The sequence below is a fragment of the Rhipicephalus sanguineus genome, chromosome 1 (genome assembly GCF_013339695.2).
Source record: "Rhipicephalus sanguineus isolate Rsan-2018 chromosome 1, BIME_Rsan_1.4, whole genome shotgun sequence".
Classification (NCBI taxonomy): domain Eukaryota; kingdom Metazoa; phylum Arthropoda; class Arachnida; order Ixodida; family Ixodidae; genus Rhipicephalus; species Rhipicephalus sanguineus.
Genome location: NC_051176.1, coordinates 332,263,267 through 332,839,982, shown reverse-complemented (window position 1 = coordinate 332,839,982; position 576,716 = coordinate 332,263,267). Strand labels below are relative to the sequence as shown.

Sequence of the window (576,716 nt, the reverse complement as noted above, 5' to 3'; positions counted from 1 at the left end):
CGCGTGGCAAGCAGGTGTCTTACCACGAGGCCACGAGGTTACTTGCAGCTACTTCGGAAAAAAACACTACATAAATGCTATGTAGTGGAAGGGAGTCTCCTTAACGCACTCTGTTCGACAGGTGTCACGACGAAAACGAGCCCATTCGGCGATTTGTAGGCGCATTTGGGAGACCATCAAACTACGTCGAAAAGGCCGGGATAGTGCAGCCATCGCCGCTAAAAACACACACGAGCTTTCAAACAGCTCTAAAAAATGGACAACTATGTCCATCTAGCGGAAAACATATCAACAAGCAAACAACAAACGCTAGATCATGTGCTGCCATCTGTGAGGCATTGTGAGACTCTTTATGGCCTCCGAGATTGCAAGCTCGCGGCGTGTATCTTAGAGGCTCTTTATGCGACTTTTGCTTTAGCTCGCGGCGTGTATCTTAGAAAACCTGTGCCAATCGCGCGCGCGCGCGCGTGTGTGTGTGTGTGTGTGTGTGTGTGTGTGTGGTGTGTGTGTGGTGTGTGTGCGCGCGCGCGTGTGTGTAACAAAACACATTAATAAGTATGCACTGTGCCAGTCGCGCGCGCGCGCGCGCGCGTTGAAGTGCGCACTAGGGGCCGGATTTCACTTTCACTATTGCGTTCAACTCTTAAAGGCGAAGCTTAAGGGTCCCACAATTTTTTCCGTACTTCGGAGACGGGAGTCTGATGTATTGCAACATGGCGCACACAGTGTCCGGACTTCTGCGACGCCATTCAGATTCCCCAGTAAACGTGTCGGTGCGCGTGGATTTCCTACTTTTGAGACACGATCGAGTCCGATCTATTGATCGTAGAATGGTGTACACAGCGAAAGAACAGCCCCTTCTTTGCAACACGCATTAAAACGGCCGATGTCAACGGACCGCACAGGCACTTGTGAAATGCACAGCGGATTACAAAAAGATCTTACGGGAAAGCTCACACTACAAGGGCAAATTTAGCCGCCAGATTTGGCGGCAGTATGGCAACACTGACCACCAAGTCTTGGCAACAAACTTATGCAACACCAAACGGCACCGTGCCCGAGTCCGTGTGCACCGTTATGTTTACGTCTGTGTATCTCGTTCCCTTCTTATTGCGGTGCTCTTTATTCTACTCCAACGGTACCAAAAGTCATAGCAGTGAGTGACGCGGGTTTTCTTCCTTCTTCGCCGACGCTGGCAGTCGTGCTGGCATCACATGCGAACTTTTGTGGAACCCATCCGCAACAAGGGCTTCTTGGACTGAACCTGAAACCTGTGCCCATCCGATATTGGAAACGACAGCGTGATCTGGGTGGTAGCGCAACTTCAAAGAGCTCGACGGCAACTTGCAGTGTGTTTGACAGTTGGTGCAATTATAGAAAACGCGGCACAAAAACAAGCGTACAGTGTTGCCAGCACTCCTGTCAAAATTACTGCCAACATGCTTGCAGGTACACGTTTCTGTGATAAAAGCCACACATCTTTTTTTCGTATGGATGTGATTAAGTTATACTTTTTATTATCACACGTACGATTGAGAATGTTTGCAGGGTGATTAGACGCGAAATCTTGCATGCAGACGTAGGTACAGCAGCGTCCAAAGGAACCCCTTGCTGTTTCTGTCCAAAGCTCGCAAAATTGCCGTGTGACATGGGCACAACTCTATCTCTTCATCTCCGTTGAACTCCCTCACGGAGTTTTACATTGATGGAGTTTAACGGAGTTCGGTGGTGGCCGTGTGACAGGGGTATTAGGTGAATGCATAAGGGACCCTGTGAATTTCAAAATTATAGAAATTGCAATTGTTTCAGCTTTTCTTGGTTAAACTAATCTTGTTCTCAGCATTCAAAGCAACTATATCTGTTCAAGATATACCACGCTTTTAAAGAAATTGTCATTTTCTTATCTGCAAGTTCTCTTCAGCTTGTTACATTTGCAACAAGGAACAATCGCCTTGTCTATGCTTAGCTCATTTCGTGCTTTCTTTCAGGACACCGTCCAGGTCGCGCTGCTGCAGCGAATGTTTCACGCGGTGAACGACCTGAACAGAAAGGCAACAGTGGCCGTGCCTTCATCACAGACAGCTGTGCAGAAGGTAGCCATGGCGTTTCAGGCCTGTGAAGACCTTGTCGCCAAAAACCACAGTTCCATGGACGCCGTACGACGCATGCTCATGGAAGCCGGTCTCTTCTCTCCACCAGTCTGGACAGGCCCGCACGACGTGGTGAACACTTCCTGTTTTCTGGAAACCCGCTGGCACATGGCACCTCTCATCACGTTCAAGCTTGAGAGAGAGGACTCCCTTCTCGCCCTGGCTCCGAGTATGTGGGCGAAGAAGCATTTCGCTCGCAGGTCTCGTCGAATGCCGCTAGAGTCCGACTTTAACGCGCTGCACGGTTTCTTCGCGTCGAGGCCCCCAGGTTCGCATGCCGTGGTTGAATCAGAGCCTTCTACCGCGGACATGACCTCTGCAGAACTGCGATCCCTAGACAACCGGGTAACACTAGAACTAGGCGGCGAGCTTCTGCAGCCCGCGAAGGAAGGCAGACTGCTCTTTGACTACTCTACAATCGGTTCTTTTGTACCGGAAATCGACGGGCAAGTGTGGCGGCTGCTTCTGCACGGCTGCTTGGACCACACTGGTCCCCTCGTGTACTCTGTATACCACCCAGCTTTCGTTCGAAAGGTGCTGTCATTACCAGCAAGAATCGGAGCGCCCGCGGCGCAGCAGTATCTGAGGTGGTACATCATCGAAACGCTAGCAGCGAACTACCACGGACCTTGGATGGTCGAGGTGGCCGGAGGTCAAGAGCGCGCGCTGCTAAATCAGCAATTCAAATGCCACCGTATACTGTTAAAATATGCAGGGCGGGCGTTCGTGGCACCGTACATCCGGAACTTCTTTACCAAAACCGTTGAGTGGGACCTCAAAATGCTGCACCGCGATCTCACGGACGCCTACGAGTACCTTTTGCAGGCTCTGAGACCTTTAGTTCCGACATTCAGCTTCGGTGCTTACGACGAACGACATGACCGCGACAATCGGAGGAATGGAACCACCAAAATGCACAGAGGACCATTCGAGATTGTGACCAAGTCGAGCGATGCCTACCTCAACGAGGCATACCAAAACTTTAGCGACATGTCCGCTGATAGCTTTGAGAATTGGCTCCGGCTCAAAGCGGGATTTGGGCATTCCGACAGAGACAAGGTCAGTTTTCCCCAAGTTTACCCGAAGCGACTAGCGCCCATGTTCTTTGACTTTGTCGAAAAAGGTGACGACGGCGTCGTAAAGGACTTCCGTTTGCTTCCGGACATCATCGCTGTTCCTTTCTACCACGCTGAGGCACCCCTCGTTTTCAAGCTCGGAGGTCTGGCATCTTTGATATCGTCCGCGCTGCTGGCCCTGGTGCTGGATAAGGGTTTCGTTGATCGGGGCAACGTTTCATGGGCGGGACAAGCCGCAGGCCAGAACCGCCCTGTTGGCGAATGTGCGCGCCGCATTGTCCAAGCATTGGAGCAAGAGTCCGAGGCGACGGCTCGCTTGCTGGAAGTGGCGGCACTTCATCACGTTCTCAAGACACAAGAGGCCGGAGGAGACCCAGCAGTTGTTTTGGCTGATGTTCCCCAACTGGTCGGCACTCAGCTGCAATATGCCGTATGGTGCTACCTGCAGTGCGGCGAGGTGCGAGGTCGTCACCGATGCAACGCACCACTCAGGGAGCTTCCATCGTTCGCCGACGCTTTCGCATGTCCTGCCGATGCACCCATGAGGAAAGCTATAACCTGTGCGGGTACTGTTCTTGCTGAACGCTTGTAACACTAACAGCGGCAAGCTTATATGACATACTGTGTCATGGCAAAAAAATATTGTCCTGTCGTATACGTGTATTCTTGTTCATTGCAAATGAGTATCTCATTTGCATTATTTAGTGTTCACGTGCTTCGACTTGGTGATTAATTCACCCTCGCGCTGCCAATTGCTGGCATCCTGGTTAGCTGAATTGGTGGAGCGATCGCCTCGGAAAGGCGTTGGTTCCGGGTTCGTACACTGGGTAAGATCAAATTTTTCGTCAACTAAAAATCTTTCTGAGAAATTCGTGTAGATTTCCTTTTGGCTTTGCGCTACAAAATAGGTGATTGGCATTTTTACCTTTCACACTTGGATTTCGCACTCGTTCTGTACCAAGGCCTGGCGCAGGGCACTTGTGTACTCAATGCAGCAGTGTGTCGTCATTTGTATGACCAATGTACACTCTTGTAGTGTATTAAATGCGAAGGATTTCTTAGCCAACCAAAGGCACTTTGACCATTTCTATCTATCTATCTATCTATCTATCTATCTATCTATCTATCTATCTATCTATCTATCTATCTATCTATCTATCTATCTATCTATCTATCTATCTATCTATCTATCTATCTATCTATCTATCTATCTATCTATCTATCTATGCGCCTACGTCTTGGCGCCCTCGTGGTCGTCTCCTTAACTTGGTAAATACCAAAATTAGCATAGGAGGAAGTGGATGCATGACGAATGCGATTCACAGGTCGTGACATGAATAACTTGACTTCCCTTTCGCGTACATCATGAAATCCTTTCTACCAGTCACGTGTGGCACATACCCGCATATAACTTCCCGTGGTATGCGGGTATGCGCCACAGGCAGTTGATTCAAAGTCTATATCAAGTTATCAACCCATACTTTGGAAATCTTAACGCGATAGCGTGAAGGAGCCCGCGTCGTTGTTGTCGATGGGGGAAATATCCCGATGGAAACAAAGAATAAAATTCACGGCTCGAGCCGAATCGAATCAGGCATTCTGAATGGCAGTCAAGTATTCTACCACAGAACCATGCCTGTGATTTACACTGCTTTGGAAAAAGACCTTGTACAAGCGTTAATGACGGGACAACGCCATTTGCATTTGCAGAGTTGGCTATCCGATTCTATATCTATGTAGCAAATATTACATATGTGCACCGATGATATCGCAAGCTATAATAAATTGTTGCGCTTGACTGTAGGTATGCACATCGCACCGTAGCGTGCACTTCGGGGCGATAAAACTGACGTCTCCGCTCTAACATGGGTGCCGACGATACAGCGAACACTGAGCTACCCTTTACACACCAGTGTACTCGGCGCGCCTGGAAAGCCCACGATGTGCGCACGACTACACCATTTACACAAAGACGTCGATACACCTCGCAACGCTTGGCTCAAAGCAAAACACACGATATAGACTGCTGCACGCTGACCGCTTCGCATGACATTGCCACAATGCCTGGTACCTGCCGTATTTTTTGCCTGGTCGCGTACATCCTGGGCACTGGACAAGCGAGACAGACGCCAACCTCTGGAAAGGATGGAGGCGTAGCGCCCCTGCCATCCGCCAGCTTCTCAAAACTGAACGGCTGAAGAGAGCTGCCCTGGTAACTCGTTTTGACATAACATCATAATGTATAGTCATAGGCGTGCGCACAGGGGGGGCAGGGGGGCGGCCGCCGCCCCGAATCTCCTAAGAGGGGGGCCGCGAAATCTGCCCCGTACATTGACCCTTCTAGTCACCTAATTGTGTGTGTGTGTGGGGGGGGGCGCAAAATCTGCCCCATACATTGACTTAGTAGGGTGGGGGCGCTGCGACGAACCTTCGTCCCCCCCCCCTAATGGGGAACCCTGCGCACGCCTATGTGTATAGTACTCCAGTACGGATGACTGAAGTCGTCGATGTCGTGCTGTTTGTATTGGCCGCGAGATCGAACAGAGTTGGCACCTAGCGGCGAACGGACTAAGCCCCGAAGTGTTGATGTCGGTAGCCTGTCGCCGCTCCAGCAGCAGTGTGTGTTGTGTTTGTTATTCGAGAATTCACGATGGAAGTTGACGGGGCCAATTTGGTCGACGTTGAGTAAACTCATTCTTCCCTTTTTTGTAATGGAAATTTGTAAAGTCAGTCGCTTTCTTTGAGTAACGATGCGAAAAGCATTTGTTTAATGCGATCGCACCACTTACGCTTGTCGCTTTTCAACGTCTTGTGAGACTAACATTTGTAATTCCGTGTCACAGTACCCTTGCCTCTCAGCACAATGCTGACTTGTTAGGGACTGTGTCACGTTTATCGTCGATGGCGACAAAGTTGTTGCGGTAGGCCACGTCGCTTCTTTTTTCGATGTCGTCATTCTTTTCTTTCGGCCTTCAATTTCGGCAACAACGTCCTACAGCTTTTGGTCTCATTGCCACTGCTACCGTAGAGGCAAAAAAGAACGAAAAGAAACTGCAGGGATTTCAGTGTGATAGAGAGTTGTCTTGTGAAGTAATAATGCCCACCAAACCTGAAAAAGAAAAAAAAAAACATTCATGCATGCCTACTATATAGTTAGGCTTAGCAAGGAACTGCTTCATTTTTCGTTGAAGTACGCTTCGACACGGTTATTGGCCAATATACTGCTCCAAATTTGCAACAAAATCCATAGTTTCATGCTAGAATTATTTCTTTCGAAGTTCAGAAAAGAAGAAACATACCATAAATCTACGAACATTAGCTATCTTGCACGAAATGGAACAACAGTTTTAAAAAAAAACTTCTACAGAAAAAAAAAAACAAATTTAAACTCAACGTATTACTGATACCACGTATCATAGACGTGTGAAATATTTTTTTCTTGGTTGCTAAATGTTTCTGACCCACGGTAGCAGAAGATCATAGCGCTGATGGCGACGTGCAGCGGCGGAGGAAGCTTTTACTGAAGATAAATTGCAGTGGCTTAGCTCGGCTATGCCAGGATCTACGTAGCGTTAGCAAAGGTTCAGCTGATTATTCTTGGCTTTCCAGATTGTCTAGGATTAGCTTCATTGTCATGCTTACTGCTGCTTCAATGAAACACACACGGTATACGTATTATGTGGCACATGCATATTTGTTTTTGCTCAACGTCAGGTTGCTTCTCTAGAAGACGGCTCGGTGGTCAGTGAAGTAACACGCTGCCGTCTCTATGGCCCCAACACAGTAACCGCTAATTGTCAGGCAACTACTTCGGGATCCGATGAGATAAACTTCTCGGCTCTACTGCGGCGCCGAGCAGCATTTGCGCTCTCCTTCTCCATGGCGTTACCCACCTGCAAACGCCAGTCAGAGGCGCTATCAATCGGCCCCAGCGCAGTGCCAGACGGTGAATGCACAGCGAAGGCGAATAGCTGCGCGAGCGCTGGCGCCCCTGTGTCTACGACGTCACTTCTCTCGAATGCGGCGCAGACCAGCAGCGGCGAGCCGCGCGCGAGAGTGTCGGAGTGCGCGTGAGATGCCAGCTCCGGTGACCCAGCTGTGTGACATCACTGATCCTCGCGCATGCGCAGCACGGCTCATGACGCTCCACGCGAAATTGGCTCTGGCTAGGCAAGTGTAGCTAACGCTACAAAAAGTGGGACAGATTCGTCCCATTATCCCTCAAAATGTAAAAAGGACTCGCAGCGAGCGCGAACAAACCTCCCATTCACTGCGAAGGTGGCACACACTGGATGTAGAACGAATTGCATACTTGTAGACTCGATTAATTTGCTTGCGGCAGTACGCAAAAGCGTAAGCAAGTCATGATTGGCAGCCCTGCCATGACGCCACGATCATTCGTGGACTGCAACGATGTTCACGCACGTGCGCGCAGAAACTACGTATGCAACAAGCATTAATGCACAGATTACAGAGTAAGAATGAGAAACGTGTTAGCGTATTTGACTGAGCAGCGACACTTTTCGTCAGCGAACGCTTCAACCCACCGTGATTCGAAATGCTTGCTACGCATCATCGGAAAGCGCCTTGCCGTTCCGACACCTTACAAGCCACACTTGATGTCCCGCGTCGCCGGGATAGAAATGATTCTGTGCAACATGTCCGGCATTGCGGAACCAAACAATACCTCCCCATAGAAATTTAAACGGTTTCTACATCTACGGAGTGCAGAATGACGATTTAGAAACAGCAGCCCCGTACACTTCCATACACCGCACGGGCGCGTATGAACACTAGCGCCGCGACGCTGCTGCTGCCTATAGGTCAATATCGCGGCCAATAGCAGTCCTGACGAAAAATTATCACCGCCTTAGAGCCCACGTACACGCTGATTGAATACGCGAGATCACATTGGTGAAACCATTTATATGCCATGGCGAACGAATTCCATGGCACCCAAGAGCGCTCAGAAACGAAAAGGCGATGATGGGCCGAAAGATTATGCTGGAAATTTAGCGCTAAGAACGAGACAAAGACGAAGGGAGAGAACACACTACGAGCGCTAACCATCAACTGAACGTTTATTAGCGATAGGTGACGTGGCTATATGGTAAATAAAAATGCTCATGTACTATAACAAGCGGAGAAATACAAAAATCACACCGTCCCCTGCTAAAGGGGACCATGAGGCGATGCGAAGAGGGGAAGAGGGGTTTCAGAGGGGAAGTGAAGAGGGGGAAAGGGAGAGAGGGGAGTGGAGGGGAGAGGAGGAGAGGAGGGAGTAGTGTAGAGGAGGAAAGGAGGGGAGGGGAGGGGGGTGGAGGTGCGTGGAGAGGGTTTGCGCATGCGCAGTAAGGGTAGTCACGCCGCGCACCACCGGTTTGAACTCCGCCATAAGATGCTTCGCACCTAAAAAATAGAGCAAAAAATAAACACAACAGCACGAAGAAACGTAGTTAGGCGAGTTGGTTCAGTGTAATGAAAGCGGAATAGCGCTTAGATGGCGAGGACGAAAGGTAACCCCGAAAGATGCTCTACGTGCATCTTCGTCTCACGTTTTGTCATTGCCTTTTGGGCGCATTCGCCACGACGATAAAGTACGAATGAAAAAAATTGCAGAGGATACCTAAGAGGATCTTTATGTCATCTCAGAAGGACATCTTAAGCGTTCCTTTTGGCGACGTTGTTAGAGAGGGGGGCTGCAAAGTGGCGCTACCGAGTTGTGTCATGGAGAATGAAGCAACGCGAGAGGTCTAATTGTGTTTATTTGGGAGATTCGATAGAAGCAAAGAGGAATCGGCAGCACTAGTACGTATAGTGCGACCGCAACGGCGGTTTGTGTTGTGTCTTTTCGCACTCTCCGGTGTCGTCATCCTCTTGTCGTTCCGGTGGCGGCGTACTTACAGTCGTGCGCGTAGGCCTTGTCATCCGAGTAGTAGGGTGGAGACATGCATCAAATCTCGAACCATGTATGAGACGTTGGTGAATGAGATATTGGTGCACGGGCTTCTCGACGTCGTGATGGCCTCTATGGGCGTCTTCAATCTGAGATGGGCCTCCGCACACATGATGGCGAGGAGCACGGTGTGTGAGGAGCGATGTGCTAACCACCTACTCCAGCACAACGCAGGCGGAAAGTTCTTTCTTATGAATCCCGCCGCCTCCTTCTGCGACTTGCCGGGCACTGTCTCTCATAAGTAACAGGCAAATTGATACGGCGGACAATGGCGCGCTCCCTTCGAGGCGGCACTTCGCGTTTTGCTGCAAAGATCAACCTCTCCCAATCCGCGGCTGTAAGTTGTTACAGCCATCGTAGAGAGGGAGCCCCTCTTTTTCTGGACTGCGGCACGGGAGTACGAAGGCAGAACTTGCTGCCCCGGCAGTGCATTTTTGGGAGGTCATGCATGTTTGCAACAGCCCTCGGGATTACACTCTTAGAAAAAGGTCGGCATATTCACCAAGTAAGCACGAACCGCTTAGTTGTCAGATAAAGTACTAACCTCTCAAATGCAGGTTAGTGAAGGTCGCTACCCGGTTATTAAGTGAATAGTATTAATTCGAATGATTAGTCTACTAAATTTTACCGTTACTAAATTGTTAGTAACTGCACTAGCAACTTAGTAACAGACTCTAGTCGACTACAATCAGCCAACTAGATGTTTACGCTTATTTTTTTAAATGTGCGTGTACATTGACTTATCAAGATGATTCTATTACAGACGAATATATAAGATGAAATAAAAAACCCAACGGCATTGTCCTCGTACACTAATTAATGGCTGCTAATTACTTCGAATAATTACCATAGTAAGTACACATTACAACAAAGTACACACACATTAACGGACCACAAATTAGAATACACACACGCAAACGCACACACAGAATATGAAGACTTCTATGTGCCCGATATCTACTCTAACGGAAGCTTGAAGTCTATATATATATTCCTACTTTGCGATAGCACACCGTGTATCGGTTAGCAGCCATAGCATTTAGAAGAACAAGTGACGTTTTCTTCCCCTTATCTCGTACCCTCCTATTTGAATGCATGTGTGCCATCCCGTAGTGCGAAACTGTTATTCCAACGTAATAAAATTAAAGTCTGTCTAGATTTCGCATAAGACTGTGATGATTACTGCATAATATAGTGCGGCATCAACGAAGCATCTGGCAACATAGATGGCTCTGAGAAAGCCTCCGTGGTAAGTAACGGAAAAATTTAGTAGTTTTGCCAGCTGCTGGCTAGTAAAGGGGTGCCACAAAGGTAGTAAAAAACGCTCGACACATGCGTTTAGTAACTGTTTACTAACTTTTTTTTAAGAGTGTATGGCAGCACCCCAGACGCCCTCATAAGAAAGGTGCATTGTTAGCGCCGGCGTCGGATAGTTCCGGCAGAAGAGGTCACTTGCTTTCCGGACACATATTTTGTGGACGGCCTGCGCGCACGTGTTTTCGCCAACATAGCCAAGTTCTTTAACGCTTTCGCGTTAAAAACAGGATTCCATCACACAAATAGATAGATAGATAGATAGATAGATAGATAGATAGATAGATAGATAGATAGATAGATAGATAGATAGATAGATAGATAGATAGATAGATAGATAGATAGATAGATAGATAGATAGATAGATAGATAGATAGATAGATAGATAGATAGATAGATAGATAGATAGATAGATAGATAGATAGATAGATAGATAGATAGATAGATAGATAGATAGATAGATAGATAGATAGATAGATAGATAGATAGATAGATAGATAGATACGCTCAAAGTCTCAGAAGTTCGCTAAGAAATGCTTCGCATTTAAAATTCCATCAGATCCCACGCGTTGTGGGAATCGAGTCCATGCGAAGCAGTCAGCGAGTAACTAATTAGAACATCTTGCAGGCCAGTTGGTGCGTTTTAGTAAACGAGTGTCAACTACGCTCAATTCGGAAAAGGACAACATGCATTTGTGGTTTTTTGTGATTCTGCCTATTGTAACGCCCTACGTGAAATAAATATACCAGCAGAGTGGCGTGCAGCACGCGTTGTGGCAACCTTTGAATTAGCGCACCGCTTCTATCACTAGCAGTTGCTGTAAAAACGTGTTAGAACGTGTTGTTCCAAATTACGTTCATGATTTTTGAAAAATACTAACGTGTTATCGTTGTCAATCAATCAGTTTTTATTATGACATACTGATGGGATCATTACAGAGCATAAAATAGACAGACAAGGGTCCAAAAGTGCAAGACTGCAACGGTACCCGCGGTGAAGGTTACAAATAAATAATACAAGTATTAACAACAGTTTTAACAGTAAAACATAAATAAAGCAATACACATGCCAGAACGAAAGAAAGAAACGCATGAAACTAAAAAACAAATAATCGGATAAATAATACAATATAAAGAAACACAGACCTGATACAACTAAAGAAAAAGGCAGATAAAAAATTTAGCAAGTACTCTTGTAATGAATTTTTGAATGAAATTAAAGGAACTTTACATTTTAGTGATGTGGGTAAATTATTCCATAATGAGATGGCACAGAAGTTTGAAAATGATTTACCGTAGTTAGAGTGAAGCTGAGGAAGCAAAAAGTTATTGTTATAGCCGCAAACCTGGTAGTGTTATATATTAACTGAAAGCTCAGAATCAATGAAGTTACTAGAAAGTTGAATTGTTATTTGTTTATACAGCAACATAATTATATTAAACCGAAATAGGTTGTTAACAGTAAAGATGTTGTTGCAATGAAGCCGTGCTACTGTCGCGAGAACAGTTAAAAATAACGTGAAAAGCTCGATTTTGTAGATAATTGTAGCGAGGAAAGTTGACACTAATAAGTATTCCACCGTGATGCGATGCCATAATTGATATTACATATGATATACACATGGTTTCCGAATAACTATGCCTAGATCAACTCAACTTGTGTTTACAGCGTATGATTTTCGCGGTGTCTTATATACGCGGGCAGATTGACGCATTATATTTGGATTTTAGTGAATCCATCGACAAAGTGCCTTACGGAAAACTATTCTTCAATTATGAAAGTACTGGACTTCCTGGACGTATTAATCAATTGTTTCAGGCGTAAATAAGAAAAAAAAAACAGCAGTCAGTTCGTCAAGGTCAGAGGTCGTGCTTGTTCAGTTCTGAGTTTTTTCCGGCGTGCCACAAGGTAGTTTGTGAGGTTGCTTATTGTTTTTATTTTTGTTAATTGTTTAATTGTTAGCGTAAATGACACATCTATCCGATTATATGCAGACGACTGCGTTGTCTTTAAATATATATGTTGCATGAATCGCCATGCGATACATCAAAAAAGTGTGGCGATTGTGGTTTCTTGACTTCTCTCTTGTGTCCGTGTTTGCCCGCCCTGTCTTTTAACATGAATACGTACCAACTAGGTCGGCTCTCTGTTATTCTAATCAACAAGCCTTTACACGAACAGATAAATGATGCCAACAATGGAGCGTGGACCTGAACATCGAAAGAAAGATGGCTCTGCTGAGAATAACAAGAAAAAATGTTCCCATTCTTTCTGCTTACTGCCTTGGCAACTGCTTAATCAAGGAAGCAGATAATTATAAATATCTCGGCGTCACACTGACAAAGCACTCGCTTGGTAAAATCACGTTTCAAACATCTGCTCGGCTGCACTATAGAAATTGTGGTTCTTTATGAGAAAACTGAAATCTTGCACTAGGGGAACTAGAATTATACCCTTGAGAGCTTACGTTAGATCTAAACTTGAATATGCTTCTATTGTTCGGGACCCGCGCAGTAAAAAGCGATGTTACTCAACTACAGAAAGTACAAAGAAAAGCCCTTAAGTTTATTTTCGGCAAGTATAAGAGATGTATGATTCACCAATACGTCTTATAAAACTCAGCCGAATCCAAACATTAAAATCTCGCTGGAAAATAGGTCGCTTAACGTTCTTACATACAATTATTTCTGGAAAAGTTACAAATCTGCCAAACTGTGCAAAAAATATTTCTTTTATGAACATCGCCATAAATATTTCAGCCCCGAGTTTTTGCTCGTTCTACAGCCTTCAAAAATAGCTTTCTTCCAAGGAAACCAAATGACTGGAACTCTTTACCAGCAACTGTTTTTGAGTGTGAGGATCTTGGAAAGCAGCTTGAAACTCTTTTTATTGCCTTGTAGTTTGCCCGAATTTCATGCGTTTGCAGCACGCGACCAAATTCTGTGCATACATCGCTGCGCTGTGTCCTCTTTATGGCTGATTCTTTACTGTTATGCTGTACTCTTCATTCATTTTATTATGTTGCCCCTCCTGCTTGGACCTGAAATAGGCCTGTAGTATTTGCAAATAAATAAAATAATTATTACGAGCCTCACTGGTGATATCGTGATGAGTGTGAACCCCATAACAAAGATGGGAGTTTCAGAGTAGTCAGTCTCTATTATAATATATATGTGAACTAATCATCATATAACTCTAGTTAAATGGCGATATTATAGTTGCGGGTTCCTGGTTCGTCTGGGCACCATGTGTACAACACTCGCAATAATGCCCAAAGCCCGGCCTTCTTCAAGCGTGAGCGGCGCAGCTGGCGCCCGCGTGCCACGCAGGCTTGCGCTCATAGGCGCAGTTGTTTGGCCAATAGAAAAGTAGAACCGTAGGGCCATGTCCACTCAAGCGCCACTCATCCACCTCTCATAGCTGCCCCTAGTGCGAACGTAAACGTCCCCAGTTGATGAAATACTTACCTCAATCAATGTTTATTAAATGTTCGGCATGGTCGACCCAATGCCGCGGACACCGTCATCCCCACTACTCAACACGGCTGAGTAATAGACCGCACGTCTATAAGCGCGGTATAGGCATCGTAAAAAATACTGTGACCTATTTACCTCTCTTTCAAAAGTAGCCGCAGGCCGAAGCTCACAGCGTCATAGCACCGCAATGCTTCGCGCCACAATAATTCCCCCACTTTTGGCCGCACATTTTCAAGAGTGAAAAATCCAATCGGAACTCTGGCTGAACCGAGTAGCCAGCATCGGTGAAGGTCGGGAAAGTTAGGCTTAACCGAAATGAACCGTGTTAAGCGATTTTCTGTTGTTTAGCATCAGATCTACTGGAAACCAAAGAAGACCTTCCGCGGCATATTCGGAAATGCGGCCTACCACGTTCGAGTTAAGAAGAAACTACTGCATGCATTGGGCTAAGTGAAAACAATAATAGCGTAGTTTATTTTAATGCTAATAGCCAATAGTTTGCCTATGGTTGCTTGGAATTTAGGGAAATTTACCTCCACAAGACTAAGCAGAATTGAGCAGTAGTTTGTTATAGCAATGACAAAATACTTCATGCATTGTCTGCGGCTTCGATCGCATGCATACGTAAGAAAATCTGTGCTTATTGTCGTGTGCAAAAATCCCAGTAATTGCTGCTCCGACACATGCTACACCAATAAATGAAGTGCAGGAAAATGTTTTGCGCTCATTATATGCAAGCGCTTTTCTTCGCGAGACGGTTTTAACTTTCAGAAGCCGAAAGAGACACAGCACAAATCATGATTTATTCATCTGCAACGAATGTCGTAAAAAAAAAAACAATGTTAAGTTAATCTTGGCCTTATATTTCGCAATTGTAACGACTTGGTGACAGCTATTGCCAAACAGAATCTCACGGGAGTAAATAACATTTGCTTTCGTGAAAGCTTGCTTCTTGCCTTGCAGGATGACCTGCGCAGCTTTTCGCATGTGCTTAACATGGGAATACTTCACGCGTGTACAAGTAAAGCGACGCTTGCCGCATGCTCATATAAATGTAAGCAATGGCACATACAAGGCAAAATCTTTTAGCAAACTATAGCGCACATTGATACCTTTATTAAGTCATGAGTGTACGCTTTCGTAAGCTATCAGTGTACAGTGTGAGTAGCTTTACTTTATGGCTCCGCTCTGGGCCAAAGACAGATAGTTCCGCCGAAAACGTCAAGCAACGTTCTGCATGTGTTATAACGAGCGTTGCGTTAGCTTGCAGGGAAATAAGCCTATAACAGATGAAACTCTTCTATGAGCCAGCGCACACGCAGGCACCGAGTGCACCTTTCAACTACACAGCCTGGCAGGAGATAATTATAATAACAAATAATTTAAGATCTGTTTATTATATCCCTTGAATAGGGGATGAGCGCACTTTTTCCACCATTGATATAATCACTTCACCAACCCAGACGTACCTTTGACAGCATGTAGCGCAGGAAGGCATTTTACCTATAGCCGCGAAACGATGCTTGAAAGTTTATTCCATTCACAGCAAATGCAATAATAAAAAATCCGGCAGATCCTACGCACTGTGGGAATCGATGTAATGCGAAGCAGCCAGCAGAGATCTGCATACATCGCCTTGTTTCTCTTTGAGGAAAATGAAGTCATTCATGTCATGACATCTAGTTAACTATATATCCCATGTTTGTCATGCATGCATGCATGTACAATCTTTTATATAATGAAACGTATATCCATGGTATATACAATGCATGACCTGTCATTTATCTTCGCCACGCACTCATGTCATGCCATAACAATTTTGGTGTATATCCAGTTAACAAAATGGCCGCAAGCGCACCAAGATAGTGTCATGTAAATCATGCTGTACATGAAATGCATGCAATGAGTGTCATGTTACCACCTGTCATTTATGTTCGTCCTACAGTCACGTCACGCAATACCAATTTTGGTGTATATCAAGCTAGCGAAAGAGCCATGAGGGCACCATGAGCACGGCATGTAAATCATGCCCTACACGACATGCATAAGTAAAACTTGTTGTTGCGCTAGTTGGTGCATGTTACAAGAAAATTCGACGACGCAAACCACCGCTCTTTCCTTTCGCCTTCTTTTCTCGGTGGTTTGCGTCGTCGAATTTTCTTGTAACGACATGCATATCATGATTTGCATGTTATCACCTGTCATTTATGTTCGTCATACAGTCACGTCACGCAATGCCAGTTTGGTGTATATCAAGCTGGGGGAACGGTCGCGAGCGCACCATGAGGCTGCCATGTAAATTATGCCCGACACGACATGCATATCATGATTGCATGTTACCACCTGTCATTTATGTTCGCCGTACAGTTACGTCACGCAATACCAAACTTGGTAACTGTCAAGATAGCAAAACGGCCGCAAGCGCACCGTGATCGGGGCATGTATATCATGGCGTGCATGACATTCATGTCATGATTTTCACATTACCACCTGTTATTTATGTTCGCCATACAGAAATGTCTCGTCGTACCAGTTTTGGTATATATCCATCTAATAAAACGGCGGCGAGCACCCCGAGACCGTGGCATGTAGATCATCGTGCACATAACATGCGCGTTATGATTCGCACGATATGACCTGTCACTTATGTTTGTCATACACCCTTGTCACGCCATACCATTGTGGTATGTATCAAGTTAACGAAATGGCCGCAAGAGCACCAACACCGTGGCATGTAAATCATGCCGTTCATGACACGGATATCGTAATTTTCAAGTTATGACCTGTCATTTATGTTCGTCATACAGTCATGTTATGGCATACCAATTTTGCTATACATCCCATTAACGAAACGGCCAGGAGAGCACAAAGTCGTAGGAGGATAGATAGATAGATAGATAGATAGATAGATAGATAGATAGATAGATAGATAGATAGATAGATAGATAGATAGATAGATAGATAGATAGATAGATAGATAGATAGATAGATAGATAGATAGATAGATAGATAGATAGATAGATAGATATAGATAGATAGATAGATAGATAGATAGATAGATAGATAGATAGATAGATAGATAGATAGATAGATAGATAGATAGATAGATAGATAGATAGATAGATAGATAGATAGATAGGCTCAACGTCGCAGAAGTTTGCTAAGAAATGCTTCGCATTTAATAATGTTCATTACAGAGATTGCACTGAAAGGCTTTTTGGCAGCTGTAGGTACTACATATGCTTTCCTACATGGTTTGGGCTTGTTATAGGTGCTGCCTGTCTGTCAGTACCGGTGGATTGCCGAAGCAAAAGGATTCTACCCGGTGCACTGCGAGTGGCACAGCTGGCCGCAGCATTGGACATGATAAAAGCGTGCAAGTTCATGTGCGAGGCATAAGTGTTGGTGAGTACAGTGCGTTGGTCATGACTATATGTTAAAACTCTATGACGTGTAAAAATGTGTCTCCCAATACTCGTTCATTGTCTTTCAGTATGACCAAATGGAAGCATGATGTTTTCAAACCCAGGTTCAGGTTATAGTATATCGTCAAGTACTCATTGGCTTATTTTAGGAACGTGAAGGTACATAAGCAGGCTCCTGTCTAACATCATTTCAAGTCTCTTCAATAAACCTCCCTCCATAAATCAGTTCAGGTTGTATCCACTCGGACCAGTTTCTCCCACTGTCTCCTCATGGCTGGCAGCACTTTGAGGCAGTGTGTTCGACTGCACTGGCTGGCCTGTCAGCGCATTTCAGGGGACCATGCTTCCTCATTGGTGTGCAAGAAAAAAAAATTGGATGTCATATTAACAACATCACCATAATCTCAGAACTGTTGTTGTGGGTGGAAAAACAGATAATAGTTGCAAAGTGGGCTAGGAACTGGTTCATTTTGAAAAATCCAGGGGGGGGGGGGGCAAGATAAACAAAGTAGTGTGTCTTGTACGTGTCCACTTTTTTTCCCTTATTCCTAGCTCTAAACATTGTTCCAAAAATGACTCATGCTGTAACGCTTTGAGGAACCCCGCAGCGCTCAATAATTAACTGCCTGAAAACTTCCTTGCATAGTGATCGTCACAGCACACAGGTGTGCATTATTTCTGCTAACAGCAGTCTGAAGTTCATAGCACTTGTATAATGGAAAATGTTCAGCTCATCCGTTTTTCCATTCACGTTTCATACTGTTATGATTGATGTTTCATTTATGTCAACCTACTTGCTATACGTAGGAGTTCAGGTGAACCTCATTATAAAGTAAAAAAAAAAGATGATGCCTGCTGATTATTATTTACGATGTGCCACTGACATCCACACCATAAAAGCGACAACGGCAAATCCCTCCTGAGACCAGCTATGTCGCCTCACCTAATTTATCACCTGTCCGGACAATATGGACACCACTAGCTCCACATGCCAACCATACGAGTTAGCTTGGACCCTGGACTAGATGAGGATGATGAATAAGCGGGCTTTGATTAATTTACGTTAGCCATAGTGTCGCATAGACGCAATGGATGACATAGAATTTCTAGGGTTGTGCGAATAGTGAAATTTCATTTCGAATCGAGTTCGAATCGAATAGTGCCGAATAGTGGCTAAAAATATCGAATACAAAAGATTTATTGAAAACTGAAAGAAAGAACAAAGAAATGAAGTCTGTTTATGACCTCGAACATAAAACGCGGTGAATGACTGCTGCCGAAAGCCTACAAATTGTCATGCATAAACACAACCCGTTCCACATGACCTGGCTTCAGGTTCTCTCGCCGTAACGCTAGTGTTTCCTGCAGTTGAAAACATGCGCTCACTGGGCTACCCTTATTTATATATCTTATTTACACGAAACGTGTACCGCCAGTTACGGCAATACAAAGGAAAAATTGGGGATTCTACGGTGCGGTGACAGCTTTATTACGCGCTTATTCAGGAGGTTTTTTTTTTCAGCTTTTATGGGCGCGCAGGCATCTTGATAGAAGAGCCGCCATTCCAGTCAGCAGCGGCACTCCTAGACTCCTAATGGCTAACAGAGGGGGTTACGGTAGCTATTCTTTTTTTTCCCCTATGGTCGCGTAACATGGCTCATCTGACAACGGTAATGTGTTTCATCGTTATGAGTGCCCCGGGCCCAAAAATCTTCGGGCCCCCGTTCACAGCAGCGTTTTAAGTGCGCGACGGAACGATGGGAGTTTCTGAATGAGTGGTGTGCTGCGGCAGTGGCGACTGCACAGCGTGAACAAATTTTCACATGTGAAGCCAATCGCCGAAGGTTTCGCGGGCCAAAGTCGGGATGTTTTACGGCGCTTGAGGCATGCGCGACCAAACTACGCAGGAAGTCCGTGCCATCGTTTCGGAAGCGAAGTTATGAAGGGCTTGACAGTGCGGAAATGACACAATCTCCTTTATAAACATGCACTCGCTTCTGAACCAGGATATCGGTGAAAGTATTAACGAAAGGCCTGCTGTAACGACGTTAGTGTTAGTTTTAGCCACTCCGCCCTAACCATGTGGCACCATTGGCCTTTGTCGCATTTTATGTAGTGATCCAAAAGAACTGGTTGGAGAAGACGGAAAAGAGGAGGCTAGAAGAAGAGGAAGAAGAAGCGAGAAGAAATGTAAATAAAATGGCTGAAAGCAAACTGCTTTCGTTGGAACTTTATATTTGGCGCAGCCTTTGACAGGATCCGGAAGATGTGGGTGACCTTCTACCTCACACAGCGGGACGGTGAGCCACTGATCGCAGGCTACGAGCTAGATGGCGAGAACTTCGTTGCGGCGCCGGAAGAGATGACAACACCTGGCCGAATCGAATCCATCGCCACCATTGCCAAAGAGCCAATCAGCGACGTCATCGCCAGAGGCACTGTGAAGGTAAATGTACCTTTTTCGGTGTTCCAAGCCTGGGAAAAGCAAAACACCATTAAGGAGCACCTGACGAGCCATTCTGATGCAATTACAGATACGTCAAGCTGGTCGAACGTTCTCTCTCAGCTCACTTGGTTGCAAAAGCAGCAACTACAGCACCAGCAAGCACTCTTGACGGTTCTGGCATCAGACAGGACTCGTCACATGACAGTAAACCCGGACATCTTTGACGGCAGTTCCGGTGTAGATTATTGGTTGAACACATTTGAGTGTGCATGTGAACAGAATCATTGGTACACGGACTGCGACAAAATACGAAATATGCGAGCATGCCTTTCGGGAAATGCCAAACAATGGTTTGACTTGCGTTTTGCCCACCACAAAGAAGATTCATGGCAGTCATGGAAGGACAGCTGTGTCAGTGCCTTCAGAAAGAATGAGGTAGAATTATGGGACAAAGCCATCAAGTATGAACAAAACAGTGAGAACCTAGTCGACTATTTCTTCGTAAAACGACAATTGCTGTATAACGCTGATACGAACCTACCAGAATCGTGCATCGTGCCACTTATAATACAGGGAATGAAGAAAGGAAGCCGAATGCAAATGGAACTCAAGACACCTATAACGTCTGAGGAGCTGCTTCATGGTTTGAAGTACATTAGTTCTGACTCTACAGATGCAATCGGGTTGAAAAATCCCCCACCGCAACCTCATGAAGCAGTATCCTCTAGAAAAGGTGCCTTCCCGTACGAGAATTGCGTGACAGATCATCCGTCACATCAATTCTATGAGACTGACACTTCACTTGGAGAATCGTCGCATAATTGTGTGCAGGGGCATTTATTGGAGCGAGAGACCGTTTTTATTGTAAGCCCTAACATTCTCTTCGCTGCGATGGTTGTCAATGGTTCCACCGTTTCAGCGCTGATCGACACAGGTGCTTCAGTGAGCCTGATTAACGAGGAGATGGTACCTAAAGATGACATCTGTCCAGGAAAACCAATCAGGGTGTGTAGCTATGACGGAACTTGCAGGGAGTTCAGGAAATGGACCGAGGCAGAAGTTCGCTTCAGAGGCCGCGTAGTACGGGTGAAAAGCCTCGTAATGTCGGGTGTTAATTTTGATTTTCTTCTATCCCGACCCGACATGAAACGTCTGAAAATAAACATACTGTGGAACGATGTCATAACAACTGACAATGTCGAAAGGTGCTCCCATATTACAGGAACGCATCTTAAAATTGTAAAGTGCGCCGAAGAAGTCACGTCGAAGTACGCGGAACTCATTTCTGTTGGCACTTATCCAACAGCTACCACAGCAATCGAAGTTCCCTTCGAACTACGCGACAAAAACGTCGTAAGAAAGAAGCCATATGCCTTGAGTCACGAGAAGAAGGCTTGGTTGAGACAGGAGCTTCAAGGCATGCTAGACGCGGGCATCATTCGACCATCCACGTCTTCGTTCGCGTCACCAATTACTATCGTGCCTAAAGAAGATGGATCGTTCCGGTTATGCACAGACTACCGACTCATCAACCGGCAGACAGACTTGTTTCCTTTCCCAATGCCGAGAATTGATGAGATAATTGATGAGACCGGCGGGTGTGAATGGTTCTCCAGAATAGACTTGTGTAAAGGATATTGGCAGGTACCTTTGAGGGAAGACACAAAGAAGTTTACGGCGTTCGTTACACCATTTGATGTGTACGAATACAACCGGCTCCCGTTTGGGTGGAAGAATTCAGGTGCATTTTTCCAGAAAATGATGAACTCAGTACTGAAAGATTTCATTGGGCAGTTTTGTAATGTGTACGTCGACGACATCTTAGTTTATTCAAGGACCAAAGACGACCATGCGATCCACCTGTCGGCAGTGCTGCAAGCGCTCAGTGATGCACAACTAAAAATTAATGCAAAGAAGAGTGAATTCTTTTGCCGGACCGTAGTATTTCTCGGCAGGCGCTTTGACGGCAAGACAAAGAGTACCAAGGAAGAAAGTGTGCAGCGAATCAGATCTCTTGCGAAGCCCCATGACGTTCATTCCCTTCGTGTGTTTTTAGGCCTTGCAGGACACTTCAGAGCATTTATAAAAGACTACGCTAAAAAGACGAAGTGTCTCACCACCTTGACCCAGAAAGGCGTCCAGTTCCTGTGGTCTGACGAATGTGAACGAGCCTATTTGGAACTGGTTACAATCATTTCTTCAGACCCTGTGCTAACGCTGCCAGATTTCACGTTACCCTTCGAGCTCTACACCGATGCTTCACACTACGGAACTGGAGCTGTTCTTTACCAGAGAGATGACAAGAAGCCGGCCTCCCGACAACTACAAGTAATCGGATACTTTTCGTACACGTTTACGAAAGCCCAAATTAATTACTGCACCACCGAAAAAGAAGCTCTGGCAGTTGTCATGGCCCTGAGATATTTCAGGACATACTTGGAAGGCAGATGTTTTAAGTTGTTCACCGACAACCAGGCCTTGACTTATCTGCTTCATCTCGCACAGCCAAAGGGAAGAATTGCACGATGGACAAGCGAGATCCAACAGTACACCTTCGAGGTAGCTCATCGCCCTGGACAAAATCACCAGGATGCTGATGCCTTGTCCAGACTGCATATACCCCAAGAAACAGAAGCTGAACACGTCAACTTCATAAGGCTGTGGGAAGGTACAGGAAAGTTGACATTTAAGAACGGAAAGGTACACGTGCCGGCGACAGAAGTGCAAGCTATTCTGAGGCTGTACCATAACAGTCCAGAATCTGGAGGACATGATGGATTTTGGAGAACGTACAGGAAGCTCACTGCAAGATTCACTTGGCCGAACATGAAAGCGGATGTCGCTAACTACATTAAGACATGCCACGAATGCCAGCTCTTCAAAGCAAAGTTTAGGCCACGAGGGAATAAGATGGTAATGCCGGTGTACTCGAAGGTTCCTTTTGAAGTACTTCACCTCGACTTTGCGGAAGTCAAGAAGAAAGGCGAGGGCGTGCGAAAAACTCAAGCGTTTTTGGTTGCCGTGGACGAGTGTACACGCTATGTTGCTGCTAAGGCTGGCCGGGAAGATGCGAATGCAGTAATATCACTCCTAGAGCGGAATGTTTTCAAGGATGTTAAAGTTATTGTTGCCGACAATGGACCAGCTTTTCGAAGTCTTAAGCTTCGACGATGGGCAGAAGAAAGAGGTATTAAACTACGTTTCCCAGCACCATACCACCCTGAAGCTAATTCTCTGGCAGAGAGGATGATTAGGGACTTGAAGATGTTTATGTCTTTATACCCAGACTTCAAAGGCGGGTGGAAGTGTGCTCTGGAGGCGGCTGTATCCCATCACAATCGCTCTTATACTGCAGGACTTGGATGCAGTCCCAACTTTGCGGCTTTCGGAAATTCAAGCTGGTTGCCTGCTGATCAAGAGCTTGGGTTGGTTGACAAGATCGTTCTCAAGGAAAAACCCATGGCAGAGGAAAAGAGACAACGATATCGCCAGACGGTGAAAAGGAACTTCGATAAGCGTCATCGATCAGAGATACCCGATGTGCAGCCTGGAAGCATGATCCTTGTGCGCAAAGGTCTCGACTCGAAGTCTCCGTTTACGGGTCCCTACTTCGTCACGAAGATCGCAAAACAACAAGGCATACTGAAGACGGTATATTACCAGGGACCTCGCGGCAAGATCGAAGAGGCGTCTCTCTCAAATATACTTCCATACCATCTCCGGAGAGATGGAAACAGGAGCCTGGGAGGATGTAGTGATCCAAAAGAACTGGTTGGAGAAGACGGAAAAGAGGAGGCTAGAAGAAGAGGAAGAAGAAGCGAGAAGAAATGTAAATAAAATGGCTGAAAGCAAACTGCTTTCGTTGGAACTTTATATTTTAGATATTCGTCCTGTCGAATTATTCGAAACTTCGAATACTAGCTATTAGAAAGTCGAGTCAAATTATTTGATTCGAGATTATTCGATTCGAATTCGAAACTCGAATATTCGCACACCCTTAAGAATTTCCCAACACTAATTTGCTTACAGTCTATTCACAAGTTCACATCATGCATAAATAAGTTTGAACAGAGCCCTTGCACTCATTGTAAGACTCAGATGGCACTCAAAAAAAGTAAACAGAATCAGCTGGTTTTTTGGCATTAGTGCATGCTTGGATGGTAAGAAAAGGAGCATGGCCATCGCACTAAAAGAAATAAAGACTGCACAGCCTTTTTATGTAATTTCATGCATTAGTGAGAATTCACATTTTGCACATTCTTTTTCAGACGGTGTGAATACGGAAGACGCTCGGCCTTCAGATTATTACATCGTCTTTTATACATGTCTGATGGTGCTCTTGAACCTCTGCCACACATGCCTCTCCACTGCCTGCACTGTGAAGCTTCGGCACCCTGAGACTCTCAACACAGCAAGAGTCGAGTGCCCTGACACACACACGTACACATGGTGATGTCAACCTCTCGTTGGCGACAAGCTAAAGGGGAACATTGACTTGGCCACAGCATTGCTGTTTTCTGGATTGAGTGCTGCCTCCAGCCTACGAATGATGCGTTTCATAGGTCTCCAAGTAATCATTGAGCAATCCTTCTTCTAAAGTAAGGCATTCTGTTGGGATAGTTGGTTCATAAATTTAGACGAACTCTTAAACTGCGCGAAGAAGACGACACGTTAGAAACATATAACACGTACACACATGAAGCGCAGACTTTCGACTGTGTTTATTTCTTGAAGTTAGAACATTTATAAGAGTTGACAGAGAGCAATGCACCGATAATCTAACAACAGGCTGTGAAAATGTGGCAAGACCACGTGCGCGTTACAATCCCAGAAGAGTCCTTATGTGACCATCTAAGAAACTTATTTCCTTTTCTGTCATTTTTTTCCCATCTAAGAAATTTATTTCCTTTGTTGTCTTTTTTTTTTGCGATGAAGAAAGCCTCGATGACCTCTCTTTCTGTTCTTGTTCTTGCCTTAGAAAGGAATTTAGTTTTTTTCAGCTGAGGAAAACAGTTCATGCTGTCGCAGTTCTTGCATTGTAAGAACAAGTTACTGCCCGAGCCAGTGCGCATGGATCGCTCGTGTTCCTGCGCGCGTTCTTTGAAGCAGAGGCCGGTTTGACCAATATACGACCGACCACAGGGCAAAGGAATTTAATAAATAACATTTGACAAGTCTTTTGTGCACTCATTCTTGTGGTCCTTTGTGCACGAGCCTTGCTCTTTCTTTCTTTTAGTCAGCTGAGGGCACACTTTTTTCAGCCTGCATGGCACTAAAAACACGACGCAAATTCCGTACCTTTCTGCTACCTTTTTGATGTTGTGTGATAGGCAATGCAAATATGACATAACTTAAGGTGGTTGTTGAATCAAGGGTTGCTGTTTCCTTTCTGTGGATATTATTTTTTCAAGTAGGCTTTCAGAAGTGCTACGAATTAAGTGATCTGGGTAACCGATGGACAGCAGGCACTCAATCTGACTGTTGAAACTGGCTGCAACCGTGTGTGGACAGGATTTCTGTAGGGCTGACAGGAAGCTCGACATGATTATGCCTCGTTTCATGAGTTTGTAGTGTGCGCTCTTGTAAGGCAACAGGCTTTTGTTGGACCTTGGGTTGTACGACCAGCAAACGAGGGTGTCGGTAAAATGCAGTTTAAAATCTAGAAACTGGGTGCAGTTGATCTTGGTCAACAAACTGTTCGAAGTACGCAACACGGAGCACAGCGATGTTTAGACACGAGGTGGAACTCCGGGTGCTCTGTGATGCATCCTTCAGGCTGCGCAGCAGTGACAGGGTCTCCCATCTCTCGACAGCGGAAGCACTCCTCCTCGCTGAAGTTTTCGAGTACCACGCAATGTCCGCAGTCGCACCTGAAACAGCACCAAACAAGCGCTCAAAAATTTCACGTTGGGCTGCGTTCATAAGATAGTGCACGCAATACATAGCTGCTGGAGGCACCTTTTTGCGTAAGGTATCGTTGGTCGGGAGCTGCGCATTGCAAGGTAACAGGGATCTTTCGGTCGTGTTGGAGTCCGATTAAGATCTAATTCCTTCATCAAAATTTAATTCCTTGACGCATAGCTTCCTTGCGGTGTCAATCGTAATACATAAATTCTATCCTGGTCCGGGTGAGTTGGTGTCGTTTGACGTACAATACAGGTGTCGCAAGGCGCGCTTTTGACAGTTATCGAGTCCAATCGAAATCGATTTTTTCAATCACGACCGGCTTACTTCCTGGTTGCGGTCCCTATCGCGGCTCGAATGCGATCAAAAGTGCACCGTGTGACGAAACATTCAGTGCGAATGGCGCATTCGTACACGCGACGGCGTAGACACCGCTGCGGACTGGGCTCAATGACATCGCGCTGATAATGCATAAATATGAAGCCGCAGGAGAGATTGCACAGCGCACGCGGACGGAATTCTGGCCCTAGAGGTTAACCCTCGCTTCGCCGCGGTGACGCACCATCCTATTTCCGAGGCACCTAGCAGAGGCAACATTTCATTTTCCAGAACGGAAGATATACGTGGGCAGTTAAACGCTCTTGCACTTACCAGTCAGTACGGGTGAGTCGCGAATAAAGCTCTTCACCGACGACGTCGCTTAGCTTACTGACCGCCTCACCTTCCGTACAAAAACAAGGCTTCACTCTCCTACGGCGCGCGCTGAAACACTAGCCGCGCGAGGTCGAAGAAGCATATCGCGCTCTATTTGGCTGAAGTCGCTGCAATGTAAACCCGTTTTCGTTGCGAGGTCTTCGTTGGAAGGTTCAACGGGTTCAGCATCTGCACCGCTATGCATCGCAGCCATGATCACGGAAAACACGGAAGCAGCCAAGAACCAGCGGCAACGGCCTCTTACCATGCGGTGACGTATCATGGCGCCCTCTGATTCGCTGAGAGCAATGAAATCAGTGGCGACACAGCTTCAGTGCCAGGTTTGAGGCGAGGGAAATTGAGGAAGAGATATTTGGTCTTTGATTACGAATTTCTCCCCTAATAAGTCATCTTTTTGCACTGTACGCATTCTTTTTGCACCTGCACGCATTCTCGAATGCCCATCTTTCGTCCCGTATCAACTTTGTGTTGCTCTTTAGTGTCCCTTTAAGGAGCCCTCAAACCATCCAGAGGTCGACATTTAGTTGTGTCGTGGCAGTTGTGCACGAGTCTACAGAGAAGGCTATCGGAATTACACGCCTTTGTTAATCGAAACGCCTCCCTTGCGTTCGTCTCTCCACATCGCCGAGTGCTCCTCCTCGTCGTGCGAGGAGAAAGAGCAGGGAGCGCGCGCACCTGCTAGCAGATTCTTGTTGCCCACTCGACAGCGTCTATTGCCGGACGCTAGGCATAGTGGAAAGGCACGAATAGGAGCACACGGGCGTCTGTTGTTGGTTGAGCTTCGCCTAGTCACGTGGTGCAGCAGCTACGACGCCTCTCCATGGCGCATCACGTGGCGCGACGTCACTCCTCTCCGGCGGCTCATGGCCATTGCGACGCGATGATTGCCCCTGAGAGACGTAGCGTAGTAGAGCTCTCACTCTAAAAATCTTCGCACCTAAATTTAGCATAGGCGGATCCCGGAGACCGTAAAATAGCTTGTCGACCCGCGACGGAGACTTCCCAAGAGCGAGCATGACCTGATTCCTGAGGTCGCAAGATAGCGGGTTTACCCAGCGGGATGTAAAGCAGGCTTCCTAATAACGAAGTACGGACACAAAAACATTACATCTTGATTTTTTTTCTGTTGCAATAAGCAGGTGATAACCCACTCGCCATGACTGGAAACATCGTTTCCTCGAACGGGCGACAGTTATTTGTAGACGTTTGTTTAGCGCCGCGTCTAAGTTTCGATTTCGGAGAGCGCCTACAGAGGTGGAACCCAGCGTGGTATGTTAGTAAATACAGCTGGCCACAAGGACAATTACAAAATAAAAAAAAGTGACGCACTCGTCACGCGTGCCGCGCGAGGCATCGCGTGCAAGTGAGCACCTCGCTAATAACTGCGGGAGAGAGCACACGCAGGGAGCAAAGAAGCCGCCACAAACTCGTGACGCAGGTGGTTTTTGGTTCTTTACGTTTAAGCCCAGCTGGAACTTGATGTCGCTTGGTTCTTTGTCTTGCGTGCCGTTGCGCACACATTTTAAGACTGATCTTAACTATGTTTCAGGATATATGTTAGTCGTTGGCATTGTGTAGATAATCTGTGTGTGTCCACACAAATCTATCTAACAAGTTATGTCACCTTCAAAATTCTGTACTGGTACTCCTTGAAAGCGAGCGCAGGATGATAGCGGAGACTGAAAGAATGGGCAGACCCTCGGCAATCTCTTTACCAATTCAAGGGTAGGACGCGGAGTTTCAGCCTAATGCGGAGTTTCACAGTGCGCTGTGGCTGGCACGTGTGGTGCAATAACCAGGAATATTTACGTGTCATACTTTAGCAGCCAAAGATCAGTACTCGGTATATGGAATATAGAGAGCGAAACGACTTTTTACAGGTCAGACAGTGACCTACAAGTATTCCTCCAACAGGGGTATCATGGTCAGCTCGTCAGCGAAGGCTGCCGATGCCAACCACACCCGCCATTGGAGAGGAGGGATTAGCGCAGTGAGGGCATTGTAGGGCTGCGGGGCATGACAAGAGGACGCGTTTTACGTTTGCGTGCATAGAGGGGCAGTTGGAACACTAGGAATCAGAGGGGTAGCGGCAAAGGTATAGGCGTGCGGGAGTGACCAAAATTAAGCACCCCGAAAGAATAGAGCACAGAGGTTTCGTCTTCTCGCAAAACAGAAGAGAAGCAAAGGGGTAGTTTTCATAAACAGCTCCTCTAAATGGACGCTTTTATTACGCCCCGGGCGACAAAATACAAAGACAAATCACCGAAAGTGCTGTAAGTTCAAGACACGAAGAAGAAACATGGCGAAAAGCGCAGCTTGCAACTGACAAAAGGCAACGATGCCGGCGCGTTTATATACGGACTCGACTTAAACCTCCGCTTTTTCACATTGTCTAAGAAGCTCTAACACAGCTCACACAGTTTGTTTAACTTCTATCTCTATAGACTGCGTACAAAATGGACGCGAAAGAGTGATACAAAAGAATAACGTAGATCCTTACCGCTTCTATTCAGGCTTATTGCTTGATATTGAACGCGTCGTCTTCTGCAGCTCTGTCCTGAAGATGACACTGTGGCGCGTTTTAATCTTGTTAGGGATGACACTAACATGTTCCAACGTTTGCGCACAAGGAGGCGCATCAGATGGCACAGCTAGGCAAGGTGGAGGTGCGCCAGTTGATCCAAACAACGGTGGAGGAGGCAAGCCAGTTGATCCAAACAAAGGTGAAGGAGGCAAGCCAGTTGACCCAAACAAAGGTGGAGTAGGCAAGCCAGTTGATCCAAACAAAGGTGGAGGAGGTGCGCCAGTTGATCCAAACAACGGTGGAGGAGGCAAGCCAGTTGATCCAAACAAAGGTGAAGGAGGCAAGCCAGTTGACCCAAACAAAGGTGGAGTAGGCAAGCCTGTTGATCCAAACAAAGGTGGAGGAGGTGCGCCAGTTGATCCAAACAACGGTGGAGGAGGCAAGCCAGCTGATCCAAACAAGGGTGGAGGAGGCAAGCCAGTTGATCCAAACAACGGTGGAGGAGGCAAGCCAGTTGATCCAAACAAAGGTGAAGGAGGCAAGCCAGTTGATCCAAACAAAGGTGAAGGAGGCAAGCCAGTTGACCCAAACAAAGGTGGAGTAGGCAAGCCTGTTGATCCAAACAAAGGTGGAGGAGGCAAGCCTGTTGATCCAAACAAAGGTGGAGGAGGTGCGCCAGTTGATCCAAACAACGGTGGAGGAGGCAAGCCAGCTGATCCAAACAAGGGTGGAGGAGGCAAGCCAGTTGATCCAAACAACGGTGGAGGAGGCAAGCCAGTTGATCCAAACAACGGTGGAGGAGGCAAGCCAGTTGATCCAAACAAAGGTGAAGGAGGCAAGCCAGTTGACCCAAACAAAGGTGGAGTAGGCAAGCCTGTTGATCCAAACAAAGGTGGAGGAGGCAAGCCAGTTGAACCAAACAACGGTGGAGGAGGCAAGCCAGCTGATCCAAACAAGGGTGGAGGAGGCAAGCCAGTTGATCCAAACAACGGTGGAGGAGGCAAGCCAGTTGATCCAAACAACGGTGGAGGAGGCAAGCCAGTTGATCCAAACAAGGGTGGAGGAGGCAAGCCAGTTGATCCAAACAACGGTGGAGGAGGCAAGCCAGTTGATCCAAACAACGGTGGAGGAGGCAAGCCAGTTGATCCAAACAACGGTGGAGGAGGCAAGCCAGTTGATCCAAACAACGGTGGAGGAGGCAAGCCAGTTGATCCAGACAACGGTGGAGGAGGCAAGCCAGTTGATCCAAACAACGGTGGAGGAGGCAAGCCAGTTGATCCAAACAACGGTGGAGGAGGCAAGCCAGTTGATCCAGACAACGGTGGAGGAGGCAAGCCAGTTGATCCAAACAAGTTAGTACAATTTAGGCTCCGGCTCCTGAAGCGCGGTCTGAGTCGCATGAACATATATGTTGAGAAAACAACTTGTATGATGGTTGGTCGATACAAGGATAACATCACTGTCTGTTTGAGCCCTATATGCAATTTATTAAGTTAACCTCTGGGATTATTTGAAAATATGAATAACAATCACAAGTTCCTACTAGTGATTCCGATTCAATGCTAACATTCACTATTCCAAATTGTCGCATAATCGTTTCTTATCGAATATAATGGATAAAAACATCTGCCGAGGTTTCAGGAGAACAAAGCGACGCAAGGAGGAAGTATTTCGAATGTGTGTTGCATGAGAGCCGCCATTGTCGCGAAGAAGCCCATATCTGAGCGAATGCCTGCTCTAGATAATTTCTGCTCAATTACATTAAAAATTATGCTTTCAATTTAGTGAACACGCAAACCTGTTGCCTCCATTCAAGCAAAGCAACGTACTTTCTTTCGCCAGCATCAGCGTATTCACGTTTGATTAATGGTTGAGTGGTCTTTATCATACTTTCTCGACTAATACCACGCGCGCTTAATGACGAGTCATGCCCTCTTATCTCATTCCTGTCATTGTCAATGTGCACCGAGTAAGTAGAAGCACATGTTAATTTTTTATCTGCAAGCTACACTTGTGACCGGGTGCCGAATGGTTAAGGGCTTTACATTCTCCATAAGCTTCTATAAACAAAATTCACCCAACTAAGTGTTTTATCAAGAGCAAGAACAAAATTGAATACTGGGGTCTATGTGCCAAAACCACGATTCGATTATGAGGCACGCGTAGTGAGGGACTCCGCATTCATTTTGACCATCTGGGGTTCTTTAGCATGCACCCAAATTTAAGTACAGAGGTCTTCGTGCATTTCACTCCCATTGAAATGCGGTCGCCGTGGCCAGGAACCACCCGCGTCCTCGACCTTAGCAGCGTGCCACCTCACCTACTAAGCTATCACAGAGGATGAACAAGGGCATGGTGTGGAGCTATAATTGCAGCCCCCACGTGACATGTAAAGTTGTATCCCGTACGATGCGTCCGTTTTGATAGCACCAGCCGGTAATTTTCTGTCGTACGTACTCACAATATCGTACGGTTGTTGCGATATCAGTTTTACGCGAGACAGTTCTTTGTTTTGATCCAGGTTTTTTTTGTTCCTTTGTCACGTGAGAAAATTCAGTGTTATTTCTCTGTGTGTGTTCATGTCACTCCATAAAATTTAGGTGTATCACTAGCTTTCACATGAAATACACTCTGTGGAAATGAGCAGTGCCCTATCTCCACAAGGAACTTCAGCAGTGAAGTCCGGATTTTGCGCCTGGCACAAAAAACTTTCGAATTACAGTTATAAATGATTCTATGCAAGTCAAGTACAGGCAAATTTACTCTCAGCGTTCCACTGCCCCAAATGAGATGCGTGGACTAGACTTCAATATATCAAATGGCCATTAAGCAAAAAACGTTGTGTTTTGTGCTTGAAGCCCCCTTCATTTGTTTGCATGTTTTTGCGCTGAACACACCGACACTTGGTACAAGAACCGTTCTCTCACTTTATAGCAGTCGTCAAAGTAATCAGTGAGATGGTGATGTTAATTGATGCACATTGGATCCCAATCTCCAGCTCCGTCTTCCGTCAGGAATATCGCGGGCTGAGGAGACGCTTCTGTGGCGCCTGTGGCTTGGCGTGGCCTTCACAAATGCCTACTCCTATCTGATTGGAATGGCTAACAACTCTACATGCAATAACTGCAGCTGCGAAGAAACGATCTCCCATCTTCTGCGTGAGTGTCCCCGTTTCAGTGCGCCAAGACAAGAACTTTCGTATGCGCTAGATAAACTTGATAATCGCCCTTTGTCGCAACAAAGGGTTTGGAGACCTCGGCCGAGTCCGTCGTCAGCACAGAAGGCTTTGAAAGCATTATTGCGCTTCTTGCAGACAACTGGTCTTAGAGACAGCCTCTAAGCAGTGTCGTATTCTCCTTTCCTTTTTTTTCTCTCTCTCTTTCTCCTTTTCTTGCTATCCTATTTTTTTTTTGTAACATCTCTCTTCTATCATCTTTTATCCCTTTTACCCCTTCCCCCAGCACAGGATAGCCAGCCGGCCTAAGAACTGGCTAACCTCGTCGTCTTTCCGCTTGTTTCTTCCTTCCTTCCTTTCCTAATGCATACAGTCGCACAATGTGATTGCAGCATTCACCATCCTTGGAATCGCCATGCGTACTGCGTTTTAACAGCCGAGCTGTTTAAACCCGGGGTAAATCCCTGGGAATCCGTTGTCCGCACTTTCTAGCCCCCCTGCAAGAGCGAAGCCTGACGAGAAGGAGAGCGTGGGTACAGTTCAGTGGGTGAGAGGGAAGCCTATTGTAGCGAATTGAGCTTGGTAGAGAAAAAGTAGCGACATGGAGAGGGTGAAGCTGATCAGAGAAGGGAAGCAAAGGCAAAGCTATGGCGGGAGTGGAGATGGTGGTGTGGAGAGGAGGGCTGAGCAGGAGCGGTATTGGATGTGCCGGTGAAAGGACTTGACCTATGGTAGCACGCTCTCGAGCACAGGTGGTACTGGTGAGAGAGAAGGAAGGGCGCGCCGAGCGGTGGCCAAAGCAGAGGAGAGTCGAGCTGATACCACCAGCTCCGCTGTTTTTATCAGCGTTCGCGCCGCTAAGTCAGTTAAAACTGAGCATAATTTTTAACAGGGACGAGGAGCAAGGACATTAATGAAAGGCAGGGAGGTTAACCAGACGCGCGTCCGGTTTGCTACCCTACACTGGGGGAAAGAGATGAAGGGATTAAAAGAAAGAAAGAAGAGCGAAGATGGCACTGTCAGGGTACATATGCGCCTGTCCATTGAATGCCTACAAGCGGTCGCTTAAACCGGTCGATCTTAAAAACAGTAGCAATGCTCGCGTCGCTTTGCTGGCTTGTGATGCGTAGGGCCACGATCCGAGGATCTTCTCTTCGGAAAACGGTCTGTCGTCTAACTTGTTCAGTGCATTGCGCAGAACGTTTCGTTCGTTCACAAAACGTTCACAGGAACACAGTAGATGATCCATCGTTTCGTCGCTATTGCACAAGTCGCATCTCGAGGTGTCTACCATTCCTATGCGAAAAGAGTACGCCTTCGTGAATGCTACTCCTAACCACAGGCGGCACAGTAAAGTTGCATCACGGCGGGAGAGGTGCGATGGAACTTGGAGCTTTCTCGATGGGTCTAGTTCATGAAGGCGACGGTTCCAGACACTGGGGTGGCTCAACCAAGTTTGCGACATTGTGTCAGCGAACGAGCGAAGACCCCTTGCAGCGTCTGTCTTCGGCAAGGGTATTGGGGTTGTCTGGGCGTCCCCGTGGGCGGACCGGGCAGCATCATCAGCAAGGTTGTTACCCACAACACCACAATGTCCCGGCAGCCATTGGAACACAACGTCATGTCCCTTGGATAAAGCTTGGGGAAGAGCTTCTCTCATTTCGTTCACTAACTGCTCGTGCACCCTTCGTGGTAATGCTGATTTCAGACTCTGAAGGGATGCCTTAGAGTCGCAAAAGACAGCCCACTTTTGAGGCTGGGCTTCCGCGATATATAAAGGATAGCAGCACGTAAGGCGGCAAGCTCCGCTGCTGTTGATGTCGCCCTGTGGGACACCCTGAACTTGACAGTCACTTAGAAGAGCTGTTGTAGGGCTGGGGTTGGTGAAAGATGAGGGACCGTGTTTCTTCCCCTCCAGTTCCCAGATACACCCATAGATGGCGCAACTGCCCCCGTTACCGACTAAACGGTACTTCTAGGTGGCCTTGCCCTGAGAGGCGGTAACGAATGCGAGGCCGCGCTGGGCGCGAGGAGGAGAGGCGCGGTGGAGACGTGGCGACCGGCTATGGGTATAAGAGCGGGGGTTTATGTGCGCCGCACCCTTTCCGAAGATAATAAATACTTCTCGTACGCCCGAGGAAAAAGCCGCTCGTAGCGAACCGCAGCCGGAATTGGGACGAGAGCGCTTCGATGTTTCGGCAGCTTTCACTACGTGCAACTGGCTGTACTCTTTTCCGTCGGTCAGGACGGGCGACCCGCTCATAAGTTTCTTGCCAGATGGCTAGACATGATGTTCAAATTAAGGTTGCTCTCTGCAGAGCGTCCCATTATGATTCATGAGCTTGTATTCATTCTGTCGCGAAATCAAACAGCAGACCACAAGAGCTTAAAACCTGGTGTCTTGAGTTTAAAGCGATCCCATACACGCGCGAAATCACGTGACTTGACCTTAATCAGTAACACACATACTGCAAGTAGGGCGGGCAGTGTCGCAACATATCATGTAAATATTCAGCGTTTACGTGGTATGAACACGAAAGAGAAGTTTATATTTTTAAAAAAATCACAGTTTCGCCGCAAGGGCGAAGCAATGAATGCGATAGCAACGAATTGGAATGTTATACGAAGTAAGGCTAACAGCTAACTCTTTTGGATCCGACCTCCAAAAGAATGAACCTCCCACCTCGCTAACCAGTGTGCAGTTTCCGTCAATGGACCAACAAGATATATTCCTGATTATAGCTTTTATGTCTCATTTGCAGTTTTGCAGTGCAAAAAAAGAGTCACAGTGCCGCCGAAAGGTCTATTTCCCCTTATTTGACTTGTAGCGCCAGCTATTGGCATAAAGAACCACAAACTCGCAATATATAGCCTCTGAGCTTGAAGTTGTCGCACATTTTTGAGGCCACGTATTCGGCAAATGCACTCATTCCTGCTTGAGCCTACTGATGAACTTGAGTACGGCTCACGGAAAGAATTCAAAGATATCATGAGCGCTTTGTTGTCGAAGCTTCTAGGGAACAAGCTAAGTTAAATACAAACATCAGTTGGCAACTTTTGGGCCACACAGTGCACGGTGACGACTTAATCCATCTGAGGCGGGTGGCAACTATTCTGGCAGGAGCGACGAGGCCATTAAGTAGCGGAAGTCGCTGCCAGCCGCACGCTGATTGGTTCTGCGTCCATAGAACTGCTTCCGACGCTGACGCCAGTGATGTCTGGACCGCCCTGGGGTGGACGTTTTGTCCACCGACACCTGCAGCGTCGACGCCGGTGAACGAAATGGCGGGAAAATGCCGATAAAAACGCTGCATGTGGTTCGACCTTTATGAGAAAAATTCGTAGTTTTTACTCTAGCGACGCAGCCACTCTTCACCCTCCCCCCCCCCCCTAAACACACACACCGAAAGATGGCCGGTGAGTTTCCTCTCTGCTTTAGGAGCCATCGTCTGCAGGCTTTGCATGCGGGGCTATGTTATCGCATGCACCCTTCGTGCGGTGGAGATGGCCGGCTCGTTTATCCTCCGCTTGAGCCGTGTTCGCCTCAAGCGCTTGCGTGCTATTACTCGCGCGTAAAACATACAATGCGCGAACGATGTTATCGATTTAGGCTGTATACAGAAAATGACGGCGACGGCAAAAAAACCCGCCGTCAGTGTCCATATAATTGTAAAAATAGTTTGCTGGCGCGTTTCTGAACACGGTAGACTACCTCTGTTAATATATTACTATGTTTGAACACTCTAAGATAAAAGGGAGCTAAAAGAGTGTGTGGTTCATTCTTTTAGGGACTAATGTGCCTGCCACAACAATTATTCCCTTTCAGGGCTGACAGCATTTGGTCTCACAGCCCCGATGCTACTGGTTCTCAACAAATAGGGGTCCGCGAAACCCATCCTATACTCGCGGACAACTTTTCTTGGCAATGAAGGAAAGGCTACGGGGGCGGAGCTACTGCACATGTACTGCTCCGCGAAGTAGTCCGGTTCGGCGCGCGTTTCGAATTTAGCTTTGGTTTGTGAACCTTCCTTACCTCCTGTGACGGCTATTTGATTATTCGAGCGGTCGTCACGGGCTTAGACAGCCATTTGTTAGTGAAATTCGTCACAAGCTCCCTCGGCGAGCCGTCGGAAAAGCTGGAGGGTGACGAGCGCCCACCTGAAGACGAAGACGCCATTTTGAATGTGAGGTGCACGTAAAAGGTGCGGCGTTTTCACAGGTGCAAAAACGCGAAATGGCACTGCATAAAGCAAAACAAATATAAATATCTCTTTGGTGCGCGCTGACCCTCTCTTCAAACAGCGCCCCGTAGAAAATAAAGCAATGTTGTTTTTTTTTTATTCTCACGCAGAAAACACGGACGCAATTGTGGGACTATAATCTTCAGCGGTAGCACACGCGTAGTTCGGCTCTCTAGCCTTCCCTTCATTGCCAAGATAAGTTGTCCGCGAGTATAGAAGAAAAATACGCGTTTTTAACATGAAAGTGTTTTATGCCGGGGTCGACCAAGTACTTCCGTTACCGGATATGACGTTCATAAAATGGACGCCAACGGGTTAGAAAGAAAAAAAACGAAGAAAAAGATCCGCCGCTGGGAATCGAACCCACGACGCTGCGGCCTCGACGGTAAGCGCCCGACGCGAAACCAACTAAGCTAGCTCGGCAGATGCTGGGCACCTCACGAACGCGCCTTATATCTTTCACGCATTCTCTCTCGCAAGGTGCTCTCTGTTGGCGGGGTAGATAGGCGGGCGGAGCGGGGGTGGTGCCGCCGTCTGTGAGAGGTGAAAAGAAGTAATGCGTCACGATCGACACTTACTAGCGCTTACTCCGAGATTGCGTGCGATATCGGAGGTCATGGTTCAAGCGTCTCGATACCAGCGAGGGACACTGGCCGCGCTGGCGTCGCCGAGGCACCCTAGACCCCTAGACGCAGTTACGTCTTTTGCCTTTCGCTTCGTGTGAGCGTGCGCCGACTCATCGGGGTAGTGCGGCTTCCACATGTACCAACGGATTTCTCCGCCGCTGACTACTTCGATTGCGAGAGCACCGACTAATAAAACTGCTGCAATACGTGTTGCAGAAAGGACATGATTTCGACGGGCGAATGTCTTGCCTTGGTGGAGCGAGACAGAGGTCATCGGAACGCAAGCGTTTGCGGCTCAAGCTAAGAACGTTAACGAACTAGGCGTCAACATGGGTGCATCCACGCCAATCGGTGCTATAGCTGCCAAACACGAATAGACATTGTACAAGCTCTCATATATCATTACAGAATAAGCACTACTTCTGTGTAGATACGTTTCACTTTCGTGTTATACCGATTCTTATGACGGAGGGATCAGCCATGTTTTTTTGGAGGCACACTATGTCCCGTGACAGCGGCCCCTTCTGATTTTTGATGTGCTTCCCCGCATAACACTTTTGCATTGCGGCGGAGTTGAATAAGATTTCCCCTTCTGCATGAGATGGCTGTAGAGCGTTTGTGCGCAGTTTTCTAGGACATATGCACGTGAGCATGCTTCTTCCAGGCTTGCCTATTTGACGAGCAAACATAGAAACAGGTTGAACGGCACTGCAGACCGCACAACTTGTTGACAAGCTGTTAGGATCGAATTGGCGGGGCACTTTAGTTTGACAATTCGTTGCCAGGGAGAAACAAAAGGCACCAGTAGCATAACCATAAACTTTTAGGGGGGGGGGGGGGGTTCAGCCATACTTTATGTACGTTCATGCGCGCGTTTGTATGTGTGCGTGTATATATACACATGGAAATTCGAAAAATCTCGGGGAGGCGTGGGCGGTGGTGTGACATCCCTCATCCTTTTTCTCTCAATGCAAGGGGTCCCTCATCACTTGCATCTCTTCCTTTCCTGCTCCGCCCTCTCTACCCACCGCGAAGCGCTCGCTCGTGCCTTCAAGCAGCTGGGACTTCCGTCTGCCACGATAGATGACATTCTGCACCCGGTAGGATCAGCCCATCGCGTGCGCCCTGCCCTGCGCGCGGTCCTCAACTACATCGAAGCCGCGCAACTGGCCGACCGTCTTCTCTGAACCACGCCGTCCAAGCCCCCAACAAACGGAACTTCCATGGTTTTTTTTTTCCAGTCATGTGTTTATCGCGTGTTCCCTTTTTTTTCTTCTTCTTTTTCCCCCTCTCCCCCCAGTGATATGTTTAACTCCCCCAGGCCTCCTCCTCCACTCTAACTCTAACTTCTCCTATACTTTTCTCCCCTTTCCCCCCAGGTGTCGCGGTTGTGGTGTCCTCGCCTGAGAGACAGTTACTGCGTCACTTACCCCCACTATTCACCTAATTTTCCCAAATAAAGAATCTCTTCTCATCACTTGCACCAGTTTAGAAGGGGTCCCCGAAACCACCATGGCTGAGAACAACTGCCCTATATATGCAGTTGCTCTTTAATAAACTAGCTGTGAGTCTCCACAGTCACATTTAACTAGACGAACAGTGAGTCCACTCAGATACCTCCCATGTAAAGATTATCTATTTATCCCCACTTCAGATTCATAATTACTGTGGAATAATAGGTCATGACCTATTATTCCACAGTAATGATGATCTGAAGTTACTCTCCCGAAGACAAAATTTATTTTGGCGTGCTTTTAGAGCGATCGCTCTACTCCTGCACACTTAAACCCAAAAAACGCCTCGTTCCGTGAATCTGACTTCAAGCTCCGCCAAGGTCATGCCAGAATCTCTGAGCCGCGTCAGCGCCGTAGAAAATTGTTTGCTCTTTGCCCGCGAGATGGCGCAAAGTTATCGTCGACGATAGAGTTACTGTATATACTACCTTTAGGTAGCAGAGTTGCGCATAGGTCTGGCTAGCAACCACAGCTATGCGGCGAAGACGCGCTCCGTTTTTGCAGGCGACATGCCTACTGGGTCACCAATCGGCAAGTCTGGCGTGTCGAAGACCGATGATTAACTTTACTGTGAATGACTAGTGTCAATCCAGTTCGCTGCAGCGGCGCGATCGAGAAATATAAGAATTGACCCGAGCGTCAGCTTCTCCGCAACGCTTGGTTGCTAGCGGCGTTTGGAAGACGGATGCGCAACTCTGCTACCTAAAGGTAGCATATACAGTAATTCTAGTCGACGAGTTCACGCCGACGTTTCTCCAGCGTATCAACACGTAGATCACGTGCTTCGTTCCACTTGTCTCGCGTATCGTCGCAACGCCGGCCAAAGAACTTCACGGAAACGCCGTGGTAGCGCTGCTAAGCTCGAGTACGTGGGTTGTGTTCCTGGCCATGGCGGCCGCTTTTCGGCGGGAAGTGAAATGCAACAGTACTCTCGTACTTAGACATAGGTCCACGTTCAAGAACCCTAGGTGGTCGAAATTAATTCGGAGTTCCCCACTACAGCGTGGCTCATAAACATATCGTGGTTTTGGCACGTAAAACCTCAGAAATTATTATTACAAGGTTTTATGGAAGCTTGTCTGGTCTAAGTGAAATGTCCTAAAGCATGAAATAGACGCTGTCCCAAACCACATAAAACGAAATTTTTCAACACGCACTCTTGTGAAAAATGCACCCACGCAAGGACCGAAAACTGTTGTTTATGCTTTCGTTAAAAAACACTAACTTAGTGCGGTCGGCATGGCGTCCATCTTTTTACGCCAAATTCCTCTCGATATGTGTGTCCCTTTATCAAAGCTTTATCTTTCCTTCATATAAGTGTTTATTAGCTCATAAATATTAATCTGCATCTTCTCTTATTTTGTTTTCTAACGTATTCTAAAAGAAGTTCTAATGGTTGCGGCCGGCGTTACAATTCAGAGAAGACAGCGGGCAGTATCGTTTGAAACAATGCATTCGATGCAAGATTTAGGGACGTTCTGCATGCAAAGGATTAGCTTTTCGGCCCGCAGGATCCCGTACATTGGGACTTATGCAGGATCCTTGTTGCTTAAGAAAATTAATTTAATTTCATGTATTTTTAAGCTTCATACGCATTACCTGGGAAGGTGGCTTCTATCCCGAATATTCTGCGCTTCCACTTTAAGCAAAAATAGAGGAGTTCTTGAAGCCGGATGCCGGCGACGCCTGCCCCTTTTTTCCTTGGCTGAAGTCAACTGTTAAAATTTTTTTTAAAAATATTGCGTTTGTTGAGCAAAATTGTCGAAAAGTTCTACCTGTAACGAAGTCTGGATGCGCACCGTGTTTTGTATCGGTCGTACTAGTGTGCACCATGCAATATGCTCGAACGTCTTGGTCACACATGGTATGGTACGATCGCGACACAAACACGATGTAGTGAGTCAATATGAATGACGAATGCCAGTGGCTTCAACGAAGCGTTGAAGTGCTTTCACTTCGTTGTTTTGTTGCACTTTTAACGGGCGTAATATAATTTGGCAAGTAAAAAGGTTTGATCGGAATCCAACAAACGGAGTTGCTGTTTGAGTCGCTGCCTATTAGTAATGTGCCTGCGATAGTCGAGCAACAGGCTACAAACATCATCGTTGCAGTGGCCACACGAACATGTTGGAGACGATACGCTTATTCGGAATAAAAACAGGGCTGTCGCATGGGGCTCCCCCGTCCCAAGGTTAGTTTGGACAGCAGATGGCCTGAGCTTGAAGCACAGTAGCTAGTTCAGCGAGTCGGTACATCTGCATCTTTACATACAGCGCGTAGGAAATACAGTTAAAACTCGATCTAACGAAACCCCATTTTACGAATTTCCCGATCTAGAAAAGAAATTTCCATTCCCCCGCAAGTACTCATAGAATTCAATGTTGTCGTCAACTCGAATTAACGAAGCTTTAATGGCAGTGAACACGATCTAACGAAGTTTTTCAGGAAATAAATAAGCGAAAATGCAGGGATTTCTTTTCATTTTTTACGCAGAGGGCTTTTCATCGGACGGACACCAAAACGATATTGCATTGAAACATCTAGCCACCATAGTCACGACTCTTGCTTTATTTTGACGAGGCTGCACGCAGTAGTCGGTGGCGCTATTACTACTATTACATATCAACGGCGCTGGGCGGTAGTGGTTGGTTGTCCCTGCAAATATTCCTACAGGAACACGGTGGTTGCTTTCATTGTTTAATGGTTTATGCGACAGATGGCATTGGTCGTCTAGTTGGGACTTTCTTGCGCTGCCTGCTCGCACATTAACTGCATTCGTTCTCCCTGTCTTTGAATATCGACAGCTTGTCGTAGCGTCCTGTGACCGTCTACTTCGTCTGTATCGCCCGGACATGGAAGGAATTCATGCTCGCGCTGCTCTCGCGGACTTTTCACATCATTCGATGACTGTCACGGAATATTGGAGCTAAACGTTTTCCCAAGGCACCTATTGGGAAAAGCTGGCTTTTCTGGAACTACAATACAAGGCCCAAACAGCAGCTCATATGAATATATAGCATGCATGATAGCTGTTCCGACCATGTCTCGAACTTCGTCGTCCAAAAAGAACCAGCTTCGTAAACTAATGCTCTTGATAGGCCAGCAAGGTTAACACAGAAATGAAACCTAATGCACTGTGCGGCTATGCCTGCGCAGTGATCTCATTGAACTGAAACAAAACTGACTCCCCCTCCTTGCGAACTGCGTGCCCCTTAGTCAAAAAGTGGCCCTTCGCAAAGAAAACAGCAAGTATGCACCTTTATTCGTGCGTCCATTAAAACAAGCCACCTGCATTTCCATGGTTAAATCGCATGATCAACGTCTCGCACGCACGTAGAACCACGTAGAGCTCTAGGTACATCTCGCTTGGAATTTCCTAGGAACAGCACCAAAAAGTGGTCTGGCAACGCGGGCATGTTTTGGTGGCTCTTTAGTCGCTCCGATAACACTGCACAGACAGCTGGGCTAAAGAATGGGCTAAAGAATGAGTGCACCGAGAGAGAAAGAACGAGATAAGAAGAAAGAGAGCAATCCGAAGGCGAGCGTCGTAACCACTGGGCTATCCAGGCACGCCAGCAGAGCATGTGAGGGTGAGGAGGAGCGAAAGGAGCAGGGGAGAACGAGTACAGAGAGTGAAAGAGAGAAAGAGAAGGAGGAAGGAAGGTCGCGCAAGGGTGCTGTGACCCAGCCTTGCGCGACTCAGTGCAAGCTGCGTTAACTTATTTATTTATTTATTCATTTTACCCTCGGTGCTTTACAGCATTATAGAGGGCAGGGACAAAAAACACAGAAAAGAATATAACATAATTCCAACGAGCACACGCAATACAGTATATAGATGAGATATGCAGATGAAAGCATAGATGCTCAGCTGCAAGGGGCAATAAGGATTCAGTATGCGAACCGTTTCGTTGTTCTTACGACGCGACTACATCCGACCGTAATGTGCTGTTCGATTAGACTAAGGTAATTAGAGTCTTAGCAAGTTACGGAAATATACGCAAATACGGTAAGGCCATACGGTAGCGCTCCTCCTTTCACGCTCGTTGGCTTTTGCCGATGAAGGCACCCCAACACCACAAAAGCTTTTTCAAAATTTACTGTGAGGGTGTCGCGCCTAAGTGTTGCCTGTCAGCCTACGCATTGTTAACGAAGAACCTGTAGGTCGGGGGGCGTACTGTCACTGGAAATCGGAGTGGGTTAAGCACAATGAGCGGGAAAGGAGGAGCGTTACCGTACACCTTACCGTGTTTGCGTACCCTATTTCCGTAAGCTGCTAAAAGACTCTAATAACAGGAAAACCAAAGTACTATTTTCTTTAACGCGACCTTACTTAGCGAAGCGCAGTACGTCCTTTTCGCCGCGAGATCGGGCTATAGGTGGCAGCACCGTCGCCGCGTTAGTGTGGATAGGCGGTCGGCGGTGCATATACAAATGTACGCAGCGGCGCTTCGCCGTAGGCGGTTCGAGTCGATTGTCGGCAAATAAAGTGCGTTGACTACAGACTAATGGTGCTATATGCGCCCTCCATTGCCCCCTTAATGCTCGAAGCTGGCCTAACGTTCCTATCACGTGTCACAGAAGCGCAATCTGCCAATCAATGAGGGACTGGCTTTCGGTCACAGCCATGTTTTGCACTGTGCTCGATGTTTTTTCTTGCTCTATTTGTACGTGTTTAACTTGTGTTCAGCCTATACCACAATATAAAGAGCGTTGGGCGACTGAGCCCATTAAGTATTTACTTCTTGCTTTGGCGGCTACAAAACAGAGAGCCTGTATTTCTGCGTAATTAGATCAAGTAGAACTTCGCGCACTCTGCTATTCTGTTTGCATGAATACGCGTGTACCGCTATAGAAATGCTTGTTTTGAGGTCTTTTTTACCGCTAAAGGCGCGTTTATACTAGAGCGACACGACACCGACGCAGACGGTCGGCCGACGAGTTGTGCGCCGACGATGTCTCCGGACCGTCTGGTCACACTAGGCCGACGACGACGCCGACGCCTCCAAAGACAGCATGTCGTAGTAGTGTAACATGATGGCAGACCAAAAACACCAGCAAAACGCATCGACAGACTGGTCGTCGGCAGGTCGTCGGGAGATCTTGGGGGAGATCCCCCTCTACATTCTTGGGCATTTGACAATGGGCATGTCGCGCAACCCTCTGACGTCTTTTCTTTGCTTCCCTTTGTCTGTCCGCACACCCGTCCCCCGACGCCGGAAGGGGTGGCGGGGGCCGCGCCGCTACATCGAGAGGGACAATGGTAGAGGAGGGATAATGGCCTAAATGAGCAGCAGGTGGTCCCCCGTTTTCAACTTTCGCGCCCAAGTTTAGTCGGTGTCGCTGTGCGCGCCATCTGCGTGACAAGAGAGTCGGCCGACGAGAGGCTGGGAGCACGATAAGACGCGGACGGCGTCTTTCACAGACAATCGCCGACTGTTGGCGTCGTTGCAGTGTAAATAGGACGACGACACGACGAAAAACACTGCCGGCGACAGTCGGAAGACCGAAATCGGTGTCGTGTCGTTCTAGTGTAAACGCGCCTTAACCGGCCTTTGCAGATGCTAGGTCATGCTTTCCGGTACCACAATGATTTCAAAATCGCCAGCACTTTACGAGACGGTGTCGCTAAAACTCTACATTCGCAACTCGACATTTTGTACTTCTTTCGTTTAGGACAATGCCAAGTGCACTATGTGATGTGCTTGAACGACAAAGTGGCACCCACGTTGAAATTATTTTTTTAATGAACGGTACGATGGTTCGACCTAACGCCATACCGACACCTGTATGCACTCACTTATTAGAGTGCATACAAGTCTCGGGAGGGGAAATGCTTGTGTATATCGTGTATGCACAAGTACAAACATTTGTTGCTGTGCTAGCACAACGGAATAATCTGTCATCTGAGGACGTGCGTGACGTACGCACACATCCGAACACGATGTGGCTAGCAGACGACGCAAGGAGCCGTCCACACCGTGGGGTTTCATCCGCTCGCCGCTAGGTGCCGACTCTGCTCGATCTCGCGGCCAATACCTGTTATGCTGTATATTTCATGAGCATTTCGGTAAAAATGATTAATAGTATACATGATTTTTGGTGCTTCCTTTAAGGCAGACAAGACTGAACAAATAATACTCGTAACCTTATTCTTGAAGTTTTGCGACAAACGTTCAAAATATTTCCTTCTGTGATTACTTCCACTTTATTTCTTTTATTTCGTGCAATGCAGCAATAGGCCGAATATCACACACTGTGTATTGTCATCTCTAGTAATTATTGCGACAAATAAGTCAAGCAGCCGCTTGAAATGTCCCCCTTTTTCAGTGTTAGAGGAGTCGTCAACTCCCTTTTTTTTCTATGTTGCGTGCTGCCATTATTCACTATGGTTTTTCCAGTGCCCTATACGAGAGCTTCATAGGTGCCTACGAACGCTATGACAATTTGTTTTTATTTATTTATTTATTTATTTATTTATTTATTTATTTGTTTATTTATTTATTTATTTATTTATTTATTTATTTATTTATTTATTTATTTATTTATTTATTTATTTATTACAGACCCACAACAAAGTGTGAAAACACTGCGTGCGACACGGAGTGCAAAACCAAGTACGCCAGCAATAAGGAGTACAAGGGAGTGGCAGGACACTGCAAGAATGGGTCATGTGTCTGCACGCACGTTGTCCGTGAGTATCGCTCCAGTAACTGGCTGTATTGCCAGTGAAATTTGGAGTCGTTTTTTCTAAAAAAAAACAGACTGTTCGATACATAATTGGGATTTAGGCCCCGGTACACATGAGGCCCATGGATCAATATTGTGCCTCGAATAGTCGCCTAAGCGCCCGCATATAGGCAACAACAAGTCGGCCTTCATGTTTGCGGTGACCAAAGAGTAATCCTAAGCAGGGTGTCGGAACGAAATGTTTTTCGTTTCGGTTTTAGTTTCGTTACACCGCAAAAAGTTCCGTTCCGTTTATGCTCCGGAACGAAAAAATAAATGTTCCGTAACGGTTCGTAACGTTGTTTTTTTTTGTACGCAAAAATTTGATGTTCAGGAAATCATAAAACACATTGGATTTGTGATGTAGTTACTTGCTATCCTATTAAGAAAGTGGAACAAGGGTAAAACACGTTCTTCAGAGGAGCGCACGTAAGTGTACCACGAATTCCTGCCAACTAGCAGAAACCAGTATTAATTTCAAAGTCATAGTATTTATTTTCTCAAAAGACAAATGAGAATTTTTTTAGTACGCTCAATGCTTTGTGTCAAGGGATTGAGCACTATCTCAGAAGCAGCACGTAACTGAGTGTACTCTATCATGTGCGTGACCGCTGTTCTGATAAAAAAATAACCAGGCCTGCGCGGAACACGCAGCACAGTCACAGCGAAAGCTGTAAGAGCGGACTTTCTAGAGCCCGTTGTAGAGTCTCCTGGGGCAACTAATACAAGTACACATGCAAGATACCCATTACGTCATAAATCATCGCAATTTTTCTGCAGTAGCGAAGTTCCCACTATGCCATTTTTCGTCATTGCTTGGAGAATCGTGGTACCTGCTACACATGTGTAAGTCATTATGTGCGATTTCTGATGCGGCTGATGATGATGAAGAATTATGGCTGAGCACTTTGCAGTGGGTGGGAAGCAATGTTGCGGAATGGGTGCCTCTGTTCCATTCCAATTCCATTCCGGGGAATTAGAAATTATCGCAACTTCATTCCTTTCAATTCCTCGGAATGAAAAAACTTAGCCCATTCCCACTCTGGGAATGGCCGGACAGTTCAATTCCATTGCTGTAATTCTTCAACGTAGGAGAGGCATCTTGATATTTTTATCGAGTTAAGAATAAACGCCCCATAAAGCTGATGTCATCAGATGCATTAAGAACTGCGAAAGTACGCAAAACATGTTACAAAGGAAAGTAGCTTGGCGACATATCTCGTGCAGTACAACCACCTTACTAATTTCCATAGGGGCAGTTCCCCCGCTACCTATAGTATTTGCATGGTCAGCATTTTTGAACGAATAGTGGTGTTTTATTGTAGTTTAAGCTTAAACGTGTTAGTGCTAAAATGACGACATAGCGTATTTTTATGTTGACAAAAGTAGTATTCAAGAAGACTAAGCATAACCGATCACGTAGCGCAAAATTTGACACAGGACAAGAGAGGGGGACGAAGACGAGCGCTTACTTCCATCAAGGTTTATTTCGAGGAGCGTACACATATATACTCTCGAAATGTGAAAAACAAACAAATCATTCAAGAAGCTCACAACTGCCATGCGCGAAAATCTTACATTCTCAGGAAAGACAATTCTTTTTGACAAAGCCCGAGAGAGGGAGTGCTGATGCAGTTCAGCCCTAATCTACAATTCCTCTCTGCCTCGATAATTTCCCTTGTCGTTTTAGTTCTGTTTTTTCCTACGATAATGGTGTCATGAAAAAGCGGTTTGCAGCCACACGTGCTGCAGTGCAATGCCAGGAAACCATCGCGACCATTCTTGACATTACAAGCGTGTTCCCGGAGCCGGTTATTAATACAGCGGCCAGTTTGTCCTATATACTTCTTGCCGCATGAAAGAGGTATCTGATAGATTGCATTTGCTGTGCATGTGACGAACGGGATTTCGTGCTTTTTTGAGCAACCTCGTTTTGCATTTGAAACATCCTTGGTGCACAAGTACGACAGCTTTTTCGGGGCAGAAAAAACCACCTTCACATTGGCCCGCTCTCCAACCTTTTTCAAGTTGTGGGAGACTCCATGTAGGTACGGGACTACAGCAAGCCTCTGAGGCCTTACTGGCTCAACATGTGGGAGCGCTTGTTCCGAGAGCTGAAGCTTCTTCACCAAACTTTCCGCAACTGAAACCTGTATGTGAGAAGGTTAACCGGCATTCGAAAGTCGCTCTGCTTGCTCTTTAAAACTGGCTGCCATTAGATGGGGACAAGACTTTTCTAATGCATTGCGAAAGCACATGTTTACAATACCTCTTTTAACGAGTTTTGTGTGAGCGGAATGATACGGAAGCAGAGGTTTGTTGCTCCTGGGCTGGTACGCCCAACAGGTGTGGTCTTGGTGAAAAGTAAAGGCTATGTCTAAAAATGTTGGAGTGTTGTTAGTTGGCAACTCGTAAGTTAACAAGAGGGGTTTAAACCGCTCCTTGATGAAATTTAGAATGTCTAGAGCACAGGACATGGGGTCACAGTCAAGAAGAATGAGGAAGTCGTCAACAAATCTAAAAATGCGCGTGATATGCTTGTCACATAGGTCGCCGGAAACGGTTCTGTCAAGCTTGGCTAAAAACAAGTCACTTAAGATTGGAGCAATACATGACCCGATGCATATACCCTCCTTTTGAAGGTGGGGCTTCCCGTTCCATTGGATAAAGGTAGCTCTGTTTCCGTATCATTCCGCCCACACAAAACTCGTTAAAAGAGGTATTGTAAACATGTGCTTTCGCAATGCATTAGAAAAGTCTTGCCCCCATCTAATGGCAGCCAGTTTTAAAGAGCAAGCAGAGCGACTTTCGAATGCCGGTTACCCTTCTCACATACAGGTTTCAGTTGCGGAAAGTTTGGTGAAGAAGCTTCAGCTCTCGGAACAAGCGCTCCCACATGTTGAGCCAGTAAGGCCTCAGAGGCTTGCTGTAGTCCCGTACCTACATGGAGTCTCCCACAACTTGAAAAAGGTTGGGGAGCGGGCCAATGTGAAGGTGGTTTTTTCTGCCCCGAAAAAGCTGTCGTACTTGTGCACCAAGGATGTTTCAAATGCAAAACGAGGTTGCTCAAAAAAGCACGAAATCCCGTTCGTCACATGCACAGCAAATGCAATCTATCAGATACCTCTTTCATGCGGCAAGAAGTATATAGGACAAACTGGCCGCTGTATTAATGACCGGCTCCGGGAACACGCTTGTAATGTCAAGAATGGTCGCGATGGTTTCCTGGCACTGCACTGCAGCACGTGTGGCTGCAAACCGCTTTTTCATGACACCATTATCGTAGGAAAAAAACAGAAATAAAACGACAAGGGAAATTATCGAGGCAGAGAGGATTTGTAGATTAGGGCTGAACTGCATCAGCACTCCCTCTCTCGGGCTTTGTCAAAAAGAATTGTCTTTCCTGAGAATGTAAGATTTTCGCGCATGGCAATTGTGAGCTTCTTGAATGATTTGTTTGTTTTTTGCATTTCGAGAGTATATATGTGTGCGCTCCTCGAAATAAACCTTGTTGGAAGTAAGCGCTCGTCTTCGTCCCCCTCTCTTGTCCTGTGTCAAATTTTGCGCTACGTGATCAGTTATGCATTACCAACATGCCCAACTTCATACTCTTGTCAAGACTAAGCAGTTTTGCCACGCGTCTGGAGCGGTCGTGAATATGGAGAAACCTAAGATTTGGTTAATGGGGAACAAAACCCTCTAGATCTACCGGTATTAGTTGGAACAGTGGACCGCTTGGGAACCTTGTGCCTTTGCATCGAATACGAACACTGGGCCGCACTGCTCTACAGCACTCACGCTTGTCAAGCGCGCCTCGCAAGCATGGATGGGGTGAGGAGAACTTTCTGTGTTCGGCTGTGCGCAGGTATGGAGTGTCTTCCTTGTCGCAGAGGTTATTTACGTGTGTCAGGTACTAAACTGCTCGTGAGATAAATATCAGGTTGTGCATAGAGTATTCGCCACTTTCGTGTGGGGGTATCAAAGGGAACCAACGCGCAGGGGCAATTTGTTTCTTCCTTCGGTATCTGCTGGAATAATCCGTTTGTTTGTACACTAACTTACGCCTCGGTTTGTAGTAGGCGCGTTACTTATAAACGTACCGTGCTTGTAATCAGCCAAGCCATTTTAAAAATACTGCTTTATTGTTAATTTCGAGGCTCTGACTTCCTAATGTTTGAAAACGTGCTCTATTTTCGGGAAAAAACCCTATTCCATTCCCATTCCATTCCGTGCAAAAGCCGCTTAATAACATTCCCATTCCATTCCTCCAAGCGTTGTCCCCATTACATTCCGGGGTCGCGAAAACGTGGAATGATTCCGGAGTCATTCCAAGTGTGGTGGGGCAACTCCGCAACACTGGTGGGAAGCATTAAACAACACTCTTTTGCACATTTTGCGCATTTAGCATTGTGTGAGGACTGGTTGTTATTTTACTCTTCTGCCACGCTATATTACATATGTTAACACGATTCCTTGTCCGACATGACGCCTGTACACAGTATTTTTGCGAAAGAGTTACAAGCACCAGCGTGGCACTGTGGTGGAAGACCCGACTGCCACGCAGAGGGCGGGTCAAAATCCCATCCGATCACAGAATTTTGTTTCTCATTTTTTTATCACGTGATAGCGGGCACCGACACCGGCGGTGACGGGCAACTATGGCACCAAAATCAGCTGTTGTGATCTCATAAGAGCTTTCGCTGTAACAAACTTCAGCGCTGACAATGCCCTCTCCACTTTGGCCTGCGTGACAGGCGCGCAATAGTCCACTTGCGTTAATATGAGCATCTCTGGTTGCCACCGTTTTCGTTTTTCGCACAATTTCAACATATCTTTGCTTTGGAATTCCTGACTGAGGTATGCTCACATTGCATGAGCTCAGTTGTTCCGGATTGCCAAGGTCTCTCATGAACCGAAAAACAATTGAAAAAATTTCGGTTTCACTCCGGAACGAAATAATAGATAAAGTTTCGGTTACGCTTCCATTCCGGTCAAAAATATCCTTTTTTTTTTTTCGTTTTTCGTTTTCGGTTTTTGTTCCGTTCCGACACCTAAGTGCTACGACAACGTACGGACGGTACCGCGGAACTTCAGGCAACAGTTACGGCACTGCAACTGCTAATACGTACTAAGTTGAAACCCACAATAACGAAATCGGCGGGGAAAGCACAAAATTTCGCTCTTGCGGGAATTTCGTTGGCGCGAGAATGCGACAGAAAAGACATGGAATTTACAAAAAACACATTTTATTTCCAAAAGTCAGTAAGTTTGCTTTGGGGGGCCTTACCATGCAACAGTTTCATGCCTCTCGATCGGGAATCACGTTTGCCATGGCACAAAGTTAGCCCCATGCACTGGTCAGTGACGGCGGCACTGCGCTGTCACCAGTTCCGCCATCGAGTGCACCTACAGGCGAACCTCCTTCCGGCTCCGCTGGATCAGCGCAGAATTGTGGACAGCAAGCTGCACGCAACGCTGAATTCTTCGGCGATGTCCATTTTTTTTTCCTGCCCTTTTCCACCTCACTGATGATTGCAGCCTTATCTTCCAGCGTGATGAACTTCTGCTTTTTCGTTGGAGGCAGCGAAATTGGACGAAGCAATCGCAACACACAGTTCACATTGCAACAAGCGGCCAAGCGAACGCTCCACAAATGGCTCCACACACGCGAGCGCGCAAAGCCGACAAAGCCAAGCACAGAGCCATGTCAACGAACGAAACTCCATGAGGAATGTGGATTTGGCTACGTAGCCCGCGATAACTGGTGTTTCGGCAAGCCATTATCATCACCATTGTCGTCAGCTTTATGTTTTTTTTTTTTGTAAACAATGATGGTGGCTGCTTCTCGAGTGTGCTGTGGCGATAGTTTTGCACAATTTAAGTGTAGCATGAATGCACTTCAGCAGTTTTCGAATGTAGTTAATGTCGCGAGAGTGGATTATTTGCACACTCGCGTTTCAAAAACTTCGTTAATGAGGGTCTGCGGTATGAATATCTTTCGTAGTCGCGAGTTACGAAATTCATTGACTCCTATGGGCGTTTGCTGGTGCTCCGAAAATATTTCGTTGCGGTGAGAATTTCGTTCTCTCGGGATTTCGTTATCGCGGGTTTCGACTGTACTTGATTGCCCCAGGCTCTGTACTGGAGCTTTCAAGAACTTGTTTGCCTTTTTCTGGACGTTCGATGGCTGATGGCGAGGGTAGCGATGCGGGCTTGTTGGTTTGTCGTACTTTTAGGGGTCATTAGAGACGCGAGAATGACCATCGTCGGAAAATACGATCAGCCCGAGATATCATCACAGTTCACCGCCGATGCGCCAACGCACTCACCAGCCGCTGCGTTAAGTTCCTAGCTGCCGTCTCCAACTATCACGCCGGTCTCATCTACAGTATCGATCAACTGCGCGAAAAAAAAAAGAAAACAACAATAAAGTTTTACCAACAACCAACCAACCAGGGACAGGAAAGGAAAAAGAGACGGGCGCATTCATCACGCGAAATAATGCACGATCAACGCTACATCCACGTTCGACGCCATGTTCAACGCGTCGTCTGCATGCTTTCTAGCTGCACCGCGACGGCACCACCACGCGAGAAGGTGCAGGAGTTCTCTGCACCTGCTCGCGCGGCGGCACAACTCCAGCACCACGCTGCAATCGAGGACTGCAATGACATGCGCCGTGAACCGGCGCAGGAGGCGCAGGTGAATCGAAGAGACCTGTTACATCGAGGCGGAAATATTTTCTCGCAGCTGAATTGACACTGTAGCGACTAATGAATAAAAACTTGAAGGCACTTCTTTATATGAGAAAGCTGTAGTCCATGACAATTTATGAACTAACAATTTCTTTAGCAATCACAAAAGTTCCACGTTATTCGAGATATTCATCATCGAATCTTAAGGGAGATATCAAAACTGGGGCGCTATGCAGGCTGGCCCGAGCTGGCGAAACTCGGAATCTTTCCGAGCTCTGGCGCCCCCTTTTGAACAAGCTAACAGTACAAAATGGTCAAATCCATCCCTCAGCGCGCGCTGCGTTCCATTGGTTACGATGGGATGCGGCGTCACGTCAACGCCGGTGGACAAAGTTGGGTGGTGTCTTCAAACCAGAGGCATCTTTTCATTTGTTTATAATAATTTTTGGGGTTTAACGTCCCAAAACCACCATGATTATGGGAGACGCCGTAGTGGAGGGCTCCGGAAATTTCGACCACCGGGGGTTCTTAACGTGCACCTAAATCTAAGTACACGGACCTCAAACATTTTCGCCTCCATCGAAAATGCCGCCGCCGCGGCCGGGATTCGATTCCACGACCTTCGGGTCAGCACTCGAGCGCCATAACCACTAGACCGCTGTGGCGGGGCCTTTTCATTTGTTTGTCGTTCCACTAAGCGCAAAGTGCACTAATGCAAGAAAAGTGTCAGAAACTTTTACTAACGATATTTTTTTAGGTATACGGGCTGTTTAAATTCCTTTTCAAGCGTTCAAGGTCTGCACTAAGTATCCTTTAGAATAATCAGCGCCGTGGTCTCTGAGACTAGCTCCGGCCTAGAGCCTTGCAACACCGCATCCGGAGCTAATCGCCGAGGCCACGTGTATAATCATCATGGTCGGCCTGTACATTCTAGCCAAGGAGGTTAAAAAAAAAATTGCTGGAGCGGCGATCATTGCGCAAGAGTGAAGCCGTGCCCATCAAAAGACGGCGGCTGCGGCCGCCATCTTAGTAGGGGCACGATAAATCATCGGCGTTTGGCGAAGGAAAGCGAGCGTTTTCCAGGCACGCCAGACGAGTTTAATATAGCAACTTTTACGGGTCAGATACTGCTCCAAGCGTGTCTTTGTGTTACTAGTTTTCATCAGTAAGCCTCAAAGTCATGGCAAATTTTATTGAAGATCAGTCGCCAATACTCCACTCGACGGGTCACTTTTGTCGGCAACAACTATCTTTTATTTTATAATTAACGTAGTATTTATACTAACGGATCAAAGCCATTTGATCTCTTAGTAGGCACCACCAGAAAAGAGCATGTTTCCGAGCTCTTTGGTGGGCAAAAGCTGGCTTCACTTGTTCTGGCAAGGCGTTGCGAGAGCTTCCACTCCAGAATTTTTTTTAAACCTCCTTGATTCTAGCGCGTTGCTTGGCCGGCGTGCGCACTCTTCGTCTTCTTCTTTATCGTCTGCCCTGTCCTCGAGCATGTGCGCCAGGCTGATTAGGTAATTGGTTGGGCGGCATCATCATCATCATCATCAGCCTGTCTACGCCCACTGCAGGGCAAAGGCCTCTCTCATGTTCCGCCAATCAACCCGGTCCTGTGCTTTCTGCTGCCACATTATACCGGCAAACTTCTTAATCTCATCTACCCACCTAATTTTCTGTCTCCCCCTCACGCGTTTGCCATCTCTTGGAATCCAGTCAGTTACCCTTAATGACCACCGGTTATCCTGCCGACGTGCTACGTACCCGGCCCATATCCACTTCTTCTTCTTGATTTCAACTATGATGTCCTTAACCCCCGTTTGTTCCCTGACCCACTCTGCTCTCTTCCTGTCTCTTAAGGTTACACCTATCATTTTCCTTTCCATCGCTCGCTGCGTCGTCCTCAATTTAAGTTGAACCCTCTTTGTAAGTCTCCATGTTTCTGCTCCGTAGGTAAGTACCGGTAAGATGCAGCTGTTATATACCTTCCTCTTGAGGGATAGTGGTAGATTACCATTCATGATTTGATAATGCTTGCCGAATGAGCCCCAACCCATCCTTATTCTTCTAGTTATTTCACTCTCATGGTTCGGCTCCGCGGTTACTACCTGTGAGCTTGCAGATCGGCAGTGCGTAGTGGATGGCAGACAGAGCCATCGCCTCGTAGATGGTGCTGCCCCGCTGCCTTCGCCTGCACCATCTACGAGGCGATGGCTCTGTCTGCCATCCACTACGCACTGCCGATCTGCAAGCTCCAGGCGCCACAGTGGCGACTGATTGACCAGGACCACCGCCGAGTCATCCGCATGTGTCACGGAATGCCTCGTGGCTCTCGTGTGGCCGAGACCCTCGCGGAGGCTCGTGCGTGGCCTGCGTCGCTCACGGCGGACCTGCGCGCATTGTGCCACTTGCAGCGTCTCCACCGAGCGCCTGATGCAGGTCCCCTCCTCTCGCGGTTACGTGCTGTGCCAAACTCACGTGTCGGCCAACTTATCGACGTGTACGACGGTGTTGTGGCTGACGACCCCGCACGCCTTTCGCACTGGCCACCCCCTCACCGTCGAGTGCCCCTTCGAGTGAACTTGCACCTGCCGGGCATTCGATCCAAACGCCACACCCCCATCAGTGCCATTGCTCAGGAGGCCGCGGCGCGGATGTATGAGGACCTGGCCGGGAGGACGCAGGTGTTCACCGATGGGTCCGTCCTGCAGGATCGCTCAGCCGCGGCCGCCTGCATAGCCCCTCAGCTCAGCTCGGAACGACAGTGCCGCTTGCGATACTGTGCATCCTCAACAACAGCTGAGCTAGTCGGGCTCCAGCTGGCTGCAGACCTCCTGCGCAATTCGCCGGCCGTCACGAGCGCAGCAATCTTCTGCGACTCGAAACCTGCACTCCGCCAGCTCGCGAGGGAGGAACGAGGCCCCCTTCTTGCTCAGCGTGCCGCTCTCAGCCTGCTGGCCCTCCAGGAACGAGGCTGTGATGTGGTCCTTCAGTGGCTCCCTTCACACGTCGGCATCGCGGGCAACGAGGCTGCAGACGAACTCGCAAAACGAGCACACTCCGCCGAGACTTCGCTGACGGATTACGCCAGCTCGTTCGACTCGGCACGCAACAACCTTCGCCGGGAGCTGGTGCGCGAGCATCCTGACGCACGGGTCGCCTCCGGACACCCCCCTCCTCCCATCCCAGCCACTGGTTTCACTCGCCGCGAGCGCGCGCTTCTTCTTGCCCTGAGGACCGGTTCTGTGTGGCCCGCGGAACGCAGGCATCGTCTTCGCGGCGCCGCTGCACCGAACTGCACCGATTGCGGCGCGATCGAAACCCTGTGCCACCTATTGTTTGACTGTCCGTCTCTCAACACTGCGCGGAAGCGGCTCGCCATGAAGTACCGCCTCGTCGGACTGCCGTGTGCGACCCTACAGGACTTGCTCCATCCCACCGGCCACGTACACCGTCGCCGATCAGCCCTTGCGGCCCTACTAGCTTTTCTCGAGGATGCCGGCCTAGTCGAACGAATTTTCTAGCCGCTCACCACGGTGACTCGGACGCCCGTTCTCCTGCCCCCCCACCCCCTCACTGTTTTTTTTTTTTTCACCCATACCTTTCTTTTTCTTCTTTTACCATACTCTTTTCACTCTCACTGTCCCTTTAATCCCCAATCCCCCGTGAGTGTATCGGTTGAGGTGTCCTCACTTGAGAGACAGTTATCGTGCACTCCACACCCAATTTCCATTTTCATTTCCTTCTTCCTTTTAAGAATCACCTCCCCCCCCCCCTAAGTAGACGTACTCCTTTACAACTTCCAGTGTCTCGCCACCTATCGCAAAGCGCTGTTCTCTGCCAAGATTGTTCCACATTACTTTAGTTTTATGCATATTAATTTTCAAACCTACTCTTCTACTTTCCGTATCCAGTTTAGTAATCATGAGCTGTAATTCGTCTCCCGCGTTACTCATCAATGCAATGTCATCAGCGAATCGTAGGTTACTGAGATACTCTCCATTAACTCTTATCCCTAACTCTTCCCAATCTAGGGCCCTGAAAACGTCCTGTAAACATGCGGTGAATAACATTGGAGAGATCGGGTCTCCCTGCCGTACGCCCTTCTTTATTGGGATTCTGTCGCTTTCTTTATGGAGGACTATAGTGGCTGTGGATCCGCTGTAGATTTCTTCCATTATGTTTATATAGGCTTCGTCGATGCCTTGATTCCGCAGTGCCTGCATGACTGCTGATGCCTCCACCGAATCAAATGCCTTCTCGTAATCTATGAAGGCTATGTATAGGGGTTGGTTGTAAAAAACACTCTGTATAGGAAAATAAGTGGACGCACGCATAGTTCCCCGATATATTTACTAGATGGAAGTGGGGCGCTGCGGTCGTTCAGCAACCATGGGAACGATGGATAGTGCATGAAGTTACCTAGTCATCGTCAACCAGCCTGGGAATGCTGCTTAGAGCGCACTTGTGGCATTGTTTATTGTTGTGTTTTGGCTTTTGTTTCGGATAAAAGAATGACTCGTTGTAAACCTCGTGAGCTGATTTGAATTGGTGAGCTTAAAAGGGCGAATGTGTTGAAGTAGGACGGCTGAACTTTTTTTAGAACGCAACTCTTAGGTGCCCGCTCCTGCGTTGAGCGGCGTTCCGTCGCCGTTGCCGTCGGTGGCGTAACCGATAACACGAAAAAGTAACCGATAACATGAAAAATAAAATTAGAAAAAAATACCCAGGATCAAGTGGGATGTGAAAACGGGCCCTCTGCGTGACAGTCGAGTATTCTTCCACAGAGTCACGCTGGTGCTTGAAACTCATTTGCAAAAAGACCTTATACAGCTGTCATTACGGGCAAGGAATCGCGTTAACCTGTGTAATATAGAGTGGCAGAAGATTGATACAACAACCAATCATCAGACAATGCTAATTGCGCAACGAGTGCGTGGTTTAATGCTTCCCACCCACTGCAAAGTGCGCAGCCATAAATTTTCCTCGTTATCAGCCACATGCAGCATCAACAAAGTGCACATAATACCTTACAGATGTGTAGCGGGTATCCGCAGAAACGAATAATGGCGTAGTGGGTGCTGTCCTACTTCGCAAATTTATGGCGTAGTCGATACCTTTCGGAAAGCCGAAACTTCAAACACAGTTGGCCTTGCCCCAACAGGAAGCTGCGCTCAGAATTCGCATTAGGCAGTATCGTAATCGTCGGTGAATCATTAATAATTACCAGCTCTAAAAGTAAAAAAAATTACACCATCTCCCGCTAAAGGGGACCATCAGGCGACGCGAAGCCGGATCACTTGCACGATCGCGTTCCGTTGGCGCTCGTTGGGCATGCTACCGACCTCGGATCGTTATTAAAGGTGTTATTAACGTTGTATTAACGGTGTTAACGTTATTAACGTGTTAACGGTGTTAACAGTATTACCGGTGTGAAACGGTTAACGAAGGTCTTTATTGAGCAGCGTGTAGTACTTGAGGTGTGCACTTTGCTTTGATGAGGATGGCTTTGTGGTCGCTGAAGTGAACCGTGAGGTTCACTTCAGTGGTGCAGTGGGTGGATCTTGAAATTCGCGCTGCGCTCTACCCGCTTAGAGGAGAACAGTAGCGCTTGCGCCGCGAGAGCAGAAGCGAGAACGCAGGGGAAGCGCAAGCAGGGGCTGCTAGAGAAGTGGAGAGAGTAACGCGCAGCTTTTGGAAAGAGGGAAGGAGGATAGTTGCGCATGCGTACCGCACACGCACTCGAAGGGCCGCCAGGTCTCTGACCGCCCCGAAGAACGCACCACAGCCAGGCAAAGCCACGAAGGGTCAGGCGAGCGCCATGACAGCACTCCCCACTACCCCTCCTTCATCCCTCTCAGGAAAGTCGGCCCAGCAGACAACCGCGGCCATCTCGCCGCCAGCCTCGTCGCAAAGGCACCCAGAGAGCCAGAAAGCCTCTCCTCAAAACCCGCTTCTGGAGCCGGCAAGCAGCAGCAACCGGGAGGAATGCTGTACACAGCAGGAAAGAAATTGTCCGCGTATCTGCGTGCTTCGCTGCAAATGTCGCCGAAAGACGATAGATTAGCGCTGCGTGAGATACGGGCGCCATCTGGCAATACGTCGGGAAACATGAGTTTGTGCACATGGCCTCCGAGATGGCGGGCGCGCAGCGGGTTTCGCCCAGCCATCTCGGAGGCCATGTTGTGCAGAGGGCACGGGGGGAGGTTTTTTCCTTTCTCCGTGGGAGAGGGCTTTCGTCGGCGTGCATAGCGTGGCATTTTCAGCACAGCCGCATTTTCAGCGCAGCTTAAGAAACTAGGGTCTTTAGAATTACGTATCTACGTATTTTCTATTAAAGGGACACACCACCTAATACTTACCTAGTGATGTTGCGCCTCAGATATGCGTAATGTTTGCTTTTTGATCGACAATGTACACAAGTATGAATCTAGCCACCAGTTCAAAATGGCTGGGCGTTCAGAAAGTGGTTCAACTTTGGCCGGGTGGCTGAATCGGGTGACAGACAGACCAAAATTTCTACGTTTAAGTTCCCCAAGAAAGACTATCGTCTTTAAAACCCGTTCGCACCCCCACAGCAGGAGAGTGAGACTAAAGTCCCTCCATGCGCAGCAGACGCGATGGAGGGGCTTTAAGTGAGACAAGCAGCCGCGGGTCACCGCCGCCTCACACGTCCCCCCCCCCCCTGGAAGCACACCGCGCCGCCCTCCTGCTTCCCCGCCGACTCTCCTGCGGACAGCAGCCCAGAGGAAACCCGCTTGGCCGGTTCGCCTGAGTGCGGACTAGCCCACCGCGGGACATACCCCCGAGCAAGAGATGCTTCGCATCTAAAAAGCCACACGGAGCCGAAAGAACGAAGCTTAGGCAAATCCAAGCACTACCCATCATTTCCATGCTGGCTGAATCACCATGCGTGGCAGCTCCCATAAACACTATAGCATCACATTTCCCTCGAGTGTATTATTACGAAATTCTATGGCTAACGTACGGGAAAGGAATTTTACTTCCTAACGTTTGGCCGTGGCAGGGCCTTCTCCTGATTGTGACAGTACAGGGAATACAAGGATCGTGAGCCGAGCGATTCGGAACAGTTCATTCCCAATGGCAATAGTCGCAGCAACCAACCAGGGACCAGAAACGCAAAACAAAATGGTGACGAAGACACAGCGTTTTCCTTCAAGTGAACTTTATTGAACAACCGTTAGCTTATATACGGATAGTACCTGCGCTGTTAAAACACGTGTGTAAATATACTTAAAAGGTGACGTCGTCCAGACACGATGCGTTGGCTCGCGTTCCTCGACCAAGCGAGATATATATGCAAGTTCTTTCCCAGAGAGGCATACAAAAAGTATGCGTGGTCAGAGCGTGTAATCTTTCCCACCTGTGTTATTGCCTTATACCCGTTGTTCCGCGCTTCGTGCTGCAGACTCGCCCTTGAGAACTCTGTAGTCTTTGGCGGTGTTGTGCCTTGCCCCGCTTATTCGTGCTGTCGCCGTTTTCTAGCGCTGAGTTCAAGTGCGTGTCATTTCCGGCTATCCAAACTCTCTACCTTGTTCACGAAAGACGTACAGACGTTGACTAACGCTCGATCTTACTCGTCTCGGAGAGCCGACGGTTGACAGAGAACGTTATACGGGACCAAGTGGCGCCACTGTAATGTTACTTTTCATGTCGTCCCTGGCTTACCTGCCTTTTTAAAGAAGCACGGGCCCGAATTCCAAGCGAAAAAGTGTAGAGACTTGGTCATGTTGGCAATGTATGGCTAAATGAGCCCAACGACAAAGCTAGGAACACAAGTGGAAAGACATACACACGTGTGTCCTTCTACCGCGCTGTCCCTGTCTTCAGCGCTGTGCTTGTTTTGACGTGGACTATACAGAGTATACAGGTTGTGAGTAGCATCGAGCGCAGTGTGTTCTGCCTCTTCTCTCTGCCGCCTTCATCGCCCACATTATTTCTATTTCCTTCCCTCTTCCCCTTTCAGCAACACAGAGTGGAGGAATGTAGTACCTCTGACCGACCTCTCATCCCTTCTTGTCGTTTTGTTCTCCCTCTCTCTCTCTCTATTTTCCTTCGAGAGCAAAATCTCTAACGAGTCTATTTTTCTCCTTGTCCCCAGCTTGCACGGCAGAGAAATGCACGGCTTCCTGTAACGCCAAGCATACTGGAAAGCATAACCTGCAATCGAAGTGCGACGGCTACGTCTGTCGCTGCACATGGTCAGAGTGTGAGTATACAGATGCGCGTCTTCGGTCCTCGGATGTGCAACATCCGCTCGAGCCGTTGTGGCTGTCCTGCTGGTGGACCATAGTGGCAAAGTCACTCGTTTGTATGAATGCAATTATCATCTGGCCATGCACTCTCGCTTCCAATTCATAGCGGTCAGCGTGATTTTGCGAAGGTGGTTCCGGCCTTTTATATAATAGCAGTTACCGTCACCAAACAGAGTAGTTTAATATCACTTCGCTGTCGCATTTTTTTTAAACAAGATGTGTTTAAATCACATCTTCGACTCAAACTTCCAAGGGGATACAAAAAAAGCGATTTGACTGGTGATGACAAGCTGCCCTTCCGTCATAAACAAAAACAAACTCCTAAGCAGAGATTGGATATGCAAGAACAATCGCATGCGCGAAATACGGATGGCCAGCCGTCCAGAATTTTCAGCGCAAGCTTGAACCAATAGAGCAGAGTTCTCAAACTCACCTCAGCTAGCGGGCCGCAGTCACGAAAATTTGCTCCTGCAAGTTGCCAAAGGCCCTTCTCGGGTATAACGCATGCTACATTGCTGCAGAAGCGGTTTTGGCACACTTTCATGAGCATACTAATTCAAAAAATAAATATCGGACGAAGAGAGTCATGTGCGGGCCGCGGGCTGCTAGCGAGAAGTCGACGAGCCGCATGCTGCCCGCGGGCCGTGTGTTTGAGACCCCTGCAATAGAGCTTCTTACTTCATATTTTCTCTCATTTAAGTTGTCACCACACCACTTCAAAAATAACTGTAAAGGAATTTTGAAGAGATGCTTGAGAGTTCTTTTCCTCGATTTCTCTTTAAACGAGAGTGCACGGCAACTTTGAAGCAAGAAACCTAGCACGCTTTTAGTAAAGTAAATGGACGCTATTAGCGCCCGCCCGAATACAAGGGCGATAGCCCTTTTTTTTTCTCTCCTTCTCTCTAGCAAACACTTTTTGTAAGATTCGCCGAGAAGAGTTGAAAGGTAGTGCACACTTCAGCTGAGATGCGCGCTATAGATATTCCACGTGGTCGCAGTCGAGGAAGAGCTTCTGGTTGAGATTTGTTCGAAAAACGCCGGGGGAAACGCCACACATGCATAAAACTGAAGCCCCGTTGAAATAACTTTTTATTCCAAGGCGTCGACAGTGTGCATACGGCAGTGTGTCACACTGAAAAAAAAAAAAAAGAAACGTGCTTCATTTGACTCTGGTTTCGGAGAAATAAAAAAAAAATTCGTAACAGCTTCGCGAAGCGGTTGGGCACAGTAAACCTTGTCTTTAATACATTGCATCATGCTATTGCCTCATGGTATGTGCTAAACTACAACATCCCACTGAAGTGACTGCGCTGGTACTCAGGACTTGTAAGCTGTAATTTTCCATTGCTTTCGTTTTCGTTTCCAATCACGTGTTGTGCCAAGCGCTTTACACGTGCTGTACGCTCGTAGATCCGCAAGTTTTGTGAGGAGGTGGAAGAAATCGGAGGGCGTTGGCCGATTAGAAATAGCGGTCGATTTTATTACATAAATGTCAATAAAATATAGCGAAAATAGCTACATGAGGTATGCCAATGAACACGGTCATCTTACGAGCATTGAGATGCATGCAAAAGTGCGCGGTCCACCGACGCACGCTTCCCTGAGCTCCCTCTTCCCGGAGTTTATTTCTGTGGAGGCTCATAATGACAACGAGTAAAACGGTAGACATTTATAGTAACGTATGAAGAGCGAAATTTTCAAGCCAGATGGAATAGGACTACTGGGGAAAAACAACCGTGAAGGTCGGCTTAAAATTAAGATTCCAATATTTCTGCGCGCCAGCACAAACCGTTCCAAAATAGTTTCTGTTGTAGTTCTGCAAATTTTTGCACAGTAGTTTACATGCGTAGGAGAAATTAAATACGACGTGGATGTCCTTAGGATTAGTGGAAATATTAAGACTGCCTATAATACTGTTAAGGTGCGGTATAAAAGGTTGATTAAAAATTAGCTACTTTAACTGCCTGATTTCACATTTCCATATGTTGAATAAATAATGTCCAGTCCTTTTGAACTTTGTCTTCATTCAGAGGCGTAGCCAAGACTCTATTATTTTTTTTTCGTTGTTGCGGAGGGAGGGCGGGGGGGGGGGGGGGGGATTTCGAATCCTCTTATGCGTGTGTGCGTCTGTATGTATAGGTATTTGTGTGTATATACACAGAAATAGTAGAATACCCCCCCCCCCCCCTCCGCTATATTCACCACCTAGTGACGCCTATGTCTGTCTTCAATTTGCTGGTCTGTTTATTGCACTGTACGCGCTACACGAAGTCATCTTCTTCAATTAATCTCACGTTGAAGTGACAGATATGCGCTATGAACCATAGGCGAGTAAATTATTTTTTTGTGAAAGTACGTTTAAGCACCATGTCGTGTCGCAAATGCACTCATATTAGGCCAACCATGCCGGTCTTTTTAATTCCCCTAGTGTGCACCCCATCTGTATGCAAGGCGCTTTGCGATGCACAATATAAAGCAAAAACTGACCTGCAGTCAGCATGCAAGGAATACTTCTGCATCTGTTCGTGGAAGAAAGGTGAGCGAACTTTGTAGTAAATTCTGTATGTATCTTTTACACCGCGTCTGCCGTCGCCGACCAGCCCTGTTTTCTTATACAAAGAGCTTAATTGCACAAGTGTACTAACTGTTTTATGGTGTACACTGAGTTGCCGCCATCTTGTGTCGTTAACGCTGCCGTTTTCTCCGTGTACTTTACCAAATGCCCAAACACCTGGTATACTGTAGTACAATCGAATATATGCATGAAAATGTTTGTACTGATGAGTTCAGTGTTTTATGCTCGTGGGGCTGATGAATTGCTCGTGTAACCAGCCCCCAACATGGTATCATCCACAAATTAATATATAAGGAAAAAAATTATAAATAAATAAAATTCATAGTGAAAGGAAGATCACAATATTTATTCCGACGTATCGAGAGTGTGCGTGAATGCGCGCGTGCGTGAGTGCGTGTGTTTGTGCGTGCCGGGGAACTACATGCATGTCACTCTGTCGCACTTAACGGTAAATCGCCTCCCTCGCTACTTTCACACAAAGATCCCCCCATGTTTTTTTTGTTGTTGTTGTTTTGTTTCTGTAACAAAAACTTTAAATAGGGAACGATGGCGCACGCAAATTCAAATCGCGAATGGCCGCTAGCGGTAACCTTAGCCGTAGAAAGTAGATTGTACTGTGCATCTCTTTTACGCGAAATGCAGAAAAGCAAGCGAAGGAATGGCGAACCCAAACAAGCAGGGCTTTGATGCCATTTCTCTCCTATTCTGCTTTGAAAGTTATAACTGCAAAACAACCACAACCGGCGGCACCACGCACAACTTTTTCCTGCATTTTTTTTTTTTGCGCCATTACTTCTGGGAACTGAAGGGAAAATTCAGTTGGCTACCCAGCTCGATGCCTTTTCTTCATATTTGCGTGTTCGTCATTTGTAAAGAAGTGTGTCTTTAGTGAATGATCCCCTTATCTTAACTGTGACATTTTTTAAGGGGAATCTCACGAGGTCTCAACTCGGGTGACGATTATAGCGCTCAGTGGAGGGTTAGAGAACGTATTGAAGATAACGCTAAGATTAACCCTGCAGGCTATGGAAAGAGAAAATGAGATTGTGGGGTCTATCTAAAGCAAACGTGACATTGGGAACCTGGGCTTAACGATTGTCGCATGCGAGCCATCAAAAACAGCGGCTCGCGAAGGCGCACCTTATTCCTAAGAACTTGCTGGCTGTCGCCTGTACATTCTGTCAGAAGTAGCAGAGTCATTTTGATTTTGTTATCTTCGAAAAATTTTTAAAGAAAGGAGAAGGTGCACATGCCTCTTTCCGAAGAAAGTCACGTTTGCATAAGGTGATGAAAGCTCAAACTGTATTTGGATAAAGTTGTCCTCCAGTTTCCAAAATTTCGCTTACGTAGCTCCCTCACGTGACGGGCCATCCCTATGGGGATTGCGTTGTCATTATGCAACTGACCATCACTACGACGAGTGACGAACATCTGAAGCCAATCATGGAACTCTCATAAAATCTAAGGTATAATGAAAGCTCTCTTGCCGGGCTCAGCTGAGATAATCAAGGCACACTTGCGTAAAACACGGGTACTAATCAGACGGTGTGAATGTCTATTTTTTAAACAATGGTGTCACAAGTATTCTTACGTGCAATAATTATTGTCATTTCGGACCTTGAAGGCGGTCTCATTGTTATGGGTGCCAACACATATGAAGGAGCGTTCAAACTTCGCTAACATTTCTTGCTGAACCTTCTGGTCTATTGTGGCTATCGCTGGCGTAATATTAATTACCGCCGTAGCAGGGTAATGTCACTCAGAGTTTCGGTTACCAAAGTAGTGTTCTGTATATGTTTCTTTTCTGTTTATTTCTTCCTAGGAAGCTAAATGGATCCACCGACAAATGACCAACGAAAAGCACTGCAACCACGTTACTATAGGCCTCTTCTATGGTAACAAAGCAGCAATAATGCCAACTAGTTATAATAAATTATTTGAAACAGGAAAGAGTGACTGAATGTCAAGTTGTCGGCTCACATGCAAGCGGTAAATTGGTTTCGCAAACATTTCACGACTCCTTAACGCGTGCTATACACTCGAGAGCTTCTGGTGGCTAAACTGTACTTTACGTTTCCGTGACTTGTTCGACACAACCCTGCATGCTTTCGTCAGAAGCGACGTCATAATCGGCTGCAAAGAATTCAACGGAGCCTGCAGCTTCGGCCTTAACATACTTTGGCTCAGAGCTAAAAAAGTCCCAATTTCTTCTTTCCTCCATCGTGTGATCCCTGTACTGAGACGTGCAGTAGATTTCCAACCATATAGATCTTCGCATAGGTGCCCATGCGGAACTTTCGCTTAATTGTTCTTGTCTACCCGCCGCGGTGGTCTAGCGGTTATGGTGCTTGACTGCGGACTCCAAGGTCCCGGGATCGAATCCCGGCTACGGCGGCCGAATTTCGATAGAGGCCAAATGCTAGAGGCCCTTGTACTTAGATTTAGATGCACGTTAAAGAACCCCAGGTGATCTAAATTTCCGGAGCCCTTCACTAGGGCGTCCCTCATAATCGTATCGTAGTTTTGGGATGTTCCACGATTGATTATTTTTGGGTGTTCCACAAGTACCAACTTCTTCGGAGCTCTCAATGGATCACAAGATTGTAGGGAACGTAGCATGCGTATATAATATAAACGACTGTAGAAGAAACCGCGCGTTGGACAGCGCTGACATTGCTTTCCAATTGCCGGGGAAACAAAAGGAGTGGCGCGTGTTGAGAGTAAAGGATTGCTAGGGAGCTTGGGCTCTATTTAAACGAATAGTATATCCCGGAAATATTGCAGATACTGTCGCTTAACCAGGTTTAATTTTTTCATGAGGTCTTGAAGAATAACAAAAGTAAATAAAGTTACTTATAAACGCGTAAGAATTTTTTGGAGAGTGAAAACGTGCCACATGTTGTATCCCATAGGACACCTTTGTCACATGTTGTATTCCATGCAGGGCAAGCCTATAGTCGTATATATAGTCGGTTACAACTTTAGACAAAATATAAGCTCTGCCTACGGGCCTTACTGCCCCACCCGGAAAGAATTTGTATAGACTCTTCATCCAAGTGCACGTTCCTATTTCCGTGGCGCCAAGCACTTTTTGCGTGTTTAAGATGAACGTCCTGGCAAATTTTGTCAGAGATTGTGGCATCACTGTTCAGGCAAATGTAATATGTTAGGCAGGAACGAAAGACTCTTAATTGCCAATATGCTTAGCAATCCAGAGAAAAAGTATTCACGCTTCGAACGGAAACTAGCTGGCACGACTCTCCTGCACAGGTGAATGACAGGTGCACCGTGGTTCTGCGGCTAAAGCTTATATTAACACGAAAGTGTTTTATGCCGGGATCCACCAAGACTTAACTGACGTATTTCCGTCACGGATATGACGTTGCAAAATGTACACTAACAGATGACAAAGAAAAACTTCCGTCATCAGGAATCGAACCCACGACCCTTCGCTCCGCAACGCGCGGCGCGAAACGATTCCACCACAAAGCCTACGTTCTTCAGCATACTAGCGGCGAGCTATTTATATACACCATTTACCGCTGGCGGTACGCGGAGCTTGGAGGCACTTGTTTTCGTTATCACCAGCGAGAATGCGCGAAAGGCACGAAGGGTGCGCTTTAAAGGTCGTCGCCCCACTGGTTGCGTTGCGCGCACGCCCCCACCTGTACTTTTCCCTACATGGGGTGGTCGCCCGTGCGCACGCTTATTTCGTGATGGGGGCGGTTTTTACGTCTTGTGCTTTCACCGCAAGTTCACGTTGAAGTTACAGAGGGCACGAAGGTCACTTCGCTCGCTGAAGCGACCGCGTTTGCTGTTTAAACACAAGGAAGTAACAACTGTGGCAATTGTTATTTCGCGCTCGTCATGTGTGTGTTCCTTTCGTGCGTCCTTTGTGCTTGAGCAGCACGCTGCAAGTTCCGAGATGCTTGCCGTTCTTCGCGTAACATTCCAATTTGTCGCTATCACATTCAATGTTTCGCCCTTGCGGCGAAACAATACACAATAAACGCTCAGCTACCTCTGTGATGACACGTTTCACTTTCGTATTCTACCGATTCCTATGACGGAGGGATCAACCATGTTTTTTTTTCCTTAACTTGTAACCGGCTATAGTGACACGGCCGCTACATTAAAAAAAAAAGGCGCGGCCTGTTCCGTCGCGTAGCCGTCAATGGGCGAGTGCGTCTCGGCTAAGTTGACAGTTGCCGCTGCTGTTTTTGGTGAGGACGCCACTCTTCCGGTACACAAGGCAGACGCCGGTTCGTGCTAGAACGTGGTTTCTTCGGAATTTATGCGTTTTCGTGTGCTTTTTCTTGTGCTTTCTTGTGTGCCTTTTTGTGTGATCGTGTGTTTGAGCAGCTTGCCTCACGTTTCCTGTGCTTGGGTATGGTTCTTTGGTGCGTGCGCATGCGGCAGACGGTTTTTTCTGTCGGTGCGATGCCGCGAAGCTGTTGTGTGCCGCTGTGCAACTCAAACGCTATAAAAGACGCCACTGCGAAGTATAACGAATTCCCCTGCGATCTACAGCGTCGGGAAAGGTGGCTGAAGAATATTTATCGCCAAGGACCGTTGGGCAAAGGAAGCAAGTGGGAGCCAAGCGACAGGTAGTTGGTATGTTCATTACATTTCACTGAGAATGACTATAAAAAGAACACAAAGGTTAGGCCTTTGCTTCCGACTGCGCTCCCGACTCTGCGCCCCGGTTATCCACACTATACATGCAAAAAAGCACCCGCAGCCCAGAAAACGCCGTTGAATGAATCAATCTGATGACGCAGTAGTTGGAGTAAGTGTCTGTGAAATCTCAGGAGAAAGCCCCAAAATTAAAACTTTCTCGCCCCTTTTGAAAGTCGAGGTCGACGCGCTGGTTCCACAGTCGGCCTCAGAATCGTGCAGAGAACGTAGCTTTCCGGTAGACCAGGCCTGCCAAACCACATTTGATCTTGCGAATGTCTTGGAAGAGTCAAAGAAATTTGAAAAAGAAAGTTGCTAGTCAAGGAGAACAGTTGACAAAATTACGAGCCGATCGAGATGAAATTAAGGAACGCCTCCTAAGTCATGGAAACAACGAAGACGTTCAGGCCTTTGTTCATGCATCACAAAAAAAAATACAAGGCTCTGGTGAAACTTGGCCCCCCTGATGTACAACCCTGCGCACGCCAATGCTTGCAGGAGGTCATATGTCTAAACCAATTGTACCGGCGATGGCGGTGTAGGAACTTTGCGGCGCAGGAATGCGAACCAAGCAAAGCGAAGAAAGCAACGACAAAACAGACCAGCAAGAGATTCAAAGTAAAGGTGTGTACGGGCTCCGGGTAGCCCGAAAGCCCGAGCCCGACCCGGCCCGCGGGCCGGGCTCGGGCGGGCCGACGTATTTTCACCTCGGGCCCGGGCCGGGCTCGGGCTACTTGGAGTTTTATCGGGCCGGGCTCGGGCCCGGTGCAAAGCCCGACTCAAGCCCGAAATATAAAGAATGAGCGGGAATTGTTTTCCAGCACGCATACAGCGCCTTTTCCGCGACCGCCCTTTACCGCTTTTCCTTTCCATACGCTACTTTAAACAAAAGGGGAGCAGGTAAAGCACTGCCTCTGTTGCACTCCGACAAACACAGAAGTAACACCACCTGAGCTAGTGACGGCGCCACGCGACTGTTCGCGTTAGATTTAAGGCCAAATCTCATATGAGTGAAAATGCACGCGACAGCGACGAGCGACTCGACGTAGATCGCCTTCGTGCAAGCTGACGCTTGCATGGGCATACCCCGTACACGTGACGGCTTTGGCAAGCGAACTCCATTGCTGCTGGCATGAGGCCGTCTACTTGCTTGCTGTTTTTGCACGACAATTTGTAATCTGTGTAATAGAGACTGTTCGTCGTGAGTCGTTTGATCATATTTGATATGCTCAATAAAATGCCAAATTACCGGAAAACGATGTTTTGTTTTCGCAGCGAACCTTCAAAAAGCCGGGCCGGGCCCGGGATTGTGTTTTCGTACGTCGGGCCGGGCCGGGCGGGCTCGCAGCCCTTTGTCGTCGGGCTCGGGCGGGCCTTCGACAAAGTCAGCGGGCCCGGGCCGGGCTCGGGCTCGGAAATACGGCCCGTGCAGAGCTCTACATCAAAGACGATGAAGGGCAACAATGCTTACGCATACACCTCTGTGCCTCTAGTATACTGTAAAACCTCGTGATACGAATCTCGCGGGGTCACGAAAAATATTCGCATCATTCGAAATTCTTATCACCAGATAACATTCAAAATTAGTATGCAACAAAAGAAAGCTGCCATACGTTTTCATTTATTGTTCTTCAGGACAGCACCAACGTCACGAACTGCTCTGAATGATTGCCAGTAAAGCTTTTAAACGCCAAAGATCATACTTGTATTCGTAAATATACGGTGCGTGCGCGTGCGTGTAATTAATAAACAAGATGTGTTGTGACCCGTGACAACTATAGTAGCCCCTTCCCAATCTTAGTGCGCTTTTCTGCATGACATTAAAGTGGTGCGGCGAAAGTGACTCAAGGAACGCTTTACGCGCGATAGATGAAGTGAGAAAACGGCAGAAGCTTAACTGTCATAGAACTTTGATCAAAAATCTGTATTGTCTAGAAAAAAAAATACCTGGAGGACGCTTGAGCTTCGCCTTCAAGAGTAGAACGCAATAGCGTAATGGGCCCTGTGCGCATCGCCTTCAACCGTGCCGCAAGGAAAGGAACGTTTGTGCGCGTAACGTTGGCCGTTTCAGATTATCCTAGAATGCCTATAGCAATTCTTCCTTTTATAAATTGGCGAAGTAGCCACTACGCGTCCGTAAGGTGCCACGTGCACCTTACGGACGTTCACTCGTTGCGCAATTTACATCTTTTGACGCCTGATGCAATTCCGCCACGCAATATTACATGCGTTAAGGAGACTCCTCCCACTACATGACATTTTTATAGCGTTTTTTTCTTTACGAAGTAGTTCCAAGCGCTTGCGTGGCTCCGTGGCAGGACACCTGCGTGGCACGCAGAGAGCCTGGGTTCGATTCTTACTCAGAGCGAGGATTTTTTTTAATTATTTACTTGCATCTATCTCGAATTTTTGCTCACGGACAACGCCGTTTTTTAAATGTGAAGCATTTCTTAGCGAACCTCAGGCACTTTGGGCGTTTCTATCTACGTATCTATCTATCTATCTATCTATCTATCTATCTAGCCGCCTACGTCTGAACACTCTCCCGGTAGTCTCCATAGGTTGTTATATGCCAAAATTTGCGTAGCACAGGATGAGTGTATGACGAACACGATTCACTGGTGATGACATGAATAACGCAAAATACCTGTCGCGTACGTCAAGAAATCCTTTCCCTCAGTCACGTGTGGCACATACCCGCATTCCAGAGTTCATATTATGCGGGTATGTGCCACAGGTGATAACAGTCTCAATCAATGCAGTAACCGCGAATATACACATTGAGACGGAAGGAAAGCAATAATAATAATTGTTGGGGTTTTCCGTCCCAAAACCACGATATGATTATGAGAGACGCCACAGTGGAGGGTTCCTGAAATTTTGACCATCTGGTATTCCTTAACCTGCACTGACATCGCACAGTACACGGGCTTTAACATTTTGCGTCCATCGAAATCCGACCGCCGCGATCGGGATCGAACCCGCGACCTTCGGGTCAGCAGCCGAGCACCGTAACCACTACACTACAGCGGCCGACGCAAGGAAAGTTAGGGAGCTGAAGACAGAGCCCCCCTGGAAGACGGTGGGCTACCGGGCACTCGTCCATGTGGTTCACACAACGTCGAACACGTGGATTATGCAAAAACCGAGGTCAATGCTTCCTACAATAACTCTGCCGAGAGGACCATGTCCCTCATAATTACCAGTGACTTCAGCATTGATTTATCAAAACCCAACAACGCCTGGTTCTTATATGGCATGAAAGACGGCTTGGATGTGGACAAGGCATCACAAGACCTCGGAGCCACGTCCAAGACAGAAGACATCACAGATCATGTCTTCGTAAAAGCCATCCACGGTTTCCACCAGCTCTACTATACCTCGCACTTCACTACACTTGCGCCGTTCGTAGCCGCGATCGCGAACGGATTCGATAACAGGTCATGTCCAGCTGCTGGTGCTCACTGATCACGGTGATGATTACCTTATGCAAGAACTCCCAAGAACCCCTTCCACACATGCACACGGGTTCGTGAAACGTGCCTGCGTTCTACGTCATAACAGATAAGTATAAGCTTAACAACTATAGCGCGACTCTAAGAACTGCAACTGTGGCTGTAACGTACGTACAGTGCGCCTGCGCGTGCCACTCGGCTGTGTATATATCTAAAGAAATTTTCCTGAATGAAGCTTAGTTGCGAGTATCGTCTGTCCTGTGCATCTTTGTTCCTTGATTGTCCTATTCGAATTCGCGCTATCCAGTATTGAAGAGTATAAGCACTACATATCAGCTTGCTGCGTTCGGTGTTGGTAACACCTATGTTGCTGTTGGCATCGTTAAGCAACTATAAAGAACTGGTTATATGATACATGGGTGACTCTTCAAAATATGTGTGTGCGTATACCATTTGCACATTTCTCTAGCGTCATTCCGTAACATTTCGCTCAATGTGATAAATTGTGACACAGTCACTTTCCTGCGCATGCTTCGCATTACCTCGATTCCCACGGTACGTGGGATCTGCCGAACTTTTTTTTTGTTTTTTTTTTTTGCTCAGAACCGATGACGACGACGACGACGGAATTTGTTCTAAACGAGCTCTTTAACGCTGCCGCGTTTAAACACCCTGTATGCCAATTCTCACTTGATTTTCGCGAAGATCCGGCAGGTTGAAGGCTGCGCGCTGAATAGCATCCGTGTAGCATTTTTCGAAGAAATAACGTAGTTGGTACGACACATTTAAGTCAAGTATGCGGCACTTTAACAAACGCCTCAAATAGAGTATCGAGGGACGTCCTTTGAAGATAACCGCACGGCAAAGCAGCAAGTACATAATCAGAAAAGAAAAATATACACAGAGAAAAGCGTTTGGCGCTTAGGCTTCTTCGGCTTGAAAATTTCAGTCTGACGGGGTATTTGATACCTATCCGTCAGCACCGCCGCCAGCACGAAGGCAAGAAGGCACATTATAGTAACTAATTAGCACCGCTGCTCGACTGATTTGTACAGAGGCACATGAAATACTGCTGGCTGTATAAAAAAAAAGATCACTTGTCGTTTTTACACGTCAAAACGACGATACGATTCTGAGAAGCAAAGTAGTCGGCGACCCCAGAATAATTTTCACCACCTGGAGTACATAAACTTGAACTTTGCCTAAGGTATAAATTGGTGTTTTTGCTATTCACTCTTACCTCCATTCGGCTGCAGTGGACGGGAATCGAACCAGCGTCCTCGAGCTTAGCAGTACGTTCTATACTTAAGCAGCTAAGCTTCCTAAGGAGTAGCACGTGGTGGTTAAGGCCCCTGGCTTCATACGGAAGGCACTAATAACAAGAGAATAATTAGAAATCTCTGCGTAACGATCATAGACGTGCTCATGGGGGGGGGGGGGGCGGGAGGGCACGTCATTGCCATGTCTTTCCTCAGTCGGACCTCTCCAGTCACTGTTTAATGAGCAGGGTTACGGCCATGCAGGTTCTTAACAATAATAGAGGCCGAGGACCCTTTATATCGCATTGCAATAACTGTATACTCCCCATTTTTGCCCCCGGAAAGCCGAGGACCAAACGCAGGCTGTTTTGATCAGCACGTCATTGCTTCATTTTCCTTTTTTGCGTCCATTGCGAAGCTTACTTACTTTCAGACTCATCCGAAGAAGGGGTGGGAGGGGGGGAACGCGGGCGCTGCGGGAAAAATTTCCTCCCCCCCCTAATGGAGAACCCTTCGAACGCCTGTGGTAATGATTGTCATGCTTTCAAAGTAAAAATATCCGTGTATGAACAAAAGCTGTACTGAGAAACCATAATGAGACACACGTCGCGGTTCATGAGCGGAGGATTTCGCATGGATTACGTTCACGACGCATGCGCGTGTTCACTATTACTGCATAGCGCTCTGCCGCACGTTAATGAGGGCACATTAGGGAGCAGGAGCTAGGAAAACCCGTTGGAGGCCCATAATTTAAAATCACTCTTGAAAGTTGGCGCCTCGCCAGTCGTCCTAGAGGGAACGCTTACGTTTTCATGACTGTGTGCGCCATCACATGTCTGTCAGTAGTCTGTGTGCAGTTAACGGGGTGGGTGATACAGTCCTATTCGCACGAAGACGTAATCGCCAACCTTCATAGCGCGTTGATGACGAACTACAGTACTTTCTTCGAGGGCCCCGTTCAAGCCTGAAATTTCTCGCACCGTCAAGAGACTGGGTCTTTCGCTGGGTCGATGTATCACTACAGAGTGGCCGGCGACGTTGTCTTCCGCCGCGCACCGTAGAAAGGGCCCGCAAGAAGATCCGATGCGAAGTATATTCTTGAGTGGAACACATAATTCAGTACGGGACCCCAGCATCTCCATACATAGTGCAGAGTCATCTCGTGGCATGAGCATCCTAAAGTCTACGAGATGCGGCATGTTTTTTGTGGCGTCGATGATTCGTGCGATATTCCTGAAATTGCAGAACGAAGTAAAAAGTCAGACGATTGGGAAAATTGCGTGGTTTCAGTTGTGGTGAGAATTGTTTGAAGGGGTCCCGCAACACTTTTACAAGTAATCATCGAATGGCTTCGTTAAAGGATTTTATTGCCTTGTAGAGCACTAGCGCGGGCTACAAGAATCCGACCAGGAAAAGACGACGACGACGAAGCAACCAGCACGAGACGGTCGCGCGTGTTCTTGTTCGCGTCTGTGTAAATGGTTCCAGACAAAATACATAATTTGTGGTCTCACATCGACATCTGTCTGTCTGTTTCCATAAATTGGTAATAACAATATCTGGGGTTTAACGTCCCAAAACTACCATATGATTGTGAGAGACGCCGTAGTGGAAGGCTCCGGAAATTTCGACCACCTGGGGTTCTTTAACGTGCACCTAAACCTAAGTACACGGGCCTCAAGCATTTTCGCCTCCATCGAAAATGCAGCAGCTGCGGCCGGGATTCGATCCCGCGACCTTCGGGAATGTCGTCAGCATTCGAGCGCCATAACCACTAGACCACCGTTGCGGGGCTCCACAAATTGGTGACCCGGACGTGATCTGATCGCTCTCTCTTCCTGATTTGCGCTCGCCTCAGCCGCTTCGCTTGGCCTACAGCTGCCAGGATCTCGAGCACCGCAGCCCTTCCCGAAGCCGACAGTCATGACCTCTCAGCAGGTACCGTTATCATAGCCGCAGTCTCGCGAGCCCAAGTTTTCCACTCTCAAGCTCTCTGTGTTCTGGTCGTCGGACTCGAAACTTTGGTTCATCACCGTGGAGTCACTGTTCCGTCGTCATCGGCTTACCTCGCAGTTGACCATGCACGACCATGTCGTCGGAGAGCTTCCGCCTCATAGTGATGCGGTCGTTCGCGATGTTCTACTCTCTCCTCCAGCCGATCATCCTTATGATCGTCTTAAGCAGACCCTCATCAGGCGCACTTCCGACAGTGAACAACATCGACTGCAGCAACACCTTACATTAGAGGAGCTCAGCGATTGTAAACATACTGACCTACTGCGTCGCATGCATGCAAACCTTGGCGCCCGATCTCGCTGCGTCTCCGAACAGTGCCCTTCTTCGGAAAATGTTTCTGCAGCGCCTTCCAGCATAGGTCCGCATGATTCTGACAGCGTCTTCAGCATCCACACTGGAATCTCTGGCTCAGTTCGCTGACAAGATTATGGATGTTAATTTTCCCTCCATGGCCACGCTTCGTCACCCTCAAGACCCTTCGCCCAACAGCACAGCTAGTGCCAACAGTTATGCGCGTCTCCTCGCTGCTAATGAGGAGCTAACCCGAAAGGTAGAACAACTAACAGCCCAAGTCGTCGCATTCCGCACAAACCCGCGACTTCCTCGCTAGAAGGGGGGCCCTGTAGCGCACAAGCGCGGGCTACAAGAATCCGACCAAGAAAAGACTAATGACGACGAGGCAACCAGCACGAGACGGTCGCGCGTGTTCTTGTTCGCGTCTGTGTAAATGGTTCCAGACGAAATGCATAATTTGTGGTCTCACAGCATCGACGTCTGTCTGCCTGTTTCCACAGCCTCACGAATCGACTCCCGTAAAAAGTTTTTGAAATCAATCAAATATCCGAGCGGAGTTAGAGATTTATCGCACACTTTATAAACACCTTCTCTTCTATAGTACGTATTATTAGTAATCGTAGTATTAGGAAGTATTAGGAATCGTCTACGTATCTCCTAATACTTCTAACAGAACGGAATGATTTGACGAACCATGTAATGGTGGATAATGTTTTAGAGGCCTTTCGGCAGAGCGTACAAGGCTTATGCTTCACGCATGAGCTGCCTTACAATGGAATTCTGCAGTTTTTAGATTTAAAACTAACCTTGAATGACAATCATGTGTGTTAGAGTTTTCCCCGCGTGAAAATAAAGACCTTTTACCCTTTGGTTCGGCCCACTCAAAAAGCGTGAAGAGGGGCATCGGAACGTTTTTCCTAGGGTCCGCACTTCGAAAGTCGTGTCCGCATCTCATGGAGTCTAGTTTTAACGTGCAAGTAGAACGTTTGAAGGCCACCGGGTTAAAGAATGGTCACGTATGGTGAAATTGTCATGCATTACCGTAGGGCAAGATTGAAGTACCCACCCCCTGACAAGTCGCTAAATAAGCAACAGTCGACAACATGGCGATTATTACAGACGCGAACATTCCCTACACCCACGCTGTACAGTCGCATATACCCGGACGTTTACACACCACAGTGCAAAGCTTGCGGGATGGCTCGCGCCAACCTCGACCACATTATCTGGGCATGTCCCACAGCGACACACACCACCAAACACAGCAAGAACCCTACACTTAAGATTACCACGCCCGAGCAGTGGGAGGCTATGCTGCTCAGCGCGTGCCCGGATGACCAACTCTGGGCAGTCCGGCTGGCCGAAGACGCCGCCAAGACCCAAGGTCTGGCCGCCGCCTGAGGAAGGGGGGCTCCGGTAGGGCTAGTCTCCCGGCCCCCGCCTCCCTTGACCCCAGCAAGGACAAAATAAAGTTATGTCTCTCTCTCTCTCTCCCCTAATCGATGTCATACCCAGGAATTCGGGACATCGCTTCTAGTTCACCGTTTTTCACACCACGTGGCGTACGGACCTTCAACGTTCAAAATTCGCGCGATGACGCTTGCCGTAATCGTGCGGATTGAGAAAACCACAATACATAAAAAAAAGCACGACGACGATATCCGCGACAACCAGCGAGCGCGAACCTCAGTCGCCGAGTGATAACCGCAACGCATACGACGAGCGGCCTGATGCGCTGCTCGACTGTGAGTCAGCAGTTCTGTTGCACTGAAAAGTTGCACACATACAAGTCGCTTGGCTGTGCTTGATAACTACGAACTCTCGAAAGAGCGTGCTGCCCTTCTTCTCATCCCCTGCCTCTTCAATATATTTCGTCCGATGATATTGTTGTTGGCTCCGACGGGTTTCTTAAAGCATGAACGCGTCCTTTAGCGCTGTTGTTTTTGTAATGTGAAAAAATTAACTTCCAGAATTAATGCAAGCTTGGGAGGCGGTGATGACGATCGCGGGTTCCCGAATGTGCGGAATCTTGGCGTCCCTAATTTTTGTTGGCCTGAATTTATAAAATCAATATTTTGCGCTATTATGTGAAGACGCCTGGCCGTGTTATATTCGCTGCCACAGACATTTTTTTTTAAAGCTCAATAAGCAGCAGCAGTAAAGGAAGAATAGCTTTGCAAGCAGAATATTGTTCGATGATCTTCTTAAAAAGAATGATTTTAATAAAGTCGCTTTAGTTTTAACATCGCGCTTTTTGTTTCTAAATAACATAACTGAACGCCGGAAAGTGCATTGACTTGCATGACATGCTACACAGGCCGCGTTTCCCTCTCTGCTAAGTGTTGGTGAAAGACTAATGAAACAGATTAGATTCACATAAAGTATCGAGAAACTCGCCTTCTTGTTTGACTGCCTATGCTGGTCTGTAGAATTGTAGGAGGTCGCGGCTTGGAACCCGGCTCTTGCGGCCAGATTTCTTAGGGACAGAATAGCGCGTTTCTATTTTTACATGGTAAAGTTCGCTAAAAGGCCCCTCGTCAGGACCCGTTTAATATATTGATTACGAGCTGAAATATTTCGGTTATGTGAGCAAGGGACCTGGAAAGGACTCGAAAAGCCATTTTATTTTTATTCTCTGTGTCGCGTGTTTGTTTACCGTAAGACAACGTAGCACGTCACCAGGCGATGTTTGGGGCAAGCTGAGCAACCTTTCACGAATGTCTTTTTTTGTTTTTGTCAATAAGTTCGCTGTTCACTATTGCAAGAGTAAGAATGCATTGAACTGCTCTGTTACCGCGCCGCCAGAAGGTAAACGTTGCTGTCAACGCGGGTCTTGTCCGCTGCGGTGGAGCAGTGATTATGGTGGTGGGCTGCTGACCCGAAGGTCGCGGATTCGATCCCGGCCGCGGCTGTCGCATTTCGATGGAGGCGAAATGCTAGAGGCCCGCGTACTGTGCAGTATCGGTGCATGTTAAAAAGCACCAGATGGTCGAAATTTCCGGAGCCCTCCACTACGGCGTCACTTATAATCATATCGGGGTTTTGGGACGTAAAACCCCAGATATTGTTATTAACGCTGGCCTTACGTTTGCCAAGGCAATGTAGGGAAAGAACTCTGCAAGCAGAGTTTTTCCCCTGCTTTCCCTTACGTATCGTAGGCAATGTGCCCTGTTTTGCTTATATGACGAGCGGCACCTTCTTTCTGTTTTTCTTCGCGGCGCCTTTAGAGTAACCGCATTGAGCGTCTCACGTGCTGTAACAAATGACGCTAAAAGCAGTGTGCCGTAGTGCGCGACTCACATCTCGCAGGAAGTGTGGCCCCCTCTGAGATGCACGGATTACCTTTTATTATTTGCATACTTGGTAGACACGATGTTCACCTACTAATCTACTGACCTAATTGGTCAGTACCGGGCAGCTTTAACTGCGGTTATGCTTAACCGTGGTTACATGATTAACCGCAGTTAACGCGAACGCGGGTTTGCCATTGCTACACGAGCTCACTCAGCTTAGTTGAGCAAGCCGACGAAAGCAGGTGCTGCTCGTATGGTCAGCAAGAAGTTTGGGCACACCCTCGGCAAGTTTCGTGGTACGATACACCTCCGCTAACCCCAACGACAGTGTAGTGAATCGCTCCACTTTCGACTACATATTCAGTGTTTGCAGCTCTGTGAGGCGGCTAGACACGAACAATGCAAAAAGCAATACTGTACCCCCTCGCAAACACGCCGTGGACGGAATAATCTTTGTTGTTGGCCTTTCCACGGCGAGCCTCGTTTTGCCAAGCAAAACTCGTTTTCAACTAGTTTTGCTTGGCTATTGTTCGCCAACTGGAGGCGCGTTCCGTGGAAATCCTCCGCGAAGATGCCGAATAACGTGCGCCGGTTCACGGCTGGTGCACTCACAGCTCCGCCATCTTGTCAGCTTCTCGGTTTGTGAGGGTAAACCGTGTCTGCCTAGCTCGGTTTGCGATAACTACGGTTAGGAGACTAACTGCGGTTACGTCTGCCGTGTAGCTACCACTAACCGCGGTTAACCGCAACCGTAGTTAGCTTTACCGCGGTTAAGGCTGTCCGTGTGACAGGGTTATTAGATGATCAAATTCTTCGGTTTCCTCGCATCCCTCATTATCATCGTCTCAATCATACAGTAATGTCAATAAACACTTCGCACCGTCAGAGGGTGCTAAGTAACTATCATTCATTAAGGCGAGAGCGTTGTATGGCTCGTAATTTTAAAAATCCGGCTTTCGACGGCGCGAACACCATTGGTACCAAAACTCGAGTGGGCCGATACCCGGAGGCTGTGCAACAACGGGTGAGGTGGAAAATGCCTCAGGGTGAGGGTGGGACGACCAATCCAATTGACTAAGGACGTTAAAGTAGTTTAATTAATGAATGTCTCTCTAGAGCATAGCCTACTGTGGTCTTCTAAGCGTCAGCTATAGGGGTTAGATTTTATTACAACGCCACCGACATAATGTGTATCCGCCGTGGGAGCGATTGGCAGATAAAGTGGGCGCTGCTAAGCGCGAGGTCGCGGGTTCAGTTGCCTTCCATGGCGGCCGTATTCCAGTGGGGACGAAATGCATGAACACCCGCTTACTTTGATGTAGGTGCACGTTCAAGAACCCCAGGTGTTTAAACCTATTACAGAATTCCCCACTGCGGCTTGCCTCATAATGACAATGTGGATATGGAACGTAAAATCCCTTAAATTATTATTATTTACATAGGCCGCTCGGCGACAACAGAAATAATACGTGGAAAACAACCCCATACACACGCTTCATCATTAACGCAATAGTGTCACATACCGACTTTTGCCTAAATTAATGTTGTGCATGTTCTGTCATCTGCTTATTTTAATAATTCGCAAGTAGCCACGTGAATGCGCACGTGGACACTTCGGAATTACAGATGCTCTTTTCGCAGGATAAAAAAAACCATATATAAAGGGAGAAGGTTATGATATTCCTCTAGTTTTGCTCGCTTTGCTCGCTAGGCCGTCTTCTGGCGCTGCTGTCGCATGCGAAAAGCTACACCGCAGGGTGTATTTTCGCGGGGTACAAGTCAAGAAATGGCTTCTCCTGGTCTTTGTATTTTTTTTTGTCATATTGCAAGATGAGAAATTGAGAACACGACTAGACGCTTAAGACGAGTGCGGTTTAAACCATGCAATGCACTGCGGAGAAAACATTCAACCAGGTTGAATATAAAGGCTTCGAGCTTTCATTTTTGGTAATTCAATTTACATAAACCAACACTCTACCAGTATCAAGTGTTGTTAATAATAATAATAATAATAATAATAATAATAATAATAATAATAATAATAATAATAATAATAATAATAATAATAATAATAATAATAATAATAATAATAATTGTTGAGCTTTAACGTCCCGAAACCACGATATGATTATGAGGGACGCCGTCGTGGAGGGCTCCGGAATTATTGACCACCTGAGGCTCTTTAACGTGCGCCTAAACCTAAGATTTATTTCAGTATTTTTAAATATGGTTCGTCGACGCCCTGATTCGCCTGCGTAACTGCTGATACTCGACCGAATCAAATGCCTTCTCGTAATCTATGAAGGCTATATATAGGGGTTGGTTATATTCCGCGCATTTCTCTATCGCCTGATTGACAGTGTCAATGTGGTCTATTGTCGAGTAGCCTGTACGAAATCCTGCTTGGTCCTTTGAATTCTAATGTTGTCCTAATTGTATTAGCTACTATCTTTGTAAGCAGCTTGTAGACAACGGACAGTAAGCTGATCGGTCTGCAATTTTTCAAGTCCTTGACGTCCCATTTTTTATGGATTAAGATGATCTTGGTATTCTTCCAAGATTCGGGTACCCTCACCTTTAGGAGACATTTTGTATACAGGGTGGCCAGTTTTTATAACACATTCTGTCCACTCTTTCAACAGATCTGATGTTACGTGATCCTCACCAGGGGCTTTGTCTCTTTTTCCCTCCAAGGCTTTCTTTATTTCCGCTGTAGTTACCCCAGCGGCCGTGCCCGTGGGATGTCCGATTCCTCTGGGCTACTACTACTTCTTACATTATCTTCCTGGTTGTGTGCAGATCTCCATAAAACTCCTCAGCTATTTAAGCCATCATACCCTTGTGTTAGTGCCTTTGCCTTCCTTGTCCCTTATTACATACATCTGGTTTTTGCCTGTGCCCAGTTTTCGCTTCACCGCTTTGAGGCTTCGTCCGTTCTAGAGATGACTAGAAGAAACATGGGACGAATTTAGTCACGTGCGAGCCGGACAATGTCCCCTGCCCCTACACCATAAATTAAGTAAAACAATACAATTCGGCTTCCTAGATGAAGTTCAGGAGCGGTCTATGCTGTTCGCGGATCAATTTGGAATCAACGTCCATCGACACTGTCAACCAGCTCAAGGTGAGGTTGTGATATTCAAAGAGTACTCGAGGGAGTATAGTCGGAGTTTACTAAAATAAAGTATACATTGAAGTACAAAGTATACTGAAAGCTAGACCGCGTGCGCGCCGCTCGGATCATATATGCGTCAAACGATTAACTTTTACCACCCTTCGTTGATACTAACTGCAGTTGTTGCATTTTAGAAACGCTGATTGTGCTTTCGCGTGCTGGCTAGCAGGTGAATATATGCCGCAGATATGTATAGTCGTGAGCAAGATGACCTGCAACTCTAAAATTGCCTTTTAAATAGGCCATAGCGGCTAAACTCAGCGAGCAAGCGCAAAAGTATTCACGACTCCAAATGCTCAAACGGAAATGTGTCTATGGCGATTCAGTGCGTTACATTTACATTAGTACATTACAGGTATTCGTGCACTAAACATTAATTCGGTGTTCGGCTCATATTGATGACAGCAGAACGTCTTGACGGCATCGGCACGCGGTAACGCACATGCCGTTTAAGTGCTACGTCCGGTATACATACATACGCTCGGCAATACCTACACTGACTGCGTTATTCCTTTCACATTTCATGCGTAGAGATACATACAGATGCGTTCGGATATGTGAATTGTTTTACGATGTAAGAATATTCTACGTGTTCTTTTTGTTTCGTGCTGCCACGGCGCCAACGAGCAGCGGGCTACCGAACGGCTGGCTCGCTCGATGTACACACTTTTTCCATAGCGCTTCACGCTCCCGCGAGGCGTTTTGGGATTGCTTGAAAAAGGTTTGTTAGCAAGAATCCCCCAATGCATTCACCCTCTCTCTTTAGGCTATCATCTGATGCTTTGCAATCATATCCCTCAATTAATTTTTACTGTATATCTGCTTTTATTTATTATTTGCCTGTGACTATCAATTCAATTAATTACTCCTTTAAATTACAGAAGGGTATCTTGAAGGGCAAGTTGGTATACCTGTTACTGTGTTGAAAACAGCGCGAAAACGGGACGAAGGGTAACAAACAAGACAAACGCTGTTCTGATGTTTCCTTAGCATCTATCTATCTATCTATCTATCTATCTATCTATCTATCTATCTATCTATCTATCTATCTATCTATCTATCTATCTATCTATCTATCCGCTTACGTCTGGGTGCTCTCTTGATCGCCTCCTTAACTTGATATAGACAAAAATTGGCAGGGGAGGGTAAGGGGATTTGACGAATATGACTGTCGGGTCTTGACGTGAATAACGTGAAAATCCTGTCGCGTACGTCGTCAAATACTTTGCTCCAGACACGTGTGGCACATACCCGTGTACCACGGGCCGCGGTGTACGGATATGTGCCACAGGTGATAGGCATTTTATATCTACACAGGAACGGCGAGAACAGACATTGGTAATTTAAATGCGAAAGCGTTAAGAGAAACCGACATCGGCAACGTTGACCTGTCAAATGGAAAGAATAAAGATTAGGATCGCAGCAGGAGCCAAACCTAAGCACAATTCTGCGTGGCAGTCAGGCATTCTACCACAGAGCCACGCCAGGGCTACAAACTGGTTTGGGAAAACGGACTATGCAGGCGTAATGTCGGTGCAACATCCATTGTGGTTGTGGTGCTGGCTATCTAATTTTACAAGAAAGCAATAAACACTACATATGTATCCCTACGATACAGGCGTCATATCAGATAAATGTATGTCGTTCCAGCGTTGGCTCCGCTTTTATAGAACTCTAATAAACCTTACATTTGTATTCCTTTGATTCAGCAAGCTATATTGAAGCATTTCTCCGACCCCGGAGGAACACATTAACGAAAGTTACGTATGATATTCACATTATTGCAGCATAAGGTGCACTTGGTTTCGATAATACTGACGTATGTACTCTAACGTGAGGGCTGACGTTCCGTCGCATCATAAGTTACCCTTTAAACGCCAGTATTGTCGACGTGCCTGGTAAGCCCACGATGTGCACACAGCTACTACACTTACAAAAGCACGTCGATCCACCTCGTAACGCTTGGCTCAAAGCCATAATATACAGCATAGAAGTACTCGATGACTGCTTCGCATGAAACCGATTCCCACAACCCGTGAGATCTGCCGAATTTTTTCCCTTAGCCTTCGTCCGGTTTTCGCGCAGTTTTCAACGCAGTACTCCAACTCGTGATCTCTCGTAAATGTTTCTGTGGCACATGTCAGTGATAAATGGCATCTATAATAAACGAATAATTGTAATTGATTACAAATAATGATATTTATCGCTGCTAATTATTAACGATATTCTATATTTCCCGCCATCGTACTATAAGTGCATAGATTGAGATATTGGTACGGCAATGGGAGCGTCAAACACATGGTACGGCAATGGGAGCGTCAATATCAGTCACCACAGCCAATCTAGTAATGGAAGCCTTGGAAGGAAGTCCTGGCAACCTTCACTCCGGCCCCCAAAGTGTTTTACCGGTACGTCGATGACTGCTTCTGCATTTTGAAGAAGCAAGACATCCAACGCTTCTTGGACTGCCTGAAAGCCCAGAACGTGAACATATGGTTTTTTACGCATTATCTGAGTGATCCCACGCGTTGAGCTGTCTGCCTGATTTTGACGGTATATAAGCGGTCTGGTTTTTGAAAATAAACATGTTGTTGGTAGTAGCGCTGTATGGTGTTCCTTTGCGCCTTCTCGTATCCGTGTTTCCTTTCGCGCTACACCAAAAGCTGTTCAAGTGAACATACAGTTCACGGTTCAACACGAGGATGACAACGTGCTGCCTTTTTTGGACGTTCAGGTGCGCCGGGATGGGAGCGCCCTCGCCTTCTCAGTATACAGGAAGCCCACACACACAGGTCGCTATCTCAGTTTTAATTCGCATCACCCCATCGGCCACAAGACGTCCGTAGTGTCATCCTTGGTGACACGCGCCGTACGGTCTGCTCAGACGATGATGCGTTGAAGAAAGAGCTACGGACGATCCATCGGGAGCTAAACCGCAACGGTTATCCTGATCGATTCATCTCGAAAACTGAAAAGCGGATACTTCAATCCAGCTCACAGAGCAACGTGACTACCTGTGCACGTGCGGCCATACCTTATGTCGAAGGTATCAGCGAGGCACTTTCGCGCGTATTTTCAAAATACGATTTGCGCATTGCTCACGTCCCGACCAGCAAGCTCCGGAACCAGCTCGTCAATGTGAAAGATAGGCTGCCAAGTGAATCGTTTCCAGGTGTCGTGTATAAGATACCGTGCGCTGATTGCCGTGAAGTGTATATTGGCGAAACAGGAAAGTTTTCTCGACGCCTCAAAGAGCACCGACGTGACGTGACTAAAAACATTCACATGACAAACGCCATCGCTGAGCATGCGCATGCACATGATCATACCATTGACTGGGATAATGCCGCTATCGTCGCCAAGGAAAAGAACGTGTCGTCACGCCGGCTTCTGGAATCACTAATCATTCAGTCGACGCAAGCTACAATGAACAGGACACCAGGAACTATGCCTGCCGTGCAGGCATGCTCGTTGCGTCACGTTCTGCCTACATAATTGACAACGACTTCGAGTCCTGCTCAGTGAACAAGGAACCCGTATGCGGTTCCGAAACGTCAGATCATCTCATCCGACTTGGTCAGTGACCGTGAATCATCTCATAGATTGAGATACTGGCTATCCAACTTAATTATGTCCTACACTGACAGCTTTCACCCCTACATTTAAAATATGTTGAATTCATCGTCGCTATTCATTAGTAATGCACTTCATGCAAAGGTGCGAATGTAGATCAACATTATAGTAAGTCATTCTTAATGTGAATTCCGGGCTAACCTAATTTTAAAAATTGCGCAGCTTGCACTGAGTCGCGCAAAGCTGGGCTAGAGGGGAGCTGGTCGACACTTGGCTGGTCCTGGCTTGACCAGCCAAGTTTCGACACGTGCATTCACACGCCGATACACAAAGTGTTCACGGGATCACATTGTAAATCACGAGTATAGACTAGGTGTTGATAGGGTTCGATTGGGTATCGCTTGGCAATCACAACACGAAGTAGGTCACAACACCACTAAATCACAACACCAAATTAACCACAAGTGCCAATCACAGGTAAATGACAACACCAAATGAATCTGCTTAAGCAGATTAGTTAGAATAATTAGCTTAATAACAGTGTAACGGAAAAAAATTACAGCATATCCACGGGTGAATGATGAAGAGCTTGGGCAAAGCTCCTGAAGCAATCATGGTTACACCGTGAAATGTTCAGTGGCTTCACCCAGCAGTAATCAAAGCGATACGCCGCTTTGATTACTGCTGCGCTCGTTTGGCGGCAGCCTCTCGAGCTCGCACCTCGGGATCCTGCTGACGAGCACGAGACGCAGCGGCCTTCCGCACCCGGCGCTCCTCGTCGTCCATGGTCCGCCAAGCAGCACGATCTGGCAAGCGCACTCCTCCACGTACGGCGACGATCAAGGAGAATGGGAGAAATTACACCATTTCCCGCTAAAGGGGACCATGAGGCGATGCGAAGCCGGAGCACTTGCACGATCGCGTTCCGTTGGCGCTCGTTGGGCATGCTACCGACCTCGAGTCGTGGAACGCGAAGAGGAACGCTACGCGCGTCTTGTCTTCCCTCTAGCCTGGCTGTTAATTCTCACAGGGCGAACGGGGAACGCGGTCGACACGCGTGCGAGAGGGGGGGCAGCGTAGGACAGAGAGAGAGAGAGAGAGAGTGAGAGAGAGAGAGGGGGAGGGGACGCGCATGCGCTGGTGCTCATCGCGGCGTTGCGCAGGAGAGAATTTCGGCATATCTATAGCCCGCGTTTCAGAGGAAGAGTGGAAAGGGGGATGGGAGAGGGAGAAAGGGGAGAAGGGGAAGTGGAGAGGGGAAATGGGAGAGGGGGAGATGGTGAGTGGAGAGGGGAGAGGGGGAGAGGACAAGAGGAATAGTGAGGGGGAGTGGAGAGGGTATGCGCGTGCGCAGTAAGGGTGGTCACGCCGCAAACCACCACCGGATTGAACTCCGCCATAAGATACTTCGCATCTAATAACGGGCGCAGCAGCCAATCTGAGAGCAGCGGCACCTATAACGCCATCTAGCGTGCATTCACCCAACCTCCATATTGCACACATCTCTATGGGACAGCGCCATCTAGTATATCGTCATCCAACTGCAGTTTGCATATCTCTATGGGACAGCGCCATCTATTCCATGATACGGGAGACGCGACGGCGGGGTAACGCCGGGCGGAGCGACGACCGAACAGGTGATGCTATAAGAAGCTCCGCCCCTAAAACAGCGCGAGAAGACAGGGATGGAAGGGGCACACACACAACGCTCGTGTGTGTACCCCGTCCGTCCCTGTGTTCATGTGCTGTTTTTCGTTACAATGCTACCAAACCAACGAGCCCACCGACATGCAATAGCCTAATAGGTCGTAGTGGAACAGGGGAGACTTGGTCTCGATTAGCTTGCATCCCAAGTCAGATTAGCCATAATTATAACTTAATTAGCTTAATTAGCCTAACTCGCACATTCGAGGCTCGGCCTCAGCTAGCTTCCATTCGAAGTCAATCTAAGCGTAATGAACTGATTGGCATGATTAATGCTAATTAGCTCAGTATTATTTAGTCTTAATTAGCATTTGCTCGGCACATCTTGCCAAGCGTGGCATGACTATGCAATAAGAATCTCAACTCGGCCTAATTATGGCTAATTAGCCTATGAGTTAATTATGCCTGGTTAATTAGGCTTTGCCCTGCTCAACTAGGCTTAATTAGAATTGGCTATGATTCACTTGGCTTAACTAGGCACAGTTATGCTGAACACGCCGACATGGTGATTGTTTGTCTACATCGCGAGTCAGACAAAGGTTGGGCATAAGAGCTCTGCTGTAAAAATAAATATTTTAATTGTGCTGCGGAGCCCTTAATTGCCAATTAGCAAGACATTCTAAATTTATTCAGCCTCTCCCTCTATGCTTTCATTTGATGCATTACAATGATATCGTCATATTAATTTATTGATCATCTACCCACACTTGATAATTGCCTACAACGATCACTAATAAACTATAAAATGTTTCTGTCGCATGAAATTTCATTTATCACCTTTAGTCACTCGGTTCCATAGATTTTCCCCCAAAATCATCCCTGACTGCTAACCATCGACTACTACCACTAAAGACAATTGCGTGTTATTATCTATCTCTGATCGTAATTTCATACATTTTCATGTAGTACGTATGCTTTTATACTGAAAGCCTTCTATTATGAGCTTAAAATTGGTGATTTCATTGTTACAAGTGATGACTTATATTTTCAGGGTGCAAATGTGCATAATGTTGCTGAGTAAACCTCAGTCAGTGTAAATACTTGCGGGTACGTCATTGTCAATTTTCTTAATTATCCATAATAATTACGCTAAATGATCCCTAATCACCAATTATCAACTTGAGATTCTTGCATCTAATTAAGCTAAAATACTCCTAACCACTAACTAGCAACTTAAGATTCTTATATCTTTCATCCTCTTCGCCTCTACTCCATGTGATACATTACGACGCCATCCTCCGATTAGTTGATTCTTAATTACCCCTTTCCTATTTAACACTAAGTGTAAGTATTAATAATTCCAGAGTACGATTACCATATCTTTTATACCTTTGATTCGAAATTAGTTATAACAGTAGCTACTGCTAGTTACATGCGATAGCCATCTAGTATCAATGGTGTACGAGTACTATCTGTAAATATATATATTATACATGTCCTTCTATACTGACCGCTTTCACCAATAAGTTTTAAATAAACTGTTAAATTCATTAGTACATTTGATTACATATACTGATCAGAGGAAGATTCGATGCGTATCAGTGTCTTATGTTAATTCTTACTTGCTTTGAATTACGATGAGCTATTATCGTTTTCGATCATCTGCTCTAATTAACCTACGATTTCTCATTGCTAATTATCAACTGAAGAACTCCACAGTATTCATACCCTCCATATCATGAGCAACTTCAAGAAAAACAAACTTGTATAAAAACACTGACATTTTCACGTGTTTTGGGGCCACCGAAAACACTATGAAGCGCATGCACCCCTATAAGGTGGTTTTGCTGCAATGCACCTTTTCACAAAAGTTCCCGTCGAACCTCAGAAACTTCGCCAACATCAGCCAAACTTCACAGGTACGAAGACTGAATATTCGAGATTGGTTCACTTCAGTGATTTAAGCAGGTGAGGGCGCATTGTTTTTATATAAATTTTTAAATTCTCTCCTATGGAGTTTCACATAGCACATAAAAGTGGTTCTCGAACCCAGGAAGTTTATGGGAATAAAGCAAAACTTCTCGCACTGTGAGATGATGACTCCCAGATTATATGGACGAAGTGATTTAAGCGTATATCGAAGCGTTGCACTACAATAAATGTTCAAAGGTCGTTTCCCATTCAGTGACGCTGCCACTCAGCAGCCAACGCAACAGATGGCGCTAGTTGTCGATGTCCCGAATTCCTGGACATGTTTCTGCGGCTGCGGTATCTCATCTGCAGAAGGTGAAATATGGGCCGGCTGAAGCGAGAAGAGAAAAAGAACGTATGCGTATTACAAAGCAAAGCTTTGCTTTGTAATACGCCATTTGTACGCCATGTGTATTCAATTGCAGGTATAAATAAGGTCACATTTCCCACCAATAAACTGTTGTTAGTTTGCGCTTCGTATGTCTATCTGTGTTCCTTCTTGTGTCCCTGTTTTTTTTGTTTAGTTTTTTTTTTTTTTTTTTTGCGCAAGAGTTCACATCAAGATATTTCACAAGATGCGCAGGAAGCTGCGCGACAAGAAAAAGATCCATAAAAAGAAGAGCCGCGATAAAACTTCACCGACCATGCCAAAAATGTTGTACAGCTTGAAATATTCCCCAAATAAAAGGTCTGCTTTCTCATTGGGCCAATGGCTTTACGCATAATATGGATAATTCTCGACAATTTCAAAACAATCATCTGAAAGTTAGTGGTATTCTTTTAGATGGCCATTCATTTTTGGCATACTTTTTTCACTCCACTTTGTGCCCGAGATAGCTTAAGGTAGCCTCAAAGATTCTACTGACAACGATCACTCATTCGGACATAGACAGTCGCCATTCTGCCGGTAGCAGCTGGGATAATTTCTGAAAATTATTCTTCCCAGCTGTACCTTCCGACTAGTTCTCGTAAGTCGCGTGACCAACTGCCTGGGCAGTCAAGGTCCATGGTGAAGCGGCAAACGTTATTTGACGTATGCCTCAGTCACATGGGCCGACTGTTGATGCAAATAGCACTTACTTGACTCTACATTCGTGGCTTTCAAACGCGCAGGCGTCACCGACGGGTGTGCTCGCGCCCGTCAACGACGACCCCGACAGCGACATTAGAGATGCTGGCAAAATATTAGGGCGCCGAAGGCGCGCAGCGAAGCAAATAAACCTATGTCACAATTGCACGCATGTTAAGCAACATTATACTTTTACCGTCAAAAATGTAAGTTTTGCACATTTACAAGGCTGCACCTCGGTGAATTAGTGATGAAAGCAGCTTTTAACCGCGGATGCTGTTTTGTTGTCCGGTAAGATACTCTCGTTGCGGAAGAAAATTTCCACTTTAAGATAACTGATTTCAGCAATTGGGGCTCATTTTTAAGAGAAAGAATTAGAACAGTATTTCACGCGCGTAACTATCGAGTAAATAACGACGTCAAATTCATTCGCAGTATTAGGAAGGTTTTCTAAGGAAACAATATTTTCTACACAATATTTTCTATCGCTTCTTGCGCTCGTTGGCTTCGTCCTGGAACGGCACCAAGACTAATTAACACCGCAAGTGCCCTTCACATGGGTACGTCATCTATAAAATGAGACTGAAGGCTATGCAGTATAAATTTCCTCTCTTCGAAGCTAAAAGGCGTGAGAACGAGAGGAATTCAGCCCTGAACGAAGACAAGACTGAAACAATACAAATGACAATTTCACTAGGCCTAGCTAGCTGTGAGATGGTTGTGGATGCAAGTCCAGTGGCCAGAATCTCGTCGGTGGTTTGCAATGTTTCACTGCCGTTTTCTTTCATGTTATTCTCGCGTTGCATTGCTGAGAAGGGTCACTACAAAAATGTGATACACTGTTAAGCACCACTCGCAAGACAGAATCCTTCTATGCAGCTACATTCGAGACGACATATCTGCAGGAGCAGTGGCCGATGTGCGTCGCTGTGCGCTGGAGGGCAAGCAAATTGTCTACTGCGCATGCACGACAAAAAATGTAAAGAAAACATGGTTGCCCACTGAATCTATCCTTTTAGACTTTCGAAACCGGAAAAATTCACAACTCAAGCTATAGATGGCTTGCACTGACGTCACTGAAACAGACACATTGGAGCACCAACATGGTGGGACGTGAACATGGTGATGTCATGTTAGTACTGTCAGTACATCACATGCAGGTTCCTTCGTTATTCGAGCACAGAGGCCCAATAACATTATAGCGACGTCGTTATCACACTGAAGTATGTTAATCGCCGCGTCATTATGCCGCCTCGACGTCATCTGAGCCGCCATGTTGGAGCCATGTTTTGCGTCCATGACATCACGTGCAAGCTATCAATAGTACCCAAATGTGACGTCGACAAAGGTCGTTTTGGGCCCAGCTGAATAACGGACACTCGCATAAGTGCAAACACGCAATAAAATAAGACGACCCGTAAGTTATTGCATTACGAAAGAGTAGAACATGACAACAATGCATCTGCGAGAATTACTACTCATATACAGGTGGCAGCTAACACTAGCAGTCTGACGGACAGTACCATGACATGTCACGCTTCAAGTTAATCGTCGTTCTCATGGTCACGTGGTACGCTCAGAAATTGATCCACTCCATTTTTAACGAGGAACGAGTGACGGTTCCGAAACACCACTATTAATTTTCACTTAGCCCGTGACGGCAATCTTCGTAAGCCTGCTTCTTGACTAGATCAGCTTTCTTCACACTGATGGCTACCACGCTTTCGTTTTTATCTTCAATTGCCGGTAAGCAGCGTTGCACGAATCCACGACCTGCGCAAAGCACTCACAGAGGATAATTGCCTAAAGAAAAATATCACTGCCCTGAAGGAACTTGTGTCACGTATTGCTTGACAGCGTTGTGCGACACTTGTACAGCTATCCTGAAGTTCCAACTTGAGCTGGGGTGCTATTCTGGACATTGTCAAATTCCGCCATTGGTCAACTCTGATTGACCCAGAGAGCTGTTACGGCCTCTCTGATTGGATTAAAAATGCCGCCATTACGAAATTTGACAATATGGCAGAATTTGGGTGTCCAGAATAGCATAGCAGTCGTCTTAAACTCTGTGTAAACGCACTGATAATTAAACGTAACAGAATGCATTACACAGTGATAATGAGGCCAAGGAAAACACAGGGGGTGTTATTCACAGGTTTAGAGCGCCGCTTTTAAGCACCCGATTGTTTATTTCAGGTCGTCCGCTTGCGTAACCGAGTGAACGGTGTGTTCATTAGGGTGGCTTGTTGGGCAAGTTGGTACATAGTTCTTCGTGAGGAAATGCCAGCAGCACCAAAGGTACCAGCATCCTACCTGTCCCTGTTTTTTTTTTTTTTTTTCTTGGCTCAGTTTCTTTTGCTTTCTTTGGTGCTGCTGGCATTTCCTCACGAAGAACCGTGTGTTAATGTAAAAGGAGAGCACTTTATTTATTTATTTATTTATTTATTTATTTATTTATTTATTTATTTATTTATTTATTTATTACATAAACGTGCATTCGCTCCGAGAGAATTATAGCGGTGGGGGGGGGGGGGGGGTAGGGGGGATGTACACATATTTTGCACATTTGTAAATGCTCATACAACACACAGTGTCACACATAGCGAACAAGCCTATGCAAGCAGAAAACAAAAGTGAACTATCGCTAGTATTCAGTTATGATACACATACAAAAGCAAATATGTGCAGGATCAAGCTAAGATCCTGAACACACCTATAAAACTGAGGATTCAATGCCACGCTTACAACAGTTTGAGAAAGTTTGTTCCATTCATACAACCGCCATGGTGGTCTAGTGATTATGATGCTCGACTGCTGACCCGAAGGTCGCGGGATCGAATCCCGCCCACGGCTGCCGCATTTTCGATGGAGGCGGTAATGCTTGAGGCCCGTGTACTTAGATTTAGGCGCACGTTAAAGAACCCCAGGTGGTCGAAACTTCCGGAGCCTTCCACCACGGCGTTTATCATAACGCGGTTTTGGGACGTTAAACCCAAATTATTCATTAATTAGTTGTTCCATTTATGTTGTTCGATGAAAAAATGATCACTTAAGCAAACTGCTTCTCGTAGTTGTCTCTCGACCATTGAGACCATGGTCGCGGTGATGCTAAATTTAATGTGGTGCAAGCATGTAACTTGTTTTATTTATGCCAGAGTGGCCATAAAACTTCTTAATAAAGAACTTCAGCCTAAGATAACGCCTACGATCCCAAGGAGTCCGTAGTTGCAAACCAGTCCTCATATCGGTGTATCGGTAACGCTACTTCTGCGGCAGTAGCCATCAACGATGAACCTGGCTGCTCGAACTATGTGCGCTCAAGTGAGTCTATTATGTCTTGTTGATCAGGATCCCACAGCACGCACGCGTAGTCGAGAATGGGACGTACGCGTCAGTACTTTCTATGATGGCTTCGTTGTAATATTTCGTCATAGTGGAATGAAAGCCCTCTCCACGCTAACATGTGAAGCCAATGTTGAGCATTCTACGCATCAGGAAAATTACAACTTTGCGAAAATTTAATGGCACATGCCGCATATCCTATGCGTCTCAGTAGTAGTGCGATGCGGCTTCCGTTGTAGCGTTCATTCAGCGACCGAAATGCCACCCTTTGTATCTACTTGTGTTCGGGTCCTGAAAAATACCCATCGAAGGCCTTTGGTAAGGTTTAGCAAGTTGGTGGACTGCATGCTCTCATGAATTCTTCGCCTCCATGTATTGGTATTTCAGAACGCCTGAACTTATAGTTCTCAAATTTCGCATTAAAGAGTATCCTAAATGTCGGGTAAATTTTCGTGGTTCCTGTTTTTTTTATTCCCACATTTCATAGTTTTCTAACAGAAAACCAGAGGGGTGAGGGCTAAAGGCGCGAGCATGCGCCTGACTGAGGCCCTGACCCCTGTACAATCAGTGTTTAGATAATCAGTTTAGATCATTCCTACTGGCGGCTTTCTTCTCGGGCACTAGCGCACCAGCACGCAAGCCGTAGTGGGTCCGTGTCATACCTGAGAAATAACGTCATTGTCATCAGTCCGCGTGGTGCTCGCGATCAGAAGATTCGAAGTGGTTTGATGCTACGCGACTTTCATCGCCCTGCATTGTCCTCTGCTGCTCTGGACACGTACTGGCTTCGAGGTGCAATTTCGCCGCAGGTGGCCAGGTCCCCTTTGATGGAACCTCGCCGGCTGGCGATGGGTAAGAGTTACTTATTTTATTTATATCTCAGGATATAGAGAACGTATAGGCATGTCGCTAACCACACGGTAACATGAGACGTGGAAATCAGCATCCGTTGTCGACCAAAGTCGTGCCGATGTATACCGACGACATATCTGCACTTAAGTAAAGCACGCGCGCGGCGCTACGCTGGCCTCCGGCATTATTCTGGCATTATTCTAGTGTCATAGGCAGCTTAGGTCCGCCCGTCTACCGTCCAAGCTTTCAAGGCCGATAAGTCGGAACCGCACCCGTTCCCGAGCAAGGGCCAGCATCGGCCAACGGAAGCTAGTCTGGCAAGTTTACTGCGGTATACCAGTTTAAACATCATTTAGTATATCCTTCTCAAACGAATCAACAAATTGCTGAGTCACAATCAAGCTTTAATTTGTTGATGTGCTCAGAAATTCCCCAAATTACACTCTAAGGCTCTACTTTAGCTGAGAACGGTACCACTTCCCAATACCAAGAGTGAATAGCGCAGTAAAGCTATAAAAAACCCTGCTCCTCCTTTAACCTTTGACGTTTACTTCTGTTCGCAGATCTGACTGGCGTTATGCTCCTTGTGCCCGGTGAAGCGTGGCTTCGAGACTTCGCTCTATATTTAAAGGCACCGAAGCTGAGCCATGGATGGCAGCGGAGAGCAGTTCGTGAGGCCTGGATTCCGGAAAGCGTTCGCCAATACCTGCAGAACGTCATCGTCACATTAGGACGGCGTCTTCGACAGCCGCCACAGCAGTCGAGCTACATGTGGCCACAGGCTCACCGTGGGATCTCGTTCCTCCTGTGGCTTGCGACGCCCTGGCATATCCGCCTTCGCCCAACAAATTCTTTGTTACGACGAAGGATTCCGAATGGAACTCATCTTGTTCCGACGAAGGGTTGGGGACCATGCAATACTCCGTCAACTGCAAAGAACAGTTATACCGTTGGACTGACAGCGATGCAAAGTGATCCTTCAGAACGTAGGGGTCCAGCCTTTGCCAGGAGGCCCCGACTGCTGGTGCTCGAAGCGGCAGACTTGCAGGAGCGTCGCACTGTCGGTTCAAGTCTAGCTCTTTCGACTACATGGCAGCTTATCCCCCAGATGCCTTCGTCCAGCGTGTCCACGGTGAAGTACCCGTACACGGTAACTGATGCCGAAGGCGAGGCAGTCGACATCCTCAATATTGGTAGGCCAGACTTCAGAGGTCTGGTGCTCGGGGGAGTCGAATCAACCAGGCTGAAAGAAGATGGAGTGATTTCCTGATTGTATGACGGTGGACCCTCGTGACAGCGTCCGAGGTCCCAAGCAAACCTGAAATGCCCAAAAGAGCACCTCCCTGCACCCCTGAGCCGCCGAAGGAGACAGCTGTTAGGGAGGCACTCAGGGAAAACGCAATGCGCACAATAGATGCGCTTTTTTCTACTTTATACGATTTGATGTTTCTGCTACAAAAATATATTTCGTGTAATCTAATCTTGGCTGTTATGTCTGCTCAAAAGGACCAGAGAGAGAGGTGGTGATATCAGGAGAAAAAATTCCTTTGTCAAAATCCAAAGGAGGGATTCTAATGCACGTTTTGTAAAATCAATAATGTACGTAGTACATAAAATGGTATTTACCCCGCACCGACTTGTAATGGTGCTGCGCGAATTGAGATTGGAGCCAGGGACAACACCCTGTCTATTCCGAATACCGAAATTTCCACGGAGCATTTGAAATATCACTCGAACTCTGACTAATCACAACAGTGCTCTAGGCTGAGAGCTGAAAGACTGCGAGTCAAGTGCCAGATTTTAAATAAACAAGAAAAATATGAGTACTCGATTCGCATTTACGCTGACGTAAAACCCTCCAGCAGAGTGACCTAGGCCACCCGAAAGTGTTTTTATAGCACAGCTTTTTAGCGCCGAGTCGTGAGTTTTGCGTCGTCCGGGTGCATGTAGTAGCCGAGCGAACGATTCGCACAGGGGAAGGTGGAAGAGAGCGATCGCAGTGCGCAGGAGCAATAGATATATGAAAAAATTACCACCCCCACACCCTGTGGAGACGGTTGAAGAAGCTGAAAGAGTGCGGCCCCGGTTTTCGTCGCTGGGTTTCAGGGGCGTAGGCAAGGGGGGGGGGGGGTTGGGGGGGTTCAACCCCCCCCCCGAAATTTTTCAGTTTTGCTTGCGTATATATACGCGCACACATACAAACGCACGCACGACCATACATAAAGTATGGTTGAACCCCCCCCCCCCCCCCCCGAAAAAAATTTCTGGCTACGCCCCTGCTGGGTTTATTGCGGAGCCATTCCACTCAGGTAAAGGTGGATGAGCAGCGAAGCTGTTTAGAACACGGCACACAGGTGACACTGATATTTGATGGAAGGTCCATAAAGGTACAGAATTTTCATGGAAGTTACATACATTTTTTTTAACGTAGCGTACGCTCCTTTACAGTTTTCCATTCGAGCAGCTCGCGTCTTTTCACCGCGACATGCGTCGACTTGTCTATCTTGGCGTTCCGTGCACGATCTTGAGGGGCCATTTGAGCAGCATGCGTATTTTTGCCCCTTTCTGCGCTTCACGACACTAAAATGGACCAGCGGTGAGTAGTGGGGCTTGCCCAGTTGCTGCGGTACATACGCTTTTTTCCGCAGACACTTCTCTATTTTTAGTGGAGCGGCGGGCAGTGATGCTTGTCCAATTTATGTGACATGTATACCTACGCTAGGGATAACCTGGCTACGGACATCCGCTTCGCCTCGGCGTATACAGTTTCGCTGAAAAAATAAAATTGAAAGGAAAATTGTTGGCGGTCGTGAGTTCCGGACTTAGGACCCCGCGTTGAGAAGCCCGGTGTCTTACCCATAAAGTTTCCAACAAAATTTACTCAAGGGAACTCTGGCCCTGCGATCGTTCAGCCCCCGGGGGAATGATAGGTAGTACGTGGATTTGCCTAGTCTTTGTGCTTGCGGCTTCGAACGCGCTTGTGGCTTTGTTTATTGTTGTGTCTTGGCTTTTGTTTCGGATAAAAAAATGGCTCGTTGTGAACCTCGCGAGCGGATTTGGATTGGCCAGCCTAAAAGAGTCAAGGGACTGCTGAACTTTTGCTGAACTTTGTGAACTTCATATCGCGACAAAGCGGCTATAGGCGGCTGCTACACGGAGTCCGTTCGATGCGCCTGAACAGTTGACGAGTTACTGCACATTGCCATTCGTAACAAAGGGTGCAGAGAGGTGCCGCGCTGGTTCACGATTTTTCTGCACCCTCTCAGCTGCGGTGCAGCTTGGTTGGTGCAGACGTGCGGGTGTGAAGTAGCAGTGCAGCAGACGACACTTGTACCAGACGACGTTGTTTTTAACAACGGAGCTGTTTGAGCTCGAGCTTAGGCCTTCCAGGGTGAACGAAATATTATAGTCATGATCGGCCTTTACCTTCTAGCGCGTTGCTCGGCCGGCGCACGCTCTCCATCTTCTTCACCTTCTTAAGACCTTGCTATTTAAGGTCATTTTAACTAAGGCTATGTTAATTTAGGCATTGTTAATTGAGATATTGGTAATTAAGACCTCGCTAACAAAGGTCTTAAGCATGCGTTAAATATGACCTGGCTAATTAGAATCTTGTTGACTAAGTCCTTGTTAATTAAACACTTGATAAATAAGACCATCTTAATTCCGACATTGCTCATTAAGGTCGAGCTAATTAAGAACATACCAGTGAATGGTTCACTTCACGTAGCCATGACGACACTTAGCGAAGCAATATAGTTAGACGCTCCACATAGCCGTGCCTTGCCATGCCTAGCCAAACCCAGCAACTACTTAGTCGAGCTTGTAGAAGCCGACAAAAGCTAGGTCGGCCACAAACTCCTCTGTTAGTCCAGCCTCTCACCACTATAGTGCAAGCTGCCCACATTTTTTAAATGCGAAGCATTTCTTAGCGAACCTTTGGCACTTTGAGCGTTTCTATCTACGTATCTATCTATCTATATATCTATCTAGCCACCTACGTCTGGGTGCTCTCATGATCGCCTCCTTAACTTTGTGCAGACCAAAATTGGCATGGGAGAGTAAGAGGATTTGACGAATATGACTGTCGAGTCATGACATGAATAACGTGAAAGCCCTGTCGCGTACGTCGTCAAACCCTTTTCTCTAGACACATGTGGCACATACCCGTTTTCCACGGACCACGGTGTACGGGTATGCGCCACAGGTTATTAACAGTTTATATCTACCCAGGAACAGCGAGAACAGACATTGGTATCTTAAATGCGAGAGCGTTAAGAAAAACCGACATCGGCAGCGTTGACCCGACGAATGAAAAGAATGAAAATTAGGATCCCAGCAGGAATCGAACCTAAGCATTCCGCGTGGCAATCAGGTATTGTACCACAGAGCCACGCCAGGTCTATAAAGTGGTTTGGAAAAACAGCCTGTGCAGGCGTAATGCCATTGCAACGTCAACTGTGGTTGTGGTGGTGGCTATCTAATTTTACAAAAGAGCAATAAACACTACATATGTACTCCTACGATACAGCTGTCATTTCAGATTAACGTCTGTGGTTCCAGTGTTGGCGTCGCTTTTATAGCCGTCAAATAAACATTACATTTGTATTCCTATGATTCAGAAAGCTATATTGAAGCATATTGAAGCTATATTGAAGCTATATTGAAGACTCCGGAGGAATATATTGACGAAAGTTACGTATGATATTCACATCAAAGCATCGTAAAGTGCACTTAGCCCGCCAGAACGACGCAGTGTCCTCTTCATTTCTTACTAGGCTGGGCGATGGCCTCATGCTGACCGAGGATGATGACAGGTTGATTGACAGCCGCTTTGTAGACTAGGCTACGTAGGCCAGATACGCGTAGGTAGTCTACGAATACGACAAGCGCCATCCACTGATGTTGATCTACGTAACACTATCCAGGCCTATCAGCCTCGACGGCCTATACCTCACCAACGCGAAGGGTTACTTCAGGTTCCGACATGTCGCCGGCTCTATCAACACACAATATGTCGACGAAATTACCGAGGCATCCACGATTTCCAACAGCTGTACTATACCTCATACTTCACTACACATGGACCCCTCGTCACCGCGATCACGACGAGATCCGATAACAAGTCATGACCAACTGCTGGTGCTCACTGATCACGATGATGATGACCCTGTTCAAGAACTGTCAAGAACGTCTTCTACACATGCACACGGGTTCGGGAAACGTGCGTGCGGTGTCCATCATGAGGGACAAGTATAAGCACTTCAGCTTACCGCTTCTGGTGTTGGTAATACCCACGTTGCCGTTGGCAGCGTTACCCAACTGTAAACAACTGGTTATATAACACATATGCGGCGGCTCTTCAACATATATATGCGCGTATAAAATGTATACAAAGCTTTAGCGTCATTTTGTAACGTTTCGCTCAGTAAAAAATATTACGCCACAGACAGCTTCCCGCACGCATGCTTCGCATAACATCGACTCCCACGGTACGTGGGATCTGCCGAATTTTTTTAATGTGCTGGCGCGCCAGAGAGAAACAAACTATTGTTGTTGTATCTGCTTTATTTCAACACACAATAACCATAGTCACAAGTTACAGTTGAAGACATTCGTTGGTAAGTCAGTTATTTTAATTGCATATCACATAAAGATAGAAAAGAGAAACGAGGTGTTGGTCTGCGAGAAAGATTTCCGCGTTTAACACGTCCCTTCGGAAAGTTAGACTAGATTAGGCTAGATTTTTTTGCAAGCCTTAGCACCGCACATCACAACATATCCCCTTTTTCATAAAAGACAGAATATTTTTTATTGACATCAATTACTACAACTACCAAACGCTTAAACTACAGGGTTTGAGCTAAAGAACTGCGTTCTGGAAGATCTGACCACATACGAAGAACCGAATGAGCACAGACTCATTACTGGTAACACGCACTCACCTCTGTACGCGTTTAAAAGCAATAACAAAGTTCCACCGATCTCAAACCTAGGTGCGCAAAAAAGCATTCTCATTTCTTACTTCGCCTCCACAATTTGCTGCTACATCTAGACGTTAGAAGAAAAGGCAACATTGAAAATGCAGCAACAGTATTCCAAATTTCTGAGTGATCGTATCTTTTTTAAACGTGGGGATGCAAAGGGTCTCTGTGCACGTTTTATATATTACGATATGTTTTATTTGTACCTTAATAATTACCAGTTTTAAAAGTCAAAAAGCCACGTGGAGCCGAAAGAACGAAGCTTAGGCAAATCGATGTTCTGCCCATCATTCCCATGCTGGCTGAAGCGCTATGCATTGCAGCTCCCATAGACACTAGTAGCAGATTTCCCTTTAGTGCAGTGGTTTTCAAATGGGGGGACCCCAGCGGGTCCGCGAAGTCATTTTTGGGGGCCCGCGAAACCCATCCTCGGAAAAAAACGCGTTTTTTGGGGGGCACACTATGTCCCGTGACAGCGGCCCCTTCTGATTTTTGGTATGCTTCACCGTATAGTAATTTTGCATTGCGGCGAAGCTGACTCATGTTTCTCCTTCTCCATGAGATGGCTGCAAAGCTTCTGTTGCAGTTTTCTAGGACACATGCACACGATCATACTTTTTCTAGGTTTGCATATTTCAAAAACAAACATAGCTAGAAACAGGCTCAATGTGGCTGCAGACTGCACAACTTATTGACAAGCTTTAGTCTGACCATTCTATTCCAGGGAGAAATAAAAGGCACTTATTTCACGCTGCATGTTGTGTTATGAACTCGCCCTTCACCTACCCCCACCTTTTTCTCTCACTGCAAGGGGTACCTCATCACTTTCACTGGTTCACAAGGGGTCCCCGAAACATCTATGACTGCGAGCCATTGCTCTAACGTATCATAAAGGAACTATATTGTCTTACCCACTCGGCTTCACACCCACGGTTCCAGAAGGCACATATATCTGAACCTTATGAAAGCGTTGTACCGGCAGTACAATAAAAATGTAAAAGAAGAACATCTTCTGTGAAGGCTTTGTTCGAATATTTTGCGATGGTGGAATAAAAGCCCTTTTAAGGACGACTTGTGAAGCCGACATGGAATATCGTGCACGTAAGCAAATTTTCTACTTTGCGAAAATTTATAGACAAACGCGCCATACATTCCTTGCATTTTGGTGGGCGCGGCATGCGCCTTCCGATAAAGCCTTCATTCCCCGACCGAAATGCCACACGTCGATACAGACTACGTCAGAAACAGCTCAAGGAGCCTGCAGGGCAAGAACTGAAACAAGGCGCTGACGAACGCCAGGAAGAAGACGAAAGACGCCTTGCCGAGGTCGATCGACAACGACGTTCTAGAGAAGACCGCAAGGCAGTACAAGCGCGGGAAATACAAGTTCGTGATACTGGACGTTGAGGGAACAAATGTCACACGACTCACCTCTTCTTCGTCGTCTCGTGCTGGTCTCACTTGACATTTTGCGTGCTGCAACGCCCGGGCTCTTCGCGTTCCCGTGTTCACGCTTTCTTTCTGAACAGTGAGCAGCGACGCAACCGGTGGGAGTGCTTCGCCTGCCTCTGCCGCTGTATATTTTAGATTAGTTCTGGTCCAGCAATGGTTTCACGTACTAATTTACGAGTGTTTCGAGTAGATTTTGTTTTATGAAACCAACAGTGCGAGATTCTATTTTAAGAAACATACTGCGGGCCTTTTGTCATCATCATCATCGTCGTGCTATTTTTATGCCCACAGCAGGTCGAAGGCTCCTAACAGTGGTCTACAAACACCACTGTCTTGCGCCAACTGATTCCAAGTAATGCCTGCAATTTTTTTCCGATTTCATTACACCACCCAATTCTATTCCGTCATGTTTTGTGCCGATACTGCACTTCACCAATGGTCCTGTATAAGTTGGTTGTAAGCTGAACATCGATATATCCAGCTGTCAGAACGTCAGTGCTGGTGAGACGGCAACGGAATGGTGACAGCTTGATGAAGATGACATGACTACGACGGCGTACCTGCGCTATCTCCTACTCTCGTTTACTCCACGGAGCACACGTATGCACTATACTTCGACCACTCGCTTTATAAATCATGTGAATCGCACGCACTGCGTGTATCAATCTAAGCGAAGCTGTGGTTTTGAGACGTTAAACCCCAGATATTATTATTATCTAAGCGAAGCTATGCCGGCAATGAGAAAATGCGTATCTCGACACTGGAGCAGCGCCATTCGGCGACAAAGACACACGCCGCGACCATCCGCACAGGTAGAGTGTACTAGCATTTATGATAGGTCACTATATAACGGCGGTGGCAGATAAACGTGACAGCGCCGCCATCGACAAAAGCATCTTAACGTTCGGACACCACAAACATCTATCATGACGGGAAGTGTCTGAAAGAGCTATATACTTGGCTGCCGTTGACAAACGTACTCGGCAAATCGGCTTGACAGCACCCGTGCGAAGGCTTGAACAGCGTATTCTCCTCTTGACACTTTTGATTCTGCCTTCATCTGAGAAACTCGGCGACCGCCCAACCAAGGAAATGGCCGTGTATTGAAAATACTACTCCCTGCGCCCCAGCGCCTATGGCCTTTCCGTCTTCAATCGCCTTCCTTATATGCATAGTTGCACGTATACAAGGTGCCCATATATACGCCGTCAGAATTATCTGTACTTCAATAAAGAGCTCTCTCTCTCTCTCTCTCTCTCTCTCTAATCGCTATAAAAAGCACTGTATCCACGAGTACAAATAATATCCTGGACTTTAAAACGTACGTACGACGCATTTGAGTTTTAGCCGCCACCGCGGTGTTTACCTCATTGGCTCTGAGTTGCTTCACCACAGAAGCCGGCCCACTCGACAGCACGCCGCGGCTGCCGCAGTAGGGGCAAGCATGAAATAAGTATGGCATAGAAGTAGGCTGCAACCATGTATTTCTTGAATTTGTTGATCACAGTTTACTTGTTTCCTTAGATGTGTGTATACAACTTTAGAAGAAGGAATTTCTGTATATTCAAACATCATTGCGTAAGCTAATCCTATATGCGGCTATGGTATACGTCACCAAATGTGGTGTTTCTCAAACACCCATAAGGCATTAACGGCGATAAGTATGACTATTCGGGCTGATAGTAAATAACACTGTATTACTATTCAAGATGGCTTTTCCATGAGAAATGAGTAGAAGTACAAATTAGAATGCAATGTATGTGTATCGCTTACGACGCAAAGCGGGCTCATTAGAACATCACCGACGATTGCGACACTTAATAAAAAATTTTAGCGCAGCCGTTTATGTAGCTTTATTTTGCGATGTATGGGGAAATAATTCGAAAGAGCGATGCATGTTTGTAACGGCGGCGGCGATCACCTTCTGCTTCTGAGGCGCGAGCGGCAGGGTCCTCTCGACGGAGGCGCTTAGCTGTTGCTTCGGCGGCGGCGCGAACTTGCGCATTCTGGCATCAGCGTCGCTGAGCCTTATTTCGGGCAGCTCGTTCAGTAGAAGTGCCAGACAAAGCCATTCCACCGGTTGCGTCGCTCGTTCTGAGGAAAACGCTGTGATTGGGGTGTTTTAGCAGTGCCGGTAACATCGTGCCGTTTACGCTACGGTATTACCGTTCCATGTTAAGTGTGCGCACAATCCGAAAACGTTTTAGCTGCGCGAGTTGCTCGATATGCACGGCAACGTGATGATATTACTGTAGTCGCTAATACGGGCATTGCAGATTAAAATAGCGGCGTGCCCACTATGACGGTACGTTATTTCCGTACCTATTGTGCACTAAACGAGCACTGTTAGAAACCCCTAGTATAACGTTGCTGGCGCGGACGAGCAGGCGGCGGCGCGTTACTGTGGCGCCCCGTCTTAGCCGTGGGCGGCAGATAAACGTGCGCTCATGCTGCCCTGCGTTTCCTCGGTCTCTTCTCTCCTTCTCTGCTTTCCTTGTCATTTGGCATTTTTCTAATACTTTCGAGCAATGGGAGGCGCAGCTCTCCAGCTCTGACCCGGAGGTAAAGCTTGCTCTCCTGGGTCGTCAGGCAGGCAGCAGTAGCCAGTGGAGCCCAGGACTTGGGGCGCCACCCATCGAGCTCATGACCCCTTATCTCAAACCCTTATGAATAAAGTTCTCTCTCTCTCCTTCTCATGCTCCCGCTGCACCTTACTTTTATCTCGCGGCCTGGAGATTATCACGACCACGCATTAGATGCTTAGGCGAAGGAGCCGCAAATTTAAAGGAGTTGTACACAGGGCGCACCCAGTTTCCAGAGCAACTATGCCACACATATATCTCTGTCAAAGATGTTCACATTGAAACCAAAGTAAGTGCATAGCAGACCCATTCTTGCGACTCTGCGCCGTCACAGCAGATGGTATGGTGATTGGTCCCTATGGTGCACTCCCGCGTACGATGTGGCAGTTAAAATACGTTTAGTGATGAATATTTTGACTTACCGGTGATCAACTCCTGCTGACTCATCGGTGATAAGTTATAAACTATCACTACATATATGGCGTATCAAAACTGTCTCACTCAACTGACTCGCAGTGTTAACACTGGGACCGCAGGTATTGGAATTTACCGGAAATTAAATCAACGAGACCTGGTAGATGTGTTTATTTGCATTTTATTGAGGGCGCATGCCCTGTGAATATGGTAGTGCACATTTATTACGCTATACGAATGAACCTCTCAGATACAGCGCTTTCGTACAGGCAGTATATTGCTGTAATAGAAAATAGCAAAGATCGAAGAGCTTTTGAGATTTATTTTCTGTACTCTCCCTCACAGACGCATTTTGTCCAAAGGAAACCACCGCAATGTCCTCGCAGTGGCTTCGTGTTGTTCACGTAGCACTCCACATTACACAGGTCATCTTCGAAGGGGCAACCTTCGGTTCAGAGAGGTCGGGGACAAGCGTAGGGAAAGAGAAGTGTTACGATATGATTTAATTTCCTTCAACCAGCAGCGCTCTTTTTTATGACACTTATATAGTAGGCGTAACCTTTAAAAAATTTCAGTGGGAAGTAATTTCCAAAAAGAAAAGTAGGCGTTACCTATGTACAAATAGCAATCGTTTCTTATTCGATGCATTTTCAGTGGACATTTATTTAGAATACACAACATGAGGTGCACGATGTTTTACATATTGCTCATGATATTTCCATGAAGGTTACAGAGCAGCAAAACACAAAATCTTTTCTTTTTTTCTAACACGTGATGGTTGACTCTGGCTCCCAGTGCGTTTCAAAAGTGAACCAAACGTCAACTAGCCGATGCTCGAAGTGCTCTTGCACTGTCGGCACAAAAGAAGTGGTTTCAATGCAAGCAAGCTCCTAGATAAAATGGCGGGTGGGGCGCATTGATGCCAGGAATACGGAAGAAAATGAATGGTATAGAAAGAGGTGATCCACGGGGACATGTTTGAGATTTCCTCATGAGCGGTAGTCATCCCCGGTTTCTGGACCTGCATGTCACTGGCTGTATACGCAACATCACGCGATTAATTCCTTCATTTCAATAAGCAAATTTATTTTACTTATGCATTAGTTAGCTCCATTTTTCCGCGAAGATTATGCCTGCTAAAGCACACAAACAACCAGTGCAAGCAGCGTTTGCGTAGCTAGCGTAGCTTTAATATTAAAATTAGAGCTCGTGGAATTGCTGAAGGCTCGGCGGATTACTTTACTACAAGTACTATTGGAAAGTCGTTACTCTTATTGATGCACTTAGATTTTTTAACATATCTATCAAGTTACATCGCTGTGGCAATATTGTTCGTTTGCTATTGCTTTAATATGTGTTAGTTCGTCCCTGTCGGAAACTCCTCGGTCGATTAGTACATATCTCTGTACCACAAGCACTTTTCTTTTTCAAACCTTCGTGCTTTTCTGAGTAACTTTATATCTGCCAGGTATAGTCAATTCGGACTCAAATAATGAATAATAATTGCTGAAGTTTAATGTGCAAGACCCACGATACGATGATGAGGCACGCCGTAATGGAGGGCTTTGGAAATTTCGACCACCTGGTGTTCTTTAACGTGCCCTGACATCGCACAGAACACGGGCTTCTAGCATTTCGCCTCCATCAAAATGCGACCGCCGCGGCCGGGATCGAAGCCGCGACCCTCGGATCAGCAGCCGAGCACCGTAACCATACCACAGAGGGGCACGGCCTCGAATAACGAAGACGCCTTGATACCTTATCATGCAGTCTTATAGAAACGTGATTATGTCTGGAGTGCATAGAACACTGTTAATGAAAAGATATACTTGGATATTTGCTCGTTAATGTTCTGGTCACGCTGAAGAGGATTATATGAATGTCATGAATGCATGTGGTAAAGGCGTGTGCTGGTAGCTGCTGGCCGCGTAAGCTGTGAAATAACGTGGAAAACACGGTGTGACAATCCTCACACACGCACACACCTATATATATATATATATATATTATATATATATATATATATATATATATATATGATACGGCCACACCCTATGTCGAGGTATTCTGATTATTGCTGGCCTTATTCGCTTCGCTGACGGGTCTGCCTTCGTTACTGCGTTAAATCACACACCTGATCCCAAGATGTTGCCCCGTGGATCAACAGTCACTTGTGCCGTTGACACTCATCCGGTTGCGATTGTTGCCCTTCCGACTGTTCTACCAGAGTCAAGCTCGCCGCCACTTCATGCCTCTTCCACACCTCTGTCGGCAACCATAAGCCCTGACCTAACGCCTGCCCAGAGTCAAGATTTGCTTGCCCTGTTGAATCGACACCGTTCTTTGTTCGACGTGAATTCGCCCGTCCTCAGCATGACTACCGCCGCTACCCATCGCATCCAGACCGACGGCTCCCGTATTATTCACCGGCGCCCATATCGCGTGTCTCTGGCAGAGCGCAAAATCACCGAGGAACACGTCTCAGACATGCTTGGACGAAACATCGTACGTCCTTCCTCGAGCCCCTGGTCCTCCCCAGTTGTTCTGGTACAGAAAAAAGACGGAACAGTACGTTTTTGCGTCGATTACCATGCGCTGAACAAAATAACGCGCAAAGATGTTTACCCCCTGCCACGGATCGACGACGCACTTGATTCGTTACATGGTGCCGAGTATTTTTCTAGCCTTTATCTCCGATTCGGCTACTGGCAAATACCGATGTGCGAATCTGACAAAGAGAAGACAGCTTTTTCCACCCCAGATGGGCTATACGAATTTAATGTGATGCCTTTCGGACTTTGTAATGCGCCCGCTACCTTCGAACGCATGATTGACAGTGTACTGCGTGATCTAAAATGGAAAAGCTGTTTGTGCTATGTCGACGACATTGTCGTTTTTTCGTCCACGTTCTCGCAGCATCTGCAACGTCTTGAAGAAGTCCTAGCTTGCCTTGCAAAAGCGGCCTCCAGCTAAATACAGAAAAATGCACCTTCGCAAGCAAGACGACCAAGGTTCTAGGGCACCTAGTCAGCAAAGAAGGGGTTCGACCGGACCCTGAGAAGCTTGCCACCGTTCTCGACTTTCCCCGTCCACTGCGTCAAAAAGACCTCCGCAGTTTTCTCGGCTTGGCATCTTACTTCCGGCGCTTCATACGTGACTTCGCAGAGCTTGCGTCTCCACTCCATCAATACTCGCAAGTAGCGCGCCCTTCGTTTGGTCCGAAGACTGCGAAAGTGCGTTCCTGGCGTTGAAGCAAGCCCTTACATCTGACCCCGTACTGTGCCACTTCGATCCAGGCGCGCCCACCATCCTTCACACTGACGCTAGCAGTCATGGTCTCGGTGCCATTCTCCGGCAACGTGACAACACCTCGCGAGAACGAGACATTGCTTATGCCAGTCGTTCTATCACCGCTGCAGAGAAGAATTACACCATAACAGAGCAGGAGTGCCTAGCTGTTGTTTGGGCAGTACAAAATTTTCGCCCATATCTCCATGGCCGCCACTTTACATTCGTTACTGACCATAACGCACTGTGCTGGCTTTCGTCGCTAAAAAACTTATCGGGCCGCCTTGGTCGCTGGGTGCTTCGCTTGCAAGAGTACGATTTCGATGTCGCCTATAGATCCGGAAAGAAGCATCAAGACGCTGATGCCCTATCTCGCTACCCTCTACCCAGCCATGATATCTCTACATCGCCTCCTGCCACTGAAATTGCTTTAACCATCGCAGCACTCAGTTGGCTAAGATCTGGCAGCCCATCCGTACTTGTGTCGCACCAACGCACCGACCCATACTGCCGCACTATTTTGGAGCGCATCGAAGGTTCTCCTGCTCCTCCGAACGACCGACTTGGTCGACAGCTTAACCAGTTCAAGCTTCATGGTGGTGTTTTACATCGCTATGTTTACCACGTTGACGGCAACAAATGGGTACCAATCATACCACGTTCTCTACAACGTGATGTTCTTCAAGCATTTCACGATGATCTCACAGCCGGTCATGTAGGCTATCATAAAACCTATGACAAAATACGAAGTCGCTGTACCTGGCCTGGCCTCTCTTCAGCCGTTGCCAAATATGTTGCTTCCTGCGTCCATTGTCAAAGCCGCAAACGACCCACGACTGCTCCTTTTGGCCTCCTGCAACCTCTTCCTTGTCCCGCTTTGCCTTTCGAAGTCGTCGGGATAGACTTGTACGGCCCCCTACCCGTGACATCGAAAGGGAATCGTTGGATTGTGACGGCTGTTGACCATCTAACCCGCTACGTGGAAACAGCCTCGCTACAATCTGGGGCTGCCACTGAAGTCGCAGATTTTTTTCTGCGCAGCATCTTTTTACGCCACGGAGATCCACGCGTTCTGCTCGGTGATCGCGGCAAAGTCTTTCTTTCTTCTATTCTTGACGAGGTTCTGCGCGCCGCCAACACCATTCACAAGACAAGTTTTGCTTACCATCCGCAGGCCAACGGCTTGACAGAACGCTTTCATCGCACCCTCTCTAATATGATTGCAATGTACATCGACCCCGACCACTCGAACTGGAACGCAATCCTGCCGTTCGTCACATTCGCTCATAACACGGCTACGCAACGCACCACCGGCTTTTCTCCCTTTTTCCTAGTCCACGGCCGCTCGCCGAATTTCGCTCTGGACGTCTCGTTCCTTTCGGCTCCCGCACCCTCCGCAGGTCCTTTATCCGAAGTCTTTTTGTCTCGCCTCGCACACTGCCGTCATCTGGCCCGAATTAACACCGGCATTTCCCAGGAAGCTCGCAAGTCTCGCTACGACTCGACTCACCGTGCTGTGACATTTTCTCCTGGAGACTAAGTTCTTCTATGGACTCCGCTGCGCGTTCCTGGCTTATGCGAAAAATTCATGAGGCGCTTTCTTGGACCTTACACGGTCGTTGAGCAAACCTCCCCAGTTAATTACCGTATCGCACCTCTTACAACTCCTTCCGATCACCGTTGCCGGGCGACAGGAATAGTGCATGTTTCTCGTTTAAAGCCGTATACCCGACGCCTTACGTAGTACTGTCACGCGTCCAGGCGCCCGCTTCCCGCTTCCAGAGTGAGGGGGAATTAACGTGAGCGCAGCAAATCAGTGACTCTTCTTTGTCATCTCGACATATCATCATCATGGGTAGAACAGCTCGAGCTAGACTTTAAGAAAGCGGTTTCTCATTACGTGTGTGTGTGTGTGTGTGTGTGTGTGTGTGTGTGTGTGTGTGTGTGTGTGTGTGTGTGTGTGTGTGTGTGTGTGTGTGTGTGTGTGTGTGTGTGTGTGTGTGTGTGTGTGTGTGTGTGTGTGTGTGTGTGTGTTCCAGTGCCTGGCCACGCTTGAAATAACTTAAACTTCACTGAAAGCTCCAAACTTAGTAACATATTATGAAGAATAAACTCACGCGAGACATTAACCTTGATGCCAAGTTTGCGCAGTAAGTCGCCAAGAGAAGTAGGCAGCTGCACTTCAGTGCCAGTAACGTTCTCAGTAACATTTCCTTTCAGTTTGTTCAAATAATCTTCGATGTCGTCGATGACGGTTCCGGTGATCATTAGGCCTAATTAAGATGTAAACGAAAATAAAATTAGGATCCGCAATCGCACACAAAACATCTTAGAAAGGTAATAAGCAAAGGTTCACGATTCGAAATTCGCTTTCAAATGAACCATTGTTTATAACTGCAATATTCCGACCTCGCGCAGCTGACGCTTCAAAGTAAGACGCTTTATCGATGACAATGTCGCGAGTTAATGAATATTGCAGCCTTCTAGAGTCGGCAGGAGAACACATAAATATCAATGCAGCAAAAAATGCTTATAATACAGCCATTAAGCAATGAAGGAACTTGAGATAACAATTAACACCGCGTACTCGGTGTTCTGTTTTTTTCTTCAGTTCTGTCAAAAACAAGCAAGTTATTTTTGGCAAAGCGACAAGTATTTCACACAGCCAGAGATCATAAAATTTCATGTAAGTATTCACCGCCGAGGCTGATTGTTTTCTTATGCAAGCATATATGGTGACAAGTGTTGCCTGTTGTCACAAAACCACGAACACCTGAACAGCCTAGCCAAGGAAGCGGTACCGGTTTTGCATGCGGGACCTTTCTCCAGCATCGATTTATTGCCCACGTTAACGGAGCCAAACAGAGGTTCGTACATAGCGTGGTCATATGCATATAGCGAACAGTGAGACAAGCTGTATTCTAGCAGCTCATTCTCATGACCGTAACCATTATTGCGTATAGTTGGTGTGAATCAATAACTGTCACAAGAGATAGAGAGGCACGTTAAAGAATCATGAGTCCAGGAGAGGTTAGCTTGGCGGGCACATCTAGCACACAGCTCCGGATGGATAATATAAAAAATTGCAATTATATGCACAGTGTACGACAGAGATACGCAACGAACACACAAAACACATCACTACACTCAGGAAGCTAAATTACCTCATTCAGACCAGAGTCTCAGGAAGGTCACAAGCACATTCCTCACGCGATATGCCCAGGCAGTGTTATTTCATGCACGGCCATCTGGACATGTATAGGACGCTGTAACGCGCAAGATCCCACTAACCTTGCCTGGTTAAGAATGCCAGACGTAAATATCCCACGTGATTCCTTCTACTAAACGCAAGAAAGATAGATATGGATGGATCATTTAATTCTTTCTTCATTCCTTACTTCCTTACTTCATTCATTCATTCATTCACTCATTCACTGCGGTGACCTGAAAACGGTGCAGTCGTCCTTAATTTTTTTTGAACGCTCGTACAATTTTCTAAGCCAAGTACATCTTTACAGCCTACATTGTTTGATGCGGGACATTTATATAGCCGATTCTGTATATCGAGGAAGCATGGATTACATGTTTGCTATATTTTCTCCATCAAATATATTTTTCCAGGCCTAAGGTAAAGAAGCCAAGGCAAAGTCACGCGTTTCGCACATTTTCGATATTACTACGCTCATGCAACTATTAGAAGAAAATATTCAAGTACAGGCAATAAACAACCATCCTATTGTGCAAAAGCAGACTTTATGCACTAACAAGAAACTTGCCATCACATCACATAACATTGCATCACATCGTTGCATCACAAATATTTAACCGAATTTGGTATATTGCCTAAGCAGTGTGCCTGAATATATAAAAATAGCGTGCTTTGTGTAATTTCAGCTTCACACTATAGTTGTGTTCAAGCACATCTCCAATTCTGCCGCTTACGCGTGCGCGAAGACGTCGGAGGCTTTCGTTATGGCCATTATGAAAGTATGCCTCAGTAGCTGTCCCCAGCATCACATCGTAGAAAATGTGTTCGAGGGTGCGTTCTAGCGCACAGCCCTCGCGACATTCACTGCTCATAAAGACGTTTGCGATACAGGTAATACCACACATATATGAAGCTATACTGGAATGCCCTTTGCGACTACAGACTTTGGATACTATATTAATCTACTTTTCGCTTGGAAATTTTTTTGGGTGCCACGGTGCAAGAACATTGACAAAATACCTAGCTGTCTTTCCATATTATCAGAAAAATCAGCAGGGAGCCTGTCCACCAGCAAACAAGTTTCATTATCTAACCTGAGAAACAATTGAACTCCCAGATGGGGCCACAAAGAGCCAATATTTACCGCAAATGCTGTCAAACCAACGAAGGTTTGTGGCTGGGTAGCGCACCGTCATGTAAACATGGTGTTGTGAGTATCGCCAGTAAGTTGTCTAGACCTAAGTTGTTGCCCGTGTGGTTCTTCTCGAGTGCCGACTATGGGTACTGCCGTGCTTACAACCAGGCCAAGGCAAGACAACCTCCGGAGGTAGCGTGTCAAGTTAGGTGACAATACAACTCAGGGGCTACTAGCAGTGACCGAACGGCCACATTGTGTTCGTGCTGTTGAGCTCTCACATTTCAAACGGCGAAGTGTGCGTGGCTTTAAATGCTATTGGAAGTCTCCAGAAAGAGCCCGGGAAGAAAGGGAGCCAACTGTCAGTGATCAAGATGGCAGAAGAGCTTAGAAATGCGGTTGAATGGCTCATGCTTCCACTGCGCCATAAGTCTATAACGAACAAGACGCAACCCACAAATTACTGCGGCAGAAACGTTCTGCTGCGGCGTAATGGAATAGGTAGATATCTCACAAAAAATAAGCGCACGACTTCGAAGTATAGTGGGACACGTGGTTCGCAGCTTTTGCCACCGGAGGATTCAACTCCTTGCGATGGGCGCAGTTCTTCATCCCACGTACGAGCACATGAATCACGAGGGACATGGTGCTGTTCAAAGCATTAACTACGGCGTTCCCCTCCACACACTTATCTATTGTGTGCGTGCGTCACATTCGGAGTCTCCACAGTATGTCGGGAATTATTTAGTAGAAAGGCAAAGCAGAGACGCCTAGCACCAGTTCCTAGTTACCAATTGCTGTCGACTCGTGCATATAATTTCGCACCAGGAAACATCGTACAACGAGAAATGAACCTGATTAAGACTGAGGTAAACCGGCTGGCCTTGTCGTACTAGAGGCAGCTATAAACTTCGATAGGGAATAGACACGCGAATGCTTACCGGTAATTACATAGTGTGGCTATTACATTAAACAACATAGATCAGCGTGTTTTATAAGAATCTTTAAATAATAAAAAACACCGGCGATTTTCACATCTCCTTTACATGCAGTATATATTCGTCAGCACTCATCGTATTCATCACTCACTGAATGAGAAGAAGACAAGAAGTTGTCTTAGAATAATTTCCATGATCGTTCTGAACGGCGACAACTCAGAACTGAGAGATTTATCAGATCACCCTGATATACTTATTTCCTGAAAAAGAAAACGAGAACAAAACATGACACAGCTGCAACATCAGAATTGAAACAGCGTAAAATTTCACGCAAGGCCATGATATTTGGCGACCGTTATAATAACTAACAATCCTATAAGACACCAAGTTACCAATGCAGTATTTTTCTACTAGCTCGGGGACGCTTAAGAAATAATTATAAATGAAAAAGCCAAAAGCGGCCAAGAATTCACATAGTTTCGAAGCAAATAACTGTACTACTACAACTTTGTTTTTTAACATACGTATTGCGATCTCTGGCAACCACAAGAAAACTTCCGGTCTCTAACCACATTGATGCCAAGCCTGTTTCAACGCAGGCTAGAACAATGTCAATGAAAAGTGTCTGATTATATATATATATGGAGTCCAAGGGGGTTACAAAATGTAGATGTGACAAGAACTCAGAAGGTATGCGGTCAAGTATGCCTGATTCGGGGCTTAACTGCTAAATTCATTAGGATCGCTGCATATCCTTACAAATTCCAAAGTACGTCCCACGAGTTTAAGTAGTAGAAGCATTACATCATGAGGGGACGATTGCGTCGTAATTTATGCGTGCAAATAGTGAATTTTGAGACTCAATTGAATGCGAATCGAATAGCTGCAAAAGCGAATCTAATATAGATTACATTTCGAATATCAATGATCGCTTCTACATTTATTATAAAACAATACTAACATCCCAGTATTCTTAACGTTCGCAAGTCTCTGCCATTGTATAACATGTTAAGAAGCGCTGTTCATCAAAAGACCGAAAGGAGCAGTAGGAACAATTAAACGGTTAATATGCAATAAACTTTTCATAAACTTTTGACTATCACTTTATAGCCGCAAAAGTATGGCTCCGTATGTGACTGAGCCTACTTCACAACGGAAGTTGTGCGTACTAGGCCCACAGAGGCCGAGCTAAGTAGTTTTGATGCAATTTTGTTTCATTGGTTGTAGGCGATGCTTCGACTGTTCGATAACTATTCTCAAAAATATATTCGCATTTACGAATAATGACCATGCTATTCTAGGACACTATTCGCAGACCCCTTTTGTGCAAAATGTGAGCCGATTCACGAAGTTTTTTTTTTGCGAAATTCTTTGCTTTCGAGAGTTCATAGGCCGCGTCGCTGTCGCTAATAGGTTCAATATCGCGATTGACAGGTGCCCCTTTATTTCAACTACTCATCGCAAACAGACGCATTACTCTTTCATGAGAAGAGAAAAAGAATGAAGAAAGAGATGTGAAAGGACATACATTTCCAGAATCGCATGCACCATATCTCCATTACCAACGCAAGCAATCTGCCCGACGTGAATACACTTGGAAAGCCGCAACAGCTGCGAGCGTTGAACAATGATTCACAACATTCGTTTTGTTCACACAAAACAAACACTTTAATCACGCGTGCTGTAAATGCGCATCTTTTTCTGTTCATGGCATTAAAATTTTGCAGATTTTGAGAAACGCTGTCTATTTCTTGTGAGGTTGGCGTAAAACAGCTTAGATCCAAGTAGACATGTAACCGGAAGAGTTATGATGTTCCAATTTCATTTATAAGCTCCCTATCCCCTTCTCGCAAACTACTGCTCCGGACAGACCTCTCGCTGTGGAGGGAATCTCGAATGACGATCGGGAAAACAAAATAATAATAATAATATCTGGGGTGTAACGTCCCAAAACCACGCTCTGATTATGAGAGACGCGATCGGGAAAACAAAGAAACGCGATGGCGAAAGGAACAACCATCGCAGCGCAGACAGGGAAAACAAAGTAAAAATAAGGAGGATGCTTGCAATTCGCTAAGGATGTGAAGGGGAAAGTCTACTTGGATCCATAGCGATTTGGAATGAAGCTCTGAGCCCACGCGGCGCCGTATAGGCACCTTGTAATGGAGTTTTCGAAATGTGGCAGCAGCGCTAGAATCCACAGCCTAGCAGCAGAAGGAGTCAAATTTGGCCCGTCCCCGACTACAAGGGAATGCGGCTGGCGCGTCTCTCCCTGTATAAACTGCATGTTTGGCAGGGCCACCGCCGCAGGAAGGGTCTGAAGCACGCGTCTCGCCCTTCTCCACGCCCCTACTAAGCTGTTGCTCCTGCGAACGGCGCGAAGATCGTATGCCCACGCTCTTTTTAACACGATAGCGTTAAGCAGCTCGTTTCGCAAAAATTCCGGAGTCGGGTCAGCGTCGTTGGTTGTGAGCAAAAAATCAGCGTTGTCCGTGAGCGAAAAATCGAGAAACACGCAAATAAAATCAATAATAAAAAACTTCGCTTCGAGTGAGAATCTAACCCAGGCTTTCAGCGTGGCAAGCAGGCGTCCTAACAGAACTACGCCATTGCTTGAAACTGCTACGGAAAAAAAAACATGAATGTCGTGTTGTGGGAGGAGTCTCGTGGCAGAAGCGTAGAATCGCGCCAGGTGCCAAAACACGTGAATTGCGCAACGGGTCGGTGTTTTAAAAGCCCACCCACTACAAATCGCCCAGACATATTTAATCGTCAACAGCGGCAAATGCATCAACAAAGTGAGCAGCTGCGTAGGTTCGCGTGTTGCCTTACGGACGCGTAGTGGGCCCTTCGCTGATTCGCAAAAGAAAGAATTATGGCGTTGTGAGAACTTCGCAACTCTACTTGCAGTAGGCATTCTAGGATAGTTAGAAACGGCCAGTGTTACGCGCACAGACGTTCGTTTCATTGCGGCATGGTTGAGGCATCCACTGAGAACCGAAGCCCGGCTAGCGAATGAGAAGGCGACGCAGACGGGGCCCGATTACGCTATCGCGTTCTACTCTTGAAGGCGAAGCTCAAGCGTCCTCCAAGTTTTAGAGCGCAGCTCTGAGGTGCCCGTTCCTGCGTTGAGAGGCATCGCCGTTGGCGTTGCTGGCGTCGGCGTAACCGAGAGAGTGAACGAGCATGAAAGAGAGCGAACGAGTACGAAAGAGAGCGAACGTGGAGTCTGTCGATATCGCGAGCCACTGCCACTGGCCTCTAAACTCGAGCGTTTTCTTCCTCCGTCACACGCGCTGGCCCCTCGGTCGGAGCTTGTGCGCATGCAGGGCTGGCACGTGCACTGCGGCTGGCTTCGCTTGTCCTAGCGGGGCTCTCGGCGTTTCGCTTGCTTCGCGACGCCAGCAATGTACAGAGTGGTGTGCGTAGCACTCGAGCGCTGTCGGCGTTTCGCTTGGTTCGCGACGCCTGTAATGCACAGGGCGGTGTGCGTAGCACTCGAGCGCTGTCGGCGTTTCGCTTGGTTCGCGACGCCTGCAATGTACACAGTGGTGTGCGTAGCACTCGAGCGCTGTCGGCGTTTCGCTTGGTTCGCGACGCCTGCAATGTATACAGTGGTGTGCGTAGCACTCGAGCGCTGTCGGCGTTTCGCTTGGTTCGCGACGCCTGCAGTGCTCACAGGGGTGTGTGTAGCACTCGAGTGCTGTCGGTGTTTCGCTTGGTTCGCGACGCCTGCAATGTACACAGTGGTGTGCGTAGCACTCGAGCGCTGTCGGCGTTTCGCTTGGTTCGCGACGCCTGCAATGTACACAGTGGTGTGCGTAGCACTCGAGCGCTGTCGGCGTTTCGCTTGGTTCGCGACGCCTGCAGTGCTCACAGGGGTGTGTGTAGCACTTGAGTGCTGTCGGCGTTTCGCTTGGTTCGCGACGCCTGCAATGTACACAGTGGTGTGCGTAGCACTCGAGCGCTGTCGGCGTTTCGCTTGGTTCGCGACGCCTGCAATGTACACAGTGGTGTGCGTAGCACTCGAGCGCTGTCTGCGTTTCGCTTGGTTCGCGACGCCTGCAGTGCTCACAGGGGTGTGTGTAGCACTCGAGTGCTGTCGGCGTTTCGCTTGGTTCGCGACGCTTGTAATGCACAGGGCGGTGTGCGTAGCACTCGAGCGCTGTCGGCGTTTCGCTTGGTTCGCGACGCCTGCAGTGCTCACAGGGGTGTGTGTAGCACTCGAGTGCTGTCGGCGTTTCGCTTGGTTCGCGACGCTTGTAATGCACAGGGCGGTGTGCGTAGCACTCGAGCGCTGTCGGCGTTTCGCTTGGTTCGCGACGCCTGCAGTGCTCACAGGGGCGTGTGTAGCACTCGAGTGCTGTCGGCGTTTCGCTTGGTTCGCGACGCTTGTAATGCACAGGGCGGTGTGCGTAGCACTCGAGCACTGTCGGCGTTTCGCTTGGTTCGCGACGCCTGCAGTGCTCACAGGGGTGTGTGTAGCACTCGAGTGCTGTCGGCGTTTCGCTTGGTTCGCGACGCTTGTAATGCACAGGGCGGTGTGCGTAGCACTCGAGCGCTGTCGGCGTTTCGCTTGGTTCGCGACGCTTGTAATGCACAGGGCGGTGTGCGTAGCACTCGAGCGCTGTCGGCGTTTCGCTTGGTTCGCGACGCCTGCAGTGCTCACAGGGGTGTGTGTAGCACTCGAGTGCTGTCGGCGTTTCGCTTGGTTCGCGACGCCTGTAATGCACAGGGCGGTGTGCGTAGCACTCGAGCGCTGTCGGCGTTTCGCTTGGTTCGCGACGCCTGCCCGCAGAGAGTGGTGCGCGGAGCGCTCGAGCGCTGGCAGTTTCTGTGGCAATATGTAACGAATGTTACATTGCTACAACTGCGGATAGCCAAAACTGCAAACGCAGTTGTCGTTGCACAACACGAAGCTGCGCTCTGAATTCGCATTAGGCAGTATCGTAATCGTCCGTTATTTATTTTTTTAATCGAAGCTTCTATGAGTTACAGATTTCGGTGGCTATGGCGCCGCCACCGCATAATTCGCTGGTGTACACAAATGGGCCCTCGAAGGTGCGCTAGTCACATGCGCATTTGTATGCACCGTTAACCAATAATTGATGCTCTCTCGATCGTGGGCTTGCCGGCGATCAGCCGTTTCTGAGACGGAAATTTGATCTTTTATCGAGGTGACTTGTCATCTCCCGTTGCCACACTTCATTCTTGCCTGGATATGTACGCACGACCGTCGTTGTTGCTCGTAGACGCTGAGGTATTGCGCTGCTAAAGACGTGGATGACGGTCCATTTCCCGGCATGGAGGAAGGAAACAGTTGGGAGGGAGCATTTCGCAATGCGACAGGAAGAAAAAATAAAGATGCCGTCATGCTCCAAGTATATATATATATATATATATATATATATATATATATATATATATATATATATATACCGGGTGTCCCAGCTACCTTTAGCCAAGGGTTAAAAAATATAATATTAGAGGCAGGCGAGGGAAATAAGTTGCAAATTGCTGACAGCCACCTTGCTCGCTGCAGACAATTTTTGTTTTCTAATTAATTTGTCAATTAGGATTATTTAACTAACTTGCTAAATACTGAATTTAGGCAAGAAATGCGATTTGCAAAGTTCGAGAGCGTCTTCAGAAACCCCCATTGCATTATTTGCGATAAAGTCTCACGTATACCATTTTCCAAGCTGGAAAGAACGCCCGCGAAATACAAAATGAACCACGAGACTAGCGCATTCGCGCGGCATCGAACGCGCTGCTCTCAGCCGTGGTTTGAGCGAACGAAATCAGCTGCGACCGCGACTCGCCGGCTCCGTTGCAGCGGAGCCCGCGCAACGGAGCGTACGTGCAAAAAAAAAAAAAGATGCATTTCTCAGATAAGGAAGTAAAAGAGGAAACACAATTATGCGATGTACAACTGCATATTTCGACCCTCAATTTTTCGGCAATGGCATCAATCCGGCTTGTTTGCCGTCATGAAACTGCAATTGTAAAGCCGAAGCTATGATCTTTTGAGATGCTCGGTCTCAAGTAAGAAAAGAAAAAAGACCTTCTGGCCTTAAAAATTGCCTTTGAAGTTTTTTGTACAATCGATTAAGCCCCATTCAACCCTTAATTATTGTTAATTAACTACTCGACGTGTCTTACGTAGCCCTACATTAAGGTACTACGTACTCACCAAACGTCTATATCTAGCTTCAGTTGCTACGTATTGCTTCAAAAAGTAACGAAAAAAGTGAAAATAACTACGCTCACTGTCAAATTTCTATTTTACTTCACATTTTCCGTTACTTTTTGAAGCGACACGTAGCAACTGAAGCTAGTTTTAAGAAACAAAGAAAAATCAATGCAGCTATAAAAGGTGACACTAAGAATGAAAACCCACCATCTACAGCTGCGATTCGAACCCGGGTCTTTTGAGTGCGAAATGGGCATTCTACCCCTGCACCACTTCGGCGGAGCCGCGCGCAACTCTTAAAGGACGACACATTGCAGACTACCGATCGCAGCGTCACAAGCGGATTGACCCTGTTTAGGATTCACTTTTCGAAGCTCGTTCCGAGCACTCCACTGTTCTAGTACACTCTAGAGTTACTGTATATGCTACCTTTAGGTAGCAGAGTTGCGCATCTGTCTTCCAACGCCGCTAGCAACCATGCATTGCGGAGAAGCTGCCGCTTGGGCCAATTTTTTTATTTCTCGACGCCGCCGCTGCAGCGAACTGAATTAACACTAGCCATCGATAGCCAATGTTTATCGCCGGTCTTCGACACGCCAGACAGGTTAATCGGCGACACGGTAGACATGTCGCCTGCAAAAGCGAAGTGCAACTTCACCGCATAGCTGTGGTTGCCAGCCGGACCTATGCGCAACTCTGCTACCTAAAGGTAGCATATAGAGTGACTCTAGTACACTCTAGTTGATCCTTAGTAAGCGCCCGCAACCCACCGCAGGGAATCGGCCATTAAACCGGCGGTGCCTTGTTATAGAAATGAAATTGTCCATATTCTAGATATGTTTAGAAATAGATAGCTTCTGGAATAACTCATTAGCTTAATTAAAGAAAAGGAGAAAAACAAATGTGCTGCGCGATGCCATTGCCATCATCGTCGTCGTCGTAGTAATCATCGTCTTCTAGTCTGAACAACTTTCTTGTGGCTTTTGCCGCGAGCACGGAGTCGCGAGCAGCCGCCGATACAGTAAAAGCTCGTTAATTCGGACTTCACGGGACCGGAAAAATTGTCCGAACTAACGGAATGCCGAATTATCGAAAGTATCAATAAAACAGTAAGGAAGTGTCTATTACATAAATGCATTTTCATTTTCTTGTTGAATACATAAATCCCGTACTTATTTTCCATAGGAGTAGTGCAAAAGCGGTAATTTTTGTCATTGACGACTACGTTTACAATGGTCCCTCGTGTCTTAACCCGAAGAGAGCTCCAAACCCATCCCTTATTGCGTACCGCCACCACCACCACCATGCGCGCGTGACGATAATTCTTTCGCCGGAACAAATGGCCGGGGCAGTTCGCCCACGCAGTTCGCGTACACCGACTAAAATCGAAAACGAAGCAAGTTTGCAGCAGCCGCTGAAGTCTTGGTCGCCAACAGCGCGATTGTGGCGAGATTGTGTATAGCGACTACGCCTTCCTGAAGACCCGCGGCCGCTTCGGTTGTTCGCCAACGCAGTTTTCGCTCCTTTGCATCGCATATTTGCGGCGCTTAGTATTGGCGCGCTCAGAGAATCGTCCGAATAACCAGTTGCGGCCGAATATGGTCGAATTAACAAAAGCTTTGTCATTAAGCAATACATGTGCTTGCCGGGTGAAGCGAACACGTCCGAATTATCAGATTTTTCTAATTAAAGGGGTTCGAATTAACTAGCATTTACAGTAGTAGCCTGCTGGCGCAAGCAAGGCTGAAGGGCAATGGCGACTATGACGTCATCATACTAGCAGCGCCAGCTCTGAGCTCGGCCGCAGTGGTGACGTCTCTGAAGTTGGGGGTGAGCTTAAGGTCACCTTAGATTATGTCAGTGTAGCGAGGTGTGGCGTTTAGCGCTGGACCGCGCGCGCGAACTTAAAAATTCGTGTAAATTACCTCCCAAGCTATGTTTGCTGTTGAGATTTGGTAGATGACATACGCATATGTTCACTAGAATCGATCCGGCAGGCTATCTCGGCCACGAAATTTTATGTCAGTGCCCCTTCAACATATTTTGAGCAGGGGCTCTTTTGAGACGCCCATTATAGTATAATTTTTAATAAAATCGGATAAGGTTGAGTCCGCCAGTTTGGACGGTTGGCGTGAATTGACCCAGCTGCGACTCGAAGCATTAAGCTAAACAGACAGCTGCAGCAAATGGCCGTTGAATGCAGGCTGTAAAACAACGGTACGTCATCGTTCAGTTTTCGCACTTTGCAAGTAAAGTAAATCACACGCACATTTGTATTCGAAGAGGAAGCCAGCAAAACAAGTATTGTTGAAATAAAAACAAGTTTATTTTCATGTCTAAAGATGTCTAAAAAGCTAAAAATCAGGAAGGAAAGTGGGCCTCATGTTCGTAGTTTCTTTCGTCAACCTTTTTTTTTCTTAAACCAATTAGTCTTCGTAGTTGTGGTGGTGGGAATGATAGCGCTTGGGACGTAATGCCTTGCGCGGCTTACTAACAATGTTGCCAGAGCCGACGACGTTGACCAGCTTTTTCGGGCAAGCATGTGGCTGGCAATCGTCGTCCGACGACGTACTACTCGAGATATCACAGCTCTAGCACCAACCTGCACCATGTCGTACTCGGCTGCCTTTGCCGAGACAGCAGGGACGCTCCGGACGCTTTCAACGATGATGGTGACGACGACCCAGCATGTTACACACGGCACGTATCATCTCCTTGCGACAGCATGACGACGACAACGCGGACATGTTCAGAGTTTATCGCGAGCCTACATTGAAGGCTTTCGTGGGTGCGCTTGGGTGTGCCATCTCTGAGGGGATAGGCGTCTGTATCGCTTCATGAATCACTATTGGCACAACGACAAGCCTAACGCCTCTGAGGCTACTGGGCATTTTCAACGCTCCAGAACGAGTCGCTTGAGGCAGGGCTATTGAGAGGACTGCGATAATCTGATGGCCAACTTGAGTTACTCAGTTCCAAACTCCGGTCACATGGAGGTGCCTGACGGTGTTCATGGTCCGAGACATCGTCCTCTTCAGAAGAAAGTATCTCGATCACATCGCGAGTTCTCTCGTGGAGTGGTTTTCGCACTTTCACCACGATACAGTCAGAGCTGTCCGAGTCGCTGTCACCCTGCATGCTTGATGTGGTTTCCACCTCCCTCGAAACCGCAAGGCCGCTGGGGCACGGCTGAGGCGAGTCGTTCGTATCGGCAACTGGTGCAGCAGGGGCTGCCAGAGCAGATTCTTGTTCCGATTCACGCAAGGTCCGCCTAAACCAGTCGACAGGGTTCGGCCCAGAGCAGGCAGTGAGCCGCGAAGCGTACTCTGTGCCACGGTCGTAATCGTCCATAGTTTCAAACGCTGAACTGGCAAATAAATAGAACTCATGGACGAAGTGTTCCGTATACTCATGGAAGAAATCTTCCAAGCTTTGGGAAAAGGTGGGATGCCTGATGTCAAAATTCCAGATTAGCCACAGCACTTTATCAAGAGCAGCCAATACCCGGTCTCGGTTGTGCTGCATCAACGCGTTTAGTTCGCGGGTGAGCCAGGGGATGAGACGGCGAGTGCGACTCGGATGCGCACTGTAGACCTCCGGAGACGCCTCTCGATTGTCCGCTAGGCGGGGTGCAGCCCACAGGTCTCTTTTGTACAGCTCAAATCGTTCAATACTCGTCGCGGCCTCCCTGGTAGTGCAGTTGCTTGATGTGATTTCCACCTCCCTCGAAAGCGCAAGGCTGCTGGGGCCCGGCTGAGGCGAGTCGTTCGTATCGGCAACTGGTGCAGCACGGGCTGCCAGAGCACATGCTTGTTCCGATTCACGCAAGGTCCGCCTAAACCAGTCGACAGGGTTCGGCCCAGAGCAGGCAGTGAGACGCGAAGCGTACTCTGTGCCACGGTCGTAATCGTCCATAGTTTCAAACACTGAACTGGCAAATAAATAGAACTCATGGACGAAGTGCTCCGTGTACTCATGGAAGAAATCTTCCAAGCTTTGGGAAAAGGTGGGATGCCTGATGTCAAAATTCCAGATTAGCCACAGCACTTTATCAAGAGCAGCCAATACCCGGCCTCGGTTGTGCTGCATCAACGCGTTTAGTTCGCGGGTGAGCCAGGGGATGAGACGGCGAGTGCTACTCGGATGCGCACTGTAGAACTCTGGAGACGCCTCTCGATTGTCCGCTAGACGGGGTACAGCCCACAGGTCCCTTTCGTACAGCTCAAATCGTTCAATCCTCGTCGCGACCTCCCTGGTAGTGTAGTTGCTTGATGTGATTTCCACCTCCCTCGAAACCGCAAGGATGCTGGGGCCTGGCTGAGGCGAGTCGTTCGTATCGGCAACTGGTGCAGCACGGGCTGCCAGAGCACATGCTTGTTCCGATTCACGCAAGGTCCGCCTAAACCAGTCGACAGGGTTCGGCCCAGAGCAGGCAGTGAGCCGCGAAGCGTACTCTGTGCCACGGTCGTAATCGTCCATAGTTTCAAACACTGAACTGGCAAATAAATAGAACTCATGGACGAAGTGCTCCGTGTACTCATGGAAGAAATCTTCCAAGTTTTGGAAAAAGGTGGGATGCCTGATGTCAAAATTCCAGATTAGCCACAGCACTTTATCAAGAGCAGCCAATACCCGCCCTCGGTTGTGCTGCATCAACGCGTTTAGTTCGCGGGTGAGCCAGGGGATGAGACGGCGAGTGCGACTCGGATGCGCACTGTAGAACTCCGGAGACGCCTCTCGATAGTCTGCGAGGCGGGGCACAGCCCACAGGTCCGTTTCGTACAGCTCAAATCTTTGAAGACTCGTCGCGGCCTCCCTGGGGGTGTAGGGGTTCGGATTTCGTAAAGTTACATAGGTCCGCCGCGCCTGTCTTGCGCGTTCTTGATATCGCAAAAGCTCCGGTCTAGGTAGCCTCTCGTCGGTATCAGGGAACCTTCTTTGATAAGCACGTCGTAACCATCTCAAGCAGCGTCTCAAGGAGAGTCGCTGGCCACTGAAGGAGAAGCGCTCGCAATATTCTGGTGCGTGGAGGGGTTGGATCTTGCGGATGATGCTACCAAATTGTCGATTGCAGAGGGGACAGGTGACTCTCACTTCGGCCCACTTAAGAAGGCAGGCGAAACAGAAATGGTGAGAGCAGCAATCTGGGTATACCTTAATATAGGGCGGTGTCATGCAAATGACACAGATATATTCTGCGGAGCTCGTGCTGTCGCGAGACGGTCGCCACTGTAAAGTAGCATTGGTTGGTTCCTGTGCTGAGCCGGGAGTATCACTCGTAGGGTCACCACTTGGCAAGTCTTGGGGGAACTGCGATTCCGCCATCTGGATTTATGAAAGAAGAGAACAATGGATGATAGAACGAATGAATGATGGCACCTATTGGCTGAAGAACACATGCAAGTGATATTTTGTCGAAGGTGTCATGAAGTGATGATGGTAAACGTAGCATGGCTCTAATGTGGCCTAAGGGTAGTCGGTAACAGCGAATTAATTGCGTAAACATTAAAACCATGACGACTACCAGTGAGGAGGGCGACGAAGGGAAGAAAACTAGCACGAAAGTATGATATGCTAAAATACGATTACCGGTAGCACTGCTGCCTCAAAAGGACCCTTGACTGCGACGGTATGCAGACACGTTCTTCATAAAACTATTAGTTTCAATTCAATTTGTTGCCTCAAGATATAAGTAAAGCTTCTGGTCAGCCTAACCATATATAGCTATTGTTAAAGATCCGGTCGTTGTTGAAGCATCGCTTATTGTGAAGGCACATCAGAGTTTAGAAACCGGCGGTGCAGAGCAGACATGGCAAAATTACTCCTAAAAAGTAGCTAAATGACAGTACTAATCTTTTTTTCTAAAGTTTTTCCAGACATAGAAAACTACATTTCAAATTACACCTGGCTGAAAGTAATGAAACTACTTTGAAATTACTTTAAGAAACGTTCATCATTCATGCAAAACTGTATGCTTTATATACAACACATATACATGAAACCTCATATCTTTTTCAACTTGCCAAGCTTTAGGTTTGGCACTGAGATTAAATGTCTTTGTTACTTTCCTTTTTCGGTCAATTTTCATGCATAAGGAAGCTATATTTTGGTCAAAAGTAATCGAGAAAGCGATGCCTAATCTTCTAGAAATTACTTGGTTGAAGTAATTCTTTACATTGCTCGTCAGACAAAACTTTAATCACTAACTTCATTACTGTAAATCTATTACTGCCAGGTCCGTTGCATACATATATAATACGAAAAAAAGCACTATAAACACACACATTTATGTCTATTAGGATTTCCGTAAAAGCAAACTAATACTTCCACAAAACCATTTTTAACAAGAATATGCAAATACAATAAGAGGACGCATAAATTATTAGTCAAAACAAATACATACAGACGTTGCACAATGTTACAACTTACGATCGCTCGCGCACGCCACTTATATTCTTCATCACACGGAATTTTGTTGAAAAATTTAACACATCTTCATAGCAGCAACCTGTATAAAGAGGCTGTGCTACGAATATAATGCGCTGATGACGTTACGTAATTTTTTTAATAATCTTTTTTACAACGGTTGTAAGACAAGAAACATTTGCGGATGAAGAAAGGCAATGTTTTTTTTTTCTAATCTTAGGGAAGTGGTTCTTTCTCTGACCATCTGACTGACGGGATCACACCGAGACGTGGGGCACCGGTAATGCCTCACAGATGTGGGCACCCTGACGAGGCAGTCCTAGCCCTTATGTTGTAATGTGGAAATATGATTCGAAGAGTTGGCAAGGGTTACGGAAAGCGGACGTTGTGAGGATATATCAGGGAGATGCAAGACGTGTTGCTGAAGTGAAGTCACTTAGATTGCATAGATTGTGTCTGTGTGCGTGCTTCAAACGTACGGACATTACGAGTCTAGACTAGTGATGCAGAACTATCGGTAAATTGACTATCGATAGTATCGATAGTTTCTTTGATACTATCGATAGTGTAAACAAACTATCGATAGTGCTACTATCGACAAACTATCGATAGTGCAATCGGTAGTACCATCGTTAATATTACTATAGCGATATTACTGCCACGCGCGTTCATTGCTTTGTTTTGACGTATTCGGGTTTCACCCACAAAAACTGTTAGCAACGTTTGACGCAGACCGTGCCGTAATCTTTGAGAAGCTTCACAATTGCTTGAGATCATTCAGTTAAGATTACGCGCCGGAGGCAAATAGTCAAGTTTATTCGAGAGCTTGCGCGAGCACCAGCGATAACGCTGAAAGGTTTGATGACTGCTGTATAAAGGACAACGCGTTCCATCGATGATCAGATTACTCAACGGCTGACGACTGCTCCCGCCGCTATCAGTGCGCAGCATGTATCGCTTGTATTTTGAGTTTTGATTTTCTGGGCACAAGTTCGCCCAAATAAAGATTTCCTTATTTCCCAGTCTTGCTGTAGCATTTCTCATCGTCACAACCACGAGACAATATTTTCGATAGTGGTGTGAATAATGATGCGGTTGCTGGCCGGCTATATTGCCATAATAGTTGCGATAGCCTACTACCAGCTTCGCTTAATTTATGAGCATTTTTGGCAGAGAAATTAATTATTTCCGCAGTGAAAATGGCGGAAAATAACAATCGATAAATTCGTATTCGAAAGCAACCAGTTACACCTTACAATTAACTTCTTGATATTTTTCTTATTTTGAAATCCTAAAATGCAATATCAATTTGAAGCCGCGCAGTCCCACCAAATGTAACGTCTTCCTATCCGCTACAGCTGAACAGTTTGACTTTATGATCATGTGTCCGCAAAGCGATCAGGTGAAGAACACAAGCATGTCAACTTTCTTGCCCTTCAGCCTGCTCCTCCGGCTCTACTATGTACGCGCGCGGTGAACCAAGTTTATTCTGCAGTGAGTCCGCGCTGTTGATTTTATACTATCAATAGTACCATCGAATTTTTTACTATCGATAGCGCTATCGATAGTATTTTTCACCATCGATAGTTCGATAGTGAGTCAGCTATCGATAGTACCATCGATAGTTCTGCATCACTAGTCTAGATACTTCGAAGCCCGCTTCTAGCTGACCTCGGTCATATGAAAAAGATATTTGCTTTAGGCGATTAACAAATAGGGCTGAAAAAGTATTCGCTGCAACTTTCTAGGGAATGCTGATGATAGCACATCAGGTTTAGCTTTCCGACACTGCGCCAGCAATAGCATGAAAACCTTGGTGGTGGGCCCCGCTGATTTCTGCCACTTATGCATATGTAGGCTCATTTAAATACCAACTAATTATAGCAATTATGAGACGTTTTTCTCGGTTCTTCCCCCTATTAAGATGCAGCTCAATTGGAGAAACAGTAGAAGAATACAGAACAGAAACAGTAGAAGCAAAGCTGACCAGACGGTGTACAGGTCACATTCGAAGGTCGCTGAAATGGCTCCACTGCTCATGTGTCGAAGTTCCGCTTGAGCAATTCTTAGAAAATCAATTAGAACACTGCTCAAACTACTACTCTCACCTCACGGTAGAAATTTCAGTCATCTAAAAAATACCAAACAACAGACGACGTTTTACGAATCATATTGGGAGAAACAAGATAATACGTTAAGTATTTCTCAATTGGCGAGTATTTTGAAGTTAGCCGTTTTGTGGAATTTCCCTTGTTGCCTGTCACGATATTGCCTGTGTGGGCTTTTACTCGTGAGCGCGTCGCGTGAACTCGCACATTGCTCTGCAACTGTGTGCTTAAAAGCACATGTTAAGTGGTAGGTGCGGACTTTCAGGCGATGATGACGCTATTTTTATTAAAATTGCCAAAAAACTTCTATACAATTCTCCCTCGTATTTCCAGAGTATTTGTGCGACAGCATTCAAACACATGGAATTGCTTTGCTGTATTACACTAGCGTTGGGCAGCGGTCTACTACTCACGCAGCTGAAACCTTGTTGGCGGAAACATTGCCGGCAAGGCAGCGGTCCAAGTACTACTATGAAGCGATGACACGTTCATTCGGCTAAGCAACCGTATCGATCCTTTTCACGGCGATCCTGTGGGTGTCATTATGGTTTATCACGCGGTGACGAGTCTATATTAATTTCTAGTGTTTTACGTGCCAAAACCACGATATCAGCCACGCTGTAGTAGGGGACTCCGTATTAATTATGAACAATAGGGGTGGTTCAATGTGCAACTAAATCTAAGTACATGGGTGCTATAACATTTCGTCCCCCATCACAATGTGGCCGCCGCGGCCTGGAATCGAACCCGCGACCCCGAGCTTAGCAGCGCAACACCACAGCCTGCTAAGCTACCACGGCGTTTACGTGGGGACGAGTGCAGCGATATCCCCAGCATCCTAGGCGTTTACAATGAACGCGCATGGCACCGTTGCGGTTCTGAATACCTTTCTTTCCGAAGCACAATTTGTTTCCGACGCGGTAACACTTCGCATTGCGGTCATTCTTTAAATGTTTAAACACCTCCCTCTTTTCTGGTTTGTGCGCGCTCGACAGTGTTATGCTGTGCAAAACGAACTCGCCCAAAAGTCAGTGCTCTTGTTACGTATTGAAGCCATTGTGGCGGAAAGGAACAAGGACATAGAGGAGAGGACAACACACCAAGGACGCATGCAGCATAGCTATTCTCTAGTTTAGCTGGTGACCGTTCTAGCTGGTAACAAAGATGTGTTAATGCCAGCCACTCCAGTAGTCTGTGAATCATGAGGAGACATTCAGCATCGTACAATCCGTGGAGTGTGGTTGGTGTAGTCCGACGCGAAGAGTCACCAATCCGCTTCGAGCGAGCTAGCTTATCAGCTAATGCCCAGTGCCGGGTATACATAAGTTCGGCTCCGTCACGACTGTGACAAGTCTCTGATGTGCTACTGGGCCAGTGAATCGAATGTTTTGCCCAGTGCCCCATACTTGTCACATAGTTGTCATAATTCCGCAATTATACAAGTGCTGAAAATGCGTTTCACTCGTTTGTAACAGTTCATATCTCATTCTTTAGCGTACAGGTTGAAACCGGGCTATGTACAAAATAAACACCTGAGATTTATGGCTTTTTTTAATGTGGTCTTCAGTCAATAATACATATACATCTTTGCGCAGCGCACAAAATTGACAAGGCACACAAAAGAAGAGGACGGGACAAGCGCTTATCTAACAACGAGTTGTTAGATCAGCGCTTGTCCCGCCCTCTTCTCTTGTGTGCCTTGTCAATTTTGTGCGCTGCGCAAAGATGGACAAGTTCCAACTCGCCCGCCTATCAGTGCTACTACAATACATATAAAAGTACCCAAACGGCAACTACCTCAAGACAACCAGTTACATCGTGAACTAAGCATTTTTGATGCTCAATTTCGGATGTCACTGCGGCAGACAAAGAAAAAAACAGTAAAATGAACTAAAATAAACTGCGCCGATGGGGCTAAATCACGGTTGTTGTGGTCACACGCGGTGAGATACTATGTCAACAAGCGTCAAATTACTGGCAACTACGCATACGAATAAATTCTGAGGAATTTGAACTGGAAATTGCTATAGTTGAATTTCGTTCATGGTCGAGAGTATGAAACGATAATAATATCTGAGGTTTTACGAGCCAAAAGAACGATACGATTGTGAGGCATGCCGTATGGAGGGTTACGCAAATTTCGACCATCTGGTGTTAGCGTGCACAGTACACAGGCCTCTAGCAGTCCACCTCCATCGAAATGCGACTGTGGCGGCCGGAATCGAGAGTATGAAAAAGCGTAGAAATGTTTCTCTACTTGTGTCCCTCCGTTTGCGCTCATTTATACCGTCCATCGTGGATTCTGGGGTTTTACGTGCCAAAACTGCGATATAATTACGAGCCACGCCTTAAAGGAAGACGCCGGATTACTTTTGAACGCCTGGGTTTTTTCAACGTGCACCCAAATCTAAGTACGCGGGTGTTTTTGCATTTAGCCCCAATCCAAATGCATCTGCCATGGCTGGGAACTGAATCCGTGTCCTCGAGCTTAGCAGTCAGGGGCGTAGCCAGGGGGGGGGCTTATGGGGCTTCAGCCCCCACCGAAATTTTTCGTGCTCTCATACACCACCAACCAGCGGCGTCACCCGGGTGGTGGGATTTATTGGGCTTCAGCCTGATTATCATTTATTTAATTATTTATCTTTTTATGACCCTCAAAATGTTAGCAGAAGCAAGTTTGATATCGGGCTCTACACAGATGGCTCAAAAGTGGATGATGACACAAAACATCAACTGCTAGCTTCTCCTTGGATTCCTCCGCCATGCTATATGTTTAAGTCTATGAACGATTTTAAGCAGAAACGAATGTTTACGTGGCTTGGCTGGACAGGTACCGATGGCTTAGCTTCTCAGCGCTTTAAGAGGGTGCGTTTTGCCGAGTGTGTGTCCTTTTTAGCAGAAGTGAGATTGGCAAGGGCCAACATGCGCGCACTAAGGCCCTCGTATCCAAGCCATTTCAAAAGTGGAAGCACGCCCTCGAAGTGTTCGGTGCACATGAAGTCACTAAATATCACACTGACGCTCATCTGGTAGCCAATAGTTTTCTTCAAACCTTCTCAGGATGTGTGCCCAGTGTTGTTGATCAGCTGGACCATGGCAGGCAAATTCAAATAAGAGAGATCCGAAGGAAGTTACAGCCTATTGTTGAGACAGTTCTCTTTTGCGGGTGGCAAGGTGTGGCTCTCCGTGGACATAGAGACAGTGGTCCCATGGATTCAAGCACAGCCTCCTCTACAAATACAGGCAACTTCAAAGAGCTGCTTCGCATGCGCGCGGATTGTGGCGACAAAGATCAAAAAAAGCATTTGGAAAGTTGCCCAAATAAGGCCTCATATTTTAGTTTATATGTACAAAGCCACATTATAGAAATCTCTGCCGCAATCATCAAGGAAAGCCTAGTCGCAAAAGTAAACGCTGCAGGCTGCTTCTCCGTACTTGCTGATGAAAGGACGGATGTTGCGGGTATCGAGCAGCTTACTCTTTGTGCAAGGTACCTTAATAAGGATGCGAACGGAATCGAAGAAGTGTTCTTAGGCTTTGTGCCAATTCACGACCAAATGGCCGGGCCCTGGCCGACACCATCATAAGGCTCCTTATAGAAATGGGAATTAACATGCAGCATCTCCGTGGTCAAGGCTACGGTGGTGCAAGTTCGATGGCCGAGAAAACGAATGGTGTTCAAGCTGCTGTCCGTGAGAAATATCCAGCCGCACTCTATGTACTCACTGCGCGTGTCACTCCCTTTATCTAGTTGTGTGTGCAGCATGCTCCATCACAGACATTCGAAACTGTTTTGGGACTCTGAAGGCGACGTCAGCCTTTTTCCGTAAATCTTCTAGCCGCTCACACGTTTTGCGAAAAGTGATAAGTTTGAGCTGTCCTGAGCCTACAAGGCAGCGCCTTTTGGGACTATGCGAAACGCGCTGGGCCGAGAAGCACGATGCAGTGCTTTCATTTGTGAGCCTCTTTGAGCCGTTGATCGCAGCAATAGAGGAGATTAAGTTTAACAGAAATGGCGAAAGTCCAGTGCAGGCAAACAGTCTAATGTTGGCACTCTTTTCACCAGCGTTCCTTGTAAGCCTGCATGTGACGGAACACGTGTTAGCACTGACTTTGCCACTGTCAAAGAAGCTGCAGACGAGGAGTATCGACATGAGCGCTGCCATTGACGACATAGAAGTGATACAGCAGACAATTGAAAGTGACCGCAAGAACACGAATGTTTCTTTCTCAAAAATATTTGCACAAATGCAGGCATTGGCAGAAAAACTGAATGTGGAGATCACCAGCCGTCGAGCCGGTGTCCGGAAGCAAAACCTTGGGAGCAATGCATTCGAAAGTGCGGAAGAATATTTTCGCAGAACCCTGTTCATTCCGTTCATGAACCACGTACTAGCCCAGTTAAACCAACGGTTCGAAAAGCACAGGACACTTCTAAAGGACTTTTCATTAATTGTATCATCCGCAATACCACCAATGCAAGATGATCGGGAGAAAGGAGCAGAAAATCTCCTGACCGTTTTTGCGCATGACGTCGAAACGAGGGCTGGTTTTGGAGAACTGCGACTATGGTGGACAAAGTGGGCGAACAAAGCAGCAAACCAGGGCCCCGGTACAGGAACCGATGCCCTCTCTCATTGCGACAGCAGGTTCTGTGCGAATGTGTACAAGCTACTCCGGATTCTAGTCACCCTTCCAGTGACCACTGCCAGCGCAGAGGGAACGTTTTCAAGTATGAGGTTACTTAAGAACTACTTACGCTCCACGATGTCTGAGGAACGCATGGTTGGCCAGGCACTTCTGTACGCCCACAGAAATGTCGACATCAGCGTGTCGGAAGTCATTGACCGCTTCGCTAAGCTTCCTCGCCGGGTCAACGTTGTCCTTTGATACCGAGCAGGACAAAAATCAGCGCAAACGAAAGGAAAAGACACTACTGTTCCAGAGTTCAGGTCAATGAGCCCGTAATTCTGACGCAATATTATTGTTCACCACCTTTTAAAGCCGTGAGGATTTTGTACCTTTTAGCAGTTAACACTGTGACCTAATATAAACATAAGAATACGGGCATCAGGTGGACATTACCAGCCAATCGACAGCTTCACCTTGTTCACTGAGAGGTCGGCATACGCGGCGTTACCAAACAAATTCAACTATTGGGAGGCCGTACTAACAGCATTGTTTGTTACTTTCATTTGTCGTTTTTGTTCTTCATTGCTTTTTGAACTACAAGCGGCAACCTTCCTTTAAATTGAGTGCACAATAGTGGTTCGCACTTTTAAAACAGTTTGGAAGTAGTTTCTTTCGTTATTTCTGCGCTCTTCCTTTATAGTTCTGTTTACACGGTGCGTCCGAGACAGCAGCTTGGCCCAAAGGACATATCAGTTGGCCATTATGTATAGTGATCATTGCTTAGTTCCGTTTATTGATTGCATATTTAAATGTACATTTGTGAAGTTTTGCGTAAGCATACTGCGCACTGTTTCCGGTGATTATATTTTGCCCGTATTCGAGGTGTACTTTCCCATTCTTGCTTTTCCCTGGCCGCATCATTTGTGCAAAAAGATGAACATTTTGCGTAAACAATCTGCATTAAAATCCTGGTTATTTCGTGGACTTCATTTTCTTGTTATCAGGCACCTCTTCAGTTCAAAGCTGATGCAGTTCCGAAGTTTACGTGATATTTGCCGTACCTGTTACACACACACACAAACACAAATATTGAAAAGATTGAAGACAGTTATTCCTGGAAAGATTTTGCGGGCATGCCAACATAATATCTTTACGAAAAAACACATTTCTTACTCGTTCTTAACAGAGGGCAGCATTCAAGAAGTGATTTGCAGCATCTAATACAAATTGTCACTGGTAATACATATTAATGGTAATACCAGTGACAATGTATGTACATGGTAATACATGTACATACCCACGCCGCTTTTGGAAAATTATGAAACCGGGCGACAAAACCACAGTCTCTCTTTGTGACACTTCTGGATCCCCCGTTGCCGACTGCGACGTTCCATCCGTCAACTCTGCATTTTGTTCCGTCTTTACTAACGAACCTAACAACGAACTTCCTGATTTTCCGCATTTTGCTTTTCCGCCAATGCCAAAGATTGTATTCAATTCAGAGGGAATTGTAAAAGTTATTAACCAATTAAAGGACTCTTCGTCATGCGGTACAGATGGCATAAACGCCAAAATTCTGAAAAATACTGAACATGTATGCAGTTCCATATTGTCAATCATTTTTCAGCAGTCACCCGACACAGGTGAAGTCCCATTAGACTGGAGAGTTGGGAAGGTCTTTCCGGTCTTCAAGAAAGGTGACCGCTCATTTGCAGGTTACTACCGACCAATTTCGCTCACTAGTGTTTGTTCAAAGATCATGGAACACGTCATCTTTTCTCATGTTGCTACATTTTTATCATCTGTAAACTTCTTTCACCCAAACCAACATGGCTTTCGTAAAGATCACTCATGCGAGACCCAACTAACATTATTCCTGCACGACATTCACCTTCATATGGACCGTAACATCCCAATTGACACACTGTTCTTAGATTTTGAAAAAGCCTTCGATAAGGTACCCCACTCCCGTCTCCTTCAAAAAACCTCGCGTCTAAACCTTCATCGGCATGTTTTTAACTGGATTAAAGCATTCTTAACAAACCGTAAACAATTCGTGCATGTTAATGATCACTCCTCCGACCTCTCGCATGTCTTGTCCAGCGTGCCCCAGGGTATCGTCCTAGGGCCTCTTTTATTCCTAATATACATTAACGATATTCCGCTTTCCGTTGAATCTAACATCCGTCTTTTTGCTGATGATTGTGTCCTCTACCGCCCTATAAATAACCCCACCGATGTCTCCTCTCTACAGCATGACCTCTCACGCATTCAGCAGTGGTGTACCACCTGGTTGATGTCCCTTAATGCGAAAAAAACATTACTAATTTTTTCCATCGTCGCTGAAACCACACGCCGGCTACTTACACAATCAACAACTGTCATATAGCTGCTACTGACTCGATTAAATACCTGCGTGTCCATCTTTCGAGTAACCTATCTTGGGGCGACCATATAAATCACATAATTCACTCCGATAACCGCGCTCTCGGGTACATACGCCGTAACATTTCCATGGCACCACCTTCCGTTAAACTACTCGCTTATAAAACCATTGTCAGACCAAAACTTGAGTATGCAGCTGCTGTCTTTGACCCCCATCAAACTAATCATATCGAAATACTTGAGTCAGTACAGAACCGAGCAACCAGATTCATTGTTTCAGATTATTCCCGCTACTCGAGCGTCTCCGCCCTCAAATCCCAGTTAAATCTTTCTACCCTCGCTCTTCGTCGTCTTATTGCACGTCTCTGCCTTTTTCACAGATTCTTTTATTCAACCCCCCGTGACAACCACCTCATCCAGCCGGTCCATCGAGGTCATCGCACAAGTCATCCAAATGCTGTGATTCCGCCATGTGCCCACACCACCTCATTTCAGCAGCCCTTCTTTTTGCGCACCACCCGAGACTGGAATGACCTTCCGAACGAAGCAGCAGTCATCCGCGATTTTGCGCGTTTCAAAAATGCCATCCAGGAAGCAGACTCAACCACATCCTAACATACACCTTCATCGATACCGCTTTTTTATGACGCCCACCCCTCATGTAAAGTCCCATATGGGACCTTTGAGGATATAATAAATAAATAAATAAATAAATAAATAAATAAATAAATAAATAAATAAATAAATAAATAAATAAATAAATAAATAAATAAATGTTATTCATATACTTAGTCGTTCTAAAAATTCGATGAGGAGGTCGCGCTGCAACGTGAGCCCCCCCCGAACAAAATTCCTGGCTACGCCACTGTTAGCAGTATACGAGAGGTACTGAATACTGCCGACCGCTATGAGATAGAAGTTCTTCGCTTAGCATTTAGCATCCAACGATCACAGATAAGCGTTACTTTATAATCCTCAAGGAAGGCCGTGCATCGCGAAGGACTGGCAGCACACAGTCCTCGTGTAGCAGGCCTGGCGATACGTGAACGTTATTCATTTAATGTCAGTCAGTGTTCGCCACCAACTAGTCTATATGTCTACATTCTGCAGTTCCACATTTGGTAGCATGAAGCTAGGGATCTCACAGCACGTTTGCGATCACTCGGTTGGACTTGAGACCGCTCTGTCGCATCTCAGAAGTGGAGTGATTTCATATTCCTAGTTTCGCTGGTGACAACGCATAAATGGATGCCATATAAGCATCTTTTTGTAACAGGATGGTGATCTGTGAGCCACAAAGATCAATATCTTAATTATGACTATACCTAGTCTATCTTAATCAGGGATTGTTTGCCGGAAAAAAAAACAGCCTCACTTGCTCCGCATTATGGCACAAACTTTGTTTCATGCTATTTTATTTCTGTACCTACGTTTCTGTCCCCAGTCCTCCAACCACCTTCTACTGATCTCTATGGATGACAGGTTCACGCTTCTCGTGCTGTCCCTAAAGCCGAAGGTTTCATTGGTGTTGGCGCCCAAATAAACAACCGGGTGGATATCTTCACATTGAAATAAAACGCAGTGGCCGATAGCGGGATTAGCGCCATCTCGTCTCTTTTGAAGAATGTACACCGCCAGAGGGGTCAGTACGGCTTCGGTCAGTACACTGTAACAATTGAGCTGGCGCAATTCAGCAGTTGTACAAGCCCTCTTTACCTCAAAGCTACCGAACATCAGTGCCAAGTAAAACGTTGCGTTGGTAATATCGATGAATGATTAAACGATTAATCGATGAAAAGTGCCCCGCAAAACGAATAATCGCCGTGTATTTAATTCCACCCTTCATTTAATATCTGGGGTATTACTCGTCAAAACCACGATATGATTACAGTGAAACCTCGGTGATACGATCACGGCTCATACGAATTTCGGGGTGATACGAATTCTTCTTTTGTCCCGGCCAAGGTCCATTGGCCTGCAGTGTAATGGAGTACGGTTGTTTCGAACAGACTTTCACCCCGCGACGTTTGATACGAACGTACGCTACTGCGCAGGTACGAAGAGGTGATGTCCGCGCTGTCGCGGAAGACGCGCTAAGCACGTGCGGGCGCAGAAGCGCAAGCGCGGATATGCGCGCCGTGCCGCCAGTTGGTCAGAATCACGGTGTAAAAAAAATGCTTTTCTCACACAGTAATAAGAGTAAACCTATAGTGACGCGTCGTAGCCTCCGAGATTGTGTGCGCAAATCTTGGAGGCCCTAATGCGCTTCCGTGTGCCTTCGCGTTTAGATTACAAGCCATTGCTTCCATGCAAGCGATGTCCTCGTGCGTGAGACACCCTATGAAAGGTGGACGAGGACGGAAGACAAAGACGGTCCTGGCGAAGCAGCTAGGCTCGTCAACATGCACGAGTGTTGGGGACGCACTGTGGGGGCACGGCCGTAAATCTCTTGAAAATCATCTCTAACACCACCGCGATCAGAAAATAATATTGTAGGACCGCGTTTGTAAAATTTTCTGGCCTTCATCTATCGCGTCAAAGCGTTCCTTAAGTTACTTTCGCCGCAGTAGTGCGGCGTCATGCGGAAAAGCATATTAAGATTTGGAAGGGGCTACTAGCTGTCGCGGGTCACAACACACCAGGTTCAATAATTACACACGCGCGCACGGGCCGTATATATAAGAGTGCAGGTATACTCGTTGACGTCTAAAAACTTCACTGGCAATCATTCAGAGCTGTTCGTGACTTTGCTGCGGCCCTGAAGAAGAATAAATGAAAATGTACGCCAGCTTTCTTTTGTCGCATGCTAATTTTTCATGCTTTCTGGTGATACGAATTTCGGATGATACGAATATTTTAGTGATCCCGCGAGATTCGTATCACCGAGGTTTTGCTGTATTCATCTTAGCGTATCTTAGACGGGAACACAAAAGTATATCGGAACATTATCGGCAGTGGGATTAATCTCGACAAGATGCGTAGCACGAGAGCGTTGTCGGGATTATGTACCCAAAAGTGTACTGAACGAACAAACAAGGCAATACTTAGCGACCGTTTCCTGTCTTTTTTTTTTTGTTAGTAGTTCCCACGGAGTTACTCCGAGCGCTTGGCCACAGAATCGGCTTTCCGGTATACGTGTGCGTCAAGGACGTTAAGGCCGACTTCTAGAAGTTGACCAGTCTTCTTGCAAACAATACCGTAGAGTTATTTGAGGGTTGCGGCGATGGGTGCTGAGCCAAATACGTGTTCGGTCTGGCAGAACTGCCGAAATTCACTTAGAATAGCTGTGGTAGATGCTACTGAGGAAAATGTGCAGCTTGCCGCAGCATACAGAAAGAATGGTGAAAAATAATGGCCCAATTCGTGACCCGAAGTAAGAAAATGAAGCGATAGAAGGATGTGGAACTCACGCCGAATGCTCCTGGTTGTGCAGTTCCTTCCGCTTTTGGTAGGCTGGGGTTGGAATCCTGGTGCATTCATAAACGCCGTCTACCAGCCGCTCGACCTTCGAACGATGGACGCTAGTAGAAATAAGCGCTAGGCATAGTCTGTCGAAATTTATGTTGAAAGACTCGGCACGGCCCCCTGCTCTGCTTTACGCCCATCTCTCGAGCTTTACCACGCGTCCAGCCACAGTGACGTCACCGTTTGCGATAACACCAATAACACCGCACTCAATGCCAAGCTTCAGTTACTTGAATTCTTTCGATACCAGCGATAATGGAAGCGAAGGCACAACGGAACACTAATGCAGCACTGATTTTTGGGCTAGTTGGTTTTCCATCACCGATACTAAGCGCGCACAAACAAGGACAAAGGGAGATGACGACAACACAAGCGCTTACTTCCAACTGACAATGTCTAATGTTCCGAGTTGTTCAGTTCTGTCATCCCTTTGAACCGATGACCGATTTGCAATTGTGGTTTTGTGAGTGATGCAGTGCTTGAACTGTTGTTCATGCGCCTTGTTTTTGATAATATGTGGCCACATTGAAGAAACTTTCATATCCAACGATGTCATTGTCACAGACGGGGTTAGAACTCGAAAAGAAACGAACGAACGTAGTATTCACGTGAAAAATAGCCGGTATGGTATCATAAAGACGACATCAGAACGGAATCTGAGACATATATTACTGCAGGAACAGTCGATATCAACGAGATTACAAGAGCCAGAAGTGCCAGTAGCTCGGCTTCAAAAAATTCCAGAAAGCAATGCTCGAAACGTGTGAAAACGTAAAGCTGGTGCAAAAAGAAACCAGCTGCCCTTTGTGAAATACTTGATGATGCAGAGCGCCGGTTTCGAAGCGATAACCTTCTCCTCAACGGAATTTTCGCCGCTCGTTGTAGGTGCTATGCGCATGTGCTGTGTTTTCTGCTGCGCGCAGAAAACACAGCACATGCGCATAGAATAGGAAATGTTGTTAACGGTCGAAAGAGTTCCGTCATTGTGAAACGTGCTTCATTCCAATCTTAAGATCTAGTTTTTCAAAGGAGCCTGGCTTTAGTGGCCGTGGTATCAGCAAAAGCTTTTCTGCTGCTCCAAGTCACATGAAAAGAGATTTTTTGTTATCATGCCGCAATTCTGTGTTCCCCCCGGCCGCGGCGGCCGCATTTTCGATGGAGGCGAAAATGCTTGAGGCCCGTGTACTTAGATTTAGGTGCACGTTAAAGAACCCCGGGCGGCCTAAATTTCCGGAGCCCTCACTATATACGGCGTCTCTCATAATCATATCGTGGTTTTGGGACGTTAAACCCCAAAAATTACTATTATAATTCTGTGTTCCTGAGAGGCTTTTTCCATGAGCCTGATAGTAGAATTGCTCAGCAAATTTCAAAATACTTTTAAATATTAAAAAAAATGCAGGAGTCCTTTCTTTGTGGGGCGAGTGAAGCTTGACGTGTACATGTCTGACCTACTACTTCTCTTTCTTTCTTTCGTTTTCTTTCTTTCTTTCTTTCTTTCTTTTTCTTTCTTTCTTTCTTTGCGTAGGCACGGTGCTAACAGCGCCTGCGCAGTTTGCATCGTGCCTATGACTCAGGTTCCAGCGCCGGAACGTGAGGTCATGCGTTCATATCCAGGCAACAGTGAAATGACCTCGACAGAACATCAGATTGCCATATCAGAGACGGCTGGTCGCCGACAAGTCCACGATCGAGAGAACGTCATTTACTGGAAAACGGGGCATACAAATACGCGAATACCTTCGAGAGCCGCAATTCTGTACGCTCAAAAAATCGAGTCGTTCCGGCGCGGATTTTTCGCATACGACAACGCCACCACCGAAATCTGTAACTCGTAATAAGCTTTGCCTGAAAAGCGCAAAGCCGAAACCCGACTGAGCAGTACACTATTCGCGTTACGTAAAAACGCCTACAAGCGCGAAGACAACGAAAATGGCGAAGGCGAAGAGTTAGCAGATTCTGCCGATTTATGGCCGCTCCGTATCTTAGAACCATGCGTACTATAAAGCCATAATGGCATGGCAGCTGTCAAAAAGTAAGATCTGCCATGCCATCAATAGCCATTCGCATTCGATCCGCCGTCCGCTGCAAAGAGAAGACCGAAGCTAACCCTAATCGTCTATCTTGTTTCCCGGGAAGAGCTTAGGTGACAGCATCAAGCAACAATCAGTGTCTTTGTTTACATTGGCAGGTATCCCGCGTCCACTTGTCGTTGGCTTGATAATTAACGCAGCTGCGCCTTAGCGACGTTACAAAATATCATATGATGGCAAAATATAATGTTTTAGAACGTAAAGGTGTGCACCGCCAGATCACTTATGTTCGCTCGCATACATCATTCCTGTGGCCTTGAAGAAAGTCGCCAAAAGTCTCAAGTTCTTCTCAACAGACATTTATTTTTTCTGAAAAATCGTACTAACCAGATCTGCCGGAATATACATTCATCCTAAATAAAAATTGATATCATTATCATTTTTCTGCCAATCAATAATATAAGAAAGGTGGCATGGAGCTCAAGACATGCGTTGACTTCACGAATTGGCACAAGAGCTGTATTTATATTTTCATTTTTACAGTGGGTTGCCATGTGTTCTCTTGTCACTCCTATATTAATTCAAGTTGTGCAGCGATATGCAGTGTTGATTGCACAGCGTTATGTTAGACGAGATGTTTTTGTTTGTTTGTTTGTTTTTTGTTTTTTTTTTTTGCATGCCAATAGCTCATGACGCATCGCCCCGCCACGGTGGTCTAGTGGTTATGGCGCTCGACTGCTGACCCGAAGATCGCGGGATGGAATCCCAGCCGCGGCGGCTGCATTTTCGATGGAGGCGAAAATGTTTGGGGCCCGTGTACTTCGATTTAGGTGCACGCTAAAGAACCCTATGTGGTCGAAATTTCCGGAGCCCTCCACTACGGCGTCTCTCATAATCATAGCGTGGTTTTGGGACGTTAAACCCCAGATATTATTATTAGCTCATGACGCATCTTTTTTCTCTTGCACAGTTGGTGACGACACTATGATCTGTATAATTTTTCTTCTGGTTGTTAAGAAAGGTCAATTGTCGTCGTCACATATTTTAGAATCAACAAGAATTACTCTCGCTGTAACTTTAGAATTCAGAGCTTTAGAACTCAGTACACAGGCCTTAGGTTAGTTGGATTCGCTGGGTTGGCATATAAGCGTGACGTAGATGCTTTAGAACAAAATTTGTCCTCTGTGAACCCAAAACGCAAGTGAATTACACTCGGTTCTTCATAAGACTAATACAAAGGAGCTTTGGATACGCACGCAATGTTCAAAACACTGGGGCCAGAACGCTAACCAAAGAAGGGGTTAGTGTATGACGCATGCGCAGTAGCAACAAACGCATGCTACAGCATAGTTCGTATATAAAATTTGCGGAACCTTCCTTATCTATAGAAGTTTTCACCACCTTAATATTCTACCCTATTGGTCACGAACTGATGCGTTTGAAGTTTTTTTCTTTTTTTTTTATTGAACGTTGGAACTCGTTGCCTGGTGCTGTTCGTTGTCTTCCATTGCACGATTTATTACTTGCCATTAAACCACCCAGAGATCGAAATTTATTTGTGGTGTTGCAGTTGTGCGCGAGACCACAACGAACACATAGCCACGAGAATTTTTCAAAATGGTGCCGTAATAGCGGAATTACGCGCGCTTGATGATCGAAATGCGGCCCTCGCTCGTTTCGCACTTTCCTTCGCTAGGCTCCGTTCGTTGGCTTGCCTCTCCTCCTGGCCGAGTGCTCGCCGAGGAGGGTCAGCAGGGAGTGCGCGTAGCTGCAGGCAGATAAACTGGCTATTTCTGCTGCTGACATGAACATATGGCGTTACGATCAACTCTGGCGATATGTATAAAGGCCCGTAGACAAGTGCGGGATTGACTATTTTGTTTCGCGCCCGCGGTGCGTAGCACTGTCCCGTTTGGATCGTGACGGCACTCCGAACTCAATGCGCTCGTTTACTTGAGATGTTCAATATATATATATATATATATATATATATATATATATATATATATATATATATATATATATATATATATATATATATATATATAGGCAAGAGCACGGGCTCAGAGAGCGAACGGCGCTTATAAGAGGACGACCCACTAGGAACCGCTGGAGAACGCAACCGTTAAACAGTACCAATTCCTTCGCCACAATTACCCGGGTACGAAAAGGGAGCCGTCCGGCGACCTAACAGCTCGTCACTATGAGTGGGTCATAGTAGGCCTTGAGGCGCTCCACGTTGACTATGTCGCGCCCTCGACGGCGCATGTCCGAAGCTGGTTCGATGGGTTCGATCAAGTAGTTGACCGGGGATGTGCGCTCGACGACCCGGTATGGGCCTTCGTATTTCGGCAGCAGTTTTGAAGAGAGGCCACTTGCACTGGTAGGGACCGAGAGCCATACGAGCGCTCCAGGGAGGAACGTAGGCTCAGAAGTGGTGGTGCCATCGCGAATGCTCTTCTGCAGCTCTTGTTCCTGCGTCGTAAATGTCTTAGCAAGCTAGCGACACTCTTCAGCAAGCCTGGCTGTGTCAGAAATAGGCGCAGACTCAGATGGATCCGGCTTGTATGGAAGTATCGTGTCGATGGTGTGCGACGGGTGCCTTCCGTACAGTAAGAAGAAGGGTGAAAAACCAGTAGTGCTCTGAGGGGCGGTATTATAGGCGTAGGTGACGAAGGGCAGAATGGCATCCCAATTTGTGTGATCGGCGGCGACGTACATTGACAGCATGTCGCCGAGCGTGCGGTTAAAGCGTTCGATTAGGCCATTCGTCTGCGGGTGGTAAGCAGTAGTTTTGCGGTGGACAGCATGGCACTCTTGCAGAATGGCTTCCACGACTTCTGATAAGAAGACACGGCCTCGATCGTTGAGAAGCTTTTGGGGTGGACCGTGACGCAGTATGAATCTGTGTAGTAGGACGGAGGCAACATCGCGCGCTGTAGCCGCTGGGAGGGCGGCGGTTTCGGCGTATCGCGTTAGATGGTCACCAGCGACGATGGCCCAGCGGTTACCAGCCGAAGTCAGAGGAAGTGGTCCATACAAATCGATGCCCACGCGCCCAAACGGACGGTTAGGGCAAGGTAATGGTTGTAGACCTGCTGGCGACACGCGCGTTGCAGGTTTTCGGCGTTGGCAATCGAGGCAGGAGCGAACGAACTTCTGCACGTAGCGGTACATCCCACGCCAGAAGTATCGTTGTCGAATGCGGTGGTAAGTTTTGGATACCCCAGTGTGCGCGCATTGCGAGTCAGAGTGGAAGGCTTCGCATATTTCAGAACGCAGACTGCGGGGTATCACTAGTAACCACTGGCGGCCGTCGGCGTTGTAATTGCATCGGTGCAGGAGGTCGTCACGAACGGCGAAATGGTGGGCTTGACGACGCAACGCGCGAGTGGATGATGTTGCCGACGGATCAGTGAGCAAGTCGATCAGCGACGTGATCCATTTATCCTTGCGCTGTTCGGTAGCGATGGTGTGAACGTTGATCGAAGCAACAGCCATGTGAGGTACTGAGCAGGGGGCATCGTCGTCAGGCAAGGGGGAGCGCGAGACGGCGTCGGCGTCAGCATGCTGGCGTCCGTTGCGGTACAGCACGCGGATGTCGTAGTCCTGCAGGCGAAGTGCCCAGCGCGCGAGACGGCCTGAGGGATCCTTCAATGACGACAGCCAGCATAGTGCATGATGGTCGGTGACGACAACAAATGGGCGACCATACAAATAAGGTCGAAACTTTGTAAGGGCCCATATGATCGCCAGGCACTCTTTTTCCGTGACTGAGTAATTGGTCTCGGCTCTGGTAAGCGTACGGCTTGCGTATGCCACAACATATTCGGGGAACCCTGGTTTGCGCTGCGCAAGGACAGCACCGAGGCCTACACCGCTGGCGTCCGTGTGTACCTCCGTTGGGGCCGTAGGATCGTAGTGGCGTAGTATGGGAGGAGACGTCAACAAACGACGGAGCTTTGCGAACGCGTCGTCACACTCGGACGACCACGAATTTAGGGGTCCGTTACTTCCAAGGAGCTTCGTCAGCGGCGATATGATGGTGGCAAAGTTTCGTATGAAGCGTCGAAAGTACGAACACAGTCCTACGAAACTGCGCAGTTCTTTTACGGACGTAGGTTTGGCAAATTCGGCCACGGCCCGAAGCTTGGCCGGATCGGGAAGGATTGCGTCCTTGGACACGACGTAGCCGAGGATTGTCAACTGCCGTGCTGCAAAACGGCACTTCTTCAGATTCAGTTGGAGGCCGGCGTTGCGCAAACGCGTCAAAACATGCCGCAGACGTTGGAGATGCGTGGAGAAGTCCGGAGCGAAAACCACGACGTCGTCCAGGTAACACAAGCACGTGTGCCATTTCAAGTTGCGCAGAACGGTGTCCATCATGCGCTCGAAGGCCGCGGGCGCATTACACAGACCAAACGGCATGACGTTGAACTCGTACAAGCCGTCGGGCGTGACAAAGGCTGTCTTCGGTCGAGCGTCATCCGCCATGGGTACTTGCCAGTACCCCTAGCGCAAATCAAGAGACGAAAAGAATTCGGCTCCTTGCAGGCTGTCAATTGCGTCGTCGATTCGCGGCAGCGGATAAACATCCTTGCGAGTGATCTTGTTGAGCCGACGGTAGTCCACACAGAACCGCACGGAACCGTCCTTCTTCGCAACGAGAACAACGGGAGACGCCCATGGGCTGTCCGAGGGCCGAATAACGTCGCGTCGAAGCATATCGTCGACTTGCTCATTAATGACCCGCCGTTCTGCGGGAGACACGCGATATGGACGTTGCCGCAGTGGTGGTTGGGCGCCGGTGTCGATGCGATGCGTAACAGCGGAAGTGCGGCCGAGAGAAGTTTGCCCGACATCGAAAGAAGAACGAAATTCTTCCAGCAGGCACAGAAGTTGGGAACGCTGGACCGATGTGAGGTCGTCAGCAATGGAGGACCTAAACACATCAGCAGGTGACGAATCGGACGCGGAAACAGCACTGAGCGTACCGGAACTGGGACAGTGCGTGTCATCGGGTGCGTCCATAACTTGTGCGTCTTCGAGGGGTTCCACTCTGCCAAGACATTCCCCTCGCACCAACGTAACAATGTATGGAGATGGGTTGTGAACAAAAATAGCGGTAATGCCCTGAGTGACCTGGACGGTCGCGAAAGGTACCAGCAAACCTCTCCTTGTGCAAACGTGGTCAGATGGCGAAATGAGTGCAATGGTGTCGGAGAGACCGGCGCAGTCGACTGACACAGCCGTCGACGAGTTTGGAGGCACTTTGGTATCGTCTTTGACGAGGACCTTGCTCGATACCGATGAAGTGTCTGCCGGCGTCAGATCTGAGAACGGGGAGAGTTCGATTTCGGCTTGTGCGCAATGAATTACGGCGTCGTGGCGGGAGAGAAAATCCAATCCCAGGATGACGTCGTGAGAGCATGCAGCAATTATAATGAACTCGACATCGTACAGAACGTCCTGAATGACGACGCGAGCTGTGCATATTGCTGTAGGATGAATACTCTGGGAGCTGGCTGTACGGAGAGACATCCCAGAAAGTGGCGTCCTCACTTTTCGTAGTAATCGGCTCAATTTTTGGTCCATAACGGATACGGCGGCTCCAGTGTCGACAAGGGCAGATGCGGGAACACCGTCGACAAACACGTCTATCACGTTCGATGGGCTTCGCTGAGGGCTTTCGCAGTTCGATAGCGTCGCAGCCCTTGCCTCCTGGACTGCGACGACTAGTTTTCCTGGTCGCGTGCGACCGGACGTGGGCGCATCGGCGACAGTGAGCGACGTCGTGGAGACGGAGAGCGCCGAGTAGATGAAGCCTGGCGTGACGTCGGCGACAGAGGCGTAGGTGGGGCGTAAAATGTGCGGTTTGACTGGCTGGTGGCGGGCGACACGACTTGAGGCGGTTGGACGCGATTGCAGTAACGCGCCACGTGGCCGGCGTAACCGCATGCGAAGCATATGGGGCGGTTGTCAGGTGTGCGCCATCAGTTTGCTGGAGCAGGGCCCGCCCATGGCGCAGGACGTGATTGACGGGGTGGCGACTGATATGACTGCATCGTTGGCTGCAGTCGTGGCCTCTGGATGACGTCGGCGTAGGTAGCCGGCACAGCCGCTTCGAAGGACTGATGTCTAGCGGCGGCTTCGGCGTAACTGTGTGGGGCAGCCGTAGGTATTACTGGGGACGTCCTGGCGACAACTTGGGCGTAACTGAGTGGTGCAGGAGCTGGATGGTGCTGGTGGTACTCAGGAATGACCTCCGCGATTTCCTGCTCAACGGCTCGACGGAGGGGAGGGAGAAGAGTGGTTGACGGCTGTTGAACGTACTGAGGTTGAGCAAAGTCCAGCAGAGAGAACTGGCGCGCAATTTCCTCGCGCACGAATGACTTCACCTCTGCGAGCAAGGCGGAGTGGTCGGATATGGTCGACAAGCCAGCGAGCTCGGCGTCGCGGGATGGAGAGCGACGGGTCATCGACCGCTGCCGGCGCAGCTCCTCGTAGCTCTGGCAGAGCGTGATGACCTCGGCCACTGTGCTGGGGTTTTTTGCGAGCAGCATCGTGAAGGCATCGTCGTCGATGCCTTTCATAATGTGCTTCATCTTGTCAGATTCCGACATGGTGGCGTCGGCTTTCTTACACAAATCGAGGATGTCTTCAATGTAGCTGGTAAAGGTTTCGCCGGCCTGCTGAGCTCGTTCTCGCAAACGCTGTTCGGCCTGCAGCTTACAAACGGCAGGGCGGCCAAACACGTTGATGATGGCGGTCTTGAAGTCGGACCACGTTGTAAAATCGGATGCGTGGTTGTTGTACCACAGGCCAGCCACACCCGCTAGGTAGAAAACCAAGTTGGTCAATTTTCCCGCCTCGTCCCATTTATTGGGGACACTCACGCGTTCATAGATCGCGAGCCAGTCCTCCACGTCGGTCCCATCTGCGCCAGTGAAGACGGGGGGGTCGCGGATACGAGGGACACCGGGACATGAGGTCGGTGTAGGCGGAGGCGTCTGCTGGGCGGCGTCTTGAGGCATGGTAGCTGGTAGGGTACGGGATCGAAGCTCCAGAGGCATCGAATGGGAGCACAGCACTCTCCACCAATTTGTTAAACGGTTTATTGGACGGGACTCGGCGACAATTCGCTATGGCGACAGTCAAGGCAAGAGCACGGGCTCAGAGAGCGAACGGCGTTTATAAGAGGACGACCCACTAGGAGCCTCTGGAGAAAGCAACCGTTAAACGGTACCAATTGCTTCGCCACAATGTGTGTGTGTGTGTGTGTGTGTGTGTGTGTGTGTGTGTGTGTGTGTGTGTGTGTGTGTGTGTGTGTGTGTGTGTGTGTGTGTGTGTGTGTGTGTGTGTGTGTGTGTGTGTGTGTGTGTGTGTGTGCGCGTGCGTGCGTGCGTGCGTGCGTGCGTGCGTGCGTGCGTGCGCGTGTGCGCGTGCGTGTGTGTGTGTGTGTGTGTGTGTGTGTGTGTGTGTGTGTGTGTTTCCCCATTCTCTTCTTTGCTTGCTCTAGCGAATGAGCCGAGAGAAACTGTTTGACACACCATACGTCACCACTGTCAACTTATTTATTTTCTTCCTTTCCTTCCTTCAACTAAGAGTGACCACGACGACTTGGGATGTTCGCATAGCGCCGTATTTGCTCATAAGCCCTGACGAAGACCAGTCCACCGGTCGAAACCGGTGGCAAATAAAATTAAGATAACCGCTTAGTTGTGTCTTTCCTCCGCCCATTAGATATATATATATATATATATATATATATATATATATATATATATATATATATATATATATATATATATATATATATGTATATATATATATATATATATATATATCTGATGTTTAGGGGCCCCTTGAAGAGGCCCTGCAGCATTTTTCCAACTAAGCGTTAAATGGCTTTAGTAAAAGAGCTTGCTGCCTCACGAATCGGCTGGCGCAAAAATTTTTAGAATCCGTCAAGTACGAGCGGAATTACAGGGATTTGTCGCACGCTTCAAGCGCTTTCTCCTCCTTTCGTACGAGCGAGCGCGCTGAAAACTACGCACGGAGCGGATGACAAGGGGTCAAGAAGACATGCATACCTTCGTCAGCGCGCATCATGCCCTTGAGCACTTTCTTTTTCTTTTATTTATGTCTTTGAACGCGCGGCTTACTTTCAGTGTGATCGCGAGCGAGCGCGCGGGCACGCGGCGGCATCCCGCAGCGGCCGCGGAGACTATGCAGCTCACGATGCTCAAATCAGCCAATGGCCGTGGACTTTGTGTTTATGGCGCGGCCATTTGGGTTAATGGCATCATTTGTAGAGAGAAAGAGAACAATTTCTAGCTAATTTTGAGAATTAATTGTAAATTCCAGGCCGCCTGCTGCGCTATAATATGTGGCTCGCGTGTTATCAGGAGCCTCGACTACCGATCGGCAGCGCTTTCTGACGATGCTGAAAAAGTGTTGCAGGGCCCCTTTAAGGGGAAACCCTGGTCGAAAAACGTTGATTTTCTTCAAAAATATTCAGTTTTGTATGTTTTTACGGTTTCCGCAACATTGATCCCTCCTCTGTCACACATAAAAAAATCATTCGCAAATGATCGGTAAATTATTTTAAAAATCCAGTGCACTCGAGATGACAAGGAAACTTGCAGATCTGACCCATTTTCAAGCGCGTGAAGAGTGAAATAACGGTGTCGCACGCCATTGGCCTAGTGCAAGCGGTAGGTCTATGCTTTTTCTCTCTAAGGCCGGCTTTGCCGCATCACAAACTCCTGAAAAGTGGTAATAAATATCTAGCCTGTTCCACGCCGTGAAAACCGTCGGACAGCGAAGCTGTTGCCCCTCTCATTCGTTCCTTTTGAGAGTCTTCTTTCGTTTTGCCCAGTTACTTCTGAGTCATTTCTTTGTTGTTTCTTTATTTAAGCTAAGTCAGGTCTTTAGCTCTCCTAAGTCTTTTCCGGTCACCCCCAGTCTACCTTTTGCCATTTCAGGGGTAACAGCTTCCCTTTTAATCGACTGTTTGAATCGCCCACCTTACGTAAGCTTCATCACGTGAGCCCCTTTCAGTCCATTATTTGAATCGCCCGCCTTCCGTAAGCATCAAAACCAAGCGCTTTCACTGGACGTTTAAATCACGTGGTGCTATTCCGACCACAGCTCATCTGCACTACCTGCGACGCACAGCTCCCTCAACGTGTTCCTAGTCTTCCACGCATCTTTCTAGTCCTCGTGTCTATGGGTGCTAAGAAGAAACGTGATTTTCGATCTCGAAAGTATCAGTTCAAGCACAAATTCAAGGGAACCCGCCGCAAAGTCAAACACCGTCCATCGAAGACGTCCGCGGCACCTAAGCCTAAGCTCGCTGACGGTGACGCTTTCGATGGTTCGGAGCCGGCCGGATGTTAGATTCATTGACAGTTGAGACGAATTCGTCAGCGCATCGGAGAAGCTAAGGATATTCGAGAATGAAGCTACGAACGGCAAGGAGTCGGCGAGCGTCTTTATCTGAGAGATCTGCGCTGTGAGCACTGGTTAGTGGCGTGGCATGTCCGGTGTGCGGACGGTGCGAACCTCCCATCCACCGAAAAGTGGAAAAGACTCGCGTCATTTCGGGAGTCGCGCAGCAACAATGCAGCGTGTTGCGGGTCTGTTGTGTCGTCGAGGTATTCGTCGTGGCATGAAGCTCTGGCGGACGGTGGACCGCGCCCTTCAGCCAGACAGCGTGAAGAAGGCTCTTCTTGAAGATGCTGCTCACAAACACTTTGAGGGAACGAGTTCGAACGACATTCGGTGTGAGTGAATTCCAACGGAGAAACTTCGTTTGAACGAATTTCAAGGGATCACAAGAAAAAGTTTGTTCAAAGGAAAGTTCAGTGAATTGAAACAGCTATGTTACCGCTTACTAATCAGAAAGAAACCTCAGGTGTTCAAATGAAATTTCAACCCGCTTTTTAGTCCTTGTTGCTTATTTACGTGCGAATTTATGCTTATTGAGCATGTTTTGAAGCATGCAGTAACATTTTGCTGCACTTGTGCACTTAGCCCTAGTGGTCATGAAGTGAGTCCCTGTATCGAAGGTCAAATGAACTTTCTCCGGCAGAACACTCGGCTGGGCAGCAATAGACTTCTATTACTCCAAGAACTTCAATGCTTTTTAAGGACGATAGTCTTTCTTGGGGAACTTAAACGCAGAATTTTTGGTCTGTCTGTCTGTCTGTCTGTCACCCGATTCAGCCAACCGGCCAAAGTTGAGCCACTTGCTTACCGCCCACTCATCTTGAACTGGTACGGCTGTTCATACTTGTGAACGTTGTCGATCAAAAAGTAAATATTGCGCATATCTGAGACGCAACATAACTAGGTAAGTATTAGGTGGTGTGTTCCTTTAATAGAAAATACATAGATACATAATTCTAAAGACGCTAGTTTCTTAAGCTGCGGCTGCGGCTGCGCTGAAAATGCCATGCTGTGCGCGCCGACGAACGCCCTCTGCAAACGGATGAAGGAAACCCTCTGCACAAGCTCATGTTTCCCGATGTGTTGCCAAATGGCGTCCATATCTCACGCAGCGTAGACGCAGCGCCTCCTCTATCGTCTTTACACGGCATTTGCAGCGGAGCACGCAGATACGCGGCCAATTTTTTAAGTAAAATTTTTGGTGCCTCCTCTTCGAGGGTTGCAGCCAATTCAGATTAAAGCCAATTGGGGCTCACTGTCCGTTTCGTGGTACTGAAGCGCCATTGCCAACGTAAAATCGTGGCCTCCGTGATCAGCTCCTGTGGCATGCTGTTCGCGGAGCTGATCACGCGCAGCTGGCGCGCTCACTTTTTTTTGGACAATATTTTCCGCTCCGCGACGCTGAACATAGACATTTCAGGCTTTCGCTTTAACTAAGGACCGTGCAGATGCGATGGCAAGGAAAACAGTGGGCGTAAAATTATGAGACCGGAAGACAGATGAGCGGACCAGGGAACAAAGATGCCGATACTCTTGTCGCCATTAAGAGGAAAGGGCAGATCTGGGCAGGCCATGTTATACGTGGGACATATAACCAGTGGCCATTTAGAACAATGGAAGGAGTATACCAAGAGATCGGAAGCACAGCCGAGGGTGACAAAGTTGGGTGGGGCGACTGATTTGCAGGCATAAAAAGGAATAGGCTGGCGAAAGACAGGATCAATTGAAGATCATTTGAAGGTACGTAACCCCATCCTGCAGTCGACATAAAGAGAGGCTAATGAAGATGATGCAACAGTCCCACAAAAATTTAGCCAATAACTGTTGTCACAAAAAAAAAATTGTTTTAAGGTCGAAAATATTTTTTGAACTTGAGACCCAGCATAGTAAAATATGGTGGTAGGTTTGGCTTTGCCGCACAACTTTACGATGGGAAGCAAACAGGATTCATGGGCATCGCACAGAAACGCAGGAGAAATATTCACTGCGTCATAATTAAGGGCAAAAATACGCTAATGTGCAACGCGCGACTGTGGTTCGGCTTGTACTTCCTTTTCCCTGGAAATATTATGGCAATGAGTTAGCACGTATGCCAGGCCAACCTACATTTCTCCATCACCAGTGTCCAGTTGCACTTGAAGATTTAGGTTGAGTTTATCTAACACATGTCTAAATGCTATACTTTAATTACTATTTCGAACACGGCCATGCCGGTCGCATTTCTATGGAGGCAAAATGCCAGAGGCCCGTGTACTTTGATTTCGGTGCACGTTAAAGAACCCCAGAAGGACGAAATATCCGGAGCTCTCCACTACTGCGTGGCGGATAATCATGTCTGGGTTTTGGCACGTAAAACTACGTATTATTCTACTTTAATTACTGTTTCTGCTTTGCTAACCGATACTTCTGCGTAACTTCAGGGACGTAATAAAGTTTAAGCAGGCAGTAGACACTGCAAGCATCGAGTTGTACGACACATTCCTAGGGTTTTTATGTCCTGCCATTATTTTTATGTAGCATCTGGGGAAATGATCCACATACGCATTTTTTCGGAGGCAATCACGCCAATGAATACGATGAAATAGTGTCCTGGTTACTTTTTTGTAATAAAACCGTGTCTGATAACTTTATTGATGCAAGTTATTCGACAGCGAAGAAAGCAAGAAACTTTTGGCGAATTTCTTGTCTCACATGGTTTGGCGCCGATAAGGAAGATTCAAGAAGCCCTCGTATATTAACTACTTTCTTGCTTAAGATATCTTGAGCAGAGGCTCTCTTGATCATACTATCTTTAATGGTAGAGGTTAATGGTTAATGGTTTAAAGGTTGAGCCCACCGGTTCGGACGGTTGGCGTGAATTCACCCAGCTGTGACTTCAGTACTGACAGGATCACAAAAGGGACATTTTTCGTTTCCTTGGCACGCAGCGTTAACCTCTCTCGCTGAAATTGCTGTGGGTGCCGCTGGAGGACAACCACGGGAAACTGGCACTATACTCTGTTCCAGAAGTTCCGTGCAGCAGAGCCAAGGCTACACGACCCTCGAGCGCAGGTTGTTGCGAAGCGAGATGTAGTGCCCCATATACGTAGCCCGTTGTTTGTCCTCATGGCTTTTGCAAGCGGTCTCGTCGGAGGATTTTTACTTGAAGGCTTCTCTGCGTGTTGTAGCTGTGATTTGTATGACGATTTTGTCGCATTTTCTGTATAAAACAATTTTTGTGGCTCCATGATACTGAAGAAAGAGTTCTTGCTTGTATGTGTTATAACATGCAAATGACGAAAGAAATAACGCTGTTGTGGCTCGTATGTGTTACGTTTTTACTTATAAAGTACCAAGGAATGGTACGACACTGTCTAAACTTTTATGAGTAGTCCGCACAGCCCGAGCGTCCACAGCGCCGCGGAGGACCCAGTCTTGGGTTGTGATTAGTCCGCGGTGGCAGATTTGGTCACTCCTTAGTCAAAATGGCGGCGCCTGGTTCACCTGTGCGATATCGTGCAAGTATCTCGAAGACGCGCGCTTTTACGGTGCCGAGGAGAATATTTAACCGCTTTCACAATTACAGCTCATCTCAATGCGCAGTTGCACAGCGTCCCGAGACGCTCTTGCCGCTTTCGCTGCAGCGCTCGCCGCTAGCAGATGACAGGGCGCGGAAGGATACACTTAGATGTGCTCGCCCTCCTGATTGGTTGAGAAGGCCTGTAGCTTCCACAGTGCTGCACGGAACTTCTGGAACAGAGTATAGACGACAGCTTTTGACCCCACGTGACCTAGATGTATGCTTCAGACTGCTTACACGTCACTGCGAAACCGCCCCCTTGTTATCAAAACCGAAAGTTTAAGGTAGCGATATTAAACATATATTCGATGTGTTCCAGGGCATCACGATACTTTTTATAGGGTTCTCGACACCAGTATTTTTATTTCGAGCAACAATACGTAAACTTCTAAAGTTCGTGTAAGTATACGGGCGCATCGCGTTCAGAATGCCGCCACAACCAACAATGCCAAACGCGGCAGCCCTACGAGCCGCGGGCGCCCCCCAAATTCCAAAAAAAAAAAGAACCCTTCCTCTCCGGGCCTTTCGGCAGTGGTCAGCCGCTCGGTGTTCGCCGTGACGGAGACATTTTCGTCTGCTCCTCATCCACAATACCAGTTTGTCTGCTCTCAGGTATGTATAGACTATTGTATGGGCGGGTTTCGGTGCCGCCATGCCAGGCCTTTAACATTGCCGCGTTTTATCTTCAACAACTACGCGAACAGTGTTACGGTGGGCGTATGCACATGAAAACTGTTGGGTTGGTGCATTCGGTGTTTCCTTACTTCTCGTCTCGTCAGATATACAAAAATAAGAACACGTTCGTTTAACAGCCCATGATGGCGGCACCTTACGTAACAGTCTATACGTGCGCACGCTGCTCTTCCTCGCACGGTGAGGACGGGGCACTCGGCCAGGAGGAGCCATGAGCCGACAAACGGTGCATAGCGAAGGAAAAAGCGAAACCAGTGAGAGCCTCTTTTGTATCACCAAACGCGTCTAACTCCGCTATTACAGCACCGTTTCGAAAAATTCTCACGGCTACGTGTTCGTTGTAGACTCGTGCACTACTGCAACACCACAATCAAATTTCGACCTCTGGGTGGTTAAGTGTAAAAGACAGCTGCAGCAAATAACCGCTGAATAAGGCTGCAAAACAACGGCATAACATTGCTTCCCCACTCTGCGAGGAAAAGAAATTGAACCACATGCACATTTGCATTCAAAGAGGAAGCCAGTAAAACAAGTACTGTCGTATTAAAAACGATAAGTTTATTTACATATCTAAAGATATCTAAAAACTTTAAAAAACGAGAAAATGTGCATCCTGTTCTTAGGTTGCCATTTCTTTCTTAAACCTGTCAGGGTTCGTAGCGATTATGCTGGGTATGATAGTGCCTGATTATGGAGGGTGTATGAAAGTGCCTTGCGCGACTTACAATGTTGCCAGCGCCGACAACGTTGACCAACTTTTTCGGGCAAGCATATGACTGGCAATCGTCGTCCGACGACCTAGTACTCCAGCTATCAAAGCTCTAGCCTCAACCTGCACCACGACGCACTTTGCTGGCTTTGCCGTAACAGTAGGTAGGTTCCATGCCTATTTGCAGTTTGCCGCGAGCCTACATTGAATGCTCTCGTGCGTGTTCTTGGGTGTGCCATCACTGAGGGTAGGCGCCTGCACCGCTTTATGAATCGCTTTTGGTACAACACCAAGCCTAACGCCTCTGAGGCTGCTCGGCACTTTCATCGCTCGAGAACGGGTCGCTTGTGGCAGGGCTATCGAGGGAACTTCTATCACCCGATGAGCAACCTGAGTCACTCCGACACACATCCTGGCCGCATGCAGGTGCCTGACGATGTTCACGTTCAGAGTCATCTTCCTCGTCAGACGACAGCAGCTCGATCACGTCGGTAGTTATCTCCCGGAGCGGGTCTTGCACATCCACCACGACGAAGTCAGAGCTGTCAGAGTCACTGTCGCTCTCCGTGCTTGATGTGATCTCCATCACCGTCGGAACCTCAAGGCCATTGGCGCCCGCCTGAGGCGAGTCGTGCGTATCGGCAACTGGTGCAGCGCGGGCTACCAGAGCAGATGCTTGTTCCGATTCCCGCAAGGTCCGCCTGAACCAACGGACAGGGTTCGCCCCAGAGAAGGCAGTGAGCCGCGAAGCGTACTCTATGCCACGGTCGTAGTCATCCATGGTTTCAAACGCGGAACTTGCAAATAGATAGAACTCATGGATGAAGTGCTCCGTATACTCGTGGAGCAGAGGTTCCAAGCTTTGGGAAAAGCTGGGATGTCTGATGTCAAAATTCAAGATTAGCGACAGCACGCGATCAACAGCAGCCAACACCCGCCCTCGGTTGGGCGCCATCAATGCGTTTAGCTCGCGGTTGAGCCAGGGTATGAGACGGCGAATGCAGTTCGGGTGCGCACTGTAGAACTCCGGAGACGCCTCTCGATAGTCCGCGAGGCGGGGTACAGCCCACAGGTCCCTTTCGTACAGCTCAAATCTTTGAAGACTCGTTGCGGCCTCCCTGGGAGTGTAAGGGTTCGGATTTCGGAGAGTCACATAGGCACGCCGTGCCTGTCTCCGGCGCTCTTCTCTTTCCGCAAGCTCCACTTCACTAATCTCCTCGACGACCATGGGGGTCCTTTGTTCAGGAACATCGTGTGACAGACCCGAGGTGTATGGCAGATCACTGACTAAGTACAGCTTGTAGTCGCCTGATGATGGTATGGTGCGGAGGAGGCTACTGAATTGCTGATTGCAGAGGGGACATATGGGTCTCTGCTCGGCCCACTTCAAAAGGCAGGAGAAGCAGAAGTGGTGAAAGCAGCAATCTGGGCGTGCCTTTTTTTCGGGCGGTTCCATGCAAATGACACAGATATCTTCTGAGAAGCTGGTGTTGTCTTGTGGTTGTCTCTGCAGCATCGTCGCATTGCTTGGTCCCTGTGCTGAGGCGGAAGGATCACCTGCGGTGTCACCATTTGGAGAGTCCCGATGCGAAGGCGAGGTAACCATCTGAATATATAAGAGAAAGTTCAGTGAATTATTATTATTATTATTATTATTATTATTATTATTATTATTATTATTATTATTATTATTATTATTATTATTATTATTATTATTATTATTATTATTGATATGCGTGTACATCCACAAGGACACAGAGGAAATAGGGTGGGAGTAGTTTGGCAACTGCCACGTGGACGGGCACAACGCCTACCTACTCTTTCAAAAGGAGGGAAAAGATTGAAGAAAGGAAGATAGGAGAAGAGAAAGAGGAAAGAAGGTGCGACAGTAAAATAATGACTAAGAAACGGAAAAGAGTAGAAACACGAAAAAACAAAACAAAAGAACGTCCGTAAACAGGTGGCCAGATTCGTTTCTTTCATAAAAGTTAGCAGATGGGCCTGGTCACTTCAAGCAGCACATTCTCTGAGAAAGAAGTAATCGTCAAGGGTCGCATACTTACCACCCAATCGGTATATATTCCTTTAAAAAAACTCACAGGGTCCCTTATGCATTCACCTAAGACTACTCGAAGGCGAAAGTCATCCTCTTCTTTTTCTTATCAGTCGATGTATTGATCCTGCCCGCCACCCTCCGAAAGCTTTCTGCACCTAATGTGGTTTTGCACTGCCTCCAGGATCGGAGGCACCTCACCTGATTTTGTACTGCCTCCGTGATTGGCCCATCATTCACCAAGTTACGATGTCATGTGATGACTTAGCAGTGACGTCATGATGATGTCATAACGGCACAAATTATGTCGATTTGTGACGTCATGATTATGTCATATGGTGACATCATCACGTGATCATTGTTTTTGCATGACTCGTGTTTCCCCGACGCCACGGGACGCCGACGGTCAATTTTCGCGTTTGATGAGGCATCTAAGGCTTTCGCCTTAAAATGCCTGTTGCGTGACGAATGTGGTACGCTGTAACGTAAGATGCTGAAGTGTTTCGCACGAACCACAAGATTTACACGACGGGCTGTCCACACTCTTTGACGGTATAAGCGTACGCGCACCAACACAGAGTCAACGCTTAGCTGAGCGATTTAACGAATCATGGGGGTTAATACCTCAAGCGCACATGCAAGTGATAAGTTGTCGAAGGCGAAATGTAGCACGACTGTAAAGTGGCCTAAAGGTACTCGGTAAAAGCGCATTAAGTGCTTAAACATTGAAAGCGTAACAACGACCAGTGAGAAATGCTATGAAGGGAAAAAATTGTATTTCGAATGGATAATGTATGCTAAAATATGATTACAGGTAAGCACTGCCACCTTAAAAAAAGCTTGAATGCGAGGTTATTCAGACACGTCCTCTATAAAAAAAATCATTTAAATCAATTAAGGCGAAGGCCTCAAAGGGGTCATTAACGACCCCTCGTGCTTGGTGAAAATAAACCCTGCGGAAAGCAGGCACTGCTATGAACAGCTCAGCCAAATTTTGCAGACGTGCGCGGCAGGAAGAGTTTACAAAAAGCCCAGCGCGAAGTTGCTATTTTCTAAGGCGCCCTCTTTTTATTAGAGGCCTGTGCTCACTTACTTTGTAGCTACCGGCGCCTCCAGATTGACGTCAAACAACAGATAGCATGCTATTGCTCAATAGCCGACATAAATCAAGAGCGACGTTTCGATCAGACGAGCTATCCACGGGATGCCACCACGAGCTGGTTCCGCGCTCCGTACTCTGCTAACTTTACACATTGACCACACTAGCGCGCAAGGAATAACAACGGGAGACAGCGATCGCGTGTCATCACGCGCGCCGACGTAACTTTTGGTCGTGTCATCCCTACCTGCGTAGCTTCCAGCGTGCTCGTTGGGATAAAAAGAAAAAGCGTCTCGTTGAGCGGCCTCTTGAGCGAGACGTGTCAGGCGAATGAAGTGGTACAAAAACCACGTGACCTAACGTCATTGATGGCGATATGCTGTGGCGTCCCCATGTGAAGTCATAATTGCGTTGCAGATCACAGAAATTAGTGACGTCAAATGATGTCATCACATGCTACCATCACTCGGTCAAAGGTGGGCCGATCCCGGACACACTGAAAACTACGTGAGGTGCACAAAAGCTTCAGTGGAGGCGGGAGGAAGATTCAAATACGACTGGGTACTTCAAGGTAATTTAATGCGTGTCTCTTACACTGCGGCTCGTTATGTCGTGTAAGAAGTCTTGTCCCCGGTTGCATATACCAAGGGTCCAGCAGTCTCGCCTGTATAGAGTGCAACAAGCTTCTGAATTTTAAATGCGCAACATTTCTTAGCGAACCGCAACACTTTGAACGTAACTATACAGCCGCCTACGACTTTGTGCTCTTCGTGGTCGTTTCGTTAAAGGAACCGACAACCAATTTTTATGGCACCCGTTTTCTTTAGCACAACGGTAAGCTCACCGGTCTGAGTGTCTAATCACGGAAAGGTAACGCGGAAAACGCCGGCAACATTTTTTATCAGAATTTTTTTATCTCCGGCGACTATGATGTCGCACACACAACACGTGCTGCGAACAGTGGGAGGTGAGCACGACAGTGGTTCGTATTTGTGCGCTGCTGCTTTCTGCACATGCATGCACTCCGCGCGCATGCGCTGCGGCTTGATATGTTCCACTAATCGCCGCGGAGGCGGCGCTGCTTCTCGACGCCGACTCCGTTTACCTTGTAAGCAGCACAGAATAGAGCGAGATTTTGAGCACTAATTATGCTGGGCATAAAGGCATCAGACTACGTACATACATACAGCAAACGGCACGACTCCATACTGCAGCATCAAGGCTCTTCCACTAAGCTGCGTGACGTACCGGCTTTTTTTTTTCTTTTTGTGTGTATGTGTGCGCGTGTGTGTGCGCGCGCGTGTGCGTGTGTCTTTTAAACGCAATTCAAAAATATAATCCGACTGAAATAGCGAAAAGGTGCCTTGAATATGTAGCTATAATTCACGGTATTTTCATTTCCACCAAGATCTAATCGCACATCCTGGTCAGTTGTCCGTTCCATTAAGGGGAGAGAGCAAATCAAGACGCCTGACTACTACTGCTTTTGACTTTGTTACTGTTAATACGAACTAAATGCAATTTTCTAAGCTATTTGAAATTGTCCTGTAATAAATGTACATTAATTTTAGTGCAAAATCATAAAAGATAAAAAACTATTTTTTTTTGAAGGAATATTTTTGAAAAAAATCCTCCATACGTACGAAGTTCAAAACTTTTGTCGTTCCTGGACATGCGATGGGTGTTCTTGTAAAGCAAAATAACTGTAGGTCTGACCATTGTTCAGTAAAAAAGATATATTTTTTTTCTGAAGACTTGAATTTTATTACTTTTTCTTAAATTAAAGCTTTAATAAAAAAAGTCACAGCTTCGCCGCAAGGGCGAAGCAATGAATGCGATAGCAAGAAACTAATGCTGTACGTAGTGAAGCTCGCCAATGGATATTCTCAGTTTGAACAGCGCTCCTGTTGCAAAGGCGGCCAAAGCAGCTAAGGAAACTAGAGTGCTTCAAGTGTCGAGCTGTGACACTTGATAGTTCGCGCTCATCTTCTGTTTGGAGTGACTTTCGTACGCTCCGAATGAAGGAAAGAAGATGACTCTTAAGGGCTCGTTTTTCTTTGTTAGACACAATATTAATGAGAACTAACAGACATACGAAGTGAGGCTCGCCTGTTAGTTCTCTGTTAGTTCTGTTAGTTCTCTGTTAGTTCTCATTAATATTTAGTACGCTCCGTAATATGAGCGCGGACATCACGGTGAAAGCGTGAAACATCCCTCTTCCCCTCAGCACGAGAAAACCGCGCGAGCAGACAGCGGAAGGGCAAGGTTCTCCCTGCGCAAATATAAGAAGCGAGCGAGCTCGCCGACGACTTTTAAAGGTGTCATGAAGCACCCCTTGGGCTTGTTGAAAAAACGCATCCTGCGGAAAGCTGACATGGCTATGAACTGCTCTGCAAAATATTAGTCGTGCGTGCCGCGTAATGGCCACAAGCGGAGCGCGAAGTTGCCGTTTCCTCAGGCGCCCTCTTTCCATACAGAGGCCGGTTCTCACTCTCGTCGGTGGGCGGGGCGTCTGCACGTTGACGTCGCGGATCTGCCAGTTTACGTCGCAAGAGACATAGCATGCTTATTGGCCGATAGCCGGATGAGATGCGCTTCTTGCCACGGGGTGCCGCCACTTGCCCGCGCCGCACTCCTCAGTCTGCTAACTTTACACGGTAGCCGCACTCGCGCATGCGAATCACAGCGGGAGAGCGATCGCGTTTCATGACGCGCTGACGTAACTTCTTACCCCCGTGCCATCCCTCCCTGTCTAGCTTCCAGTGCGCTCGTCGGCACGAGAAAAGAGAGAAAGCGCTGAGAGCGTGCGCCAAACCCCCGTAACTCCGCTCATTCTTGACGGATTCGAGAAATTCTTGCGGCAATCGATTCAGGAGGCAGTAAACTCCGATACTGAGGTCATTAGATCATTACTTGGAAAAGTGGTTCATGGCCCCTTTAAATCCGCCCGTCGCGCTCCTAGCGCCATCTCGCTGGTATGAAGAAACGCTTATAAGCGCCTAGCGTCTCTGAGTCCGTCCAGCGGTAAAGGGTGTGTATATAACGCTCGCCGTTAGCTACGTGGAGGATCTGCGTTTCGTGGCGTAGTGGTTAGCGCCACTCGCTGCGGAGCAAGAGGTCCCTGGTTCGATTCCGCGCTTCGGAAGCATTTTTCTGAATTATTTTTCTTTGGAGCTTTTATATATATACATACTTATACATATACGGTGCATGACGGCGACGGCAAAATTCAGCCGAGACTGTCCATATAATTGCTATCGCAATAAAACCGAAATTCCAGTAGCAACACATTGTTTGCTTCTGTACGGGCCCAGGTTCCAAATGCCTTTTGAAACCTGCAGTAGTTGCAGAGAATTTTGAGGAAAAAATTTAGACGCCTACGCGCCACCAGAAAAAAGACGAAGCACGCTCTTTTCCTGTGCTTCGTATTTTTTTTCTGGTGCTGCTTAGGCGTGTACATTTTTTCCTTCAAGTTATGTATACCAACTAGCACAGCAACAAGTTCTAGGTTGCAGAGAAAATGTTCCTTTTCTCAGCTAAAAGGGGTGCCTTTGAGAAAACCTTACCTAAATTTCAGATTCCGACAAATGCAACTAAAATGCTCCTCCTGCATAATCTTCACAGTGATTTTCTTCGGCCTGTTTTTCGAAACCCTTTCGCTCACTCGCCTTTGTTTTGCTTTTCTTGCTCTCAGAAGAGGCATAAAATTTACCTTTTGTATCCCGTCACGCTATATCCTGCTTAGCACAGGATCACAAGATACCCCTGGTCAAGCATGAAGGGTCTCGACGACACTCTGTCGTTGTTGTCGTCATTGTAATAACTGAACGCATCATAAACAGAACCTAGGTGCCTTCTAAAAGAGCAAGAATTGCCGCACGCACAAGCAGGAACTTGAGTAAGAACGCGCGTAGGCTCCATACTGAACTATACTAAAAGAGTAGTGTAGCAAGAATTTTTTTCAGGGGGGAGGGGGGGGTCAATCATACTTTATGCATGTTCGTGCGTTTGTATGTGTGTGTATATGTGGAACAGGCACAAGCATGGTAATCACCAAAGTGTAGCATCTGATATCGCCTATCTTCATCACAAGGCAAAGATTGATGGACATTACATTAAGTTCCAATAGATACCTGGCCATGCTGGTATTTCAGGAAACGAAAAAGCGGACGAAGCAGCCCGAAATGGACTCCAGTACCGGAATTGCAGAAGAATATTTTTTACTAAAATCGACGCCTCGAACATCGCAAAAAAATATGCCTATCAAGAAAATGACCGCCTCTGGAATCTGCCGCTCCAACAAGATAACTGTCTGCGTTGCACTGACCCAAAAGTGAGAGCGAAAATTTCCCCAACATTTCCTCGCCAACTTGAGACGCTGTACCATCGTCTTCGACTGAACGTGGCATACACGAACAGTTATTTGTACCGCATAGCAGCTTCAGTTTGAAAGCTGCGCGGCGGCGCGTGTCCCCTTTCCGTCTCCCGCCGCGTGGTGGCGCTAGTCACACGCTCGGCCTAAGGTCCCTAGATAAAACAAGTTTTCAAGGTAGCGACACCCTTCCTTTTCCTTCTCGCTTATTTGCCTGGAGCGCCCCCAAGAAGGGTCAAAGCGTGCATAAAAAAGGGAATGTTTGTGTTCAGTTATTACGGCGGATAGAAATATTTATAGCAAATGAAAAGTAAATGAGACGTAGGATAAAAGGTTGCTTAGTTGAATATAAGCGGTACAACATAAGAAGAAACGCCGCTAGCAACCATGCATTGCGGAGAAGCTGCCGCTTGGGCCAATTTTTTTATTTCTCGACGCCGCCGCTGCAGCGAACTGAATTAACACTAGCCATCGACAGCCAATGTTTATCGCCGGTCTTCGACACGCCAGACAGGTTAATCGGCGACACAGTAGGCATGTCGCCTGCAAAAACGAAGTGCGACTTCACCGCATAGCTGTGGTTGCTAGCCGGACCTATGCGCTACTCTGCTACCTAAAGGTAGCATATACAGTGACTCTAGGACTCTAGTTCGGCCTAGAGTTACTGTATATGCTTATGCTCGGCCTAAGGTCCCTGTATTTATAAAGGTAGCGACAACTACACGCGCGCCCTCTCGAGGGGTCCAAGGAGCAGCGATAGCAGACGACGCTCCGCTCGCTCCCGTGCATATTGCGGGCGCCTGAAACGGAACTCGGTGCTCGCTTGAACCGTTAAATTATTAACATTTGTGGCCGAAGATGTTCATCAATTATCAAACTACAGGGACAATAACTTCAACGAGCACGAAGCATGTTAAACGTTCAAATAAAACGCGTGCCTTTCCGAAGCAGGTTCCGAGCGGGTTCCCCACAGCAGCTGTCGTGCAGGCCATTTATGTTTTTTTTTCTTTGCATATTTTGACATTCAGCGTAACTTGAAGTACAGGCGGAATTTGGGTGAGCCAAAAGTGCTTGTTTTCTAGTTCGAATAAAATAGGCAGGTGGTGAGCGTACTGCTACTCTCAGAAACTTCATCGGGCACCTAGCGCACTTGTAGTGCGTAGCGCAAAATACGCGCTATTATTGGTTTGACTATGTTTATCAGCGTTCGGAAGTCTTCCCAACGTTGCAAATCAGTTCTGCGGAAACCCGCAAGGTGGCGGAAGGGTTAAGAAAGGGAAAAATACACAACCACCCGTTTGTAGCACGAAGCCACAAGGAAATCCATACGGATTTCTCAGAAATAAAGCCTCTTAGTTGCCGAAAAATTCGTCCTGGTCCGGGGATCGAACCCGGGACCAACGCCTATCCGGGGCGGTCGCTCTACCAAATGAGCTAACCAGGAAGCTAGCAATTGGCAGCGCGAGGGCGAATCCATTGGTAGAGCGACCGCCCCGGATAGGCGTTGGTCCCGGGTTCGATCCCCGGACCAGGACGAATTTTTCGGCAACTAAGAGGCTTTATTTCTGAGAAATCCGTATGGATTTCCTTGTGGCTTCGTGCTACAAACGGGTGGTTGTGTATTTTTCTTTTTCTTCCCAACGTTAAACGGCACTTTTAACTAAGCTTATTTTGTTTGTACTCTACGATGTTTACTTAAGAGAAGGGGGCATATTCCACAAATCCAGTTGCACTGCATTTGAGGAGTATCAGCGACTTGACTACCTTTCCAGATATACGAAATATATCATGCCCACTAGTGTCGGTGCGGCATATATAGTTTCTGTTGTTTCCTCCCAGTGTCTTGCAGTATTATTTATTCTAACTTGTCAAATGCATTGTGGTCATCTAGGGAAAACATCACGTGGAATGCTTCAACGAAGAAGCCTTAATCGATCTTGCACACGGCAGTGCGGCGAAACACGGCAAAGTGTGACAAAAAACTAATCCCAAACGGTCATTTCCCTGTGAGCTTGTAGTGTTGAAGCCACGCCGCAGAGAAAAATAAATGCAGCTGTATTGGGTTCCGAGCTATTTAATGTTAGAGATACGGGGTGTGACTCTGCACTGACTACTACGCACAAATCTACGGCATAAAGAACGCCGAAACAATAATAGCGTTGCTGAGATGGTGTTCATGTATATGCACGAACGAAAGCAAGCCGGCCCGGCGTGCTTTTTGCTTGAAACTATAACAATTACAAAATCACTTCGTATAGCCGGGTGTTTTCTGTGGGCACAAATTTCTTGTGACTGATTTTGTTGAGCCATACCTTCCATCAGCATATATTTTTGTCACCGCGAGGAACGAAAAAAAAAAGCTTTTTTTTTTCATCCTCCGCGCGGTGAGGCAACCGAAGGCAGAGACCCGACATACTAGCACATCACGCTCCAAACATTAAATTCAAACGCAGAATTCCTGCGTCCACTCAACTTCAGGTACATAAACGGTTCTAGTTTGCAACGACAATGCGACAGAGGCGCGTGAAGTACTCTCTACTTGCTAAAATCGCCCAACTACACGCTTGAAAACACTGCAGTGATCCGTACCTATCGCCAGCACAGCGCTGCCGCCGCGCTGCGAACGCGGTTTTAGGGCACTCTAGGCCGAGAGGGGTGGCAGCGCCACCCCGCGAGAGGAGACGTACGGAAAGGGGACATTGGCGCGCGCGCGCCTCGGGCGGAGCATGAAAACTGAAGCAAATCTAGTAAGTTTGCCGCATAGGGCGCACCACTAGTCCCTGCTGTGATAACTGTGGCAGCATAGAGACAGTAGAGCACATATTACTGGACTGTTCCGCGTACCGCGATGAGAGAGCATTGTTTGAGAGACAAATGGACATGATTTGTCACGATCACTTAAGCCTTTCGGCCTTGGCGTCCTATAAAAAGGACACGAAGAAAAATTGCTATAAATTGTGACATAAACTACTACCAAATTCAAGAATGTGTGTGTGGTATCCTCAATACACCTGTGCAAACATAGGTAGTTTTTCTATCATCGTCTTCCTCGGAAGTCTACAATGTCGAAAACAAGATGGCGGAAGGTGAAAAAGACGACGAACGCCGCAACCAAATATTTGATGACATTTTACTGAATAATTATTTTCTCTGTAGCTATCGTAATTTTCTATGTTGTTTCTAAAGTGCTTGATGGCTTATTTACAAAAGGGGCCTTCCCTAACATTTCCGCTTAGGCCGCTGCAATTAAAAATATTCATGTCCTAAATATAGGACACCAGGGCTTAGTGGTTGTGAGATCTTTGAATGCATTACATGATGACTCGAGCCGTAGCGCTTGTGCCTGCTTCCAATTTCTTGTTATTCTCCTCGGGAAATCAGCCTGCATTTCTTGCTAATTTGCAAGGGGGTCCCAACAGCGAGGTCGTACATACATGATCTGAATACGTTTGCTGCAGTGTAAGAATGGTGCATGAGAGGGCTTGAAGATAACGAGGATGAAGTGCAGTTCCACCAACTTACCAATGCAGGCACGGGCGACAATAATTGCGGCGCACCAAAGGAGGAATCGGCAACTTATTATGATGTTAGATCTTACAAGGCGTCCAATGATTAGATAATGGCCATTCAAGTGCATTGAAGAGCACTGTGTCACGAGTGCAAAAACTTGCTTTTGGACCTTTGAGACGCAGTAACCCATATATGGTTGCTGGCATGCTAGCTTCAAAACAATTTCAGGTGTAAACACAGTAAAATAAATAGCAATATTGAAATTCACCATATTTCCTTTCACAGCCACTAACCCCTGGTGTCCTATATTTAGGACATGACGCTATTTTTCTCATACACTGATGGGATGCTCAGAAAATATTTTCGTGCTCTTGAGGTGATTGAAAAAGCAATATCAAGAAGAAAAAAATTATCTACCCGTTAACAAAAATTCAGGGCTGAAAGGGTTAACGTTGCACAACATATTAGGCCCGGTGCCCGGTCCTTCTAAACAGCGACGGCTTTTACAGTCCCTGTTTAATTACTTGTCAAACATTGGCCTAGTAGGAAAGCTTTAATGATTGCATGATCATTTCATACAGCAAAGGCTTCACTTACCTGACACACTGGTAAATATTTCTATCAGGTTCACTTGCGTATTTCATTTTTTTATATTCTTTCTTTTTATTATTATTTCCTTCCCTCTCTTCTTTAGTCTGCCAATACCGTTCCCCATCCCTACACAGAGTAGCATGCCAGCGGTATACAGACGCCGGCAAAAATTGTTTTTCCAATAAAGAGTCTCTCTCTCTCTCTCTCTCTCTACACACACATGAAAAACCGGAAAATTTGGGGGTGGGAGTTTAAACCCTCCCTTTGCCCCCTCCCTGGCTAGACCAGTGTACTGAAATCATTCATTTAGCTAGATACACTATTATTCTAACTGGTTATATACGTAAATACATTTTTAGGTGTCCTTATGACATCAATGCAAACGCCACTACGCATGACACCAACTAGCGCGGCGAGTAGGCAGAGTCACGGAGGTAGGCGCGTGTGGCGCTATTTTTAAATATCGTCCGTTGCGCATTTCAAGCTGCCACATGGTGGAAACACTTGCCAGGAATGCTGGCATATTGTGGTGTTAAAATTAAAATGAATCTGTAGCCGATTTCGCCCTCCATCCGTCCTTAACTTGATATTGTTACGGAGAGGAAGTGAAGGAAGACGAGGGGCTGAAGAGCCTGACTGGCGCGCGAGTGTGGTGGTCAGCCATATTGATTTTTTTACCACTCTTTCTTTGTAAATACATATTTTATATACACTCAAACAACCCTGTATCATATTGGTGGACGTGCTGGGTACTACAACAGGCAACGGAGCTCCGCAGCGGACGTCGCATCGCCCTCCCAACCATGGCTAACGTCGAGCCTTCCGCATCGACGTCGCTGTCTCCATCTACGTCGCCATCACCACCACTCGTTTTCGTACCTCCTAAGGATCCCGGTACATTCTGTGGGACCGATGGCGTCGACGTTGAAGACTGGTTGGCCATGTTTGAACGCGTGAGTGTACCGAATAGATGGGATCCCACACTTCAGCTGGCCAATGTGTTATTTTACTTGAGGGGCACTGCAAAGGTGTGGTACGAGAACAACGAAGAAGAACTCACTAGCTGGGACCAATGTAAAAAAAAGTTGCGAGAGGTATTTGGCAAACCCGCCGACCGTAATATCGCCGCCAAAAAGGAATTGGCCTGCCGTGCCCAATCGTCCACGGAATTGTACCTCTCATATATTCAGGACATGCTGGCTCTCTGCCGAAAGGCCGACAATGACATGACGGAAGGTGGGAAGGTCGGGCATGTGCTGAAGGGGATCGCCGACGACGCATTCAACCTCCTGATGTGCAAGGGCTGTTCCACCGTGGATGCGATCATCAAAAAATGTCAGTTTGAGCAAGCAAAAAAGCGCCGCATTCTGCAACCATTCGCCAGGCTTCCAAACACTGCTGCCACGTCAACGTGTGAAGAGCAGTCGACACTGCACCATCCTTCACCGCCGGAAGACGTGACACGAATTGTTCGTCGTGAACTGGAAGCGATGGCGCCCCCAGCATTCTATTCGCGCAGCACCGATGCCACCCCTGTTACCGTTCCTCTCGTTTAAGCCATCGTTCGTCAAGAGCTGGAAAATATCGGAGTTCATTCTGTCGCCACGCCCAGAGTCAGCGAACGCCCTTCTGCCACGTCCTCCTGAAACCGACAATTCGCTCCACGTTCTCGCAACCCGGCTGAGTGGCGAACTGCAGATGACCGCCCAATATGTTTCACCTGCCACAGCGTTGGACATATTGCTCGTTACTGCCGCCACACATGGTCCTCGACACCTCGTGCACCGACCAATATGAACCGTTTCGACGGTAATGCCCACCACTTTTCACCCGCTCCTGAGTCCAATGCCGCTGACAATGCCGCTCGTAATACTTGGTACAGCCGCTCGCCTTCGCCACGTGGACACCAATCTCGTTCGCCGCAAACACGTCGCCCATCGTCCCGTTCGCCGCAGCCACGACGCCTATCGTCCCCCGTGGCTTTCGGCCGCACCATTTCGTAAAACTAAGAAATGCAGCCCCCGGAGGTGGTGCTGCATTGACGACTACGGCAGCAAATCCTCTCTCTGTACCCACTAGACGAAGTGTGATTGACGTTAAAGTAGACGGCGTACCTCTTCAAGCACTTGTCGACACTGGAGCGAACATATCCGTAATGAGTTCAAGCCTACGCACACGTTTAAAGAAAGTCCTCACACCAGCAGCTACACAAGTGCTCCGTGTGGCCGATGGCGGCACGCCGATGGTTCTTGGTATGTGTACTGCCCGCTTAAGTATAGTCGACCAACCTACTTCAGTCATCTTCGCCGTAATTTACCGCTGCCCTTACGACGTCATCCTTAGACTGGACTTTTTGTCAAATCACTCTGCCCTCATCGATTGCGCTACCGGCATCCTTCAGATAGAAATGCCTCAGCTCGTCGCTGCTTCCAACACCACCCCGCCGCGACTGTGCTGTCTTCAAGATGTGGGTCTTTCACCTCAGGCAGCCACCTACGTCGTTTTGACTGCACAACCGCAGGTTCCCGACGGTGAATACGTCATCGATCCCCTCGTTAACGTTCTTTTGAGCCGGAACGTTGCCGTTCCGCATACCCTCGTGACTGTCACCGACAACCGTACCTCGCTACCACTTCTAAATTTCAGCTTGTGCCCTCAAGTACTTCCCCGTGGCATGTTCTTGGCCAACATATCTGATGCTGACGAATTTGAAATTGCAACTCTCACCGCCGAGACTGATTTACTTCTGTCTACTGCGACTAACAGCTCCTCTTTGCCGGATTATTTCTCGAAAGTGATTGCACCTGACCTCAACCCTGCGCAGGCCAATGACATATCCGTCGCCTTCTTGCATGGTACAGTGACATTTTCGATTTTGACGACAGACCTCTAGGGCAAACGTCCGTCGTTCAGCACCGTATCAACACCGGTGACGCGAGTCCTATTCGTCGGCGCCCCTACCGTGTCTCCCACACTGAGCGCAGAGATATCCAAACGGAAGTCGAAAAAATGCTCAGCAAAGGTGTCATCGAACCATCCGACAGTCCTTGGGCCTCCCCTGTCGTCCTTGTCAAGAAAAAAGATGGTAGCTGGCGCTTTTGCGTTGACTATCGCCACTTAAACAAGATCACACGAAAAGACGTATACCCGCTACCACGCATTGATGACGCGTTGGACTGTCTACACGGAGCTACATACGTCTCGTCTATTGATCTTCGGTCCGGCTACTGGCAGGTTTCTGTCGATGCAATGGACCGCGAGAAGACTGCCTTCATAACACCTGATGATTTATACCAGTTCGAGGTCATGCCCTTTGGCCTATGCAATGCTCCTGCGATATTCGAACGGATGATGGACTCTCTACTGCGAGGTTACAAGTGGTCTACTTGTCTGTTACCTTGACGATGTGACTGTTTTTTTTCCACCTTCGACAGCCACCTGACGCGTCTCGCTGTAATTCTCGCAGTCTTCAGAACAGCCGGGCTTCAACTGAATTCCAAGAAATGTCAGTTTTGCCGACGTCAGATTACCGTGCTGGGCCATCTTGTAAACGCTGACGGCGTCCAACCAGATCCTGAAAAGATCCGCGCCGTTCACAGCTTTCCTGTGCCCCGCTCTACTGCTGACGTGCGGAGCTTCATCGGCCTATGCTCTTACTTTCGTCGTTTCGTGGAAAACTTCGCCGACGTTGCTAGGCCACTAACAGATCTGCTGAAGGACACAACATTCTCATGGGGCCCTGAGCAGGCTCAAGCATTCACTGCTCTCATCGGCTTCTTGACTACTCCCCCCATACTTGCCCACTTTGATCCATCTGCTCCAACAGAAGTCCGCACCGACGCCAGCGGGCACGGTATCGGAGCAGTTCTCGCTCAACGGCAGCACGGTCGACAGTGCGTCATAGCTTACGCCAGTCGCCTGCTCTCTTCCCCCGAGAGAAATTATTCCATAACCGAAAGAGAGTGCTTGGCTTTAGTTTGAGCTGTCGCCAAGTTCCGCCCATACCTATTTGGCCGCATTTTCTCTGTAGTTACGGACCACCACGCTCTCTGTTGGCTCACTTCTCTTAAGGGCCCGACCGGACGTCTTGCTCGCTGGGCTTCGCGGCTCCAGGAATTTTCGTTTACAGTCACGTACAAGTCTGGACGTTTGCACAAGGATGCAGACTGTCTTTCTCGTCATCCGGTAGATCTGACCCTGCTGCGCATGATCCGGATAGCTGCGTAATGGCTTTCACTGACGTCAGCGATATGCGCACCGAACAACGTCGGGATGAGTCATTGCGCACCATCATCGACGCCGTCCAGTCTGGCAGCACCGACGCCACATTCCGTATGTTCGTGCTGTATAACGGCATCCTCTACCGCCGCAACGTCAGCGTTGAAGGCCCTGAGCTCCTGCTTGTCGTTCCTCGCCATCTACGGCCCGTCATACTTGAACAACTTCACGACGCACCGACGGCGGGACATCTCGGAGTTTCGCGCACATACGACCGCGTGCGACGTCGGTTCTTCTGGCCTGGACTATACCGCTCCGTGCGTCGTTATGTTGCTACTTGCGACCTATGCCAACGCCGGAAAAGGTCTCCTCTGCCGCCTGCTGGATTTCTCCAACCAATTGAAGTTCCCTCTGAACCATTCTATCGCGTCGGCCTTGACCTGCTTGGCCCTTTTCCGACGACGACTCTGGGAAATAAGTGGATCGCCGTCGCTACAGATTATGCGACACGTTACGCCATCACGAAGGCCATGCCAACTAGTTGCGCCACTGACGTCGCGTATTTTCTTCACGACGTCATCCTCCTCCACGGTGCACCCCGACAGCTACTGACGGACCGCGGCCACTCTTGTCCAGAGTTGTCGACGACCTCCTTCGATCTTGTGCCACCGAGCACAAGCTGTCTACCGCCTACCATCCACAAACTAATGGTCTTACTGAACGTCTTAACCGCACACTCACAGAGATGCTTTCGATGTACGTCTCCCAAGATCATCGCGACTGGGACGCCACGTTGGCCTATGTGACTTTTGCGTATAATTCGTCTCGACATGACACCACTGGATTTTCACCTTTTTATCTTTTGTATGGTCGCCACCCCATATTGCCGTTTGACACCGTCTTGCCTTCCGCGCCATGTACTACCATGTACGCTCACGACGCCATTGACCGGGCTCACATGGCTCGTCAAGTCGCCCGATCTCGTCTCGCCACGTCGCAGGATATGCAAAAAGCAGGGGCGTAGCCAGAAATTTTTTTCGGGGGGGGGGGGGGGGGTTCAACCATACTTTATGTATGTTCGTGCGTGGGTTTGTATGTGTGCGTGTATATATACGCAAGCAAAACTGAAAAATTTCGGGGGGGGGGGGGGGTTTGAACACCCCCCACCCCCCCCCCCCCCCCTTGGCTACGCCCCTGGCAAAAAGCCCGCTATGACCACCGACATCGTAATATGAAGTTTGCCCCAGGTGATTGGGTGCTTCTTTGGTCACCATGTCGACGTGTAGGGCTCTCCGAGAAACTCCTGTCCCGCTACTCAGGACCCTACCAAGTCTTGCGTCAAGTTAGCGACGTGAATTACGAGATTGCGCCGTTGCACTCCGATTCGTCAAGTCCGCTACCTGTCGACATTGTGCATGTTTCGCGGATGAAGCCCTACTTCTCTCGCACTTCATCGCCGGACCTGCGCCGAGACGGCGCTACAACGCCCGGGGGTCCTGTTACGGAGAGGAAGTGAAGGAAGACGAAGGGCTGAAGAGCCTGACTGGCGCGCGAGTGTGGTGGTCAGCCATATTGACTCTTTTACCAATCTTTCTCTGTAAATACATATTTTATACACTCAAATAACCCCGTATCAATATATACCAAAATTGGTATGGCATGACCTGAGTGTATACATATTACGAACGTAAATCGCAGGTCTTAACATGAAAATCACGACATCCATGTCATGTCCGTTCTGATTTCCATCAAGGCACTGACTACGGTGACGGGGCCCGTCAGCGTAGTACCGTCATAAAAGTCACGGGGCCCGTCACCGTAGTGTAAATTGTAATAGTGACGGGGCCCGTCATAATAGCGACGTACTTATTGTGACGGGCCCCGTCGTCGTAAAGCAGTGACTGCGGTGACGGGGCCCGTCAGCGCAGTATCGTCGTAAAAGTGACGGGGCCCCTTTACCGTAGATTTTTGGTCGTTTTAGACGCCCACGTCGTCGTGTGGTGTTCGTGGCGTACGTAGTTGGTTGGCGCGCTCTCCATAGTGTTATGGCTGCAGGTCGTCAGTTCGATTCCTCCCGGTTTTTTTTTGTCAGGTTATGCGTCAACGTCAACGTTACTGCTCTGACGGAGTCGTAACTTTTTCGTTCATGTCTGCGGCGGTTACAGAGCCCATAGCCCTAGCATTCGGATGATGCGTTGTTCCTATGCGACCTCGGTTCTAATCGCGCTGAATAAGAAAATGTTTCCGTTTTTTTTTCTTTTTTCAATATTGTTTCACAGTACCGTCCCGAGCTTCCGGCTAGTCAACAATAGTTACTCATTCGTGGTAGCACCGCTCAGCGTGGGAGAGCCCCGTTAATCAGCATGTCGCTGCGCCGCTGACGCTGCATATCAGCATGCCGCCAATGTCGCTGCATCGCTGCTCCCCCCCCCCCCCCCCGAAATGTTTTCGTACTGACGTGCAACGCCGACCACAACAGCCACCAGCCACCTGCCCCTGGTCTTCCTGGATTTTTTCTAGAATTGCTTTCCATGGTCGAAAGAGATCTCGGAGGGAACATTGCCGATTTGACTGGCTTAGAGTAACTCTAGACTGGCTGTCCTCGCTGCGCCCGTGGCGTCCCTGTAACTGGCTGCGCAGCGCATGACTGTCAGCGGTGCAGCGACATGCTGATTAACGGGCTCCGCTCTCCCACGCTGAGCCGTGCTAATGGGTAACTAATGGGTAACTAGACCGAAGCTCGGGACGGTACTGTGAAACAATACTGAAAAAAAAAAAGAAAAAAAGGAAACATTTTCTTAGCGCGATTAGAACCGAGGTCGCATAGGAACAACTAGGCTTGTGCGAATAGTAAATTTTAGGTCCGAAGCGAATGCGAAACAACTTTGACTAGTAGCAGGATTTGACTTTCGGTTGAATGCAAGTGATAACCTGTAAGATACGTAATTAAAATTTACTATAATTAGAGCATATAAGCCGGTATAACAAGCTTTTAAACTTAAAAAATGATGAATCGATGTGAGGGTAATACAGTAAAACCTCGTTAATTCGAACTTTTATTTCGAAATTCCGCATAATTAGAAGGATTTCTATGGCCCTGTATTTTGCAATGTAAATCTGAGTGGATAATTTGAAGCGGCAGTGAGTACCAGCCCGGTTAATTCAAAAACTTTGGGTATGTGCCAATTCCCGATCCCGATTTAACCGCAAATCCGCAGAAACGATGGCCCTTAGGAGCCACAAGGCAATGCAGTGTAGCGATACTAATGAGTGACAAGTGAAGCATCCCAGCCTCGCTGCTGCCCAGCGCAAGAAAAAAACAATACACAAGGCGGTCTCGTGGTCAACTGAAATGTGCGCCTGCGGAAAAGAAGACGTGCTTCACTGCAACACAGCGGTGACACGCGGGCAGCATGACGAATGCTTCTCTCAACGTCATGAAGTGCGTCATGGTTTACCCATTCTTTCAGGGAAAATAGAGAAATTAATAAAGGGCGGTCTGACGGAATTCGCGATGTGTGTGAACCTCCGATTGGCGGTTGTTCCGGCAATTTGCGCACTTGCACTGCTGGCGGAGTACTTGCCCGCAACGCCTACTTCGAAAACTCAGTTCGAAAGCTTCAATGATTCTCTTTTTCCACCCAGAACACATCGCGAATTCCGTCACACTGGTCATTATTACATTCTTTATGTTACCAGAAAGGATGGCGAATGGCCGCATCATGACGCACTGACGCTGTGAGGAGCAGGTGACATGCTGCCCGCGTGCCACCACTGTGTTGCAGCGAAGCACGTCTTCTTTTCCGCAGGCGCGCATTTCAGTTGACCACGAGACTGTTTTATTCCCCTCTTTCTTTTTTTTTCTTGCACAGGCCTCAGCGAGGCCCGCCGTTTCCCCGGTTTAGCGGCAAAATTCGGACCAAGTATTGCTGGAAAAAACCCTTGTAGCCGCAAACTAGGACGCACGGCAAACGACCACCTCTGATTACTTCCAGTAATACAAAGTTCCTTGCATCCGCCTTTTGTATGTTTGGTTAATTCGGAAACCCGCTTAATTAAATTTGTCGCAGTCCCAGTGACTCTGAATTAACAAGGTTTTACTACATGCTCATTTAACCTTGAAGTGGGGCTTCGCGGCAGTGTGCATTTCTCCTGGAAAGGTGTGTTCACGGTATAGCACATCTCTACTGCAGTGAAACCACCTTTACAGGGGGTTACATGCTGTTCATATAGGTCTATTCGTTCATTTCGAATACTTCGAAATTTCCTAGAATTTAAATTCGTTTCGAAGCGAATTCGAATACTGTAATACTCGTTCGAATATTCGAAGTGCTCGAATATTCGCACAAGCCTAGGAACAACGCATCATCCGAACGCTAGGGCTGTCTAACCGCCGCAGACATGAACGGAAAAGTTACGACTCCGTCAGAGCAGTAACGTTGATGTTGACGCATAACCTGAAAAAAAAGGAAGAAAAAACGGGAGGAATCGAACTGACGACCTGCAGCCCTAACACTCCATGGAGAGCGCGCCAACCATGCAACTACACCATGAACGCTTTTTTTTTTTCTTTATTGCCTCACACAAGTAACTACTACACCACGAACACCACACGACGAGGGCGTCTAAAACGACCAAAAATCTACGGTAAAGAGGCCCCGTCACTTTTACGATAGTACTGCGCTGACGGGCCCCGTCACGGTAGTCACCACTTTACGATGACGGAGCCCGTTACTATACGTACGTCGCTATTACGACGGGCCCCGTCACTATTACAATTTACACTACGGTGACGGGCCCCGTCACTTTTACGGCGGTACTGTGCTGACGGGCCCCGTCACCGTAGTCAGTGCCTTCCATCAAACTGCCTTGGTGCTCTCGCGGCCGTTTATATAACCTGATATACAGCTGCTTCAAGGAATGTGTCCGCAATCCTCAAAACTCGGGGAAATGCGATATTTGTTCGATGTCTTCACAATTAGTTGAGTTAGGCGGTTATGTCAAACGGGAGAATTGAAGTTCTTCATGCGAAGACTCATCGCAGCTTTGAGATATAGAAAAAGCGGCCTCTAGTAATTATTGTGGCGTAATGAAATTCAACCAAACTCTACGGCGAAAGCCCTCGTGCGCAGCCGATGACATCGGCTAACGCCAAACGCTTTCCTCGGTACCCGCGTATACGACGTGCTGTGCAAGTATGCAATAGCAATACGCGTACGCCTGGCGACCGATGTTACTAGATAATTAAGACACAGGGCCAAGGCCGAATAGTTTGTAGCTCACTGGATTTTCAAGAATGGGTATTCCTGCGGCCGGGTTTCCTTGAAAACGCAGTCTATATTTCCTGTTATCGGTGAGCAGATCGCCAAGTTCTCTCGCACTACAATTCGCATGCCTGTATACGTTGTCTGGATTATGTGCCCAAAAGTGCAGTGCACGAAAAAACAAGGCATTACTTAGTGACCGTTTCCTGCTTAAAAGTAGTTCCCACGGAGTTGCGCCGACCGCTTCGCCCCAGAATCGGCTTTCCGGCAGAAGTCGCGTCAAGGACTTAAGGCCGATTTCTCGAAGTTGATCAGCCTTCTTGCAATCAATACCTCAGGGTTAATTGAGGGTAGCGGCGATGGTGCCGAACCGAATACGTATTTGGTCTGGCAAAATTGTCGAAATTCACTTGGAATAGCTATGGTAGTTTCTATGAAGGAAAATGTTCCACTTGCGTCGCACACGGAAAAAAAGGAGAAAAATAATGGCCTAATTCGTTACCCGAGGTAAGAAAACGAAGCGATAGAATGATATAGAACTCACGCCGAATGTTCCTGGTTGTGCAGTTCCTTCCGCTTTTAGTAGGCTGGAATCCCGGCGTGTTCGCAGCCTACCAGTCACCCCACCTTCGGACGTTGACGGACGCTAGCAGAAATGCGCGCTAGGCATAGTCTGTCGAAAGACGCGGCACGGCCCCCTGCTCTGCTTTAGGCCCACCTCTCGAGCGCCACCATGCGTCCATTCACAGTGACGTCACCGTTGGTGATAACACCGCACTCAATATCAAGCTTCAATTTTCGAAAGCAGTGGGAATGCTAGCGAAAACTCAAAGGAACACTAATGTAGTATGTTCCTGATTGTGCAGGTCCGTCATCCCTTTCAGTGACCTTTCAGGTGGCTTAGAACCGATGCACGATTTTCAACTCTGCTTTTATGAAGAAAAGTAGTACATGAACTGTTTTTCGTGCGCCTTGTTCGTGACAGTATGTGGTCACGTTGAAGAAAATTTGATATCCAACGATGTCATTTTGACAAACACGCTTACAACTGTGAAAGAAAAGAAAGAACGCAGTATTCATAAATAAAACAGTCAGTCTGGTATCACACAGGCGATAGCAGAACAGATTCTGAGGCGTGTATTACGGTAAGAATAGTCGATATCAACGAGATTACAAGCACAAGAGGTGCCTGTAGGTCGTTGTTAAAATTTTCCTGAAATGAATGTTCGAGGCGCCTGGAAACATAAGCTGGGATTTTTTTCTTATTTAGCGCAAAAAACTCCTGAAACAAGGGACGAATAGAATGCGACACACACAGCTGCGTACGTCCAGATAAGAACGAACACAAGGTCCGTGTCACCATTACCGATTTTGATGAACTTTAATCTAGGCGCAGGCTTTAGACCCACAGAACAATGATTTAAAAGTTATATTGGTGGAAAAAAATTTTGGTCGCCTAAAAGAATGTACAAATTTCGGCCGCAAAAAAAGAACCTCTTCCGCCAATTTTGTAATTTTTGAACTTTCAGCGCACCTAGCGAAAAAGCGATGCATGTTTTGGTCACAATACTTATTTCCATCAAAGAAGAAGTAAAATGCAGTCTTACGAGTAATTTATTTCCCTTTGCTGTCGAAGAACTTTTGAGGGAAAAAATCACAAACGCGGCAAACGGCACAAAATACCTGTTTTTCAGGAATTTATTCCTGCAGACAAGTTAAACTGAGGATAAAAAAACTCGGTGCATATCAACTTTGATGTTTGGGCTTTCTTTTTTAAAAAATTCTTGGTTTTCACGCTTACCATTATACGTTAAAATTGTGCTGAAGCGTATGTGGTTTACCGAAAATGCCAGTTTGCCTAAAGTTTCCTTAAAAAGTCATTGTTAATTTTTTTTAATCTCTCTGATTGAAGTCAAGGACATTGTCTTCTGAACTGCGATGAAACACCGTTGCTTTATTTCAGTTGCTAACAAGTCATAAAGAGTAAAACGTGTCCAACTGCGCGCCATCAGGAATGCGCTGCATATTGGATACAATTTGTTTAAAAGTAATTGTACCCGACATAGTCACAAATGAGCCGTTAAAAAAGAACAAATGCGCTAAGATTGCATGGTGCGGCAAGCTTTGTCTTGCCATCGGCCGCTTAACAAACTTGAACAGATAATCCGTGGTGGTGGGCGTTGGCGCCGAAGGACGCTCACATTACATCAGTGCCGCTTCGATTGGGCGCGAACTGCGCTTGCGCGTGAAAACGAAGTTCTGGGGGCGAGTGAGATAAGGAGTGTATCACCATGAAAAGTGAAAGCTGTTAATCGCCAACGAAGTCCATATCATGCAACGATAACCGTGCCGCTAGTTTGCAGAGAGCGCCTCCAGTACGGCGCTCATGTGTTTCTTCCTCTGTTCTTATGAGCTAAAAATAATTAGGTCCACTCTGTCAGTAACATATGACACAGAGAGCAAGCCTGTGACATGTAAAGAAAGCTGTCATACATACACACGCTAGTCGAACATCACAAACTGCAGTTGTTCTGCTTCCAGTGCCGGAACACTGCTTTCAATAATAATTGTTGGGGTTTAACGTCCCAAAGCCACGATATGATTATGAGGGACCCCATAGTAGAGGGCTCCGGAAATTTCGACCACCTGGTGTTCTTTAACGTGCACCTAAATCTAAGTACTCGGGCCTCAAGCATTTTCGCCTCCATAGAAAATGCGGCCGCCGCGGCCGGGATTCGATCTCGCGACCTTCGGGTCAGCAGGGAACACTGGTTTCGGCCGGGTCTTAACAGAAGTGTGGCCAAGTCCTTTGCTTCATGAAAGTACCGCTGATAGAATATTGTATTCTTGTGCGTCTGAAGACATGCTATTGAACACAAGCTGCGCGTTTACCACGATATTTTGCGGCTTCGGGCATACGATAGCAGGGAAAGAATACCTGCATGCTGTACTCAATGCGCTTACTGCAAAATTACCGGCCGAGTATTCGTCGTACAAGTATAATATGGACCTTGTTGGCAATTAACAGCTTTTACTTTTCACAGTGATACATTGCTTATCTCAGCTGACCTTCAGGTCGCGGGATCGAATTCCGGCCTCGGCGGCCACACTTCGCTGGAGGCGAAATTTAGATTTGGGTGCACGTCAGATTTAGGTGCACGTGAAAGAACATCAGATCGTCAAAATTTCCGGATCCCTCCACTATGGCGTCACTCATAACCATATCGTGGTTCTGGGACGTAAAATCCCGACAATTATATTATTATATACGTCAAAGAACGCCGGATTGTCAAAATTTCCGGAGCCCACCGCTACGGCGTCCCTCATAATCATATCATGGTTTTGAGACGTAAGACCCCAATAATTATTATATTATATTGTATTCCTTATCTCATTGGTCCCCTGAGCGTCGTTTTCATGCGCAAGCGCAGCTCTGTGAGTACCCACCGGGTCGTGTCTTATAATAATTGCTGAGGTTTTGCATCCTAAAACCACGGTATGATTATGAAGCGCGCCAAGACCCTCTCTTCAGATAGTAGAGATATGACTGCTTCCCTGTGAAGTTTTGATCCTGCGAATACGTCAAGAAAACAGCCATATAATTGAAGTGACCAAAATAATGCCCAAAATAGACATAAACGTCTGCCTCTCCACTCGCTTACAAAATGTGGTAACTCATTAACGACGCAGAAAAGCGCAGGCGTCCGGCGTAGCCTCCGTGATTTGGCCGCGTGTACTGCGAGTTTGATCATCTCCGATACCGTATTCTGCGCTTTGTATTATACAGGGTGTTTTTTAAGAGCAAAGCTGTTTAAGCTATCGGTAACTTGTGCTCCATCGTGTAAAACTCCCCAGGTGGGTATGCGCCACAGGAATTGGGCAAGCGCCACTACCGAGTACAGCAGGTGGGAGCGCTCAACGAAAACTCGGCTCGGCGAAGTGGAGCGCGGGAAACCCGCGAAAGAGGGAGAGAAGGAAAGCGAATGATAAAAATAGAGAGAAATCAAGGGAAGAAAGACATACAAAGATAAAAAGACAGCGAAAGGCATAAAAAAAGATAGAAACAGACACGAGAAAGAGATAGAAAAAAACAGAGCAAGACAGAATGAGGAAGAAAGAGAGAAAGAAGCATAGAGAGAGAGAGAGAGAGAGAGAAATAAAGGGAAGAAAGAGAAAGAAACAGATAGAAAAAAAAAGAGATACAAAAACAGAGAGAAAGAGAAGAAAGAAAGAAATAAAGGAAAACAAGGAAGGCCACCCAGCTGAAACTTCTGAAATTATTGTGGGTCCCAGGTCACTGCGGGATACAATTAAATGAACTGGCCGATACTTAAGCCCGGGCTGCCCTTGATGGACCAATAATTTCGGTACTCCCAGAAGTAGAATACGTAGCAGCGATCAGATATAGAAAATTAGCAATTTGTACAGATATGATGGAAACTATAACTATGGAAACTATGATGGACAGAATATGAACACCTTAAATTTCCATGGAAACCTCAGCGGAGTCAATCTAGAAAGTTTGAAGGGATTATTACCAAATTTCGATGTCGTGTCCCCCCATTAAACTTATATTTACGCATAGCTGGTCTGGCGATATCACCCCTTTGCCCATTTTGCGATGAAACGGAATCTATTGAACATTATTTTATATCACGTCGCAACTATTCAATACTCGGGAAAAGACTTCTGGTTATTCCGTTTTCGACGATAGGTTTAAGTTTAACGGCAGAGAATGTTCTAAATTTCGGTGCCTCTGTTTTGGGGCGTTGCCACAGAGATGTTCTTGATGCTGGGTATAATTTCATTCTAGCCACTCAACGTATTCCAACATAAAGTCCACTTTAAGAAATACTGGAAAAATACTCGTGAAATAATTATAAAATGTGATTAAAGGTAAGACATACAGTCGAATTCGGTCGCGTCAGGTAAACTCAGCTGTCAGATTGTCTCAAAATTTCAGGCTTCCGTCATTGTAATAGCACTAATTTCATTCCCTTTAATTTAATTTTTTCTCACTTTGTTGCTCTTTATCTTAGTAATCTTTTTTTTCTACTTTAGTGATAGGGAGGTAAACATTAATGTAGGTATCATCCAAAGGTTACAATACGTCTACTTGGCCAATCCCACAGAGTGGGCATGTGCCAAACTTGACAGGCTACAAACAAACAAACAAAGCTGCGCTCTTCATTGAGGCTTGGCACCACCAGTGCGAATTAAGCTGTCATAATTTTTTAGATAACACAGATTTTTTAAAATAAAAATCATATGAGTCAGGTTGCTGTCGTCTTCGCACTACGTCAAGGCGGCAACACTCTGTTGCAGCGAAAGTGATACTGAAGGGACTAATCAACAAAAACTCGTTAATAAAGTTTTTTATTATTGACTTGAGGGCAGTCCTTTATATGGGACGTCACAAGTTGTAGCACGCCCATTTTTGCAAATCGCGAAAGTTGCACGTAAATTTATATATTCATCATCGAATTTTAAGAGCGATATCGAACGACACTTTTCACTTTCGTGTTATACCGATTCCTATATATGACGGAGGGATCAGCCATCTTTTTCTAAATTTGGATTAACTGTCAGACATATGACAACGAAAAGTTTATGTACCGGTCGTCAAAAGTATACACACAGACTTAAAGGAGGAATACAAAGGCGTTTTGTCACCACTGCGGTCTCCTTTACCGTGTCCCACGTTTAACCTAATAATCCTTGCATATACCTCCTGCAGCCTGATTCCTGGCCCATCCCCCTTAGCGGGTACGCGCCTTAAATAAAGGATCATCGTCATCGTCATCGTCATCACTGTCATCCCCCTTTGTCCAGGCGTTCTTAAGTGCCGCGCCTTCGTCTCACGCACGCTGGTCTTCCTGCTCTTTCCACACTGTCCGGTGGTTATTCAACCCAACATACTGGAAGGATGGCAAAAAGTTGAATTCCGGCAGCCGTATCCTGATACGGATATCACTGTCTCGAATGGATCCCGGCTCCAAGGACAAAGCTAGTGCGGCGCCACAGTTTTCCAGGACCGAAGGCTCGATTGATCACTCGGTCCGGCGTCGGCCAGTCGTCCAGGCCCGGAGCTTGAGTCGCGCCCGTTCAAGGAATAGCGTTGAGCTTGCCATACAACGATCATCGTCTAGCCACAGCAATGCCGGCAACAGATGTAGGCTCCTTGAACGGCGACCTTCGCCCCCTGGCACATCACATCCCTCCATCACAGACAGGATGCCGAGAATGAGGAAGGCTTTCGGCTTCACGGGTGGCAAAGGAAACGTCAAAGCCAAGTGCGCATCAGACATGTGCGGTGATCGGGTCACCTCGACGCGACCCGGCAGGTCCCACAATGACGACAAACGTGAAGTCCGCGACAAAACTAACCATAGCGACACGTCCACCTCGGAGACTAGGATGACGGCTTGTCATACATGTAGCGATGAGGAAGATATCCGCCCACCACTTGGCAGCAGCAAATGTAACTTACAGAGTGACGTCGGGCAACCACATTCAGGAGTATCGACTGGCGTCTCAATCGGGAGTACACCTTGTTTTCGCGGCACAAAGGAAGGCGTCGGCGGTGCAGCGAAATCCACCGTGACGATAAAAAAGGCACCCGTTCGAGAAGAGCCCCAGCAGTTTTCACACACTGAAGCTGTTCATCACGAGTCGAACAAACCGGCAGTCGTAGCTCCGGAGCTTTACATCGACGGTGTACGGAACTCAGCCGCAGAGGACCAGAGCACCATCGCGAAGGATGGTGCCGCTAATGTTCACATGCAAACGTCGCCGACTGTAATGCAAGACGTCCAGATGCTTTGCGAAGTTGGTGAATCTACGACGCCCGTGTCCGCGTTGCTTGATCTGGCCGCACGCGGTGTGCCCTCTAACGTCGACAAAAGCACGGCCATAGCGGCATCATCGAGCTATCTGGGCGCCGATGCAGGTGCACGCCCTGAGACCGGGACGTCGCGAGTCAAATCAAGATCCAAAGCACGAAAAGGAGAAACCACGCACCTCTATGGACCCGGCAAGCCAAGGCACAAGTCCTCATCCAAAATGTCTCTACATCTGGAGCCCACTCCTCCAGAATCGTCATCAGCTAAAATTGACTGCACACCCTCGATGGACGCCTCATTTTCCCTCGCCGAACTTCCACAATGTTGCAAGAACTCTTCAAACGAATTCGAACGGTCCTGCGGATCAATCGACGAAGGCCGCATGACCGCAGATGCAATGAATCTGTGTTACAAAGATCACCCTATGGCAGATTTTCTCGGCGTGCTTCGTGAAGAAGATGATGTAAACAAGATCGACGCTGCTTTTAGGAATATTCACGAGAAGGAAAGGGACTTGAAGAAAAGACAAAAAGAAATCGAGGCAGTGCTGGAAGATGTAAGCGTGAAGGTAAATGAACAGCAGGATGTGCTGGATCGACTCGTGGCTCGAATGCAACGGCTCAGGGACGCCGCAACTCGGGGAAATCACCGTCGAGGTGTGAAAATGGACAAAGTTCTAAAGCCTTCCTCCTAAAGTTTTGATAAAGTAAATGAAGATAACAAGAAAAGTCTTTTTTTTATATATCAGTCTTCTTTCACTTCAAATAAAGTTCTTTTTTTTCTACAGCCACGTGTCAAAAATATTCGATAGCGCATTGTTGTGACTTTATATAGCATTGTCCTATATTTCTCGTGCTGCGGCATTATTTCTTTTTGTCCTGTCGTTCTGGCTTCTTTTTATATTCTTGCCATTTTTGTTTTGTGGTTTCTCCTGCAGAGTTTCTTTGTTGTATTGCGTGCCCAAGAACATTACGGCTGTTCTTGGGCACGTTAAATAATTGATTGATTGATTGATTGGTTGATTGGTTGATTGATTGATTGATTGATTGATTGATTGATTGATTGATTGATTGATTGATTGATTGATTGATTGATTGATTGATTGATTGATTGATTGGGAGCGCATGTACTTAAAGCCTGCTTCACTTCCTCCGCGGGTCGGCCAAATATTGCATAATATCAGGGATCAACCCCGATTTTTCAGTGAGCAGAACATGCCGCGAACAATGCCTACAATCTAGAGGCTCCATTGTAACAAAGACCCTAGCACTGAGGTTGTATTTTGAGGCGATCACTTTCGGAGATATTACCATATTATCGCTTCCAATGTGTGCTGACTGGTTGGTTGAGGAAAGGCGGGCAAGTGGTCGCTTCAGTCGTTGGACACGAGACACTATTCACGCAAAGCGACACTGCCGCCGAAAGTGATCGTCTAAGAATACGCATGTGATCATTTACGCCTGCAAAAAAATTTCTCGAGGTTTGATCTCAGGCTGCCTGTGGGCGGTGCGAAATGCATAAATACTGAGAGCACATCAACAACCTCTAGTGGGCAATACAGGGCTTAAAGTCGATGGGGGGGGGGGGGCACAGGGGACAGGCTTCCCTTCCACTTTATAAGGAGGGGCTCGCCCCCCCCCCCCCCCCCCTCTCCGGCAGGTGCACTAGCACTGCGGCACCCATTCGACAAGCGCTAGAGTTGACTTTTTGGCAGTATAGTGCCTTGTGCGGGGAAATTATACTGCTCCAATTTTCCGAATAACGATTTAATCGGTTGATGTGGTGCGAGCAAAACAGGACAACAGCTATCGTTGTATTGTTGCATGCGCTTCTTAGAGACACTGCACACGATGGATCACCACCGCGTTCGACTAAGCTTCTTGGCGCAGCATACTGTTTCACGAGGCACTTGAATGTGAAGTGCCTGCTCGTGAATGAGTGAAGTTCGCACCAGTCACCTTCGCACCAGTCAATTCTCATTCGTTATGTTGTGGATTAAGAAGCTGGTGTAACACCGAAGACGCATACATTTTGCCTACTTCTTTAGGTAAGTAGGCGTGAGAATAAAATATTGTGTTCTGAGGTTCTCAGTGCAGTGAGTAAATGTTCTGCGTTGCAGCTAGACTTATTTGCTTCGACATCACATATATTTAACCCTTTACATCCCGATTTATTTTATAGTCGCTACTCTGACACTGCACTGTGATCGTCCCAAACAACTTCTGTGGCCTGTGAGAGCCATATATATTGTATATCCAATTAGCCAGGGCTTAAAGTCGCCCTTCATTGAGCGCGGGGGGGGGGGGGGGGGGGGGGGGGCTCATAGAGTGGGCACACTAACACTTCCTCATATATATATATATATATATATATATATATATATATATATATATATATATATATATGTGTGGGTCATTCCATGCCAAGTGTCCCAGAAATGGTGCTCGCAGATTTTGCTGATAAAATTTGTGCCTTTTTCCTGTGCCACATGGAGCATTTTGCTCGAAAAAAAATTGACGATCGTGGCGCCCCCTCGAAGTTGGCTTGTATTTGTTAAACTTTACCTAATAGAAAAATGTTATAAAATCTAGTTTTGTGTGTTGAGCTTTGAAACCGCGCTTGCGCTATTACAGAGGTTCTGTTTAGTTGTTCCGAAGTTTTTAATGCCGAAGTTTTTAATGCAGGTATTATTGCCGAAGTTTTTGTGTTTCACTAGCAGCTACGTATTTTCAAAAGCTACAAAAATCTTCAAAGTTCGTCATTTTTTCTTGAGCTATCTCGAACTCTTCCTAACCAATCTTAATAAGAGTATGATTTTCAGGAAAGTGTGTTTTAGTACAAAAATCTATGGAGGTAAAATAGACTTCAAATCTTCCCGAAAAACAATTGTGAAATTAGAATTTAGGTGCACGTTAAAGAACCCCAGGTGGTCGAAATTTCCGGAGCCCTCCACTACGACGTCTCTCATAATCATATCGTGGTTTTGGGACGTTAAACCCCAGATATTATTATTAATTGTGAAATTAGAGAAAATATGCAATTTGTGTCATGTTTGACCATATTTTCCATACTGATGCGTTCCAAGTAAAAATCCTCGTCATGCGGCGCATGATAGAAGACTCATCGTTAAGTAATGAAGAAAGTCTAATAAAATCATTCTTTTGTTTTAAGAAAATAATTTTTGAATTTGGCCCTCCGAACGCGCCCTGCATTTTTTTTTTTTTTGCCACTTCGCCGCAAAGCACGTTGTCGCCCTCGCAGCTGAAAATCGTCACAGGCGGCGGCAAGATGCGAGATGTATGTCAGTGACTCGTGAGTGCTCGAAAGTCTTGTAGCGTTGATGTCAGGGCGACGAGTAATGGATCCGCGTTACAATGTGAGCTTGCTTGGCGGGCCCAATGGGAAGTATGGACGCCCGAGAGCAGCTTATGGTATCGTTGGCACATTGTGCTGCAGGGCCGTCTGCACAACGCGTATATCCAGAAAAAAAAAAGTGTATACAATGTGCATTATTTCTTTCAGCATGTGTATGCAGCATGTGTGTGGTCACCGGGAATAACTGGTCACGTGTCGGGCCTGGTCCAATAGGGGAGCACAAAAGGGCGAAGAAAGGAGAGACGCAGAGGGCGGGGAAGACATTCTCCCTAACCTTCCTTTTTGTACAATGGTTTCCGCTACCTTTGAAAAATAGAGGGACCTTATTCCCATGCTGGCTGAAGCGCCATGCGTTGCAGCTCCCATAGACACTAGCGCCAGAGTTCCCTCTAGCAAGTATTGTAGGAAACTCTATGCTCGCGGCTGATTGCACCAGTTTTGCGCGCCGCCGTCGTGTGCGTTTTCTGTCGTCACTTACCAACAACTCGAATTCATGTGACAGATTTTTTTTTTCTTTCAAGCTGAAAAACTTCAGAGCAAACCAGTACGGACGGCAAAAAAGAGATGAGACAATTAAGCACTGAAAGTTCCGTACCAAATAGGCGCAACCGAAGTTGTTTTTTTCAGTGTCTTTAACGGCGATAAAACGTGTGTCGTGTAACTTTAGTTTCGATTGAAGCTTTCGAGTGACGTCTCACTCACATTCGCCGCGGCATACTGCTATCGACATATTTCTGCTTTATGGCTCTCTGCGCTGAAGTACGGCAGCAATGAGCTAAAAAAGAATGTGGATACAGCTGTCTCGTCATTGCAAGTCGAAGCACCGCGCGACCACGAACGCTCTTTTCTTCGAGCTGCGAATCCGTCGAGTGACCCTTGTGCCAGCGAACGGAGAAACTCTATTCGTCACACATTATTGGTAGGGCGTGCCTACTAAAAACCATGCACAAACAAGTGGAAATTTTAACTGTTATCAATCGGACCAGCTGCACAGACAACGCTACAATAACACGCGGCTTCACGCATCAAAACACAGCAGATGTTCCCTGACAGCGCCAACAGCGCGTAGCTGGCTTAGCTTGGTAGATTAAAAGTTAAAACTGATGTCTCAGGATCTGGCAACGTTCGTTTTGTTCCATCATGGCGGAACCCATGCGGTTATAGGTTTCAATGCACGGGCCCTATGAGGAGCTTTTCCTCTAGAGTCAGTATATTAACTCTATGGGGAACCAAGGAAACAAGAAAAGAAGCGAAAAGCTGATTCGTGTGATGACTATAAGGAACGTTGCTATTAATTAAATTGTTCACTGCATCTTCTTTTTGAACAAGACATGAAATTAACTTGTTTTCCTCTTTAACTCTCAATATCTCGAAATCAATTTTTTTTTGTTACATTTGCCTCGTTATCAAAACAACTTGAAAAAAAAAAAACGGAAGGCTGATTTTTTTACCAGAATAAACCAAAAATCAATACCAATATTTTTCATATTATTGGCGGTATTTTATTTTTAAAAAATGACAAAACTTGCTTTGCTAAAAAAAAAAATTATGAAAAGTCAGCACTTGAAATACAATTGTACTTCTAGTTCCATTGCAAGAAGAGACGTCGATGAATAAAATGAAACAAACCCGAACACTATTTATGTAGTAGTTTCAGAGAAAATGGGTCTTAAAGAAGCCTTAAATTACATGAGAGGTGTAGGGCCTACCCTGTGCCCTTAAAGCCGCGGCAAGGAAGACAGGCTTTATTCTCGATTGGTAAGTTTCCGCTGCCGCGGGAGCGACGTCGACGTGCACTCAGGCGCATGGTTTATGGCTGTCAAAATGGGCGCTGCATAGTTCCGTGTTCGCACTCATTCCGTCATCGCAGATAGACAATCTCTACTGTGCATCAGTTTGGCAGCCGTAAGCGGAAGCCTTCTATTGTCTGGAAAAAAGCGGAATTGCATGGTTAGATAGGGCGACGCGCTCGTCACGAACATTACAGAGGCACGGCCGACCCTTGAGTCTGTCAAACATATCACGCGCCGACTCCTCGCACCAGCAGTCACACATAGCTTCCGCTCATCGATACCTCGGTCATCGGGACCAGGCACAATGAACGCGGAATCTCGGATACCTCAACGAAGCACATCGTGCAACTAGCTGCTCAGAACAGCGCCCAGGAATGACGCGCATCCGCTCCCATCGGCACCTTGACCTGCGCATTCAAGAACATCGCACGTGTACAGGGGCGTAGCCAGAATTTTTTTTTTTTTTTTTTGGGGGGGGAGGGGGTTCAACCATACTTTATGTATGTTCGTGCGTGCGTTTGTATGTGTGCGTGCCTATATACGCAAGCAAAACTAAAAAATTTCGGGGGGGGGGGGGGTTGAACCCTCCCTACCCCCCCCCCCCCCCCCCCCCCCCTTGGCTACGCCCCTGCAAGTGTAGACTCTTCGCGCCTGCGGCTCAACATTTCGCAGATCGGCTCCTCGGGCTGCATGGCGCTGCACGTCGTGCACAAACTGTTTGGAACCGCAGCTAGGAACTTCGCGCAACGTCGGCGTCTCGAACTGCACGACCAAAAACGTCGCGCGTCCTCATCTCGGACCCTGCGCAGTGCTGGGCAGTATCGAAGATACATGTACCTAGATAATCTTTGGGTATCTTTATCTGTATCGCGTCTCGCTAGACGTGTATTAGTATTTGCATTTCCGATACGTCAAATAAATTATTTCACGTATCGAAATTAATTATTTCATGTAAAAGGGTGTGCCAATATCCGAAAATTCTCAAGTCGAATTATGCATATTCGAAATACGGAATATTTTTCGAATAATCATCAACGACGAAAATGCCTCAAAAGAAAGAATTGCTGGAAAGGCGATAGGTAACTTTTCTAGTTTTGATCACCGAGTTATCAATATGCATGCAGCCCATGTTTTTACAGGACTGTCGACGCTATAGCCTTTTCACAGCAGAGAAAAAATTTGCAGTGGCTTAGCTCGGCTATGCCAGGATATACGTAGCGTTAGCCAAAGGTTCAGCTGATTATTCTGAGCTTTCCAGATTGTCTAGGATTAGCTTGATTGTCATGCTTACTGCTGCTCCAATGACACACATTCGGCCACGTCGTTCAGAACCCGTAGACCTGGCGGCATGGCCGGGTAACGATACCCATTGGTAACGCTAAAGAGCGGAATGTTCTGCTTAACGAGAAAGTTCTTGCACGTTGTACAAACCCGCGCCACGGTTTCACCCCACTCAGGCGCCGCCACTAAACTCAACGTTTCACGCATGGCACTACTTAGCGGCGTCAAGTTTTCATGTGCCATAGCCTTTCACACACGTCGCACACGTATCCAAACGGATTGTTTACGAAGTCCGTCTCGAAGGTCCGAGTCGCAATGGCGCTTTCGCTAAGTTTCCCAGCAGTCGATCGGCGAGTCTTGACTTCATCGACGGCGTCTTGTTGCTGCTGCTGCAGTGGTGGTCGGGCACGTCGCTTAGCATCCTGGCGACGCCGCTTTGCTAGACGTTCCTCCATTTCCTCCAGTGTCTCCGCAGCACGTTTAGTCTTCCTCTGTTTATTCTTCGTACGCTGAACCGCCAATTGCCAGGCAACTACTTCGGAATCCGATGACATAAGCTTCTCGGCTCTTCTGCGCCGTTGAGCAGCATTTGCGCTCTCCTCCATGGCGTTACCCACCTGCAAACGCCAGTCAGAGGCGCTATCAAGCGGCACCAGCGCATTGTCAGACGGCGACTGCACTAACTGCACAGCGAAGGCGAATAGCTGCGCGCGCCATGTCTACGACGTTAGGTCAGAGAACACCCATACACTTAGAGAAGGGAAACTGTACCTTTGACAGTGCAACGGAAATAAGGGTAGCGGTGGCGTTGTGAACTAAAGTAGCCGACCAAGAGATGCCGTTGTGCAACTCTGTGTGTGTGCGACGTACGCCTCGGGAGGTTATGTCTGCTGTCCCCGTTGGTTAGTGTGCAGCTTCCCGTGCCGGCGAGGGGGTAGGCCTAACCAACTGACCCATCGGTACAAGCACTGTAGTACAAGCTACTTCACGAGGCAGATAACAGATGGCGCTAGCAGCGTGACCTCGTGGTGGTGCGCGGAAGCGGGATATTTGAGCACTAAACGTGACCAAGAACCGCAGCATGGGCAGAACGCGAGGCAAACGAAGCCCGTCCGCTGAAGCCAGTAACAAGAGAGACAGCTGGGTGGCGTGTACAAGCTGCGATGTGTGGATCGACATCGAGGACACGCCGTTTGAGTCTGTAGAGGAGGCAAGCGCGACAGCGCACTATGACTGCAAGCAGTGCGTCCGGCTGAACATCTTGCGAGAGGAGTTCACGCAGTTGCTGCGGCGGCATAAAGAGGAGTGTGCGTTGCAGCTAGAGAATACAGAGACAAGGCTGAGCGACGCCCTCTCTCAGCTGGGCCGGGAGACTCGCATGCGAGAAGAACTCCAGGCGCGGGTTTCTCAGCTGCAGACACAGCTTAATGACCTGAAAAGCGCGACGGAAGGGTCCCAGACCGAAAAGCTTGAAGGGTCGCATCATGCTGCAACAGACAGTGCGACGTCGCGTTTGCCCCAGAAGGAAGACAAGAAACGCCGCGCACGTGACAAGGAGCCTAACCAGGCGGCTCCGGGAAGCTGCCCAGGGTCACTTGAACCGAGAGGGGAAGAGTGCAGCCAAGTGGATGACGAATGTGCGTTGGAGGTCCAGGAGTGGAGGCCCACCTTGAGAAACAAAAAGCGTAATGACCTGGGCAAGAGCTCGAGCGAAATGAGATCCTCCAACAAAGAGGAGCTCAAACAACAGGAGCGCTTCAGAGAGCCACTGAACAAAAGTCGGTGTGCTTTCATATATGGAGACAGGAATGCCTTCAGAATGAGGCACACCACACTACGCACTGTGAAGTGGAACAAACTTGTGCAGTACCGCACATGGAAGGATGCCACCCTCCAGAAGGTGATGACTGAAATGGATGCTGCGGTGGACATTTGGAGCGCACCAGAGGCAGTTGTGGTCGTACATTGTGGAAGCAGCGATATCGTGGACAATGATGCCTCCCCAGATATTCCAATACAAGAGCTGAAGTCCAGGATGCAGACGTGGCAGGCGAGAGCCAATAAACATCGTTTCATTGTGTACGGTGTTCCTGAACCGGAACATTGTAATGACATAATGCAGAGAAAATGCAAGCTGTGGAACGAGAAGCTCAGGAAAGTCTGCGACGAACTGGGCCAACAGGTGGAGTTTGTAAGCACCACGCGAGCACCGACAGGTGGGGTACACAGCTTGCTCTACAAAGCCAGCGCTGCTGAGGAGCTGGGCACACGCCTGGGACACAGGCTTTGTGTTTTTTTAGGACTCCAGCCGGTTGGACCTACAGTACGACGGAAACGGACAAGCGGGTACTCGCACCCCTTGGCACCGCTTATGACAGCCCTCGGACAGGCGATGCTACAGATAGCAGGGAAACAGGACCAGGGGAAGCGCAGAAAGCCCCCTCGTCCTTCCAGTCAGGAGTAAAGCATGTACACCGTCGCCGCCACCACCGTGGCCTACGTGTAAGGGAAACCAACGTGGGTCTTCTCAATGTACATGGCGCAAGAAAGCCGAGCAAGTGGGAAGAGCTATATGCGATGCTAGACAGTGAAAAAATGGAACTCTATGCGCTAACAGAGACGCACCTTCGTGGGCTGGAGGAACCCCCAGTACATCCAAACTGGGAATGGTCAGGCTCCAACCGCGAAGGGAATACACGCAAAGGTGGGGGAATAGGTATCCTGTGGCGGTCCGGTGCGATGTGGGATAGATTGACCTGCCCATGCACTGAACACATGTGGCTCCGTGGTAGCATCCTAGGGATTCCCGTGATAGTAGGTGTGGTTTACCTGGCAGTGACCAATGGACAGCATGATGGAAATGCTCGAATTATGGAATGTGTGTCAATGGATGTACAACGATGGGCAGCTGACAGAGAAGTTCTACTCATGGGCGACTTCAATGGTCATCTACAAGCTCTGGACGGGTTCCAGAATTTTAACGGAGACCTGGTGGACCTGACAGCTCGTGAACTGAACTTGGAAATAGCCAACCTTCGCTCTGACTGCGAGGGTGAATTCACGTGGTGTGCTAGGAACAGCCATTCATGCATCGACTATGTACTTATGTCACCAAAGCTGTCCCGCCACGTTACATCAATCACAATAGACGAGGAGGGGAAGTTCAGTGTGGGAAGTGATCATAACCGAATTAAATTGACCTTCTCGACTTCCGCATGGCGCCAAAAACGGACCGACTGTCGTGAGCCGGCTGCACGCTACCTACCGGAAGAGACATATGATGACATCGCTCAAGAGTTTGAAGGCCGGCTCATGAATCTGGAGTCTCCTTCCTATGACCAGTATGTAGAAGCTTTGCAACAGATAATGGAAGCACACGAAGTATGCGTTAACTCCCGTGGAGGGGTGCGCCGGAAGCCATGGTGGGACAAGGAGGTCCAAGTGGCACTAAGTGCTCGACGGGAGGCGAATCGCCTACACAGAAAAGCGGTAAGGAAACTCCTTCCACACGAATGTGCAGAGCTCTGGCAGAGGTACCTGGACTGCAAAAGAGCTATGCAAGCAATAGTGCAACGCAAGATTGCCGAGCACAATGGCAAGCAGCTGAAAGCCTTAACTGAAGACAGGCGAAACGGCTCCCGGCGGTTTTGGACATATGTGTCATCGCTCGACAGGAGGGCAGCCATGCCGCGGATTCGGAATGAGGAGACGGATCTGGCCGTCTGTGATCTCTCGGAACATCTTACAGAACATATGCATCGTCTGTACCAACACATACAGTCAGCCTGCGTGGCCGCAGAGGAGAATGAAGCAGAAATCCACTGCCCCGAATATGAGACCATGAAATGGCAAGTGACACGAAGAGCGGTGGACAGGGCAATCGCACGCATTTATGCACACACGGCCAAAGGACTCGATGGCATACCCGCCGGTGTTGTAAAACACCTGGGCGATGCTGCCCGAGATCACCTTGCCGACATCTTCTCTGGCATCGTGGCGGGTGACACAGTCCCTACAGCCTGGCGAACAGGAAGGGTGTGCCTGGTGAGAAAGAAAGGTGGAGATGCTGGGCTTCTACGAGACTACAGGCCTTTGACTGTAACAAGCGTCCTATACCGTGTATTTGCACAGGTATTGAAGGCCTGGATGAGTGGGTGGGCAGAGAACAACAACGTGCTCACCGACTTGCAGAACGGGTTCCGAGCTGACCGACGCCTGGAAGACAACCTCTTCGTGCTGATGCAAACCATAGAAATGGCTCGCAAGGAGTCCAGAAACCTGTATGGTTGCTTTCTTGACGTAGCTAAGGCATATGACAGTGTCCCACATGAATCCCTATTCCAGCGGATGGCGGATGTCGGAATGTCAGAGGTGTGGGTCGGCCTAATGCGACGGCTGTACAAAGATAACTCAGTTATAGCGTGCTTTGACGGAGCCCAGTCCAGACCAGTAATGGTAACACGGGGACTTAAGCAGGGCTGCCCTCTGTCACCCCTGCTATACATGATCTATGTTTCTGGACTGGAACATATGCTCCTAGCATCCGGTATCGGCTTCTCATTCACCCACTTGTACGATGGAATGCCCGTGACTTGGAAGCTGCCGGGTTTAGTTTATGCTGACGACCTGGTCCTGCTAGCCGAAAGCCCAACGGACCTGCAACAACTGGTCACCCTCGCTGCGACCCATCTGTATCACCTAGACTTGGCCTTCAATGCAAAGAAGTCTGCGGCGTTACAGCTGTCAGGCTCCCATCCTACCGCCAACATATACCTGCCAGGAGGAGATCAGATACAGTGGGCCACTGAATATCGATACCTCGGGGTGGTATTGAGCACCTCCGGTGACTTGTTGGGGGTGCATGAAGAAAACCTGCGCAAGACTTCGCAGAGAGCAGCAAACGTGCTGCGCCGGAAAAGTCTATGGGGATGCAACCGTTTCCTCCTCATCCGAGACTTGTGGAAGGCTATACACGTCCCAGGCCTCACATTTGCCAATGCCATACTGTGCCTCACTGTGAAAACCAGGCAATGGCTGGAGCGTGGCCAACGGGAGGTGGGCCGTATGGCCCTTGGATGCCACGGGCGTGTCGCCATAGAGGCCATCCAGGGTGACCTAGGATGGTCCACATTTGAGGCGCGCGAGGCGAGAAGTAAGGCTACATACGAAGGACGCCTGCGACTCATGGACGACGAACGGTGGCCCCGGCGACTGTTCAGATATGCGCTCCTTACCGGCACACAAACGCAGTGGTGCAGACGCCTGGGCAACCTGAAAAGAAAGTTCGGCTTCTCTGCAAAACCTGTGATTGAGGACAAGATGTACAAGTGGGCCCATGCCGTGAAGACGCAGGTGTGTGAGGAGGAGACGGAGCAGTGGCGGCGTGCCATGGAAGACAAATCCACACTGCTCACATACCGCACTCACAAGGCCGACATTGGCATGGAGCCCCTTTACGACAACAGCGGTGGCAGTGCACTCCTTTTTGAGGCACGTGCAGGAGCGCTGCGTACGTTGGGATACCTTCGCAGGTTCGACACATCTGCGGACGTGGCCGGGGCCATATGCCGAATATGCAGCGTTGAGGAGGAGACCACAGAACACCTCGTCCTCCGCTGCGCTGACTTGTGCCCGGGTCACGTAGAGGGCACCACCTTCCCACTGGCACTGGGATTCCGAAGAGATACGGACAAGAACACAGCGGTGGCCAGAGCGGCCCACGTCACAAAACAAAGATTGGTGCAGTGGTGGCGCAGAACGCGCAGACAATGCCGACGCGCAGACGATGTAGACGGTCAGACAATGTAGGCGGTCTGCAAGGTGACACTAGCTGGATGTTGCAAACGTGATAACTCGTTTTGTGTGTGTGTGTATCAGTTTTTTTTCTCTCTCTCCTATCTCTGTTCTCTCGACGTCTTTTTTATTTCCTTTTTCCTTTTTTTTTCTGGTTAAGGCACTTGAGAGCTGCCTACCCGTTACAAAGGGCAGGACCACAATTCATCATCATCATCATCGGAAATGAGCTTTATGCAATATGGCTGCCGTCGCTCGTTTTTGGTTGCTGTGCAGTGCGCTCCCGTCGCCCGTGCTCGTACAAAAGAAATAAATGTATATGCCACGTTTTGTTCACTTACCGAGCCCTGCGAGTGTCGTAATGAATCTTCTGAACTGTCTTTCGTGTGTATTCCGTGCCCCAACTGTGTGAAATGTGTAAGCCTGATAATGTTTTATTACATATTCATAAATCATTACAAGACAAAGTAGACCACTGAGCGTTCACACAAGCAAACAACGCGGTTACATCGTGAAGTAGTGGCTCATAAAGCGCGAACGCACGAGCAAGAAGAGCTACGAAACGTATGTATACGCTCGTGTACGTGCACTATAGTTATTTCCCTATTTCCTCGTGCCAATTTTATGCAGCCTCTTTGGGACATCACCTGGCCGGTAGCCTTGCGGAGAGAATACGATAGCTTGCAGCCCAAAACTCAGTGGCTGGCAAAACTCACTTCTCTCGACCTTTTGACTTCATATTGTGAAACCACCCGTATCCGTATTTTCCTTACCACTGGCTTGTTTCTTGACAAGTTTAGCATAGCAGGCGGCAAACTAGGCGACATAATGGATGCGGCCGCCGTGACGGGCATTTCGGTGGGGTGCGAAAACCGAAAACACGTGTACTTAGATTAAGGTCCACATTAAAGAGCCCCAGGTGGTCAAAACTGATGCGGAGTGCCCACTATGATGCGCGTCATAATCGCATCGTGGTTTCAGCACGTAATTCTCCAAAAACAATTCATATATTAAATTTCTATGGATTCAACACTATTTTAACTGGTGGAGCGAACCTATAATAAATTTGCCCTGGATGAAAAATTATCCTAATGTCTAGTTTCTCTCTGCAGAGGCAATCGGCTAAGTTGTGTCCAAAGAGGCAAGTAATGGCTCGGAGTAGCACAAAATTTGTTTCAGCTTGCAGCTGACCGCAGACAAGTGGGCTGGGAAAATTCCAACCTTTCTTGGTAAATAGCCCACTTGACAGCACGGCAAGTGCCCAGAAATCAATAGGTATGGTTTAATCATTCTGTGCGTTCCCACATTGTAAGTAACCAGCTTAATTCACAACACAGATACATAACACTTTATGGTCACAACAATACTGTAGGAAATATCAATACATTGCTTGTAAACACATGGACAACAAGTAAAATTTTACAACCAAGTCATGAGCTCCTTGGATTGCTTATCCTTTTTGCTTAGAACAATTATAACACAGCAATGTATGAGCACAAAAACAATAGTCTTGAACTGCTAAGTCAATTTGTGCAGCAGACTTCCAAGTCTTTGCCTGGCTTAATTCTCTGTTTTTGAATTCCAAATACCAGAGAATCCTAATATGTACAAACTAGGGGTGTGCGAATATTCGAGTGTCGAATTCGAATCGAATAGTACCTAATCGAATAATTTGATTCGACTTTCGAATAGCTAGTATTCGAAGTTTCGAATAATTCGACAGGACAAATATCTAAAGCGCGACAAAGGCCGATGGTGCAACTTGGTTAGGGTGGGGTGCCAAAACTAACGCTAACGTCGTTACACTAGGCCTTCCGTTAAAACTTTCACTGACATCCTGGTTCAAAAGCGAGCGCACGCTCATCTTAAAAGAGATTGTCATTTCCGCACGTAGGAAAATACATGAGAATACTGTCAAGCCCTTCACAACTTCGTTCCCAAAACGAAGGCACGGACTTCTTGCGCAGTTCGGTCGCGTATGCTGCAAGTGCCGTAAAACGTCCCGACTTTGACCTGCGAAACCATCGGTCATTGGCTTTGCTTGTAAAAGTTTGTTCACGCTGGGCAGTCGCCACTGCCACACCAAACCACTCGTTCAGAAACTTCCACCGTTGCGGCACACAGTTGAAACGCTGCTGTGAACAGGCGCCCGAAGATTTTTGGGCACGGAGCACCCATGGCGATCAAGCACAACATTACCGTTGTCGTATAGTGCGACCATGGGGAAAAAACTAGCCACTGTACCCCCCTCTGTTAGTCTTTAGGAGGTTTGGAGTGGCGCTGCTGACTGGAATGGCAGCTCTTCTATCAACATGCTTGCGCGCCCATAGAAACTGAAACAAAAGCCACTCTCAAACAAGTGCGTAATGAAACTGTCGGCACGCCGTAGCGTCCCCGATTTGTCCTTTGTCTTGCCGTAACTGGCGGTACACATTTTGTGTAAGTATACTATTCGATATTTTTGGCCACTATTCGATTCGATTTGAGGTGAAATTTCACAATTCGTACACCCCTAGTACAAACATTTGCAGAAACAATTTGCGACAGTGAGCACTGCAAAATGGGCCATTAGTCACCTCCATCATAATACGAAGCAGTTTCTCTGACACCCCTCTCAAGTGTGCTACAGCACCTATTTGACAGAGAATGCTTTTTCCAATTTTCTGACAAAATTGAAAGCTGCTTCTGTGGGCACTGTTAAATTACCTAGAGTCTTGTCCTGCATCTCCACTGCTTTGAACATCATGGAGATTTGGTTTGGTGAAGACAAATCTTGGCTTTTGTCTTTCAAGAGATCCTTGCATTGTAAGCATGGTGCTTTTTTCAGAAATGCTTGTACTAGGTATCCTGACACATAACAAACTATGTTTGATTCAAGTACATCTGCTGGTTTTACGGTGTCTGAAAGGTTTGAGCTGAAGGTGTCGGCCACAGTAGGACTTTCTTGGTCGAGTCTTAATTTCTTTAGCTCAGTTAGAAGAACAGCCTTATCTGCTTGGCAGTTGCTGCCATCTGAAAGCTTGAAGAGCTTCCCGACAATGATATGCCTGAGACCGGCAGTGAACTGAAATGTGTTTGCAGTCTCGTTACAGCTGTGCTGCTGCCGAATGATCCCAAACAAGTTCTCCAAGGGATCCTGATTCAGACGACGAGCGGGCAAAAACTTGAAGTTATAGGATTCCTGCAGATCTGCCCACAGCATACAAACCGCTTTAATTGTCACCTGCCAGCCCTAAATGGTTCTTGGTTGCCTAGGTTCTTTGAATATCCAAGATTTAATCCATGCAATCCAAGAATGCAAGAATTCAATGTACCCTGTAGAAGTATTAATTGTATACCTCATTTTTCTCTCAGCTATCTTTACACAAGAACTGTTTAATGAATCAAACTGATCTATTTTCACAACAAACTCAGCTGTGCTTGTGGCTTCTGGTGGAGAACATTAAATGCTATGAATGCTTCTATTGCTAGATAGACACTGTTGCTGCGCACCCACTTTACTTTCATGTTACCAAATGCACTTTCATAGATGTGCCCTCAGTGAGTTTAGGTAGGCATTTTAGTTCCAGGTGATGTGTTGATTCATACAAATCCCAGGAAGCAACCTTATCACCAATAGGAATATCATGCTTCCTCAGATTATTCCTCATACATTTCAACAGGTGGGGGACGTCAAAAATGAAGGAAATCTTCTATTTATCAGCAATAAAGAAAGGCCTGTCAGGGCTCACACCCAGTGTCCTTGCAATAACGCAATTGCTGCTACCCTGGTCACAAACCAATGCTTTGACGAAGAGGCCACATGCCTTTAGCTCAATGATTAGCTTTTTCAATGACATTAAAAGGGGCCCTGCGCGAACTGTCCCCTCTCTTCTCAAAAAGGCTACTGCCTGTATCCATTTCTTCGCTATCCCAGAGACCACAAGTGCTGCAGTGTGCACTGTGCCATTTGTTCTTTCTCTGGCATTATCAACATATCCATGTATGATGTCTTGCTTAGGGTCATACTGCAGATTTTTTTAAAATGAAATTTTGTCAAAAATTAGGCAGCAAGCTCTGTCTTGAATTTCCCAATTTTTTTTCTTGCCTTTTCTTTGAATAACTCGAGAATCTGAGGCAGAACTCCTGTCTTTATATTTACGGCCGACAACCACGTCCTTCGGGACTTCACTGTGGGAAGGCTCAGTACTAGGGGTGCGCGAATATTCGAGTTTCGAATTCGAATCGAATACTAACTAATCGAATAATTCGACAGTACGAATATCTAAAACGCGACAAAGGCCAATGGTGCAACTTGGTGAAGGTAGGGTGGCTAAAACTAACGCTAACGTCGTTACAATAGGCCTTCGTTAAAACTTTCACCAATTTCCTGGTTCAAAAATGAGCACGTGTTTACCTTAGAGGTTATGTTATTTCAGCACAAAAAAAAAGAGAAAGACAAGAAAAGTGGCAAGCCCTTCTCAACTTCACTTCCGAAACGAAGGTACGGACTTTTGAATAGTTCAGTCGCGTATGCCGCAAGTGCCGTAGAACGTCCCGAATTTGGCATGCGAAACCCTTCAGGATTGGCTTCACATGTGAAAATTTGATCACGCTGCACATTCGCCACTGCCGTACTGCACCACTCGTTCAGAAACTCCCATCGTTCCGGTGCTCAAACAAAACGCTGCTGTGAACGGGCGCCTGAAGATTTTTGGGCCCAGAGCATGGCCATGGAGCACAATAACGTGACCGTTGTCAGATGAGCCATATTGTACAATTATACAAAAAAAAAAAAAAAAACTAGCTACCGTACCACCACCCTCTGTTGCCCGAGAGGTTAAGAGTGGCACGGCTAACTGGAATGGCAGCTCTTCTATCAACATGGTTGCGCGCCCATAAAACCTGAAAAAAAAAAAAAAAAAACTCCCGAACAAGCATGTAACAAACCTGTCACCACGCCGTAGCTTTCTTGATTTTTCCTTTCTCTTGCCGTTACTGACAGTGCACGCTTCGATACTATTCGATATTTTCGGCCACTATGCGGCACTATTCGATTCGAGATGAAATTTCACTATTCGCACACCCCTACTTAGTACCTTTGATAGATATTCATATGCCTCAGGGCTTGTAAAGTAAAGACTGAGGGCAAACTGTCTAAGTTGCATCGGCCATCGTCTCCCATGTTTTTTCAGTGGTTGCAGATGCATTTGCACTCTTAGAATCTCCAAAAAATCCTTCTTTAGGTACCTGCCTGCTTCAAGAAGAAGCTGCGCATGAGATGCAATTGGTTTCTTGGACTTTTTAAGTCTTGCAACAATTTGATGGAGGTGGGAGTTCTCGTCGCAGTAGTGCTGAAGCCTCTTCATATAACGTGGAGTGAGCACTTTCCGGGTCCTGGTCCTGGCTCTTGGGGTTCCTGGAAAATCAAAAAGCCACATCACTAATGTTAAGTCTAAGGCTTTAAAACTTACACTTTGGTTAAATGGTTTGCTAAGTTTGGTACACTAGAAACACATACATTTGTATTTTAATGCAACGTATTATTACCTGGAATTTTGTGTGCATCCCTTACAAAATTTTCAAGCTGTGCCCAAATTGAAATACCAGGTCAGGCTAGTGTAAAAGGCTAATTTGGTATTTTTGCATGTTATGAGAACAAAACAAACGCAGGCAAAATGTATTTTTTGTCACACAGCCACGTATATGACTGGCCAAAAGTAGGCACACACCCAGTGGCAGACAGTAAAACGTTAAAACAAAAGGGCTTTAATGAAAGCATCTATTTAATGTAATGAGCTGTATCATTAACCAGTTGTAGTGCCAATATTTATATATTGGGGACGCATGTGGGGATAATTCCTTTTTGTTTTGTAGAATGAAGACACACTTACTGGAATTACTATGTAATCTTGCATTAATCTTGCTTTAATAAGAGGAAGAATACCTACTCTGTGTAGTTGGTGCTGTTGGCAATGGCTCCTGTGCCCCCTGGGATGCTGGCTCTTGTATTGGCGGAGAGATATTGAGGGGCACTGGAAAAGAATGCTGTATATCACTATATAAATTTAAGCAGGAGCAATGGCATTGTGCTTTATTTTTGGAAAGCTCCCACTTACTGGTCTCACGCCTTGATGCTGAGAGCTCTGGAGAGAAGTCGGGGAAATCTTGGTATTCTGAAAGTACACATCATTACATTAATTCTATATCTGCTTTAGAAAAAATACACATCAGATGAAATACACACTTTCAATCAAGTAAACAATGAAAATTACCATCTATGGAAGCAGCGAAACGAAGCTTCGACACTTGTGACATAAGAAATATTATTCGCGAAACCACTGCCGTTACAGGGTGGGAGGTACAAAATACTCATCACGCAAAATTCGTTACAAAATTTATATTTTATAGTAATCGTGAAACCAAGGAATGATGAGAGTTTCTGAACAATCTCGACGGTCCCAACACACACACACCCCTACATTCTGGCGAGATAAGTGTTAGATCTCAATATCAGTGGAGGGGTATGAGACCCCCAGAGACCGCATTAACTTTAAGCCCCCTTGACTTTAAGGACTGCTGATAATAATCTAAATGTTTAACACAATCTAATCATTCATGAAGAACCCCAAAGAACGTTCTCTTTCACCTAATGCGATTACCATTACGTTCAATAATCACCGCTGTTCGCGCCCCTTGCGGATATAAAATCTCTTCTAAAAAACTTGTGCTCGATTATTAGAAACGCTGCACGCATAGCCACTTCAAATTGCCTAGGGGTCCTATTGAAAAATCACGCGCAATCCCTTTAGGTACAGTACACCGAAATCACAAACCAGACGTGGCGCGTGTGCAAGTTACACGGCAATGCCAAGCTGACGCTGAACAATATGTGGTTTATGTATTCGTCATTATAGCAATATATTAGTTGATGTAACAAATGTCAAAGAAACGACGACGTACCATTGAACAAGAGCATAACTGACGCTCCGGCTTACCTGTTTACGGTGCGGAATCAACAGATCGACTCCATGAAAGCGTGAAACGTACCCCTCGATCTCGATCGCTGCGGCATTCCTAAATTCGCCGGTAAACTGAGTCAGCTACTATTGCTGTAAAGATAAAAGGGCGTCTGCGAACTGAAGCGAAAGGTGCTTCCGTATATACGTTGCCGCCGAACAATTTGAACGCCAACGGCCACGGAAAAGATGGATACAAATTGGATTTTGGTCCAGTTAGTCATCACTACAGTGTTCTAGAAGTTTGTAGTGCGCTCACTGAGCGGCGGAGCGTGACGCACTTCATGTCGCCGCCGACAGGCGGCGCGGCTCCCAGCGTCACCTGAAACTTTCCGGCGGATTGCTGGGCGCGGCTAGCGCGCGTTGCTGTTTTGCGCGCAAGAAAAGTCAAAGTTACGGTGCGCAACACACGGAGCTTCTTTTGATGCAACTTTTCTGTGAGTTGTGAAATAAACTGCTGTCGCTGTGACTGATTTACGAAGGGTGGGCAATGTTTTAAGCGGCTATTGCGTGGATGAATGCTCCTCCACGTAGCCGCTGCAGTAACAGATAGGGCGTGTAGTTGGGGGGCTGAAGTTTTTCTGAAGTTTTTTGTCCTGCTGATCGATACGATTTCAATGCCCTTTCGCCACTGTAACGATCATAGCGACTTCACTCTCGCCTTTAGAGCCCCACAACAACGCCTCACTTTTTTTTTTCTTTTTTTTATTCGCATATATGAGCTGAGGAGAATCTGTTGCTGGGCCTGTTGGTATACATACTTGAAGAAACGAAAAAACCAGCTTACGGACGCTTACACAAGAAGAGAAGACACTCGCTGGAACTAGCAACAGGTTTAATGAAACCACATAACGTTCCCTGATAAGCAAAGCGCGCATGCCTCGTACATAAAACACGTGTGATTCACAATAAGAGAGAATGACATCTGTAACCACATTTTTAAAAAATAAGCAATCTCTTTCTTTGATAGTGACAGATACAGTAATTCATTTGTTCGAACCATATGTTTCCAGATTTCCGCTTCAATCACTTTCCGTTCGTATTAATTGCGTGGTTCCCTTACCAATAATTTGCGTGCCTTTCAGATCAGGAGAACAGCCGCACACCCGGCAATGAGCAGGCAGATTTGCTCCTCCTCCTGGCCTGATAGACGTCTGAACTGATTTTATTTACACAAACCCCTGCATGCCTATGTATGCGCAAATGCTTGCCATGATTAACAATGCAGAAATGGTCACGACCAATAAACAGCCGACGACGACGTTGATCTAACAGGCACTGGAGCATCCCAAAAGGAGCCCAATCCCTACGAGTCTCCCGCTTCCTAATGACAGCTACTTCAGTCTCCCCTCTACATCTCCTTTTTCTATACGAGTATGGTTTTGCTGTCACCCCTCTCCTGTTTTGTTTTGCTTTTTTTGCTTTTATTGTTACCGCACTTGACTACGCGGTCACTCCTAGCTTCTTTGGGTCCAGCTGTTTTTGTTGTCAAACGCTGCCCCAGCAATTTCTCTGCACGTACGCTGCATGCCCTATGTGCACGACCGCCGGAGGCTGTAGCGCGTCCCTCCCGTCCAGATGCAGCGGCGGACCGTCTTTGAGACAGTTGCAGTTTGCGGACACACACAAATGCCGATCCTTCAGAAAAACAAGCATACGTAAGTGCAGCAAAGCGGCACGAGTGGTGCCGATCGACAAAGGTCCTTCAAACGAATGAATGGCGTGAACATACACTGCAGGGGAATCAGCTTAAAAGAAGAATAAAATGCTCGACCCCCTCCTCCCTCTATTTTTTTTTTTTTGGTCTCTTTTAAGTGTCATTGGGGTGGCCCTCTTACCGCCTTCAACTCCGCGTTTGTTGATCCCCCCGGAACTACATCGTAACCAGCGTAACCCCGACCAGGGGACGCGCTTCGCACCCCGCAAGAGAAGTTTTCAGGAGAAACTGGCGGCAGCGCCCCTGGCGGGCGCCCAGGCTGTCGACGCGGAGAGGGCCATGGCGGCGCGGCGCAGGGATACGGCAGTGAGCCCACTGCCCCATTCTAGTACACTGTAGTCATCACTGAAGTCCTAAAACGTTGACACTTCAATTAAAAAGCAGCTATACATATTAAGTCTAAACATAAGTAACTCTCTAGCTATCCAAAGCAAAATAACATATTTGAATGATTCATTGGCTTGCGCAAAACAATTTCTTAAAGTGTAAAATTTGGGTGGTTTAGCGCCCCGAGCAGGGAAAATGCGAACTAAGATAGCCGACCGCTAAAAGAGGAGTTAGTAGCTCCACTCTGCGCGCATATCGATGGAACTCGCCGCGGTCGATTTTTTCGCCCTCTGTGGCGATCGCGAGAACTTGAGACTTTCCGGGGCCTTAGGTCACGTGCACCATAGAGTTTCCTAAAATTAACTAGAGGGGACTCTGGCGCTGCGATCGTTCAGCTACCATGGGAATGATGGGTAGTACACAAATTTGCCTAGTCTTCGTGCTTGCGGCTTCAAACGTACTTGTGGCTTTGTTTATTGTGTGTTTTGGCTTTTGTTTCGGATAAAAGAATAGACCGTTGTGAACTTCGTGAGCAGATTTGAATTGGTGAGCCTAAAAGGGTTAAAGTAGTGAAGTGAAACTGCTGACTTTTGCTGAACTTCGTTTTGCGACAAAGCGGATGCAGCCGACGCGGAGCCAAACGGAGCCGAAAGTACGAAGTTTAGACAAATTTGTGTACTACCCATCATTCCCATGCTGGCTGAAGCGTCATGCGTTGCAGCTCCCATAGACACTAGCGCCAGAGTTCCCTCTAGTAAGTATTGTAGGAAACTCTATGACGTGCACTGCTGTTTCGATGGATGGATGCTATGAGCGTCCCCTTTATAACGGGGCGGTGACATGTCTGCCACCAGGCTCGAAGGATAAAAAAAAGAAAAAAGAAAAAAAACTTCCTTGTTTCATGTTGTCCTAATGCCTTATCTACATTGATTAAATCTATGTTATTATAACAAAAAATATAAATTCACAGTCCATCTCTCTGCCTCTTAAGGCAGAATAACCTTTTTTCCCCCAATTATTTATTTTTGTACTTTATTCAAATCGGATATGCAGCGCCACTGCGGCGGCCTGCTGGCAAATTGTCCCCGTTCCCTCCGTACCGCCGCGCTTGGCCGCAGCAGGTTGGCAATGACCCCTAGCAGCGCAAGCGTGTGTACGCGGCGAAAAAAGTCGACTTCTATCTGCTCTTGCGAGTTCGCATGTCATAAAAGCTACAAGAACACGGCCGGGTAACTGCCGAATGTGCAATTTTATCATTTTCCATGGAATTCGTACGAGGCTGATCGGCGAAAACGTTGGATCGCAGCCGTTCAGCGCGCCCGATAAGCAAACTGGTCCTGTCTTCGCACAGTTTCTTTCGATTTCTGTCCAAGTCACTGGCTATTGACACCCTTCCTCGCCCTTACTCCCGAATTTTTTTTAAAATTTTGCATGTGTATGTATCATAGGTCGGTAATCACTCATGAGTCGACTGACTCAGACTCAGATCGGGTCGTGAGTCTGAGACTGGGTGAGTAATATTTTGGTGAGTTTGAGTCCGACTGAGTCCAGCTGAGGGAAATATTGGTGAGTCTGAGTTCGAGTGAGCCCTAAGCGCAATATATATTTCTTGAGTGAGCCCGGGTGAGCTCCACCTTTTGCTGCCGACTTGTGGTCCTATCTACTCATCTTCAGCATTACTATCAGCCTTATATCGGCTTAAGTTCATACTCAAGTCTATTCACACATATCTCAACACACTAGGATTCACGTGCCACCTTAATATTTATTGATCAGAGGTATGAGTTAGAGGAAGGGGTGCTATGACCTCCCCCAGCAAACTCTTTAATGGGAAGCTCTTGATAAAAATATCTCTTGTGAGTTGCATATTTCATAAAAATGTCCTTACTGGATTGATATACGATAATGATGATATATGATAACTCGTATTTGAAGGTGCTAGATCGAAAGGCGTATCGTATAGCACCGATTATGTGAGATATTGGCGTTAAAAAGGATTGACACTATGATCCAAAAAGCTAATTTTACGGCAACGGACTAATGAGTCAACTCACTCAGGCTCACTCAGACTAAGGTGAAGGCGTGAGTGAGTCCGGCTGAGTAATGTATAGGTGAGTTTGAGTCTGAGTGAGCCCGGTTGAGAAAAAGTTGAGGGAGTCTGAGTCTGAGTGAGCCCTCAGAGCAAAATATATTTCTTGAGTGAGTCTGAGTGAGCTCCAATTTTTTTGCCGACCTATGATATGTATACACGCACACATTGAAACGCGCACGGACGAAGATACATAAAGTATGATTTAACCCCCACCGAAAAAAAAAGTTCTGGCTGCGCTACTGCCCCAGGTAATATTGACACATTGTTGGTTCCCTTGATCCTCTTATTTACTGTTTGCCCGAACGGAGATTTGTGGCAACGATTGCGGCGCAAGACACTCCTCTGCAGTGCCCAATTTGTCGGCTGTGCACGACTGTAGGACTGAGGGGCCTCAGGATCGGCTTCATGATCGCACGATCTAGACAAAAAACACAGTTGCACATGTTCAAAAATATAGTTTAGCAAAGTGTTTGACGTACCAACAACGCTAGAAAACTAAAAGACGGGAACTTCATGCGGTCTCTATCTTTTTATCGTTGCTAATATGTCATTTCAACTATCCCCGCTTTCTGCTAATGCGCGCCCGTCACAGGACAAGCGACGCGCGAGGCTGCCGATAAAAAGTATTCTCTATCGTACGCCAAGAAAAAAGTTTACTGGCTTCTAAACGCTCGTCGTACTCCACGCTTTTTATTTGTGCGACGCATTTTCCGAATATTTTCGACGGACCGACGGCACTTGGAGTTCTTACCTCACGCAGTAAACGTGATTAGCGGCGTACAAAGTCGCCACGCCGAAGCGAACTACTTCGTTTCAAGTATTCCTGAACGTTTGCTATCCGTCCGTAGCCGCAAAGAAGCAAGCAGGGCTTGTTTTGCGTTCATATTTTCACGCATCGACGTTCGCCACACACAACTTCGAGGTACGCGCCGGGAGGAGAACAGGGACAAAATGCCCGAAGTGGCCGCATTGGCGCTGCGCACTCGGGAGAGCGGTGGCGCCATCAACTGAGCGCACGAGGACTATACACGCGCTATCCGCACACCCGCTCCGCACGTGGCGGGACGACTGCCGCCCGCAAAGGGAGGAGGAAAAACCGGAAAGACGCTAATCGTCGCACACGGGGTACCGGTTTTTCCTCCTCCGTTTGCGGGTGGCAGGTGTCCCGCCGCGTGCGGGTCCAATACGCAGAGCAGCAGCGGCGAGTGGCGCGCGCCGGCGCCAGTCTGTCTGCCCGGCTACGACGCCACTCCTAGAGTTACTGTATATGCTACCTTTAGGTAGCAGAGTTGCGCATAGGTCCGCCATCTTGCCCGCCGTGACATCCACGCTACGCAGGAAAGCCACCTCTCTGGAATGTAGGAGCCGACGCGGCTGCTGTTGTTGCTGCTGTCTTCTCGGCCCAGCAGATCCGTGTACTTTCTCGCGTCGCTGGCGCAATGACTTTCGATTCGAAGAAAAAAAAAAGAATGGAAAGCTCGGAGAAACAATAATTTCAGATGGAACAGGTGGAAATGGAACTGGTGGAGATGAAACACTTTCGCAAGTAATATTTTTGTTTTAAATGGCAAATAGGAAAAGTGCGACGGTCATGATTCTGGACCAATTAAATTCAGCCTAATTATTCGTTTCACGTAGTTTTTGATGCAGCGCTTCAAAAGATTAAGTGAATAGCTCGAGAAAACAAGTGCTAAAATTATCACTGTGTTTTACAAATAGCGCAAGCGAACGAGAATTTCGCGTACGGCTAGGTAGGTGTGGCATATAATAAACACTTGGTCGTGTTTGAAACTTTTATGCCGCACAGTGCTCGGAATGAATCATGCTGCATGTTGTGACCTTCACACAGTCACTCGCGCATGTTTTTACCGTTTTGTCCCGTTCGATTTTTAGCCAACCTTTGACCAGTGGGAGAGAAGCGATATATATCCTGTTCGTTATCGCCGGCTTCTGACGTCTCATGCGCAGCAGCCACTTGAGACGGCGACGGACGGCGGAGACAGACTTGCCACATGGAATCGAGAAGAAGGCCTTTCCGTGCTCTTGTCGGTTCGTGCAGTGGGGAGCGCAGCATTCTGTCATTGTCGCAACTTCGCAACACTGAGTCAGGGCGCTGCGCCGCGCAGACGTTCGCAAAAACGGACAGCAGAAGACACCACCACATCAACGACAAACAATCCGAACTCAGCCGAACCATCTTGCGCTTCGCCAGACGGCTTGATTTGGCTTGATACAGCGGTGGTGGCGCGGCGATCGCCAGCACCTGCGCGGCCGTGAAGTTGGCTTTGCCTAAAACGGATGCTTTTTGCGCACGTGAGCGCGCTGGGCGAATGGTGGCGCGAGCGGCGAGTTCTATCAGAGGCGCAACTCTGCTCCCTAAAGGTAGCATATACAGTAACTCTAGCCACTCCTCCCGCTCTCCGCCACCAGCAGCGGCGAGCCGCGCGCGGCGGTGGCGGAGAGCGCGTGAGATGCCGGCTCCGCGCTCATACTCGCGCATGCGCAGCACGGCTCATGATGACCCACGCGAAATCGGCTCCGGCTAGGCAAGTGTAGCTAACGCTACAAAAAAAAAAAAACGCTGCCATGCTGGGCTGCGCGCGGGAGTGAAGGCTGACTTCACAGCCGCGGCTGGGGGTCACGCTTATTTAGCGCAGCCCAGAGAGGATTATGGCGGCGCGGCGCCCAGGAAGCCGTTTGTGAAAAAGTCTATACTGATCACAAAAGAACACGTTTCTGATTAAACTCCAGTAGTGTCGCCGAAGTGACAGTGTCATCAATCCACTGTCTTCACAATGACATTCATAATGATAACTCATGAAGACGATTTAATATTTATGTACCAGTTTTTTTTAATCTGTTAACAAAGTACGACCTTGAACATTGTAGTCACTGCTATATTTCAGCCTGCAGTCACAAAATATTTCGAAGGCCCTAGTTGCTGCTGTATATGAGCTTGTCTCAGTTTACATAATTGTGCTATATTTGTCGGTTAAAAGTAATTGCAATGTTCCTTTTGTAGGGAAGAAGAAGACCATATGCGGCAGTGGCCCACGACCTCAGCTGAAAGAAGCGAGGGCGAGCTGTTGGCGTTTGGACTGTGATTCTTCTGTTGGTTTTCGCCGCCCGCCTTCAGCGTCCGTGAGCCTGCTTTTCAAGTGCTACTTGTCGCCAATAAGCCTCGTTCCAGAGTGGTGGAGGTGCGGGGTACTCAACCTGGAACTCCGAAACAGGAGACCGCCCGCTCCCCCAGAAATGGCCGACGAAACCACCCAGCAAGGCACGGCCCAACCTCCGATGGTCATCGTGGCCCACTGCTGCATATGATCTTCTTCTTCCCTACACTTTGTTAAAGCTTGTGAACATTTGTTTCAAATAAAATGTTGTGGAATTCTTGAGTAGCTTGGAAAATGGTTGCCTTACTATTTGAACAGTATTTGATTCATATTCATATAAGGGAATAAATCCATTGTTGTAAGTAGCGTTCTGCTATACATGTATCTCTTCTGTGTATCCCATTGAGTTGCTGCACTATCCAACTTTAATTATGCTGTACCAGCATGCCCAGTCTTCAACATTAGCACATTAGGTCATTTAGCTATGCTCCCTTCGATGGAACCAAAAAAAATATATAAATATGTGAGCTACGCGCATGATTTACTGCACTGTGGAACAGACAGTAATCAGAAAAAAATTTATTACTAAAACCTGCATAAAACACCTTTGTATCAAGCAGGAGGGCAAAGCAGGGCTACATGTACTGCACATTATTGACCCGAGATGTCACTATGGCCCAGAATTCATTGCCTTTAGTGCGTGGTACAACATTCGATATGTTCACTTAAATGAAAACAGCAACCTAACTATTAAGGGGTAAGCAAGTTTCTCGTGTGAATTACAATAAAGCAGGTTAACCAAATAACAATGGTGCAATTATCAACACATGTTGGCACGTAACAAAATCATGTAGCAATGTGACACACCTACCATACAAACTGAGAATCAAAACGGTAGTCTGCCATATTTGGTGGTAAAACAGTGGCAGAACTTCTGAATGCATCACTATCCCAAACAGAGTGCTTGAGCTTGCATGTACGAAGGCTTCTTAGGCAGTGCGAGAGGATACCAGCAGATGCAGCTTTTGTAACCTCCCTTTGTAATCTCCCAACTTTTGGCTTTACTTACTTTGACCCAGAGCTACTCCGCGATGTTTTCCACATGAGCAAAGCTGTCAAAAGCCCAATGAACAAATGGCTTTATAAGTCTGGCACCATCATGTTTATCCAACATTGGCATTATATGCCAAAGAAAAAAGTGTATATATTAATGCTCAACAATGAATGATATCCACCAGCCAGTTTAATCATCTCAAAACCTGGAGATGATCCTGAGAAACAGATGTTATGTACGAGTGCCAATCAGTCATTTATGGCTGGAATAAAGCACAAGAGGCCCATTGTTGCGCTGAGTTGTTACAGGGTTGGATGAACGGATATATCTTATAACATCATGTTTAATATGTGTTGTGGTTACAGTGTCCAAAGCTCGTTATGTTTACCATTCAGCTGTGTTGACTATCAGCCTTTAAAGTTCCTATAACATACTAAACAAACTACCGTTTCTTAATAAAGATTCGATTCCTGAAGAACACAATTTCATTGTGAAGTTCCCTATTCCTATGTCACTAATACTCAGGCCTCCCCCCCCCCTTTTTTTTTGCTATTCTCCACTAGAGCATTGTTGACCGACCTTTTTAGACTAATGGCTCTGGCATGCCACTCATATCTTCACTTACTTCCAGCTGAAAACTGTGACTTGCTACTAAACAGCTATGCCACCAATGTGAAGCTCCATGAAACATCAGAAAATTAGCTGGATGGCCTTATCAGGCAATTTAGCACTTCTTTCTATCTTAATCCATGGAGTTTACATTGCTTCCTCTACAAGAGCATACTTGTTTACGGCTGGAATGTCCCTGTTGAGTGTAACTCCAACACCACTGCATTAAGGCTTAAAACAGACGACCTGACACAACACATTCAATAGAAACACACAAAAACGAACACCCAGCAACTTTCAAGCAAGAACACTAATGACAGTGGCAATCCATGGCCCTAAAAGACCATGCCCACCTTTGTCTCAATTAATAGATCATGAATACTGGCACACAAAAATATATAACAATGTGCCACACAGACATCCTTTACATTCAGGAGTTTGAAAAATATACAAATATACATTATACACACACTTCATAGACCTGCGCAGAGCAGGCAGACTGTTCAGTACCACAAACCTGGATTACAACTGTGGTCAGCGGTGAAATCACCAACAATGTACACCTGTGCAAGCATTTCGATTGAACACATTCTTGAAGCACAGTGTGTACACTGCAAAAGAAAGTATGCTAGAGATAATCTTTGTTGGTTGGTCAGGCTTGCCTTTCAGAAACAATGCTCAGCACTGGTGACCCAATACACCAACAATTTTCCTCCAGCTACCCACTCCTTTTCTTCCAGCTACCCATGTGTAATATACATATGCGTTTTCTTTTTTTACAATACATATTTCTCATAAAAATCCTGTGACAGACAGGCCCGTGTTGTTTTCACACGCAAACATTACACTGAGGCAGGTATACTTTGCCGCAGGTACAGTGACACTAAGTAACTAAACTTGTTCATTAACTTTTTAATTATTTAACTTAATTATTAACTTGAGGGCAGTTGTTCACATTAGAAAGCTGCAGTGCATGAGAATTTATGGCATATCCATTTTCTACAAATCACAAAATTTACATGCAATTTGCGATATTCCAAATCAAGTGTTCATGACAATATCGAAAGCAACCGCACCCGTCGCCCAGGAAAGGCGGGCACTCTGCTATGTCTGACCAGAACTTTGCATGACAAGGAAGTGACGGAATTTGAATCAAGGTGCATCAAAGGAGAATCTGGTCAGGAAAAATGGCAAGTCATCTGAAATACAAAAGTGAACTGCACATTCTTTTGCATGCAATGTGTAGTACTTAAACAGGTGTAAAAAACGCCAGGCCTGCACGGAAAGCGCAGCACAGCCACAGTGAAAGCTGGAAGAGCGGCATTTCTAGAGCCCGTTATAAACTCTATTGTGGCTACTAAAACAAGTACACTAGCAATGTACCCACTACAGCACAAATCATAATTTTTGTGAAGTTGGGAAGCACCAACCACGACATTATTTGTCATTCTGCGGAGAAGCGAGGTACCATCTGTAAGGCATTATGTGCACTTTGTTGATGCGACAGTTGATGACGATGAAGAATTATGGCTGATCCCTTTGTAATGGGTTGGAAGCTTTAAAGGGCCCACTAGTTACGTAATTCGCATTGTGTGACGCCTGGTCGTTATTTAACTCTCCCACCACGTTTTATAACATATGTTAACGTGAGAAAGAGAGAGAGGGAATTAACTTTATTGAGACCCTGAGGAAATGGATCATGAGAGCCCTATGGGCTTCCTTGGCAACCAATAGAAGTGCACTTGCGAGGAACCCACTACTCGATAAATCATCATAATTTTTGTGAAGCAATGAAGCAGCCACTATGCAATTTTTCGTAAATCTGCGGAGAACCGTGGTACCCGCTAAACACCTGTAAGGCATTATGTGCACTTTATTGATGCTGTGGCTGATGACGATAAAGAATTACGGCAGAGCCTTTGTAATGGGTTGGAAGCATTCAACAACCCACTCGTTGTGTAATTCGCATTGTGTGACGCCTGGTTGTTATTTTACTCTTCTACCACACTACATTACATATGTTAATGTGGTTCCTTCTCGATATGAAGCCTGTATAGGATCTTTTTGCAAAGCAGTGTCAAGCACCGGCATGGCTCAGAGGTAGAATACTGGGCTCCCACACAGAGGGCCCAGGTTCGAAGCTCGTTCCATCCTGGATGATTTTCTTATTTCGTTTTTTTTTCTTATTTCGCGCAATAGTGGTTACGGACACCAGCGGCGGACAACTACGGGGCGAAAAACGGCCCTTGTGATCTCAACAGCTTTCGCTGTAAAAACTTTCACCTGTTTGCAAGAGGAAGCTCCGCAGGGGTGGCCCCTGAGTTTTGTGCTTTGCAAAGGAAAATGCAGATATCGTGGTTTCCTTAAGCACAGCACAGACCGCCCCCCCCCCCCCCCCAAAAAAAAAGAATAGACAAGCCTTAAACATCACACATAAAGGCAAGGTGATTGCTGGTGCAAGTAAGATGACTTGCCACTTTCTTCGACAAGATACTGCCAAGACGCACCTGCATTCAAATTTCATCGTGGCATAGGCGGAGAGTACGGGGGGGCTGTGGGGCTCGGGCCCACCCCCGGACTTCTTCATGGGGGGCAGAGACCCCTGACGCCGGCCCAGGATATTTTTTAAGAGCTTGGGTTAGGTCCCGGTCCACTGACAACGGAGTGTTGGGCATCATGTCTGGCAGCTGTTTCACAGCGGGCTGTTTATGACTGCTTCGTTTTCATTTCAGGCTTTTATAATTCGGATCATGGGCCAGTGACAAGTAAAAAATTCCGTGGGAAAATGCTCCTAAAACGAATTTGTATGTGCAGAATACGTTGTCTTGATGAACAACTGAAGCGACCACTTAAGCTATGACAAGTTAAAAAGTTTTAAACCGCGTATCGACTGGTTTTCAGAACACAAAACTGTTACTGAGAATACAAAGCAACCCCGACACAGTCAAAAAAAGTAAAAGAAGTGTATTTTCTTGGTTGTCTACAAATGGGTACCCTTCGACATGCCTGCCTATAAAAGTGCCGAGAAAAGATGGTATGCATTTTATATTTATCAGAAAAGGGTTTTACTACCAGTTTGGCGACCGAAGAGCAACTCAAATACTCGTCCAGAAAACAACCTTTGGCGGAAAAATTCGTAACCTCAGCTTCGCACAAGGTGTACTGCTAGCAAATAGCATTTTCTACCTTCTGAGAATTATTTCTGGCCATCTTAGATTGATTTCACTGGCATAATTAAAGCTTCCTGTGCCACCATTAGCCTACCCTCTCCTGTCTGGTGCATGTTTTAACAAAGTAAAACATATCACCAGGGGCATAGCCAGACATTTTTTTCTGGGGGGGGGGGGGGGTCAAGCATGCTTCATGTATGTTCGTGCGTGTATATATACACAAGCAAAATTCAAAAATTTCGGGGGGGGGGGGGTGAAACCAACCCCCCACCCCCTGGCTACGCCCCCCTGCATGTCACTAAAAAAATTCGGCAGATCCCACTCATTGTGGGAATCGATTTGATGCAATGCAGTCAGCGAGTAGTAGCGTATGTGGCCTTTTTCGCTTTGAGCCAAGCATTACGAGGTGGATCGACGTCTTTGTGTAAATTGAAAAATAAATCCGGAGTCTCCCACTACAGAACTTCGTAATGATATCGTGGTGTTTATATTACATTATTTAATTTGGAAGTAGTGACTCCCTCCACCCTCTCTCTCTCTTATATATATATATATATATATATATATATATATATATATATATATATATATATATATATGGGGAGAGTGAGAGAGAAATGTGGAAAAGCAAGTCGGTCCGCCGCCCCCTCCGGGAAAATGAAAACTCTCCGCCTATGCATCGTGGTAAAATCCGGTCTCACGTAATGCAGCGGCTGTGTTTCCTGCGCGCTGGCCATGGTAAATTTCAACATTGCCATTAAAATTCGATTATGAATATCTCAAATTATGTGCAACTTCCGTGATTTCTAAAAGATAGGTATGCCATAAATTGACAAGAACTACAATTTTCTGATATAAAAAACTGCCCTTAAGTCAATCAATAAAGTTAATTATTGAGTGTACGTTAGTCACTTATATGTCATTTAAGCTGCAGCAAAGTATTTCCACCGCGATGTGGAGTTCATGTGAGAAAACAGAAGCCTGACTATAATAGGTTCCTTTAAAAAAAATGCCCTGTAAATTGTCCTAATAACACTTGCCTAACAGCCACAGGTCGCCAAACTCACTCATGAGTAGATTCACTCAGTCTCACGGCTGGATCTAAGTCTGAGCGAGTCTGGGTGCATAATATTTTGGCGAGTTTGTCCGAGTGAGTTCGATTGAGACAAATTTTAGTGAGTCTGAGTCTGAGTGAGTCCAGTTGAGGAAAATTTTGGTGAGTCTGAGTCCGAGTCAGTCCTAAGCACAAAATATATTTGAGTGAGTCTGAGTAAGCTCCAAATTTTTTTGCCGACCTATGGTGACAACTACTCAACTTCAGCATTACTATCAGCCCTATGACAGCTCACGTAGATACTCACTTCTACTCACAGATAATTCAACGCACTAGCGTTCATACCCCAGCTCAATATTTACTGATCAGAGGCGCGCTTTGACCTCCCCCCCCCCTCCCCCACAAAATTTTTCAAAGGAAGTTCTTGATAAAAATATCTCATGCAAGTCACATCTTTCAATAAAAAATATCCTTACTGGATTGCAATCACTGATAACCCGTATGTGAAGGTACGAAATGAAAATGCGTATCCTAGAGCACGGATTATGCGAGATATTGGTGTTTAAGTACATTGACATCCTGATCTTTTGAAAAAGCTAATTATACGCTGACGAACTCATGAGTTGACTCACTCAGACTCAGATCGAGCTGTGAGTCTGAGTGAGTAATATTTTGTGAGTTTGAGTCCGAGTGAGTCCGGTTGAGAAAACTTTTAGTGAGTCTGAGTGACTCCGGTTGAGGAAAATTTCGGTGAGTCTGAGTGAGCCCTAAGGCCAAAATATATTACATGAGTTGAGTCTGAGTGAGCTCCACATTTTTTGCTGACCTATGACATACTGCTGAACTATGACAGCGGTATCAATGGCTCAGGTTGCCTTGTCCGCAAAAATTCAAGAATCAAGAAAAGGTGGAAAAAGAGGCAAAAATAAGGAGCGGCTTCTCACACCTCACCACTTCTTTCGTTAGTTGCCTCTTAGAGGGTCGCAAGAGCAAATTCTGTTAATAGAATGACTAGAAGAAAGCTGGAGTCAGTCTAGCCATCCATGCACAATGTATTCCACGTTGAAAACCAAAGTATATCATGCAGTAATTAAGGATAGTAAGCTGGTAGCATATATGCCATGACAAGGACAAAGTGCCTATAAATAAGCAGAAGAAAATATGATGTGTACTAGCACAAAAGGCAGTAACATTCGTGAGAAAAGCATGTAACGCCTCTAAAGCACAATTCACAAAATATGAAAGTGCGGCTCTACCTTTTGGTAATAATTATAATGCCCATCTGAAGCTGCTATAATCAAATACCCCTTCCAGCAGTAGGCATGCAACTTGTTTCCTTAAATATAAAGTAGAAAGCCGACATTGTTGCCACTTTCATCAGCTTTTTTTCTCTGCTAGACCTTTTCTGAACTTACTAAAACAAAATAAATAAATGTCAGTAGGGGCATTTGGAATCATTCAAGAGTAGCCCCCCACAAATTGGGCAGTTTTTCAATCGCTTCATATCACATAGCCATGCAGCATAACTGAATCTTGACCTTGTTTATTTGTTCAGTTGATGTTTTTATTTAGCCTACAAATCTCATTTTTGGACAAACCAAATGGATAAAAATTAAAGCTACCTATTCATATTGACCTTACATAAATTGAACTAGACAGCGCGAGTACCCTGTTTCATACTAAACATAAGTAGACAGACAATGCAATCATCTGCCCCCAAGGCAAGCTTTTGACATGGTTTCATCGGGTTTCATGCACAAATGACACACATCAGTAAGTACCAGAGTGCATAACTGAGATTTCTCTTTAATCTTTTTCTCTTCTGTCTCCAATAAAGTAGAACAGCATCAGACAAATTCTGGAGGTTTGAAACGATTTCAGCTTTTTATTTAATGTTATATGAAAACATACATAAGCATCTCATCATAATATACAAATTGTACACTTCATTTTAATTGAAGTTTTCGATGTCAGAATATAGTATTCCCTATTTGGCTTTTTCGAACACTTTGCAATGGCCAAGCATGCAGTTTATTTAAGTTTGCTCCCACTGAAAAAGGCCTAGGCAGATGGATTCATAAGACATTTCTCAAGTACCCACTGTAAGCAAACAACATACTGTGCTGACGAAACGTGTGAACGGTCTTGCTCGATTGAAGAAAATATGACACTTCCTTTTGCCATTGCTGCTCTGCACTTTTATTTTGTTTTTCTGAAGTAGAAATTGATATTGTGCATTCGATTTTACAAGAACTAAAAGTCCACATTTTTTAAATATTCATGCTCAATTCAACTTGAAAAGCTCTTATTCCATCACTCCTCCCACTGCGGTCTTTCTCCTTTTTTAAAGGCTGCCAAAGTGATAAACAAAGTGTTGTCTCATAAATACTTTATTGTGGAACAACAAGGACAAAACCTGAAGAAAAGAAAGTTTCTGTTTCATGCCAAGTTCACTCAGCAAAAATAAAACGGTATGTGCCCCACTTATTTCGGGGAGGGTCCAGACCCCTATATGTATGTGTGTGTACATACAAACTTTTAAAAAAATTTAGGGGGAGAACCCTTTCCCTCACGTCCCCCTTCCCTATGTTCTGATTAAGCCAAATTGTTTAACCATAAAAGCACAAAGAACCCATCCAAAATTTTATATGCCCTATTACTCTCTATATGTGTGCATGTCAGCACACGTCAAAATGCTCAACCTTGCCCCAAGTGCACAAAAAAATAGCAATGATGATGCACACAGACATAAAGAGAGTGCTGAAGGAGGTAAGTGCTGCAAGGGCAGCATATCAACAATAACAGGAAAATTCAGGATTATTCTCATGCTCTCCAGCTCTAGATAACTAACAAAAAGATGACAGATTTGCTATTCAGCAACACGGACTAAAAAAGATCAAACAGGGCGAGTAAACAGGTGAATCAAATGCAGCGTTTCACTTGAAAGAGCCACCAATATTTGCAAGCATGCTGCCATCAGTAGTGGTATTTGCCACTCCTTGGAATTGCTTTGCTACACAGCACAATGGCCTTTCAAGTAACACCAACAAGCATTGTTTTTTTTTTTTTGGCAGATTTTGTCACACAAATCAGCTGAGGAAAGGACACTGGCACAGGCAATATTAAATAAACACAAAACAAAGCCTGACAATGGCCATTTCCAGTTTACCTAAATGTACCACTCCGTACAGGCTGCTTTTGTCCATATTTCCATGCAGCCCTGAGATGGCCCAAGTGAACAGCAGAATAATGAGGCCCCTTGCTCTTTTTACTACGTGGCTTCAATCTCTTTCTTTCTGATGGGTGTACACATGGGAAATCACCTCTCTCGCTACTCATGCTTTCAAATAGTAGGTAAGACGCGCACTTCAATAGCAGAATCAAAGCCAGGCAGTAGTAATGTTCATTTACTGCGAATTGCTTAACTAGCACCGATTTTAAGGTACATCCCCCAATATTTTCTTAGCCTTTACGTTTGCTCTAGTGCAAAAAAAAAAAAAGAAAAAAAGAAGGAAACAGAGGTCTCAAGAACAGAGCGCCAAGGCTTTACATGCGGTGCAGTGCAATTCATCATCATGCCCTCATCATGCCCATCAATGATTAATATTGCAGCAGCCACTACTTGCTCATAATGCCAAGTGCATTATAAAAATTTCCAGCGAAAAACAAGAAAAAATCTAAGGAAGCAAGCAAGTGGACAGAAAGACGGTCCTTTCTTCCCTAGTGTTTTTTCACTGGAATTTCTCATGATTCAGCTCTATAACCTCACAGTGCTTGTATATGAGCACAAAAGACATCGAAAAGGCCCCATCAAGTGGCTGACGTGGCCACAGTGATAACAATGGGGCTACCAACTCTCATGAGAGGGGGTCACAAAGCCCTCTTGCAAGATCATGCAGCTTCAACCATCAAACACAGCCAGCATATGGACAATAAGTGTAACTATGAGGTAGCCACAAACATACCCTTCTTTCAGTTCTTTTTAAAGTAAAACAAATTTCAGCCTTTCAATTCAATTACAGTTCACACATACACACAAAATATATGTTTTTAATTGCATACACAATATTTTCTCTCTACAATTAACTTCAAGTTAAAAAAAATCCGATCTTTACAGCTCAATTCCATTTCAAGAAATATATATCTATATGGGCCATTTCATATAAAGTGTACCAGGTTCTTTTTTGACCATCTCCAATCTTGCTGAAAAAAATCATGTTACACCTTCATGTGGAAAGCAATTATTGCAGCATCATTTTTCAGGGGAAAATTTTCTGGGGCCTAGGGGGTGCTTTAAATTTTGCGCTCGGAAGGCAATCTGTCCTGCAAAATAATTTGAATAAAATTATTGCTTCGCACCATTACTAGCACACATTTTTTTCTTATTCTTAATGAATTGGTCTTTCGTGACTATGATAGTTTGTTCATCTTTGCATGAATTTACATCATTTTTCTGCGTGAGGAAACACAGCGAAAAACAGCATATTTAGGAATTTTTTAAAAAGCACAGATTTCTCGCGAGAAATATAATCACGACATCAACATAACGGGCACCTATACTAACGAAAAAAAAAATAATGCTTCACCAAACAAAGCTGAAACCTCGTGCCTAAATTTCGGCAAGGTTTGAAAAAAAATACAATTTTACCCACATTACGCAGTCATTTTCGCAGTTTAGCACTTTCGCAGTTTAGCATTTTCGCAGAAATCTGAACTATAAACCATTTTATTGCACAATTTGCTAATAAATTATACCAAAAGTTTCAAAACAGTAGTTTTTGTTTTAAGCGAGAAAAAAGTTTTTGAACTTAAACAACCACATGCCTGCGCTAAGCTTCTTTTTGTTTCGCCTTCACCTCACAAAACGTCAGCGCCGGGTTGGAGTGGCTGCCCTTTCCCCATCGCCCAAGCTAGTGTGCTACGAATAATGCAAGTCACAAAGCTATCGGTCACAGATTTCAGTGATCTGGCTTTATGCAACATCACACTGACGCACCAATCTAATGAATTCTGTCTTGACAGGCAAAACTGACCAATCCCAGATCTCTGATTGGTCAGTCCTGCTTTGACAGGCTGAATTGACCAATCAAGGAGAACAAACGCAGCACAGTATTCTGTATTCCGTGGTTCGGTGAAGGACCCCAGTACCACTAAACATTGCAGCTGCAAAACGAGGACTGCATAATTCTGCTATGAACACCCCTTTGTACTTTCTAAAAGGACTCCGTACATAAATGACCTCATAGTTAGGTTAAACAATAGGCCTCCTTTATTTTGCCTTTCATAATTGAAAGCTTGCTCCGATACTTGGATGATCACTGTTGTTGAAAATGACGTAACGCCAGCGCACAATGAAGTCAGCGAGAAGGGTCTAAAGTAACGATACGTCCGTGTTCCTTTCACTGTAGTCGCTTTACGAAACCAAGCGGCCAGTTGTGCACTTTTCTGTTGAACAGCCTTTTTTGACACCCAAAGAACAGTTATGCCTTGGATGTTGTCTCGAGCCCATGTGAATAGTTCGTGTGGCGCCATAATTTGGTGATCAAACGACCTCTGAAGACTTGCTCGCGCTGCTAGACGTTTCAATGTGCCCCCAATACCGTCGCAGGTGCTCTTGCCATGAGCTGTCGCATAAAAGTGCCATTCTGCACTGATCCCAAAGTCTTGTTCATGATGGCAGAGGTTCACAAGGTCCTTTTGTTTTTGTATTGGGCTGGAGCCCCGTCGGAAAAATAAAGAATTTTGGACAAATGTGGCAACTGTGGCTTCAGTAGAGCTCTGTCTGGAAGGTGGACACTGCAACCGCATCGTGTTCTGTGCACTCCAGAAATAACAAAACTTTTCACTATAACTTCTGCGTCAGGGCAGCAGTAAACTACAAATGGCTGCAGCGTTGCTTGTTCATTAACCCAATGGTAAGCCTGTGGAGCATCCTGTACGTCTAGAAGAACGAGGGGTTCAGTGTTTGTGAGTTTTGACTTCCAATGACGAAGGTAGGTTGCTTGCTTTTTGCTGATGTAATGATGTATTTTCACATTGTCTAGCATCTCTAAAAGTTTATCTCTGAAACCTTCTGATATTACCAAAAGTGTTTAGAGTTTGCATCGTAGGCCACTGACCCACTGTTGTACCTGTATGTGTTCGAGACGAGTGTGAAAGGCTGAGCTTTTAAGGAGCGTGCTTTAGGCATGATTCGTGCCAGGGCAGACGTCACACTTCCCATACATGCAGTCTTCATTTTCTGGGTTGCATACAATTGTGGCTAACAGTTCTTCCAAAATCTTCTTCATTCCTGAACAGTGGATCATTAATTTAAAATTTTGATGCTCTATGCAGACGCAAACAGAGTGTGTGCCACTTGCTCCCGCTACCAAGCAGTTTGATGACCGCAAGCTCGCAAACATAGAAAATCCACACTTGATGTCATGGGTATTTTTCCACTCAGCATAAAGTTCCATTGTTTTAGTGGTATTGGTGTGTCAACGTGACATTGCACAGAGCCAGATCACTGAAATCTGTGACGGACAGCTCTGTGACTTGCATTATTCGCAGCACGCTAGCTTAGGCGACGGCGAAACAAAAAGAAGCTTAGAACAGGCATGTGGTTGTTAAGTTCAAAAATTTTTTTCTCGGTTAAAACAAAAACTACTATTTTGAAACTTTTGGTATACATTATTAACAAATTGTGCAATAAAATGGTTTATACTTCAGGTTTTTACTTGGAGCGCTACACTGCGAAAATGACGAGGTAATGTGGTTAAAATTGTATTTTTTTCAAACTCTGCTGAAATTTAGGCACGAGGTTTGAGCTTTGTTTGATGAAGCAGTATTTTTTAACATTAGTATAGATGCCTGTTATGTTGATATATATTTCTCACGAAAAAATCTCTGCTTTTTAAAAAAATTCCTAAATATGCTGCTTTTCGCAATGTTTCCTCACGCAGAAAAATAATGTAAATTCATGCAAAGATGAACAAACTATCATAGTCATGAAAGGCCAATGCATTAATAAGAAAAAAAATGTGTGCTAGTAGTGGCGAGAAGCAATAATTGTATTCAAATTATTTTGCACGACACAGATGGACTTCCGAGCGCAAAGTTTTAAGCGCCCCCTCGGCCCCAGAAAATTTTACCCCGAAAAATGATGCTGCAATAACTGCTTTCCACATAAAGGTGTAACAACGTGATTTTTTTCAGCGAGACTGGAGATGGTCAAAAAACAACTTGGTACACTTAATATGAAATGACCCACACACACACACACACACACATATATATGTATATATATATATATATATATATATATACAGGGTGTCCCCACTAGAGAAAAACAATAATAAATTGGGCATGCCTGTCTTCTCTCTCCACATGATTGGTGCCACTGTGCACTAGTACCTGCCAACTCTCTTTTTCATTCCTCACTCCAAAATTACTTCATGTTAAAAGCTGTGTTGTACCCCTTTTTCTTTTTTTTCAACTTGTATTTTTGAGGAACTCTATATAAGTCAAGCTTATGATCCCAAATTGAAGTTATCTCCCACACTCCTTTATATTCACTCATGCTGACACAAAGCTAATACAGTTAAAATTTGGTATAACGAAGTCTTTAAAATCAGCAATTTATTTTGTTATACTGAAACATTGTTACATTAAAACTTGACCATTTATGTGAACTAAAGGAGACGAGGGATTCATTTTTACATGGAAAGTGCTGCAGTACAAAAAAGAAAACTAATTTCATTGACGTAAAAAATAAAAAGAAAACTAATTTCATTGATGTAAAAAATAAAGTTTGTTGAAGCTGAGAACTAGAGACCACGATTTCACGCTGCACCGGCAAGGTACTCCCTTCACAGCTTTTGTATGTCACGCATAAATCCGAAACAAATCCAGGCCCAGTGTACTGTGGAAATACAGGTTAAACTAAGCTGTCGCCCCTATTGTGCCTTCGTGGCTTGTCAAAAAAAAAATACCTCGGGTGTTGCCCAGAGTGGTGCAATGCCATTGCCATCATGTAGACTGCTCCGAACCAACAGCTCCAGACCACATAGTGCTAAAAATGTGCAACAGCGAAAACCGCCACACGCCACAGAAACAAAAGAGCTGCGGTCTAAAATCGCACGAAGGCAAGGCAATGGCACCTCTGCTAATGGTAATGGTGGTCATGCGGCATTGAGCGTCAAACCATAGATGGATACAACCTACGAATAAATACAAATGCCACCTGCAAAACCTCGGCGCGCTTGTCAATCGCCTATGTAAGAGAGTCGTGCAAGCTGGTTTCCTCTAGAGCCATAAGCACGTTTTCTGTGCTAATGTAAATATGACGCATGTCGAGAACTAAGGGTTTGTCGTTCCTAACTAGAAAATGACCTGTGGCTAAGCAATGTTGACACAATCTCTGATGAAATTTGCTAGGAAGTTCATATTTTCGACATAAAACCAGCGACACGAACATGTGTCTGTACTGGCAGACCAACTAGCTGAATCACACGAACAGTGCTTGACGTCACGAGAACAAGCAAATGTGATTGGATGAAGCACCTATGCAAATCCTCTCTAGGTGGGACAGTGATTGCTGTGGGTGGAGCTGTAAATGTAAATATGACGCATGTCGAGAACTAAGGGTTTGTCGTTCCTAACTAGAAAATGACCTGTGGCTAAGCAATGTTGACACAATCTCTGATGAAATTTGCTAGGAAGTTCATATTTTCGACATAAAACCAGCGACACGAACATGTGTCTGTACTGGCAGACCAACTAGCTGAATCACACGAACAGTGCTTGACGTCACGAGAACAAGCAAATGTGATTGGATGAAGCACCTATGCAAATCCTCTCTAGGTGGGACAGTGATTGCTGTGGGTGGAGCTTGTATCTATTCTTAGGTTGTAGCCGACTATAAGAAACGTGCAAGATCCCATTACGGTGTTGTGAATTGCAGTCGCCACTATGCATGCGCTCAAAATAAAAAAGAAAAGAAAAGGTTTTGTCAGTTGTTTTACAGAACATCCACAATTTTTTTACGTCATAGCGATGCAGCTGGTAACTGTGAGCAACTCCAAAATTATTGCTCAGCTGCTCAAAACTTCTTACAGCTGTGCCCTTACCAAAAGAAGCTTTGCGTGCCTGCTCAGATTGCTTTTGCTAAGAATATATTTTTAGAAGTTGCGAAAAGCTTCTTTCTTGAGTTCAGGATTGCGGACAGTGAGCACTGAAATGGTGCACCCTTTCCCAGTAGCAGCTGCTGTAAAACGTGCTGCTCCACTTCAGCGGCCATTGTCTGTTGCAGACAGTCGCGTGGCACGCAATTTGAAAAGTGCATTGGCAAAAACTGCGCGCAACTCAACCATATGACCACTGGCCACCAGCAGAAATTTCAATTTGCTGCCTTGGCCTTCTGGGGCAGCAGTAAAACATCGTTATAACAAAACTGTAGATAAAAACGTTTCGCTATATTGAGGTAGAAAAATAGATGGTGCTCTAAGAACATGAAGTTTTTAAAACAAATACTTCATTATATCGACATTTTCTTTATACAGTCAACGTCCGATTTTTCAGACTCCCTAGGGACCGAAATCATCTGAAAAATTAGGCGAAATGAATTCACTTTTTTATGTCACTCAAGCAGCCAAATCATTACAGTAGCATCCAAAAAAGCTCCCAAAGCCTGCCAGTGCACTTATCAGGCATTTCGGTGCTCACACATGTTTTCATGAATACATTCAGTACCTGCAGAGAAACCAGTTGATCCTTCCTAGTTGTGTGCAGCACGTCTCCTACTAAGCTCATGCCATCACTGCCGGAGTGCTTACTGCAGCGTACGCATGCGTTTGCCTCGAGGGTTTGTCGTACCCACTCAGTTACTGACTGCACATGGGTGCGGCAATGGCAAGCTGCTTTTCTTCCTGAAAGCAATGCGTCTGTGCGGTGCACTTAGTGGTCTCGCACAAAGGGGCAGCAATGAAACAGTGACGCAGAGTGTTTTGGTTGTCGCCTATTAAAAGCAAGCAGTACGCTCACAACTGCACTGGTCCACATGCCCCACTGAGCAGTTAGCTGAAGATGCCTGTTGTAATAGGATTTTCAGAGCATTTAAATTGCACTGGTGCCGCTGCCGCCTGCCACCATTATGCCTCCGTGCATTTTTGGTGCTTATCCATAAAGGCATAGCCGCACTGCGCCGTGACAGTGGCCCCTTCAGATTCTCGGTATGTTTCACCTCATAACACCTTGGCATTGTGGCAAAGCCTACTTTCAAAATCCACCACGGCCGCAAACGGATGGACTCTCGAAAGCTCTGGCTCAAGTCTGCGAGATGATCAACATGGCAGCGGTGGTGGCTTCAATTAATAATTTCAGCAAATAGTTTCAGCATCCGAAATTTTGGACGTTCTTACACACTGCCTCTGTGGGGGCTTGTGGCGGTGCTGCAAAAGCATCCAAACTTTCGAGCATGTCCAAAAAATCAGCAGTTGACTGTACTACTAAAGTCCGTTATATTTAGGTTTATCTATAACAGCTTTTGTGCTTTGCTTCTACTAAATAATATTACAGTCTGCGATTAAGCCTACAAATCAATGGTGTGGCCGATTCGTGAGTGCAGTTCTGCCATGTCCTCATTGTACGGTTGACACAACACTCACTTGCACCAATAGGGCTCCGACAATCATTACACCTTAGGATATTGCATAATTGTTCAAGCTTGTCCGCCAGTTTTCTCCATATGCGTGTAAATTTAGCATAAACATGCATCCAGCATGCCAAAGATGTAGACATCACTCAGTGTACACAGCAACATTTGACTAAAAAAAAGAAAAGTGAAAGAAATACCGACATGCTTGAGTGCTACTACATGTCCACGTTTCTGAGGCTTGCATTTGCCCACCAATAGTCTCAGGGGAAAACACAGTGGCAGTGATTCAATATGCATAAAGCATCAGTCTGTGGAGAAAAGTAAAAAGTTAAAGAGAAGTTTCTCAGCCACACTTCCGGCCGATTCCCATGCCAGAAGCACTACCTGATATCAGTGCATAAAACCACAAAACTTAATTATTTATGTGAAAAAAGAAAGGCCCAGGCAAACACAAGCGCTCTAGGATATGGAAAATGGTTTGGCCCAACTACCTGTACAAAGTAATGCGTGAGCATGGAGAAAAAGGCCTAAATGTAAAAATATAACACTCTTCAATTTTTAGTACAACTGCAAAATTACAAGTGTACACCACTGTAAGCTCCCAAGTTCGTAATCAGCTCAGAAATTAATTACAAGGTGCATACTAAAGGGGTGCTAAACATGGTTTCACTTTTGTAGGCCAACAATTACAACTTCTGTGCATCTCAGGGAGCCCTTAATGTACAGTCGCCCATTTTTTTAATGTGAACGCGCGAGCATCGACCGCCAAGATGATAAGCGCCGTACAACGGAGTGGAGCGGCGAAATGAACAAGAATACGCGCATGCGCGCAATGAGCAGTCTTGGTCAGCTGCCTCCTGAGGAAAAGCCTAGCAGACGGCAGCTGCCCACGACTGTTCATAGCGCGCATGCACGTATTCTCGTTCATTTCGCCGCTGCGCTCCGTTGTACGGCGCTTCTCAACTCGGTGGTCGACACTCGCGCGTTCACGTTAAAAAAATGGGCGACTGTACAAGGCAAAAGGATTCTTACCAATGGTGCATCTAACATGTGTCACACTGAGTAGCATCAGGAACATGGTCATCAGAATGTCTGCATCAACTCATGCTGCCAGCAGATATAAACTGCAGATGCAAAATTAATGTAGCCAGTAGGAGAGACAAACGTTTTTTACATAGCCAAACTATATGGCTGTGGTACAAGACACCATTGAGCAACTCATTGAGAGCCCATTGGAAGCAGCAATCCTGGAACCAGCTGAACTAGCTTCAAACTAGCATAAAACCTGCTGCTGCTTCAAGTAAAGAGAAAAAAAAAAAAGAAAAAAAAAGGTCAAGCACAGTCCAAGAACACTCTTTAGAAATGTCTGGGAGCCCCTTAGGGCAACTGCAGCCCTGGAGTTTTAGGTTATGGTGCCTGAAGCACTCAGGGACACAAACCACCAGACTTAAGAATGAACACTAAATGCCTGCAATGGAATATGGTCTCTGTCAATTACACGAAACGTACAATTACTAACGATAATACACCAGCCCCTTCAATGTCCACCTAAAGGCTTGTGTGCTTTGCAATTTTTGCTGGCGGAGGCAGAAGCTCCTCATCATCTGACAGTATTGTGATGACATCTTCCTCTGGTGAAGGCCTTTGCTTGAGGCTGCATTCTCGTTTCTTTGTGAGGAGCTGAGGCACTTCTTTGTGGCTACCTTTGGTTCCAGAGGTTGTCTCAGTGCCAGGAAGCAAACTTCCCTGGTGAAGGGCTCCGCATGGCGAGCTGTCTTGACCATCTGTTCCTTTTTCCACGTGTGGCACACCTGCAGAAACAAGACAGCTGTTCTAACCTGAACAACTTACGGCACTTTTTAGCGGTTACCTACTTATCACAAGTTAATTTTATTAACAGGGTGTAAGCAACATAATATCTTAGTTCAGGGTTCATACAGGTTTCCAAAGCGAAAATTCAAGGATATTCAAGGACTTTCCAGGACCTGTCACAGGTTTTTCAAGGACTCAAAGTGGCATGCAAAGTTGGAATTTTCTTACTCTAAAATTTTCATAAATGACTAATTTTATTGCACTTACAATAAATAAATGCATATCACAATTATAACAAAAACATCTAGTCTTGATAACTTCTCAAGATCACAACACAAAATGAATGCTCGCAAAAGCAGTTCAGATTTCCCAAGTATAAGCTTGAAGTTCACCAAATATATTTAAAATGTATAGTGTAGTGTTATTTCACTTATATAAAGATAAATTAATGCATATCACAATGACGTTAATAATGACTAGCCTGGATCACTTTGAAATTCTTAAACAGTACAAAAAAAAAAGAAAGAAGCTCACAACACACAATGAACTGGGTTTGCCATTTTGCAGGTCCGCGCACTCGCTGCACGTGCAAAGAACTCACAGCATGCACTTGAGCGTTTTTTTTTTTAGTGTAGTTTGGAAGGGAAAACGAAGGAAGCCATCAGGAGAGCATGAAGCGTTGTGCTAGAGAGGCTGGAAAGCTATGGGAGCACAGATTTCGCCTTCGCCGCCGGTCTGTCTAACCGTGCCAGGCCCGGTGGTGGCGGCGGCGACATCACGAGACGAAAGCAAGACTGATGCCAAGTGAGAAGTTTGATTGAGCATTTGAGCGGTTACCTTGCGTAAATGTGGCGCTGGCGTTCTGCGACTCTGAGAGGACATTTCGTATGTCACTGCTGTGCGCACACTGTGTTAAATGCACCTCTATGTTTTTGTGCGGTTTCTAACACTATCATAACTGCTGTACACAATAAGCTGTCATTTCCAAGTCAGTGGAAGATCATTGGATTGGATTGGATTAGATAAACTTTTATTTGGTTCTCCAAAACACAGATCACTGCGTTGCGGGCCGCTCCCACGTGGGGACCGAGAGGCCGAGCCCCTCGGCCGCCTCGCGGGCTTAGTGGAAGATCATATAGTAACACGAAACTATTTTTTCCTCGCCTCAGCCTAGCTGCACCAAAAGCGCGGCGGCTTCCCCGGCGCTTGAATAGCCCTCGACGATGCCTCGGTGGAGAGTGGCGCGGCGTGGAGGAGGAGTTGGCCATGGCCACCTATGAAATTACGCTGTCTCCGTGCGATTGGGACGGCCGTAGAGAAACCTGCCAGCGCACAATCTCAGAGGCCATGCACCGCAGTTTTCAAGAAAAAAAAATATATCTAAGAGCATTGGGTTGTACACAGTTGACACTTGCAATTCACTACTCAAAGACAAAGAAGTAACAACTGTGACAGTTGTTAGTTCACACTCGTCCTGTGTATACCTGAGCATTCTTTTCGAGTGTCCTTTGTGTTTAAGCAGCGCGCGGCAAGTGTCAAGCTGTGGAAGTTGCTCACTCATTCTCGTCTTTGGTGTGTTCTTTTCATGTGTTCTTTGTGCTTGAGTGGTGCGCTGCAAGTATCGAGTTGCTTGCCATTCTTCATGTGACAGTCAAATTTCTTGCTATTGCATACGCTGCTTCGCTCTCGCTGCGAAACTGACTTTTTTTTTCGGTGCAGTTTTGCAAAACGGAACCATGTGCGCTCGTGCCGCATTACTGCTTCTGAAACGGAAAGTTTGTCAGGCCGACACGCCGATCTACCACGTCAAGGAGGTCGCAATGTCAATATGAGAGTGCACTGCTCAGGAAATTCAAGGATTTTCAAGGACGGGAAAAAATTACAGGACTTTAAAGGGTTTTGAAAACGCATTTTTCAAATTCAAGAGTTTTCAAAGATTTCAAGGACCTATACGCACCCTGTTATATCAACTGAAGGCATTTTTGTTTTTTATTTTAGCTGAATGGCCCTTTTAGAGAAGACCATGGAAGATGGGGTGAGAGGGACATAATACTAAAAATAGGTTGGCAATCAAGTATATATGAACTCATACTCGATCTGCACTCATTTCACAGTGAGCGATGAAGGGTGTTAGTGCACGTATGAAGGGGAGTGAGTGAAACACTACAAACAAAAGTTGGTCATGCTTACGAACGTGAGTGACTATCAGTGAATGTGAGTGGACATGAAAGAGTGTCAGTGACTGGGAATGGATGCAAGTACCGTCAAAAATGCACGCTGATAATTGTGAATCGAAGTGACTGTGAAAGTGAGCATTACCGAGTATGAGTGGGCACAAGCATGAATGTAACTGACGAGCGTGAGTGAGCACATGGCCTATCAAAATATTGATCAGTGAGTATCAGAATTAGTACAAATAACATCCCCTATACTTTCCTTGACTTGACTGTCTGTTAGTTCTCATTAATGTTGTGTCTAAAGAAAAACAAGCCCTGAAAATTCCCCTTCTTTCGTTCTTTCACAATACCAAAAACACCATGCTTGCTACGAGAAGACGTTTGGTATGCGAGAAAATGCGCAAAACGAAAATACAGCTTCAAGGTGGCGACAGGTGGTGACGACGCCTTGAATTTACCGCACCAGTCGCCGTGGCGTCATAGACTTTGATGGTGTCTAGTAGTGCCTACATAGTTTCTAATCGGTAAAAATTATGTACACTGTCTTCCAAAGGAGCCAGAGACTTAACATGTTAAGTTTCTCGATCCAACCGCATGCATATTAAGCCGCATCACTCGAAATGCACGAAGAGCTCGACTAGCTTAGAACAAAGTGGCGAGCGGAGGCATCACTGAACGGCGGTGACCCTTTTGCGCATGCAGTGTCAAATTAATGCCATCGAAGAACTAGTCTTATGCAGGCACAGAACAGCCCACAAAAGTACCAAACCCACGACCAATTACCGCCTAGTAAAGAAGATCAAGCGAGTGCAGAGTGCTCCCAGCTGTTTACTGTGGAGCATGCGGGAGCTGTCAAATTCCATTTTGCAGTGCGCCCGAGCCATTAATCTCAGTCATAATCACATCGCTGGTGTCCCCCGTGATAGATTCTGTAGGAAAATAAAGTTTTCCTGTTGCTTTGCGACGCCAGAAATCCGTAGTCTTTTGGATGTGGAAAGTGGCCAAAAGACCGCAGGCTGACTTGCACCTTAGCATTCCACGGGGTGCGCTTGAGCAAAGTTTTAACGCTCTAAAGAGCACTTCTGGCGCTGAAATGTGCCATCAGACTTTAGACAAACGGTCGAAATGCGTGCTAGGGTCATTGAATTTTGTTCCTAGACATTTGTCAATGGCGTGGATGCAACGGTGTGCGAAAAAACTGACACTCGAACCGTAGAATTAGCAGTTTTGTCAACAACAGGGCACCGAAAAACTCTTGTTTTGCAAACTTCATGACTGCGCGTCTCAGGAAAAAACCGCCCAGTGATCATGCAAAGCTCCACTGCAAAAGCGGTCAGTTTTAACGATTGCACTGTGTACCCACAATGAGCGGTTAATCGTTTTATTGCGATAGAAATTATATGGACACTCTTGGCTGATTTTTGCCATCGCCGTCACGCCCCGGATATGTATATGTATGTACATATATAAAAAAGGCACAAAGAAAAATAAAGCAGAAGAAAAACATTCCGAAGCACCCGACTGGGGATTCGAACCATCAACCCCTCACTCCCCAGTCCGCTGCATTAGACAACTCAACCATGCCCCACGCATGCACTGGCGAAATAACAGCGAGCTATTTATATACACCATTTACTGCTGGTGGTAAGCAAATCTCGCAGGAGCTGCGAGATTTTCTATCATGCAACGCTCCTAAATTTCTTTCAATATGAAAACTGCCCTTGAGACGCGCACGACAAAGTGGCCCTTTTCTGTACCCACTCGTGATGTGGTAGAAGAAAAAAAAAAAAACAAAGAACACAGGGCAAACCTTGCATCAGACGCCCCCGTGTGGCAAGAAATGCAGAGGGTCACTCCAAGCAAAGCAGTTTAAAAGAAAAAGAAATACGTATCAAAAAGTATCTGATTCTCCATTGTGGACACTTGCAGATGCAACGCTCCTAATTTTCTTTCAATTTGAAAACGGCTCTTGAGACGCGCACGACAAAGTGGCCCTTTTCTGTACCCACTCGTGATGTGGAACAAAAAAACAAAGAACACCGGGCACACCTTGCATCAGACGCCCCTGAGTGGCAAGAAGCGCAGGGGGTCACTCCACGTGCCGCAGTTTAAAAGAAAAAGAAACATCTAACAGCATCTGATTCTCCGTTGTCGACACTTGCAACACATTGCTCAAGCGCAAAGACGTAACAACTGTGGCAGGCGCGGCAAGTATCAAGCTTCTTCTCGTTCGTGTGACATTCCAATTTCTTGCTATCGCATTCATTGCTTCGCCCTTGCGGCGAAGCTGTGACTTCAAACACAACCTCACACTCGAGCCTCGACATTTGTGGCGCTTTCCAGTGCTGAACTCTCGTAGCGTACCATGACGTCCACATCTCCCATACAGAAGTTGCCACTGCCTTCCCCTCCTGACTCGCTCTCCAGTCTGCAAACTGTTTGGACGCCAGTCACTGCTCTTGCTCGCCTTTATGTCAACTCCTTGCCTTCTTGCTGCCAGTTTCAAAATCGCTGCTCCTTCAAAGCTGCCCCCAAGATGCCTTCACGACATTTTGAAGCTTCTACGTCGACCGCCGCGTTCAGTCACTTTGGCACCGACGGCGCATGCCTTTGGATCTGTGCTGCAGGCCATGTGATTGTGTTATTCAGAGTGCTTTGTTAGGCGTGCCTCGCGTTGACACTTGATAATTCACACTGTTGGTGGGCCCCGATGAGGACGAAGAGACAGCGGACGAAGAGCCACATGAAGTGCCAACTATGGTGCAGACAGCTCACTGCCTTTTTTGCTTGACTGCTTTAGCTTTTCTCGAGTGGTTGCTTATACCGAAATACCGCTTCTAACAAATTTTTTCGCTGTCCCGCTGCCTTCGTCATAATGACGGATTACTGTATTTAGTGGTCAAATTATGCGATGCCCAAATAACACAATGGTTCTTGTGTGGTACCGCGAAAGCCGTATAGAATCAATGCTCCACAGCAGTTAGGTGTACTGTAATACATATATATTGTAAAAAAAATGCGAGACAAGCCATTTTTCTTCATTTTCCTTGCAATGACCCTCTAACACAGCTTTCCACAGAGTGGCTGTCAAAGAGTGGACAGAAACCAGCGAAACATATTTACAACTACAAAAATGAGCCTTGAGAGGATTGCAGCTGATGTAAGACAAATGTTTTCAGTAAAACCATGTTATTTCAAACCTCATTAATTAGAAAAATTTGATAATTCGGACTCGTCCTCTCATCCGGGCAAGCACGTGCATTATTATTTACATAAAACTCATTAATTCGGAGAGATTTGGGCACACCCTGCGTAATTTGGAAGATCCCGGAGCGCACAAAACAACGCAAATGTGTGATGCAAATGAGCAAAAACTTTGCTACCGTCCAACCGAAATGAAGTGGCACAGTCCACGTTGCCTCTCTATAATTCTATAACTCTTCGGATCTATAATTCTTCAAGTGTTTTATGTTTCCTTTCTTGTGTATTTAAATAATAATAATAATGTTCGCATTTTCCCTGTTATCAGCTGGTTATGAACAGCAGATGAGAGCGGCATAAAATCAAGTGGAAGGCATTGCCACAAATTCATGACCATAACCCACCAATAACCCCTTCAGCGGCGGTGTGCACAAGTGTACACATCAATTTCGGAGGCGTGTCACGCACTGCGTCAGTCTTCAAATGGCTTGAAACGCAGTGTGCACATTCGTGCAGGCTTCCTGAGTGGACAACTAGCGGTCATTTAACTTCATTGTGCTGCATATTGCTGCTGAGGACCAATTTGCTGGAGACACTAGCATGTTCTACGATCGTTCGACGTGCCGCGTTCAAGGACCAATGTCAAGCGTATTATTTGTTAAACCAAAAAACAAACTGGGCATGCATTTTAAGCCTAATGTTTGATTCTATTTATGCAATAATTGAAGCTGACTGATTGCAGAATAATTACATATTGCACACTAATTAAAGGGGCACTAAAGGCAAATAACTTATGTCAGAGTGAAAGCTCAATGTATGACAACATCTAAAACAGCAGTATTATCAACAGCAGTGCCCCACTTACCGAGAAATTAAGCTAAATGTATCACACGATGAGCGCCAAGAGTGGGTCATTTTGGAAGTGATCCCCATGACGTGAGAGAGTCTGAATACAATTAATCACTAGTAATCAAACTAGCTGCAATAAAAAGAGAACCTTCCGTGCATCAAAAGACGTAATAAAATGCTGCTTGTTCGTTTCTGTTTGATTCATGGAAAAAGGAACTTCTTTGGCGTTGCCATAGGGAACGGCGCGTGTGGTTCAAAAGTTCCGTTTTTGCCGTTTTCGCCGAACTGCACATCGCCCGGCGCCCTGCTTCGCTCAAGCGGTCGCGTCTCAGTGGTAGTTTCGGTATCGCGTACTGCCGCGTGTGTTTTGGATGCTCGTGAAAGTTGCTCTGACAGAAAGTTCGACAAAATACCGCATGCATGTGATGTTGCCAGATGCTCGAATAGTGCACGCCGCCAGTGCACGCTACCGCGCAGTAAAGGCGGGCAACGTTGGGCACGGCAACAGTGACGTGTGAAATACCGCTTTCAGGCGGGTGATTTGAAGTGCGCTAACGCGATGTGGACCACTAAAACGTGATTTTATTTCAAAATAAGCACTTCCTTGGCGTAAAAGTAGCACTACGAAGTTCCTGGACCGCTATCTTAAAGGGGTCATGAACCAATTTTCTAAGTAATGATCTAATGACCTCAGTATCGGAGTGTACTGCCTCCCGAATCGATTGCCGCAAAAATTTCTCGAATCCGTCAAGAATCAGCGGAGTTACGGGGGTTTGGCGCACGCTCCCAGCGCTTTCTCTTTTTTCTCGTGCCGACAAGCGCACTGCAAGCTAGACAGGGAGGGATGGCATGGGGGAAAGAAGTTACGTCAGCGCGCGTCATGAAACGCGATCACTCTCCCGCTGTGATTCGCTTGCGCGAGTGCGGCTACGATGTACTGAGGAGTGCGGCGCCGGCAGGTGGCGGCACCCCGCGGCAAGAAGCGCATCTGATCCGAACGCCTCTCTCGATTTACGTCGGCTATCGGCCAATAAGCATGCTATGTCTCTTGCGACGTACAGCGGACAGACGCCCCGCCCACCGACGAGAGTGAGAACCGGCCTCTGTTTGAAAAGAGGGTGCCTGGGGAAACGGCAACTTCGCGCTCCGCTTGTGGCCATTACGCGGCGCGCACGACTGTAATATTTGGCAGAGCAGTTCATAGCCGTGTCAGCTTTCCGCAGGATGTGTTTTTTCAACCAGCCCAAGGGGTGCTTCATGACCCCTTTAACAATCATAGTCGACTTAATATTTGCCTTTGGTATCCCTTTCACATTAATTACTGAAACTCACACAAAACAACATATTTCATTTTCTTTCTTGGAATGTAATACTGAGTGCCTTGGAATTATGCTATGCGAATTTGACGCATTTGCAGACAGTGCATCATAATTCGTGCCTGAAGGGGACAAAAGCTTCTGTGGATTTAAAAAAAATAATAATAATATGAGGTGACATGTTTCAGTAGATTGGGTGCTTCTGTAAGCCATACATACCTTGATGTGAATCCCCATCAGCAGGTGGCGTCTGTGAGCTCTCTTTATCTTCAACAGTAATTGGAGAGATGACTTGGCGAGCAGCTTCACCACCCACTTTGTCTTTCACATCAGCTTCAAATGCAGAAGAAGATGAAGGTCAGCAAAGAAACTCTACAGTCAGGTACAATTTTGGAAGGCAGCAGCATTTACACCTCAAAAAAATGGATGCACACAGGCCTGTACCAATGAGTGCGCAGCCTAGGCTGACATCACAAGCCGCACGGTCAGAGATCATCGACGAGTACATGAGTGGGACCACTATTATTTTATTCACAGTGTGGGAATCGAGCACGCCCTTCCCTTTGGCGCCTCGTTCCCCAGCTAGCGCGCGTGTTGGCCCCGCGCGGCTCGAGCGCCGGGAACCGCCGTTAATCGGCAGGCCACGGCGGCAGCGCCAGGCCTCTTTGTCTGGTGCGAGCCATGCGTCAGCTTCCCGACGCGCGGGCACGCGTCCGGGCATGCCTCGACATGCTCACATGCTCACGCCACCAAGCTAGCTTACGTCACTGCGCAACGCCTGTCCTCATTGGATGCCAGTGACAACCCCCTTCCCCCTTGAGCTCACTTCTGTCTGGCGCGGGCTTGCCCGCATGAGATGCTCTCAGGCCTTGACGAGAGGTTGACGCGCTGCTGAGCAGGCGGCTTCTCGTTCGTGCGTTCGACTTCGGCCCTCGTGCGTGAGTCGTCGCGCCGTAGGCAAGCGTACTTGCTCGGTCTTGCGGAGTTCCCTATACGGCCTGCAAGCCCGTGAGTGTCGTACTGTGCTGCATCTTGGGTTAATAAACCCGTAGTTGTTGTTACCCTGCCTCGTGCGTGGTTTCTGCGCCGTGTCGGAGAAAACGACGAACCCGGCCGCAGCGTCGTCGCACGCAGCGGCAGTGGAGAACGTCGCGTCCCTGCACGGTCGCGCTCGTAGGGTAAGCCTAGTGCAAACCTATCTCCACAACAGATGCAACTTTGGTCACCTGAGCGGGGCCTCTCCTGCTGCCTTCTTAAGTTGTACCTGACGATAGCTAACAAGACATGCATAAACAAGAGTGCTTCGCAGTTGGGCATGGTTAAGAATATGTTCAGTGCATCTGCTGTTGCAGAATTACACTTCATAGGGTTCTGCAACACAACACTAGTTGGACACAGTAAATATGCCTGCCTAGTTGCCAGACTATGCTCTGAACAACATTGGAGTCAAACTTCATATTCCTGTACACACAGCAAGTATCCCATCATTTTGTGCAAAAGCCCCATTCCTTTCCAGTGCAGAGTACACCGAACACAATATTTTCTTACTGTCAACACAAATTTGGGGGGAGCTGAATTAATGAGAGCCCCAGAATGAGATAAATATGCTAGCTAAGACAATTAAAAGGCATTAAATGCCAAGTCCCAACTCTGGCACTCTTTTGAGATCAGTGGATCTCACTGAAGTTCACCGTGTCAGCTCCCCAGCACACTTTTGTAATTTATTCAAAACAGGCATGAGAGTTGTGCAGAGGTTTCCACAGTAATTGCATTAATTGCCTTGTGCAGGGGAGAAACAGCCGAATTAGGATTTGGAGCAATTTTTGGAGCACAAAAATTAAAATTTGGAGTAAGTTAACGGAAAAGAATGCTATGTTTTTCAGCCCGAAATTCCAAATCTGGAGTGGTACAACAAAATAAGACTTACTTTTAGAAAAGAAAAATATATGTACAAACTAACATCAGCGATCTCGTGCACAGTGCACGTGAGCACTGCTATTTCAATAAAAGCAGTCTGTTGAACCACCGCACTGTGCAAACAATGCCGAAATCCACGTTAGCACTTGCTGCCCCTGTCAAACCATTTGACAGTTGCTGCATATGCTATTGTGAATCTGCCAACCTGGCGAGCTCAAAATTCAGCAGATTCGCAAAGTAGGAGGAGCACAAGGGGGCGGCGAATAAAGAAAACTGGTGTACGATCTTGTTTATTGTTTCTCAGGGCCGCAAACGTCACACACTGTTTTGAATGATTGCCAGTAATTTTTTAAATGTCAGAAATCATACTAGTACTCGTTATTATATGGCCCATACATGCTTGAGTCATTAAGGAACAAAATGTGCTGTGTTTCGTGACAGTGACTACCAGTAGCCCCTTCTAAATCATAGTACACTTCTCTGCACAGCAAAGGTGTACTGTGGCAAAAGGGGCTTAAAAATAATTCTGCACGTGATAGAACAAGGCCAGGAAATTTTAGAAACACTGTCCTTTTTTTCTTTTCATTCGCGGTGAGGTTAGGGTATAGTGAACTAGCAGTTAGAGTTATGGTCTGCACATCTGGGTTGGATTGGATGATGCACAAACTGCAGGTGATTAACACATTCTCTATTTCTTCCTAAAATTAGCGGTACTGAGGAAATCTTGAGGCTGGTCAGTTAGTTTGGCGCAGCGTGGCACAATTTCAACAACTTTCACTGTTTTGGCTCAGCTTGGCGCAAAAATAAGGAATTGTATCAAAATGGTTGCAATCGGCGCAGCTGTTGCACCCCTGCTTGTATCCACCTCCTTTTGCTCCACTATAGTAACATTTTGTTAGGACATAAATGGTGGCATACACAAATCAAATTGGAAAATCAATGGCAGACAACAGTAATGGCAGAGTCCAGGAATCGGAAGTTCATAAGATGCAACATGCGTGAAGAAAGCAGCGGTGCTGGGGCTCTGTATTCATCGTGACCACATGGTGCTTAACATGCACCTAAATTTAAGCATGAGAGTATATTTCAAATTTCACACCTGCCACTTTGGGAATTAAAAAGCTGTGGAGGTGACGTGGCGGATCTAGAGGTAATGAAAGTTTGCATGGTTGAAGTGTTATCTGTTTACAGTGAGAAAACGAGCCCGTGAGAAGAGTCTAAGTACTACAGAGTTTTACATATTTTTAGTGGAAACAAGATTTCCCAGCTAGAATGTGGGTGTACAGTCGAACCTCGTTAGTACGTACCCGCTTTAAACGTACTAACGGTTAAAACGTAGTTGCGACGAATCCCCGATCGAGTCTCATAGAGCCTAATCCATTCGCTGACCGCTTAAGCCGTAGTGCTTCACCCTATGCCTACCGGTTAGTGCGTACCCTGCGTACCGCGATAACGTTTTGTGCCATAAAATTTTACTGCGTCGCTGAACTTCCCGACGCCACAATGTGCCGCCAAAGGTTTTCAGTCGTTTTGAGAAGTGCGTAGATCGGTCGATCACCGATTCCGACTTCCGCGCGATTGCGGCGACGCCATTGCGCGTAGGCATCGGGAAAGAACGAAGGTGAGGCTGCGGCCACCGACGAAAGCGCCAGCATGACTTATCGCCGACAACCTTATCACAATAAGTATCTTCAGATATCTGCTCGGCCACGCGTGCGACGCAGCACTACTTTAAGCCTACTGCACGCTTTTAATAGGCGACAACCTGAACGCGCTGGGCCGCCGATCGCTGCCGCCTCGTTGTGCGGGGCCGTGTTCAAGCGCGCACCGCTTTGTAGAAACGAAAGCAGCTCGCTGTTGCGGAGTTGAGCGTTGCTGGCCGTGGGCGACGAGAAACCTCTTTGCATAGACGCTATCACGCTAAACGCACGCGTACGGTACAGCAAGCGTAGCGCTGTTGTAACCATACTGCACGCTTTTATTGGGCGACCACCCAAACGCGCTTCCGTCCGCTGCCAGGACCGCTAGAGCGTCGCGGAGTGCGCATCGCTTGCAGGAAGTTCGTCATCGCCGCGTTAACCGAACAAGCTCATCTGTGCTCATCGCCGCATCTGTGCGCGGTCTGGAGCGAAGTGGGTACAAAGAACACTCCCACGACAAATGCGCGCGTGCGGTACAGCAAGCGTCCCGGCAGTGACGCCGTGAGCCGAGAAGGCGACGCGCTGCACGCAACTAGCCAGGAGACGAGCGGCTCCACGCAGCCGTACCGCGTTTCGCTGGAACTGTGTCAGTTTTCATTTAGTAGCAGATCGCGGTACAGACGCACACACATATATCGCGGAAAGCCGACACTGTCCGTTCTGTTTGCTACGTTGGTCACTGCGTATACCGGACCCTGTAATAGTTCCGAAATGCTCCTTGGCGTCGCCACCGCGCGCTGTCAGCACTATCGGACGGTCGTGCGAGAGCACCAGAATCTTTTCTCCCGTTTGGGAAAAAGAAAGAAAAGGCTTTGCAGTGGGTACTTTAGGCAATATTTGCTGTGGCACTGTATTTATTTCTTTGCTGGCGGCGATGGCGTAAGCGAGGACATGCAAATTTTTACTTGGTGGTTAATGCGTACTACCGTTTAGTGCGTAGTTATGCGGCGTTCCCGGCAGGTACGCATTAACGAGTTTCCACTGTAACAGCAATGACATACAGAAGTGCCAAGGTCAAGCAGAACTGTTTGATACAAGCAACATGCAATGGGACTAGAGCACCCTCCGCATCTGCATCTCAACCACAATCTCCTTTCACTTTTCACTAATTGCTTTAACTTAATTTGTGAGTTGCAGGAACTATGCGAACCTAATTCCATCACTATAAAATTGACACTGCTCCAGAAAAAAGCACAACAAAGTTTCTCCTGACAGCCTCTTTTTCAGTTTCCTGATGCCTCGTAAAGTGACTGCTAATAATTATGCTGACTACTTTACAAATTTTAACAAATTTTTTTACATATAATATTACACTTTCTTCTACACCAAATAGGCAGAGAGAAAGCAGCGATCAAAATCCTGCAATCAATAGTTTTGAGTCTCGTAGAGTAAAAGAACCTTTCTTTTTTTTTACTTTTTTTCTTTCCGATATCAAATTTGGAGATGAAGCCACTGTGACATAAGCTCAGTGTGTTCAAAACACACCAGGAGGAGGCGCAAGGATCTTAACATGTACGTTGCGAAGTGAAGTGGACAGCACCATGTTTCCTTTCAAGAGCTCCTGTTCTTACTGTGATTACAGCTGGCAACCATTTGGCATCAGCACAGTTAAAAAATGGTATGGTTTAGGGCCCTGGATAGAGAACTTGGACTTCAATCTAGGCAACTTTGTTCACAGTCAATCGGAGATAGAACATTGCCAGGGGGCTTTCCATAATTGAGACTTTCTGGCTTAAGTTATGCTCTGCAGAACGGCCAGCTTAACAGAAATAGGCAACTCATTGACTGCTTCACACTGTAAGCCTGGTACGCACAAGACAGACTAAACTGCACAACATTAAATGCATTGTTGGTGCTTACCTTTGCTAGAACGTCTGTCATTCCCCAAAGAATCCTTTTCAAAGACCTTCACGTATTCCTCTTCTTTGCAATCGTTTTCCTCGTTTGCACTGTCCTCGCTCTCACTGCTATTGTTTGATGTAGACAAGTCACAGATGCCCTCTGAATCCAGTTTTGTCTTCTCTTGCTCAACAGCACTTTCGCTGGGACTAACATCATTGAGACTCGCACTGGGGTTCCTCAAGTAATCATCATCCTCATCTTCATCTTCACTCTCGCCACTTTCACTAGGATGCGAGGACAGGTCACAGTTATCCTGCTCAACCTCCTTTGCCTCCAGTTTCAGCTCCTCCTGCTTGGCCACGTACACCTCAATGACCTGCGTATACAAAGTAATCCACTTATAATATAACCGATTATAATGACATATCACTTATAGCAATAAAATTCTTTAGATTTTTCAGTTTTACCATTGCCCCTATGTAAAAGTAAACCATGTAGTATAATGATGCAATTATCGGCAACGTATCACGTACAACAATAGAATTCTGGCCACCTGGAACGTGTTTACCCCAAGAATTCGTCAAGAAGAACTATCAAAAATAAAATATGTTAAAAACCATCAGAAATGGCACAAGCAGACCAGTGTGGTGAAATCCGTAAAGGTGCATTGCATGCAGCCTCAGGAGTGGAGTGCTCTCATGATTGCAATCACTAGAAGGAAGAGGGGAAGAGCTTACATGGTCGCAGCAGCACTATGCCTAGTAATGCCTCCTCGCATGAGTTTCCACCTGTTTGTGTGCTAATGAAAGCTGGCGCCAACTAACCGCAAGTCAACATCTCTTGAGGTGAAGCAGCAAGTTTGTCATTGGAACTTCCGGCAGGGTTTCAAGATTGGAACACTCTCACACACATGCACACACACACGCAAACACACACACACACACAAAAGAAAAAAAGAAAAGAAAGAACAGGCTTTCCCAACTGGGGATTTTAAAGGGTCATTAAGGCAGGAGATGTCAACAAGAATGCTGGCACCAGTGACCATGACGACCAGCGAAAGAGGGCTAGAGATCCTTTGTACAGCGACGAGGAAGGGTCTCTTTATGTATGGTTCTTGATCACTCACAACCGCAACGTTCCCATCACCAGACCAATTCTTACCACAAAGGTGAACAAATGTGCTTTTCTTTTGGGACAAGGGAACTTGGAAACCACCAGAGGATGAAATCAATGCTTCAAGGATTGCCAAGGCATCGTTTATAAAACCTGTTCAGTGGCCACTTTGCTGGATGTATCGGAAAGACGAGTGGCTGGCAACAAAACTACCCGAGTGTTAGAATGCTGCCAAGAAAAGAATATTTTCAATGGTGGCAAGACAGCACTTTTTTACGAGATAATGCCTTCATCTACGAACTCAAAGGGGACATGTGCATCAGTGGCAAGCACAGCAAGGTCTGAGTTGCTGTGTTGTTGTGCGTCAGCATGGGCGATAGTGAGCATCTGAAGCCCTTTGTGACTGGAACATTGAAGAGGCCTCACTGCTTTATACATCAGCCCATTCCGTTCACTATCGAAATAAAAAAAAAGTGTGGATGACTCGGGATCTCTTTGAGGCATGCCTTCTCAAGGTATGGTATCTCAAGATGGCACAATAAAAAAACAGAAGGGGATAGTAGACCTGTTTCTTGATAATTGCAGGGCACACGTCACCGTGAAGCTGGTGTCTACTGAGGTGGTGTTTCTGCACTCCGTACAACACATAGGTCTGTGGCCCATGGACGCAGGCGTAATCACAAATTTCAAGGCCCTCTACAGACATCACATGCTCAAAAGGCTGATCGGTAAAAGAGACTGCTCAGGATTGTCAGAACATGCTTGTGAATCCCGTGACCTGAAGCTGACCACGTTAGAAGCGGTGCGATTTTTGTACAGTGCATGGTACTGCAAGGTGAAACAGGCCACAATCAAGAACCGCTTTAGAAAAGCATGCTTCTAGCGTCACGCCTGCACGGTCTCGCAAGAGACGCATGACATGCTCCCCAAAAGTGCCAATGCGATGGAACTTGGGGACCATGTTGCTGCTTCTGAGGAGAACACCGGCAGCGTACACTTGGAAGACTTTTAACAGCGAAGCTGTTTAAACTAGTCATAAGTTGTATGCCGTATCACGATTTCATAAACGGGTATGTGCCACAGAAATGGGGTAAATCCCACTACTCACCTCTGGCCCACTAAAAATAAAGAAGGCAACAGCTAGCCCAACAACAAATGGCTGCGAAGTGACGGCGGTGAGCCGAAGACCCCGAGTACGTACGAGAGAATGCTAGGTAACGGGAAAGGCAACGGCGGCTGCGAGAATACCCCAAAGCGATGGAAGGCTTACACCAACAACGATGTGCCCGTAAATCTATGAGAGGTGCGAATGCTTGGTTTCAGCGCAAGTTTCTGTCTCTGGAGTTTGGACATCTGTGTCGTGTCTGTGACTGTCTGTGGTTTCACTTGAACCTTTCTGTGCTAAGAATCAACGTTGAAACAACCTAGCATCACCTAGCTAAAGCCTAGAAACAACCTGCATCCCCTAGCTAAGGCCTAGAAACAACCTAGAAGCAACCAGATAAGTGTTCAGAATCATCCAGCTTTGCTGTTTTAAGCCTTGACCAGCTTACGTGGTAGACACGGTAGAATAAATCAGCATTATGAGTGCTCGAACGCGCCTGAACATTACTTTCATTTCCAGGGCTGGCGTCTGCTCGATGCGCTAACCGCGGGGACACGAACGCATGCGAAACGGAGGCACATTAGCCCCGCATCTCGCTGCAATTCACAGAAAAAATGAAGACGCACACATTCCCTGTGTGTCTTATTATTTCTCTCATGTTTTATTAAAATAGTCACACCGGTAATACTTTCCCGGTAAACAGAAAACATTCTGGAATTTTTCTCCAGGTTGAACGTTAAGATGTACCCTTCGTGTGAGCTGTTAATCTATTCAAGCAACACATTTCACAAACTACACATGTCGTGTCAAATAATTATCGCAGTGTCACTTGCTACTGTTGGCGACGTAAGAGCACAGTTGTCTACGACGTCACAGCATTACCGTCTACGTAGGGCCATTCCATCGTGTACGTCATCCCCTCATTCTCTGGGCGAGTGCCCGAGAGAAGAAAGGCAAGCAGTGTTCAGCTTGAAATTTGACCAATTTCCGCGGCGCGTAGCATTGCAAATTTTGGCAGACGTGATCGTGAACGCCCAGTGCGCTCATCAGCTCAAAATTGTCAAACCTGGTGAGGGGCCCTTTAACGAGGAAACATGGAAGAATCAGCGATGGCAACTTTGAAAAAGAACTCCTGTTGAAAGCAACGTGAAACACTGTATCACAGAAGCCACAGTAAGCCTAGGCCTTCTCTCTACCATGCAAGCCACAGTAGGTCATTGTAGTTTGAGTGAACTTGTGTTGTTGTGTTATGGCAACAGAATTTTTGAAGGAAAGTAAAGCAAAAGTAATCAATTACATTTCTGTCATTGCTCAGTTACTTTTCTGGGGCTGTAATTGACCACTGTAATCAGTTACATATTGCAAGCAATTGTAATCGTAATCAGTTACTTATTTTCTGTAACGAGTACAAGTCTGATCGTCGGTAATCGGATAAGCTGTAAGGCGCACCGGCATTTATACACGTGGTATAGAAGATTCCAGCGTTATCACTGGTGGTCGCATTAGTTCCAGAATGAACTCCAGTGTTCACGTTGTGAGCGTAATCTAATCAGAAGAGTCTAAAATAGTCGGGAAGATTCCATACATTCCGACTCGGCCTGCACAAGACAGTGCGATGGGTCGGTTACATAAAATAAGAAAAGAAGTGCACATGGCAGTGTCACCAAGATTCTACTGTAGTATAAAACTATGACAGTGACGTAGAGTGGTGCATGGGTGTTGAATGTATGAAGTGATCATGGTGCTAAAATTTGAGAGTATGAAAATAGCATGAATGCCTCTTAAAGGGGCCCTGCGACACAAATTAAGCGTGTCATTTTTACTGCTTCTTCTGGAACTGTCGAATGCACCAATATTGCCCAGTGGCAATGTGCCAGTGGCAATGCCAAAAACAAAGCTGTTATGATTTTATTTCAACGGAGAAACCATTTTAGTTTCGGACTAGAGCAACACACAACGGCTATTTTTGCGATTGGAACTGATGTCTCATCACGTGGGAGTGATGACATTGGCCGCGCGTTTTGATTGGTTTGATGCGACAAGTTGCATGTAATATTCATATTGATACCATACAGCCGCCGCAGCGTGGCTGCATGAAAGACGAGGAAGACGACGTCGCTTCTCTGGTTGTTGCTGGACTGACGCCATCTTGTCCACCCTGCGCTGTTTAAACGATTTAATAAATAGTTACTAAGCTACCCGTAACATTATGGTCCCAGCTAGGCCACATTGCTGTGCACTAAAAATTAAAAAATCACTCTTTATACTCTCTCGGAGGCAGAAGGATTTCCGTTTTTAAACACGAAGTTCTGAAAAAAAATTGCAAAACGATGCTAGGTGCACTGCACAATGGCTACCACGAGGAGAGACTTCCGGTATGTCTCTTTAAAGGCAAATATTAAGTCGATGTTGATTGTAGAAACAGCGGTCCAGAAACCTCGTACTGCTACTTTTGTGCCAAGAAAGTGCTTATTTTGAAATAAGATCACGTTTTAGTGGTCCGCATCGCGTTAGCATACTTCAAATCACCCGCCTTAAAGCGGTCTTTCTGACGTCACTGTTGCCGTGCCCAACGTTGCCCGCCTTTACTGCGTGGCGGCGTGCACCATTCGGGCATCCGGCAACATCACATGCATGCGGCATTTTGTTGAACTTTCTGTCACAGCGACTTTTATTAGCGTGCAAAACACACGCGGCAGTACGTAATACCGAAACTACCACTGAGACGCGACTGCGTGAGCGAAGCAGGGTGCCGGGCGAAGCGCAGTTCGAGCAAAAACAGAACCTTTGAACCGCACACGCTGGCAACGCCAAAGAGGTTCTTTTTTCCATGAATCAAACGGAAACGAACGCAGCATTTTATTACATCTCTTGATGCATGGAAGGTTCTTTTTTTATTGCAGCTAGTTTAATTACTAGTGATTAATTGTAGTTGGATGCTCTCAAGTCATCGGGATCATTTCCAAAATGTCCCACTCATGGAGCACATTGTGTGATACATTTAGTTTAATTTCTCGGTAAGTAGGGCACTCTTGTTTATAATATTGCCGCTTTAGACGTTGTCATACATTGAGCTTTCACTCTGACATAAATTGTTATTTGCCTTTAGTGACCCTTTAACACATATATGCCCAGTGGCCTACATATAGGACACTTCTTTGATGCACTCTAACATCGCTATTTTTTTAGCTGATGACTAGCGCCACCTACAGCAGATCAAGCAGGTCTCATTCTCAGCGTGTGCAAGCCTAGACATTGTTTGCTTTTCATGCTGCCACGTGCCAACCGCTTTTCTTCGGGCAAATGCGTGCTTTGTATGAAAGACGTCATGGAGAAAGAAGTGCAATGTCAGCGTGCATGTGAAGTGTTTCAAGGCTTACCGCAACCGCACGTAGCACCCCTAATGCCCAGTGTCCTATATGTAGGACGGCTTGAAAAACAGTGTTGCGTTTACCTGGCTGTAAATAAAAAAACTTGTGCTTTCTTTTGACGGTAGAAGTGAACTTGTTATGAAAAAAAATATTTGTTTTGTTATTTTTTCTGAGTTTGGGCATAAATGGGTTAAGAGGCGCGCAGTGATTGGAACCCACCACTGACGTCAGTGGGAGAGTGAAATGCCAAAGGAAATGTGTTTCCTCGTCATCTGCAGCGGTCTTGAAGTTCGAAGACTTCCGTTCCCATGCACCAATTCTGATAATTCTTTTTGCATTCATCTCAGTATTCAGCACTAGACACAATCCAGCACTACAGAATGCAGACGAAAAAACTTTGCAGGGCTTCTTTAAGGCCTTTGAGCCCAAAGGCTGGGAGGCAGGTACTTTTTCTTAAAGGGGTCATGAAGCACCCATTGGGCTTGTTGAAAAAACACATCCTGCGGAAAGCTGAAACGGCTATGACTGCTCAGCCAAATATTGCAGTTGTGCACGCCGCATAAAGGCTGCAAGCAGAGCACGAAGCTGCTGTTTTCTCAGGTGCCCTCTTTTCAAACAGAGGCCTGTTCTCACCCTCGTCGGTAGGCGGAGCACCTGCCGGTTGACGTCGCGTATCTGCTTCTCCTGAAGGTAAACATTAGACAGAAGTCTGTCTGGTTGGGTAAGTAAACTGAGAAAAATATTATTTATTCTCCAACCAAAGCTGGAGAATCTGCAACCGAAGTTGCAGATTTTTCTCAATCTGCTTCTCCGCGTCGCAAAATACATAGCATCCTCATTGGCCGATAGCCGACATAAATCGAGAGCGGTGTTCAGATCAGATGCGCTTCTTGCCACGGGGTGCCGCCACTTGCCGGCGCCGCACTCCTCAGTCTGCTAACTTTACACGGTAGCCACACTTGCGCACGCGAATCACAGCGGGAGAGCGATCGCGTTTCACGACGCATGCTGACGTAACTTCTTTCCCCGTGCCATCCCTCCCTGTGTAGCTTCCAGTGCGCTCATTGGGACGAGAAAAGAGAGAGAGCGCTGAGAGCGTGTGCCAAACCCCCGTAACTCCGCTCGTTCTTGACGGATTCGAGAAATTTTTGCAGCTATCGATTCGGGAGGCAGTAAACTCCGATACTGAGGTCATTAGATCATTACTTGGAAAAGTGGTTCATGACCCCTGTCACGAGGCGTTCTGGGTGACCAAGCCCTCAGATGGTAGAGCCGAGCAGCGAGAGATGACAATTGGGACAACACCGAAACGTAGCTTTTATGAATAATCTCGTCGTCGTCTTCTCCTTCCAAGCCAGATCCCCACTACCCATTATTTCCAGTACAGTTATCTCCCCCGGGGAAAAGAAGCTGTCCCGGCGACCTAGGGGTACGATGGCACAGGGGGATCATAGTAACGCTTTAAATGTTCTACATGCACAATTTCGCAGTTGCGACGACGCTTATCCGAAGGTGGTTCAAGAGGCTCCACGATATAGTTCACGGGAGATGTTTGGTTGACTACACGGTAGGGACCCTGGTAGTTTGACATGAGTTTCGGGGACAACCCAGGGGACGAGGCAGGCACCCAAAGCCACACAAGCGAGCCAGGAGAATAGGATGCAGGCGCGACGGCGGCATCACAGTGGTGCTTCTGGCGCTGCTGGTCCTCTGACGTCAACATACGGGAGAGCTTTCGGCACTCTTCTGCGTGTGCAGCAGCCTGGGACAGGGTGGTAGATTCCGAGGCATCAGGGCGATACGGAAGAATTGTATCCATGGTGGAGGATGGTTCGTGCCCATAAAGTAGGAAGAAGGGGGAAAATCCTGTGGTGGCCTGCGTGGCGGTATTATAAGCATATGTGACAAATGGGAGAACATGGTCCCAATTGCTGTGGTCAGATGCGACGTACATGGCCATCATGTCACCAAGAGTGCGATTGAAACGCTCAGCCATCCCATTAGTCTGCGGGTGATACGCAGTTGTTGTACGGTGAATGATACGGCATTCTTTGAGAAGAGCTTCTATGACGTCGGATAGAAATACACGCCCTCTATCACTGAGTAATTCTCTTGGGGCTCCATGGCGAAGTATGATGTGGCGCAGAAGAAACGAGGCAACATCACGCACAGAGGCGCTGGGCAAAGGTGAAGTTTCCGCATAACGCGTAAGATGGTCGATGGCCACTACAACCCAGCGGTTGCCATCTGAAGTGCTAGGTAGAGGGCCATAGAGATCGACGCCTACGCGATCAAATGCACGTCCTGGGCAAGGCAGAGGTTGCAGCGGGGCAGCTGAACGACGAGGAGGATCCTTGCGGCGTTGGCACGCGAGGCATGAGAGTACATAATGACGGACGAATCTGTACATCCCGCGCCAGTAATAACGAAGGCGGAGGCGTGTGTAAGCTTTGAGTACCCCTGCATGCGCGCACTGTGGATCATCGTGAAACGCCGCACAGAGATCCGAACGGAGATGCCGAGGGACCACAAGTAACCATTTGCGACCGTCCTGGAGGTAGTTACGGCGGTATAACAGCCCATCGCGAACGGAAAAGTGGTGTGCTTGGCGACGTAATGCACGGCTGACGGGGGGTGCCGATTGGTGTTGCAGGAAGTTTAGCAGAGAAACAATCCATGGGTCCTTCTTCTGCTCCAAAGGCATGTTCGTTGCAGATATGGACGACGCCGATAACGGCACGTTAGGTGAATTAGTCTCGCTATGTAGAGGAGAGCGAGACAAGGCATCTGCGTCGGAGTGTTTTCGGCCGGAACGGTAGAGTACTCGAATGTTGTACTCTTGGAGTCGAAGCGCCCATCGAGCTAGACGACCGGAAGGTTCCTTTAAAGAAGAAAGCCAGCACAGGGAACGGTGGTCGGTTATCACGTCAAATGGGCGGCCGTAGAGATAAGGTTGGAATTTAGTTATGGCCCAAATTATAGCCAAGCATTCTTTTTCTGTGACAGAATAGTTGGATTCAGCCTTCGTGAGTGCGCGACTGGCGAAAGCAACGACATACTCATCGAAGCCAGCCTTTCGTTGGGCAAGAACGGCGCCAAGGCCGACACCGCTGGCGTCCGTGTGAACTTCTGTCGGAGCGCTGGGGTCGAAATGCCGTAGGATCGGAGGAGAGGTCAGGAGATGACGCAGCGTTGTAAACGCGGCCTCGCAACTTGGTGACCAAGTTGAAAGGTTGTGGTCCGCACGAAGAAGCTTTGTCAAAGGGTCTATGATGGTCGCGAAGTTGCGGATGAAGCGGCGAAAGTACGAGCTTAACCCGATGAAGCTGCGAAGTTCTTTCAAGGTCTTTGGCCGTGGGAACTCAGCGACAGCTTGAAGTTTGGACGGATTAGGGAGCACCCCATCTTTTGACACGACATGGCCGAGAATGACTACCTACCGAGCTGCAAAGCGACACTTCTTCAAATTGAGCTGGAGGCCCGCGTTGGCGATGCATGTCAGGACGCGTTCAAGTCGAAGTAGATGAGATTGAAAGTCTGGTGAAAATATGACAATGTCGTCGAGATAACAAAGGCAGACCTGCCACTTGAGTCCGCGTAGAATGTTATCCATCATTCTTTCAAATGTTGCAGGCGCATTGCACAGACCGAAGGGCATGACGGTAAACTCATATAGACCGTCAGGGGTGACGAACGCAGTCTTCGGGCGGTCTGTCTCAGCCACCGGGACCTGCCAGTATCCGGACCGTAAGTCGATGGACGAGAAGAATTCGGAGCCTTGGAGGCAGTCTAGCGCATCGTCAACCCGTGGTAGAGGATAAACATCCTTACGGGTTATCTTGTTGAGTCGACGGTAGTCTACACAAAACCGAATGGTGCCATCCTTCTTCCTGACCAGCACTACAGGAGAGGCCCAGGGACTGTTCGAAGGTTGTATGACGCCGCGTTTGAGCATGTCGCCTACGTGCTCGTCGATGACGCGGCGCTCCGTTGCGGACACACGATACAACCGTTGGCGCAATGGCGCATGGTCTCCGGTGTCGATGTGGTGGACAACTGTGGAAGTGCGGCCTAAACGAGCTTGTTGTGGGTCAAATGATGTCCGAAAGCGGTTAAGGAGGGCCACAATCTGGGCGTGCTGACTCGTAGTGAGGTTGGGGTCAATGCACCGAGAAAACGTGACCTCACGAGACGGCTCCGCAGGAGTAGCGTCGACGCCGACGGCGTCAGCCTCGACAGAAGCCGGGTTGTCAGGCACAGTATAAACAAAGCTTTGGTCAAGTTCGTCAGCATGACCGAGACACTCAGCGTGGTGCAAGGTAGCAGGACAAGAAAACATGTTCACAACATAAAGAGCGCTGACACCCTGTCAAACGGTAAGAAGGGCAAAAGGGAGCAAGAAAGGATGACGGCGAGTAGCAAGCTTCGACGGTGTGAAAAGAACTGTGGAGTCCGAAAATGCAGCGCAGGATACGGGTACAGGGTGGAAGAGAAAGGAGGAACGTCGGTGTCGCTGGCGACTAACACTCGACAAGAGGCGCCGGAGGAATCTTCGAAAATGTTGCCGCCGAATGGAGACAGCGAAAGTTCAGCACGGGCGTAATCGATAACGGCACCATGAGATGACAGGAAGTTCCAGCCTAAAATCATGGCATGAGAGCAGCGAGGCAGAACGACAAACTCGATGTGGTACAGGGCATCGTCTATAGAAACCCGGACGGTGCACGCTCCCAATGGGTCAATCGGCTCGGCGCTTGCTGTACGTAGCAAAATCGCAGAAAACGGCGTCGTGACTTTTCTGAGCTTAAGACGAAGCTGGACAGAAATAACTGACACCGCTGCTCCCGTATCGACAAGCGCATGAACGGCAATACCTTCGGCAAAAACGACAATTACATTGGTCGGGAATAAATGAGGACTTGCGCAGTTTGCTGATATCGCAGTTCTTGCCTCCGGAACTGCGTCATTCAGTTTTCCTCGTGGACAGCTTCAGGCCGGCGGATGAGGGGAGACAGAGAACGTAGACGACGGGATGGAGACCGACGAGTACTGTAGCCTCGGGAAGAAGGCGCGGCGTCGAAGTGTGGAACGGCAGGAGCCGAACGGTAAGTGTAGTCCGGACCATTGCTTTGTGGTCGTGCAGAGTCGGAATACCAAGCACGGCGGCGGCAGAATCGTGCTACATGGCCAGCACATCCGCATGAGAAACAGATGGGCCGGTTGTCTTGGGTGCGCCATGAATTGAAAACAGGGCCCGCAGATTCAGCGAGGTATTGCCGAGCCGGGTGAAGGGGCTGCGGTGGTGGACCATAGTTTCTTGTCGGCGTATAGTTTGCGGTCGCGGGTAAAGGTGAAGAGAAGGTGGGCATAGGTGCGTATTGCACAGCCGCAGACGGCGGCCTCGGCTTGGCGGCGACTGCAGCGTACGTAAGCGGAGCTGTCACTGGAGCCGGCTGATGAGCAAGTGGTACGATGCCTGCGACTTGTTCGTGTAAGACCTGACGGATCTCGGGAGTCAGGAGAGATTCAGACGCTTGGGCGGCTGGCAGAAGAGACAGCTCGCGCGCGACTTCTTCCCGAACAAATGAACTGTTTGTTAAAGCTGAAAGCATGCCGTCTGGTATTAGAGCTCGTCGTGTGGAAAGCCGTTGTTTGCACAGTTCTTCGTAGCTCTGGCATAATCACTTCGTTGACCGTCTGTGGGTTTTTCGCCAAGAGCATTTGGAAGGCGTCGTCCTCTATGCCTTTCAGGATATTCCTTATCTTCTCGTCTTCGGTCATGGGCGGGTTAATGCGCCGGCAAATGTCAACTACATCTTCTATGTAGCTGGTGAAGTTTTCACCTTTTTGTTGAGCACGACTGCACAGCTGTTGCTCAGCCCGAAGCTTGCGGACGGCGGGGCGACCGAACACTTCTTGAAGTCTAGCTTTGAATGCTGTCCAGGTGGGAAACTCCGATTCATGGTTGTGGAACCAAACGTTGGCGACTCCGGAGAGGTAGAAGCTGACGAAGCTGAGTTTATCCGCGTCATTCCATTTATTAGAGACGCTGACTTTGTCGTACAATGACAACCAATAGTCCACGTCTTGATCTTCAGCTCCACTGAAAATGGGAGAGTCTCGTTGGCGTGGCGTACCTGAACAGACGACTGCAGGTGACGCCTGGGGAATATTGCTCTGCCCAGCATCGTCAGGCATGGTTGGCACGGGAGGGATCGTCTGGTTTCGGAGTTCCAGGTCTGGAAGTACCCCGCACCTCCACCAAATGTCACGAGGCGTTCTGGGTGACCAAGCCCTCAGATGGTAGAGCCGAGCAGCGAGAGATGACAATCGGGACAACACCGAAACGTAGCTTTTATGAATAATCTCGTCGTCGTCTTCTCCTTCCAAGCCAGATCCCCACTACCCATTATTTCCAGTACACCCCTTTAATGCAACTACTGCAGCAGCAGCCTCTGTCAAGAGGCCGTGCTGCGGTAGCCTGGAAATATAATGTGAAAACTATGAAGATATGAGTGAGCATCATGTTCTTAAACTTCAATTCACTATGCCTTTTATGTTTCATTCGGAAGGCTATGGATTCCGTAAGGCACAATACAATTGCCCTGCCGGCGGCAAGTCATCTTTTCGTCCACTTTACTTTCTTCACATTTACATTCTAAATACTACAGATAACACCCCCTGTACTTTCCTTGGCGTTATTGTCTGTTAGTTCTCATTAATATTGTGTCTAACAAAGATAAACGAGCCCTTGAAAAATCATAGCTTTCCTTCATTCATAGCGAGGGTCTCGTCCTGGCAGACTTAATGCCTTCAGGTAGTATGCGAGGGATTATTGGTCAGCTGCCTACTCGTAAAAAGATCACGTGCTACGTGACGCCAAGAGGCAAAAAAAAAGTGTTCCACACTCGCCGCCATGGCTGCGATTGGCGCTGACTAACACTCCTAGGTTTAATCAACATATATATACCCCAGAAAGTGGACGGGAGGATGACCGCCGCCGTAGCTCAGTGGTAGAGCATCGGACGCGTTATTCGAAGGTCGCAGGTTCGGTCCCTGCCGGCGGCAAGTCATCTTTTCGTCCACTTTACTTTCTTCACATTTACATTCTAAATACTACAGATAACACCCCCTGTACTTTCCTTGGCGTTATTGTCTGTTAGTTCTCATAAATACAAAAGTAGTGTCACAATTATATAAAGAAGTTTAATTTATGTACGCATGCGTTTTAGACCCTGTAAGGGAAGCAGATTCACTCAAATGAGCAGCATTTTTACTAACAATTCGTGAGTTAGAGTCCCTGAAATTTTTTTTTTTAATTATGGCAGCGGCTAGGGTACAACTAGAATAAATCATCACGCCACAATTTAGCAAAGCACCTCGTATCAACGCAGCTACGGGCGATTAAAAAGTTATCCTCCTCCCAAGCTTGACTTTTTCTCAGCTTCTTCACCAAACAGTTGGTGCTAAGCTCTGCCTTCCACAATCCTCTACTGGCACACAGTAGATCACAAAGGCCGTGCTCTGTGTTTGTCTGGTGGATCTCTTCTCCCTCAGGTGCCACCACACACCCGGCTGCTTGTGTTTTCTCTTCCAGTACAAACGCTAAAAAATCAATCGGATGAATCATACGAGTGGAGTCGCAAAGCAATGCAATGCTATGTTCAATACAGAGGAAGCTGAAAGCTCAGTGTGGCAGTGCAGCTGCGATCTGTAGCAACATCCATGTTTCAGACCTTACATTAAATTACACACTTTACCCAAGAAGCTTAAATCGGCCTGTTAATGATATAAAAACCCATGCCACCAACTCAACAGTCTTGTAAAAATCGTCAAAAGCATTTCAGGATCCCTTTGAAGCACTTGTAATCATCCTATTTATTCACAAAAGGGCTGTGTAAAGCTAAGCTGAGGGTAGGAGCAATAGAGGAGCAGAGACACAAGGGTTCTTCAGAAATACTATTGTTCTGCATGCAGTGTCCGAAAGAAGAGCTAAAGCAAAATTAGTAACACCGAAGGAATATGTTAGTGTTAAAGCAAGAAAGTTTGAGAATAAGCAAAAACAAAAATGGGATGCGCCTAGCATGTCAAATGGGAAGTCCCGTACCTGTGAAGACCTACAGCAACGGCTGACACAACCATCATGAGGGCAACTATGTAAAAGTACCTCATTCACAGTCTTGTTTCGTTGTGTGTACTTGCCTCATTAAGCTTGCTCCGGGACAGCTTGGCATTATTTTCAAGCTTTTCGAGTAGCTCTTTGTCATCCTTAGCGGGATCGCCCGTGGAGGGTAAATCTGGGACATCTTCCAGGTAAGCTTCAGCATCGGCCAGCTCATCCCGCTGTCGTCGTCTTTGCAACTCCCGTCCAACCTCCTGGAACACTTCCTCCGCTGCAAGGTAATTATGCCCACACACCAACCATGTCTACTTAGTCAAATGTTTCACAAAGCCATAGTGAAACACAAAAATGCCTTTTCATACTCGCTCTTGCACAGCAAGAAAACTTCACTTTTCTACCAGCTTTGGAACAAGTTATCTCACCACGTTTGTTTTTCCTTGATAAAATGCACAAAGCCTATAGGTCCTCAAGATATAGTAAAAGGACTACATAAATGCCATGAAGAACTAGTCAGACACAACAGAGTTCCTACAAACATACTGCAGTGCTCTCTAATACAGGTTTCATTTTTGCAGAATTGCAACTTTTTTGTATATTATGGCAATGCATAAATAATATCTGAATCCCACAACTAGGTATTATGTACAAGAAAAGACAAAAAAAAGACAGGCACTTTTAGCAATGTCACACTCGATCTTGTATGCCAGGAGCGTGATCAGGCTGCTGAAGAAGGCAAACTTACAGAATACGCAGTAAAGGGGCCGGGGAACAAGAAGAAAAGAGAGACAGATGCATGTCACGATGCATATACAGAATATGCTAACGTGGGCTTGTTATATAATTTGGCACTGTTGACATCAAAACCAATACATGGGTGACTTTCACTGCAGACAAATAAAACAACAGTGTGGCACTTATAAAACACCAAGTCGAGGATAAACCCACTATTAGGGCCCCTAACTTTATGCGGTGGAAAATTTGGAATTCTGCAATTCCAGATAGAGAAATGTGCAAAATTCGGCAGTGACCCTTAACATGTAAAATTCTGCGGCAATATTGAACAGATGCAAGGCACATGTAACAATCTATTTATTATACGCACTTTCAGGCTCGAAACATGCCTGCAATAATTAAAATTGGAGGAAGCTGTTGTGACAGAGCATCAGATGATAGTTAGTGCTCTCTTCACCTACAGAGTGACGCTTGTGGGACACAACGTCACCATAATGACTAAATATCTCTCTGCGTCTGTTAACAGAGTTGATTGACATTGCCAAGTACATAAGGGCAATTGACGAAAGGGTTGGAGAGTGAACTGTTCCATCCCTGCCCAGAAGGCCAGGACATCAGTCTGCTCCTGGATTTTCTTGCTTAGAAAGAAATGAAGCCAAGTCCCTGTCACTGGTCTTTAGTTCTTGGGCAGTCTTCAAGTAAACCTGCCATTAGGAAGCTAGAGCTAATGATTCTTCTGCAAGCTGAGGCATGCCTGTCAACTCTGACCTCATCTTTGAAAGGCACCCAACTTGCAGAGGATCCGAGCACCTAACATCCTTAAAGAACTGCCAGGTGTTGGACTTCTCCAAGTATACTAGCGCTTTGTTAGCCGCTTTGGTCATTGCAGCCTTCATCTTGCTTACAATCTGATGGGCCTCATCATATGCAACATCTTCTCTTTTCAGTTGTGTTGCAAAATCCTCCTTTGCAGCTGCTTCAAGATATCCCCAGAGTGTAAACAAAGCATTGTACGCTTTGAGGCAGGCTACGCGCTGACCCTCTGCTGCTTTCAGCAAGCTTGAAACTTTTTTTCCAAATACTGCAATGCATCGCATGCTGTACTTAAGCTCAGTTGAGTGTTCACTAAGCAGTTTCAGAAGAGAATCAATGCACGCTGCTTCTCCATACTTCTGGTGGACTTGACTAAGAAAGGTTATCCTAGGATAGTGCTCAAAATAGGCAGAATGTTGTTCAACAGCCTCAATCAACGAATTCCACCTGCTTTGGACAGGTGCTGGGTGTGCTTTGGCACATTGAACTCCACGCTCTTCCAGATGTGATTTGTAGAAAGCTCTCTTTTTACTTGAGAGACGGAAGGCCTTCTTCATACAGGCGACAAACTTGTCCACTAAGGAAAAAGATGCCTGCAGTGTACTGCCAACAATGTTCATTGTATGGGCTACACACGTAATGTGAACAGCTCCCCCGCAAAGCGGCTTTATGTACTTCTTAAAGGACTTCACCATGTAAGTAGCATTATCGCTAACAAAGACTGATACATCCTCAAATTCAACTCTGTACCTTGTCAGTATTCTTGTCACAATGCGGCCTATCACGGACGAGTTCACTTCATTCACGAATTTCACTTCCACGAGTACAGGTTGGAGCGAAGCACTCGCACTTCTGGCCGACTGAACGAACAACACGTCAGAACCGATTTTGAGTGGTCATCGGTGGTTTCTTCTGTAATTACAGAAACTGTGGTGCCTTGAAACAATGCTTTCAAATTTGCCTCGTGCTACTCAATTCTGGAAGTCGTCGGCGGAGCGCATTAGAACATGTGTTTGTAGAAACGTTCTGTTTCGGATTGTCGACATTCTCAAGGGGAATATTCGCAAATATCAGTGCATCCAAGAATTTGAGCACAATGTCGTTCCTCACTTCACCAGCCGTGATTGCGGATTCCAGATTTGCAGTCGACTTCGCTTTCTCGGCGTTCCTGAACCCCCAGCTCTGTCTTCCGATGGTTCTTCACCCCTTTTTTGCTTAGAGGTGTCCCTTGTTCCGGCATTCTTACGATGACGGTTACTCTCGATGTGCTCATCAATAGTTGACTTGCTGCGATGGCCAACTGCTCTCGTGCAAGCCCGGCAAAAAAGCACAACTCCATCTTTGTAAAAGTCAGCATGATTGTATTCTCAAGCGCGTTCCTTGGCCGTCTTTTTGCTTAAATGAGGTCCTGAAGGTGCCATCTCGATTTGCACATCGATCTCGAACCAAAGCAAACGGGAATATGGCGCACATGCAGTCGCAAACAGCGAGTATGTTGGATGGATAGGTGGCTACGGCCTACGGCTACCGTTAGGCCTTGTGATTGGTGGCGGCTTCAATTTCTCTCACTAGTTAAAGACGATAAAGCAACATGAACCAATTTTCAATTAACTAATAAAATATACCAGCGCATTGATTTGCTCACATCTAACGCGAACTTTTTTTGTTTTTTGTAAGAAGAGTACAAAAAAGATTGTCTCCACGTTGCCATCGAGTACGAAACCAGAACTGCCCTCGCGGCAGCACATGTTGTGAGCATGGTTGTAAGTTCGTCACACAGCCCCACTTCACGCTCGATGACAACCAGTATGCGTCATATCTGTTCCCAGTAAAGTGCAAATGGTGCCGCACCCATTTTATAATGAAAGCTCATACCAAAGGCAAGTTATTTTACAAGCAGCATAGATTCTTCTTTGGCGCCCGAAAACCTGTCAGCGGGTTGTTCCAAACAAACGAAGATCTTAAGCCGCGTGTCCACAGGGAAAGCTTCTGGGGCCAAAAATTGAATTATTCGGACATCGAAGACAAGCATGCAGGCTTTCTCAGATTAACTCCTTGTAGACCAAGGTAATCAGGGTGACGGTCCCTGGGTAGGTGTGGTGAATAATCCCGTTCTATGAGGGTATCTCGACCTTGCCTTTCTTTTTTCTAATCGTCAAAATAAGGGCATGACACAGTTTTCTTTTTTAAAATGAGGCAACACTGAATTCCGGTGCACATTATATTAAAATCCGGATAACTAGATGCGCCTCAGATTAAATACAGTACCTTCCCGTCACCTTCAGTAACCTTTTACTTTATCTGTCGTTTTAAGGGCATGTAGCGACACCTTTCAGAAGCTATGGAGAAACAGTGTTCCTCTGCAGTTTCCAGAGGCGTGGTCTGTAATGTTTTTTCGCATTTCCGCAAAGAAAAAAAAAACCCGCAAATTCAGTGATTTTTTGCGGAATCAACCCTTTTTTCACATTTCAACGAAAAAACGTCAATTCAGTGATTTTTCGCGGAATCGCAGAAAGCTAGGGGCCTTACCCACTGTTTACCTCCCTGAATACACCACCACAGGTAAGCTCATGACTCTATCCATATCATTACTGAAGAAGACTGCATGAAGGTTAATAACCTGCCATAAACGTTAAAGGGACACTAAAGTGAAAAATTATTTTACCAGTATTTGTAAATACCCTACCACAACACCGAAAAGACTACTAATATGTGCTGGCTTTACCTCTGTTGCAGAAGGTAAAGCCATTTTTCTCAATGTGACATTAAATGCGAAATGAGATTTCATCGTCAATGCTCTCTGCCAAGAAAATATACCTGAACTCTCAACGAATTTACGGCAATTCTGAAGGTGTGCTTGAACAAACAAAATAGATGTGCAAACTTTTTAGCATAAAGAATCGCTTAAATGGCATAGTTCGGAAAAAAAATATTTGTGCACATAAACTTTCTTTTCACTTTAATCTGTAATACTACTGCGAAGGAAGGAAGGAGAAGGAGAGAAAGAAAAATTGCAACTGTTTATGTGAAGGTGTTCAAAGTCAGCCTTTACTTGCAACATCAATTCAGATGCTCTGCACTTTATTTTTTCAGGAAAAGAGGGCAGCAGGATAATAATATATTAATATCTGGGGTTTTACGTGCCAAAACCATGAGATTTTGATCATCTGGTGTGCTTTAACGTGAACTGGCATCACACAGTACATGGGCCTCTAGCATTTCGTAAATTTAAGAAATAATCCGCCCTACTCTACCACATGAAAGGTGGCACATCCTCATGTATTTTTCTTGAGAAAAACTTCCTTGATTCTGCAAAAAATGATTACTTGTGCAGATACTATATGCAACAGGTTCTAGTGCAAAAACCAAACAAAGCCAAGGCTTCCCTGGAGCTGCCACAAGTCTGTCTGTGTCACTGTTCCGAGTAATTTTTTTTATGAGTGCCAAGCTGCAGTTGTTCAAATTAAAAATTGTCACAGGAAGTGGAAAGTATGAGCTCTGTGTTAGATCCAAGCAATGAAGGACCCAGTTAATTTTGTAAACATCCACATCATTTAAAGGATGCAAGAAACAACAAATAATCATGTATATCCCTTTGATGACAACAAGACCATCCAACTAAATACCACAGAATTGATTCTGTATGCTACTCGAAGTGTGTTAATAGACCATGCAAGCTTTTGTAGACAGCAAAACTTTGGTCTTTATCACCAAAAGAAAAAAGGAAAGAGCAGAAGTGGAGCTCATATACACATGTAAGCCAGTGATTGTATGAGTATGATATTGAAGAGAAACAGTGCGGTGAATGCATGTAAAGTGGAAGTATGACAGCCACGATATACAGAAATACTGGTATTGATGTGTATGAATTTCTGCTCTCCGATCCAAACATGAAGTGCTTAAAGGAATACCGAACAAAAATTTGAAAAAGCTACGAAAACACTTACATTAGACTCGGACGACACGACTGTTCCTGTACGCAGCGTTTATTTCACGTAATTTCCAGCAGTTTGCCGTATTTTTAGTGGATTGTGGGAGCGCGGCGGCTGCATGCCACTGCGCTTGTCGGCGGACGTGACGTCGAGTGCTCCAGCAAGAGGGGGGCAACCGGCACGCTCTCTCCTGCCCTGCCACTTCCCTTTCTCCACCTCTCCTCTCAAGAACCGAGGGTGGCTGGTGTGGCGCTGAGCCTTGTCCTCTTTTCCCCACATAGGAAACAAAATAGCGCTTATTCCTCAAAAACCGCTACAACTACCGAGCGTGTCGCGAGAGCGCAAAGATGCAAGGTGCGAGTGACAGTGGTTCCACGAGCGGTCATTGCGACTCCGAGTTCGACAGGCCTCCAAAACGGATACGCCAAATACAACCATATGCGTGTGACCGTTCTGCTGTGTCAAGCGACGACGACGAGCCAGACGAGCCGCCGTAGCCCAACGTGGGTCGGCAGCCGGGACCAGCAATTTACACAGTAACTCATAGTCACTATCCTCGAAGTGTTCGGAACACAAAAAGTCACGCTTTGAAGGCCCCCACGTTGGCTGCGATGGGCGCGCAGCGCGAATCCATATCCTTCGAAGCTTCGGCTCTGTTGGAAAGGTATGACAGGGCACACCCTAGCGCAGAACAGCGTTGAGGCATTCTGCGTTGTGTCAGGTGCTTCACCGTTCACATTACGTAGCAGCACACAACACACACGGCAAATTCGTAGACGTGGGCGCAAGCTCCGCTTGAGAAAACAAATATACGGCCGAGAGCGCGGCAATGGCGTCGTTGGCTGCCGGTTGAGAACACGCACGGAGAACACCTTCCCGACCGTGAAAACACGTCTTGAGAGAGACGCGCGGCAGCGGGTGGTGGCTTGCGATGTCGATTGGTAAGCGATTTTGCTGCGAGCACGGTTGGCGAGTTACTATCCGCGGAGTTTCGCGTCACTTCCTCTCTAGTTCGCGGCGCGGCCGCTAGACGCGCCAATTCGCGAAAAATGCATTAAATTCATTATTTTCTGCTAGTCTCTGGCTGAAATGAAGGTTGTTTCAACAAATTTCAGCACCCAATCTTTCAATTGAGTCATTTATCTCGGCGGCGAAAATTTTGTTCAGTATCCCTTTAACACTTTCGTGACCGCGCCTATTCCCATTGGTAGTATGTTAACGATGACTTCAAATTCAAATTTTGGCGCTCTCTGAGCACTTCTGGACGGCTAACGCCATCCAAAGGGCAAAAGAGCGTGTTATTTATCAGTTTCGCTAGTGGGTTTCTTTATTGCGCTGCGGGAGATTTTTAAAGCTCGTTCGCAGTCGGGTAGGTGAGCGCTCGTTGTTTTAGACATGACGTCAACGTCGCTCGTGGGTGCGCCACGGAAACGGCGAATTTCGACTAATTCCGATGAATCTGAGCGGGAATCTCTGGACGATGGTAGCAGCACAGACACGGAAGACGACTTTGATTCGTCAGACTTCAGTACGGACGGCGAAAGTGCGTCACAGCCTCGGAACATCAGCAGCTATCCGCTTGTAAGTTTCGTCCTCTCCTCAGGCCGTTTTATCGCTACCGCGCGTCTGTGTATAAACGTATCCGGTGAGTACTAAAGGTCACAGCTCTTATCTGCAAGGTGTCAGCTTCGTTTGGGCGGGAGTATTTGGCGCCAGCTGCAGAAAGAGAGTTCTCTCCGCGAAGGCGGCGCGGAGTGGACCTTGACCTAGCGCTCCGGAGTGCCACGCACCCGCTTCCTCGTGTTGTTTTTCACAGCAGAAGTCGTCAGAGAGATATGCAACCACACAAATAAGTATGCATGGATGCATACTTTTGAAAAGCCAACGCACAGTCAGACAACATTTGTTTCACAGCGCGGAAAAACTGCTTCGCGCGGTGGTATGATAGGCACCAGTGCTTATAGTTTTTTATGCATGTAAATAACCTTTGTACTTACAGAGCTTATATTTGCACTAGTATTTTATAAGGGCCTTGCGTTCAAAACATATATTTCGATTTTTTTTATGTTTACCCTGTGCAGAGTCGCATTGATGTTTTTATTAACTTTTTTCTTTTTTATGCATTTTTTGTTTTGGTATTTTCTTGATAATATTCAAAATAAATCTGTTGTTTGAAATTAATACTGTTAGAAAGACCAATTCTTCTTCTATCATTTGACACCCTACACTTTAGCATCAATCAATTTCTGTGGCAGGAAAAAAAAAAATTTCCTGGACCACCCAAAAACAACCGATTTTTCCGCGGTCACGAAAGTGTTAACACCCACTAGGGTCGCACTGTGCTGTGAGCAGAGAAACGATGAGCTAGAGCCTGTGGATGAGAACGAAATTTCTATACCAAAAAACTACGATGTCCCTGTAATGTATCTCAAATTACTGTGAAGGCTACCCAGCCAATACTGCCACATGTAAAGTTCCATATAGGCTGCACAACCCAAATGTAGCACAGAGGAAGCCATGGCACAACACCAGAAGAAAAAAAAAAATTTTCAGAAAGCATCATCAACAGCTGTAGAAGTACTGCACATTCATAGTAACCAACTGACCATGAACATTTAAATAAGAACACAACACACCTCGCTCATCCTCATTGAGGTTCTGAGTAAACAGAAAGTGCTGCAATTGATTGTTTACAGCCACAGTGCCGTTATGTCTGCGAATGAATGTTAACAAATGACAAAATGTTTCTGCAGTGCACTGATTTTCTTGTTACTTCTCATGAAGGCTGCTGATGTTTGTATGTACATAGCAGCACAATTGTCAAATTCAATACACAGAGCAAAATTACTCAACTTAAAAGAAATTACCTTGACCTCTGATGACTAGAAACTTGCTGAAATTATGAATTCAAATAACTCTTATTACACTGGTGCAGTCAATTCTGGCTACAAATAAAAGTGCCCAAGTGGTACCACCCTAGTAATGGCCACGCTTGGAGCAACGTCAGGCTAAAACCCCCTTACCAAGACATTTCTCCTCCCTTGCGCTTAGCCCAAGGCCATGTGTTTCATTTCCTGATCGCACCACATCCAAGATATCCTTGTAGTCTGGGAATACGCGACGGTTATTGCGACGCTTGTTGACCACTTTCTCCACCATGGCATTAATCTCCGTGAAACGGGTGCCTGAAACATTACAGATCAGGACAACACAATGTAATGGCCCATCACAGCCACTTCACCCTATAATTTAAAGGGATACTGAACAAAAATTTGAAAAAGCTACGAAAACACATGCATTAGACTCGGACAACACGACTGTTCCTATAAACAGCGTTTATTTCACGTTATTTCGAGCAGTTGGCCGTATTTTTAGTGGATTGTGAGAGCGCGGCGGCTGCACGCCAGTGCGCTTGTCGACGGCCGTGACGTCGAATGCTCCAGCAAGAGGTGGGCAACCGGCACGCTCTCTCCTGCCCTGCCACTTCCCTTTCTCCACCTCTCCTCTCAAGAACACCTTCCCGACCATGAGAACACGTTTTGAGAGAGACGCGCAGCAGCGGGTGGCAGCGTGCGATGTCGATTGGTAAGCGATTTTGCAGGGAGCACGGTTGGTGAGTCAGTATCCGCCGAGTTTCGCGTCACTTCCTCTTTAGTTCGCGGCGCGGCCGCTAGACGCGCCAATTTGCGAAAAATGCGTTAAATTCATTATTTTCTGCTAGTCTCTGGCTGAAATGAAGGTTGTTTCAACAAATTTCAGCACCCAATCTTTCAAGTGGGCCATTTATCTCGGCGGCGGAAATTTTGTTCAGTATCCCTTTAAGGTAATGACGATGCAAAAATTGTTCCTCACTTTGTTTACTATATTAGGTAGCTCCTGACTAAAGTAATGATGTTATGAAGCCCTCTACTACTAGGCCATGCAACACATCATTACATAGTTCTTCGTGACCAGTCAATCTGGTAGAAAGTCTTTAGCAACACCATATAAATCAGATGTAGTGGTAATGTAGTATCACCAACTACTGACACACATGTCAGCCAAATCAGTGAGACTGTCTCAGGCCACAACCTTTCTAAAATATACGATGTTTGTTTTATGCCATCTGTAGAGGAAACCAGAGCTAAAGCACCAACAAACTTGCTTTACAACTGAAACTACCTCCTGCGACATATGGGGCCTATGGCAACCTTGGTAGCCTATACGGTGCCAGCAATCTGCCATGCACAACCCCCTGATTTTAGCTCTGCATAGAGAATGCCACACTCCCACAAATAGTGCATACAGAGCAATATAAAAAATTAGCACTAGTGACTCCTTATGCATAAAATCTTTTGAAGCTTACATATCTGCACTTTATTTCATGTCACAATGCAACTGATTAACTTATTTATTGCCCATATCCCTTTACTTCTAGTAATTTAGTACTATATTTTTATTTTATAAATGTGAAAACAATCCTGTTCTACATTTTATCACTAGCAAAAGCTTTGTTCACATTGGGAGTGAAAGTGATGCATGGAAAACATTGAGAATGAAAGTGATGAATGGAAAACAAGCCAGTAACTATTGCTTGACTTAAAGGAGTGGTGACACAAAAATTTGGACACAATTTGACTGTTGAATCAAACTAATGGGTGCATATAGGTGCCATCTGTACACAGGGTTCATAGCAACATTGAAGAAAAAAATTCTCAAGGGCTTGAAACTACACTTGTTGAGATCGTAGAAAAAGGAAACACCAGCTTTTACAGCATGAAGCACATCTTTCATTGCACACAAGCCAAAGCACTTTTTCACAATTAATAGCTAACTAAAGGAGTTTTCACAGTTCCTTTCTTCGCTCATATTTTGTTTACTGCAGGTTTTATGGCATTACACTGTTTCCCAAAGGTTTCAGTATTGTTTTGCTAGTTTGCTTAAACTGATTCACCTCACAATATGGATATATTGCGTGCGCACACGCACACACACACAATTTGCATTGCCAGCCTTAGAATTTTTGCAACTTCTATGAATGTACAGATGACATAATTGCCGCTAATATACTATGAAAACGCGGGAAAGAAACACTCACATGACAACACGGTCGACACTTGACAACTTACTTTGTGTCATTTTAGGGGCAATTATGTCACATAGCAAGTACTAATTAGGCCATAAACATGTTCACCTGATTGGTATATATGCACACACACTCACACATTTACAAAAGGGTCGGACACCTTGCCCTCCCCACTGCCACAAAATAATATCCTCATTAACCCTCTGATCAAAAGTAGGCTCATGCGAATATAACGTTCTAGGCTCAAAGCGAATGGCAATTAGTGTTGAATTATTTGGAAGTGAATTCTAATAGTAGCAGGATTTGAATAGTAGTAGGATGCAAATTATATGTGGAAAAATACTTTGTTGTACGTTTTAAAATTTCTCACACATGGACAATATAAGATGCTAGTAAAAAAAATGACTGAAGTGCAGAAGTGTGGCTTTGCGCTGGTACGAATATATCCTGACAAGGTGGTTTCACGGCACAGTAGCCCTGTGGTGCAGTGAAACCATCTTTAAGGCGGGTCACATATGGTAGAAACTTCGTTTTTTTTAAGTTGATGTCACAGCGAATTCGGCAACTGTAATATGTGCTTGATTATTCGCACAGAACAATCCAAAATGCAGCTGCTAAAAATTGGCTCCATGAAAGTGCATTGACAAAATTCAAGGACATTTAAGGACCTACAAAAAATTAAGGGTTTTCAAGGCGTTGAAAATGCTATTTGAAAATTCCAGGGTTTTCAAGGGTTTCAAGGACCGCTACAAACCCTGTGTACAATATCAGCCACAAATACAGCCTAAAAAGTATTTTAATTGAGTTTTGAAGTTTCTGGAAGTGCCGAATCGCAAATAGAAGCAAAAGACGATGATGTCATCCTACGGGGCCTTTTTGTAAACAACGTACGTCACGAGTTCTGGCCGGGTTACCGGAGGCGTGTACGAGACTGACAACGCTGGTTGCGACACCTGATGATGCATAGCCTAACCAGAGACCTACAAAATAACATTGCAGCAACTTACCCGCTTACTGACTCTGTGTAAAGCATTAACAGTGAGATGATTAGCAACTCACAGTATTCTCATTGCTTTATTTTTTTCAACAAGAACAGCAACGCGACGGAGAAAACAGAAAAAAAAAAAATCATTGTAGTTGGACAAAACGCCACAAGATGTCGTTAGGGCTCCGCGGCTGCTGCTACTGCTGCAGCCGTCAACGGCTCCGGTAACCAGGTATCCGCAAACGTCAGGAAGTCTACAGACAAACTAAAGCTCTCTACTGCCGGGATCGTATTGCGTCATGGACATATAACCGCTTCGGCCCTCCGACGTGCGTACGTGGGAATGGTATGCCTTGAGAACGTGGCGTTGCCCGATATAAATACTAGTCAGTAAAGCGTACATCCCGTCACTTGCATGTTACGCATAAACACTGTTACAGAGCGCCAATGTTGTGATTTCACTGCTTCCTTTGTCACTTCTCAACCTGCTACTTTACAAATGATCGTAGTGAAAATGTTTCAGCATGTCTATTGCTGCGGCTACTCCAAGCCTCCTAGAAAACGTCGCCTCAGTTGGACGACGACGACAAGAACAAAATCGCAGCTACCGGTGAGATTCCCGAAGCGAATCCAGCTTTTCTGACTGATTTTTACACTCCTCCCAGCTCTTTCATCCATCGTCACACTAGATAAGCAATGTAGTTTCACAATCGAGGAAACAAGCACGCCGAAACAAACAAACGCTCAACACAGCAGACGAAACAGCAGCGCTGACAACACGGCAGAAGCTGGTCAGTGACGTCGATGGCTCTCACGGTCACCTGACAGTATTTGTTAACGAGTAGGCCGACTACGTCACGGGGCCACCGAGTGCTCTTCGAAATCGAAACTGCCTCCAGTCGTAACATACGAGCATACAATTAAACATCCGTCGTGCGCTGGGGCAAATGAGTTTCGTTACCGCTATTAACGAGTCAGTAGCCATTGATTGAGAGCAAAAAACAGAGGTTCACAAATTTTCTGTCACCACTCCATTAATGCTTGCCTATCATATCCCTTTAAGGTGGCGGTCCCACTCCGGCGAACCCCCCTCTGCATTTTACGCATTGTTTGCAGACGCACTGTGCTCGCTGCGCTTGACAAATAAATATTAATTCTAATAATTCAGAAAGCTTATGATCTCCGCTTTCTAATGACACTTGGTGTTAATGCCTGTTCGGAAGCGTTACCTAATAGCAATGAAAATAGTGTGAGCAACAAAAGGCATTTTCGTTGTACAAGCCTCCGTTGTACTGCCAGTACGGCGAAACTGTTCAACATAACAAGACCAAATTTACCGTGCCTTTAGAAGAAGTGCTATTTAAGGTTTCTATGAAGAGATATTAGCCATAAAATAATTAGTAATTTATTTACGCTGCAATGAAAATGGGCAAAATATTAAAAGTTTTTGTGAGAATATCTTTTTTACTTTTCAAAGCAGAACAATAATATTTAGTGGCTACGTAGACTACATTACACTTATTTTCCATGTGAAGTTGCTTTGTGTTCTGATGAAAACTTGATGAATTATTATTGTGTCAATGCGGCAGTTTATGGCTGTACTTGGTCACGCATTACCGATGAAGCGACAAAACTACACAAGCTGATACTGTGAACTTCTACATAATGAAGAAGCAAGGCCCTTTCTATGATTCTATGAAGAGAAAATTCCATTATCTTTATTAGGGAACCTGCAAGACAGCAGTGAATTTACGTAATTTTCCTGCTGACCAGTCCCGTAGAAACTCGCTTTTTTTTTTCTTTTAGACGCTAACTGCCAACGAGTATTGCACATTAGTAGATGCATATTGTGTCTTTTATTTACTTGTGCTCACTAACTTGACCACTCAGTGCTTCAAACAAAATATTTTCAATGAATCATAAGTCTCACAGGCGTTTTTTGGTGGTAGCTCCATCTATGAAATGAAACATCAAGCTGCTTTATGCGAGTTCAAGCGTTCGCCAAAAGTGGCGCAATTAAACATAATAAAACGGGTAGAACAGGCATGAATTATATCTCCAGGCCTCATAGTTTGCTTCACTAGCTAAGTCTAGTCGCCGCGCGTAACAAACACTAACCGTAAAAGGAGGAGGGCTTAGTGATAAACCCTTTCCACTCGCCCCACGTCAGCAGGTGGGGCGGTCTCATCAAGCGGCAAATGGTCTCGGTATGCAGGAAGATTGCGCGTTCGTCACGCGTTCTTAGAACCAGTGTTCTCCAGCACGTCTTTAGTAATGTGCATCTCTTTGTGGTTCAGCTGCTCGTGTTTTGCGCGTTCCTTTGAGTGTTTTCGTGCCTGTGAGGTTCGAAATTGTGAAAGGAAGGACGCTGACATGCCGTGTGAATGATATGTATGTAGCGTCGCTTTAAAGGGGACACGATGGTGAACGTATGAAAGCTTGTCATTGCCGGAATTTTCAAAGTATGCCTGTCGAGCACTGTGCCGACAACTTCCACTGACCAGTAGTGGTAAGTTGTACCCAATCAGGTAATTACATCCTAGTTGCAACGATGCGACAGAAGCGAGACTTTGTTGAAGATGCAGAACGTTCTAGTCAACGTGGCAGAATATTCAATGTACGGGACCCTGGAAAAGATATATTGTGCTTTGTGAAAAGACGCACTCACTTCGGATAAGACGATCACTGTCTTTGTCACTAATGAGCGCTACGGTGTCAGGAAACAGTTCGACTGAGGAGGACTACTCTACCTAGTGATAACACTGTTGTGCACTGCTACTTTGTCGTAAAGCGGCTTGCTGCGTAGCCAGAACTACTACTAATGATCGGATAACAACTAGTTCGTAGCAAAGTACAAGGCGGACAGTGCAATGTCTGGTCAACGAAGAATAACCTGACTTAGACGCACGTGAGAGTGGCCACATGAACAAAGTAGTGCCGATACATATGCTACTGACGAACATTTTGTTCAAAAACTTTTGCGGCAACCTAAATGGAAAACTTGTCGATGGTGCCTGTAAGTCAAAATAAAGGAAAACCACAGCTTTCCACAACAAATAAGTGTATTCATGCTTTTATAGAACAAGCATAAATAAAAACTGGACTCTGTAAAAGCCTACATGACCGGTCATGTAAGCCCCCAAGGCAACCCTGTCCAGCTCTGACCCAGTGCAGCAACAATCCCTGGTCGACCGTCGTGCCCGGGCAGCGGCAAGAGCCAATGGTCTTCCGGACAAGGAGGCCCACCCCCAATAGCGACTTATTTCTACCAATAAATGTTGTATTCTCTCCCTCCCAAGGGGGGGGGGGGCGCCCAGCCCCCTCGTGTGCACGCCTACGCTGGCCGATGTACCTATACTCAGTTTGATACAATATATGCAACGCTGTGGAAGCTATACAAGAAGTTCAGTCAGCAGTATGTGTGACTACGCGCGTCTTGCGCCTGGCTTTCATCGTTGTAAACGCTCGTGCGAGACGACCACGAACGCGCCTGCACAGCGTCGCGAAAGGTTACAAATGAGAACAAAGAGACGAAAATAACAGGGTGTCTTGCCCTCCAACGCACAAACCATCTTGGTTTATTACTGTTCCCAAGAGAAAAAAAATCATGCCTCACATGGAAAAATCATTGTCTTCTTCCTCACGCAAACGCATTCATTGTCAGACGTCTCGCTGGCCTCCACCGCGTTGCACCTTATGTATGATACGGAGTATAGGAAAATACATTCGTAGAACACATGGACATGGGCTCAGAAGTTTCGCTCTTATGTATGTTTTTTATGAAGGCTCACTGGGGCCGTCCTAACTACCTATGATTTGCGCCTCCTCCCCGCCCTGCCACTAAGTACGATGCTGGGCCGAATCGGGCCGCTAATTGCCAAACTGCGTGTTCGGGCGCTTCGATTGCATCTCAAAAACGACTGTCGGCAAAAATTTAAAAGAAAACAAAGAAAATGCAGAGAGGTGCGTCAGTTTTGGCGACGGCCATCCCATAACTCTCGTTCTATGGGCGGTAGGACCGGCGAGCGGTTGTGAATTTCCTCAAGCAAACACTTCGTGGGAGCTTAGTTTAGCATAATTTAGGCAGTAGCACAAAGATGGTGAAAACACGACGGGAAACAGCGTGAAACAACTTATGAATTATCCCACGTAAAATGTTTCAGCAGAAGCATGTGTTCTAGGAGGTTCTAACTCCGGTAATTAGTGGTAGTCATGTGTTCAACTGATCATCAAGATGTACTTTATTTTGGTAACCGTTTATTGCAGTTTGAGAGGATGAAATTTCGCAGATAACTCTCGAATTATATTTTCCTGAAATCTGTCTGTCCATTTTTTCCTCCTCCAATTGTAATACGCAAAAGCAACCCCCCCCCCCCCACACACACACACAAAAGACATGCGCTCGCGCGATGCTATAGAAGTCACTGGCACGGTCGCTAAAATGAACCAAAATGATTGTTTTAGTAGCGGCCGTGCAATTCCATTGAAACGCTGCGAAGCGTTTGATTGATGTTTTGTTCAATACTATTTCACTGAGGCACATTATATTATGTGAGTGAGTGCGTTAGTGAGAGCGTAGCGCGTGCGTGTGGGTGAGAGCGTGTGTGTGTACGTGTGTGAGGGCATGCTGTTGTACGCACCAGTGTGCGTGTGTGTGCGCGTTTTTTTTTCTTTTGTTCTCAAGCGATTGTATTTAGACGCTGCGCTGTCCTTTCTCAAGGGCTGCAATAGGAAGCGAGCGTTTGTCCTTACAACCAATTCCGCAACTTCAATGTCACCTTACAGCCAGTATTGTTGAATGGTAGCTCATTGCAACGTTGCCTCTCATCTTGGTCCTTTGTCGTGCGTGATATTGCTTTCATCAGTGAGTTGTCTGCCCTCAAGACCTACAACTAAATTATTTGCGCTTACATACCATGGGGAAGCTGAGGAAGGCTCTGTCGCGAAAGCCAACAGGATTACCGGCGAAACGTCGAAAACACCTGAATGCCTTGACAATGAAAAGGTAAGCTTCGCATTCCTCAGTCTATTTCTGGCAGTAGTAGGTCATGTACTGCTTCTATGCTTGCCGTCAGGATAGTACTTTTTCTTTTATCTTTCTGTCGCAAACTTGTTCACGACATTTGGATTTCTATGATGATGGCATAAACGTCGGCTCCGCCCTTCAGAAACATTCAAAATGCTTATATTATTTTTCATCCATACTTACCAAAAGTCTTCAACACCTGTTATTTCCTTTTTACAGAGAAAAAGCACAAGCAACTTTGGCAAGCCTGAAGAGTTACAAAGCTTCTGACGAGTGTGCCATTCTGCGCCCGGAACTGAGTGATGGCGTCTGTGATGAACTTTCTGTACAGTACTGGGAAGGCCTGGGGGTGGACGAGCAGTTACCAAACCTCAGCATTACGAGTACTTCAAATGATATTTCATCGGAGTGCATGAACATATCAGGAAGAAGAATTGTCTCAGTCACTCATTTCATAAAGGCGATACAAGAACTCGGCCACCATCGTTGTACCAGTCCGCATGGAGGATTCTTTGAACTTCAGACAGAGCGCCGAGTAGGCTTTTGGTCCGAGTATACGTTCAAGTGCAATGGATGCGCCGAGAACAGAAAGGTCACCACTGACCCTGTAGCAGAGCCAACACCTCTAACGGATAAGACGGCGCTAGGAGTCAATGATGCGGCTGTGTGGGGATTTATGAGCATAGGCTCTGGCCACTCTCACCTAGAAGAGGCGATGCCCGTCATGGAAATCCCTACAATGAGCAAAGGAGCATTTCTGCGCCGAGAGGAAAGCATTGGTAAGGTAAGAGACTCATTATTTTATATTTTATATAGCTGAATGCACCGATCAAACACGCAGATACGGTGCTAGGGTTTTGGCTTATTCTCTGAGCGTTTCGACTTACCAGGTAGTATCCCGCAAGCCCAACCTTTCCTATTTACTTTTTAGGACGATCTAGTCGCAGTGGCAGTAATCCGCTTGCCCATTTCGGTAAAATATCAACAATTCAAATCCAGAGAATAACTGCGCATACATATTCCAGAAGACGGCGAACAATGCCCGGAGGTTGGGGGGATGGCCCCGCATATTTACGAAACATCAGCGTAAAAATGTTTCAGTCGTCACTTTTCAAACTTTCACTTAGGTTTCATTACGACCAGACGGCATTTTATGTGACCCTTGACTTGAGTGCTTGCGAACCTTGTCCAGAAAAATCCAGTCGTGCAGTTTCATGATGCAGGTATGAAATGCTGTCGCGGATAGTCTGCCCCACAGCTCATGAGAACAGAACGCTGTCTGCGGGTGGAGCCGGCGTCGATTCTGTCATGCTCTTTTCAGCGTTCGTTATCATGTAGAACAGAGCAGTGAAGGAACTGTCACGCAAATACGGAAGCGAGGTTTACCATTTCAATTTTCTCGAAGTTTCAATGTTTCTGAAATGTGTCATTTCTGATATTGACATCACGCAGTGTACAGCATTATCGCCTTTAGTCCGCCTACACATAATAGTGCAAACAACGCCCACAACTAGTATACTGCTTCCCAACTGTTTTTCGCTTCCTCGGTAGAACACGTTTACTTCACTTCGAGCAAGCACGTTGTCTTGCCTAGGGTTCAGGGCACTCGCTTTCAACCCGCGGGGAACCGTGGTCCCACCCGACTCCGTAAAGGAAATTTATTGCGTTCAATTTATTATTTCATTGGTGCGAGCCGCACGTAGCCGAGGAAGGTTTTTCGTAACGCAAGCTACATAGGTCAGTCATTACAAGTTTCGCTTGAACAAAAAGTGGTCTGTGACCATGTGCCAAACTGCATACTTGCGCCTGTGCCCATATTTCCGCCATGGGCATCGAGCGAACTGTGGAAAATTAGCCTAGGAGCACAACTGCTTTATCTAGACAACAATCTTGCGATGCCGCTAGCTTTAGTACTTACGCAAATGGGCAAGCTCTGACGTGTCGCGATTGAGTATATGTCAACATTGCGGCTTCATTATGCGCGCAAAGCGCTGCATTTGCGCTTCGTAGTCGCGAATAGGTTTTCATTTCATGCACTGTGCCGGTGTTATTTTCTGCCAAATTACGCACGGGTACAAAGGCACCCCTTACTGATGAATATTTTTTTATCGGAAATGACATCCTAATGCAACTGTTATAGTGCCCGAAAAAATGTGCCACTCAGAGGTGAATGTCGCCATAAAAAGTAACTTGAAATGTTGCTGAAAGCTCCCACGTCTTCATATGTTTCTTTTCAGATGTGGAAGGGGACCCTCATAAAAGAGATGACTGAGGCCGGCGAAGAAGAAAAAATGCTGGCAGAGGCTGCAGGAGATTTCTGCGAGGATGGCACCACCCCATGGATCACCGTAGTTGTGGACGGCGGCTGGTCCCATAGGAGTCATGGCCACAGGTACTCTGCCAACTCGGGTGTGGCTGTCATCGTAGGAAAACGCACACAAAAGCTGCTCTACTTGGGTGTGAGGAACAAGCTGTGTAGCACTTGCGAGTACTATGCCAAGAAAGGCGAGAGAAAAGAGCACTCATGCTACAGAAACTGGGATCAAAGCTCTGGCGCCATGGAGGCCGACATTCTTGTTGAAGGATTCCAAAGGAGCACTGAAATGCATGGCGTGCAGTATCGCACTTTCATAGGTGATGGAGACTCCTCGGTGTATTACCAACTTCTGACAAGGGTAGACTACGGTCGATTCATAAAGAAAAACGAGTGCGCCAATCATGTAGTCAAGTGCTACACATCTCGGCTTTACAGCATCGCTAAAGAAAGCAAAGGCACTCGCTCGCTACTGTCGGGTCCCAGAATCAAGCGAATCAAGAATGGTGCACGAAAGGCTGTGAGCCACTACGCCAAAATTCTGCGCGATTTTGAAGGCAGCGAGCAAGACCTCAACAAAGAAAAGGCAAGGCTTATTCATGAGCTAGCTTCAGACATCAGGAATGGACCGCTTCATGTGTTTGGAAGTCACGATGGTTGTAAAAGCTACTTTTGTAATGGAAGCAAAGGAGACAACCTGTACGACGGACTTCCTAAAATACAACAAGTGAAGCTTATGTCTGCAGCCAACATCATCGCAGACAAAGCCGACCGTCTAATAACAGATGACACCAGCAATCTCGCTGAAGCCATAATGTCTCTCGTGGCCAAGTTTGCAGGAGGAAAGCAGATCAATCGTTGCCAGAGGGGTTCTTAAGAGCATCGCTGTCAAGGTGCAGGTCTTCATTTTCAACTGGGACCCGAGTGGCACGCTAAAGCTAGCGAGGGTGTCACTTGCGCAAGTGGAGCCCCGATCCTGAAGAAATACATGCAGAAGAGACTAAATATGAAAAGGCAGGCGATATCGCGCAAAAGGCGGCTGCTTCAGGAGTCGGGCTGTCGTGAGCGCACTTACAGTAATCAAGCACTAAGCGATTCGGCACCGCACTATGGGCCAAAATGTCAAAAGCCAGATATGTCAGCTGCCTTACTTTCTGCAAACTCAGAAAAGCAGCTGCTCGATCTACAAGTGGATGAAAACCGGTACGCAAGGATCGAAGAAGAAACGCGTGGCCAGGCTAGCAATCATGAATGGCACGAACAAAGAAGGCTTCGCCTCACCGCGTCTGATTTTCAAGCTGTTTGCACAAGGAAGGACAGCACACCTTGTGATGCGCTAGTGAGGAGGCTCCTTCATCCTAAAGGCTTCGCAACAGCCGCCACAGAGCATGGGAAGCAACACGAAAGTGTTGCACTTCAACTGTATGCTTCAGAGAAAGGGACGGTTGTGCAGCCTTGCGGTCTTTTCGTTGACTTGGAACACGGGTTTCTGGCAGCTTCCCCGGACGGACTGGTTGGCACAGACCGCATTGTGGAAGTAAAATGTCCCTTCAGGTACAAGGAAGATGAACCAATGGAAGCAGCACGAAAGTTTTTGACGAAGAAGCAAAAAGACGGCGCTCCTGTCCTTTCAAGATCGCACAGGTATTTTTATCAAGTGCAGGGCCAGCTGCATATCACCAGACGGATCATGTGCGACTTTGTAGTGTACACCACGAAAGGAATACACGTGCAAGAAATACACAGGGATGATGCTTTTTGGAAAACAAAAATGGAACCATTTCTTCTTCGCTTCTACAAAGACTGCGTCCTTCCAGAAATAGTCGACTCGAGACTTGCACGATCCATGGACGTCCGCCGTCCAGAATGGAACAGACTTGCAATTGAGGCTAAAGAAAAAACAAAGAATGACGCGGCATCAAAGGCGAAAAAATCCAGGAAAGAGAAGGAATAAACAGGCACGTAACCATGCATGCTTGCGGTGGTATAAAGCGGAACGCAAGCCACAATATTCCCTTCACGCCTTTATTTAGTGCCCAATATCCGCCACGCTGATGAGAAAGAAATGACAAGTTTGCTACAAGAAACAGCCGTTTCCATGTGCCGTACTGTAGGGCCCCTCCAACAACTGAGCTAGTGTTTGGATGCCGACATTACTTCCATACAGACACGTTTTGAAGAGTAAGTGCACTTACACATTTTATTATTCCATGTTATCCAATGGAACAAGTTCGCATATGTCTTACGAATGCTACTGTTCGTTGCGGTGCCAGGAGGACTGTTGATGTGTGCCTTATGAATCACGCTTGTCAGTGCAGTGCAAGTAGGATGCTTCGCGTGTCTTCCAAATAATGCTCTTGAATGCCATGAAAGGGAGAGTCTTCACGTATTCCTTAGAAACTACGCTGCTCAATTGAAAGCAACAAGTACAACTTCTGGAACTGAATGAACACTGCATTCCATATTTACGTTGAAACGTCGCATTGCATTCATGTGGGTGTTTGTAGTGTTCGCGTGCGCGTGTCAGCGAGCGCCTTTATGTTGCAGTGTTTGTCATTATCTTGCCCTCAGGCTACACCATCTATATATATATATATATATATATATATATATATATATATATATGTGTGTGTGTGTGTGTGTGTGTGTGTGTGTGTGTGTGTGTGTGTGTACCATTTATTTGCTCGATGTGTCCGTCAAAGCAAGAGCTTTTCCATTTTTCAACAAAGGCTTTGATAAGATAACGCCCGCACGAAAACATCGGCGAAATGAATAAAGTAATCTTGAAGTGCTTCTCATACTGCTATATGGCTTGCGTTTTTCATAGTCTCATTCACTGCTTTCCATCAAACCGTAACAATGGCAAGCCAAAAAAAAAAAAGGATGCCGCCAAACATGAATTCAGTATCAGCCCATCGTCCGTGTACACGTGGCTGTGACGTCCAAATATCAGTACGAAAAAGAATGATTGAAAGGGAGGGGGCATGCATGGAGCGAGTGACATTTAGGACAGGATCATGCAGCCTTTTTGCTTTTCCGCGCCCTAGCTTTCGCGCTTACGTCTACATTACATTCGGCTGTTTAGGGAAGTGTTGTTTCGTTTTTTTTTCGCGAATTACTGGTGCCCGTAACAAGTTTTCGAATGCCTGGCAAGGCTATCCTTCAAAACAAAAAAAAAAGTCCGCCAACTGTCAATTGTCTTTGGTCGTGTCCTTCAAACGACGCCAACCCTCGGCCGATTGTGGGTGAAAGACGCCGTCCGCGTTTATGCTCCTTGCTTTTCATCGGTCGATTCCCGCTGCCTCGCGCGGCACGCAGGAGACGCGCGAGGCGTCACTAACCGTACTTCAGTGTTGGCAGTAACGCCGTTACCGGTAACGTGTTACCTTTTTGGTAACCTAGATAACGTACTGTTTACAATTTCGTATCTGTAACGCCACTATAGGGAACTAGAAAACTATAGTCGCCACATCAAAAAGAAGGTTAGCGGCCATGCCAGTGCCACGACCTTGTTTTTATCCAGCGGCCGTGCCAGTGCATTCATACGCTTCGAAGCGTTTGGTTCATGTTATGTTCAATCGTTATTCCATGGACGTAATTGAGAGAGACAAGATCGTTTGTGTATTTGCGAAAACACTTGAGCGAAACGACGCTGGTTTCAGTTTGCCAGCTGTCACTGGGGCACTTATCGTCATGTCGTTGAAACGACGCCAACAGTTGGCCCCGATTGTAGGTGAAAGACGCCGTCCGCGTTTGTGCTCCTTGCTTTTTGTCGGCCGATTTCCGTCACCTAGCGCGACATATAACATATAAAACGCGCGAGGAGACGCTGACCATACTTGCGCGCGCAATTTTCTCGCTTTCTGCAAACGTGGATGAGTGGCGTCGTCTGTTGTCGTTTTTCGAACTATTGGCAAGATGGTGGTAGTGGAACCGCCACCTTAAAGGGGTCCCACAAGACTTTCATGAAGGGTGCAGAACATGCCTGGTACTAAAGGGCCCCTAATCCCCCCTATCCAACATTATTTTAAACATTTCAGGTAAACACACGCATTGCATTCAGAATGCCATCTCGATCAGCTATGCCAAATGCCACAGCGTTATGTGCTGTGGGAGTGCTGGAAAAAAAAACATTCCCTTGCGCCTCTCAGGGCTTTTCCAGTGTCCCCTAGCTCATCGTGACATCAACTGTGTGCACCTGGTGATTTCACCAGGGGAAACGTTTTTCGAACTATTGGCAAGATGGTGGTAGTGGAACCGCCACCTTAAAGGGGTCCCACAAGACTTTCATGAAGGGTGCAGAACATGCCTGGTACTAAAGGGCCCCTAATACCCCCTTTCCAACATTATTTTAAACATTTCAGGTAAACACACGCATTGCATTCAGAATGCCATCTCGATCAGCTATGCCAAATGCCACAGCGTTATGTGCTGTGGGAGTGCTGGAAAAAAAAACATTCCCTTGCGCCTCTCAGGGCTTTTCCAGTGTCCCCTAGCTCATCGTGACATCAACTGTGTGCACCTGGTGATTTCACCAGGGGAAACGCTGTCAACTCGTTGAACAAAAACCTATGACTTCCAGCTCGTCTGCTAGCGCATCTCCATGCAGTCAGTTACACGCCTGCTCTCATGCTGCTTGCTTGTTAAGCACACAAGTGTTGCATATTTTGGTTTGTGATTCAAAGTGCCACATCACTTGCATTTCAAGTACAGTTATTCTCAAATGTATTCACACTTGGCGGTCTGATTGAGGAGACACACTACACGTGCATGCAAGTGGCACAGCAACATGCTGCACGCTGTTTGCAATTCACAGGCCGACGGCAGTATTGCTCACGAATGGCAACATTTCCCTGCCTGACAGAGGATGAAGCCGGGACCCATTTTTTATGGCAGTTGCACAATGGCATGGCAAGTCCTAAGAACAGTACCAAGTTGAAGTAATTTAAATGAAGGCAGTGGCACAAAGGCCGGATAGGAAAGAGAAGGAAGGGTTGTGTCTCTCCGCTTGTTTAATGCATTGGAGAGCACCACCTTCCACTAAGGAAGACAAACTACAGCCCAAAATGAAATTTTCTTCTCGAAAGCAGATTGCTCATTCACGCCACTGAGTATTTACTCAAGCTGATACCATGATACCAGACAGCAGTGCAAGTCCAACCACATGTAATATTGTACCAGTCATTGCATCACTGCTTCGTATTGTGTGCAAAATTGCACTTGAAAGAAGCCCTGCAACACTTCTTGAATAGAGTCAGAAAATGCTGCCAATTTGTACTCAAGGCTCCCGTGAACATGCGAGCCAAATATTGCATTGAATGCAGCAACGAATTTACAATTTCATGTCCAAGACAGCCAAAAATTGCTTGATCTCCTTTCAGCAAACTATGCTGCAGGCAGGACTGACTTGTAGCAGGCAGAGCTGATACGGGCATCCACTGATTTCATGATTGCAAAAACATCGTCAGTAATACTCCTATTGTTTGTCTAGAGTTTAATAAATAAAAAAATGTGCCTCTACTTTAAAAAATATAAAAAACTACCTCATTTTTGCCTCCTGGTCTCAATGAGGGGTATGCACTGAGTCTTGATCCGCAAGGTGGCAACACCATCGGCGCGCCATTTTGAAGGTCCGTTCGTACTCGCAGTCTGTGCTGTTTGTGCGTCGGCGTGCAAAAGTGTTCCAGAGGTCTCTAGTCATCCAAGTCACCATACAGATCTTGGAAACAGCGCATGCAGCGAGTTTCTCGCGCGTGCGGCGAGAGCGCGGACCTTAAAAATGGCGACCCCAACGCTAGCGCTCCTCGCGGATGACGTCAAGTGCATACCACCTATAGAAGATCATCTGCTGAATGTTTCATTTCCTCCTATCTGTGAGGTGGCACCCAGTGCACTACATGCGTGCTCTTTCAAGAACTACGTGTTTGAATTGATTAACTGTGTCATATTAAGCCCGCCACAACACAACTTTTTAATCATCACCTCAAAAACCACCAGTATGCTTGCCAGCTCTCTGCTATGTGCCTTATGAGCTACATGCCTTGACAGACATCGCTTGGTATATTTAGCTTATTAAAAGCCCTTCAAAATATGCAATCTGGATATGGCTACTATCCATCAGTCAAGCTCACACAAGACAAAGCTAGGGTGCACCAGGTACGCTTGTAGCTCAGCCGTTGTGCATCGCTTTTTCTGCTGCATTGTGTATAATGTAATGTCACAGTAGTACATTATAGTTGTGCTGGTACCATAGCCTCCATGGGGTGCTGCCACTTGCTGGCCCGAGGCTCGTTTGAACCAAAAGTGGGAACCAACACGTTCAAAAAAAAAGAAGAGAAATGCTCAAAGCCATGATGCACTGTGACTTAATTTCTTGCCCCTTTGTCATTCCCCCTTGTGTCACTTCCAGGCATTCAACAGGATGAAAAGGTGACAGGAGTCTGCAATGACCATATTGATGGATTCGAAAAATTTGTGGCACGAGATTCGTGAGGTGATAAAATCCAATAGCGAAGGCATTGTACGATTACTTAGAAAGTGTTGCGAGGTTCCTTAAAAAAAATTAGTGCAGTAGCACACTCTTTGGATAACGACTTCTGCTGTGTACCCAAAGTTTCTGACTAGGCATAAACATGGGTGCCATTTTTTGCATGCATTACACCAGTGGTTCATTTGCCTCAAAGGGTAGTAAATTTAAAATAAACTGGTCCCTTTAAGATATCACTCAACACATTAAGCCCCGCAATACTCTGGGACCTATTAGCCACAAAAATGGTTTGATTTCCCCGTAAGCTTGCAAGCCTTAAAAACCTCCTAGAGAACATGTATCTGTATTGCCTCTTGCGGTGCACACAATGAGCCCAACACAGGCTTCACACACAATATCGAGCACACAGTTATTCACCCTTATTTTGCCTCATTGCTTAGGCACAAATGTAGCTCACCTTTGTAGCGGAACTTCCTTTCCCGCTCAAGGCCTGTGGTGACGCGCTTCTGTTCCAATTCACATATCTTTTGCCAAACAGCAACAGCTTTCCTCTTGAATTTATCTTCCTGAATGTAGGCAGAGTTGTCATCATCGCAATTCAAGTCCACCTCTTCTTCACGTAACTTCTTTATAGCCCTATGCAATTTCTGTAGAGAGAAATGCAGTTACAATTGCAGGCTTGGCATGCAGATAGCAAGATACTTTGACAGGCAGCACCAAGTTTTCTCAACAAAAATACAGTAAATAACAGCATGCATTAACACATTTTTCCAGTCTCACAGGCATGTCTGGTGACAGTATCGATCAAGAATGTTTGCACCCACTACAGAGAATGCTTTTCTGAAAACTACTGCACTAGTAGCGTAACAATGAAGTGCACTAATTGAATGCCAGTGACAAAAGGGTTGCTGTCTGTTTTTCAGCAAGGCTCTAAACAGCATACATTTGGTCTCCTTCTAATCCATGTACTTTTAAAACCTGGTGCATGTTAGCTAAGAGTCAGTGTCCACATGTGCACACACTTATATGCGTGTAGGGCGTCTCCCGATAAGGACACACAGAGGCTCCCTATTATTTCTTAACTTCAATGAAATGTTTACATGATATTGCAAAATCTCGCCATGCATCGAAACCTAAATTTGTTTTTCAGCATACATCATAGTTTGAGCGTGAAAAAAAAATTAAGGGACAGGGTGGAAAATGCAGCAACACGATATTCCAACTCTGGGAGAATCAAAAATGCATAAATGACTTTTTCTACACTTCGTATTGCTTACGCTTACAATAAAGAACTTAGTTATTGAAGATAAGTAAGCTTAGTTGTTTGAGCAAGTTTTCAACAGGAACAAAAAAAAGGCTTTTGAGGAAGAAGATATGGGCTTTATATGGCAATATTTTTATGTGTAGTGTTTCCTTTAATGCTTTTTCCTGCATATAACTTGTCGTATGATACACTTGCAGGAAAGTTTTGTCTAACCTCTTTGATGAGGCAATATTTATTTTACTCAGTATTAAAAAAATTATCCACAAAGGTAATTTTATAGGATAAGAGATGCACTGGACTTTAATCAAGCTAGAGAACATGCTGGCTACAGGAAAGGATGCTCTACAATGGATCATAACCACGCGATCGATCAGGTAATTGCGAAATCTGCTGAGTAGCACAAACCCATTTATATGGCTTGCATAGACTAGGAAAAGGCAATAATAATAATATCTGGGGTTTAACATCCCAAAACCACGATATGATTATGAGAGACGCCGTAGTGGAGGGCTCCGGAAATTTGGACCACCTGGGGTTCTTTAACGTGCACCTAAATCTAAGTACACGGGCCTCAAACATTTTCGCCTCCATCGAAAATGCAGCCGCCGCGGCCGGGATTCGATCCCGCGACCTTCGGGTCAGCAGCCGAGCGCCATAACCACTAGACCACCGTGGCGGGGCTAGACTAGGAAAAGGCACTCAACTCTGCCGAGACACCAGCAGTTTTGGAGGCACCGTGTTACCAAGGGGTACTTGAGACATGTGAATACCATAGCCAACATCTACAAAAATTCCTCAGCTAACCTGCTTCTTCACAAGGAAAGCAAAAATATTACAATCAGGAAAGGGGTCAGGAGAGGAGATCTAATCTCTCTCATCTTGTTTATTGCGTGCTTAGAAGAAGTATCCAAATGACTAAATTAAGAAAAAATAGGAATAAAGATTAACAGAAAATATCTCAACAAATTGCAGTTTGCAGATGACATCGTGCTGCTCAGCAACGATGGCGACAAAGTGCAAAAAATTATTGAAGACTCTAAACCGAGAAAGCTTTAAAGTGGGGCTAAGACATCTTTAAAGGGGTCCTGAACCATCCCTCAGGCTTGGTGAAAAAACGCATTCTGCAAACAGCAAACACTGCTAGGAACAGCTCAGCCAAATTTTGTAGTTGTGCGTGGCACGTAGAGTTTACAAGCACAGTGCAAAGTTGCCACTTTCTGTAGCGCTCGTCCTCACTCTCTTCAAAGCTGCCGGGGCTGCTCCATTTTGTCATTTAGCAGATTGCTGCAATTGGCCAATAGCTGACATAGATAAAGAGCGGAGTTTGGTTAAGATGTGCCTCTTGCTATTATCACAGCAGTGACGTAGCCAGGGGGAGGGGAGGTTCGGGGGTTCAAACCTCCCCCCTGAAATTTTTCAATTTTGCATGTGTACATACACAAGCACATACATAAAGTATGGTTGAACCCGCCCCCCTCCCGAAAAAAATTTGTCAACGTTACTGTATTACAGTGTATAATAGTTGTTGTAGTTGAATAAACAGGCACAAGCAAGCAAAAGTTTCGTTTTAAATTTTGATGTGATACACTTCCGGGAGAAGACAACTGTCATCTGCTGAACTCAGCCTGCATGCATATATTCGAGCTAATCTTTCGCCGCGCTGCCTTTTCGGCGTCGCAGCCTTTGTGCCTTGTTTGTTTAGATTATTTATTGAACGTCATTAAGTGGCCTCAAACCTTATGAAGCTTGAGTGCAGTGCCAATTTTCAACGCTGCGAACTTTGTGTGGATTAGACACATGCTGTTTCAAACACTTAGTGCCTCAGTTGGTCACTCACTCTGTACTGAGCCTGCTACTACAGTAGTACTGACCAATGCATACAGTTGTTTAAAAACTTACCAGTATGCTTGCTATTGCATGCCTCGTCTCTTTTAAGGGCCTATTTATCCTCAAGCCACCCTACCGCACCTCACAGGGCCAGTGGCTTTCCGCTTATCTCTCGCTGCCTACTCACTGCCACCCATCTCTCATCAACCAACAAGAAAAAGGCGGAAGGTCACCCACCACCCTGTGCAGGGCAGCAGGGCGGCTTGAGAATAAATAGGCCCTAAGCACCTCGCAAGCAAGACGCCTTGCCAGACATCGCTTAGTGTTTCGCTAATCAAATTTGCTTGACAATGCACTTTCTGAATTTCGCTACTATCCCTCAGTCAAGCTGATGCAGGAGGACAATGCCAGTGCCTTGCATCAGGTACTCACAGACCTTGGCCAGAATTCCACAAAATCAAGCATTTTTGTGCTACATAGTTACTGTGGCCGCCACAAGTCGTCACCGCGCTCCACAGTGTGCTTAAATTACCCAGCACCAACACTAGCGCGTTCAGGAATCACGTTTGAAGTGAGCGAACACGCTTAAAGAAAGAGAGCATGAGAAAATGCTCAAGTTCATGATGTGCGCTAACATAGCTTTTTGCCTTTTTGTTACCCCATCCCACCCGTGTAGCTTTCAGCACACTCATTGGGATTCGAAATGGATTTGAAAAGCTTTTGCAGGAATCGATTCGTGAGGCAATAAACTCCTTTCAATAAGCAGTAAGATAGCACATCATTTTACTGCAGTTGACACCTTACTCACACGTCTCTTTGTCAGTATCTCTGTACATTACAAACCTCGAAATGGCTATCAGTAGTGATGGCAACTTGTTTTTGGCCAAAACAAACAGACACCACCCACAGCTACATGGGAGCGCTAGGTGTCTAAGCAAAGACACGAGCACGAACTGCATGGGCAGCTTTAGCAAGCAAGCATAGCTGTCCTACTATTCAAAATGAGCAAAACCTTGACATCACAGACATTTTAAGTCCGAAAGCAACCCAAATCATTATGACAGTCCAGATATATCAGGCCTTGAACACCTCTGAGGCATGGTCATCCAGTCAACTCTTCCACATGGCCATAGGAGGTGTCCATTTGTTTTGGCCAAAAACGAGTCGTGACTACAATTCCTACTCCTTCTGCTTCCTCTCTACGACTCACACCTTCACCAGTACAGGAATTGACCTCCATGGTGCAGTACATGGCTACTGCCTCCCAAACAAAGCTCACAACTCAATGCTGGCCCTCAGACTCCAGCAGTTGTAGAACATCCAACCACCGTGGCAGTCGGTCTTGCAAAGCAGTGGAGAGTGCTAATAATCTCTGGACCGAGCCACTGGTAACTGAGTTTGGGAACGTTCATCACAAGGACCGTGTCAAGTGAAGCTAGACTAGCAGAGCTACTCAAGAAGTTAGAAGGCGTTCAGGGGTATTGTTGGCCTATACTCACGGACAACTTCTCTTGGCAATGAAGCGAAGGCTACAGAGCCAAATTGTGAAAACGCTACTGCCAATCAATATACTAGTCCCACAACCGTGTCTGCATTTTCTACACGAGAAATGAAACAAAACTCCTTGATTTTGTACAGGAAGCTCTTTCAGACAGGACGCAGCAAACACCAGTCAGATCTTTATATTTGTTGAAATTTAGACATTGTCATTTGGTGTTTTTGCACACATGAGAAAGTCGCACCTATCACGTGTACCTCAAACGCTAAATGGCGTTTGCCTCTTCAAGTGAGCGTCCGTCTCATTCTGGTTCTTCCGTCTACTCACCTAAAAAACTTTAGGCTATTTTAGCTACAAATGGTTGTCTTAAGCAGACAAATCAAACGCTAAACACTTATGTCGCGCAGCGATCAGTTTCCAGAGTTGTACAAAACACGCGCCAAACCGTACTACTTCATGTAGTAGTCATTACTCTCAAACTTAAAGTCCGACAAAAAGGCAGCATCTTCAGACTCGCTGCTGCTAGTTAAATTGATAAGATCAGCCACAAACATGCCGGAATGCCGATATCTGTGATCTTTCCATGCCTCTCCGGCGGTGGCCATTTTCACTTTCCACTTTGACAATCGCACAACTTCGGAGCGCTTTCAAAGGTCAAGGCCATGCAGAAAAAAAAACTACATACAGAAGGTAGTTCTTTTCCTTCGCGATGGATGGCGCAGAATGTCTCGAAAGCGGCAATTCCGATCATCAATAGCAGGCTATCAAAGCCCTATGGGCGCAGTATGGAAAGAGTTAATCAGATAAGCTGTCACTCTGTCATCATAGTTCCAACATATGGGGCTGAAACATCAAGGATAACAAAGCAAATAGAGAAAAAGTTGAGGACTACGCGGCGTGTAATGAAACGAAAAATGATAGGAGTAACAATAAGAGATCGGAGGACGGCCGAATGGGTCAGGGAACAAACAAGGGTAGCAGGTATTCTAGATAACATCAAGCAAAAGAAATGGATCTGGGTTGGCCATGTAATGTGTAGGACAGACAACCAGTGGACAGTAAGAGCAACAAAATGATTACCAAGGGATGGAAAACGTAGTCAAGGAAGGCAGAGTTAAATGGAGTGACAAAATGAATAAGTTCGCAGAGATGAAAAGAAATCGGCTTGCACAGGATAGGGTAAACTGGAGATCATTGGGAGAGGCCTTCGTCCCACAGTGGACATAAACAGGCCGAGAATGATAAATGATGAAATTATTGTGTGAACAAAGTATTGGAACCCAGAAAAGTAACTGTTTTAAAGGCAGTCCTGCGAAGAGTGTCATTTCGCACTCTGTGCAGTAACCCATCGGTTTTGACTTTGCACTGCTGAACTCAAGATTATGGGGTTTGACGGTGGCGCGTTCCAAAGTGCATTCTACAGGTGAGCGAGATCACACAAGGTGACTAAGCCAATTGGCTGTCCAATCTACGTCAAGAGCAATTCTTCCAACTGAACTGTGAACAAATGTTGTCCATAATAGATGAAAAACTTCCTTTCTCGTGGAAATGTGCTTCAATTCTCCCCTTATTTAAATAAGGTAATGCTCAATTATTAAGCAATTATAGACCAATCTCTTTAACAGCGCATTCATGTAAAATGTTAGAGCATATTATCTTTAAACATATCATGGAATTCCTTGAAACGAACAAAATCTTAAGCACTTCCCAGCACGGCTTCAGATGCGGTCTTAGCACTATTACTCAACTGACAGAATTCGTTCAAGACATCAACAGCTCGTTGGACATAGGTGACCAGGTTGACACCATTTTTTCATAGATTTCACCAAGGCATTCGACACTGTCTCCCATCCTAAATTATTGCACAAGTTGTTTGCCATACTAAAGAACGTATCCTTGGTTGGCTGGATACCCGACTTTCTTTCGCAGCGTTCACAGTATGTGTGCTTCAGCTCTACTAACTCGCCTTCGATGCCTGTTTCATCAGGGGTTCCCCAGGGTTCTGTGCTGGGCCCCCTCTTATTCCTGCTTTATATTAATGACCACCCCTTGCACACCCCTGTGAAAATATGCCTTTTCGCAGATGACTGCGTCCTATATCATACTGTTAAATCTCCGCTGGATCATGCCACTCTTAACAATTCCTTCTCTCACTTTTGTAGCTGGTCCAAATCTTGGCAAATGAATATTAACTTCTCCAAGACCGTCATTGTTAATTTACCCGACGTTCATGCCCCTTGACTTTTGACTATGGTTTTAACAATGTTAGTTTGTGCAGGATGAACGAATTCAAGTACCTCGGTATCCTTATGACACACAATCTCTCATGGTCTAAACACATTGATTTCACATGCAACAAGGCTCTTAAGAAATAGGTTATTTACATCGTACGCTCCGTCTTGCTCCTCAAGAAACCAAACTGCTTACCTACAAAGCTCTCATTTGTCCCATCCTCGAATACGGTTGCGTGGTGTGGAACCCACATAAGAAATGTGACATTAAAAAACTAGAATCCGTTCAAAAAAGAGCTGTGCGTTTTGTATGCAAAAGATATGACAGGAATTTTTCTCCGTCGAATTTTCTTCCTCAACTAGGTCTCACTACACTTGCGAAACGTCGCCACGTTGAATGCCTGAAATTTCTTTAGTTTAATCAATTCTCCCCGCCTCGACACTCTAGACAGTTATCTTAAGTTCTCCAGACCTTTATCTACGTGGAGTGACCACGGCCTTAACATTACAACTTTTTTCACCCGCACTGACATGTTCAAATATAGTTTTTTTTCTGCAACTATAGAAGCCTGGAATTTGTTGCCAAGTGTGTGCGTTGCTTACCACTCAAAGAATTTCTAGAAGCCTGTTCATGAATGTTGATTTGCTGTTATTGCTTTTTTTTCTTTTCCCACTCCTGCAATAGCCTCATTGAGGCTGCAGTACGTAAAAATAAATAAATAAATAAATAAATAAATAAATAAATAAATAAATAAATAAATAATGTCGTGTAAAAAAAAAGAGAATAAACAATCCCAATTTACTATTACACATGGGGACTTCCTGTGGACAGTGAATGTCGTCTGCCTTTAATACATGCTCCGTATTGACATGAGCTGTACAACCAGTGTGTATCTCTTTTTCTCAAGCCTCATGACCGCGTAGCGCCCTTGATGCTTTAAAAGTAGGCTGCAAATCCATTGACTGGTAACACGTCAAGCTGCGATATCGCATGCTTGTGCAAGGTAACCAGTGACCGAAGCCGCTTCTGCTCATCGGTACAGCGAGTGTTGGGATCTCGTTACATGATCAACACCAAGACCCACACATCTGTAACCGTAACTTCATCCCCAAAGATACCATCCCAGTGCCGAAATTTAATTTTTACCGGCGATTGTCTTCAGGTATTTTAGTTTGTCCATATACATCTCGGCGTTTTCAGATTATCGGCGCACTAAAGAAGAAAATGGGACCAGCTGGTATCGTTGTGGCACCTGCTGTCACTACCGATGGCTGCACGCTCAACATGTTAAGGAGGAAAAGCAGTGCTGAGAAGGAGGGTAATATCCAACTGCATGTAGCTGCCTTGACACAAGGTGCATCACTTAAGTTATGGTGCAAATGATATGCTAATGCCATAGCCTAAACGCTAACACAATTTCAAAAAGACATTTCAGGGTCCCTTCAAAAGAACATGCAGGTTAATAAATAACCTGAAGGTCTCAAATGGTGATAAAAAACAGGTATGAGTAAGTTGTGCTATTACATTCTAAATAAAACCATTTTACAGTTAAGATAAAAGGTATTCGCAGGGTACATAGAATAAAATGCATCAAATAGTGGATAACTAACAAGCATACTTTTTTTATGTCATCATAAATATTGTGTAGCATCACAGCTACACGATGTCTACAAATACTGCAATGTGTGGTGATGTCACAATAATGCTGATGTCGCTGATCTGGCATTTTAAAACCAACTTAAGGGTCACATTATAATGCATTTCTTCACCTTCATACTCGCCAAGTATAATCCTCTTATGTGCAAGAAGTATGCGGTAGAACTTCTACAACTTCAAAAATGTGTTAGTGCTCTTTCAAATGGCCTCATGAAACAAGAGATACCAGGAGTCATAAACAAACCACAGATGAATGGTACTCACAACAAGGTGCTTTTCCAACTTCCTAATGTAATGTTCAATCCGAAGCTGCTTCTCAGAGACCTGCGAGACCCCACTTGTCTCCCCTGCACTATCAACACCATTGCTGCACTTTTCTTCACGGTTCTCCCCTTCTCTTTCATCCACACACTGCTTTTTCGTCACAGCCGCACTAGTCGTCTCAGTTTGTGCCACACTTGAACTGTCTGGTGCCGCACTCGACGACAATGCTGAAGACACTGAGGCTGACAGTCTTGAATGTGATGCTACGGAGTCGGAGGCTAAAGGCATGTCTGGTATGCCATGTTTGCTATCCGAAGTGTCCTCGTCCGAGGTTCCAGTGAAACCTGTAGAAGAAGTGTTTGAGCCTTCACCCACCACAACACAGGATGTCTTCTTTTTTTTACTCTTCTTCTCCCGACGAGACCGCAGCTCATCCGCGAGCTCCCTGATGCAATTATACACATTTGTACTCTCGCTGTCTTTTTGCACGGAATTCGCAATAGAGGCAACAGTCTTGCGGAAACGATCAGACACCAGGTAGTGCAAGTTCGTCTGGTTCAGCAACTCCTTCACTTTTTGCAGAATTAGCGGACGATCCCGCTCGGGGAGATGAGGCATACAGGTATCCAGGAACTGCACATTCAGATAATAGCCCACTACATCAGAATCACTTACAAATTTTACCACCAAGCTCTTTTCGAAAGAACTTCAAACAATAATACAACTTTTTTCCTTTCAGCCCATTTGTTTCATCCAATAAGGATTCGTACTCATGTCCAAAAGTTTTAAAGGGACACTAAAGAGCAAAACGATTTTTCTCATGTTAGTAAAGTACTCTTTCACAATACCAAAAAAACCACGCTTACTAGAGCACTGCACAGGCCCGCGGGCCGGCCCGAAAGCCCGGGCCCGGCCCGGGGTTCTTGGATCGGGCCCGGGCCGGGCTCGGGCCCTTGGTCTTCGGGCCCGGGCCGGGCTCGGGCCTGAGCCAGGCCCGTATTAGGCCCGGGTCTCATGCGTATAGGTATAATTGCGTGTGTACGTTGTGTGGCTTTGTTTTTGTTGTTTTGTGGGGTTTAACTTCCCGAAGCGACCCAGGCTATATGAGACGCCGTCGTTAAGGGCTCCGGATAATTTAAACCACCTGGAGTGCATTGGCGTGCATAGAAATTGTACAGTACAAGACGTCTACAATTTTGCTCCATCGGTGTGCTACATGGGATTTCAAGAAACGCCTAATATAAGTTTCCGCCATTATAGTGAGTGAAAGACGTTCTTGGGTACCGTGTAAGGAAAACAACGGTAAACTGCCTTGATTAGTGTGTATAAGATGTGCGCGTTTGTATCTAGGGAAACATTTCGAGTATGCAGCTACGCTCGCATGCCCGTAGACTGGCCAACGCGACTTGTGAGTCATTAACCCTTTGCGGTCCAAAACCTTTACCCACTTTCCGGCTCTAGCGGTCCGAAACTATTTCGCCAGTTTCTGGCGCCGCGAATAAAAACACAAGCTGTGGAAGAGAAACGCACAGGATATTTATTTTTGCTCCTGCATTCTGCAGGCAACTCTTTTAGTGATATTTGGGCAACGTATGATACCGCTCAAAGCATTCCCCTGTGTGCAGGCCAGGGTTATTACTGCAGGTTTCCACCGCCGCCGTCGTCGTCTTCGTCACTCACTTCTGTCGAATCACTGTCATCACTGTCTGGTGGAGGCACGTAATTCTCTTCCTCACTAAAGTCATCCTCGCTTTCGCTAAAAGCACCGCCGTAAAAGGCACGCGGTGAAAACGTGGCCATGCTTCTCAGCGAACCGCGCGCGCGAGTGGGTACGCTCTAGGCCCCGTGCTGATCATAGTGCTGCACCCTAGTGTCAAAAAAGTAAAGCCTCAACAAACAAAGCTCACTTATTCCTCAAGAGATGGCCCTTCATGTATACAAAAAATGCGCGCGACTCGCGGTGAGAAAACAGCAAAATTTAAACCACGAACACCCTTGTCGGGCGGGGCCCGACAGCGGACCGCTACGGCCGTGTTGCGTTGTCGGGCGCTGCCCGACAACGGACCGCAAAGGGTTAATATCTCAGGAGCTGTTTTTCGTGCATTTTAAGTGCAAGATGCGGAGCGACTCTTATCTCAGGGCAAACGCCGTTGTTGATTTTCCCATTACTAGTGGCGATGCGCCAGACCATAGAGACACTCGTTTCCCCGAGTGGCGGTGACTGTGGCGGTGACTGTGGCGGTGACTGTGGCGGTGACTGTGGCGGTGACTCGGGGAAGAAGGGTGGGACAAAGAACCTTGTTGTTTTGAACACGAAAACGTAGTGTAGGTTGGGTGCAGCTGCCTGCCGAGGAGTCAACATGACAGCTTTAATTTATGTAATGCTTCCCAGCCTGGCGTATTCCTCCCAGAAGCAGATAGAGCACGTTTTTTTTTTTCCCATTGCATTGTGCAATAGATGAGGTTTGCAGGAGACTTGCTACTTTTACTCAACAGCCCTAGTTCGTACGCAGTTGATGTAGACTCAATTTAAAAATGTCTGCCATGCTTTTTTCTCCACTTTATGCAGGTATTATATTTTGTAGTTGTTCTTTGAAATGCAAAAATGAGATTGCGTGGTAAGCACTGCGTGCGTAAATGAAAGAGCCAGCTATGACTCCAATTATATTTTATATTACCCTGCAATCATTTCGCAAGAGTGTTACGCGCGTAATTCACCGAAAGTATACACAGTACCGGTGAAAGTTGTGACACTGAAAGAAGTTCCTAAAACAATCTCTAGAAAATATCTGATGTGCGGCAGGTATCTTCACAATAACCGAAGGTTGGACAGTGCCTCCTTTATGCTCAAGGCATAACTAGCTGAAACGGGCCGGGCCGGGCCGGGCCCAAACCTTTCGGGCCCGGGCCGGGTACGGGCCACATTTAGGAACACCGGGCCAGGCTCGGGCGGGCCGGAGCATGGCGATTTCGGGCCGGGCCGGGAAAATCGGCCCGTGCAGTGCTCTAACGCTTACTGCAAGACGCTTAGTAAGCAAGAAAACGCGCAAAAACAAAATGTGGGTGCCGACGCCACCTTGAAGTTTCTGCACCATTCGCCGTGACGTCACATGATTTGAAGGCGCCTACTAGGGACTATGTAGTTCCTTATCGGTAAAAATGAAGTACATTGTCCTCTGAGGGGGCCATAGACTTAACATATCAAGTTTGGGATAATTTTGTTGAGCCAATTGTGCCAGAATACGATAAATACACTTTGAAATCCGTGACATCACGCAGGGAGATTTCGGCGCGAAATTTAAAAATTAAACTTTGAACTTGATTTCTTCCTCTATTAATAAACCTATGATGGTGAAATTAACGACATTAGAGTTCTCAGAGCAAAATTTATTGATCTAAACCGATTCATTGTTTCTCTTTAGTGTCCCTTTAAGAGAAGACTATAGAAAAACTTTTACAGCACACCATATACACTATAACTTGTTTGTATACTACTATTGTAACACATACTAGTACTATTGGTAGCAACTTTTTTTAAAATCCTAACAGGCGAAAGGTTACATTTTGTTTGGTGGATGTGAGCAGCACAAAAGATCAATCTAGCTTCCAGCACACAGCACCATAAACAAGTGGACAATCGATCAAATGAAACTGTTGTATACATGACCCATGTCTACACACTCAAGTGTTTACACTACTGAACAAAATTACCTTGTTATTCCTTCTGCAGCCATGAAGGCTTGACTTTCCTGATGACACAACTGCGTATTTGATAAAGATACTTCTAACTCCAATGTTTTTTCCTATAGTTTGCATCTTCTATACTGCACCACCTGACGTATGTGCCAAGCATTTGTGAAATTTGGGTAGCCACCTGTCCTGTTTTAGATCGGCCCAGTCGGTTTTTTAGATAACGGGCCGGTTGCTGGTCTTCGGCCGCCATTGGCTGGTGTTTTGGTCATAATATTGCAGTTCTTTATTTCCTGGGGCTTTTTATAAGTTTGAGTTCCAACAACTACAATGGCAAATATTTATAACCAATCACCAAAACTCTTATGGTAACAGTCAACCCCTTTTTATGACCCCTTCAAGTATAGCAATCACTGGAATAGAGCATATTATTGCACGTGTATGTATATAAGTTATATTTTTGTGGCATGTGCACTGTATACATTTTAACGTTCGTTTGTGTCTGTAATGTCTCTGGCCTGGTCGATTCAGACGCAAAGAAGAGCTTTTTATGGACAAAGTATGTGCGGTTCCTTTTCAGTGCAGCACATTCAGAGCAATAACCAAAACCTCATTTACTTTTAGTACAAGCATTATTCCAATCACAGGTATTTTTATGCCAGGCATTAGACTAGTTGGTTAGCTCATGAAGTGTTGTGTTTTTGTGCACATGTACATTAAGCTTATTTCGCTCAAGGAAAGCAATGTTACATTAAATGCCACTGCAATGCAAAGACTTAACCCTTTCAGACGCCACCTATAAAGAACTGTCTGTAAATCCATAAAATCGATACGTCATTTCAAGACATTCAATATTCTATTGTAACAAAAATCATGTCATCATATGTTAATTTATGTGCGTTACAGTAATTAATCAATTAAATTGTCATTAAATACCTATTTATTCTGAAGTCATTCATGCTCTGTATTTGCATAAATACAATCAAATCTAAGGCTAGAAATATAGTGCAAATTCGCTTTCGTTATCTCCATTTTGAGCAAAGAAAAATTACACTTTTGACATGGCTCGTGGGAAGCGGCACGTCGAACAGCTCGCCAAACATGGTAGTGCCCTCAGGAAAGTGGTCATATGCAACAGTATACAGCAAAATGAAGTAATGAAGATAAATTAATGCTGCAGGAGGCTCAATTCATCCAAAGCTTAATGTACCATGCTCTTTCTTAGCCACTAGTCGATACAACTAGCAAAAACAAGTGTACACAACTGTGTACATAGCGTCTCGAAGGGTTAACATGGTGCCCATTGTTACACATTAATTTCTTGACTTGTTAACCCCCCCTTCCCCCCCTGTAGGGCCAGTTTTTTTTTTTAAAGGGAAAGGTGGCAACCCTACGTGAAAGGTATACAAAGCAGTAGAAAGAAACAAACACGGAACCAGATGGTGTTTTTGCCAAGCTAAGTGTGTATTTCAGACAAACCATCACCAGGATCATCCCTGAAAGCTCAACCAGTTGCTTCTTTCCAGCACTAGCTGTTCATCACAGACACCACAAGAAGCCTGAGCCACTGGGAAAATAACTGCAATTCCTGCATCCAATACATCAATGTGCCTCGAAATGGAGTGCTTGCAGCATAGACCGAAAATGGCAGCGTAGAAGCTGGTTTGCTGTACCGTACCTTCGCAAGTCATTTTAAAATTAAAATTTCTTACCATGTTTATTCTTCTTTCTCAGACACATATTTCATTAAAAATAAGCCGTATGTGAATAATCCAATGACACTTCCACAGCTGGGTTATAAAGAAAAGCAGGCATAACTGTCACAATAAATCTGGATGTTCAATTAGACAACAATCAAGAAAGCAATAATTCAAATTTGTATCACTAAGCTTAGGGCATAGGTTTGTCACAGCAGTAAACATCCAAAACCTTCTAATCTCAGTGTCCCAAAACCTCAATAAAGTGCTAGTGTATAAAGATATCAGAGCAAAAACTGTAGTCAGTCAACTTCTTTTACATCCGAAGTAGTGCATTAATCCATCCACCCGTCCATCCCACCCACTCATCCCCTTTTTATTTAGCCACCCATGGCTTCGTGCTTTTGTGGTCATCCCGTTAACTTAGTATGCAGTAAAACTGGCACGACATGATATTAATGTATGGTGAGCATAACTAGCACATCACATGAATATCACGAGTATCATGATATACATAAGGTGCCATCCTGATGCCACAATGGTCACTTGATTACCTTGCTATACATCAGAATGTTCATCACATGACCTGCATATATGACAAATACGAATGACAGGTAAGAACACTGATGTTCCTGACATTCACGTCATCTATATCATGACATGAATGATACAAACAACATGATGCATATGTTTTGAAGCCGTCATGGTCATTTCACTCATGAATGTCATGATAATGCATGTCCTATATGAATGGCATAAATGAGAAGATGTCATTGCAGTCATTTGTTTAGCAGGGATGTCTCAATATCCATGACATAACAAAAATGACAAGATGTGACGTCTAATGATATGTACAGCACTTACTCGATGGAACCAACACTAGTTGGCCAGATGTCATCAAATGTTGTGTAAGTATACCAGAATCTGCATGGATGTGTGACAAACATGAGGCAATGAATGGCATGTTATGACATGAATGGCACGATATGTCATGACTTGCATGTCATGTGTGGCATGACATGTATGGCATAAGTGAGAAGATGTCATTGCAGTCATTTCTTTATCTGTAATATCTTAACATGTATGATATAACAAGACATACATACCATGACAAGCACCATATTTACTCGCACAGAATAAACACTACCTGGCCAAATGTCGGCTAGTGTTGTGTAAGTATACCAGAATGTGCATGCATGCATGCGAAAACATGCAGTAATGAATAGCATGACATGTCATGAATGGCATGAATTGTGTGTCACGTTTAGTACAAGATGAATGGCATAAATGAGAAGAAGTCATTGCAGTCATTTATTTCACTGGGCCACCTCAATATGCGTGCCATCACATGAATGACATAATATGACATACATGCAATGGCATGTACCGTATTTACATAAAACCAACATGAGTTGGCAAACTGTTGGCTAGTGTTGTGTAATGGTGTCTATCTAGTGTTGGCAGCCTGTTTGCTATTGGTAGCACAACACTGGCTAGTGGTGGCAAACTGTTGGCTACTGTTGATGTTTCCTCCGGCAACCAGGGACTACAATGTCACTTCTTCTATATTCGAATACAACTTTAGAAGTCTGCGGCATTTCCTCCTCAAAGGCGGATGCACACAAGCCTGCACTAATGGGCGCACGCTCCAGACTAACGTCATGAGCCGGGCAGCCGGTGACCCCCCCCCCCACCTTCAAAGAAAATTGCTGAGTGCATGAGAGGGACTATTTCTTTGGCTGCACAGGCGATCGACTGCCGCGCTTCGGTCGTCTGGGCGGGGCCCCTTTGGACTTCTTAAGTTGTATCCCACTATAGTCCATGGCACAGCCGCTAGGTGTGTAAGTTGGTGAAAAACGCATTAAATTTATTATTTTCCTCTAGTCGCTACCTGAAAACAAGGTTGTGTCACCAATATCAGCACCAAACCTTTCATATGGGCTAAGAAGCTTGGCGGCAAAAGTTTTTTTCAGTAAGGGTCCTGTGACACAAATGAAGGATGACGTTACTGGCTGTTCTTGTGGTACTGTTCGGATAAACCATCTTCTGCTCCGACTACAGTGACACACAGCAGCGATTCTTGGCATCATAAGTGATGTTTGGTCATTTGACAATGACTCCAGTGGCTTTTAGCATTAGGTGGCTGTGTGTTCTGATTGGCTTAACAAGCAATTCATACGTAATATTCGTGCAGTCCCAACTAGGCCATGCACTAAAAAACTAAAATCATGCTTTATACTTTACCAGATACAAAAGGATTTCTGTTTTTAAATACCATATTTTTAAAACAATTGCAGCCCGGCACAGGTTCGCTGTGAAATGGCCACCACAAGGCAAGACTTTCAGTATATCTCTATAAGAGACAGGCGGTGATAGGAAGCAACCAGTGATGTCACTGGCAGAGTGAAACGCGAAAGGGAACGTTCTTTCTTGTAGTCTACTTGGACTTTTTAATTTTTAAGACTAATAACTTCAGTTCCCGTGCACCAATTTTTATAATTAGATTTAGGTGCACATTAAGAATCCAAGGTTGTCGAAATTTCCGGAGTCCTCCACTACGGCGTCCCTCATAATCATATGGTGGCTTTGGGACGTTGAACCCCAGATATTATTATTGATTTTTATAATTATGTTTGTACCAATTTCATTATTCAATACTACACACACTCCAGTGCTACAGAAGGCAGCCCAAACAAACATTGCACGGCCCCTTTAACCCCTTCATAATAATTGTTGAGGTTTAATGTCCCAAAACCACAATATGATTATGACAGACGTCGTAGCGGAGGGCTCCGGAAATTTCGACCACCTGGGGTTCTTTAACGTGCGCCTAAAGGGGTATTCACACGAGGGAGAAATCCACGGGGGACACGGCGGGATTGTGGATCACGTGACCGTGACGTCATGGATTAGTGAGTGGGCGCGACCCACCCGCGCCTCCTCGGAGGACACTGGAACCTTTTTACCCGACAGGACAAACAATCTCCGGGCGGTGGGGGATACAGTCAAACACGGATATATCGAACTCGAAGGGGATCGCGAATTAGTTCGATATATGAAAAATTCGATATAAAAAAATACAGGACCCGAGACCTTCCAGTGGCGGACGATCACCTACGATCGGCGCATTCAAGAATGACAACTAATTCCACACACACGATGCAACAGAATGTTTTATTTGTGCGAAAAAAAATTGCTTATCTTGGCCTGCTTTTTCGTCTTCGAAATGAAGTTGAAGACGCTGGCCTCGATCTTATCGAGGCTGTCCAGGTGCGACAGCCCGGTTCACTCCATGTCGCCGCAAAAACGGCGAATCGAGCCGAATGCTGCCGCCACTTCAGCAGCGGAGTACGCATGTGTAGCCGCTGCCTCGTCCAGACGATCTTCGTCGCCACTTGAGCAGTCGGCCTAGGCATCCTGGGTTTCTGTGACTGCAGCTACAATGTCCTCGTCAGCGAGGCTCGCAACAGCCTGAACATTGCAGTTCGCTTTCTCAAAATCGTCCGCAGACACTTCGGGTGGAATGGAGGCCGGGAAGAGGGACGACAACTCGTGAAATGCGTCGTCTATGCGCTTGCCGTCGCCGTCTTCACTGGTTTCCGCAAGTTCCGCCGTCACGAAGCCTGCCTTCCGGAAGCAGTTGGCCACTGTGTCCGTCTTCACGTCTCGCCAGGCGCCCGTCACCATTTGAATGGCACCAAGCAGGTCAACCTTCAGCCCACCTTGAAGGACTTGATGATGCCCTGGTCGAGCAGTTGCAGCTTCACTGTCGTGTTGGCCAGCAGAAACCTCAGCTCGATGTTTTAGAGCTCGCAGGGGAGTACGCACGCAAAAGAGGAATGCTGTGGTATGCGACAACTCACGGAAGTGAACTCCGCCAACAAAGCGCTCGCGATCAGCCGCGATGGCAGTGATGGCTACCCGGGCTACCTGCGAGGGCAGCAGCGATGTACGAAAGGCGCAAGCTGTGGTTGGCTGAGCAAATACGAAAGGGGTGGGCTGTGGTTGGCTGATCAAAAATCACAAAACAGCAACAAAAAAAAAAAGAAAGGCGAAAGGAGGAGGCCGCCAGATCGTTCGTTCCTGCTCTCCGAGCCGACAATAACACGGAGAGCGTAGGAGAAAGAGAGAGAAAAAAAATAAGAAAAAAAAAAAGCCATGCCACAAGTTGGAGAACGCGCCCAGCAGGAGTACAGTCCGAGCCCTCTCGCCCTCACGTTTTTCGAGCGTTTCGGGTGTCGGCTGAGGCGCAGTGCCGCGAAGGTCGCGGGGCTCAGCGAGTGCCGAAGCGTGCCTTCCAGCTCGCGCGGCGTTCGATATATCCGACGGCGGGTAAAAATACCATTCGATATAGACGTGCGAATTTCTATACTTTTACAAAGGATTTTCAAGGGGATAATTTACGAGTTCGATATCGCCGAAAATTCGATATATGTGGGTTCGATATATCCGTGTTCGACTGTATAGCGGAATTTCGGGCTCTTGTTTGGCCACATTGTTGCACCAGTCTGCAGCTGGTCGTCTGCAGCTTGTCGCCAGCAGCTGGTGAAACGGGAGGTACAAGCCACCAGAGTAGTCTGGTAACACTGGTCTCCCTCTCTGTTCACCTCGTCCGTGTGAGTGGGAGACATTTGTGGGGAATTCTCCTCGCGAGCTCACGTCACTAGGCTTCGCCTTTATCCCCCGAGGATTTGTCCCCCATGTGAATACCGCTTAAATCTCAGCACACAGGCCTCAAGCATTTTCGCCTCCATCAAAAATGCGGCCGCCATGGCTGGGATTTGATCCCGTGACCTGTGGGTCAGCAGTCGCTCACCATAATCACTAGACCACTGTGGTGGGTCCTTTAACCCCTTCAGGCTCAATGTCCAGAAATGTGGACTCAACTTGTTTTTGCCAGTTCTTTGGACTAGTGGCCAAGAAAGAGCAAGCTACATTGCACATAGGATGAATTGAAGCTCCTGCATAGTTAATGTGTCTTGACTTGACCTCAATGTGCTGTGTATGACTGCAGCTGGTCACTTTGGTGTAGGCACTACTATGTTTGACAGGCTGTTCAATGTGCCATGTTCCAGGACTAATGTCAAAAGGTACGATTTTTCTTCGCTCGAAATAAATACAACAAAAAAACAAATTGCGCAACCATTCTGAGCCTAAGATTTGATTCTTTCTATGCAAAAATGGAACATGACTGACTGCAGAATAATTAGACATTTAATTACACGTTAATTATAATTAATTACTGAAGTTCACACAAAACAACAAATCAGTTCCTTTTCTGTCATGGAATATAAATTGAGTGCCTTAAAATTATGCTGAATGAATATGATACATTGGCAGACAGTCCATCATAATTCACACCTGAAGAGGTTAAAGATAATAGGCTGATGCAGTGGCGCTGATACTTCGGCTATACGGACCTAAAAGCACCATCACCTTCCTTCCATGCTTTCCCATTTGCCTTATGATAAAAAGTACATCAATGTAAGGACGGAAGCTATGGGTTCTGCAGAACTCAGGAGAAGCTGTTGGGGTTCTCCAAGGACAGAAATTTTGAGAACCCCTGCCCTAACCTAACACTCATCCACTATTGCCCATGCCTGCCAGCCACAGGCACCAGGCAAAGGGTGGAAAATAATTTTTCCTTTTCATTGCTTTTCTTTTATCGCTAGAGGGAAACGTGGTAGGACCTGGTATAATGTGTGGCTTTGTAGAATAAGTTGGCATAATTTCACACTCACACAATAATACACCCACTTGTGACAAGTAAACCTTTTCTCGTCATATCCATGAGACTTCTCCTGCTTCATTAGCTACTTCAGATGGTATTTTTACGATGTGATTTAACTCTCTGCGGGTCAATGACATATATACAACACCAGAAACAAGCATACCTGCCAACCTGGGGACCTCGAAATTCAGGAGACTCATGAAGCGGGTGGGCGAATAGGGGGACATGACAAAAGAAAACTGGTATACGTTTTCATATATATATCAGGGCCACAGTACCCCCATACATAGCTCTGAATGATTGCCAGTAAAGTTTTTTTTACGTCAGCAGTCATACTCATATTCGTAATCAGACTGTGCGTGCACACGTGTGTAAATAAGAGACAAAGGTGCTGTGTCCCACGACAGCCAATACGCCCTTCCCAATCTGAGGATGCTTTTTCACATGAAAACAGTGTACTGCGGCAAACGTGACTTAACAAGCGCTCCTCATGCAATAGAAGAAGGCTAGAAAATTTTAGAACTGCTGTCCCTTGTCATTATTATTTTCTTTTCTCGGTCGGGTTAAGGCTGTTTATTGGGAGATTTACGGCCATGTCAGTACAACTGGGAGGATTGCTCAAAATTTAGGAGTCTCCCGGACAAATCAGGTATGAACAAGTCTCAAATGGTCAATGAGGTACATTTACAGTTGCCGTTTGTACGTACGAAAACCGTGCCAATTTTTCAACTCTTTTACCCAGCAAGTGCTATCACCCTGCAGGGATGCAGGGAATTTTTTTTCATGTGCCAATGACCTTTGGTTTCCATTTCAAGATTTGTTAAGGCTAGCGCGTCGATTATCACTAGCACAACTGCACTGCAGTATATTTGGTTTTGTCTCGCGGGTGGTTTTCGTAAGTTGCGCTTGCAAAAACTGATGTCTATCTGGTTTATTATATCTCAAAAGCTGACCACTTGACACTAGCTCATTTATTACCGACAGGTGTACAATTTCAGCTGTTCACACGTGGTTGCTAATACATACGAACGATGCCGCCGTTAACGAACAATGCTACCGTGCCTTCGTATTCCCTTTTGGGAATGGCAAGAATTGATAGCTTTTCAGTGGAAATAACATGACGGGTAATTTGAAGTAGCTTCTCCCTTATTTGGGTGTTGCAACGGGTGCAAAACTATAGTTTTCTTGCATGTGCTCACATACACAGCAATGACGATATCAGCTTGCGCACCGTTTTCTTAGGTGTGAGTGAGCCAAGCGGCGATTCCTTTGACTTGGACCACTGCCCATACACCAAATCCAAATCAGATTCATCGGATGTCAGCCAATTAGATGAGGAATCGCTAACCAGTTCGAACTCAGAATCCAATTGAGGAGCAACTCACAGAAGCATGTGTGGCATAACGTTTATGACTTGGACAAAGGTGACATTATTCTGGTGTGCACATCTTGCTAAGCCTGTGAAGCATACTTATTGCAATGCACATAACCTTGTATTAGTAATGTAAACTTCCTTCCTATTTTTATTATTTAATTCATGCACAATAAGCAATCCATCTATAGCTATGGAAAACATTTTTTGTGACTTTATGGCAACGCTGCAAAAACGAGATTAAATTTCACTCAAAAGAGATCACTGTGAAGGTTTTTAACGTGGAAAAAATTTACCCCGCAGGGTCGCATTTGGCAACAAGATTTTACCCTCACAGGGATGATGGCGCAAAGGTCGGGTATGACCAAAGAGACGCAAGGAGTTGACATTCCAGATACTTCACACCATGCAGCTGCTAGATAACTTGCAGAAACAACTGCCACCACTGTGTGATCTATGTGATGCACTAGCCTCTTTGCAATACCCCACCTTGGTGAGGTGCCCTTTCAGTCATAATTTCACAGCAACATAAGAAATGAAGCTGAAAAAGACACTAAAAAGCAGACAGACATTTTTACATACCTGAATCACAATCTTGTTTGACTGCTCAGACATCTCAATTAGTAGAGGTGGAACCTTGTACTCAGCCCTGTTGAAAGTTTCTCCCTAATTTTTGGGAGAGAGAGAAAATACAGGCAAACCTATAAAACCATATTGTTCAACTGTAACACAGGCTTCTTTCACTAATATTTTGAAGTGTTAACTCCTTTTTAGAGGTGATGCAGACATTTTCCTGCTTAAAACATGACCTAAATAAAAATTAAATTTTTGCTCAGAACAGTGTTTGTATAGACAAGGAAATGTAAAGAAATTTAATCTACAGTCAACGACCGATAATTCAGACTCCACGGGGAACGTAAATAAGTCCGAATAATCGAATGTCCAAAAAAACGAATGCATCAGAAAAAAAAACTACTTTTATTGACACTTCAGGGTCCCGGTGGCCGAAAAAAGTTGTCAATGCGTTGCTGCACGCACTTCCGCTTACGTGCAACCAAGTTCGCCTGTATCTCCGCCAGTGTGATGTGATCGCTATACGATGACGAGCTGGTTTCGTTCGTGAAGGCAACACGTCTGTGTGGCACACTTAGTGGTCGGACAAAGAGGCAGCATGAATGGTGGCGCGGGGCGTTTGGGTTCTCGCCTATTAAATGCGTGCACTACGCATGCAACTGCACCAGGCACATGCACTACCGAGCAGTTGACTGAAGATGCTTATCGTAAGGCTTGTCAGCGATTGAGCCGTACTGGCGTGTTTGCCACCTGCAGCAATCACGCCTCCGAGCATTTCCACTGCATATCCGTAAAGACATCGCCCCTTTGTTGCGGCCCCTTTGAATTTCTGGTCCGTTTCACCCCATAACACTTCGGCGTTGCGACAAAGCTGAATTTCGGACTCTGCTACTGTCGCAGACAGGTCGACTCGCGAAAGCGCTGGTTCGAACCCACGAGATGATAGACGCGGCAGAGGTGGGGGCTTCAATTATTGCCTTTCGGACCTGGAATTTGGGCAGAAAGTCCGAAAAATCGGACGCCGAAGAGTTCTAGTGTCCGAAATTTCGGATGTTCTTATCCACTGACGTCTATGGGGCTGGTGACGGTGCCGCGAAAGTGTCCGAATTTTCGAGCATGCCCGGAAAATTGGGCGTCCAAAAAATTGGCAGTTGACTGTATATCACCAGACAGTTAGCCAAGCATGGGCACGAGGATACAACAAACTGAAGACGAAGGCGCACCTAAGATTGTGCATGGATTCACCAAATTGCGAGTAGTTGTACATACTTCTGTGAACATATATTTGACCTCTTCCCTTCTTCTATCCCCATGGCAACACAAAACTCTGAACTCCTTGTGTTATCCAAGGCAAAGGCAACTGGTCCACCAACAAGACAAGCTGGGTCTTCTGCTGATGCTTCGCCGAGCAAAATACCAACCACTAGTCATCTTAGAAGCTTGTAACAATGGAACGTTATCTGGTCAAACCAGCAGTATCGACATAGAGGACTGGCAGAACTGATACAAACGCGTCAGTGTAAACAACCGCTGAGAACCAGCATCAATGTTGGCCAACCTTATATTCTACCTGCAAAGCACAGCATTTGCGGCACAACACACACGAAGTGGAGATCACAAGCTGGGACATTTGCAAGCAGAAGCTTCGGGGTATTTTTGGACAGCCAGGGGGTTGTCAGACCGCTGCGACAATGTAAATTACCACTTGAGCATAAACAACTACGGTATTTACACACGTAATGATCGCACTTTTCTTTCTTAAAAAATTGACCGACTGAGACTTGGGGGGTACGATCATTACGAGGGGTAAAATTTTCACAAGAAGAATAAAGTTGAAGTTCGGAATTCCTACTGTAAGCATAACCAAAGAATCAGGCAGAAGTCCTATCTTTGCATTAAAGGTACATGTTCACTTTACTTTGCATGAACTGCTCCACAAATGGCACATGAAAATTTCAAAAAAAAAAAAAGTAAGGGGGGTGGGAGGGGGTTGCAAGAAAGAAACTATCTTTTTGGGCATCTTCCCAATAGCTTTCTCTATGCTATACTCTATTGAAGCAATTTAGATGAAATTGCACTGCTCCCAGAAAAGTAATTTAATCGGCGCAGACGATTTTAAAGACAGTTCAAGATTGCGCAACAACAGGAATTCACGGAGGCATCGCTTGACTATCCCACTGCCAAGAGCCGTCATCTTGGCAAGGTTCGAAAACAGATTCGTCTTCCGGATGCCAGTCTCCTCGCACACAACGGGTGCATTGGAAACCAGGCAGAAGAGAAAAAAAAGCATAATGATGAAGGCAGAAATTCGCGATGTATGTGGACCTATGATTGTAGCTATCAACGCTATAATGGCGGAGTGCTCGCCTGCAGGGCTGAGAAAAACAACTGATCCGCCGTTTCTTTGTTGGATAACTACGTAACATAAACAGCAGCAAACCGATGCTTGTTTTGACATGTTCAAAATGGGAATCGCGTACCGGTGTACGGAGAGCCAGGTGCAACCCTTATCTGATCATATGCAGTGACCGAGGAAGAGCATATCGCGAGGCTCAGGCTAGTCGCTGACCACGTGGGACCGAAAAAATCAGCACATTGTGCAGTCCTGTACCGCACCAGTAATTCAGCAACAGCATAGATCAAGCACAGTGCCGTCGATTCATAAACCATGTGCGAAGAAACAAAGGTTGCGTGGGTGAGGGCAATCACAATGCATCTGAACTCGATCGTTCCCGCAACGCGCATCCATGGGTTCTTGTGGAGTGCATTGTCAATAGTAGGAGTGTACGAATATTCGAGATTTCGAATATTTTTCTAATAGTGTTTGCTATTCGATTCGATTCGCACTTGAATTTTACTATTTGAACAATTCGAACTTCCCAATGACAAATACAGTCAACGTCCGATTGAAAGTGACCCCTTCAGATTTTCAATATGCTTCACCTCATTACACTCTCATATCGCAGCAGAGCAGCCTTTCAAGCTTCGTTACGGTCGAACTTAGCCAAGAGACATGATGATGATGACAAACTTTATTTATGTACAGGCAACGCTCCTGTGGATTGCCCCGTAGGGGCCTTGCTGATGGTCGGGGCCCTTAGTCCAGGGCTCCACTGGCTCTTGCCATCCGCTCTGCTCTCTGAACGAGCCTGATCTGGTCGTCGAGGGCCGGGCTGGACAGCAGTGCCTCCCATTGCTCACATGAGGTGTTCATGTTGTGGTGTTCAAGGTCGTGTAGTGTGCACTCCCACGTAATGTGGTACAGGGTTGGTGTGGCCCCGCACCATGGGCATTCATCCCTGTAAGATGTGGGGTGCATGCGGTGTAGTGTGTGTAGGTTTTTGTAGGTTCCGGTTTGGAGTCTACGCCATGCAGTGGCCTCCTTCGACGCAAACTTTTGATGAGGTGGTGGATACCATAGGCGTCGCCCTCTGTGGTAATTCAGTATTGTGGCATACTGGAGGTCAACTGGCTCCGGGTCCGCTGCAGTCGACGTAAGGAGCGCTCGGTTGCGTACGAAACCTCGAGCTGCCCGGTCGGCGTGCAGGTTACCCGTGATGCCAGAGTGGCCTGGTATCCATATGACGGTCTGTATGTAGGAGTCGTCCTTGCCTTCCCTTGGTATTTGTGCAAGGACATGTGCCGCAGGCACACCAATTCTGCCCTGTAGGAAGTTCCTGCAGGCCTGCTGGGAGTCTGTGAGTATTGTCAGCGGCTTGTTTGCATGCAGGCCTTCGCGGATGGCAAGTGCTATGGCCAGCTCTTCGGCTTGTGTGATCTTGCAAGGGCGGACAGATGCTCCAGAGGTTATGTGGCCTCGGCGGTCGCATACCACTGCCACTGCTCCTTTAGTCGTCGTCCCATACATGGCCGCGTCCGTAAAACGGGCTGTAGTTTGGAATCGATAGGTTTTCTGGAAGTATTGGGCCCTTGCTCTCCTTCTGCCGCTGTGTAGGTTGGGGTCCATGTTGCGTGGAATTGGGGCAACGTGATAGCCCTCCCGGACATGACGAGGTATCTCGCAGGTTTCCTGGGCTCTCGTTGTCGAGGCTTGGAATCCTAGGGTTTTTAGGACCTGCTGGCCCGTGCGAGTACGCTCAAGTCTCTGTTGTTGTGAGACGTGAAGGGCTTCAACAAGTTCGCTGAATGTGTTATGAAGCCCCAGTGCCATCAATTTCTCAGTGGATGTACTCGTTGGCAGACGGAGAGCAGTCTTGAATGCCATTCTCAAGAGGGTGTCGGCCCGTCTGGTCTCAGATTGTGCGAGATTATAATAAGGTAGGCTATATGTTATTCGGCTTACCACCAGGCTTCGAACAAGTCGAAAGGTGTCTCCTTCCTTCATCCCTCTTTTCTTAGATGTCACCCGAGATATCATGCGTGATATAGCCTTGACGCTGGTTTGGAGGAGCATAAGGGTGTGGGTGGCTCGTTGGTTACTCTGCAGCCACATGCCGAGGATCCTGATCAATGGTTTCTCTGGTATGAGGTTTCCATTGAGGTATACCTCAAGTTTTTGTGATGGGTCTGTGGAGGCTGCGTGGTTATGTCTGCTTCGCCATACACGTAAGATTTCAGATTTCTCTGGAGAGCACTGTAGACCCCGCTGGCTGACATATTCTTGGATGATGTGAGCTGCAGTTTGCAGGCGCTCTTCCTTTTCAGCAAGTGATCATTTTGTAGTCCAGAGTGTCATGTCGTCTGCATAGAAGGCGTGTCGGAGCCCTTCTACCTCCTGCAGTTTTGTGGCAAGGCCGACCATGGCTACGTTGAAGAGCGTGGGTGAATCAACGTCAGATTGGAAGTGGTCCCTAGATTTTCAATATACTTCACCTCATCACACCCACGCATTGCGGCAAAGCTGCCTTTCAAGCTCCACTACGGTCGCAAATGTATTAACTCAAGAATACGCTGGTTCCAAAATGGAGATGAAAGATGTGGCAGAGGTGGGGGCTCAATTAATGATGTTTTGGACCTGAAATTCGGGCAGGAAGTCCGAAAAATCGGATGCCGAAGCTCTTTTAGCATCCAAAATTTTAGATGTTCTTATATATCGACGTCTACGAGGCAGATTTGAAACTCCGGCCTTGAAGGGAGCACACCCTTGTCCACCACATCAGTTGAGCTTCCACAGAAGTTGCAAGAGGAGGAGAGGCTGAAGAAATGGCATCTTTGCCTATCACGTGTAAACAGTTGTCGGCAACACTTTGGTTGCACGAAATCATGTACATAAATACAATTCAACTTCTACATTGCCTCATTCCTGATAAGACAACTATGAAACACCACCCCGCCAGCGCTTCATCAACCTAGCGAAAAGAAACACTTTCATGTTGCTATCTCATAAGAATATGCTTAGGAATCCTCTCCAATTTTTTTTTCTGCAATTTCGCTTTGAAGTACCAGAAAAATATTCCAGAAATATTCGAGAAATATTTCATTTGATTCACACTCACACTTCAATATTCGAACTCACTTCGCACCCAAAATTTTGCTATTCGCGCAGCTCTAGTCAATAGCCTTCAACCACAGACGTGTAATTTGTATATCACATTCATGGCAAAATGGAACAAAGCAAGGTGCAGGGTGTCTACCGAGTTGACATTTCTAAATTCCCTGAGTTTTCCAGGTTTTCCCTGAGTGTTCTTGCTAAAATTCCCTGAGTGAAACGGAACTTTGTTTTATGTCAAGATGGGTACACACCATGTCGCTCGATGATGTCGCTCTCTAGTAAGCACGTTAAAAAATAAGGACGACTTAATCCCATTTGAATAGCACAGAGAACAGTTAAACCTCAATATAGCAAAGTTTGTAAAAGTGGAAATTTACTTCGTTATATAGAAACTTCATTAAACTGAAATTCGACCTTTCATGCAAGGCATAGTTACCGAAGGATTAATTTTAAACTGAAAACGCCACAAGAATGCTCGACTAACATGGCAACATAAAAAAACATTTTTTTTATGGCGCGAAAAAACTCAGTTTTGTTGAGCCTGAGGTGCAGCAATCACAATTAGATGCCTTGCCAGAGTGTCACGTGCAGAGACGAAACAATTGCAGGTTTAACACACTGTGGAGTTGCGCTTATTTTGCTGCTGCGGCTTATTGTCAAATACTCGTGCGTTGCCCAGAGCAGTGCGACGCCTTTGCCGTCATGTTGCCCAGACGAACCATTTGCTCTCCACGAACACGCAACATCGAAAACCGTCACACGTTAGAAAAAAAGAGGCACAGTTTCACCGCGAAAGCGAAATAATAGGGACTTTTAGCTTGTACGTATACTTTTTAACGTTACCGTGTTACCGGAATACCGGATTGAGTTTACCATGTTGCCAGAACGCATGTTTTAGAAAAGTTTTAGCTTGCCACACGTAAACGTTTACGTACGTACGTAAGTGTACCTTTATGTTTGCACAAACCACTAAATGGTGATGACAACTGCATTTAAACTACATTTAATTTAGATAATATTGAATAACCGCTGCGGCAAAATGATTGAGGTTTTTAGCGTGTGCAGTATCTCGGTATAAGCGAAGGGGTGTAGCAATACGGGGTTACCGGACGATGGTGTCAACATCTTGTGACGCTTCGTGCAACCACAGTCATGAACACGTTTCTTTCGCTTAGTGTTTTTGAGGGAAAAAATGATTAAAAAGGCAACTTATTCGTAATTATGCCGCTGCAAGGCATTTACATTGGAAGCAGAATGCTCGATGTTTCTGCAATAACAATTTTGCGCTTACCTGGTTCACCCTGGCCCCTCTAGATGGAGCCACCTATCTAGCCCATCAGGGCCTTTGGGCCTCTCACGTTTGCGGATTCAGTATTCTAGGTCGCTCGAGCCTCGGCAATCCAGCTGAAACAAGGTGACCGTAAGTGGCGCTCGCACTTCGGCTTATTTTGACTCAGTGGATGGAGTCCCCGCGAAGCGGATATCGTGAGTAGCCACGAACGAAGGTGGATTTGCGATGTAGAGCCGTAAACGTAAAGCCTATCCTGCGAGTAGTTTACGTTCCGTAAAGGTTTGCGCATGCGCAGATTCCATCCAGTATCCGGTAACACGGTAACATAAAAGAAGTATACGTACAAGCTAAAAGTCCCTAATGAATCCAATAGCAACAAATAGGAATTTTATACGAGTATAGGCTAGCAGCTCACTCCTTCAGGAAACGCAGCCACTGCAGTAAGAGAAGTGACCTATTTATGGCTCGGGGGCAGATCCAGGCGTCTACACTTGAAGGGGGGGGGGGGAATCCATCATCCGATCGGGTAGCGGGGGGGGGGGGGTTACAAAGGCTGAAGCCACCGCTTCTGCAGTGCAATTCTGGTGGGTCATGCATATTTACAACAGCCCAGAGGGGATTATGGCGGCGCCTAAGAAGCTTTCGTTGGAAATGTGCATAGGGAAGCAGGAAAGGGTAGAGCGATGAGGAGAGGGGTAGAGAGCAGGGACAAGATTCTCTTTATCCCTTTTGGGCAGTGGTAGGCAAAGCAATCTGACAAAGGGGGCAAATTCGACAAACAGCCTGGCAAAGGAGGTGGGAGGGGGCGGGGGCTGGCTTTGCAGGGAGAGGCGATCGCCGCTAACGCCCCCCCCTTCCCTTTGGATCCGCCACTGCTATGGCTTCAACGGAAGTTTTGCCATTAGAGCACAACACCTACAGAGGTATGAGCCGTCCGCTGATCCCCTCTAAAGATATCGCGGCACACCCGACCACACCCGCTGGTACAAAGTACGCACTTCCTGTCGGACTCACACAGCCTCCCTCCCTCCCCAACTCTCCGGCTCCTATCTCCATGTGCCCATCGTGCAAAGGAGACGGTCGGCTCGTTTCATCTCTGCTTAAGCCCCGTTCGTCGGCAGCGCTCGCGCACTTTCACTCGCACATAGAGTATATGACGCATGGGGTGATGTAATCACGATTTGGACTTGATAAGGAAGATCATGGCGAAGGCAAAAAAATTCGCCTGGAGTGTCTATATATAATTGCTATCAAAAAAAAAAAAAAAGAGCAACATAGTTGCAGGCTAAGGTTGCATGAAAGCACGGCAACAGCCTGAATTACGACACATCTGATTATGGTGGCCATGTTTCTGTTTTCCGACATCACACGCCGAACCGAGCGAAATCCCCCCCCCCTTCCTAGGCACCATTTTTCAGCACGCGGAAATTTTTAGGTCACTGCGGCGAGAAATGCACCCATCACTTCTACCCGCACCCCATTCTGCACCTTCAGACAGAACTGGAATGTGTTTGAATGATCGCTTGCTTGAGCATGCCAACAACGGGCACTGTAGAGTCCTCTACGCGAGGGGGCATCTTCCGGAATGTCGTTCATGGGACCACCTCCGTCCCAAGACAACAAGACAAAGAGTACCTCCCTCCCGGCAATGTTCCTTTTCGGGAAAGCAGATTCCGCATCCACATTTTGAACATGAAGGCTATTCTCTCGCATACAGTGTGCAGAACTCAACAATGCAGCCAAGGGCGTCCGCAGAACTTTTTCCAGGGGGGTGCATCAGCAGAGTGTGGGGGAGGGGAGGGGGGCATACAGCATAGGTAGCTTTTGTTTCATTGCCGTGACATGACCGGCAAGATTAGTCCATAGCAGTATGTAACGTGCAATGTTGGCTGGTAATCCTGAATGATGTTTCACGCGGATATGCGGGACTGGAGTGTGCTAATCAAGCTGTGTAGCTTACTGCTACTGCATAGAAAACTATTATCCAAAATTCCAAGGGGGAGCAGCTGCCTTCCCTTGCACCCCCCTCCCGACGCCCATGAATGCAGCCTTTCAACGAGGGCTTACCCCAGGGGTCGACTAATCCCCTCTGTGACGTTGTAAGTATGTGTGGCCCCCCAAAAATGCACTGCTGTGGCAGTGACGTCTTCCTTCGTACGCCCGCATCACGTCACTAGCGCGCCGCCAATCTGACGGGCTCGCCTCACCCTTTCCCGGGGGTGGAACGGAGGTGGTCCCATACGTTCTTCCCCGTCGGGGCGTTGTGTGGAGACTGTTACCTCATTGGACAAATGAAGTGAACAATATTTTCCCTAGCAATCGTCCGAAAGACATGTAAGCCGGGCTTCGGCCCGCTGGAAGAGGCATCCACTACCAATACGCAATCAAGTAAACATCTCCGTACTTTTTATCTCCCCGCCCATCATCGCCGTACATATTCCTCACTGCTGCCTCGAAGGCTCCTGGCCAGAAGGCGACTCCTGACAGCGCCCAATGAGGCCTTTCAGCAAAGCTTGACACTCGATCATCCCACTCGGTACATCCAGTGGAGGTTAAATGACCTTGAAAGGACGTTCTTCGAAGTGAGCATTGCCTTGTTGAGTGCGCCGATAAAAGCCCAAATTGATCATCGTAAGGGCTGGGCAAAGATACTTCGAAATTGTATCGCGATACGATGCAAGATACTCAGGCAAGAAGTATTGGAGATACAGATACAAAATACTACCGCAATAATTGTATCCGATACGATACTTTCCAATTGTATCTTAAGATACTTCGATACATTCGCAAATATGTTATTATAGACCCCCATAATATAGTAGCAACTCTGCCTATCAAATACGTATTTTTCCTTTGAAGGCGAATACTACAGGCAGACAAGAGGAGCACCAATGGGAGCCTCAACCTCCGTGACTGTGGCCAACATCACCGTGGAAAATATCGAAGAGAGAGCCCTGAGCACCTTTGCACAGAAACCCAAAGTGTTCTTCAGGTACGTGGATGATTGTTTCTGCATTATAAAGGCATCGCAAGTCACCAACCTACTCAGCCATCTAAACTCCATAGAACCGAACATTCAGTTCACTTGTGAGTGCGAAAAAGACGGATTCCTTCCATTCCTCGAATTACTAATCAAGCGAGTGGGAGATTTCCTAAGTTTCTCAGTCTACCGCAAACCTACGCATACAGGCCGCTACCTGCACTTTAATTCAAATCACCCTGCAAGCCACAAAACATCAGTAGTCAACACTTTGGTAAGAAGAGCAGAAATGCATTGCACATTAGAATCAGATAGAAGGAAAGAAAGAAACACCGTGTTCAACGAACTCCAAAAAAACGGCTACCCGCCCAATTTCATTCGGAAAGCAATCCGGCAACGAGAAAGAAAAGTACTTCCAACGGATCCCCCACTGTCACCGCCCTCCCAGAAGCGAATCTCTCCCCCCTACGTGAAAGGCACCAGTGAAGCCATAAGCAGACTCTTAAAGAAGGAAGGCATAACGATCGCACACAAGCCATCCAACACGATAAATCTTCTTCTACCGAAGCCCAAGGACCTTCCACCAAGAGAAAGAGCGCAAGGCGTCGTCTACAAAATCAAATGTTCCGACTGCCAGGCCGCATACACTGGCGAAACAAAAAACTTGACCGAAAGAACTTGACAAAAACGACGTCAGGACGTTCTCAAGACAACGGAACCCCCTTGCAGAACACTCGGAAGATGCCAACCATAAGATTGACACCATAAGATTGACTTTGAAAAAACCGAAATCCTAACAACAGAGACTAACCAACAAAAACGGCTGTTACTGGAGCCGTGGTTCACTCAAAACACCAAAGGCAACTTAAACCGATGCAAGGGAAACCTGCCGTTAGTATACATTCATGGACTAGCCACAGCAAGAAAAACCAATTGCAACAAAGTTGCGAGTGAGCAAAACCACCCTCGGCCCATCAATCCCATGCAACCGCACCAACCGCAACCCCTTCAACACTCTCACCACCAAAGAAGACGCGCCTTCCCTCCTTCTCCCCAGCTGGTTCAAAAGAGAAGTTAAGAGTTGCACCTCGACACCTCCACTGTCACTCCCCCTGAAGAAGGAATCGAGTTGATTCCGAAACGTCGGGAAATAAACCCATTTTTGGTTGGAGCCCTTTGAAAGTCTTAATTAACCCAACCATACAGGCAAATCTGTCAAAATGTTCAGCTTTAAGTGGCAAACGCATATGCACAAAAAGGTTTGCTTGAAAATTTCTTTTATGTGACCAATTTTGTTTCATTTTAATAAAATGTCTGTTGGTATCTCAAAAGTTTTGTCGTTCTTGCTCAAAGTACATTAGTTTAATTCCGACAGAACTTATTGGGTTTGTATTGCTGCTTAACAGGATATCTCCTCACTGACAGTGGCTCTTGCTCGTCATTTTTGAAACTGATGAGATTCGCAGCTCAGCTTGCCGACCAGCTAGTCGCCATCTAATCACAAGAACTTCAATAAGAAGCCTTCGCACGATGGTGCAAATACCTGGTGTGGAGTTTTACCTTGTCTGTAAAAGACTATGTTTACGTAATACCGAATCACCGCTGTACAGCAGCGACAACGCTGCTAGCGACATTTTTCGTGACGCATTGTGTATACGTATAGAGCTCATAAAACTGCAATGACTTTTCATGTTCTACTTATCTGCTGGCGCAAAATGGTCGTTATCAACATACTCACTAACATGCAATCTTTTAACAATTTTTCTTCAACGAGAGAACATGTGCACCCCAGAAATGCCTAATACATATAGGCGACGATGAAGAAGGCGGTAGTTTCTCTAGTAGAGACGAAACTGCTCATTGGGCAAACTTGTGCCCAGAAAATTAACTAACTCAACGTACAAGGAAAAGAACGCTGTACACTGATAACGGCAATAAATGTCGTTGGCCTTCGGTATTGTGATCATCAGCGGAACACGTGGTCACATCAGCGATTGAACCTCCAGCGTTACCGCCGGTGCTCGCGTATACGCTCCCAAATGAATTACAATGCTCGCGTCCTGCGCATAATTTTAATAATAATTGTTGCGGTTTTGCATCACAAAACCACGATATGATTATGAGAAACGCCGTAATGGAGGGCTCCGGAAATTTCGACCACCTGGGGTTCTTTAACGTGCACCTACATCTAAGTACACTGGCCTCGAGCATTTCGCCTCCATCGAAATGTGGCCGCCGCTGCTGGGATTCGTGCGTAATCTTAACAGAGCAATCTGGAACAACCGCGAAGTTTCTGAAACATCGCGGCGCGGCTTGAGCCCAACGCTGCTAGTAATTTTTTCGCGGTTTAAACCCGATTACACCACAATAAAGAAATAAGAGCACGTGGCAATATAGTTGCACAAATCGTCGCAGCATACCGCTGTTATTCACGCTATTGTCACCTATAGCTCCGACTACCTGGCGATTAGTAGTACTAAAAAAAAAATAGGGAGGCCTAAAAAAAGGAAAACGAATATATATCAATAAAACAGAAAAGAAGTTCTGTATCAAACATTCATTGTCAATAGGTATTGAAACATGATAGAGGCAGCACCCCTAATTGCTATGTCTATTAAGCATGAAGTATCGTCAACTCACCTGTTAATGTAAGACAATAAAAATATTTAGTGCCTATGAAAAATTTACTGAAACGGCTCGTTGGGACGCTCATGAGAAAAACAGATCATTTGGTATAGCAATGTTTCTCGAATCCCCTTCCTAACAACTTTAAGATGGCTCCTAATCATTTGCATAATTATATTGCAAGCTCAATTTCGCTTTTTTTCACTAAGCAATAAGCAGAATTCTTGGAACTGTATACTCAGTACACGCCCATATAATTACATATTTGCTTTCAAAGTCGCCTTGGCAGAACAGTAAACTCAAGTGAAATATAAATGTGTAAACAGTAGCAGCAGAAATAAAGCAGACAGTTCAAAGTAAGAATAAAGCAGAGAGCTTATTTGGGCAGCACGTTACAACTGCTGTGACCAGACCGAAAAAAAAAAAAACAGTTCAGAGCCCTAGTTAATGTACGGGATGCAAAAGAAGGACAACTAAGAAAGCACTTGTTCTAACAATCAAATTATAATTTCAAGAACTATTCGAATAAAGATAGCAGGAAGATAATAGTAATAATAATTGTTAAGGTTTAACGTCCCGAAACCACGGTACGATTATGAGGGACGCTGCAGTGGAGGGCTCCGAAAATTTCGACCACCTGGAGTTCTTTAACGTGCACATAAACTGAAGTACACGGGCCTCAAGTATTTTCGCCTCCATCGAAAATGCGACCGCCCCGATCGACATTTGATCGACAGCAGGAAGAAAAAGATAGGGTACACGAACATATATTCTGTTAGGTAAACGCTTCATCAATTATGCCTAGCATTGGTACTAGTGGTGCTATAGTTAGGATCTTATTTGCACATAAGTCAATGTGCAAATAAGTCGAACTTACATCCACAAGATCCTTCAAATCGCTGATGTGTGAATGCCATGAGACGCAAAGCAACCCTATGCTTCAGATTTCGTAAAGAAGCACTACGCAGGGGAGCGGCATCAGAATTTGCGCAATAATCGCCGCACGCATTGTGGTACGCGACGCTGGACAGTGGATAAGGGCAAGTATCATGGCACTGGCACAAGAAAAAAAGAAAGAAAAATCGAGCAAACGAAAGGCACGTGAGCTAAGCATAGACGTTCGCGCATTTGCTCTGTCAAGACTACGCGAGCGTTATCATGCTCCACCAAAAGGGACGCGCACACCTGATCACCTGCCCTCAGTGTGGACTCTGGCGGAAAGATAAAACTATGTCACTGCGCTTAGTATTATTCAGGCGGTTTATAGGCACCAGTACCAGCTTGAGAAGCGGAGTTGAGCCAGCGAATATTGTTTCGTACGGTGGTGTTTCTATAGGAGTATCTTGTATCTTAAGATACACGATACATTATTGAATGTATCGGAAATACAGATACAGATACTCGTCTTGTGAGACGTATTGCGATACAGATACAAGATACCCAAAGAGTATCTAAGATAGTATCTAAGATACATGTATCTTCGATACTGCCCAGCACTGATCGTCGTCACGCTCCCGAGAGTAGAAGGGAGATCGTATTGTGACCCGAGGAGCAGGGGACATTCAAGAAAAAAAAAGGTGTATCAATAGGACGAAACAGTGTGCCCACAGGAGCTCCGTCCTTTTGAATTTTCAATAGGTGGAGCATTCCAATGCTTTGTTTGAGTAAGGGTTATAAGCCCTCACGAGCTGCGAAGTAAGGTCTGTGTTTTCTTTTTTTTTGAAAGAGCAGACAATTGTGAAATGGGGAAAGGAGAATCTCATCCCCGTGCTCTCTCTCTCTCTCTCTCCACATATCTTTGCCCTTTTCTGCTTCCCTATGCACATTTCCAACGAAGGCTTCTTGGATTATCCAAGGTAATAGGCGCGAAGACAACGACAGACAAGACGAGAGAGAGACACACACACAGGTCGCCACTGCCAACAGTGTTTATGAAAGTATTCTTGGGCACCGTCAAAACCCCGCTGTGGGCTACTGTAAATATGTGTGACCATCCTCCCCTCCGTCCGATGACCGCCGTGAATTTCATTAGCCGAAAAATGACACCAAGGGGGGAGCGTGGAACCACAGGCAAACATTTGTGCTACCAGTGTAGGCTCTTTAGCTTTAGCAAGGTGGCATCAGCTGCAGCGCGATGCCGACTTGCGGTGCTGAATACTGGCTGCTCAAATGACGTTGAAAAAGGAGACAAGCTTTTTTGTTGTTCCACAAGGAAAAGAGAACATCAAACGGTGCGGGAGATGGCTGCATCATATCGGGAGGAAGAACTTTGCCATCGAGGGAGGCTTTGCGACGTAAGTCAATCATTAGTGAATTGGTTTCGTGTGCACATGATTTCCGAAGTCCTTTAGGTTAAGCTCGTATTGGGTCGGGTACTTGAAACCGGCGATTGCAATTACAGCAAAATCTTTAGCGTATTATTTTCCCATTTCCGAACATTTACTGCTTGTGCAGATACTTTTCACCAGAGTCCTTTTTAAAAAACACTGGTTACTTTCTGTCACGTTTCAAGCAATCACTTCATCACACCGCATGCGATGAGAGAAGGAGGTTGCAAGAACTTGAAAAATGCAGACCTTAATACGAAGGAATGTGTCTTCGCATTCTCGCCCCCTTCCCTTCAGTTACTGCGAGCTGTGCATACCCCACCCGCAACCGAATTAAAGAACCGCCTCCCCCAAATAAGGTCCCTAGATCCGCCCCTGGGTGAAGGGCTGCTTATCGAATAATTTCAGAAATAAGCACTAACAGAAGCAACTTCCCAAAATTCGTGGAAATATGTTATGTCTCTCTTGAGATGTTTCTTGCACCTAAACTCAGTGTCGTGTTCTCAAATACTTTTAACACCCGGTATTTGACATCCACAGCCAGCATAGCTTTTCTGCAAGACACAGGAAAGTTGCATCGATGTTGAGAACACAATGACAAAAACGACAGACTGAACAACAACATCAAACATATCAGCATCGGCAGCACAAGCAGCTACCTGTAACCTGGCCAAGGAACTTCAAGGATGGCGAGCGCTTGTGAGCAGGGAGCAGATTTATCAGCAAGAGGACATGGCAACTCTGCTAGCACCACAGGCAATAGTGGTACCACACTTTTGGAAGAAATAGTGCCAAGAATTACGGTGTGCCTATGTGGATTCAGCAAGCACTGCAAACTCGGGCCAATAAATTGTGTTCGAGAACAAAATGATTGCAGTGCACACACTGACAGGTCACTGCAAATCTCTGATCCCAGTTTAAAAGGTAGCCCCTTGCCCCTTTTATACGTAGCATAAAATGTGCTACGTCACCTGCCTTCCCACTCAATCACCTCCCCCTGTCAAATACAAAACACTTCCCCCTCCTTTCCACCTAACAAAAATCCCATCTATGCCACTGCAGTGTAGTAAGGTTTGTTGGTTTGTGGGGTTTAACATCCTAAAGCAACTGAGGCTATGAGATACGCCGTAGAGGAGGGCTCCAGATTATTTCGACTGCCTGGGGTTCTTTTATGTGCACTGAACACAGGCCTCTAGCATTTCACCTCCATTAAAATATGGCTGCTGTGGCCGGGATCGACCCTACATCTTTTGGGTGAGCAGCCAAGCCCCGTAACCACTAGGACACCACAGCGGCCTGCAAGTCCAGCATACTTATCTCACAATTCAATGCATTTTGCCACAGCACAGCCACCTACAGCGTATACGAAGAGGTGTATGCCCACTCACAAAGAAGACTTCATAATCTTTTGCCCTGGTATCGCTAATGTTTGTCTGGCAGAGAGGGAGAGGCCCTCAAGGGCTCAAAACAGCACAAGCTCGTATTTGCTAGGTCTTGTAGCAGTAACAGTGCAACAAGTAAGGACTGAAACGCAAACATGAGCACAGCGGTGCTTGTACTGTGCCCCTCTTATTTATCAAACTCTTTCTACAAGATGCAGTACTAGTTAGCCCAGTGTTGCACCATTATGCTAGGTGACATGGGCATGTGCATTGCCATTAGCAACAACCACTGCCTGTTCTTTTGAAAATAAACAACCAAGTGCACTTACAAAACACGCAGTATCCCAGCTATCATGCAGCAAGATTTATAAGAAGAGGAATAGCATTGCACGAAGCAAACCTAGCACATATTGTTCCCAGTAGACTGGAGTAGCCACTACTATATTTTTTGTTAATGAGATTCAATTAATTAGTCATAATTATATTTGTAACTCGACAAGTACTCACTGAATTATCAAGATGTCAACGAGGCATATGTAGGCATATTCAAATGACATCTAACTGCCCTATTTTCAACAACGTACTAATTGCATGCTCATCTTTTTCGACTGATAAAGAAAGCCAGCGAAATGTGAAAAATAGCATGTGACTATGCTCCCATCCGCAAAAGAAAGCAGTGCCCTCAAATGAGCTTACTGCAAGCAACCGCTTGGCCTGCTGTCCGCTGCCAGAGACAGCGTTCCACACTTTGGCAAGGGTACAGGAAGAGCGCTAACAACATGCGTCGCAATTGTGCAGGGATTCCTTCTGCTCGACTGTATGCCACTATCATTATCGCTATCTCAAAGATGACTGTTCTCATTGATAATGAGGCCAGAGCACTGACTTGACTATGGCTGGACTCTGTAAGGCCACAGCAACGAGTTTCTTCGGCTTGGGAGTGGTAGATACGGCGGTCTACATTTTCTTCTTTCTGCCTTTTTTCCTTGATACTGGCTACCTCACAGCGAGTCTGTTTGAGAGTGCTGTTTTCTGATACATGCTGCAGTTTAGTCACACGTTATTTTTCTGATTTTGCAGACTTTCTTTATGAAACAAAAAAATGAGCATGCAAATAGTACGTTGTTAAAAATAGCACAGTTAGATGTCATTTGAACATACCTACATATGCCTCATTGACATTTAGATAAAATAAGTGAGTAATTGTGGAGTTACAAATTTAATTACTACTTAATTAAAACTCATTAATGAAAAAATTAGTAATGGCTACTATGGCGTACTGGAACAATATGCACTAGGTTTGCTTCACGTTACGCCCTTCCCCCTTTTAAAAATCTTGCTGTGTGATAGTTGGGACACCCTGCATACGAAAAACAAAAACTAGAGGTGTGCAAATATTCGAGTTTCGAATTCGAATCGAACAATACCTAATCGAATAATGTGATTCGACTTTCGAATAGCTAGTATTTGAAGTTTCGAATAATTCGACAGGACAAATATTTAAAAGGCGACAAAGGCCAATGGTTGGTTAGAGTGGGGTGGCCAAAACTAACGCTAACGTCATTACAGTATGCCCCTTCGTTAAAACTTTCACCTATATCCCGGTCCAAAAGCGAGGGTATGTTTACATTAAAGGAGATTATCTCATTTCCGCACGCAAAAAAACACGAGAAAACTGTCAAGCCCTTCAGAACTTCGCTTCCAAAATGAAGGCACAGACTTCTTACGTAGATCAGTCGCGTATGCCGCAAGCGCCGTAAAACGTCCAGACTTTGGCCCGGGAAACCCTCGATGATCAGCTTGACGCGAGAAAATTTGCTCTCACCGTGCAGTCGCCACTGCCGCACTGCGCCACTCGTTCAGAAACTCCCATCCTTCTTGTGCGCAGTTTACACACTACTGTGAACGGGCGCCCAGAAGATTTTTGGGCTCGGAGTACTCATGACGATGAAGCACATTACCGTTGCCAGATGACCGTATTGCGCGATCATAGGGGAAAAGCTAGCTATTGCAACCCCCTCTGTTAGTCGTTAAGAGGTTAGGAGTGCCGCTGCTGATTGGAATGGCGGCTCTTCTGTCAACATGCCTGCGCGGCCAAAAAAGCTGAAAAACAAAGAAAACCTCCTGAATAAAGCTGTCACCACATCATATATCGTCCGTAGGCTCGAGGACATGAGCAAAATTTCATTTCTTTGTTCTTTCTTTCAATTTTCAATAAAATCTTTTGTATTCGATATTTGATTTGATATTCGGTATTTTTGGCCACCATTCGGCACTATTCAATTGGAATTCGATTCGAGATGAAATTTCACTATTCGCACAGCCCTAATAAAAACAGTGCTAAGCCACTTCTCGACCCCTAATTCAAGCCGACGCCCCAAAAGAGTGGGGACCTGGCATACGGAATTAAATAGGCATTTGCCTATAATCCAGTCGCTGTTTATTAAACGCCGAAAAAAAAAAACATCTTACCTCGTTCACAGGCAATGGTGTTATAAGCTGAAACAAAATAGAAACATGTAGTTATGTATGTGTATTGCTGATGATAGAAAAAGTTGTGTAGCCTGCTACTGGGCATGTAGTTTTTACTGAATTATAACAAACATATTTACAGGCAGTATAAATAGCCTCACATAGGCCCTAGTTCATACATGAATTGTGTCAAAACAATGATCAAACAAAGTTGAAGCAAAGAACCCGAACTATGTGAAGGTTCAAGGTTTTGAGAAACAGGCATGAAACTGGTGAACTACTGCATTGGCATTTTAGCGTGGACCCAGCAATGAAAAGCCCAAAAATCCTTAACATAATACGGCTGGCAGGGGCAGTCTCCTGAGAGCAAAAATGCTGTGGATAACACCGTGAAAGCATTGCAATATTTTTTTACCAGCACAATGATTGGTCCGATGAGATAGCCAGTGCTGCGCTGCTAAAGCTCTAGGTCACCAATTCAACATCAGCCATGGCAGCAACATTTTGATGGGGGTGAAATGCTGAAATGCTTGTGTACTTAAATTCAGACGCATATTAAAAAACCTCTGGTGGTCAGAATTGATCCAGAGTCCTGCACTGCATGTGCCTCATAATCACATCATTCTGTCTTGAAAAACACCAAAATTTAATTTTTTTCAAATTTACACCCAATGATAGGGCAACGAATAAAATTTTCCACTTTTGTGTTAAGCATGAACGGCCACAGGCAGCATCAACCATCTTTCACTCCCCTTCTCCCCTCCACCCATACCCCACCAAGAATCAGCATCAACTAGGTTTAAATTTGTAGGTTTACACAGTAGGCTATGAGGGTTGCCATGCTGAGGAGCTCTGAATTAATTATAAATCACCTGGGCTTCCCAAGTTGCATTAAAAGCACAGTATACAAGTGTTTTTACATTGCATCTCCATCAGAATGCAGTCACCATGGCCATAAATCAAACCCAAGTCCTTCAGTTCTGCAGCAGACTTTCACAGTGGCTGAACCATTGTGGCAAGCCTACCAGAATTAAAAGGACCCTGCAAAACATTTTGGCCATGGCCAATAAACTGTACTATATGCAAGGCAATGTTTCTGTGATAATCTGAGTGAAATATTACTCCTATGCCAGCAGGAAGCCTACAACACTGCTCTAAAGATTATTCATGCTTTGATGAGGCTGTGCCAAAACTGCACATGATGATGCCAGAGTGCCCTGGTATGCCTATTGGCTAGATGTGCGAAAATGCAATGAGCAGTATTAACTTGATCAACAGCCACAAAATGACAGCAATGTTAAAAATGTTCACAATACTTAACGTATCAAAAAATTCTGAAGTGTCACTACATTTAAAATGTTGACATATAGATTCAGTTTCGCGCCTCCGACATTCAATCGCTGTTGTCTGTGCAGGTTGTGTTGCCTATTCGACACGGCAAGGTCAGGGCATCACAGCAGGTTTGCCAACTGCTACAGAAGTGCACAAGTGCACATTGTAGCTCGTATTTGCCTGAGTGTACAATTTGTGCACATGAACGCCAGTGAACATGCAGCATGTTGCACTCACAGTTCAGAAATGTTTGGTGAAATGCACTTTACAAGCTGTGTGCAGAAGGTGAATGGAAAACTGCGACTTGGCAGTGCAATGATGGTGAGAATGATATACAGTGCACCAGTTATCACAAAAACCCACAGCTTTGGCAAGCACTCTTAGATGACATCAGACAATTACAGCCCAGCCAGCACAAAATGACAAATGTATCTGCCCTGCAAAGCCCACGTCACAACTGGTATGGTGCAGTATAATGCGTCAACTAGGGAGAAAACTCTACTCGGCCTCTCTGAACTTCTTCAAAATAGTAAACGACAAAGCTGGAATAATGCTCGCCTATGCGGCACATAAATTTTATATCAATTGAACTACCAGCCAAGGATCAGCCTATGAGTTTATAGTGTCGTAGGTGCCAAAACATGAAGTAGGGGAATTTACTATGAGAACGAAGATCTAGTTGAACTGTGCACCACAGTAGCATTTAGTGGGTTGAGCAATGCAGGCACTGCTCTGCTCTGCCATAGCCTGCTTAATGCAAACTGTAAGGAATGGAAGCACTGTAAAGATAACTTCGCTTTTGCTCAATGAATCCAAACACACTCTACAGCAAATTTTTTTTTTTTTAACTTTGTCCTTTCACGTGAAATGTTTTTCACAACGACCCTTGAAGCCAACATCTGACAACCTTGCATTCCAGACTTTCCAAACACCATTCATCAACCAAATGCTGTTCCATTGGTCTAGTGAGCATGTCAGCCTCAGCTTCTCATCTGTAAGGGTAGTACTTTCCTAACTGGGCAGTGGTATTTTCATTGCCAATGTGTCATCAAAAGGACTGATGCTGCTTGTGAAGTGAACAATTCTCCTATGTGCTGTCCTTGAACACCTTGATCTACATCATCATGTTTTCCCTGCACATGGCATGTTGGGAATATTAGAAAAACAACTGTGCCACGGCACTGTTGATATGAACGTGAGGTGATAATCAGTTTTTCTGTACCAGCTACGCTCCAATGAGGAAAGAATGCCTGGACACTAAAGCACCTAGACCCAGATGTCTCGCCACTCAAGATCCTTTCTTTTGGAGCCCTCCACGACGGTTTTCCTTACAGCCCTGGCACTGCATTACGTAAGACCTCATCACTTAGTTGATAGCTCAACCAATCAACAATAAATAGATCATTTTACAATTACACCAATTAGCATGACAAATACAGTTGTGTTAGACACTAACAAAGAGAAGGCAATGGTAACACTTATCTGTTCCTTTGTAGTGTGATGAATGAAAGTTATAGCAATAAGCAAGGCAGAGAGATGTTGATGTGCCAAAGAAACATTTCATGTGAACACTTGCTCCCAGATTAAAAACAAGTCTTTTTCTATTTGCCACGCAGACATATTCAGGAATATCATGATATTATCAATCCATCTAAGCGGCAGTGTAAAGAGACCGAAAATGGTATGACTGAGAGCTCAGTAAACATAAAAGAACTAGCATCATTACTAACAACTAATTCATAATATACAAGGAAAGTGGTGTAAGACAGTCCCATCTGTTTAAATGCAGGCAAAATGCAATCAGGCATGATGACATACACAAGCACGCATGCCAACCTGTGAACATAAAAATTTATAAATTGCCATGGACACAATACAGGCAGAAAAGCAGTGGGAGGGGTGGGGGGTGGCTTGCATTTTCTTAACCCTTTGCGGTTGTAGGAAAGATGATAAATAAACGTGGCCAGCCAGGCAGCAAAGAAGAAATTGGAACATCTTCATGTTTACGCCATGACTTCTGGCTGAGTTTCTCATTACCCACTGATGTCTTAGCATTTACAGCAGCCATAACCCTTTACCCAATTTGCAGTTGTTTCAGTCAGAAGCTGTTCTGCGTATTTTGGGTGCCATGCAAAACAAAACAAAAGAATCTCAGGTACACAAACACGTTAGGGGATTTATTTCAGGAAGATTTTGCTACACCCTTGACTTATTAGTGGCACTTGAGCATAGCAAGGTAATGCTCAATGAAGTCGCCAGGGTGAAGGCTAGGATTTCTACTGTGAGACTTGCAGTAGAAGACTGCCTCCTTCCTGCTGCCTTTCATTCTTTCTAGTATCACTGCACACGGCGCAGTTGTTGCTGTTGCCATTTGCATTCTCATATCTGAAGTGTGGCTTGCCATCCAAGCACCCATCCCCTTGAGAATTTGCAGACAGGCACCTCCTCTTTGGTTTTGACCGCATGTCACCAAAGTTCAATAAGCTTTCGTCTGTAGGATAGGTGTATCGGTCCCTTAATGCCTTCAGCAGCCAAATATATTTTCATCAAGAAGTAGCTGTTTACAACAGAAGCCTCGATCAGCCAGAAAAGCTTGCTCCACCATTTCATTGATTTATGTGCAAACACATAGCTTGTGCAGTAGTGGTCATGCCTGTCGACAGCCCCATGTTTCCAGCATAGTCGCCGATGAACACAGGTTTCAGCAATGTCATAGTTTTGAAATGAGATTGCTTTCTTGTGACCTCTTGCATCCTTGGGCCGTGAGCAGAACTTAGCACCGTCTCCTGCCGCTTATCTAACCTTGCCAGGGCCACGTACAAGTCACCAAGTCGATACACAGCTACTTCACCTTTCTTGATTTTTTTCTTTAGCTGCTGCGGCATATTCTTCCTGTTAGGCATGACTGTGCTTGTAAGGAGCACATTTCTCAAAAGCAGTTCTTCCGCAAGCAAAGGTGACAAGTCAGTGTACAGGTGGTACCCAGGACCACCAATGGCGAGAAGCACCTTCTCAAAGAGGTCCAGAACAATGTGGCTTGTAAATTGGAGGTCCAGTTGACAGAGATGCTTTGTCACTGTGGCTCCATAATGTGGCTCAAAGGCTGCAACACACCCAGTCTTGCAGTCACCCAAGGCAAATACACTAAGGCCCCACTTCACTGGTTTTCGTGGACACCCTGCCTTTGAGTGACACCCTGCCTTTGACACCAACAGTGCTTTCATCAACACAGATTTTTGGTCCTTGCACTGAAGTGCTCTCGGCACTTCCTGTCAATGTACTAAACATTTTTTATCTTGCTGTCACATGTTTGTCTGTCTGGAGAATCTGGTCACCTTGAGAACATGGAGCATCCAAAATATCTGAAGACATCTGGCGTGAGTGAAAACCATAGGGAAGAAAGGCATCTTCATCAGCATATTCTGGCTGAAATACCCCTTTATGTGTGGTTTTGGGTTCAGCACCATGTTCATTATTATGCAAAAAAATGCCTTTAACTCGACCACGGATACCACCTGCCATGTTTTCCAAAGAGACTGTTTTCGCAACAGACTAACACTTGCAACTTTATCGATTACATACCGATTCACTTCATGTACTATTTCTTCTATAAGCGCATCTGTAAAAAACAGCTGCAAATAAACTCACTGAAAAGATTGGAGGAAGCAACCTTTGAGCAGGGATTTGTCACTGTGAAGAGAATAGTCTTCAAATCTTGAAATGATGTAGTGTACAGTCTCCAACTGCCCACACCATGTTTTAGGCACTCACTGCACGAACCGCCACTTCCCTGGTCATGACAGTCAGTGTCTTCTGACATGCCGTCATCCGAGGACATTTGATGACCATCTGAAGGTGACACTAGCTCTCCTCAATGCTAAAGTCATCATCGGACTTACTGAACTTGTGCGAGCCCCATCCATAAAATGCCCGCACAGAAAACATTGCCATCCAGTCAGCAGTATGCACTACAAATTGTGTACAAAAATCTCTTCTTCCCTTTGAAAAAGTGCTACCCTCAACTGGAGACAACAAAAAATGCTATTTGTAACTGAAAAACACTGCCAAGAGATGGCGCAACCCACCCAAAAATACAGAGAATGTGAGCAAGCGTGCACATTGGGTGCTTCCCGAAATGTGACCAGAGACTTTTTCTGCATAGCAGCGTGGGCCTGACATATGACTGCAAAGGGTTAAAGCTTGCTGTGAGCACACAACTCATCACTGTTGACGAACCTCCAGAAATACACACAAGCAGCAGCAAACTTCAAGCAGCACATTTTTCAAAGCGGCTTTTTCAGCAGCTTTTATGTTGCCTGTTTCAAGAGCTTGTGTGTAGAAACTTGCTCGAAGGAAGCTTTTGCATCCTTTTGACATCAGAAGATTAAAGGATCAGAGATCAAGAAGAACTTTTTAGGAAAGAGAAACCTAAATTTTACAATGATTTATGTGTGCAGCCTACAGTCTGTGATGTCAACAACACTCGCTTTATTCGTTCAATGTCACAGAGGGGCCCCTAAACGCGTCGTACTAGCAGTGATGTCGCAAGGTGCTGTAAACTCAGATGAGCACCCAGGCTTACTTTAAAACCAAATTAAAATATCCTAAAGGCAACAGTAGCCACTGACAATTGGTAAGAAATGTCCACGTACGCAGGACAAACAGCACAAACATCACAAGTTTGTGAATTTTGGTGTCAGGGGGTCCTTTAAAACATTTGAAAAGTTAACTATTTGCTTAGTTTAACTAGCAGGATGTCAAGGACTCCTGACAGCTTCCCAACCAGACTGCGAATCCTTTGTGCACCCATACTTATCTTTTTTTTTTCTTCTTTATGCATAACAGCACAAACGTTTATGCCTTGTATACGGGTTTTATGCCAAACCCATTTACTGGAACCTCGACCCTCTCAAATTCTTACACCTTTTCACTATGTCTAAGAAATGTACTCCCAACATTCTCCAGCAGGAAAAAATTCTTTTGGATACATAAGGATCACGTCAGTCAATGCAACTGCCATATCAACTGCACTGCACTGTTTTTATTTTTAAAGTGGAATTCAGGCAGTTTTTTTGTGAGATATGTGGTTGTGCCCACACAATCAGGACAGCTGGTCCAAATTTGCGAGTCTCGAAGCTCAATTAGGATACTTGGAAGGTATGCGTCATACGTCTCACTTGCAACGTGTACTGTCTAGAAGCTGTAGTCTTTTTAACCCTTTGAGGGTTTAGGCCGTACATGTACATGTTTAAAACGTACACGTACATGCCTGTATGTTTAAAACGCGTGCCTTTCTTTATCGTTTCTCTTGCTTGGCATGTGCTGCCACACTTCGGGAATGTGTGACATTTTTTTCATGTGCCGATGTCTCTCCGTTGTTATTGATTGTTTGTTTGTTTTTTCTTTCCAAAGCGGCGCGCCAGCCTTCGTATGTGCATTCGAGCACGGGCACGGTGACTGGTTTCACACGCCTTTTCTGATCATTTCTCTTGCTTGGCATGTGCTGCCACACTTCGAGAATACCTGGAATTTTTGTCATGCACTGATGTCACTCCGTTGTTTTTTTTTTTCTTTCCAAAAGCGGCGCACCGGCTTTCATTTGTGCATCCAAGCGTGCGCACACAGTGCGGCTCGTTTCAGTTTCGTCCTTCGGGTGGTTATCACTTCTTGCACCCGCAAAGCCCAGGCTTACTGCTGTCTGGTTTCTAATCTCTCAAAGGGTAACCACTTGTTGCTCTCTCGTTTATTGTTCCCCAGGGCATGATTACATCTGTTTCCGTGCGGCACTAAATTACACATGCGATGCCGCCGTGGTTGCGTTTCCTGTTTTGGAGACTTGGAAAAACTAACTCTGTCTCGTTGGCGATACGATGAAGGATTATTATAACTTTTTCACTCGTTTTGTTTTCTGGACGGACGCACAACCATACAGTTTTCTTCTGTGTGCTCACTTACAGTTTGCTTACGCACTGGAAGTGCGCGCCGGTTGCTCCGCTGCTAGTGAGTCGAGTGGCAATTCTTCCGATGTGGACTATTCTCCAAGACCCAAATCAGAATCTTGATGATGAAGGAGCGACATCTCGACTATCACACGCTGAAAAGCTTTTAGTGTTTTAGTTTTAGCAAGAACATTTTTTACCGGAAAAGTACTCTAGTGTGCTTATTTTTGTATGTCTGTGAGCTATGGTTAATATAACGCATAATTTTTATTTATAAAAAATCGTAGTATAAGTTTTCTTTAGGATTTTGCTTGATGTTACTCACGAATAAACCATGTGTACGTAACAACAAAAATGATTTTTTTTTGTCACTTTAGGGTCACGCAAAAAAAATTTCAGACAATTTGTTTCTTAAATAGAATCGTCTGAAGAATTTAACTCAGTAATAAAAAATAATACACATTTTTGGAGTGAATTTCGCGAAAAAATCCGACCCTCAAAGGATTAATAGCAGCAGATAATCCAGACTTAGTGGAAATGGTTAACACCCTTGCAGTGCTCGCCAATGCCGTAAATACTGTGCTGGAGATCTTCTGTCTGATCTGCCCCAAGTTGTAAAATCAATGCTGTGCACTAAAAGACATGCAACGACCTAGCTACAAGCCAGAACAATCACTCAAGCTGCTCATATTGCAGCAGCATGCACTGATACAGCGGTGTTAAGAAACATATAAGGGGAAAGCAATAGCCACAGCCATGGACATGATGCAGGAACGTTAGCAGTAGACATGCAACCACCAGTCATGAGCCCAGCCATGCATGTATGAAGTTCTCTAAAAATCCCAGACCATGAATCACGTAGCAACAGCTACTGCTTCTGGGTAGTGTGATGAAGTGCCTGTGGCACTCAATGCTGCAAACCAGTGGACAGCGAGAACAACAGTGCTGGTCACCGTCTGGTGCTTTGGAATGTGGGAGTGCCATACAAGCCCCACTGCACAGCGTCTGGGGTCAGCTCAGATGCTGTGCATGTGGGCTACTCAGCAGGGCTGCCTACACTAAGCAGTGGCAAAAGCACACAAATACGAGCCAAGCCAACCTCACTCAGCTACAGGAGACAATATTCCCGCAGCCTTTACTAACTAAAATACTGTAGCTGGAATACCCACCAAATCTTCAGGAATAACACTTGCAACAGCCCACATGAATAGCCAGCCAAAAACCAAGAGGTTCAGGTTGACGTCTTGTGGGTGTCCCATTAATGAGCTCTACGACAGGCAAGTATGATGTGTTCTATGCTTTCAGAACTGTTCAATTATTTATATGCTTATATACCCATTTTGTTTAATTCTCTGTTGAACTGCCTTTTATGCTCCAGTCGTTGTTAAGTCATGCCATGAACCACAACTACAACTTGTCTTGCACTGCCCACACCCCTTCAGATCATGAGCTGAAGGCATTTTGTGTCTTACAGAGAGGGCACATAATAAATATACTACATGGGTACTCACAAAGTTGAGTAGATAGAAAAGCACTTACGTGTGGCTGCCATGAAATGAAAGATGCCACTGGCTCCAGCTTTGCCAAATGCTGCGACGCAAATGCCTCAGAATCAGCTGTTCTTTAAGAGCAGCTGATGCAAAAAAGTTTTTCCAAGAAGAAAGAAAAAGTTTGCCGACTGTGCACGCACAAGATTTGGTTAATGCCAAAGGCAGGTTTCACAGGCAAAATTCTAAAATGCCAGCACGGGCTTCACTGACAACAAAACACTTGCATAGCAGAAATAATGGAAATAATGTCCAAGGCTCAACTTAATGCCATAATAATTTCTTTACTAATTTACCCCCTTGGCTTACCGAAGCCTGCTATCAGAATGTAATCTTACAGACATCTTAATTTCTACTGATGTGACCATGTCTGTGTGCACGTACTTGAAGATTTATGTTCTAACAACACTCGCCCTGCGTTTGTGTCAATTTTACTTTGCTGCAAAGAGATTAAGCATACAGATCAATTACCGGTTCGTCTATTACCAACGATGAAAAGTGTCTTGCTTCAGATTTCTGAAAAAAAAAAAAAAAAGTTTCCTTTCGTAGTTTAAAACCGTCTGCATGTAGCCACCACATCCACATATTTACAATACCCCGCTTGCCACATTGCTTTACATAAACATACGCAAAACTTCACAATCTTCTCAGCTTTGAGTACCTTCACCAAGTTCTCAAAGTGCCATAAAGTGCGCAGTCCAAAAATGACAAAATAGACTACTCTGACAAAGACAAAAGGCCCTGTTGAAACAGTCCCAGAGACATTCTTCCTTACTCAATGCTTTCTCATCAGATAAGATGGGAAGGTGAGATAGGCATGCAAAAAATGGTGCACCTGCACAGTTCAACGGTCTAGACAAAGAGAATGAGTACACAAAAACAGAAATGAAAACAGTACTTGGAGAAAGACACACATGCTTAACTCCAACAGCTGACCTACACTATGGCAAGCCTACACTAAGGCCACCACTTCAAAGATGATGCTTACAATTAAATCACTGGATGTGGACAGGCAGCCACTAGAAACTTAACCTAGCAATATTTACCACACGAACCCTCTCAGATATCAGGTTTTAATCGGGATATCAGTGGCCTCAGTGAGATTAGGAGAACTGGAGACACGTAAACAGTGGTGACTAATGGCCATGTCCTCTGTTAGAAAGGGCTCCCTAAGAAGAGGGAGTATGGTGCAGGGTTTCTAATTCACAAAGATATTGCAGACAACATTGATGAATTCTACAGCGTCAATGAAAGGGTGCAATGCATCGGGGTCAAACTAGTAGGAGACATAAACCGATAGCAGAACAGTCAAACCTCGTAAATATGTACCCAACACAGTGCCCATGTGACAGGGGTACGACTTCTGAACCAGCGATTGACGTTAGAGGTAAAGCACCAAAGCAAGTAGTAGGGAGGCTATCAAAACTACAAGGGACTTAATAAAGAAACAACAACAGAAGAAAATATCTATCTCAAGAGATAAAATAGAATATGCTGCACTGTCAACCCTGATGAACAAGAGGAAAGTTGACATATGGAATTATAACGTCAAAGAGTAAAAAAAGGCGGCAGCATCAAAGCAGATAAAAGGAAACTCTATATATATGAAGGACAAAAATGCATGCAGTGAAAGATAAGCAGGGCGATGTTATTAGCAACTTCAATGACATAGTTAAGGCAGCAGATGACTTCTGCTCTGAACTCTGAACTGTACAGTTTGCAGAACAATTTCAAAGTAACACAGGATACTGAAGTTACATGTGTAACTAACGATGAGGTTAGAAGGACCCTACAGGACGTACCACAGGAAAGCTGCTGAAGACAACATAACAGTTCATTCGATCAAAGAGGGAGAGGATCTTATATTTAACCCTTTGTATCCCAGCCTCCACATATGTGGACAAAACATATTAGTGAAGGGTGAATAAGCTAGCCAACGCCTTGTATCAGAAATCAATTTGAAATGTTGCATTGCTTCAGTATTTCGTAAAAACATCTCCAGATGACGACTGCCCTGAACAAACAGCACCAATTGAGCACAGAACAATGGCGTACTCCTCAAGTCGTTCGTTGGGGCATGTGCCTACATTCTTTTAGATGCGAAGCATATTATGGCGGAGTTCAAACCGGTGGTGTGCAGCGTGACCACCCTTACTGCGCATGCGCAAACCCTCTCCACACACCTCCTCTCCACTCCTCCCTCTCCCCTTTCCCTCTCCACTCCCCCTCTGATACGCGGGCTCGACATGCCGAAACGCTGCTTCGCATCGCCTCATGGTCCCCTTTAGCGGGAGATGGTGTGATTTTTTTTATAAGTTCACCTTAAATGCCTAAGAGTTTTTTAATTATTTGGTTTTATTTGAGAAAAGAAAGGGCTTATCTTGTTTATGTGTAGCTTTTGGTGCAGTGCGAGTGACCTAAGTTTTGTAAGTTAAGTTGTTGCTGTGGCACCTACGCTTGTGGACACTGGGCCTACAGATTTCTTGTGAAAAGCTGATAGCGCGCTGCATGATAGTCAGGCCCGCTTTGCTGTTGCGTGACTCTGCACAATAAATTATCTGTAATGGGGCTAAATATGTATTTCAGAAGCTTTGTTCGGAATTTATTTGCTTTATCCCAGACATGGACTAAGTGATGAAGAAATACTAAAATAATTTTTGAATAGCCTTGAGGAGTGAAAGTTCTGATTTGGAGAGCTCCAATGACGAACACGTTGAAGCAGAGCTGTTAGCAAGCAAATGCCCCTTGAACAGTGCTGATGACGATGATGAAAGCGTTCAACTTGAAACTGATTGAAAATACTGATGATCACACTGATCACGACAATGATGAACACGTTGAAGCATAGCTGTCGGCAAACAAAGGCACCTTGAATGGTGATGATGAAAGCGTTGTACATGATGATGACTGCATTGATGATGGCGATAATGAATATTGACGAAAGCGTTCACTTTGAACATGATGAAAGTGTTGAACATGATGATGACCTTATTGATGGCAATAATGAACGATGATGAAAGCGTTCAATTTGAACATGATGATTGAACGTATTGATGATGATGATGATCACATTGCTGATGAACGCGTTGAAGCAGTGCTGTCGGCAAACAAAGGTGCCTTGAATGGTGATGATGATCGCATTGATGATGGCGATAATGAATGGTGATGAAGGCAATAATGAATGATGATGAAAGTGTTCAATTTGAACATGATGATGGTGATCACATTGACCACAATGATGATGAACGCGTTGAAGCAGAGCTGTTGGCAAACAAAGGCACATAGAATGGTGGTGATGAAAGCGTTGAACATGATGATGATCGCATTGATGATGGCGATAATGAACGATGATGACGAACGTGTTGAAGCAGGGCCATTAGCAAGCAAAGGAACCAATGAACGGTGATGATGTGGTTACGGTGCGTGGCTGCTGACCCGAAAGTTGCGAGTTCAATCCCAGTGGCTGCATTCGCACTTTGATGGAGGCGAACTGCTAGAGGCCTGTCAATGCAATGTCAGTGCACGTTAAAGAACACCATTATTACTTCTTCTTGGGCGAGCTGGTTCATTGTACATTAAGAGGGCAACAGCGCGAACACACACCCACAAGAGAGTGTGTCCGTGTCATCTCTCTTGTGGGTGTTTGTTCGCGCTGTTACCCCCTTAATCTAAAGAACACCAGATGGCCAAAATTTCAGGAGCCCTGCAATAGGGCATGGCTCAGAATCGTACCGTGGTTTTCGGAACGCAAAACGCCAGCGATTATATTATTATTATTACTACTAATGATGAGAAAAATGATTACGATTATAATAACGATGATGAATGTGTTGATCATGATCATGAAGGCATTGATTATTAAGTAGTGATGGTGATAACGATTAACGCGTTGAAACAGTCGTCAGCAAGCAAAGTTCCCATGTACAGTACAATGAAAAATGATGATGGACTTAGGGTAACAGGTCTTCCTAGCTTACACATCTGGACACTTGTTTTCTTCAGGAGATAAAACTAAATTTTTCAGGTTTTTGAGTTTTTCCCTCTTTCATCTGTATTATTGCATGTATGCAAAAAATTTTTTACTGTGCTGAAGCAGAGCTGTTGGCAAGCAAAGGCCCCGTGAACAATGATGATGTGGTTACAGTGCTCGGCTGCTAACCCAAAAGTTTCGGGTTCAATCCTAGCCACAGAGGTCACATTTCGATGAAGGCAAAATGCTAGAGGCCTGTCAATGCAATGTCAGCGCACGTTAAAGAACACCAGATGGTCAAAATTTCCGGAGCCCTTCAATACGGCTTGGTTCATAATCATAGCGTGGTTTTTGGCACATAAAACCTCAGCTATTATATTATTACTATTAACAATTATGATAATAATGATGATTATGATAATGAGGACGATGAATGTATTGAACATGACGATGACGGCATTGATTATGATAAGCAGTGATGGTGATAATGATTAACGCATTGAAACAGTCGACAGCAAGCAAAGTTCCCATGTACACATATGGACACTTGTTTTCTTCTGGAAATGAAGCTAAATTTTCCTGGTTTTCAAGTTATTCCCTGCTTCGTCTGGATTATTGCATGTACACAAAAGAACTTTTACTTGTGCAACTGGATTAGCCTTGGGATACAAAGGGCTAAGAAACTTGCAACTCTCTAGTTGCAATGTCTTAATACCTCAAATGTGCCACTGTGCCGGAAAGATGCCAACATTACATTAATATTAATGTGGTCAAAACAAAGACTGTCCATGCCTTATGCAAGCACATTTGCATACGTGCGGTAACACACTGACTAGCGTTTCTGGATGCTTGTAAACATACAATTATTTTCTGATGAATTCAACATGAACTCCTCCTTTTAGCCGGTCCCCACCGATTCCAGAATGTCAGTCACTGACTGTATTGCATGCTGTACTGTGCATGAGTGCAGTATTCAAGAGGCTTCCTTTTTTTAAGGCTTAATTTCATTTAAGCAATTGCCTGATCACCTTTCAGTCCGAATTAATGTTCAACTGCAACTGCTCCTTCGTCTGCACAAATAATTAAATTTGCCAACTCTGAGCCTTAACCATGTTTAGATAGTATTTAACAACAAACTTATACTACAAAAAAGAATGTGTCCACTTAGTACAAATGTAAGGCCGTGTTTTTAAAACCCTACCTCAAGGTTTTGAACATATTTCACTTCCGCAGATAAATCTTGAAGCAGAGAGCTTAGATATTTCAATGGCAATGTGCAACCACGTGTCAATTATTTTTTTAGTTTTGTTGGTTGTGGTTAGCACAATTCCAGGAGCATAACTGAAAGTACAGTGCATGATGTTGGACCTTCCCACAGAAAGGTGCGCACGTCCTGCACAACCACAAATTGCGATGATGTTTGCACTACTGCAATGGTGTTGCTTCGGTTTTCTCTTATTTGCAAGTGAGAAAACAAATATCAAAAATAAGAGAAGCACAAGTATTGCAGCAGGGTAAGCATCTTTGCATCATGAGGGCAAAACAGATGTGCACACCTGTCCTTTTCATGACTGGCCAACAGCAGGCACTGTAACTTCAATTGTGCTTCAGCCACACGCTCACTTGTTCCTGTCAACATGCCCCAGCTCTGAATGCAACTATCTAGACAACCTGAAAAAACGCACCGTGGGAGATGATTTTTCATCGCATTAAATTTACTACTAAAACTGTTCTGATGGCCACAAAATACAGAAAAACTCTTTTTACTGAGCACTTCCAAGCCATTACTGAAATGCATACTTATTCCACAAGCACGGTTTCAAAACACCTGCTTATACGCACATCACCTTTGGGCCACAACACCCTAACAGAAAAATATTAGTTCACCGTGAACTGTGCCTTCCATATTAATGCTACGCCTACCTTTGAACATTACTCATGTAAAAATTTATATACGCATAGTGTTGCAAGAAACATTTCTACAATGTTTTCATGCTTACATGCTGATGTTACTTCAGTGCATAACTGATCGAACAAGGAGATTAATTACCGTGTTGGTTGCGTCCGATTCTACAGGGTTGTCTCTCTCGCAATTCTGAAAAACAAAGAAAAAAAAAAAAGTCACGTCCAAGGCACATTCACGTCTACAGGATCACTAAACATGCTTAAATTAGGGCAGTTACATGGCTACTGATAGTGGAAAGTTTGTAGGTAATGATGACACGACCCCATGTACATTTTCAAATGACACAGAAAGTGATTCTCCAAGGCACTGCAGCAACAGCTTTTTTCTGTGTCGGGGAACGGCATTCTTGGAGGTGTGGACGGAAATGAGCCGGAACTTGCCCTGGCCTATTGTCAGGTTAAAAGGAAGGATTAGTTTTATCTGTCTGGTGCCACCTTGACGCACCCACCAAGTGCCTTTTGTGGCATCCCAGGGGTATTATTCCTTACTCTGTGCCCCAGAGTGAATCTCGAAAAAAGAAGGGATTAGTGTTTGCACACCCCGAATTACGTCTGAGCAATACATTTGAAGCAATGTACATGTGATGCTGGGCGGCCCGCTGCAACTCTTGCATACGTGCATGTCAACAGACATTAGAACTCAGCCGCTGCCGTCGATATGTGTGTGTGGTGCAAATAGACGAGTGCGGTTCCCTCAGACAACGCAGGGAATGACTAGTGATTTCTTCCCTGATTGCAACGGGCACGGCTACGATATTTGGACAGGAGCCTTGAGATCATTAGGTGAGTGTGAGCGGATCGTCACCAGACCCTGCATGGCAATACACTATGTTTAATGGTGCAAGAGCCAGTTGTGGCCACCAGCTTCAACAGAATTTGAATTTAATAGTTGACGTAAGAAACGTCAAACCAAAGTCCGCAAAAAGTTTGTGATTCTTCCTCTCAGGTTAGGCCAACCTGCTTGTGGAAAGTCATATCTAGACTCCCACAGAAACCAGCCCAGCGATACCCGTCCACCTCAAGACTCACCATTCTTTTGGAAAGCTCTGTCGTCGACTACACGGCGTATGGACTTGTCGCTACTACCTGGTCATCCGTATGCCACCTTTTGCTTTCTTTTGAACTTTCCTTTAATTGGCACTGTTAAGCGTATTCTTGTGTACCGTTAGTGAGATTCAACCCGTACACTGTCTTCATTTCTGAATACATCGTTAATTGCTCATTCTGGGGTGCAACAGCCAAAATAGGATTTGGAGCAACTTTTGGAGCAGGAAAACCGAAATTTGTAGCAGGTTACGGGGGAAAAAAAGACAATTTTTTTGAAGCGTACCCCAAATTTGAAACAGTGTAAAAAAGAAAGCTTACTTTTAGAATAGAAACAAAAAGATGTGCAAGCTATTCAACATCAGCTAACTCATGCACAGTGCATGTTAGCTCTGTTACTTCAACAAAAGCAGTGTATTGAACCACCCCCCAGTGCAAACAAAGACCAAGTCCACATCACCATTTCCAGCGCCTGTCAAATCATTTGACAGGAGCTGCAAATGCTAATGTGGACCTACCAACCTGGCGACCTCAAAATTCAGGAGATTTGTAAAGCAGGGGTGGGTGGCGGTGGTGAAAAAAAGGAAACTGGAGTAACATTTCATTTTTTTTGTTTTTCAGGGCCACAGAAACGTCATACAGAGCTGTGGATGACTGCCAGTCAATTTTTTAGGCATCATCGATCATATTAGCACTTGTAATTATACAGCACGTGCACGTGTGTGTAATTAAGGAAAAATATGTTCAGTGTCCCACAGCTTGTACTAGTAGCCCCTTCCCAATCTCGGCATGCTTTTCCGCTGTCTACTGCAGTGAAAGTGACTTAAAAAGTGTTCTGCACGCAATAGAAAAAGGCGAGGAAATTTCAGAACCACTGTCTTTTCTGTCGTGGTGGGGGTAGGTCTGTTTATCGAGAGATTTATGGTCATGCCCATACAATCAGGAGGATTGCTCAAAATTCTGAAGTCTCCCTGGTAAATCGGGCGATTTGGTTGACATGGCCAATGTTTCCTTTGAATACAGCGGTGGCAGGCTGTCAACATTTTTTACGCGGAGATTCCGCTTTAACTTTCAAATGTCCATGTAGAGTAGTAGTGCAACCAGCAAAAGGCAAAAAGTTTCAGGGTATCCAACATAATGAATGCCTATGCCTTTTCGGCGCATCTGGATTGGATTGAATGATAACATCCAAACTGCAGATGGCCAACACGGCCCCTATTTCTCAGTAAAATTAACGCAACTGAGAAAATTTTCAGACTGGTCGGGCATTTTAGTGCAGCGTAGCACAATTTCAACAAATTTCACGGTTCTGGCACCGCTTGGAGCAAAAATAAGGAATTTTATCAATTTGGTGCAATTGGCGCAGCTGCTGCACCCCTCCTCATAACATTTCTTTGTCGTAATCACTGATCAATATTAAGTGGAAGTTTACTAAGTCGTCTTCTTTTCCTTGTCATTTTTTTGCATTTATTTCACATATCAACGTGAGTTGATTAATACCTTGTTTTGTTTTCTACTCCCAACACAGACCCTTTCACTGCGTCCGCTTGAGCATGGAACAACCAAATGGCATGTCATACCCATTCAACTCCACACCAAAGGTTGACTGACGGCTGTGGCATGCTGGAATACTGAAAATTAACGCTTGAGGAGCCTAGCAAACCACATGCACAAGAAACGTCAGCGATTGATGTCTTATGACGTCTTCTGGTTTGGTCACGCAAGCTGAACCATCATTCTTATTCCGACATGCTGTTTATACAAGTGTGCTCTTGGTTTCACTCAAACATCAGCACTCTAGAACACATGCCACCATCAGCTTTGTGGGTTTCAATTAAAATAGCCTGCTTCGATAACACTTTTCGATGCAATGATCGAGGGCTATCTCGCAGCTTTGAGTTAAACTGGAAGTGAACTTCTTAGTGGCATGGCTCAGGGATGGTCCATTAACTTTTTTTAATCGATTAACGATTAATTGCTTATCGGTTTAGCCATTAATCGATTAATCACTATCACGGAAGCTTTTTTTATCAAGTAATCGACATTCCTGATGGGTGCATTTGAAAATGCTGAAACACATTTTATAATTCATGTAGTACCCTATTTATTTGTTTGTTAGATAGAACAGGGATGAAAAAAAAAAACAGGTTCATAACAATTTGATGATGATGTTTATTTTGTTGCATACTGAATCCTAATGGCTTTCAATTAATTAATACTGAGTTTAAATTAAGTTTGCAAAACTTGAGTTTGAAACTTCGACTTTCATTTTCTCTTCTGTTAATAAACCTATGATAGTGAACATAAAGGTTTTTCAAACAAGGCTTTATCAGGTTTAATAATTCATTGTGTTCCTTTAATGTTATGCTGGTTCAACATGCAAGAGATTAAGAATAGAGATCCATCACCTTTTCTTCTACTCGTGATGACGAAGGGCCCGGCACTTCAGAAACCTGAAAAAAAAAAAGTTGATCCCTCCGTCATAGGAATCGGAATAACACGAAAGTAAAGCGTGCCCTTACAGAAGTAACTGAATGTTTACTGTGTACATTGATATAAGAGAGTTTGCACAATGTATATTGATGTCTGGCAGCTATAGCACCGTTTAACGTGGACGCACCCACGTTGATGATTGGTGGTACATCTCCACGCCGACGACTAACGTCCATGTTAAATGATTAAACAAACCCTTGTGGTAGCTGTAGTAGTTAAAGGTGAAAGTGTAATCAGAGAACGAGGTGTGATAGCCAGAAGAGCGTCGCATATTGGACGCAGAACTTGGTCGCCATCCCGAGGCATGTTAAAATGTGATTGAACACCACGCCCGGACTAGAGGGAAACGCAAAGCACGTCGTGCCGCCCCGGTAGCCCGGCCGTGATTTTTCTCGGGGCGAGCGCGTGAGTGGGGAACGTGGTGTTACAGCCAGGTGAGGCAGGCGCGCGCCGCAGAGCTATTTTTGGTTTGGATTAGCGTGATGCTATGAGCGAGGCCGACGCTTTTACGAAGCTTTAGGGAGCCTACATGACCGTACGACGCTTGCGCTAAGGTCGCCACCTCGCGGTGTGTTAAGGCACTGACAAAATTGAACTTCTATTGAAAACGCGCCAAATGGGACGGACGTGTAACGCGTTGCAGGTGCTATTCGCAGAGGCCACAGTAATGACGAATTACTTTATCACTCCCAGAGAGCAACACCACCCTGCCGACCGGGAGAGTGGTAGATATAAAAGGCGCGTTTGTAAAGCCTGTAGAGTATGTGACCGTGGCGCAGTGGATAGCATGCCAGGCATGTGTTCTTGTAGACCGAGCAGTCGTGGGTTCGACGCCCGTTGACGGAACTTTTTTTCTTTGCCATCTGATTGTGTAAATTTTTACGACGTGACTTCCGTCACGGAAATACGTCACTGAAGTTTTGGTAGACCCCGGCATAAAACAATTTCGTGTTAAAAATATCTTGTATTTTACACTTAAAAACACTACAAGCAGATATTACTATGTAAATGACTGGCTTGCTATAAAGTATACAATGAGGAGTAACTAACTCAACAAGAACTGTCTTTAGATCCAATGATTTGATAATAGCACTCATTTTCATTAGGGCAGCACGGCAATACGCTATCACTGCAATATGACAAGCGCCTTGTCGTAAAGTTGCCCCCAGTGATATTCCTTGTTTGACAACTTCTTACCACTTCAACCGTCCCATCTTCTCCTCAAACCTCTGTCCTGTTTGGACTGCTTGCTAGATGCTATTTGACGCAAGTGTGTGTGTTTAAATGTCTTAGTTAAGAGAGGCTCAGCAGTAATGAAAGTGTGACAGGTGGCTCCCCAGTACTATCATTTACAGCAACACTGTAATTGGAATGCAAGTGAGTCAGAGCACAAACACTTGCTTAGACACACGTCACCATTAGTAAGCTACTACACAGTCAATTTAGGCACTCGTCCAACAGCAAGCTTTTGTTCCCAGCCCCTTAGAACCACTGCCACTTATGGGACCATAATTATAATTTTGGCTGTAACTCAAGTGTTTGATGAAGAAGAACCCCCCTCCAACCTTTCAAACTGTTTATGGGAGAGCAACAGCAGGTTCATAACCTCTCACTTGATTTTGACTCTGCCACTATTAAATCCTCTTTTTTTTCTTGCAGCGAAATACCTTTCTGCATGGTGCTTATAGTTACTAGTATACAATAAAAACTGCTGACAAGGCAAAGTGAGGAGCCTATCAGCTGAAATATATTGGTGAACATATTGCCTCAGCATAATCATGAACATCTAGAGTGCCTGCTACACTTCCATCTCATGAGGAACTGCAACACTCTTCATAGCATTAGCCACCCTGTGTGATGCAACAGGTGTCTTGTTAGCTTTGCTCAGAGGACTTAGTGAATATAACAACATTTGCAGGTTTTGGCTTCTTCCTTTTCATGCGCTGCAGAGATTAGAAACAAAATGCATGTTCTGAAGAACCATTCCTCACACCCTTAGGCTGGCCAGTGAAGTATGCTATGGTGATAACTGCTGCAAAACTGCGCTAAACTGCACAGCAGTTTTTGAGGAATCTGCACTAGCAGACACTGGCACCAAGGAATCCACATGGGGTGTCGCACTATTGTTAGCGGCAATGCAAATGTGTGCACCAGTGCTCAGAACACCTGCAGCAGAGATGCAGACCGCATAGTCTACAATCCAATGCCATGATTTGTTTGACTAGGAGAATCGTCATCTTTCAAATTACCTGATGTAGATTGCATTAGGAGTCTGTAGAAATTTCTTTAATGTTTAAGAATGCAAACAAACCGCTGTTATATTTTCAATTATTTTGTAAACTGCTTCAATAAAGCCTGTCATGCTCTTAAGTTGACATAACTTAAATGAGTTGGGAGAATGTACAGTGATTGATTACCAGTTTAACTCTTTTAAACAATAAATGGTAGTGCTTCTGGGTCCTTAAAGAATTTATCATTGACAACAAGGAAGTGTTTTTGGAAATCGTCACATTCAAGGCAATGCAATGACTTGCTTGCTATGATGCTTCATATGAACATTTGCGAAATTAGTTGTTTCACACTTATTTGACAGCATTTGTGGTATTTGGCGGCAAAGCTACTTCAACGTGTGGAAGACGATGGACAGGGATAAATTACCGGTTGGTCTATTCCCAGTGATATACGACAGCTGGCTTCAGGTCCCTGGAAAAAAGTTTCATTCTGTAGTTGAGAACTGTCCACAAGAAGTTATCGTGTAATGCTAAATGATCACCTGTTTGGCATGATAATTCACAAAAGTATCTGCACTAGTTCTCATGTTTTTCAGCTACTGAGAACGCTGGTTTTCAAAGTGAACCAGATAATGTCTCAATGCTGTTGGCCACACTGCCACTGTTGTAATAGGGAAGAGAGATGTTCTGTTCCCGAAAATAATTTTTGTTCCACAGTCTATGCAAAAAGAGACAACCATTTCAATCCCTTAATGCAATTACTTCAATGTAGAGGAGATAGGGCATAGACATCTACTACTTGTTTCCCTTTTCTCAATATGGCATCCTATTTCAGTGTACTGAAAAATATTACTTTTCTTAAAGCTGACAGCAACAGCCTACGAGCTCACATCCCATGCAAAGTTTTGAAGTGCACTATTAACTATGATACTTCACACAAATAACAAAGTTGTGTGCAATAAAACAGACACATGTACACAACTCAAAATGGTAGAAGTTTGGGCAAGTTGGTGTTGCATAACGTATTTAAGAATTAGCACAACTCAGAAAGAAAAATGCGACAAGGAGATAGGAGTGGCACTAAACTTCCAACTGCTTGCTTCATGGCAGCTGTGAAAGCTTATATATCGAATGCTACTAACAACGCACAACTCATTGTACACGTACTAGCAGATCAAGGAATGTCAATTCATTACCTGACAAAGCTATATAGATGGTGAGCTTAGACACACCTTTTCAAGTTTTTCTATGCCGTCAGCATCCTTTTTTTTTAACATTTAAGCTGATTATGATAATACATAACTTGTTTGAAATCAGGAGCACACTCACAGTCCTTGCAATGAGAAGCAAGAAAATAGCCAGCTAAAATCTTGTTATTTATATTACTGCTGTGCTATCATTAGGACAGTGACCTGTTCGCTCAACATATTTGTCACGACAAATGAAACGTGCAAAACCCAATATGCACAATCCACGAATTTGACCTGTTATTTTTTCTGCAACTAGAATGGACCACGTTCTTCGGGTTTGCAAGTTTGCGAACATCCTAGGCTTATTGGGAACAGAAAGGATCACACGAACACCTGCGCGCTGAATTGCCTTCTTTAAAATCAGGAAAACAGTGTGAATGTAAGAAATCACACCGATTCTGCTACTTGAAGATGGTGAACATACGTCTGTAAATCACAACCTACACACATGAACAATCTACAAATCTGATCCGATGTCTCATTGCAACTAGAACGCATCGCATTCTGAGGATTTGTAAGTCTGCAAAACTTTCCAAGCTTACTGGGAGCAGAAAAGACCACACGAACACCTGAGCACCAAGCTGGCTTCTTAATATTGTAGAAAACTGTGAATGTAAGGCATCGCACTGTTTCTGCTACGTGAGAGTGCTGAACACGAGTCCTGACTTTTGCATTTGCTAGTATCTTTCAGAATGCGTTGAGTTATGGACACTTGAACCAACCAACAATAACCTACATCTGCCAGGCATTCACTGCGGGCATAAAAACCATAAACTACTGTCTGACTGCAGGACTTCTGAGGAGCATTCTTAAAGGGGCCCTGCAACACTTTTTCAGCATGGTCAAAAAACGCTGCCGATCGGTAGTCGAGGCTCCTTAGAACACGTGAGCCAAACATTAGAGTACAGCATGCTGCCTGAAATTTACAATTAATTCTCAAAGTCAGCTAGAAATCACTCCCTCATCTCTGGACAGATGATGCCATAAGCCCAAATGACCGCGCCATAAACCTGAAGTCCATGGAGCACCGTGAGCCGCATGGTCACCGTGGCCGCCGCGGGATGCCGCCACATGCCCCCGCGCGCGGTTGCGATCACACTGAAATTAAGCCATGCATTCGAAGAAAAAAAAGAAAAGAAAGTGCTCAAGGTCATGATACGTGCTGACGGAGGGACACAGCTTCTTGCCCCCTTCTCATCTTCCTCCCTGCATAGCCTTCAGTGCACTCGCTAGTACAAAGAAGCACTTGAAGCGTGTGACAAATCCCAGTAACTCCACTCGTACTTGACGGATTCTAAAGTTTTTTGTGGCAGTCAGTTCATGAGGCAATAAGCTCTTTTAAAGAAGCCATTTGATGTTTACTTGGAAGTGTGTTGCAGGGCCCCTTTAAAGGGGTCGTGAAACGTCTTCTAAAAATTTTCAACTACGTGTGTATTCGGAATCCTGGCCATCCATTCAATGCCATACCTCGACTCGTTTCATCATCTGGGTTCATTTAATAACTATAAATCACAATTACGATTTCCCAGCTCACGTTCCCCTCAACTGTACAGCTGACGTCACTTTAAGTCAGCCAATGAAACGTCTTGGTCGTCGACAAAACATGGCGACGCAGCGACGTTTGCTGAGCCATAGTTGGCGGAGATTCATAGCATCATACCATCTCGATTGTGATGCTGGCAACTTGTGAAAGCAAACGTTTCCACTTTGATAAGTTGTGCAGCAGTGTCCGACGACGCACACAATTGGCATAGCGAGGACTAAGCCACCCAAAACACGCCGTAAAACACAACCTAACACAACCAGAAAGAAACAACTGGGACGCTGCGCCGTGTGAACGAAGGAAAGAATACACACATGACAGAGCCCGGATGTACTTGAAAGCAGAAGCAAGCAGATCAAGTGCTGTACTTGCACAGTATACAACTCGGAGCGCAAAAGTTGCTGTGTTATTTGTTTCTTTTCTGGGTTCCTATAAATCTATTATCTTAGAGCAAAAGAAAGCTAACACTGTGTTCATAACTTCCCTTACCATGACGTCACACGTTAGTGCCTATGGTGGCCAGTAGTGCCACATAGTCGTTTAGGAGCCCAAGAAAACTGCGATTTCAAATGGGCGGCATTAATTATAGACTGAATACAGCGCCAAAATATTTCGGAATTGGCATGTCTAATCCTTGTTGAAGCAGGGAAAATTACAACCGGGCAGCTTCATTTTCTTTTCACGACCCCTTTAAAGCACAGGATAAAGGGCTGATGAACAACCCCTTGTGCTTGGTGAAAAACAAACACTGCGAACCAGATGCTGCTGTGAACATAGCCGCCAAATCTTGCAGTTGTCCGTGGCAAGGAGAGTTTACAAGTAGAGCCTGAAGTTTCAACTTTCTCAAGCCTCTTCATATGGAGGCCCGTCCTCTCACTTTCTTTGGAGCTGCGGGTGCCAGCTCTATCTTATATTAGAGCAGATTGCTGCTATTGGCCAATAGCTGACATAAATCAGAAGGGGCTCCACCAGGGTGCCACCACATGATAGTCTGCTAGAATGTAGAAACACTAGCACACAATGGAATCACATCAGAAGTGAGCGAAAGCATTTCATTACGCGCGCTGACGTAGCTTTTCTCTTCTATGCCATCTCTCCCTGTGTAGCTTCCACCATTTTGTTGGGACAAAAGAGGAGAACGTGAAAAGAAAATGGAGCAGCCCAGTTGTAATTTTAACTGCTTCAATAAGCCTCGGGCATGCAGATTCATATTTAGGCACAATATTTACCCTGTAATTAATAACACCCATTTGAAACTTGCACTCCTAAAACGACAATACGGCACCGCCGGCCAGCATAGGCACTAACAAGTGACATCATTTTAAGGGATTTGAAATTGTAAATATATCATAGACCTCCATTTGCTTAAAAATAATAGATGAATGTGAAAGCTAATAATAATAATATCTGGGGTTTAACGTCCCAAAACCACCCTATGATTATGAGAGACGCCGTAGTGGAGGGCTCTGGAAATTTCGACCACCTGGGGTTCTTTAACGTGCACCTAAATCTAAGTACACGGGCCTCAAACATTTTCGCCTCCATCGAAAATGCAGCCGCCGCGGCCGGGATTCGATCCCGCGACCTTCGGGTCAGCAGTCGAGCGCCATAACCACTAGACCACCGTGGCGGGGCAATGTGAAAGCTAAGAACTAAAAGAATAATGTGACAATTTTTGAGCTCACAGTAATGCTTAAAGGCCAACTCCGGCGATTTTTCGAGGTCGATGGATCTCAATGAAATTCGCTGGGTACGTTCCTTTGCACGTTTCCGTCATTTATGCCAAATTACAGGCTTGAGACATGCACAGATTGTTTGCAAATGAATTTTAAAGATTGCCTGCAAACGCCCTCCTGGCTTCCCACAATTACTGGCAACATTGCGTCTGTGACGTCAATGTTGGGAAGGCGGCGGAAGTGACGCAGTTGAGGGCACCGCTAACTTCGGCGCTTCGGCCACTACAGCGAGCGTCTGCTGTGCACAAGGCGACAGACAGCGTTGGTTTGACCGGCGCTTCGCTGGTCGTCCAGGCTGTCACAGATTTCATACTCCGCGCCGGCGTGACCGGCATGCCTTGCCCGACTTCCGGTTCGTTCGTAACAACGTCTACGTCATACATAGACAGTACACTCGGTTGGGTTTCGGTTTCGGTGTTGCGCTTTTTTGCTTATTTAAAATTATTCTCCAATTTGCTGTGTATTTCTGCTATTGGGCCCGTAACATGAGCGTCTCAGGAACATAAAAGCACCATTACTTTGACATGGCCAAAAAATCGCCGGAGTTGGCCTTTAAAGGGCCCCTCACCAGGTGACCTAACGAATTTTAGTTAGACATTGCAAGTTGTTGCGAGCCCAATAAAGAGCATTTTGCCACAAGAATTTTTCTAATCGATCGGTTAGAAGCTGAGAAAAACAATAATTTGTAGCGGCGCGAAACCATGATGCGAGGAGGCGAGCTGCAAACCCTTGCCGCTCGCCCCGTGTAGGCTTCGCAAGCCAAATCCCTTCCCTGCCCTCTTCGGCACGCGAGCAGAAGGATCACATAACGCATACGCATGAACACGTCATGTGCACAAAATGTCACGAGCGCATGACGTGCCCGAACCAGCCCGAGCCCCCGAGACGCGAGCGGTGTTGTGGCGGCGTTCTTTGCGCTTCATCTCTGCAAGTTATGCCGAATGCGCCCTCGCCGATCACTTGGCTTTTAACCTATTACTGAGCACGAAAGCTGCAACATTTGTACGGACGCGAGACTAGCGGTGTGCTGCATGAACATAGACGCGGGAGGATAAATGAGCCTAATGAGCGCTGGAACGCGGTAGAAAATTAGTTTCTTTGCAAAGTCTGCACGATGCGCAAGGCGCGAGAACACGAACGCGTGCGAAACGGAGGTAGATTAGTCTCGAATCTCGCTGCGATTCGCAGTAAAAATTAAAAAAAGAAAACGCACACATTTCGTTTGTGTGTTTTATTATTGCTCTCAAGTTTTATTCATCCATTCAAGCAACAAATTACACAAACTACACGTCGTGTCAAATAATTATCGCAGTGTCACGTGCTACTGTTGGCGACGTCAGAGCACAGTCGTCTACGTAGAGGAGCGATGTCACAGTACTACCATCTACGTAGGGCCATTCTCTCATGTACGTCATCCCCTCATTCTCTGGGCGCGCGGACGCGAGAAGAAGGGAAAGCAGCGTTCAGCTTGAAATTTGACCCATTTACGCGGCGCGTAGCGTTGCAAATTTTGACAGACGTAATCGTGAACGCCCAGTGCATGCATTGCGCTCGTCAGCTCAAAATTGTCAAACCTGGTGAGGGGCCCTTTAAAGCCCAAAAGCCGACTTGCCTGGAATGCGAGCCACGAACACGCTGCCCTTCCCTCGCCTGTTCTCTCCTCCTTTTTGGTACAGTGGACAGGACCTCTTTCGGCGTTCTAATGCAAACACGCACATCTCTCACAGCCGCCTCCAAGCAGCAGTCAACGTCATGTCACGTGACTAAACAGTACGGTGGCAAGCGCTCTCCCACGGCGCCTGTTCGCAACACGTGGCAGGAGGCTCTCCATGAAGAAGAGAGCGATGTTCTGGGCGTATAGTTTGAGGAGGCGTTGTTCTAACAAAAGACGCTGCAGCTCGGGAACGTCTGTCATTTTGGAACTGCACGACTGGTGTGCGTGACATCATTACGGTGCCGCAGTTGAAATGGTATGATGCTCCGAAACTTGGTCGACTATGGCTTAACAGGCCTCGCTGCGTCACCATGTTTTGTCGATGACCGAAAATTTTGATTGGCTGACTAAGAGGACGTGAGCTGTAGAGTTCAGGGGAACGCGCGCTGGAAAATCAAAATTGTGCTTTTATAGCTATTAAATCAACCAGGACGGTCAAACAAATCAATTATTCAATGGACGGCCAGGATTCCGAATACACACATCGTTCGAAAGTTTTTTGGAAAAAGTTTCACGATCCCTTTAAAGCATATGACAAAACCCTTTAACTCTGCTCGTACCTGATGGATTGGAATATTTCTAGTGGCAATCAATTCGTAAGGCAATAAACTCCGACATAAGACGACGTTTGATGATTACTTGAAAAAGTTTTTCATGACCCCTTTAACTATAACTTTCTTTATAAGCTTTCAATGCACGGACTTAAATGGAAGAGGCTAGTTTGTTCATGGTTCATAGTTGGAACATCTTGAAGTGTTGCAGAGGTCGTGTCAAGATGTTTTAAGTGAAAGCAGCCATGGACTCATGGGTCTACACAGTACAAAAAAAACTTAAACACATCTACTTAAAGAGTGCAAAGCAACAATTTTCTTCCACTGCTGTGGAAAACCTCTTGTGCAGAATTGTGCTTTACAACACCCCCAGTACTGCCTCTCTTCTGATCATTGTCCTTAACTTACCTCGGAAAATTCATCTTTGACTTTGGGCTTCTTATTGTTCTGAAACACAGAGCATATTTCATGCACATTTTACACAGATGTTGGTCGCATGCTTGTACATTTGTTGCATGCAGCTTGTTGGAAACGTAAAAAGCTCCTCTGACAATCAGTCTGAAAAGTGGGCCTCCCTGTCACTTACCGTTTGTGGTTCACACAGTGGCGGTGTGCCGTTAGAATTGTTATCGTTCTGAAAAAGACACAGTAAACTTATCACTGCTGCACAGTATGCAGATCACTCAAATGCCATCTCACTCAATTTAAATGCTAATGAACTGTGCCAAAGTTCCCATACATTCAATCTGACTACACTGTAAGTTCAATTATTTTCCCAATGTATGTAGGCCTCTGTACCTACATACCTTGGGAACTTTTGGGTGGAGTGCTATTTATGGAAAGAATAAAGCAGCACTCGGCAAGGTGAAGAGATTGTACATTCGTCCACACACGCACAAGTGAAACAAAAGCAAAAGTCAGCATGTTCACCACAAAATGACTTCTTTGCATTAGATTTCCACATATTTTCCTGTATCTAGGCCCTTCTAGAGCAGGAAGTTCACGAAAGTTACCAAGGTTGATTTTTACCCACCTTTCGGTACAATGCAATTTCTTTTTATTAGTAAACAATTTAATTCTAAAATATGTATTCATACATGATCAGCAAGTCATACTTTGGAACCACGAATAGGTAAATTTTACAATAAGCAAGCCACATCAGATGTATACATCAACAAGAGAAGCAGCACTATTTCGAAACTGCACGAGGAGTGCCATAACGTAAAACCATTTTGTTCTGTTTCTGTTCCATACCACCAAATGGCAATCCATGACTGGTCAAAATTTTCCGGGCTATGCCCATTGCGCCTGATTTGTTATGTGATGTAACAGATACCGCGAAAATGTGCCAGTGCATTAGTATGCCGAACAAAACAAACTTTCTCAGAATAGCTGTAGAGTGTTCCGTTCCAAATGGAACATATCATGGCTGTCCACCGATTGTTCTGGTGCTATGTGATTTTGGCTGGTGGTGAGAGTGAAATTAATTACATATAATTACGTTTTGCATGGTCACATAGTGACCGTCGAGCTGTTTCTTTGAGAATGGCATTAATTGCCATTTTCCATATCGTTTCAGAATAGGGCATATGCCAGCTATTCTGCACGTATTAGTTTGTTTGGCGTAATTTAGCATAATCTCTGCATACTCGTCATTTCAATGCCATGGATATTTTGCAGTTTCTGGTCACCTCTAGAGTCACAAGCAAAATGGACACGGCCTGAAAATTTGACTAATTTTACCAATCAGGGAGCGCTGATGGTGAAATTGAAATCAAAACAAAACAGAATAAAGTTATATTATACCTGCATTGCTTTCCATGACATCATGTGCATTGGCACTGTGTGTTCAATACTAAGAAGGTTAAGGTTGCAGTTAAAGGGTGCTGACACAAGAAATTTGCATCTCGTTTTTTTTTTCTCTTGCAATAAGAAGCTAATGACCCACTTATCACAACAGGAAACCTTATTTACTCGAGCACACGACAGTTAATTATTTGGAGACGTCTTTATAGCATCCAGCTGCAGTTTCAGTTTCAGGGAGCGCCGCGAGAGATGAGACCATATTGGTCTTTTTTAGAAACACAGCTAGCCACATGACAACACAAAACAGTGACACACACACCGTACGTTGCAACACATACATGTAGGCACAGTGTTGACAAGTGCAGCAGAGAGCACATGCAACGGGCATGGCAGCCAACACAAATTGTGACAGAGGTAGATGTAGGTTGTTTACTCTAAAACCACGCTGACGTCAATGTCGCTAATCACTCCGTTTTGCACTCAATTGTACGGCATACACTTTGCAATTGATTTTAAATATGTTCTAGGTTATCTTTGCAATTGGTATTTTGTAGATGATGTGTGTATGTGCACACAAGTCTATCTCAAGTTATCTCACCTTCGAAAATTTTAGTCGGTACTCCTTTAAAAGTGAGCAACGATTCTCCATAGCAACTAAAGACTTTTCTAAGATTTTTATTGCACAAATGGGGCATAGACAAGCAAGACTACTTCAGAACCACTAATGTTAAACCAATGCCCACCATGCTGTGGTTACAAGATTAAATTCCCCAAGAGGGAAGTTTGACCTTCGTTTCAGCCTAAACATTTTCCTGTCAAAGTACAAATAGACTTTTGAATGTATATTCTGCCACTCTAAACTAATTTACTCCTCTTTGTTAATTTACCTTTATAACCTGCCCACTGCAATTGGAATGGGTTACACACAGCTTAAGAGTTATGACAAGTAAATTTGCAGACTGTCAGAAAGGGCATGGAGTCCACAAGCCAAATTGACAGCAGCACCTACTCTTGACTCCATCTGGGGAAAGGGCTGGCAGCTTTATAGATTTACCTGGTCATAGCTACAAATTTGTTTCAACTGTCCATGCAACAACTACATTAAAAACCATTTTAAGGCACCTTCGATGATGTTTGAAGAAATGGCAAAACATATTTCAGAGTGTTCAATAAAAGAGTGAGCCAAGTTGTATCAGCTGCATCTAAACATTAAAAACTACAGTAAGGAGCAACAACTGTTCACAAACTTCCACGAACTTCCACTTGGGGAAAAAGAATGCGTTTTCTCAACCATGTGCATCGACAAGGCACAGGCCAGAAGGTGTTGCGGCTTGGTTCACAATATCTGCTGGCACCAGCAGCTTGGAATGCAATGTAAGCGAGGTGCTTATCTGAACATATGGGCACTCATTTAATGACTTTCTTGAGCATGATAAGTGAGGTGTTGCTCAATCTATGGCATCATTCAAATGCACACGGCATGCACAGCTGCACTGTTATATATGTATATAACCTCTTCAGTGGTGACAAGTACAACTGTATGCACGCATTATATATAGAGGTGCATCACACATCGTGTGTTACTTTATCTGGCTTGGAAAGCAACGTGCACATTTGTACGCGCTTTCTGGATAGACAAGTAGCGCATATCCTATTGCTGCAAAGGATCACTCTGCTGAAGACACTGCGATGTTTGACAAGTCGTGTTCCAGGAGCCATACCAAAACTATAATTTGTGTTTGCTCAGACTGGATATAGCCAATGGCAAATTGATCCCAAGATTTGATTATTTTTATAAAGAAATGAAACATGACTGACTTAAGAATAAACTAATCTTTAGTTACTCTAATTACGATTAACTACTGAAATATGCACAAATGAACATAATACCCCCTTCTACAAAAAAGTTGTTTCCATCCATGACCAGCTTCTCTTTTTTCTTTTTTCTTTTTTTTTTTGCAATAGAACATCGAGTGGCTTGCAATAAAGCTGTGTAAATTTCTTCTCCCTTCGGTCGGCTATGTGATCGGGTCATTGGTGTACTCTGGCGCAAGTGAGAACACAAAGCATCAGCATCCGGTTGCCCAACCGTTATGGCAGTCGCAGAACTATAAGTTCGGCGATTTGGGACGGTTCTGGACATTAAGTAGGTGGTAACAAACATTTCTATGATGCAAACGTTCCTATGATATACTTCGAGCGAGTCACTTCAGTTGTACTGCTTAGACATGCCACTATGCACAGTTTCGACCAGAGCCGCACGACATGACCGACGGCGTCCTCGTACATCGAGAAACCGCACAGAACTGCACTAGAGTAATCCGCAAGTCTGATGAGGATACCGCATGCACCGTTGTCAGTGCACGGTAAAGACTCCACTTACACACAGAGAAACCGTGCTACTTGACCGCCGGCGCTTGCTGATCGGGACGCATCCAGTTACCTAATGGAGAACACGTAAGAGACCTTTCAAAAGCATTGCCATCACCGCGGGACCCACTGCGATAAAATTCACAAGCAAAACATGGCCACACTCCTAGTGTCACCCCTTCCAGAAAAATTGAACTCTACCCCCTTAACTTTACCACAAAGCAAACTGGAGGCTGTTCGCAGACACCGGGAAGTCCGAAGCACGTTACACCGACTTCCCGACTACCGCAGCACTTCACAAAGCGTGAGACAAGACTAACATTTGTATCCCGGCTATCCTGCTCGTCCTCGTCGTCCGAAATCAGGATCACCTCGTGTTTTTCTAGTAATGGCCTTATAAACGACTTCGTTGATGACATTACTAACTCATTTGGAATCACAATGGCAATAACCGCTTTGGCGCTTTGGCGTGAGCGGTACCGCACTCTCTCAAGTTCCAACAATCGCTACAGAGGGCAAAATAATCGACCATGAGTTTTCAGTTCGAAGAGCACTCAGTAGATGTACTAACCCTACTAATCTCACTTTTGCACTTTCCTGTAGGGGCGCCCCCGTCGGGGCCAAATTTCAATGCAAAATAATTTTGAAGTTAGCGAGTACTTTTTTGCATAGTATTACACTTAACTAAAACAATCTGCTGTTTACACCGAGCGTTTTTGTGAGATATTGGGTCACTTGCCTTTTATTTACGATATTTGTTTGTCAGCAGCCTACTGGCATCGATCTTATCTATGACGTCATGTTTTGTTTTCTATAATTCAAAATGTGCGGCGGGAGAGTTCAGGGGTCGTTCGGGCAATGCCACCCAAGTTCCCGCTACAAATATTTAGAATTACCCTTTTACCAAATTCCTAAATTACCAAATTTAGGAATTTGGCACCCATCAGGAATGTCGATTACTCGATAAAAAAAGCCTCCTTGATAGTGATTAGTCGATTAATGGCTAAACCGATAAGCAATGAATCGTTAATCGATTAAAAAAATTTAATGGACCACATAATTATGAGTGTAGTTTTGGTTTAACGTGGTAAATAAACTTGCATTTAAATCAGGGATATTCTCTTTTTTGACATAATTAACAGTGTTTAGGCCATAGAAGTTCACAAACATAATAATTTGAAGCAGAAGGCTGTGTTTGATTGAATTAGCATTTGTATATGTTTGCTCAATGGGATCTTCCAAATTATTTACAACTGAAAAACAACAAATTGTGATTGTGGTAAAGCACTACTTGAAGCACAAGAAAGGTCAAGTATGTTTACATCATCGGGACGTGCTGTTTTTTTAAGTATAGCAGAGAATAAACGTAGATCATTTCTGTTTGAGCACACCCACCTTTACTGTCTGTGCCACTTTTACAGCACCTCCTGCCACTATCAAGCTGAACGTGAAGTGACAGTCAACACTGTCATTAAACAAAAGCAGCTAGGAAATTGAAGAGATAGCAAAGACACGTGCTCTTGACTTACGCACAGCCACACTGCAAGGCTATTCACATTTGATGATGCAGTTTGTAAGGAAGAACACATTTCAGTTTGTTTCCAGGCACAAATACATTTGAACAGGCACGATACCAATGGCCTTTTATTTTTTTCCAGCATTGGCAAAGATTGACATCATGCCTCAGCAGTTCATTTTGTGCGTATATGTTTGCACTTGATAGAGTGCATAATTTCTGTTGACATGTCCAAGTATTACAGAAGTATTGCCATGGCTGAATGCTTCTTGACAGCTGCATGCGAACACGCCTAAAGATGTTGACATAGCGAGACCCTGATTCTAACGTAGTCAAGGTGATATCGCAGAAAGACAGATGCGGCAATGCGCGCAACCGCGACTGTTCAGGTAACATAATTTCGCGAAACGGTGAAAGCGTTTCGCTGGAGGCAGTAACGACAGGACAAAACGCCTGTTAAAGCTACGCTATTCATTCGACGGTTTCTCCTGCACATAATTTTCGGCGTTCAAAGCGATTGCACACGCGATATGTACGACATGCGTTTTGTTAGGACCAGCTTGGACACTCAATCAACGATGCAAACCTTACTTGTTTGGCGTTGCATTTGCCAGTCCAGGCCTATTAGCTCACCTCGCGCTTACCTGGAGTGGTTCTGTGCGAGAACTACACAGGCGAGCAGAGATTTTGCGATAATAAAGAATATACGAAAATACTACAGCGAGCGAGTAAATGCGATTTAATAAAAAACAAAAACTGTGAAATGATGATGATGATGGTACTTGCAGCGTCATCTATCTTCGCGCTATTGTAGTTTGCCACGCCGCCGCTGCGCTTATTTCTGTTCTACGGTGGGGGTACAGTTTCTCTTCTCTAATATTGTTTTGAAGCGTCTGTGGTGCGCGTTAACACCGTTATAAGGGGGGAAGAAGAGAGGGAGATTTTAATTCACTTTCACCGACGCTTTTATTTGATCATTAGGCCGTTTCATTGCGATGCACCTGATGGGCGTGGAGAGCATACTCTTCACAGGATGCCTGGGCACCGCATGACTGCATCTCTAAAAGCAGCAAGCGTAGGAGGTTATATATTTATAACCTCCGACGCGAACGATAAGTTCATCAGACGCAGCGAGTTTTCTGTACGCAGTGGAAAAGCGGGCGCCATAGCAGATAACGCAGTTGTTTCACAGAACACCTAAACATAACACGGAGTGAGAGTGATGAGACCGATGAGACGTCGGGTAACCATGGTATGACGTCTTTGGTCACAAGCGTTCCGAGAGTCGCCGAAGTAGCTTGAAATAGAGTAAAATTAGGCAAAGTTACTTTGCATAACTTAGGGCGCGTATTATATACACAAATCTGTTTGTTGAAGGATTCGCGTTTCAACTTCAAGCAGCATTATCTACAACGGCCGGCAGAGGCCGCGGCCAGTCAGCGATTGGCGGCCATCTTGCTCAGAGCTGCTTCTGCGTGTGTCACAAAATGATGGCTGGTGTTTGTGTCGAAATGGAAGAACAGACGTGCATCTGAAGCTCAGAAAACGTATACGTGAGGTGTGGCTCGAACTGCTGTGATACTGCTCGGCATTTGTTCGTCGAAGACATCGTTTTGCAACTGCACGCTGGATATTCGTCAATGAAAACATGAGTTGGGGTCTCGAGCTCTGGGTGAGTGTCCGTTCTTGCACTTCTGCCGATGAGCACGCGTTGCCTCTAAACGGTGCAACTTGCGGTAGAAACTTTTTTGCGAGATGCACCAAGAACTGAGCTCCGCGGATTGTGTTGCTATCGGAATTCGTGCTCTTCGTTTTCTGCACGCGTAGAGTTTCGATGTTCTGTAAGCATCATTAAAGACATCCAACCGTCCACTTCGTTCCTTTATTCTGAGCCTCACTTGTCGCACAAAATGAGCCCCACGCTTGTCCTGCGGCGTCGTTTAAGTCGCCTCAGCCCTCAAGGTTTGAGTGGCCTCAAAACGAAGGCAAATGTATTTCCCCCAACCATCGGACCCTAACGAGTTTTGAATTAGCGTGAAAAGAAAAAAGAAAAGAACGCATACTTTCGTGTATCTTCAAGAGAAGTGTCATGCGGTGCTGACCGAAATGCTGTGATGATCGAGGCCCCATGATGGTGTTTTACTTGTATTCTGCTATGTAGGTGTGTGTGTTCGCGTTTGTGAAAAAAGCCTGTGTTCGTTCTGTGAAGGAATAGCGGACTGGCAAATTTGTTTCGGGATAGTGAACTCACCCTTACCCCTTTGGCCATTCTCGAAGAGTTGCTGAGAGGTAACACAGCTTACTCCTCTGACCAAAACGAGTAAGATGTGTTACCTGGTGGTGTCGCCATTCATGCAGACAGTGCTGTTAATCACTCGATTAGTTATTGGTGCCAACGTTGATGTCGCTAGCCCTTGCTTGCCGTTCGTCTGCTTGTTTATTATGTTAGTATCACCAGCTGCATGACCACCGAACCCAAAACTTGTGTATGTAGGAACGGGTTAGACTGAGATAACGTCGCTATGAACGTTAGGAGTAGCAAAAATAAAGGAGTAGTAGCGATTATCAGGCACGACAGATGAATGTGTGTTCCTTTGGCGTTGTTTGATGTATCTGCGTAAACAAGTTTTCGTTTGTTGTTTTTTGTCTTAAGCAAATTCCGTCGGCATTTCTTGAGCAACCACACTTCGCGCGTTTTGTGCGTCTACAGTGACAATTTCAGTGCACGTGTCATCAAGGTGGAATTTGGTGTAAGCTGCGAAGCAAATGTCTCGGCGACTGCGTGCGGAGAAATGAACTGCGTTGATCTTCTCTGCTCCTTGCCTCGTTATTTGCTCTCCGAGCCGTGTCGGATAATGCGTATTTTCGGCCGCCACCAGCAGCATTTCTGATGTTCGAGCGTTTCAGGAGAACGAAACGTGCCGGAGGGAAGTCGCGGAGAATGTTCGGAAGTTCCGTCATGTGTGCCTTTGCCCGCGCGGATGGGTATTTTGCGCCTGCAAGAGTGTTGACCTCCGTGAGAAGTGCCATTTATTCGACTGTTCGTTTTCGAGTGTGGTGTTTATTTTTCGCAGATATCCGAGTGGCAAGTGTTCGTTCTGTTAGAGCGTACGGAGCCTCACGTCAGGAGGTGCCGCGGCGAAACTGACTCATGGTCCTGCATGCCAAGCATTGCTCACAACGTGACGTTTCGCGTGTTTTCTTTCTTTTCTTTTTTCCCCATCATTCTTTCGCGCTCCTGTTGCGTGCGCGTGGCATTTATTGGTAATCACTGTCTTTTCTTTTTTTTATTACTGTTACAGCTGCTTCCTGCCTGCTTGCTTGATGTCGTAATTGACAGTTTCCGTGAACCGAACTGCAGCTTTGAGCCTGTTCTTCTGATTATGTTGTCGCGTACGTGCATGAAACATTAGGGAGTTCTTGAACGGTGGCCGTTTTCGTCCACATAGTGTAATACATCGTTGCTATAGTGCGTACTACAAGTACATTCACTAGGACGCGACGAAGCAGTGAGTATTGATCACGGGAAAAGCAGTCTAGGACGCTGTGCTCGGAGGAACGTCTGTGGCTGTACCACACTCAGCGGATTGCGCTGATGCTAACCTTATTCGAATGCTGTCGTTTTGCCTCACCAACCTCACCTCCTCAAACTTAAACCATAGGGCGAGCTCTCGAATAAATGCTGTACTCATTTCTTTGTGTGACCATTGCCTTTATTGATTTTAGTTTGTGCGCGTATGCGATTGTTTCGGAATGTTACCGCCTCGATAAAATGCTGGCACCGACCTTACGATACGCTGCACCGATTGTAGTTTCCCTGCCGACTGCATCGGGCAGACCCAGCTGAATACTGCGAAATAATGAAGCGAAGTTCGGATTCTCGTCTGATATGTGGATATGACAGAGTGCAAAAATTGCTAGCGCCGATTTTACTCATAGTCAAGTGCTTGCCATCAGTGGCGCGTAAAGCGAAAGCAGCGTACGCCGAAGAGCCGCGCTAGGTGGTTGGAGTGAACATTGCAGTAATCTCGAACCTGCTGATTTTATCTCATTGCATGCTACTTGTTAAAGCAGTGGTGAAAATGTTCAGGGTGGAGGATCTTTTTTTCTCTTCGCAGCGGCAGATATTTGGAGGCTCATATGAGGCGCATTTAGTAGCTTAATGCCAACGAGCTAATTAACTTCAGGGCTTCGAGGTATTCGCTATGCAAGGTGGCGCAGTATCCGTTGGCATTGCACGAGCAAGACGTAATTAAATTGTATGGTGTAAGTTTGTCTGTACTCCACTGTTTTTCGAACTAGTTTAAGAGCTGCGTTGTAACTTCGTTTCACTTTCACATAGTCTCGTGCTTGGCGAACCTGTCCTGCGCGAGAAAGAACTGTCACTGAACTAGTTCAAGTAGTGCAGGACGAATCGAATGGACAGCGTGATGGGACGGATTGACAGATTAATTCAGGTCTATAAGCCAAAGCAACATTGGGTCTTTGAGGGTCGCCAAGTGGATAGAAACGTCTAAATGTGCATGTGGTTGGGAGCCTTGTGTGTGCTCAGCGAAAGAACACTACGGCCACTGAGCAATGAATGGGGCGGAGTTAAATGAGTCATCCATTTGTCGCAAAGCGTTCAGATAAGCCTGACGGGAACCACACGCGGCTATCGTTTACACTGAACTGCCATTTGCGGGCATGTAAGCTCTTTCCGACAGTAACGCGGCGCAGTGAACGCTTTCAGCCACATAAAATGCTGCATCCAACGATCAATAATATGTGGGGTTTTACGTGCCAAGACGACGATACGATTATGAGGCACGCCGTAGCGGAGAGCTCCGGAAATTTCGACCACCTGGGGTTCTTTAACGTGCACCTAAATCTAAGTACACGGGCCTCTAGCATTTCGCCTCCGTCTAATGTGACCGCCGCGACCGGGCTCGAACCCGCGACTTTCGGGTCAGCAGCCGAGCAGCTGCATCCGACGTTGAAAAAGTGATATTGTCAAATGCTGTAACTTGCGCTGTTTGTGGACATGCTTCAGCCGCTTATTCTTGCTAGAACACTGTCTCGTTCTGAAAGTCGGAAAGCACGTCGCGGAAGTTGGATGTCCGACCTAAAGCACGTTCACTTCCCATCCAGTATAGACCTTATGCAAAATTGCTGCCATCTAGCGGCCGCAGTGCGCATTTCCGCCATGTTGAAGGCTAAGCGCGCTCCGCATGTGCACACACGGAGCGTACTTATCGACGTGTGGCGGCTGATAGGGACGGCAATGCCGACATATTTTCGTGTGCCGTGTTGCTGAGATTGAGGAAAATGGAATGCTGAAAAAAGGTTAGCAGGAAACTAGCCTCCATGTGTTATTAGATTTTCTTGCGGCCGACGGGAAGCGGCAGATCGTTCCGTTGCTCCGGCTACTGCTTACGATTAACGCCGTATTTACATCCGCCCTTCTTAATAGATGCGGTATGTGACAGCATCGGAACTCATCGGAGAACACTCTTTCGTGTCATGCCAGAACGAGACAGTTTTCGCGCCGTGTACTTTTGCAGGAACAGACAAACCGACTTCGTGTAGGAGCTCCAAAGCTGCATCGCGGTTACTCGCGCATGCCTGCGCTGCTCTTGACAGCAGGGGCGTAGCCGGGGGGGGGGGGGGTCCAACCCCCCCCCCCCCGAAAATTTTCAGTTTGCTGGCGTATATATACAGGCGCACATACAAACGCACGCACGAACATCGATAAAGTATGGTTGAACCCCCCCTCCCCCCCCCGAAAAATATTTCTGGCTACGCCCCTGGTTGACAGCATTACTTTGTTTATTTCATTTCGATAACAATTACATGTTAGACAGACGCGTCATCGATTCTCAGCGAACGAACCGATTGTGCTGGATCGTGTTGTTTGTAGTTTGTTTTCGACTGTGTAGTTTAAAAAGGTAGCGTCTGGCGGGGTGCTTTGCGCGCGTATTACTTCACTATGAGTATTTTTCAAGCATTTCATGTGCTATCACTGCCGAATTCAGAGGGGCGGCCCGGATGGCCTGACACCCCCTCTCCCTACTTTCTTTTTTTATTTATACCCCAAGAAGAGCACATGTCAGGTTCTCCCAGCTGACGCTGATCGCCCTTCGGGAAAAAAAGAATCCTGTATCCACCCCTGTGTGCTATGAAATATTAAGAGATGCTTTTGTGTGGCACTTTTCGTATGAAACTGAAAAAACATGCTGTTCCCGCAGATGTGTTACATTCGACCATCGGTGCGCTACCGTTGGTTGCGCGCTGAGATGGTTTCGTAAGCGTTCAGTCGGCGACGCAAAACTGCCTTGCTGCAACGGGTTGAAATTGTAAGGCTCGAGTAGGCCCCGAAAGCGACGATGTGAACGCGAATACTCTTGGCGGATCGTGTTATTTACGAGTAGATGTCGGAAGGCAATTCAATAAAATACTAGCTAATCGGCGCCTACTTCTTGGAGTATAACTAACGCGTTTCATGTTCACTTTTCACGTGCGTGAAAAGCGGACCTTTCTTACATTTTAATCGTGCGGTAGCTCTATGCAAAACATACATCAGTGACTACATTGTTTCAAAAACAACAAACAGGACAGCGGTTTTTTTTTAACTAAGATGCACAATACATTAGGTCGACGTAGCTGTCCCTTATGAAATACACATTGAAATGGGTCAACAGCACTTTCTTACCGTCATCGCTGTGCTCAGCCGCGTCGCGCGCCAATGCCTCCGCCCAAAAATTCTACACCACACGCATGATATTCCGATAGCTATATAACAACATTTCATTCGCTACACTAAAAACAGACAAAATTTATAACCAAGCGCAAAGCTTCAGTCTCAGCGATGACAGGCTTACACGTGACTCGGTGACAAACATGTACCTTCTTCTCGTTGCGAGGTAGTTCTTCACACGTAATAATTGCCAACGTAAAAACTAGGAAATGCCGGTAACGTGTACAGGCTCGTCTGACATTTTTATGCACCGACTGCCGACTATCAACGCAGATACAAGCAAGAAGTTATAGCAGCGATAGCAATACGATTCGGACACAAGCCTCCAACATGGCGCCGAATCAGTAGTTTCGTCAAACCTCCGACAGATGGCAGCAATTTTGCATAAGGTCTATAGCTGTGTAATTTAAAGCGTTATCACGTGTGCGCGTCCCGGGAGATTAATTATCTCAGCTGCGTCCCGGCTTCGCGCAAATTCAGTTCGATTGCGATGCCCTATTACAGCACCCCTTGTGCTTGCGCAATGACTCATCTGTCTGCGTCACAGCTCATTCACGTGAGCAGGCACACGTCGCCTCTTTCGATTGATTTGTCGCGCCTAATGTTCTGAATCTTATCAGTTGCTTATGAGGGACGCCTTAGCGGTGAAATGTTTCAGATTAATTTCGGCCACCTGGGGCTTTTTAACGCGCACCTTAGCCGGGGGTTTTTCTTTTTCTTTTCCCCCTCGAACCCGCGACCTTTTAATTTCGCAATACGGCTCCCGCTGCATCTTATTTTCGGAAATGAACTCGCACGCGCCGTGTGTTATGATGGGTTAGAAAAAGAGAAAACAAACTCGAACGCCAGCATTCGTGCCGCTTCGAGCAAGGTTGACACCGTTGCTAACCCGCAGTGGTGTACCGCTGCTTAGCTCGAGGACGCGGGCTCGATTCCCGGCTGCGGCGGCCGCATTCCGATGGGTACGAAATGCAATAACATCCGTGTATTTACATTTAGGTGCGCGTTAAAGAGGTGGTCGAAATTTTCGGAGCCCTCCACTACGGCGTGCGTCATAATCATATCGCGGTGTTGGGACGTAAAACCCGAACAATTATTATTTTATTACGTTAAAAATGTCGAAATTAATCCGTAGTCGCCACCTACGGCGCGCCTCATAGTCACACCGTGATTCTACCGCGTAAAAGATTGGAGTATAATCGACATCGTTGCTTCCGCCTATGCGGCTCCTGGCAGGACACACACGTGCTGCTTCAAAACCCGCGTTGAAGGTCAGGTGGGTTTCGGTGACTTGTTATTTCCGTGAAGTCGCGACCACCGGTGTTTCGTATTTTATTTGTTCTCCAAGTGGTCGCGTTGTACACCTCTGTCCTCTGGCAGCTTTCGACCTCTCCGGCACTTCTTCGCGGTGCCCAAACGAATCGATCGATTCTTCTCACCATCCTCAGAAAGAGGGCGTGTCTATTGAGGTGGCGTGCCAGGCTCGCGACCATGACCGTACGCCGCCTTTCACGTGTTCCTCCTCCTCCTCCTCTTGAGACAGGTGCCTGGCCCGCGCTGTAGCAACACCACCTAGACTTTCTAGGTGGTGTTGGCTGTAGAGCATCTGCGGGCTCGGCCGTCTCGTTTCGGAACTCGCGCCAAGTGAAAGGTGCACATCTTTTCCCTCGATGTGGATGTTGTTCGCGCAAGCACGGCCGGTTTGCCGTTTCCTCCTTTATTTGCCTTCTTAATGACATGGTAACGCGGTTTCCTTACCATCGCAAGGTAAATACAGCGCATTCTTCGCGAATAACACGAGGCGCAGGTCTCGTATTCCTTGTGTCTGTCTTCGTGAAGTGTGCGCTGTATTTGACTTGTGATGATGGAGCAGCCAACTAGCTTCGAACGTGTTATTCATGTTCCCGTACGGTAAAAGAAGCGACGCATAGTTTTGACGGACCTCTGCGCGCAAATTTTCTCTCTTGCTTCACTCGTTCAAATGTTCATGGACCCTATAGAGCAATCCCTCCTCTGTCTCTCTCAAACGCTGTGCGTTTGGCTAGTAATGTACAAACATCGCTGTGTGCCTTGTTCGGATGGACGAATGCATAATTACATGCCGTCGCGTTGTGGCCGGTGCACGTGTGCGGTGAGTGTCACGCGCGTGATGCAATATTTAGTGCAGCTCGTTGGCTTCGGTGCCGGCTGCTCGTATTCAGAAGTCTGCAGGCTTCACGGGCCCAGCGCTAGCGGCACGCGAGAGTATACTACTACATGCGCGTTGCGATTTGAGCTGGTAGCCTTCGGAGGACCTCGCGTTTCATTCGCAGCGTTCTGTTTTGCGGCGGCGCGGCGGATGCCCCGAGCCATTTTTGCCTCGTTTCAACGCCTTGTGGGTGCATATCGCGCGGGCGACCTGCACCGAGGTATGAGCTGGCGCGGTCGTTATTCATCGACCGTTATCGGGGGAATCTTGCCGCGGTATCTGGCCTTATCGTCGTCGGATATTTCCACGAGCACCGTAAGCGGCACGTGTCCAGTCTCCCTGTGCGCCGTTAACGCGCTGACGCCGGCGCGCGATAACCTATAGTAGCGTTGCGTCGGAGATGATAGTAGTTTTAACGGTGAAATCGACATAGACAAAATTTGCTCTGCCGCGATTCCTTTTTTTTTTTCCTCGTATAATCGTCCAGTCCTTCCATAATAATCGCTGGGGTTTTACGTGCCAGAACCAGGATATGATTACGATTCACGCCGTATATAGTGGGGGACTCTGTATTAATTTCGACCGCCCGAGGTACTTTAACGTGCACCTAAATCTAAGCACACGGTTGCATTTCGCCCCCATCGAAATGCAGCCGCCGTGGCCGCGGATCGAACCCGCAACCTCGAGCTGAGCAGCGCGACAGCTTTTTTTATAAGCTACCACGGCGGGTGAAACAGGTCCTTGCAGTTCCGTAGTGCAGGCAGTGTGACGTTCACAAAGCGTACACTTTTCTAAACACCTCTCATTAGACGCGCGCATTGATTATCTAACAAGCTGGTGGTTGGCTGATGGGGTGTAACGTCCCAAAGTGACTCAGGGTATAGCCGTAACGGAGGGCTCCGGATCAGTAACAACCGCTCCCGATAGAATTGAAAAAAAAAAAAAAAAAAACTCAGCTTTCAGCCTAAAATCGAAAGTGCATGCGTCAGTATCTATAACGCAGCTCCGACCGCTATCGCGCGAAAAAAAGAAGTAAACGAAATAAGAAAAAATATCCAGAGTGGAACGGGTTTCGAACCCCCGCCCTCTACGTGGGAGCCCATTATTCTACCACAGAGCCATGCCGGTGCTTGAAACTCCTTTGCAAAAAGACCCTATACAGGCTTCATGTCGGGATGGAACCACCGTAACATATATCATATAGCGTGGTAGAGGAGCAAAATAACAACCACGCGTCACACAATGCGAATTGCGCAACGAGTGGGTCGTTGAATGCTTCCAACCCATTACAAAGGGCTCAGCCATAATTCATCGTCATCAGGCACAGCATCAACAAAGTTCACATAGTGCCTTACAGATGTGTAGCAGGTACCTCGCTTCTCCGCAAAATAACGAATAGTGGCGTAGTGGGTGCTTCCCAACTTCACAAAAATTATGATTTGTGGTGTAGTGGATACCTTGCAAGTGTACTTGTGTTAGCAGCGCCAAAAGAGTTTACAACAAAGGTACAGTGTAACAAAGGCTGCTCTTCCAGATTTCGCAGCGACTGTGCTGCGCTTTCCGCTCAGGCCTCTTTTTTTTTTTTTTTCAACGACACTTCCCACACCACTTATAGGCCCTGTTTTGCTCACCTGCGTAAAGACATTATTGTGGCTAGTTTCACATAGCTCACGAAGAATAAGTCCATAAATTGGTATAATGCTCGTGCCGTAATCGTTTTTCTAGCCAGATAATGATATCCGTCGTCGCCTTAATGACATTGTGGGCGCCTGCTCATGTGTAAAAGGTTCCATATATAAAAGTCGCTGTCGCCGTGTCGCGGTAGTTCTCTGGAGTTGCGCTGAGGCTACGGCGTTTCGCTTTCGAAAACTATAGGACGTGGGTTCGATTCCTGGCTACGGCGGCCTCATTTCTATGGGCGCGAAATGCAAAAAATAAATAAATAAATAAATAATAATAATAAAATAAACTAACTCCCGCGTACTTAGATTTAGGTACACGATGAAAAAAAAAAAAAAACAGCTGGTCGAAATTAATCCGGAGTCACAACGGCGTGCCTTATAACCGGACCGCGCGTCTTTGGCATGTAAGGTAGTAAACTGAAATTTCAAAAAAAAAACAAATAAAAAAAGAATCCCTCCAGGGGCCTGTGTGTACGGTAACGGGAATAGTGAATGGAAAAAAGCAGAAAAGCTAATGCGCACTTACGAGACAGAATTTTATTGTTTATAGCGAAAAGGAGAAATGTATGCGAAACTACGTCAAGCGAGCAGAGGAGAAACTCGTAAGCCTGTCAAAAAAAATAATAATAAATAAACGCCTGTAGCGGCAAATATTCACTCGTCTTTTTCTAACGCATACAACGTCGTTCTTTATATACGTGCGCCTAGATCCATGTTGCGGTTCTGTCTCCCTTTCACGTCCCACATACGTGTATATTAAATGCCCGTTCGTATAGTTGCCACATCGCATGTCGACTCATCTTGGCTATGACGTTTATTCACTCCGCCGAGCGTGCGATGAACCGCGCGGTAATTCCAAACCGGTGCAGTAATTGCGGCAGTTTCGGACACAGGCGGCTCTCTTGCGAGCCACGCGGAACTCCGCGCGGCTTCCGGAAGTGGGCGCGCCCCTTTTGCTGGCCGTGCGTGCCTGCCGCCGGCTGTGAGTCACTGGGTGATCCTATTTGAATGCGCCGCAGGGCACTCTGTGTTCTTTCCCGCTGAAACGCGCTTGCCGGGTGCTACAGGGGGATATCGCGTTGCCCCGCGAGTTTGCGCGGGGTACACACAGGAACGGTCATCCTTCCGACGGCCCGTTGGCAGGAAGAGATGCGAATACGGCACCTTTGGAAACTGGTCGTCTCTAATATTTGAAATGTTTTACTTGTCACTGTTCGTGGCCCGGAAGGTACGTTAAAAAGGAGATGCCCAGAAGGAGTGCCAAGCTCACAACTAATTTTCTTTCAAGAACAAGAAAACGCCCTCATGTGTCGGCGATATATATATGTACACAAAGAGAGAGAGAGAGAGAGAGCTCGGACGTTGGTGACGTCATAGACTGGGTCTCCTCTTGGCACTTAACCATCGCGGCGGCCGGCCGCTTTCCGGTGGGAGCAAAATACTAGAACGCTTCTGTATACCTTGTTTGGGGATTGTGTACGTTTTGGTGAAGAGCGGGTGATAAAAATGAGTCCGGAGCCTCGTGTTGCTTCTGGACGTCAGACCCAGTGAAACGAATAAATCAACCATTCTTCTTGGCATTTCGAGTTTGAAAGGACCCTTGTATATTTCTGGAGAGATCGAGGCGCCGAGACCTGCATGCCGCGTGCCCTGTCGTTGCTTGTCGCAACTTTGCGGCTGATTTTGGCCACGCGAAGGACGGGTGTGCGTCCGAGCTAGGTGGCGCGGCGTTGTTGTCATGGTGAACTTAAATAACGGCTTTTCCGTTCTTATCGTATAGCCTCTTGTCGACTGCCGTTGTATATGACGCACGCTCACGCCTTGGAAACGGCGTTCGCAACTTGCGCCTCCGCCCGCGATAACGAGCTCTCCTTCCTCTTGCGTGTCGCCATATCCTCTGCGGTTACCAGGCTACAAAGGCCACCGTATCGCAAACACTAGAGTGCAGGCCCTGAACCACGTTGGCCGATGTGGGCCGTCGATCATCCCTTTGGTATGTGTTGTGTGCGTCCGGTAAACTGTCACTTGGGCACGAACACATATTCGACCCGCGCTGCCGGCATTTTAGCACTTCGCATCAGCGCCGCCAATCGTCAACTAAGGGCTGTTCGCTTCGCCATAGGTCGGAGCTGGGCTAGTTGGACTATTAGCGAGGCACTATAGTCGGAAGGACTGGCTCCAGAGCGTAGCATGGAAAACCTAAGCACGGTCGAAGGAACAAACAGTTCCCTTCATTCTTGTCGAAGTAGATTCGCTCGCTTTCCCTTCGCGAAGAGCTCGTCGCTTTTGTCGCAGATCGGGGCAGGTATTTTATAAGAGCCAAAAATGGACTGTCCGTTTCAGCACGCGCTGATAGAGCTCGTGAGCTGGCGGACCGGCGCCAATCGACACTTCCGGCTCTCCATAGCCCTATCCAATCAGCACACGCTCAAAAAGGATGCTTACTGGCCTCTGACTTCGGGCTCACCGCATACGAGCGAGCAGCGTATTGCGGCAGCCTCTGCACCACAACACCGTGCTCTGCACGCAACTGTTTTGAGAACGACCGAGCGCACCTGTGCGTGGCAGATCTCTCCCGGCGACCCGAGCGACGACCGAGACGGAAACAAGCGTTGTCGTCGTCTTCTCGCCTTGTGACGGCGCGGCGTGAAAGGAAACTCGTCTCTTTTCGGGCCTGGCACCGGTGTCTGGTGTTTATATAGCCGCGCTGAAAGATACGTTAAAGCAGGGTAAAAAAAAAAAAAAAAAAGATGATCCCTTCCCGTACCACTAAGTATAACGGGAGTTTTAAAAAAATGTAAGAATGGAAGGTATAAAAGATAGAAAGAGAGAGAAATATATTAGAAATAAATAAAATCAAGGGATAAGAGAATGATAAAAAGAAATGCAGGATAAAATGAGAGGCACAGGAGGAACTACTTCCCAGCCAGCCCCAGCCGAGGGAGCAGACAAGGCAGTCAAAGCCGCGCTGAAAGAGTGCGCATTCTCCTAACCTGGCCATCTATTAACGCGTAGCACTTTATAGGAAGTAAGCTGTGATCTCTTTGGAGACATTTTAACGCGACAGCGTTAAGGAGCCCGTGTCGCAGAAATGCCGATGCCGGCGTCGGTGGCGTTGGTTGTCAGTGAAAAACGGGCGTTGTCCGTGAGCGAGAAATCGCGATGTATGGAAATAATAAAAATCAGGGGTTCGGAGCCGGAATCGAACCCAGGCATTATGCGTGGCAGTCAGGTTTTCTACCACAAAGCTACGCCAGTGCTTGAAACTGCTTCGGAAAAAAAAAAAGAAAAAGCCTACAGAGGCGCCATGTAGCGCGGCGAGTCTCGTTAACACACGTAATATTGCGTGGCAGAAGCGTAGCATCGGGTCATGTGAATTGCACAACGAGTAGGTGCTTTAAAGGTCCATTCATTACAAGGCGCTCAGGCATAATTGATGATCATCATCAGCAAGAGCATCAACAAAGTGTGCAGTTGCGTGGGTGCGCGTATTGCCTTACGGAAGCGTAGTGGGCACGCGTCGATACTTTGCTGAATGATGAATTATGGCGTAGTAGGGACTTCGCAACTGTACTCGCAGTAGGCATGCGTTCTATGAGAGTTTAAGACGGCCTATGTTACGCGCACGGACGTTCCTTGCGTCACAGTTGATGTCCACGAGACAGGCACGTAGCCAGGATTTTTTTTCGGGGGAGGCCCAAGGCCTAATTATTCGAAAGAAAGTCTTTTTATGGCAAAAAGAAAAAAAATTGCCCGGGAACATAAAAGGCTGGACGAATTTGGGGGGGGGGCCCCCCCCCCTTGCCTACGTGCCTGCCACGAGAAGCGAAGCGAAATGAGAAAGCGATGTGAACGGGGCCCGATTACGCTGCATCCCGTTCCACTCTTGCCGAAGCTCCAGTATAATCCTAATTTTTCGTCTCGTCATCGAAGACGCCATTTTTCGCGCTGAAATTTCGTTACCACCTGCAGTTATACCGATGTATAGCAAATGGTGTGACAAAAATGTGTTTTTTTTATTTATTACGAGCGTTTAGTATTGACCTTTTTAAATGCCGAATGAGCTGGCATGACCCGAAACATCCAGAGGATTGAATAAGGTCGCCAAGGGAGGGGAAAAGAAATGGTTATCTTAAATTTGTAATCGCCACCGCTGCACATTTTTTCGCGGTTGAACTCCGGTTGTATATATGTTGACTAGAGAGAAACGCCGTATTTCGATCTTCTTTTTTAACGCGATAGTGCTGATATCATCGCGCGCACCTAACTTCGGTCGTCGCTGCGGACAACGGCTCAGCTGGCGCAAGCTGAATCTGTAATGTGCCAACTCTCTCATGGGGTCACTGCTCCGCGGCCGCTAATCGCGATACCGGTTTGCTGCATGCATGCCCCTTCGCGTAACTTACTTGACCTCTATATAGTACGTGTACAGAATGAGGCGAAAACGCGCGGTTAACGTCGTCTTTGGTTGACCTAATATAGAACGAACCATGTATAATCTTATACGCACGATGTTAAGTACCCGCGACCGCTCGTTGATATCCGTTAAAGAGGTCATGGGCAAATAGCCGCTCTAGTGTTGCTTAAACCCTAAATAGATGAGGGAGAGGAGGAAGGAAAGAGGGATTTAGTGGTTATGTGCCGGCCACATGGCCGCAGGCCCGGTACGTCCTGTCGCAAAAAAGAAAGCGACTTCCGAGCCCATGTTTTTGGGCCAAATTGGTATTGTGGCGTCTAGTCTCCGAGATACACCGGAAAATACTGCAGACGTTGCTGTTTTGGAGGGTTTAAGGATTACTGAAGAGGGATTCCATGTAAGCCAGTGCGTGTATACGAGTTAAATTTATGCGTTCTATCAGGGCGCTGAATTGCGCCGCGGTTGCAGCTGGGCAGAATGTACCGGTGTCAGTTGCTCGATATTGTTGTCTTTGCGTTGCACCAGTCGGACTGTTGCGAAGGTTCGAAAAAAAAAAAAAAACTGGTCAACGCTCAGAACCTTCGCGACATGGCAAACTTCTAGGTCAGTGGAATGGACTAGAAAGTTTCGCTTTTTTCTCTTTTTTTCTAGTAGAATGAATATTTGGAGATTCGACAATTTGGTTATCCGAATCGACCACTTACAAAGCGCGAGATCAGATTGTTCAAGCGCTAAGAGGCGGATGAATAATTAAACACCGGCTATTCAAATAAAATGCCCTTTTGCAGACGCATAGTAGTAAGGGCTGCGGCTTTGTGGGCGAGGCAGACGCGGCAGAGTAACCTTATAATTTCCCTTTGGGAAGTACGCTGCCGTTAGAAATGCTACATCACAGTGTTGGCGATGTGTGACTATGTAGCACTTGTTCGTCGTTCGAATCTCTTGTTCGCGGTGACCTCGTTCCACTGGAGGCGAGATGAAAGGGCACCGACGTCACGGTTAATCCTGTGCAAGCAAAATTCACTAAATGAATGACCTGACGCCTTAACGCTTCATCACCCTACAGCTGCTGTGTTGTTTTTGGGGCGTTTAAGCTGAGTGATCCTGATCTCGTTCCTGCGTAGTACTATTGAATTCTCACTGTCGAGCGAAAGAAGTGCGGCTGCTCTGCAAACGAAATCAGTGACGTTTTTCGATACCGCAGGGGGAAAAAAATTGCGCTAATGCGTGGCTCAAGCAAGGTGACTTAGTCGGTTTGGGTGATATTTCTTAGTGGGCTGTCGCGTATACGCGTTCTCCTGTTTATACGGGGGCCAGTTCGCGCGCCTTGGCGATTCGAGTGCTCCGCCGTGGAATGCCGTCAGCATATGCCAGCCGTTCATGTGCGAGCACCGCCTTCCTGGGTGCCAGTGCGCGCGCGGCCATCTGCGAACTGGTGCGCGTCTCGGCGAACGTGTTGCTAGCGTTGCTGCTCCGCGGCCTGTGGTCTTTGCGAGATAAGGGGTGCGTCGTGATCTCTAGGAACGAGGCCCCGCGGAGGAAGTGCGTGTCCGTGGGTGCGAGGGGGAAGCCTGGCACACACCCCTTGGTGCAGGGTGTGATAACCTTCAGCACGGGAGCGGCAACTTCCGAGTTCACCGCGGCGATTGGCCCGCCGTTCTTCGCCTTCTGTCTCTCTCTGTGCGTGCGCGCCTTTCACAGCACCGTGTGGAAATCCCCAAGACTCTGGTGTGCCATTCCTCAACCGTTTATTATTTATTTTAGCAGTCATTGTCGTTCTGGGTCTTTTTCACCCGCTTCCTGCAGTGGGGTGTGATGTCCCACGACGTCGGTGATAATTTCTGATCGAAATGAATTTGTCTCGAGTAGACTCCTTTCTTAGCTAGCTCCTTATTTACTCGCATATTACGAACACTGGCTAGTACACTGTAAAAAAATTTTTGTCAAAATGACGGGAAATATCCTGGCAGCTCTATTTCCAAGCATATGGCCGTCAAAATGACGGCAGGCCGTCATTTTCAAATGATGGTAATATTTTATCATTTTGATGTCTTTCCCGTCAATTCAAAATACAAGCGAACCGTCAAATTGATAAAATGTAACAATCAAAATAACTGAAGGTCGTCATTTGCAAATGACGGTGTTCTTTCATTTTGACGTCTTTTCATGAACTCAAAACACAACCGACCTGTCAGATTGATAACATTTCACCGTCATTTGCAAATGACGGTGTTCTTTCATTTTGACATCTTTTTCGTGAGCTCAAAATAAAACCGACCTGTACGTCTTTTTGTCAATGCTATTATGAGACCATCAATGTAGCATTTTCTCTGCGAGGTGACGAGAGGCTCTCAACATGAAATGCAGCTGCATTGTTAGTATGATGGCCCAGGAGATCAAGTGTATTCTGTGTCACTATGAACTGTAGAGTGGTCTACCTCACCATGCGACCATCACTCGACATGGGTAGTACCTAATAAAATATGCAACGAAAGCTTTTGTCAATACTTGCACATTTATTATTCAAAGCGCTTTGATAAGGCTGAGCACCCTTGGTCCTACTCCGCTCCCTTCTCTTTTACCCCGCCTTTTGGTCCGGTTGATCTGTCCAATGTACCTGGAGTAAACAAAAAGAGAATGACAGAATAAATCCATGCGCCATAAACTATGCCAATCACATATTCGGGTTTCAGATGTGAAACGCCGGAAATGTATAAACTATGCTGCATTGTGTGAGAGACACTGTATGATGAAATCAAAGGACACCAGATAGAAATGCTGAGCAGCAAATGTGACCATATTTGTCGCACGCTGAACTAGCTACATGTATATGCTCTGATGCATAATGTTCCCAAGTAAGCATGGAGTGTAACAACAAATATAAAATGTAAAAAGAGCCCACAGTTGCACAAACAACCCGTGTATTATTTCTAGTAATAGAAATAGCTGCTCATAATGTAGAGGGATAAACACATACTCCAAACCGTAATTCTGCAAGGTCATTTTGCTTCACTTCAGGAGCTCTGCCATGAATCGCATCTAGACCACTAAGTTCCAGTATAGGCTACATGCGCACTTGTGGCAGCCGTCCACTTTTACAAACCTCATCACCATGCCCTGAAATTTGTTAAACATCAACACTGGTTAAATCTTGACCTGCACTGCTAGGTGCTGCAAGATCTTCCTCACATTGTGCCACACTCTGTCTTGGACACACAATGCTGCCATGAAAGCGACTTACATGAGACGTGAATGATTTTGCACTTGAAAACACTTTTTTACAGTTCACAAAACAACGGGCAGTGGCAACACTAGAAGAAATATGCTTCTTAACGTGCCCAATATCTTTAAAAAAAAAAAGAAAACTTGACATCACGAAATATATGAGGACATCTAAATTCTTGTCCAGATGACACAGGAGCAACATCATCTCCAACATGACTGCGTGAAACATGCACACGCAGTGCATTAAATGTTTTGAAATGTTTCGAGCAGCCCTGATTTACACATGCTACATTAACATTATGAACATTTGAATGAACTCTGTAGTGTCTTTCATATTTGTACAAGTTCTGCACTGCAGTCTCACAAATGTGACAAGAAATCATGACATTGAGATGTGTTTCCATGAAATATACTTTAGAAGTATGCGCCTATGAGCTGACTTCGCTGACGAGGCAACGTGTTGCAGCTGTGGCTTGGGTGCATGGGGTGGGTAGGCCTGCACATTAAATTTGAGGTATTAGTTCAGAGGACCCTATTTAGGGTCTGATTTGTCTTTACAAACGACACACATGTCCTCAGAAATTTTAAAACACGGAGACAATAAATTCCAGAGATATTCAATACATACGTCGCTTCGCGGAGCGTTAAAGTTGCAGTGACATCCACAGCCAAGTATGCTTGAGGTTGATATACGGCTATGCCAGAAGGCTTATGCGCTGACAGTGGGGCAATACGTCGCAGCTGTGGCGTGGGTGCATGTAGGCAGTTGGCCTGCACATTAAACTTGAGGTACTAATTCAGAAGACCCAATTTAGGGTCTGGTCTTTCTTTACAAATGATACACACATGTCCTCAGCAATGTTAAAACACGCAGAAAAAAAAAAATTTCGAGATACTGAGTACATACCTCGCTTGGTCGAGTGCCAAAGTTGCAGTGATATCCACAGCCAAATATGATTGAGGTTGACCTTTCAGACCTGTCCTGTGAACCTGAAATGATTCGAGCGATTAGCAGTCAGTCAATCACATCCATTCGATAGTTACATGCAGTAATTGGCATACTAACTTGCAAGCACTTGACAAATCCCTTAGCCTCCTCCTCACCCTGCTGTGTTTTAAATCCTTACACATGTCGAGAATATTGCAATTTAGTCTAGTTTCTCCATTTTTACGCAGTGACAGCTGCTCGTTTGATAGGCGGTACTTTTAAATTTGCATGTTACAAAGTCACTTTCGATTGCGATTCGTGAATCAGAATAGAGCTGGCCAATCGCTATCGGATACCAACGTCTGCATCCTTTGCCGGGAAACGATCAAGAAACAGAGAGAGTAAATTGCACAAGAGATGCAGTTTTAAGCCACACTACAAGACAAAAAAAACTATTAATTTATAGTTGACGTATACTTTTACGAATTAGCGACTATAGCATCCACATTATGCAAGTCAGAGTTGCAGATGGTCATGATCAGCATTAGCGCATGTATACGAACGAACAGATGAAAAGCAAAAAGAAACAACTAAATAAAGTCTTATACTAATTGCTCTGAACGTACTCGGCCGTACATGGCGCACTAGAGTTCCTCCACTCGATCCCAGTCCTCGCACCGTTAACCACTTTCAATCGCCATCGAAAGTGCGCGAAAAGTGCACTCTACTCAAAAACACGCGCCAATATTCCTGGAACGTTTGAGCTTTTTTTTTTCACTGGAACATTTTTATTCATCTTTTTTTTTCTTTTTATCACACTAGATGCAAGCTGACGCTTGAAAATTGCTGCACGTGGTTCAGCCTCGGCGCAAAAGCACATCGCTCTAATGCATACCGCAAAAACCAGAAGAGACGCGCGATGGGAGTCGCCTCCACAACGCGCGAAAACTAGAGCTTGCTTCTTTGCTACACGCAAACGAAGTGCCTTGTTAAACAGTGCACAGCCGAAGGTGTAAACAGACGAAAGTAGTATATAAGTAGAACAGTACACTCACCTTTACCCGTGCACTCGACTTGAGGCTGCAGCTCCAAAGCACACACGCGCGTTGCACAGGCACTCGCACGCCACGCAAAAAAAAAGACAAAATGGCGCACCAAACCGACATGGAAGAAGCACGCACAAAGCTCAAAGAAACACGTTGGAATGTACCGGCGTACCGGCAGTACTCGCTCCCTCGGCTCTTTCTCTCTCTCTCTGGCGCGGTGGCGCCTCTGCCTCTGCCGCGCTGCCTCCTCCACTCTTTCTCCTGGAGAGGTAACCGCTGAGAGAGCAACGTGTCACGTGACGTACGGTAGCCAACCGAGGCGCGCTGGAACTTTCTCTCTCTTTTTTCTCTCGTCTCTCTTTCTCTCCGCTCGCTCGTTGACAAGAGAGTCGCCGTCTTTCCCGTTTGACGCCGACGGCTCGTCAAAATAGATAGAGAGGTCGCTGTCAAAATGATGGCTCGTTTTAACAGTGTAATGTTGCCGACCGTTGGCTAAAATCTGCTAATTTGGCCTAACCGCTCTTAAACACAAACATTAGCTTCATTCACTTTAAGTCCAATGACTGAGTTGTCTGCAAAGTTTTTCTTTGCGAGGCGTTGTTGAAACTGATTGATTTTTTTTTTTGTTATTTTCGAGGCATCCGATCGCTACTGTCATATGACTGCCGAGGTAATCAATGTCATATATTGAGATGCGTCCGAGGGCCTTCATGCCAAGAATGACACGGCGGGTTGTCAAATTCGCGTGCTTATGTGATCGCCGAGCAAGGTACTTGGAAACAAGGATCGTTGGTGCCTGCAGCTGATGGACCAGTGTTTGTTATCGTGCACGGTTGCAGTAGCACTGCGTCGAGAGCGGGGAAGGCTAACGACCCACCACGAAATGCGTTGCCTGTTCCCGTGCTGTTGGGTGACGAGGCCGCGGGACAGGTGCCAATCACTGTGTGTCTCCGCTGTCGCCGAGAGCGGGCATTGGCGCGGCGGTACCCCCCTTCCCTCAGTGTTTTTTTTTTTTTACTTTTTTCCTCAGTGAAGGGATCCGTTGGTTTGTGTGATCGGATCTCTCCGCGCGTTTGGTTCCCAAGTCCTGTTTGCTCTGTGTGCACGTGAACATATATGCTTACGGAACCGCGCGATAAGCCGAGAATCGCTCATGACGGCGACGGATAGACTTCTCGAGTGCGCCGACGTGGGGCGAACGTCTCGTATTCTACACCTGGACCCTGGCGGGTAGATTTCGAAGCTACATCCACCACTCGAGGGCGACTTTAACTTATCTCGAGGCTTTAAACTTATCGTGGGTAGCGATACGCGAAGGGTTCTCAGGTCGTTGCCGTCGCGCTGTGCGAACCCCCATAGCTCGCGACGTTGTCTAGAGGAGGTGGGTGTAGCTTATCCAGGAACGGTTTATAACAACTATCCTAACGGAAGGGAACGTAAACATTGGTTGATGGAACGCGTCCAGTAGGCGTCGTCTCTTACAGGCCCGTAATAGGGATGGTAAAATCGATGAAAGATTAATCGATTAATCGATTAAAGGTCCACAATTAATCGATTAATCATAATCTATTTGTGTCTTTCGATTAATCGAATTAATCGATTAAAACAATTCGATTAATCGATTACAGCCTCCCCCACTCCAGGGGCGTAGCCAGAAATTTTTTTCGGTGGGGGGTTCAACCATACTTTATGTATGTTTGTGCGTGCGTTTGTATGTGTGCGTGTATATATACACATGCAAAATTGAAAATTTTCGGGGGGGGGGTTTGACCCCCCCCCCCCCCTCTTGGCTACGCCCCTGCCCCACTCCCGCCTCCAACCTCGCCCCTTGTTGGCCGGAGCGCATGACTGCGAGGCGCGCTATCCTGAGACGCAGACCCTGAACGCTATCCTTAGACGCAGGAAGTTGCAAAGCCGAATACTACTACACTCTTAAAAAAAGGGTTGTAGTACTTACTAACTTCGGTTTACTAACTACTTGTCACATATGTTACTACCCTGTTAGTAAGTGCGGTTAGTAACGGGGAGGTTAGTAACCGTTACTTCCCTCGCCGTTACAAACGCACTTAGTATCGGTTACTACCCTTCTGGTTGCTAACTTGTAAAATAGGTAGTAACGGTTACTACCAAAAAAAAATTAAGTAGCCGTGATCCTTTCGCCTCTGTTTTTTTATAACGGTCGCTTCACGAGCATCAACATTGCGATATATCATTAGGTAATTATGCACAGCACGTCATGAATCAGAACAGCACACATACACAACAACAAGGCTACGCGACACGTATAATTCGTAAGCGTTTCCAGGAATATATATAGCCCTACCTCTAGGGTACCCAGCTGGTGCCGGTGAGCAGCTAGGCTTTAGGATAAATAGCTTAAGTTATGCGCCTATACTTATATAGCGTATAATTTTATTAGGTGCGCGAGGTGACATAGCGTAGGACTTTTAATCAAGCATATTAAGACGATCAATATGCTATGCATATTTTGCGTAATGTCGTCTCAACATGGCATAATATACAAGACCCAAGACGGGGTACTAAGCTTACTAATATCGCCTCAGTGAACTTGAATCGATTCCCGTGCTAGTGAATAGGTTGTAAAAAGCTCGTAATAATAACTTCTAAGATTGGTTTAACAAACTCGTTTAACAGGTGCATGGCAAAAAGTTAGTAACGGTACGCAAGAGGTAGTAACCGTTGCAACTTTTAAGTGTCTGCTAACGTAGGTAGTAAAAAGGTAGCAAAAAGTTAGTAATGGTCCAAGAAAGCTAGTAACAGCTGCTGTTACTATTTGCTCGTGGTTACAAGCTTTTTCCTCTTTTTTTAAGAGTGTGCAATCAGACTCAAATATCAATTCCTCTAAAAATGTTGGCCGTACAAATTATATGTCTTCAAGCAATGATCAAAAAAAGTGAATACGAGAAGGGTTTGAGAAAATATATTAAAATATATTAAAAACTTTCACTCAGTGAGTGAATGCATGTTTTTGCAGCACTGTGAAGGGTTATAAGCAAAGTAGATTTTTCTTACTAACTCGAGTTAGTAACTTGGCTGTTTGGGTAGTAACAACACGCCTGTTGCTTTCGAGTTTGTAAATGGTTAGTAACTGTCTCAGAGAGTTAGTAACAGTGGCTGTTACTAACATTTTCCTTCCAGTTACTACCTTTTTACGAACTTTTTTTTAAGAGTGTACTTTTTCTGATTCTATTTGGGATGCCGTCGATCGCGCACTTCTACGCAATTGCGTCGCACTGGAGTACGATCCGATGAACTAAATGCCTTCTCAGTTCAAAACATACTATAGTAACCCTGTAGTCGATCGCCGCACCAATCCGAATTCACTTGAGACTTGGCACAGCATGCGAACTGGCCTAGATCATGTGTTTGACGTTGCAATGGAGTATTTGCCAATTACTGCAACGTCAGTAGCATCCGAGCGCCTTTTTTCGCATGCTGGATGTGTGGCGACCCAAAGGAGGTGTCGGTTGTCACCCAAACATCTCGGGCAACTGACATTTCTTCGCTCAGTAGAAAAAAAACATGTGGTTCGGAGCAGCAACCCCATGAAACAAAACAAGAAAGGGGACTGTTGAGAAAGTAAGCAGCACGTGGATTCGCCAACTTTCAAAAGAGAAGTTTATTCTTTTCTGTAAATTTCATACGTGCCAGCGCATCGTCTTGTAGCTTATTTTGTTCGTGTTTGCTTTTTGCCGCGCTGTTTCATCGTGTTGCCGCATAAACGCATGTCTGCCTACATTTGATAAACGAGTAGTTTTCGTCACCTGTAGTGTCAATCGAAACTTTCTTTGTATTTCATTCAACTCTCAGATTTTACTCGATTCTTGTGTAAGTGCGGCATTGTAATATGCGCTGCTTATTTCCTCACTGGTTCTTAGTGCCGTTCTGTTTTACTCTTTAGCAAATAAAATATTGTTTACCAATGAAAGAGAGAGAGAAAATATATTACAAGGCAGAGAGGGTGGCCTGAGCTAGTACGCCCCTGACTGCTACTCTGCACCGGGGAAAACGCAACGGGGGAAAAAAGAGTGATGAAGTACGATGATGGGGAGATGATTAGGTAATCCGTATATACATAATAAGACACGCTTGCTAGCTTAAAGAGGAGAAGGACACTAGTAACGATCTTTTATTATGCTGTATACCAACTAGCCCAACTGTCCGTCTTATAGGGTATATATACCATTTTCATAATTGTTGAGCTAACTTTCCTACGATGCAGTTAGCCCAATTAATCGCAGCTAGTCACTTCTTCAAACAGAATGTTCAAGCGCGGTTTGCTTGCGCTGGGACGCGGAAAGTGTAGACTCGGCTCTCTTGACACGAACACGCATAATAGACAAACGCCAGCACGCGCAACTACACCTCGTCTCCACTTGAAGCACGAACGTTGCTGCCATTAGTTGAGAGAAAATGTAGCGCAGGAATGCGCACTCGAGAATTGTGAAATGGGTCTTGTAAACCCTTTATGTAATCCGCAACTTTACGCGTCGGTTTACCGAACGTCTAGCATCCAGTGCATTACTATTGAAGAAGTGACCTTGAAGCATTTAGTAATACTGCATGGTCGCGTATTTAGGGAGAAATACAGCTTTCAGCAAGAGGCCCCCGTCTTCTGCTGTGACAAGAAAGGAGAGTCGCGCAATTTATGTTGTAATGTCTGGTACACTAGATAGCGCTCACAGTTCAGGACGTACGCACGATTGAAAAGGTGCGAGTGGCGCCGTGTTACGGCAAAGATCAGGTGAAACCTGCGGAGTATACTGGCGCAGCTGCTGTTTTTTCTAGCCGGGAGGCAGAAACTCATGTCACTCTATTTCCCGCAATATTAATGAGAACTAACAGACAATAATGCCAAGGGAAGTGTAGAGGATTTTATTTGTAATAATTGGGATATCAATGTGAAGAAAGTAAAGTGGACGAAAGATAACTTGCCGCCGGCAGGGACCGAACTTGCGACCTTCGAATAACGCGTCCGAAGCTCTACCACTGAGCTACGGCGACGGTCATCCCCCCGTCCACTTCATAGGGTACACATGTGCATTTAAACCTAGGAGTGTTAGTCAGAGCCGATCACAGCCATGGCGGCGAGTGTGGAACCCTCTTTTTCTGCCTTTTGGCGTCACGTAGCAAGTGACCTTTTTTTTTTTTTTACGAGCTGGCAGCGGACCAATAATCCCTCGCATACTACATGAAGGCACCAAGCCTGCCAGAACGAGACCCTCGCTATGAATGAAGGAAAGAAGGTGACTTTTAGGGGCTCGTTTTTCTTTGTAATACACCCTTACAATCCCCTATACTTTCCTCCGCATTATTGTCTGTTAGTTCTAATTAATATTGTGTCTAAGAAAGAAAAACGAGCCCCTAAAAGTAATGTTCTTTCCTTCATTCATAGCGAGGGTCTCGTTCTCGCAGACTTGATGCCTTCAGGTAGTATATGCGAGGGATTATTGGTCAGCTGCCAGCTCGTAATAAGCTCACTTGCTACGTGACGCCAAAAGGCAGAAAAAGAGTGTTCCACACTCGCCGCCATGGCTGTGATCGGCGCTGACTAACACTCCTAGATTTAAAAATGCACACGTATACCCTATGAAGTGGACGGGGGGGTGGGGGGTGACCGCTGTCGTAGCTCAGTGGTAGAGCTGATGATTAGCGGGGTTTTTTGGCGCAAGGGCCATGGGTGGCCAAAGAGCGCCATGTCTTTTACAGTGGTAGAGCATCGGACGCGTTATTCGAAGGTCGCAGGTTCGGTCCCTTCCGGCGACAAGTTATCTTTCCGTCCACTTTACTTTCTTCAGATTTATATCCCAATTATTACAAATAACACCCCCTATACTTTTTCTTGGCAATATTGTCTGTTAGTTCTAATTATTATTGTGTCTAACGAAGAAAAACGAGCCCCTAAATGCCATCTGCTTTCCTTCTATTTGCCGCAGTTGCCTGTACTGATGGTCTATTTGAGGCCAGTATATTTCTATGTAATCTCTGCATAGGTGACCTCAAGAAAAAGATCGCGTCAGTCCGAAATTATAGTATTATGTAGGACTTCCACAATATCTAACCGACAAACCGAGAAAAGATGCCTTGCTTACTAGAGCGAGCGCCTTATTTAATTTCTCCTCGTCTCTCTTTTACCTTTCTCGGGATTTCCTCACCCTCCGCCACACTGCACGTTTCAACTGCGACTTTCCAAACAGTGTGGTCCCCGAACGCGCCTCCGGTTTCGATGAGCTCGAGTAGGCAGGCTTCGAGAAAATACGACCTGCTGCCGAATAGTCCAGGGATGATGGCCACAGATTCTTGAATCCGCGACATCAACCAACGACGACGGGCCCCTTGTGTCCAGTGTGCGAAAGTGTGAATTTTCGCACACTGGACACAAGGGGCCCGTCGTCGACACTTTCGAAAGTGGGAATTTTGGATCGTCAACGCGTCTAATAAAAAGATTTGGGCCCATATTAAACACGAACGATGCCTCTCAAACAAAGAGATATCGGTTTTAAAGCACCCATTAAAAATGTCGATTAATCGATTAAAAGATTCCCCCGAAAGCAATTAATCGATTAAAGGCTAAATCGATTAACGATTAATCGAATAAAAATTTTAATCGACCATCCCTAGCCCGTAAGTTGCTTTGGAACCTTATACACCCCCTATGATCAGTCAATCGATCATGCCCTCCAGGTCGACTCGGAAGTGGTAGTGGTGTCTAAATTCACGCGTAGTATACTTATATTATACTGCGCGCACGTACAGAACGCTTGTACTGTCAAGTTGGGAAAAATCACCGGCTTATTCTTGCGATGTTAGGCACCTCTGTACGTGTCGTGACCCTTCCTTCTGTGTTCACCGCAGGCAAGCTACATCTGCGCGTGGCCGTGCCGCATTTCGTCCGTTCTCCGTCATATAAAAGAAATTCGTGTGGTGTCGCTGAACTGAGAAAGGAAATAAAGAAAAGAAAGGGGGGGGGGTGAGTTATCGTGTACCGTGTCGAAGTTTGTTCAGGGCAGTCCATTATACGAGAGCGACAGAAAGCTTTTTGTTGAAAAGCAGAATGGTTATAGCTATAGTGTATGTTCGCTACATTCTACTTTGCTGAGAATGGGACATGTTGCGGGGAAAGGCGAACGTGGGCAGAAGAAATATATATTTAAAAATGGAGACAAGGTACAACAAAAATTAAAAAAAAATCTAACACGCACTTTTTTACAGCGAAAGCTGTTATGAGATCATTTCACCGGCCGTTTTTGGCGCCGTAGTTGTCCGCCGCCGCCGCCGCCGCCGCCGCCGCCGGTATCCGTAACCAGTATCGCTCGAAATAAGAAAAAAAACGAAATAAGAAAAATTCCAGGATGGAACGAGGTTCGAACCTGGGCCCTCTGCGTGTGAGCCCAGTATTCAACCTCTGAGCCATGCCGGTGGTTGAAACTGCTTTGCAAAAAGGTCCTATACAGGCTTCGTGTCGGGAACGAACCACATTAGCATATGCAATATAGCGTGGTAGAAGAGCAAAATAAGCACCAAGCGTCGTACAACGCGAATTCTATAACCAGGCGTCACACAATGCGAATTGCGCAACGAGTAGGTTGTTGATTGCTTCCAACACATTACAAAGGTCTCTGCCATAATTCTTCGTCGTCATCAGGCACAGCATCAACAAAGTACGCATAATGCCTTGCATGCGTTTAGCAGATAGCACGGCTCTCCGTAGAATGACGAAAAATGGCACAGTGCCTGCTGCCCTACTTCTCAAAAATTACAATGATTTATAGCGTAGTGGGTTCCTCGCAAGTGCACTTGTATTGGTTGCCAAGGAAGCCCATAAGCGCATGATCCATTTCCTCCGGGTCTCAGTAAAGTTCTTCGCACCCCTCCCCCGTCTCTCTCCCACGTCAGCGTATGTTATACAGCATGACGGCAGAGGGAAATAGCGACCGGGCGTCACCCAGTGCAAATTACATAACTGGTGGGCCGTTTAAAGCTTCCAACCCATTACAAAGGGCTGAGCCGTAATTCGTCGTCATCAGTCGTCGCGTCAACAAAAGTGCACATAATCCCTTACAGACGTGTAGCTGGTGCCTCGCTTCTCCGCAGAATGACGAATAATGGCTTAGTAGGCGCTTCCCAACTTCACGAAAATTTGATTTATGGCGTAGTGGGTACCCTTCTAGTGTACTTGTATTGTAGCCCCAAGAGAGCTTACAACGGACTCCTGAAACGCCGCTCTTCCAGCTTTCGCTGTGACTGTGCTGCGGTTTCAGCGCAGGCCTGGCGTTTTTTTATTGGTCAGTCAGCGTTTGTTTTGAGAACGAACCTATAGATTTAACAGATGTAAACAAGCTCACGACTTGGCGCTTTCTAGAGTATCCGTATCAACGTCAAAGGGCGTCCTTGTAAGTTGGGCACTCAAGCAAGATATGCGCAACAGTACTCCACGGCGCCACACTCGATCGTCACAACATGGACTCGTAGTCCGGCCATTGCGGCAAAAATGACTGTCCGTGTACGCAACGTTGAGCAGAAACTGATGGTCGGCAGATGCTGTGGTGGGCATTGTGCCAGCCTCGATTCGACATAAGCTACAGTCCATAAGTTGGCTTTTATGTGGGAAGAAAAATTTCATCACTTAGTCACTGAAGCCTCGCGGTCACTACCACAAACGGCTTAGCAACAAACCGAGCCTGTTCGGGGTCGACTGCTGGTATCTAAAACGATGAGTGGCGTTATGTAGTAAACTGACATTTGAAGTATACTAAAACAAAGTGTTGAATCGATAGTTCCGATGATCTTCACACGCGTGTCGTACGTCGAAGCTGGAAGTTGAGCAGTGTGTGTGTGTTTGAATGCCCCCTCCTCAAGAGAGAGAGAATACACTTTATTTTGTTTACCAGGCTGTTTATGCCCGGAGGCGAACGGCCACCTCATTCCAGGTAGTCATTCCAGGCTTTGGCTGATAGCCCCCGTTCACCAGCTGTAACTGTACTCGGGAATTGGACTTGTCAGCTGGATCTCCCACTGGTCTCCTGGTGGTGATTGGAGGGGCGTTGTCTGTGAGAAAAAAAAATAAAGGTAATTGTGGCTTCGCGTTTAACCGGTTAAAACAACGCAGAATAGCGTCCTACTTGAACGACGTCTAAAACATTCGCAAGTGCTTTCCGCGCACGTTCTGACCCGTCACGTGAAAGCATGCGCGAAAATTCATGCATGTTGCGAGCAATTGGAGCGCTGCATGCAGAGTACCTGCAGAGAGCGTGAAAAATGTGAAGTTTCGGAACTTCCAAGAGCGGCGTTGTGTGTGTGCTTGGCGGCAGCTGATGCTAAATAGGCCTCGTGCAAACGGCGGTTCGCTGCGCTTACGCTACGACCTAGCGGGGGGTCAAACTAACCGCATACGATAGGGCCACGTGCAGCGCGTTCTGGTTCAGTCTTGATTTGCTGTAGATGTGCGCTGCGATACGGGAGTCGAAGGCAGCGAGGAGGGTATGGCAGCTGCAATTGTGTCTCGGTGACACCGCTCGGGACACTGGCTTTCTTATTTTTGCCCCCTCTCTTTCTTCGTTTCCGTATGAATAGTTGGTCTGCTGTTTCGAGTGTTGTGGAACGGTTGCTATCGGCTTGGTTCATTTAGGTGAATTCGCTACCGTCGGCTCAGATCGCTCGTTCGTTTGTTTGTTTGTGTTTTTTTTTCTTTACTCGACTCTTGCCTGTCAGGTGTCGGCACACCTGAATGAAGAAAGGAACCATATATTGATGTTGCGCTGTAGAACCTAAATGACTGTCGAACACAAATCGAAAACAAGAAACGACGCTACCTTTAGTAGTCCTCTTGATTTCGTTTCAGTGGAAGTCTGCTCATTGCGTAGACTCTTCCCACGTGACACCTCTTCACCGAAGCTCGGTGGACATGTGGCGCAGAGCGTTCGATAAACGTGATCGTTTCGCGCGTGTTCGAGTCGCCGGTTACATCAGCTGTTCCACTAACAACTACACCATGTAGTGGTCTGTGTCGAACTGCTCCAAGAGAACAGCACTCTGCTATCGTGTAAGGCAAGTGCTTGACTGAGGCTGTGCTTGGAAAAACGCTGCAGCTGACGTGTGAATGGGAAATGTGTCAGTTTTCACACTCTGAGATTCGAGCGCGGTAGGTAGTCTTCAAATATTCGGGTATGCATGCTGTCTCCCTATACAAGTCGCAGATTGCGAATACTTAAAACCAGTTTTATCGGAGGTGCCCCGGGCGTTTTTGTACAACAAATCTCATCTCCAACGTCTTCGACCAAAGCAGTCAAACGACCACTTCGTTTCGTTGCTTCTGCAGGCCTTTTCCTTTTGTGTCTGTTTTAGTAAGAATCGGAATGAGAAGCAATTATAAAACGCACACTCCTGTTGCACGCGGTGTGCATGCGCACACGCGTCGTTCCGGAGCTCGCTCATGCTCGGCACACTAATGAAAAGGCGCGCTCCCGTTACGAATGGCGACGAGGAATGCGGCCCCTAACTTGCAGCCCGCCGGCAGTGTTTTTGTTCGGCACATTTTATTTCTTTTTTTCCCCTTCCTATACACTTCATTGTAGCCCACTGGCCCGACTTTGTAATTAGGGGGCGGGAAAAGACTGATGAGCGCGTTTAGGCCGCACTGTATATACGCACGCACCCTTGTGGCTGTTTTGTCGCTGCGCCTTCACGTTCCTTTATTATTTTTATTACGGTGTGGGAGCGATTGTTCTCTTTTTGCCTCTAGGTATTAAATAGCTTGCATATAGACTGATGAACTTGCCCGCGTTCCGGAATAAATTATACCAATTGGTGGTTCGGTCCCGTCTGCTCATTTATTTCTCGCCGTTTCAATCTGGCAAGTTTATTACTGTCCAGCCTTCGGCAGGCGTTTGTCCTCTTTGCCCCCGCTGGATCTGCTTGCAGTGATGGCTCGAGCATGCCTTAGCCGACGGATACAGAATTTACTCGCTTATATATCAGCGTTGATTGTTTTGCAACGGGGGCCGTCTGCAAATAACAACGAAATGTCCTTTTTTTTTTCTTATAGTTTTTTGTCGGTGTACATGTATAGATGTATATCTTGTTGTGATGTACGTTACTCGGTACGTCCGAAGCGTGTAATTGTAGTATACATGACTTCAGTTGGCAATTCTTTTTTATCATCAAAGATATATACGACATTGAAGAGGAGAGGAGAGGGGGGGGGGCAGTAAAACAAATTGTTTCAGTGAACGTGCAACAAAAGTTTGCCGTCACATACTCGTCATTCGTGTACTGCCCTGCAGTGTTAGCTAATGCTTCGCAGAATAACCGTGCGGAAATTTCTTCTCGTGCCTTGTTTCGAGTAGAGAAGAGACTGAGCGAAAGATTGAGCTATGATCACTCTTTTAACACATTATTATAGAAACAAATTTGTCCGCCGCGAATCTGTGGACTTTTAATTAAAGAAGGGTTGAAACATCACCCGTTCTATAGGGTGATGTTTTAACCAACCCCGAGCGGCTGTGCGGCAGCGGCGAAAACGGTTCGCACGGGATACGAGCTGAGCGCATTGGCGACGATGTTATGTGCTCCACAGTAGAGAGTTTCAGGTTAGGGAGCTCCTGCAGGAGTGTCGCGTTCCACTTGCGTGTGGAAAGTCGCTGGGGCCTTAGCAAAACCCAGGCATGCAGTTTTAGAACCTCGGGTAAACTAGCCGACTTGTGTCCATGTTTTAGTAAGTGAACCACAGCACGGCAATCATCTCTATTCGACAAGGAATAAAGAAAATGCGGCATTCCTGTAATCGCAAGAAAAGGTTTCCAGCTACACTGGCATAGGATAACGGACGTTGTCGGGCGCGCCACCTCCGAGCTCCGAGCGACTGTTGTCACTGATGTAGCGAAGAGAATGTGAGTGAAGGCTGTTTGTAAGACATCGTATATGATCTGCTAAAAAAACACAAGAAAGTAGTAATACGGTAAATGGTTACCAGCTGGATACAGGTAGCGAGCATAGGAGAGTCTTTGCAGCTTCAACACAATTGCGATGTGTATACCGTTACGAGCGATGGCGTTTACTAGACGTGTCTTTTTCTTGAGATAATTAAGCGAACCATGCCGTGGAATCCTTTCGATTTAGATATCACCGACATTTATATATATGTATACGAATGTATCTGCGCAAAGTAGGCATTGAGAGAGATATAAGAAACTAATGCTGCGATGATAGCTTGAGATGAACGGACGTTCATCGCTAAACTAAATAAATGGCAACTATGAAAATCAGAGAGCCGGGGTTTAAAGGTAAAAACGTTTCAGACGGACCAGTGTCGTGCCTGAGTTTCAAAAAAAAAAAAATGGCCGCGTATCTGCGTGCTTCGCTGCAAATGTCGTGGAAAGACGATAGAAGAGGCGCTGTGTGAGATATGGACGCCATCTGGCAATACGTCGGGAAACATGAGTGCTGTGTTGCGTGCTGGTAGTCCCGGCGCAGCAGCAGGCGAAGACCGGCGGTGACCAACGCGACCGGCGGGGACGCCAGCCAGCCCGAAAACGCGGTTTGGCGCGAAGCGCTGAAGCAGAGAAACGTCCGCACTCAACGAGTACTCTCCACACACTCTTTTATTTACACGTCGCCTGGGTAAAACAGGAACGCCAGAGCGGCGCCCACAACCGGCAGCCTGAAGGCCGCCCACAACGCTGCTTTTTCATTTTTTAAATATTTTTTTTCACCTTCTTGGCCTTCTCAAAACTAAAGTTTTTCAGCACCAACCCATGGCATTCGTACAGTGCAATACAGAACCGAAACCGAAACACAACAGTGAGCTCGTGCGAAGGGCACGGAGGAAGGCAAATTTCAGCGCAGTCGCATTTTCAGCTTTGTTGAAACAGCGCTCACTAGACGACGACGAAGTAAAAGAAGACACAGGACAGGCAGCGCCTGTCCTGTGCCTTCTTTTACTTCGTCGTCGTCTAGTGAGCGCTGTTTCAACAAAGATGAACGCATACCAACTCGCTCAAGCATCCATTCTTATGCATTTTCAGCGCAGCTTAAGAAACTAGGGTTCTTAAAATTACGTATGTATGCATTTTCTATTAAAGGAACACGCCACCTAATACTTACCTAGTGATGCTGCACCTCAGATATGCATGATATTTACTTTTTGATCGACAACGTTCACAAGTATGAACAGCCGTACCAGTTCAAGACGGCTGGCCCTTGGGCAAGTGGTCCAACTTTGGCCGAGTGGCTGAATCGAGGGACGTGCTGACAAACAGAAAGACAGACAGACAGACAGAAAGACAGACCAAAATTTCTGCGTTTAAGTTCCCCAAGAAAGACTATCGTCTTTAAAAAAAAAAGATGCAAGCGTGTGTGTGTGTGCGTGTGTGTGTGTGCGTGTGTGTGTGTGTGTGTGTGTGTGTGTGTGTGTGTGTGTGTGTGCGCGCGCGCGCGCGCGCGCGCGGGGGGGGGGGGGGGGTGGCTCTTATAGTTCGTTCTTACTGCACGCAAGAAAATGGCAGAGTGCAAAATGTATAAAGGCTGACACGAGTGCCTACTTCAACGGACCATCCTTACCTGATCGCCTATCTTCTCTGAGAAGCTCAGATGTATAGCATCAGCCGGCAGTTTCTCTTTCTGCTTGTTGTGACCCCCCATCCCACCTTTTCTGCAGCCATCCTGTACGAACCAAGTAGCGTAATCCAGGACGCTTGTTGACTTTTTTTTTTCTTTTCTTTAGCTCCCCTTATTTACGTGAAGATGTCGAGGAGGAGGGGCGGGCAGCGGTTACCGTTATTCTCTCCGGGACCCTTCTGAGCTGCAGCTGTGTAACGCTTGCTGGCCATTAATGAACGTGTGAGAAACGACTTTCGTTCCGCTGTTGTTTGCGCACGCACCGTGTCGTCATTCGGCCGGTTCACATCGCGGCATCTGTGCCCAGCGCGCGTAGTATAGTTACGCCGACGGCACGGGAGTGTATAGCGGAACAATGGCAGCATGCTCGCCCGCTTATAATGCGGCTGCCCATGATTGCGCTGCACGCGCGCCCATTACACGCAGCGGCCCGTTCGCTTCGCAAAGGGGCGCCTGATTGCATTGCTGCCTTGAGCTGGCACGCAGCGTCTTCTCCTCGACAGCAGGTGCGTGGTGCGCGAATAGCGTTTACGGCAGACGCTGGTCAGAAAAGTCGTGTGTATACGTTCATTGTATTGTGAAGGGCAACGACGCTCGGCCGAGAAGCAGGCAGTAATATACGACATGCGAACGCTAGACATGTCGCGTGTATATTGCGACTGTGTCGTAGTGAACTCGACGGGGAGACGAGGAGGGATCGATTAGGCTTTAGAGGAGCTAATTTGTCTCTTACAAGTGGAACCATGTCGAGGCGCGGCGCAGGCGCGCGGAGTGCACGCATGCGCAGCGAACCGCAGCGTACGAACACGAAACGCTATCACGTATACAGGCTACCGCTGTTTGCAGCATGTATTGCGTGTATAACTTCGTCGGCGCTGCAAATCGAAAAATTCTGATAAAAAAATGTTTCACGGCGTTTTCTATACGTTACCAGTCCGTGATTAGAGACACTCTGACCGGTAAGCTTTCTCTTGCACTAAAGAAAACAGGTACAGTAAATATTGGTTGTCTCTTTAAATCAGGGGCGTAGCCAGGGGGGGGGGGGGGGTTCAACCCCCCCCCCGAAAATTTTCAGTTTTGCTTGCGTATATATACACGCTCACATACAAACGCACGCACGAACATACAAGAGTATGGTTGAACCCCCCCCCCCCCCGAAAACAATTTCTGGCTATCATGAATTCTACCAACTTGCCCAGGTACCTGTTATTTTACGGGAGCGCTGTATAGTTTGCGAATTGGTTTTTTTCGTCATCCATAAGAAGCTCGATTGTTAGGATGTTGCGTGGGTTCGGCTACCATCGGTGGCACGTTGTCGCTTTTATATCCCTTACGCTTTATTGACGGAAACATGAAGCTTATCGCAAGTTTAACTCATTTTCTTTTCGTTTATGCTCTTCAATTGAAAGGAGAAGAGTTAATTTACCATACGCTTAATTTTCGTGGCTTCACCGTCTGTTGGCTTCGTATATATAGTTTTACCTATCGCAAATGAGGCAGCCTTCTTGTTTGATCACGAAGGCCAAATTACGAAAAAAAAAATATTATTGAAGCGTTAATTTAATTGCAGCGTTTTTAATTTAATTGCTTTTCGTATTTTTTGCAGAAAAGTAGCGTTGTATCCTTTCAAATGATCTTGTGTTCGCGACATTTTTTTCTTTCGTTTTTGTTGTTGGTTATGTACATGTCGCAGTAGAACAGCGCCGGCGAAAACAACAGACCAGACGAGGAGAAGGACACGTAACACAAGGCGCACTAACAACTGAAAGTTTATTCAGTATCTGCACAGAATAAATACTGCCTTCACATGAATAAACAGAAGAAAGAAGGTTACAAAAGATATGACAGTGCATCACGTGGTCATCATCAAGTACATCTTGACAAGTCATGTACATGTCTCTTTTTTTGTTTGTTTTTTGTTTTTCCCCTTCGTGCTAGACTTCTCGTATCTGTCCGTATGTCAGACGTTCGTTTGAAATTTGCGCAGGAAGAAAAAAAAAATAAGAAAGCTATCGCTTATTTTGTGCGTCCTTTGCTGCCAACGTCTCCTTCCCTGGCTTTTAGTTCGTATGTGAAGTGTTAGCTGCGGAGGAAGGAACAACTTTATTGCGAGTTCTGCGAGTTGGTTAGCTGCAGGGAGATGTTCTTTCTTTCTTTTTTTTTTTTTTCCTGCACTGTGCTCTCTTTAGTTTCCCTCTTTGTCGCCCGTTGTAAGGGTGGAGTAATTCCCCGAAAAAAATTTCAATTCCCCGAAAAAAAAATTTCTGGCTACCGTACTAGCCTTCCGTATCGTCACGTTGTGCGCTTACGGGCAGCCCCGTTTTTTTTTTTTTTTTTTTTTTTCTTTGCCTGGCATCTGCACTGTAGGCACCGGCCCTGCCTCTCCGTCTATTGTTCGAAAAATACGCTGGCATCTGTGAGAATGTATGAAAGAAAGGAAGAAGGGCGTGGGAATATTTGTGTAGCGTATAACTTATCGCTACATATCGCAGCTGTGTGCAGAGACTACAGTCCTTCAGTTAACGAAGCTTTCTTTTGTTTTACGGCGAGGCTGTGTAGAGCTGGGATTCCATGTAGTTTTCGTGTTTGTGCGCCAACCCATTCAAAGATGTTGGCGACCCTTGGACCGTTATTTATTTATTTATTTCATGTAATCGTTGGACTGTCGTGCAGACCTTGGAAGTTAGGAGGTGGTGGTTTGCGTGTGCAGCCAATTGCTGCTCGTAGAAATTATAATCACCGCAGAAAAAGATTAGCACAAGCGACCGTTCCGGCCAGTGGTCGCTTGCGCTAATCTTTTTCTGCAGTGATCGTACAACGGTGTGTTATCACATTGCTCACATCGTTGTGAACCGTCACGAATGTGTCTCCGCGCTTATGTGCTGAAATCATTGGTGGAAAACGTTGCGCCAACTATATATATATCAGCTACACGGCAGAGCCTGGTGCAACGTTTATCTTTGGAATCCGAATTCGTCGATAAGCCGTGCGGCAACGTTTGTCATGTGATTCACGCGCTTAATTAGCCGTTGAAGCCAGTGAGGTGCGCACTTCCTGTACTGCGCGCGCTTTGATTGATGAGGGAGTCGCTGTAGCGTGTTACGCCTTATTGCGCGCCTCTGTGCGGCATACTTATCGGGAGGTAAGGTCATCAACACACCGCTTCTATTCACACGGTGATCGTGCCTGTTGCTTCTTTATCCTTTCTATTAGCGGAGATGGTTATCGTTCGGAGATATGACCCCCCCCCCCCTTTCCCCTTGTATCACTTGTTCGAGGTGGAATAACACGCTGGGAATTCGCTTCATCGTCGTCTTCACCGCCGAACACGCAACGCTGAGGTGATCACGCGTGATCAACATCGTGCTCGTGGTGATTGGATGCGTAATGGAGTGGCTTTGTTAGCTTTTGTTATCGCTAATCAACACAGTTGCTACGAAACACCGAACTCTTGGTTTTTTGTATAGTACACGCGCTTCGCAATCTGATTTCTTCGTTTGCAGCTCGTTGCGCTTTGTTAGTAGAATTTATCAGATCTTCAGAACGAAACTTAAATTTGTCTGGGAGGAGAATAGCTTTTTTCAGTATACCGTCTCATTAAGTGAAAGCTCCTTACGTTTGCGGATTATATTTGCGGGATCTGTTTTAACAGATGTATTAGTGCTGTGTGAATGCGTTGTGTGTTCGCGCATGAACAGAGCGATAGCTGCATGGTCGCCCGCGTGCACTGTGCGTTGTGTCGCGACTTCAGTATCATCTACACCCTTCATTCATCTAACCTGTTGAACTTGTTGGCGCGCCACGTCGGGAGAAATGTTTAGACCTGGCGGCGGTCGTTATAATTGAAGCATGACTGCACATAGTAATAGTAAAAACCAAAAAAAAAAATTATTTCAGTGTGAAGGTGGCAAGGGCGTGTTCGGCAGCGTCGCGAATGTAGGACACGCGTGTAGTTGGCAGGTGTATTATATATAGTGCGCCTGACGCCCCCTGTTCTGCATGTCCGCTCCTGTCAGCACTCGCGCGTTCGGTTCGGCTTCTCGTGATTTCTTGACGCGTTCGAAACGTCGCGATTCTCGCTTGCAGGAAAGGTGCGCATTACGCAGTCTCCGAGCACAGCTTCCTCCGTCATCCTACCGTATATAGTTACTCTGCGCGCGCCTGTGTGTGTGTGTGTGTGTGTGTGTGTGTGTGTGTGTGTGTGTGTGTGTGTGTGTGTGTGTGTGTGTGTGTGTGTGTGTGCGCGCGCGCGTGCTCATGCGCATGTCCTGTCGTCCTGCGCGCGCCCTATTTTTATACGCGCATCAAAGTTCCGCAGCCCGCCCCGAAGCTTGCCTTCATAGAAAAATACGGAAGACGGTAGAAACACCAAAGAGTGACGAAGAAAATAAAGTATACCTAACCGCGTAACTTTACAGCTGTCTGCCTGAGCTTTATATATATATACCATATGTACATACGTGCAGACGTCGAAGTTTGCCTGCGCGAAGCCTTCTCTCGGTTGCACGCATTCGTGCGAGAAGCACGTCGGCTTCGGATTACACGTCTTACGGTTTTGGCGGCGGCATGGAAGGTTTCGCAGAAGTGCCGGGGGTATTCTTCCCGGTCGCCCGATGTCGCCCGGCGATAAGAATAAGGTCGGCATTCCTGGTCAGGGGATGGCGAGCCCCAAGTACCGTATACCCCTCTTTTTTTACGGCGGGCTGTTCATTTCGTGCGTCGCACCTCACTTTTTTTTTTTCTTCTTATCTTGCGTGCGCTATACTCTTCTTCCTAATCTCGAATTCCTCTTGTATGGAGAAGAATATATACGCAGGCGCGGCTTAAAAATAAAAACCCGGGCGACTCGCTTTACGTGTATACTTTGTGTATTGCCGTTATCGCCGGCACACGCATTGCCTTCGTGGTGGGGATAGCTGAAATAAAAAAAATTGCTTCATCCTTTCCTTGTCGGGGGCTTGCTTGACGCTGCTTGCTGCTGGGTCAAGTGTGTGGCTAGCGCGCGGCGCGTTTGTAAAATACAGAAAACAAGTTGGCGCGGCGTTGTCCGCGGGCTGCGCAGTGGCCGGTTTTGGACGACGAGGACGTGCGTTGTGTACGCGGTGCCCTTTTGGAGGGCGCTGGTGGTGTCGTCGTCGCGTGTGCTTCGCGTGATGTAACCCGTCTTTCTTGAAGATCTGCGGACGCTTTTCGTATTTATAATCGGCATGGCCCTCACGCCCGTTAAACGCCGGTGGCAGTGTCTCCTCTCTGGCGCTATCGTCCTGTCCGGCACCTGCCAGATAACAGCATATACGTCTGCGCATTTTGAGCTGCGACATCAGACGAGAAATAAGGCCGAGAACGTACTATGGAAGCGTTTGAGACTCGAGAAACACTTAGCATGATTCTCAGCTGCGGCGTAGATAACGTCACATTCGAGGTGCCCAGCCATTCTCTTATCTAAAAAGCGGTTTGACGGTAATTTCGTTGATTCAGTTTTTTTTTTTTTTTTTTTTTGTCCCAATTTAGAAAAGCGCACGTTGTTCGTGGGATCTTTCGAACAAGATTATACTTCATTTCATTGCACTCCCTTTTGAGTAAAAGTTTTAATGTTACCGTGATGACCAAGCAAGCAAGGCCTCAGCAAGCATATATGCTTGCTGAGGCCTTGCTTGGCATTGTGGTACAGTCACTGTATACATTTGGTGAGGGGTGGGGTTGGGGTTATTGCGAAGTTTGTCTCATACCGATTCTGTCATGCATGCAGGGCATTGAGGCACGATTGCGGGATAACCTCTCGCTGCCTGGTATTGTGCTGATATGCTGTGACTGATATGCTGTAGTCATTAGCGTTTCGTGTATCGTTGCGTATTCTATAGACTTGTATCGTCCGTAACCCGGATGGCACGGCGTTTTTGATCCCGCATCCGTGTGTGTGTGTGTGTGTGTGTGTGTGTGTGTGTGTGTGTGTGTGTGTGTGTGTGTGTGTGTGTGTGTGTGTGTGTGTGTGTGTGTGTGTGTGTGTGTGTGTGTGTGTGCCTGTGTGCGTGCGTGCGCGCGGGCGCTCTGATTACTCCTCGATTAGGGAGTCTTAAACGTGACTCTGGGCCCTCTTGCCTGTATATATGCGGTCATGATTTGGGCCTATGTTCCCGGTTTCCGCACACGGTGCGACATCGCCGTACGCTTTGATCCACGACACTAATTCGCGCTTGCTCCAAGGCACCCCTCTCTTAAGTGGCCTTTTCTTTTTCCCCTTCCACGAAGTCTGCGTAATGTGCTGACAATAGGGAATTGTAGTTTCTTCGTAGACCTGTTACCGTTTACGTGTTTACAGGTTACCGGTGCAGTTATCGGTGGTGGCAGAGCTGGTTGCGACATCTAGTAGCGTTTTGTCCAACTACAATACATTTGCGAAAAATTTGCAGTCGCATCAGTGTTTTCGACCTAACGAAATATGGAAAGCAGTGTGAGTTAATCTTTACGTAACTGTCAATGCCTTACACTAGCAGTTGAATAAGGCCTGTAAGTCGCCACACTAAAGCGGGGGACAGACGGTCCGATTTTCCATGCGATCCGACGGACGACGCGGCGGTAGGGGAGAGGGAATGGTGGCTGTACGATGCTATGAAAGGTCACCATTCCGGTTTCCCCTCCGCCGTGTCAGACGTCGAATCGCATGAAAAATCGTACTGTCTGTCTCGCCCTTAATAGCTTTTGTGTGTCTCTGGTTAGGTTGTGCATCATCAGGTGACGCTACGATTTTATTTTCGATTCATGGGCGCCTCCATCTTGGGCTGATAAGCGATTGTTTTGCCGGTTTTCTATGCCGTAGTATGAAATGATCATGGTCATGAAGCGTTGAATGTACCAGCCCAAGCGTTTTCGTGCGTGCGAGTTCACCGTAGCAGTGTTTGCTTATTTGATACGGATACAAAACTGCAACGTTATCAATCCAAGATGGCGGCGCTTGAGCGCGTCCGGAAAGCTGACATTTTCTAATAGAAGCATATGTCGAAAGGATTGGAAAGTCAGCCGACTGTTTACGGGACGTTGTTCAACGACCTTTTGATAGGCGCCTACACCGCCCATGTGGGATAGATAACTGTTTTTTTTCCCCTTCCTGTTCTTTTGTGTATGGGCTTTGTGGCAGCTGTGTCACGAGTAATATTTGCGTGGTAACGCGTAAGAGGGAAGAAAAAAAAGGGAATAGGTGGGGAGTCTGCTGCGGCTATGTCTGCAGCTGTTTCAGCTTTGTTAGTGGCTAAAAGGCAAAGAAGATACGGGAAACGAAAGGACAGTAGCAGACTACCACGTTCAGCTGGAGTGTAAATAAACTGCTCGTTTGGCAACCCAGCTGTTCTGGCACCTTGCCGCTGAGCGCTTTCAAATTGTCCGCTTGCCTCGTCCCTTGATTGTGCACAGCTTCGGCTATGGCGCCCTGCTGCCATTGGCTGATGTATTCGGAAAGTTTCACCAGAAAAGTCACGTGATTGGCGTACATTTGTAGCCAGTATCGAAGCCACGATACTGGCTACAATGCCACGAGTCGGCTACCTGAACATAATGGTAATTTTTTAGGAGCAGCGCCGCTGGCGTGCATGCTGAACCACGTGAAAGCCTTGAGAAAGCATGGGCTCGTTGTGTACAGTGGGACTCAATAGATGTTCCAAGAGCCGGGCGAATTCACGATTAAAAAAAAATGTTTACTCCGACTTGACATAACAAATTAATAGCAAAAGGTATAGACGTTTCGCCACCCATGCAGGTGGCATCTTCAGTATACAATGACACAAATGAAAGGAAGTCGACCAGTATACTCATTATACACGTCCTTGTATAAACGTCCGGCATGGGGACCACGGTTGATGTTGCACGTCGATGCGTCACGACGGTCGGTGTCGCGCCGCCAAAGAAGCATTACAGTCACAAGTGTGTCCCGCATTTATTTATTTCTTTTTACGGTGACGAAGATGATGCCTGTCGCTGAGTGTTTTATTTTGATCCGTTTTTTATTCGTTTATTGTTGGATAATTCTGACTAATTAGTATAGTACGTAATGTTCGCGGACCACTGGATTGAGGAAACGTTCAATTTCCGAGCGATTCGGGAAGGCTAACCAGTTTATAGCGCTGAGTTTTTCGTAAGCAATACCAGTTCAGGTTGTAAATCAGGATATACTAGACTGCGTGCCTCGGGCGCTGCGGAACTGTTCGTCTATCTCCCCGATCCCGCGGTCCGCAAACTTTTTGATACCGACGGCGCTTGCGTGGTGTCTGCAAATGTTGCTTGCCCTGCCTGTACCCCGCGTCTTGTCTGGTAAACCGCGTTGTTGTTGCTGCTGCTACAGCGCCCCGTTCACACTCGTGGTCGTGTCGACCGTTAAATAGAGTACGCAAAAATAGAAGGCGGGAGGGAAGGGCAAGACGGGAGCACAACCCCACTTGCTTCACGGCCTCCAATGCCTGCTGGCGTCGTCATCTGGCACCGGCTATGCTCGTGTCGGCCACGTGTGGCGACGACAGCGCGCGCGTGCGTGCGCGTGTGTGGCGCGTAGTGTCGTCTCATTGACGGCAAAGGCTCCCTTTCTCGTATAGCATCCTCTCGGTCTAAAGTATTGCCAGCCGTCCACGCCTTTCTTTCTCAAGGTGACGGCTAGGCGCGGCCTCCAGTTGTGGTAGTAAACGTGTTTATCGGTAGAAGATGTCAAAAACGCGGCTCTTGGCGCCGCGGTCATGCCGCAGCGCGGGTGGGGGGTTTCCCCGGAGTCGGCGCAGTCTGTGCTCTCGTCCTCAGACCGGAAGCGCGTGAAGCGAGCCCTCTATGGTGGCGTTCACTCGTCTGTGCTTATTTTGGCCGACTGCTGTTGTTCGTTATGCACACAGCCGGTTCCAATGTACAGCTTCCGCAGTGCGTCACTCACACGGGGAATTGAAGCCCACCCAGCCTCGGCTGTGCGGGTTCGTGACCCTTTGCCCGGTGCTCAAGCGTGAACGTCTCCGTGCTCACTGTATATAATATATGCGTCTCTTGGGCGTCGAATTAGAAGCAGGGTACGAAACTGGCTTGCTTACTTGTAGCTTAACAAAGAACAGAATGAGCAGCATCAGGCGCAGGTACATATAACATCCAAACGCTTTTGTACACGCATGGATATCACTATGCAGATCACATATGTGAAATTCAACACGGAGCAGGTAAGCGCGAGGACGACGACAACATAAGAAGTCGGGCGATTATAGTTGCGTTAAGAAAGCAATAGTTTCGGTCGCTTCAAAGGAAGGACTTAAATCGCCCAATCCGAGCGTAGCGAATAGTTCTGTACTGTTCTTCAATCCCAGTAAGTTGAGTACATTGGTTTCATTGGAAATAGCAGCGCTGCAGCTGTTCACCATAGACCGATGCCTTACACTATAGCTCCCGGCTTATATCTAACCTATGCCATCGCACCAAAACTTATGTCGATAGCTCCCTTTGGCTGAACACTGCAGTTCGATGTCTTCCTGACGTGTTCCTTGTTGTCTTCACTTTCAGGACTGCTTGTATATAAAGGCACTCCGGGGAAGTTGATTACTCCGGTAACTTCCTTCGTTACTACTACTACTACTACTACTACTACTACTACTACTACTACTACTACTACTACTACTACTACTACTACTACCACCACTACTACTACTTCGTGATAGCAGGACTCGGGGATACCTGAGCATCGAATAACTTTGGTGATACTTTTTGCCTTGGAGTCTCCATGGGAGTCCTTATATGAGGCCAAGGTCGCAGAGTCTTTCTTTCTTTGCAAAACCGGCGACTTCGCCTCGATCGGGCCAGTGTCACCGATGCTGGGCGACGCCGTGAAAAGTAGGGCAACGGTGCCCGGCGATGCCTGGCGGCCGGTGGCCCGGGCAGCCTCGGCGGGCGGTTGCTGCTATGCGTCGCCGTCAGCACCGGCGAACAAAACACCCCGCCGCTGGAGAGTGCACTGAAGAATGCGCCGCGTCTGCTGCGAGATGTGACGCCGCCAGCGTTCCGGCGCACACGCATCATTCGGGCTCGCGCCGTCCCGCGAACGCATATACTGTCGATCTGTCAGGAGAGACGACTTGTTTGCCGTGCGGAGAACAAAGGGTCGCGTGTGAACGCAGCAGGCGTTGCCTCCTCCGCGCCACCTTAGGATCATCGCTGCCAAACAAACGTGTACGGAGAGCGATTTCTCGTATTATGTGTTAGGCGTAAAATTGACGACGCAATTGTGGGCACATATCTTCTTGATGAAGACGTCTCGTCGTCATCGCGAAGCGCGTTAGTAAAGTTAGCAGCAACTAATTGAAGCCAACAGGCGTCGTGTATTGATGACAAGAGAATTGTCACGAACATTGTGTTTTTAATAATGATAATAATAATATCTGTTTTGTGTTCATATTGAGACGCCGTTATCGTTTTGATGCTTAGCATCGCGATTACGGCGTGTAATTAACGTAATCAAACGAAGCTGCCCAGGCTAACGGGACTACGTTGTACATGCGGTCCGCTGTCGTTCAACTTGCGTGTTTCGCCTTTTCGTGCTACTGCTTCTTCATCTGTCTTATGTCATGTCTCTGGACTTCACCCAAGTTAAAGGCACACTAAAGGCAAATATTAAGTCGATGTTGATCGTTGAAATAGCGTTCCAGAAATTTCGTAGTGCTTGTTTCGTGCCAAGGAAATGCCTATTTTGAAAGGAAATCACGTCTGAGTGGTCCGCACGGCGTTAGCGCACTTCAGATCACCCGCCTGAACGGGCCTTCTGACGTAGCAGTTGCCGTGCCCAACGTTGCCCGCCTTTACTGCCCGGCCGCCAACGCTACAATTTTTTGCGCAACAGCGGCCATCAACCTTGCCAAGACGCAGCCACAGGCCACTCTAAAACTGTATAGTTCATTGTAACGGAGCTTAGCTTGGCCAGCAGGAGAAGTAGAGTATCAACAGTGCGAAAATAGCGAGAGCCAAGCAAACGCAGCAGTACGCGATACCGAAACTACCATTGAGACGCGACCGCGTGAGCGAAGCGCAGCTCTATCTCGGCGAAAACGGAACTTTTGAACCACTCGCGCCGTTCCCCATAGTAACGCCAAGAGGTTCTTTTTTCCGTGTATCAAACAGAAACGAACAAGCAGCATTTTATTACGTCTTGTGATGCACTGAAGGTTCTTTTTTATTGCAACTAGTTTGATTAGTAGTGGTTAATTGTACTCCGGACTCTTGACGTCATCGGGATCATTTCTAAAATGTCCCACTCGTGGCGCATGTCGTGTCCTACATTTACCTTAATTTCTCGATTACTAGAGCACTGCTGTTGATAACATTGACGTTTTAGACGTTCTCACACATTGGCCTTTCACTCTGACATGAATTGTTATTTGCCTTTAGTGTCCCTTTAAGTGTGCTCTGCATGCACTTAGTATCACGCGCAGTTTACCCGCATGTGTGCAGCGGGAGCACACCATTGTGTGAGTGTTTCGCGGCGTGCCCCTGTCGTCTCCCCTTGTCGCGCGGCCACTAACCTCGCATCGACGCGCGGTTGCTTGCTCCACAGTTTCCATTGTGCGCTCCGCTAGAGAACGCCCCCGCGGACTCTGTTTGTCCCGCAGGCCGCACGTGTGGTAAACACAGCAGACGCTTTGAGAGGGTTCTGCGCGCTTCATATCGTTATCATATTCGTTTTGCGTACAGAGCTTGTTTCGGTTGTTTGACGGATAAATTTGGACTAACCGGAGTTCACTATCGTTTACCGATAGATGTAAGTAGATGAGCGTTTCGTTCTTTCATCTCGGCCGCCGCGACCGTAATCGAACCTGCGACCACGAGCTCAGCAACTCGACGCCGTAGTTGCTGAGCTTCCGCGTGATCCGCCGCGGTGGTCTATAGTGGTTATGGTGCTCGACTGCTGACCCAGAGGTCGCCGCGGGATCGAATCCCGGCCGCATTTCGATGGAGGCGAATGCTGGATCAGGCCCGCATATTTAGATTTAGGTGCACGTTAAAAAAAAACCCAGGTGGTCGAAATTTCCGGAGCCCTCCACTACGGTGTCCCTCATAATCATATCGTGGTTTTGGGACGTCAAACCCCAACAATTATTATTATTGCTGAGCTCCCGCGATGGGTCGTTTTGCAAATGATGAAGGCTAGTGAGATCATAGGTCAGCAAAAAATTTGGACCTCACTCAGACTCACTCATGAATTATATTTGCCCGCTCACTCGGACTCCGACTCGCCAAACTTTTCCTCAACTGGACTCACTCGGACTCAGGCTCTCTAAAATTTTTCTCAACTGGACTCACTCATACTCCCGGCTTGATATGAGTCTGAGTGAGTCGACTCCTAAGTCCGTTGGCCCATAATGACCTTTTTTGACCATGGTGTCAATATTTTTTACGCCAATATCTCGCATAATTGGTGCTCTACTTGGCGCCTTTTGACCTCGTACGTTCAAATGCGAGTTATCAGTGGTTGCAATTCAGTAAGGATATTTTTATTCGAGGAAATGACTCACACGATATACTTTTATCAAGAACTTCCCGTGAAAGAGTTTGTGGGGGGAGGACAAGGCACCCCCTTCCCTCCTTATTTAGCTGGCGTATGAAAGCTAATGCGTAGAAGTATGTGTGAGTGGACGTGAGTATATAAACGTGAGCCGACATTACACTGATATTAATTCTGAAGTTGAGTATACAGGAGCATAGGCCGGCAAAATATGCGAAGCTCACAGAGACTCACTCAAGAAATATATTTTGCGCTTAGGGCTCACTCGGACTCCGACTCACCAAAATTTTCCTCAACTGGACTCACTCGGACTCAGATTCACGACTCTATCTGAGTTTGAGTGAATCAACTCATGAGCGAGTTTGCTGATATGGGTGAGTTACGTCCATTGCAACTATGACGCCCAATAATGACTCGCCTATCGTGAATCCTGACGCATTTGCCTACTGTCCTGGTTTCGGGCCGCCCAGCCTCTTCTCTGAAGTACTCGGGGTCCGAATTTCCAAAGCCCTTTGTTCGTAAGTTCTCACTGCCATTGGTCAGTCAGCTTTGACAATGATATGCCCATGATCCCGATTGGCTGTAACTTTCTCTTTCGAATATTTCTAGGGTAAGTCGTTTTTGTGAGTACAGGCGTTCGTACATTATCTCGCTCTGTACCGGTTGTGCGCTTGTTTTTTCGCCAGCGCAACTCATCCGCATCGTCGTGCTCTCTGCGCCACGTTTGTTTTCCAGTGAACCGTTGACAGTGACGCAATGCGCGGTGATGGGGGCAGTGGAAGTTGCATTGACACGTTCCTGCATCGTAAGCGGCCCCGGCTTATGAATGTGCTCTTACGTAGGCCGTATATTTGTGTCTCGAGCACGACTTCGTGACTGTTTTGCTCGGTGAACAAAAAGGGACGGCTGATTCATCTCAGCTGACGAAATCTTCTTTGCAAGCCCTTGGATACTTGGGTGTTCCGTTTCTCTGTTCGTGGCTTTCCATCGACGACACAACAGCCACCTCTCTCCCTCTCAGTGTGTGTGTGTGTGTGTGTGTGTGTGTGTGTGTGTGTGTGTGTGTGTGTGTGTGTGTGTGTGTGTGTGTGTGTGTGTGTGTGTGTGTGTGTGTGTGTGTGTGTGTGTGTGTGAGAGAGAGAGAGAGAGAGAGAGAGAGAGTTCATTCTTGTGGCAATTTCGACGCCTTTTGGGCTGAACTAGCTCCCATGTTTAAAGCCGGTTTACATATTGTGTTCTTCCTTTCCTTCTTTCCTTTATTAATCGTATAAACGTTTTTATTCGCCAGGGAATGACCGCTATTCGACTAATAGCAGCAATGTAATAATAATAATTTTTGTACTTTTATATGCTAAAGCCATGGTATGACTATGAGGCACGCTATAGTAGGGGACACCGGATTCATTTCGGTCGCCTGAGAGTTCTTGTACGTGCGCCTAAGTCTAAGTACATGGTTGTTCTCGCATTTCATCCCCCATCGAAATACGGCCGCCATGGCCACGGAATCAAACCCGCGACCCCAGCTTAGCAGCGCGAAGTATCACGAAACCGAAAATTGGTCGCACTCGTTCTGAATAGCCAATCGAATTCTATATTTGTTTTCGTGAAGGTCAGAACGTGCTGAGAATCTGTGGCGTTGAAGCAGCCGCCATTCGCAGTCATGTAAAACGACATCGGCGGTCTTTATGTTCTGCCGAAAAGATGTTTCATAAAAAAGTATAGCGATATAGAAGCCCGTCTCGCGTTCGGCATTCGTCCTCCCCTTTTATGCGGCCGCGCAGGCGGAAGCGGTCTGTTGGAAAAGCCCTGCCTGCGGTCTCCTCTCCACCGCCCGTCGTCGCGGTCCCACGAGATGCGCTTTCCGGCTTTTCCCTCGCGTATGTATTTATTCGCTGGCCCGGGCTCGCTGTCGCGTCATGCGGGTTAGCCGGTCGCCCCATTGTTGCGCGCGGTTTTTTTCTTTTTCTTTTTTCCATGGGCGGATACGCCGCTAGAGCCCTGTTTGGCTTTGTTGTTACCCTCCCTACGCGGACCCGCCGTCGTCTCCTTTTGTGCGGCCCTTTTACTTTCTCCGTCTCTCTCTTCGGTGCCGTCGTTTGCGAGGTTCTGCTATCAGGACCCGTTACCACGTGTGTCCGCGTTGCATGCGGCGGTGTGTGGGACCCGCAGTGGGGCGAAGGATGGAAGCGACACGCGAAATTTTGAGCACTTCAGCGGCTTCTTAACAGACCTTTGTTAGTTTTTGTCCTTCATTTCTGTGCTGCGCGTCGTCGGGCTGCCCCTCTCTTTCCGTGTCCATTTTTGATGACACTGCTTTTTATCGGAGACTCCGCGGCGGTGCTGCTTTTTATTCGAAACAGGTGCACGTCTCACGAGGATAATAGAGGGGATCTGAGGGGATTGATTGGATTGGAAAAACTTTATTTACGTCCTGCAGAACGCGCTCAGCGCGTAGCGGGCGTCTCCCACGTAGGGACCGACAGAGAATATCTGGCGGCCGCCTCGTGGGCCTGCTGGACAGCCCATTGCTGGTCGGCGAGAAGCGAGCTTCTGAGGGACGTCTCCCACTTGTGTGAGGTAGAGCCGGGATGAGCGTTTCTACACTCCCAGAGCATGTGTGTGAGTGTCGCCGTGTGTCCGCACGAGGGGCACGTGTCGCTGGGGTACGCGTCGGGATAGAAAACATGAAGCTTGGCGAGGTTTGGATATGTGTGCGTTTGCAGTAAGCGTAGGGTTAGCGCCTGCGGCCTGTTAAGTTTCGGATGCGGGGGCGGAAAAATGCGGCGTCCAAGGTAAAAGTGTTTTGTGATGTCGTTATACGTAATGGGTGCGTCCCGGTTGGCTTCTAACTCGGCGAGATGAGGTTTCCCTGTGACGGCGCGGTCGGTAAGTGCGCGCGCTGCGTCGTGGGCGATCTCGTTGAGGTTGGACGGGGCGCCCGGCACCCGGCCGAGATGGGCAGGGAACCAGATGACGGTGTGATGCTTGAGAGTACTCGGATCCACGCTGCGGAGGATGCGTAACGCCTGATCGGAGACGACGCCACGTTCGAAGGCTTTCATGGCCGCTCTAGAGTCGCTGTAGATGACTTCTCGTTTGCTGTCGAGCACACTTAAGGCTATGGCTACTTGCTCAGCTACTTCGGGGTCTCGGGTGAGGATAGTGGCGGAGTTTAGGATCCACTGCGTGGATGAAACCGCGACCGCGGCGAAGGCTCGGTTGTTGCGATAGGCAGCGGCGTCCACGAACGAGACGTCGTCCGCTTTCACGTCTATGCGCTTGAGAAAGGCGGTCGCCCGCGCAAGGCGCCTGCCTCTGTTGTAGTCGGGGTGTACATTTCGCGGAATGGGATTGATCGTGATGAGATCTCGGATTTCACGGGGAACCGGCGTCCACTCTGGGGGGTCCCCGGCCGTCGAGGAGAAGCCAAGCTCGTGCAGAATATGGCGGCCCGCCTTGGTGGTCCTGAGTCGGAGCAACTGCGCCCGTTCCTGAGCCTCGGCGATCTCTTCAAGCGTGTTGTGCACGCCGAGCTCGAGGAGCTTCTCCGTGGAAGTGCTCATAGGGAGGCCGAGGGCTCTTTTAACGACCTTTCTAATAAGGGCGTTCAGTTTATCGCGCTCAGTACGTAGCCATTTGTGCATGGCAGCGACGTACGTGAAATGGCACAGAACAAACGCGTGTACGAGACGCATCAAGTTGTCTTCTTTCAGGCCGTGGTGCCGGTTGGCCACTCTACGTACTAGCCGTATGGCGTTATCAGTCCTAGTCTTGAGCTTCTGCACCGTTTGGGTATTGGTTCCGCGGCACTCGATGATCATGCCCAGGACCCGAATGGAGTCTACCCTGGGGACTGCGCGACCATCTCTGGTGTGGAGGATGATGTTGCGTTCGGCCGGGGGTTGCCATCCTTTGGGCTTTGCGCCGCGGCGTTTGGGCAGGTATATCAGCAACTCCGACTTCGCGGGGGAACACTTGAGACCGGTGTGTTCGAGGTAGGATTCGGTGGTTTCGATGGCCTCCTGTAGGGTAGACTCGATGAAGCCATCCGACCCTGTGGAGCACCATATGGTTACATCGTCCGCGTAGATTGTGTGGTTCAACCCCTCGATTTTTGAGAGTTGTTCGGAGAGTCCGATCATCACGAGGTTGAAGAGCGTTGGTGAGAGGACGGATCCCTGGGGAGTGCCTCGCTGTCCGAGCTCGACTTCTTCCGACACCAGGTCTCCTGCGCAGAGGACGGCTCTGCGCCCAGTGAGGAAGGAGCGGACAAAGTCGTAAAACCGACGCCCCAGCCCGAGGTTTGCGATCGCCTTCAAAATGGACGAGTGTGTGATGTTATCGAAGGCCTTTTCTAAATCGAGGCCGAGTATGGCACGAGTGTCCTGAGTGTTACCTCCGTCGAGAATCTGATGCTTTAAAAGTAGCATAGCGTCTTGAGTCGATAATCCTGACCGGAAGCCAATCATGTGGTGTGGGAGGCAATCGTGATCTTCGAGGTATCGACCGACCCTGTTGAGAACGACGTGTTCAGCCACCTTGGCCACGCATGATGTGAGCGAGATGGGACGCAGGTGATCTAGGCTCGGCGCCTTGCCCGGTTTAGGAATGAGGATCGTGTGGGCGAGTTTCCAGGCATCGGGTAGTTCGCCCTTTTTCCATATTTCGTTGATGGTGTCTGTGAGATAAGTGACGGAGGGGTCGTCCAGGTTGCGTAGAAGCTTGTTGGTGATGCCGTCGGGGCCAGGGGCGGAACGGCCATTGAGTTCATGGAGAGCTCGCCGCACCTCTTCGACGGAAAAGTCGGCGTCTAACTGAGTGTTGTCGGTACCAAGGTATTCTGGGTGAGGAGTCGAAGGGCCCGTGGGAAGCGGGAGATATTTCTTCACGAGGGTCTTGGTGACGTCTTCCGGTGGCGCGGTCCGTTTAGCCTGATGGAGTATCTTCGCGAGCGAATGACGCTGATTCGTGCGGGTGTTGGTGTCGTCGAGCAGGTGTTTGAGGAGGTTCCAGGATTTGCCATTTCGGACCTGACCGTCAATCGAGTTACAAACCTCGTCCCACTTTTGCTTAGAAAGGGCGCGGCAATGATTCTCCATGTTCTTGTTCAGCTCAGATATGCGTTTACGCAACCTCCGATTAAGGCGCTGTCCTTTCCAGCGGGCCAGTAGAGACTGTTTGGCCTCGAGCAGGTGGGCGAGGCGACTGTCCATCTTCTCGGTTGGTAAGTCCGTAGTGATGGTTTTGGTCGCCTTGTCGACGTCGACCTTGAGCTGGGCCGTCCACGTCTCGAGGCTTGGGGCGGCGTCTGGAGGATGTCGTTCTGCGCGGGTCTTCCGGAAAAGGTCCCAGTCAACCCACGTATACAACTTGGTCTTCTTGCAGACAGTGGGGAGGTGTACGGCCAGTAAGAAATGATCGCTACCAAGATCTACCGCGAGGTTGGACCAACGGGCGTCGGCAATGTTCTTGACGAAGCAGAGATCCGGGGTGGTGTCTCTTTGTGTTGATGTGCCGGTGCGTGTAGGGAAAGCCTTGTCCGTGATGAGAACAAGGTCCATGTCGTTAGCGTTTTGCCAAAGCTCGTTACCCTTGGGGGTGTCGTACGCGTACCCCCAGGCACGATGTGCGGCGTTAAAGTCACCCGCGATCACTAGCGGATTGGACTCTGCGAGACGGATGGCTTTCTGGAACAGGCGTGTGAACCGTTGTCTGTGGTGGCTGGGGCTGCTGTACACATTGAGGATGTACACGCTTTGTCGGGATGTGTTTCCAGGGATGATCTCTACTATAACATGCTCGATTTCGGGCTCATCGAGGCTGTGTGCTATGCAGGTAATCTTGTTAGCAACCAGCGTGGCGGTACCGCGTCCTCCCGAGGGGCCGGGTATCCACTGGTATCCGGAAAACGTGTCGGTTGGTACTGCAGTTTCTTGTAACAGGATGACGTGGGGTTTGGCTTTGTGACTACGGAGGTATTGCTGCAGGGAGGCTTTCTTATGGGCGAAGCTCCTGCAGTTCCATTGCCAGATTCGCAACTCGTCATTTGGCGTGGCCATCTTGAAGCATGCTGGTGTTGGCCTGAGCACCCGACGGGTGCAAAAGGGCCGCGTGTGGGAGTGAACTTGGTGTGGTTGTGCGCTGTGAGACCGGCTGACCCGCGGCGACGGCAGGGGCGACGATGTGGTCTAGGTAGTGTTCCACCTGGCCCAACCGATTACCGTGGGCCGCAAGGGTTGACTGTACAAGGGCCATACTCTCGCCAAGGAACCGAAGGCTCTCCTTAATCGCTGAAAGCGTGCTCTTAATATCGTCCAACTCCTCGGGCCTTAAAGCTGGCTGGTCGCGGACGATCGCGCGTTTCTTAGGTGCGCTCTCGCCGTCATCATTATGGGCGCCTACGGGCTGCAGCTGTGACGAAGCGACTGCATTGGCGGCGTGATCGGTGGTGGGTGTAGCGGTGGACTCGCTTCTGTCATTTTTTAGTTCGGCGATGGCGACCGTGAGTTTGTGTATTGTTTCTTTCATCATCGCGTTTTCGCGCTTTAGATATGATATTTCAGATGTGGTGTGTGTGTCGTGCTCTGGGAGTAAACCCGACCCTACCTGTGCCGTAGCTTGTCCTTTGCTCCTGACGGTGTCCGCCCAAGTAAGAGCTCCTCGCTTATTGTTGGCGTTGCTTGCCGGTGATGGTGCCGACGGGCTCGACGATCGTTGACCATGGACACCGCCACGGCCGGGGTAGGATCCGGAACGAGAACCGGAGAGAGACCCGGGACGGGAGCCGGAACGGGATCTGGATGCAGACCCATTGGGCGCCCCACGTCGTGTACTGCGGGAGGGGGCCCGAGGACGGCTCCGGGACCTCGATGCACGTCTGGAGCGGCTTTTGGAACGACCCCTGGATCGGGACTGGGATCGGTTGCCATCGGACCGATCATCTGTCGCATGTTCCGAAGGTTCGTCGTCGTGAGTGGCTGCGTTGGGCTTGTACCTTGCATCAAGATCGTCGTTTCCGTCTCGCGTCGAGCGTGCTCGCTCCCATCGTCGTCGTCGCACCACGTAGGGAATGTTGTAGCGTTCTTTGCATGCCTTGTCGGCAGTGAGGTGGTCTCCTCCACAAAGCTTGCATTTGGGTGTACAGCGATGCTCCCGATCAGGGTTCGGGGCACCGCAGCCTCGGCAGATAACGTCTCCGGGGTTAGGACAAACGTCCGCACGATGGCCAAGCCGGCCGCAGGCATAGCAAATATCTATCTGCCTGCGGTATAGCGTACATTGCAATAGCACAGACCCATATCGCACGAAGTTGGGCACGCGATGTCCATCAAAGGCCACGATTACTGCGGTGGTACTGCCGATGCGCTTGGCGGCCAGGGCCAGTGGATTCCTGTCGTTAACGATCTTTGCATCGATGTCCGCCGAACTGTCTTGCACGGGGATCCCCCGGATGACGCCTTTGCATGTAGAATACGGTGCCGCTTCGTAGGCACTCACTTCGTAGGTCTTATCAGCGATGCGGATTTCTTTAATGCGCACGTAGCGGTTGGCGTTATCTCTTCTCGGCGTGCTCGCCACTAAGATATTCTGCTTACTGTTTGGGCAGAGCGTGTCCGCATGCTGTTCCACAGGGCTGATACCTGCCGAGACGGCAATGGCGTCGGCGACGATCGTTGGGCCAAGCTTAGCGATATTAAGGCCCCCTCTGGGTCTAATGATGATGCGTATGTCGTCCTTCGGTAGTTGCGGCATTCGGCTCGCTCGGATGATTTTGTTCTTGACGTTTTCACTATCGCAGGGCTTGTTCCCTCCATGTTTCAAAGCGCCATTAGGCGGCGTAGGTTTGGAGTCCACCTTTTGGGTTAGTGCACGGCGAGACGAGGCGGTCTGCCAGCCTTGGTCTGGTGTGATTTCTTCCGGGTCAATGTCCTCCCCCGATACGTGGTATTCCATCGCGCCGTGACAGAATGCAGCCGAAGTAGCAGCAACGACGTGGTAGAGCGCAGCGAGCCAGCCGCGGCGCCGCGCTAGCGAGCGCGCGCCACGTCGAAGCAAAGAGGGCACTCGTTAGGGCTAGCTGGGCGGCAGGCGAGCGACGATAGAAAAAGCGGCTCAATTTCTTTTGTCACTAGCAGCCATTATTATTATTATTATTATTATTATTATTATTATTATTAATAATAATAATAATAATAATAATAATAATAGTAGTAGTAGTAGTAGTAGTAGTAGTAGTAGTAGTAGTAGTAGCAGCAGCAGCAGCAGCAGCAGCAGCAGCATTTAAACATATTTAAACACCGCAGAAAGAAAAGCAGGAACGCGCCATCGGTTGTCTCCTGAAAGGGACACCACGCCCACCAACTCGAAGAGGAGAGGGCAAAAAAAAAACATGGCTGATCCCTCCGTCATAGGAATCGGTATAACACGAAAGTGAAACGTGTCTTCACAGAAGTAGTGCTTATGATATATGAGAGCTTGTACAATGTCTATTCGTGTTTGGCAGCTATAGCACCGTTTGACGTGGATGCACCCATGTTGACAGCATGTCTCTATCGCGACGACTAACGCCCATGATCATGATTAAACCATTGTGGTAGCTGACGGTGCGAACATATATTTGGACACAGCGAATCGTGAATCCCGCGTAAGGATGATATCAACAAGCTCATAATCAACATTGGTACCCGGTATGCACTTCTTCAAAGCGTCGTCAATTAAGGAGAGAAACGGCACGGTGTGCGCTTTCTAGTAATGGGTAGCCGACGCCTGTGCTCATGCATACATAACACACACTGCACTTCAACGCGGGAGGTAGAGGTTCGTAGCCTGAGCCGCAAACGCGTGCGTCCCTCTGGCCTCTGTCTCGCAGGCGCTGCTCTCGCTCCACCAAGGCACGACATTCGCCCGTCGAAATCGCGTCCTTTCTGCAACGCATATTGCAGCAGTTTTGTTAGTCGGTGCTCTCGCAATTGAAGCAGTCGGCGGCAGAGAAATCCCGTTCGTGCACGTGGAAGCTGCACTACTCCGATGAGCCGACGCACGCTAACACGAATCCAAAGGCAAAGAACGTAACTGCGTCAAGGGTGCCTCGGCGACGCCAGCGCGGCCAGTCTACCTCTCTGGTATCGAGACGCTTTAACCATGACCTCCGATATCACGTGCAATCTCGGAGTAAGCGCTAGTAAGTGTCGATCGTGAAGCATTACTTCTTTTCACCTCTCACAGACGGCGGCACCGCCCCGCTCCGCCCGCCGCGAAAGAGAAGGTGTGAAAGATATAAGGCGCGTTCGCGCCGTGCCTAGCATCTCCCGAGTTGGCTTAGTCGGTAGAGCGTCGGGCGCTTGCCGTCGCGGCCGCAACGTCGTGGGTTCGATTCCCAGCGGGGTATTTTTTCTTGGTTTTTTTCTTTCTCACCCGTTGGCGTCCATTTTATCAACGTCATATCCGTGACGGATGTACTTGGTGGACCCCGGCATAAAACACTTTCGTGTTAAAAAAAAAGGAGGAAGGCACACAACAACGTCACAGGCAGATGTGAGCATATTGCAGACGAGAGGCTAGTCGCGTAGTTGATACGTATACAAAAAAAGAAAAAAAAAAGAACAGCGCTGTGAGAACAAAACTGCGTTGCTGGAATATACGCAGCAGCGCACAGCTGCAACTACGCAGAAATTGTGCATTAATGTAACAGCGAGTGGTGAATGAAGTCAGAGAAAGCATACACTCTAAGAACTAAGAGAGTGCTGGGCACTCTCTTTGGGAGAGTATATTCTTGTCCCATATTTAACTCTCTTTTCCAGAGTAAATCACCTCTTCTTGAGGCAGAGTATAGTAATGCCCCCCGAAAGGATTATAGTACTCCACCTCAACAGAGTAACGTAACTATTGCCGAAGCAGAGTAGCGGGACCCCTCCGAAAGGAGTAGTAGTACACCTCAAGAAAGAAATAGCAGAACTCGGGCCAAATAGGGCCTTAAAATTGCATTTGAGAATTTATTCAAGCGTAGATCGTAATGATGACATAATAACGAGCATTGCGACAAAAAAAAAAGACGTGAGAAAAAAAAAAAAAAACACGCGCAAGTGAGGTTCGAACCAGCGACCCTCAGATTGTGAGTCCGACGCGCTACCACAACGCCACACTCGGAGACGACGAACACGTCCTTTTTCTTTCAAGTTGTCACTGATTGCACTGACCATATCGGTGATCTGTCTTCGTTTTCTTGTTTAGAAACGCCGGTTTGAGTATCTCCGTACGTGCGACAACCAAACACAAGTTAGTTCATTTGTTTCTTTTGTGCTTCCCGGTATCAGAACGTCAAACCGGCCCGTTTCTCAGCAAACAAGAGTAGCGTAACCGAGGATATGTGCGGCATTCGCATTGACCAGCTAAGCGGTTAGTCATTTCTGTGTAGAAAACGCTGTACTTCTGAACTGCACATTGAACACTTCAGTTTTCGTCACGCCCTTGGACAAATTTAGGTCATTATTGTTCACGTTCCGCGACTACAGCCGTAATAGCGCACTCTAGCCGTACGGACCATTTAGCTTAGGGCAGTGTACTCCGCGCGCGACGTTCGAGCGAAAAACGTAGATACTGAAATACGAAGAACTTAAAAACCTTTCTAATGTAGTTTCGATCGTCGACCGACTCGATGAGGTTATATTCGCTTATTTAACTGCACAAATCCAAGGCTAAAAACGCGGATATTAGGCTTTATTCCAGTGCCTTCCTGTACACTGAAAAGCACTGGGAGGCGCTGGATTCCAGTGCATTCCAGTACACTGAAAAGCACTGGGAGGCGCTGGAAACGCTGCTTTTTTATTAATTGTCTCCATCCCCGCGACGAATGCAGTGTGCTCTGTACTGTATATGCGTGTGCTTAATAATGAGTGGTCATCGCTCGCTGTATGCCGGCACATCGACATATGAGGAGCAGGAGTATAACTGCGTTCTACTCTGTCATGCCAGAAGAGTATACGGGCCTTCCACTCTCTCAGATGGAGGTAGAGTATAAGCACATTTCACTCTCTCCTTTCGTACAGAGTGAACGTGCATTTCACTCTATGCGATGCTTTGCGAGAGTAAGAGAACGCTCTGAAGAGTAACTGGGCTTTCTTACTCTTGCGATACGCTTACCAGTTTTTAGAGTGTAAGAAAATGCGATTCTTACATTTAAATTTTAAGTGTAAGAATACAATAACTGGCATGCAGTAATAGCGCCCGCTGGACAGAAGGGGCTACATATATATATATATCTGGTATACAGGCTTTATATCTTGACGTTCAGCAGCTTTTCGTTAACGTCAGGTTAAGTCTTGACTATAGTGCATGGCGCATGCGCGGAGCGCCACTTCGGGTACGCGTGATGCGCAAACGGAGTTTTCGTCTCTCCAGGGGATAAGCATACATAAGCCTGCAGAGCGCATCGCTGACCGGCGAACGCCGAGCTGACTGTGATGGAGCGCGCGCCCTCAAGGGGTCACTCACCTAAGAAGCTGCTTCTGCTGCTGGACATGCAGTGCGAGTGTAGCGAATCCGGCAAGCGTTAGTTCGTGCTGGGGGCCACGTTTCCGGAATTATTCGCTCGCTGACGCGACGCAGGGTTCGCTGTGAAGTTCACCGCTGTTCTTCCACATTCTGACGCAGTCTGTATATAGATGTTGTCTGTGCATAGTGGTAGCGCATGTTCAAATCGAACACACGGTCAGGGAAAACCACAGAATGGGCGAAATAAAGCGCTTGCTCCCGTTGTCAGCTGATACCAACCAGCCTTGGTGCGGGTGTTCTGGTGCGCCTTGCGCAGGTTACTGTTTACACTCCCAACTGCGCTCGCTTTGCGGTGAAGTGAAATAAATAAACAAATAAACAAACAAATAAATAAATAAATAAATAAATAAATAAATAAAGACCGCTGACGAATGAATAGCAGTATAGTCATGGTGACACAGTAACTATGTCCTTTTATTATACTAATAGTAGAAAAGGAGGACGGGGATAAAAATTCCTGCTGACTTCACTGAGTATCCAGCCAACTGAAAGGAATGTGGAGTAGTATAGTGGCCCATACGCCATCTATTGCGTGGGTTTGAGATCGCCAAAAGCAGACCAATGAAACGAGCTCTAGTGCTGCTCGGCTCCTATAGATGTGTAGTGATATCAGACGCAGACACCTGTACTTTGGGTGTGACCCGGAACGCGGCTGTTCCGACTAAACATTTAAAGGATGCCAGGCCTACATACCTGAAAACTACATGTACCGTGCTCACAGATTGAAATGCGACATCAGAACATTTAGTATAACGACCAGTACGCGCAATTGCTCGAGATAACCGCATCATAGATCTGGCCGTTAACGGTAATATTCGCTCTTTTGGGAGCGCTGGACTCTAAGTTACGCCGATATGACTCTTAAGATGCTGAAAGCGAAAGTACATCGTCCTAAGCTGTCGCGTTTCATTTCGTAAACACCGTACATGCAGTACAACCGCTTGGTGATGGGCAGCATTTGCATAATCACTGTCTGCAGTGTTTGCACGAAGCCAAGTTAGAAGCTTTAATTAGGCTTTCATTTCTTTTAGGGGCGAAGCTCCTTAAGGCGGCACCCGTTCGTCCCTCGTAGTCGTAGTCGTAGTAGTCGTAGTGCGTAACCAGTCTTACGCTTTGACCTCCAAGGTGGTGCCGGTGGGAGATTTTTCCTGTGCGTTGTTGAACAATAAAAAATTCGCAGCGTGCGCGTTAACTAAAAGCCGAATTCTTCTCTCTCTCATTCCCCATTAGCAGCCATTGGCATGTTCCAGTAGGAAACGTTAGTAGAAGTAGAAGTGTAAGTGTTAGCTAAAAGTCGACTTCTTCTGTCTCTCATTCCCATTAGCAGCCATTGTTTACCTCCAAGGTAGTGCCTGGTGAGATTCCTCCTGTGCGTGATTAAACAATAAAAATTTTGTTCAAAACGCCGTTGATTGATGAAATAAACCAACGAAAGACGCCAGATGTTTTGTAAAAGCAAAACGAAAGAACGCTAGATGTTTCTAAAGCAAAACGAAAAGACGCCAGCTGCTTAACGAAAGACGCCAGATGTTTTCTAAAGCAATGATTTTCTAAACAATGAAAATTCACAGCGTACATGTAAAATTAAAGTGAGCTGCAAGTCGTCATAACTCATCGAACCTTTAGTATAAACGCGCCCGATCTCACGTCGGTGATGATGTACTGGGCAGAATTCACGGAAGATTCACGGTTTACCGATGAACCTCCGCAGCTTCGCCCACTCATCATCATTCACTCCGTGGATATGCTGTGTTTTTTCATGTGTCTTGCGGCAGGTCCTTGCAATTAAAAAAAAGAGCGATGACGATATAGGACTGGCGATGTTGCATATGTACTTGTACACCAGGTTTGTAGCGCTGGGTCGCAGAGCCCCGTCGATTGTTTTAGACCTCCTTCCTGGCAGCGTTAACCTTGTGTACGCTAATGGCGTCGTTAAACGTAAGGGAGTTGTGCCTTTTTGTTTCTTTTCCCCATCCCCCTCTCTTTGCCTATGCGCGCTCGTGCTGCAACGCGTTTTCTTTGCTCTTTTGAACATTTGCCCTTTCCTCGTGTACGTGCATGCGTCGGGGTTTGGCGTGCTTTTCCACGGCGGTCGAGAAAGAGCGGTGCCGCTCCTTGCCTTCGATTGTCGTCAGCGCTTCCTGCGAGGATGTGCGTCGTTGTTCCTCCGTTCTGTCGCTCGAAGGTAATATGAGAGGGCGCCGACAACAAAAAAGAGAAATATATATAATAGAGGCATGTCCAGAAGAACGTCCATGTTTTGCGCGCTGCAAATTGCTCTCAGGGCCGAAACTTCCCCTGGTTGCCACATCACGTGCATCCTGCAGGGAAATGCGCATGCGTGTGGTTTTAAATGCGTGAACATTTTTATGCCGACTCAACGAGAAAGCTGTCTGTCCCTCCATCAAATTGGACCGTCATTGCCATAAGGAAGGAAACAAATGAGACAAATTTTCTCATCGTGGCTGGATTTGAATCCGGACCCCACGCTCCGAAGGCGAGTGGGTTAATCACTCGGCTACACGCCCACGCTTTCAAAATGTGAATGTATATGAGCCATATGAATGTATCGTATAGCTGTGGTGTACAAAAAAAAAATGTAAGAGGAAAACACTTTATTTAAAGTTTATATATACGTTGAATTTCGTGTTCGTGGAATAAAAGCTCTGTGCAGGACACAATGTAAAGCCGACATGGAGGATTGTACGCATGAGGAAAATTCCAACATTGCGAAAATTTAATGCCAAACACGCATTTTGGGTGGCTTCGGAATGCACGTGCCATGGGACCGTTCGAGACGCTGGTGAGCGCTAGAAAGATGAAAGACGCCATGCTGATGCCGCCCGAAAACTTCGCTTACGCGCCACTTAGGCAACTCACAACGGAGATTCTGCGTGGATTTTATTTGTTGTTGTTATTATTATTATTATTATTATTATTATTATTATTATTATTATTATATTATTATTATTATTATTATTATTATTATTATTATTATTATCTTCTTCTTCTTCTTTTCTTTTTTTTATATATGAAGGACCGAGCCCTTTGATTAGGCTGAAGTTATCTTTCCTATTCTTTGGCCGCGTGATATGTAGGGTGTCCCAGCTAACGTTAGCCGAGGTGGTATTTGTTTTATTTTTTCACCGTATGTCATTATACGAGTGTTTGCTTGTCTTTTCTTTAAGCTTGGCTAAACTTAGCTGGGACACCCCGTATAGTGAGGTGTGGTATAGGCACGGTGCCCGTGGAGACAACTTTCTTTTCTCCTTGTCTATGCTATATATTTAAGCATTTTCCTCTGTCTTAATGACAATCAATCAAGATAGAACCGTGCTTGCGTGAGCTTTTGGAACTTTCACTTCGTAAAGCGTATACCTGAATCCCATGTCCAATTTCACCTGTGACAATTCTTTCCTTCTCGTTAACGTTTCCTCGCTGTTGCAGGCGTAACACGAAAGTGATTATTTCTCTCCTTTCTCTCGCGCTCTGTTCCGCCTTAGCATTGCGCACTGCGCCCGACACATCCGCTCGCTGTCGTTCAACGCTGAAGTTTGTCGTTTGCTGCGCTTGTTGATTTGCATACTTGAAACAGTCAACATGTAATCGACAGAAAAATTCCGGAGAGGCGTTTCGTATAGTGTGTGCGTTGCATTTGATCGCGAGGGTCTGTTGTCATTTCGCCTGACACGTATAGTTCGGACAAAATACGTTGTTACACAGAGCTTGAATAAGCCGCTCGTAGAGTTCGTTTCTAAGCGAAGTAGGGTGACGTATACGTGCGACACCGGACGCTCTGGTTACCGCAGTTTCGTGTAACAGATCAGTGGCACTTGTTTTCCCGGAGACTCCGTGCGGGTTTTCCCGTACTGTGGGCGTTCCGTTTTCAGGCTATAGTAAAAGTGAAGTGAAATATATGTTTTGGGTGGGTAGCGCAGCTCGGGTGCTTCAGCCGTATTTCTTGAAGAAGTAGACACTCAGTTCGCAAAGTTTCACGAATTAGCATTTTAATTATGTAGGAGCAAGTACTGGGATCGCGGAATCGAAGTCTGTCAGTGCTCGAGCCAGGTACGGTAATTTAGTGAGATTGCGCTGTCGAGATACTATCCGCCCCGAATATGTGCTCGAAGTTTACGAAGTCTGCTTAAACGCTCGTTCTCAATGAGTCTGTGAACGTATTGGAGGGCAAATGCGCGATACAGTGGCATATTTCGCCGCGGCGTTTTTCAACCAGTCGGACAAAGAGGTTTTGTCGTTCGATAGTGTTCTGTGTTATCATCTGGCGGACCTTTATACAGCGGCATGCGCGGTGCCTTTAGCGCTCAATGCTCCGAGACCTTTGCGCCTTGGACACGTTTGTATATTACACGTGACGAAAAAAGGGTAACAGTATACGCATACTCCCGCGCGGAGAAGTAAGCCGCTATGTTTTTATACTGTTATATATACTGGGCGCCCGCGGCTCGGGCTGCAAGGAAAATAAGGGCCGCCACGACAAAACGTAAACCGCAGGCGCCTGGCAACGGAAACAACCTGTCGACTTGCATTTGTAATGAGCCGTTCGCTTTAAATTATGCCCCTCTCCCTGTTGCACAATTGAAGCCGTGGCGCAACAGACGTTCGAAACGTTGACAGCTCCTGCATTTGCCGGTCTGGCTCTCTCTCTCTCTCTCTCTCTCTCTCTCTCTCTCTCTCTCTCTCTCTCTCACTTTTCGATGGTCTTTAAGCACCCTTTAACGTAAATCATCGTTGTTTTTCCAAGAGTGGGCCGGCTCGCTCTCGAATGGGTGTGTCGTGTCGTTCAAGGTCTCGAGAAATTTCGCAGCCCTTCGCTGTCTCGTCTTCGAAGAGTGTTCGCGTGAAAGGGCTGCAATTTGTGGATTAGCGTTTTGCTGCTGCGTCGCTCGCGACGTGCCTGCAGAGCATGCATGCAGGCGCGCTCGTGGAAATTGCGCTCGAATGTTGCCGGACGTCGTATGCCGTGATTCATGACCAAAAACGATCGAGATCTTTTTTTTTATTCTTTGCTTTATTGTTGTTGCATGGTTTGATGAATTCGCTAGCGAGGCGTTCTAACCTAGTTTGCCTAGCCCGAAGATGAAAGTCAAAATAACGCAAGCGAGCGGTGCCTGTCAACGGGCCTTACCTGAAGGGAAATAACCCTCATTGTAAAAAAAAATAATAATAAAAAGTGAAAGATAGAGAGAAAATGAACGGGCTTTTTTATAAAGGGGTCACATCCGCTTATTATGTATTCTAAGGGTTGTCGCTTGCATCCAGTGGAACGTTTCGCCAGAGATCGGTAAATTGGTAACTGTCTTAATGTGAGTGTGTGCGTGCGTGTGTGTGTGGGGGGGGGGGGGGCACTGAGCGGGAGCAGGCGACAACCACGCAGAAAAGTCATACCACAGGCATACGTTTTAATATACTTAACTCGCATAATGACCTCTGGAATTTCAGAAAAACATTTGACGTACTTTGCGGCGTATAGGTAAGCAGTGCAGAAGCCATGGATTTCCGAACTGTCCTCTGAATGCATCGCACAAATCTGGCACTATTGCTGCCTAGCTACACAGCCTCATTACGTGAGACTTGGCAGTATCCTGTCACCAAAATGGGATCATGTGCGCCAAGTAATACGCAGAATTATAAATTCGTATGTTGGAAACGTTGATCAGGACTCTTGACTGGCTAAGCCATGCTACTCTGATTGCTATCGGCAACTGACATTTATCACATTTTAAATTTCTTCCTGTTATCAGTGCACTAGTTGTTAGCGAGCTACTTCCTGTAAGTTTGTTGGACTGAAACCACGAGGACAGTCTCGTTAGTTTCCGCCGTCAGGTGGCGTATTCCAGTAGGGCGCATACTGCGGGAGCATATACAGTAACTGTATGTTTCAGCTGTTGCACCAGTGGGAGAGAGAGAAAAAAGAAGTCTTTATTTAGTCTGACATGGTTGTGTAGAGCCGGGTTACATTGCCCTACTAGATCGCTAGCAGGTCAAGCCTCCTGGCGACATCTATAAGGCGCTCTTGAGGATCCGGTCATGGATGCCCTGGTCGGAGCTGCGCAGTCTGCGAAGCATGGCACGCGCCGCCGTTCCTCTTCCCTCAGCAGTGGCTCTTGTAGTGGAGCTTGCGCCCTCGGAAAAGGGAGCGTGCAGTCACACCGGGGGCCACGTGCGGGTCGTCGATAAAGGCCTGCCCGTCGTCGCGTTGCCTTCGGCCCGCCGCGTTTGTTGTTGAAAGGCCCTCAGTGCGGTGGCGAGGACGTCATTCATTTGGAACGAGCTGGCTGGGATGCGCTCATCTGCCGCCCTACCTGTAGCCGCTGCGCAACAGACTCGACGCTGCATCAAAAAAATAATAAACAAGCCGGACACGTCTCGCAGCCGCGGCTGCTGCACCACCACTTGCGCATTCCCATGCATACTGCAAGCAGTGGAATGAAGGAACGGGAGGCACATTGTGGCGCGGTGCGAAAACACCGCGAGCGGTGGTGCGGCTGCCGTCGGCCGCGTTTTGATAATAGGCGTAGGCGAGCGAGGCGCCAAACGCTTTGATGAGAGTCGTGCGCGCGCGAGCCGTACAAAGGGGTGCCTGTGAAAGCGATATACGGTGCTCCCCCTCTTCTCCTCTCTTCCCCGTGAATTACTTTCATCACTCGAGACCTGCGGGGGTCGGAAGGGCACTCGAGTGTGGCTTTGATGTGTGAACATAACCCGCGCGGTACTTAATCAAAACCGAGCGTCTCTTCTTCCTTTCTTCTCTCTTGCACTCAAAGCGCAACAGTGGAGCTGATGTCTCACTGTGCTTGCTTTTGCAACAAAATTGTCGTATTCTACTATTTGCGTTGGTGCATTGTCAAGTGACGTGGGGGAGATGATGAAACCTCTATTTTAAAGCGCGTTTTCCGTTGATTTGGCGCTAGAGGATGCACAATGTGAACGGATAAGGAGAAGCCCGAACTTTCCATCTCTGAACGTGGTGCAAGAAACTGCAGTGCCCGGAACGTCATTGCGACGTCGATAATTTCTGGTATTTTCTTCTCTTTGAACAGGTCTTATCTCTAAAAAGACTGAACGCTTCCTGTAGCTTGAGTACGAAGCCCAGTAGTCACTTTAAGCGCCTGGATCACCCTTTCGAAGAGGGACCACCGCTATTGCCCCAGCTGTTCACTGGCGAAACGATTAAACTCATCTAGGCAAGTCTTCGGAAGCACCATAGCTGTGGCCTTTCATTTATTTGTTTACGTATGCATTTAATTATCTTTACCTTAAATAAATGTTTTCATATCCCTCTCTCTCTCTGTCTATCTCTTGTCTGTCTGTCTCTCCAAGCTTGAACCTTACGTTTGTTTAGAACGCAGGGCAGTCCTTAATAGGTAAACATTTCAATGCAGACCCGGGCCGACACTGTCTACGTGGTGGTTACGGCCGGGGAAGCTCGTGCGAAGACGAGCCTGCGTCCACCCTTGTTTCGTTTTTTTTTTTTGTCACTTTTTTAACTTTCCAAACCTCCTCCTCGCGGTAAATGTCACATTGTTAGTAAGAAGAAGCGTTATTTAAATGCACCTCAATATTTCTCGTTCCCCTCCCTCTAAATGCGCGATCTGCCCTTTCTTCGCGAAGATCGGGGCGAGGTAAAAGTACGGAGTTTCAGCCCCGAACAGTGTCATTTCTTCACCGTTCGACGCCCTCGGACTGCTGTCTCTAAGGTCGACAAATGGCAGCGTCAGACCCCGCATTGATACTCAGTGGTTATTTGTGTACTATTCTGAACGTGGTCGAATTCCGCCATGTCGTCAAAGCAATGTAATGGCGGCATTTTAAGCCAACCAGAGAGGCCGTAGCAGCCCCCTTGGCCAATCAGACGTGACAAGATGGTGAATCTGACAAACCTGGCGGAATTTGTTCATGTCCATAATAGTACCTCCCGCTGTGGGAACAAACAAACAAACACGGTCTCTTGTGCATTTGCCTAAGACGACTGGAAGGCGAAAACCATAGAGTTTCTCACAATAATACCCAGAAGGAAATCTGGCGCCACCGTCCTAAGGGGCGCTGTGCAGTCAAGGGAATGACGGGATATGTGTCTGCGGAGCTTGTGTTGGCTGGCGTTGAGCGAGGCTTGGCTTCAAACATGGATACGGCTACACAAATAAGGCTCTTCTGTAAAAAAAAATAATAAACTTTATAAACGGATCTCATTCACGCGTATTATATTCTAGAATAAAAGACGACGAACAGTCGCAGAATGAACGCTGACCATGTCGTCTGCCTTCCAAGTTTAGCGGACACTCGTTACATTTTACGTTTCGTAAAGTTGTACATCGACGAAGAAGTTTTCAGTGCTAAATAAAACTCGTTTTTGTGCAATGCTCTTGTGCTTCAGTACGAAATTAACCATTTTGATACAGAGAACGCGTTGAAGCCAGACACGTTTCCGAGGTGCGCGGTCTCTTCGTGAACGATGCCAATCCGAATCCGACACAACCCAGCGTTCCCATTCGTACAACAGCGTCGCAGCGCCAGTTTTCCCTCTCGGTAATTGTATGGTGAAAGCCATCTTATTTACCTTATCAGTCGATTGTATTGATCCCGCCCGAAGGCTATGCGCACCCAAGGTGGTTTTGCACTGCCTCCGGGATCGGAGGAATTGGAAGCTTTCTGCACCTCACGTGGTTTTGCAGTGCCTCCGTGATTGACCCACCTTTGAAGAAGCGACGATGTGATGACGTCATCGTGTGACATCAATGATCATGATGACGTCACATATTTTGGCGACCTGTCATAGGGGGGCGTCATCACATGATGAGGGGCCACTTTTCGTGTTTGGTGGGGCGTCTTAGTAAAAAATGCAAGATTACTCTAAGTGCCGAATTAGTGACCAGCTGACGTAGTATTCAGCGCTTGGTTATGGCAAGTTCATGTTGTCTCCCCTCTAGACGCGTATGGCGCACGTGTGTTTTGTTTTTGTTCGTAAAGTTCGATCGCCGTACGGAAACACTTGCCGCACGTGCCACGGTCATGCGCTCCTTCTGTGTGGAATGTGTCCCTTCGCCCGGGGGTCGACCTCGGCAGATATACGTATAGTATACACACCGCGGGCAAAGGCGGCCCAGGGAATGTTGTGCAAGACCGGTGGTGTGCCCCCTCCTCTTACCGGTTGTTACACTCGCGGTCGCCCGACGACGACGAGCCTTGCGGTGCCTTCCCTCGAGCACGGCCGGTCAAGGTTGTTCGCCGAGGCACGCGGAAAAAAACGAGACGCCGTGTTCCTTTTGCCGAGCGTCTTCGCCGCGCTTACGAGTTCGCTCCACCGATGGCGCCACCGTTACGGCGCACGTGCGTTTTCTCGGAGAACCCGTTCTCATTCGCATTGAGCGCGGCTGTACTTTGGATCTCGTTCTTGCTCGCTGTGTGCGCGGCTGTCACTTGCTCGAGCGGTGGTGGCCGACGCTGCTTCTTTTGCAGCCGGTGACTTTCGTCGACGAGAGCATCGGCACAGGTGGTCCTTTGCGGTCAAATTATATATATATATATATATATATATATATATATATATATATATATATATATATATATATATATATATATATAACTAAATGAAGGGAGGGCACGACAGGTCCGGGTATTTTCTATATTGAATGAACTTGCAGGTAGCACGTTTTGAAAAGGAAAAAAATGCCTTTACTAACGTTTCGGCCGTGGCACGGCCTTCGTCAGAGTGTCAGAGACGTCAGAGACTCTGACGAAGGCCGTGCCACGGCCGAAACGTTAGTAAAGGCATTTTTTTCCTTTTCAAAACGTGCTACCTGCAAGTTCATTCAATATATATATATATATATATATATATATATATATATATATATATATATATAATAACTTATCTAACATATTTCTTTGGTATCTAACGGAATAGGCCGGTTACATGCTTGGCACTGACGTAGTACGTGTATTAGACCAAAACTTGCCGCAAAGTCAGTGATTTCCCTCGCAATCCGGAACCATAATCGAAATCCGTGCTGCTTTTTCACCTGCCGCGTCAACTCATTAGCTGTGGCGTTGCGGTGCTAAATACGAGGTCGCGGATTTGATTCTGGCCACGGCGGCCGCAGAAGCGCTCGTGTGCCTTACATTTATTACATTGGAGTGCACGTTAAAGAAACCCAGGACTGCCGAATGTAATCGACAGTTCCCCACTGCGGCTTGCGTGCGTCTTTATGCGAACGTGGATATTGGTCATAAAGTCCGAGATTGTAATTCTAGAGATCGATGTTGGTTTCTGTCGCAAGAAAAAGAAAACTTAAGAATGCGTACATTCGCCTCCGTGGACGGTGATTCGCTGCTTTCTTTTGAACCGTTCAAATGTATGCAGAAGAGGTGAACTCGCTCAAAATCTGCACAAAGCGCTGTCGCCGGGACAACAGAAATCTTATAGTACAAGAGGACGTTTAATCGCGAGAACATGGGGCCGCATTCCTGCGACGTGATGAGATGCATCCGCTCGTCGGTGCCGCAGTTTGCATTCGGAGCTGCTAACGCCCGTTCCTTCGACTTGTTGAGTGAGAGGGAGAAGTAAAAAAAAAAAGTTGTGCCTCGCTTATTCCGAAAGAATTTTGAAGTCGACGAGATAACGGCTTCCAGGCGAGCTGCAGTTTCCACTACCTGTAGGTATGTGGAGGATTCCGCGTGTGTGATTCAGGGATCTATAGTGTCGGGTAGCCGGTGACGCGTCATTTGAGGAATGTAGACTGCAGCGAATGACTGAGACGAGAATCGTTTTCTCTATAGTACGTGTCAGACCGACTCTTTTTTTTTCTTTTCATTTGCTTCGCGCAAATTCTAAAAGATGTGCAAACAACTTTGGAACCTCCGCCGAGTCAAAATCTCTTTAGTGTGGTTAGTGTGGTTCTCATTTTGTGGCCTAACGGCGCTTATTAGAAATCTTAAATGAACCGTCACTTGAGGGCATCTGCTGAGTTTTATACGTTTTGCGCTGTTATACAGCAAATAATTATATATTTACATTCATGCGCTGTGCACTGCCATATCGTCTGCATCTGCCGAGTTTTTCGTTGCTGTAAAGAAGTAAAAAAATATTTGCGTTTTTACGCTGTTTGACAGCCTCTGGATTGGTGCTCATCTTGCGGCTGACTTTGGTATATGGGCAAGAACTTGGCATCGCGCTTTCTCAGTCAGTAAATTATCGAAATCGGTTGTTGTTCACCACGTTTTGTGGCATATATCAACTAGTCAAACATTTGTAATATGTCTGAACTAACGGCGTAGGGGTGTTGTCCGCCATGTGCCATTTATTGGCGGGTTATTAGGCATTCAAATAAAAGTCGACCCAGTAAGCGCTCCCCGGACCGCGAAACGGAAGCATCTAGCCTTGTGGCCATCGCGCTCTTGTCAGCATTTGCTGTGACGCTCTGCAATGACGACCTGCCAAATCGGTGCGTCTATGCTTATGCATGTGCCGCCAAAACACCGGGATGCGCGAATGCGCATGTAGTCGGTGCCGCGCAAGGACGTTTAAAAAGAATTGCTGGAGTGGAAATTATGCCTCGAGTGCAGCCGTACCCACCCTGCCGCGGCCGCCATCTTAGTAGGGGCAGGATGAAGCGTTAGCGTTCAGTGAAGAAAAGGCGTTTTCCTCCTACGCCCTACAAGCTTAATATGGCAAAATTTTCCGGACATATACTGCTCTGTGTGTGTTAGTGCAGCGCCTCCTCTATTTTTCTGTGCCTGGGCGAAGGAGCAGAGCGCAATGGGAACCGACCGTCGGCGTTAGTGCGGCTTTTAGCCGCAGGGCGCCGCCACCGTAGTAGACCCGCCGACGCGTCGTCGCTCGCGGAAACGAATGCCGCGGCTGCATTCGAAGCTGCTATATGGTTCAATTTTCGGCTGTATTCGCGTTGCTTAAAGGATAATTAAAATTTGGGGGACGCTTAAGCTTCGCCTTTAAGAGTTGAACGCGATAGCGATATCCTGCCCCTAGTGCGCACTTCGAACACTACGAGTGTTCAACAGAATGTGCGCAGTAAGGTGTGTGCCTTATGTAATGGGTAGCATGCTTTAAACCAGGAGCATTTAGAAACTTTTTCGAAGTTGCGATGCACCCACTACGTGGTCTTAAGGGAATACGCGCAGTAATGTGTGTGCCTTTTGTAATGGAGGGCTGTCTTTCAACCACCAAGTCGTTATGATATTGACGTGGTGTGACGCCCAATGGCAATGTACGCTTGCACCACGAAATATTACTGCGATATTACATCTCGTATTGTGACACCTGTATACAGGACGCGTATTTTTAGGAAGCATGAAAGTTACTTTCAATGCAGCTCCAAGCAGAGGCGTGGCTTTGGGGTAGAACACCTGCTTGCCACGCAGACGGCGTGGGTTCGATTCTCACTCGGACCCAACATTTTTATTGTTTATTTTATTTGCAGCTTTTTCGATTTTTCCGTCACGGACAAGATGATGATTTTTCGCTCACAACCAACGGCGCCGACGCCGACGGCGGAATTTCTGCGATACGAGCTCTTTAACGCTATCGCGTTAAAACTTGTAAACTGGAATAATGAAGCACTTGTCGTTCTGGGCAACCAGCCCATTTCGAAGGCATGTGTCTATCGCGGCTATTTGATCGAGACGCTCGCGCGTCGTCTGCTAGCCCGATACCAAAGAGCGCATGCCAGTGATGCGCGGAAAATTGTTTTGTCACCGTTACGCTCGCTTGACTGAGAGTCGGTTTTTGACTGTCTGAAAGTCCATTTTCGAAAGCAGCATTTGCCAAGAGCTAATACTGAAAACTTGGGCGCTTAAAGTTCCCCGATGCGTGCTACCTTCTACTGGTGTAGCACACTATGCGCAAGCCTGTAGTTCATGCGGTAAATAGCATGGAATGTCACTAGACTGCTTCCAGGGATATACGTGATGGCCCGTTCCCTTCGTAAAGCTTTTGAAAATTGCATTTGTTGCCACCGGGAGAAAGCAACAGCTGGTGCCAGAAAAAGAGGAACTATGCCAAGTGATTCCACCATTTCGGAGCTTAAACCAATTAAATCGTGGTGGTACGAAAAACAAACAAAAACAGCTACATATGCCGCGCGCTTCCTGCAACGCTGACCGATGTGTGTGAACAGACGTTGTCGTTCAAGTATAAAATCGTAGTGCTGAATCTCAACATGAGCCAACGTGAAAGGCGTGAAAAATGGCGCGGCCTGTTGTCAGTTGCTTGAGCTCGTCTTTGTATTTGTCGACGGATTGCCTCAGTATCTGTATTTGCCTCAGTGTCTGGCTCCTCAGGTATCTCGGAGGGAGGCAGGGAATGTTCAATACGTTGACTGAAAGAAAAAGATGACTTTCGCCTTTCAGTCGTCTTAGATGAATGCATAAGGGACCCTGTGAGATTTTTTTCTTTAACAATAAAGGGAAATGAAAAAAAGATAATCGTGATCTCTTTCAGTTCCATTTGCAGAGTGAAACAAAACAGTATGACATACCATGGCATTGGGGCGGTTGTAATAGCCTGAAATAGAAAATAAAACGCGAATACTATCAAACTCGAGTGCAAGTATCGAACCGGCAGCACGGACTGACAGACTGCCTGCAGAATACGTATACAGTGGGGATGCAAAGACACGCGAACATGCGGCATCTGCATTCTTTGTTGTTTCGCATTTACTTTCAAGTGGTTATAGCCTGGATGATTGATGAAAAGACGACGTCATCCATATGACGGAATGAAAGACCATATCTAGCATCTTTTTATTGCCGCGACGGTTAGAGCGTGATGAAAACAGCGCGCCGCTATGTTCCCGTTTATTTCCATCCCCCCTTGTACCTTTGAAAGCCTGCGAGAAGCACAAATGCAACTAAACTCGGATGCAAACACCAATTCGTGAGCTTCGTGATACGCGCGGCCGTTCAGCGCCAGCTTCCCGTAGTCTACTTGCACAGCGCCACCACGCGGCAGCGGCGAGCGGACGCGGAGCGCGCGCTCGACGGCCCGAGGAGAGCGTTCGCCCAGGCACTGAAAAATAGAGGAGACGCTGGTTAGTGTTACTGGTTTCTTCAAGAAACTTCAGTCTTGCACATTTTATTAAGTGATCAATATTCATCTCGATATGTTGCTTTTGTCGGGAACAACGATCGCTTATTTAAGAATTAACCTTGCGTTTACATTAACAGAGCGAAAAAACTTTACCTCTAAGCGGGCACCATCGGAAAAGAGCATGTTTCCGAGATAAAGGGTGGCCAAGCGCTGGCTTCACTTAAGCCGGTAAGGCGGTGCGAGAGCTTCCACTCCAGCAGTGCTTTTTTTTTTTTTTAACCTTTTTCGTGCCGAATTGTAAGCATGCATCTCGCCAACGGGCACAGTTCCCATGGGCTGTCCGCGATGGCGCGCGATTTTGGCATGTGTATGTGAATGTTTCGCCATTGTTTTCCCCCTCTGACGAGTTAGCGTAAGTACGTTCGGTCGTTGTTCGACGGCCGGCTGTTCAATGCGGCTCCCTTCCCCGCTGGCACCGTCCCGGCGTCAAGGCCGCGGCCGACCCGAGCGCTGCAATTACCTGCTCCCTCGTGCGCGCCCGCCTGTCGGAAGCAGCTTCGCGTGTGCCGCGTTGTTTCGTCTCGTGAGGCGTTGGAGTCTACACTGTGTTGGACCTTCGAGATATTTTTAAGGCGAAAGCCTTAGATATGCCTCATCAAACGCAAAATTTACCGTCGGCAGCGTCGGCGTCAACACGAGTGATGCAAAAAAAAAAAAAATCATGGCGTGATGGCCTCACCACATAATACGTAAGCACGACGTCACAGTTCGCCAAAATTTGTGACGTCATATAATGTCGTCATCATATCGTCGCTTGGCCAAAAGGCCGATCACGGAGGCACGGAGCAGTGCTAAACCAGGTTTCTGCAACTTCCTTCTTCGCCCACGTTGTGGAATATTTCTTAGCGACGTTCATATAGTGAGCCTGCATAGCTGCATAGATCTCGGATTCTTTGGGCTTCGTGACAGCGAATTTGAAATCGCGTGATATATAGCATGCTGTCGAGCTCATTTGTGTGTGCAAGCTCGGGACTTTGCTTGTGCGGACATGGGAATATAATGTTTAGAAAGCTGTCACACTCCTTGTGCATGTCACAATAAAATAAAAAAATAAGAAAAAAAAACGCGCGACCTTGTCGACAGTGTTTAGTGGTATAGACCAGGGGTCGGCAACCTTTTGAGCGGAGGGCCGAGTTGCGTGAAGCCGCGACATGGCGGGTGCCGGACGGCAAATCGGAAAATGGGAGGGGGGGGGGGGGGCTTTGCAGGCAAAGAGAAAAAAATTCGGCGAATTGACAATAATGTACAAAACTGGAATAGAAGTCATGTTTATTTTCAGCTCGCATGTCACAATGCTGCAATTTACAAACACAAAGGTCCTCCCCTGACCTAATACTTCCACAAAGAATCTTTCTTCCCCCCTTTTTTTTTATACCTGTGCAAAGAAAGGAAGTGAAGACGTTATCTGGCTAAGTGTCAAGATGGGGGACAGTGCCAATTGGAAGCGATTTTTCTTTGTTCCTATCTAACACCGTTTCAGGTCAGAATTTGGATGTCGGCCTTCAGATAGGAAGTAACAAGGGGATGGGTGGGTGGTGTTCTGACGTCGTGCCGGGGGCCGCATACGACCCGCGGGTTGCTGACCCCTGGTATAGACTGTCGGACGCGACGCTGCCCGTGACGTAAACGGGCGCTTTTACTGTGTGCACGAAGCTGCGCGAACTTGCCCTGTGTAGCTGTATGCACGCGTGCCTTCCGGTCCCCGGTAATGACGCGACGGCTGACCGTGCCTGTCCGTGTACTGCACACTCACTAGTATATTACTACAGTGTACTGAACTTGCCTACAGCTCCTTGCATCACTCTGAAGCCTCTTTCTGGGCCTTCTCCGCTGCTGGTCGGCTATATAGTTATTTGCCGTTTTTATCCGAACCTATATACTACGCGTGGGAAAAGCAGCCGCGACATTTGTAATGACGGGTGTTTGCCGCATTGGTTTGTGGGACGTGCGAACGGAGGCGCGCTACATACGCAAGCATGGTAAAAAATAGACAAGAGTGTAGAACTAGCAGCGGTGAGAATGAAGGGAGGGAAGGGGAGGGGGACGATACCGTGTTCCACTTACAGCAGTATGTTCGGTATGGATTGGCACTTTTTCAGATGCGTCAAGCAAAAACACCGCGAACACTTACTTTGAGTATCTCTATTGAACATCCGCAATTGGGGATACTTCGCAGGTTCGTATGTATGGCTCATTACTTCTTAATGGTACCTCTCTGAGTCGAGTGCCGTTACAGTATTGTTTTTTTTTTATTTATTTCCTTCCCATTAAGGATGGCATAAGATGTGCAAGGCGCGCCGATACGATCGGCAGCCGTGTTTGCGTGTGCGCGTGGCTCTACTTAAAGCACCACCGTGAGGCTATTGCTTCTCTGTTGTTGCCTTGCGACCTTTTTATTTATTCGTTTATTTATTACCCACTCGTTAAGAGCAGCAATGGAGATTTCAGTGGTAGGGCGGAGTTGATCTCTCAATTAGCTCGTTCGTCTTGTATATACCGCGGGACCGCTTTTTCAGAACGCAATCTCGCGAGCTGTAATTACTTTTGGGGGCCACGTCGTCAGCGCGCGACGATCTACATTTTATCGCGAGGACGAAGTGTTAGGTCCTTTATCGAGGTATTTTTTTTTCATTGCCGGTGTCGGCGAATGTAATTGCCCCGTATGTGAATGCTATCTCGATTGCTGGCGTGCTGCTTTTCGGAGTATTGGGATGTTCGGCGCGGACTAATAACTGCGGCGACTTTTTTTTTTTTTTTTCGCTCTCTTTCGTAAACAGACCTTCACTTTAATTGGTTTCCATTAGTTCCGCGTTTTGTCATTTATATCTTTTCAACAAACATTCATTATGGTTCGGGATTTGAATTCCTGTGATGGTGTGATCGAACGATATGTACGATGCCATAGGTTGCACTGTTTGTCCGCCTGACCACGGCGAAATTTTGTACACCCACACTGTGCTGCACTGCCCTCCTCCCTCTTTCCGTATGTATCCTGTTACCGGTAGTGTCAGTGATTCAGCGGGCGAGTAAAAAAAAAAAAAGGAAGAAAAATTTCTACAAACCGGTGGGCCGTGGGTTTGTGAAAGATGTGTTTGCAGCGGACTTCGTTGCAGTGCGTGACGTCATGCTTCTATAGATATCATAGCAGGAACACACACACAATGACTTCGCCAGCCTTCAGGCAGCTTCGACGACATAGTATATATGTAGTATGGATAACTTAGCGGCGTTTTCGAGATCGCTTCCCATTTTGTATGTTTCCAGGCCTTACAAGAATATCGCGGTATACAATTCTGCACACATAAATTCTCGCTTTTACACGTGACCTCTTAATCAGTAGCGCAGCAGTGCGGCCCCGTTTGCTTGCCATATGCACGTATGCTGAAATATTTTTGACTTGCTGAGCTTTCGTATAGAACGTGACTGTACGCAAATCAACGTTAAACGGTCATCACTTATATTTACGTAGCTTTCCCCAGTGTGAAAATGAACGCCTAATTTGTGTTCATCCTGATATAAGCACTCAAATGCGAAGACATGCTGGTATCGACTGAATATCTTTCTCCGTGAACATTTTATGTGTCTCCTGCCGCGGTGGTGTAGTGGTTACGGCGCTCGGCTGCTGACCCGAATGTCGCTGGTTTGATCCCGGCCGCGGCAGTCGCATTTCGATGGGGGCGAAACGCTTGAGGTTCGTCTACTGTGCGATGTCAGTGCGCGTTAAGGAACACCAGGTGGTCTAAATTTCCGGAGCCCTCCACTACGGCGTGCCTCATAATCATATGGTGGTTTTGACGCGTAGAACCCCGCAAATTATTTATTAAAGCTCATACGTGCACGATTTGGCGTCGACGTAAGCGTTCGGGCCACTTTTGAACGTCCCTGATGGTTTTTTTTTTTTTTTTCGACCGTTGGGCATGCAAGTTTGGTTTCATTTCACTGCTGCAAAACAAAAAGAAACGGAGTGCATGTACCTATGTTTTTTCTCTCTCTCTCTCTCTCTCCTCGTTGTTTTTTCAAGGCGTGAGGCCTCGCTTCTCTCCAGCCGCCGCCGCCCTCTTGTCCCAAGCGTCCCGTTGCGTAATGCCATGATCCGCATCGGCGCCGTTGGCCTCAATGTGGCTCGCACGTGCGCCTACTTTTATCCGGACAGGGACACCTCCCCCCCCCCCCCCCCCCAACCCTCTGACGATCGCCTTGGTTCGTGTAGTGCGCACCCGTTATTGACCTCTTGCCTGCACCCTCCGTGCTATCTCGCTGCTTTTCACTTCTTGTTTTCTTTTTAGTGGGCGGGGTGGGCTGTAGTATACGAAGACTCGAAGGCCCACTCGACCGGGTCTGTCCCCGTATACGGCTTCTGTCTTCCTCCTTCAATGGCTCTCCTTCGTGTGCCGGCACTTGCGGTACGTGTGACTCCCCTTTCCTTCTTCTTGCAGAGCATCTTGTTATCCTTCTTTATTGTTTGTTTCGGTCTTCCGCGTACGGCTGTTGCGTCACTGTGGGGCGCTGCTGTTTTATCGTTCAACTGCGCCTCTCGTGTGCTGGTGGTGTGCCGCGCTGGTTCGGGAACAAGAACGGTGCTGTGGTGCGTCGCCTATTATGTATAGCGGGTAGGGGATTGACGGGTTGTCATATAGCCTAATTAGGGCGGGAGCACAGCCGCACAATGACGCACGGGCAATCTATCCAAATAAAGCAGAAGTTAAGGGTAAGATGAGAACTTGAAGAGATGAAAATCCCTCGGAACAGGGGGTGTCGTTTTAGCCGACGTTTCGACAAGTCTGCTCGTCGAAACGTCGGCTGCTGTTCCAAGAATTTTTCATCACGTGCAATTTGTGCCTTCTTGGCACGCACGCTCCGTTAGAAGACAAAAATAAATCCCGGAAACACATTTCTGCGCGCAAAATGTGTCATGAAACCTTTTTTATTGTTGATTTAGTTTTTACCACTAATCAAAAACGAAGTGAAGAAAAAATCTGGTTTAAAGTATCAAAACTTCGACCTGATTACTTAAGCACGCTGTTTATTGCGGGGCTTTTCCCAGTGAACTTCGACGTGCGCGCGCAGTGCGAACACTATAGCGTTTTTTATTTTATTTTTTTATTATTCTGACCCATCTAGATGCAGCTGCTGCTGCCAAGATCGAACCCGCGGCCTTGTGCTCAGCAGCGCTATATACGCCACGTAAACACATATCGCGGTAGGATTTTCACTCACTACACTGTAGGTTCACTGACCGCGATTTCATTTTGTTCCACTTACGTGAAACTGCGCTTCAGTTGTTTTACTTGCAGCGACGTTTTGATAAGGAAATATGCTATAGCCTCAGTGCTTTTACAACTTTCAGCGACGTTTTGAAGTGAGGAAATAAACTGCAACTTCGGTGCGTTTACGACACTCTTCGATTTCACTCAGTTAACAAGACGAGTAAAGGAATGCGGATGGACGTGGATACGATCGGCCTGTTTGCGTGAAGTCTTAGCTGCTTTGCTTCAATTTATCCGCGTTCTTCGCCCTTTTGATATATATAGTGCCGGGTCGCCCTTCGATCGATAGCTTATGGCTCATGCATGTATACTACGCCCGCTACATTTCTCTCGGCACCCTCTCCTTGAGATTGCATGCAGCGTCGCGACTTTCCATGTATACTATATCGCGCGCGCCGGCACAAGGCGCACCATGCAGTTATGCGGCCTTGATGCGTTTCAGAGCGACCGCCGGGATGCTTGCGCGCCCCCCGGCTCTCGCTCTCTATTTGCATGCATGCCCGATGACAGCATTCCGTTCTGAGTGCCCCGTGCCTAGAATCTTGCGATGCAGCAGCTATACAGATTTATTAGTGTGCATATTTATTTACCTTTGAGCGAGGAGAACGCGCGCTTGGTCGGACAGTAAAGTTTATTTCTCTCTCTCTGTCGGAATGTTTATCAAGTGATAAATCTGTACTGATTTTTTGTGCTTCCCAGAAGAAAAAAAAAACGATAGCGATATCTCTTTATCAAAAATTCCACTTTTCGGCTGCTTTCCACGAGATCTATAGATATATACTGTGCGCATAAGCAACAAGCGATATGCGACTTTCTTCTTCATTTTTCTTTTTTAACGTACAGTTAAATGACTTCTGGGTTTTTACGTGCCTAAACCACGGTATGATCGAGGCATGCCGTAGTGAGGGATTCCGACTTAATTTTGACCGCGTGGAGTTCCTTAACGTGCACCTATAGTTCACGGGTGTTTTTGTTTTTTTTTTTTTTGCGTTTCGCCGTGATCGGGATCCGAACCCACGACCTCGTGCTTTACAGCGCAACATTTTAGCTACTGGTACTAGCTTCCACGGCGAGTACTTCAGCGTTTAGTGTAAAGCGCAGTGAACATTAGGGACTTCAGGTGCCAGATATCATTTGATGCCCTTCCAAAACTGCTTAAGGTTCGAACAAGGCGCAATTTTTTATGAAATATGGTGTGATGCTTGTGTATATTCGCATTATGATCTGTATACCACCACCGCCACCACGCACTGTGTCAATAATTTCGGAGGTAATTCTTTTGCGTTACTGCATGTATGCTGTTCCGTTCACATTGATATTGCCGGGAGTGATGCCTGTCCCTTTGTCAGTTTCCTCTTGCCACACTTTGACGACAGTTTCTCGGTGGCGATCGTCTCGGGTCTCGTCGAGTGTTCTGTGTGATTTACGCACTCGGACAGTGCCGGCTCAAGGGCTTTGTCGATGGCCGCGGGGCCCGTGCTGACGTGATCGTCTCTATATCCACACGTTCGTTCGCATCACTTGCGCTTCCTCTTCGCTGATGGCCATTCTCACGGCTGTCCATGCACCACCTGTTCGTAGCGCTGTGAGAAGCTTAAGGGGCTCGCGTGCCCTGGTAATGTGATAGGCAATTATTACGCACACTGTCGGAACGATAGCGCGCGCGTCGGTGGGACGACGTGAGCTTGCTCGGGTCGTGCTTAGGCACAGGGACCGCGTGTGTAACGTAACCGTCCTATATGCGTGCCTCCCGACGGGGCGCGCCCGCGGTCACGACCGCAGGGAGAAAACGGTGCGCGTGCCCTTGCCGCTGCTCCTCGCGGGCCAAGCCGGCGGCAGGTGTACGTGGGCGGGCTTCTTGTGCCGCCAAGCGTTCGACCTGGCAGAACCGAGCAGCATCTGCTGGCGGCGTGCACTGCGCGACTCTCGCGTGGCCGCCGTGACTGGACGATCGACCTGAAAGCCGCGAGGCAGGTGCCCGGGTCCGGCGCAGCTGGCTGGCTGGCTGGCCGTGTGCGCCGTTGTCCCCGTCCGCGCCCTTCTTTTCCACCCCTGTCTCGCCGTTGACAGCTGCCGGACCGGCGGTTCTCTCGCGTGCACAGCCCGCAGTCCCTGCTCTCGTTGTTTTGGAGGCTGCCCGACGTGGGGAGAGGGGGTGTCCATTTCGCGGTTCTTTCGTTCGATCAACTCGCACCGTCCGCGGCTACTCGCTGCTAACGTTTCCTTTGACCACAGCGACACACGAAAATGGCCCGCGCCACGCAGAAAGGAAAATCTTATCGGCTTGGATTGTCGAAGGCTTCTCACTGTCTTACTGAATTGTCGTTTGAACCAGCAACGACCTTTATTGTTTCCTTCTAAACGGGAACTGAGGAACGTGTCAGCCGACGTGGACTCGTCCTGCGGAAACCCTTTGATATGGATGCAGGGTGCTTTCGTCGCGCGTTCCGCATTTCCGTTCTTCCATTTGATCTGGGCAACGCGCACGAACACGAGGATACTATAATTCTTGTGCAGTGCGAATAAACGGGTACAACAAGGAACACAAAGGCGACGTGAACTGCCGCTTTTGTGCACATGTTTGTACACGTCGTTTTCGTGTTTTTCTCGTTCCCCCTTATTAACGCTCAGCAATCTGCACAGCCTGTGAGCGGATTCTTTTGGATCGGAAATATGTGCGTCCATTCTTCATCACTGCTTCGTGTTGCTGTCGCTTATACGAGTGACGCCAACAGAAGAAAACGATAGGCGGCGCTGTTTGGACGTGCGTCGACTCAATTCTGTCGCGCTGCATGTTTGCTCTCGGTCGTGTACAGTACATACTGTCGACCTCGCTTGACGCCAGCTGTTGCACCTCTTCTCTGTTTCGTTTATATAGGGTCGCCGTCCTTTTGCTTTGTTTATCGAAACACACGCTACTTAAACTGTTTGCTAACTTCAGCTCCCCGCAGAGTTGCCGGTTGAAAGTAAGGAAAAACTAGCAGAAGAAAGCGAAAGAGCTTGATTTATTAAATGGAACCTTTCTCCTCTCTTCTTCATTTATAATTATTAACCTGTTACTTCGAAGTTCAATAACTTATCTCATGCTAGTTGATTGTTCATCATCACAAGGCAAATACATCGCCCACCTCACGCAGACAGACACAAGGAACACGAGGCACAGGCGCTGACTAAAAACTGAAGCCGCTGGAGTCCCAAAATATCGCGGACATGAAAGACAGCTGCGTCGGTACTCCTTCAATAGCCCTTATTTATAACGAGCTAAGTTTCCTATCGGGGACCGCACAATCATTGTTCCTAGCTTCTTGATAAGTGCTTGGAATGTCAGGCTTTGCTCATTTTCTTATTCATACCTCTGCATATTTACCTCCGCGTACGAGCAATCAAACTTCAGTTATAGTCAGCGCATGTGCATCGTGTTCCTTGTGTGTGTGTCTTCCTGAAGTGTGCGCTGTATTTGCATTGTGATACCGTGAAGTTGACGAATATAGTATATTGCAATAATACTTCAGCCTAGACTGATTCGCTGTTTTCCTTAGTGTTCCTTAAAAGCATAGCAAACGTGGGGGAAGGATCTCAGTGACGGAATGCACGCCCTGGCTGGCACCGAGCCGAAGATGCGACGGAAAGTATACACGTGGTGGATGTGTTTTTACTGCGGGAAACCCGGGAAGTATACCGCATCTGTAATGTCTACTTTCCTTTTGATGACATGTTTGTCTCGTAGCTATTGTTTATGCGTGGCGGTATATACTTATGCCTGTCACCGGAGTTGTTGCCCTCGCTTCTCAGCGAGGGCGTATTCTGCTGCTGACCTTCGTGCTTTTCAGAGAGGCCCTGGGTCCATATCTCTATAGGGGTCGGAAGCGTAAACACCTGCCTCACAACTCTGATCGCGCACTGTACACAGGAGGCGGTCGCAAAGTCCAGGTTCAGAAAAGCGAGAGAAAGACTCGGCAGTTGGGCGGTGTGTTTGGCTTCTTCGCGCTGGCGCTTACGTTAGCGCGCGTATCTGAAGAGAATCCGTGTAAGCTTGTTTATCGAGATCTCCGGGAGTGCGCGATAAACACGTAACCAATAAATGGGACCAGAAATAATAATAAAAAGAAGCTCCCGATGCTTTCTCGTGTTCGTTCGTTTGTGGGAAGTGAATTCGTTCGATGCTGAGAAAGAAGGAAACGGCCCCGTCACGGTGGTCTAGTGGTTATGGCGCTCGACTGCTGACCCGAAGGTCGCGGGATCGAATCTCGGCCGCGGCGGCTGCATTTTCAATGGAGGCGAAAATGTTTGAGGCCCGTGTACTTAGATTTAGGTGCACATTAAAGAACCCAAGGTGGTCGAAATTTCCGGAGCCCTCCACTACGGCGTCTCTCATAATCATATCGTGGTTTTGGGACGTTAAACCCCTGATATTATTAGAGAAAGAAGAAAACGTGGGACTAGAAATAATACTGCCTGTGTAAATTAATCCTGTCGGGAATGCGGCGACCGCTGACTAACCGTCGAAACACGTAATCAGCGCATGAGCGAGGCGTGACAAGGTGGGGTATGCCGATGCAGCGAAACGCATCTCTTCACTGCCGCTATCTTATACCGCGCATCGTTTTCCTTTTTCCGCGTATGCGCGCTCATTTTGCTGCTGTCGTTGGCCCGCCGGCTCGCTCATTTATTTATTTGCTCTGCACGTCGCTCACGAAATGGCTGGCTTCACGTGTTTCGTTGCTGTTCGATCTCTGCCGTGGTCGTTTAGTCAGACTCTCGATCGCCGCGCGGTGGCTGCATGAGTCAGCAGCGGTGATCGTCGCGCAGTTTCATCCGCGCTGTACCTGCCCTCTCCTCTTCGGAATCCGAGTGCCAGACGCTCAGAGGAGCCGCGTGATGCGTTCGATCGGCCGTCCACTCTCTCTGCGTCGAGTCATCGATCCCGCTCTCGTGTGGCCGTCCACCCTGCTACTGACTCGACGGGGAGACGCACTCCGAGGACGTTGGCAGCTGGTCAGCGTCACCGCTTCTCTCTCTCTCTCTCTCTCTCTGCGGCATGACGTCAGGCGTGCCTCCCAAGCGCTAAGCTGGGACCACGCCAAACGGGGCTTCCCCGCGGTCACCACCAAGTTTGGGTGTAACGTGTGCGTTCGTTGTCGCTGCAGTAGAGCACAAGGATATACGGGGGAGTGTGTCCGCGTGCACGTGGTTGACACGCACGAGCTTATGAGTTCTCTCACTTATGCTCTTAGTGATGTCCAGTGGCGTGAGTCAACGTGAATAGAAAATGAGTGAGCGAGTGTGATGTTCACCTGATTTTGCCGAGGTATGGCAATAACCCGCGGAGCAAGCGATGCGCCCTTTTGTGTCCCAGTCGCGGCGTATGTCGAGTTCGTGTGGTTGACGCCACTAGGCACTATAGCTGTAGTTATACGATGGCCTACTTACTGGATGACTCCTTCTTATGCCAGGATTCTGATTGAATACAGATTGAATGAGCTTAGGCAAGACAGGGGCAATAGGATATCGTTGGGAGAGGCCTTGGTCCTGCAATCGTAGGATAGTAATGATGATTATTATTTTAATATATTGAGGTTCATGTGCAACACCCTTTTTGATTTTACGTGTTACGCCTGAAAAGCGGCTACGCACACATTGGCATAATAGAAGAGATAGTGACATCTAGCCTCTGTGCTATCATCTTGTCGCGTTATGCTGAGAGAGACATTCAAGCGACACATTTGAATGTTTTCGGTTGTCAGAAAATACGATTCAGTTTCGTTTCCGTTCCAAGACACCTTCTTTTCCGTCATCGTCATTGGCACGGAGCTTGAGCGGTTCTTTGCTTTGTGTACGCGGCCACTAATGCACCAGAAGAGGCAAGCTGACGTGGTGGCCGATGAAGGAAAGAAAGAAAGGAAATAATGGAAATATTAGAAAATGCACTATTTCACTCAGCTGGCTTCGTAAGCACGCATATAGTTTCTGCAACTGTGTGTGTGGGTGTGTAGAAACAGGCGCACCGATGCGTTTTATGTGGAGTTGCACTTCCATCGTAGCTGCTTTTACGTTGCACGTTGTCATTTTTGCATTGTCTGTGTGCGAGTCTTTAGTTCTCGTATATATTGATCGGCCGAAGTCTGTAAAACTTTCGTGCCGCGTATACGTGCTATACGTGCACATCGCAGTGATGTTTGGCGCGATGTCATCTTTCCATATATGCATCTGCCTGCGCGGTGTCAGTGGTGGTGGGTGGGTGTGTGGACGAGCGTGAGCGATCCTATAGCAGCCGTGGCGAGGCAGCGGTTGCTCGCCCGGATTCGGGGTGCACGACCGGGAGATGCGCATTCCCTCGGCGGCAGCCGCGGGCCTCTGCGGCCGCTCCGCGCTTTTCAAAATAAACAGCGCGTGCGCCGCCGCAGCAGCAGCAGCGCCATATTTACGGTAACGACAGATCGAAACATTCTTCCCGCTACATCGTCTCGTGGGGGCTTTAGAAAACGACGCCCGCGAAATATTGCCGTTCCCGGTGCTTATTTTGTTCTTGTTTGGTGTTGTGTGCGAGCGCCCACAGACACGTGTACGGCGCAGCAACCGATGCGATATGATTGACTTGTGTATCCTAATTTGGTGATAGTTGTGCTGCCATCTTGAATATAGCGCAGGTGCATTTCGAAACTTTCATGACTTCCGAAATAAATTTAATTATGGCGTTTTACGTGCCAAACCTGAATATGATTATGGAGCACGGCGCAGTGGGGCCAGACTCCGGATTAACTTCGACCAGGTGGGGTTCTTTAACGCGCACTATAGGTATATGTACACGTGCGTTTCTGCGTTTAGCCACCATCCAAAGGCGGCCACCGTGGTCGGGAATCGATCCCGCCCCATAGCGCAGCTGCATACCTATACTAAGCTACCGCGTGCAAGACTCTCTTCAAAAGTGATGGTATACTTAATTCTTTAGCTGCGATCTTTTTGAAGTTTCTACGCCTCGCCTTGCTTGAGGAGCTCCGCTTCGGCCATCGTCAATTGAGGAATACAGTATATAGACTCTCAAGGTGGTATGCGTAATACGTAATGGTACCTTGTACGTAATAGAGGGCACTTGATGCGCGAACTATATAGAAGCAGTGCAGCGCTTGCATATGGCGGCCATTTATTTGAGGCCTTTTGTAAACGCTGGGTTCTGTATTCACGAGCGCCTTTCTCGTCGTTGCGCTCCCGAACGCTAAGAATTAACTCATTCTGACAGCCCGACGCATAGAAATATTGGTGGGACTGCTCTATATCTAAGTGTTGGCACCAGTTTTCTGTACCTGTAGTGTTCACAGACCTGCACTTCGAGGACCGACCAGCTATGAATGCATCCTATTATTCTTCGGTTATTCTGCATGCCGCTTGGATAACAACGATGTTGCTGCGGCACAAACACACGATCGTATCCTATATAGTAGAGTATATATCTATAGTAGAGTAGACCCTTGTATCAATGGCACACACCCACGCTGGGGGATTGTCCAATGATGATTCAAGTGCTGAAATTCTAACATAGTCGTTATGGACGGTACAGAAAATTTGTCTATCATTTTCGTCCTTAATCTAGCACCTATAATGAATTTAGATGCCGGCAATAAATGAATAACCGCGCAGCGCAGATGGCGCATTTCGTCGTCGTCGTTGATGGGGCTCAGTCAGTTTTGACAATGCTCGGGATGCTCGTGCGTATAGTGCGTACGTTTTCTGCGCACGCGTATGGGATGCTGAGCGATTGGCTGTGACGCGCGGAGCGCCGCTCCGTCTCTCTTTCGCCGCTTGCCTCTTTCGTGGGCCGCTGCCCTGACAGGTCCTTTTCTCAGCGCGATTCGTCGTCTTCGTTGGCGGCGGCGTCAGTCTGGCAGCAAGCACGTGATCGGCCCGGTTGTGGTGGTGCCTCACTTGGGTGTCACCCTGGCGTAAAGTGTCGCTGCATGCAACCGCGCACGCGACTAACCGTGTGCGTGCGTGTGTGTGTGTGCGTGCTCTCGCATATAGTGTGTGTGTAAACGTTGGTCTAAGAAGAGATGGAGGGAGAGGCCGCAGCCATCAATCATGCTAGCGCCTAGGGAACAAAAATAAAGCACTCCGCTGTAACTTGCTGGGGAAAAGCTTTCTCTCTCGCCGCCCCCGACACGTTGCGCCGCGACATTTTGAGCGGCGGTTCGAGCGTTGGGAGATTTTGGAAAGGGTGGTTTTGCCGATTCGACTCTCCGAAACGTCCTCTTCTGGAGGTGCGTGTTGTTTTGATGAAACGAAACTTCGGTGGCGCGCGTGCAGCGTATTCAGTCGGCGTTATTTTGTAATCGGCTGTATACTAAGAACCCTCTGTACGTCCTGTCATTGTTAAGATATCAAATCTTAATTGTAACCGGCGACGGCAGTGTATCAAAACTTCTAGCTGTGATCGTGAATATGGAGGTCTTCATCAGCAGCACTGTATATCTGCCATTGTGCACATGTTTTGTGTCTGCGCTCACCGCGTTGCTGTATGAGTTTCTCCGACGGGCCTGTGGGCGCAATTTGTACGAAACGTCTTCTGAAAGCCTTCGTGCATAGCGCGAGCGACTTTGCACGCGCAATAGGATACGGATGTTTTTCTCGGCGCGCCCGCCGATGTCTGGGCCGCGAAATACGATCTTCGTATAGCGCGCGCCTCATCTCTGCACGTCATGCGGCGCGCTCGAAGGACTGCGTCACCGCACAGCGCCTGTGCTGCACTGCGTTTTGCCGAGTGGGGACCGCACAACCGTTGGCGGCACGTCGTACTCGGCACACAGCATTGAATTGGTTTTCCGTCCACGGTTGTCAGCTGCGTAAGACATATTTGAAGATATCATCACGGTATACCTCCAGTGCTCTCAAGGCAGAGCTATAGTACCTATACTGCCGAACCTCGCTGTGCAACAGCGAGAAGATGACGGGTTTGTTTTTGAGTATAGCGCGTATTGCTTGATTGAAGTCAACTGGTGGCATGTTCCACTCAACGTTAAGCTGAGTGAAGAGTTTTGCACGGTACTGAAATCAAGCTACAATAGATTCCGATATAGTTCGATTCCTTTTGAGTTAGTTTGTATCGATTACAGTGTTGGCATTCTTCCGAGTCTCTGGCACATTTCAAGTCTCGAAGCATTAAATCTAAGCGACCTCAAACATTCGGACGAAGGAAGGTGAATTCGAGGGTTCGTTTTTGTTTGTTATAGACACAACCTTAGTGAAAACCAACAGGCAGTGAGGCCAAGGAAGATATGGGACGTTATTTGTAGTCTTTTACATGTATTGGAGTAATTAGATATAAACTTGAAGAAATTAAAGTCGCGGAAAAGACAACTTGCCCCCCCCCCCCCGCCCCCCGCAGGGAGCGAACCTGCAACCTTCGGATAAGGCGTCCGATGTATCAATTGAGCTACGGCGGCGGTCGTCTTCCCGTCCACTTCGGAGTATAACATTAGTTGCCATCGGTTATCAGATTCACTGTCAATCTGTGTTCCATGTCGCTCGTACTCTTGACATGTAATGCAAAGCCCCGCAGCATTACGCCTATATAATTATATTTGAAGCTTTAATATCATCTGAACATGCAACGAAGTCCGGCCGCACGCAGCTGTCTTAGTATACCTATTGTTCTGCTTGTATTGTATGATCTGTGTCGATGACACTGCCGTGCTTTTTTTTTTCTCACTACTAATCTTCCTTAATATGGTGGTGAAGTGCATGTCCTCTCCATACCGCCGCGCGTTTATCACTGCTCTCTGTAATCTCTCAAATTGTGCCGCGGCGGCGATGATAAATAAGTAGGCGTGAGTGTGAGCCTTCGTCAAGTCTGACTCATTTTGAAACGTGTTCCGCCTTTTCTATAATTCATCGATATTAGATAATTTATCTTCCTATCCTGTTATTATGCCACGCTTGAAAGCGTTTGCTTGTCAGATTATTGTTTTTATTTTTATTTCTTGTAGGAAGAATTATTCTGCTGCCCAACTGCCACGTTCTCGCGAAAGAGTAGCATTATTGTAAATAAATTATTAAATAAATAAATAAATATCCCGCGTTATAATATCGAGTACGGCTTGTTTTAACGATGACCAGTTGGGACATAATTATTGGTACTGAATTTTCAATCTGTCAGATCATCAATCAAAAAGGGACAATTTCCGCTTCACTTCAACTGAGCGTTAACCTTTGCGGGTGACCCGCCTTGGTATTTTTTTGTCTCCCCGTTTTCCTAAAACCTATTGTGTTAATGTAGCCACAATTCTGAAGAAAATAGTGCTCTTGTTCTCGGCATCCAAAGCCGCCATCTTTGTTTCGGCCGGGTGCGCAGATTGATGAGCAGCGTTGTATATGAGATGGCTTCTGAGATCAGCTGCAGGCGTGGATATATCCTATCCGTCGTCATATATATAACAATATTATTGTTAGACGCGCCTGCTTGCCGAGGAGCCATGCGTATTCGAGCAAGAAGTATGCGCTCTCTCTCTTCCGGCTTGGGCGCCAGCTCTCTCGGTCGTCCTCCTGCTGTACGTCACTGACGGTGCAGTCACTTCTACTGTATACGAAAGCGCCCCGTGTCTCGAGAAATCCCGCGAGAGTTGGCGATGCGAGCAAACACACCGGTAACGCGGACCCCGTCGTGGCCAGAAGTGTAGGAATGTGTGGTGAGAAGTGATGAAATTTATGAGGACCTTCGAAGGTCAGGTTCGCGTTTGTGGAGTATAAAACAACACTCGCTGAAAAACGCTGCAGTGAGGAAGGACACTGCTCGAAGGACACGTTATTTCGTTGCTTGAAAGCGTGTGTGGATCGAAGGTTTGTGGACTTCGTGTGTGTTAGAAAGAGAGAGACGTTAACGATGAAATGACATTCGAAAAGTGGTTTTATAATAACAGTATTGCATATCATCATTCGTTGTTATTCCTCCATCTTCTGTGATTGTTTGTGGTACCCAGAGTAATAACACTAACTGCCGGGGTTTTACGCGCCAAACGTGACCACGACACTATTATAAGGCACGCCTGTGGAGGGACTCCGGAATAACTTTTATCACCTGGCGTTCTTTGAAGTCTATGTACACGGGTGTTCTTTGCATTTCGCCCCCTTCGAAATGCGGCCGCCGTAGCTGGCAATCGAACCCACGCCGTCGAGCTTAGCAGCGCGACACCTTGTGCTAAGTTACCACGGTGGGTATGCGTACCCGAAGTACGTGCGCTGTTTGCCTAAACTTGCTTATCTCTTTTTCCTTCTTTATTTTCCTGTACTTCCGATTGTTCTCGTAAAAGGAAATATAACACCCTCACTCCTCTGACGAATACACTTGACAGAGTTGGCGTTGCGCACTATTATTTCAGGTCATCAGGCATGTGTCATATAGCTTATAGTATGTGCGTATTTTGGCTCTCTGGACTTCACGTGTAAGCAGATAAAAAATGGAAATGCGCCTCGGTGTTGTACGTGGCCTGCTATATATATATATATATATATATATATATATATATATATATATATATATATATATATATATATATATATATATATATATACTTTTTTCTGTGCTGCACCAGATACTCAAAGAAGTCCGCACGAGATCCTGCATGGCTGTGCTTGCCAAAAGGGCGCGTACTTGTCAATGAACTAGTTCGCTCGAGAGACAAGCCCCCCCCACGTGAAGAAAAGCGGGTGGGGTCGGCGTATATATAGCGTATACGTTTCAGCAGGACAACGGATTTTTGGCGACGTTGAGACGGCGCCGTGAGCGTTTGTTTTCGTGGCACCGCGGCCTTGACCCCCCCGTGTCTACCTCGTTCTCCACCCCCCACGCGGTGCCACTTCCACTAATTCGCGGCACCTGTGTTCCCAGCAATAAACATGCCCCCCCCCCCCCTCCCCTTCTTCACGAGGCTGTCTGTCCCAAAAGCGTGTGTGTGCCGTCTTCCAACTTCAAGGCGCCGTGCCAGCCTCCCTGTTCCATGTCGGACAGATGAGGGGCGCGAGAGGTTGAGGGGGCAACGTTGGCGCACAAGCGCGGCGTTTCGGCGACCCTGTGCTCCAGTTTCGAAACTTGGACCCCGTTTCTAGACCTGTTGTTAGTAAGCTGACGCTGCCGGTGTACACCGTTCCGCGGAGTTCTGTGCTTTTATGCGGCCGCCTTCGCTGCTGTCTCCAGAGGGACACGTACAGTCGGCATCAGAAGTTTAGGACCGCTAGCTCGGAGAAAACTTTGAATTTCCCAGCAATTTGTGACTAACATCAACTTAGAGGTAGTGAGCCGCAGGAGATGCAGTACCGTATAAGAGATACAGATGTCGTAGAGTGTAGTACATGAATCGCACGTATTCACGTTCGACCGTCCGCCTGTATGGATGTCTCGCGCTCCACCCCCCACCCCCTCACCTTCGCATTGCCATATTTCTCATTCTTTAGCCAGAGACTTAACATGTCAAGTTTCAGGAAATTTCTTACAAGCAATGTTGCCAGAATACGAAAGAAGACCTTCAAGTCCGTGAAGTCACCATTGGAGTATCTGGCGGGAAATTTGAGATAAACTTTTGACACTGCTTTTCTATTTTTTAATAAACCTATGGTGGTGAAATTAACGACCCTGGATTTTTACAGTATAATGTATCAATCTAAAAGCTAATTTATTGTTTCACTTTAGTGTCCCTTTAAGACATTTTTCTTGGCGGTGCCCTCGCCAGCGTTTCTTCCTCTGCTGCTGCTTTATTTTTATTTTTCTTCCTCTACGTAAGGGGATGACGTCGTGCCATGGGCCTCCGGCCGGTGCATTTATATCCTGCCCACTCCGTGATCCTGCCCTGCCGTTTCTGTTGCCTTCGTCATTCTCCATTGTTCCTGTAATCAAGCTCCGGTAATAGCGTAACAGCGCCGGTGACGGGCGGCGTAAAACGCCGGCGATGAAGAAGGCTCGGCGCGAGTCGCCATCTGGAGGTTGGGCCGAGAATTGCTCCTCACTGAGAAGCACCGTAGAAACGGTTGCCGCCGCGGAGGGAGTGCGCTGTTCGCTCTGCATGCAGTTTTTCTTCGGCGCACATTCGTTTCGGCTGAACACTCTCCTCATATAAACTGGCCCGTGGTAGGCGACGTCTTGTTTCCAACCAGGCGCGGATCTATTTTTCTTACTTTTTTTTTTTTTGCTTGATGCATAGGGGGTGGGGGAGGGGTCTGATTTTTGAGATGGTTGATTATGGCTGCACGAGTGCTTACATTCAATAATAATAATAATAATAATAATAATAATAATAATAATAATAATAATAATAATAATAATGTATTCGCATCCCAGCGATCGTTCAGACGACAGTTCTTTTTTTTTTTTTTTTTAACACGAAGCATTGCCATGAAAGCATGCCTCCTCATTGTGTTGGCCCCGGCGCAGTTTACTGGGGCATACTGAGAGAATAATGACGCAGCTTTCATTGGATACAGAAAGGAACAAGACTATTTTAATGTATGCAGGTAGCCTTTGTGCGGTTCTGGTAGTAAAGATCCAGTACTTTCGTGTTGTTCTCTTGTGTAACAATTAAACCTTTCTATTCTCTCGTGAACAAAATAATAGTAACAGCTGGGAAAAAAATCACTTCACGAGTTTGCTACGTGATGTACGCACTGCGCACACAAACGTTTTAGTGGCGGGGAGGCGTTTGCGGGCCCACGCTATAGACTCTTTTTGCGGACGGGTTGCGATGCCGCCATATTGGGCTGTAGCCTTGCCCTAGCTTTGTTGTAGCCTTGGCTAATATCTCCAGCTTTTCATTAAAACATATTTCTTTCTCCTTAACAAATAAACGAACAGTGCTGCGGTGGACGCTTATGCATGAAAACGGTTGGGTTGGTGCATTCGACGTACGTTGCATGACCTTATTACGGTTCGCGTAACAAGGTCATGTCGCGATGTACAAAAAATAAGAAAGCATATGCTTAACAGCCCAAGTTGGCGGCGTCGCCCGTGTGTAATGTAAAATCGTCTATAGAAAATAAGCGTGCTGCCTCTTGGGAGTTATCTCACCCGCCTGCCATGGGCGCTCCTCTGCGGGTTGTCGGTCGGCCGTCATGCTGTGATCGAAGACGTTCCGCGGCCTCCTGATGGGTTTTCGGAAGTTGAGCGCTTTGCGTGCGCCGGTCGTCTCAAGGTCGTCGCGTCCTCTGCAGGTGCGCGACACTTTCTACAGTTCTCCCTGTGTGCGGTGTCAGAGCCAGCCGGAGACAGCACGGCAGCAATCCTATACCTGAAAGGGGCAAAGAAAAGAAAACGGCAGAAAGAAAGTGACGCGGACAATGACGGAGAGGAGACTGCGGTGATGGATCAATGGCCCGGCGTCGGTGTCACCAACCGGTGTGCCGTCGCATGGCTCGTGTTCGGCGTCGGATACCCGCTTTCCTCGCGCGCGGTGTCGTGTCTCCTGCAGTCGCTTTGAGCTCGGTGTGGGTACTGCCAGTGTTCAGACACTATTCACCTGCTGATGTCTAGACACCATACTTCTGTATCTCTGTCACATGCAGGGGCGGATGCAGGATTTTTTTTTATGGTGGAAGGGGGGGGGGGGTCAGTTTATGGGAAGTCCTTTTCTTGGGGCTATACGTTCAAAATATAAGGGGGTTATGCATATGCGTACAGAATATAAGTTTTGCCAAGTGATGGTTCGAACCAGAAAGAAGCCTTAATCTCGCGCCACTTGCAACGTGGCATAACTGGTCTCCAACATGACATTACCGCGCTACTTCCGTATCGATTCCGACTGCGGCGCTGTGGAAAACTGCTAAAGCTGTCCATTGCTTGGATTGCATCGAAACTGCGGCGTTAGAGTGGAAAACATGCGTAGTACAGATAAACTGTATAAACCGGGATTCGCTCGCTGGATTTCAAGCAAGACGGACGTGCCGACCGCGATGTCCTGGATTACTCCTCGTACCTCTCGCTGACCGGCGCCCCGTGACGGATTCCTCGCCCGCTATGCCGTGCGCCGCTCATCGTCGGGGCCTTCGCCGCTTCGCCGATGTTGTGCACCGTGCCTCTAGCTGTGTTTCGCGGACCCGTCCCTGAACTCCCGTGACCGTTTCCCCATCTTTCCTGTCCTCTTTTCTCTTCGTTGGATGGATGTGCTCCTATCACTTTTCTCTCTATTTTCCTACTATTCTTTTATTCCCTCCTTACCCCCCACCCCTACAAGGCACTGCGCCGTGTCGCCTATAGGCAGACAGAAATTAGGTGCCTTTTTCCTTTCCTGAATAACCACAGAAGAAGAAGGCAAAACCGAAATTCCGCTGTCCTTACTACGCAAAAACTCCTAGCGCGTATGTGCCAAGCCCACTTGCCACTGATTCACTAAAAATGAAGGTGTCGTCCGCGGACAAAAAAACATGCGTGCAGGGCTATCGCCGAGAACATCGCACGATGTTCCCCGGACGACGGCTCCTGGAGACCTAGCCCGGGCCAGTGATTCCTCGTTGGATTCTAAATAAAGTTTATTACCTACCTATACCTACATAAATTGGGCAAATCCCACTGCTCACCACTGGTTCAGTAAAAATGAAGGGGGGAACACACGAGCGGCAAACACCAGTCACGATTTCGGGACAGACTTAACCATTAATTGAGAAGGACTGTATTTAACCGTCAGGATTAAGCCAGTGATAAACACCAGGGCCTCACGTTTCGTTTTCGCTGGTTAACCGTCTGTGAGGAGTGCTTTTGAGCGGTGATTTTTGCGTTGCGCAAATGCGCGCTCCTTTTGGCTAGAACGACATTCGGGATGTTCTCGTCAGGAAAAATGGTTCAGGCGAAACGCGTGGCATATCGGTGGAAGTCCCCGTTTCTTTCACCCCGCAGCTTACGCAGGCGCCAATGTGCGAAGGAAGGCGCGTCATACAGTGCATCAACATTGTTAAGCGGCTTTCGACATGGACAGAGATGCCTTCCCTTCGCATTCATAAAGTAGCAGCTGCGTTTGTTTTGGTGGGCGGCTAACGCGCGTCCGTGTTTCGGAAAGGCGTTGACCATCTCGCTCTTGCGACGTCTTTGCGGCGATAAAAAAGCACACAAAGGGCTCTTCTCTGCGCGGTCTAGCTGAGATACAAAGAAAGTTGTTGCACGGTGCAATGCGTGCAAAGCCGTATACAAAGAGGCGAAAGCTCGTCCTTTGTGTACGTGGCCTGTCCTCTCACTCCGCGCTCCAGAGTGACGGAAGAAGCGGGCAGCTGGGGCTGTGACGCAGCAGGCCGGAAAAACTCATTATGCAGAGAACGACGGCGTCATCGGTGTGTGTACCCCCCCCCACCTGCTTTTCGGCAAAAAAGCGTGTCCCAAATGTACAACCGTGTCCCGTAAAGCGCGTCGGGCAGTCATAGCATGGCCCTCTCAACGTGCGGTATCCCGCGCCGGCCTGTGGGGTAAGGTGTCGTTTCAAGATCTTACAAATCAAGCGTGGTGCTATTGGGAGCAAGTTGGCGTACTTTTTTTTTTTTTTGCATTGTCACCTCTCCGCGTTGAAGTCACCCGTAGGAACCATAATTCTTTCTTTTCAAATATATAAGTGTTCTTTGTTTTTTCTTGAAACAAAATGGGGGTAATGTAGCAGACTGATCCTTCGGTTTGTTCGTCACGAAACTGTTTCATCCCACCTGGATGCCTTGGTGTACCCAATAGTTCGCTATTATTGATTGCTTCATTATGATGTATTATGATCCGCAAACAGAAATATAGGGGAGTCATCGCTGATTTCTTCGAAAAAGGCTCCTCTGATTCGAAGTTTTCATGATTCATGCATGCAATAAAGGCATAAAATTTACGTGCGTTTCAGTCGAAAATGGCAAAATGATGTATTTCATTTTAATAGTATTTATTATTTTATTGCTTGGTATGTAATATTTAATTGTGTCTGTGCTACCGTGAACTCTTGTTATGGGGACAGCGGGCTCGTCAAGCTGTTAAAAGACAGCTTTTATTCGCCGCTCCTCTATCTCTTCCCAAAATAGGCGAAATGGAGTTGATTCATTAATTTAATTGCGTAGAATCTACGTACTTATAGCATATTGGCAGCGACGGCCTGCATTCCGACGTGGGCAAGACGCAAAATAGTTTATACCGGTACAGGCGAGTGGTTCAAGAACCCCAGGTGGTCGAAACTAGCCCGGAGCCCTCCGGCACGGCGACTCTCACAAGTGGCTCGTGGCGGGCAAAAACCTGTCATCTAATTTAACTTCGAATAGATGGCACTAGATACATCTGTTGGTCTCTGAGGTTGCATGTTGACAGGGTAGCAGTAGTAGTTTGCGTTTCTTTCTTTTTTTCTCCCCCCTCTTCCTGTTTTTGCTTTTTTTTTATAATTCTCCAAATCCGTGCCCATGATTGTCTGTGGTAAAACAGCGAATAGTATTTGTCGATTATTATTATTATTATTATTATTATTATTATTATTATTATTATTATTATTATTATTATTATTATTATTATTATTATTATTATTAATAATAAAAATATCTATCGTAGTGTAACCAGCTTCCTATACTTCGCATCCGAAGCCGAGCTGCTCTCGAGATTGACTCTTTCGCATCTGGTCGCTTTAAATTGATGCAGTTATTTGTCGTACGCTAGGGAATACGAGTCTTTATTCCGTAGCCATAGAGCACAGAACAGCCTAACATAAAAAGTATACACGGGTTTATCGTGAGCTTTTCTTCAGTTTCGTGAAAAACATCGCCTTATGCTTTCTTTTTTTTTTTCCTGTTAACCTTTTGTCCCGGGTTCGCTTAAATTGTTTTTTTTTTTTAATGCGGTCTGCGACTTCAAGCAACGCTAGAAGTCTTTCTCTACTAATGAATTCCGCGCTCGCAGGCACGCCTTGGTGGTATCGGAGATCACATCGCTCCGACAAAATCTAGGCGTGCGACGGAGGATGACCGCTCGCTCGTTCCTAACTCGGTCCGTGTCGCTCATCGCGACAATGGCAGCTAATGATCGCGCCTCGTGCGCCGCTATATGCGAATCCCTTTATTGCGCCATTCCGTCTGGACCGCATAAACGGCTGTCGCCTGTATATTGCTCTCCCCCAATGGGTGGGGGGTCCCGCCGAAGGCGAACCCCTGCGTTCGGCGATGTAGCATGATTGAAGGCGTGCACACTTCCTCCGGTATTCTGCCTCCGGGGGCCGCGCATCTGTTTTTTGCGAGCGGTTGCTACGAGGCACAGTTTGGTATAGGAGGAAGTGGGGGGGAGGTTCTCTGCCTTTGGACGCCGCGGTGGCCCCGCGGCCGGCTCGCGGCGGGCGGATGTATGTATGTACACAAACCTCGCGGGTGTGTTTCTGCTTCGTGTCTCTCTCTTCCCCCTTCAGGCGTCGTTGATCGTTTCCGAGTGCCCTCTCCGGTGGCTGCCCTCGTTCACCCCGCACAGCCGATTCGGTCAGCCACCTCGGCGGCTCCTTCCGAGATTCGTTACGGGCCTCCTAATTGGAGGCACGCGTGCACGCGCGCTCTGCGTCGTGGCTTCTCTCCCTTCTGGCACCGCACGCTCCAAACACATGCCGATCCAGCTCTTCCGCCCGTGTGCTTCTTCTGCCTGCTGCAGTATATTCTTCGTGCGCGCATATGCTTCTTGTTTTCTGGACATTACCCATCTCGGTTCTGGGACGGTCTTTCGATCGTGTCGCGCCTATGCGTGTTCAAGCGCGCGCTCGTGCGGAACACACGTCCGCCGGCCAAATTTGTGCACGGTGGTGGCCATCGCCGCGGTGGTCTGGTCTGTGGTGGTGTGTTGGTGCAGATGGGGACTACTGACACGACGCGCGTAACTCGCGCAGAAAACGCGATAAACATCACCGCTTTATTTTTGTTTATTTTGACGTTTCTGTTTAGATGTTGATCTGAGTACGTGGTACTACTGTGCATGCGCAAGCGATTCGAAGCGCAACACCAGTGCTGCGTTACAAAGTGATGTACGACCGCATATCCACTGTGCAACTGTGATTCTAATACAAAGTCGAGTAAGTAGAGTCTGGGTCTAACGTGTCCCGATTGCACGTGATTATAGTTACTTAGGCGCATTTCCATGCAAGGTATGTTAATTGAAAGAGGCGCTTAGGGTTGCGCTTGTCATTGTGAACGCTTTCGAACTTTCAAAGTGGTGGACAACGCGACAGCGGTGAATAACGAAAGCGCTGTCATTCAGCGCTTTTGAGAGCTGCTGAGCTCTTTTCACCTACGCTGGTTTTTCTTCCGGGTCAGGAACTCAGTCCTTGAGCGATGCCGTTTAGACGTACGTATATAGTCGTATGAACGTAAGAACAACGAACAGTTCTTATGCCGAGCGTAGCAGTAGTGATTTTCACGCGGTTCGCACCGCCTCTCAATACCGCACAGCAGCTTCTGCGGTGGCGTAAATCCAGAAAAATCACAAGGGGGGACGCACATCAGATCATGGCGGCCGTTTTCTTTTTATACATAAGGGTCGTATTTTGATTTGCATAAGAATTAAACCATGCTTTGAAATAAAATTTAAAAAACGAGCATGGGGTCCCAGCTCGAGCAAATGCATTGTTCTATTTAGTCTTCTTTGAACCGGTCGAGCAGCTTTTGCGATTTTTATAGTCCGACACAGCTGAGGGGTATTGAACACAGGTACACACTAAAAAAATAATCAGCCTATGAAAAAATTGAATGCGATATACTTAACTGTCAAGTAATTCAAATATATGCTGTTCTAACGCTAAATCTCAAGGAGGGACATTTGTAAGGGATGTCCGCCCCCCAGCCTGAACATAAGGGGGGCCACTTCCATGATTTATGCCAATGCTGCGGTGCAAGTTTTCTGCGGGATGCCGTCCACAGGCGGCTGTTCAGTCAAGGCAGCGTACTGTGGCAAGTCGTATCCGATCACTCCTCCTCTGCTGGATGCCTGTTACATGTGGGCTATTTTACAAGGCGCAAATTATGCATACCGCTCAAGTTTATCGAGGCCTGCAAGGCTGATAGACGCGCCAAGGCGAAAACGCTTTTCTGGATATCGAAGTCTCCATCGCGAGGATTAGCCCAGAATCGCGCCTCGCCGTCACTCATTATATAATAAGAGCAGCAGCTGCTGCTCGGTTTTCCTGTCTCTTTTATCTCGATCATCTCCGCGTAGCGCACATTCGAGGGCAGCGTATATGCACGAAAAGGAAATAAATCGTCGCCGTTTTGTATAACTGTGTAGAACTATCTCCATCTCTCTCTCGTCGCCTCTTGGAAACGCCCACTTCGTTCAAGTGATTGTAATGCACCCGGAAAGAGCAATAAATCAGGCCCGGGTCCCCTTCCTGCAGTTCCGCGCCCAATGTATAGATGAAAAGTCTCGGCCATTGTTATCCCGACTTGTGCGCAACCCCAGAAAGTGCTGCTTGTGCTGGAAACACTGCTCAAATATACGATATCAGCAGGGTCGCGGAGGCACTTTCGCTTGGCACTGTGCTGAGGTTTCTGGATTGTGGCGTTTATAATCGCGCTGTCTCATAGAAGGCAGAAAGGTGCTGGCTGCCGATCACCTGATATTATTCGGTCTGAAGGATTTCAGTGACGAAACAGGGGAAATAGTTGCGCTGTTCGTGCAAACGCCCAGCCTGTTCGGCGAGCCGCGTCAGATCTCTTCTTCTTTTTCGTTGCAAGTGTAAAGAGCCTTTCAAGCCAGCCGGCTGTTGGGAAGGCAAGTTAGTGTTCGTGTGTAGCAGGCATATCCAAGAGGTGCAAGCGCTTGTGCGCGGCGGGAAATCCTGAGAGTCAAACCGCCGGACTGTGCATTGAAAGGATGTAAACAAAATCAAAGTGGAGTTGTTGTGATCAAAGTTTGTAAGTTTGTTAGTGCGAGCTTCATTCCCGCAATATATACTATACATGTCTGCAAAAAGGTGCAGCCGCTAATTAAAGCTGCTAAGGTATGCGGCACGGGGAAGGCGAGATCTTCTATTCCCCCTCCCCCCTCCCTCCCGTAACTGGCGCATCTGTACTAGAGGGCTTCAGCTTCGCCTGATGAATAAATAACCGGTATTCGTAATACGCTAAGCCCACTGTGCGGGCTCGTTTTATGTATATACCGCTGACTGCCGCGCGCTCGTTGTCATAATTAATTGCGTAACAAAATGGCAACGCCCAGAAGAGACCGTTCCGATCTGAATTCACCCTCGACGGACTTTCTGTGCAACAAAATTAATCGAAAGTGTTCCACACGCGCCAAAATCACGGGGCCTTGACACGGAAAAGCTTTTGCTATTTAATGGATTCTAAACAATTTGCTATTAGGAAGAGTCCAGGGGCATCCATGGGCGCTTTTGCGCGTTTCCTGCCTTTTACTGTTGTCCGGTCTCGTTTTTAAAAATCGAGTACAAAACCAGCTGCCAGCTTGCGTCCTAAAGGTGGTTTTAGTGGATCAGGTATTAAATAAGAGAAAATGCGGTACCACCAGTACTCGTCGACGTATACTGCATGGCCCACCGAACCATCTTTATCGGCCAGTCAGTGGTCTTAGCCAAATGTCGTCTATAGGCACAGCCATCCTCAAATCTGCGACGCCCGAGTTCGGTGCGACTTTTCAATATTTATTTTTTTTACTTTGTTTTCTGTTTTCTTGCTACTTTTGAAGCACACATTTGTTGCGGCGGTCCTATATACGTGTAGTACAGTACAACTTGAGAATGGTCCGTATGCATTTGGGAGGTTAACTTTGCTGCGATGCCTCGGAGTTTTTGACAGGATGATCCGAAAATTCGTGAAATGTCAATTTATATAGCGCAGCTTGTGCATATCTTCGCCTACGCGAGGGAAAATTACTGGGCACTTTCAGACGGGAAGTTGCAGCGAGTTGGCCGCTTGATTTATTGGATGAAAATTCCTGCACTGTTTTTGGCGGCGGCGATGTCATGTCTGAAAGCCAGCTTATTGTTTCTGAAAAATAATAAAAATAAAGGTAGCACGTCCAAATTCACTTATGCTTTTTCGGATTCGTTACCTTTTCGCGCTGGCCTCATCACGTAGTGATCGCAGAATGCCTGCCTCCGCATCTCCGTCTCCCGTGAAACTGAAAGTCTTGGCTGGACGAAAGACGTGTGTGTAATGGTGAAAGAAAGAGAAAGTGTTTTGGAGAGAAAAAAAACGAGCAATGGTAGGCGTGACGAGTTGGAGGGGGAGAGAACGATAAGCTGCTTTCGGAGGAGCCAAGTTCGGCACTTCGGCGCAGCGCGAGCTATATACAGTGTGTACGCGCCGTCCCCATTAGGACTTCAGCACTTTACTCGGGGTGAATGGTCGCCGCATCTTCTGACCACTTTGCATCGCTCGGCAACCCATCACAGGGCTCACTTTCTGGTGCGAGCCACCGCAATCTCACGCGAACGCTGATGCAAATGAGCCATGCGCACAGTGGGAGGCCTCGAACTAGGCCAAGTCCGATAGCGGGTGCCTGTTTTTTTTTTATGCACCGAGTTTCACTCCGCGTCGTGTTCGTTCGACCCTTCCTCGACCCGTTCGGTTCGCCCTGTTCGCTTTCTCTCGCCCTCGGTGCGGTTCTCAGGTTGCGAACGTGCACGCAGCGCCGATGACCCGCGCCCGTCGTCTTATGTGGACGGCTCGTTGCGTGTGGCATGAGGGGCGTTGTGCGCGTGCACCGAACGGCGAAGTGTTCGCCGGTGCCTCCGCCCCTGTTCGGGGTTAGCCGACCTGCGCCCCCCTGACTAAGCAGTTTAGGTGCACGGAGCGTAGCATCTGACGACCCGCTTTTGCCGTGCCACGCCGAAAGATGGCGGTGGGGGAGTGCACCACGGCAGCTGCGAAGCGTGCTCCGGCACCGTGGCCGCCGCCGATGCTCTAGCGAGAGGTGGAGAAAAGAGGAGGGAGGCGGTGACACGCATGGTGGTGCGCGGTTGCGCGGCGGCAGTCAACCATGCCTCCGTGCAGTTTTGGCCCGTGAAAGCTGAGACCCGAGAGTGCACTGTCGAAGGGTCCCGTACGCGACATCCGAAGGCCAACTGGGTCCCTCGCGAGAGCGTTTTTTGCGGACGCAGGTGATCTCGGCTGGGGTACATCGTCTTGTAGAGAGAGGGAGAGAGACGCCGCCCTGTGCATATTCCGTCGCGTCCGGTGAGCCATCCCGCGACCTGGTCTCTCGGAGTAGCGCCGCTTCGTTGTGTGCCCGTCTTCTCCAAAGCTCATCCCGCCAGCATCACGCGCGGCACTGGGGGACGAAGCAGTCTCGGCCTGCACGCACGCGTTTCGTTGGGCCGCCCATCCGTGAACGGCCGGAGTTGTCCGGCCGGTCTCCTCCCGGGCCTCCCTCCTCGAGGTTTTTCTTCTCCCTCTCTTTTCCCCCCTCTGTCTCCCGGCTCTCGTCTCCGGCGTGGCCTTCCTCCTCCCCGGGCCTACTTCCTCCTCTTCTTCGGGCGCCACAACAGCGTCCTTAGCGTACGCAAGTGTGGCCCGCTTGCTGCCAGCGCGCGACCATCTTCAGACCATCGCGTAGACGCCACCGCGCGCGTTGCCGTGCCTGTTGTGTGTGTGTGTACCTTGCGCGGGCCTTTTCTTATTTTCGCTTCGACCCGTCTCTGTCCGCGGCGATCATCGAGGCAGATTTCTAGTTTGGCTCCGTGGTCGTGAGTGCGTTGAACGCGGCGCTGACTGCGGACGTTGTTTTTGTGATAGCCGGGCACCGTGCGCGGCAAAGAGAAGCCCGAAGTGGAGAATCGACGGACTGTTGACATCCGCGCACTTGGAAAAAGGACTCTCGTGGTGCGTGAGGACATTGCCGCGACCAGTCTGGCAATAGTAAAACATTGTTGTGGTACCACGTTTGGTTTCGCACTGGCAACGAAACGTCATCGATTGGTGCCCCCCATTGTTATCGTGCGCGCACCGCGTGTACCGTCTTCCGTTTCACGCACAATTGCCGGCTGCTGCATGCGGGGATACTGTAAGCGCAGACCAGAAGGATAAGTGGTGACCTGCGTAGCAACCCAGAGCCATCCCCGCATCTGCGAGTTGTCTGCTTTACTTCCCCCGCGCGCGCGGCTGTGCTATATTTGGGTGAGCGGCCTTTCTTTTTCCTTTCCCCGAGTTGTTTGGGAAGGGAGCAGCGAAGGAGCCTGGCCATCTAGGCTATACGAATCAGCCCGGTGTGGTGGTGCGCCCACGATCTGGCCTCTTGTGCGTCGCCCTTCGAGTTCGGCGCCCAGCGAATAGGAGAAAGTTTGCTTCAATCAGTGGACCCGGCTTGTACCGCCGCATCTGCCTACTTTGTTCCAGAACTGTGAAGGGAACTTGTAATCTCCGTTATCCCGGGCGCCCGTCTTTCTCTCCCCCGCTGGTGCTGCCACTCCCCACCCGTGGTTCGCAAGATCTCGAGTGGCACGCGATTCCGGAGTGCCTGGCAGGCCTCAAGGACGACGTCGTGGACTGCGGTCCTCGACCCACCCGCTGGTGAGCCCCCTTCTCGCTGCCCCCCGCCGAGCCGTGGCGTTCTTGAGACAGCGCAGTGCTGCCGCCTGCTCTGGTTCCCGGCCATCGGTTGTATGAATCGACGGCCGCTGTAGCATATTGGCGCCCATTCGGGTGCGTGGTGTGCTCGCCGTGTTGATCCCAGTCATCTTGCGCCTGCGCATGGGTGGTGTGTCGCGAGTGAACATTTGTGCGGATTTGATTTAAAACCGTTTGTCGACTACGTCGGTGCATTGTCATCCTTCGAACGGGAAGGATACTGCGTAAGCTCCTCCCGCCCGTGTCAGCGTCCGATTTCGAAAAGGCGCGACGCATTCTCCCGCCGTGTTTCGGATGCGCGAAGCGAGCGAGCGAAAGTGCATCTACGCCGGAAACGTTGTCGCAGTGCCTCCGAACGGATTGTGCGCGCTCGTCTTGGAACTGTAGTAGCGCCCGCTCGCCGTGGACGTTGGTCGTGCAGCGATCGCAACACCCAGAGGCGAAGGAGGGCCGTGCTTCTTCGTGCGCGCGCGCTCCCTGTTCCATAGTGGCTCCGTCTGCAGCCTCCCCGGCCTCCTTCTACACGCTCCGGTCTCGCCGGGGTCCCCTACGTGGACTGTGCCGCGAGCGGTGCCCCATGTGTTCCTCGTGGAGCGCGGGCGCCGCCGAGCCGGCCCGGGCCAAGTGCCGCCTCGTGCTCAGCTACGTGGGCACGCTGCGGCGTCGACCGCGCGTCCCTTCGGTTTCACCCCGCTACTGGGCCGAGCAGCAGCACGATGAGGACGTCCGCATCTATCGACGCCCTTGGGGGACCGCCAACGGCAACAGCCACCACCACCACATCCACTGCAGAGTACGTGCACGCGCCTCATTTTCTCTTCGCGCGTTGCCCTCCGTCAGATCCAAAGGGATCGAAAAGCGGCTGCGAAATCGGGTCAGGTAATAACGACGATAGTTGTGTAGCCCGTTACGTCAACGGGGGTGTTCTTCTAAGGCATTACGTGGCACACACGCGCAGACACAAACACACACATATATGTAAATATAATATTAAAGTGGAACGAGCGGTAGTTTGTAATCGTTTCCGATGGCACGAGCTCCTTGGTTTACTCGCTTCTTCGTCCTTACCGATTTATCCACACTTTTCTTTTTAGCGATCGTACAGAAGTGTTGAGCTGTCATCTCAGTTTTCAACCACCGGTTTTACCGAAAAGACTTGCGCATGCGCCGTCGTACGACCGTTGCACGCGCGCGATGCTAAAACGCGCGCCTGCATGCCGGTCTAGGCGACTGTCGCTCTACTCCAGTTGCTGTATTTCTATTTAACTTTTTTTTTTTCTGCACTTGAATGCGCAACAGCGTCACGGTGCGCCGCTTTTCCAAGTGCTACCGTGTCTCGCCTCTTCTGCTGCATTTAGTTGTGCCGCGCATGCAGTGGCTGCAGTGCCACGCCCCGTCTTCTCTGTCCCCTTTTCGGCTCTGCAAAAGGAAGGAAGCGTTGCGTTTGCGTTACGTCTGCCCGAGTTTCTTGCTGTTTTGTGTGTCTGCATCTGCGCTGCTTCGCCCGCAGCGAGCGAGGAAAAAAAAAAAAAAGCGGATGGCTCACTTTGCTGGCTGCAAGTAACCATCCCCGTCGCTCGAGAAAGATAAAAGTAGATTGAAGATGTTATCCTGCAAAGGTTTATTGTGATGGGGGAGGGATATCGCCAAACTATATTCGATCTATACCTATACGCAGTGTTGATTGCGCTGAGCCACCACAAGTCGAGAAGATATACCACGCGGGCGCATTCGCTTAATAACGCAATTCCGATCCTCTGTGGATGTGCACGTGTCGAATGTTGGGCACGGGTGTCGCACGTTGTGGGATTTCTGCATGGTTTTGGCGGCTGCGTTCCGTTGGCTGTGCGAATGGCAAGAAAAGGAAATTGTGCAGATTGAGGCGTGCGTTACCGAATCGTACGTGGTAATAGTGAATGTGCAACTACAAACGGCGTGTACATATACAGTGAGCCGCAAGAGTGTACACAGAGTTGCGCGTAGGTCTGGCTAGCAACCAGAGCTATGCGGCGAAGCTGCACTCCGTTTTAGCAGGCGACATTCCTATAGGCATGTCGCCTGCTAAAACACCCCGTGTCGCCGAACGGCGATGAACTTTACTGGCAATGAGTAGTGTTAATCCAGTTCGCTGCAGCGGCGTTGTCTAATAATAATAATAATAATAATAATAATAATAATAATAATAATAATAATAATAATAATAATAATAATAATAATATCTGGAGTTTAACGTCCCAAAACCAAGATATCATTATTAGGGACGCCGTAGTGGAGGGCTCCGGAAAGTTCAGCCACCTGGGGTTCTTTAACGTGCACCTAAATCTAAGTACACGGGCCTCGAACATTTTCGCCTCCTTCGAAAATCCAGCGGCGGCGGCGGGAAAGACAAAAATTGGCCTGAGCATCAGCTTCTCCGCAATGCACGGTTGCTAGCGCCGTTTGGAAAGCTAATGCGCAATTCTGCTACCTAAACGTATACATGTACAGTAACTCTATGCTAAACTGCTTGTCGCGTCACCTAGCCGTACGCTACGTATTAATAGCTTGCACGTGACGTCATAGACGCAGGTTCTTAACGTACTGGTACTCCAACATGGCGGCTTTGATGACGTCAAGACAGCATAATGACGTGGCGGTTAACCCGCTTCGATGTGATAATGACGAAGCTAGATCCATGAATAAAGAAGGAACCTGCACGCGATATACTGATAAGTTACGTGACATCACATACTTCGCATCCCACCATGTTGGTACTCCAACGTGGCGGTTTCAGTGACGTCAGTGCAAGCTATCTATAGCGTCTACCGCAGCGCTAGGTAGGAAATACGTCCTCTTGTTAATCACTCACTGGCATGTCAGTTTCCTGCAGGGCATTGTTACTAAGTCGCTGTTTTCACGCAAAGCGCCTATTACAGCGAAAGCTGTTATGAGATCATTTCACCGGCCGTTTTTGGCGCCGTAGTTGTCCGCCGCCGCCGCCGCCGCCGCCGGTGTCCGTAACCAGTATCGCTCGAAATAAAAAAAAAAACTAAATAAGAAAAAAATTCCAGGATGGAACGAGGTTCGAACCTGGGTCCTCTGCGTGGGAGCCCAGTATTCAACCTCTGAGCCATGCCGGTGCTTGGAACTGCTTTGCTAAAAGGTCCTATACAGGCTTCATGTCGGGAAGGAACCACATTAGCATATGCAATATAGCGTGGTAGATGAGTAAAATAAGCACCAAGCGTAGCACAACGCGAATTCTGTAACAAGGCGTCACACAATGCGAATTGCGCAACGAGCAGGTTGTTGAATGCTTCCAACCCATTACAAAGGACCCTGCCATAATTCTTCATCATCAGGCACAGCATCAACAAAGTGCGCATAATGCCTTACATGGGTTTAGCAGGTACCAACGCTCTCCGTAGAATGACAAAAAATGACAGAGTGCCTGCTGGCCTACTTCTCAAAAATTACAATTATTTATAGCGTAGTGGGTTCCTCGCAAGTGCACTTGGATTGGTTGCCAAGGAAGCCCATAAGCGCCTGATACACTTCCTCTGGGTCTCAGTAAAATTACAATGATTTATAGCGTAGTGGGTTCCTCGCAAGGGCACTTGTATTGGTTTCCAAGGAAGCCCATAAGCGTATGATCCATTTCCTCGGGGAAATGGATCATACGCTTATGGGCTTCCAGGAAGTAAAGTTCTTCGCTCCCCCCCCCCCCGTCTCTTTCCCACGTCAACGTATGTTATACAGCATGACGGGAGAGGGAAATAGCGACCGGGCGTCACCCAATGCAAATTACATAACTGGTGGGCCGTTTAAAGATTCCAACCCATTACAAAGGGCTGAGCCATAATTCTTCGTCATCAGTCGTCGCGTGAACAAAGTGCACATAATGCCTTACAGACGTGTAGCTGGTGCCTCGCTTCTCCGCAGAATGACGAATAATGGCTTAGTAGGTGCTTCCAAACTTCACAAAAATTGTGATTTATGGCGTAGTGGGTACCTTTCTAGTGTACTTGTATTGTAGCCCCAAGAGAGCTTAACGGGCTCTAGAAACGCCGCTCTTCCAGCTTTCGCTGTGACTGTGCTGCGGTTTTAGCGCAGGCCTGGCGTTTTCTGCAGTGAGACTGTCATGATTTTACTTTGATAACAGAATCACAGCAATCACTGCGTTCGTCGAGCGGTGTGCCGTTTGGTATAGATGTCCGTTTGTATGAAGGGTTGCTACTGATAATAGTTGTACTGATGTATACTGCTTTTGATATTGTCTTGAAGACGATTGTTAACTGCGCGAAATTAGTGAAAAGAACGTCACGAAAGAAGACACACGCAACATATCGAGCGCATAGTCGTGGCTGCCGAAGAGCGCGTCACGTTGAAGAGACGGGAAATATTTGTGGCCAGTGAGCAAACACGACCATCGACTAAGGGAGGGATGCGCCTTGAGTGCAGCGCTGCGCGCGTGTTCTATCTCCGCTGACGTATAGCGGAAATGTCGAGAAGAGGCCACATGCTCGCGTGGTTTGTAAACGTTTGCGGTTGGCTGTACATCATAGCCCCACTCATATAGAGTTTTGGTCCGCGTAAGACGCAGATCGGTAGCCGAAAAGGCAATTTTATGCGGTCGTTCTGTGTTCGCGTTTATTCTTTTTATTTCGAGCCGGGCTTCGGAAATGGCATGTTTGCACTTCCTTGACTGCACTTTTTTCTGATTACCAGGAAAGCTTAAATGCAGAGTGAATACAGTCCACCGTTGAAATTTTCCATTTCCTCATTTAGCTAAGGATTGTTATGGCGGGATATCTGTATATACGATTAACACAGTTCGTGTGCTGTGGGCCTAATTCGTGCCATTCCTGTTTCACCAGTGTGTATATGCCAAACCACAGCGTAAGACGCGGTCGTTTTATTTTTTCTTCTTTCACGTCACACCCACCACTGGAACGCAGCCGCCGCTGACCGCGCTTCGAACCTCCGATCTATCTCGACGGAGGAGCTATATACATCCGTTGGCCAATCGCGGCAGGTCACCGTATTACGATGTGGCCAAAGTTCGCCCGGGAAGCGAAGTTCGTCGTGCGCATGTATACCTCGACCGCAGACTTCTGCAGATATGCGGGAACGTCTGCCTTTCCTGTTGGGCGAAGTATACGATCTGGGTGCTGTGCTGCTACCGTTTCGAGGAAGTTGAATGGATGCATCCCGTTCTGGCCGCGTACGTGTTTTAACGGTCCCGCTGCGCCCAAGGTCGCGCGTCCGAACGCGGTCGTATAGGAGGATCGGGTCTTTTGATCGGGTCTAGATATTGGGAACGTGGTCCTATATGTACGGCTCTGTGCATGTGTATATATTTATATATGGATAAGTCTTCGACCTCGCGATAAGCTCTCGCTAGTGTATTTTAAATGAGCCTTCCCAGTGGTTTTTCTTGGTCAAAGGCCTACTTTCCATGGCTGAAAGTGTCGCAGTATCTTCCATATAGTTCGGCGACCCTGCGGTCACCGCTGGCAATCGGAATACCTGGCGCGCTATAAGAAACCTGTTTCTATATTCAAGTTAGTCCGACGGTGTCCCCATACGATCAGCGGACTATCGGTGGTTCCTCAGTTTAATGCGAAGGGAGAGTGAATTTGAATTAGTTTGCTGCTTGTTAATAGACGTCTGGGTAGTCTCAGTTCTTGACGTGCGCTTGGCGAACCTTGCCCCGTCGCGTTAACAATATTCGAATGTTTTGCAGTATATACAGCGTAGCGAGCGGAGGTCGTCGTTGTGTTGCGCGCGCGTCCGTTGCAGTCGTGTGTATGCGGTGATCACGCTTTTAGCTCAAGGCCAGCCATCGACGAGGAAAAGAAAACGGCTTTGTTGTGGATGGTCCCGCTCTCGCGCCGTTTATATGTATTTATTTGTTTGAAATCTGTACAATGGAGCTGCATGCGCCGTATACCCTTCGTCATGCGCGCAACCAGTCTCGTAATGATTCGCTGTTTCTTCTCTCGATGCGTATCGGACACAATGGCTTTTTTTTTTCCTTCGAGAGTGTGCGTGCTAACGCCCTGATGCTGACACCGCGTGTGCGTGAAGGGAGAGGACTAATCGATGTTGTGGTCGTATAGCTTGCGCGGCAGGTTGGTCAGTCTGCGCCGCGGCAGGGGCGACCCAGAGACTGGCGTGTTTTCAAAGACCGTTCTGCAACCTCGCAGTGGCTCTTATTTTCGTGCGCCGCTGCAGGGAGGTTTCAGTGCCCGTTGCTTCTTTCTTTCTTTTCTGAGCCAGCGTTACTGTCGGCTCTTGCGAAAGCCGGGGTTTAACAACAAAAAGGTAAAGATCTCCGTCCCTTTTGCGTCCGCGTGCGTCGCCACTGTTCCACGATTAAGATTTGACCATGCCTCTAGACCAGCCATGGTTTAAACTCTGTTAAACATGGCTTAGACATTGTCTAAAAGATGGCGGCAAACTGTGTCGATTATGCAATGCTGGGTACAACGCACTTGCTTATGTGATGTAAAGGGGTCAATTCGCTATAGATAAGTCGACATTCGGTGACAGTCCCGTTTTTGGCCGCTTCTTATATATTCCTATCACACAACACTGTCCTAAAGTCTGTCGCCCTGCTCTGGGAACCTATTTGTGCCTATTGTGCAAAACCGTGACGATATTAAATTGGGTATGGTACGACCTTTTAAAAGTACTAATGGATAATTTTGGATCATGCCGCTTCACTGGGGCCTATAACCATTCATTTCTTGACACGTATAATCGTTCTTGTTCCGCTTACAGCAGTGTCATGACTGAATATTCGCGCTTAATTGCTTGTTTGCGTCCTGTCGGTTCCATCCGGAGCTCTTTGCATGATCTCTCTACGTATTTCGCTTTGCGAAATAGACTGTAAAGTGAATTACGTCACCAGAACATTAGGGATCGACAAATTTTGTCCATGTCGTGAAAAGTTTCACTTATCCGATGCTTCCCTGAAAAACATTTCTTGGGCTCAATTGCGTGTATAAATAGTTGCTTTCGTCGCCATTCTGCTTTTGAACTGCTTTGAGCAGTGCAGTGACAACTTGGTTTTTGTGTGCCTCTTCTGCGTTAGCCTGATCGCAGATGAGTTAGGCTGTCAATATATACAGGCCTAAGGAAACACCGGGCAAAAGACAGATAGATGCGCATGACTTGAACGAAGTTGATACCATGAACATTTTAGTACGACTAAAAAACGAACATTACACACGAAGAAGAGTCATTTCTTCGTGTGTTTTTTTTTAGCGCTACTAAAAGAAAAGGAACTATGGCCCAGCTTTCTGCTTTAAAAAGTTTTTACCACCGCAACGTATACTTTATATGAAGGAGGGGCAAGGTGAGATCATCAACAGCGAACTCGGCTGTGTGCCGGTGTAACGTCGCGTCATAGAGTATATCATCGTGCTCTGTGTGGCCTATGCTTCGTTCCAAGTCTGGTCGCTCGTCCTGTGCTGGCCTCCCGATTGCCTGTTGTTTTCTTCACTGACTGCAGAGTAGCTGTAGGCGTCTCCGGGTGTTAGGCACGTGTTCTACCACGCATCGGACAAACAGTTTGTTTGCGAGCAACGATTTCGTGTCCGATTCTAGAATTGCTCCGCTAATAGTATTTTGTCACGTGGTTATGTATACCCCTTCTCTGATTCGGCGCTTTTTTTGCTCGATGTGAGAATTCTAAATAACGTGAATATCTGTTGATTGCACTGCAGCTTAAATTTAGGCACTGAATTCAATGATCTCCCTCTCTCTCTTAGAAGCTATTAGCTGAAGTTGTAAGTAGCACGTCGTTCTTCAAACTGCTCACTTCATAATCGTGATTTGCTCGGATGCGGCCACACATTATTTTAATATCAGATTGGTTCCAACGCAGGCAGGCGACATACATTAGGCGGCAGGCTGCTCAGCGTGCATAGCGCGACGCATGAACGTATTTTTAACTTGTCAGGAAGAACCATATTTTTCTGTTGCGTGAAGTCGACAAATTGTACTATAGCATAGCTGACGCATTTCTGAGAGTAGTTCTGCTGGCTATTATGTAATAGTATACTTTAGTAGGGCTCATTCATTATGTAAGGGCAAATGATTAAACGAGTTACGTGCAATTTGCGTATTGACAGAAAAGCGTCCTTTAATGCACCCATCAAAATGATACCGGCTTTCATTCGCAGCCTTTTCAGGCCTTGCAAGTAAATCCTACGTCAGTTTCTTGTCCTTCCTCTTCAGAACCCAAACTCTCCAAGCTGGCATAGAAGTAGATAGCTTTTCACTGCCTATCGCCTCTATAGCTGTGCCTCTTCTTCTCAAGGATGGGAGCGAGAGTTTTTGATTGCAAAGCAAGTAGGCTTTGTGTACATATACATATGCACATACGTACAGGCAGTTACTTATTTACATTGCAACTGTCGCCGTAACTCGGCAGAGCCGAAAGTGCAGAACACCGCTCATGCAGGCGACCAGAACGGCCTTACATGAGGAGCCGGGATCAACCGGAATGTCGTTTACCGACGACCTTCTCTTCCTCACTCTCTCTCCCTCTGCGTTTCATCGGTAAGCTGCGCAAGAGAGAACGACCAACAGTCGGCTACTTAACAGCATACGCTCATCACAAAACGACTGCACCTTCCAGTTTAAGTACATTCAATTAGGCGTCTCACTGCACGCTGACGGAAGGTGATAGAGCAAATGGACAATAAATGAGCCATCCCATCACGTGCCCTTTGTGACCACATGCGGGCATCTGCACGTGTTCCTTGCTTGACACATAACGAGCAGGTCATCGCCGAACCCTATCTTTTTCTGCGATGTGTCTTCAGACAACGCCGCGTGGCAGTCAAAAAGCCTCCGCCGATCCATCAACGATGCCCGGGACAAAAAGACAACGAACCGGCGCGCTTCTGGGGAGAAGCGCCACTGTCGAAATCCTTCTTCCTCGCGGAGACTTCAAGCAGGTCGGGATTTTCAAACAAGTTGTGCCTGTCGCAGAATCCACTGTGCCTAAAAGGAAGGTTTCAGTGCCTGAAACGCCTAAAACCCACATCTTGAATGGCTAAAAATGCCTTGCTTAAAGGGACTGACAACTGATTTTTCTCGACAGAGTTTTTTACTGCGCGACAGGAAGCTCACCCTTCGTAGCGTTTGTAGCTGCAGTGGTTTATCCGAAAAGCACGTGGTTATTTTATAAGCAGTATTTTTCGATCTGAAAGGCTCCAAACACGCATGAAGGCTTGCTCCAGCAACGCTGAGAATTGATAGCGATGCCGCTAGCCCTTGTGAAAGCTGTCGTTGTTCTGCTTTCGCAGGAGTTGCTGCAAATATTCTTAACCACCTTTATTTTGAGCTTTCCAACAATTTTTCAAAATAGCAAGCTGTTACAATGAGATGTGTGGCTTTATACACCTTCCCGGTATTTGAACAGTGTTGTGTGCGCCTGCGCCCAAGGTTGCCTGCGCCTGTGTCATAGATGGCTTGTCCCGGCGTCGTTACTCTCTCGATACACGAGCCAAGCCAAGTAATCGAAAACGTAACTGTGCATATGCACGGCCGCACCGAGTAGCAGCGCGCGTCATTTCTGAGACGAAGTGTAGGTAGCAAAACTGTGTCGCTCCAAAATCTTAGCGACCTGAAAACTGCGTGCACGGTTGCATGAGCACGCTGAAAAGTTGCTCGAGACGCGCTGACGAGCATGGGATCATTACGTCACGCGAAGGCAGCGCCACTTTAATGCATACTACTAACGCAGGCCTATATGCACACTTTTATGGAGTAATACTTTTTAATATAAAGAAACGAGCAGTATTTCAATACGAACAAAAAAAATCGTCGACCGCGTACAGCAATCAACGATCATGTGGCCGTCTTCATCGGATCATTCATGTTATTGCCGCCAGAGGCGCCACAGGTCATTTTTCGCGACTTTCAATTAAGAAATAAAAATACAAATCAATCTCTCACGAAAAAAACAGGATTGGTTTGAGTCAGTGCGACGGACAATCTTTACATCAGTGGAGTCAACTAATTTCATATTCTAGGCAGTTGTCGGTCCCTTTAAGTTCTGAGCCCCGTCAATCCTTCATAAAGGCGCACAAGCGAGGTTTGTTCCTTCGTGTGCTTTTCTGGCAGCTTCATCGGCGATGTCGTCGCCGGGAATATCGCAGTGACATCGTATACCCACTGAAACACGACGTCGTGTCTTTTTTTTCGATCGCATGGTGGTGCGCGCTCCGACGCAAGTCCGACGCAAGTTGCTCGCAGGGTCTGCGTTGAAGAGCTGACAAGACATTTGAGTCTTTTAGCAAGTTACGAAAATGCGGTGCGCTATTACCGCACCGCTCCTCATTTCTAGCTCGTTGTGCTTAAACCGCTCCCGATTCCAGTGACAGCGCGTAGCGCGAACGACAGTTTCGTCGTTAACAATGCGTAGGCTGAGAGGCAACACTGAGACGTGATAAGTCCCCACAGTAATTTTTGAAAAAGCATTTGTGGTGTTGGCTGCCTTTACTAGAATTAAGGGAGGCAAAAGCACAACGAGCGGGAAAGGAGGAGTGATACGGTAATACCGTGCCGTAATTTCGTACCGTATTTTCTGTAACTGACTAAAATAGTATTGCAGGACCGCCTTTCAGTCGCAGAACACAATCCATCGGTTATCCGGTTGTTGATTAATTCTGCCGGGAGAGCTTGTTAATAAGTTTGGAGTGGGAGGATATTTCTCATTCTTTCTGTGCTACGCTTTACTCTCTCCCCTCTTCCTCACCATCACATTTCTCCTCCTCACTCTCACTTCCCTTTCCCACTGCCTTGCTATCGAATCGCCCGTATGTGCTATTTCCCTTTCTCTCCAGCGATGTTGCGAAGCCATAACTTTCGTAACATGGCTAACGCGTCCCGTGTGGCTATTTTTGGGCCTTGTTTCATTTTCCTGTTTGGGACGTCGACGTCGTCGGGTGCAACAAGCTCCTCTTGCATTGACCGAGTGAACGACGCGGCGAAAAACTGCGCTATGGGATGAGAAAAAACAAACAAACAAACAAGCGTAAAGGGACGACGGCCGGTCGGTGTGTTCATGCAGGGGAGCCGCCGATCGAGGAAGTCGACGGCGGTTGCATCTGCCGCCACAACGCGCGCGCGCGCGCGAGGCATTCCGATTGCGTGCGCGGCGGCGCGATGGCCCATATGCGTGCGTGCACGGCGCAAGAGTGTTTGGTTCCTCGTTGGCTTCCTTCGGTGCCCGTGTTTGGGCCGTCCGTCTCTCTCACGTGGCGCGCATATACCGCGTTTACTCGAACCTAGGCCGACACTAGAATTTTCCGAAGGTCGAAAAAAAAAAGTAAATCGGGCCGAACGAAAGATGCATTCGACTGCAAAAGAAAGAACGGCGTATTGCGTTTTCCGAAGATCGTCGCGCACCCGCCATGGTGGTCTAGTGGTTATGGTGCTCGACTGCTGACCCGTGGGTTGCGCGATCTAATCCCGGCCCCGGCGGCCGCATTTTCGATGCAAGCGAAAATGCTTGAGACCCGTGTACTTATATTTAGGTGCACGTTAAAGAACCCCATGTGGTCGAAATTTCCGGAGCCCTCCACTACGGCGTCCCTCATAATCATATCGTGGTGTTGGGGCGTTAAACCCCAACAATCGTTATTATTTAAAATCGTCGTGATCGTGTGCTGCGTTGGCTCGTCGTCGCCTTGATCAACGTCGCCGGCCTTCTTTTGTCTCTATATATTCCCACAGTGCGCTGTCATGGCGAGACGTGACGTTATATACGTTCAAACAAAATAGCGCGCGCCGTCCTGTGAGATATCTCCATCGTGACATTCGTTATCTGTCGACGTGCTGCCATGGGCTAAGCTGCTTTATGTTGCGTGGCTGGAATATTGTAGGCCTCGAGGTCACGTTTAGCTTCTGGCACTTTCGGCTCCTTAAATGCACCCACAAATCTAAGCGAACTTTCTTGGATTTTCCAAAATAGAAAACTTCGGCCTGCGCCTGAGTAAATACGGTACTGCGCACCGCGTCGTCCGAGTCGTGGCGGCCGCCCTTTGCGTGCGCGCGCCTAAAAACGGGGACGCATCGCGTTCACGCGCTCGGGGCTGCTCCTGCAGCATCCGTGTGTGCGTGCGTGTATGGCGCCTGGCATCATCCTCGGCTCTTTCACGCGTCTCTGTTTCGTACCCATTTTTAGGAGATGGCCATGTCTCCCCCAAAGGTCACTATGATCATCTGCCGGCGCCCCAGCGTTCGCGCAAGAAGCAGACAAAAATAAAAAAAAATGCTAAGGAGATGCGAGCGATGTAATAATCCCCGGGGCGATTTTCAGGCACAGAGGGATAATTAGTTTCTGGTGTTTTGAGTGCCAAAACCACGATATGGTCACGAGACACGCCGTAGTGGAGCACCCTGGATGAATGTTGAACGTCTGGTGTTCTTAAAGGGACACTAAAGGCAAATAACAATTTATGTCAGAGTGAAAGCCCAATGTATGACAACTTCTAAAACGGCAATATCATCAACAGCAGTGCCCTACTTACCGAGAAATTAAGCTAAATGTATCACATGATGAGCGCCACGAGTGGGAAATTTTCGAAGTGATCCCGATGACGTATGGAAGTCGGCCTACAATAAATCACTAGTAATCAAACTAGCAGCAGTAAAAAAAGAACATTTCGAGCATCAAAAGACGTAATAAAATGCTGTTTGTTCGTTTCCGCTTGATTCATGGAAAACAAAACCTCCGTGGCGTTGCCATGGGGAATGGCGCGCGTGGTTCAAAAGTTCCGTTTTCGCCGAACTGCGCCTCGCCCGTCTCAGTGGTAGTTTCGGGATCGCGTACTGCCGTGCGTGTTTTGCGCGCTCGTGAAAGTCGCTCTGACAGAAAGTTCGACAAAATGCCGCATGCGTGTGATATTGCCGGATGCCCGAATGGTGCACAACGCCAGTGCTGCAGCAAGAAAACCGGTGTGTCTTTTCACTGGTTGCCGCGGAATGAACCCTTACGCTCGAAGTGGCTTAGTGTCATGCCATTGCGCCAGTGTGCTAAACAGTCAAAACCTCTGCGTGTGTGCTCGCTGCCCTTTCGTACTGAGAATTACGAGACCAACCGCAACTTGGCGAAGGCTTTGAATGTGCCCATCCGAGCAAGTCTTTGCCGCAGCGCCGTTGTTGCTACTGTGGGTCCCGCTACTTCCGCTCGGCTGCTACTAGTGTCGGCGGCCGCGCAGTAAAAGCGGGCAACGTTGGGCACGGCAGCAGTGACGTATGAAAGTCGTATTTTCAGGCGGGAGATTTGAAGCGCGCTAACGCGATGCGGACCACTAAAAACGTGATTTTATTTCAAAATAAGCACTTCCTTGGCACAAAAGCAGCACAACGAGGTTTCTGGACCGCTATTTCAACAATCAACGTCGACTTAATATTTGCCTTTAGTGTCCCTTTAAATGTACAGTACTCGCGGATTGAAACAGCACAATTTAGGGCTAAATAACGCACAAACTTCGGTTTACACCATCTTCAGTTCGGGTCATATTGGCGTAATTTCGATTTGAACGCGTAGATCAGAGCCAACATTACCTTTAGAGACCAGATTTGTCGCGACATGACGTTGTTTATCTCGAGCAATTGCGCATTCCAGTAGTTATATTTAGAAAATTGATGTCGCGTTTAAATCCATGAGTACTGTACATCTATAAATCGAAGTACATGGGTTTTCTTGCATCGAAATTCGGCCACCATGGCCGGGACTCAATCCCGCGTGCTCGGGCTTAGCAGCGCAACAGGCGCGGAGTGTTGCTCGGAATTGTTCTCGTGGCAGGCTGAGTGCCAGCTGCTTTTATATACGATGCGACTGCGCATAGGCGCTGCGGTATCCCTCGCGGCTCGTTAAAGCAGTGGGCGTGGTTTTGGAACTGAACTTCCTTGTCTTTGCCGCGTACGAGGGTACTTTCTTTTTTTTTTTTTAATCTTTTCGCAGCATCCATGGTTGGGACGGGAGAGGTATATCAACTCCTCACATGCTGCAGTGGGGTCGTTCTCACTCCTAGTTGGCAGGGTCGTTGTTATGTAGTCCTGCGGACCCTTGATTCGGGAGATACTCGCAGAAACTATAGCTTCAAGACTACCGTCCCCTTGCACATCTCTCGATATCAGCGTGATGTCGCAAAGCAATGCCCGAGTCGTTACGAAACTTTTCTGTGAGGCGCTGGCTTCTTTCCCGCCCTGAGCAGCTTGACACTGATGTATATATATCTGTATTAACTGCATTTGGCTCCAGCGCACCATTCGAGATTGCGTTTTCATCGCCGTGTCTCGTATGCTGTAACCGGCTGTATAAACTGCTTTACAAGCTTGATTTCTCGATGAAGCTGCGCATGAGGAACCAGATAGGCAACCAGAGTGCTTCGACGAGGGACGACACGAAACACATACACAAGCGCTTGTGTATGTATCAGCGCTTGTGTATGTCTGTGTTGTGTCGTCCTTTAACCCGGTGTGCGCTTCCATATGCTATAATGATAAACCATCTAGCGCGCCAGTACATTTTAAGCAGGTAATTTAAACGTTAAAGTTCATATCATGAAGATACCCGGTCGTTCTATGCAACTCGGCGCCGTCACTGTATACACCTCGCTTGAACAGCCGTCGCTCGCTTAGAAACAAGTCGCCTGTATGCTCTCATTTTCTGCCGCTCTAAAAGCGGCCAGTTGGGAGAAAGAAAAACCCAAAGTGGCTAAGGGGAGTAACGTTTCGTTGGCTTCGTCCGTGACGCATGGAGCCCCTCGCCCGCCTTCCTGGCGTCGCATCTCGCATTGTTGTAGCGTGCGCGCCGTGCAAACAGTGCAAGCGATGCAGGGGTATGGTAGTCTTCGTCTACCTCGATTCAGAGCAACTCGTACTCACGGGGGTGAGCGCGACGGGCGCAACAGCGCCTTTCTTTTTTAGTGTCCTTACGACGCTTGCTGTATAGCGCGTGCATAATCGATTCCCAGTATATCTTTCGCCGCGGCAGTGCGGGATCTTCTTCGTACACACATCCGGCTTAAGCGACTCCAAGGGGTTGGGAGTAGACGCGCTTTGACGGTGGTCGGCGCGTCATCCTGTCCGCGGGTCACGTGTTCTGCCTTTTCTGCGGCTCGGTAATTTAATTTTTCTCCCCGCCTTTTTCCTTTCCTCGTTAATGTTTCTTTTTTGTTTGCCAGACTCGCTGGGGCGACGATTTCATCACTCCTTCCTAATCTTCACGTCGAGCGTTCTGTGGCCGAGTGGCGACGACGAAGTTGTCTCGAATGTTCCGAGCCGGCGGGCCAGACGGAGTGCTCGAGGCGCGTGTCCAATTCGTTCGCAGCGCCCTTACGTAGCTGTCTGCGTGCGCGCTGTCTCGCTAGCGAGGCTCCATTTTAGTACTGCACGGAAAAGGGGCGGAGTTTGAAGGGAGGGGAAAGCAGAAATGGCCTCGGCGTTGCATACGCAGATTCGGCTGCGTTCGGGCTTCGCGATTTCGAGTGTACACACACACACACACACACACACACACACACACACACACACACACACACACACACACACACAAAATTCGTTATGTGTGTATATATATTTACCCACACGGGACGTCCCACTGCACTGCCGCGTGACGTCGCTTCGGGCGAATGGGTCGTCCGACGCGATAATGGACCGGTGTAATATATCCGTTCCTTTCTGTCTCCTTGCTGCGTGTGTGTGTCCTCCTTGTGGAGCGGTATTGTGTCCGAGTGCCTCCTTCAACCCCTTTTCTTTCTCGATGGAAGGGAGGGGGAGGTTCTTTGTCGTCGCCGCAGGCCTTTGCTTCCGGCCTTTGTCTCTGCCTGTGCTGTGGGAAAGCAAAGCTAAGGGCGAAACAAGAAATCGCACCATTGGTGTGGTCTGGGAACGAAGAAAAAAATATACATGGAATACTCAACCTTTCACATTGTATCTGCATGCGTTCACTGGATCGCTCGTGCTCTGGCGAAAAACAAACAGTTTTCTGTAATAACAATGTCGGGGTATATTTGTGCGGCTCATTTCTTTTTCTTTTTTTTTTTTAAGAAAGCGTCGGTTGATAGTGAATTTGTGTGATATCGAGAGTACTTCTGTGCTTTTAAGGTCGGCGTTATGCGTGTTCTCAGCTGTGCCTTCTGGGATATCGACGGTGACGCTGTGCTGAAACTAGCTCGTGATGCTCAGTATTGGCATAGTGCATTGTATTGGTTCTTATTTACAGATTACTGGCGTTTTGCTGCATAGAGAGGAACGAAGTGGGGGCAACACGACGCGCGGAGTCAATTAGCTGCTCTTCACTGTTGCCCAAAACACCCTCTGTCTCTCCGGGCCCACTCACGCCTTTCCGCATATGCACCCCCGCCCCCTCTCCATTCACACATACACACGCACGCTAATTGCCTCAGTATCAGTTAGAATTCGCCGTGACCATAGCCGATAGCTGCTCGTCACGTGTTTACACACCGCTTTGACGTCGTTTGCTGCCCTGTCTTCTGCATATGCATCAACCTGGGTGACATTGTGCCAGGGAAGACATGCACGTATATGCTGTGATTCTGGTGTGCTCTCCTGAATGGTGTACACCCGAAGCTCCTCGCAGATGCTTGTTTCATATGTTGCGCCTGACGTCAAACTTTGTCACACGATTGCGTGGAAACTGGCTGAAAACCTTTGCTGGGTTTCCTTCAGAGGCCGCATGCAGCTCTGGGCCACACTGAGCCGGAAGCTTAGTCACTCACAGAGCGGCTTCTCCCGTGCTGAACGCACGCAAGTGGTGCTGCCCCCTTTTCTGGTACTCGTGTAAACGCTGGTTTTCAGCAACCGCGCCTATTATTAGTCCGCTTCCTCCCGGGTATGACCGTGCCTGCGTGCAACCGCAGGCCTGTTTCTGTTGATTTGCCGTCTGGTGTGGCTCCGAAAATGTAGCCTCTGTATATCCCTGCTACCTTCTTCCCCGTAATCGTTCGTTGATTACTGCTCCTGCGTTACACGTACACAGGCAGCCGTCGCAAATGCTGGAAGGCCGCGGCACTCGTATACGTCCCAAGAGAGGCCGGCAACCGTACCTCGTGCGACTGAAGAGTTGGCCGCTGCGCTCTTTGCGACATGCCGTACGGGGGCCGTTCATTTTGCGTCCCATGTTACGAGCGCCATCGCCGTTTCATTTACATTGTCCCATCTGACAATGCACGAGCGTCTAGGCGCGTGGGTCGTCCTCTCGGGTGGTATTCTGGACACTGTAAAAAAACTCCGTCGCATGATAAAATTAATTAGCCATTTCGTCAGCTTCGATTGGCCCACAAGGCTGCTGCTGTGGCCTATAATTGGCTCGGGACACTATATCATAGCATAATTTTTGGCGATGTCCTTGTCTAGGTTATCATCCATCCTTCATGTATACCAGCAGCATTACATGACTGTCAGCTTTCTGTTTGCACTCTTCCCATATTTCAGTTTTCAAGCCCATGTAGTCAATCCTGACGTTTGTTTCGCGCCGCGGGATGCTCAGTGCAGTAATCGGGGCAAATACCATTACGTACGAATGACAAAGCGGCAGGTAGCCCCGTAAATTCGTGACTATATATAGCGTTGTGCGAAATGGGCCTCTCGCGCTACCGGAAAACATGCGTCTCGATATCGCCTTCCACGTGGTTGCTGTCAGCCTGGTTAAAGTTATCACCCTTTGAATGTCCCAGGTGTCTCACTGAAACTGCACGCGTACGCGCTTTGCATTTGTACGCGCTTCTGGTCTTGTTGCACCTCGGAGAGGAAGGACAAGAAAGGAAACGGCCTGAGACACTGTTCTGGAGGTGGTTCGAGGGGGCGCCGCCGGGCTGGCTGACGCTTCGAGCGTGACGTACTACGTTCGGTTTCGCGCTCCCAGCGTCAGCGGCGTCAACAATGAGACGATTTTCAGAGTCGGCCGGAGGACAACAATCGTGCGCCGCAACGCCGGGGTCTTCCGCGTCCGCACTTGCGGCCCGGCGCTTTAGAAACGGGGTCCCCGGGAGTCGTTTGAGGCAGCCGTCATTGTGTTCACGGAGATAGTTGGTTCGGGAGCAATTCCACCCGAAGACAAAAAGCGGACCCTGTGTGTAGCTTCTGTGGGACGAGAGAGAGAGAAGCGTGGTTATAGGATTGCCCGCGGAGAGGAGGAGGTGTCCTGTGACCGGCGCGCTAAGCGCTTGCGGCTTGGCGAGAAGAGCGTTCGACCGTGACCGAGAGCCCGTTAGCCGTGCTATCTGATCGCACTTCTTTCGCCCTGCTCGCTGTCATTAGTCTTTTCTTTCTGTGCGCGCGTTCCCGCCGGTTAAAGCTGGTGCTAGTGCCTCGCGGCCGCGAGTCTGGGCCGCTGCTCAATGTCTACTGCGCGGGGCTCCCTCTCACGTGTATATATGTTAAAACCCCAAATTCCTGTGATGTGCGTATACGAGCCTAACGCAACGCAGTAGATGTAATTGCTGGGGTTTTGCTTCCTAAAACCACGATATACGATCATGAGAGACGCCGTAGTGAAGGGCTCCGGAAATTTCGACCACGTGGCGTTGTTTAACGTGCGCCTAAATCTAAGCACCGCGCAGCAATCTCTAGCATCGCGCCTCCACCGAAATGCGGCCGCCGAGGCCGGGATTCGATCCCGCGACGTTCGGGTCAGCAGTCAGCACCATACTGTTGCGGGTGCAACGTAATAAGAGAGTGTTAGTACTGGGACCCCCGAGCTCTTGCGTTCTTTTGTACTCTCCTTGCGTTCTCTTCGCCAGCCGGTGTAGAAAACAACGCAAGAGCTCTTTGGGGCCCCTGTGGCTTGGGGGTCCCAGTTCTAATAATAATAAAATAGTGAAGCTCGGCGTAGCCCATATGCCGCGTTCGGCTATGGACTTTCAATTGACGGTCATGACTGCGGTGTGGAGAATGTGATCGTGAACGCATTAACCACTGTGTGCTCCTATATCTCCCACCACAGCTGCCCGTCAGCGTTATACGCTGATGGCAGCGGTCATTGATGTAAAAGAGAAGAGGACTGGAGCTATATGGGAAGAATATTTATACGTGACGTTTAATGGCGCAAGCGAGGGCAAAGTATGATCAAATATCTCTGAGCAATAGGATAGCGTATGTCTGATAGTGGTAATGTTATAAATTTGAGATAATTTGTTGCGATGGTAACGTGCGCGCGGGAAAGTCGTGTGTGCACCACGCATTAACGTCGAGAAATGGCGAGCGGCATATACAGACTGGCATTGTCGTTTTTTTACCGCGGAGAGTAACGCATTTTAACGCATCATGACGATATCACCGCAGCTGTATGTGTCTTGTAAATGGTGGTCGTCACACATTAAACGCGCTTAAACGCCACACGTTCCGCTCAAAGGAGCGAAGGATGAAGACGCATAGTGACATTTCCGGGGCAATAGTCAGCATTCTTAGCAATTCTGTCACGCAACTATAGCTGCGGCTAGGTTACGAGACCTCCTCGAAGAGGTCGCGTGTGCTGCGCGGCCACCACGCGCTTTTTCTTTTCCTCCTATTTGGCTCGCGGCATCTGCAGACCGCTAAAGCACATACCGTTCTCGCGTAGTTGCGTAACGGTGGTCGCTTTTGCCAATAACGGTGCGAGATGTTGGGGATTACAACCGGACCGTGTGCACCTTCAGTTCTGTAGTGCGGCCGCGTGGTATCTCAGACAAGCCCGCGGCATGCCAGGAACTTGCCTCGCGGTTAGACGTGTGCAGGTTTCGGATTCATTTCGTGACCTGGGTGGAGAATGAAGGGAGATCGCGAACTTTGAGAACGCCTTCCTCCTTTATTGTTTTAATTTCTTGCGAGTCGTCGATGTGGCGAAATTTATACTTGCCAAGAAAAACCTTACTGCCGTTTGGCTGGCGTTTAACGACGTCACTGCAGAGAGCTTAATCACTTGGAGCCGAGCGATATCATTATTCCTTTTGAATGAACATGCGTACAGAATTTCGTTCCTAATTGGCGTTCGCGCACACTGCGCTGATTGGCTGCGAAATTCACAAAACAAAAAGCTCAACACACTTATAAATTTCCGCGGGAGCTTCAGAAAACTGGTCGGTGTCGGAACATGACAGCTTGACGGTAATGGACACGAGGCACTTTATGATAATCGGAGAGAGAGAGAGAGCAAGTTTATTAAAAAAAAAAAGCCCGGCGAGTTCTTCGGAGATTTGGGCGAATATCCCCACATGGGTGGGGGGGGGGGGGGGGGGGCGTCAGCCACGAGCCCTTGAGCTCTGGCGGCTGCCGCGGCCCGCTGGACGGCGCAGAGTTGATCCTCGAGGGCGAAGCGGAGCAGTCTAGTCTCCCAGCGCGTTCGGTTTAAATAATTAAATGCCATCTGGTTAATCGACTTCTGAAGTGTTATCGCGGGCTTCGAGTCCCTATACTGACATGCGACGGTGGCCTTGCATGAAGTACTGTTCATTGCCACGAGTTCAGAGGTTCGTTGTCCGTTAGCATGAGGACATGGGCTCGATTCCCAACCGCGGAGGCAGCATTCCAATCAGGGTTGCCACTGACTTTCGAGTAAATGTCGCCAAACGACGAGCAGAAAGTCGCCAAAAGTCGCCATTTTTTTACAAATTTCGCCAAAAAAGTCGCCATTCTAGATATGTGCGGCATATCCTAGTAATAAGAATTTCCACTGATGTATAGCCCCGTAGAATACAGTGCCATTCAAAGCCCTTAAAGTATCTTGGCATTTCTCAATGCCAGGCGCATCGCCCCTTCACCATGGGAGTGCTTGGTGCACCTGGTTCTCCGACTAGCCGCAAGATGTGCGCGGAGGCGCAAGTATGAAAGGATAAAACGCTCATGATATCCTTACATCCCTGTCCGCTCGTTTCAAAGGTAAAAGTGTGGTACACCTTAGGCGAAAGCCGCGAAGGCGTTGTTTGTAGACAGCTTTACATCCCCTCATATGAAAAAAAGGATTAACAGGTTTATTGAAAGTAGTAAGACAGAATTCTTACAGGTATCGTTCATTAGTGAGTCTTATGCCTTTCAGTGTGAACTAATATGATACCGGACGCCACTGTCCCTTTCATATATAATCACTTATACCTACCCGCGTCAATCCAGTGCGTTATAATTGCACAGGTAGACATTGTAAAATGTTATATAGCAATTGTTTTCATTGCACACGTCCACCAAGAACAGTGGACAATGCCTGAATAAATAATTTTTTATTGCACGAACACCCGCGTATCCGCCCATCTTCGCTTTGCGAGCTCGAGTAGGGGATACTGCAGCGGTGAATAGGTCGCCAAACTATTCAGAATAGTTGGAGCTTTGGCGGAACAAATGGCTGGAACACACGACCAACCCGTCATCTAGCCCCTTCAGAAGCGAAACCTTAGCGAAGCTCTGAAGCATCTAGATGAATCTAGATGAATTGAGTTGGAAGCATCTAGATGAATTGAGGAGATACACACGAATTACAGGACGTACATATAGAACGGCGCGCAATGTGCACCTCAAAACCCAGAAAAATACAGAGAATAGTGCCGCTCATTCGTTGGGAAGGCACTGAGCTTAGGATGCATAACTCAGTGGAGACCTAAGCTGAAAATCGCCAAAAATTCGCCATGTCGCCATTCATAATTTTAGGTCGCCACGGGCCTCTCAAATTCGCCAATTTTGCGAAAAGTAGCCACCATTGGCAACCCTGATTCCAATGTAAGAGCGTTGGGTGCTCGTTAGCAGTCCCCTGCGGGTCAAAATTAACCTGAAGCCGCCATCACCACTACGACATATGAACCACCTCAATTTAAGTAATTTAATAAGTCTGCGACACGTTGCAGAACAAGTTTGTTCACTCTCTCTCTCTCTCTCTCTCTCTCTCTCTCTCTCTCTCTCTCTCTCTCTCTCTCTCTCTCTCTCTCTCTCTCTCTCTCTCACGAACACACTCACGCAGACACACACAAAATGTTCGTGCTTCAGAAGCCTCATGTTGAAGTGCTACTCCCACGTGGCTCTCGCGGTGTAGCTGCGTGCATTCCTATATCTCGTATATTCCGTGGCATTGTGTGTATTTCACTTTTTTTTTTTTCAGCGTTGTCTCTGCGGAGTTGCCGTGCCCGCGATAACGTCGCTTAGAAGAGAACCGGTCGGTTATGATTCTGGCGCCCGCAGCTATAGGCGCGTTCGCGAGAAGGGGGCTATCATGCCGTGGTATATATAAGAGGCGCGAAGACGCTTTGCGCGAGCGTCCTCTTCCCAAGTTCCCACGTATGCGCGTGGCGCGGACTCGACCGCGTAATGGTGCCGTCCGTTTGATCCGCATCAGCTATGCGTTCACCAAACGTGCATGCCTGCATGGTCGAGGAAGCTCGTCCGTCTTCTTTTCCCGCTCGGCTGTACGCATTCTTTCGCCCTGTACGTGAGCGGCACCCGTGGATGAGCCTTTAGCGCTGGCCGCCGTTTGCCTTGGAAAGTTGCGCGCAAGGCCGATGCCGCGTGCGAGCGGTTCGATATTCGAGTGAGCGCCGATAATGTTGCCGTTGTGACGGCCTGCGCTTGTTCACTGGATTTCTCCTTCTCTCTCTCTCTCTCTCTTCTGTTTATAGAGGACCGGAGAAGGTTAGTTCCGAGTGTTCCGCCTTCATGCGTCCGCGTACCCATTGTCGAATCATTTCCTGCCCAATGTCACCGTAAATATCATAAGGGGCTGGTGACAGTTCAGAATGTTTGAAGGATAATAAACTTACATAATAGACAAGTCTCGCATTGAACGCGGCGTAAGTCGCCCGCTTCTTTGAACGCGCACGCACTCAAAGAAGAGAGCGACATATGAAAGCGTTGCTTTCTAATATGCGAACCCTTTGTTGACCGTCGTGGCTGTCAACTGCTGCCTTACCGGATAACGGATCGATTTATATGTGTATACTGTAACGTCGCCATCAGCGCTATTCCGGCGTATGTTCCGTGTGTCGACTCTGTTCTTTACATATAATTGTTGGGGTTGTATGCACTAAAACCACTATATTGTGAAGGACGCCGTATGTGGAGGGCTCCGGAAATTTCGACCACATGGGGTTCTTTAACGTCTACCTAAATGTAAGCACAAGGTGCGCGTTGAAGAACCCCAGGTTGTCAAAATTTCCGGAGCCCTCTACTACGGCGTCCCTCATAATCATATCGTGTTTTTGGGACGTTAAACCCCACATATTATTATTATTATTATTATTATTATTATTATTATTATTATTATTATTATTATTATTATTATTATTATTATTATTATTAGAAATGTAAGCACACGGGCCTCTAGCATTTCGCTTCCACCGAAATGCGGCCGCCGCGGCCGGCATTCGATCCTGCGACCTTCGGGTCAGTATATAGTCGAGAACCATGACTAGGACACCGTGGGGAGTGTTCTCTACAGAAATACGCTGTGGAGAAACAGACGGTACCTCATTAGTATCCCTATAGTGCAACACATCGGTCGGCTTCTTGCCGAGTAATATGGGCCAGTCCTGGAGATATGTTGCAATAAACAAACTGTATACTTTGTCCCCGAGATTAAATGCGTGATGAAAAATGGACCGATCCCAGATGCGATGTATTCCGCGGACACGTATTGGTTGCATCATTGGGCAGGTATATACGTAATAGCTATGCTGTAAAATGCTGTGCGGTAGATGAACAGCTGCAGCGTTTAATTATAACCCTCGCTTCACATAGGTTTCAAAACGTGCGCAAGTGAATCTGAATTCTCGTTGTTGCTGTTGCACTGGAGCGTCTGTATGTATTTACAGAAGACAGTTCAGTGCGACTGCACGAACACGTACACACGGCCATTTCTCCGCCATTCGGCGTGCGCATTAAATAACAAAAAACAGCTCAGAGGTGAAAAACCATTGCTTCTTTGCTAAGACATCGTTTTTTTCTTCTTTTTCTCCCTTTTTTAATGTTCATGCCTGCACTTCATTTTCGATTCACGACTCCATTTCGTTCGCTTCTCGTAAAATTTTCGAACTAGTGCGTGCGAGGCGCGTCAGTTCTGTGAGTTGGCTCACCACAGCGTATATCGTCTCGTCTTCTCTGCTATGTCCTGCGATTGCACGCGCAGCAATCACGATCGGCGCTTCTCGCCTCTCCCGCCTGGTGAACCGTAGCACGCACTGCAACGGTTAGGTTATTTAACTGGCACGTTTGTGTGCCGAAGATGCGTTCTCTCGACATACTTCGCACGCGGTTTGGCGCTGTCGTGACGCTGGCGAAGAAAGCGAGGCTTTTATTTTCGGAGAAGGCCCCAGGCTTCTGCGATTTCGTAACGTGATCGTGCTGAGCAAACGCCTCGTCTTCGTTGAAAAGGCGTTGGCCGTGCGGTGGCGGCGGCGGCTCTTACGTGTGTGTGTGCCTGCGCGCCACCGATTCGCGCTTCGCGCCGTTGGCCGGTTTGATGGTCGCCGCAGCAGATGGCGCAACGTGTCGCGTCTCGCGGCGACGATCGCAAAGAAGGGGTTTCCCTCGTGGCTGGGCCCTGGGGACCCAGAGAAGCCTAATGCTCACCGCTGGCTCTTGGAGTTTTTTTGCCGCGGTTTCGCTCACTTGTCCTGACCTGAAGCTTCTAATCGCTGACATGGAGTCAGACACGATGAAGAGCGTCCCTTCTCCCACCTCGCAGCCCGCGCAAATACAAACCGGGCAGAGGTGCAGCTTCATCCGGCAAACCCTGAAGAGGCATCAACAAGTTATGGAGATCGCCTCCGTCGACCAAGAGAGGAGCGACAAATCTATCCGCCTCCATGTGGAGGCCTAAAAAGACACCAGGCCGTGGCCTTGCGCAGAGTTCAAGCGCGCAGTGTGCTCAGCCCCAGGAGACTGGCGGCCATCCTGAGGGATGACAGCGTCTCGTCGTTTACGTATTGCGGCCTAGCTCAGGCGGGACAGGACCACATTCTATGGGGATGCGACCGCCACCCGCCCCCTAAAGAGCTCCTGCAACTGCCCCCCTCACCCGAAGAGTGGGAAAAAACGTTGCGATGTCCAGAGCAAGCCACTCAGTCCAGGCTGGCGGAATGGACGGCGACAGCCGCGGCCCCTTGGGCCCCGACCTAGCATCCCCCCATGTCCTGGCTCCCTTTCCCCCCTTCCCTACTACTCAATAAAGTTGTTTCCTCCGATCGCAAAGAATACGCCGGTGCGCGCGAATGGTAGTACATCAAAACTGCGTTAAGGACTTCCTCGATGGCAGAGAGCAAAATTGTGTTCGTGTGCGTGCGTGGTATCTGTTGATAGACGCTGTTAAGAAATTTAGCTTTACGGCGCTTACAAAACCGTGTCCTGGTTATGAGGCACGTCGCAGTCAGATACGCGGAATAACTTTGATCACTTGGATTCTTTACATGCGTAGATAGAATATTCTATTTATTTTTATTTTTTTCGGGGCGAGGAAGGGCCAACAACTTCTGTTTTTTTGCGATTCAAGAGCTTCCTCTTCGTTTCTTTCTTTTTTATTTTTTTCTGGGGCGTCGGGGGGGGGGGGTGGATATATTACCAAGAATAACCACAGTGAATACGATGATTATTACAATTTTTAGTGCGTTTTTTTTTTTCAAAGAAAGCTTCCAAAAGGCGATCTGAGCGACTTAAAAATTTTGCGAGTGACATTTGCAAGAGGCGAAAAAAAAAAAATAAAGGAAAGAGAAAAAGGTGACAAACATAAACCTGCTTGTGTAATGAGCGTAGCTGGTCACCACATCGACCAGCAACCTTCTTTGCCTGTTCGCTGTGTGCGTAAGGTCCACGCACACACGATTAGAAGTGAACTCATTTCGAGATGCAACCAGTTATCCTTCTTTGTTGATGCCTCGGCGGCCGGGTAACAAACGGGTGTGTGTGCTTCGAGTCTCTGTCCCGTATTTCAGGCTCGCCTCTTCGCTTCATTGGTATTTGTGCTCGTTTTCTTTTTCTTCTTTATTTTTAAAGACGCCGCAGTAGACATGCCTTTAACGAACATATCGCAGTGTAATTGCTTGTCATGAGTTTGTTTTTTGGGGTTTACGAAAACCGGTGGCGGCGGAGCATTCGACATATCGTGGACTATGCCTGTGGTTACAGTTTCCTTAGACAGATTTAGGTTGCCTCGGATACGCCACGTATTTGTTCTTATAGCAAAATGAAATAAAGCGATAATAACGACGGGGATACCGCAACGTAGTGTTTGATAAACAGCTGCTCTCCACGCTGTTGCGCAAGTTGGCGAGGTATTCGCATCGGTGAAGGGACCTTTTTTTGCATGTATACAACCAAAACGTAATCGTTTATCCGGGGGCGCGGACTGGACAGCCGAGGCCTGTTTTACGCGTTACAAGCGCGTGCAAGGTTCGATCGTGTTGAGATTGCGCCGTCATTACGCAATGCCGGTCAGCGACAATTACTCGCAGGCTCGCCGTGCACGGTCTTTGCATGTGTGTGCGCTCGTCTCCTCCTCGCCGACGACTGTTCCGCCTGACAGGTGGAACCGGGCCAGCACCGGCGGCCCGGCTCCGTTCCCACGACGCGGTTTTCGTTCCTTTTCGTTTTTTTTTTTGTATGCATGCGCGTTTGTGTTCTCGCCAAGGTGCAAACAACACACGCTCACCGACACGCTGCTGCTGCCACTGCACATGGTCGTATACGTGTCGAAGCCTGCAATTGATGGTTGACTTCGATGACAGGAAAGCCTTACAGTATATGCAAAAAAAAAAAAAAAAAATCGTCTGCGAAGAGTCGTTTTATTGCATTGCGTGGCGTCATCACCCAAGCTTTGTGTGTGCGCGCGTGTGTGTTTCTTTGTAAGCTGAGTGGTAATCGAAAAAAAAAAAAAGTGGCGCTCGAGACAGGTTTGTTTGATTGATTGGCCTTGCCGCTGTTATGGAGAGGGAAAGGGAATGAAATCAAATCAAGAAGCGTTTCATACTGAAGAGGCTTTTGCGGATCGTTGTCCTTCTAAGGATACACGATAGAGAATAAGCGGCGTGAAATCTCGTTGTCGCCTGCCTGGGCGCAGGTGGCTGTCTGGCTTCTCCCTTTTCTGCCCGCCGTTTAAACGCCTGTATGGTCGTGCAGTCATATCAGTTATATTCGTCCTTGCTGCCGACTTTACGCGAGCGGGCCTCGAAGTTAACCCGAACTCGGCTGGTTACATCGTCAGACATTAAGCCGGGCCCTGTTTCAGGTTGCCGCGCGCGCTGTTCGCGCATGAGGGCCCGTGCCATCGACCCTTTTGTTTATGCTTTTGCATCCTTCCTCTTCTCTGTTTGTTAATAGCCCATAGCCTCTTGCGTTGTCTGTACACACACTCGTTTGTCACGCACTTTGCTCCCCCCTTCTAATGAACTGTCTCTTAGCGTGCCGTCCACGCATGGTCGGCCAGCAGCTGCGCCACGGTGGCTGCCGCGGCGGTATGACCACCACACGCCCACCTTGGCCGAGGCTCGCAACCGGGCCGATGGCGTTGGGAGAGCGCTCGTTTTGTTGCCGCCTTCGCTGTTGTTTCTCGCGCAGCTTCGGTGCTTTTCGTGCACGTGTTACGAGACCGACTGTTGTTGGCAGCGCATATCCCGGCCCTAAGTGCGCGGCCCCGTTGCTCGGCGTGCCTGCCGCGGCCCGCTTGGTTGGGACTCGGGGGACCGGCGTTGTTGCAGGGTTGGCCGCCGTTCGGAATTCTCGCCCGCTCGTTTGCGCACCGATCCAGAGCTACTTCCTGCACTTCGGTCCCCGTTTCTTTTTTTACTTATTTTTGTCATCTCTGCTAACTTAACACGAGTCGTGGGAAGCCGCTCATGTCGATTTTAAAAAGAAAGGTCAATCATTTTTTTTTTTTTAATTTTCTGCGCATGCCATGGTATCTTCGCTAGAGTGATCTTTTTTTTTTCTGTTCTGTCATTCTGTTATGTTAGAAACGAGCAAAAGCTTAATTTTCGCAGTTCTGATCAGTGCGTAAACGCGCATGGGGCAATCCTGCGATGAATACCCAATAATTTTAAATGGGGTGGCGATTTTTGGCAGGTATAATAATGAGGAAACATTAGTATCAGGGATGCATATTGAGGTGGAAATGCGCTGTGCGATTGTCGAAAAACACCGTCCCGTTGGCAGCCATCTTGTAGGCCTCACAAAAAGTTTTTTTTTTTATTTCCGGCAGCAACCAACCAACGGAGCTGCTAGCCCCATGCATTGGTTGGTTGCCGTAGGAAATAATAAAATAAAGTAAAATAGTATGAGTTTTGCATTGTTCCATCGATGGTATGAGCCAAGGTGGATGTTATCGGTAAGAGAACATCGATTTGTTATATGGACTTAGTACAATTTCTTTAAAAGATTTTTTTAAGATCTACCCAGCCAGTATTGCATTAAATTCACTGGGTAGATGGGTGCGTTCTTTCGAGAACGTATACGGTGGCCATTATATTCAGAATAACTTGCTATTATAGCCTATAGTTCCTACTTGCGTGATTACCGCTTGATAGAGGCACACTGGGAAGGCTCTGGGATTGAGTGCGTGCAGAATGAACGTGTCAATCACAAGCTGGTACGAAGTTATTGAGCTTTTAAAGGGGTACCGGCACGAAAACATTCTTTTGTCGTTTTCTTGCGTCGAATCAAAGGCCAGGCCCTCGAGAGCCCAGAAAACGTACTGCTAAGCGTGAGTGCACCCTAAAAAAGTACTTACAGTATGTTTTTAAAGCTATAGTTTCGGTTTCTATTGTAACCTGACGTCACAACATGTTATGAGGTTCTCGTCACGTGCTCGCGCAAAATATCGTGACGTTTCTGCGGCCGCTCCGCACCGTGGCTCCGTTGGTGACGCACAAGCGGCCATTCTGGAAGTTTTGGTACCTGACACCGTCACAACTAGCTAGACTGCTGCGTGGAGTCACCAGAATTAGTACTGTAGCCTGACGTCAAGCTAGTGTCGTTGTCGGTATAGGTGCGCCATGGGAAAATTGACTTCAAAATATGAAGATAAAATATCTTATCAGCAAAGCTTCACACTTGCTCACAGCCGTCTCTGTATACAGGAGATTTGTATGTCATGAGTAAACTCGCCTTCGAAAAATGGTGTCAGTATCAAACGCGAACATTGACCGTCGGCATCCCGCGGCATAGGCGTCAGCACTAGTGATGCAAAAATCGCCATATGACGTCGTCATGACATCACAGCTCGCCAAATTTTGTGACGTCACACGATGACGTCATCACATGACATCGTCGCTTGTTCAAGGGTGGGCCGATCACGGAGGCAATGCAAAACCACGTTAGGTGCCGAAAGCTTTCGGAGGGTGGCGGGGAGGATCAATACATCGACTCAGAAGGGAAAAAAAAATATAACAATTTTCGCCTTCGAGTCGTCTTAAACGAATGTATTAGGGACTCTGTGATTTTTTTTCATACTTTGTGCGTTCCAGTAACCTCTGCAGGCGAGCGTGTACATTTCTACTGCCTTGGGTAGTGAGAGTACAGCGGCGGTGGTGGCTTTGCGTTAATCGCACTGGGGCTTGTAGCATCTTGTTAGGCTAAGCACAAGGACCTCTTGACCTGCGCAGAGACAGTTTGTGTCTTGCCGAATTACTTTCGAACGGCTTCAGTTTTTTCACTGGCTGAGTGAAATTCCCGTATCTCTTTCAATAGGAAGACAAACCGTAACGTCAGTTTATCGATGATGCTGTGTACGTGTGGTCCTTTCTTTGTGTCTGTTTTTGGCGCTGACTTCTACGATGATGCTTAGCCAACTCGCCCAGCAAGCCACTCTTCTGAAGCTCTTGCTTCAGCGTGACGCAAGATAAACACTGCCTTTACAGCACACCGTATACATCCTGCGAGTCGAGACTGCATAGAGTGCAGGCCGCTATGTGGCGTTGCCACATTGTGTGCATGTGTATTTAAACTTGGCGATACGGAGAGAGATAAGGTGCGTTGTTCCTCGTCGTTTAATGGCAGCATGCTGCTCTCATTTCCTGCGCGAAGCTCCTGTTTGTGGTCCTGGAACCTAGCTGCACTGTTCTGCTCGGCAGTATCTCGCAGACAAACTGTAGATAAAGGTAGGACGTAGATTAGGGATGTTTACGCGCCCAACGGAACCTGCGCGATACATGTATCGCGCAGGCCTGCAGGCCGCCTGCCAGTCCTCGTACCCGCGACTGTTTTCGCTCTGCGACTGTGTGTGTGCGTGTGTGTGTGTGTGCGCGTGCGTGCGTGCGTGCGTGCGTGCGTGCGTGCGTGCGTGCGTGCACGTGATTCCGTAGAATTTCAGAAGCCCCGCTAAACATCACACTTCCTAGTAAATATTTGTTCTATATCGCACACGTTAACCGAACGCATGTACTCCCCGAACGAGGAAGAAAAATGATATAATTCCCATCTACAATATAGCGTAGTTAAAAGAGTACGTCACCCCGCTGATAAACTATCGTGCGATCGTATTGTGTTCAACTGTGGTCGGACTTCACTGGATTGCAGGGGATGATACTGGTCTGGGATAGGCGCACATAACTTTGTTTTACAGCCGTACGTCGCACCATTGTCGATGGGTCGCACTTAGACTACACTGCTTCGAACTTATACATCCACCTGTATTATAGTATGATGCTGTGGCATTTCGCCGTGTACGCAGTGTATTTTATTCTTTTTTGAGTAGCTTTCAGTTACTGCTCCATTCGGGGCGCAACAGACTTCGATTGTCATTGACGGTTAGATGTTCTATGTGCGAAGTGTCAATAACGACTTTGTTGTATATACAAAAAAGGAGGACGGCCTCCAGCACATGTGGGGCATTGGCGATCTTTATGAAAGCGGTGTGTTAATTCTGTTTGCGGGCACTCAAACTCTGCTCTGTCATCAAAGCGCTTTTTTTTTTTTTTTTAAAGTTTAAGCTCCCTTTCGCCGATCTTTCAGAAAAGCTTTGCTTGTTGTCCGCGCGCTTTTGGTGGAATGTTTCTCGAGGACAGCGTCTGCCTCTTTCACCCATGCACTATTTGTAACGGAGCTTGTCGACGATCATTTCTGATCGAATTCAACTTGTATGAAGGCCTTCCTTAGGCACTTCGCACTCCCTTTTTACTCGCATGCCTACCGTATATTTACGCGTATATATACTATCACCACTGTATACACTGTCTGCCATTATGACATTGTAAACGCAACATTATATCTCGCCCCAATGAGGAGTGGTCTGCCAGTATGCATATACGTATGTAACGTTCCGCGGGCTTATACACTTTGCTTGGCGTATCTCTTCCGCTGTCCGCTCTTGGTTTGCACTATAGGCGCTTTCCGCACGCCGAGTGACTGTCTTAATGATGAAAACTGCGCTCGCCAAAGGAAACTGCGCTGCGGGAAACGGAAGCTTCTGCTTGGCGCGGAAAAGTCTCCCCGCAGCGCCGTCGTCCTTCACTCTCGTGCACGAGGCAAGAAGGCAGGACTTCCCGAGTCGGCGCTAACGCCTCTGCCCTGCCAAACCAGGCGCGCTTGCCACGGTTCAGATCCCGAACGCGCCGCCGGCCGCTGCTGCTTTATTAGCCTTTATCGCTAGCCTCGCTCGAGCTCTTTATGGCCGCATTAAAAACTGCGCGTCGCCGATGTGGAGAGAGCGGACTGCCGGTGGTGGTCGCCTGGTGATGGAAGTCTGCGCGAGGGCGGATAACGCGCAACACGCCCCGCACCGATAGCTCACGGCTGATCACTCCGCACCTTCCTGCTTTTATATGGGCTTTGTCGCCCTCGCTGTAGCGACACTGTTTGTATGTACAGCGTGCCTGCACGCGGGTTGGTGTTTCGTGTGTACTCTTGTGGACCATCTCCCCCTCGAAGAGTCGTTCACTGCTGGGAAAGCACCACGCTACAATTGCAGCCTGTTTGTCGGATGCAAGTGCTTCGGAGTTAACCATAGGCCACGCGGGAAAGCCTGCTCATTTCACCGCGACCACCCTCCGACCGCCATTGCGTCACATACCTGGCACAGAGACTCGACACGATCGTGCACATGGTACGGTATGTGCGTACCGGAGTATGCTGTAATGTTTTTTTTTTTCTTCTTCTTCTGCGAGGTCAATATTCTACGCTTGTGCCACTTACTGGTAGCTATAGGGACGCAGTGGCAAATAGATGTATACAGTCTTCGTAAGAAGTTTCGAAGGCATTCCGCGAATGCCTGGGGCGATGGATCGCCGGTACTTGTGTACTGTCCTTGGGCAGGAGTGAACGCTGCGCCTATATACTCCAGGACTTCCAAAGGAGGTCTCTGCACGCCATCCAGCAATAGACCAGGCCACCCTGAGCTGTGACTTCTCTAAACTTTCGACACTCACTGTATATAAACGAAGTTATGTGGGCGTCTTGCGTTCAAAATGGCACGCGTTAGCTTGATATCAGTATACCGTTGCGCGCTCTGCGGTCGTCGCCATCTATCCCTTCAAATAGTCGTTTGTGTTGCACAGTTTTTAAGCTCAAACAATACAGATATACAATAGCGACAATGCAGCAACGATACAGTGTCTCGTGAAAATGTAAGATACTTGGAATGTCTGCTTTGGTTATAACTCACAGGAGAAATGCTGCATGTTTTCACCTCATCTTCGCTTACTGCGGCTGTTCATACCGTTCATACTATACTGGCGCGCAACATCGGGGCAACTGTATATTGTATCCGTTATCTTGGTATTCACGGATTGTTTTTAGCAGCCTCTGATACACTCACTGTCACAAACAAGTAACGTTATTGGGGTGATGTTTGTCTTAATCAAAGTGGGGGTTATCACAACGACGATCACGTGGAGCTGCAGCATTTAGTTTAGCTCTCATCATTTCCCCATGACCTGCCTGCTCGTAATCTGCTACGTTGAGGGCTAAAATGCGCTTATGGCTGCGCCTCATCGTGACACTCGGCCTTGCTTGTCCAAAATAGTTCATTCGTTTGTGTCATTCACTCCCTAAACACGCTTCTCGCGCCGTGTACCATTTTCCTTTTAGCATGCAGGGATGGAGTCGTATAGGAAATGAAGAAGCTGCGTGCACAAGATGCTTTTTTCTGCGCAATTGTTTAAACTGGCATTACGCATATGGCCCGGCAAAACCGTGCGTGACTGCATGCTGTCTTCTTTAGCTGTGTGCACAGATGCTGGCGCCTATGACATCGTCGTGCGATCTCGCGCTATTCGAAGGCATGTTTTACCTTGTATACGCTTCGACGCTGCCACTCCACCGGTGGCTGCAGGAGCCGGCATCTTTAAAGGGACCGACAACTGGCCAGAACGGGTGATTAGATCCTGGTGGAAACGAAAAGGCCGTGAATTATAGTGACAGATTCCAGAATATCTTTCGCGATCTGAGTAGGATTAATATTTTTAAATCGCGTTTAAAAGTAACAAAAACCGGTATGTCGCGCAGCCTAGCGCGAGCGCCATGAACTATACGTATGCAGTCTTAAGCACTTTGTTGTACGTAGTCCAATGCTTTTACACGCACCAGAACGAGGGCTGAAATTTTGAATATGTATGTTATTGTCCAATCCCGTTTGTTTCTAAGGTAAAAGAAGTAAAGTATGAGATGCGGCGCTGCTTTCGTGGCTTCCAGGGAAACAGAGGCTGCGGCGCATGCGCGCGGCGTCCGGCAGCGTTTCCCGCGTAGCTCGACTCTCGTCTGCTCTCGTCGTATCAGACTTTTGAAGAGTAGCACGCGAGTTTGCGCTGCTGCTCGCAAAATGCCATCGACTTACTGTTCTGTGGAGGATTGCTACCACTTCATGAACAACACTGCTGGTGTATCCTACCACTTGTTTCGTTTTCGAAGGCTTAGCTTGGCTTGGCTTGACTAAAATGTGATAAAGCGACCTGTGTACGGCCAAAGCACTTCTATAAGAAGCCCCAGAAAAACGCTATAATTATTGTAAAATAATTTAATAGGCTAGAAAGCAGTAGTCGGGGCACCGCAGGCTTTGCAAACGTAACATTGCCTTTTTATACTTAGGGCATAACTTGTCACCACTGCTGGCGTATAATCGCTATCGCGCTCACCTCTCACCGTTTGCAGCATGTGATATTAAGACTGCATAATCGCTGCAGATCGAAAAACTCTGATTACAAATGTTTTACGGCGTTCTCCGCGTTACCACTCCGTGATTAGAAGCTCTGACAGGTTAGCTTCCCGTTGCACTCAAGAAAACGGGTACCACAAAAGTTGGTTGTCGGTCCCTTTAAGTTCACTGAGTAAGCTAGAAACCGGAGTTGCCCTTTTCGCCAGGCCACCCCATGGCGTTTGCTTGCGTGGTTTCTGCATGCCTGCGCCTTGTTTCTCTTCCGCGTGCCTCGTAGTAATTGGGGCGTCTTGCTCTGTTGCTCCTCCAATTCTCTTATACACCGCGGAGAGGCATGCGAGCGCACCAAGCTGAGCTGCTGAAGCTTCCCAGCGCTTTGTCCCACCGAACGTTTAAGCAAACCGCGGCGTGTTGTTCGAGTTCGTTCGCCCGCGTGTAAACATTCGCATTCCTTTCGCTCTGCTTTCGACTCCCCGCTTTGCGGCGTGTTTCAGTCTATGCGGCAGCTCGGAGCTGCTGTAGTGTTTGAAGACAGCTGTTATCCTGCTGTCAAGAGTTCCCGCCTTGCGCTTAACTCCTGAACCGGCGATGGGCTGAGGCGCGCGTATATATGTTAACATATGCAGTTCAATGCTGGGAGGCCTGCAGATTGTACGAGAATACTATATGCTCGCAAAGAAAGGGCAGGTGAAGTGAATCAGGCTACCAAGACAGCAAAGTTGCTAATACGCATCGTGCACACAATTTTCATGCATTTTATCCTTATCAGTGGGACAGCGAAATAGGAAACGAGTTAAATGAAAGCACCATCGGTATCGATCCAATCCGCAACACGGGGCCGTGTCTCCCCGTGCTCGCTGCTATGTTGTTGCCATGTCTTTCTCTCTCGGTCTTAGAATTCTTAAGAATGTCTTATTGCTGCTTATGCAGACGTGTGTGAATATCGTTTTCTGAGGCCAAATCGGACATTTTTTGAATAGCTTTCAGGATAAGCAATTTCTGACTCGCTTCTCGAGTTCCGCATTTTACTTGTAGATGAATATTCTTAATTGTTAACCGACAACCAAAGATCAGAATGCTTAGGTAAGCTTGTTCAGTTACCTGAAGCATTCTAGGTTATGTTTTCGTATAACGCTAGCTAAAGCAAGGAAGTCGCGCCCGTCGATGACTGGTAATTTTCTAAAACGTTTTTTTTTCTATTTTTGGATTGCACCGCTGTTAGTCATGCGAGCACTCCTATGACTTGTGCTGGCAACAACGCCCTTTTGATTATCATGATGCTTACGCTCGTTTGTGGGTCCCTCTCCCCTCTCTTTCTTTTTCCTCTGTATCATTTTCTCACCTCGTCAGTCTTTTAAAAGTACATTTTGCGTCTAGTGTTATTGTTACCTCTGTTTTACGATCATCTCCACTCCTATATTGGTGTGGAAGTTTTGGCACGTTTTTATTCCATAAGTAAATATATATATAGGAGCGTGAACATGACGCTGACAGAAAGAAGGCTCACACATACACATGTATACAGATGTGCATACACTCAAATACGAATTTGTCTGCGATTGGCAGTGGTATAACGAACAGTGTCGCTGAAGCCAACGTTTCGACAGCTGAACTCGAGGACGCAGGTTCGATTCCCGGCCACGTGTCGGCTGCATTTATATGGGGGCGAAATTCAAAACGCCCGTGTGCTTAGATTTAGGTGCACGTTAAAGAACCCCGGGTGGTTAAAATTAATTCGGAGCGCCTCATTACGGCGTGCCTCATAATCTGTATTTTGGTTTTAGCGCGTGACACCCCGGAAATCATTATTAACGTTTCGACAAGGTGATTTCTCGTCGGGGCCGCAACTGTTGACGCCGATGCAGAAGACGTTCCTTCGTGGGGACCTTACGGGGAATGAAGTTCAGTAACGTAGCGTTTTGGGGCGTGTTGGTATGACAGAGTTATACTGTATATATGCTCCCAACGGGAGCATATACAGTATACCTCTAGTATATGACATGACTTCAGCGCATGAAAAGACACAGAGAAAGCTACACTTGACACACACAGGCGCCATCTTGCAACAACGTTTATTTCGAGACTGGGAACCACATCTATAGGCAACATCGTTTTTTCAACAATCGTACAGTTTTCAAAACTCACTTACGTACAGCTGCGGCGGCCGCATTTCGATGGAGGCGAAATGCTAGAGGCCCGTGTACTTCGATTTAGGTGCACGTTGAAGAACACCAGATAGTCAAAATTTCTGGAGCTCCACTACGGCGTCCCTCATAATCGTATCCTGGTTTTGGGACGTGAAAACCTAACAATTATTATTAAAGGGCCCCTCACCAGGTCTGACCAATTTGAGTTGGCAAGCGCAATGCATACACCGGGCGTTCACGATCGCGTCTGCCAAGATTTGCAACGCTAGGCGCCGCGGAAAGAGGTCAAATTTCAAACTGAACGTCGCTTGCCCTTCTTGCGGTCACCCGCCCCAAGATGGAGGGGATGACGTACAACAAGGAATGGCCGGACATAGTATCGGTGCTCTGACGTAGACATCGGTGCTCTGACGTCGCTCACAGATAGCACTTGACACTTCGAGAATTATTCGAGGCGACATGTGTAATTTGTGTAACCTGTTGCTTGAATAGATAAATTAAAGTTGAGAGAAATGGTAAAGCACACAAAAAGAATGTGTGCGTGTAGTTTTTTTCTTTACTTCGAATCGTATAGCGCGATGCGATAAGTGCCTCCGTTTCGCATGCCTTCGTGTTCTCCCCTGTTGTTGCCGTTCCCGCGTCGTGCAGACGCGAGCCCCGACAACGAAACTGTGTAATTTTTTTTACTGTGTTCCAGCGCTCGATTAGGCTCATTTATCCTCTCGCGTCTACCTTAATGTTCGTGCGGCGCTGGCTTATGATGCCACTACGCCTGGCGACAACTGTCTGTGGCAGCACAGCCAAAGTTACGTGGGCCAAAGTAGTCCTTGCAGGCGGTTTCAATTTTGATTTTGCAAGCGTACCCAACATGTACGTTTTCGTACGAATACCCACGGCTTATGGTGTTGTGTGAAATAGTATTATGAAAGATAGGTTATCTATAGCTTTAAACGAAAGCTACCACAAGCCTTGATATACTTATGGGTGCAGCACTGAAGGAACAAATACCTAGAATCATTGTTTAGCTCTTCTGCAAATCACAGTATTGCATCTGCTAATATAACGCTAATTTTAAGCCGTTCATGTCCGCGTGCAAAACGTGAACCATACAGTAACGTTTACATTTTTTAGAAAGCGATAAAATATTCTTTATTGCGAAGGAACGTAGGAAGCAGTTTTATTGAAGCGGTCGGTTTTATTTTAAAAAAAAAGAAAAAAAAAAGGCACGGCCAAGCAGGTACTGCTGCGCAATTGGATATCCTATATATACGTAAAGGCAACAAACCATTTCTTAAACTTTGGTGCATACGGGGTCGGCATTGTCATTTGTTCACTTTGAGATGCAAGAACTTTTTGGAGACGCTCACGTTATTTTGTCAGGGGATACGACGGTGTCGAACGGCAGCAGAAGTCTTGGGCACGACCGGTTGCGAGCAGGTGTCTCACGTTTGTAATTCCGAGCGAGGGAAATGCTCTGTAAATCAGTGGTGGCCAAGAACACTGTTTCTGCACAGTGAAAACACACTGTGGACCGCATAATAGGCATGAACGCGTCTGTTGCCCAGGCGAAGCTTTACGCTGGTAATTTCATCATCGTAAAGCGCTCTCATCGCAAAGCGCCAGAAATACCTTCCAGCGTAGACGCTGATCTTCAACGCGATTGTACCAGCAACAGTAGGCAAACGACCAGGTATGCAATGCAATTTATGAAATTGGCCATTTCTTTTACGTATTGTTTCAAATCGCAGTTTTGCTTTCAAGCAGCTGGTCTTGCTGAATACTGTCAGGGTCAGGTGCGTCGTCCCTGACAACAGTCCTAGCGGTGCGACGCGGTGTGTCACGGTAAGGATCCATGATCCAGGCCAGCCTCTCCAAACGTGCGCGCACTGATGGTTCTACACCACAGAAACAGGCAGTATACACCTTAGAGAACGACGAAACAACGCAACGCTCGCGTGCTCGCGAACGTCATGCGCAGGTGACATGACGTGCGCATGAAGTGCTGATGCGTCTGCGTCATGTGATCCTCCGTCTCCGGTAAGGGAAAGGGTAGGGAAGGAATTGGCCTGCGAAGGGTAGACGGGGCGAGTGGTAAGGGTTTCAAAGAGCTCGCCTCCTCGCATCATGGTTTCGCGACGCTTCAAAATATTAATTATCTCAGCTCGTAGTGAACCGATTTGAAATATTCTTGTGGCACAACGCTCTTTATTGGGCACGCAACAACTTCCGGTGTCTAACTAGAATTTGCTAATCATGCTCGTAGTGCGCTGCCGGTGGACACGGACCAAGAAACAAGGAAAATTCATGGCCTGGCGAGGGGCCCTTCAAAATTCACCTATCTTTACGCAGATAGGGTAACTTTTTGCAGGAGAGGGCAGTTGATGGAAAACTGTATTGACTTGAAATGTCTTGCATATCTCAGTACAAAAGGGGTCACATCTCACAGGATATATGTGTAAAGACAGGCACCAGCTAGGAACCGGATAGAGGAATGTCATCAAACATTTTGTTTTTTGTTTGGTTTTTTTTTTTTGCGATAGTCTGTCAGTTTCCCTATAGACGCTCTACCTATATAAGGCGAGGGCAGTGACGTCTTATGACTGAGTGCGTACTGCCCGTACACGGAGTGCAGCAATTGCCCCGTTTCTGTTCCGGGATGCGCACAAAGCCGTGCCGCCGCGGTGTCTGGCCGCCGGGTGTTCTCTTCCTTCTCCTCCAGCGCCTGGAGTTCCGGTCGGCACGTTCCTGCAGGACCATGTGCGCGCTCTCTCTCTCTCCCTCTGCTCACGAGCAAACACACGCGCCTTGTAGAGGAGACCGGACTGCTGTTCCGCCCTCGCGTTAGTGCTGACGTCTGACTCCAGAGAGCCGCGCGTGGGTGGAGTGGCAATTCGGAGCTGGAACCCCCTTCATCTCCCTTCCCGCGCCGCTATTTGAGGGATGCGCTTCACTGGTTCTGCACGAGTGAATAAGCCTAGAGTCTTGTATTTGAGAAGGAGAGAGAGAGAGTGTGTGTAGGGAAGGGAACACGCACATACATAGTGTGCTTGTTCTCGGTATTATTGGAATCGCCTCTCCCCCGCTTTCTAGCTCTCTGCCTTCGACGTGTATATAGCGCTGACTAATTGCGCTTCGTGTCGCTCCTTATGCGCGTGCGTGAGAGCGTGGTGTACTCCGATCCGTCTCCCTCTGACCCTCCCCCCCTCCTCCTCTCTTCCTCCTTCGCGTCTGCCTGTTGCTTCTTTCGAAAGGAAACGATCGAGAGAGAAGAAAAAAATCACATTAATATTGAAGATAAGGGTGTTCTCGCCTCACTTTGCTGCAACCGAGACATTCTCAGAATAGGATATGGGTAGCAGGCGCGACTTGTAACAGGAGTAACAAGCTCATTTCGCCACCGGAAACACTGTTCAGTTCCGAGTACAGTGAAACTTATCCCGCTGCGCCATTCCGCTGTCTGCTGCGGTAACTGCATGCCGCTTGTCGTGCCTCCTCCTTTTCGGAGGCGTGATACTGGATGCGCGTATGCATAGGCGCAACAAAATTATGAATGTGACTCCTAGAATAAAAAAAAAACAGTGCGCGTGTGTTTGGCAGTGATATGCAAAAACCTTTTGGACGCAATATTTCACAGGGAGGTTTATTCTTAATTATTATTCTGATGTACTTCTTGATGTATTTGTACTTGCTTGATAGCATTACGGCAGTGCAATATCCATTCCTCTGCAAAAATAAGTAAATGTTTTCGTGTATGTAATCGGCTGTTGCCGTGAACGGCTATGCAGCCTGTGTGTACCAGCGTGTGTATTGCATAACCATGTCACCCTATATACGTGCGCGTGTGTGAGACGTCGTGGACCAGAGCGATTCGAAAGCTCTCAGAGCTATCGGAGCACTCTGTTAATACTTATCTTTCGTGGGCGATACCTTAATTTGCTTTCCTTTTATACAGTTTTTTTGCGAACACGGCGGACCTTCCGGTTATGTGCCACTCGTAGCTGAATTTCATGTCCATGTGGTACTGAAACAGGCGGCGGATGTCACTGAATGTGGGGTCGGGAAAGGCAAAAAAAAAAAAAAAGTGCGACCTCTAGAACGCTCGACTAAAAAGACTCCCTTTTTGTGCCCTATTCAAAATATGTATACACTGGATGCTCCGTCTCACCTTCTCTCCGGCGTTGCCTCGGCAATTCATACCACCGATTCATTAAACCAGCACGCAGCGATCGACGCAGTCTAATGATTTCGTAGTCTTTGACGCGCCGTCTGCGAGCAGCTCAGAAGCAGCAGAACCCCCCTCCCCTGTTTTATTGTTTTCGAGTTCAGCGCAGCTGTCGACCCTGTGGACTCGCATATTGAAAAAAGGAAAGCACTCGCGACCTGTTATATATAACTACATGCCTGTTGACGGTGGCGCCTGACAGAGCGTGTATAGTACGCACGGCCGCCGTTATTTATGGAACTCGACGCGCTTTTATCGCGGCCTGCTCCTATAGCTTGTAATAGCCCTTATATAGCCTGGCCACCGAAGGTGGGAAGCGCCTGCGTATTCGATCGACGCGCTGCGCACGCGGGACTACTGCGTGTCCAGTCTCCTTGCGGCGGGGCCGTCCGCTCCGGCATGGCTCTCAAACTCGGTCGCTATTACAGGCCCGGGCACTATACACTGTATAGCCGATATTATTGCCGCGGCGACCCTCCCTCGGTCGTGCCCGCGTGCGGATGCCCCGTTTATTATTGATAGCCGCCGCGCTTTCGCGGTGCCCCTCGCGAGTGCTCGGTCCCCCCTTTCCTCCCCTCTCCCGCGATGCACGTTTACTACGAGCGCGACTAATAGCTGGGTATCTACGATCATAAGGGCGTTACGTGCCGCGATCGCTGTCCCGTGCCTCTCTCGCTCGTTTTGATAGGGGATTCCAATCAGGAGCACTCACCCAAAGTGCCCCCTTCCTTCAACGCTGTTCTGTTCTTTCTTTCTTTGTCTGACATCATTGGTTTCTTCTTCCGAATGACGTTGCAAGTGGGACGACTGCCATGTTGTTTATACAGTCGGATGACGTTCTCACCGAATTTCAGTAATTTGGAGCTGTCTCAAAGTGCATGTATATATATATTGAGATAGAGAGGGAAAGAGAGGGGGGGGGGGGATACTTCAGCGGCAGCAGTGAGTAAGGCGTCAACTTCTGCAGAAATTTCGAAATTGCAGTTAAATTTCTGGACTTTTTCTTGTTTGGACTCGACGGTATAGTATACCGCGGCCGTAATCCCTGCTGGTAAAAAAAAAAAAAAATGCCGCGGTTTATTGACGTAGCCTGCGACTGGACCTTACATATGCAGGCGATAACCGTGTGTCTTATCGCTCAGGCGTCGTCGCAATCAGCAGCAGCTCGTTTCATGCTATACTGCAGGGGACAAAGGCCTCTTCAAGTGACCTCCGATTACCTCTGCCTCGCTTCATCCGACTGCATCCTACACATTTCCTTATTTTTTTCTCCCGTGCTCGACTTTTCTCGCCTTCCCTTGGTTCAATGTAAGAAAAAGAGACCTTTGGCTCTTTTCGACTCTCTTTAGGGAGACACGTGAACTCTCTTAGTCATATATATAGCAAGTTAGGACTCGCCGAAAAGAGTAACACGCTTTTTTTTTTCTTGGAGTGCACCTTACTGGCTGTTAAGCATATACCGTTAGTAGAGGCGACAGATATTCAGCTGTGCACAGTGTTTGTTTGTTTATTTATTTATTTATTTATTTATTTATTTATTTATTTATTTATTTATTTATTTATTTATTTATTTGTTTGTTTGTTCTGTAAGCACTTGACGGGAAGTTACAGGAGTGGATTTAATAGCCATAAACAGAGAAGCACATTAGTGAAAAAAAAAAAAGGAAATGAACCATCGCTGCTGATATAAAACGCGTATCATAACGATATACTTACTAAGTGTACAATTGACCAATTGGAACACAGTGTTGATACGTCCGCCACGGTGGTGTATACGGCTGCTGACCCGAAGGTCGCGGGTTCGATGCCGGCCGCATTTCGATAGACGAGAAATGCTACAGATGCCGGTGTACTGTTCAATTTCAGTGCACGCTAAAGAACTCAAGATGGTTGACATTTCCGGAGCCCTCCATTACGGCGTGCCTCATAATCGTAAAGGGGTTTTGGCACGTAAAAAAAACCCAAATATTATTATTAATACAATGTTGATACAGAGCGCCGGGGTATATACGCAAGGCTGTTTATTTTTTCTAAGAATGTGCCAACAGATTTTGTTTTGAGAACCGAATCTGGTAAAGAATCGCACTGCTGATTTGGGAAAGAAAATGCACTTTGGAAGGGGTGTGTTATGCATATGTATAGTGTCTGTGCAGCCTTGATGTTTCCTGTGTCTTGTTTTGGAAGACCACTTGCCGTAGCTTATGTTTTTTACAGGATTATGAATTACCCTGAAAAGGAAGTTTCTTTCATACTCGGTTCGTTCTTGTACGTATAGCGATGGGAGCTCTGCAAGGTATTACCCTGCCCAATTCCGCATGTAGGTTGATACCTGTATAACGCATGTGTATGCTAATATAATGCATTTCCACTCATAACGCATGGGTGCAGAAGAACGCCCCGTACGTGCGAAGTTCGAGTTGGGTAACAAAACCCAAGCCGCTCAAGATTATAATCCATAGATCTTAACCGCGGAACGCCGTCCATCGGTGTGCTGTTCTGTACAGCTTGCAAGCGTACAAACCTGTTCGACAACGGCGGCCGGGATTCAGTGATGACGGTGAAATCGGTAATTGTATATACGTATATGCGTGCCTCGCGGTGTGTGGCGTTGCAAATCCGCACGGCAGAAGAGAATGCCTAAACTTGTGACGACACGCGGCGGCAGTCGCACGAGGGTTCGGTCGTGCCTGCGCCGGCTGACGTAACACACCTCACCCACTGTCTTCTTCAGCATCATGCGCGTGGGGATGGCTTGGGAAATCGTCTTCTTCGCGCGCACAGGCCTCCACACGCACGCACGTTCGCGTGTGCGTGCGCTCATTGTCGGCTCTCGCTTTGTCTGATCGAGGTCGCAACGCGGCGATGAATGGGCTGCACTGAATGGGCAGCGGCCGGATCGCTGCAGCGGCGTTATTGCTAATAGTTTTCGCCCCGCCGCTTGCGCCGCGAAGCTTGATTTAATCTTCGCACGCTCACCATCTCCGGTACCGTGCATGCGCGCACATCGAGTTTCCGCGCACTTCCTGAAGCAGCTGCGACCATCGGGTTCGTCCTTGGAGCTTTCTTCCGCTCGCCTTTTTGCCGCTTGCCATTATTACTATTTTTTTTTTCGTTTCGCCAGTTTCGCTTTCTCGAAAAAGTGTTGAGCGCGACGATTGCACGTACGGACTGACTGCTCATTCTCTCTGGAGCTATAAACGGTAACACTTCGGCGGCGTTATCGGCGCTGCGGCGGGGAGGACACTGCATGCAGCGCGGTTGGAAACAGTTCACACGGAAGTCCTCTGTATCCTGACACGCCACTTTCGACGTGTGGGAGGGAGAATCCTCGTGAAGAACGGACGCAAGGTGCCCGGAATAAGCGGGACACATAATTGCCTCGGCTCCACCGGAATAAGCAAAGAAGTGATGGAACGAATGGGGAAACTCGCGAATATATAGGTGCGCGGCTTGTGTGGCCGGCGTTGTATTTTCGCTATTCGGGCATCGCGTGTTGTGAAAAGCGGCGGCCGATTTCCAAAACTGAGGTGATAGTGTACGCATTCGGGTCCTGCGAGTTATGCAGTGCCAGGCCGCCCTGTCTCCACCCTCAACGTATACGCACGCACGCTGCGGGATGATTTTTATATTGGTCAAACACACAAGCATCTTTTCCACGCGTCCTCGTTTTCAGACATTCCTTGTCTGGAAACGTTACGATATTTCTTCCCGCTCTTTAGGCTCGTGTTTTGCGCTTATTTCGCCGTTGTGGTTGTCCTGTTAAAGCGGTGAAGCCGTGCTCGGCTGCTGACCCGGAAGTTGCGGGTTCGATCCCGGCCGCGGCGGTCGCATTTCGGTGGAGGCGAAATGTTATAGAGGCCCGTGTACTCTGCGATGTCAGCGCACATTAAAGGACACCAGATGGTCTAAAACTTCCGGAGCCCTCCGCTACGGCGTGCCGCATAATCATGTAGTTTTGGCGCGTAAAACCGCAGATATTATTAAAGCGGTGAAGCCGCCGTTATCTTATATGCCCGCCCACCTGACACCAGAGCTTTGCGATTCTCACGACGATGGCGCGCGTCATGAGTGTCGTTTCAGTGTCGAACGTGGTAGGCGTCGGACCTCGATGGGGACCTCGATGGGGCATGGATGAAAGCATCGACGTTAGTCAGCGCCTATACTGAATTTTCAGTCGACGCTAAACCTGTACGTTTACTGCCCGTCCCATTTAGAGCAGTGCGTATACACACGTCGGCTCAGCAAGAACCCTAATCTTCTTATGGTGCTTGGCGTACGCACAACCGCTCAGGCCCGCAGCGGAAGGCAGAACGCTGCTCCGACTTCGCCACCGAGACGATTGGGCGTAGCGTTGACGGTGCGCCGGCTTCTTACAAGCAAACGGACTCCACGTATATGGAGGCCCTGTAACCCTCCGTGTCTGAGCTTCGCATTTGGTGATGGTCGTTCGTGCGCCTCGAGCGTCCGTATACATATTCCTCTCGCAATAATAAAAACGTCCAGCGCGAGCAAAACACGAATCGGCCAACTGTATAGGCTGCTGCCCAGCTGAAAACACTCGTGCTTTCCGGTCGCCGCGTCTCCCCCCACTCTCCTCTTCCGGTGCTTGGCGTCGTTTACCAGTCTTTCTTCAGCCAGGACCTTTTGTGGCAACGAGCGCGTGTATAGATTTAAAGAAACGCCGTAACGTTCTAGCCCCCCTCTGTACCGCGGGTGTTATTGAGCGCTGCCAGTGTCACCATGGGCGCATGTCTCGCCTAAAGTCCCTAGATATTTCCCTAAGGGAAAAATCTAGGGACTTTAGTCTCGCCAATTGGGCAAGGTCGCTTGCGCGATCGTTCGTGTCGAGTGTCGGTTCGTTTTCTCAGAGGTATCCCGTGATTTTCTGGTTATAGATTATAAGACAGGTTCCACGTGACATCACACCGGCGGGCCCGCGCTCATGCGGTGGCCGTGTTGACGCGTATACACCGTTGCGGTGGCCATGACATAGCCCTATAATGTGGGCCTTGAAGTCGCGAGCTTCCCAGCCTTTCGCTCAGAATGTCGTCAATTCTGAGTATGCTTTGAGGAAACCACGATATTATTATGAGGCGCGCCGTAGTGGGGGACTCCGCATTAATTTTGTCCACCTGGGGTTCTTTAACGTGCACATAAATCTAAGTACGCGGGTGTTTTTGTATTTTGTCACCATCGAAATGCGACCTTTGTGGCCGGGAATCGAACCGGCGTCTTCGAGCTTAGCCGCTAAGTTGTATCACATGGCGGGTACCACGGCCAGTTTACCTTCAGTGGCGGTCAGTTGGCATTCGATTGTTCATCGCAGTGACTGATTGCCACGATTTCAAGCATTACACGTCTGCGCAAGGTATAACGAACTGTTACAACATATGTATATGTTGTAACAGTTCGTTAACTTTCGTCGTGTGAAGAATGCTTCGGTAGCGCAGCTGCGGAAGATGCACTTCTGACGTGGGGGACGAGACACATTAAAAAGAAAAAAAAAAAGGCGGGCGTTCCTTGTTCCATAGCCACGTTTAGCTGACATATCAATTTATATCACTGCTCCCAGTTTTCGGGAACGCTCTATATATATATGCAAAGGTATATATATAGAACGTTGGCTAAGATATCGGCCAATGTGGTATACCCCATCGTTCGTGCATTCGAGACAAACCGGGTAATTGGCGTTAAGAGATCTCGGCTTTACGTAGACTGATTTGATCGCGATCGTTGGTCGGGGCATATTGAGTGAGAGAGGTCCTTTAGTTTTTTATTTTTTTTTTTTGCATGCACTCAATGGCGTCGTTTTTTTATGTTTATTTTTCTTTTTTGCATGCACTCAATTGCGTCGTGTATAGCTCTTGACAAGCTTGTAACCGAACGCCGATGGGGCTTCGTGCTGATGCGCCGATACTCAGCGGTACCGGTCCACTATACACGTATACTATACTTCTATAGTAAAGAAACCACTGAACCAAATCTCGTTCGACCCACATTCCGTTTCTTTGCAGTTAATTTCGTGCTACTTCGGCGCGCGTCTAAAACCAAGCACCCTCGTTATGAGTTAACGCTTACTTTCGGGTGAACCAGATACGAGGAGAGTAGAAAAGAAAAAAAAACATAACACGAGAAACGGCGGCCAATTTTTGTCGGTCGAGGAGCTATCCTCTCCCGTATCTGGCTGATCGACCCTCCCCACCCACTTGTCCGTGCGCGCCTACGAAATGCAGTCTTTCGCGCGCCTTCGCGATGTTGGCATTGGCTTCCTTCGACACCCTTGTATGTTTTCTTTTGTTTGTTTTTATTCTACTTTTCGAGTGCCAGCAGTGACGGAGCGCGTCAGTTTGGAACGGAGTGACTTCGGTGGCGTAATGAAATGCGCTCACGCCCTTCATGCATACATGCATGAACGCGCGCGCGCATTACTCCAAAGGAAAAACCGTTTCGCCACGTCCTGACACGATGGCGTCAAAAACGTCGCGTGCGGTATAGTTTGTGTTTTATTTGCATGCGCGCGTTTCTGCCTGCGTAAATGCGCGCACTACACCTCGGTGACTCTGTATATGTGGCGTCGCCCGCCCATCTCAGCTATATTTTCTGTGCACCTGCGTGCGGTGCATATCGCATAGTACTCGCCATTTCACGTTAACTAGGACGTATTTGCATTTACCTCAGTTTGGACCGTGCGTAAGGAGGCCGCGTCGTGGATTTTCGGAGAGCTTTTTTTTATTTTAGAGGGCTTGCGCGTGTATCCGTTATGAAATGTGCTACCGCGAACGTTACATATATACGTCACTGCGCCTTATTTAACCCGTTCTCCATGTAATATCTGCTCGTTCTTATGCGCGCGAGACGGGGGAGTGTCATGCTGTGTGTTTGACGACGGCATTTGGGAGCGAGAGTAATCTGTGTGCTTCTAATTTTGTTGACAAAATGGAGATTGTCGAAATATTTGCTGCTTTGTTCGTGTTTTAAATGCGGTGACGCGATGCGTGTATTAAATCAGGGTGATGGCCCCGCCGCGGTGGTCTAGTGGTTATGGCGCTCGACTACTGACCCGCAGGTCGCGGGATCGAATCCCGGCCGCGGCGGCTGCATTTTCGATGGAGGCGAAAATGTTTGAGGCCCGTGTATTTATATTTAGGTGCACGTTACAGAACCCCAGGTGGTCGAAATTTCCGGAGCCCTCCACTACGGCGTCTCTGATAATCATATCGTGGTTTTGGGACGTTAAACCCCAGATATTATTGTTAAATCAGGGTGATGGTCGTCCACTTTTTGTTTCTTGTGTTTGTGTGCACAGGTGTTTCTGCGTACTTTTCGCACTTCAAATTTCCTGCGCACGCCATGGGATCGTCGCTTGGGTGATATTTTTTTTCTCTTACGTCATTCGTTACTGTGAAATTCATTGGGATACCTTTAATTGCCCAAGCCTTTCCGAAGCTAAGAAGGAATTTCACGTATTCCTTCCAATATCACATTTTCATATCGTGGTTTTACGTCCTAAAACCACGATATGATTGAGAGACGCCTTAGTGGAGGGCTGTGGAAATATCGACCTCATGGGGTTCTTTAACATGCACCTAAATCTAAGTACACATGCCTCTAGCGCTTCGCCTCCATCGAAATGCGGCCGCCGCGGCCGGAATTCGATCCCGCGACCTTCGGGTGAACAGTCGAGGACCATCACCGCTAGAGCTAGAACACCGCCGCGGTGATATATAAAATAGTAAATATTGCAATTGTTCCGTGACTGTAACGACAATGGATCAAATTTAAATGAGCCTCTTCATCTCTCCTTTCACGCCGGACCGTTATCGTGTGTGCTGTGCACCGTCAGCGTCTGTGTGTGCGCTTGCTTGCTTAGCAATCCGCACTGTGGAAACGTGCAGGAAATAGTGAGGTGGCGATGAGCGCGTTCCCGTATCTCTCGGCGCCACACGAACAGCGTCAGCGTGACTCTCCCATCTTGGAGCTGGGCGTTTTCACGAGCCGTGTTCGGGAGCAGCACCTGCGTTGGTGCGCTTGAGCGAACTATCGGGTTGTGTTTGTGCGTGCTCCCGCGCTGCCAGCCAACGAGGTGCCCCGTTTTGGTTTTTTTCGCCTCTCTTCGGGCCAGCGCTCTTTGAGGAAAAAGAAAAAAAAAAGAAAAGCCAAAATCGAGAGATCGGGAATGGATGCTCTGATATACCGCAAGTGCGAGGAGGACTCGTACATCGTGGGCGGTGACCGCTGCCTTTGCGCACGCCGCCGCGCGCGCGATATGGTATACGGCGCCGCTCAGTCGGGCACCATCATTTGGTGAGCCCGCAAAATTTCGCTCGATCCTGCGGCGTGCGAGCGGTGCTTGGCGCGGCTCTCATCTGTGATGTCTCCGTGACCACGACGCGGTGCAGTGCGACGTTTCATATACGCCGCCAACTGTGTATGTGTATGTGTGTGTGCGTGTCGCACGCTCGTGAACCATGGCTTATGGTTTTCACCGCGAGGCGTATAGTGTTGTGTGATGCTCCGTCGCGCCTACGGACATTTCTCTCGATGATGAACCTTGGAGGCGACCTGCTTTGCTAACATTTTCTTTTCTTCCCGTCCGCTCGTGCTCGGCGTTTCACGGACGCACGCTGTAGCTTGGCGGAGGGTCGCCGTCCTCATCAGCTGCATACGGAGTTGCGGACTCTTGACAGTACTATTCTTAACACCGTGCGCCCGCGGCACTTTCCAAGAAGAAAGCACGGAACGTCAACTGGGTTCCTTGTCTGAGGATCTCCACATGCTTTCTTTTTTTTTTTTGCGTTCTTGCTTGCGCTCCTGCGTGGTCCTTCTCGTGTCACCTGTGCGCGAGCTTTTGCACATCACACTGGCTTATGGTCCGTAGACCGTTGCATATGAAGACTATACGTATATAGTATACGGGTCATCCTTTTGTCTCAAGCGAAACGGTTGCGGTTGTCTCGGAGAATTCTGTCATTCAGACACATGGAGTCCGCGCCTTCGTTCATTGTGTATTGATTGGACATTGACTCTTTCCTGTAGCACATGCCTGTGCTACATGAACGTGAATTGAGCGTGGCTTCAAAAGGGACTCGTGCGTCTGGATAGTCTATCGAAGGATTCATGTGACAGAACGCCTTCCGCTTATAGTATCGGTAGGCGCACCTTGTTCCGGGCGCGCAGCTGAGGCGCGCAGCGTGTTACGTGCATGCCAGGTCGACAGCAGACTTTCTTGGCTTGATCCTCTTGTGGCCGTGCGTCGCGCATCAAGGCCCATCCGCCTTTCCTTGCGCATCTACGCTGTGCGTAACGGCGCCCTTATTTAGCCATTGTCGGCTTAGACCTTGGCCCCGAAGCTGTGCCCTGCTCGGTGAACTGGTAAAAAGCGCGTGGCTGGGCGCCCTTCCCTTGGGACACGGGTCGTTGCTCGCAGCCAATTGGCTCCTCGTCCGCAGCATACAGACGGCGGGAAACGTGACCGCTCCGCGTATAGCGGAGTCATTCACCGTGTTCGTGTTTTGGTTCGAGTTGTGGGGCACGCAGAAGAAACCTTCCTGCGGATAGCAGCGCTTGCAGACAAGTGTCAGGTGTCTTCGTCGGTCGTCAACTCCCCGTTAGAAATAACCAGCTTCAACGTCTGTCTGCAGCTCCGGCGGTGGCGCTCGCCAAGAACTCGGCATCGAACAACCAGACTCTGCAGCGACGTACTGCGTAAAATCATTGAGACTTACCCATACGGTTGCGTGAACGCGTACCGATCGATACGCCTCATCCTTTCGACGTCTTGCGCGGATTCTCTGCTGTGCTTCCAACTATCCGTGCACATCACAGTGTTGGCATCTTCCGAGGCGGAAAAAAAAGAAGTGTCGACGCTTTGCCGAATTTTATACAGCCCTCCTGCGACCGAGCGGGCAGTTGATTAGACGGACAGCTTGTGCTCACGCAACGGCCACATTTTCGTCCTGGTTTTCGGTGCGACACACCGTGGCATGGGTCTCCACCGGGGCATCGGCAGCTTACTGACTACGAGGAGGTCCAGCCAGCAGCGCGGTTCTCTGGCAATCTGCTTCCGAAGCACTCGGAGCTCCAGCGGCGAAGTTACCTCCTCATTCCGTCTGTCCGTTCGTCGCCGACTTTGGCGCGCCCTGGCTCGTGCCGTCGACGAACTGGCCGCCAGCATCGATGCGGTATGTGAACTCGTGCCTGTGTTGGCTTTGATCGAGGTATTATAACAACTGTGTGTATACACTGAGCGTGCGCGATTGGCCCCGTGACCTCCGGACGCCTTATCGCGCACGCTTGTGTGTCTCCTTGACGAAGTGTGCCTCGAGTGTCACGGTACTTCCCGGCGGTCTTGCTATAAATAGCGTTTGATGTCTTATAGCTGTTGCGCAAAGAACACCGAGGTAGACCCTCGTGCAAAAGCACCGCGAGCTTTTTGTTTGTTTGTTTTTTTTTTTTCGTTTTGCCGCATGAAATAATATGAGAGAGATTACATAACAGCACGGAGACGCGTTTCATGCAGACACTATACAAGGAGCAAGGAGTACGCCGAGGGGGCTTGTTTTTTGTTGGTCGCAACCACACGAAATCAACAAACAAGGAAGCCAAGAAAATCGTTGGGAAATTGTTTTAACTTTATTTAATAATATACGGTAAACGGAAGTGAAAGTGGACGAAATAACAACTTGTGGGGAGTTGTTTTCCTTTTCCTTGGCTTCATGTGCCTTGTATGGCTCGTGTAGGTACCGTTATGTATGCATGAAGCAACAACAGCACACACAAAAAAAGAAAGAAAACGTTGGCAAAGATTTCTGGCACTCCTAAAAATCCAGGCCTCCGTATGTTGAGTGTGAGGGTTATTTTAGTTTCCCCTGAGCACGTTATATCTTATATGGCGGTTCGTCGTGAAAGAAGGTAAGGCGTTCATACGCGGACACAAGACAAGAGAACCGGACAACGTAACCGCCAGCGCGGTGTTCATTACCCATGACATCCCCCCCACCCCGGGTTGTTAATGCCGTTTATTTGTTCTTATGGACATGTATTGTTCGCTCGTTTCTTCCAATATATTGCCCGTGTTACACGTTATCCTTATCATGCTACTGATCGGTGTCAGTGAGTTCTTGTGGTAAGGTTGTTGCTGCATTATATGAAGCTGCTTTTGTGTGGAACTATAGGTCTGGGGTGTGAGCATGGTATAAGGCATAATCCATGCAGTTGGCGAGTTTCAGCTTGGCTCGCTCCTGCCTAACTCATGCACATGTTGCACGGCGAAATGCCGCATGCCGGGACAGCCTGTTGTGTACACCGAATCAAGTCAGTTTCCTGTAACGTTGAGCGCTAGTTTACGGCAGATGTATGCGCTGACGACGCTTGGTCCTAAAAGGCGCACAGTCGCAGCTCCATGCAGTTTTTCGGCTATATATACACCTACTGTGTTTCGGCAAGTTATTTGCTCGCGCGAGTGTGTGTGTGTGTGTGTGTGTGTGTGTGTGTGTGTGTGTGTGTGTGTGTGTGTGTGTGTGTGTGTGTGTGTGTGTGTGTGTGTGTGTGTGTGTGTGTGAGAGAGAGATGGATCTACGTGTCACCGGTTATGTGGTGGGTCAGCGTAAGAAATTATGCTTTCAGGTAATCTCTATAGAGGAATGTCTGTCATTCGTGGAGATGGATGAACTTGCGAAACGGAGATGTGGATGGTATGTAGGTGCGAAAAGGTTTAGTGCGGAATGCAGAGAGGTCCGTAGTTGGCCCTGTCGGTCGTATTGCGCCTGCGCGTACACATAACCTTTCCACCTGCCTGCGTTTGCTTCGGGTCACCGATCGGGCCACCAGCATTGGAGAGGCGCCGGCTCTAGCGGCCCGGAACAGCGCTTGCTGGGATGAGGGCTTCCTTTCGGTTGCGCTATACCGACGGCTGTGAACCAATGTCCTGGCTCCTCTCTCCCCACGCTCTCTTCCTGCATCCCGCGCGGCATGGGAGCAAGTATTGTGTGACCGACAGCGCGAGGGTAGCGAAGAGCATCGAGAGATGCTTTCTGCGCGCGTTCTCCCCGTTTTGCGGCGTCCGCGGCTGTTGTGACGTCGGAAGTACACTTTCTCTGCGACGTCAAGCAAGGACCAATCGCGATCGCCTGACAAACCGCGCTTTCCACTGCGACTATATACTATTGTTGCAAGAGCATCTCGTGTGGATCTGGCGTTCGCGTAACTCGGAATTTCCTCTTGCGTTGAGCTGTTATACGGAAAGCCACAAAGCAATTTTTGAGCTTAGATTCGCAAATTGTAGCATGTCGACTGTTTTTCTTTCCTTTTAATTTCGCGATGCAGAGCTACATAATATTTACTGTTGGGGTTTTACGTCCCGAAACGCGGAAATTTCGATCGACCATCTGGGGTTCTTTAACGTGCACCTAAGCACACGGGCCTCTAGCATTTTGCCTTCATCGAAATGCGGCCACCACGGCCGGGATTTGATCCTTTGACCGTTGGGTCAGCAGTCCAGACCTCCATATTAACACGCATCAAAGCAACGGCGGGCGTACGCCTATATATACCGACACTGCAGCTTGCTTGGTAACGAGCTTTTGTGGCGCGCAATCATTGTTCGTTACTTGCGCACAGCTCATATGGCTTGTTCTGTCTTTCCACTTAGTCCTTTTATTTTCGCCGTGCACGCTTTATGCGTCTGCCGTCGTGGCATGCGCAGAGTTTATGCACCTCGCTCCACCGTGCCTTCTGCATTCAGCCTTCCTCAGCTCGGCGGCATCAGTCGATGAGTGAGGGTGGAGAGCAAACGTTTGCCTTGGCCCAGCGGTGAAAGTGGCGAGGTACTTGAGCGATCGAAGGTCATCACACGGCGCGTGCCTCGTGAGAAAAAGCCCGACTCTTTCCAGCGTTCCAGGTTCACCTACCTTTTTATTGTGCGCGCATCCACCTTTAGAGTTATTCAAACAAGTATTCATTGCAAAGGACGCTGCGCAAACATCAATGAACGTCGTGTGTTGCGTGTTTCTGAACTTTTTCCATTAATGCTCAATATGTGTGACGATGTACGCGTTTGACAGGCCGCAGGATTGGTTTGCGGTTGCAGATGTTTTATTTATGTGGTGGATAAAGGAATAAATAGTTATCCAAATTTGGGCAACAGCTCAGAGAGCCCATATCTTAGGCGCGCACTTGAAGAATCGCTAGTATATAGTGTGAAATGATTCGGAATCGTCCGATAAGGCGCTTCTCATACTCGAGCCTGTATAACATTTGGACGTATAACTCTTAAGGTCCCCTAGGAAAGCATGTGCGGTTGAAGACTTATGCTATCAAAAAAAGAAAAAGAAAGCCCCAGCAAATTATCTTCCTCCTTGATGGTTTCGATTTCATTTCTTTCCGAACTCAAGTTGTGGCGCGTCCTCCTTTAGCTACTAAACCGAGCGACGACCTATTGGACCACTCTCGCACTGGCCTCACGATACTGCAGCCGATGATCGCCGGAGGAGTATAGCTCCGAGGGACGCCGGGGCTCGAAGCATGCGCTGGTATCGCTGACGGCCGAGTGCCATGCCCCCGCGTCGTGCCCGCTTCCGAGCTTCTTCTCCTGGAAGCGATTAGGAGGAGGCGCTGGCTGGCGGAACCGGTTCGCCGAATCTTTTTCCGTGCCCCCGTGGGCCGATCCGGGGCCTGCATGCTCCCAGTCTAGCTGCAGGGACAGCGGCAGGACGACGAACGGCTCTGAGACACGCGGCGCTAGGGCTCACGCACTGGCTCGTCGATGTGAGTCGAACAGTCACGCGAAGAGGAAGATAGAGAGAGAGAGAGAGAGAGAAAGCGAATACTTAAAGGCCAGGCGACGTCCATGATCCAAGGAGTCCTCGCGACGCTCAAGGACGGTGGCGCAAGTGGCCAGCTCCGTTTTTTTTTTTTTTTTTTTCTTTGATGCTGCGTCCATTGCCGGCTCTCGGAGAAGGACCGCGCCCTTGTCGTGCCAGCGTGGGCCGCTGTCGGTGGTCTGCCCACTGTAGTGAAGGTGGAGGCGAGGCCTCCGGGGTTCCTGTGCATTTCTTTTTTCTTTTCCCGCTTTGCAGTCATTTCAGTAAGCCTTCCCGAGCGAGATACATCTCTCCGGTACTCACTTCCTGCGATGGGCACCAAGTGGGATATAGCTTGTGTAATGTCGGTGCTGTAGGGCGTTTTCTCGTAAAGCTGTTTCTGAGTAAGTTTCCACCGTTTCTGACGAATTTCAAGGTGGGAAAAAAGATGGGCGGTGGCACTAAGATCAACCCATATAGGAGCTATACCGTGTACACTATCCGTCGATAGGCTAGAAATACGACTCTAGCTCTGTACAAAACTTATTCTTAATCAGTCCCAAAATAACTGGCGCGAGGACTGCTCCACCTTGCTCGTTCCCAAAGTTCTTTTGTTCGACGCGTAAACATGTAGTTGCTGCGTGGAAGCGTCTCACCCGTATTTTGAGGAAGCTGACAGAGACCGGCCCATGGTGGTGGTAAAACTTAATTGCCCAAAGATGGGGTCCTGCCCTTATGCTGCGTACGCTTACCCACTGACTTAGCCTCGCATTTTGTTTTCCGACTCACCGAAAGCTGCACGTGCACTTGGGCACGTGGTACGTCTTTTTATGTAACGAAGGATGTAGTAGCATCTCTCTTCCGCTAATGTTCTTTGATATCATCGAAATCGGCAGTGGTCACGGTGTATACTGTAGATGTCGCCAATGGTACTAGGCATTCATGGTGTCTCTTCCCGGATCTTTTTTTTTTTTTTCCTGTCATAACTGTGTTCATATGAATAAATATGAGCGCTCGTTGTGCCATGTGGAACCCGAAAATTCAGTGACGCTTTCGCGCTCATTTCAGTCTTGTAGAACTGCATGCAGTCATATTTCGCGCTCATTCGGCGTGACCTCTTGGTGTGCTTTTACAGCCGCAGCAAGAACCTGCGTATTAAGCGTTCGTCACCCATTGATGCCGCATTGATTGTGAATCAGACCGGGATTACGGTGATAGCTAGCCTGCTCAGCAAAACTTTTTCTTCCTTTTCTGTTATTTTTTTCTTCGCTATTTCTGTTATTTTTTATTCTTCGCTTGATGCTGCTCTGCGTCACTTGGGTTTCGAGAAAAATTGCAGCCCATTTCCGGCGTCTTCTGTGTGATGTCTACGGGGAAACTTTTTTTGTTACCTGTGGCATCGCTACGCTGCGGTACGTGCGCTCCATACCTATTCAAGCGCGTGCCCGCTAGCGAGCTGTCTTATCTCTCGTGCGCCATAGTACTGTCGTAGCATGCACGGAGAATTCAGCGGTGCTTTTGCTTCGTAACGCGTGCACGGTTGTTACGCTAACGGCTTTCTTTGGCCAAAATGATGTCTGTTGAGCAACGCAACGAGCCCGAAGTTTCTTTGCTTATGTTCTGGGCAGTCAGTGCTTCTTGGTGATGGGTCGCCTCATCCTGGCGACCCCCGATGGGCCTCCGCGCTTTGCACACTGCCCGGGGAGGTGCTCCTCATCAGCACAGCCCGCGGGCCGCTGTGTTGAGTGTCCCAGAACTGGCGTGCAGCACACGAATGAAGCCGTGCTCTGTGCACGAAGATGTCGTGGTGCACTCCGGTCTTCTGGGTCGCTTGTGGTATTCTCAATCGCAGAGGCACGAGTAATGTGGGATCTAATCAGCATGATAATGATCAACACGGGTGTTTTATAGGAGTGTCTTAGGCGACAGAGTTACGTCACGTGCAGTCTCCCGCCTTCGGTACCTGCTGCACATAACTGCTTTGCGAGAGGGACATGGACAAGCCTGCAACGTGGTCGGACCGGGACGCTTGGCCTTGGGCGATCCGCGCGGCATCCCTTTGCCTGCGCGACCGGCCACTTCTTGCTGGCCGTGCCAACGATCAATGGCCGGTACCGACCTCTCCGTGGCTTGAGGAAGGAGGAGAGAGCCCCCTTCTAGAGCCGCCTACTACGTTGCGTGAGCGGCTCGGACGCCGGAACGAGAAACAAGAAACCAAGAGGGGAACGAGTCATAGCCGGGACGGAATTAATGAGGACGAGAGGAGCAGGACGCGTGGCCGAACGAACGATGGAGCGCTCTGGGTGCTTCTCGGACTGGCCCTGCTGCAATCAGCGGGCCTTCTGCGAACGGGCGTGTGTGATGAGCTGGAGGAGGTCACGCTGTGCCGTGGCTATTAGGGCAGCTCCGAGGACAGCCGGAAGCCTTGCAGCGGACTCGAGGTGCTGAAGCGTTTGGTCGGCTGATGCGATATCGTCTTCCACACTTCTCGCCTCTTATTTCTGCACCTTCCTTTTTCTTCATATACATAGGTTCCCGTAGCTGGCAAGCGTATAGCGGAATTGCCGGTTACGTGATTTGCAAGTGCCTACCGATCTCTCATTCGCTTTGTTTGTGTGTGCTTAATTTATGGCTAGTTCTTTGCACCCTTCGGCAGATTGTATCATTGCCATCGGCAGCGTACAGTCAATCTTACTTACACTGACGCCTCGGGTCTGCCGTTGCCGACATAGACGGCGACCGGAAAAAATGCCTGACCTGGGAAACCCTTACCGAGCTCAGGCTACGCTTCGTGGCTTACTTTGCTCTTTAGGGCTCGCGATCACGACTACGTCCGCATCGTACGACCAAATACAGGCTGCACGAATTGACAAAGCTGTGAGCGTCGTCCTGTGCCCTGCGAGGCAAGTGTCGCTTGTATTGCGGAAGCGGTCCGGGAGACGCCCCGGAGATGGGGCTGGTCGAACGAGACGCCCTAGCAGCGATGTCTCCCAAAGCGTGACTGTAAACGAGCTCGTCAGAGTCGCTGCCGCGACAGGCGCGTGACTGCGGGCCTACTTGCGTATGCCGAAGGATTCGAGCACGAAGGTTGCGTCATCTCTAACCAAGGTGGCGTTGCTTGCGTTCAAGGGTACCTGTGAGGGGGAGATGATACTCGGGAGGGCTGTAGCGACATCGCGACGCTCGATTGTACACCGCCTATGCAGCTCAACACAGCTGTCAGGGGCACGATGCCGAAATATGGCTGGGTCAACGATCCCCGTCTCCTCGCTTCACTTTATGTGACGCGCGCTGCATGGTCCACGCGAGCGGTCGCAGCTTATTTAGAAGTAAAATGCAACAGAAGCGAAAAAGAAAACCTACAGTCCTCGGAGGTGCGTGGGAGTATTATGAACTCCGCATTCGGCGTAAACAGCTCTCAGTAAGATAGGCTCTCGTGACGGCGTCCGACTGCGACGGAGGAGGCTGCGCGAAGGCGTCATTGCGCTTTGTGCCGGCGTTGTTGACTGCGTGCATTGGGGCATGTCACTATAAAGTGGATTCATAGTCGGGGGTTGCTGGCGAGGGTCGTTTCCTCCTCTTCCTACGTTCCAGGCTCTGGTTTCCCATCACACGGAGCGAGAGAGAGAGAGAGAGACGCAGTGCTTCGATGTGCGCAAGAGAGGAGAGGTTGGCCACCGTAGAAGTGACCGGCCTTCTTTTTTTATTCTGTTGGCTTGCATTCCCGCCGGGATGGAGGAAGGGGGGTAGTCGTTTCTGTAGCCGGGCTTTTCATCCACGCCGCTTGGGCAAGGGCGGGGAAAGTGGGCGCATTGCTTCTGCCGCCGCCTGGCTGCCCGACCGGCCAAGGAGACGCTGTTGGCCGCCGCTTCTTTCGCCGTCGCCTCGCCGCTAGCAGCCGGCTACGTAGCAGCGTTCCGCCGAGGCGGACCGGCCCTCGTCCACGCAGCACATCGCGAAGGAAGCTCGGCTGGCTCTCCGCGAGGCTTCGCCGCCGAACGAGTGAATACCTCCCGTCGGCCGATCGTCCGCCGTGACTCGTGGAACGCTTGCGCGCTGACCGTGTGATGCAACGTGGCCCCAATACGACGCATCGCCTCCTGCCATGAGGGTTCTTCATCGCGGACCGCCTCCGGCGTTGCTCGATTGACGTGTTGCTCACAGGACTCAGTGAGGGGCGCGCCCGATAAGCTGGCCGTCCCTCTATTCCGACCACCGTGACACGCTCGGGCGACGCGCCGCAGCTACCGCGGCGCTGCTGTCACTCTTCTTATCCGACGTCTTTCGACTGATCCCGGCGGCGGTGTATTCTTTACTTATCGTCGCGTCCGCGTGTGCATTGGCGGAACTACTGCGCGACATTTGATCTGCTATCGCCACTCTCAGCTGCTACCCTTTGTCGTGTGACAATACAGTGGAGTTTGTGACAATGCCAGGAGTTTGTGCCGGGCACCGATAAGCTGTGTGTCCTCGTTCAAAAAAAATGGATAGGGTGACGGCCTTTTCATGACTCTCCACATCGACTGAGACGTAGTGCATCGCGGTCTGTGCTTCTTGCGCTTTTCGGTCGGGTTGCCGCGAACGAACGCTTCGTGGCGACGCGTGTCGGAGTTTCAAGCATTCTTCCTGTCGGACGTCTGCGGCGGAGCGTGGAGGCTGTCGTCGCCGCCTCACCTAAGTTACCCACGTCCGTCCAAGACACCGGACGACGCCGGCGGTGTTCCGCCATGGTGGGCCTGGCGAAGACGTCTTCCTCAGCCGGCTTGTCGGCATCTCGTGCCGACCTGTTTCGCACCGTCTCATCGGCCGGTGCCGCCGCGCTTATGGGCGGCGGAGGAACTGGAGTTCATTATCTCGTCGAGCTCTGGAGAAACGTAGGTATTTTTCGTCCGTGCAGTGCGCCATGTTTCTCCCTCACCTCGTTGATTGTCGAGAGTTTGCATTCGCTGAGCAACATGTGGGCATTCTTCCAACCGCGGACCTTGTGTCGCGTCATTGCGCGCCTCGGGATTTTGCTGTTGCGAAGTGCCCCCCGGCTTGCAAAGGGCCGCTTGGCAGCAGTTCCCCTCCCGATGGCAGGTTCGTCCGCATTCCTTCGCCAGAGGTAATTCGCTGCGCCGTAGCCTGCGCGCTGCATATTGCAGGTGGGAGGGGGAAACGTGACCGTTCGTCTGTGTTGACTTCTTGTTTCCTAAACGCGAAACTGTCGATGTGTGCGGGCGTGCCCTTCATTACACACACACACACACACACACACACCCGCGAGCACGGCGACTCTGGCTTCCATGGGCAGTTTACGTAGGCGCAAATAGTCCCCCTGTATTCTCTTTCTATCATTTACTCTCCTCCTCCTTCTTCCTCTGGCGAGTGCCGTTCAAGTGTCAACTGCTCACGCTAGACAGTTACAGTGCGTTCGTCATTAAATATTTTCCTTTCCCATATTTCCTATTCTCTGTATGTTTCCCCAAATAAACAACCACTTATTAGTGCTATACTACAAGAGGGCGTGGTGCACCGACCTCTGCCGTTTTCTTCGTCAGTGGTTAGCATAACGCTTGCATGTTAGTCCCCGCAGAAGAAGATTAGCACAAGTGACCGCTCCAGTCAGTAGTCGCTTGTGCTAGTCTTTTCTGCGGCTACCGTACCTCGCAACCTAAAAAGTAGTGAGTAAAACGCTGTCTTTCGGCGCCTAAAGCGGCAACGAACATTACTGTAATCGCTGCACTCAGACCGGCGCAGATAAAACCGGTGGTCGTTGAATTATATCTTGCATTTCGAGACATCGCTAGTGACGCGGAGCAAGGAACTGCGAGCGATTGATAGTGGACCTTTTCTTTTGTTATACACACGCACAAATGGCAGTGGATGCAGATAACCACCTGAATGAATACCTGCAGCTTTTACGTGCAGGTCGATCTCGGCAGCCGTAACGCTTCTACGGATCAGAATATAAGTGGCTCGGAGACTGTTTAAGGAACAGTTCACTAAGGAGGTCTCACTTGCCAAGTTCCACATTGAGTTGAATGGGTCCTGGAGCCGTAACCGGATCTAGTCCTCAAGGACGTCACCGTCTTGGGCCAGTGCTTCTCACGAAATAGCCCTGCGCATTCCCGCGTGAGGCGATGTACGCTTGGAGATAACCTCACTTGCGCATCCAGGAGGCTAAACTTCCTGCGGCTGTGATTGTGACTGCGCCGTTCTCGCAGACGCACTTGTGCTTGTTGCGTCGGCATCGGTATCGAAACTGGCGCATTTGTTTGTACAGATGTCGCTGCATCACCGAACACATATATCGACGTTTGTTTGTAAAGTTATAGGTACATTGGGATTAGCATGGCGAACCTCGTATTTCTGTTTATGTGTGTCCGTCGTGGTTCAGGTGACAGTCGGGCTTTTCTATGTGCGGGAGATCTTGCGACGCGAGCTGCTGCGGTGGGCAGAAAACGCATTCCAGGTGCGTTGACCACCTGTGACAATAACGCGACTACTCGGGAAAGAGCAGCGAATGCTGGTCTTCCGTAGAAGGACTTCTTGACTATGTGTTTGGAGTTACATATGCATGCCATGTAGCGGTAAAGTGACGTACGCACACGTTGGCACCTCCTTGGAGGCCAGTCTTCCGGAAGGAGAGATTGGTGCCCGGATAAGGAGCTGGTTCCTTGGATTGCTGCCGACAACAAAAGCCTTGCCAAAACGCCGCTGCTCCCTTTGTCGGCGTTGACCGTCGCCCCCCATTGTTCGCGTGCGCACCACCTGCGTGCCGTGTACGACGCGGGACGTTTCTCGTCCGAGCTGCTTGGGAGTCCCGTGTGCTCGGTCCTCTATTTATTTTTTTACCATCCCCGTGTCTCGCCTTCTGCCTGTCAGCTTCTTTAGTTGGGTTGTTCTTGCGCAAAATTTAAAGCGTGCTGCACGCCCATTGTGCTTCCAGCGCGTATAACAGCCAGCGAGGATGTATGTTCTTGAGAACATACTGTCCGCGGCGAAGGCGAGAGGGCATGGCGAGGTTAGGCTTCACCGCACCACTCCGGATTGTTTGTCTTGCTCGCGGAAAAGGATAGAAGCGCTTTTGAGCTGCGTCGTCCTTTTTTTTTTTTCCGACGCAGGGTAGAATGCAAGCGACGTCAGCGTGCGCGCAGCGATTAGGGCCCGTCTTTTTTCTGACCCGCCGACCGACTGGCTGCCTTGGCGGGTCAGTTTGCGCGCTACCCGTTGTCTGTCAACCCCCGTGGCGTGCATGTCTACTTGGCGTGTTAGGGCTAAAGTGGGCTATCTCTCTTCTGTGTCTGTGGTGTTGTGCCAGAGCACCTGACCGAACGGGGAAACAAATAAACACGTGCACTTCGTTGGAAGTCCCCGGCATCGCGGTCAGCGTCTACCCTGCGACCAAGCTAAGGGGCCCGCACCTGCCACCTGGAGGCAGGGACTTAGCCCTGCATGCATTGTCTGAAATCCAGTCGTTTCAGCCAGCCACTTCGATTGACGTCCTTCGAAGCTACCCAGCTACGGAGAGCGGCATTCCTGAGGACGATGGAAAGGCTGCTCCACACCTGGGACCAAACAGCCTCCCTGTCAACACCTGCAACCAAGGAAAAGGCCAACCCTGCGAGCTGCCCTACCAGTTGTCCACCATCGGTGGGGTGGGTTCCAAACCGTCGTGCTGTTCGTACCGGTTTGTCCCAGATCAAACAATGGACGGATGCCTTATTTAAGACCGGGCTGGTCTGTTGTTAGAGAGACGCCCCAGCCGACTTGGTCGTGCTGGCAGGCTCTGTCCTGCTATAACCTGCTATAACCCGCTATTACCTGCTATACCTGCTATAAACGTTGTTACCGTTTTCTAAACGTTTTGCCTCTTTAATCTGCCCACAGCGATAGTCCGACATCTCCGGCATCATCGGCTCGCCAGCCTCCCGGCTTTCATCGTCGCGACAACCCCCAATTCGTAACAGTGGTTGGCAGCGCTGGGATACGCTACCCTCATCTCAACGTTTGGCTTCGCTGGGATACGCTACCCTCATCTCATCGTTGGACACGCTGGGATACGCTACCTCATCGTTTGGCTGCACGGTGATATCCTGATCCCTACGTTTGGAGAGCCGGATCGGATCCCTGCAGGCCCGAGGAGCGAGGACGCTCACGACACCGCTCGACGGCAGCCACGAGTTCGACCGGAGTGAGCTACTTTGGTTGGGTGAGTGCCCAACGTTTACTGGTCATTTCGCCAGACTTCTCTAGCAAAGGCAGATGCTAGGAGAGAATTTTGTGTTTTGTTTGATTTATTTTACTCACTTTAAACCATGGGATTAGTTTTAAAGTAAGAGTAAATGTTGTAGAAAGGCATCACGAGGGACGAGATCGCGATGGAGAAGTACCTAGTGCAGGACCTCCTTGAAATTTGTGACGACTTGGGCATTTCCGCCGGGTCCGCAAAAACAAAGCAAGCGATTCTCGCGGTGATGCGGGCGGAGAACGTGACCGTCGGGGAAGCTGACGAGACCTGGGAGGAAATTTGTGAGAAAAAGCAGCGCAAAAAGCGAGAGGCGGAAGAGCGCGAAAGGCGCGAAGAGAGGCAGCGAGAACATGCTCTTAAAATGAAAGAGATTGATCGTAAGATTCAGGCGCTGAAATGGCAGCGAGCACAATGCCAACTCAGGATCTTCGAGACAGGCGAGAACATTGTGTCTTTTCTTGATAGGTTTGAACAGGTCTGCGAAGATGTTGGTATTAGCCAAGACCTTTTGGTGAAGAGGCTTCTCTCGTTGCTCCCGTGCCAGGTCGCAGCTGTTTTGGAGCGCTTATCAGCTAAGGAAGCGCATGACTTTGATAAAGCTAAATATGTTTTGTTCAGCCACTTTGCTGCTTCAAGTCCGGCTGACTGCGAATGTCGTGACTATAGGTACAGCGCTGAAGCGCGTGGCAAAGCGCTAGAAATTGAGGCCCGTCTCAAAGCACAGGAAGACGAGGCGCGCCGCAGAGACCAAGAGGTCGTGAAGCGTCGCGAAGCGCTAGAGGCCAAAGCCGATCGCGAAGCGCTAGAGGCCAAAGCCGATCGCGAAGCGCTGGAGGCCAAAGCCGATCGCGAAGCGCTAGAGGCCGAAGCCGATCGCGAAGCGCTAGAGGCCGAAGCCGATCGCGAAGCGCTAGAGGCCGAAGGCGATCGCGAAGCGCTAGAGGCCGAAGCCGATCGCGAAGCGCTAGAGGCCGAAGCCGATCGCGAGGCGCTAGAGGCCAAAGCCGGTCGCGAGGCGCTAGAGGCCAAAGCCGGTCGCGAAGCGCTAGAGGCCAAAGCCGATCGCGAAGCGCTAGAGGCCAAAGCCGATCGCGAAGCGCTAGAGGCCGAAGCCGATCGCGAGGCGCAGGACGCCGAAGTGCGTCATAGTGATGAAAAGGCCGACTTCGAAGGCCAAGAAAAGGGTTGTACCCGCGACAGTGGTACACCGCCACGAATAGAGACAGCTCAGGGCGAGCTGGCTGACTTAGAGCGTGTCAGGACTAACGTTAGGTCAGACGCACAGACACCTAGCCGCGGCCCCGAGAATCAGTTAGTTGAGCCGTCTCGTGCTTTGGCAAAGCAAATTAAATGCGGCGTACTTGCGAGTACGAGTGCCGATGCTGCGAGCATTCCGAGCAATACCGAAAAGAAAAGGCGTCGGCGAAAACGCGTGAAGGAGAACGCGAGAGCGACGAGTGGCGTTAAGCGCACTAAAGTGCCTAGGCGCGATGACGTCATCTCTCGGGACGCCAAGCTCCAGGTTGGGCCTAAGAAATCGAAAAGGCCCGCTAAGAAAAGATGCAAGTTGAGACAGCTGCGGAGATCTAGAGTTGGCGTCAGGCACACCAAAGTGGCCAAGCGCGATGACGTCATCTCTCGAGACGCCAAGCTAAAGGCAAGGCCTCAGATCACGAAGAGGCCCAGCAAGAGAAAGGTCAGGCAGGAGATTCCAAGAATGCCTGCTGGAAAAAGTCTCAAGTGGAGACTCCTGCGGAAACTGAGATTAGGCGTGAAGCGCGTCGCGAAGAAAAGAATTTCAGGGAAATTCAGACGTCGAAGTCTTCACCTGGTCTCAACGTCTTTACGGCCCAGTCGGGGCAGGAGCGCAGCGAGGTGTCGCGTACACCGGAATAGCGACAAAAGCTGCTCACAGTGGCAAAAGGGTAACGGCTTAGACCGGATGGGTACAATGGACAGACAAAACCGCTGGTATGCCGGTTTGTCTGAGTTCGGCGACCACGGTACAAAGGTAGCCGCGACTAAGTGTGTCGAACAGGTTTGTTCCCTGTCCCTTTGTGTAGATCGGACCCCTCGAAAAGGGTGGAATGCGCGTCTCCCCAGAGCTCGTCTGAAGGGGTGCCGTAGGGAGATAAGCACAGTACAATGACGGATACCAAGGCTTTCTCTTGTATCCAATTTTTGGTAATTAATTTATGTGCTTACATGTGGTCGTCTGCTGATGAGTAAGGAATGCGTCAATGTTTTTGTAAATTTTAATTTCCTCCTCATCGTAGAAGCAGATATTGAGATGTTTGTTTGGTTATTTGTTTCTTTTTTTAATATTTAGAGCCAGACCGTCAGCACTAGTGTAAAAAGCTGTGAATGGTTTTAAAGGAGATGTAGGCTGAGTTAAAAGCCTCCGTTTTAGATACTTTGTTTGTCTTTTTTTAGCTAGAAACATAACCGTTAGCGCTCGTGTAGAGAGCTGTGGATTGTTTTAACGACGATGTAGGCTGAACGTTGGGAGCCTCCGTTTAAGATACCGTTGTTTTGGTATTTAGAAGCGCGACCGTTGGGACGTGTGAGAAGTGCTGTTCGTTGTGTTTACAGAGATGAAGGCTGAATGTGAAAAGCCTCTGTTTAACATGCCTTCTTACGTATCTTGCAGTACGTGTTAGGATGCGCGTCAGTGTAATTTTCAGTTTATTTCCTTTTGTGTTAAACGCGTGAGTTTGATTTTCAGTTTTCTTTCGTATTTAGTTTGAAGCGCTTTGTTTTCTTTATGTAATACTCATTTGCCAAGTGCAATGAGGGAAAGCGTTTTAGCGAAAGGCTAATGTTGTTTATCTTGAGATGTTTTGTTGATAAGCATTCAGAACACTTGCGAGTGGTGCCAAGGCGCATGATTTAGGGAGCACTTAGTGAAGTGTTTGTAGTTTTGGGGCAATATTGAGTCTTCCCCAGCTGCTTCGATCGTCCCCAATCTGCCGATGTCACCATTGAGAATCGCTCGCGAAGACATTCTGATTGGTTTTAGCAGTGTCACGTACTGACACTTAGCTATAGAGGCACGTCCTCACTTTGGTATTCTTCCTGAGATACGTTGCTCGTGATGTTTTAATTTTAGCTTAGCGTAGTCTCTAGGAAATGTTTTGTTCTTTTATGCTGGTCTGGCGATTTGATCAGCATTTGGAGGGCGCTTGCTTTGGCCAGAGTGGTTTGGCTTTGTGTTGCTTCTTGGCAGTTCCAGTGAACCGCTGCTGAGCCATGGAGGTCACTCCTTGAGGAAAGAGCTGTACGACCACAGTTGACAACGGTCAACCAGCATCGCATCATCCGAGCTGCGTTTGACAGCTCGAATTCTGGATGCATTGTCTTGTGGCGGGGGTGCTGTTGTGCCAGAGCACCTGACCGAACGGGGAAACAAATAAACACGTGCACTTCGTTGGAAGTCCCCGGCATCGCGGTCAGCGTCTACCCTGCGACCAAGCTAAGGGGCCCGCACCTGCCACCTGGAGGCAGGGACTTAGCCCTGCATGCATTGTCTGAAATCCAGTCGTTTTCAGCCGGCCACTTCGATTGGCGTCCTTCGGAGCTACCCAGCTACGGAGGGCGGCATTCCTGAGGACGATGGAAAGGCTGCTCCACACCTGGGACCAAACAGCCTCCCTGTCAACGCCTGCAACCAAGGAAAAGGCCAATCCTGCGAGCTGCCCTACCAGTTGTCCACCATCGGTGGGGTGGGTTCCAAACCGTCGTGCTGTTCGTACCGGTTTGTCCCAGATCAAACAATGGACGGATGCCTTATTTAAGACCGGGCTGGTCTGTTGTTAGAGAGACGCCCCAGCCGACTTGGTCGTGCTGGCAGGCTCTGTCCTGCTATAACCTGCTATAACCCGCTATTACCTGCTATTTCTGCTATAAACGTTGTTAAGTTTTGTAAACGTTTTGCCTCTTTGATCTGCCCACAGCGATAAGTCCGATCTTCGGCTACATCGGCTCGCCAGCCTCCCGGTTTTCCTCGACGCGAAAACCCCATTCGTAACAGTGGTGGCAGCGGTGGGATACCACGACCCCGTATCTCGAGCTGCGCACCCGAAGGCCAGCACCCACTTCGTAACAGTGGCCAGTTATACTTTTCTCTCTCCTATTAACTCTTGTTTAAAGATGATATATGTTGTGGTGTACGAGGCATTGCTTGGCGTGTTGGTGGCGTGCGGTATTATGCGTGTGCTTAGGTAGGGAAAGCACGGAAGTAAATTGACTTTTTTTTTGTGTGTGTAATTGAGCACTCTGTAAGTTTCTACGGAGCAGTGGCCCAGGACAGACGCAGCAGAAAGGTAAATGAATTTAGCTAGCTCAGTCGCTGTACCATTTCAAAGTGGATGCTCGTATAATCCATCCGACCGTATATCCTCAGGTGTTGGCATTTTTTAGTGGAAATCTCGGAAGGAGGTCCAGAACCTCAACAAGGGTACGTTCGTGTGATCGTTCGTTTGCATTCGCGTCGTTTCGTGCTAGTATCCCATATATTGGACAGAAGTTTCCGGGGAGGGTGGGGGATGGCACATACCCGGTGTGCCACGCCCTTGCTACTCCTCTGCAACTTATTACTGAGTGTGATCTGGATGATTGCGCAGTAGAACATGGGACAACGATTGAGGAATGAAAAGTTGGCGCTTCTCAAGTTTTGCTGTACGTATATATTTTGCAGCTTGCAAAATAAGTATGTCGCAAATGCATTAAGCGGGATGGCAGGCGATCTGGCCTCACCTGCCGCCCCCGCTTTGTGTATGCGATCTCTCTCTCTCTCTTTTCCCTCGCGTTTTAGTGTCGTGCGCGCGCCCTTCGCGACAGTTGTAAACCGTAACGTGCCCGTTAGAGAACAATAGTGATGTTCAACCAGTATGACATATGAACAGGAGTTGCAGTGTAAAGAAAGGAACACGCGGCGGGCGCGGCACGCCTTTGCTTCGTGTCTTCGCTGGTCCAGGTCTTTGGACGGAAATGACTGACTGAGGCTTCACGCAAAAAAAAAAAAAAAGGCAGTTATGCATCGCATATACAAGGATGCTGTATCCACATAGCTGAGCCGTTGCGTTCCCTAATTTCCGCGTGCACGGCGTGCTTGGTATCGACCTCAGGTTGCCCCCCTCGTCATCGATTATCTTTTGTTTCATTACTGCTATGGGGGCGTGTGCCTTCGCTATGGGGACAAAAAGAACTAAAAAAATCAATGTTTGGAAATGGCGCGCGTTGCATCGCGAGGCCAGGCCCCTTGCAGCTGCTGTCGTGAGGCCCACCCGCGGAGCTATATTGACGTGGTGGCGCCTGTCCGTCCGGGCCCAGCCAACCAGCCGCTCCGATTCTCTGCTGGACGGGCTCGCTTTTTTGCAGGCGCTGCTTCGGGGTGTGGTGCCCACTCTTTGCCGGCCCGTGGGTGTTTGTGTGGAAGAAAAAATTGGCGCGCTGAGACGGGGCATGCCAATGCTCGCGGTCGTCGGTGTCCATAGATTGCCTTCGCCCTGAGCGCCCACGCTCTCTGATCCAGATAACGGGTTAGACCGCAGCGCGCAGAAAAATAAATAACAACGCAGAGGTGCGCACGTCTCTGCGACACGTACGCCAAAAGGAATTTCCCTTCGGGCGAACTGTGGTCGCATATATGTATTCGATTTCGACTCAGCGGGTAACATTTTCCGCGCGACAGTGCTGCGTGCGTTCCGAACACTGTACCATGGCTACAAACTTGCGGATGTTATCTAGCGCGAAGAAGACACATTAACTGACATGCCATATTGAAGTCGACGCCACTTAGTTTCCAAATAAACTTATCTGTTAACATTCGCACGCGGCAAGCGCGGCCGCGTCTTTCCTCCTCTATAGTATTCGAGAGAACGTTCGCGAATACAACACAGGGTAAACGATCAAAGTTGTGTGAAAAGAACATTCCGAACTATTATAATGTAAGCCTGGGAACTTTTTGAGAAGCGCGAATTGCCTATAGGGTGTTTTCCGTTCTCAAAGAACGGAATAATTCGAACCTATTCAAGAAATAAAAAAATAATACCCAAGTGCCGCGTGGACCATGAAAAACGAAGGTGCGGTTAATTGTGAGCTAAAGCGTCACAATAAATGCTCGAGCTTTTTTTTTTCTGTACGAGTTGGCGTCACTTAAAGTGACCCTGCAACACTTTTTCAGCATGATCAGAAAAAACTGCCGATCGGCAGTCGAGGCTCCTGAGAACATGCGAGCCGAACATTATAGCGCAGCAAGCGGCCTGGAATTTACAATTAATTCTCGCTCAGCTAGAAATCGTTCCCTCTTCTCTCGACAAATGATGCCATAAACCCAAATGGCCGCGCTATAAACCCAAAGTCCACGGCCATTGGCTAATTCGAGCATCGTGAGCTACATAGTTACCGTGGCCGCCGCGGGATGCCGCCACGTGCCCGCGCTCGCTGTCACACTGAAAGTAAACCGCGCGTTCGAAGAAAAAAAGAAAGAAAAGAAAGTGCTCAAAGTCATGACGCGCGCTGACGAAAGCATGTATCTTCTTGCCCCCTTGTCATCCCCCTCCCTGCGTAGCTTTCAGCATGCTCGCTGGTACGAAAGGAAACAGAAAGCGCTTCAAGCGTGCGACAAATCCCTGTAACTCGGCTCGTGCTTGACGGATTCTAAAAATTATTGCGGCAGTCGATTCGTGAGGCAGTAAGCTCTTTTAATGAAGCCATTCGACGATTACTGGGAAAAGTCCTGCAGGGCCTCTTTAAATATAGTCTCTTGAGAGTGCGATAAACTTTGTTGATGACAATTAGTTATATTAACGAAACTTAAATACTTCTCATTGTGTTCAATCATATCATCTGAGTGAATTATGCAACCCCAAAAAGCATTTCGCCGAGATAAAAACCTGTCGCGGGCGCCAGTAAGCGCCGCGAGATCGCGCCACTCACGCAGGATCATTTCTGCGGTGCATTTGCCTGCGACCCGTTTTTTTTTTTTTTTGAACAAATACAGCCCTGTAATTGTGTTATTGTGTTGCGTGTTTACACTACTAGTGTATTTGGTAATATGTATCTTGTAGTGGCTGCGGGGTGGTTGTAAAGTGCTTGGTATCACAATACGGCGGCTCAAGTAGCAGCTGAACTGAAGTGCTGCGCGTCGAGCGGGTAAAAACAAATGTAGGAAAATTTCCAACAATATGGAAACCGCTGCACGATGCCAGCAGCCTCACCGCCAGGGAGGCTGCTAGCGTCTAATATTAAGCACGCATGTTTCATCCCTCTGCATGCGCTGTAGCCCAGCAAGAGGTTATCTCTAATCAGAAGCAGGCGTTCACGCTGTCCGTGGCTCGCTCGTTAGACTAATCTCGTTCAGCTGCTGCGAATGGCCTAACGCAGGCAGAAGCTTTCGTTTTGGCTACTGTGGTTCAACAAGGAGGCTTAAAAAAATGAGCGGACGGGGAGGGCCTGCGCTTCTGAAACACCTGCTCTCGCCATGAGTGTTAGAATTAGGTGCCGGTGCTCGACGAAATGCCACAGGCCGATTGCCCTTGTGACAAGGCCTATATGTGGTATTGCGCCTTGAGTACAGTCCCTTAGTATTGGAAACATCCAGTATATGACTATTTATACTTTTTTTTTTGTATGAGTTAACCACTCACAGCAGTCGAACACGATTAGTACTTGTGTTTGGACTGCTGCATGTAGCTGCCGGTTCTTTGGCGGGTCAGTCATGTATTATTCACCTTGCATCTGTGTGGAGGAAGTTTGGAAGAGACCAGTATGCGCGCACTAAAGTCCCTAGATTTTTCCCTAATCTAGGGACTTTAGCGCGCACTGCCCCATGCGCACGAGAAGCGCACCGTCCGTTTTGTGTGAGGCCGTTCGGCATGATCGATTGGTTGATTAGTTTAGCGGTCGATCGGGTTTAATGACCAAGAAGCAACACAAGAGTGACACACTCACACATACATACAACACGCGCGTATATATATATATATATATATATATATATATATATATATATATATATATATATATATATATATAACGAATGAAGAAACTACGACTTTCGTTGGTTTGGCACTGTATATTTTCACTAACGTTTCGTCTGGTGGACCAGACTTTGACAAATATATATATATATATATATATATATATGCGCGTACACGAGCGCGGCTGCCCTCCAAACACAAGTTACAGCGCAGGAGGTCAGTTCATTGATGCGAAAATGGCGTAGTTTGGTCGAATGGAATATAGTCTGCGATCGAGAGGGTAATACCACATTACTGGAACGAGCCTTATTGCATCGCGAAAAAAAAAAAACCACATCAACCTGTCCGGCATCTACGTTCAATGGTTCATATCTGTTGCTGGAAATGGTTGTGCATTGACCTGCCGTCTTGTGAGCCTCGCCGCTGCAGCGTTTCGCGCAATTTATATGGTATAGCCAGAGCCCTTCAGTAGTGATTCAATAATCATAAGATTCTGGTATTCTGGCTTCAGGCTCAGTTGGCGCATATACGTTTGCGTGTAATGTTAAGCAGCTGCCGTGCGGTTACAGGTGAACACAAGTGCCGTCTTGATGTCTCGTTAATTATCGGCATGCTGACAGGCTGGTTTTAATTTCCTCATCACGGCGTTTGAATGGGGCGTTGCTTTCGCTGGCTGCCAACTTTGCTATGCAGCCAACGTACGTACGTGTACACTCTACATTCTCTTCCTGCTTTCTTCGCACACGACAACGTGCAACTATGCCTTCCAACGTCCACCTGTGTGTGCAGCTTCCGGTTCAAATTCGCGCCCGTGTATACTGCCTGTTAAATGTGCTCGTTTTGGTTGAGTACCCCCGCGTGGGGTATCCATGCATTGCTTTGAAGGGCAACGCCCTTTCATTATTTATGCTGTGCAGGTTTCTTTGATTTCGTTTGGCAAGTACCTTGTCTGACCCGCTTTTAAAGCGTTAAAGGAAAAAGGGTGTTAATACATTATTATGTTTAATGTATGCGTTTCATGCCGCTCGTGTGTCTAAGGCGGTGGAATCGTCCCTGATACATCGTGCTTGGCATATATTTGACGCCTGCCAACCTGATTTGCATTTGAATGAAGTTTTTGCGGTGTCATTCGCTTTGTGCACCTTTTTTTCCCCCTTGTGCACTTAAGCGAGTTAACGTGTGTATGAGGCTTGTTTTCCTTTTTATTTTTTTGTGGCGCTTACTGAGCCTCCCGGCGTTTCGACACCTTGTTTGTGGCGAACGCATTCTTAAACTATAACGATTTGAGCGCCAACTCTCTCATGCTACTTTACTGAAGATGTTTGGCAAAGGAATAACACATCTCGTGCTATAGTTAGTTGATCATAACAAGGCAAAAACAGCGTACACTTTACGATGACGGACAGAAGGAACTGTGCCCTGTGTTCCTTCTGTCCGTCATCGTAAAGTGTGCACTGTTTTCACCTTGTTTGGCAAAGATTGCCAGGTTTGCATTGGGCTTAGAAGAGGCGAGAGCGTTGCTGTTGTAGTTAGGAAGTGTTTAAGCGACTCGTAAATAGTGGACTAGAGATCGTCTTTCTCTAATTCTTATATCTTTTGGCACATTAATTCGCTGAGTAAACTTCTGGAACTCGGCGACACTGCGCAGTAAACTGTTCTGTCTTATATTCACTAAACTATTTTACTTTAAGCGCACCTTGTTCGCTGCTACAATGACGTTTTTACTGTCCTCCCCAGGTAAGCCTTCCGCGCGCTTTGAGGGGCGTAACTTCAGGGAGCACCAAAGTAATCTCGCTGCAGAGGACAGGAGCTGAAGCGATTGCGGTCTGGATGCGAAACGAAACTCGTTTCATAATCGCCGTCGAAATGCGACGTCGGTCGCCTAAAACAGGCGTTGAACTGTCCCCTTGGGCAACCGCGCGGCTGTTCACAAGGGGGGGGGGGGGGGGGGAGACCGAGGCAGTCCATTTTAGTCACAATGTCCATGTTCGCAAGTCTGCGCGCAGACTGCATCGCGTTTTTTTTTTTTTTTTCCCGGAGAAATGGGGTGCGTTCGTTTGACCTATACCTGTTCACCGCTGTACTGTGCTGGAGGAGTGGTGCGAGAAGACGATATTTCATCTCACTACGAAGACGACGGATCGCCGCCACGCCTGGTGTATTAATTCTGCGGTTTTACGTACGTGCCACGATCTGATTATGAGCCACGCAGTAGTGAGGGGCTCCAAATTGATTTCGACCACGTGGGGTTCTTTAACGCGCACCTTTAACGTGCACGAACGTTTTTACATACCGCCCCACATGGGAATGCGGCCGCCGCGGCCGTGATCGAATCGGTGAGCTCGGGGGCCACGCCTTTCGCGTTGCGCTTGCAGTAGATGAATGGCTCAAAAGTACTTTGCTTGCCCTTATCTCACCTTCGCCGTGACTTTACGATCAGAGCGATGAGTCAATGACCACGCGGCAGCGAGTTCGCTGCCTCTTGCAGAGGCAACCACCGAACTAACGCGACTTCCAAATCTGTGTTTGACGCGGCATAAAGCGAGTATTATGCAGCCTTTTTTTTTTCCTTTATTAAAGTAGACTAGCGCTACCTTTTGCTTACGGGAGAGACAAAGACAGAATGGTCGCTGCACTTAAACTATGGACGCTAAGAACAGATTAGCTGGCGAGCTTTTGGGAGACATTTTTTTTTATCAAGCACAGAGGCGACGCGTGCGTCAGCACCCCTTCAGTCTCCCTGCTTGTCAGTGAATTCAGACTGTCATACAATAGGCGATAACAAGCAGTCTAATCTCCTTAATATATTATCATGAATACGCATGTGCTCAGTCTTTCATTCTTGTAAAATGCAGGTTTGAGTGAACATAGTTGAGTCGGCGCCCAAAAAAAGAAAGAAGCATGCAGTTGGAGCGCAGCGCCTTCCTTGCGATGTCTTTCCGTGTACCCGCTCAAGAAAAAAAATGCAGCGCTGGTTTGCCTATATAAGGAAAAAAGAATGCATCACCAACCGCAACTAAGTGATATTGTGCACTCAGCAGAGTTTTCTTTTAAACTGGTTATACTTTGTACATTTCAAAATTGACAGATGTGGCGTTCTTGACTGTTTCGAATTAGTTGTGTTTTTTTTTTCTTTTTCTTTTTTTTTTTAAAGGATGGGACTCTAGTCTTCCATGTACTGCTTGGGGTCCCAGCAATGTTCAAGCAGACATTGGGTTCTTGTGCAAGCAAGCCCACTAGAGCCGTCCTTAAGAACTAGAGTAGCGCTGCGGCAATACTGAAATTTGTTAATTTATGTAATTAAAGGCCTACGGGTGATCATCACCCAATTCATGACTTCTGCTATAGCAAATTAACCCTTTGAGACGCTATGTACACAATTGTGCACACCACTTGTATTTGCTCTTTGTATCGACTAGGGGCTACGGAACAGCCAGATACATTGAGGTTTGGATGAATTGAACCTCCTGCATAATAAATTTGTCCTCACTTAACTTCATTTTGCAGTGTGCTGTTGCATAGGATTACTTTTCTGAAGGTACTACCACGGTCGACGAGTCGTTCGACGTGCCGCTTCCCGCGAGCCACGTATAAAGTATAATTTTTCTTTGCACAAAATTGACATAACCAAAAACGAATTCGCGCTATATTTCTAGCCTGAGATTTGATTCTGTTTATGCAAAAACAAGGCATGAATAGCTTCAGAATAAATATATATTTAATTACCAACCAATTAGGAATGATTACTATAACACACATAAATTAACGTGTTACGACATTATTTTTGTTGCAATAGAACATCGAGTGCCTTGAAACAATGTCACATAGATTTGGCGCATTTGCAGACAGTTCTTCATAGGTGGCGTCTGAAAGGGTTAAGAGTTGCCGGCAAAATATCATCTCTAATGCGTTGTTTTCAGTAAATATTTTGACGCAATTAGTTGAAACACTGGGAAAGTCGCAACGCAGGCATAAGTTCATGGAGGGAAAAAAAGAATGAGGGAAGGAGTGTCATCAATACTTCTTTTTGGACGAGTTGGTTCATTATGGAACGAGGAAGTACCAGTGCAAACTGACACCGACAAGAGAAACGACACGTACACACAAACTTGCGAAGGCTCACTGTGGGAGTGATGAAGTTCTCCCTCCCAGTTTCTTTCTTACCTCCATGGATTAATTGTGCAGCACTTACCAGAACATTTAATTTTATACTCGCAGCATGTATGATAAAATTTTCAGTAATATAATAATTCTGCATGCAAGACGTGGTTATGCTGCTGTACAAGTGTCATTGTAGTGGGTGCCTATCTTATAAGATGAAACCTTTCTGGTTAGTCTGCTGATTTCCTTTTTTCTGTAGCAACAACTTTCTGTTTTATAAACTTCAACAATTAGACAGAGCAAAACTATTTTTTTTTTCTTTTTTTAGACTCTCACGATTCGGCACATTTTGACAGCATATCAAAGGGTATCTCAAATGGTCATAAATTATTTTAAGATTAGTTATGCACCCTTTCAAGGTGTGTTGCAGAGATAACAGTGGAGAGGTCTAATCTCTGGAGCTTCTCAGTATGTGATAATTTGCGCAGAATCAGAGATCCAGGCTTTAGCAACAAACTACGTGGTTAGTTGCTGGCGATTGGAGCCTCGTATTAGTTTTTGTTTTTGTGTACCTTCTTGTTGATATTTCATATGACATCTGCTTGTAATAATTGCTGTCCTGTGAACATCAGTTGCCCATGTGCTTCTCGTGAGTGACATCTTTCCTTCTGCTTCTTTCTTGTTTCAGGATCAATATGACAAGATATCCCAGCACACTCATCAAGGCCTGCAGTTTCTAGAGAACTTTAGTCAATTCATCAAGGACCGTTCGACAATCGAGACGGACTATGCTGCGCGACTCAGGTGAGTACTCTATCACTTGCTTTCTCTTTTTTCTCCTTGCCATGTCCTAGACTTTTTAGCACTTGATTTTCACGAGCAACTACGCTTCCAGAAAAGACAGCTTCTGGGAAAGAGGTTGCTTGTGGCTGTGTGTCTGCGAGCGAAATTCCTTTTTGGTAGGAGTATTTTTCCTTCAGACTTTCAAGTGCTCGTGTGACAGGAGTATCACAGGATTTGAGTAAAACAGCAAAAAACCTTGGCAGTGTGCTTCAACACAAGCATCGCATTATGGAATATGGCAATGCCTCTTGAAGCAACAGCGGCTTTCTTTGCCTACTTGAAAAATCGGCGCGAAAACGACGATGAAGACGCAGAAAAAAAACACAGGACGAACGCTGGACACAGGACAGCACTCGTCCTGTGTCCTTCTTTTTCTGTGTGTTCTCCGTCGTTTTCGCGCTGTTTTTTCAAATATGCATCAATTCCAACTCACCCATGTTTCTACCTTGCCGACTTTCTTTACTACAAATTTGTGATTATTCTGGCACTTTGTGTGTAACTAATAAGGTGTGCATCATATATTAGTTTGTCTTGTTAAAACTGTAGAGCTTAATTTTTTTCAACAGAGCTGGAAAAGAGTATTAAAAAATGTGTGTCTTCCTTTCTGCATCATTGTCTTCCATGCCGTGTTCCTATACTACACAATGGTGCCATCAAAATGCGCGGCAACATTCTGTTGAAGAACTCTGGTCATATTTTGCAGTAAAAATATACAAGAATGTTCGAATGCAAAGGAATTTGTGTATTGGGACATTCACAACAAATAAACTGTATAGAAGAAGCAGGTCTTCATTGTTACCTTTCAGTTTTGGCATTGAAGTTGTCTAATTTAAGGGATTATTTTTCCCCCCTTTGAAATGTAGCTTTCAGTTTTTAGCCTAAGTGACCATTACTCTCAGTTGAATGCACTTGATCCTTTTGCGAAAATTCGTTGCACTCTGTGCTTGTTCTCGAAAAGCGGTGCAATAGGTAGCAGTGAACACACAGCACATTTTGTTCTTTTCGTAGAGGACAATTCATTATTTATGAAAACTTTAGTTGATGTTTATTAAGGCAAAAGCCTGAAGTGCCTCATCAGACATTGGCCTTGAAAACATGGTGCGCAGTATAAAAACCCATGTGACCTTTGCGGGTTTGACAAAAAACAAATAAAAATTGGGGTTCAAGTGACACTTGAACCCAGGTATTTTGCGTGGCAGTCGCATATTCTGCCACAGAGCCACACCAGTGCTCTAAATTACCACCAACCCATTACAACCTATTAAAGCTGCTAGCCCATTACAAAGGCTGAGCTATAATTCGTCATCATCATAGTTGGCCACAACATCAACGAAGTGTGAAGCTACTCACATGACCTCTCAAGCTCCGATGGTGGTAAAATATCCACACCGGATGGCTTTTGCCTTCGAGTCATCTTAGGCGAATGCATGAGGGACCCTTTCAGTTTTATTCCTTCCCCTTCCAGGTATATGTGCGACTTATCCATCGCCTTTGCTCGTGTTTTACTAATTGTGAATGCATAAAAAGGATGAATATGGTTGCACTTGCAAATGCAGTTCTGCTTGCCCGCCCTTAGCAAAAGGACAGCATAAACCCAGTGCACATTGAACGAGTCTATCAACAACTGACTTTTTTTTTTTCCCCTTTGTTTTTAGGAAGCTTGCAAAGAGCTATCAACCGAAGAAGAAAGATGATGAGGACAACGGGTAAGTTATCGGCATCTTACAGTCAAAACTATCTGTAAATGAGATAACATCCAAAGAAAGGACACATTCGTTCTATACAGTTATTCTAATGAAAGTAGACACAGAAACTATGCAAAATACTCTTCACCAGCTTAAAAAATTTTTGCATTTACCTTGAGGAGAGCGGTGTTCCATTTTTTTAATGCTGCAGTTCTGAAGGGCAGTGAGCTCTGGCGTTTTCTGCCACCCATACAGGTGGTTCATAATTTTTCATCCAACAGCTTACATTACCCTTCCCAGTGTTATAAAAGCATTCATCTTCAATAGTGTAAAGTGTTACACAAATGATTTCTGTGGCCATGCAACGATTGAAATGTTTTTTTTTCTGTTCTATGCTTAAGTGTTCCGAATTCACATCAGCTAAGCATCAAAAAGATGGGGCTTATAAAGTCCTGAACATAAAAAAAGAAGCAGTCACTCTAGTCAACACATTGTGGAATCTCGCGTTTTTCTTTAGAAGTGTGACTAATCACTTTTTGTGTATTTCGCTACAATAATTTGCTATTACAGTGTCCACTGTCATAAAATTCGATTACATAGCTCTAGCATATATTCAGGGTGTTTGTTTTACACATTACGAACAAAAAAGAAAGAAACGCCTAGAATTTTTGTGAGGTAGATAGGCAGATGACATCATAAATGCCATGATGGCTCACCAAGCCCAGACAAATGAGTCTCGTAGTACAAAGTGCCTCCTCGGCTCTTTCTTGACACCACATGACATTCTCTTGTGATGTGGAGTAAACAAGCAAGTTTCTAAAATACAAGCAGATAATTCTATATCAAATGGAGGCAAAAGCACAAGATGTCTAAAAAAACATTTCATACGTTTTTGTAGGCATCTGTTGATGCCTAATGATTGCAAGAACATGTGAACAGCACATTATGCAAGCTGTGTAAAATATCAAGGTTGTAAAATTCTCCATTTTCACTTTGAAAATTAAACACTACCCGATACAGATGGATTTACAGTCTTGTAACTTTGTAAAATGGGCAATTTCATAAAAATAAGCATTTTCTTTCTGGACTCATTGTATCTGTTAGGATAAACATTATGCAGCATCACTTGCCTCCTTTTTTCATGTAGTGATAATTGCACCTAAAACTTAGATCCCTTGTGTTATATTTCAGTTCTATGAAGGCAAGTATTTTGTTTCTGTTTTGATAATTATGTTGATGCTTGCTGTTATTCCTCGGCACATAAGTATTTTTATCCAAGATTAGGAATGTATTCGTTATGCTATACAATATAGACATTGCTATCATTGGCATATCAAGCTCTTGATGCTCTATATTTGACAAGGATTTTGCACAGTGCGCACACTCTAAGGCATAGTTTTGGGGGTATGTGGTTTTACAGTCTTTTCTTTTTTATATACAGGGTGTGCCAAATATCACACAGCACGATTTAAAAAAAGAGGAACGTCGTTACACGAAGCACACCTAGTGCATATTGTTCCCAGTATACTGTAGTAGCCACTATTAATTTTTTTGTTAATGAGGTTTTGGTAATTAGCTAACTGTACAAATACTCACCTAAGCATTCAAATGTCAATGAGGAATATGTAGGCATGTTCAAATGACATCTAACTGCGCTATTTTCAACAACGTACTAATTGCGTGCTTGCTTTTTTTAGCTAATAAAGAAAGCCCACGAAATCTGAAAAATGGCACGCGCCTAGACTGTAGTGCGCATCAGGAAGCAGCACCCTCAGACAGGATCACTGAGTTAGCAAGCCAAGACTGCGCTCCCACCTTTTGCGAGTGGGAGCGTAGTAACGTGTTATTTTTCATATTTCTTGGGCTTTCTTTACCAGCCGGAAAAAATGAGCACGTAATTAGTACGTTGCTGAAAATAGCGCAGTAATATGTCATTTGAGCTTGCCTACATATGCCTCATTGACATTTTAATGATTAGGTGAGTACTTGTCGAGTTAGAAACGTAATTGCAACTAACTAACTAATCCTCATTAATGAAAAAATTAGTAGTGGCTACTGCAGCATACTGGGAACATGCACAAGTTGTTCTTCGCCTAACTTCGTTCCTCCTTTTTTAAATCGTGCTGCGTGATAGGTGGGACGCCCTGTATATGCTGGGGTTGTACGATGGAGTAATGTTAGTTTGTTGGTAGGGTTGTCGGTGAACAACGAAAACTGCAAGCATGGGGTGCTTGCAAAGGGTAAAGAGTGGCGTGGTCGTGTGGATGCTTAGTTCTTTACAGTGCCAATGACTTGATAGTACTAAGAACCGCTGTCCTATGTCAGCTAACGAGTTTTCCTTTCTTCTTGTTGACTTTTTTAGATGTTAAACAAGTACCACATCTACCTTGCAATTGTGTATAGACATGAAAAGTAAAGTGCAATGTTGATGGGAAGTATAAGTTTCAGCTAAACACTTGTATAGTTAATATTTTGTTTGTGCTACTTAGCCAAAATTCATTGAACGTGATTGACGAGTGTAGCCCTTGAATGGTTGAAATATTGAGTATTTCATATGTACTAATTTAAGTGGTATAGTACACATGAAGGAGAAAACCATGGCACCACTTCAAGTGGCGTGCACCATGTGATGATGATGTCATGCTTTTGACATGTGGCATGGAGGATGAGGGAGCATTTATTTACAAAGCTGGGAGGAATAAGTATCCTGCCTATGAAGTTGCTTGCTGTAAGGGCGGGAGGCTTTTCTCTCCTGATCACCGGGAGAGATCCCCCTGTGTGAACACCGCTTTTGGGGGTCAAAATGCAAAATGTAGCATCAAGCTTGCTGGAACAGTGCAATATCACTCCACAGGATTCTTGTGCTGTGACTCTGTTGTGGGAAGAGCATACGCATTGACCGCTCTAAGAACTTGGAGCTGCTCATTTTTACTCTTTCAGGGCATTGTAAAATGCACTTGAAGTACACTTCCTGTTAGGCTTCACTCTCAAATTTAGCGTTGCATAAAGTAAGTTTTTTCAGCGCTAGCAAAAGCTGGGTGTACTTTGCATCTCAGCATGCAGCCAGGTATGCTAGGGTAGGGTGCATTTGAGCCTTGTTTGCACAATTTACTTGTCAGTTCTGGCCCACGCCTTTTTCTGCGAAGCTAATTTGGCTTTTCGTGACATCATTGCACTGAAATTTCTTCGAGCACCTGTTCCTGAACTTTTAGGAATAATTCATTGGTAGCTTGTAGACAAGCTAAAGCTACTGCAGTATAATGGGGCGTTTTGGAGCGGCACTTATACACAACAACAGAAGTGCTCACAGCAGGTTACTCAACAGTGGCAGAGCCACAGCAAGCCTTGAGATGCTCAAATGTATTCTTCCTGCGTGAGTAGTGCACTCTGCCTCTCTGAGTAGGACTGACCTTCTTCACTGCAAGGCATACTTCATTAAAAGGGACAAGCTTTAGCTGAGCCTGGCAAGCCTCTGTTTCACCTCCATTTGTGTCTGACCCTCATGACGACAACTGTGTGCATGCACAGAAGTTGTGAGCTAACTGGGGGATGATTAAGTGGAGTGCAAGCCAGCTATGCTAAGGTTGTCTGTCACAGTATTTTGCATCGAAGTGCCCATCATCTATGCCAGCTCCCTTTTAGAGTGCCTTGAAAAACCCTTTGCATAAAAAAAGACTTTTTGGATGCATGTTCTGTGTAAAGCGAAGAGAAAGACAAGGGTACATATTTTTTCCTGTACTTTTCCGTTGCAGGAAATACGTTTAAAATTAATATTTTTCATGTGCTGTTTGTGAATAGACGCTCGTTCATGTTCTGCTTAAAGGCTAACGACGACAAACAATAAAATAGGTATTAAACTCATTTTTTTTTTTCGTTTTCTTTCTATTTGGTGGCAACAGTCAAGCCCAGTTACGTTGAATAATGGGATCACTAATTCTGTTGACGATTTGAATGTCTGCGAAGAAAGCAGATGGTTATGTTGACACTTTCCTTCTTTGCTGTTTGCTGCTTTGAGCAATCATCTTTGCCTGGTAACTTTTAAATACTTTACTGTGTGTATTAATCATGCCTCTTGAGAGAATTCACGCGGTTAAAATCCACCGATATTTTTTTCTTACTTGCATGGAAAGTGATGGCAGTGTCATCGTGTCTTCATGATGTCATTCTCTACAACTTGCTTATAAAATGCTGTAATGCCATGTTTAATTTTTTTTCCTGTGATCATGGGAACTGCAACTTCAATATTGTTGTGCAACATTGATTGGCCATCTTGTATGCACAACATGATTGATGCAGTGCTGAAAGACGATGATGTAGAACCAGAAAGCACAGGAGCGCTGTTAATTAGTTAATTATGTTTGTTAATTAGTTATTTCAGTGTAACATTGGCACTGGCATGATATTTCTGCCTCGATGCAGAGTTCGTCTACGAAAACAACAGATGCCTGACTGTCATAGCACCTTTATAAAAAGATTTGCACTCTAAAAAAAAAAGCACCACCATGGATTATATACTGCCTGAATAAAAAGCCACGCACAAGCCATACAAGGTCTCTACAGACTTGCATGAAGTTGCATCAAGCTGAGGAGCTCTGATTTCACTCTTGCATACAGCCATTCTCAATTGAGTGTTTGTATTGTAATATTGTTTTATTTACAACAGCACTATTTTACTGATGATTAGGAAATGATGTACTGGGCAAGTTGGAACTGATTCGTGACATAGAATAAAAGGAAAAGACATAATTAAGGAAAGAGTAAGGACAACCCAAGTGGTGCTCAAGTTCGCTTGCAACAAACATCTGTTTGTTGTAAGCAAACTTTTCAAATTTTTAGTTTGGATTTCGTAAATTTAAATTTACAAAGAAAGCTTGACAGATATCTATTACACTGCACAATATGTGGGACATAATATGCATCATCCATTATCTCAAAATATCATTGGTATGCTGATGCCACTGACAGGCTGAATGCTATTTTGAGGTCGTCTTAGAGAATCGAGACTTTGCTGCTTTTCCTAACAGATTTCTGTTGCCTCCATTTACTATATCTATAAGCGCTACATATGCATATCTGTATAGTCCCCCCCCCCCAACATTTGCACTCCTCTTCCTTCCTTTCCGTATAGCCCTCATGTTAATGCTTTAGCTTGTCTTTTTTCCAGTTACACGTCATCGAAGGCATTCTGCTTGGTCTTGAATGAAATCAACGACATTGCTGGTCAGCATGAACTCATCGCAGAGAACCTCTCCACGAGCATAAACAGGGAAGTCGCCACACTCATCAAGGAGCTTAAAGAGGAACGCAAGAGGGTATGGCAGTTGTGGCAGCATTCACTGTCTATTTCTGCACTTGTCACTTCACTATTGCATGTGTATGTGTGTTACTGATCTTGGCATATTACAGAAATTATTCAGGAAAACGTAATTCATTTTTACTAAAAAATTTTGCATGCATTACTGGCGAAGTTAGTTAGTAAAGCTTCGAGAAAGGGCTCCAAAAGTCCTTTTTTTTTTTTTTTCAAATTGAGCATTGCATCAAAATGATAGCGATGCTGATCAAGCAATATATTCCTGAAGGAATTTTTGAAAGCATCTAATTATGGAAAAGATAGAAGTGCACTGTTTACCTTGCTCATTCTCTTTCAATTCATAGCTTTGGGGAGTTTCTACAATGCTGTCCTGCCTATTGTGTGTTTTCTCCTTTCTGTAGTGTGCTGATGCTGGCTTCTGACTGAGGGGAAACAAATTAATAGTGACAGGATAGATGGGATGCATTAACTGTTGCCTCTTTACTTCCCAAAAAATCGGCAAAAGATGTACATGCGTGTGCCTAATGGCTGCTACCTGTGAACTGTCACACTTCATGTAATGTAATCACTTATATTGCCCATGGAGGAAAAAGAATGGAGATTTGGAAAGCCACAGAAAAGAAAGTGGTGTGTCATGCGAGATTGTAGGCGCCTGCTGCGTGCAGCAGAATAGTAGTAAAATGTTCGTAGCATCATTGACTACGAATTGCAAACATTTTTTTTATTAAAAAAGTGTATTGAGTGGCCCATTAATGAAATTTTTAATGGCACCTGTGCCCATGGTTCTTGATTTCACTGTAAGACATGTTATCATATAATGATTGCGAGGTTTTCATTTGAGCTTGTACTGTAAGGCGATGATCAAGCCTTCAGAATTGCTTAACTTCACTGATTATATTTTGTCTTTGCAGTTGTGCATGAGGTCGTCAACCACTCATTCTATGCTTTCTCTCCTTTCTAGCTTTTGTCCGAGGGTTCCAAACTGCAGACAGCTCTGCAGAATTCTGTTACATCGCTTGACAAGGTAAAATTATGCATTTATGTGTGCTGCTTGCCTGCTTGGTAGAGCATGCCATTCAGTGATGAATATTGGTTTTGGTTGGTGGGTACATATTTCAGACACTTAGAAGCAACACAGGTATAAGATGAATGGCATGAATAAATAAAGCACTGTCATCTTTCACTTATTGTGCATTAGGCAAATGTATAGGATCCAGGAGGGAAATGGAACAACAGAACAGGAGGGGTAGTGAAAACAAGACAGAACTCGTAATCGTGTAGAACCTGGTATGAGAGAGAGGAAATCGGAAAAAAAAAGTGCATTTTGTTCTGAAGGAAGCAGTGGTGGTGCACTCAAACCTCCTTGTCAATGAAGAAAGCTTCAAAAAGTTTCCTTGGGCCTTGGTCGTAATATCTGTCAAGATATGACAAATATTTGTATGAAAAGGGACATCCACAATTTTTTTTTTAATGTGTTTAATAATGATTACAAAGCCATAGTGCCTTCTAGGGGTGAACATGTCTGCTCATATCACTAGCCTTGTTGCAATTGTCTTCTTTGTGTCTGTTTTTGTGTCTGCCTTTGTAGTGGCAAATCTCTGTTAGAGCAAGTACCACTTGCTTTGTTCTGCTTACATTTTTCGGGAACATGAGAAAGGTTGTTCCATTCAGGAGCAAATGCTTGTGCTGTTGCAGGAGCAAATGCTTGTGCTGTTGTTTCATGAATGTCTCTTCCCTTTAGTCTGTTGCTGTCACTTACATTTCTCTCTCACTTTCTCTGTAGAGTAAAAAATACTACGAGAAGATGTTCAGAGAAGCAGAAAAGGCTCAAGAGGCATTTGCTAAGGCTGATGCTGACCTCCAGCTCTCCAGGGCAGACTTGGAAAAGGTGTGTGTGCCAGTGCAAGCAGCATGCAGCGATTAAGGAAAGAACCGCATGAGTGGTTCATGCGGGAAAGTCATATCTGCAGTTTAGAGATACTACTACTTGTCGTACATGTGCATTCTCATCTTTCAGCAGTAAGCATGGAGGACTTATTCATGTTTCACAATTTAGATAATCTGCTATAGTAAAGAACCACAAATGACACACATTTTTTTGTACTGGTTGTGTATCACCTTCTGTGCGAACAATTCAAAGGGCCTTTTTGCTTTTTTTGCTTTTACAAATAAGCATTGTGCTCTGATGGGGCAATCATTTGCTTTGGTACACCTCTGAAATGAGTGCAAACAAACATTTCTCACACTTACTAGGCTAGTGAATGCATTTGCACCAAATTGTCTGCTCACTGTTCATTTTGATCAGCTACTGGCATATTAACACCTCCTAGCAGACAGCAGAAAGCTTCAAAGTGGAACACTGGCATGGGATGTGTTAATTATTTTTTATTCTTTTCAGAGCTTTGCATACCCTGTATGCACACGTTATCAGAAGGAAATTAGTAAAAAGTGTAGTACACTTACCTTATTTGTCTTGTAGGGGTGCACGGATATGAGAAATTACAAATATGAATTGGTTAGTTCTTGCCATTCAATTTGTGTTTGATTGGAGAATCCACTGCTCAGTGTTGTTAAAATATTTTTTTTTTTTTCTGTTTGAACACACAGCATGACAACACTTTTTGAAGTCTTAGACTCGAGACTGATGCAAGTGAGGGTTGTTCAGAATGATAACACCATAAGTGAGGTGATAAGAGATGGTGGTTGTTTCTCACCAGCTCTTCAGTTGACTGAACGTTCTCTTGTGAGCAACATTACATGCGAGTATCAGATAATGTTATATAGGTCCCATTCTTCAGCAAGCTAGCTTCACACAAACTTTACACAGTAAACAGTCATGATAACAAATTCGCCTGGAGACCGAGTAGACTGTTACAAGCAGCCCTTTGTTAAATGTGGAGAGGCTTCAGAAGAGTCGAAGAAATGATGGACATACGCTCTAACAATGCAGAAGTTTGCAGAACACATTGATACAAATGCATGCTCGATAGTGGCAACATAACAGTGGCGAGAGAGTTGCTTAGTACAGAAGGACTGGGAGGTTAACCAGAGGGTAGCTCTGGTTGGCTACTTTACAAGTGCAGAGTGGATAGAAAGGTGGAGAAAGCCTTGTTGATGCCTGTGAGTGTCTCATCAGTCTGTCATCGTAGCATCATAAACTTAGCCCACAGGAGCTGTCTCCACGCGGCTGCCAATAGCACTGCATCAGTGCTGTGTGCGTAGTTGTATTTGCCTCTGCAGGTTTCTACGGAGAAATGAAAACTGCCATCGTGTATGCTACACCAAGCATTCCTGTGCAAATTTTATTCTTTGTACTAAGCAGAGTTGACTGCCATTGTCTTTTAAGCAATAGCATACTATTTTATCAAGCCAGTGACTACTTTAAATACAGCAATAGATGCAAATAGATCTATTTTTGTTCTACGAGAGGTTATTGTATTTCTCTTTGTTTAGAATAAGTAAATATTCAATTATTGATTCAATATTACAAGGCGCTCCCTCCATGTTAGAAGCTCATTTCTCTTGAACATTTGATTAGAAAACTTGGATTTTTCGAACCCCTGTAGTTGTCTGTGATTATGTTAACTGACTATTTTAGAGATGGCCATACTCTATTATCATGCTGAGGGGTCACTTCGGTTCTGGTGAGGCAAAGTATAAGTATGTATAAATTTTTTAGAGAAATATTCAGTGGTCTATACATTGTGAGAAATGCATTATGGAAAATTCAAAGCTGCACAGTTGCCTCCCTCATGAAGTGCATATTTTATTTTTACTGTGATACTTATTTAATTTGGCTGCCATGGTTATTCCTCAGGGACCTCATGAGATCAATTTTTTTCACTGTTATGGCATACAAAAACTTCATGATGCTGTTGTATTTTTCTCAGGGCGCACAACTCCCAATCTTTCACGCTTATGTATTACTGACATGTTCTTATGTGCTTAATCGTGTTTTTGGCCTGATAAATTTCTTCTGATTTAAGGTAGCAGTGGATCACCATGTACTTATATATTCAGTAGAGTTAATTTTTGAGAGATCACTTGTCCCTATTAGCAGTACCTGTTGCAAGAGTCAAACTTGTGGTCTCCTGGACTACTTGTCTAAATTTCTTAAATATTTAATTATGCCCATGATGTTAAGTAGACCATTTGCTTTAATTGTCAAAATTTCCCAGCGTTATCTGCCTTTTATCCTTAGTTACATTGCAAAGTGTCATGGTGCTTGTTTGCTTTTTAGAACGCTTAAAAACATGAAACTTTTATAGTTGTATGCCAAAACCAACGTTTTCAACTGCAGGCAAAACAAAACTCGCTGGCTAAAAATAAAGCTTGTGAAGACTCAAAAACGGATTATGCAAATCAGCTACAGAAGACAAACCTGCTCCAACAAAAGCATTATAGTGAACTTATGCCAAAAGTGTTTGAGGTAAGTTTTATTCTTCCTTATAACATGCTTAAAAGTAATTTGCACTCCTAATTATAGCGAGCCTTCATTGTTATTAAGGTTATCTAAAATTTCGTTCATCATGGTCCAACTTAAAGGCGTATAGTTTTTTTTATTGGCTTAGACGAGATGACGTAAAATTCACATTGTTGCATCAAATAGTTCTTCTGACGTCTATGCCATCATGACACCCTTACAGTAACTACGGTATACTTTGTTCCTGCCTTGTCCACACATACCTGATATTCTAGGCAAACATGCTCTTATGCCTCAAAATTTTTCTTGTGATCTTCTATATGTTACAAATGTATTGTATAAGCAAAATCAGGAGTGGAATTCATTTAACAAGCTAAATTAGTGTTTCTGATTGCTTTTATGGTATTTGGACTAGTATGCTACCTGAAAATTGTTTTTCTTACGACGCACATTAACTGCTTTAACATTATTATGTGTTAGCTACAGAGATCTGAATGAGCTGTGGGCATATTTTTTATTGACTGCTATATTTTTACTTTATTGACTTATTCTTTTAAAATGCTGAAATCTGTAGTGTTTGCAAAATTAAAACCATACTGATAAGTTCTTTCTCCTGCAGTGAAGAGCGGTAGTGCAACTTAAATTGTGGGAGTCGTTTGCATGCATTTAGAATTTACATAATGTCCAAAAAATTAAACATAAGAATGCTAGTGGATGTATGTTACTAAACATAACTTTCTCCTCGCAAGCTCTCTTCTAAGCTTTTAAAAATTTCTCTCTAATGCTGCTTAGATGTTAAGGGGAAAATAGTGAAAGGAGCTGTACATTGTTGTTGTTGAGAGGCGAGCTTTTATTTGTTGAAAAGATTAAGCATGACGAGATATTCATTCTCACTTCATAGTTTGCAGCGCATGGGTATGAATGAAAGGTCTTAAATTAATACTACAAGTGAGAAACCATGATGGCTACATCTGTTATGAAGCGCTTGTAACTTTGCCGTTATTGCCTTCTTATGTAAGAAAAAAAAAAGAAAAAAAAACAGCTTGAGGTGGTATACTTATTGTAGGCTACACAGCTGCCAATACTTAACAAAACTTCTAGCTGAAAGTTGTCTAGGGACCCCTTAACCTGTCTGCATATCTGCTACAAGGAGCAGAAAAAGCTTCTGTTCCTTGAAAAGTGCTGCCTGTTGACTTTGTTTTTGTCATTTGCACTTTGCAGCAACTGCAGAGCTTAGATGAACGTAGAACAGCATCTCTACAGAACTACATAAAGAAGGCCGCAGAGATTCACCGAGAAGTCATTCCTATCATTCTCAAATGTCTCGATGAAATCGTAGTTGCGGCCGACTCCATAGACCCAAAAAAGGTAAGTTTTTCTGTGAATATGTCATTTTATATGATTTTTTTTTTTAATATATGCTGTGTACCCTTTGCGGGCAGTGTAGATTCTGTTTGCTCTTCACTAATGAAGCTCCAGGAGGCTTTTGGTTTCATCCTACGAAACAACCTGCTAAGTTCAGCAGACAAGAATGATAATAGCCGGCAGCAGTAGCTAGTGAGTTCACATTGTCCCCCACACTTTTTCAACACTTTTGGTTTCCAAATGATCACTCATCTAATAAATTTTGCAGCACTGTATGCAACAGACTGAACATGCATTAGATCAGTCCAGGAAGGGCATTTCTATTACTCAGAAGAATTGAACAATTGAACATATTAAAACAAATGGAGCCTTGATTGACTGTCAGGCCATGAAAGCATCACTGCGTGCATTCATGTCTTAGATCGTGTGCATACAGCATAATCTCTGCTGAAGCAAGAGAAAATGAGGACGAGTTCAATTCTTGCTACTGAGAGGGAATAGAATGTTAAGAGGTTGCTGCGCCTACCACCAAGGTGCCTCTAAAGGCTACATAAATGAAAGCTTGCATGGCGCCTTTGCCTGGGTGTCTTTACCAATCTGAAAAAATGTGCCTCTTGCACTTCAAAATGGTAGTACTTTAGGAGTGCGACTTCTTGGAAGTGGGGGCAATTTATACCGTGCAGAGGGCGCAATAGTAGACAAGGCTTGAAAGAGGCAATCAAAGGAACATACGTGGAAATGCCATTAACTGATGCTGTAGCAGTGCTAGTTAGAAAAAAGTTGATCATGCAGACACAGACACAAGTGGGGGAAAACAGACAACACATGTCCTTCACCCTGTCTGCACATCTAACATTTTTTAACACTAGTCTCTACTAACTATGCAGCTCAACTTTCTGTCATTCTAAGTTTCAGTTGCTAGTGCTTTTGTATATGTCTTTGTTTGCGTCACTCAGTTTTTGTATTCTAGCATTTCCCATGTACTGAGAAATGTGCCTTCCATTTTTTATACAGGCTGACATCTGACTCAACCCTGTACCAAGAAGTAGCTTTAGGTAGTTTTTGGTACAAGGATGAAGTAATTACAGTGAATGGACAAGGTGAACAGCTTTTTAAATGGACCCTTGTTATAACTAAAAGTCTAGTTTTTTCTGCAAGGCACCATGGGCAACTAATGGTGGTATGCTCACTTTTGCAAAAAGCATGGGCAAGAACAGTTTGTTTGTAATATGACATGTAAATGTTGACATGGTTCCCATTATGAAGTCAAGTGCGCTCCATCTACATTTAAACAATGAACGGTGCCTCCGTTAGTTGGGCACAGTTGCAGTGCAGAAAAGCAAACTTACAAGCTTTTAAAAGGGTTTATCATCATGCTGTTGTTGGAGACTATAAACATAAAAGAAAAAAAAATGTCTTTGAACCGTGTTTGCAGCACTGGGTGCAACAATGGAAGGGTTGCAAACGGTGATGAATGAAGCTTAGCAGAATATAGAGCTGTAGTCTCTTTTGTAAGCCATTACTGTGTGGAGCAGTTATCAATTTCTTTGCATTCTTGAGTTGAGACTGCAAAGAGCTTTGCTGCTGTGTGGTGGTTGCCTTGTCCACTCTCTTGCTATAACTGTACCAGCTTTTGAACAGTGTGCTCAAGCAGTGTATATGCTCCCCCTCCCCCACCACCACTCCCAATGACACACTGGCAACTGTAATTACCTGCACAGGATGCTGAAACAGTGGTGGAAAAGTACAAGTCCGGCTTTGTGCCCGCTGATGACTTTCCGTTTGAGGACTTGAGTGTAACGCGCAACTGTGACTCAAGCAGCACGACTGGCAGCACAGTGAACTCCTCATTTAGAGGCGCAGGAGACACAGTCCGGGGCACCATCTCCACTGGCAAGAAGAAGCGGTCAGGCCTGTTTGGAATTTTCAGCTCAAACAAGGTAGGCAGTGGGTTTGAGCCACAGTCCTTGTTCAGCACTTTTGCTCTTTATTGTTATGTATCTTACTGTGCACTACTTTTTTACCGTTATGCAGGTGTAAACGACGAGAAAATATTTTAGGCTTCGTCTAGCTACACATGTAACATGACAAATTCCAGCGTTTCATGTTTGCTACCCATGTGTCATGCCTTGAAATTAATGAAAAGTAGGGGAATTTAAGGGCTCGTTGTTCTTTGTTAGACACAACGTTAATGAAAACAGACAATCAACCCAATTGTAGTTGAAGCATGGGGAACTAAATGCAATGCCCATATAAACATTTCTGATGTTACGGAGTGAGTTTTAGCGGCACCAGCGTGAAGACCCAAAGAGCTGGTTTGCAGTCAGCGCATGTGCAGTGGTGAGACACCGCAGGTTTTGCATGTCCCTACTCTAAAGCTCCCTAATATATTTATATATACATGTAGTTGGTAACACCGTCAGTTCACAGGTGCCATCATTTTAGACTGAATTATGAAAATTTCCTCAATTTTGTGTGCAGAAAAGTCAGTTTAACGTGTATGGATGTCAAAAGGTATTAAACATTTTACATTTCCGTGCATACAAATGAACTAAAATAGTTTACACAACAGTGTTATGCTTGATGCATTTGCATTAACAGCCTCCATTGTGGCCCTCCAATGCCTCATCAGAGTAGTCTTACATAGATAGTCCGTTAAGTGAGTAAGTAAAATGCCAGCATAATTAAAGCAATGCAGGAGTGGTGCAGCGTTTGTGGACCAATATTTTAGAAAATGTGCACTCAACGTAGCCACATCAGCCACAATTCTTGCATTTCAGTGGGGGCACAATGCAAGGACACCCGTGTACTTATATTTAGGTGGATGTTAAGGAACCCCAGGTGATCGAAATTAATCTGCAGTCCCCCACTACGACGTGCCTCATAATCATATGATTTTGGCACATAAAACCCCAGAATTATTATTATTACATACTAGTCTCATCAAAAACCTTTATATATATGTGTGTGTGCGTGTGCATGTGTGTGTGGTGTGTGTGCGTGTGTGAAATTCATTCAAGGTGGACTTCGAATTTTGCACCTACTGTAGATCTTAATTTATCATCTCTGCACCTTTTCTCTGGCAAAGCATTTTGCTTACTTGACTCACGCATTCCTTCTTTCGTTAATATAGTTTTGAAAATAGGAACTGAATGTTCTTGTCTGCTGCAAATTAAAATCTTTCAGAGTTAATTTACCTGAATGTTAGGCCAAATTGTTTTAAAAATACGTGGTAAGAGCACTTAACCTGTAGTGTCTTGTTTTCAGGCTGCCTTGCTGCGTAATTGATTTCAATACCTGTCAGTTAAGAGTTGTTTTCCATTTTCTTACTTTTCATTGTGTACTAGTGAGGTTCAGCTTTTGTGTCTGTATGCTGGTTGGCTTTATCTTCTATTTATTGTTTTTCATTAGCTGCTGTGAGGCAGAAGTTATGCGAAAAGTTAGGTGCACAGGCCAGTATTTGCTCTTGATTTGGTATTTGACGGTGTGGGAATACTCTGGCTTTTAAGTTAGTTCTTGGCTGCTTTAGTGTCGTCAGTGGAAAAAAGTATTGTCAATAGGTAGTGACCCATATCAGTTCATTTTTTACCTCAGTAGGTCATTACATCGCTCATTCCTTCAAAAGACACCTTCCTCCCTTTTTTTTCTTGTATTCTGTGAAAAAGGACTACTTGGGTGCTACTTTCGGCTACTTCTCACCTTTGCATCTGTTCTACTTGAAAATTTTTGCAGCCATTCTGGTTGATTAAAAGATATACACACAGAAGGGGGGATGGTCATCAGGGCAAGCTGGTAAGGTGTTAAAGTATAAGCAAACAGCGACAGAACGAAACAGATTATATGAGCCACATGTCATCTATTTCTTTCCACAACTGTACGTTCTGTTAGCGCTTTTTCTGCTGTTTCTTAGTCATGCGGAAGGTCATCTGCCAACCTCCAGCTAGATTGAAGTGTCTTTTGGCTGAAATAATAGTAATATAGTAATAAACTCGGCTTAGCTGCTTGACTGGACAAACGCTGCCTTCTATGCAAGATGTTCATCTATTTAACCTCTGCTCCCCATACCCCTGACTTCACTGGCTGAAGCAATTTGAATTGTGTTGAAAGGTGTGCTTGAACGGACAAATTGTAGCCGAGAGACCACGCTTGAGCGTAGTTGACTGAAAGCTTATGTGTTATTTTTTTCCCTTCCCATTCCCCTCTTCTTTCTTCCTCTTTCAATGGCACCTTCTATCTTGCCAACACCCACCCAACTTTCCTGCTCCTCCATTTTGCTTCTGCGGCATCTTTGTGCGCACACAAACAAAAAACAAAAACTGGTTGGTGGCGGTTCTTCCTCCCCTCCTTTCTCTTCTGCTTTCGAAACGTAAGTATCTCAACAAACTGGGAACCGGTCACTGCCTGGCAAGTACTGCTTCCGGCTAACACTCGCACTATGCCATGCCTTGCCTGCAGCCAACTCCCCCTCCTAACTCCTACTGGTTCCTTCACACACACACCTCTCTCACATGTCATGTGCACTGTATTTCTTTAAGAGGCATGTCACTGCAGTCTAACTGTGTGACCTCTACTCTCTTTTTGGCATGCTTGCGTGGGATGTCACAATGAAGAAGAAGGTCTGAATCTCTGCTGATTGTTTTTTTTTTTTTCTGTTGATAAAGCACTTGCAAACTGCTGCCATAGAAACATAAACTCTGGCTTTTTTTTTTTTTTGGCAATTCAAGGGGGCATTTCCCAATTTGCAAGTCAATTTTCTAAATCTTAGTCCTTGTCTATCATGTGGTGCGAGTGACATTTGTATTACTGCAGCAATAATACTCATTGGAGAAATTTGCAAGCTACAGTCCACAGATGGCGCAACTCGTTGCATCATCCTGTATATGGGCTTCAGGGAATCGGTACTACTGTGTTGTTTTGGGTCATTCTTGCCATTTCAGCTAGGTATATTTTCACCAGAGGTGGCACGTGCAGTTGCTGTCGATGGGCTGAGTCATTGCTGAACCACCCTATAAACATCTTTTAGCCACTTATTTTTAAACCTAAATGCTTAATGAAAATGTCAGCTTTGTGCATAGAATATTATTCGCAATATGTGATATCAAGCTACATATTTACTGCCTGACAAAAGTATTAGCTTGGATTAGTTTTTTCACGTACTGCAGCATAGTCATTTTCATATATTGCTGCCTTAGGATATATACTTTAAGTTATGCCATATTAAAAAAATGAGCAGAGTTGCACTTGCAAATAGTGTACTAAGCATGCGTTTGAATTCCTGCATACACAACTGACTGCATGCAACACTTTATTGAACATAAGCATGCAGCTTACTCATATATTTGTTGCTCATCATTGTTTACTCCAAGCTTAGAATGGCTTCAGGTTTTTCATTTAACATGCCTGCATCGGTGTAGCAAGTGATACCTCATGAACGTTATGACTGTCATGAATACTAACATGTTAATTTGTTGTGTGTGAATGTGAATGCTTACTCTAGCAGTTTTTGAAAAATTCTCAGCATTTTTCATCTAAGTTGTGTTTAATGAAGCAGTGAATAAATCCTGCAGTATTGAGGTAAAGGAATGTAAAAATCATGCCAGAGGATTGTGAACCTTCGTTTCTTTCATATATTGCACGTTCCTGGTTTCTGTCGTATTCAATGGATTGCTTACGTTTAATCTATCTTTTCTTTGGTAATGGGAAGTTTGTTTTTTTTTTTGCATGAAATGTGCATGGAAGGCACAGTTCTATGTATCATAAGCCTCACCTGACATTGTGCATTTGTCTAAATATTGCCTTTCTTTCCCTTGGTTTTCTTTCTTACTAAAAATAAATCAGAACAACATTGATGAATTCAAGGATGACTACAGCAATCTGCCTCCAAATCAGCGGAGAAAAAAGCTGTTGCAAGAACTGGACAAGACACGAACACAGATCAACACACTGACACAAGCACGGTAAGGCCGCTGGTTCTTTAATGCACGAGATGGGAACTTTATATGCCAAGGGGATAGCTCTTTGCAAATATGTTGAGGACGTGCTATCTGCTGCAGTATTGAGCTGCATAAAAGTGTTCATTTCTAAGTTGTCTCCCAGCGTTGTCTTTAATGCTGTGCCCATAACATTTTCTTTTCTTTTTTTTCCCTTGCATTAGAGAGGGCCTCTTCAAGCTGAAGGGTTCGTATGAGCAGAATGCCGCTCTGGGAGACCCTCAGACTATCCAGGGAGAGATAAATGACATTGGTGCCAAGCTTGAGAAGCTCCAAACAGATTTGGAGAAGTATCAGGTGAGGGATAATTCTTCGTTTAACCCTGTTAAAGAAGTAAAAGATAAACGTTCTGTTTGTTTGTTTCTTTGTATTGCATTTCTTGGTTTTCTTCTTGGTTTGAGCCTTTCAGAGATGCCCAGCAATCAAAGCTATCCCATAGTGTAAAGTTACTTTTTGGGGGGTGGGCTGGGGCTGGGTTATTTGGTGTCATCATGTCGTCAGCCTAGCTTTGCCACAAGTATTATACATACCCACTTAAATCAACTGCCAGTATATCCTATGCAGCAGTCAAGCTGTCCTTGTCCGAATCGGGCATTCTTCACTCGCAAGCGAGTATCTCTACATCAGAGGGCTAAGGACTAGTGGCAGTGGGGAAGCATATCAAGGAATCGAAACTACAAAAGGGCATGATACTTACATACCCATTTAGTGTCACCAAATTGTTAATGTTTCTATGAAAGGAAATCCCTGTATTTACTGAGCTTTATTCTGATCTAAACACTATTTATGAATCTCAACACATTGAAGTATGCTGAGTGCCTGGCCACAGAGGCATCGAGGACAACATGTTTGCCGGCCAAATGGCTACATCTGTAACTAACTACAGAAGCTGGAAATTTCTGTAGCTGTCCCTACCTTAGATTTGAAGCCCCTGCTAAATAAGAAACTTAGGACCTATGGCAGCATATGCTTAGACCCTTAGAAAAAAGAAACCGAATTTAGAAACTGCCCATCACTGATATAAGTACAACAGACTGACGTTGGGGAGCTTCAGTATAGCAGAAAGCAGCAAATGCAAGGATATAGCATTAGTATCAGCATTGCTTGCTCCAAACTACGCATGTGCAGAACACAAATGTAGCTGGATCTCTTACATACATACGCTGTTTAGGGAATTTAGCGCTGAGTGCTAGTGCACACAAGCGGAGCTGTACTAAGGCCACGTTCCGGAGCCTGTCGAAGTGACAGCTGTCTGCTTTGGATCTATCGGCTAGTCGGCCTTCGCGGCTAAGCTCATGCATTCACCACTAATACTCATATTGCTTTAGATTTCAGTAATGACACTTCGCCAGCTGCATACTGGTGACAGAATAGCTCCATTTTCGAGATGCGCTCTCTATAAACGACATGAAAGGCTTAACGAAATAGTCTACTGATTGCTGTAGCCACGTCAAGATGGCGCCACTGCCTGTATCTAGTTTTATTGCGATAGCAATTATATGGACAGTCTCGGCTGGTTTTTGTCCGTCCCCGTCTCCGCCGTCATGCACTGTATATGTATATGTATATGTATATATATGTAAAAGCCCCAAAGAAAAATAATTCAGAAAAATGCTTCCGAAGCGCGGAATTGAACCAGGGACCTCTCGCTCCACAGCGCGTGGCGCTAACCACTACGCTACGAAACGCAGATCCTCCAGGTAGCTAACGGCGAGCGTTATATACACACCCTTTACAACTGGACGGACTCAGAGACAGCAGGCGCTTATAAGCATTTCTTCATTACCAGCGAGATGGCGCGAGGAGTGCAACGGGCGCAGGGGGTTGTATGTCTTGTGCTTTCCCCGCGATGTCCGCGCTGAAGTCGCAAAGCGTACGAAGGTCACTTCGCTCGCTGCAGCGGCCGCGTTTGCGAAAGGAGCGCACTGTTCAAACAGAAATAAGTAACAACTGCGACATTTAGTTCGCGCTCGTCCTGTGTGTACCTTTACGTTCGTTTCAGCTAGTGTTCTTCAATTATCGAGCTGTGACGCATGATAGTTCGCGCTCGTCCTGTGTGCGTTCTTTTCGTGCGTCCTTTGGGCTCGAGCGACGCCCTGGCAATTTCGAGCTGCTTTCCGTTCTTCGCATTACATTCCAATTTGTTGCCATCCCATTCATTGCTTCGTCGTTGCGGCGAAACTGTGACTTTTTTCATTCATTCACCCGTTTCATCGAGTATGGCCACAACTCGGCGAAGATGTGTCAAGTTTTTCATGGCAAAACAAAGTGAAATGCAGTGATATGGATTTGGCTTGTCAGCATTTAGTGTTTTACATGTCTTCCCTCAAGCTTATAGTATATTAGCACTTCTAAGGTCCAAGCTAGGGTATACTTCATCAATTTGGGATCCATCTACAGCACAATTAACATACTTACTTGAAGCCATTCAGAAGCAGTCTGTACCTTTCATTGTATTTAATTTTTTCCACAGTGCATCTGCTATCAAATATAGCCTTGATCTGCTGAACTTGTCATCAAGAAGCAGGCCCGCCCAGTTATATCGCTTTCATAAAATTTATTTTACTGACCCAGATATAAAAAAAATTAATTTTTTGTATCACCGCTTTACGTATCGTGACGAATTGACTGCAATGCCAAGACACAAGTACTGAGTTGCCATACAAACCTTTTTGACTGTTCATTCCTGCCCAAGACAGCATCTAAATGGAACCACGACCCCACCTAGGTCGCTAGCAGTCCTGATCATTCATCTTTTCAAACTGCTTTATCTAACATTGTATAATATATGTAAACCACTCCTCTATGTAACGCCATCAGGCATTGACAGCATTTAAAAAAACATGAGTAAATCTAGTAGTGCCATAGGCGTTCGTGTTTGCATTTCGCTCCCTTCCACTATACTAAAAGACCAGTTTGGGCCACGCAGTACACCCTGTCCTAGCATTAACGTTGACACACGCTGACGTAAGCAGTTTAGAGCAGACCGCATGTATCACATGAACTCTTACCTGCTGACTGGTGCTGAACCACTTGTCTATAGTAAATGTGGTGAAGTGCTGATCATACTCCATGTGTTGTTAGAATGTCGTGAACTAGAAGCCAAATGCAAAAACGTTTCTCTTTGCCATATCTTCAGCACATGCCACTGCATCCAGCAGTGTTCCTATTCAATGGCAGATTTTTTATATTAAATTAGCCTTAGGTTTTTTTAAACGCGGTCAAACTACGTGTCACGCACCCAAGTGATCCATAGCCTGGCCTGTTAGTATTATGCCATTGCTGTAGAAACATTCTTGTAGAGCACGTACCTCCAGGCCCTTGCCTTCAACTGCTCTGCTGAGGTGACAGTGCTAGTTGCAACAGAACTGCTTATTACATGAGGCTACCATAACATATACTTTACTGCCATAGTACATCTCATTCATCATTGTACTCTTTTAAAATTTGTTTTATGCACTTTACTGCTATGGTTTTTAGGGTTTTCTACAGCCATATTAAACATGCATATTTTCACCGAATACACCATTGCAAGCCTCATATCATCTATTGGTGCTGTTTTACCATCACTGGCCCTTTCACCATAACACACCACATGCAACCATCATTAGGACCTGCATTATGTACTGCTACTTTGTGGGGAAACATTTATTTGTCAGAACAATTACCATGTCAGGGTGCAGTACAAAAAGTTGTGCAGAATCGGGAAATGATGCCATGCATGGGAAGTCATTTCATTAATACCTATTTGTAGAGAGTGTGTCACATAATAAGAACCAAACGTCAACGTTGTTGTGGTAATAAATGCAAAGAGCTTGCAGTGGAACTTGCGTCCCTCAATGCTTGGGTACCCTTATCTAAAACTGAGCTGATTTCTGTGGGTGCCTTACAGTGGTATATTGGACTTTATGCATGCACTCAATGCAGAACTACCTGACGGAGGTGGACAGCCAGATGGCAACTCCTGATACACAGAAGCGCTACCGTAATAGCTTCTCAGAAGGCTCGTTGTCGCGCAGTGCCTCTGAGTCGAGCGTCTCCAACAACCACCAGAACAACAACAAGGGACCCCCAACACCCATCACTGCGCATAACAAGTAAGCAAAAATGTATACACTTTGCCTGACGGTATTATGTCAAACCATGGATTTTGACAAGTAAGCATTGTTGCTGCATCCATCATCTATCGTCAGTTTGTTTTCTTTTTGTTCTAACACATTACGCATAAAATAATGCTGAGCACTACTAGCTGTGTCAGCCGTGTTCGCATATTACTAAGTGGAGACTGTTAGGAATAACTTTTTAGATTACTTGGTAAAATTTTTGAAGGCACAATTCTTCAAAAAGAAAAAATAAAAAAGAATCAATATGGCGCTTCATAAAACCGAATTGTAGGGGTTTGCGAATATTCGAAATTTCGAATATTTTTCGAATAGTGTTTGCTATTCGATTCGATTCGCACTGAAATTTTACTATTCGAACCATTCGAACTTCCCAAAGACAAATGCAGTCAACGTCCGGTTGGAAGTGCCCCTTCAGATTTTCAATATGCTTCACCTCATTACACTCTCGTATTGCGGCAAAGCTGCCTTTCAAGCTCCGTTACGGTCGAACTTGGCCAAGAGACAAAGTCCGATTGGAAGTGGTCCCCAGATTTTCAATATGCTTCACCTCATCACACCCCCGTATTGCGGCAAAGCTGCCTTTCAAGCTCCGTTACGGTCGAACTGAGGCAAGAGACAGTCAACGTCCGATTGGAAGTGGTCAATAGATTTTCAATATGCTTCACCTCCTCACACCTCCGTATTGCGGCAAAGCTGCCTTTCAAGCTCCGTTATGGTCGAACTTAGCCAAGAGACAGTCAACGTCCGTTGGGAAGTGGTCCCTATATTTTCAATATGCTTCACCTCATCACACCCCCGTGTTGCGGCAAAGCTGCCTTTCAAGCTCCGCTACTGTCGCAAATTTATTAATTCAAGAAAACGCTGGTTCCAATATGGAGATGAAAGATGTAAAAGAGTTGGGGGCTCAATTAATGCTGTTTTGGACCTGAAATTTGGGCAGGAAGTCCGAAAAATCGGACGCCGAAGCTTTTTAGCATCCAAAATTTCAGATGTTCTTATATATCGACATCTTATATATCGACCGGACTTCAAGGGAGCACACCCTTGTTCGCCACATCAGTTGGCCTTCCACAGAAGTTGAAAGAGGAGGAGAGGCTGAGGACATGGCATCTCTGCCTATCACGTGTAAAGTGTTGTCGGCAACACTTTGGTTGCACTAAATCATGTACATAAATACAATTCGGCCTCTACATTGCTTCATTCTTGATAAGAAAGACAACTATGAAATATGACCCCACCAGCGCTTCATCAACCTAGCGAAAAGAAACACTTTCATGTTGCTATCTCACAAGAACATACTTAGGGATTCTCTGCAACTTTTTCTGTAATTTCACTTCGAATTATTCGAAAAATATTTGAGAAATATTAGAAAATTATTCGAAAATTATTCGATTCGATTCGCACTCAATCTTTATTATTCGAATTCGCTTCGCACCCAAAATTTTGCTATTCGCACAGCTCTACCGAATTGTGAACATATTTTAGATACTTTAGCATGATACATTAGCTTACTACTAAAGTTAATATATGAAGCACCATGTTTTTCAGGCTTTTAATGCTTGGCTGTCTCGTAAGTGTTAAATTCACTTGAAAACTAAAGTGGTGGGAAGAGGCCAGCCTGAGGCAGGCGCTTTCCACTGGAAGATTGGGGTACAGAAGGGAGAATAACAAATGACTAACAGGTGATGTTGTAAACAAGCAGGAAAGACAGTCACACACAAGCACATGACTAATTAGCCAATTCAGAAGCCAATGTCCAAGGACAGCATAAAAAGTAAAGCTGGGATGGGTTGGAAAGTGTATTTACTAGTCAAACCAGGGCCTGGTATAGTTCAATACATGTTAAATAGTGCACCTGTTTTGAACCACTATTGGCATCGTGCAGTGGAGTTTTCCACATGCGACAACAGTGCCATGAGGCATGGCCTAGCAAGCGAAAGAAGCAAAGGGCTGTCTCTGGACTACAGGCGAACATGACGTGCACGTTTCTCACCTCTATTCTCTCCTCGATAGCATAGAGTTTCCTACAATACTTACTAGAGGGAACTCTGGCGCTAGTGTCTATGGGAGCTGCAACGCATCGCGCTTCAGCCAGCATGGGAATAATGGGTAGTACACAAATTTGTCTAAGCTTCGTTCTTTCGGCTCCGTTTGGCTCCGCGTCGGCTGCATCCGCTTTGTCGCAAAACGAAGTTCAGCAAAAGTCAGCAGTTCTACTTCACCACTTTAACTTTTTTAGGCTCACCAAATCAAACCTGGTCACGAAGTTCACAACGGTCCATTCTTTTATCCGAAATGAACGCCAAAACACAGCAATAAACAAAGCCACAAGTACGTTTGAAGCCGAAAGCACGAAGACTAGGCAAATTTGTGTACTACCCATCATTCCCATGGTAGCTGAACGATCGCAGCGCCAGAGTCCCCTCTAGTTAATTTTAGGAAACTCTATGCTTGATAGGGCGGACCATGGCCGAACATGGCTGGTCTGGAGTATGCGACCACGTTTTGCTTGTGTCTCAGTCCAAATTTTCTTATAAGCCTCAGGCACATAAGCACAATCTGCGAAGAATCTGTCATGGAAGAGAGAGAGAGAGGTTAAGGAAAGACATGGATATTAACCATAGGAAATCTCTCATTGGCTTCCCTGTACTTAGGAAGAAAAAGGTGGTGTAAAAGAATGAAAGAGAAGAGTCTATGACGACACTACAAAGTCATGACAGTAGTAGTGTCCAAGTACTGCACACCAACATAGTCACTGAACAGGCACAATTTTTCCGCCAGTCCGGTTTCTCATAGAAACCGCAGCAGCACCCTCATAGCGACTCGTATTGAAGCCTGTGTATGCCAGTGCCCTAGAATCTGTCTCCTGTTAGAGGGCGGTTGTCCAGCTGGCCTAGAGCGGCTGAGAAGGCTGCTCTTTGAGAGTTGAAATGGGCACATTCACAGAGAAGGTGCGTGCATTTTGCTGCACCAACAGAGCTCACAAAATACGGAATTGAAGTGTTCATTATACCATGAGGGAGCTTATTATCAAGGTACAGCTTGCTAAAACACCCACATACACGTGCGCGCACACACGCACACATACTCAACTGCACACTTTTTTAAAATTGAGCCATTATCGTCGTTTTCTCATTTTTCTATGATCTCTTTTGCCTCCTCCTTCTCTTTAACCACAAAAATAGAGTAGCAGGCCATAGAGGCAGTGTTGTACACGTTCCTCTGAAACAGAAATGAAGGCTTGTTCCTCCTTCCTTCCCAATCTTGGAATGAGTTCCCGTTACAAGTTCCTTCAATGCAAAAGGAATGCATTCCAGTTACTTTTAGAAAATTGGAACGTGTCGTTACTTTTACGTTACATTTGAATTTTTAATCAAAATATAGTGCCGGATAACCCTGAGGCGAGATAAGGTGAGCAATTTAAAGCTAACATCGAGCTACATATATTTTACGAATTTGACATCACCGGCAGTAGGTTATATGTAAATAAAATGAATCTAAAGAAACGCTTTTAGACGAATTTTTTAGAGACCATCGGCCATACTACAGACATGTCTAACTGCAACTTTCGTGCTTGTCTATTACAAGCGCAACACATGGGGCACTATCCAAGTCAGTCTTCAAATGTACCGTCATAATACTGCGCTTCAGATATTCAAACAAAAATTCCCACACGTGCACTAATATAAATAAGTTTCTTGCACAGGAAACCACATCGAAAAGAACAACACATGGGCGTTTAATGAGTGCTGATTTAATACCGCACTGTGAGTAGAAAATAATGTCCAGGATACATATTCGCAACTTAGTCAATCCCTTGCAGGGCTGGGCAGAGATACTCACAAAAGTATACCGGAATACAGATATCGAAATACATGAACTGGAAGCCTAAAATACAGATACTGAGATACATTTGCCTTTAACGTAACGGGATATTTCGGAGATACTTTTGCAATAAGACGAAAAAAGTATTCCGGAATACAGTTACAGTGATCAGATACTGGAATACTTTTTTTATTTGAAGGATGCTCATACTACGCACAACTTATTAGTGCAGCATAATGTTGTAATTAAAGTTACAGCGCATCGAAACGTTCAGTTCATTTATTTATTTATTACAGTACCCTCAGTGCCATTAAGACATTGCAGGGGAGGGGGTGGACAAAGTACATATTAGTAATAATGACATAATTACAAGTATTAATTGCAATAAAATACACTATTTCACAGTAACAGTAACAAGGATTGGACACCGAAATCGACATATTTGGCGAACAAACTAAGCTATGCTAGAAATAGCACACTTTAAGCAAATCACTCGAATCACTAATGAACACCAGTGAATTGAGAAAAAGCACACATTTATTTTGAAGATCTGCTTTGCTGAGAAGGTTGCTGTGTAGGCTTCTCAAATAGGCTGTCTTCTAACAGCGTCGGTTCAGCCTCAGCACAAGACGCAGGAAAGAAAAAAAGTCTGCCTACCGCTGAAGGCGAGCACAAATTCGTGTTATAGTGAATAAATATCGCCTTCATAGCCGGATTGCCCTGCAGCGTGGCGGTATCTCTTCTCGGGTGATCTAGATACCGAAACGCTTCCGCCCTCACTTGGGTTGTTCTGACTGTTGAGAATCCGAAGTCTGTCCCCATCTTCGGAATCCTAAGCCGTCTGACCCTGTCGGCTTCAATGAAGCTGTCACCACCACCGACGCTACCAGCACCCATTTCAGAAAGCCGCAACAGGCGAAGTCGGCTCCGGCGGTGGGGGAGCCTGCTACCACAAAGACCGTTTCACGCATGTAATCAATTAGGAACGCACCCTGACATTGCAGAGGTAGCTGAAAGCGCGTCAAAGATAGCCATCTTCTAGTCACTTCCGCCGCGACTACGGGAACTGCTTTTGGAAGTGCCGCCGCTTTGAGACTGAACACACGCGAAGCATTGCAAAGCCTGTTCCAAGGCGGTATCCGCGCGGGGGGTCGCGAAGTAATGGCTTGCCACCCCGAAAAAAATTAGGCGTGCTGCACTGACCTTGAGAGACAGCGAATTTCGTCGGCAGAAGCCGACAACACTGCCCCCGCGATTCTGCCGTCTGCGGCGTCGCGCGCTTTACCACATGGACCATTCTGTGCTTGAGGGGAAACCATCGCCGCCCTATCTGTCGGCGACTGGCGGCGCGCCTTTGCTTGTATTGGCACAAAAAAGAAAAAAAAACGCCATTCCCCCATTGAAAACACGCCTCAACTCATTTCCGACACAAAAGAAAAGAATGTAACGAGATACCCGTGTCCTGCATAGTATCGCGATACAGGCGATACGTCGTAAATGTATTTCACTACTGAGATACAAATACATTTTTCAAATGTATCTCGATACAGAAATACAGATACTCAAAAGTATCTCTGAAATACTATCGCGATACTCCTGTATCGCGATACTGCCCAGCCCTGATCCCTTGTTTGCACTCACCAAGAGCCGCATCTCGATGTTGGTATCCGACTGAGAAACCTGTTTTCTCATCAGCACTTCGTTGGCAATGTCGAAAAACCCGTTCCATTAAGTGCTTGAGGGTTCTGCCGTGTTGTACACAAATAGGGACAAGTCAACCGTGGTCGTAGGGGCGAGGGCAGGCTCAGTGGATACAACAAGAATGTAGCGCTGGATGTATGCGTATCGTTTATTGCATGACAGAATCGCGCAAATACGCAGCCCCCCCCCCTTCCACGTAAACACACACACACAAAAGCTACCTTCGAGTTGGCAGAACAAAGAAGTCGCCAAGGTAAAAAAAAAATTGCGTGCCCTTTCCTGGCGGCAGCCTTACAATGGGGTTCGGTGATTCTCGAATGTCAAGTAAAAGTTCTCCAATGTGTGTCTACACTCAAGAACGGCCCGTGATTGCTGTCAGACTGGCTCAGACAAAAAGAAAAAAAAAATCCGCTGTTCCTCCCACGCGTGGTCGGTCTTGACATCGCGTGCTTCCCTGCGCCCCCAGCGGGCGCCTTAAAGTGAAAACCAGGATGCAGCATAGTCAAGTGGCAGGCGAGCAGTAGATTCTTGCGCCTCACGCGGTCGCCCATCCACCCTGTTCTGCATGATGTGCTGTGTGCGGGTGCCTGTTCAATGCCGAGGAACGTTTACAGAAGGAACGCCGTTGCCTATGCCGTTCCCTATGCTGTTCCAATGTAAACGTAACAAGTTACCGTTAGAGTTCCACTGATCCTCAATGGAACGGTGGCGTTCCTCCGTTCCTCCAAAAAGGAACTAGTTCCTGGAATGTCATTCCTTGGAACGCCGTTCTGTACAACACTGCATAGAGGTATCCCCACTCAGCCAATCTATCTGCATTTTTCTCTCAATAAACCTTCTCACTTTTAGAGCTGAAGGGAATTTCGGGTATTAATAGATCTTTTCATGCTGATGTACCACTGTACTCTGACCAACAGCACAGCCTGCCGTCCTGAAAGTGGCCTTGGAACGAGTCACACAAGCATCCCTGACGACGATGGGGACTTTGAAGAGAATGGCTATGAAGTGGATTCGTTTGAGGCAGAGCTTTTGCCAGCTCTGGGTCGAGCTGTGGCCATTTATGCTTTCGATGGTAAGTGCATCTTTTGAAATACTTTCATCAAAATTTCACTTCTCAATATGGAACTTTCGTATGCATCATTGTGTTGTGCTGGTTGTCTTGCAATGAAAGATGATTTAACTACAGATACTAGCCGTTTTGGATTCCATCTAATCATTGTTAGTTGCAAAAGAAAACAGAAAAACTTGAGAGCTTAATCCTTTCAGGCGTGGCCTATGAAGAACTGTCTGTAAATGTAAAAACAAGGCAGGAGTCAGGGGAAGATGGAAGCTTGCAATGAAAAATTCGTAAACGGGGTTTGTATGCTGGAACCGACATTTCCACAAGTGGACTTATCATCTTTAAGGCTGCAGTTGCAGCCTTGAAGAAGACAAGTCCGCTTGATGAAGTGTTGGCTCCAGCACACAAACCCTGCTTACGAATTTTTCATGTCCTTAAACGTGTCACATTTACACATTATATTAAGGCACTCAATATTCTATTGCAACAAAAATATGTAAAAGCATAGTATGTTGATTTGTGTTTTATAGTAATTAGTCGTAATTAAATTGTAATTAAATAGCTCTTTATCCTGAAGGCATTCATGTTTTGTTTTTGCATAAATATAATCAAATCACAGGCCAGAAATACAGCGCAATTTCGTTTTCGATTATATTCATTTTGAGCAAAGAAAAATCATACTTTTGACATGGTTTGTGGAAAGCACTAGAGTGCTTATTTAGGCCAGTTGGTACATGTTCAACAATACGAGAAACAGCGTGAAACACGGGACAGTGAATGAGACAGCGCTTGGTTCGTCTCATTCACTGTCCCGTGTTTCGCGCTGTTTCTCGTATTGTGGAAAGCGGCACGTTGAGCGACTCATTGAACATGGTAGTACCATCAGCGAAGTGCTCATATCCAATCCCACATGGCAAAATGAAGTTAAATGAATAAAAATTTATGGTGCAAAAGGTTCGATTCATCCAAACGTCAATTTATCTTGCTATTTCTTAGCCACTAGGCGACACAACTAGCAAAAACGAGTTGTGTACACAAATGCATACAAATTGCAAAAAAAGGGCTAAAATAGTGGTTTGAAACACAAGCCTGTACATTTACTTATGTTATAGTTGCATAGATCCATACTAGCATTCTGCTAAGGATCCAGATGCTTGTAACATGTTTATGTTTGACCATATTTTGTTTAATAAAGTTCAGTTCAATTCAATTTAAAAAGACTAGTAGTTAATGGGTAAATAAAGGCTCTCATCATTCTTGCTTGCAGCCCAGAGTGAGGGTTCTATCCCGATGGAGGAAGGGGAGGAGTTCCTGGTAGTGGAGGTCGACCAAGGAGACGGGTGGACGCGGGTGCGACGAGAGAACCTCGAGGAGGGCTTTGTTCCCACCTCCTACCTCGAGTGCACTATGTTCAACAGCTGCTAGCCCTCCTCTCCTACTTTTCTGCCAGTTTATATGGGCATGGTAAGTTCTCAGAAGTTGTCAATTCAAGCGAAACAAGAGGCTCATTTGGGGAAGGAGCTTTAAAAGGGGCCCTAGGATTCATTGACCTGTTTGCAATTTGAAGAAACGTTAAATGTGTATTTGTGCACCAAAGATAAATGAAAAACTGTAATCCGTTGAGGCCAAACTGACAATTTTCCACATGGCTCGTGAAGTATGTGTTGCATGAGCTGAGCTTTAGGGGTAGATGTTCTCCACGGCTATTTCTGAAGAAGTCATGGGAAAATGAAAATGCAATCATAGCATTGTGCAGGAACAGACCAGTTGGTACTTGTTTTCATTCCAGTCAACATTGGTATTTAGTGTGTAAACAGTCTAGTCGCACACAGTGACCACGACAGCTTGTAACATTGCATGAACCATTCTAATGAACCTTTTAGTGGAAAAAAAACTGCACATACTACATATCAGCTGGCTATCTGTATTTTGCATTATGCTTAATCTCTCTCTGATAGTATTTAGACTTGCAAGCATGGTGTTCACTAGGGCCCAGTTATACAGCTGGTGCTAAAATTGGAACCTCAGACACAACATTGAAGATTACAATTCAGTTTTGATGAGCGATGCAAAAGGAACTGTGTCCTTAACAAACAGAACTAGTCATTGGCAATATTAATAAGAACTGGTAGGACAAGCACAACTGTATTGTATGTTTGGAACAGTTCAACCCAGAATGTCCAAACAAGAATTCACCTCAACAAAAATTTAAATAGCTTGGCAACACTGATTTTTAACCTTGGAGAGTACATGTTTCCCATGTGTATATGGCAACTTTGAGTAATGTGTCATTTAGTGAGCTTCTGGTAATTTGACCCTGATTGGACCCGAAAAATAATTTGAATTATTCAGCAGGTTGAAGTAAGCAAGGCAGTTGAAATGCTGAAACTTGGTGCTGATTTGCTGGGCAGTAATTTGGCCAATTCTAGCCTCTGAATTAAACGCACACCCACTTTTCAGTGGTTAAAAGTAGGAAACTAATGCAGAAATATCATTAGAGCTCCTAAACAGAGTATAAATGTAGTGTGCATCTGCTTTTTTGCAATAGAAATATAGCTCTTCTCCTTTTCTGGCAAAGAGAAAAAAGATGGAATGAGCCCTCCACCAGCCTTTAACAGAACGGAACATTATTTGTGCTTCAACGTTCATCATGATCTCTCAGATGGCTGTTCATTGCCGTGTATGTACCACGACGTGTCACACTGCATATGCTCCTTGTGCATTTTGCATTTCTCGGACAACTCCACAACAATTGCAAATGGGATGGTGGCCAATGCCTCCTCTAGTTCGTCCTACGATGCATGTAGAAATCAGGGAAATGCTAAAAACGTGGGGCTCAACTCGTTACTGCTAGTTTACCACATATACATAACTAATAGGGGTGTGCGAATATTCGAAATTTCGAATATTTTTCGAATAGTGTTTGCTATTCGATTCGATTCGCACTGAAATTTTACTATTCGAACCATTCAAACTTCCCAAAGACAAATGCAGTCAACGTCCGGTTGAAAGTGACCCCTTCAGATTTTCAATATGCTTCACCTCATTACACTCTCGTATTGCGGCAAAGCGGCCTTTCAAGCTCCGTTACGGTCGAACTTAGCCAAGAGACAAAGTCCGGTTGGAAATGGTCCCTGGATTTTCAATATGCTTCACCTCATCACATCCCCGTATTGCGGCAAAGCTGCCTTTCAAGCTCCGTTACGGTCGAACCTAGGCAAGAGACAGTCAACGTCTGATTGAAAGTGGTTTCTAGATTTTCAATATGCTTCACCTCCTCACACCCCCGTATTGCAGCAAAGCTGCCTTTCAAGGTCCGTTACGGTGGAACTTAGCCAAGAGACAGTCAACGTCCGTTTGGAAGTGGTCCCTAGATTTTCAATATGCTTCACCTCATCACACCCACGTATTGTGGCAAAGCTGCCTTTCAAGCTCCGCTACGGTCGCAAATGTATTAACTCAAGAAAACGCTGGTTCCAACATGGAGATGAAAGATGTAAAAGAGTTGGGGGCTCAATTAATGCTGTTTTGGACCTTAAATTTGGGCAGGAAGTCCGAAAAATCGGACGCCGAAGCTTTTTAGCATCCAAAATTTCAGATGCTCTTATATATCGACGTCTACTTGGCAGATTTGGAACTCCAAACTTGAAGGGAGCACACCCCTGTCCGTCACACCAGTTGGCCTTCCACAGCAGTTGAAAGAGGAGGAGAGGCTGAGAAAATGGCATCTCTGCCTATCACGTGTAAAGTGTTGTCGGCAACACTTTGGTTGCACCAAATCATGTACATAAATACAATTCGGCCTCTACATTGCCTCACTCTTGATAAGAAAGACAACTATGAAATATGACCCCACCAGCGCTTCATCAACCTAGCGAAAAGAAACACTTTCATGTTGCTATCTCACAAGAACATACTTAGGGATTCTCTGCAACTTTTTCTGTAATTTCACTTCGAATTATTCGAAAAATGTTTGAGAAATATTCGAAAATTATTCTAAAATTATTCGATTCGATTCGCACTCAATCTTTATTATTCGAATTCGCTTCGCACCCAAAATTTTGCTATTCGCACAGCTCTAATAACTAATCTATTTGGGTGGCAGGCCTGTGGTAATGAAAGTCCGAAAGTCACGATGCTACATAACAACCATTAGAACATTTTCTGTGATGATCTTGTCATGGTAGTGGTATGTGATGACGCTAGCTAGGCTGGCCCTGACAATAGGCAGTCGTGAATGCCACAAAATGCTTTATATGTTATTACAATGCACTTGCAATTATCGAAGCAGATTGTTTTTTTTTTCTTTTTTTTTAATATGCCCATTAAGATGGTATAAAGGCTGTAAGCATATTTACATAAGGTGCCATATTTTAGCTGTTGTTTTCACATAAAATTTTTATTGGGCAGGCAGAAAGATGGGCGTTTCTTGGCGGGAGATGTGTGTACGATTCATTCACTGTCCATTAACCATTGCCAAGGCAGATGCTGCTGCTGCTGCTATTGAGGCGTCGATTGGGTCTGGCTTGAACAATCACAAGGATGAATTATCAGGCAAAAGCCAATATCAGGACAAAAATGACAAAAGTTTGGGGCCATAAAATGTATTGGCACCAGCCAGGACCTTTTGTCAGGATTGTTAGTTCTAATTAATGAGTTCTATCAGTGCTCCTTGGAAGTTTGTGAAACCCTTCTGCAGTAAAATCTTCTGTTCCTCTCAGTAGTTTGCTACCAAGCTACATGATTGGCTAGAGGCAGACCACAGTGGAAGGCTCCAAATGAAATTTCAATTAGGTATGAGAATCGTTGCACTAAAAGTTGGAAGTTCAATCTGTTTTCTGATAAAATGTAGAGGTCACAAGAGCCGCAAGGGTATAGGTTAAGGAGGATCTTTCCATACTAGTGCAAGTTGCCATTTTGAAAAATTCACATCACGATTTCATATTGGTGAAAATGTTTCTGAATTCCCACCATCATGGCATGCCCTGTCGAATATATTTTTTCTCTGCTACTAACAATTGTGCGTATTTCTTTTTCAGGTCCTGTGTTGGTTCTTTTGTGCATTCCTCTTCGCCAGATATGGATCAGACAGGGAGGAGCAGCTCTGACAGTTGCTGCCACAAAGAGAAATGGTGGAAGCCACAGCTAGCTTCGACGCTCTCAGTATGCCCTTTGTTTGTGGTACCAGTGGCCACGTAGGGATTTATCGCCCGTCGCTGCGCAGGGAGAGAGAAAAAGAAGTGATGGGGGGCAGAAATGCACTTGTAGCTGATCCTTCTCTTTAGTCACATGCTCATGTAGGGAGAAGGCTGATAGCGCTGAATTGTATTGAGCGTTTGTATATCTACTAGTTCATATCTGTGTGTATGTACTGTGTGTGTGTGTGTGCATGCAACTACGGACAGAAAGGGAGAAATGTGAGGCTTTGTGTGAACTGTTTACATGGCTGCATTTGAGCTCACTTAGGAACAAAAAAAAAAAAAAAAGCTAAGGCCTGCATATTTAAATGCTTTCTTTTGAAGCACTCCTTTTTTTTCTTAATTGGGGGGAAGGGGGGATGTGTGTTTCGCCATTTACTGGTTTCAGTGATGCCAAGAAGGGCGACATGGTGCGCTTCCCCCAATCCCAGCTACTACTAGTTATAATGCATGATGCAGTTAAGAGATGGCCCCAACTGTGCGCTCCCTTCTGGGTTATGCTAAATTTGTACATAGTTAAGGGAATGTGTTGTTTCACCTTCCTTCTTGCCTTCTGTGGTCGGCTTCCAAGGCAGTCAGTGAACTCAAGTGTCACCACTGATGACATTGTGAGCAGACTTGCTGCAGTAAAAGCATTGCAGCAACACAAACTTCGTGGAGCAGCACCACCTGAAATTTCACATACCCTATCCAAAGCTGATGTGTGCAACTAAAGTGGTACACTGGGTATTGCCTTGTATGCTTTCTGTTTTGTCTATTTATTTTGAAGATGGCATTAGGTTATGCCGGTTTTAATTTGCCTGCAGCTGCCATCTGTCTCCTTCTTATAGAGTAATGAGAAATGACAAACTTCCTTTCGGATGCTTACTGCAAACTTGAGCTGAACCTTTGGCCATGTACATTTAATGGCTTAAATGTCGCTGCAACAGTGAGGCCGCAGCATTTTCGTCATTGTTTCACCAAAATTGTCATTGTGCTAACACTAGCACCAGTGGCACATGTCAATCGGGGAGTGTCTACGCAGGGCTTATTTGGCCACTTTCAGGTATGTGCATGTTTACAAGAATCGGGAATTGCACTTTTGAGAGACTATAATGACTAGCGGTTCCCTGTAGTGACAGAGGCTTCCGAGATGCAGGAATTCCTCATATATTGAAGAGGTTGCATTGAAAAGGAGCATTTTGACTACATTGTGCCGAAACACTTTCTATACTCGTACAGTGTGAAGGTCGCACTACCTTCCAGCTGAAGTGGCCTGCAGTGCATCAGATTGGATGTTGCTGTTTTTGCCGAAGTCAAAAGCAAGTCTCATTGTGAGCAATACCAGCTCAGCCGTGTGTGCACAAGGTTCACATGCTTACAAGCACCACGTGTGGCTTCACTCAATATGCCTAGGTTTTTGGAAACCAAATACTGACACTTGTTACTCAAATGCTTTACCGAGGTGCTAGAAGCAGAGAAAATACATTTGCACCGCTGTTGAACTCTCTTCTGTAGAACTCTTTCTATTTTTGACATCGACTGTATTATGTGCAAATTCAAAGATTATTTTTCCCACATGCTTTCAAAGCACTAGACTTTTTTGCTACTGTGCCCAACTACCTGCAAGGCTTGCAGTCCATCCGGAGTGTGTGTGCGCTAGTGTTTGTATGTGCATTAGTTGTGCAAGAAAGTACTTTCCCTGTGCTGAAATATGTGCGTGCCATACACATACGAAGATGGTGGTAGTACACTTCACAAGAACTGCGGTGACAGTTGTGCGTGGTTGTTGTAGTGTGCTGGGTGGCTGCCTATTATGTCGACTGAAATGAACTTGTTTGCCCCACTCTTGCTAAATGGAACTTGCCACAAAGTTAACTAAGTGCGTATATTGTTCCACCATGCAATAACTGTTTTTTGTGCTTCCTGTATGCGAAGATGACGCTGTAGATGTTTTTTGGTGTTAGCTCATTTGTCCATGCTGTTTCTGCCACTTTGTGGGCTAGTGAACAATTGCTTGCTTAAAATTTCCGTGGGAAGTATTTCTGATTGGACTCATGCCTACTTGAGTTTGACTATGCCAGCATGGTTGATATCGCGAACTCGTTAACGTCAGGGCCTTTGCCTAATCAATGTGTTGCAGGCTGCAGAGATGTATGTACCAATCGATTTGTGAACAAGTATTTTACACTTTAGTTTTCACAGCTTGCCACTAGGTGATCCTTTTTAAAACCTAGAGGGCAAGAAGATGCAGCCTTTGAATGATCAGCTGAAAGTCCTACTAATAAGCCACACAAACACTTTGCAGCTAGTTAGCTAACCTTTTGGGAAGTGGTCTGTACATTTTATGGTCAGACTTGCATTCTGTGTTGTGTGCACACGGGAAAGCTTCTTGGTCAGCATACTGCTAGGTGACGCTGTTGTCCACCATAGATGTAAATATGCGCAAATCTTATCAGGTGGCCCATGAGGTGGGGACTAAGTACTGTAGAGATAAACATTCTCATTTATTTTTTAAAACAGTGTGGCATCTTGCCAAAATGTTTTCTCAAATTATATTTGCATGCTGTGCATGGAATGTAGTTGTCATTATTTGTTGTCTATTTGTTGTTCAATTTTTTTTTTTTTTTTGCTTATTGAAGTAACATACCTAGCTTTTTAAGAGCTTGCGACGTTATTTTTTTAATATAGAGAGTGTTACTACTCTACTCTTCACAAATGGTCCCAAGAGTGCTGGTATTTGTCTGTCACAAAAAACATATCCAAGACTTTTAGTTGCTTTCTAATTTCTTGGTTCCTTTTGCCTTGATCGCGATCAGCAACAGGAAGACAGATGGAAAAATTTGCAGCCTGTGCAGACTTCTCCTGCTGTGAGTGACTTAGCAGATAAGCTTCGCTGATTCTGTGTAAGAATCCAGTCGCGCCTTATTTTGTTATAAGATTCTGTGTTGCATGCGTGGAGCTCTTTTTATTTCTCAAGCAGAATTACTCCCTTGTGTGCTCCTAAGAAGCCATGGAGGCTTGTTGTAAGGAGTGCACTTTTCATTTAGTTACAGTGGCTCGTTGTTTTCTGTTTTTAATTAGCATGAGAGAGTGATCATGTGTGAATGTATAGTGCGGCAGTCTTTGAGCTACATATTTTTATGTCTAATGGCTGGCGCTGTCATCAGCAGCGCAGTGTCCTGAACAAACGACGTATTGTGTAACATTTATGTAAATACAGAAGTGTACTTGTCAGTGACCGAGTGTGTGCAACCCTTGCAAAGCCACACAAATGTATTCATTGCAAAAAACTGTGTGCCTCTCCTTCCCTTAGTATCTGTTTTCAGTGCTCTGTTTCTTTGTTGTTGTTTTTTTTTCCAGCCGTGACTTTATGGTGGGATATTTTAGTGTTTCCTTAGTTAAGTGTGCCCTACATAGTATGGTGGCAAAAATGTGTTTAAATGATGTCTTTAAAGTATTAATGTCTCATAATGAGTCAGCAGCGTTCAGGGTGTGAAGCTAGCCTAATATGGGAACCTGGATGACTAAATGAAAGGTGTTTGTGTTGTGCAAGAGAAAAATAAAAGCGCCCGCAGATTGTAGTAAAATGAATGTGCATGTGAGCGAATGGTGAAGTTGCCTTGCTGCTGTGATTTTCCTGCCGCCTCTTTTTTTTTTTTTGTGCATTTTCTTTCCCACCCAATACCTGTTGATGTCCCAGCTACATTTATGAATGACAATAAAAATTGTTGACGTATGTGTCTCTCGCTCCTAAACACGAGGTATTTGGTGTGCTGCATGCAGAAACAGAGAATGATGACCTTTCTCTATTTCTGCTGAAGCGCGTAAAGATCATTTGTGCTAGTGCACGCACGCAAAAACGGCAAAAGCTCTGTGCCATGCTGCTTGTTTTGAGGAGTTCTTGCAAGTGCCCAGTACCTTGTTTGGAAACGGTAAGCTTTTTACAGTATTTCTTGCAAAAATTATTATAGTGTGCAAGAATCTGGTACATCTTCAAAAGTGCACTTAGTGAACACAAACGAAAAAGTACAGGACATAAGGCAACGTTTTTCGTTTGTCTGTGTTCACTAAGCGCACTTTTGAAGATGAATCAACACCAACAAGCCCACCTTATAGCTCTCCTCAAGAATCTGGTTGATAAAAAACACATTTTGCCGGTTTGTTCCGTCAAATTTTAAATGATCTACTAAAAACCTTATAGGGGTTTCTTACTTTAAATTTGTGCCTTAAAATTTTTCAGCTCTCTTTCTTACCATCAGGAAGATTCTCACTTTTGGTCTGTGTATGTGTTAAATGCTCTACGTGAATACACATTAGTCACAATAGTACTATGATACACAAAGTTGCAGCGTAACCATTCATGTACTGCATAGTAGACCTGAAGCAAAGATAAATGATAAGGCTGGTGCAAAAAGTTATTTGCAATATATTCATTGCAAGTACTGAGAGTAAAAAAACTAATGTATAAAAGATCCTGCTCATGGTTTCCATCTGCTTAAAACCATAGAGTTTTATGCTTAAAACCACAGGATAAATTGTCTATGCATTTGTTGCCATGAGCATTATTCGTAGCATAGTCTGTGCTGTGTGGCAAAGCCATGGCTTACGAAAATGCATCCATTGTGCAGGGAGCCTTTGCGTTGACTCCTTGCAACAAGCCCTGGGCTCCTTTTTTTTTTCACTTTCAATTTATTTACTCCATGAACTAGTGGTTTTAAGGTTTGGGAGCATGTGCTAGTCTCATATTTGATTGTCCTGCTCAATCAGCTTGTCTCTAAGCAAGCTCTTCTAGTTATACACCTTGAACTGACATTGCAACCTTACATGTGTCGCACAGTGTTTGTACGGCAATGTACAAATACATTTTTACCAGTGCACTTGTTCAGGTGGCGTTCAAGAAGTAAGAGATAGGACTGCTTGTCAGACTCCTACGGAAGGTCATTCTGAAAATAATTGTGTGTGCATGAGTGAAAACTGCACACAAGTAACCCTCGTATGTTGTACATGCACTGTTGAGAGAGACTAACGTATAATAGTAGAGAAAGTTTTACTTGATGTTAGTCCAACAATAATCAAAATCTAACACACTTTTGAGAATGTGCCCATTCTTAAGGCAATGTTAAAGTGGTGTATACGTCTGAGCAGAAAGTTGGACAGAAGCTTTTAAATCTTCATTGTTGATGTTATTTCAAAACTTTATAGTAGAGGGGGGTCAACCAAAGTGACAATTTTACAATGTGTGACTGGCGAAGTACCAGCGGCACCGGATGCCAGTTCCGGCAATGTACCCTGCGATGTTTTACTTTCCGAGAAAATTGCTTAGTATGACCAGAGTCCTTCAATACTTCTCCTGGTCATGAAGCTCCCGCGAAAGTTTGATATAGGGACAGGAGCAGCCGCTAGGGGTGCCCTCGCCCGTGTGGGGGCATCAGTGCGGAGCAGGCGCTGCAGTTCTACGGCACGCATCGGAACAGAAAAACGTGATTGAAAGTACCCGTGAACGTTTAGTACATCTTCAGAGTGATGTTACCCTCACGGAAATTCGGGGAATGTCTAATGCAGTGCAATTTAGCGTCGAATGAGGCCTTGAAGCTAGAAATTCGATGGCAACAAACGCATGCTGCTTCCGCTGTATAAACGAAGGCCTTCTTTTTTTCCCTGAAGAATCTAGGGTAACTTTGTGGATGATACAGAGTCCTTCAAGGACTCTGGCGGATCTTCATGCGTCGCGGAAACGTAGTGGTTGCAACGTTTGATTGTGCATATCAAAATTTTCAGGCTATACATGGTTGTATACGAAGATATCGCAATATAGCCTCGCATTTAAAGAACCAAGAGCCAGTTTGAATGAATCAGTTCTTTGAAAATTGACGATGATCAAGGGATAGTTCACAGGGCTTTCCCCAGGTTTTCGTGTTTTATTTGGCGTTCATTTATCACTACAGTGCCGTGCCGCGTTTAAACTTCGGTTGCTCATGCAGTAGTGTGAAGTTTTCCCAATCCTTCTTTACTGTTTCTACTGTTCGCCTTACATGCCTCATCAAACGCGAAAATTGATCGGCGGCGTCAACACGTAACGCAAAAAATTATCATCTCGTGATAACGTATTTATTGCGCTCTTGAGTTGAAACTTCCGCTAAATTATTTTTCTTTATTTCCGGCATCCGTAAGCGTCTCGGTCTTCATTAGGGGTTGATACATATACAATTAGCACGTCAGAACCAGGCTTATTACGCACGACGGTTAGGAACTGTTTATTGATCCATCAGATTCAAACCCTATTAGATCACCAGCACCCAAAGCCAAATGTTTTTATTTAGTACAGATGTTTGCCTTAATACACATGCACAACACACATCTTGTGTGTATATTAAACGTTTTAAGGAAATCATTCGCTCGCAAGACTGAAGGTGCGCCTCTCTTGCGCTGTCACCCTAGCAAGCTTCAGCTGGTAGCGCTGAAGTCGCTGTTCCAGGCAACGAACGTATGCTTCCAATTTTTGAAGCTGCGAGGAACTGCATATAGCTCCGTCTGTTTGGCATGCCACCTCTATGTTTCTGGTGATCTCAGTGCCTGTGTAAAAGAAAACGGCGAAGATTGCACTCCTCGAACTCATGTTTTATGGGCATGCAACGAGTAAGTGTGCGTCAAGGCGGTCAATATGCTCACATTTATTAGTTGTGTTATTATCCGCAGTAGCTGTGTCAGAGGGGCTCGTGCACAGTGTCGGTGCAGCCTCAACGGTCTCCACATTTGGTGATGGTTCCCGACGACGCTTAGAACGCGTTTGCTGTCTAGGCAGGCGAGCTCTGGACGTTTTCGCGCTTGACAAATACGCCGGTAGGCCATCGAAAATACCCGGCACAGCGTCCGGAAGGAGTTTCGGAACGTCGTGCTGCGACGTCACGACAGCACCTCCGATTATCCACTGGTCCACACGAACGATGTCACTCTCATCAAAGTGCTTTTAGATGCGAAGTATCTTAAGGCCGAGCTCAATCCGGTGGTGTGCGGCGTGACCACCCTTACTGCGCATGCGCATACCCTCTCCACTTTCCCTCGCACCTTCCCCTCTTTTCACTTTCCCTCTCCCCTCCCCCTTTCCACTCTTCCTCTGAAACGCGGGCTAGACATGCCGAAATTCTCTCCTGCGCAACGCCGCGATGAGCTCGAGCGCATGCGCGTCCCCTCCCCTTCTCTCTCCTCTCCTACGCTGCCCCCTCTCGCCCGCCTGTCGACCGCGTTCCCCGCTCGCCCTGTGAGAATTAACGGCCAGGCTAGATGGAAGACACGACGCGCGTAGCGTCCCTCTTCGCGTTCCACGACGCGAGGTCGGTAGCATGCCCAACGAACGCCAACGGAACGCGATCGTGCAAGTGCTCCAGCTTCGCATCGCCTCATGGTCCCCTTTAGCGGGAGATGGTCTAATTTTTTTCACAAACGCGTACATGTGGGGAATTGAATGTGAAACCACCAGTTCCTTGTCGCGGTATGGCGCGTTTCCACGATTCCCGCCGTTCGGTGTCTCGAGGAAGCGAGAACATCGACACTTTTTCGTCGTTTCCCTTCTATCCGGATCGACATCCGAGTACGCAGCAGGTACGCGGCATCCTTCCCGACCCTCAGGCACAACACACTATCCACATGAAAAGACATACGGCGAAAAGGACGCGCTAACGCGCCACAATATTCCGCAGTGACACCGGCAGCCACCTCTGCTACCGTCGGCGCGATACCAACGGCCCATGGATGGATGGATGCTATGAGCGTCCCCTTTATAACGGGGCGGTGACATGTCTGCCACCATGCTCGAAGAAAAAAGAAAAAAAAACTTCCTTGTTTCATGCTGGCCTAATACCTTGTCTACATTGATTAAATCTATCTTATTATACCAAAAAATTTATAAATTCACGTACGGTCTATCTCTGTGCCTCTTAAGGCAGAATGACCTTATTCCCCCCCCCCCCCCCCATTATTTATTTTTGTACTTTATCTCTACTCTTCTGCCACCAATACTCTAACCGTCTCTTACTTATTTCTATCGCGCACATGTTCAGCTTTCCATTGTTGTCCCTAAAACCCCTGGGTGAATATCGCCACATTCAATCAGTACATGTTCCATCGTTTCCTTAGTTCCCCCGCAGCATGTACAGTGTTCGTCTTCGTTACTGAATCTCGCTTTATAACTTCGCGTTCTAAGGCAGTCCGACCTTGCTTCAAACAGTAAAGCGCTTCCCCTTGAATTATCATAAAACCTTTCCCTCCTTATTTCGTTTTTTCCCTTTCGGTAGTTACTCAGAGCCGGCTTCTTTTCCATCGCTGTCATCCAATAAGTCCTCTCCGCCTCCCTGACCTTCCGCTTAATGCTCCCTGTTGCCATATCGCCCGCACTGCTAGCCGTATATTTACTGGTGAGCCTCCTAGTTCTCTTTCTCCACTGCGTGTCAACGCTTTTTCTATACAAATACCTGAAAACCTTCTCTGCCCATCTACTCAACGGACTGGACGCAGCGCCGCCCCGCGGCCTCCTCTTGCAGAGCACAAAGCTCTCTCATAGAGTTAAGGCGCAGCGCGCAGTAAGAAACTCTATGCGGCGCAGCTTCATGACCAGGAGAACATTGAAGGACTCTGGTATGACTTTAGTAGTCTTCATTTCATATTTTGTGTGGCTCGCCACTTGTGCAATATTTCCAATGGCACTGTGCAACAGTGGATCAAAAAGCTCGTGCTGGTCACACTTGCTCTTTCTTATATTCATTAAGTATTAGGCAAGTACATTTCCTTGGCAAGATTTCATTTTTCAAGTTGCCCGCCAAGTAAGTCATTCGTTTTTCCTGGTATCGTGTACGAATATTTGGCACAATATCCCCCCCTCCCCCATTTTGTGCTTTTTTTCCTGATTTAATTTTAATTAACAGTTCGCTCAGAGTTCAGCCCCACTGCAGTTACGTTGTTCCAGCCATAAAATTTATTCATCGCCCTAAAATGAGAGCAAATTCGGCAAGGCCACTTGGAAAGTATTTCCCTAGTTGTCGTGTGAGCACTGCGCGTCCATTTAATCCATGTCTGAGAAGTCAGAATGCCAGACAGTTTAACTGCAACAATTCACTGGTGGTATTATAATCGACTCGTGGTAACTAATTGGCAAAAGCCTGGATCTGCCTCAAGCAGCCTCAAATCAAGCCAATCCTCATAATCCAGGTGTCTCCTGATGATCCCCAATTTCACTTGAGTTTACTAACTATTACTGTAGGCAACTCAGATGTTCAATTTACCCTGCCTTGCGCGAGTCGATTCGTAAACCAACTCTTACCAACTGTTATCTATGTAACCACAGAACACATGTAGCTCTATGATCACGCCTTGCACTGCCTTGCATGCTTCGTGTTTTGTTAGGAGCGAAGCTCCTTAGGCCCGCACCCCGCCGTCGCCGTCGAAGCTCCCTGCAACATGGATGCGGTGCCGGCGCAAAATTATTAGGGAGCATTCGAATAGCGTACGCTAAGTTAGCGCTTGCGGCCCGCTATTTCAACGGGAGCCTGCAAACGGTTAGCGTACGACGCATGCACAGTTGCGCGAAAAGCCAACGCAAAGCTTTGTGTACGCTATTCGGAAGCTCCCTAGAGTTTTCGAATAGCGTATGCCAAGTTAACAGAGAGTTTTAGCTAGTTACGGAAATACGGTACGCAAATACGCTACCGTATGACGGTACCGCTCCTCCTTTCCAGGTCGTCGACCTTTTGCCGGCGAAGGCACCCCAACACTACAAAAGCTTTTTCCAAATTTACTGTGGGGTTGTCACGGCTTATTGTTGCCTGTCAGCCTACGCATTGTTAACGAGACACCTGCCGTATGGGGTACGCATCGTCACTGGAACGGGCAGCGGCAAAAGCACAACCAGCGGGAAAGGAGGAACGCTACCGTACTGCCTACCGTATTTGCGTACCGTATTTCCGTAACTTGCTAAAACTCCTGGCTATTTCCGTCACTTAACGGGAGCCCGCAAGCGGTTAGCGTACGACGCATGCGCAGTTGCGCGACAAGCCAACGCAAACTTAGCGTACGCTATTCGAAAACTCTAGGGAGCTTCCGAATAGCGTACACAAAGCTTTGCGTTGGCTTCGGGAGCTTTCGAATAGCGTACGCAAAGCTTTGCGTTGGCTTTTCGCGCAACTGCGCATGCGTCGTACGCTAACCGCTTGCGGGCTCCCGTTAAGTGACGGAAATAGCGGGCCGCAAACGCTAACTTAGCGTACGCTATTCTAAAACTGCCTGCCGGCCGCAAACGCTAACTTAGCGTACGCTATTCGAAACACCGCGCAATGCGCGCGCCCGCGGCGCAAAAAAAAAAAAAAAACGAAAAAAAAAACACGTGGCGTTCGGCGCGCGGCGCAATAAAGTTTCAAAACGTACACAGTCGTTTGCGTCCCATTTCTAAGAGAGAGAGAGAAATAACATTTATTTACACATCCGGCGTGTGGGAATTAAGTCCCCGGCCTCGCAGGGCGCGGATGTTCCCTATCTTAAGATTACGGCTATTAGAGTCCATGGACCCGAGATTGGCCCACCTCCTCGAGGCAAGGCGCTCGCTCCAGAAGCGTTGGCGGCGGAAACGTCACAACAGGAAACTATGAAAGAAGATCGCCGAACTAGGCCGAGAAATCGAGCGATACAGCAGGCAGCTCTGTTCGCAACAGTGGTTTGCACTCTGCAGCCAGGCTGACAGGCAACTGCACCGCGGCGGCACCTGGAAACTCCTCAGGCAACTGATGGATGAGACCAAGAGCTGCGAATACCAACGTACGCGCATGGCCCAAATACTACACACCACAGCTCGCCAACTGGGAGAAGAGGAGTTGTATAAGCGCCTTAACGAGCGCTACCTCCCCATCACCAGTAACGAAGATCACCCGCACTACGCTGGCCAGCCGAACCCCCACCTCGACCGAGACATAGAGACATGGGAAGTGAGGCAGGCCGCGCAGGACCTGAACTGTCGGTCGGCAGCCGGACCCGACAAAGTTACTAACAAAGCACTACGCAACCTGAGCGACGCAGCCATCCAATCGCTGACACGTTACTACAACGACTGCTGGCGCGACGGTAAGCTGCCCAATGCCTGGAAGACAGCGAAGACTATCCTGCTGCCAAAGCCAAACAAGCCACCGGGGATAGACGGCCTGCGTCCCATCTCGCTTACGTCTTGCGTGGGCAAGATGCTGGAGCATGTCCTCAACACACGGTGGAACCGCTACCTGGAGGCGCATGACGTCTACCCGGACTCAATGCTCGGCTTTCGGGCCAAGCTGGGAACGCAAGACGCCATGCTCCTGATCCAAAGAGAAGTCCTTGACCCCCCCGGGCGGGATTCCGAAGAACGACAACCTTGGGCTTGGACCTGCAGGGTGCGTTCGACAACGTTCGACACTCGGCGATCCTGGCTCAGGTGTCCCGCCTGGGGCTAGGTGTAAGATCATATAACTACATCAGAGCCTTCCTCTCCCGCCGCACGGCCCGATTGGAGGTGGGAGGCACGAAGCTTGAAGAAAGAGAGATGGGCAATGTCGGGACCCCTCAGGGCTCGGCGATCTCCCCGTTCCTGTTCAACATAGTCATGATCGAGGTGGCCAGGCGTCTGGAGGCGCTGGGCCCGGGGATCCGACACTGCGTCTACGCCGACGACGTAACCATTTGGGCCACGGGTGGGAGCGACGGGGACATCGAGGCGGGCCTGCAGGCAGCGGTAGAAGCCGTGGAGTCCGCGCTCTCGGGCGCGGGCCTGCGGTGTTCACCGCAAAAGTCACAGCTGCTCATCCTGCCGCCACCAGGAAGACACAAGAAAAAGGCGAGTCAGGAAGCGGTCGAGAACATCGTCGTGCGCACGAGCGACGGTGTGCCGATCCCGCATGCTCCGGGGCTACGGATCCTGGCAGGGCCGGATTAACAGTGCGGAGGGCCCGGTTCAAAAAAAATAAGGGGGGCCCCTCCCCCCTCGCCCCTCCCCCTTTCTTTCCCGCTTTGTCATCTTCTCATGCTTGAGACTTGACGCTTTTTAGATTTAGCTGCAAAGAACACAAGCCATATTTATTCTAAGCCTCTCCGGAGTGTGTAATATCACCTGGGCGTTTTCTTTCTTGCGGAGCACGTGGAGAGATTGTCATCGTAATAATTAACTATATCAGGAGACGAAGACACATGGACAGCATTAAGATTTGTCTGGTTCCTTGGATCATACTGAAAGAAGACTAAACTCTGCGAGAAGTTAAGACGAAAAGAAGGAATGCATACGACACTTAGAAGTGCAGTCCAAGCGCCGTGTGTGTTTCTTCCATTCGTCTTAACCTATAGCGTTGTTTACCCTTATTTCAAGAGAGGACATCTTCCCTCGAAAATCAGGGAGCGCCTTTGTGAAAAATAGCTTCCTCTATCTGCTTCAGCTTCACTGATTCGGTAGCGCCACGCTTTGGTTGCTTGCGTGCGAGCACTGCCGAGTGACAGGTGGGCCTTTTTCAGAAACTGTTCGCACGTACTTACAGTAAATACGCTACCAATCGTCTAG

General features: G+C 46.8%; 3 protein-coding genes and 1 long non-coding RNA gene across 7 annotated transcripts; 1 reads left to right on the top strand and 3 right to left on the bottom strand.

Moving 5' to 3' along the window:
- Positions 1-153,921: 153,921 nt before the first annotated feature.
- Positions 153,922-525,817, bottom strand: LOC119379553 (E3 ubiquitin-protein ligase Topors). The gene is made up of 3 exons (XM_037648855.2): positions 525,813-525,817; positions 175,749-175,805; positions 153,922-155,703 (listed from the first exon to the last, which is right to left on the bottom strand). The coding sequence occupies exons 1-3, from the start codon at positions 525,813-525,815 to the stop codon at positions 154,393-154,395; spliced, it is 1,371 nt and encodes a 456-aa protein (XP_037504783.2). The 5' UTR covers positions 525,816-525,817; the 3' UTR covers positions 153,922-154,392.
- On the bottom strand, positions 217,691-351,317 carry LOC119379550 (uncharacterized). Its single transcript, XM_037648852.2, has 17 exons — positions 351,085-351,317; positions 350,778-350,837; positions 347,175-347,222; positions 346,997-347,035; positions 340,222-340,266; positions 337,479-337,523; positions 334,112-334,156; positions 328,563-328,607; positions 319,274-319,300; positions 300,754-300,837; positions 287,682-288,314; positions 279,398-279,587; positions 262,087-262,248; positions 253,667-253,857; positions 239,894-240,251; positions 234,636-234,749; positions 217,691-226,872 (listed from the first exon to the last, which is right to left on the bottom strand). Exons 1-17 carry the CDS (start codon positions 351,181-351,183, stop codon positions 226,610-226,612), a joined length of 2,448 nt encoding a protein of 815 aa, XP_037504780.1. The 5' UTR covers positions 351,184-351,317; the 3' UTR covers positions 217,691-226,609.
- Positions 353,697-567,897, top strand: LOC119379546 (formin-binding protein 1). Of its 4 annotated transcripts, none has more exons than XM_049412015.1 (15): positions 353,697-353,952; positions 529,339-529,454; positions 531,149-531,199; positions 536,343-536,490; positions 537,451-537,513; positions 538,273-538,377; positions 540,790-540,918; positions 542,134-542,280; positions 543,999-544,217; positions 548,116-548,234; positions 548,432-548,564; positions 552,195-552,364; positions 558,835-558,989; positions 560,245-560,441; positions 564,017-567,897. In XM_049412015.1, the coding sequence occupies exons 1-14, from the start codon at positions 353,929-353,931 to the stop codon at positions 560,400-560,402; spliced, it is 1,737 nt and encodes a 578-aa protein (XP_049267972.1). In that variant the 5' UTR covers positions 353,697-353,928; the 3' UTR covers positions 560,403-560,441; positions 564,017-567,897. The 4 variants fall into 4 exon arrangements, with proteins under 4 accessions (XP_049267972.1, XP_049267970.1, XP_049267969.1 ...); XM_049412013.1 differs by lacking the exon at positions 353,697-353,952 and adding an exon at positions 454,626-454,899 and having other exon boundaries at positions 548,137-548,234; XM_049412012.1 differs by lacking the exon at positions 353,697-353,952 and adding an exon at positions 454,632-454,899.
- LOC119379549 (uncharacterized) lies at positions 369,820-372,675 on the bottom strand. Its single transcript, XR_005181238.2, has 3 exons — positions 372,512-372,675; positions 371,436-371,518; positions 369,820-369,920 (listed from the first exon to the last, which is right to left on the bottom strand). It is a non-coding gene; the product is annotated as an uncharacterized LOC119379549 (long non-coding RNA).
- Positions 567,898-576,716: the final 8,819 nt, after the last annotated feature.

Coding starts and splice junctions, on each gene's coding strand:
- LOC119379550 (XM_037648852.2), bottom strand. CDS start 351,183: ATGTCATCAACGAAGTCGTTTATAAGGCCATTACTAGAAAAACACGAG. Junction 347,223..350,777: donor GTAGCACGGTTTCTCTGTGT/GTAAGTGGAGTC, acceptor TGTCTTTTTCAG/AACGATAACAATTCTAACGG. Junction 328,608..334,111: donor AATCGGACGCAACCAACACG/GTAATTAATCTC, acceptor TTTTTTTTTCAG/AAATCTGAAGCAAGACACTT.
- LOC119379546 (XM_049412012.1), top strand. CDS start 454,684: ATGTGTTCCTCGTGGAGCGCGGGCGCCGCCGAGCCGGCCCGGGCCAAG. Junction 536,491..537,450: donor TTAAAGAGGAACGCAAGAGG/GTATGGCAGTTG, acceptor TCTCCTTTCTAG/CTTTTGTCCGAGGGTTCCAA. Junction 548,235..548,431: donor AACACACTGACACAAGCACG/GTAAGGCCGCTG, acceptor CCCTTGCATTAG/AGAGGGCCTCTTCAAGCTGA.
- LOC119379553 (XM_037648855.2), bottom strand. Junction 155,704..175,748: donor CACAACCAGGAACATTCGGC/GTGAGTTCTATA, acceptor TTATATATTCAG/ATGGTTACCTCGCCTTCGCA.